Here is a 523,210-nt window from a genome sequence, read left to right as displayed (position 1 = left end):
TCGCCAATCCCTACCAGAGACTATTTAGCAGAGACGGGCCAGCCAAAACAGTCAACAGATGTAGAAAGGAAGTCCCACCTTACAGGTAAAAGAGCCAATCACTTTAAGATACAGACATCACCTCGAGAACGCACATACGCATTAGCTATGCAAGACAGGGGAAAATCCAGTTTTTTAGCATAATCTGAGGTCAAGAACAACATTTAGTGATTCCAGTATTGTCAGATTTTCCAACTGATTTTAAATATTTTCTTTGAACGTAATCTTGATCAACCATTTTGGAGATTTCGGTCTTTCCCCATTCAAGTAGATAGGAGCTGCACTTTAATATAGCTTCCTGGGAGCATTCCAAAGATGGCTGCCATTGGACTGACTATCTAGAGAGACTTTGGCCGTGGTGCCCACAGATATCTATGTCTCAAGGAGCTAGGGAGCTGATTATGTCAGGCACTGGCAAGGTGTTCATCCACTGAACATTGGGACACTTATGACTCAATCACCTAGCCCAGATAGCACACGTACATCTCAGAGATGTCTGTTTTAGATCTTTCCATCTGGAAAGCATCATAATCTAATTAACATCTGCTAAACATCTTAAAAAGATCAGATTTACAAACACTCTTAATCATAAACGTCTCAAAGACATCTCAGAGGAAAGGTCTTTTAGACATATTGCAGATGAGCAAACAACCTAAAAATACATCTCCCGGATGTAAACACACATCAAATAGACGTCTGAGTGATGTTCGTGTGCTATCAGGGCTGCAACATGTTAACAAGCTCATGAATATTAATCAGCACAAGATATCATTCATTATCATTGAAGATATTCAAACGTTCAGTGTTTTTATAACAGAAACATGGCTTAAATAAAGAAATACAAATATATAGGAGTGTATTTTAAACCTTTTAAAAACTGAAATATTTAAAAGATTGTTTCACTTGGTAATTATGAATGAAAGACATTACACACAATAACTAACGTTTCAGTGCACTGGAATGATTTTACGAATGAGACAGCCCTAAAAATGGCCGACTAACTGATCAGTGCCCTGACTACTGAACTAGGGAGCCGACTGAGATGCACCCCCAGCTTACACGTAGATATCTTATTAGCAGCTGATACATTGGCGCGTCTGCCATATTGAATAGGTCAAGAGCCGTCCATCAGCATGAATGCAAACTGACCTATACAGTCTTTTCCAGCCAACTTTTTTTAAATGGACCAGAAGACATGTTTGGTGTTGTTGAAATAAAGTTTTTTATTATTAACAAAAAATAAATAAGTATCAAAATTATGCAAAATTATTGAAAAAAAAATCATCAAGAGGTGGTTCCCTGTTGCCACTACAAACGGCAATAAAATCCAACATTTGTAAACTGCAGACCTTAAATCTCAGACTCATCCGTAATGTACTTACAAATATGCATGCCATTTTGCAAATCCCCATTGGCAGTATTCCTGTGGAAGCCGACTGCTTCTAGATCACTGTTTGATGATGGACACAACCTGACCGTTTGATATTTACTGTCCAAAGTATCAGATCCGGTGCCAGGTGTCTGCATGTATTCCCTCTCAGGAATATTCCTGGGGCTTTTGATTGGTTGCCTTCCACAGCACATAAATGGAGATATGTGACCCATGTACAGGTTCCATATCAGCAGACATCCCATCATAACTGACAGAACAGCCAGCACCACTTGCATTACTATCCAGTTACTCTCACTTGTCTGACTTTTAGGAAGTGATGGAGGCTCTTCTATTTTATGGAAACCTGATGATGTTTTGTAGACTGATGATGTAGGATTGATTCTCACTGTAGTCTTTATTTTATCTGTTACATCTACTATTTGTTGTTGTTGTTGTAGGTCATAAATGGCCAGTGTTTGTGTGTATTGTCTTCCTTTGACCCATTCGACTGACATACAGATGTATTGTCCAGCATCTGCTGTTGTGGCACTGTAGATAAGGATGCCATCACTATAGATGGTGTACTTCCTGTTGGAGTAGCGGAGCGGCTTTCCAGCAAAGTTCCAACTCACCTGGGCCAGATTAGAGTCTGGTCGGCACAGCAGTCTGATGTTGTTTCCCAGCACCAGGGCATGGATCTTTGGCTCCACAGTAGCTAGCGTATGGGAACACAGATTTTAAACATGTTAAATGCAGCCTCGTACATCATAGTTAAAGGGATTGTTCACCCCAAAAATCTGTCATAATTTTATCACCATAATGTTCTAACCCATATTATGTTTGGCTGATCTTTTTCATACAACAGAAGTGGATGGGTATTTTACTGTCAAAGGACCGTACAGAAAGAACAAAAAACTGCTTGAAAGTACCATGAAAATGTACTACTGCTAAGACTTTCAGTTCATAACTAAAAAGGAAAAGTTTGTCAAGAAAAACGTTGATGTTGGCTTGATAAAAGCTTTTCTGAAAGTTTAAACTAGTTTAGATTGTATACTGAATGGCAATTTGTTGCATGCACAGTAAAGGGATTTAAGAGGGGTTTGTTTACATTTGAATTTTTTGACAGTTGGAGTTTGAAATAACAAATATTCCAGTGACCAGTATGAACATTCCGTTTATGTAAGTCTATGGAATTAGATTTTTCAGTCCAATCAGTTAGAAAAGACATAGCACACTATAGACCTTTTTCACACTCCGGGTTTTGGAATGCAAAAGTAAACGTTTGCAGGGTAAACTTTGACAGCAGTGTGCAAAAATGTGCAAGATCTTTGCTGATAAATAAGGCGGTAACGCGTCACCACATTCTATGAAAAAGGTCTATTCCAGAACAGTCTGAAGGTCTGTACCAAGTTTGGTGGGTATAACTTGAAAGCTCTAGGAGGTTTCGATGTGTTCGAAATGTTGATCTTGGTTTAGGGTTTTTGAAAAAAGCCTAAACCAATTTTGTAGGATTACAATATGTTGGCTTTGTCAAGCCAAAATAATGTAAATTTTGTTCTCAATTCCTCAACACAAACCTACCACAAGGCTTCAGAGGAACTGTAATATAGTAGTAATCTTGACAGTCACTCTTCATTGTCCACTTTAAGTATATAAAAAAGAGCAGTATGAACTTATGTTAAATTTCTCCTTTGTGTTCCACAGAAGAAAGAAAATCAATGAGTAAACAATGACAGATTTCCCATTTTTGGCCGAACCATCCTTTTAATGTTCAAAAAAATAAATAAAACATAAATAATTACCAGTTGTTGGGCACCGAGTGGCATCCCCATCTTTCAGACTTTGTATCAAATCCCTAAAATACAAGACATTGGATGCTAGCAATCATTATACATGTTGATAACAATATCTGATCCCAAGAGAGCTCAGATATGAAAAACAATAGTCAATATGAGATTCTGGTTGTGTATATGTCTTACACTCCTGCATCCTTATATTCTCTGGGTAATCGAGAGCACATTTGATCCTTGAGGTCCCAGGTGCAGTAAGGGTCTCTGGCCAGCACACAGTCCAGACAGGAAGAATAGCGACTGCAGTTGCTCACTGGCATCTGAACAACCCCAGACGCAGAGCCTGCATACAACTGAGACAAACACATATGGGACAAAACTGTTAACTGCACAACTAAATATTCCTCCTCTTCAATATTGGCAATTAGAATCATTACAGTAATTGTCATGCAATCAAATGAGTGAAATTACTAATTATTTGTTTACTAATTTGTCATTTGCTGACCAAAAGCGACTTCTCCAAAGCAATTTATGGCACTTTTTTTGAGTTCCACAGAAGCCAGAATATCTTATGAAGTTAGAGCATCAGGGTGAATAAATGATGACAGAATGTTCATTTATGGATGAACTAATCTGGAATATTGCTTTAACTACAGCACCTGTATGGATGAACTGGATAGTTCTTAGTACCTGACTCTGGTAGAGACGGAGGACTTCTATCGGCTCAGTGTTCTCAAACAGTTTTACTTCTTCAATGATGTGCATTTCTCCATCATAGTTCACTGCTTTCTGTACATAACCATTTTCTGAAGGAAAGTAGAAATATTAGGCTTACATTGAACTTTACTCACAGTAAGTTTTTGTATATATTGAGTTGCCATTTGTCTTGGACTTGGACACTGACATCTAACGCCATGGATGCAGCATCATGCAAATGTTTTCAGTTACTAATAGCATTGCAGAATGCACTATTAACAGTAAGCCATGATTAATGTATTCCGCAAGATACTGAGATAAAATACAAAAGCATTCGGCTGGACAAACGATCTCAATATGTCGGCCACATTGATGCAAGCCACTCTATGTAGAATAAATCAATAAATCTTTTATTAGGCTACTGTTAACACTGGATTCTTTATCTCATGAAAGAGTAAATGATTTGAAAAGTACAAGTTTTATGTGTAATGATGGAAAAATACAGTGCACCTTTAAGATTGCTTTTTCAAAGTATCACTTGATATAAAAACACAAACACTATCAGACTTCAAAATAAACTAATTATTTTTCAATGGACTGAAAGAACATCTCTTTGCAGAGAGATTAGTGCAAGGTACTAATAACATTCCAGAAAATGACTGTTTACACACACACACACACACACACACACACACACACACACACACACACACACACACACACACACACACACACACACACACACACACACATGTTGTGTTTCCATGTTTTATGGGGACTTTCCATAGACATAATGGTTTTTATACTGTACAAACTTTATATTCTATCCCCTAAACCTAACCCTACCCCTAAACCTAACCCTCACAGAAAACATTCTGCATTTTTACATTTTCAAAAAACATAATTTAGTATGATTTATAAGCTGTTTTCCTCATGGGGACCGACAAAATGTCCCCACAAGGTCAAAAATTTCGGGTTTTACTATCCTTATGGGGACATTTGGTCCCCACAAAGTGATAAATACACGCTCACCCACACACACACACACACACACACACACACACACTTGTTGTGTTTCCATGTTTTATGGGGACGTTCCATAGACATAATGGTTTTTATACTGTACAAACTTTATATTCTATCCCCTAAACCTAACCCTACCCCTAAACCTAACCCTCACAGAAAACTTTCTGCATTTTTACATTTTCAAAAAACATAATTTAGTATGATTTATAAGCTGTTTTCCTCATGGGGACTGACAAAATGTCCCCACAAGGTCAAAAATTTCGGGTTTTACTATCCTTATGGGGACATTTGGTCCCCATAAAGTGATAAATACACGCACACACACACACACACACACACACACACACACACACACACACACACACTCTAACTGGCTATTAACAGCTGATCTGCCCTACAGGATAATGGGAAAATCTCACCTGTGCCAACAAACATAACAGGATAGAGCTGTCCATCCAGAGCAGTTACGTGGTCGACAACAAGTCGGGTCAAAAGTGGTCCTCTCTTGACCAGCAGAGGCTTGCCTGTGATTGGACGGACAGCATCGTCCATAAGAGGCCGGTCTCGGATGAACTGTAGCGTTTTATCAGGGAGGTCCAGTGACCGCTTTATTCCCAAACTCCTCGCTGCATTATTGATGCACTGTGCAAAGATGAGCATTGGAAGAGCAAAATAAGATTTACATGGATATTTCTGCTCTATATTTTGGTACATGTACCATTGCAGAAAAGTGCCATGGTGTTATTACCATTAAATACTCTATAGGTAAACATACTAAATAGCATGTTTGTTTTTTGTGCGTGTGTACACTACTGTGATGGTAATACCATGATATTCTTTGAAGTACCATTAAACCTTCCTATTTTGTTTGGTCATTTTTTATGAACACTCCTTTTGGTTTGTTTATCTGAGCGGCATAAGATATAGTGACTTGTCCTCCACACTTTTTTTTTTTTTTACTTGATTCAAACATCTAAGTGGTCATTAAAAAAGCAACACTTTTGCCATCAAAATTGGCCGACCATAGGAAAATAATGGGAATTTTTTTATTTGTCAAATACAATATATAAATCAGCCACAATGCAGAAAAACACACACAGAAATGAAAGGGTGAGACTTTACTACATGCAAAATGCTAAACTTGATTTTCAAGTCATGTTAATGTTCTTTTTTTACCAGATGGTGGCAATCTGCCATCAATACAGGACACGATGTCATATTTTCTTCATGTTTTAACTAGGTTTTTACTGTAGTTAAGTTACATAAATGTGCTAATTTGCATATGCAAATGAATGGTTAAATCAAGAAATGAATATGTAAATAAGATTAAAAAAAACATAATATCCCAAAAAAGTGCATAATTGTTTTGTTTTTACTTCAGGGCAAAAAAAAAAAAAAAAAAAGGGTGTTACTCATGTAATGTGTCCAGTCAAAAATGACTGCGAACAGCAAAGTAAGCAGCCCTTTTTGATCAGTATAGAAGAGTTAAATACCATGGTTTATGAATATGCTATGTACATAAATATGAGCAAGTATGCAAGACCATAATTGACAACTTACAGCTCCTGGTCGAGGGACAGGAAGTTCTCCGTTGTACATGACCCACTTCACGTCAGATGTTTCCACTGTTACAGCTGTCTTAAATTTACCACGAGAGAATACCTCACTGATATCCGTCACATTATAAGCACATACCGTCGATGACTGATCCGTTGAGCTCCTACAAACACACACAAACAGACCATTCAAATAATATAAATAAACCATGGCTAAAGTAACTTGACAAAGTAAACTCAAAGCTTAAAAATGACATTTTGAGTTAGTTTTAATGTGAATGTTCAGATCGGAATTCATTTTCGATCACTTTATCCCCATGTGAGGAACTATCTGGAATTCACTATATAGTCTAAGATGCTTTATAGTCTTATAAATTCAAGAATGGAAGATAGAAGAATCAGAGTGGAGATTTGTGACTCCAAAAGACTCAAAACGTACGACTGAGAGTTGAAGACTGCGTAAAAGACACTTTTCCTCCATTTCTTGTGGTGGACATGGAAAACGTCCTGTATGATGTATGGCAGGCTGGGATCAGAGACAGTGCAGTCCAAATGTGCCTTCACAAAAGAAGTCCATTTCCTCTGGAGAGTCCTTTGGCCACCCATGTCACCCTGCAAAATAGAGACTAAGTCAGTATAAGCTCAGCAAATACAAGGCTAAACATGGTAAATCCTTCAACACACACTATTAATGCTCTGATTGTTAATGCTGTAAAGCCACAGAGCCAAGCTTAATACAAGCAAAAAGACCACACACTGCTGATCTCATCTGTGGTCATATACACTAAGCCTTGGTTACTCCTTATGACAACTGTAAAGTAATAAATAAAGTGTAACCTTGCAGACTCTGGCAACGCGCGACACCACAAGCTTGTTGTAGAAGTCGTACTCGATGGCGTTCTCACTAAAGAACATGTAGATCTTGTCATCGTCACCTTCGGGACTGTCCTCGCTTTCAGGGACCACGTCCATGTAGACGAAATTTGGCTCTTGAGTGAACAGAGAAAGAAGATGTTTGTCTGAAATTTGTCTGGCAAGCTCCAGAAAGGATTTTACAACACCAAAAAAAGCATTATAGTCCATATGACTCGTGGCTATATTTGCTATATAAGTTATCAGAAGCTATACAATAGTTTTGTGTGATAAGCCGTTATTCAATTAAAAATCCCTGCCATGGTAGCTTTTAAATCAAATATGGCACAAGTTGGATGTCAATGACATTAAACATCATTGGTTCTCAGTTGTCTTGTGACCAAAGTCATTGACGTCAGAACTGACTCAACACATCTAATGGGAGTTTTATAAAATATAGTTTTTTTACTTTTTTACTCGGGTATATTTCGTTCTTATGTGTTCCATACTGGATTGCGCCCGGCCAACTGCATTGCCCTTCAAAGTATACTCTTTTTACCGCAAGCAAATACGGCAACGATTGAAGCATGCGCACTATGATTTTTCAATACTCAGCCAGTATTGATGCTGACTAACACACCCCTGGAGTCGCGAGTTGAACCCAGGGTGTGCTGAGTGACTCCAGCCAGGTCTCCTAAGCAACAAATTGGCACGGTTGCTAGGGAGGGTAGAGTCACATGGGGTAACCTTCTAGTGTTCGCGATTAGTGGTTCTCGCTCTCAATGGGGCACGTGATAAGTTGTGCGTGGATTGCGGAGAGTAGCATGAGCCTCCACATGCTGGGAGTATCCGCGGTGTCATGCACAATGAGCCACGTGATAAGATGCGCAGATTGACTACCTCAGAAACGGAGGCAACTGAGACTTGTCCTCCACCACCCGCACTGAGGTGAGTAACTGCACCACCACTAGGACCTACTATGTAGTGGAAATTGGGCATTACAAATTGATTTGATTGGAGGATTTCACCTATAGAAATCTGGCAACCTCACACATGTCGAAATAAAATTTTGACCTGTTAATTGAAGTTATTTAAAGTCTGCTATTTATAAAACGTAGAGAATTAAATATTTTACTTGCATGATTAGATCTAAGTAATACATGACACAATTCCTCTAAAGGGGATGGGAAGGGGGGATGGTGGTTTTAGAAGGGGGATGCTTTTTGGTATTTCTTGTAACAAGGAGATGGCATCCCTTAACCCTTAACTCGAGCCCTACGTACGGTCAACGGCTGGCGCACGCGCCGACGATGCACACAAATGAGGACTGCGCTTGTTGAGTAAATCTGGGCTGCACGAGGACAGTCCGCGCAGACTGTGCTAATGACAACATTTGCATCACACCTACTGTGCGTGGAATGATCAGCAACACGGACATCCAAAGTCTACAACAGCCTGCAATTTGTCTTTGTTTCCTGGATAAAACCTAGTGCTTTGTCATAACTTCTGACATTTTCTGATATAAGACAGACATACCATTGAGCCAAGAGCTTTTAAACACTGTACTCAGTGAAATGGGAGAGGTGCGCAGTATAACCGGCTCAGAACCCAGGAAGTTTAAGGATGTGGCCGAATATAGGTCTTGATCTGTAGCAAAATACACAAGAAATTTCATGATTTCAGATTTTAACAAGACTTATAGGGAAAGCACGAAAACAACTTTTGATGAAGCCAAACATTTTGTAGATTTAAAGCATTTTTATTATTATCTCTTAATATTTCAAGTTAATACATGGTAAACAATGGGGAAAGGGATAGGTACACGTCAGTCTGGATGTGTCTGGCCCCCTTTCCCACATTAGCATCACAGCTCAAATGTATGCTATGCACTAGGTCACGGCTTCAACAATGCCATGTTATTTTGTACAAAGCCATTTATGCTCACCCCAAAAAAATAAGAGGTATTAAACACATTCAGTGTGAAAGTCCATGAAGTAATACATACCAACCATGACGGAGGAATATCTCTGGAAGGGATCAAAAGGACATTTCCCCCTCCCATCCTCGTGCTTTCCCTCCAGTTTCAGCTGTCCATCACTGTACGTCTGTTCAAACAAACACAATAAATAGACTAGTGTCTCTAGTTATCTTGTTTTTAACAGAGCGACTTGTTGGAACACACAAAACCAGATGTTCCTAATACCATTCCAGGATGGAAGTAAATGATTATGAAATCCAAACACGACCAAAAAACATTAAGGGAAGTATGGACAATGGAAACTGCTATTACATGGGTACCATGGTTCTGTAATGGTATTAGATGGTACTTTGATAAATACCATGATACTATACTGTATACAGTATTTATACTATGGTATTTACTGGGTTCCTCAAAGAATAACATGACACTTTGTATTTTCCAAACTACAACAACTATGGTGTTACTACCATGGGGGCGGCTGTGGCTCAGGTGGTAGAGCGGGTCGGCTGCTAATCGCAGGGTTGGCGGTTCGATTACCGGCCCACACGACTCCACATGCCGAAGTGCCTTGGGCAAGACACTGAACCCCAAGTTACTCCCAATGGCAGGCTAGCACCTTGCATGGCAGCTTTGCCTCCATTGGTGTGTGAATGTGTGTGTGAATGGGTGATTGGGACTCTGTGTACAGTGCTTTGGTTCTTCAAGGAAAAAAAAAAGCGCTATATAAGTGCAGACCATTTACTACCATGGTAATTTTTTGTGAGAGTAATTACAGAGCAAAAAGTTCTATTTGTTGTTTTCTTCAAAATAACCTTCATTTTTACACACTATGGACAAAAGAAACCGATATTTGTTTATTTATTCAGACAAGTATTCCACTGTCGCTATAGTTCTACTGGTCACATGTCACTTACCATGTAATCGCAGGTGGGGCTAAATGCGTTAGTTCCACACACGTACATCACACTGTCGTTCACTCGATGCAGCATTCGTACATAATTAAGACAGTCAATCTGAAAGGAAAATCATTCATACTGCCATCAATACAATACAATTATGGCAAAAGACAGTATAAATAGATAGACTACTATGTGATCAACAACCTCCATTCTAAAGAGTATTAAAATTGTGATGCATGTGAGGAGTTATAGCAGGACATTCATACTCACATCAGGATGTTTTCCTTTGGAGGAACACTCCTTTTGTTTCTCCTCTGTGACTTTCCAAAGAACCTGATGGTAGGAGTAAAAGCAATTAATACAAACTATACAGACATGCCGTTTTGAAATAGAGTCAAAGAATTGTGTCATTGTCTTACAAAGAGATAACAGGAAAGGAATTCAAACGTTACCTTAGACTTGGCAACCGAGATATCATTTATGTCAAGGGCATAGATGGCCTCTCTTGCCCCCAACATCAGCAAGCCCAAATCCTCCCTAATCAGCATTGTGGAGTAATTCCAAATAGCTTCTTCTTTAAACATGACTGCATGGTTTTCTAATTGGGACATAAACATCAATGCATGTAGAGAACAAGTGAGATTTCAATTTATCTTTGAATAATTAACACATGCATTACATACAAAAAAAAAAAAACATTGATATTACACATAGCGTTGCATCAACCGAAAATGCAGTCCCCTAACATTAAACAATGTGCTATTATTTATTATCAATTTTCAATTTAAATTAATAACTTAAATTTAACTATATTTTTGAAAATTATCACAATTTGAAAATTATCACAATAAATGTCACAATTTTAAGGGGTCATATGACAGACTGATCTCACGGGAAAATCGGTGACAAGAGGTTGAATGTTTTTGTCTTCTAAAATCAGTTTATGCTATCCAAATGTCTGAACTGTCCCCAGTGGCCGAAGTTGGATCTACAGTCATGCGTATGCGCAACAGTACTAGGGTTGCCAGGAAAAGAGCAACACTGTACTATGCGCCAAAATATATATATTTTTTCAATATACACATTATCATCCTTACTAAAAAGTATCAAGATTTTACAGTAGTAAACGTAACTACTTAACGTAACTAGAACAAAAAGTTTATAGTTTCATCCTAAATAATTTTTAGGTAGAATTTTATTACATCTGTGGCAGTCGAAGTTAAAATTGTAGTTATTTATTTTTTGTTATCCCCTTTTCTCCCAATGTTGGAATGCCCAATTCCCACTACTTTAGTAGGTCCTCGTGGTGGCGTGGTTACTCACCTCAATCCGGTTGCCTCCGCTTCTGAGACGGTCAATTCGCTTATCATATCAAGTGGCTTGTTGTGCATGACACCACGGAGTCTCACAGCATGTGGAGGCTCATGCTACTCTACGAAATCCACGCACAACTTATCAAGCCCCCTATTGAGAGCGAGAACCACTAATCGTGACCACGAGGAGGTTACCCTATGTGACTCTACCCTCCCTAGCAACCGGCACAACTTGGTTGCTTAGGAGACCTGACTGGAGTCACTCAGCACACTCTGGATTCGAACTTGCGACTCCAATGGTGGTAGTCAGCGTCAATACTCGCTGAGCTACCCAGGCCCCTTGAAGTTAAAGTTTCTAAATGTGTTCCAGCTTCTATTTATTGTATTTTTTTTAAATAAGGGACTTCCCAGCTAATATAGGGCAGTTGGCAACCCTTAACAGGACTGGGGCCGCCGTTCTCCCTTGAGCATTTAAATACTTTGTTTTGAACAAAGTATAAATTCTTTGAATAGATGCGAAATTAAAGGCACAGAGCATCAGATTTTCGGAAACATTTGGGTAGTAATTCCATTCATGTAAAAGACAGCAGCAAAACATGACCCATTTAATCATGGTCAGAAAGAGGGTGGAAAATATCCTGGGATTACTCACTGTGTAATGCTAGTATTTACTGTAAATTGTAGGTCATAGCTGTTCATGTTACTCAGTAAAGGAGAATCTTACCTTCATATGTGATGGTTTTTCGTGGAGTCCAATTCAGACTGCTGTGTAATGTGTAGGCACATGCCAAGAGGATGCCATGGAGTACAGTCAGGAACAACAGAGGAAAATACATGATTCCCCACTTGATCACTTAGAAAAGCTAAACACGAACTATCACTAATGTTAAATAAAGAAAATCGTAGTCTAAATCATGCTTTGCCATGTTGGATCGCGTTATGTCGGTGTAAGTTTCCAACATATACATTTGTCGTTTATGTGTTCACGTAGGTAAGGGTGGTATTCCATGGCGCAGTGAAACTGAAGGTGTAGAAATCAAACTCTTTCACTGTTTCGTCTACATCTGTGAAGAAAAACAGTTAAACTCAGATTTAGCATTATGTAATGTCCATTATCTCTAATTTCAATTGTTCTCCACCGAACAAAGCTACTAAGACAAATATCGTTCATTTGATCTTTTTCTAAACATGAAGATTCACCTGAAGGCCTGTTTCTGCAGGAAGCATGCTGAACAATGGATTTAAACTTACCCATATCCCTTAGTCAACCAGAAAGGAAAACTCATAGCCTACACATCAGCTTATAGGTCCTTTATCTAAACAGTGTTCAAAATACTGTGTTTAAAGCTCACAGTTCTAAAGTGACTCATTGTTTTTCCACCAAAACAGTCGGTGCACTGACAGGTCACAGTAATAATGTGCTCTGGCGGTTGAAAACAAAAAACATGTTCCCTTTTCCCTCCCAATTTGGGCTGGATGAATGCAGTGTCTTAAAATGAGACAGGTTGGGGCACGCGTGAAGATCCCTGAAATTGTTGATGCCTTAAGGTAAAAACTTGTAGCTTAACAGAGCTGCCTGTTTGCATGAGTCTATGTGCAATAATTCACATCGTTTGACACATTTGAAATGTTTAGAATGCTCATTATGCACGTTGAACGGAATTGCGTAACAACAGAAGTTAAAAAAAATATAATGGGCAGTTACATTTTTATCTCCCCCAACAAAATGTTAAGTAAGCTACATGCTTTGGTGCAAGCATATCAAACGTTTAGAATAAATACCATATTATATGTCAGTTAAGAAAATGCTTATTATTATCTAATAGCCTATTCGTTTATTTAGAACAAGCAGAACGAATATTTCCACGTTTTATCGTCCACCATTTTAAGTTGCAGTTATCAAAATGAAAAAGTATGAGAAAGGAACTGTCAAAATTTATAAAAATGTTTTTGTGTTACAGATTTGTCTGCTTTGCCTAATGAAACAGCCCAACAGTTGTACTCTGGTTAGTCAATATTGAGCAACAACGGAAATCAAATGAATCATTCTGATTCAGTTCACCTCTCTGCAGGCACTGTCGGATGGCGGATTTGCTGTTACTCATGCCTCATAAAAAGAGTGCAATTCAAGCGAATCGTTGCTGAGTAAGGATTTATCAGACTAGCCTCTCCCATCTGTTCATGTTCTCACATGACTCATAGAACAGTATTGGAGATCCAAGACTTGTCTTCTAACTGATATACAGAAAATAATTTTCCGGTACGCTTGCCCCATAGACATCCATTGTAAGCACATTGTTGTCAACAAATTTTATTCTGTTTTTACAAATTGAGGTAAATGAGGTAGCCTAAAAATGAAACCAAATAATTTTTTGGTGTGCTTGCCCCAAAGATTTGTAAGCGCATTACTGTCAACTAATTTTATTTTTTGTTTGTACAAATTCAAGTAAATGAGGTACAATTTGAGGCACATTATTTTGTTGCGCCTTCCTTTTTAAGCAAATACTACCAATGCATTTTTGTCTGTTTTTACAATTTGAGGTAAATGAGGTACAAATTGTTAGTGCATTACTGTCAACATATTTTTGTTTGTTTTTACAAATTGAGGCAAAATTATTTTCTATTGTGCTTACCCCACTTTCTTTGTAAGCGCATTACTGTCAACGCATTTTTGTTTGTTTTTACAAATTGAGGCAAAATTATTTTCTGTTGTACCTCCAACAAAAGCTTTCCTTTGTAAGCACATTTACTCTCAAAACATTTTTGTCTGTTTTTACAAATTGTGCTAGAGGTAAAAAAATGTTTTTTTAAAGAAATATTTTGTGGTGCACATGCCCCATAGATTTCCTTTGTAAAAGCATCACTGTCAACGTATTTCTGTCTGTTTTTAGAAACTGAAGTAAATGAGGTACAAATTATATGTTTGTTATTTTCAACACATTTTTGTCTGTTTTTTCAAACTGAAGTAAATGGAGGTATAAATTGAGGTAACATAATTTTCTGTGTTAATCGAATGACACAGCATGCCATTAAATGCTGTCAACACAGTGTAAATTGTGTGCTTTAAACCAGAGTATTCTTTCATATGAAATGGGCACATTGAAACAGAGTGTTAAGAAGTAGCTAACTGGCTACATTAATACTATTGTGTAAAGATGGTACAATGAACCATCAAAAGCACATTGCACCACCTACAACAGGGCTATTCAACTGGTGGCCCACACGCCAATTCTGGCCCATATGATATTTTCAGTGGCCCGTCTGAGGTTGTCAGTTGTCAAAGGGGTTGTTCACACTGAACTTGTTTTGTGTCTGTTCATGTTGTTTTATTAATTGTTTTCCTATGTAAACTTGAGCAAGTTGCTCATTGCGCCACTTCTCAATTTTTTTACAGTGTCTTGTGCAAAAGCACCACATTTGTTTTGTCTATTTCTGAGGTTGCGCAACGGACTATCATTATCCATCATTTTGATGGAATGGAAAGATTAAAGAAATAAAATCGTGGACGACTGATATGCGTGAGTTTGGAGAAACAGAAAAGTTGTGTTCATTAATTTGGTCAAGAAAACATTTGTAAATTTAAAAGTTTAAATCATTGCATATTGTGACGAGGAGGAGGGGTGTCCGTGCCGTGACAATGCACGCCCAGCCCCGCCCTCCTCCTCGTCACACATATATAACAAACTTATATTTGGGCAACGTTGGAAGCAACTTCACCAACAATATTAAAAATAAGTTAAACCTATGAACACAGGCATTTTATTTATATAGTAAACAAATATTATAGACCTACTACAACACCATATCTGGTAGAAGCTTTATGTTAAAATATTCTCGGCTTATGTGCATCAAAGATTTGATTCCATCTGGCCCACTTGTCGATTAAGTTGGTTTGCCCTGACCTACACTTTAAGTACATTACAAAGGTTACTTTGTAAAGTCTTTTTGTAAATTCTTTCATCAGTAATGCCTCCCTCAAGTATAAATAATGGCCTATTTAACTAACTGAACAGTACGATAGGTCTAAGCTTTGCTTATCATATGTCAGACAATGTGATTTGATGAACAGTGTTATGATTATTCAGGCTGAAATAAAGTCTGTGATACATAAACCAGCAGATTCGGAAGGTAGAGGAAAGTACCTGTGAGAGGGAGCAGCTTTGAGTCTGACACTTCATGTGTCACATGATGTTGTGAAACACTTTTACGTTAAAAAAACACACCCAGTTCATGGGGTTAGGCCTTTGCTGGATCAGTTCACCAAAACAAAAAGCTTTTATTATTAAGAACGCACTTGAAATGGAAGTTAAAAGGTGTTCATTAGCCAAAGGTTACAGCTCTTTGTAAAACTTTTCAAAGAGTGTGTGGATGGCAAAACAGGCTGTAGTTCACTAAAGTGCTGGAGTGTGTATATGCATGCTATTAAGACCTAGGTAAACACATGGGCGTGAAAACAGGCAACATTCCCTTCTTGCGTTCAGGCAAGTTGGAGCAAGACTTCAGACCAGTTGAGTTAGTCTCAACTGTGTTATTGGTGATCTGTCAATCATACAGAAGCCCCAAAAAGTATTTAGACACGTCAGCCACAGTGTATTAATGTAATTGCATTAGATAACAAAATATCAAACCAAATTGCTTGGTCTAATGCAATGGTATGCTTTTATTTTTATCTTAAAACTTAAAGCTTAAGTTACCATCGAGTATTTTTAATTGCCTTTCTTTCTATATCAATACATTTAAAAGCATTATTGTCATTATTTTACAAAAACATCTGACACCACACATCACAGTAAAAGCATGATACACATGGTTAAATAGCTGGAAGAAAACCAATATGGGTCACACCTTAAACACACAACACAACACAAGCAAATGCAATATCTATATTTTGAGAAGCACATAGTGCCTTATGTACAGTTGCAGCCTATCCCAGCTGAAGTAACATAAGTAGCTACTTCTTTCATTCATCACTTAAATTAGACTAAACAAATATTATGTGGACTCTCCCAAAACATTAACTCACCAGAGTTGTGACAATGCGCTCATTGGACGGCTGAATAAATGTCAATCCTCACAAAACAGTGCCTTCAGCAGCCTCGCATTGGGAATGATCATTAGCACTCCAGCGCTGAGTCTGACTGCACGCGTGGGTGTGTTTCAGTCAACACACACCTGAGGAACACCGTGTGTGTGACGTCAGACCATTATTTATCTTGTCAAGCGCTTGAGGCTTTTTGGAGAGACCCTGTGTACTTACACTTTTCCTACAGGTCATTATTGAATGTTTGTAAGATTTTCTATTTCAATAAAATAAGGGGGAAAATGATTGAAGTCCTTTATCAATACACATCTGCATTTGTTCCTGCCCAGTAGGTGGCGATATTCACAAAGCATGCGAAATGGCAAAAACAGAAGAAGAATGTGAAAGTGAATGTGGGGATTGATCATGAAAAAAGACTTATATTTTTTCCTCACCCACACCTATCATATCACTTCTGAAATATGTATTTAACCACTGGAGTCTTATGGATTACTTTTATGCTGCCTTTATGTGATTTTTGTAGCTTCAATGTTCTAACCAACATTTACTTGCATTTTATGGACCTACAAAGCGGATATATTCTTCTAAAAATGTTTTAATTTGTGTTCAGCAGAAGAAAGGGATGGCATGAGTGTGAGTAAATTATGATAGAACAAATTGTCTGATCTTTAACGTGATCAAAAACGTCGGATCTCTAGGGCACCAAGTATGCCAGAACCACCACTGGTCTACCCTTTCACCCTGCCTGTTGGCTGTGCAGTACATCAGCCTTCCTTACCTGGCTCTGAAAATGTCCTTCTGGTCCATGGTCTGTGAGCATTCTCAGCCCTTGCAGACTGCTTTATTTGCTGCTCTTGATATAAATAAACTGATTGTTTTCTGTTAACCTGCGTTTTGAGTCCTTATCCATCACTTGGCCCTGACGCATGATTCTTCAGAATCATGACAAATTTGCAAATAATTATGAAAATGTAATGTTTACTTAAGGTGTTCTATAGGCTTTTAGATAAACTGGACTAACCCCATTTTTATTAACCTTTTATAGCCATGACAAATACAAAGTTCAACATTTTTTATTATTACAGCAGAGAGGCAATGATCTGATACCTGGATCTGAATCGACTCTGATACTGATGTTTTTAACCAGATCGGGGATCAGTCCGAGCCGATCCGTTCCACATGACGTAAACTTTTAAAGAAGAACAAGCAAAACAAAACAAAAACACTGGTATCAGATGAGGATTGGTGTCGGTTGATACTGAGATTTCAGGATTGAGAGAGAAAATGGCACTGGTGCATCCCTAATAATTATTGATTTAGGCTATCAAAGATTCTTCCTGTACAGGTTTTGTTGACGTCAAATGAAAAAGCCAGGACTAATTTGCAAAATTAGTTTTAATATTTAACAAATGATTAGTTTGACATCCATTGTTCTAAAAGCAAAGTTGTTCGCCATCATATGATATTAATAACGTGTGTCTGTGTAAAACAGCAGAATATACAACCAATTACCCGCACGTTAAATGTGATAGCGCCTCCCTGTGGTGCTTTTTTGGTTTTCAAATTTTGCACAGACATCTGAGGTGATGAGTCAAATAGGCCCACCTAGCATTGTTCCGGTCTGCATTTGTTAACCTTGTCTAATAGTTACTGAAAGTTGATTGGTCGATGGTGGCCATGTTTTTCAACATATGCAGCTGTAGACCTTGATGGCACCTTGGAAAAGACAAAATTTGAAGTTGATTGGACCAACATCCCATAGTTAGAGCTATTTTTAGGTCTGTCATTGGGATAGTGCCACAAAGTGCACAATTTTTTAATGTTTCCTCAGTATGGGGGCCTGAGTAGATCAGCGAGTACTGACGCTGACTACCACCCCTGGAGTTGCGAGTTCGAATCCAGGATATGCTGAGTGACTCCAGTCAGGTCTTCTAAACAACCAAATTGGCCCGGTTGCTCGGAAGGGTAGAAGTAGAGTCACATGGGATAACCTCCTTGTGGTCACGATTAGTGGTTCTCGCTCTCAATGGGGTGTGTATTAAATTTTGTGTGGATCGTGGAGAGTAGCATGAGCCTCCACATGTGGAGTCTCCGCGGTGTCATGCACAACGAGTCACGAGATAAGATAAGCAAATTGACATCTCAGAAGCGGAGGCAACTGAGACTTGTCCTCCACCACCCGGATTGAGGTGAGTAACCGTGCCACTATGAGGACCTACTAAGTAGTAGTAATAAATGTTTTTTCCTCAGTATGACTCATATTGGCCTAAATTTGGTTAAAATATCTAATTCCATTCAAGAATTATAACCATTTAAGCAAAAGTGGCCATGCCCACTTATGTTTTGTCATGCCGTCGCATTGAATCTATAGTTAATTTGTTGGAAGTGCTGTTAGCAATTTTTTTATTTTATGGAATGGTATGCAGATGTTCCTACTCCCAGAAAGATATCACTGAAATAAGTCTCATAAGATATTTCACTGGTCTCTGACAGCACTAGACTGCTTAAACCAAAAACAAAAATGCGACTGCGGGCCAAAAATCAGTCACTCGAGTCTGACATCCAGTACCAAACCAACATTTTTTGTTTTGTTCCCTGAAGCACCCCCAAATGGCCGATTGGGACAAGTTCTTGAAGCAGAATAGCGAGCAATAGTACTACTACTATTCCACCAAGTTTCATAACTCTAGGCCTAAATCTGTGTTCACACTGCCAGCTAATTTGTCACTGCATATCGCAAGTGGCTGGTGGTTAGGTCGCTAATGGTGTGTATGGAGAGTAGCCTTTTCTCCATCTTTCCGTCACTGCAGGAGCTGAGAAGGATCACGTGAGCTCTACCATCTTCTCTCGTATTGGCTGTTGCTCCCAAAGTCGCTCTTCATTTGCATAAAGTAAAACATTTCTCAACTTTGTCGTGTTGCTGGACACGCCCACATCCGGTCGCCAATAGATGCTCTTGTCGCCGGAAGTCTCCAGCTCTCGTTTTGTCGCTACGTGTCGCTGGCAGTGTGAAAGCAGCTTTACAGATTCGGCTCCACTATTAGTTCCCTGATAGTACACATACATCAAGTAGACATCTATTTGATGTGTTTGTTTACATCTGGAAGACTTATCTTTTAGGCTGTTAGCTCATCTGCATTACGCCTATAAGACGTTTCCTTCCAGATGTCAATAAGACATTCAGCAGATGTATTTGAGGTGTTTAAGGCCCTGGTATACTTGTTCGTAACAGCTCGTCTGGGCAAACTTTTAATAAAACTTCTTACCGGTTGCTAAACACCTTCTTACTGCCATTGGTCCACGTCATCGGTATAAGTGACCTGGAGCTCCACTTACTTTGTTGTGCTGAAATCCCTGCCAGATTCTTACTTCCTGCTACCTGATTGGTCCTGCTCCCTAAAGTCAACCCCAAACCCTTAACCACTGTAGGGAGTAAAAAATGGTCACAAATCCGACATGGCATTCAGTCAGTCAAGATCATTCAAAATAAACACACCAGCGTGCATGTCATGCCTTTTTTTATTAGTCTACAAAAGTACTAAAATCTACTCAAATAACCTTAAGTGCTCATTCACTCTGTTTTTTTAAATGCTGCTTCATGCATGCTCATTCTGCAGTGAAAGCTGTTTATATAATGATCTATACACATTGAAGATGTGTGTTAAAGTTACACTCAGTAATTTATTTAAGTGTGTTAAAGTGGTTTACATTGTCTTACACTGACACCTAGTGGCCTGGATGCTGCACACAGTCGTTTTCAGTTACAGATGCCATTGTAGAAATTACTATGAGTGAACCAGGATTAATTTAATCCATGAATTGAAGTGTCCAATAACAGGGTAGTTACATAGATTAAGCAAGTAGTATTCAGCTGGTCATGTGATTCTAACATGGCTGCCCCCATGAGGCGCCCCTGCCCTATATAGAATAAAAGAGCTTTTATAAGGTTACTGATATGAATGAACTCTTCATATAACACGAGTGGTCATGATTTTGTACATATATTTCAAAATAACTATTAATTTCTTTAGTAGTAAAATGTTTTACATGAGGAAAGAAAATAACTCTGTGAACCTTTAAGTGTTGTGCAATTATCAGCAGGATGCAGAATGAGGCCATGCAAAACTTTATTTAATGCAATTGAAATCTAACATGTTACTTCGACAATATGACAGCACAGCGTCTGAGAAGAAAATAAAAAAGAAAGTAGAGACTAAGAGAGACGTGCTGGAGAAATCAGAGTACACAGACAATTTTCTATCGAGCTCATTTACAGTTAAAAAACCCTTTGTTCACCTGAAATGGCAAAATAACTCGGACATGAGACTGATTACGGTAGAACCGTTCTTATGGATGTAACCTGAAAGATGCCTTTTTCCTAATAAGCTAATGTGTATCGCAAGACTGTGCATATATTTCCATTCCAATCCACTGATACATCAGTTCAATAGACATTATTTATGGGAGAGCAGGTGTGGGTTTATGTTTTGAGTGGCAAGCACCAGAAAAAGGGCATTTTAATAATCACAATAGAAACCTAAAGAAATAAAGGGCTTTAAATGAGCACGAAAGGAAGGCAGTTGTTTTCATTACCCGTATACAGCCACATTCTGCCTTAAGACAATTAATGGGGAATGCAAACCGATTATGACTCATCACATCAGTATTCTTTAAATGCCTCAAAATGTGATGTTCCTTAAGGATTTTCTTTTTCATTATGTAAAATAATTTACCAATCGAAGGGTTTAGCACTCAGTCAGAATTGCTCCAACAATCAGATAAAATATATAATTTGGCAAACTGCTTTATAATACTTCTGTGTGACCCAGGACAACAGTGGAAAATACTTTCGACATCACCACAAGCATCCATAACAGTCAGGGCCGTATCTAGCGGGGTGAAAGGCGGTACCAATTCTAGGGGCTCACAGGTCCAGGGGGGCCCCACATCAAATTCTAAACTGTATTTTCTAATAGGAAAGGGGCCCTTAAGAGGGTCCTGAATACCTTGCTACGGCCCTGATAACAGTACAAAAGTATTTTGAAAATGGTTATGATTTAAACAATAAAAAAATGGAATTGGCCACCAGCACATGATGCTATTTATCTCCATCATCCAAGAAGCTGACATGGAAATGTCACTGAAACTATTCAGTCCAGCATAATCAAATACTTATTAGCCTGATGTTTCTTTTTCGCACCAACAATCTTAAACTAATAACTGAACAGTTTTGTTTTTCTAATCCCTGGTCTTGTCCGAGACCTGTTTTGAAAGATAAATATAATGGTTTAAATAGATAATAATGCAGAATATAGAACATTTCCTTGAGTCGGTCAAACAAACCCAACATTTAATAAAACACGAAATCAAATAAATTCACAATCCTGTTGTGAATCAATGCCATTAGAGTTCCAGAGTGTTAAAACCCATCAAAAGTGGGCTATGTCTGCAAACACTTACTCACTGCACATTACCACACTGGTTAATGCAGCCTATATTAGATATGACATAGCTTGCCAAGTGAATTCCCTTAAAGTTACGGTATTATTAAACCATTACAATCACAAGCTATTCATGTGAGAACCTTTCAATAAGCAGCAGTACAATCACATCAGGACAGTCGTAAAAAAAACAACAAATAAAAACAGGATTAAATAACATAAAAGCAACATAAGGCCACACGTCAACATATGTGCGAGATTTCTGTACAAACTAAAAACATTCAGTGCTTCAGTGTACCCAATTATAATAACAGGACATCCATGACAATGTTTCATTATGTTCTGTTTTTGGTACGTTAAACTTATGAACGAAAATGTTCAATAAAACAACTCGAATCACGCAGTTTTGGGTGCCACATAAGTGAGATCCATTTGCCACCCCATAAAGTTTTACATTCCAGTTGTGCATAATTTTTTACAAACTTCTGTGTCCTGATTGAGCGGGAACAAACTATTAATGAGTGTTGATGGAGAATATGTACAAAGAAGTGCATTCAGAATGTGTACATCCAATGGGAATCACTAGGACTTTATGGCCACTACTTTCTTGGGTGTCCCTGGCTTTTTGGTCTGCCAAAGGTGGCTGTGGATCGTGATGGCATCCACGCTCGCGGACATGGTTTTGGCCGGGATATGGCTGAACTGCTTGCGGTCTGAGTTGTACTTGTAGAGACCATCGATCATCTTGCGCAAGATGGTTTTAGGGCCGATGCCGGCCAACTTGTTAATCTCCTCCGAGTCTGGGCAGTGCGTGTAAACAGAGCGGAACTGGCAGCCGGAATCCCGGAACAGGATCAGAAAGTTGTTGGCCCCTGATTTCTCCATTTCCTTAAGAAGACAAAGTCAGATTTTTCAATAAATTTTTCAATATGGTTTGCTGTCAGTCGATTAACATTTTTAATTGCCATTAATCGCATACATTTTCATAGTTTTATTGCGATTAAACGCAGATTTAGAAAGTGCTGGAATTTGATTCTATTTACTCTTCTTTTCTTGTTTAAATGCATTTATTTACTTTTTAGAAAAGAAAGCAAAACAATATGTTACATTTTAATGCTTTATTAACATTTTCCAAACAAAGCCTTACACCATATAAAGATAGAAATGCACTAAAATATCACCACTTCAAATAACTTAAGTCTAAGTGGGAGTTTGAATACTTTAAACTAGTCTCCCCATAGGTTAAGTATTCATATCAATGGGCAATAAATCTCTTAAACTCTCATCCTGCACAATGTTAATGAGGCGGCAGACTGTGTCTATTCAATTTGCATTCATGATTTGCATCAAGGCATCAACGCCAGCACCAACCTCCGCTTTGAACTCCACATGAAAAGTGCTTGCAGACAAAAACATCTCATTCTTCGTTTTGGCTTCTGTGGTAATTAAATTGCACCTTACAGAGGCTGCAAAGTACTTGCTTTCTGTCACAAATCCCACTACTGTACTACTGAGTTTCTCCATGCATGCCACACATATCCAACTAATCAATAATGATTTAATTTTTTTTATCCCCATTTCTCCCCAATTTGGAATGCCCAATTCCCACTACTTAGTAGGTCCTAGGGGTGGTGAGGTTACTCACCTCAATCCGGTTGGTGGAGGACAATCTCAGTTGCCTCCACTTCTAAATCCACGCATCTTATAACATGGCTCATTGTGCATGATGCCGCGGAGTCTCCCAGCATGTGGAGGCTCATGCTACTCTCTGTGATACACGCACAACTTACCACGTGCCCCATTGAGAAAGAGCACCACTTAATCGCAACCGTTGCTACCCTCACTAGCAACCGGGCCAATTTGGTTGCTTAAGAGACCTTGGTGGAGCCACTCTGCACAACCTGAATTTGAACTCGTGACTCCAGGGGTGGTAGTCTGCGTCAATACTCGCTGAGCTACCCAGGCCCCCATGAAATCTGATTATTATCAATTTCAGTGATTAGTTGTTGCAGCACTATTATAATCTATTTACTTATAAAAGTAACGCATTACATTTTAAATTCCTGTAATCAGATTACAGTTACAGTCTTTGAATTAAATTAAGTACATTATTTGGGTTACAAATTTTTCGAAAATAATATTATTTATGTATAATCAGTGTTGGGTGTAATCCTGTTACCAAGTAATTATTTACTGTAATCTAATTACATTTAGTCAAAAAAGTAGTATAATGTATTACATTCTAAATTCTTGTAATCAGATTAAAGTTACTGATTTTCAATTAATTTAATTATTTTCAAGTACATTATAGGGTTATGCTTGTTTCTAATATATTATTTATGTAGAATAAATGTATTCTGGGCCAGTAATGAGTCATTGTGAAGGAGAAATGTGAAGTGCTGAGTGTAAAACTTGAGTGTAACAATGAACAAGAAATATAGACATTATTCAGAATTTGTTTAGTGGAAAAGTATTTAAGAAAGTAACTTAAAAGCAAAGTAATTAGTAATGCAATATGAATACAATTTGATTATTTATTAGTTATTTGTAGTGGCTTTCTTTTAGTAACTTTTTTTTTTGTGATATACTGTATTTTATGCAGAGTTTAGATGCTAAGTTTAGTAAATGTAGTGAATATTAAATGAATGTTACAAACAAGAGTTGCTTACCTCTAAGATCTTGTTTTTCTGTCCCTCATTGACTTTGCCAGCTAAACAGCAGTGGGTCAGAGCATTCTGAATGATATGCTTATTGGACTTTGCGCTGGGCTCCTTGTATAATTTAGGACCTGTAGCAAAACAATGGAGGATAAAATGGATCACTGGGCTGCAAATCATTTTGCATTAAGTAAGTTTACTGGATTAGATTAGACAAAGCATGCCTGTATATTGTTTCTGTAGTGCTACTGCACCAGTCTGCCAGAGGGAGCCCTCATACAAATAATAGTTTTGAGGAATATTCACCAGGCTGAGCTAAGCTCTGCCCCCTTGGTTAGCATTGCTCACTCCAACAAGCTTTACTTTAGCTTGGAGCAATTGTAGGTGTTGTTGCAGTTGTTATATTTTCATTTGGGAATGATGACTGACACAGTTTAATCCATATGCTCTTCTCCAGATTTATTTCAAGATAAAAATTTTTTTTAAAAACTTGTGTAACTATTACAAATGACCCGGCAACAACGTTCTTTTAATTTTTTTGGATTAATTTGATAAAATCCTGCATAAAAGTACTCAAACACACATTATTTCCATAGGCTGTCATTGGAAAATAACGAACACGTGTTAGAGTAATGGCGGAAGGGCAACAGCTGCTAAAACAAGATTGGTCAGAAGCGCTTTTAAGGCGGGGCTTAGCGAAGGGTCAATACACACCAGTGCATAAACACATGTTCATTCACTGCTTTATGAAGTCTTGCCAGTTAAAGTGAAAGTTCACCCAAAATGTTTTATTCTCACATCATTTACTCACCCTCGTTCCATCCCAGATGTGTATGATTTTATTTCTTCTTCGAAGCACAAACAAAGATTTTTTGAATATTTCAGCTCAGTGGCTCCATATAATGCAAGTGAATGGTGACCAAAAATCTGAAGGTCCAAAAAGCACAAAGGCAGCCTAAAAGTAATCAAAATGTCTCCAGTATTTTAATGCATATCTTCTGAAGTGATATGATAAGTATGGGTGAGAAACAAATCAACATTTAAGTCCTTTTTCATGATCAATCCCCACTTTCACTTTTACATTCGTCTTCTTTTGTTTTTGGTGATTCACATTCTTTGGGCATATTGCCACCTATTGGGCAGGGAGGAGAAATCATAGTAAAAAAGATATTGATTAAACCACTGGAGTCTCATGGATTACTTTAATGCTGCATTTATGTGCTTTTTGGACCTTCAAAGTTCTGTTCACCATTCACTTGCATTGTATGGACCTGCAGAACTGAAATATTCTTCTAAAAATATGCGTTTGTGAAAGAAAGTTATACACATCTGGGATGGCATGAGAGTGAGTAAATGATGAGACAATTTTAATTTTACATTTTTGGCTGAATTAAACCTTTAATCTGTAATTTGGTATTGTTGTGTACTGATACTGAGGCGTGAATTAATCGGGCTGATGAAAGTTGCTCAGAACTACTATTCCCTTTGTGGACTGGTAAAGCTGGAGACGTGAAATCCAGTAAAATAGTAACTTACCTGTGTATTCAGTGTTTGATGTCAGTGAGGATGTGGTGGAACCATTGTCCCAGTCCTTCTCTCCGTTACGGCTACTGGAGCGAGTGGGGGACAGGCAACCATCTGCTGAGTCGGGCCTACTGGGATTAGATACTTAGCCATCAAACTCTGACAGTGCAATCATATCTCAACTAATCTCATGCTAAATCAGGCAGTGATTTGTGAATTAACTAAATCACTAACTTACTTTTAAAATGTCATTGTTACCAGTATTAAATGGAAAACTATTTTTCAAATATGAAAGAAGAAAATAAAAATCCTCCTCTAAACCTCTTCTGTTTTTTTTAGTGTATAAAAATATGTTTCCTTTTAAAATCACAGACTATTGATATATGTTTTAGTAATTATTTTAAAACGATTAATTATGATATATCTTCTAATATACAGTATATTAGAAATAAATGAGAATATATATTTTTCCATATAAGCCTTTTGCAATGGTGGGAAGTGAAATTTTACCTTATTTCTGTGTTTTTTCTCACAGAAATCATCCTCATATTGCTGCCAAACTAAAAACAAAAGGTTTGTCTTGTTGAAGAAACGATGGAAAACGTAAAGTGTATTATACAACTACGACTGACCCTCTCTTTCTTATTCGAGAAGAGTTCAAAAAGAAGACTAAGCTACTGCTTTTAAGAAGCAAGAACATTCAGGAATACCAAGAATAAAGCACACCATGTTAGTTACACAACACTGGGACAGAGAAATCACTGCAAGCATAGCCGGGTCTAAGGGGGGGCTAGGGGGTTGCATGAACCCTCCCGGTCCAATGAAGAGACGACAACTTTCCCACCCCAATGATCAAAACGAGATAATTCAAAGTTCACATTATGGCAAACGAAAGCATTGAATAGACATCGCCAAAACGGGCTTTAGATGTCAATTTATTGTTTATTTCCGTATCATAGGATAGTTGGTATATAACAGTCTTTCTAAGGTAGATTTATGGGGTATCTACGCTATTTTTTAAATGCTTGTCTATGTATACATGTATCAGAAGAATGTCTTTGACCATTTGTTTCAACTTACTATTTTTAAGCGCTCTTGAAATTTTGAATTTAAGTTCAATCTTTAACTTTTGAACCTGCTTTTTTTTAATCAGCACTATGCATAAAGAATATCTACGTTAAAAAAACAAAAACATTTGCCCTCACACATAGAAATTGACATCCCAAGTCTGAAGCGATACGATCACTTTAATCTTGTGCGACTCCATGTCCACATATGTGTACATTGTATTTTGGCTTCGCTACACGCAATGCATAATTTTAATTGATTTTAATTAATCTGAATACTGTTCACAACACTTTAGATGGTCATTTAAGGGTTAAACTTCTGACACACTGAGTCATGTGACACAACAACATGACCTCGAGTTTCGTGAAGCACTCCTAAATGCGCAGAACCAACAAATCTCAAGTTTCTTCAATGAAACATGTTTGGGTGTAAAGAGTAATGTCTCTACTTTCGCTTGATATGCTTCATTAAAAAAAATCATTCATTTCTTGAGCATCAGCGTGCTGATAAACATGATGTCCACATATGTGGATTTTGGGACATTATTCCCTTAAAAGTTGAAAAAACATGTTAGTTATTTTGAATAACATTCATCAATAAAACATCTTTGACTCATTTTGCTTCATTTGAATATATATTTTGTTATATTTTATTTTGTTATCACTGTACAATACAGTTCTTCTCATTAACATTAGTAAATGCATTCCTATATTCACGGTGTATTTTCACATTGAGAATCAATGGGTTCATACAAAAGCTGAACAATTTTTGTTTCAGAGGCTTTATATGGAGTTAGGATGAAAAATAGATGCATTTTTAACTGTTCTGAGACCAGTGCAGACAGACAGCACTCTGGAGATTAAGTCATTCACTGAAAAGGGAGCAAGGGAGCATCCAATAGCTCTCTATGCAGCTAAGTGCATTCACTCCAAACTTCTAATTTAGAGTTCAGTTTCAGGCTGCAGATGATGTTTGGACACCTCAACATGTTTGGCAGACATGGGCAATGGTAATCGGTACATTGATTCAGAATTTATCATGTATAATTTTATTTTAACATGGTTTGCAGTGATTGGATGATGTTGGCCATTACTTTGAATCAGAATTAATTATGCTAATTTCTGATGTAATGTCTGTAACATCTCAAAAACATGAAGAACCAACACTCCTGGAAACATAATAAACAATTTGATGAAAAAAACCTGGCTTTCTATAGCTTGGTTTTATTTAAAATTTCACAACTTAGTCCCGCTGTCCACATATTGTGTATTTTTTACTAGACCTTTTAAAATAATTAATCCCTAAATGAACGTGTTAAACGGACAGCCTTATGAAGTAGAATCCCTAATGTTTGCTTCTTGTTTTTTTAATAAATAAATAAAAGAACACGTATTCCTGGTCTGTGGACTGCTTGAAGTGCAGCTTACCTGGGTGTTTTTTTCTCTGAGTTAACACTGTCATTATCTCCAAGGTTAAGAGAGGCCAGAGACAGACTGGACACTGAAAAAACACGAGGTCGTGAACCTGAGAGTAAATGCAAAGATGACACAGAACCCACAGTTACAAAAGACAACAATAAGCCCATGTGCTGAACTTTGTGATACCCTCATATACAGTAACAGTTCAGTTCACTGCATTTATACTGCTGTCTTGGAAATTGTGAAAAATGAATGCATATAGTATACAGTCTGACTGTAACAAAAGGCTGTAACTTGTTAAAGGGATAGTTCACCCAAAAATGTAAATTCTCTCATCATTTAGTCACCCTCCAGCCATCCCAGATGTGTATGACCTTTCTTTCTTCTGCAGAACACAAATGAAGATTTTTAGAGGAATATTTCAGCTCTGTAGGTCCATATAATGCAAGTTAATGGTGACTAAAACTTTGAAGCTCCAAAAGCACATAAAGGCAGCATAAAAGTAATCCATATGACTCCAGTGGTTAAATGCATACCTTCAGTAGCAATATGATAACTGTATGTGAGAAGATCATATTTAAGTCCTTTTATTTACTATCAAACTCCACTTTCACTTACACCTTCACATTCTTCTTTTGTTTTCCGCATTCTTTGTGCATATCGCCACCTACTAATTTATAGGAAAAAAGGAATGAAATATTTATCTATTTCACACCCACAGCTATCATATCACAGACATAGATTAAACCACTGGAGTCATATGGATTGCTTTTATGCTGCCTTTATGTGCTTTTGGAGCTTCAAAGTTTTAGTGATACTTTTATGTTGCCTTTATGTGATTTTTGGACTTTAAAAGTTCTGGTCAACATTCACTTTCATTATATGGACCTTAAGAGCTGAATATTCTTCTACATTTCTTAATTTGTGTTCTGTAGAAGAAAGAAAGTCATACACATGTGGGATGGCATGAGGGTGAGTAAATGATGAAAATAATTTAAATTTTTAGGTGAACTGTCCCTTTAAATTATATATTATATCTATCTTTATGTTGTGACTAAATTAATGATCCAACACAACCTTAAAAAATGTAAACAAAATTAAATAGATTGGTTAAAATTGCTTAACTAATGTGTTAAATTAAGTAGAACAAATATTTGTAAATTGGTTAGTGAAGCTAGCAGGGTTCCCACACCTCTTGGGCACAGATTTTCCACATTATTACTGGATAAGTAAATGATAAAAAAATCATTTTATAGTGATTGAACTCACAAAGAGCAATTTCTGAAATATTTTTGAGCTGAGCAGCTAGTAAAAAAACAACAACAATTAATTACAAAACTTTCCATTACTTTTTTAGGATTTTAATAATTTACTGGGTTTTCTAGCCTGGAAATCACCACTTAAATATTCCCTGATATTTCTGGTTTTCAATGACTGTGGTAGAAACCATGAACTAAAGATTATCTGTAAGGACAGAGCAGGCAAAGAGTTACTCAGGAAGGGATTTTGCAGAATTCCTAGATAATGCATTAGCTTTTAAGCTGTCATCTAAAGTTAGACCTATTTCACACATACAGCATCTTTGGGGTGTGTTCATTTCAATGTTCATATTAACAGGTTCCAGCATTCCGTGCTGAGCCTATTTTTGTGGCACTATAACCCCAAACTCAGCAGAAAACATGTTAAAAATGCACTATAAACCTTTTAGCAATATAGACTTTTTGAAAGAATATATATTACAGGAGTGTTTTGAAGAAAGGCATCTGCTTCAGACTTAATACAAGCTAAACACACAGACAGATTCTAATCTGTATATCTGACTGAATTCAGATGAATTAAACAGTTTATATTCTGCAACTTAAGGTTTTGTTCTCTGTAAATTAATTCCCATTTGGATGTAAAATTGCTTATGTAATTTAGATGTCATGACAAACAATTTTGTAATATGGCTGGTAAAAACTAGTGGTCAACCGAAGTTTTTACAAAAGCTGATGCCGATACCGATATCTAGAATGCAGGATGGCCGATATAAATGCTGATATACATAATACAATTTAAAAACAGCAAATCAAATGTATAAACATTTCTAAGGTGAAACAAACATTTATTTTGTACAATATTTTATGCATTTGCTTAATCTTGAAAAACAAAAACTCCTTGAAAGCAGAATTTGTTTACCGATATTTGACCATATTGCAATTATCGGTTTGGGTCTATAACAGTGTTTGCATGGCCAATTAAATGAGATGTTAACTTTCCCTTGCGCCAGTTCCAAAAACAACCAAAAGATTTGTCAATGGGTGATTAATAATCGGCCTGGTCGATATATCGAACTATCACTTGTAAAAACTACTTTATACAGTTGCAGATTCCTCATGCAGTAGAAACGATGTAAGTGTGAAACAGGCATCATCGTGCTTGTTAGAAAGAAATACAGAGGAATGCAGTGAGCTGGACAGGAAAAGGCTGAGAGTAGCACAAAGCATGCAGTACTGGGCTGTGCCAGTGGGGGCGCTCGCCCTTTACCTGTCGTGGCCCTAACAGGAGTCTTGGGTGACTCCATCACATCTCTGTGGATGGATTTGGGACGTGGTTTCCTCTGCTTGACCCCAGCAGGTCGTGGTTTGACCAGAGTGTCCATGTCCTCCATGAGCTTCAGCTGTTTTCTCCTTAGGTACTCCTGTTTGATAAATTCCCGTCGCGCTTTCTCTTCTTCCTTCTTCATGCGGTCTTCCTCTGCTTTCAATCTATTGAAGGAGACCGATTTTTAGATGGCTGACACTTTAGCCATTTAAAATGAGGGGAATGAGTTTATGTATAAGGATAACTGAGATGGGTGTTACCTGGCTTCCTCTTTCTTTTGCTCAAGTTCAGCCTCTAGCTGCTGTTTCCTCTGCTGGTTCTCTCGCTCACGTCTCAGTCTTTTCTCCAGAAGTGCTGCCCGCTTCACGGCCATGCGGTCCTCTTCCTTCATATCATCCTGACAACATAAACACATAATCAAAAATTACAATCTAACAAATCTAACCAAATGACAATGAAAGAAATGAATGAAAACAAACGGAATGTCACGAATAATCTAGTAGCTTCAAAAAGTGTGAATAAGCATTCAAATATTAGACAGATATAAGTTATGAAGGCATCCATAGGAATCTGAAGGCAGCATAAAAATACTGATGTTGACGCGACCAGTCTGCATGAACAGATATGACCACTACACTACTCAGATGGCTTACATCATAAACTAAATTATTTATATGCCCCAGTTTTCTGTCCAAGATCAAACAGTTGCATGGCATAAAGTACAGATCCAGCAACAGTGATCTGTCCCAAGCTAACCTCATTAATCCACTGTATTGTTCTATAAACACAGACTCGGAATAATGTTATATATTATGATGAATATTATAGATAGTGTTCATTGTCATCCAGCAACATTATCTGGAGATAATACTCTGTTTTGGATTCTTTCTATGATGCTTAATTGCTAAAATAACTAGATTTTCAAATTTTCTCAAGACAATGTGAGTGGTGCTTGCTCTTGCAAAACTCGCCACCACAATGCTAGGGTGTTGTGGGTGGTTGCCAGTGTGCCATTATTTATGGCTTCTTAGGTTCTCTGAGTGTTGTTAAGCATGTTGCTAGGGTGTTCTGTGTGGTTGCTATGTGGTGACTAATGGGAATATCACATCACTCACATCAGCGTTGTGCATACATTGAGTTCTATTGAGTGAAGCATCAGCGTTACCACTGGGGCTGCGTTGCACGTCAAGCGTTCTAGCACGGCACTTCAAGTTTAAACAATTTAAACTTTGACCCCATTGAAGCATCAGCCCATGATTACTAGACAATTCAGATGTTGTATCACTATGTGGGAAATGCCAATGCTAAATCAAAACAAGATGTTCTGAGCAGCGCTTAACATGTGGAGATTAATGCTGCTTGATTCTGGCATTGAGCAGTGCATAGACACCTGTAGTCATGTGTAAGCCCATTTACTGCCCAACCCCAAGTCATGATATTTTGGTCAATAGATATGGCTTTGGTCTACTATAAATAGTCAATTAAAAAAAATACAACTGAAATAAAAACTGTTTATGCAATATTAAAACTTACTTAAACTAAACTAAACTGAAAACCAAAATGAAATAAAATCTAGTAAATTTTCAAAACCATAATAACTCTAGATGATAATACCTTAAAGAAGAATCCACAGCACGTGTTCTGCTCATCCTCCTGATTTTCCCCTGATGTCGCCTTCTCTTCTTCCTCATCTAATGCCTGGCCATCCAGGGGCTTGAGGACAGACAGTGGAACCTCAATTAAATTTTTGTTGTTCTGTTGGGTGATGTCAACTGGCTTCTCGGTGGGTGTAACAATGACCATATCAATTTTAGGCTGTGATAATACTTCCAACACACTAGATACCACAGCAGGCTTGAGCTCTTCTGTTGTCTCCTTCTGTCCTTCCCTTTCCTCATTTAGTTCATTCTTCTTGCTTTCTTCTACTTTAACTTCATGGTCATTGGCACTAAAATAAAATTCCTCTGTAACTTCCTGTTGGGTTTCATTGGTTGGTGAGGTTTGTTCAGAAGAACATTCAATAGACAATGACTCAAGGCCTTGTTCAAGGTCATTGTCTGTGGTTTCCACTCCTAACTGTGGTTTCTTCTCATTTCCCAAGTAAGAAAAGGAGTATGATACAGACTGAGATGGTGAGAATCTTCGGAGGCGTGGTATGCTGTCCACGGACTGAGGAACAGTCAAGACTCGGTTGAAGGGAGTGATCTTTAGCTCGCTGGGTCTGGTTATCCTTGGGGTCTTGGAATGGAAAGAAGCAGACTTCCTCTTAAGGTTTGTAGGGGAATGGTGCGTAGCTCGAGGAGAATCTGCAGGTGACGGAGACCCAGAGGAGCGTGCTCCACTCCCTCTTAGCTCTCGCCCCTGTTTTTGTGGCGAAGACTGAGACGGTGACACTATCCGAGCCTGTTGCTCTCGCATCTGCATGATTATCTCCTGTTGCTGGGCCAAACGCTGCATCTCAGCCTGCAAGAAGCTCAGGGAAGCATTGAGCTTCTCAATGGAATGAGTGTACTCCATCAGGTCTGCCTCGGAGGTGCCATCCTCACCTGCAGACTTTAGCGGCGACTTTATAGGATGGGGTGTCTCTGCAGGCATCCTGCTTTCTTCCGAATTGGGAGTGTCTTCTTGAGATGGCGAGGTGCCATCTCCTTTCCTTTTGACCACTGTGAGGAAAGCACTGCGTCCCATCTTCTGGCGGTGCCGGGTAAAGGCTGCCTCCACTTTCTTCTTCTGGGCCTCAATGGCACGACGTTTCTCCTCAAGTCTCATGCGCAACTCAACCATTTCAGCAGCCATTGCTTGTGTGGGATCCTTGGATGGTTGGTGTGCAGGGCTAACTTCAGGCGAAGGGGCCCAGGAGACTGAGTGTGGAATGCAGAGATCCGAAACATCTGACGTTGTGCCCTGGGAGCTAGCACCTTTGGCTTCCAGGTTTGGATTAAGCTTACGAAACTTCTGTTCTGCGAAGCTGGTCATCTTAACCCCTGGTGTTAGAGCAGGGGTTGGGGTACTTCCAGCAGGGGACTTACCACTGATGCTGGGACATGGGCTAGTGGAGCCCTGACTATGGCATGTTCTTGCCTCATAGTCTTGATCCGTGTCAAGCTCCATGCTTATGGTACAATCCCTAAGGGACGAGTCCTCGTCCAGTGTCTCCTGAATGTCCTCTGTCCGCACATGGATTCCGGTATCGACTTCTGTGGTGGACTTGCTAGCATCCCCTTTAGATGACTCTGAAAAGGAGTCTAGATCACAGTCCTTGACTTTAGGGTTCAACTCTTCTATACTCTTGAGGTGAAGGAAAAAGCCCTCACTGGCTGCATGAGCACTGGGGCTGTGTGACTGCTTCTCTGAGTTGTGGATGATCTCAAGGGCCTCTTCAATGCTAGGTGGCCCTGAGCCAATGAGACGGCTATTGTGATGTCCAATCAGATTGTCAGGACAGCCCTCCTCCTCAATGCCCATGTTCTTGCCATTAATTGGCTGAAAGGACAGATTTCTCTTGATGCCTCTGGTCCCATGGGCCACCTTGAAACCAAAGCCTTCAGTGCTGGCAGACCTGGTCATCCCTCTGCACATTGATGGAGGTGTTTGGCTAATGCTCTCTTTATCAAATGGGATTTCAAAGGACACTCCTTGAGTAGCAGACCTGTGGAAAAGTCACAAAGCATAGGATCCAATTAGTGTTGTTAACAATAAATCGATCATTGAATATATGCCAATGATAATTTAATCGATCAAGAATAGTAATTAAAAGAGGATAATATAAAGTAAAAATATAAAGTTTGTCAAGCAAGAAGTTATTAATTAATTTAACAATTTGATTAATTTGCTTATTTTCAGAAATATCTTTAATCTTTAGTGTTAATGACTGAAAATGAAGATTAACCTTTTTTTTTCGATTAACAATTTTTTATTGATTCATATATATGTACCTCATAATACAAAACATAGATACATAGAATCAAATCAAACTTAACTCCAACAATTACCCCTCCCCCTCCCAATCCCACCTTAACCCCAACAACATAATAGTGGTCCCAAATGACAATGAAATTGTGGCAGGGCGGAGGGCGGGTGTGTAGGATCACGACCCGGCTCCGCCCTCCACCCTGCCACAGATATAAACACACATATGCACAGAAAAAACGAATTAATAGATAATGAAGATTAATCTTAAAATCATTATTAATTGATTTTCACTCATTAACATTTACAATTGTCAATCAAGGATATTTAAAAACATGTGCAACCCTAGATCCAACGGCATATAGTTTCGAACTATATGGTTTCATGTCTTATCAATGAGATGAGCTTACCTCTTCTCTTTGGGCCAAGTACCCATGAAGCTCTCCACAAATGACATTGAAGTTGATCGCTTGATCTCACCTGAAAAGCCCACATATAAAACTTATATTCAGTAGCTGTACTGGACGTACTTCAATTTGATACTTTTATATTTTGTTTGCATTGAAAACGAAAGCAAAATTTTGGCTGTTTACCTGAGCCTGAAGTCTGTGGTTGAGGTCGGAGGGGGAGACTTGAAAATATAACATGGAAATAAGGAGCAGGATATATAATAACTATTAATACTGTGCAATTTCAACAGCTACAGATGTTCAGAGTAAATCAAGCAGGAATGGAGACGTTTCAAAACAAAGAACATCTGATACCTTGGTCTGTCTGGACTCGGAGGTCTTTCAATGAAACTCCTCTTTGTGACTTCTGAGATGGGCACAGATGGCAGATGTTTGAGTGAGGGTGCTGTTGCTAAAAACCAGGACAAATGTGTCATTAAACTAATGTAAAGAATTTAGGGTAATGTTTCTGGCAAAAAGGTTCTGTTTTAAGGGTTGTTTACCTTCAGTGTTCAACACTTGAGGTTGAACAAAAGGTGGCTTCACAACCTCAAACCACCAAAAGAGCTCAGCCATTAACACAAGGTAGTTATTCTGTTAAAAAAAAAGAAAACATGTAAAAGTCAGCTTCTACTTACCCACCTGTTGTTCCAAATCATTATAACTGTCTTTCTTTCCGTGGACCACAAAAAGATGTTTAGCTGAATGTGACTGTCAGCCTCAATCACCATTCACTTTCATTGAATCTTTTTTTCTTCTTCCAAAAAATACATGTAAATGGTGACTGAGACATAGATATTCTGCCTAATATCTCCTTTTTGTGATCCACATAAGAAAGTCACACAGGTTTGGAATGAGGGTAATTTAATGAATACATTGTTATTATAATTGTTTTGCCATTTGTTTAAAGTCATTTCTGTGCTTATTTAAAATTGATCTGTGTAACATTCTTTATTTCCCACAAGATGTCTCTGCAGTCCTCAAAATCATGATGGGCAATGGGCTCCATCCAGAAACATAGTGCTTTTTTCACATTTATTTGTTTGATAACATATAATGCAATTATGACAAATTTACACACACGCACACACACACACACACGCACACACACACACGCGCGCGCACACACACGCGCGCACACACACGCGCGCACACACACGCGCACACACACTTTTTTTTTTTTTTCAACAACTTTTACATTATGCCAGGACTAAAGCATTCGTGACCGTAAATCTGCAGTGGCCACCTGACATGATGAAAAATGCCTCTGATACACTATTCTCACTCAGCAGAAATTGTATTCAGCAGTTTAAAGGCACAGGACAACACTAGCAATTAACAGAGGGCACTTCCAGAAGACATTACCTCAGCATTTAATTGACTTTTAACTAAGAGAGACCTCCCTTTTTATGGCCTTAGACTAATGTAAAGGGGACCTTTGCTGATAATTTTTGTGGAGTGGTTGACAGTCTGTGCCCAGATGGCGTTTGGCACATGTCCTCTCTCCCCATCTGTCTATCTACCTACTTATAAAAAAGGTGTGAACACATTACAAGTATTATAAGCCTTTAATTGTAGTTTTAGGGGACCATAAAATTGCTTTTATGACTTTTAAAATAACAAGCCAGTGGGGGGCTTGTTTTTTCTCCCAATTTGACATGCCCAATTCTCAAGGTTAAGTCCTCATGGTTGCGTAGTGACTACGCGTCTGAGACCATCAACCCACGCATCTTATCATCTGGCTTGTTGAGTGCGTTGCCACGGAGACATAACATGTGTGGAAGCTTCACACCATCCACCGCGGCATCCACGCACAACTCACCATGCACCCCACTGAGAATGAACCACATTATAGTGACCACGAGGAGGTTACCCCATGTGACTCTACCCTCCCTAGCAACAGGCCAATTTGGTTGCTTAGAAGACCTAGCTGGAGTCACTTAGCATGCCCTGGGATTCGAACTTGCGACTCTAGCGGTGGTAGCCAGCGTCTTAACCACTGAGCTACGCAGGCCCCCACCTAATGACCTTTCTTGCTGAAAAGACCAGATTAGACAAGCATGCTGATCCAGGCTGGTTTATGCTGGCTTTGTGTTGGTCTAGCTGATGGACCCCAGCACCATGTAAATGTTTATCCTTTGTGTAAACAAAGTGTGTTAATTGGAGAAAGCTTTCTTTGTAAACAGTACAGATTAGGTATCAAACTGTCATTTAATGTCTCCTACTGTAGTTTAATAAACACTGTGAGCATATCTGCAGTCTGGTTGCCAAACATTGAGCATTGTGTTGACTGTTTCTGAGATGATACTCTCATGGGCTGTTCAGTTACCGCAAAGCACAACAGTCAAGGCTAGGATGCTGCTGGGCATGATTTACAACAGAACAGAATAGCAGAAAAGAAGAGAAACCACATGATTGTAACGCCTGATCAATTGAAGGCAGATTTAGGAAATTGGGGTAGGAAACTTGATTAAAAAAAGCTGGGGCAAATATAGTATGTACACAGAAATAACCAGTTTATACACTATATATATATATATATATATATATATATATATATATATATATATATAGTATTGTATTGTTTATAATTGAATATGAACTTGTTTTCTTTGTATTATTCGAGGTCTGAAAACACGCCATCTTTTTTGTTGTTTTTAACAAGAGTATCTGCAAATAAATGCTCTAAATTACAATATTTGTATTTGGAATTTGGAAGAATGTTCTCAGTACTTTATAGAATAAAACAAAAATGTTCATTTTACTCAAACACATACTGTACCTATAAATAGTAAATCCAAAGAAACTGATATTTTTGCAGTGCAGTTTTTTCTAGAGCTGTATATATACAACGATCAGCCACAACATTAAAACCACCTGTCTAATATTATGTAGGTGCCCCTAGTGCTGCCAAAACAGCACCAACCGGCATCTCAGAATAGCATTCAGAGATGATATTCTTCTCACCACAATTGTACAGAGTGGTTATCTGAGTTATCATAAACTTTATCAGTTCGAATCAGTCTGTCAATTCTCTGTTGATCTCTCTCATCAACAAGGTGTTTCCCTCCACAAAACTGTCGCTCACTGGATGTTTTTAGTTTTTGGCACCATTCGGAGTAAATTCTAGAGACTGTTGTGCATGAAAATCCCAGGAGATCAGCAGTTACAGAAACACTCAAACCAGCCCATCTCTACTAGTAGGTTCTACTAGGAACAGCAAAGTCCACCAGGGGTCTTTAGAGTTTAAAGCACTAGTACATGGTTTTCTGAAGAACTAGAGAATAAAATGTATTTTTGTGGAACTTAAAAAGGTTCTTCAACCAAACAACAACCAAAGCTCAGTTGTTATATGAAGGCTTACTTTGATGGAAGTATGAGCGTAGAGCATATCCTCCAGACTGAAGTGGCAGCAACGGTTCAAGTGCTCCTTGCAAAAGTCCTGGACGAGCTGCAGGTTGTACAAACTGTCTGCCAGTGACATGGTATCCTTCAAGCAAATGTCTGTAAATCAGAGAAGATTCAAAGTGCTACACTAATCAGCCTACTGAGCACCGAGGCAGCTAATCTAGCCTTTTTAAAAGATTCTGTAAGGGCTCAACCAATCACAAAGTAGGCAAACATTAATGAACCATTAATCAAGGAGTCTAAATGACAGTCATGTGATAAGTCCAGGTTAACCTTTGGAGATAAAGCTAATTGCTTCCACCATTTCTCGTATGAACCCCTTCATCACTGTGATTAGATTAAAACTGTGTTCAGACAGAGAGATAAATGTCACAAAACACTTCTGCTAAACTATTGTATTTACTGAGTAATTGATTTCAGATATAATCATCTGAATATCTGAACTATTATTAATGAAATTCTCTCAGTGTTTCTATTAGATACCCAAAGTACCGTACCTCCAAGTTGGCTCTTGTTCTCTTTTAATTTCAGGCTTGTCTTATTAATACACTGATAAACACATTATATTCTCTGGATGCAGTCCTTACAGCCGAATGCCAATTTGCATACTTTAAGTATGAAACATATACAGTGTACTGCACTAGAAATGGTCAAGTATGTACTTTTAAGTATGAAACAAGCCTGTTGGCCAGTATTCAGACATTTACTGCCATAAAATGGCATCTTACAGCCGAGGTAGACCGATTTATCGGTTTTACGATTAATCGGTGCCGATAGTTGCTTTTTGGAACTATCAGTTATTGGGAAAGAATGTATGCCAATAGTTGATGATAGATTTAAAAAATATATATTATTATCCCCCTATGTTCATCTGTGGTCGGCGCTGGAATATTCTACAGTGAGAAATGCACATTTTGCACCAAAATTTATGCCACAAATCTTAATTATTTCTGGTTATTATTGGGATTTTGGTTAAACAATAAACTGCATCTGCATCACTTTAGCCTCTATGTCTGTGCTCATCATAGTAAGAAAAGACTTAGAATCTATAATTGATTTTTAAAACTAGCACCGATTAATCGGTTACCAGACTTTTCCACCACCTTAGTTATTGTATCGGCAAAATACTATTGGCCGATTATGGTATCAGTACCAGACAACTATTGCAAACCAATTTTCTTGTGTAGTACAAGACGTTGTGGGCAATACTAGTCTGTACTTTAAAAATCCAGCATAAACAGTACAACATTTGCGCATCTTTTGCATACTATTTTCAATGTACTATGATTTGGGACAAACTAATTCTAATATAACATGCTATATAGGACAGGAAATGTACAAATTGCATTCTTTTGTGCATATACACAGGAATGACAGGAGTTGACAGGTGTACGTACCCCCCAGGCTGATGATAGAGGGGCAGAAGAAGTGAAGTAGGGCGGTGAGGGCACAGCCATCTGTGCTGTCCTTCAGCAGGTTGTCCACCGGGGGGATCCAGGGCATCATCCTGGGCAGAACCTGCTCCTTTCTATATCGTGCCTAGGGTAAACAGACAGACATAATTCATTTGGTGGGGTAAAAGTCATGTCTGATAATATATGGACATTTGACATTGCATTCAGTAGATTCCGCTAGCTCATTCCACAATTATGTTTCTTAAGCATGTGGAAAACCCTATAAACGTATGATCAGCTTACAAGATGACATTTAACAAACTGTGCTGAAAAATTACTGGAACTAAAGCATGCACTTCAACTAATGGAAATGAACTAATACCATGGATGGTAACTATTTGAATAAAAACAAATCCAAGTCTGTTTCCTTGCAGAAAAACATAGTTTAAACCAGCCTAAGATGGTTTGCTGGCATTTGCTACTTTAAGATGGTCTATATGGTCTTCCAAGACTGACCATGCTGGAGTTTAGCTGGTTTAACTGATCGTCGGGCTGGTTTTCCACCCAAAAAACTCTTAAAACCATCCAAATGGGCCAGCCAGCTTGGCCAGGATGGGAGACCAGCTCACTACCTTAGGCTGGTTTAAGCAGCTTTTTTCTGCAGAGTTATTATAATGCATAGCTAGTCACCGGCAACGAAAACAGACAGTTTCTTGTGTGATTGCTAATGAAACTGAAGACAATAAGAACATGTTGTCATGGAAACAAAATGACGATGTGGAAGTGGGTATGAAATGAGTCACTGCATAGAATCACACTTACAGGAACCAGCTTCATATACCACTTGGTTGGAGACTTCAGCCAGTAAAAGAGTGAATGAGAGAGAGAAGAGAGAGTAATCACATCAGTGGCAGAGCTAATTTAACACAATCAGCTGTCTTAGTCCCATTTCAGATTAAAAGCGACAATCCTCGCTCTATTGGGAAAGAGATCAACACTAAACACAACAGCGAAAAACACTCATCTCTTCAAACCCTAGGAAGGTTCAAGACACTTTATTACTCTGGGAAAATAAAACTAAATATTACCATTAAACAAAATTTTTGAATATACAATATAAACTGTATATACAGTATATTAGGTCATTCAATAAAAAAATTATAATACATATAATTAAATTATATGCTGATTAATTAATAGAATTAATCAATTTTAAACACATTTATAAATATATGAGAATCAACCTAAGAACCAACAAATAACAATAATCCTAGTGTTGTGTAACAGACTGACATTACTCCACTTAGCACTGACTCTGTCCACACTGCCTCTCAAACACACACACACACACACACACACACACACACACACACACACACACACACACACACACACACACACACACACTGTGCCTCTGAGAACTGTCTGCTTTCATTAGCATCAGAAGTCTAGCCCAGCGACGACCTCAGGACAGGGTGCAGCGAACGCTGTCAGACGTCCAACATAGACACAAACACAAACACGATTCTGCATGATGACTCTGCAGACACCTCAGGAAGTTTTGATAAAATGCAAAGCTTTAAAACATGAATCAGCAAACATCTCACAGGTTACATCAGCCTGGGATATCACACGGACCACATCAGGATGTTGCTTACCGCAGGTCTGCCATTCAGCAAAGTCAGACCCTAACTCAGCCACATGTAACATAAGATGACAACATGGCTGATTATATGTGTCACATCCTGCGACCACTGTTTACATCACCTTGGGAGCCCATCGTGCACACGTGGGATCTTTTGCAATGTTTTGTATTTGCCACTGGTTTAGATGACAGTGAATGAGGTGATAACACATTTCATGTAAACGGCACATTATACAAGATAATCTGCACAATGGCAAATTTTTTATAGAAATTGAATAGACGACCACATCTTTTGTTGGCAAATCACTGCTTAATGTTCGTAGGGCTGGGCGAAATATAATATATTTACAATATATTCAATATTTTAAAGTTTAAATAGTGTGTCTGATTAATAAACCTCTGATGTTTAATTCATTTTCAACGAATCTGTTAAAGGAATAGTTCATCCAAAAATTAAAATTCTCTCATCATTTACTCCCCCTCATGCCATCCTAAATGTGTATGACTTTCTTTCTTCTGCAGACCACAAGTTAAGATTTTTAGTAGAATATCTCAGTTCTGTAGGTTCATATAATGCAAGTGAATGTGACTTCAGAACTTCTGAAACGATATGATAGGTGTGAGTGAGAAACAGATCAATATTTAAGTCCTTTTTTACCATAAATCTCCACTTTTACTTTCACATTCTTCATCTTTTGTTTTTAACACTTCACATTATTCATGCATATTGCCACCTACTGGGAGAATAAATAGTAAAAAACACTTAAATATTGATCTGTTTCTCACCCACACTTATATCTCTTCTGAAGTCTTATGGATTACATTTATGCTGCCTTTATGTGCTTTTTGTACCTTCAAAGTTCTGGTAATCTTTCACTTGCATTGTATGAACCTGCAGAGCTGGGATATTCTTCTAAAAACCTTTGTTTGTGTTCAGCAGTAGAAAAAGTGGTCATGCACACCTGGGATGGCATGAGGGTGAGTAAATGCTGAGAGAATGTTAATTTTTAGGTGAACTATCCCTTTAAAACGCTGATTCACCAAACGTCTGCATCATCACTCAGAAATGTTCGCGGAAATGAACATTTACAGGATAAATAATAAAATATTTTAGCAAAAAAATATATGTAAGTAAATCTTGCTGTTTATCAAATGTATTGTTTATTTGGTGCATATTCTGGGAAATTAAAATGTAAAAGTATTTTTCCTTGTTTTGTTTTTTTATTAAATACCTTATTTAACTACAATTTTACTTTATTTTAATTCTTGCTTTAAATATTTTGAAAAAAAAAAGATAAAGAAATAATACAAAATACATCGATATATATTGAATCTTGAGACTGTTGAGTTGAAATATATATACATACATACATACATACATCCAGTATACTCTGGTGGCCAAAAGTTTGGAATAATGTACAGATTTTGCTTTTATGGAAAGAAATTGGTACTTCTATTCACCCAAGTGCCATTCAACTGATCACAAAATATAGTCTGCATTACTGATGTCAAAAACAGCACAATCACTATTTGAATTTTATTTTATTTTTGATCAAATCTAGACAGGCCCCATTTCCAACAGCCATCACTCCAACACCTTATCCTTGAGTAATCATGCTAAATTACTAATTTGGACCTAGAAAATCATGTTTGTTTTGCCATATCAAACACAGTTGAAAGCTATTTTGTTTGTTAATGAGATGTACAACTAAACAAGAGGATAAATACATCAGAGTCTCTAGTTTGAGAAATAGACGCCTCACATGTCCTCAGCTGACAGCTTCATTGAATTCTACCCGCTCAACACCAGTTTCATGTACAACAGTAAAGAGAAGACTCAGGGGTGCAGGGCTTATGGGAAGAATTGCAAAGAAAAAGCCACTTTTGAAACAGAAAATAAAAAATAAAAGGTTAGAGTGGGAAAAGAAACAGACATTGGACAACAGATAATTGGCAAAGAGTGTTTTGGATCTTAACACCATTGAGCTTTTTTGGGATCAGCTAGACTGTAAGGTGTGTGAGAAGTGCCCGACAAGACAGCCACATCTATGGCAAGTGCTACAGGAAGTGTGGGGTGAAATGAATATATATATACAGTGCATTCAGAAAGTATTCAGACCTGAATATGTTGTTGCAGCCTTATGCTAAAATGCTTTAAATTATGATTTTTTCCCACATCAAGCTACACTCCATTATATTTAATATTTATATATATATATATATATATATATATATATATTATATATATATATCATATTTAGATATCTCGTTATATAGCCCAGTACCACATTTCAGTATATGATGACACTGTGAATCAAGAAATGTTTTGTCTTTAAGTAAATATGCGTTCTGTATACTAGACAAAGAATAAAACAGGACTGGATTACATTTTGAATACTGATTCTATGAGTTTTAAATAATTAGTATTAGGATAATCTGTACATGTACCACAAACTGGGAGTTTGCACACTTACCTTTGGATTCTCAACAGGCTCTGCACTTTGGTCCTCACTCCTCCTTTGCTCCTGCATTATAATTTCCTTCAAGTATTCGTTCACCTTGAATGATGGAGTAAAACAAATTATATCTATTACAAGGAGCATGTATAGAATGCATCTGTATGCATCTTAAAAGATACACTTCAATAATGTCACTTATATATATATATATATATATATACATACACACAAATATAGGTGCTATTTACCATTAAATTTGGTTGGGGTAGGAATAAAACAAAAGATACACAAACATTTTCCTTGCAGTTCCTAATGGTTTGTTCACTGTCTGTTTAGCATATGTGTGTACATTACGGTTGTGCTTTGATTTAGGCTGATTGAACAGCTGACCTGCAGTGTAAGGGAATGGAAAATGTCCAGGCCCTGTAGGGATGCCCCTTCACAGCCAATGAGGAAATCTATTTATAATCTAATAGGTGTCTAAGGACTAAGCTGCTGAAGAAGATTTTGAAGCAACTTATACAGGCTACAGCAAACAGCAAACATCCAACATCCAATAAACTCCAGAAAATAATTTTATAATTCTGAACCCAAATCTTACAACTGATGGTTTTGAAATGGAGGTTCTATATAAACAGTGGGAGATGTGTATACCTTATTCATCCAGCTGGTGACAGCATCCTCCGTGTCATAGGGGACATCTCCATCTGGGTCGTCGGTGGAGTATTGTTGCATGCAGGCCATCACTTTCTCCACACTCACAGTCTCCACCGTGTACGCCATCATCAGCGTGTCAATCATGGCTAGGTGGGCGCTCTGCAAACAGCAAATCAATAGAGAGACCCCTAAGCCCAAATTGCTGACACAAGCCCTATTCATGAATACATATATTGACAATCATCACTCTCTTTGTTGGCAGTTAGTCATCACTCTCTTTAAGTTGTTGCCCTGGAAACAGCAGTATCGGTCCCCTATTGCTCAACCCAATTAGAGATAATCTTTCCTGAGATAGGACAACAGCTCCTGCTCTTGCTTGGGGGCCCATCTTTTCAGTCTCAACATTATATTATTTTGGATCTTCTCATAAAGGCAGCACAAAAGCATAAAAGTAATTCATACAACTCTCGTGGTTAAATACAAATCTTCAGAAGCTATACGATAATTGTGGGTGAGAAACAGATCAATATTTAAGTCATTTTTACTATAAATTCTCCTCCCTGCCCAGTAGGTGGCGATATGCACAAATAACACAAATCCACAAAAACAAAAGAAGAAGCTTGTGAAAGTGGAGATTTATAGTAAAAAAGGACTTGAATATTGATCTGTTTCTCATCCATACATCATATCACTTCTGAAGAAATGATTATACCACTGGAGCCTTATGGATTACCTTTATGTGCTTTTTGGATCTTCAAAGTTTTGGCCACCATTCACTTGCACTGTATGGACCTACAGAGCTGAAATCTTCTTCTATAATTCTTCGTTTGTGTTCAGCAGAGAAAGAAAGACATACAGATCTGGGTTGGCATGAGCATAATTTGTATTTTGTACATAATTTGAGAATTTGTATTTTTGGGTGAACTATCCCTTTAAAGCTTATGACAAAATATGAGTCCTTTACCCTCCTATAAACTGCTACTGCAAATATCTTTCCAGAATTTCTTAGGCCAAGTGGGTTTCTGACCACTATAAACTACATACTGGTTAATTAAATGAGGGATTGAACCTGTCAACCCCTTTATCCCAACACTCCCACGGGAGGTGTGAATTCCTACTGCATCTAATAACATCCTCTTCATGAGCTCTTGACATCGGCCTCAATTTATCCATTAAATTAAATAAGCAAAAACAGCGTGTTACCTCCACAACCGTCATCATTACCTCTGGGTACAATTAACTCTCCCATCTCAACCACAAATTAAAACCTGTCCCTCTTATTAAGAACCTTGTTTGCAAAGACAGATAAGACACTAAGAGGATATTGATCATGCTTGGCTAAAAGCAAACCCAAGTGAAAGGAAATGCTGTATAGTGGGTAAACGTCTTTTGATGAATCATTACAGTTAGGAAAACATTGCAATACAAGATGAGTGCTTCTCACAACATTGCTCACTGGATTGTACCTCATACGGATTTAATTCCAGGGCCGCACCTGATCTCACATTAAAATCAGAAAGAATAGGATGACGTTTTTTTAGTTTTTTTTTTTTAGCAAAGATTCGCAGTCTGTGCTGATCGAAATTTTAAACACTGCCCCCAGTGGCCAAAGTGGTAAATTTTGTTGGGCGTATGGGCAAACGTGATCTCCATTTTGCGAGTGAAATGTGCCAAAGGGAGTTGTGAAGCAAGCTTTTTTCAGTGATGTTAGTGGGAAAAAACGCAACCTTCGAACCGGGGTCGCCATTGATTATGCAAACGCGAATTCTTGCTGAATTTAACATGGGATACGAACCGGGGTCTCCCATGCAGCTGACACAATACGAATCGGGTCGCACCACAAAGGAGGGAAACACACGCTTGAGCCGATGCAAACATGTCTGATGGGAGATGAAGCCTGTCAGTGAGTTGGCATATTGTCGCCATCCTAGGGTACCGGAACTTTCGGAAACAAAATGGTGACTTAATGTGTGATCACGTTGATCTGTCTGTAGTTAAATGGTTTTTTTTTTAAGCACAGACTATTGTTAATTCATTACTGGTCTTTGTAGCCCTTTGGGTCAGTAATGTGATGCACATTTTTTTTTGGTCTGGATCTGTTAAGTTATTCAAATATTAAACATGCATTAAAATAAATATGCATTAAATACATAATTATAAAAATTAAAAAAAATGCAAATTACACAAATAATTTCTTGTTTTTCTTGTGTCAAACAAATTTACACCTCTTCTATGATTAATATGTTTTCAATTACTGAGATCAAAGCCATTCTAATATTTTTTCTGGGGTTTAACGTAAAAAATGTCATGTGGAACAACCATCCGGAGACTGAAAATAAAAAAAAACTAATTACAAGTTGAAATTCTTGAAAAAATAAATGTTGGCATGAGCAATACATAGAATAACCTTTAATAACTATTTCTGAAAAAGCAGCAAAAACTATTTTGCTTCAAAATATTATTAATATTTGAAAAACTTTTGTCCACCAAATCAAAGTCATGTGGTGTAACCAACATGCAGGTTGTTATTTTATTTTCATGTGACAAGACAAACAAACAAACAAAACAAAAAAACAGACCCTAAAGACTGTTTAAATATTCTGTTCAATATTTTTATGAAAAGACCTTTGGAGTAACTTTCGAAAAAAATTTATGATAATTGTAAAAAATATTTTCCCCCTTGTTTTTATTATTAATGATTATGTTGTGTACACTCTTAAGTATTCAAGGTGCAAGGAGAGTGTTTTAATATAATTTACTATTTTATTTTTAAAGTCATTAATAACTTTTTTTGTAGAAAATTCTATAAATGTTTTCAAAAATTGATGAAACCAAATTGGATAAAATGTATATTTCTACGACCCTGAAACGTGTGTTTCAAGCAAGATTTGTAAACGATTTCTAATTTTTATCAACATTTTTTGTCAACGACTCAATCCCCAATATCCAAAACAAGATTTTGTTCCAAGATTGCCCCTTATATTGAAGACCTAATCTACTTTTAGCTAATCTAACAACAATAATGTAATTTTATTATTTTATCTAATCTATCTTAATCTACTGTAATTAATTCAAATGTTTTTTTGCTGTTTAGTGGCCATGTAGTTTTTAAACAAGACCATTGTTCATTTTCTGTGTATAATTCATTTACCACCCTGGAGTCCTGAGTTCGAATCCAGGGCGTGCTCCTGAGCAACCAAATTGGTCCGGTTGCTAGGAAGGGTAGAGTCGAATGGGGTAACCTCCTCGCAGTCGCTATATTATGGTTCTCGCTCTTGGTGGGGCGCGTGGTGAGATGTTCAAGGATAACGCAGAGAATAGCGTGAAGCCTCTACGCACGCTACATCTCCGCGGTAACGCGCTCAACAAGCCAAGTGATAAGATGCACAGATTGCAGGTCTCAGACGTGGAGGCAACTGAGATTTGTCCTCCGCCATCCGGAGTGAGGCGTGTCATTACGCCACCACGAGGACTAATAGCACATTGGGAATTGGCCAGTCTAAATTGGGGAGAAAAGAGGAGGAAAAACAAAAGTTTACTTGTAGATAATGTTACTTAAAAAAATATGTTCAGTTTACTTGTGTGTTTACTTAAAAAAAATAAATAAAAAAACAGATTGCCTTAAAAAAATCTAAGGTCAACTAATTCGATTTTATAGTGAATTTTTATCAATAATATTAAATGAAAATATAATTAAACTTCTATATTCAGTTTGAATTGTTTAAAAAGTTCGATTTAAAGGGGTCATGACATGAGAAACCAAATTTGCCTTGATCTTTTGGTATATAAGAGGTCTTTGTATCATTAAAACGTCCTGCAAGTTTAATATTTTAAGACGTCCTCCCCATTCTAAACGAATCATTTATTTAATCAAGCTCAAAATACAGCTCGTTCTGGATTCATGGTTAGAAGTGACGTGTCGGTTAGAAGTGGCGTAACAGCGTTTGCATATGACCGCCTCCAGCGCCAAGACAACTACGCTCATTTCAGTATCGCCGTCGCCTCACAAGTGTTCAGTCGATGGACAGCGAGCTCTGACAGAGACTACTTGTGCACAGGAAAATTACGATGCCACACAGATGTGCTGTTCCTGGCTGTGGTCAAACAAAACCTCTGAATAAGCTGCCGAAAGATCCAGACGTCAGGGAAAAATGGATGCAGTTTATTTTTTGCGGACGTTCCAGTCACGGCAGTGTTAACTTAAGCGTTTGTTCTGTACATTTTAAGGATGACTGTTTTGAGAACAAATCTCAATATGATGCTGGCTTTGCCAGAAAACTGTTGCTCAAAGATAAGTCCGTGCCGACTATTCTGGGAACAACGACGACGCAAACTGTAAGTAATCTATTTTAAACTTTAAACTACTTTTTAAAGCGCAATTTCATTCATTATGAATAATCACAGTGTTTTTACTTAGTTTACTTGCATATTGTTCTGGCTGGGGGCGTCAATAATTGATACATAGGCACTGACGTTAGCCAATCATAACAGTGGGCGTTAACACTGAAGTCTTAAATGGAAAACGCCCCCAAAACAGACTGTTTGAATCAGAGGATGAGAAACAGGGTGGGAAAAGGTCATAAATCACTAGATTTTAAAAGTTTTTCTTAAAAAAAAATATATTAATACTATAATTGCACCTAAGGGAACATAATAATACAATAAAAAAACCCATGTCATGACCCCTTTAAAGTCAAGTTTAATAAAAAAGACATTAAGCTCATTTAACAAGTTTTACTGATTTAAGTAAAATAGGCACAACAAATGTTTTTTAAGGCAGCACAAACACTTTTAAGTTGAAACAAAAACATTTTTTTTTTTTTACAGTGCATTGTTATGTTGAATTCCCCCAAAAAGCTGATGAACAAAACATCAACATGACTTTATAGGCAGTAGCACATTCCTTAGCGCTGCACATTTTTCTGACAGCAAAAGTGTCTGACCTTCCATGGTAAATGTGAGTTTGACTTGAGCTGAACAGGTAGTTTGAAATGCCACAGCACAGCTTTTCTGTCACATCACACATGCATTAACACAGTTAGATGGAAAGATTTGCTGTGACATACACCAGTTATACTGCTACTCCAGTAGCACTGTTCAGTCAGTGATTTCTCTCGCTCGAGTGGATCTGATTTTTCTCCACATGAGCAGTGACACTCCTAAGTCTTATTGCGGGGAGAAAACAGAAGTCTGTTACATAAGAGTCTGGATTTTTGTTAAAGCTGATTACACATATAATTTACACATTATCACAGCATTTTGCTGTCTGAAAAATGCTGTGTTAATGGTCATAGTGTGTGTGCTGTGATTTCATTATTTAGCTTAGGATGAAGATCTGTTCTTCTGTCGTAACAGTTTCCAAAACAGAGAAACCACCCACAACTTGATATTGCAGAAGAAATGGAATCGGGACATGACGCCGGTTAGATTTGAACCTGCATCTCCTGTGAGCACCATTTCTACACATGTCTGGAGAATGAGCACTAACTGCTAGGCCTCAGCTCTGACTGCTCAACAATTAAAGGAGTAATTTACAAAAATGAAAATGGATAATTTACAAGGAAAAAAATAAAAAAATCAAACCAGTCTTTGGCCTAAAAACATGTGAGGCTATAAACTGTTGATGAGACATACCAGCCGTGACTGCTAAAGAATTGCACAGAGACATTAGAAAGGTTCTTTGTAAACAGGATTTCGTTTGAGCTGAGTTAAAGACATACTCCACTGGGGCTCCCTTTCCAATCCACTCAAGATAACCACATCTCTTATTTCTAACTGACTGACCTCTGAGTGAGACCCTGTCAGTATGTCTTCTCATTTGCGCAAAACAAAAGGGCACCCCAGACATGGAAAGCATATCATATTTGTGTGATATTTTAAACAGAAGAGGGCATGGAAGGGCTGTGAATTCATGTTGTGCTCAAGTTCATTTAATATCACCTGCTGGGTTTGCTGGCTTAACTGGTATAGGGAACCAGCCTAAGGTCTGTTTTGGGGACATTTAGGAACTTTTCAGCAAGTCTGGCTAATCTATTTTAATGGTTTTAGAGGGGTACTCACTATCACTACAAAAAATTGTTTTTTTAAACCAGCTCGAACTGGCTTGCTGGTCTTAGATTGTTGAGCTAGACTGGCCAAGCTCGTTTGTTTAGATGGTTTATAGGAATTTTGTGGACGTTTCAGCTGTTTTCTGTTGACACATATATATTGGCCACCGCAACTGATCATTAGTGCCCCAAACCCCTCAAAAACCAGATAACAGACCAGCCTGACTAGGCTGGGAGAGAAGCTTAGATCAACAAACCAGCTAAACACCATAATGCACAGTTTGGGAGACCAGCTTGAATTGCACTGAGGGCTAATGGATACACCTTGCGAGCACAGTGCCCCCTCCATCATCACCACATGCCTTTACACGGCATCTCCATGGTAACAGTGCGTGTGTGAACAGCGGGGAGAAGGAAATGTCAGGTTGGGGTGTGTGCGTATCTTGCAGCGGGCAAGCGAGCAGAGCTACCTGTTTGTGCTGACGCTCGGATTTGATTGACAGGTTTGGCTGGCAGCTGAACGACGCACATTAGCCACGTTTCCACTATCGGGCCAAATGAGGGCGTGCAAGTGTGTGCCAGTTGCGTTCCCACTGTCACTTCCGGGGTTTCGTCGTGCCTCCATGGTGCTTCCCTGAGTGAACGGCCAAGCACCTTTGACCCGCCGATTACCATTGGGCCAAAAAGGCTAACTGGGGGTTGAGCCCAGTTGGCACCAGGGCAGTGTATTAAATGCAGTGAATTTATTCCCACCATCGGGTTGTTTACCCGATGGTGGGAATAAAGATACATTTTGGTCTCGTGGCTCGAGGACCAAGGCTATTGGCCATAGGTGTCCAGTTGATAGCACTGTCTCACACTGGCCCAATAGTGGAAACGCGACATATGTGGTATTATTGGTATATATATATATATATATACACACTCACCTAAAGGATTATTAGGAACAACTGTTCAATTTCTCATTAATGCAATTATCTAATCAACCAATCACATGGCAGTTGCTTCAATGCATTTAGGGGTGTGGTCCTGGTCAAGACAATCTCCTGAACTCCAAACTGAATGTCAGAATGGGAAAGAAAGGTGATTTAAGCAATTTTGAGCGTGGCATGGTTGTTGGTGCCAGACGGGCCGGTCTCAGTATTTCACAATCTGCTCAGTTACTGGGGTTTTCACGCACAACCATTTCTAGGGTTTACAAAGAATGGTGTGAAAAGGGAAAAACATCCAGTATGCGGCAGTCCTGTGGGCGAAAATGCCTTGTTGATGCTAGAGGTCAGAGGAGAATGGGCCGACTGATTCAAGCTGACAGAAAAGGAACTTTGCCTGAAATAACCACTCGTTACAACTGAGGTATGCAGCAAAGCATTTGTGAAGCCACAATACGCACAATGGGCTACAACAGCAGAAGACCCCACCGGGTACCACTCATCTCCACTACAAATAGGAAAAAGAGGCTCCAATTTGCAAGACCTCACCAAAATTGGACAGTTGAAGACTGGAAAAATGTTGCCTGGTCTGATGAGTCTCGATTTCTGTTGAGACATTCAGATGGTAGAGTCAGAATTTGGCGTAAACAGAATGAGAACATGGATCCATCATGCCTTGTTACCACTGTGCAGGCTGGTGGTGGTGGTGTAATGGTGTGGGGGATGTTTTCTTGGCACACTTTAGGCCCCTTAGTGCCAATTGGGCATCGTTTAAATGCCACGGCCTACCTGAGCATTGTTTCTGACCATGTCCATCCCTTTATGGCCACCATGTACCCATCCTCTGATGGCTACTTCCAGCAGGATAATGCACCATGTCACAAAGCTCGAATCATTTCAAATTGGTTTCTTGAACATGACAATGAGTTCACTGTACTAAAATGGCCCCCACAGTCACCAGATCTCAACCCAATAGAGCATCTTTGGAATGTGGTGGAACGGGAGCTCGTGCCCTGGATGTGCATCCCACAAATCTCCATCAACTGCAAGATGCTATCCTATCAATATGGGCCAACATTTCTAAAGAATGCTTTCAGCACCTTGTTGAATCTATGCCACGTAGAATTAAGGCAGTTCTGAAGGCGAAAGGGGGTCAAAGACAGTATTAGTATGGTGTTCCTAATAATCCTTTAGGTGAGTGTATATATATATATATATATATATATTAGTGCTGTCAGTTGATTAAATGTTTTTATTCGCAATTAATCAGATAATTTTTTGTAGTTAATAGCAAATCGAAATTTGACACTATATATACTTATTTTTTGTCAAAAATGCATTTATTTCAATCTTAGGAAAGAAAACAAAACAATATGTAATACTTTATTAACATTTTCCAAACCAGGCCTACCACAAGAAATGCACTAAAATAGCACCAATTCGAGTAAGCAGGAGGTTGACTAATTGAAAGAACTATCTTTCCCATAGGCTGCATATTCACTGCAATGCGCATTAAATCTATTAAACTCTCATGCTCCACAATATTTGTTTTTGTTATTAACAATTTTTATTCATTTTATAACTAATTTTATTTCCTGCAGGGAAAGATGTGTTTCTTGAAGGAACACTATATCATATTTCTTACATTTAAAAAGAGAAATAACTTTCCTTCTTTTTATGGGGTGCCCCAACCCATTCACATTCCACGTGGACAATCCACTCATATTAACATTTGACATATTAGAAAAAATAGATTGTGCGCAAAAAATACAATTATAAAGACACGACAGCGCCAACCGGCATCCATCCCTCTAAACTCAAACAGTCCATGTACGCCTACGAGAGCCCCCGTGACAACATTGCCATCGGATTGCTCAAGTCCGATGTTTCTATACAAATTTTGTAAAACAGAATTACACAACAGAAGATAATCTATAAAACAAACTCCAACCAATATGCGTAATAAACACAAAGAACATGTAGAAGGATTTGCTTGGGACATGTAAAAACTCTATTCTCAATTTGGACAGGAACATCAGTGCAAAAGCAACCTTCCATTGATGTAAAAGATTCTTGCATTCCTTGAATCGATCATGTTTCTCTCTTGTCGAATTTGCAAAGTCTGGGAACAAGAAAATGCTGTGGTTCTTCCAAGAAAGCCTTTCTTTACTCCTCGCATAACACAAGATCTTTATTTGGATGATCTCAGAAATTTGGCCAGAATTGATCGGAGCCTTTTATCGGAGCGGAATTTTACCATATCCCGACCTTCTTCATCCTTAGGAATTCCAACAATTCAGACATTATTTAGCTTGTTACTATTCTCCAAGTCCTCCATCTTCTCCCAGACGAGCTCCTAATCCGCCTTGGTCGCTAACGGATTAGCAGCTAATTCCCTCACCGATGACTCCAGATTATCGATCCGTTTCTCAACATCCCCCACTCTTGTAACCACCTAAGAGAATTTTGTCTCCATGGCAGTAATCAATCAACGTATCATCCTCCACAATATTAATCTGCCAGTAGACTGTGACTATCCACTTTGTTACCACAATCGTGAAGCTGCATTCATGATTCACGTCAGAGCAACAATGCCAGCGTTGAGATTTGAACTCACTATGAAATATATTTCCTTTATTTTGGTATAAGCGCTTATTGATTGTGAAAGATAAAATGAACCTAATAACATGTAAGTACTGCCTCCTTTCACGATCAATAAGCGCCTATACCAAAATACAGGATGTGAATACTGCATAGGCTACAGTGCTGGTTTGTGAAATCTGGTTTAATCATAAAAACAGTATTTGCTTTAAGAATGTTTTTCCAATTGAGAACGTCCCCAAAGGGAAGTTTATTCTGATTAAGCTCACTTTTGGGGACAATTTTGTCCTTAGAGTACACATAGGCACAGTACACACACACACACACACACACACACACACACACACACACACACACACACACACACACACACACACACACACAAAAACAATGGTACAAAAGCACAAAATCAGATCTAACAAATACACTGACTGTGTCTCTATGGGGTTTGATATGAGCACTAGAGTTCTTCTGGAATTCAGTGGAAGAGATTTGTATTCATGGCACACAAACTGTGGTGGAAGAAAAAATGGAGAGATTCAACAATCTGTTAAATGACTGAAGGAACGCTTCAGAGATGACCTCCACTGGTGGATTCCTCAAATTCAAATGGTTGGTCTTCAATCTTATGTTCACCTACAAGATTTTTACCAAATCCTAGATTCTACATACTGACATCAGTATGTCAAAATTAATTCAGCAATAGTTTTGGCACTCAAAGGGGTTGTTAAGTGGACGAGGAAGGGAAGGAATCCTGCAGATACTGTTTTCAGATTTATTTGAGCACACAACAGTATGGATAGTTCCAAAAGCAGTTATTGGTGCCTATTAATCTGCAAAAAAACGATTAATCGGTTGACCTCTGGTCTAAAGAGCTGATATAGATCTACTGTTAATTTCAAATGAAGTAATTACTATTCTTGCCAACTAGCCTCTTGTAATCACCTCCTCAGTAAACAGATCTATTTTATTGTCTGCATGATTCACATTCCACTTGATGATAGATAAAGTTGAGGGCTATTCAATGTGTCATGTGTTGAAATCTTGCATAAGTGTGTGCGTGATTTGAATATCCAATAAATATAAAATGAATTAAACCTTAATGCAAAGTTATTAGAACAATATATTATTTCTAGCTATGGTGTGACTGTGTGGGTGAGTGTGTGAGCTGCATGTGTGTGCAATGTAGAGTGAATGCGGGGTTGTGTGTGGGTGGGCGGCAGCTGCAGTAGCAAATACGGTTCTTTAGAGAGAATAAAGAGAGAGAGAGAGAGAGAGAGAAAGAGAGTTTTTATCAAGCGAATTGCATTGCAGAGCACTGTACACTCTCCAAGCCAGCAGCACCTGAGATGAAAACTCACTCTTAACTCTATTGCTAAAAGAAACTGTCAGGTTTTGTCTGTCACACATCCAAAATAGAAGCCCTGCTAAAAACTGTATTAATGTGTGAAGAAATAATTGAAACAGCAGGTCTCTCTATTATCACAACCAAAAAAAGTGTCCTGTAACATATTTAATAAATAAATATTTAAAGGATTGCAGTACGCCCCCAAAAAATAATGGCCAAAACTGATAATAATTTTATGGCCAATAACAGATATGATGGCCAATCTATAATCATTTAATAAGAAATATTTATAATTATAAACCTGTTTTTTTCTTTTATGTTTACTGTTGATATTACTGTAGTTTACTGTTTGAAAATAAATACCACCCAGTAAAGAACTTCAAGTGGGGAGGGAAAGGATGACACATGGAAACTGGATTCTTCCACTCAAACGTAACGTTTTAATTGACAAACTCAAAATTGCTTTTCAGTTTCTCACACACATTAGCTCAACACAACACAGTCTTTTCAGACAGTCAGCCCTTCTCCCAGCTTGCCGCTGGCATGGTTCCTTTTATACTGCTCTCTCCAAGCTTACTGCAATTAGAAACAGGTGTTAGTCATTATCTGGCTCAGGTATATGCACCCTTACAGCTTTCTCTCTCTCTCCGGATGAATGCTCGACCACGCCCCCACACCACACACCCCAATACCATAATTATAATCTATAAATGTTCATCAGTTCGTGTGGGTCTGAAGATGAAAGCTGATGCACTGTCCCTGAATATTCTGCTAAGAGACTTATTTCAGGACTTTAAATAACACTACAGTGAACCTAATTCTGGCAACAATAAGCCAACTGCTACAAAGCCATATGACTCAAGGCAAACCAGGTTAAACTGGAGGATGGGAAACTGTCTGACACTGACAGATATTGTAGTCAGGCAGCTTATGCTAGCAGAGCTCATGTAGAACAGCAGACAGATGGATGACTGATTGACGCTAATAAGGATTTGTGAGCTTAGAGTTCAAGGTGCTGAAATGTTCATTGGTTCATAGAGATCAAGTGGTTCAGAACTGGATCAATGACAGCAGCTCCTTCTGACAGCTACACCAGGCTTTCAGTGATGATATAGAGCTGCTACATAGAGCTGCTTCTTGATGCTCAGTCCAAAGAGGTTTATATTAACTGGATAAAGCTGTTTGTTGGCATTACAATTAATATCAATAGCAGTTGCTCAGTTGGCCAATCACCCGAGCAGTAAATGTCATGTGACTTATAACTCTGAAGACACAGGAAAATTACATCCAGACAACATCGACTGGCTGATAGCACCACAAGAACTTGCACAGTCCCTCCCAAGCCCTTCACTATTGACCATCGTTAAGTGGAGTCGGAAATATTGTAATTACAAGTTTTGAGCACAGGAATGACTAAGCAAATTTGTATTTACCAGTGGGAAACTCTGATAAATAGATGATACCAGAGTTACGGCGTTGAAATGATTACATTAATGTATTAAGAAAAATGTTACACTAATACAGTGCTTTAGTCCAGTGATGTTTGTCCAGTAAGTTCACCTCTGGCCCGAGCTCCTCTCTCTCCAGAACCACCATCGGCGTGGTATATTTACCATAGGTGGTAAATTTGCCATGCTCCGCCCCTATCCATTAGTTTAACCTCATAATCGACTTCCCAGACTCGCTGTGTGACCTCAAAAGGCCCTTGCCATTTTGCAAGTAATTTAGAGCTTGAAGTGGGTAGTAATACAAGGAATTGATCTCCTACGTATAACATAAAGTTTTTGCTGTTTGAAGGTCCCTCCTCCCAATTTTCCCTCACAACATCTAAGACACTGCGAGGCTTATGCCCATACAAAAATTTAAATGGGGAGAACCCCGTGGAGTCTTGCGTGACTTCTCGAATAGCAATAACAGGGGTTCAAGCCACTTATCCCAATTCTGAGCCTCTTCGTGCACGAACTTACAAATTATGTTTTTCAGAGTTTGATTAAACCGTTGCAATCATTTTAATACCCAATACTTCGTACAGCTTGCATAGTGTGCGTGACATGAAAGAAGTGCCTTGATCAGTGAGGATTTCTTTTGGAATCCCAAATTGGGAGATGATTCTGAAGAATGCCTTCGCAACACAGACGTATTGAAATGTTGAATAGAGGCACTGGACTAGTCCACCAGAACTAACACAAAATTATGCGGCGTTATCAAGGTCCATGCCAATTCTTTCAAAGGGGACCATGACCAAAGCTGCCACAAGGGCGCTCTTGGGGTGGCCGGGGGATTCACCAGCTGACATTCACGGCATGCTGTCAGGAATAGCATTGTGAATAGTGAAAATTCCCGGCGAGGAATCCTCTAAGGGCTGGGGATGCCGAATCTTCCCCCTTCCTTACGTCATCCTGATGCGGAGCTGAAGTATCTGGCCCCGGTTCCATCTCCCCAGCCAGCGCATCGCAAACCCCACACCAAGACGCTTTGTTACAGGACCCATTCGCACATATTTTCCTCAATAGAGTTGTAAACGCTGGCCAATTCAAAGCCAAAATTAGCGGATGGGTGAGACAGGGACTAATCACAGCCTCGACACAATGCTTTTGTTCCTGGAATTGAATCGTGATGGTTACTACAGGATAATCATGTATATCACCATGCTCACACCTGACCTTCACTCGGTGACTTGCACCCAAAGCTTCGTCTTGAACCAGGCATTAATGGATGGAGGTTTGGCTACTACCCGAATACACCAAGGCCAGGTATGTACCCCATTAATACTCACAGCTATGCGATACGCCCCAGCTCGTTCAGGGGCGGCCTACGGCATGTCGGGGATCCGAACCAATGTCCCCAACTACATCACCGGGCATTGGTCCCGCAAATATCTGGGCTCTCCGCAGCCCCAGCAGTCTGGCCCAGACTTCCCGCCCGCGCCAGCGGGTTCATCAACCTATGAGTGAGAGGTTTTGGGACTCGCCGGCTCCCTATTATGCCACAGTGTGGTCCTCTGTCAGATTGATGGCCATTTGGAGCGATGCCGGGCAATATGACTGGACCCACTACACTGTCCCTATTGAAAGTCGAGTGATGAACAGCTCCAGTACCACAAGGCCGATATAAGTCCAGACGTCACACCGCTCTGCTAGCAACCATCTCTGGAATGCATCTCGGAGTTGCTGGGCGAAGCCAAAGGGCGTGCGCGCTCGCCAAGGGACAGCGAACGAAAATCGTTGATGCTGTTGCTCTGGAGACCAGCCAACCCATTGCAAGATGCCTTTCTTCAAATCCACATAAATCAGGAGGTTCTGCACTGGTGGTTGCTGAGCCACGAGTTGGGCCTCCCCGGATAACAGCGGGATCAAGCGGAGACGACCACTCGGTGCTTTGTCAACCACATGTCCCCGCCGTCTGCTCAAAGAGCTCCAGGAAGCCTCTAGATCATCTTGGTGGCCCATCTTGACCAGTGGAACATGGGGAGGGGAGGATGTGGAGTTCGGGGTTGTGGCAGCAAGTTCTGGTGCACATGCTGGTCCTCTGCTTAGGTCTGGAGGATCGAGATGAAGAGCTGCTCCTGCTCCGCACACAGCTTGATGAAGGCCTGATGCTGCGACTGGTGGATGTTGGTAAGGATCTTGATCACTTCCTCCAGTTGTGAAACCTCCAAGTTTTGGCACCAATCTAACAAGCTCATAGCTCTTCAACAAAGGAGGAGGCGGGAGACAGCGAAATCCAACTCAAAACTTTTTTATTTTTAACACTCAAATTCGCTCTTCAGCAAACTCAAAACACAGTCTCTCAGCATGCATGTGTGCTACTCTCTCTCCCACACTGGTGTCTGAATTGCTCTTAAATCCATCTCCACTCTCACTGCAATGGCAAACAGCTGTTAGATACAATCAATGACAGGTGATGATACTTACCATTCTCATCTCCTGATCTTGCTCTCTATTCACAAGCCGGCCACGCAACCCCACCACAATCACGAATATACATTTCAAACCATTAATGGGAGTGGAACTGCATTCTACATGTTTGTTGGACCTCAATTATTAAACTTATTTGTGTACAAGTAAACTCCAGAGGGTAAGGTACCTTTAAAGTGCACTCAGTTTAGGATTTAATCCTATATAACGCAACCTCTTTTCGATTAAATTTTTGCCAATTTTATCATCTTCAGATGCCATTTGACTCCACTAAAAGACTTTCTTGGGATATTCCACATGTTTTCGTGCATTACCGCCACCTATTGTGCTGGACTGCCAACCGCCAATAAACATCATAAGAAGAAAAACTTGCTTGTGAAACACTTGGGGTAAGGTTAGGGGTGAGGTTAACAGTGTAACTACCGATGTAATTAAATGCAGGTACTTTAAATGTAAACACAAAATTATGTACATAATAAGTACATTGTATCAAATAACTTAACCACATAATAGTTAGAGACACCTAATATAAAGAGGGTCGAGGACTTTCTTCAAAAGACAAAAAGTTTAAATAAAAAAGAACTGTGTTAAAATGAACACTGCTAGCAACAATCCTGAGCTGTGACATCAAAGGCTACAGTTATTTTTGAATGGCTGTCAATGGAGAATCTTGCAGAATGGTGTAGTTATGGCATCTACCAGCAAGCACTAACTGTCCATGCTAACCAGCCAAACCTTTACCCCCTGGTTCAGTCACTATGCAGAAATCAAGGCTCATAGTGCTTTTTTTCTAAATTGTGGTGATACAAGTTAAAAACTTGCAAAGTCATAATTGAATACAATCAAAATAACCACTTAGTCATAGGGAGCAGAGAACAAAGAAACATTTAATTTTGGCACTACGCAAAACCATTATTCACACAGTGGAGACATTATTTGTGATAAGATTTGCTCGGTGGAGGGTGAGGCAGCCAAAAGCACAGCAAACATAATGGCGGTAATTAAGTATCAACAGGATATCACTCACACAACAACGGCCCTCATTAGATCAGATGTTATGAGACTGCAATATATCTTCCACAAAAAAATAAAAAAAACATGAACACATCAACAAAATAGGGAGAAGATAAAGTACAGAATACAGTACATAATTAATGTTGTCTTTAAAATGTCCCAGCAACCACTATTCCACATTTTTCAACCATAAGAAACACGAGAAAAAGAAGTACGTCTCACCATCTGAATGGGCTTTTTTTGCAGGTCTCTCTCTGTGACCAGTCTCTCCTGGTCAGTAACGTACAGGCCCTTTTGAGCCAGAGCCTGGATGACAGCATCATGACCCAGCAGAGGTTTGGCAGCGTCACTCTTCAGGATCAAACTTCCTCCACGACAATACAGCTCAGCTGACAGCAGCAGACTGGCCACTGGAGGCTTCAGGTGCTCTTGGTCATACTGGTCCTTGTAGAAGGGCTCATTTAGCTCTTCTGGAACATTGTCTGGGAGAAGATAGAAAAATGAGATGAAAAATGTTAACATGGATGTGAAGAGGGTTCAAATATGTGCTAAAATACTGATACACATCATTCTTAAAGAAATAAAGCTTTTCAATGGTTCTTTGTAGCACCTTAAGTTCAGTAAAGAACTCTCGTTCCAAAGAACAGATATTAGCTTTATAGGGTGTGACAGGGCGGAGGGCGGGGCCGGGTTGTGATTTTATACACCCGGTACCTTATCAGGCTAATCAAGCCTCCGAGAGGGATAAAGGCTGACTGTGGACAGTGGTGCAACAGTCTCTTTGTGGGTTTGTGTCTTTTGGTTTCTGTTTTACATTAAAATATTATTTATATTGTCAAGCCGGTTCTCGCCTCCTCCTTTCCCTTAATCCATTTATGGGATTTCTTGATGCTACATTAAAGGTTCTTCAGATTTAAAACACCACTACATACATTGTTTTATAAATATATATATGAATATATATATGAATGTATATATATATATATATATATATATATATACACACACACACACACACACACACACACACACACACACTGATCAGCCACAACATTAAAACAAGCTGCCTAATATTGTGTAGGTCCCCTTCTTGCCAAAATAGCTCCAACCCACATCTCAGAATAGTATTGTACAATTGCAAAAAACAACGAAACACAATTGTACAGAGTGGTTATCTGAGTTACCGTAGACTTTGTCAGTTCAAACTAGTCTGGCCATTCTCTGTTGATCTCTCTCATCAACAAGGTGTTTCCGTCCACAGAACTGTCACTCACTGGATGTTTTTTGTTTTCGGCACCTTTCGGAATCAATTCTAGAGACTGTTATGTTTGAAAATCCCAAGAGCTCAGCAGTTACAGAAATTCCCCCATTGTGATGGCTGATGTGAACATTAACTGAAGCTCCTAACACATCTGCATGATTTTATGCACTGCTGCCACACGATTGGCTGATTAGATAATCGCATGGATGTTTGTTGGTGCCAGACGGGCTGGTTTGAGTATTTTTTTAACTGCTGATCTCCTGGGACTGTCACACACAACAGTCTCTAGAATTTACTCTGAACTGTGCCAACGGTGGCATGAGGGAGACCTACACAATATCTGACAGGTTGTTTTAATGTTGTGGCTGATCGGTGTGTGTATGTATGTATGTATGTATATATATATGTGTGTGTATATACACTCATCTAAAGGATTATTAGGAACACCATACTAATACTGTCTTTGACCCCCTTTCGCCTTCAGAACTGCCTTAATTCTACGTGGCATTGATTCAACAAGGTGCTGAAAGCATTCTTTAGAAATGTTGGCCCATATTGATAGGATAGCATCTTGCAGTTGATGGAGATTTGTGGGATGCACATCCAGGGCACGAAGCTCCCATTCCACCACATCCCAAAGATGCTCTATTGGGTTGAGATCTGGTGACTGTGGGGGCCATTTTAGTACAGCGAACTCATTGTCATGTTCAAGAAACCAATTTGAAATGATTCGAGCTTTGTGACATGGTGCATTATCCTGCTGGAAGTAGCCATCAGAGGATGGGTACATGGTGGCCATAAAGGGATGGACATGGTCAGAAACAACGCTCAGGTAGGCCGTGGCATTTAAACGATGCCCAATTGGCACTAAGGGGCCTAAAAGTGTGCCAAGAAAACATCCCCCACACCATTACACCACCACCACCACCAGCCTGCACAGTGGTAACAAGGCATGATGGATCCATGTTCTCATTCTGTTTACGCCAAATTCTGACTCTACCATCTGAATGTCTCAACAGAAATCGAGACTCATCAGACCAGGCAACATTTTTCCAGTCTTCAACTGTCCAATTTTGGTGAGCTCTTGCAAATTGTAGCCTCTTTTTCCTATTTGTAGTGGAGATGAGTGGTACCCGGTGGAGTCTTCTGCTGTTGTAGCCCATCCGCCTCAAGGCTGTGTGTGTTGTGGCTTCACAAATGCTTTGCTGCATACCTCAGTTGTAACGAGTGGTTATTTCAGTCAAAGTTGCTCTTCTATCAGCTTGAATCAGTCGGCCCATTCTCCTCTGACCTCTAGCATCAACAAGGCATTTTCGCCCACAGGACTGCCGCATACTGGATGTTTTTCCCTTTTCACACCATTCTTTGTAAACCCTAGAAATGGTTGTGCGTGAAAACCCCAGTAACTGAGCAGATTGTGAAATACTCAGACCGGCCCGTCTGGCACCAACAACCATGCCACGCTCAAAATAGCTTAAATCACCTTTCTTTCCCATTCTGACATTCAGTTTGGAGTTCAGGAGATTGTATTGACCAGGACCACACCCCTAAATGCATTGAAGCAACTGCCATGTGATTGGTTGATCAGATAATTGCATTAATGAGAAATTGAACAGGTGTTCCTAATAGTCCTTTAGGTGAGTGTATATATATATATATATATATATATATATATATATATATATATATATATATATATATATATATATATATATATATAAATACACATAAATATCAGACATATCTGGCCTGGTCTAAGGGAGGGTAGAGGCATTACCGCCATATATATTTGACTAATGATGACATCAACTTAAACAAATTAAGGTTTTTCCGCTTTCCGAAAATATAATACAATATAGCACTTTTTATTTTTCCATGATGTGGCTGAAATTTCCATTGAATTGCCCAACATATGCATTGTATAATTTGTAATGTAATATCATATTCATTTCAAATCTGTGCTCTATTGTTTTTTAACTGCAAAAACCGGAGTGCAAAAATGTTTTAGAAGTACAAAATAACCTTTTATCAAATCAATCATCATGTTATCACATTTAGTTATTTTTTGTATATATTTTTTTAATCTTTTAATCTTCTATTCATATTTTATTGTGGCATTCTTTTAACATTTTGACCGTAAAACTGCTGACAGAGCTTAACTTGTTTTCAACCCAGAACATTCCTTTATATTATTAATATATATTAATAAACAATATTACTTTGCTTTCTGCACATTTGGACACCTTCACCCTATTATAATCACAGCTGAGTGCTGTACAGCTTAACATTTTTCAGGATTTCAAGCATCAAAGTGCTTTTCTTCTTCTAAAGTTCTAAATATAAAACTCTAGATAGTGTTTTCCGATCCTCTGCAAGTGTGATTTACTTTCAAGCGGGCAGATGATGGGAAGGAGAAAGCCCATAAAGAAAGTGACACGGTGTCTACCTCATAGCTACAATATTGAAAATATAATGAATGCAATTGACTTCTGTGTGAACACGTTGACTGAATAAATGGGTTTACAGTTCTTCTGAATGAGGTCACAGTATCCATGGAGACCTGAGATGTTTAGCTATTTATGGAGACTGGTGAGATTTTGAGAGAATGCTTACCTCTCTACGCATTATTATTACCTGCACAATTCTGCATATGAATTTTGCCTGTATATATAAATACTTCACATTCATCAACAAAAGCTGTTGCTAGTTACAAGCAAAATGAAAAACGTCCTTGTTACTCAATTGCTTTGATGAAAAGAATGTAAAGTAGATAAGTCATAAGGCATTGGGCACTTTCTCTATCAAACATTTCATTGATGGCATCAGAGCGAATAGGCGTTGACAATCTGAGTTGAAAATATGACTGTGTCGAGCTGGACAGTGGCTGCCATAGCAACAATAGAGGGCCTGATCGATTCTCCTGCCATACGCATCTACCAAGGAGCTCCTCACGAGTCTCATCAAAGAGAGGAACGACACAATATTCTGGGTATTTAAGCCATTTCTTTCACTGCCTTTTCATGCAACCTTCCCACAACTCACACACAACAAAGAAAAAAGAACATGAATGTCAGATCAATGCTACAGTACATTTGAATAACCTATTAAAGGCCCATGATCTATTAATCTGTGACAGTGATTAAATCTCTTCTGATCAGCCAATAGAACGTAGTTAAAATCCCATTCATTAAGACTGTAGTTCATTCCCTAAGTTAAGTACACAGTCTTGTACCTCTGTCTTTCTGCCCGATTCTGAAATACTTTTTAGCTTTAAATCACAGTTTGTTATGTTGTGATTCATCTCGGAGCTGGCTGTTTGGTTCATGGCTTAGACCTCTTTCATGAACGATTGTATGAAATTCCTATGGAATAAATGTGGGCAGTCATGTGTTAGTGAATTCATCTGTCTGAAGTCAGAAAGATGTAGAAGTTCAGAATATATTGTTTTTACAGCTTACTTTCAAAAAATTTACTTTTTTGAATGGGGAAGTTTTGAGCAATGGCCCAATTTTCCAATATTAACCATTTGTTTTCAAAAGATAGAGAAAAAAATAATTTTTCATGAAAGCCTTTTTCATATTATGCCTTTACCAACATTTAAACCTTCTTTAGAGTGTCCCTAGTCAACATCCATAACATTCAGATGGAAGTTAGTGTATTATAGGGTTAAAAGAAAGAAAAATCGGAAAGTATACTTAGAAAAACACAATTTTAATGGCCACATATACAGATATTATATGGCGAACCAATGATGTATCAGAGAATCCATTTAAAAGATAGGTTAAGAACACAGTGCATGCCATTAAATGCACTCTGTATCCAGCCAATTCGTTATCTCAGTCTTTCCCAGCTGAACAAAATGGATCAATAGAGAAGCTTTTATGGACTTTAAACTGACCACACTCAATTAATTAAAATGCATTCATTTTAACTTGCATGACAACATTGTATATATATATAACAATAACTATGTTTTCAATATTTTAAAGAACGGATTCATCATGTCTTAATTATTACTATTGTGGTTAAACTCTGAATTGAAATTTTAATGAAGATATGTAGCCTTTTATCTGTTGTACTGTCATCTGTTTTAAGGTTACGCCCAAAAGAAGTCAAAAAATAAAAAAGGGAAATAACACCCTGAGGGCTTGTCAATCAAACAACTAAACATTATCATATTATTAAACAGTATCTTTACCATTCAGTACTTCAGATTCTAATGTTCTTAGCCTTTAAATATAAGGTCACTTTAAATCAAAGATGCTGAACTATAACCATTCTGACAGCAAAACCAAAAGCTGGGTTAGAGTGAGGTATTTATAATGGAAGTAAATGGGGCCAATCTGTAAACTTTAAAATACTCTCTGTTTTAAAAGTATAGCCACAAGACATTAACAATCTGTGTGTAAAATGAGTGTGATAAAATAAATGTTAACCTTTTCTGCATAATGTTGTATCCATTTTTAATGTAACGTCGTAAAACCCTAACGGGGCCATAAAACAACGATTTTAAACAACTTTACATCTCAAATAATACACAAGTTTTAACAAACAAATTAATGTAATTTATTTTTTATCCCCTTTTCTCCCAATTTGGAATGCCCAATTTTCACAACTTAGTAGGTCCTCGTGGTTGCACGGTAACACCATGTGGCGGAGGACAAGTCTCAGTTGCCTCCACTTCTGAGACCATCAATCCACGCATCTTAACATGTGGCTCGTTGTGCATGACAACGCGGAGACACACAGCATGTGGAGGCTCATGCTACTCTCCGCAATCCACGCACAACTTACCACACACCCCATTGGGAACAAGAACCACTAATCGTGACCACGAGGAGGTTACCCATGTGACTCCACCCTGCCTAGCAACCGTCACTCAGTCACTCAGCACACCCTGGATTCAAACTTGCGATTCCAGGGGTGGTAGTCAGCATCAATACTCGCTGAGCTACCCAGGCCCCCAACGCAAGTACGTTTATACAGTTCTAAGCTTTTCTGTCTTTAAACCCTCCTAAATTTGGCCCCATTCACTTCCATCATAAGTGACTCACTTTAACATCTTTTTTTTTTAAAGAAAAGGAGATGAGTCGATTTTTGTGGTAATCAACATTGTGCCACAAACTACTGTCTTAACTTTGTATTGAACCCAGAATATTCCTTTAATGATCATATTAATATACCATTGTATTTACATGGTACTCCAAGGTACTTCAAAATTATCATGTAATTACTTGTCCAAAAACCATAGTACTACCATGGTACCTTTATGTTAGTGTGTACATGACAAATTACATTCTGTCAATACTGAACAACACTAATAAGCTATAGGCACTTAATATGGGTACTTCATTTCTACTAATAAACTATAGATACTCAATATTATATAAGTATGTACATAGTATATTACACACTAAAAATATCATAGTAACATGTAATGAGCAAAATTAATTTATTTACACTCTTAATTTGACATTATGTTATCATTTTCACATCTAAAGTATATGAATCGTATCAAATATTGTTTCATTTTGTATTTGCTATCAAAATAATTCAAAGCAATACAATTGCAATAAAATCAAGAGACAAAGATGATGTTAGAGAAAGAGAAAGACGCCACCTACCTGCACCAAAGGCTTTGGCGACCAGCCATGTGAGACTGGCTCTGATTTTAGCTCTGTTTAAATCATAATGATCGAACGACTTGATGGCAGGAACAATAAAGGTCTTTTTCGGATCTCTGGAATCGGTCAGATCTCCCATATTTACAGCCGAAGAGTCACAAACACTGCTCACGAGCTCAACGATGACATCTCTCCGAAGGAATTCAATGCATCAAATGTGACTTTTTGCCGCCTTTTGTTTACATATACCTTATTTTGTAACATGCATGTGTCAGGAAACTGCTAAAAGGCTCGGTTGCGCTTATTTTCAAATAAATGTTGAGCCGCACCGATAATAAAAGTGGGGTTCAGCCCACAGACATTCATCCATTCTGGTACCCCATTTGATTTGTAGAGGTTTTCTCCTTAATAAGCCCACTCGTCCTGATTCAGAAGAAGCAAACGGAGTGCTCCTCATTAAAAAGTCTTTGTCTTCTTTAAGATGTCGCCATGCTCTGCCCACATATTCCCAAATGTACGGTTATTCTTCCTCTATTCATCCAGCACTCTGCGGTCTCCCTGCAGCACTGAATATAACTGGTCGATGTGCGCATGCGCGGTCCGCCCAACAAACCAACAATCCGAAACTGGACCTGTTGAGAGTTAACCCGCTAAAATGTGTTTGTCTTACAAAAAAAAAAAAAAAAAAAAAATATATATATATATATATATATATATATATATATATATATATATATATATATATATATATATATATATATACTTCAGGGCCGTTCTCAACGAACTTGTTTTTATGTCCATCTGCGCTGTTTTGTTTTTTTCAATTGTTTTTATATGTAAACTTGTGCCAGATGGACATCTTTGACCGTTGTGCCACATCTCGCTGTTTTTTGAGTGTGTGAAGTTACAAAGCATTTAATTTATTTATTCGTTTTTTGTGGTATTCGTTTTGCTGCGTCTGGCATTTTTAGCGCAATAACGTGTTCAGCATGAACGGCCCCTTACACACATAAACAAAAAAACAGAACACACACATATTTTTTTTTTATTATTTTTTATTATTTATTTTTTCTCCCCAATTTGGAATGCCCAATTCCAAATGCACTTTAAATTATCATGGTGGCGTTGTGACTCGCCTCAATCTGGGTGGCAGAGGACGAATCTCAGTCGCCTCCGCATCTGAGACCGTCAATCCGCGCATTTTATCACGTGGCTTATTTATCACATTACGACCTAGTGCGTGTGGAGACTTCCGCAATTCTCCACGGCATCAATGCACAACTCACCACATGCCCAACCGAGAGCCAGCTGTTAAGAGTAGTTCAGGTTGTAGTCCAAAACCTGGAAAAGATTAGCCTTTTCGAGTCATAGGTTCCTTCGAGATTTTCCTCTGTGTGTGTGTGTGTGTGTGTGTGTGTGTGTGTGTGTGTGTGTGTTTTGTATAATGGCAGGTTTGGATTTATAGAGAATTAGCATTGCAGGTTTGCCTACACAGGTCTATTGGACCTGGTGAAATGTTGCAAAATAAAACTATGTCTTAATAATTTAAATATATTAGTTATGTTGGTATTGAGTAGTATTGATTGACATTTGGTATCTATTATGAACAGATATCATGTGTAAAATGTTATAGTATATAATTAAACAACAAAGCAAAGTATGTTGTTGCTAAACCCTTTGCTGTGCAAGATAACATGGTATAAAAACATGTTTGACAACATGTGTAATATCAGGTTGTACTTGACAAGTAGGTTCCTAAAATGCTGCAAATATTTCCTGACGTGATAATAACATTCATAAAAATGTTTTCAAATTACGTATTTATAGAGTTAAAAAACGACATCTGTCGTTTTAAGTACGTCAAATAATATCCAAGACGTAAATACATTTTTACAACGTAAAAATGTTTACAACGTAAAAATGTTTGTAGGCCGGGAGACCTACAAACTACAACACCCAGCATAACACTGCCTCTATGACGTCACATTCATGCGACCGCTCGGACGCAACTCATCAGCAGATCTCGAAATCTCTTAACTATGTTACCTAAAACGGCTTTAAAGAGTATTTCATCCCTGTTTTATGTGTGCTAGTTATGTTCTGTTACTATCGTATCGCTCCCATTCGGAATATTTAGTCGGAAGATGTTTATGCCAAGATCTCTGAAGCACAAGAGAGCTCCTGAGTCTCAACAGCAGAACACCAAGAGAAGCAAAGTGAGGTCAGAAGACACCGTTTCTACATCTCTGATCTCTCATGAGATCTGTCCTCCAGATGAGACTGAGAATAAATCAACAGATCTGACCATAGGCACCTCTACATCACAACAAGATGAGAGTGAACCAATAAAGGAACCCAATCAGATTGAGACGGAAGAATCAGATGAGGAAGAACCCGTGAAGTCCTTCAAGAAGAACCAGAGATGGCCTGAACCCGGAGAGCCTGTTTGTATCATGTGTGGTCGATATGGAGAATACATCTGCGACAAAACTGACAACGATGTCTGCAGCCTTGAGTGTAAAGCCAGTCATCTGGCTAAAATGTGTATAGACTTTGGAGAAAAGGTATTTTCTAAAGATCTACAGCAGGGTTCAGACACTAGCAGCACTGGTGCACATGAGCTGGGTTACTCCTACAAGGAGGATCCGTTCATATCTGAACTGACAGATGAACAGATTGTGAGAGTTAAAACAGAGCTGGCTATCCTGACACATGGCCAGGAGGTCTGTAGACCAATTATAGAGTTTGAGCACTGTAACTTTCCTTCAGCACTCAGTGTGAATCTGAAGAAGGCTGGATATGAGGCACCGACTCCCATTCAAATGCAGATGGTTCCTGTTGGTTTAATTGGGAGAGATGTAATTGCCACAGCAGAGACAGGTTCAGGAAAAACAGTTGCCTTTCTTCTTCCAGTGGTCGTGCGTGCCCTTGAGGTATATATATTGCTTTATTAATATTTTAAAGTACTGATAGATGGATTTATCTGCCGATTTGTGAACCCTTGGATGATTAATAGAAGTGTTATCTCCTCCTTGTGTCAGTTAAAAAAAAATCTACCGACAGCACATTTCTGGAGTGAATTTTGTGTAATTATTGTATAAAGTAATTGAGTACAATAAGTGCAATTTCTTGTTGGCATTATACAGTTGTTTTAAAGGAATATTCAATACAAGTTAGGCTCAGTCAACAGCATTTGTGACATAATATTGATTACCACAAAAATTATTTCAACTAGTTCCTCCTTTTGCTAAAAAATAATAAATATTACGCCATAAATGCTGTTGAATGAGCTTAACTTGTATTGAACCCGGAATATTCCTTTAAGGTGAATCTGTATATACAGGTCCTTCTCAAAAAATTAGCATATTGTGATAAAGTTCATTATTTTCCATAATGTAATGATAAAAATTCAACTTTCATATATTTTAGATTCATTGCACACCAACTGAAATATTTCAGGTCTTTTATTGTTTTAATACTGATGATTTTGGCATACAGCTCATGAAAACCCCAAATTCCTATCTCAAAAAATTAGCATATTTCATCCGACCAATAAAAGAAGTGTTTTTAATACAAAAAAAGTCAACCTTCAAATAATTATGTTCAGTTATGCACTCAATACTTGGTCGGGAATCCTTTTGCAGAAATGACTGCTTCAATGCGGCGTGGCATGGAGGCAATCAGCCTGTGGCACTGCTGAGGTGTTATGGAGGCCCAGGATGCTTCGATAGCGGCCTTAAGCTCATCCAGAGTGTTGGGTCTTACGTCTCTCAACTTTCTCTTCACAATATCCCACAGATTCTCTATGGGGTTCAGGTCAGGAGAGTTGGCAGGCCAATTGAGCACAGTAATACCATGGTCAGTAAACCATTTACCAGTGGTTTTGGCACTGTGAGCAGGTGCCAGGTCGTGCTGAAAAATGAAATCTTCATCTCCATAAAGCTTTTCAGCAGATGGAAGCATGAAGTGCTCCAAAATCTCCTGATAGCTAGCTGCATTGACCCTGCCCTTGATAAAACACAGTGGACCAACACCAGCAGCTGACATGGCACCCCAGACCATCACTGACTATGGGTACTTGACACTGGACTTCAGGCATTTTGGCATTTCCTTCTCCCCAGTCTTCCTCCAGACTCTGGCACCTTGATTTCCGAATTACATGCAAAATTTGCTTTCATCCGATAAAAGTACTTTGGACCACTGAGCAACAGTCCAGTGCTGCTTCTCTGTAGCCCAGGTCAGGCGCTTCTGCCGCTGTTTCTGGTGCCTGTGCACAGTGGCTCTGGATGTTTCTACTCCAGACTCAGTCCACTGCTTCCACGAGGTCCCCAAGGTCTGGAATCGGTCCTTCTCCACAATCTTCCTCAGGGTCCGGTCACCTCTTCTCGTTGTGCAGCGTTTTTTGCCACACTTTTTCATTCCCACAGACTTCCCACTGAGGTGCCTTGATACAGCACTCTGGGAACAGCCTATTGGTTCAGAAATTTCTTTCTGTGTCTTACCCTCTTGCTTGAGGGTGTCAATGATGGCCTTCTGGACAGCAGTCAGGTCGGCAGTCTTACCCATGATTGCGGTTTTGAGTAATGAAACAGGCTGGGAGTTTTTAAAAGCCTCAGGAATCTTTTGCAGGTGTTTAGAGTTAATTAGTTGATTCAGATGATTAGGTTAATAGCTCCTTTAGAGACCCTTTTCGTGATATGCTAATTTTTTGAGATAGGAATTTTGGGTTTTCATGAGCTGTATGCCAAAATCATCAGTATTAAAACAATAAAAGACCTGAAATATTTCAGTTGGTGTGCAATGAATCTAAAATATAGGAAAGTTTAATTTTTATCATTACATTATGGAAATCACAATATGCTAATTTTTTGAGAAAGACCTGTGTATATATATATATATATATCATAAATAAAAAATATCCCAGGCCACATTTCACCCCAAAATTGAAATCCATGTATATATATATAATTTTATTTTGTTAAAATGAAGCCTATTTAAGAGTATTTCAGTATGCACATTTCCCGCAAAATTCATATTAGTGTAATGTATCCAAATGGTATCTTTTACATTTGTTTTTTCTTTGTAATTTCTAACATTGTAATATATATTTCTAATATATGGTACTAAAATATGATTTATTTTCGTTATACAAAAGTCTTATATCTTATCTATTAATTTAGCTTTTTGGGGTGAAATATGACCTGAACATGCTTTTGAGAGGTTTCATGAGATTTACCCACTATATAAATTGGCATTATATTGGCCATCGGCCACACTGTTCTCTAGATAAGGGTATCGGCAACTGAAAAACCCATATCCGTCGACCACTTCACTAAATTTCTGCATGTCAGTCAGTAACAAATCAGTGCTTTATTATTTAAATTAATCAAAGTGATAAACAGAAATATTATTTTATTTCAAGTTCAATTCTAGACTGTATACTTCTATAGTCAATACTTTTGTTTTCTATTAATTAGTATGCTAAGATAAATCAATAAAATAGTTTACAACATAACACATGAGACTGCCTTCTATTCAGTCCTGCAAATGAGGCATTCAAAATAAGTCAGTCATCCAATCTAGGCTTGTGTTTGTGTCTCCATACCAGCAGGTCACTATGTTCACTTTTGCAAACTCTTTTAGGTAACAGCTACACTAGATAGATTCCTCTCCTGTGCACCACTAGTATGAGTAATTTATAAGTGCAGATCTATTTTTTGACTCTTCTATAATCCCAGTGCACTTCCTGTGAAAAGTTCACATTGAGAATGCTTAGTTCAGATAAGGGCAATTGATGTATAAATCTTTAATATAGCAAACGTAGCCCTACTACGATATGTGCATCTGATAGCTAAAAGGTCAAATTAAATCATAGATCTGTTCATTTTTACGTCCAAACAATTGCCTTAGTATGTCTCAATATTAAGTTTATTTTTTTATTTTACAGTGGCAAGGAAAAGTATGTGGACCCTTTGGAATTACCTGCATTTATGTCTAAATATGTCTTAAAATCTGGTTTGAATTTACAATCATGAACAAACACAATCTGTTTGAACTAATAACACAAATTATTGTATTGTCCTTGTACATACTGAATAAATATTTCAAACACTCACAGTGTAGGTTGTAAAAAAGTATGTGAACCCTTAGGCTTACGACGTCAACAAAAGTGAATTTGAGTCAGGAGTTGGCAAACCTGGTATCCAATTAATGAAACGAGATCGGAGGTGTGGGTTAGAGCTATTTTGACTCATAAAAAGCACTCAAACATTTTGAGTTTGCTCTTCACAAGAAGCATCTGCTGGCAGGACCAAAAAAGAGATCTCAGTAGACCTACTATCAATAATTGTTGCTTTGTATAAAGCTGGAAAGGGTTACAAAGTTATCTCAAAGAACATTGATATTCATCTATCCACAGTTAGACAAACTGTCTATAAATAGAGAAGGTTTAGTACTGTGGTTACTCTCACTAGAAGTGGCTGTCCAGCCGAGATGATTCAAAGGGCACACTGGAGAATGCTCAATGAGGTAAAACCCTAGAACCATAGAGTGACTGCTAAAGATTTGAATGAATCATTGGAACTGGTTAACATCTCTGTTCATGGGTCTACTATATGGAAAACATTAAATAGAAATGGTGTCCATGGCAGGACACCATGAAGGAATCAGCTGCTTTCCAACAAAAACATTCCTGTGTGCCTGAAGTTTGCCAAAAACCACCTTGACACTCAAAATCGCAAATGGGAAAATGTTTTGTGTACTGATATAACTAAGGCCAGAGCTTAACCTGATAGAGATGCTGTGGAATGTCCTCAAGAGAGCCGTTCACACCAGACATCTTAAGTATATGGCTGAACTGTGGGGTCCTGGGTAGCTCAGCGAGTAAAGACGCAGACTACCACCCCTGGAGTTGTGAGTTCGAATCCAGGGTGTGCTGAGTGACTCCAGCCAGGTCTCTTAAGCAAACAAATTGGCCTGGTTGCTAGGGAGGGTAGAGTCAAATGCAGTCCTTGTGGTCGCTATAATGTGGTTCGCTCTCGAGTGGTTGATGAGTGGTTGGTTTGATTGAATTTTAATTATCTTATTGTTTGAGGGAAGAATATGTTAGGAAAATAAATAAAATTAAAACTATTACAGAAATTAATCAATAAGTTAGTAATGTATACATTTTGTTATTTATTCATTTTTATTTTTGCAGGTTTGATCCTCCATCCCATTTGTACATGCCACAAACAGTTTACATGCAATTGTATTTTTTTCCAGAGCCAAACTGCGTCTTCATCTTGTCCCATTTGTCTCATCCTGACCCCAACCAGAGAGCTGGCCATTCAGATAGAGAAGCAGACAAAGGAGCTGGTGATAGGTCTGCCGAACATGAGAACTGCTCTTTTAGTGGGTGGGATGCCTTTACCCCCTCAGCTGCATCGACTCAAGCAGAAGATCAAGGTATCTTTGGCTTAGTGTAGTCTTTGTTGTTAAAGAGCTTTATTAACCAACCACAACACTTTATTTGTGGATCTTTGACTCACGCGCAGTTGCTTGTACATCTGCACTTTAGATTGCAATTGCCACTCCAGGACGTCTCCTTGAGATCTTGAAACAGAACGCTGTACGGCTGGATGATGTCAAGGCCATTGTGGTTGATGAGGTAAAATTGAGTTCAGTCCAATATATATATACCAGTTTGATTGTTTCCTATATAGAATGAACATGTTTTCTTACATCATATCATGTATCTAAAAACACCATCAGGCAGATACCATGCTGAAGATGGGATTCCAGCAACAGGTTCTTGAGATTTTGGAGCACGTCCCCGAAGACCGTCAGACACTTTTGACGTCAGCCACCATTCCCAAAGGAACGGAACAGCTAGCAGCTCGTCTGACTCATGACCCTGTGAGCATTAACATCGGACAGAAGAACCAACCCTGTGCTAACGTCCGGCAGATAGTCCTCTGGGTGGAGGAGCCTTCAAAGAAAAAGAAACTTTTTGAGATTTTAAATGTAAGTATAGAAACTAGACTGAAACCAAGAAATAGATCAAATAAAGCAAACCAACATTTGGACTAAATCCAAATTTGATGATTTAATGGTCATAGTATACTTCGGTTTTCCGCGTGCTGCAAACTTGAGTTTTTCTAGACTCAAGGACAGTTCGCATCTTTGATGAATGCAGCTGGCATTGACCTTTTGTAGGTGGTTTGAAAACTAAACTGAAATACTTCATTTCATTTCAGAACTCCCGAAGGAACTATAATAAAAAATCTCTAATTAATTTTAGTTTTTTATTTAATAGGGTGTATATGGGCTAAGTGGGATACTTTTGGAAATGTAACTTTTCTTGGCACTTTGAATTATGATGCAAACACGCAAAAACTGACATTGTACCTTTGAAGAAAGCTTAGTATGTCTTCTACCTTAAAGACAAAAGCAAAAATGAAGAAGTTGAACCTTTTAAAGACCCTCTTTTGACCAAATCTCAGATTTTTTTAGGCAGTACTGGTAAAGTGGGACACTTAAACTAGATGTACCTCAAATTTCTGTCATTTTCTTGACTATTGTTTTTCCCACCAGTGGTCATGAAATAAGCTCTGCCACACATCCTAAAATAAAAGCACCCATTTAAAATCTCAAAAAATTAAAGGGACATTTGACCCAAAAACTTATTCACCCTCATGCCATCCCAGACATGTATGACTTTCTTTTTACCACTGAACTCAAGCAAAGATTTTTAGAAGAATATTTCAGTTCTTTTAAAAGGCAGCATAAAAGTGGTTTAATCCATGTCTTCTGAAGTGATCTAATCTGAGAACAGACCAAAATGTAACTCCATTTTCGCTGTACATCTTGCAATTGCAGTCTACTGGAACGATCGTGATTTGAAGCTCGATTACACTTCCTTGTAGAGTTCGTAGAGTGGTGCTGGGCAATATAATCAAGCTTGAAATCAAGATTGCCAAATCATTCACAATCATTATTGAATGTTGAGATTTACTATAAAAAAGGACTTAAATATCGATGTTTCTCACACACACCTATCGTATCACTTCTAAAAACATGGATTGTTTTATGCCGTCTTTATGTCCTTTTTGGACCTTGAAAGTTCTGGCCCTGAACTTGCACTGTGTGGACCAACAGAGCTGAGACATTCTTCTTAAAATCTTCATTTTGAGATCAGCAGAAGTCCTACACATCTGGGATGGCATGAGGGTGAGTAAATGATGAGAGAATTTTCATTTTTGGATTAATTTACCTGATAATTGTTTACTCCCCAAAGATTAAGATAGTTTAGTAATGATTTATAATAACTTAAGGAAATACATATGGATACAATGTGAATCAAGCTTAAATGTCTTTTGTCACTTTACCCATATTCACCCTAAATTATAAAATGTGCAACATTTACAATCCACATTAAACATGAGCATACCACTAGATAGAGGTAACACAAGAATGCCATGAGAAATATAATGATGTTAGACTTCATCTTTGGCGGCCATTAAAAATACTTAAACTAAACTGAAACTAACAGACAAACTGTGAAAACAAACAATAAAAATCCCAAACTATTTGAACCCTTCTTCATGCATGGTGAACCAACGCAAGTTTGCGCTATTACCATGACATCTGTTTGAAAACTAATTAAACTAATTCAAGCTCAAATGTGAAATTCTAATTGTTTGAAAATTTTGCATTTAAATTCAGTGTTCGAAATTCAAATTTCAAAAATGTAGAATTCAAATGTAAAAAAAGGGTTGATTTCAAATTGAATGTTCATTCAATCATTTAGAACATTATAAATTCAAATTTCTAACATTTCAAATTTTTACCATTTCAAACATTTTGAATTCTAATTTCTAACATTTTGAATTTGAATGTTGAGCATCTCAAACTTTGACAATTTCAAATAAAAATTTCAACAAAGCATTTAGTCAACATGGAGACATATCTGCTGTTGTGACTCGCCCTCCTCTCAAGAGGAAATGGGTGTATCTTCTTAAATGGCTTTGGTCCAGGAAAAGTAGCAACAACTCTTTACCTGTGAAAGAGAGTAGGAAAATTTTAGAAGTCACAACTCACTTTTTAGGAATCACAACTCATAAATGACTGCCACTAAGCATGCTCTAACAGATGAATTGATTCATCTTTTAAAACCTAAATTTCAGTGGAATTTTATTGAAATGATTGATTTTATTTACGCACAGGACCGAAAGCTCTACCAGCCACCAGTAGTTGTATTTGTAGACTGCAAGCTTGGAGCAGATCTGCTGTGTGAAGCTGTGCAGAAGGTCATGGAATTAAACACGGTCGCGATCCACTCGGACAAGACGCAATGGGAACGCAACAAAATTGTAAAGGTAAAGCAAAAAAAAAGTCTTTACATGAGAAAAGCGTAATGTGTTATTTAAACTGCTTATCTTCACAAATGTATTGTTCTGGTTTGCTACCGTGTTTCAGGGTCTTCTTGAGGGCCAGTTTGAAGTGGTGATCAGTACTGGCATTCTCGGCAGAGGACTGGACCTGGTTAATGTTAAGGTGGTAGTGAACTTTGACATGCCAACAAACATGGATGAATATGTTCATCAGGTATGATGAGTTTATAGATATATTTACCCACTGTAGATAAAGGGTAATCTATTTTTAATGATACCCTGTTCGATCCTGTGCTTTCAGATTGGTCGAGCAGGTAGATTGGGCCACAGAGGCACAGCCATCACCTTCATGAACAACAACAACAAGCGCTTGTTTCTGGACATTGTGAACAGAGTAAAACCCACCGGCTCCATACTGCCACCACAACTCCTCAACTCCCCCCATCTGCACGAACAGCAGAGGAGAGCCAAACACAGAAGCAACCATGGAGAAGACATTGTTGTTTCCAAAAGCAACCTTATTGACATCATCAGGAGGCATGACAAAAGCTCACGAAGAAATAGCAAGGATTAAAATGTATAACATATATGATTGATTTGTTGTCGTTTTTGTAAATTGTATTTTCAATAAATGGTCCAGCCAGCTTACTGCCTGCTTGGACAGTTCTTTTCCATTTCAAGTTCATGCACAAGAACATATTATTTTTGGCCTCTTTTCATTATGTGCTTGTATTGGTGAATCTTACAAAAACATTTGCTGGTTACCTAAGAAAAGTAAAGCCAATTTTTAAGGCCATCAAGATTTATTTTTATTTTTAATTGTGACATTATTTTCTTGACAGTTAAGCACATTTTATACTCCAGAGTTTGTTTTTAATTCTCATTAATCTCTATGATTCTCATTTTTTGCATTGTGACATTATTGTCATGACAGTTAAGCTAATTTTTTTTCTCCAGTTGTTTGGATGTTTTGAGTTTGTAATTCTCATTATTCTCGATGGTTCTGTGAAATTCTCGTCATTGTATTAACTACCGTAATAAAAATACAGTAATAATGCTCAGGCACAATGTTTTTCTTATAATGAAAACACGCATACGTAAAATTCAGTACAACAAAAAATACAATGATGTATAAATGCTCTTCTATATAGTATGTTTATTGTGTAAATACTACAATTAAAAATATATATATATATTTATATTATAAAATTTATTTTTAATGTAATTGTGATGAGGAGGAGGGCGTGGCCAGCCCAAGAGGATTCATGGCTGGCGCTGAGTTGCCCAATCTGCGGGAGATGCCAGAGAGAGAGAGACAGAGATCAGTGTTTTATGTTGAATTAAAGTTTTGTTGTTTGCTACTTCCTGTCACACTGGTGGTGTCAGAACCCGTGACTGGAGAAAGACGTGCTGTCAGAGAGGGGAGGAGGGAGTCATTCAAACCGGAGGTTTCCCCAGCCTGAATTGGAAGGAGGAAGGCGTGGCCAGCCTGAGAGGATTCACGCCCAGCGCTGAGTTGCCCAATCAGTGGGAGAGAGATAAAAGGAGGAGCCGGGGATGCCAGAGAGAGAGAGAGAGATACAGATGCATACAGCACTGTGTGTGCTTTTGTTATGATTCAGTTCAGTGTTTTATGTTTGTGTTTTGTTGTTTGTTACTCCGGTTCCCGCATTCTCCTTTCCCCGAACTGTCACATTAATGTATTTTTTTAAATGTTCAATAAATATATAACATTAAAGGTGTAAAGCAGTGTTTCGATTTTTATTTAATTTATTTTTATATAAATTTGTCATTCCATTAGTTTGTCTGTTAGTTTTAGTTTTCTCAGTTTCAGTTTAGTTAGTTTATATTTTAGTTTTAGTATTAGTATTTTTCATGGCTGCCAAATCTGAAGCAGCTTTTGTATTCTAACTTTTTTAACAAGTCTAACTTCACTATACACAGATTTTTAGAAGAATATCTCAGCTCTGTTGGACCTGAGTGCAAGTCGTCATGAACAAAACTTTGAAGCAACAAAAACCACATAAAGGCAGCATCCTTTTTTTTTTTTTTTTTTTTTTTTTACTGTAAATCTTGACATCAGCAGTCTCATTGCTGATCTTTCCTGTAGACTGCAACTGCAAGATTTATAGTGAAAAAGGAGTTACATTTTGGTCTGTTCTCACCCAAATCTGATTAGATTTCTTCAGAAGACATGAATTAAACCACTTAATGATTACTTTGTTACGTTTATCTGCTTTTTATAGCTTCAAAGCTTTGGACCCAGAGGCGGTTTTGGCTTAAGCTATTTGGTGCACTAGGCAAAATCCAATGTGGCGCCCTCTTAAATTTGAACCCTCCCCTCCTAATTTTCATTGATGCAAAATCATCAATGACATTGTCATGTCTGTCCAGCAATCACATGGTTAATAGGCCTACTTATTTTCTCAAGACCACTGAGTCACTCCTGTGTCACAGTGTACCTGTACTGTTGATCATGGCATCTTATGTTTGTTCAGAATGTGCATTATAAAGGCCTAGTCATCTATAATCCTAACCATTCAGAGCCTTTAAGGCTGAGTAGCCAGTCAGGAACAACTCGGGGCACCTTTCTCCCATTGCGAACTTGCGAGCTTGGGGTAGGGTGACACAATGTGGGGCACTTTGCTCCCATTGCGATCTTGTGAGCATGGGCGGGGCACCATAATTCAGGACACCTTTATCCCATCATGAGCTTGTGAGCTCTGTGTGGGCGCGGCCGATTTGGTACCCTGTCGTGATGTTGTAATTCTCAGCATCGAGAATTTCTTCATTTTTGCTTTTGTCTAAGGTAGAAGACATACTAAGCTTTCTTCAAAGGTACAATGTCAGTTTATGTCTGTTTGGATCATAATTGGATCACAAAGTGCCAAGAAATTTGAAATTTCCAAAAGTGTCCTAATATTTTGTTTTCGTTAACTATAATAACACTGGTGCAAAGTCTAAGGCAAGAATGCACTCCTATCACTCTATTTGGTTCATATGTTGTATTTGTAATGGGCATTAACAACAACAATTTTAACTAGAATGTACATTTCCTGAAGAAAATGTGAGTGGTGCTTGCCGTGGCAAAACTCGTCAAATAGCATTTTATAACTGCTGAGATATGTGTTTTTTTACTCGGTTGCTAGGGTACCCCCATCTGGTTGCTAGGCAGTTACCATAGTGATATTTGTCAAGTGTCCTTGCTATCCTGAGTAAAATCAGTCAACCAGGAAGTCTCTACGATGTTCTGTTCCAGAGATATGTGATTTGTTACTTGGTTGCTAGGGTAACCCCTCCTTGGTGCTAGGCAGTTACCATAGTGATAGTTATGAAGTCTCCTTGCCATCCTGAGTGAAATAAACCAAGCCAGAAGTCTCTACGGTTTTCTGATGCAGAGATATGTGATTTGTTACTCGGTTGCTAGGGTAACCCCATCTGGTTGCTAGGCAGTTACCATAGTGATACTAATCAAGTCTCCTTGCCATCCTGAGTGAAATAAGTCAACCCGAAATCTGTACTGTTTTCTGTTGCAAAGATATGTGATTTGTTACTCTGTTGCTAGGGTAACCCCATCTGGTTGCTAGGCAGTTACCATAGTGATACTTATGAAGTGTCCTTGCCATCCTGATTGAAATAAATCAACCCAGAAGTCTCTCTGATTTTCTGGTGCAGAGATATAGTTATTGCTAAACGGTTGCTAGGGTACTCTGTTTAGTTGCTAGGGAGTGGCTTGGCAGCTGCCAATCATGAAACTCCAAAGGCTGCTTGTCAGTATGAATGATATAAACCAACTCCCATGCCTCTGTGACATTCAGAATGGAAGATATCCCTCTATGGATTTTGGTTGCTAAGTTGCTCGACAATGGTTGCTAGGGAGGGGCTAGGAAGTGTTGAGGTGATTCATGATTGGCTGTTTGCTGCCCAGAGTCAAACGAGACCACCCTTGTGTTTCTATGACAGTTCTATCTGGAGATATCCCTTTGATCTCTTTCATTAGAAGTCTATGGGACTTGTTGGTAAGGTGCGCTAAATGGTTGCTAGGGCGTGGCTTGATAGCTTCACAATGATTCTGAGAGACTGATTGGTCATCTGAGTAAAATGAGCCCACCCCCTTGTCTCTATGACACTGTGATCCAGAGCTATGTTCAATACAAAATCCCTATGCATTTCATTTCATGGGCCGTCCTTCACCATAGTACGTCCTTCACCATAGTAAGTCAATGGGGGCAGCTCCTGCAACTTTGGGCAGCTCCTGGCCCCCAGGGGTGCAACTTTTACCCCATATTGAGGTATGCTCTTACAGAGTCTGCCAGCCTCTTCAAATGTGGCAAATCACTTGTTTCTGCGAAATCCTCGCTCGGAGCTGTGACTCGTCAAAGTTTGCCGCAATGTTAAGTCTATGGGATTTTTTAGGCCGGTTTTTTGCCCCTGGGGCAAATACCGTACCCCCGATCGCTTATAAAAGTCATAGCACACGTGTCCTCAATAGGCCGTTCGATTTGATACCTCATTCGTGGGTCTACGCCAAACGGTGCGGGACGAGTTAGGTGCCGAAGTTTTGTTAAGAGATATAATAAAAATAAAAATAAAAATAATAAGTATGTGAGATTACAATAGTGATGCTTTGCAAGCACCACTAACAAATACTGCTGATTTATAAGTTCTTATAATTATTTCCCTCTGGCTGTTTTTTTTTTTTTTTTTTTGCATTGTTCCTTTTCTTTCCTTTTTTATTTATTTATTTTTTATTTAAGTAAGCAACTTCCTTCAGCTGCAGATAAAAAAATAAGACTTTGGATTCCCACTCTGATTACGTAAATAGACACTCCCATCTGCTGTTAGCTCTGTGTTACTGCATGATGTACTATACTATTACGTCATTCAAACCTGACCAATCACAGCACGGCGTCTGTTTTTGAATTAAAGCGGCAGTATGGCGGTGCGCATACAGTGAGTTGTTGTTTTTATTGACAATTAGAGCTCGTTACATTTGAATTAGGATGCCGTGTACAATCTGTACTTTTTCAACGATGAAACCGAAGCAAATGGACTGAATAGGCGTCTTTATTGATGCGATACGCGTTTTAACGAGAGGAGTTTTGTACACAGGTTGGCTGTAGTTATGTTTACATAAATAGTTTTTTTTAAATGCTTCAAATCTGGTCTCCTTTGAGATTTATAATACAATCGTGATATTATAAACTAAACCTCTATGACAATTTTATGACAAATCTAGTTTTTGGACAATTGCCATTATGGATGGGGAGATCACATCATCTTTCAATAAAACCAAAGAAATAAATAGGACTTATGTCATCTCTGCACACACAAAATGTGGAGAAAACACATTCAAGACACCTTCCTCTGGTGGCAGACTGACTCTTCAGAGGAAACCCAGCTGTAGGACTACTTTAAACCTTCATGAAGACACCATACAGGAGAACACGGAGAACCAAAGCACAGAGAAACGCCTGACTCTCCAACGCAGGACCAGAACAGGGTCCATGAACAGAACCAAAGTCCTGTCTGAACCCAATCCATCACCATGTGTCTCCACTGGGGTCAAGAGTTCACAGATCCACAAATCTGCCAACACACCTGGAAAAACCTCATGCGGTGCTCAGAAATCAGGTTCTGAGAAGGTAGAAGCAACCCATGATGGAGGAAAAACAGTATCGACACCTACAAGAAGGACCCAGTTTGAGAAATTAAGTGTCAAGAGAGATGTCTTTGAGAGGTTAGCTGGAAAGGATGCACCAAGACCTGTGCCTACAAAGCAGACAGGTGCTGGACGACACAAGCCACCACATGAGACCGCAGAAACTGAGAGGTCAACATGTGGAGCAGCAAGTGAGAAGGGGCAGATTGGTGGTTTAAATAGGCACATGCCACCTACATCACATTTCGCACAGGTGAGAAGACCTGCAACCCTAATGAGCTCCACACTTCATGGAGGAATAAGTGTTTCTAGACCCACTACAGGACAAACTCATGTTCCTGTTGAAGCTACAAGCAGAACAAGTGCTGTGGAACTTCAAGAACTGAAGATGGAGAACAGTGCTGTCACTGTTGCAGTTCGAGTTAGACCTTTCAGTTCGAGGTGAGGGATGTGTCTTTATTCCATACCTGTTGTTAAGTAGCTTTAGTAGGCCTGATTTATACATGGGTCATTCCTGTTATGCAGTACGTAAATACGTAAAACAAATTTGGGGGGGATTGATTTCTTCATTGATTATTATATTGATTTCTGTAATTTCTTCAAACAGGTTGGAATTTTATTTTAGAGTGAGACAAACCAGCTAATACTACAAAACATCACAAAATTCACAAAATCAATTGCAAATACTTATTTGTGTTTGAGCTGTTGTTTTCTCTCAAAGATTATGTCACTTTCTGGAGGATGAATTGCTTTAAATTGCAAATTTCTTTTTTAATTTTATTTGAAAAGTTAGTACATGGCAGCTGGACACATGACAAAAATGGCAACATCAGCTGAAACCGTAAAAGAAAAAAGGAAATTACTTAAAATCTAGTGTATCTGTCTGAGGAACACCCATTACATGACACACCCACTCCAAGTAATGCCCCTTTTAGATCACAAAGGGATTCTATTGGCTGAAAGAACGTTTAAAATCCCACACAATCACTGTATGATTCAGGTTGTCTTAACTATGCAAATATGACAAAATAATTACTTTTAAACGGGTTTGCATACTACCCACCTTTCAGCTAAAGACATCTTTTTCTATCGCTAATTTGTCTACATTTTTATACACTTAAAGCATTAAATACAACAAAGAAATTAACTGAAATTATACATCTGGACCAACTGGTATTTTTTACATTTTTTTTTAACATTTTTCACCTCTCATTAGTTTGCATCCCTGATATTATTTAACTTATATTATGTATTTATTTTTTATTTATCCCAATTTGGAATGCTCAATTCCCACTACTTAGTCAGGTCCTCTTGGTGGCGAGGTTACTCTCCTCAATCCGGGTGGCGGAGGACAAGACTCAGTTGCCTCCGCTTCTGAGAACGTCAATCTGCGCATCTTAACATGTGGCTCGTTGTGCATGACACCGTGGAGACTCCGCATGTGGAGGCTCATGCTACTCTCTGTAATCTTCGCACAACTTGCCACACACCACATTGTGATTGAAAAACCCCTAATCGTGACCACGACAAGGTTACCCCATGTGACGCTACCCTCCCTAGCAACTGGGCCAATTTGGTTGCTTAGGAGACCTGGCTGAATTCACTCAGCACACCCTGGATTTTAATTTGCGACTCCAGGGGTGGTAGTCTGTCAATACTCGCTGAGCTACCCAGGCCCCCTCACTTGTATTATTAAACAAAACAAAAAAAATGGTGAAATTGAAAAAAAAAAATATATATATATATTTTCTGTTTTCGCCATTTAGCTCACAAGCTAACCAGTTAGCCTTTTAGCTTAGCATCTTCTTTTCATTTTCATCAAGTTTCTCCTCACTGTCGCCACCCAATGATACAGCAATTTGATTGGATTCAATAGAACTTTTAAAAAATTAAATTTGTAATCTTTGATCTTAGGTTTAGGGGTAGGGATAGGTGTAAGCAGGCTTGGGGAGTAATGTAATACATGTAATGGGATTACGTATTTAAAATACAAAATGTTAGTAACAGTTTTCCACTACATTTACAATTTAAATAGTTAGTTATCAGAATACAGTTACATTCAAAACATATTATATAAAAAGTATAATAGATTACTTTGCATTTTTTGTCATTTGTTTCTTTTAATATTTAGTCTATTAAGTTGGAAAACATTTATCCATATATGCAATCCGAGGAACGTTTGAACAGGGCACTTTTACACAGTTATGAGCAAATAGGTGGATATGACGTTATTGAGGAAAAAGATGTGTTTGTGTACACTCTGTGGGGTTTTGAAGCTTGGAGCAGCAGAATATGTGAACAATTAGCTTTATGCTAAGCTAAAATCAATTTTCTAGCCCTTTTACATGCACATGTTACCAGCCATGATTTTTTTTAATCAAGAAAATCCATCTTTGATCATGCAGAGAAGTTTTTCTCTAGGCCTTTGATATTAGGATATTATGTTTAATAATCCAAATTATTCAGATTGGGTTACTGACTTTGAGTAATCTAACAGAATACGTCACCAATTAGATTTAACAGCATGTATTCATAAGCATAATTTGTGTTTATGTAGGGTTGCTACGGGACTCCAAATAAACACCGCAAACACAGTTTATGAATGTGACATCCAACGGCAAGACTTCTTTTGCATGTTATTAGAAGGGGGCATGCCTTGTAGTGGCCTTAACTTGTAGTAGTCTCAGACAGAGTCGCAGACAGACCCTTCTCTTTAAAATTCAACCCTATTTTCACATAATTTTGATGTTGTGAGTTTAATAGTTTATCTTGTAAAAATATTAAGACACATAATGGGGACATGACAATATACAGCATATATATATATATATATATATATATATATATATACACACACACACACACACACTGGTGGCCAAATGTTTGGAATAATGTACAGATTTTGCTCTTATGGAAAGACATTTTTACTTTTTGTCACCAAAGTGGCATTCAACAGATCACAATGTATAGTCAGGACATTAATAACTTGTAAAAATTACTATTACAATTTGAAAATAAATCTTCCGAACTTCTTAAACTACTTCAAAGAGTTCTCATCAAAAAATCCTCCATGTGCAGCAATGACTTGCAGTAATGCTTTGCAGTTCTTGGCATTCTAGCTGTCAGTTTATCCAGATACTCAGGTGACATTTCACCCCACGCTTCCTGTAACACTTGCCATAGATGTGACTGTCTTGTCTGGCACTTCTCACACACCTCACAGTCTAGCTGATTCCACAAAAGCTCAACAGGGTTAAGATCCATAACACTCTTTTCCAATTATCTGTTGTCCAATGTCTGTGTTCTTTGCCCACTCTGACCTTTTCTTTTTGTTTTTATGTTTCAAAAGTGGCTTTTTCTTTGCAATTCTTCCCATAAGCCCTGCACCCCTGAGTCTTCTCTTTACTGTTGTACATGAAACTGGTGTTGAGCAGGTAGAATTCAATGAAGCTGTCAGCTGAGGACATGTGAGGCGTCTATTTCTCAAACTAGAGACTCTGATGTACTTATCCTCTTGTTTAGTTGTACATCTGGACTTCCACATCTCTTTCTGTTCTTGTTAGAGCCAGTTGTCCTTTGTCTTTGAAGACTGTAGTGTACACCTTTGTATGAAATCTTCAGTTTTTTGGCAATTTCAAGAACTGTGTAGCCTTCATTCCTCAAAAGTATGATTGACTGATGAGTTTCTAGAGAAAGCTGTTTCTCTTTTCAGTTGTTGACCTAATATTGACCCTAAGACATGCCAGTCTATTGCATACTGTGGCAACTCAAAAACAAACACAAAGACAATGTTAAGCTTCATTTATAGAGACAAATAGCTTTCAACTGTGTTTGATATAATGGCAAGTGATTTTTCTAGTACCAACTGAGTAATTTAGCATGATTACTCAAGGATAAGGTGTTGGAGTGATGGCTGCTGGAAATGAGGTCTGTCTAGATTTGATCAAAAATGACTTTTTTCAAATAGTGATGGTGCTGTTTTTTACATCAGTAATGGTGACTATACTTTGTGATCAGTTGAATGACACTTTGGTGAATTAAGGTACGAATTTCCTTCTGAATCTTTCCTTATTCCAAACTTTTGTCCGCCTGTGTGTGTGTGTGTGTGTGTGTGTGTGTGTGTATATATATGTATATGTATATATGTATATATATATATATATATATATATATATACTGTATATATACACCGATCAGCCACAACATTAAAACCACCTGCCTAACATTGTGTAGGTCCCCCTCGTGCCACCAAAACAGCACCAACCGGCATCTCAGAACAGCATTCTGAGATAATATTCTTCTCACCACAATTGTACAGGGTGGTTATCTGAGTTACCGTAGACTTTGTCATCTCGAACCAGTCTGGCCATTCTCTGTTGACCACATCAACAAGGTGTTTCCATCTGCGGAACTGCCCTTCACTGGATGTTTTTTTTTTTTTTTGGCACCATTCGGAGTAAATTCTAGAGACTGTTGTGTGTGAAAATCCCAGGAGATCAGCAGTTACAGAAATACTCAAACCAGCCCGTCTGGCACCAACAATCATCCATGCAATTATCTAATCAGCCAATCGTGTGGCAGCAGTACAATCATGCAGAAACTGGTCAGGAGCTTCAGTTAATGTTCACATCAACCATCAGAATGGGGGAAAAATGTGATCACAGTGGTTTCTACCATGGCATGATTGTTGATGCCAGACAGGCTGGTTTGAGTATTACTGTAACTGCTGATCTCCTGGGATTTTCAAAATAGACAAAAAATAGGCTTAATTTTCTATTTGCAACATATCATTTCTACACCAACAAATTTTTTTTTTACTTTTAATATTCCCATTGTTTTCACTGATGATTCTCATTACTGTAACATTTACAGTCATTTACTGTATTACAGTACAAATAGATGCCATTGAACAATCAATTTGTAAACTTAAAATCAATTCAAATAATAGGCAGTGCCAATGGAATACTACTACGATGTTTAAATCAAGGTCAGAACGTTTCAAGGAACAAAAACGAATTACATTTTTACAGAACGTAACTGAAAACCAGAACAGTGATTTTCAATTGTTCTGGAGTGAAAACCTTATTTTTAAATGCTAGTTAATTTTGGTTAATTTTTTTCAGATAATTCTCTCATGAAACTAAAGGCCAAAGGGTTTATCACAGTACATTTTTGGAACTACACCACTTCATGTTGCCCAACAACATTACAAATGTGCTTTGATCCTGAGGGAAACGGCTGCATCACACATTTATTTGCCAAACTGCCTGTTGTGTTGGTCGCATTCTCTGAAAGAAGACTTATTTAACAATTATATATAACTGTTGGTGGCGTAGGCAAGGCAAGGCAATGCAAGGCAAGTTTATTTATATAGCACATTTCATACACAATGGTAATTCAAAGTGCTTTACATAGAAGAGATTAAAATAATAATAAAAAAATAAGAATAATTGAAACAGTTTAGAATAAAATAAAATACAGTACAAACAGTCGGACACACAGTGGCACAGGGCTCATTCAGTAAATGCACAGCTAAACAGATGTGTTTTGAGTCTGGATTTGAATGTGACTACTGTAGGAGCACATCTGATCTCTTCTGGAAGCTGGTTCCAGCTGCGGCTGACATAAAAGCTAAAAGCAGACTCTCCTTGCTTAGAGTGAACCCTTGGTATTTCTAGCTGATATGATCCTAATGATCTGAGTGATCTGTTGGGTTTATATTCAGTGAGCATATCTGCAATATATTGAGGTCCTAGCCCATTGAGTGATTTATATACCAGTAATCCTAAATGTAACTGGGAGCCAGTGTAAAGACCTGAGGACTGGTGTGATATGTTCATATTTTCTGGTTCTGCTCAGAATCCTGGCAGCAGCGTTCTGTATGAGCTTCAACTGTCTTATGGTCTTTTTGGGAAGGCCAGTGAGGAGTCCATTACAATAATCCACCCTGCTGGTGATGAAAGCATGCACAAGTTTCTCCAGGTCTTGACTGGAAACAAAGCATCTAATTCTTGCAATATTTTTCAGATGGTAGTATGCTGATTTAGTTATTGCTTTGACATGACTACTGAAACTAAGGTCTGACTCTAGAGACACACCAAGATTCCTGACTTGATTTTTAGTTGTTTGACCCCTAGCGTCAAGGTATGCATTCACCTTGAGAACGTCATCTTTGTTTCCAAACACAATGACTTCAGTTTTGTCTTTGTTTAACTGAAGAATGTTTTGGCACATCCAACTGTTTAATTCATCAATGCATTGGTACAGGGAGTCAATGGGGCTGTAATCGTTAGGTGATAGGGCTAAGTAGATCTGTGTGTTGTCTGCATAGCTGTGGTAAGCAATTTGGTTCTTTCTCATTATTTGGCTCATTGGGAGCATATACAGGTTGAACATTATTGGCGCAAGAATTGAGCCTTGAGGGACTCTGCATGTCATGGACGTCCACTCAGACTTATGGTCTCCTATACTCACATAATAACCTCTCCCTTCTAAGTATGACCTGAACCATTTTAGGACCATCCCAGAAAGCCCCACCCAGTTTTCCAGCCTGTCAAAAGTATGTTGTGATCAACAGTGTCAAAAGCAGCACTGAGGTCGAGTAGTACCAGTACTGATAATTTGCCTGTATCAGTATTTAAGCGAATATCGTTTATTATCTTTATGAGCGCTGTCTCTGTGCTGTGATGAGATCGGAAACCAGATTGAAAATTGTCAAAGTATCCATTTGCATAGTGGGCTAAAGCACTGAACTGGTAAGCAGAAGGTTGTAGGTTCGATCCCCACATCCACCACCATTGTGTCCTTGATCAAGGCACTTAACTCCAGGTTGCTCCAGGAGGATTGTCCCTGTAATAAATGCACTGTAAGTTGCTTTGGATAAAAGCATCTGCCAAATGCATAAATGTAAATATGATTACTACATACAGTATACATGCATGGTAAATCCAGATACAAGGAAAACAATTAAAAACATTTCGTTTTTAGTCCCTGGTATAAATATTTAACATTGAAATAATACAGCATTATTCAGACCATCTTTTTTTGCATTGTGTAATGAGAGCTGGGGGTAATATTTGCTTAATAGGATAAATGTCTTATTGGTTTCTTTTGATTTTGGAGTAAAATAGGACAAGACATTTTCTTGACAGGTTTAATGAGAATCCCCCCAAAAATATCTTTGCTCTTTGTGTTCACAGGGAGAACAATGAGAAAGCCCGTCTGGTGGTCTTCATGGACAACCATGAAACTCTAGTGCAACATCCAGACACTAAACAAAACTACAAGTTTACCTTTGACTTCTCGTTTTGCTCTATCGATGAATCGCAAGCAAGCTTTGCCAGTCAGCAGATGGTTTATGAAAAACTGGCTCGGCCTTTGCTTGAAAGGGCGTTTGAAGGATTTAACACATGTCTGTTTGCCTACGGACAAACGGGTTCTGGAAAGTCCTACACGTAAGTGATGCAGATGCTTCTGTTCGAAACTGGGTTCGAAACTACTTTTTAAAACTACACTGCTTTAGACAATTTTTTGATGAAACATTGTATTTTGCATGTATAAATCAATAATAATAAGTATTGTTCTGTGTTTTTTCTAGTATGATGGGTTTCGGCGAAGAGGCTGGCGTAATTCCCAGGTTCTGCGAGGAACTTTTCTGCAGATTGTCCAGAACTGAGACCAAAGAGGTAACTGTCCCAAACCCTGATTATTCCATTGCTGTTTTGTTTTAAGTTAAACTTAAATCTATTTGTGAATGAGTTTAAAAGCATAGTCTGTTCGACTTTAATAAATGTGAGTTTTTATGATACATTTAAAGGTCTCTTGTCATCTGGAGATGAGCTATTTTGAGGTGTACAATGAGAAAATCCATGATTTGCTAGTGGCAAAGGACGAACAGAATCAAAAGAAAATGCCTGTAAGTACATAAACCACATTAAATGCTAAATGTTTGCTGTTTCTTAATTTTCCCTACTGATATATATCTGAATTCAGTTCTTTTCATTTCCATTTTTTCTAGCTCCGTGTCAGAGAACATCCTGTTTTTGGAGCTTATGTTGCAGACCTGTCTACGTAAGTAAACGTTTAATCAGACACCAGGGTTCGGACTGTCATGTAAAAATCTTAACATAAAAGAGAATTTGGGAATTGTAATTTCCAGGCCTGGAAAAGTCTTGAAAAGAGCAGATTTTATTTCTAATATCATTTTCTTAAAGGGATAGTTCACCCATAGATGAAAATTCTCTCATCATTTACTCACTCTCATGCCATCCCAGATGTGGATGACTTTCTTTCATCTGCGGAATAAAAATATAGATTTTTAGAAGAATATCTCAGCTCTGAAGGTCAATACAATACAAGTGAATGGTGACCAGAAATTTGAAACTCTAAAAATCAAGTAAAGGCATCATAATTGTAATCCATAAGACTTCATTGGTTTAATATACAGTGAGGGAAAAAAGTATTTGATCCCCTGCTGATAATGTACATTTGCCCACTGACAAACAAATGATCAGTCAATAATTTTAATGGTAGGTTAATTTGAACAGTGAGAGACAGAATAACAACAAAAAAAATACAGAAAAACATGTCAAAACTGTTATAAATTGAATTTCATTTTAATGAGGGAAATAATTATTCGACCCCTCTGCAAAACATGACTTAGTACTTGGTGGCAAAACCCTAGTTGGCAATCACAGAGGTCAGACGTTTCTTGTAGTTGGTCACCAGGTTTGCACACATCTCAGGAGGGATTTTGTCCCACTCCCCTTTGCACATCTTCTCCAAGTCATTAAGGTTTCGAGGCTGACGTTTGGCAACTCGAACCTTCAGCTCCCTCCACATATTTTCTATGGGATTAAGGTCTGGAGACTGGCTAGGCCACTCCAGGACCTAAATGTGCTGCTTCTTGAGCCACTCCTTTGTTGCCTTGGCCGTGTGTTTTGGGTCAGTGTCATGCTGGAATACACATCCACGACCTATTTTCAATGCCCTGGCTGAGGGAAGGAGTTTCTCACCCAAAATTTGACGGTACATGGCCCTGTCCGTCGTCCCTTTGATGTGGTGACGTTGTCCTGTCCCCTTAGCTTACAATGGGCATATAGTGATGGGTAGACACTTGGTTCTCTGATGCCCTCGTTGCGCGTGCATGATGTGTAAATCATCCGCCAAAACTGCAGCACCTCTTGCCAAAAATGTGTTCCCGCACCTACGTGAGAGAATTGAGAAACAATGTTGTCTTCTTTCAGGGGTTCAAAGGTGTGGGAGCCCTGAAACACCCATAACTGTAGTTACATGTGTGAATATACAGTAACAAACCCTTATTCTCTTTTACAGGAACGTGGTCACCTCCTATGCAGATATTCAGGTAAGGTGGCTTTATGTCCATTCACTGTATTCAGAAAATCATTGCCGCCTTTCGTTCTTGTTTATGGAAATACATGCTTTGTTTTACTCTCCCTCATCTTCACAGATTTGGCTTGAACTCGGTAACAAACAGAGAGCCACAGCTGCCACCGGCATGAATGATAAAAGCTCCAGATCCCATTCTGTTTTTACTCTGGTCATGACGCAAACTAAAGTATGACTGCATCTCATTCAATCATGCATAAAGTTAGATTTTACTTTTACTTGAACATACAATTTAATGACTTCTGTGTGTTGGAAAGGTTATTGTATTGTTATCAAGCTTACAACAAAAATGTGTCCATGCTATCCTGCATTCTTAGATATGCATTTGATGGTTAAATTCATATGATGCTGTTTGCACATGCACAGACAGAGTTTGTGGAGGAAGAGGAACATGATCACTGCATCACCAGCCGTATAAACCTGGTGGATTTGGCAGGAAGTGAGCGCTGTACCTCAGCCCAGACTAGCGGAGACCGCCTCAGGGTAATCCACCATCCAGTAACATGGTGTTTTCAATTTCATGAATACTTAGAGCATTCTGCTGGTCTATAGGTGTTAAATATGGGTGTTAATGTTCAATTAACATTAATTAAATCATATTAATTATATTATAATTTAAATATTTTCGGTTCATTATGAAACTCTGGCGGGACAAATTAGAGTGTGAAACACTGATATTCTGACCCTCATGCCATCCCTGTGGGATATATATGACTTACTTTCTTCTGCAGAACACAAAAGAAGATTTTTATAAGAATATCTCAGCTCTGAAGGTCCATTCATTGCAAGTGAATGGTGACCAGAACTTAGAAGCTCCAAAAATCACAAAGGCAGCATATAAGTAATCCATATTACTCCAGTGGTTTAATCCTTGTCTTCAGAAGTGATATGATAGGTGTGGGTGACAAACAGATCAATATTAAAGTCCTTTTTGTCCACTTTTACATTTTTTACATTTTGAATGTGAAAGTGGATATTTATGGTATAAAAAAAAAGGACTTGGATATTGATCTGTTTGTTTGAGAATTCCGACTGGCCAGACATAATATAATTGGCCCAACCAGTGGCGTGAGTTTGGGGTGGGACTATCTGTTTGTTCGACATTTGGCAGACAGAGGTAGCATTCGGGAAACCTGTTGGAAAGCAGTTGTTTTTTAAAGTTCCATTTGCTGAAGCTAGTGGTGCAGATATGACACAACTGAACTTTTTCTATAGTGTGTATTTATACATTTTTTTTTTTCAGGAAGGAGCCAGCATCAACAAGTCTCTGCTCACGCTGGGAAAGGTGATCTCTTCACTTTCAGAACAGTCTCAGAGCAGAAAGAAGGTCTTCACTCCTTATAGAGAGTCGGTGCTTACATGGTGAGAAGTTCTGCTTTTAAATGTGCAAGTAAACAAGATTTCTTCCTTACAAAATGTTGTGTGACAGAATATCTTCATTCTCCTCCTGTGTTCAGGTTACTAAAGGAAAGTCTTGGTGGGAACTCCAAGACAGCCATGATCGCCACACTGAGCCCTGCGGCCAGTAACATGGACGAGAGTCTGAGTACTTTGCGTTATGCCCAGCAGGCCCGTATGATCATTAACATAGCCAAAGTCAACGAGGACACCAATGCCAAACTGATCCGAGGTCAGACCTGTCATTCCCCTTGCATTTTACATTTATTTACTGTGTTTAAATTTATGTTGCATCAGCTGTCATAACAATATACACTACTGCACTGGGCTGGTACTAGGATGGAATCTTTGGTGGGGCACTTGTATATTTGGGGGGTAAATCTAGGGGGATATGCCCCCCCCCCAGACACAGCCAAGCTGCTGCACCACACCTCCTCTCCCCTGGAGGGCAGTAAATTCACAACAATTGTTACTGGCCTTTGTGTTCTGGAAAAACACTGATTACAATTAAAATCAATTTGTTGAATTATAACAATTGTGTATGACATAGCGTGTTTTGTTTTGTGATTCTGTTCAGAGTTGAAAGCAGAGGTGGAGAAGCTCCGTGCAGCTCAGATGAGCTCTCAAGGCATCGAGCCAGAGAAAATGAGACTGTTTCAGCAAGAGATTGCATCTCTTAAGACCACACTCTGTCAACAGCAGCAGGAAATGGCTGAGGCTCACAGGCGAGTAGACATAAGCTACAAAACTAGGCTTTTGTCTCACAATCAACAAAAAAATAAAATAAATATATATATATATATATATATATATATATATATATATATATATATATTAATGTTACTATATAAATGTACATATTTGTTATTATTTATTTTAAATATTAAAATGTGTATTTAGTATTATATTGCAGTACTAATCTATATGTGTATTTATTGTATATATTAATTGTAATTATATTTGTAATTTGTTTTTTTGAAAAGTTTGGAATAATGTACAGATTTTGCTCTTATGGAAAGAATTTGGTACTTTTTTCCACCAAAGTTGCATTCAACTGGTCACAATGTATAGTCAGGACATTAATAACTTGGAAAAATTACTATTACATTTTGAAAATAAATCTTCAGAACTTCTTAAACTACTTCAAAGAGTTCTCATCAAAAAATCTTCCATGTGCAGCAATGACCTTTACAGATCCTTGACATTCTAGCTGTCAGTTTATCCAGATACTCAGGTGACATTTAACCCCACACTTCCTGTAGCACTTGCCATAGATGTGACTGTCTTGTCGGGCACTTCTCACACACCTTACAGTCTAGCTGATCCCACAAATGCTCAACAGGGTTAAGATCCAAAACACTCTTTGCCAATTATCTGTTGTCCAATGTCTGTTTCTTTTCCCACTCAAACCTTTTCTTTTTGTTTTTCTGTTTCAAAAGTGACTTTTTCTTTGCAATTCTTCCCATAAGCCCTGCACCACTGAGTCTTCTCTTTACTGTTGTACATGAAACTGGTGTTGAGCAGGTAGAATTCAATGAAGCTGTCAGCTGAGGACATGTGAGGCGTCTATTTCTCAAACTAGAGACTCTGATGTACTTCTCCTCTTGTTTAGTTGTACATCTGGCCTTCCACATCTCTTTCTGTTCTTGTTAGAGCCAGTTGTCCTTTGTCTTTGAAGACTGTAGTGTACACCTTTGTATGAAATCTTCAGTTTTTTGGCAATTTCAAGAATTGTATAGTCTTCAATCCTCAAAAAAATGATTGACTGATGAGTTTCTAGAGAAAGCTGTTTCTCTTTTCAATTTTTGACCTAATATTTGCCCTAAGACATGCCAGTCTATTGCATACTGTGGCAACTCAAAAACAAACACAAAGACAACGTTAAGCTTCATTTAATGAAACAAATAGCTTTCAACTGTGTTTGATATAATGGCAAGTGATTTTCTAGTACCAAATTAGTAATTTAGCATGATTACTCAAGGATAAGGTGTTGGAGTGATGGCTGCTGGAAATGGGGCATGTCTAGATTTGATCAAAAATGACTTTTTTCAAATAATGATGGTGCTGTTTTTTACATCAGTAAAGCTGACTATACTTTGTGATCAGTTGAATGACACTTTGGTGAATTAAGGTACGAATTTCCTTCCGAAACAGCCAAATCTGGACATTATTCTAAACTTTTGGCTGCCACTTTATATATTTATTGATATATGTATGTATGTTATGTAACATTTTATTGCTTTTTTTCCATTTAAAGCTGAAGTATGCAACTCTTTCCAGTGTTAAAAAAACTTTCTTCTATCCCAGCTTAATATGCAGAGACAACCATATGTATTCATAGGTTAATTTTCTCAAAAACTATAAACACTGTGTCTCTGTGGCACTGTTTGTTTAGAGTGACCTGCTTAGCCCACCCCAACAGTGTTGGGGGCGGACAATCTCACTGTTTGAACATCTGCAGACAAAAGCTGTTTTGAAAACATTGTTTATATTTGCAATTCTGTTCGGTCACAGAAAGTACATTCTATATCTTTAAAGTAAAAGGTGATGAACTATATCTTATAACACCGCTCATTTGTATGCAAAAATATAAGCAAACAAAATATTTGCAGCGATGCTTGCCACAAGGGTTTAACAGAAGATTCAGTTTTTTTTATTTGGGGACTGAACAATAGGTTTTTTCTAAATATTTGTAGAACTTGGAGGGAAAAATTGGAAGAAGCAGAAAGAAGAAAACGCGAGGAAACCAAAGAGTTGCAGGTAACAAACAGGCCGAAATTTGCAGAAATCAACAATTGATGGATCGATGTGCTTTTTCACATGTTTCATGGCCGTCTTTTGTTCCCTCTCTCTTCTCTTGTCCTTCATTTATTCCATCTACCTCGTTCAGCGCGCTGGCATCACCTTTAAGGTGGATAATCGGCTGCCTAACCTTGTGAACCTGAATGAGGATCCGCAGCTGTCAGAGATGCTGCTGTACATGATAAAAGAGGGCGACACCAAGGTCGGCAAGCTCAAGTCTGAGTTGGCCCACGACATCCAGCTGTCTGGAGCTCTTATTGCAGATGAACACTGGTGAGACGATCCGTGTCCACAGACTAGTACTCATCCATTTTCTGATACAATTAATTATAGAAATATGTGGCTGCTGCTATTTTGAATGTGCCTTAAACAAAAACTGTTTACCTTTTCTAATTTTCCGTTTTGACTGTAATTTTTTTTAGTGTCATCTCCAATGTAAAAGGTACCGTCAGCATTAAACCAATGCCAAACGCCAAGACCTTTCTTAATGGAAATCTTGTGTCTGAATGTACCATTCTCCACCACGTAAGTGAGGAATCACCCATGATGCACCATGTGCTTTCAGTCTAGTCACTACTCACTTTTGTTTCACTGGCTGCCATAATGCCATCACAAATCATAATCAATGTTTATTTACTTACTAATTCCTTTATTTTAGGGAGACCGTGTGATTCTTGGAGGAGATCATTATTTTCGTTTTAACCACCCCACTGAGGTTCAAAGCGGGAAACGTGCGTCTTGTTGGAACGGTGGAGATGGTCAAAAGGACTTTGAGTTTGCCAAAAATGAGCTGCTGTCTGCCCAGAGAGCCCAGTGAGTACACACCCAAGAGTTACAACTCCTCCAGGAGCTCATATTTTATTAGGGTTGACAGAATTCGCCTAGAATGTAACAAAAAAAGAAGCAGCCCTGACTTTACTTAAAGGGATAGTTCACCCAAAAATGTAAATTGTCTCATCGTTTACTCGCCCTCATGCATCCAAGATGTTTTATGACTTTATGTCTTCTGAACACAAAGATTTTTAGAAGAATATCTCAGCTCAGTAGGTCCATATAATGCAAGTGAATGGTGACCAAAACTTTTAAGGTCCAAAAAGCTTAAAAAGCAGCATAAAAGTAATCCATAATACTCCATTGATTTAATTTAATATCTTCAGATGTGTTATGATAGGTGTGGGTGAGAAACAGATCAGTATTTAAATCCTTTGTTACTATAAATTCTCCTCCCTACCCAGTAAGTTGTGATATACACGAAGAATGCGAATCGCCAAAAACAAAAGTAAAAAGTAAAAGTTAATGTGGAGATTTATTGTAAAAAATACTTAAATATTGATCTGGTTCTCACCCACACTTATCCTATAGCTTCTGAAGACATAGATTAAACCACTGGGGTCATATGGATTACTTTTATGCTGCCTTCATGTGCTTTTTGGACCTTAAAAGTTTTGGCCACCATTCACTTGCATTTTATGGACCTAAAGAGCTGAAATATTCTTCTAAAAATCTTTGTTTGTGCTAAGCTGGAGAAAGTCATACACATCTGGTATAGCATGAAGGTGAGTAAATGGTGAGAGAAGTACAATTTTTGGGTGAACTATCGCTTTAATAGTTCTTCATTAAATGCACTGAAAGAATGTAAATTCAGCCACAGCTTCTGACTTTCATCATTATTTTCTGTGAAGACTCGAAGCAGAAATCGAGGAGGCACGATTGAAGGCCAAAGAGGAGATGATGCAGGGAATTCAGGTGGCAAAAGAGATGGCACAGAAAGAGTTGAGCGAGCAGAAAGTTCAATACGAGAACAAGATCAAAGATCTGGAGAGAGAGCTGGTAAGACAATTCTGTTGATGTCTAACTGTTTTCTGTGTGCGAAGGATATAGAGACCAATTAAAGAAACGTCCTCTGAATAAGCTCTATCGTAAACATTTGTGGAATAATGAAAATTAATACTAAAAAAACTTTCGACTCATCCCTTGCTTATTGAAAAAAAGAAGCAAAAATCAACGTTACGGTAGGGTACTGTAAGGCACTTAATGCTAAAATACACACAAGTTTCAAAAGTTTAGATACAAGACATAAACATTATATTTTAGTGTAATAAAATTGCTTGCTTACCATGTCTGTGTAAAGTTGTATCCAGTATAAAAATGTACTTGTCGTGATGACATAATGCTGGAAAACCCTGTAATCTGCTAAACACTGTAACGCTGGTATATCCCTGATTTTATCATCACTTCCATTGGAATTGTTTATTATTTTTTAATTTTTCTCACTTTTCTCCCCAATGTGCTTTAAGTCCTCATGGTGGCGTAGTGACTCGCCTCAATCCGGGTGGTGGAGGACGAATCTCAGTTGCCTCTGCGTCTGAGACGTCAATCCGCGCATCTTATCACGTGGCTTGTTAAGTGTGTTACTGTGGAGACATAGCTCATGTGGAGACTTCACGCTATTCTCCGCGGCATCCACGCATGTGACAGGGCGGAGGGCGGTGCTGGGTCGTGATTATACACACCCGGTCCCTTATCAGGCTAATCAAGCCTCCGAGAGGGATAAAGGCCGATTGCGGATGGTGGTGCGACGATAGAGAGATTGTTTACGGACATGTCCGTCGTGTGTGTTTGTAGCTTTTGTTTAAGTTTATCATTAAAATATTATTTATATTGCCAAGCCGGTTCTCGACGACTCCTTTCCGGGTTTCGGCACCAGTGTAACGCAGTTCAATGGAAAGGAGGAGGTGAGAACCGGCCTGCCCTGCCCTCCGCCCTGTCACAACGCACAACTCTCCACGCACCCCACCGAGAACGAGAACCACATTATAGGAACCACAAGGAGGTTACCCCATATGACTCTATCCTCCCTAGCCACTGGGCCAATTTGGTTGCTTAAGAGACCTGACTGGAGTCACTCAGCACACCCTGGTTTCGAACTTGCGACTCCAGGGGTGGTAGTCGGCGTCAATACTGCCCCCTACACCCCCTTTTGTTTTTTTTATAAATAAACGAGGGACAAGTCAATATTATTTTGGAACATTAAATTGTTTTAACACTTGATTTGGCCATTGTTTCTCAGGAGGAGGAGAGTGAAAGGAAAAGAAAACAGGAGTTGGATAAACTGAGAGTCGTCAGCCAGATAGAGCAACTGCAGACAGCAAAGATTATACTGGAACATGAAGTGAACACCCATAAGAAACGGCTGCAGCTGGAGGCCAATGTTACTAGACAGGTACAAAGTTATTTGAAAACATGACATCGATATTCTCCCTTTTTACATAATTGTAAAATGTCCCTGTTTTTATTGTGTGTGATTTCATCGCAGGTCTGTTCAACTTCACTGACAAGTTGGCCAGATGGAAAAAATCTTAGGGGCACGTGGGCCAAACCAGGATATTTTTTTTTAGCGTAAAGCTTCTATCTACAGATATTATGTTATAGGCCTATAATATTTGTTTACTATATGAATAAAGCATCTGTTTTATCATTTTAATTATTATTATTCATTAGAAATATTTCCACTTAGAAGGAAATTATGGGGAAAAAATACAGGTAGCCTTAGACAAAAAAACGTGCTTTCAAAATTGGTCCATTTAAAGAAAGAGTGAATCAGACTGATACTAAAAACTGTTGACTTTTCAAATTTCTTGACCAAATTAATGAATAGAACTTTTCTGTTGGTCCGAACTCACACTTGTCAGTCATCCACGATTTTACATCTTTAATCTTCCGCTTCCGTTAAAATGATGGATAATGGTTATTTGTAGCGCAACCTCTAAAAGCATCTAAAAACATGGCGCACATGCATGAGACATCAAAGTAAAAACATCAAGACAGGGCAATGTCTGTTTGGCACAGAGTGTATGCAGAGTGAACCGACAGACGTAAAACGCATTAGATGTAAACAGTCCCCTAACTGACAAACTTACGCGGGCCACTGAAAATTTCAAACGGGCCTGATTTGGCCCGAGGGCCGCCACTTGTATAGGCCTGATTTACGGTATTTAAAAAAAAGAATTCCCCAATTTGGAATGCCCAATTTCCAGTGCGCTCCAAGTCCTCGTGGTGGGTCTTATCACGGAGATGTAGCGCTTATGGAGGCTTCACGCTATTCTCTGCGGCATCCGCACAAAACTCAACGCACGCACCACCAAGAGCGAACAACATTATAGCGACAATGAGGAGGTTACCCCATGTGACTCTACACTCCCTAGCAACCTGGCCAATTTGTTGCTTAGGAGTCACTCGGCACGCCCTGGATTTGAACTTGCGACTCCAGGGGTGGTAGTCATCGTCAATACTCGCTTAGCTACCCAGGCCCCAGATTTACAATATTCTTAAGAGAAAATAAGTTTGTTTTCATAATCTTTCATCAAATCGCCTCAGGAATTACTTTTGTGCTTGCAAGTTTACCAAGGCTATGACTTGGTTTTCAGGATCCAATCAAACCCTGATGGATAAAATCAAACCCCACCCACTCTGAATTATTTGGCATTATGTAATTTTAGTGCATTGCATACATTTAATTTTACCTTATAACTTGTTTTTCTCCTTTTGAGGGTCTGAAGTTTCAGGCATGTATGATCACTCAGCAAAATTGCAATGTTTTGTATTTCCAAAGTTTTCTCTTTTTCGTTTTTTTTCCCTTTTTGACTTTCACATTTTATACCCAAGCTTGATTTGCATATGTTCTTGTTTTTCATTAACCTGATCACATCGTTTCTACTAACAACTTTTAATTAATGAATTTGTGCATGTCTTTGTGTCTTGTAGGCCTTGGCTGATCATGATATCAGGCATGCTAAAATTGTAGAAGCCCTTGAGGCAGAGAAAAGGAAGATTGCAGAAGATCTTGCTCAGATTGAGAAGAAACGAGCTCTCAGGGGAAACCGGACCCCTAAAACAGGTACATCAACACTTTTTTTATAACATAAAAAAATGTTGTGTGTTTTAAAAAAGTTCTGTGTTTAAAAAGTGTTATTGATCTTTTTAATCTGTCTTTTGCTTTACAATGTTGGCAGCCTATCCACAGTGGAACGCCATGAAGCTGTCTTTGATGATCGAAGAAGCAAACAAAATCAGTGGAAAACTCAGGAAACACACAGTATTCAGCAGGTATATTTTTGGTACTAAGGTGGTGAAAAAGCAGATAACCAAATCTATTTTTTTCAAATCGATTTTATAGAATGTAACCATGACCGGGCAAAGACATAGAGGCTACAAGAGTCCAAAATGAAAAAAATAAAAATAATAAATTCCCAGTTGCAGTTTGTTCAAACAAAGATTTTGTCCATAATGCAGGACTTTTAACTGTAAACAAGCCCGAAACACACTAGGACTCTTATTTTGAAATGATGGAGACTTGGCTCTGTTTGCTATTAACCAAATTATATATTAATATATTCACCAGATGAAGGGTTTTTTATATGTATATTTCACCAGCAATAATGTTTATTATTATACAGATTTAGATCCCCAGGAGGTGTCAGTGATTGTTTATTACACCTAATCAAGCCATTCTCACTGTAGAAACCTCCAGTGTTGGAACACGGAGAAATGAAATAAATCTACCTGCACCTACAGGCATTGATTTTTGCTGATAACCGATATTTCGTAAAAGCAACTGTTGGCACCGATTAATTGGTAAAACCGATATATCGGTCTACCAAAAGTTCAGACAAAACGTGTTTTTGTACAAAAAAATGCTAGATGCAGTGCAACGAAAAGAAAAGAACATTGGAGTCTTAAGATTTTTTTGAAATGTTTCAGTTCTTTTTAACTTGACTGCGACTAAAAAACATTGAAAAATGTTGAGATGTGGCACAGCAGTCAAAAATGGCTTTCTAATGCATTTTTATTGGAAAACAATTTAAAAACAGTGCAGATAAACGTAAAGAAAATACAAATTTCTAGATTCAATTCCGATTCACAAGATTTTGATTCTGATATCGATTCATATGGAAAATGCATGAAAGAAATTCTCTCCCAGATAATGCTGTTAATTAGACGGGATACCTTCTAAATAGAAACAATATTAATTTTACTAATAATTTTTTATTAGTTTTTCATCATTTTGGTTACATTTTAGCTTTTTAAAAATGTATAAATTAATGTATTTAATCAATAAATATGACTTTATAATGCACATTATATTTTGTTACATGTTTATGGTTTAATTGCATAGTTTATACTATTTACAAGTATTCAACTTGATTAGTTGAACGTGAAAAAACGGTACTGTCAATTTAAAGGGGTCATATAATGGTACATGCACTTTTTCAAGTTGATTGTACTGAAATGTGTGTTGGCTGTGCCTGTACACAACCATCCTATTATGATAAAAATCCATCCAGTGTTTTTGTTTTAATCTCCTTATATATTTTCCCCTGCCTCAAATCGAGCCGTTCGACTGTGTGACGTCACACGGTCGGACGCCCCTCCCAGGATTGTTGATTGACAGCAGTGTTTCAACACAGACCCGCCCTCGCTCGTGAGCGAGCTGTCAATCATAGGCCGTCATCATTGTTGATACATTGGAGCAGAATGGCGCCTAAGCGATTGTGGTGTTCTGTTCTTCGGTGTAATAACGAACACAGCAGTCATTTTGATGTTCCTAAATCTGAACCGCTGAAGACGCAGTGGCTGAGTTTTGTTTACGATGGGAATATTCCCCATGAGCAACGTCAACGCGTTCATGTTTGCGCGAATCATTTTTCACCAGACTGCTTTATAAACGAGGGTCAGTATAAAGCTGGTTTTGCTAAGAAGCTGCTGCTGAAAAAGATTCGGTACCAACTATTTATATTCCCTCTGCACCTCCAGAAGAAGTAAGTGTAACGTTTTATTAACCTTTATATTAATCTTTGCAAATCGCTTGCACGCTTCACAATGAATGTGGCTAATGTTTACACTCAGGGTACATTATGGCATGTTTTCCATAACGTTACGACGTTCTCAATATAATTCATAATCCCACGTTTATAATGAACAGCGCGTTATGGTTATTGTGTTATTAAAAACTGTGTACGCAGGTGTTACAGTTAACATGGTAACACTAAGTTACACCTGGTTCACTTGTATGTTACTGATTAATATATATACTGTTATACGGAGAATAACTCCAGAACGGAGGGGCGGGGTGACCAAAGCTCATTATCATTTAAAGTCATATGCTCTGAAACGCCGTGCTGAAAATAGAGCTGTTTTTGAGCAGGTAAAATTAGTGTTTTCTTAAAATACTAATGAGAATTTTTAATAAAAGTATATTACAAAGTTTTCATTTAGACCCTAAAGATTCATATTAACTTGTACAAAAATGGCATTATATGACCCCTTTAAGGAAATCCTGCGTGTCTGTAATTGAGCGCATGTTAATGAGAGAGACTCGAATGGCTTTATCTTATCTGCTTTGCCTGATAAAATAAATTTTGTATTTTTTGTTGTTTTTGATCAATAATTGACTGTAAAGAACACAAAGAGTATGTGGAGACACATTACACGGAACAACTTTTACTCTCAATATGCAGTGAAAGGATCTCGCTGCTGAATAGTCCACCTCTATACTACACACTTTCTAGTGAGTGAATTTGAAACATTTACCAGCCAGTTGCCGAATACATAAATTTTTAGTCGCATAGCGCAAATTTGTTTGCAAATATGAGTGATTTCCTCTTATTATAGTGAAGGGTTGTGCATAGAGTAAAAGATCGATCTTGGGATATATAATCGATATCGAGCTTGTTCAAATGAAGATTGCATTGCATTGGAAAATCTATATTTTTACCTTTCCCATTCAGACATGAGGTGACAGATAAAGAGAACGGCGGTGAAGATGTTGAGCTGCAAGTCCAAGTTCAGAACACCAAACTGGGAATTTCCACATTCTGGAGTCTGGAGAAGTTCCAGAACAACTTGGCTGCCATGAGGGAACTCGAGCAGGTTAAAGATGTTCACCCACTTGACCATAAAGAGCTTCAGAAACAAACTGAACCCTACATCGTGTCCTAACCAGACACCACGCTCTATATGAATCTGAGAAAAAATGGCGCAACCCTATCTCATTGCTAAATACATTATGTTTTTAATGAGAAACATGGTCATTAGCATGTAATGATAGATGAGGTCATTTCAAGCCTGTTTATTTCCCTGTAGTCAACCAATAAAAGCAGGAATCGTGTAGTGTTGGCATTCATTCTTATTATCGTAAAAGTATCCGAGGCTAAATCAAGTTCGATGTTTATTGGCTGCAGGGGGAGAGCGCCTCTAAAGATGATGACGTGTTTTACGACCCTAATGATGAGTGGGAACAAGACCTATCCGCATCCTCTTCAACCTCCTCGTTCTCTCGTAGGAGGTATTTTAATTTATTAGTCTTCTCCTGCTTTCATTGCCCATGATGGTGGTTTGCAGTTGTCTATACTTTTAAATGTACAGTGAGGTCCAAAAGCCTGATTTCTGGGTCACTAATCATACCAGCAAATTCATAAAATTTGCACAAAAGGATTTGCCTTGATTGCCAGTCTTCAACTTTTCACTCAATTTGTTATGCTGATAATTTAATTAGTAATTAAATGTATTTTTATTCAATCAGAAAAATGCTAAATACTTTTCATACTTTTGGACCCTACTGAATATTTCTATTGCTTCCTAATTGAAAAAAGAATGAACAGAGGTGCGATCTGTGCCCGGAAATTATAACACAAGTTCTGTTTTTCTACTCCTTGTAAACCAAGCTCTATGGAAAAGTCCAGAAAGAAGCACATTCTTTCTTTTTATCCTCCACCATTTTTTTTTCCACTTACTTTTCCATTTTTTTCTGCATTGCCATTTTCATTGCCCACATGGGCATGTGAATGAAGCCAAATTCAATACTTGCGATTTGTCAGACCAAACTGTACCAGGCGTCAAGATGCTTCTCCAGCTCTATGAAGTCTTGTTCTTACAGATGGTAACTTTCATATTATATTCACTCACTTTTCCTTTTTGTGCCTTCCTTTCCTCTTTGTCATTGTGTTTGTCAGTCCTTGCTTTGAATGACTCTAGAGGGGGATGGTAAAAGGGACTCAATTCAACCTTTCAAACGCCATTTTCCGCAATAAATTGTTTTTGACACATATGGCATAACTGTCTGTAGTAGAAGCATCAAATGGCATATGTCTGGTAATAATGCTTAAAGCTATATCCTGGAATCAATACAAGTTAAGCTTAAATCAACAACATTTGTGGTATGATGTTTACCACAAAAAACATTTTGACTCGCTCGTCCTTTAAAAAAGAATCAAAAGTGAAGCACTTACAGTGGAAGTGAATGGGAGCCAATTTCTGGAGTGTTTAAAGGCAGAAATGTGACTCTTATAAATGTATTAAAGCACTTACATTCTGTTAAAACTCTTGAATAATTTGAGTTGAAAGTTTTTTTAAATCGTCATTTTAGGGTTTTTTGGTTTGTTGACATTACATTGTCATGGCGACGAAGTTGTAAAATTAGCTATAACTTTATACAGAAAAGGTTAGTAAGTGTTTTTATCACACTTAACATTGTTAACACACATATTGTTTATATCTTGTGGCTATAATTTTAAAACAATTAGTATTTTAACGTTTACGTATTGGACCCATTCACTATTTTAAGAGCATCACTATAGCCCGTATATTTTTTTAAAGGGGCAAGTCAAAATAAATTTTTGTGGTAATCAATATTATGCCACAAATCCTGTCGATTCTACAACCCCTGGTGTCGCAAGTTCGAATCCAGCACGTGCGGAGTGACTCTAGACAGGTCTCCTAAGCAACCAAATTGGCCCGGTTACTAGGGAGGGTAGAGTCACATGGGTTAACCTCCTCGTGGTCGCTATAATGTGGTTCACTCTCAGTGGGGTGTGTGGTGAGTTGTGCATGGATGCGGCAGAGAATGGCATAAGCCTACGCGGTAACGCGCTCAACAAGCCACATGATGAAATGCGTTGATTAACGGTCTCAGACAAACTGAGAGTCATCCCTCATCACCTGGATTGAGGCGAGTCACTACGCCACCACGAGGACCTAGTGCGCATTGGGAATTGGGCATTCCAAATTGTGGAGAAAAAAGGGGAGAAAAAAAACAAAGGTTGTCGATTGATCTTAACTTGTTTGAACCTGAAATATTCCTTTTAAGTCATTACATTGTTTTGTTTCTGTAATATTCAGAATTTTTTTTTTTTACAATTTTTACCTTCTATACTTGTGCTTGTTCTAGGAGTAGAAGTTTGCTAAAGAGTAGGAGGATATCTGGGCGTCTCTATGAGATCAGAGTGCACCCTATTCAGAGCTTACATTGTGCTCCCTCGCAGTCTACAGGTAAAGTACCCTTGATATATTTTCAAAGTGAGCCTGTAGTAGCTCTTTTGCAAAACCTGTTGAGTTTTAAAAATATAAGCGAGGCTTTAGATAGTGAATGTAAAGCACCCCGGTTAAACATTTTAATTGAATGTCTGGGTAATGCAAATGTTCTCACTCATTGGAGTTCATACACAAGGTGTTAATGACACACAGTGACACAGAGGAGATGCCGCTTATAATATTTTTGTGGAGATGTTAGAATTAAGAAACACAAAATCTCAGAAGTCTTCCTTCATTAGGGGCCTGGGTAGCTCAGCACGTAAAGACACTGACTACCACACCTGGTGTTGCAAGTTCGAATCCAGGGTGTGCTGAGTGACTCCAGTCAGGCTTCCTAAGCAACCAAATTGGCCCAGTAACTTCCTTGTGGTCGCTATGTGGTTCTCGCTCTCAGTGGGTGCGTCGTGAGTTGTACTTTGATGCCGCTGAGAATAGCATGAAGCCATGAAGCACTCAAGCCACATGATAAGATGTGCAGATTGACGGTCTCAGACATGGAGGCAACTGAGATTTGTCCGCCGCCATTGCATTGGGAATTGGGCATTCCAAGTTTGGGAGTAAAAGGAGAGAAAAACGTACTGCTGTTATCCAGCACTTTATATTTGGATCTTCTTTTGTAAAGCTGTGAAAGCGTAATCGTTGATTTTTTTTATTTTGCTGTTGAAGCAAATGAGTAAGCAAAAATAAAAACGTAATTTAATTTTTACTTCCGGTCGCGAATGCGGTCATGTGAAAAGAGTACATATTCATAGAGACTGAATGACAAAACTATCTCGCACATGCTGGGTCTCTCTCTCTTGCGTTTTTGTTTTTAACACTGGTTCAGATGACAGCTAGTTAGTGTTTTCGGGCAATGCAAAGAGTTACTGCAGCTTGGCCGTATCTCTCCCACACCTGGCTTGCCACTAGCGGGTGAAATCTCCGTTCTCCACAAAGTAAATCCATGTTGTCTCATTATACCCAAGACATGCGTTGCGCGTAATGAAGCTTGCACTGCTCCACACAATAAGTTCTGTGCTTGGATGTGCAATCAAACATGTACCTCCTGGAAATTTGTAAATGCCAATTTTAGCCACAGGAATTGGGGAAAAATATTAGTGAAGTTTCAGGAAGTGCAAATAAAGGATACAGTTTTAATTTAAAACACTTCCGTTTCAATTTCCCAGCCATAATATAATAGAGATTCAGTTTGACAGGGTTCCAAAAATAATAGTGTAAATGTAAAATGGACCAGGACTAAAGTTAAGGAATACATTTTAAGTATTCTATTATATGAAGATATTTATATTATTTTGTATTCTATTATTTTTCATGTGACTAAGAGTTTTTATAGCCTTAAAGGAAATCATATATCCCTATTTTATTATATGATTTCAAGTTAAATATAAATAAATGACTTAAAGAGTATGTGTGCTTCAAGAAGTACACCTTAAGAAGTATGATCATTTGTATGACAATTAATCATTGTAAGTGTGACAGCCCTAAAACAGACAATTTATAGTCATAATTATTTGTTTGATAATTAATCATCAGCCAAATTTCATAATCGTGACAGCTCTAATCTACATAGACAGCAACTCCATAAGTCACACAAATGGCACTCCTCACGTGAAACTACAATGGCTTCTAAAAGAGTCAGATGTTAGCATGTTGCTAAGCTAATGCAATACACTAATAAGCATACACATACATAACACACAAATATTGCATTTCTATTTAGTCTATGCTGTTATTAATGCTTTTCAGTGTAGAATTAAATATGTTTATAATCAGCATTTCTTTCAACTCGCTATGCATTCTGGTATGGCCTTCTCTGCATAGGATACATGCATTGCTGCCTAAGGCAATGTCTACACTAGTACGCTATGAAAACACTGATTTTGCTTCCTTCACTGAAACTGTTGAAAATGCTCTATTACTAAATAATTTGGAAAACTATGAAACACGGAAAGAAAAGTGAGTTAGAAAACTGAGCATGGAAAGTTTTTAAACAAAAACGGTTTAGTGTGGGCTTGACCTTAAAATGCGTTTTAGGTAGGAAGCTCATTAGGTTTTTTGTATTTTTTTTTTTATGACTGAAATATGATTGAATACCTTCTTAGACCAACTCATTCTGAGTTGATTTTGATATATGTTTCTTTAGGGCTGGTGGGTAAAAGCAAGACCCCCTCCCTGCACTCTAGCACCTCTGACTCCGCCCTCCCGGGCATCTGCAAGGACCTGATTGGTGCCGCCGTTGCTCGCCTACGCTCCTGCCAATCAGTGGAGGAGAGCGAAAGCTTAGCAGACAAACTGACCCTAGACCTGCTCACCATTCACACTGCCGTGAGGTCTATCGCAGACCTTTACGAGCACCTTGACGACGACACTCAGGAAAACCGTAAGCATTTTTAACAAACCTAAATCAACAGAGTCATTCATCAGTGTCTATAGTCAATTCAATATGAATGCCGTGGAGCTTTTGTCATTACAGCTCTATACAAGGAGTCTCATTTTCTTGTGTTTTTGTGTGAAAACAGTGTTTGCAGGCAGCAATGAAGCCCAGATTCATCTGGTGAAGGCCACCTCAGCTGTTGAAAGGGCCGTGTTCATTACTATGCACTGGGTCTCCAGCTTTAAGCCTTGTTCAAATGCAGTGTCGCAAAAGCCCGAGGAGCTCAAGAACGAGGTCAAGAAAATCGGAGGCTACCTTCAGTTACTTATTCAGGTGCTTATTACCATAATGTGAAATATAATATTAGTCTTGGAACTGATTAGTGATAGCCCGATATATCGGCCAGGCCGATGAATCGGCCGGTATTTGTCCAGTTGACGATTATCGGCATCAGCTGATAACTATGATCATTTGGCTGATTAACAGTGTTAACTTTCCCTTGTGTCAATTCCAAAATCTGATTTGCTGTTTTAAAATTGTAGTACGTTTATAAGCATTTATATCGGCCACCCTGCTCTTTAGATATCGGTATCGGCATCAGCCCATATCGGCTGTGTCCTGTATCGGTCGACCACAAGAACTGATTCAGAGTGAATTGTTAAACCACGGGTTGTTGTTTGGTCATGCTTTTTATCTGTTAGGCCCATAGAGAAATTAAAAACGCAATTATCAATCCCTTTGCGATCGCATATTAAAAGAACGATTACCCTTTACAATAAGATTCAATTTTTTAGTTGTACAAGTTAATATTAGTTAATGCAATATGAACTGGTAAAAACTAAAACAATTTTGAATTTTTAAAAATTACTTACCAAGATTAATAAATGCTGCAAAAAAAAAACATCTTCGTGTTCAATGTAAGTTCATGTTACCTAAATGCAATTTACAGTACAAGAAGGTTCTATTAGTTAACTAGTTAATTGTTAGGAAAATAATTTTTATATTATTAATTGCTGAATTGAATAGTTAATATATCTATGTCTTTTTAGTAATCATTTGTTTTATATCAATCTGTTTTTATTTTAATATGAACTTTTTATAAGGTGTTTCGATTAGTTCATGTTCTGTAAAATAACATTAGGTTGTAGAAAGGTAAATGTAAATTATTATTATTAACGTTATTATAATTAATAATTAATAATAATAATAATAATAATGAGAAAAATATTTAAGAATAAAAACACTTATTATTATTATTATTATTATTATTATTAATAATAATAATAATAATAATAATAATAATAACAATTTACCATATATAAGTAAAAAAATATATAATTATGATACGTTTATATAAAATATTTATCAATGTTTAGACATTTTATAATTGATAATTTAATTGATTGAGTGATTTCTCAACTAATTATAGAGTGGGTACTATGTAAGGCATGATGTAAATGGTAATAATAATATTAATTGAACATATCATTATTATATTTTAATACTAATATAATGTAGATAAATATATTTTTCCACGTTTAGATATTCTTTAATTGATTGCTTAATTGATTTCTCAACTGATTACTTAGTGGCTCAAATGGTCACTCATATACCTCTAGTAGTAGAATGCATTTATAAATGTAAAGGTAAAACACATTATGGTTTCCTGAATGCTAGTTATTAACAACTGAATCTTTGGTGCTTTCTGCTTAATAAACGCTTCTTTTCTCAGGGCTGTGACTCTGAAATCTCCTCCATGGTAACAGAGGCCCAGAGGAAGGTTGCCAAATGTCTGAAAACAGCTCTCAACACCATTGGTTTGCTGGCAGGAGTGAATGGAACTGATCTTCATTTGACTGAACTTGGTACCGAGATCATAGGCAATGTGGGTATCTTCTTTCTTTTTTTGGAAAGGCTTAAATTTAGAGGAGCCACTGTAAAGGCTTGAAGACCGTCTTGTAAGACATAATGCAAATAAAAGTGCTATAAATGCCTTAAAATAAAAGCCTATGAAAGTAGCCTTAAAAACATACATCTGGCACTCATGCAGGCATGAAAATCCATTTCCAAATCCATGAATGTTTTAGATTTTATCTTTGTCTCTCGGCTTTTTCTCTTTAGAGGTCGGTTGTGGATTTTTTGCAGGATGGGATGCGTTTAAGTGTTACTGCTCTTCTCGACATTGGCCTGTCCATCACTAAAGAGATTCTGCAAGATGCGCAGATGGCTCAGCCTAGAACACGAGTAAATTGTTTTAATCTACATACGTGTAACAAATTCAACGGAGTATAATTGTAAATTCAACAAAACCTTTTAAATGTGCTTTTGATTAACATTATAACATCTGAACCCAGTAAATAAACAGATTTTCTTTTTAAGTACAGTTTGTTCTGTCTGTTATAATTGTATAATTGTCATAAAAGTATAACTTACCATCACTTTATAATCTTTGTCTATATTTAGATTTTACAAATCCTGAAAAGCAAAATGATGGAGGTCGCCCGCTCTCTGCAAAGCTACATCCACTGCAGTTTGTCGGTACGTCTACTAAATGTTTAAATGTTTTGGATTGATGACCAGCCCCACAATGACTCGCTTTCACAACGCTTGTAAAACGTCAGACCCAAGCGATCTTATCGTGCGTCTTTGGTCATTTTGCTGTTTAGAAAATAAATGGATTGAGTGGAGTGTCATCTGTCACTTTAATGGGGCTGTAGCTGTTATCTTCAATGCACAAACTACAGGCTCTATGTTATTGTTCCACAAGAGAATAGGATTAAAAAATGAATGCATCCCCACCACTCGCCCTTTACCTCAATCCCACATGTCCTACCCTACACACTGTGCTTTTCCATGCAAAAGTTGTTTGTTTTGTATCTATGAACCAGTGCAGTCATGTTTTAAGTATGTTCACCCAAAAATATTCTGTCATCGTTTGCTTACCTTCATGTCATTTCTTTCTTTCTCGGAATACAATATTAGATGTTAAGGCAGTTAGCAAAGGATGCTGTTAAGCTCCAGATATGATCATAAACTACCATAAAGTAGTCCACATGAGTCCTGTGCTAGTTTTCTGAAACCATATGAAAGATTTGTGAAAGATGCATCACGCCAGGTTTGACGTCAAAGAGCGTGTACATGCGCACCAATATGCTAATAAAAAACAGCTTATTCAAAAAATCCAACAATGTAAGAAAACCACGCTTGCATGAGACTTGAAATCATTGAGTTATTCTCTGCTTTTCACATAAAATTGTGAACTTGCGCACTTGCACACATTGGGTTAAACAGCGGTAAATGTGTTTACATGAAACGTAAAAGCAGTGTAATAGGAAAAAATATGTATGCCGATCGTTTTTTTGCTTAAACCATTTATGACCTTACCCTGATAAAGGAAAATAATTTAAGGCGTTTACATGACCTTATGTGATGCTGACGTATTAAGCATAATCGGTGTAAGAACGTGTATGTAAATGCACTCAGTGATGCCAAATAGTATTGGTTCTTGAGTGTTTCGTTACTGATTGCGAAGTGTGAATGAGATTTGAAAGCTGTAATGGAGGGGATGTTCAGCAACTAACGTTCCGAACACAAAGCTATTGTAAGCCTTTTTTTGTGGTATGGACTATATGTTGACCGATAGTGAATTTTAACTAGATTTTAAATGAATATAACTAAATTGGTGGAAAATGCCAATAACCAATTTATTGATCGATAATTTTTTTAATCGATTTATAGAATGTTAAAAAACTTTATTAGCATTCCTTTAAATGATGGGATCAGACATAGAGGCTGCAAGAGTTCAAAATGAATAAAATCCCAGAGGCAGTTTATTGTGCAAACAAAATCCCAATAATAGAGATTTGAGCATAACTGGGGATTATGAACGAGTCTGAAATACACATTCTTATTTCAGGACTCTTATTTTGAAATGACTAAAAATTGGCTCAGTTACAATGGTCTATATGTAAGTATTTACCAAATTAAGCTTATTATAGCCTAAATATTCACAAGATTAGACATTAGGTCTATATGAAAGTCCTTAGAGGACAGGAAAGGATATTTTTGATTTGAAATAGTTTTGCATTCCCTCCCAATAAATTTACAATGGTTTTACTACAGTAACCATATTTTAACCTTGATATTTTTGGTGAAACCATATAATAATACTACAGGAACACAAAAACTATGGTAATAAAAATCATAATTTTGTGGTTCTCATGGTTAATCTGCATGGTTACCAAATGGATATAGTACACTGTATTAAAATCATGGTTAGCCTACAACAGTCATGATTACCACAACATTACTATTGTAATGTAATATATGTAATTACATATTGTTTCTGCCAAAAAATATGGTTACTACAGCACAACACAAATCATTGCGAGGGCACGCAAACAAGGGAATGCAAAACTTATTGCGAGGAAACAAACTATTGCGAGGGCACACAATACTTCTTGCGAGGGCAAGCAAAATTATTGCGAGGGAACACAAACGAGGGAACGCAAAACTTATTGCAAGGAAACAAACTATTGCGAGGGCACACAATACTTCTTGGGAGGGCAAGCAAAACTTATTGCAAAAGAACACAAAACTCATTGCGAGGGCACGCAAAACTTCTTGCGAGGGCACGCAAAACTATTGTGAGGGCATGCTAAACTTATTGCGAGGGAACGCAAAAGTATTTCAGAAATAAATTCCCACCCTGTTCTCTAAGGGGCTCTGTAGGTTTTTTTTTATTATTTACAGGATATATTGTTAGAGACAATGTGCTGACTGGACACATTTCCATTTAGCATTTTTCTTCTCATGCCCTTGTTCAATTTAGAACACTGTAAAATCTAGTTGTTCTAACTGTAGTATCCTCCAACGCCGGCCACAGAATACGGAGGAATAAATGTTTTTTTTTTCCGATGACAGATAGATCCAAAAAGCAACTATTGGCACGATTAATCGGTCTACCTCTTGTATGGACCGCTTTTCAAAAAAGAAACATTTTATGTTGTAGTTTAACAATGTTTTTTTGTTCCTGTTCTTTCACAGGAAAGGTCAGACTCCACTGAAAACTGTACAGAGGACGATGAAAACTCAGATGTGTGTGGAGTTCAGAACACAGCCAGTAAACTACTCAAGTTAAACCAGGCAATCGCAGATCTCCACTCCTCTCTGTCACGCTCCCTGAAGGGTATGGTGCCTCATTCTTGCCACAATAATATGAACGTGAATCAATTTCATTTATGACACATTTTTGATGACTTTATTTTATTATGTATCATTTATAATATAGGGAGGGGGAGCGACGTTGGCCTCAGTTCTTTCAGACAATCAATACAGGCTTCGTCCAAGACGATTGACAATGTCATCAGCGGTCTTCCGCGGCAACTGGGAGGCATTCGTGCTGACCGTCTTCAGCTTACATGTGTGAGGAGTGTTATGGCTGCTCGAAATGAAGTGCACTCTGCATTGAATGCTTTGACAGATGCATTCGATAAAAGCACAGATGAAATGCTGGAAGAAGATGTCTGCTTTGCTAAAGCGGATATCATAGAACCTGGTTTTGACAACAGGAATCGAACAGTCCCTAAGGTTTTGTATACTGTGTCCTCAGGCATTAGCACGTGTTCCAAAGACGCCCGCTGGGTGTGAATGGGGGTACGAGTCATGTTTATAACCTCATTGTGTGTAATGGTTACAGCTACAGTTAACTCCTATATTTACAATAACATTTTTATATATTAACAAGTTGCACTCCTTCAGGCATACAATATTGTTTTTCTGTAGTGCTGTAGAACATTATCTGAACAAATTTTGTACGATCTGTAGATTTCATTATAGTTGCGTATGAGGATTTTAATGAAGGGCTTATTTGTTTGACGTATGAGAGTGGGCATATATTCTTTACAAATGGCCAAGCACATATTTTTATGGTAGTGTAATTTTGTTTTTTTGGGTCATTTATTTCCTAATTGCTTATAACTCACTCATAAAACACTTTACTGTTGAAAATATATTTGCACTTGAAACCTTTGCACAGGCTTGGTAGCACAAGCGTATAACATTTTTCTAAGTGTGGGAATGTGTTTTTTTGCCAGGTGTTGCAGCATTTAATCTGGATCATGTAACTGTTTGACAATAATTTATAAGATCAGTAATAAATACCTGCTGGGATTCAAACTGTTGTTTCCTCTTTAATTATGTTGGTATTTGTATGAAATATTTTTTATTTGGTCTAACCCATATCATTTTTTATTTCAAGAAAGCTGTGGTAGAAATTCACCTGTAAAATTAATCAGGCCACTGCAGTTGTAAAGCTTAAGCAAAGAAAATCTTTATTCTTACTCACTAGCCCAGGTAGCCCTCCCACTACCAAAGTATACCTCAGAGAGCTACAAAGGGTAATTCCAAAATACAGAATATTTATCCAACACAAGCTAAATATTAGAAGTAATTACCATAGAACCTCCTATCTTTCTTCACCTTACAAGGACCAGTTCCTGTCTTGAAATGCATTATTCTTCATCCACACTAGTCTTCCTCAGCACATTCCAAAATAATGTTGTTCACTCTTCGGCTGTGTCCTCTGATAAGCCTCCCTTTTCCTCTAGAGATGGCCATACAAAGAAACTTCAGTCAACTTGCCCTCAAAAAGAGAAACTATTTATCTAAGTATTTGAACATGTTTGGTTCATTTAACAGAAAGCCATTTACAGTTAATAAGAAATAATAGAAAAGATATTAAGCATAATGAGAATTAATAACATTTATTTTCCACACAACCTACAATTAAAGTTATTGCTGACCAATTACCACCAACTCCTTTTTTTTAAGACCTCACAAAATCAAAAAAAAATTTGTATTAACATTAAAGGGACAGTTCACCTAAAAATTAAATTGGAGAGAAATTTAAATTCTCTCATCATTTACTCACCCTCATGCTATACCAGATTAATATGACTTTCTTCTGCAGAACACATTCAAATATTTTTAGAAGAATATTTCAGTTCTGTAGGTCCATACAATGCAAGTGAATGGTGACCAAAAATGTTATGGCCCAAAAAGCACATAAAGGTAGCATAAAAGTTACCCATAAGACTAGTGGTTTTATCCATGTCTTCGAAGAGATCCAATTGGTTTTGGGTGAGAACAGATCAAAATGTAACTCCTTTTTACCGTACATCTTGACGTCTGCAATCTTCTTGCCGATCGTGATTTAAAGCTCGATTACTCTAGCGCTCTGCACATGCGTCAATCACTAGGAAGTGTAATCGAGCTTGAAATCATGATTGTGCCTAGAGACTGCAATGGTAAGATGTACAGGGGAAAAAGGAGTTACATTTTGGTCTGTTCACACCCACAATCGATTGGATTGCTTCAGAAAACATGGATTAATCTACTTTTAGGCATCATGTGTGTTTTGTTTTTTTTTGTCACCATTCACTTGCCCTGTATGGACCTACAGAACTGAGATATTCTTATAAGAATTTTTGTTTGTGTTCTGCAGAAGACAGAAAGTCATACACATCTGGGATGGCAAGAGGGCGTGTAAATGATAAGAGAATATTCATTTTTGTGTTAAATATTTCTTTAAATAGTAATGTCAAATTTGTTTGTGAGGGGAGTGGCGAGTATGAGTCTCTCCTCCTCGCGTGTGCAGAAGTGAAGCGCGGGTGGCGCACTCAATCCTCTGAGCTCATGCAGGAGTTCCTCACAGTTTGAAAACATATCCATGGAAAGAGTCTGTGAAACATTTGCTTAACTGTACTCAGTACTATACATTACTACGACGAACTAACGAGTTACAACTAAGTATTTCCCTTATATCAGCGAAAGTTGAAAGGTAATGGACAGTTTTATTCATTTTTGGGGCATTTACATGTATATTCAGCGATGGTTAAGCGTTCGCGCGAGTTCAAAATAGGCTATTTTTTATGTTTAAACTCTGTAATCAAGTTAAAACAGTTTTTCATTGTTCATGAAACATTTGTAACACTTAATTTTGTTCGCAGGATGAATTTTTTGGAAATTATTTGCTCAAATGTTATTGTAAGTATTCCCATCTTTCCTAATAAAATATGCGTTGAACATTTAATATGGTTTTAACAAGTATTACATCATACTTAGCCTTTTTATATATAAACGATACTTATTGCACACTTGTATTTTTAGGTCCTCATTCATCACTGTATTGATAAAGGTAGGCCTAGTTGCAACTTATTATTTTTTTTATTAGAATTTTTTTTAAGGTAAGCTTATAATTAATTCTTATTTAGGTGTAATATCTGTTATACACAGGCTATTATTATGGAACATATTAGACAATAGTATTGAAGTGGCATTGTGACAGCACAACGTGAAGGAAAGAATTTGAAAGCACATGTGCAGAAATACCACTGCTTATAGTATGCTTCTTATTTTACCTAAAGGGTTACTTTTACCTTAAAATTACAATTCGGTAATTTTTTATTCTGTTTCAAAACTGTCTGATATCGGTTCCTTGGAACAAAAAGGCAGAATGACAGTTTCAGTTACTGTTCAATTACCTTAAAAACTACAATTGCAATTAGAAAAAGTCGCAATCAAACTGAATGGTGACTGACTGAGGCTGTCAGTCCCTATCTCCTTTTGTATTCCACGTAATAAAGGAAGTAAAACAGATTTGGAACAACCACAGTACATTCCTTAACCACTTTTTGTCACTTTACACTGCAAAACATTCCTGAGCCATGAGATAATTGTGTGCTATGTGTAAAGTTTGATTTTTAGGTAATTTTTGTGTATGTAAATACATTTTTCCTGCTTATACAGTGGAGGGCAGATCCCTATTTACACATGACGAGACTTACTACGAGTATGTGCCAGATCAGCAACAATGGCATGCTGCTCACAAACTCTGCCATCAGCGTTCAGGGACCCTAGCTGTGGCATCCAGTGCTGAAGAGATCCAAAACCTCACAAGTTTTCTATGGTCTCTCAACATCACTCAGCCTGTATGGATTGAAAGAGCAGACATTTCCAAGATAAGCAGTGAGTGCCATATTCCAAGTTTCCCTGGTCCTCCAACAAACAGCTCTGCTTAGTTTACCAGTTATGCAAAATGATGACAAGCTGCAGTGGATGTCAATGCCATTTGGATATAACACAGCAGACAAAGTAGTTCCAGCATGCCCTGCCTTAACTAACACAGTGGCTGTTGTGATGATGTTGGGTAAAAATGTTCAATGCTTATGTCAGGTTGTTTTGAAAATTTAACAGATAGTGTTTGCTCTTTTTCCAGGCCCTCCAGACATGTACATGCTGGAGTTTCCGGTGCGTCCTCACCAAAAATCAGCACGCCTACGCCACAAGTTCCCTAACATGGAGGCGCTGACTGTTTGCAGTTACCTCCAGTTTGAACCTACTTGCCATGGACTTTCCACTGTTTTCTCATATTCCATAAAGAAGTTAATTAATGAGTTCCAACTCCAAGCACAAATTGTGGAGAACAAACCCATCCAGCTTGCACTGCTGGTGCATGGTTCGAAAACTACCTACGTATCAGCCTTTGCCAACGATGCTGTCTGGCACTTTTTATGTGTGAGCTGGGTCGGGAATACTGGCAAATGGACCATCTGGGCGGATGGAACAAATGTGGGTTCTGGGAGTTCCCTCAACTCTTCAAGCCATATTGAGGGCAATGGCTTATTCATCATTGGACAAGAGCAAGACTCGTTTGGAGGCTACAAAAATGATAAGGCCCTCTGTGGGAACATTACACAGCTGTACATGTGGGATCGTTTCTTGGCCGACAGTGAATTTCGAAGCATGGAAAAAATTTGTTCACCCGTTCCTTCTGGCTTGTTCTTCAAATTGAATGAGTCTGTACTGGAAATAGAGACCTCTCTACAGACACGTTGGGGGAAATCGCCATGTCAAGGTAGAGTTAAGTCTAGGGTATGCTTCGTTTTTCTGCATAGTGTTCCGTCTTGCGCACAGTCGAGCACTCAGCCTTTCAAAGAATACTCTTTTGACTTTGAGGCCATATGGACACTTTCACGTAGGCATACTACGACTGTTTTGTGTTAAAATAGTATCACAGTCAACGGCAGGTGCAAGATCCGACGATGTGCAAAGACGCTGACTGCCCGCGAGTCTAAAAAATCTAGGCTGCATACGGACTGTCCAAAATTAGTATCACACGCACTTTGCGCAAGATGACGTGGCACACAGAAAATCAAAGTTTACTTTGGTCTTCATTGGAGGTGGTTTTGGTGTTGGGCCTTACTTGAAATGGGTTAATTTTGTCAAAGACTATTTTGCAGAGACAGGCCATTTCTATTAAAATGAATGGGAGAAATTGGAACACCTAACAGTCAATGGATGTAGAATGGAATTCCAGCCTTACAGGCAAAAGAGCTAATCACCATTTAGATACAGACATTGCCTGCCTATTAACTCGAGAACACGCATGTGCATTAGCTATACAAGTCAGACATTTTTTGTCTTTTAGCATAATCTGAGGCAAAGAAACACAATTTTGGATTCCAGTGTTGTTACAGTTTGCTGCTGATTTGAAATATGTTCTTTGATCATACTCTTGACCAACTGTTTGAGATTTCGGTGTTCCCCCATTCAAGTAATTAGGAGATGCATTTTAATGACTGGAAATAGCTTCCGAGACCATTCCAGAGATGTCCGCCATTGGAGTGACTTGCTAAATTCTGCTCTTCTGCCAGTGTGAATACAGTCTTAGCAAAGTTGTGATTGGTTACATCTGGTTAAAATGGTTGTAAATACTTCATCCATGCTGTAATTCTGAGACCCACCCTTCAAAACATTCACTTCCCATTTGACACGGGGCCACCACATGATTAATGGATCCAAAGTTCTTGATTCTTTTCAGAAGAGAAGATGTGGTCTATACATGTACCAGAATTTGGAGAGTGTGATAATTATGAGTCATTCTGACATCACTTTAAATTTTTGGCAGACATGAAGCAAACTTCTGCTGTCAGTTGTCTGCTGTTTGGTGGCTTCATACTGATAAAATATGCTAAAAATTATGTATTTTTTTTTCTAGAGCTGTCGATTTAATGTCTTAATTCAGTGCTATTAATTTGATACAAAATAATGTGTTAAAAAATGTAAGCAATTAATCATGTTCCTTGACCGTAAATAGGAATATTCCCACCATCAGAGCAATTTCAAGCTTGAAGTATCACCTGTTTTCAGCAGGGGGCCGTAAGTGAAACTCCAGCTGTATTGGCAACAAGTGACTGTACAGAGAACAAACTTGGGTCTTGGGTTTGCTTGACACTAGCAACAGCACAAGATGAGGACACGTTTTTGCATTCAAACACATCTGGACAGAGCACAACTCGAATTCAGTTTTCCAGACACGTGGTTTTTCCAAATTTTAAACTATGTTTAACTTTACACAGCGACCTAAAAACGCTGTGGTTATGAAGTGACACAATCAAATTGAGATTTCAAAAAATCTCAATCTCCAAAAGCATACGTCTAATGCATTTGTGCTTTGATGCATCCTTAGAAAAGCCCTTATAATAAATCTATTTTTTACAGATTAACAAATTCACTTGCACTATGGATCGCTGTGAATTGTTTGGGGCAGCTGTGGCTCAGGTAGTAGAGCGGCTTGGCCACTAATCGCAGGGTTAGTGGTTCGATTCCTGGCCCACATGCCGAATTGTCCTTGGGCAAGACACTGAACCCCAAGTTGCTCCCAATGGCTGGCTAGCACCTTGCATGGCAGCTCTGCCGTCATTGGTGTGTGTGAATGGGTGAATGAATCACAGTGTATAGCGCTTTGAAAACCGCTAAGGTTAAAAAAACGCTATAAGTGCAGACCATTAACCATTTGCTGTAGGCCAACGATAGGCTTCTGTTTAATAATATGGAAATAAACAAAATTCTGTCTTCTAAAGCTACTTTTTGTATTGTATTACTCGTCTGCCACAAGAATATAATGCATTTTATCTTAATTATTACATTTATAATATATATTATATTTATGATTATTTAAATATAACTATTTAGAATTATTTTATAATTCTATATTGATTTAATGTTATTTGAGAAGCTTCTTTTTTTTGCTAAATTTATACAGGTATATTCGATTAATAAATCAGCATATTGTGTAATTCGATTAAAAAGTGTAATCAATTGACAGCCCAAATTTTTTCTTTTAAATGTACATTGTTATTTATGTTTTGTTCATATTTCTTTTAGGTATCAAAAGTCAATCACCAGACCAACTTATCATCCCTTGGTTGGGTCCAAGATTGCCTCAAAATGTTTCTGCTGAAGATGACTTAATTTCTAACAATGAGGCCTGTGTTACCTTTCACACTGCAAGTGGAAAATTGAATTATGACTTTTGTACGATACGTAAGGGAAGTGTTTGCCTGTTCCACAAAGGTGACCACATGCTATGTAACATTCTGAATTTGAGTTTGGTTTTTATCGATTCTAAAATGTGTTCTTAAGAAATTTTGTAAAGCATTTTTATATGTATGAAACCCCAGATCAGTGAACAAAAATTTGTCTGATACATATAGTGCATTTATATTTTTTGTGCACACCATTTGTGATGATCCATGTCTTTCAATTTTTCATTTCAGAGAACTCATTTGGTTTTCCCGGGACCCTGTTCTTCACACAAGTCAGAAATGAGTTAAATTCCAAACCTGTGAGTTAAGATAGGTCTCACTGCTGCTTTTTATTAAATATTCTAAAAAACACTATAAAAAAAACAAAAAAAAAAACTGTTTATGAATTTATATATAAAAAGTAATAATAAAAAAAGAAAACATTTATGACAAAAATAAATATTATAAATATTTACTATTCTGCACTATTTTAAATTCACTAATCCAAAAATTGGTCACTGAACATGTTAAGTCAGAAAAGATTTCCTTGCTTTCATTGAAACATTCAATGCCAGTTCAAGTGCAAGCTGTAATTAAAGCAGAGGTTTGGACTCGAGTCGCGTGACTTGGACTTGACTCTGACTCGAGTCACTGATTTGATGACTCGCGACTTAACTCGATAGAATAAAAAAAGACTTGCGACTTGACTTAGACTTTGACAGCAATGACTTGCAACTTGACTTGGACTTCAGCCGCTCTGACTTGGAAATACTTGTACTTTTTAAAACCAAAGAGAAGGGTTGTACAATTAAAAAATGTGCAGTAAATCAACGATTCATTTCCCAAATAAACTATTCATTTGATTTTCAAATCTGCATTTCAATGCTCCATATTCAACCAATCAGACAACCAACCAAACAGCTTCCACGAAAGCTGGACCAAGTTTGAAGGCTGCGGCGCGCATTTAAGGACTAAGACACAGCAAAAATGATACCAAAGGTGATATAATCTGGATATATTGAATACAGCGTTAAAGGCAACAAAAGGATTGCAACATGTAGAACCTGTGGTCCCAAAATTACAGACACCTCGTCGACAACGTCCAATTTTGTGAGGCATCTGAAAATCCACAGACAGAAGTAAGTTGTTAACTAATTTACGTCAGCTATGGTTCAGTAACATACATGTCTATGGCAGCACACGGCAGATTTACATGCTAACAAAGTCTGCATATCGAACCGCAAACTATTTTTTACTGCAGTCAGTAGCATTTAACGTGTTATAGCAATTGGTGTAATGGACAAAATCTTCCCGGTGTTTTATTACGCTGATGTATGACCTTGATAAAGGAACGGCATTTATTGTGACCACACACGTTGGTGCTTTTTGAGCATAACTGGTTAGAACGTGCATGAAAACACACTCATTCTTTTGCGGACGCACTGGTCCTCTGTCATGTGTTTAGCTATATTTATTTAATTATAATGGTTATGGTTCTAAAAATCACAAAACCGATCATTTACTCTGTTCGCAGCCCTTTACAGTATATAACTGGTATATGCAACTTAAATGTCTGCAATTAGCCACTGCCTGGTAATATTTCAGATTTCACTCACCAGTTCAGCACGTTCAGCGTCCTTTCACTGCGTGTTTAGAGTAAAAGTTTGGTTTGCCTTAATGTGTGTCCAAAGATAAGATCCATGTATCATCTTTATTACCCTCTTTGGTCTTTACCGGTAGATATCGATAAAAAAAAAGAAAAAAAAGATCAAATTAGATTATAAATTAGAAACTTCTGGATAAAATTATTATAAATTTACTATAGTAATTAATACTCTGACTCTAATTTGGGCAAAGCGCTCTAATGACTTGTTTAAGACTTGAAGCTAAAAGTTGAGGACTTGTAAATTGACTTGGACTTGCCTGCCTTGACTTGGGACTTGACTTGGGACTTGCCTGCCTTGACTTGGGACTTGACTCGGGACTTTAATGCAATGACTTGAGACTTACTTGTGACTTGGAAAACAATGACTTGGTCCCACCTCTGAATTAAAGCACCATGTACGTACAGACATTTCATGTCATTTTTTTATTTTCACTCAAATTGGTATGCTTGTAATATAAATAAAAAATAAATAAATAATAAAGTATAAGTATTAATTTAGAAAAATGCAAAATAGAAGCACGTTTACTAGTGGTCACAGACTTTTTGTAATTTGGTTGTAATTTTTGTAATTTCTCAACTTGATCTATTTTTTTTTCTTTTTTTCCACAGGACACTGTGAATAAAAATGTTACTTTATTCCCAGCAAATGAACTTAATCGCAGTAGTGCTCTCTTGAGTACCATTTTGAAAGTTATGGACAGCAATGTCAACATAATCACACATTCTGATCTTATGTACCTCATTGAAACCATCAAGAAGGCATCAGCCACTCAACACAATAAAATAGCTGTTCCTTCTGAGGTCTTCATGTCCATTATCAGCAATTGCTTGGAATTAGCTTACAGACTCATTGACCCTGATATGGCCCAACAGTGGAAGGATTTGAAAGCACATGGGGTATGTTGAAAAGCTACCTTGCATTACCTGTACAGATCAACAGGGTTGAAGTAAAAAAAAAAAATAAAATATCCATAGCAAAATTGATTTAGGGGTATTATTGTATCAAGACAGACCTACCATGATCTTCGAAGTTGTATAGCGATGGTTCTGTTAAACCAACAAGTCAGTGTGACTTTGAAAATCATGTTTAATAACAAATTTCTGATGAAGAACTGCACTACCCACAATTCTGAATCGAGATCCACCAATTAGAGAAGTTGCCGTTACCATGAAAACATGAATCTCAGCAATCTCAACAGCCTTGAAATTTTGCAGGCTAGTGGAGGAAATCTACCTACCTAATCTAAGTTACTGTAGGATGTTGTAGCGTTAAAATAGAAAGGATGGAAGTGGCGTTTTCCAATAAAAAAATACATTAAATATTTGGTTATATCATTTGCAGTGCTCTATGGGACTTGTAGTTTATTCACTCCGTTAAAAAAAGCACTGCTGCTAGCAATGGAGCTTAACCCTAGAGAAAAATGAATGATCAAAAAATTTAACTAAACTAAAGTCTTGACCAAGACAAAATAGGTACTGCTTTAAAGCTTAGAAGCTGTACTATACAATGCATATAGGCATAATAACTAAAACTGAAAAAGTGCTGCACTGCACATATTATTGTAATCGGGAAAAACATCAGACTGATCAAATAGCAATGTGTCATATGTCATTGGAAATCTCTCAAAGAGTAGAATATAACCAGTTTGTTTTACTCACAGTCGAAAATATAGCGAGTAATAGCTAAATATATGTCTTTGACATACTATACTATGTTACATGTAAACAGCTGTTGCTTATATGCTGCGTTTTTGCTAATAACTTCACTAAAATAAACTTAGAGGAGGTGATTGTCTTTATAACTAGCCCACATACAATGTAATTAGATGCATAGATCATTATATAATCCACACAAAGCACAATGTGTATACAGCACATAATGTGCTATCTGGCTAAAAACGTGTTTGCTTTCCTGGATCAGATGACTTAATTGGAAATGATGTAGTACGTTGTCCAGCATCATGGAATACTAAACCAATTGAATTAGGATTCAGATCGCTGCAACTAGAGGTGGAAGTCATCCAAACATGGGTATTCCTCAACTCCTCACCAGGAGATGGCACAGAGGACATGACACATGCTCAATGATGGCTTAAATGACACTGAATGGAACTGAATGAGATCTCGTTACTCATGCCTGCATGCTTTGGAGAGAGTATACCTTTAGTCATTGTTGTATTTGCATGTGTAATTAGTTCTTATGCTCAATTATTATGTTTATTTGTTTGGTGAGGCTTTTGGAGACTTGGAGACATTTTTTGACACTGGGATAAATTATTTTAGTAATGCTATTACTTTTGATTGCTTTGTCTTATCAACACAATATTTTTCTCAGTAACAGTTGACATGATTGGGAACAAAATTAAAAATTTTCGAAGCCACCTTATTTACACCCAGAGATATATATAGTGTCAAATCAGAAAAAAAATAAAAAATTTTTGTGAATTTTCAGCAGTTTCTTAGGCTGAGAGTCTCATAATTTTTAGTTTTATTTAAGATTATATTAAATAATTGACCCTCTTTGGTATAAACCTTTCATATTGGGCATGCTACTGAAACAGGAAATCTTTAAATACACCTTCAGATCTTAAAAGGTTAACTTGTATTTAACCCTCAAAAGTCTTCTACATTTTTTCATTCATTATTTCAAATATGAAATGCAAATTCAAATACAAAATATTTCTTTACTTTTACTGTAATGTTGTGATTCATCTTGGAGCTGGTTGCTATGGTTCAAGACTTAGAACTCTTTATAAAATTATTTTCTGACATGTGTATAGAGAAGATGAATGGCTGCTGAAAAAATGGGTGGCCACCCTTTTCTGTCAGGTTTATGAAATCATTTTCTGTATTTTCTTAGAATTACCACGGACCATTGACAGTTGTAGAGAGCATTGACAAGCTGCTGTGGACACTGGCGGATTCACTCTGGCCCGAACGCAAAAGCTACACAATATCAACGAAGTACATTGGTACGATGGAGCCACTTGTGTTTGTGTCGCACTCTTACAATCACAAAAAACGAAGACATCCACTCTAATATTTAACATTTACATAATTTAATATACGTTATTAATATTTAGCCATGGCTATTTTTGGTTGTCTCACATTAACACTGTGTACAAGTGTCCACTGTGTACTGTGGGTTGATAAGTCACAAGATTTATGGTTTCTAGGTGTTCATCTGGAGCCACGGAAGTTGTCACAGATGAGCTGCAGTTGTATGTACAAGCCCTCAGTCCACGGCAGCCAGTTCAACAGCCATGATGAGATCCTCATCCCAGAGACAGAAGTGCAAAGAGTCTTCTCTCTAGGTGAGGAATGACTTTGGCTAGTTTGCTTATTTCTACAGATAACCTTGATTTCTGGAATGTTGTAAACTAAAATATTTCTGATGTTATTTTAAACTGATTATCCAAATATAATATGTACTCACATACAAAGCATACTTCTTATGTTTAGTCCCATGTCGAGCTTTTTTGGCTGCATAGATTCCGTTTTGGCTTGCTTATAGCTATATATCTTTCATTGGCAAAAATCAATTAGCTGAAGGCATGTACTGTGTATTACTTGACAGGCAACGAGGAAGTGATGATTATTTATACCTACTACAGCCATCTATTAGAGATGTTGTCCAGACTGGAGGTGAACACCCCTGCTGACCAAAAGACAGATAGCAAGAGGTAAGCAAGAGCTTCTCGATTCTCTCCACACCAAAATGGTCTGACTGCTTTGAAAAATCTACATCTTTAAAGCATAAATATTTCTCACAATTAGAATTGTACACTTTTGTAACACTGTTTTGTTTGTTTATTTGCAGTCGTCACACTGGTCATCTAGCCACTGCAGTTATATCAGCTACAGTGCGAGATGTTTCCAGGGCAGAGAATATTCCTGTCTCTGTCCAGTACACCCTGTCCACTGGGATTATGGTACAAAAATCTTAATTGCAGTTGTCATATTTACAAAGATTTTAAAAAGTGAATCTCTCGATCATTCCATCAAATATGCTATCGTATAATTTTTAAAAGTTTTTAAACACACCATTAAAAAGTTAACAAACAATCTGTATCCTTCAGAGCTGTGTTGCATGGGCTTATTGTGCGCATTTTAAGAAATACTGTATAGGTCAATGTGGCACAATTGTTTTTGCGGCTCTGTGTGCAGAAGCATTAGATACATGACTCAACAATTTAAAAAACAAGTCCAATTTTGTGTTTTCCTAGTTTGAATGAACAAGTGTAGATACTATGGGTAATAGAATAAGTATACACTTTTTAGTCATTCAGTTAAACTAAACTAAACTTAAAGGGATAGTTCACCAAAATACAAGACTTCTCTCATTATTATTTACTCACCATGTGTCTAACTTTCTTTCTGCTGCTGAACACAAAGATTTTTAGAAGAATGTTTCAGTTCTGTAGGTCCATACAATGTAAGTGAATGGTGGCCAGAACTTTGTATCTCCAAAAATCACATAAAGGCAGCATAAAAGTAATCCATAAGTCTTCAGTGATTTAACCCATGTCTTTTGAAGCAATATGATAGGTGTGGATGAGAAATAGATCAATATTCACATTCTTCTTCTTTTGTTTTTGGCGATTCACATTCTTAATGCATATCACCACCTATTGGTAAGGGAGGAGGATATATGGTAAAAAATGACTTAAATATTTATTTGCTTCTCACCCACACCTATCATATCGCTAAATAAGACATTAATTAAACCACTGGAGTCATATGGATTACTTTTATGCTGCCTTTATGTTCTTTTTGGAGCTTCAAAGTTCTGGTCACCATTCTCTAGCATTAAATGGACCAACAGAGCAGAAGAATGAAAGCCATACACATCTGGGATGGCAAGGAGGAGAGAATTAACATTTGTTGGGTGAACTGTTCCTTTAATGTCCTCAATACATATCAAGTTCTATTTTTAGTTCTGCTAAAGCCTTCCATTATTTTTTTCTTCTTTCATTATAGAATGAGGACTCCAAACGAGTCACACCTGTTTGTGTGTTTTGGAATGTTAGTTTCATGTAAGTGGATGCAATCTTATTACAAAAATACTTACTAGTGTAATGTACTAGTGTACAGTGTCTTCTTTGAGTCTGATTTATCTCAATGTGTCTCAATTTCCACAGGGCTGGTCACAATAGTGATTGGTCAAATAAAGGATGCAGAGTGTTGCCTTCTGCTCCTGATGTCACTTCCTGCCTCTGCAACCACACCACAAACTTTGCTGTCCTCATGAATTATTTGGAGCCCGGGGTAGGTTTAGAGTTTCAAATGCAACAAAATCGATGGTCCTAACAAAGACTAGGCTCATATTCGTGCATCTTTATTATATTTTTGTTATTAAACCATGGATAAATTATTGGCCCAGATTTACACCACACAATCTCAACCTAATTAAATCCTTACAGCCTTTTGAAGTTATTGTCTGAAAATGTTCAAAAAGCATATCAAAATACAATTTCCATTACTAATGACATTTTGTGTTATAATACAATTCTTCCACTAGAGGTCACTATTAGCTTGCAAAAAACAAGGAAGCCCGTATAGTATCCTTTTGGTGAGAGTGCAGAATAGTGCACCGTTAAACCTGATCCAGTGAGAAATTCCTTTCTAGAACTTTATAAGGAGAAAACATGATCATGAACATCCATTATATCACCATTCGGTACAGTATGAGATGTCAATCCTCATATTTATGGTAGCTGTATGTATCTCTGGTCAATGAAATGCCTAATTCATGAGTTAGAGATAGACAGATGCTGAGGAAAACATGATCTGTATATTGATGGCTCTTTTCCCTACAGTGGAGCACCGAACAGGAGAACATTTTGACGAAGCTGACATTTATCGGATCTGGAGCCTCTCTCTGTGCGCTGGTGGTGACCTTGATGCTGTTTACCGTGTTGGAGTAAGTGGTTTCCACGGATACACTACCACACCGACAACAGTGTGCTTCTGTTTGTTCCTCTTGGGAAAGTGGAATCATTTGATTAGGCCTTCACAATACACTTACGCTTCTAAAACGACTAACTGAAGAGTGTTGAGTTCACAAGGTCTGCTCCAAAATTAGGGCCACGCAGTCACTCACAATCCAGAGTCATGTCTTAGTGAGTGTGAGCTCACAGCACCTCGCGTTTGTCAGTAGCGCACAGTTCTGAGGCTGAATCAGTATTGAATACCACTAATCGGCTAATTAGCACTCTGTGCCAAATGACCCCGAAGCGGAAGTTTTATGGTGACATAACAGGGGAGTTAATTAAAGGAAAGGGTCACACAAAGGGAGGTTAATCAGCACTGGATAAACCAAGCTGATTTCTTTAAGAGATTTATGGCTTGTTCGCTGCTAATCAACCATCACACAAACACACACAAACTTCATCTGGATTACCAGAATGCTTGTAAACAAAACATTTTTTTTAATAAAAAACAGAGAGAGAAAGAGAGAGAGAAAAATTATTTTGTCTGACTTTTCTCTACAGTATAAAAAAAATTTATTTTATTTTTTACATTTACCGTTACATTCATAAAATATATCTTATTGTTAATCCAGGTGAAGAAAATGTATCAAGGAGAAAAGATTGAAAGTGTTTCTTTGTTTTAACAGCATCCCGAAATCAGACCGGACATCAGTTCACAAGAATCTTTTTGTATCTTTGACCTTCGCCCAAATTGCCCTTCTTTGCAGCGGTTCTGCCATTCATAATAAGGTACGGTGTTTATCACTCACTCATTTGTGACATTCAAAACAGAACTGCAAGTTTACTGTATATAAGTGGTCTTCAAAATATATTTTAAAATAATACTTCATAGATAATAATAAAAAATACTTATTATTTTGTTATATTTAGTTGATGGGTTTTTAAAGTAACTGATTAATTCTGATTTAAAAAGTAAAAATGTAAGCCAAATTTGTTAACATTGTCTTAATTTTTTGTTTGATATTTTTGCATTTCCATTTCACAAATGTATTTAAATTAATTCCAAAAATTTAAATTAATGCGTCAAGCTGCTACAATTATATAACTTGGACAAATAATTATTTAATGTCATTATTGTAATAATTGTTATAATAGTATTAATAATTATTTATGAATATACAATTTTATGTAAAATATAATTCTTAGTTATAATAATGTATTTACTAGATTTAACATTGGTGTTTTTGATCATGTTGCCAATTTATAAAAGTTATTATGCGTTATGTGAAGTAATTAATATGTAAAGTGTTTTTAATATTTTTATTTTTAAAGGTCTACTTCTAGAACCTTTAAAAAAATAGTTCTCCAAACAGTCTGATAGTGTCTTAAAACAACATTAGTGCTGTTGCCATATTTGGCATCACAGATAAGCTGGCCTGTGGCCACAATTGTGTGGATCTTTGACCTTTTAACCCAGACTGCCTGCTTTCCGACCTTTGCCCCGTAGGTGGCCTGCATGCTTGTGGCAGCACTGATGCATTTGTTCTTCATGGCAGCGTTCAGCTGGATGCTGGTCGAGGGCCTGCTGCTCTGGAGCAAAGTAGTGAGCGTTAATTTGAGCGAGGACCGCCACATGAAATACTACTACTTGATTGGCTGGGGTAATGGGCTCTCCGCCCCAAACTTAACTTTGTTCGGTTGTGTGATAGACTCAGTTATTGTACAGGAATGCAGGGCTCCTGTCTTTAGGATGTTTTATTTTATATTATTGTTGTTGTATTTTATATTTCCGTGAATGATTACCGGTAATAACATTTAATGAACTAAACTATTAAAATGATACTATATTAAAAATAACTTTCTTTTTAACAGTTTTAAACACTACTTTGTTTAATTTCCAAATTATTGCTAAAGCCTAAAAATTACCAAATCAAATTTTGATTAGTATGATCTAAATTGTTGAAAACTTAACATTGTTAGTTAAACCTTGCAATGTAAATCAAGAAATTTAAATCCAACATGTTCATTAGACCCACTTAACAAATTAATCCCACCGGTTACAGTTGTGACCGAAATTTTGTTTGAAATTTGAAGGGTCTAAAAAGAGTTGTCAATTGTAAAGGACAATTTACAATGAAAATTAAATTTTTTACAAAAGTTGTGAAAATAGTCACATGACCAGGGCAATTTAATTCCACTGTGCTCCTCTAAAGATTATGTCTGTCTCAAAACTCCATAAAAGGAAGCAAATAAAACTGTCATGATAAACTTACAACTACCATATTTTGTACGGATAATGTTAAAAGGGTCTATTATTGATTTATTAATAAGATTGTTCAACCTTATATAAATCATGGTCATAGGATAAATAGACATGTAAGTGGTCATAATTGTGACTGGTGGGAAAATACAGAGACCCATTTTTGAATAGGTGACTGATTGACTCCCATTATAATTTATTACAATAAATGAAACCAAGTAATAGGAAAGAAATATGCAGTTATTCTTGGTTTGTCATTTCCTCTTCCCCCACAGTTGCTTTATATTTTACTTTATTGTTTTAAATTTTGTATTGGGTCCTACTGAGCAACTGAGCAAAATGACTGTATCACACTAATTCTGTATTTGCCTACTGGTTACAGTTGTGACCAAGAATAAATCTCATACTTAACTAACTTAACAAAACAAAAAACAGAAATAGAAAAGCCATACAGTTTCTTTCATTGGCTATCCAAAGACTAAAATTGATGTGCCCACACAACTGGGAAAAATATTTTATTAAATGGGTTAATAGATGATCCAAATTTCTTTTTTCTTTTTTTTAAGGATTCCACAAACACTCTTTTCATGCAAAACATTTCACAAAAATAAGTTTTTTTTTGAAGATTTACTTTACAAAATGACCTTTCAGTATTTGGACACTTTCTGGTTGTCCAACGCTACTGGAACAAGAATTGTTTGGATTTGTCAAACTTTAGTGGAACATGCCCACCCCTGGGGCTAATCTGTTAAGACACCTGAGGGGAAATTGAGGGGAACTTAATATACAGTATATACACAAAAAAATCACTTTGAGACCAAGTGGTTAAAAGTAATTGCAAAAATGGCTCAGAAAAGTGAAATTAGCTAAGTTGATATTTTGTTATCGATGAAATGAAATTAATATATTTTTATGTGTGGTTTACATAAGCATCCATATACTGTTTGGGGCCACTAAATCAACACGTGCGTAATAGAAAATTGTCTTTTCTGTAACAGGTCTGCCTGTGCTCATAGTCACCATCACGCTGGCCTCTGCTTCAGGGAAATATTCTGCAGACGGCCACTGTTGGCTCAGCGTTCAGAACGGCGTAATATGGGGCTTTGCCGGCCCGGTCATCTTCATCATTATGGTTTGTTTATCCATCTCTGCTTCTCTCTTTATTGTGCAACTGTTTTCTTTGACATACTGTGCTCTTAGAAAAAAGTCCATATTGAAAATCTAGGATTCAATGTATGGAGCTCAATCGAATGTGTCTTCGTTTTTTTATGATAGAGTTTGGTTTGTATAAAAGTCTCTGTTGTCTTCGTATAAACAACATAGATTATAAATAGTTAATGGATGTGTGTTCCAGGTGAATATCATGATTCTGACCCGTGTGGTGGTCATCACTATCACCACAGCCAAGAGAAGATCTTTGATGATGACCCTGAACAGCAGTGCAGAAGAGCATGTCTCTGAGCAGATAAGGTAAGATAAGGTATTTTCACATCTTGTTTGTCTTTAGGGCCGCCACATGGAGGCACCCTTTCACAGCTGTGCTCCTGATCGGTGGTCCAGTCTGCTCATGGAGTTGGACTGATCCTCAGTAATTTTGGCTTTTTATTATAATTATTTATTTGTACATTATAGACGCTTTCAATGTCAAGTAATGTTTTGCTTTTGTGTGTGTTGAATTTTTGGAGTCAAAGTAAACTTTCAGACTGTTCCATCACTGCGAGAATCCAGCGTAATGTTTTTAATATTTGGCCCTTATACTGATGCCCATGTTGGTTTATAGATATTTTAGCTTCTCCTTGAAACCATAAATAACCACAACACAAATTAAGCCGCCACATTTACCCAGCGTTTCGATTTGAAGTGCCGTTGACACGTCTAGACCTCCGGCATCAGTCGTCGAGGTGGGACTCTCAGAAGGCCCCTGTTTGTAAGAAATATCAATGTGACTCTTGAAAGCCAGTGGTCAAACATGGAGTCTGCCAAGGAAAATCAAACACACACTTCCTCCGCTTGGCAGCGGCCGATTTGGATCACAGCTGGTTCGCTTTAGTGGTTACCTGAATGGGGAGGTAATTTTATGCTAAACAAAATTAAAAGCGATTAAGCATGGAAATTGTCACAATGTGAGAATAAGCAGAAGCTCCTGTTGTGCTGGGAATGACCCACAGAATCTGTCATCTATGGTGTAAAGGTCAGCTAGAGCTGCCAGAAGGTGTGCAACTAGTTTTTCCACCAGATTTGCAGTGTGTGTATATACATGCTTGTAATAAAACAATCCGTTCGCTGTATCAGATCTTCCTTGGCTTATTGTGTTTGTGTTTCTCAGGGTGGCAGTGAAAGCTGTGCTGGTTTTGTTACCGATTCTGGGCCTGACCTGGCTGTGTGGAGTTCTGGTGCCTTTCTCCGTGGTTATAGCTTACATCTTCTGCTTTCTCAACTCATTGCAGGTAAGAGTCTCTCTCTCATTCTCTCTCCCTCTCTCTCTCTCTCTCTCTCTCTCTCTCTCTTTCCCTCTCGAAATTTTTAATAAAACTGCAGAGTTCCTGTTGGAGCATATAAGTGGTCCAACTTTTTATATACTGTTTGGGGCTTCATGCTCTACTTTCTGCATTTGTATGCTCAAATCTGTAATAATAGTTGCAGTTCAGGTTTTTCTGTTAGTCATTTTCCAGAATTGCTTTTTTAAGACACTTTTTTCCCCCAAACGGACCTGCTGTTACTTCCTTTTCCCATTAATTAATTATGAATAGTCAATGAAATTCTTCCTAAAGCTGTTTAATATTACAGCAAATCTGCTCTTTGTATCTGTATGAACGTAAATAATAATAATAATTTGTTTAATAATTAAATAATAGATTTAATAAAATAATAATAAAAAAATGAATGCGTAATTTCTATTATATTATTAATTTAATAAAATATTGAATTTATTTTAAATAATTCTTAATTTTATTTTTAACAAAATTATTTTTATTAAATATTTAAATACATATTATTTACAATTTGAGGTTCTTAGTACAAAATTTCAGCAGGTGCAAAATCGAAATTTATAGAATAATGCGATGAACAAATCTATTATTTAAAATGTATTATAAATGTAATAAATCTTCAGGTCCTTGACTTATATGTTCTCTTTACAGTAGCTTTCAAAACTCTTTTTTTATATTGATAAATATTTCTATCTACTTTTTCTCAGCATCTTTAATACTGTTCCTTCTATGATGTAATCTTCTGACATTGACAGTGGTCATCTTGGGTTACACTTCCAGTAATCAAAACTATCTAATTTCACAAACACCTTTTGATATGTAGATTTAAGTGCATCTCACAAAACATCAGTGTGAAAATTTGGACCAAGGAAAGAAAAGAGTGTCATTCTTTATGTGTTACAACCTCTACTGTGTTCACAGTCTGTACAGCTCCTTAATCAGTTGTTTCTGTAATAGAGCTGTATATACAGTATCACAAGAAAATCAATAGAGATTTAGCCTGACTCACATCATTAAACCGCACTATAAATAGTTCAGTTTCTACACTAATTAAAAAATGTCTCAGCACAGTCCTTTTTGAAACCAAGTCAGTTTTTTTCGGTTTACTTGTTTTAATTTTTCTTGTTTCTTTATTTGTGTTTGTTTGTTGAGGCCACATCTAATGCCATAGAACTAGTTAAACATTAAAGAGATGTAAAACTCTTTGAGATCCAACAAGCAGTCTTTTTCTCTCTGCTATGCTTCATGGTGTCTTCAGGGAACATTTCAAAATTAATAATAATAAACATTATTCAACCCCTCCAAGACAGTAAGGATTTACAAAGGTAAGGTTTTCTGATGACCCAGAATTTTTAAACATTAAATCTATATGTATTAGTGAGTGACACATTCAAAGTCATAGTGTGAATATATAACCTAATATTTCTAAATAGCAGGATTGTTTAAAAATACAGCCATGTCATAATTATACAACCCTATTGCATGTAGCTGTTCCTTAAATATGTAAGGCTACACAAGTAATTGTTTTAAAACTAAATTAAGCCATCATTCTACAATGGCACTTTTTTAAATTTAAGTTTAGTGTCATAAGCAAAAATGTATTTCTATGCAGAAAATGCAATTCAAAATAAGTTGTCACAAAAGCTAATAGAGGAGATTATTTCATTACACAAGAACAGACCATGGGTAAAACTACATTTCCAAGCACTTCAATTTCCAATAGAGAATGTTGGCAACACCGTTCATACATTTTACACAAATACTCAAACCAGCCCGTCTCGCACATGATCCATGCGATTATTGCAATCGTGTGATAGTAGTGCAGTGCATAAAATCATGCAGATACGGGTCAGGAGCTTCAGTTAATTTTCACAACAACAACAATGTACAAAAAAATGTATATCAGTGATTTGGACTGTGGCATGATTGTTGGTGCCAGACAGGCTGGTTTGAGTATTTCTGTACTGTTGATCTACTGGGATTTTCACACACAACACTCTCTAGAATTCAGAATTGTTCCAAAAACTAAAAAAATCCAGTGAGCGGCAGTTCTACGAATGGAAATGCCTTGTTGAAGAGAGATGTAAACAGAGAATGGCCAGACTGGTTCGAACTGACAAAGTCTACGATAACTTGGATAACCAGTCTGTACAATTGTGGTGAGAAGAAAATCATCTCACAATGCTATTCTGAGATGCAGGTTGGTGCTGTTCTGGCAGCATGAGCAGGACCAACACAGTATTAGGCAGGTGGTTATAATGTTGTGACTGATCAGTGTGTGTATATATATATATATATATATATATATATATATATATATATATATATATATATATATATATATATATATAAAAAAAAAACTCAGCTGATTAAATACATGTTTTAATATTTCCCCATTTCCCAGCTGCAGTTTTGTTCCAAAGTTTCCATTCCCTATTGGAGTGTAAAAAGCCAACTCCATTTCAGATAGTACGTTATGAGCTAAAACTTTTGGATTGCTAATTGCAACATACATTTTTTTATGTACCGGTACCTGCATACTACATGTAATGTAGTATTTATATAAGTTACTGATAATAGATGATTATTTGCATCCTTCTTCACTAGAAGATACTATATTACCACATAACCTAAGAGAGATAATATAAATGTTATTTTACATTAATCCAGTAAGGCTTGTTTTAGGATATTGATTTTCTAGTTTATTTCTTCTAATATAAGCATTTTGAAGGAGTACATAAATGGAGTATATTGAAGAGCATGCAGTTTATAGAGAAAATGTTAATTCATTTATACCTGTTAGTTCATTATTCATTTGCGAAAGTTAACATTACAATTTTGAATTATAAGCATGTATTAGCCTATGTTGAAATTAAAATTAACTAACATTAATAAGTGCTGTAAAAGGATAATTCATTGTTAGTTCACGTATACCAGGGGTGCCCAATACGTCGATTGCGATCTACCAGTCGATCGCAAAGGCAATGCTGGTAGATCACACAACATTTAAATGTACGTTCATTAAATTTAAATAAAAATAAATCTGTCTGTTTCCATTCAGTTTTGCCTAATCCGGGCAGTAGCATCGCAGTTTCGCGCTCTGTTCTCAGAAGTCCTTGGAAGGGCGTATGCGCAAACCTAGTTGTCATGGCAACTGAATAAAGAAAACCTCTGGTCAATATTTACTCGTCATCAGAATAAGGTAAATGCCTTGGCTATTGTAATCTATTGTGCTGTAGGTGTTTTGGGTTTAGATTTAAAACTGAATGATATCAACATTGAACATTATTATACATTGCAGTAGTCCCAACAAGCATTTTCTTATTTTAAATGAAACTGTGTTTTTTTTAGTTGGTAGATCTTATTGAGTTGATCATTTAAAAGTAGATCATCACACAAAAAAGTGTGGGCACCCCTGACGTATACGAATGTAGTAAACAAATACAACCATATTGTAAAGTGTTACTGAATAATTTCAAGAATTAGTATATGATAATCTATATTATATACTTTATATATAAAATACTTTAAAATCTTATATAAAAATATACTAATAAACTATGTCATTCTTTCTTAATACATTATTAAATAAATAAATCATTAATAAATATATTCTTTTTATGACAAATTGGATAGATAATTGGGAATTATTTAACACACTTTTTTAGGTATAGAAACAGTAAAGAAACAGTAATTTTTCTTATTCTTGAGAAACAATGTTTTACACAGTGGTATACATCATAATAAAATGTCTGCATGCAATTCAGCCAATAAAAGTTTGATGCACAAAAAAAATAATTATAAAATAAAATAAAAATAATAGCATGCAAACAATTCAAACTCATATGTATGTGTAATTTCATGTTTTTTTTGTTAAAAATAAATAAATAAATAATTAGGCTACTAATAAAATGTTACATGTAACATATTTTTTTTACTACAGATTTTGGCTCAAAATCAGTCCAAACTCCAATGAGTCAGAGAGACTTTTTGGGAGATGCAGGAATACCAAGGAAATTACAGCAGGCCTCTGTGTAATCATTTAACCGCTCAGATATTTTGCCAGCCTCTTTCCTGTTTGAATGTGGTAGTCAAAAATATTACACCCATGTGTTAAAGCCCAAACTGATTGAACTGTGTCCTCACTAAATTCCACGCCTTTGTTTGCCCACGACTTCTTTTTTATCCATGAAAGCGGCTTAGGTCTCAAGAGCTGCGAATCTAACAATGACAATAAAGCTATGCATTTTACTCTATAAATTTAACCTTGTTAGAATAACCAAACACTCCAGGAGCAACGAAACAACAAACATCTCTGAAAGTTTACAGTCATTTGCTATTCCCTCGCCACTCCTCATGTATCTCGTCAATTAATGTTTTTATACCAGCTAATTTAGATTTCAATCTATATGCTTGTTCTGAACTTCTGACGTGTGTTGAGAAAGTACCATCAATGTATCCAGTGTGCTTGAGTCATTCTGTGTGGCAGACCTTTTGTTTAAATGCTTCATATAGATGTTGTAAACTCTTAAATATGTCAGTGCGGCCCACGACTTTAAAAGAAAACAGACGACATGCACTTATATGAATGCAGACCATATGGGGAGGTGAATAAAACATTCTACTATCTAAAGTTGCTTTGATTGAGGATATGTTCATAATTTTGTTGACAACGTTGCTTTCTAAGGAACGCCCTTGAAAATTTTAATACAATTATAGCCACCCTTTTTCCAGAGGGCATTCCAAGTTCTAAATGGCCTTATGTGAAATTCCTGTCATGATTCTCCCTTCCATGTTTCATTGTATTTTCAATAGGCAGCAATAACAACATAAAACTTAAGCCACAGGACTTTATTGTTTAATCAATAAAAGGAATAATGTTGACAGCCTGTTTCATTGGCCATGCTTTCTGTTGGTTGCTTGACAAGACTTTGAGTGAGGGAACCAATATGACAACCAAGTCTTCTTATTTACTGCAATAAGCAGGAATTAACATTATTTGCATATTTAATAAATTGTCAATAAACTGTCAGTTATTTTCCATAGACTTTTTAAACTCCAATCTTAAGTGATAAGTACTGTGTTTTTCGTTGATGCACTGGCATTACCTTTGTCGGAACGTTAGCTATATTACAGCTCAATTAAAGAGTTACATTTTGGACAATCTAATGCAAATCATGACTATGTTCAAAACAAACCCATGTCTTTGCCACCCACAAATAGCAGACTGCTTACGATTCAAGTACTTGATTCGGTGAATAACGTTACAATGCAAAAGCAACATTGTTCCATTCCGATGACCACAACAACTCGCAGACTAATTCTGTCTTATTTAAATTTTATTTACAAACTCTTCAACCATAAATACAGCCATGTGCTCCTCTATCAGGCTGAAAATAAATAGCTTTCGGTGAGAATGGGGGGGGGTGGGGGTGGGGGGTGGGTTTAGATTTGCTTCATTTGGCCATAAATCCCATGACCCTCAGTCATCCAATCTCAGTGCAATGTCATTCAAAAGCTCAGTGCTATCCATTACTGGTATATAATAGGCCCTCCACCATGCAATGTGCATTGCATTATATGCTCATAATTTCTCTCTATCAATAATTTTGAGGATAGAGAGTGTAAAGGGGGTTTCGGGTCACAAACTCAGGATACGTTTTTTGGGTAGTAAGGTGGAGCCTCAAAAATAAAAATGTATATATTGAAGAATTATCTGAAGGAGACATTTTTCTTTTTGAAACTAGATAAGCTGATGTCAAGTCATTTTTATTTGTATAGCGCTTTTCACAACTACATAGTTTCAAAGCAGTTTTACAGAAAATCATGAAATTAAATAACAAAAATTAAAACTAATATCTATAAAGTCTTTGAGTGATCATTGTGTAGTTTGATTAAATATGATTGAAAATTGTGTATACAAATTTTATAATTAAATACAATTTTTATTTATAACCCCAGTGCGCAAGCCAAAGGTGTCTAAGGTGGCAAGGAATGCAAACTCCATAAGATGTTGGTTAATGGAGAAAAATAACCTTGGGAGAAACCAGACTCACTGTGGGTGCCATTTCTCCTCTGACTAACAACATGAATATAATGCAAATATTAGTTATTTATGTGCAGTGCAGGTCATGGTTTAAGATTAGTAAACCAAGTAAGTGTTAAGGTCCAGTGTTGATAAAAAAAAAAGATTTTGTATGAACTGTGAGATTCTAGACTAATGTAGACTAAAATTTTGAAGTCCATCCTGGATTAACTGCAGAAGTTCACATAGATTGATAGTTCACATGCAATTGTCCTTTGTTAGTTGGCTTATGAAGGGTTTTGTTGGCAATTAAATTAGTCTATGTATTCCATTTCAAGAGTGTAGTCCATCAATAGACAAAGGTGATGCAGGCAGAGTTCAATGAGTTGCATCACAGTTCAACCAGCAGGCCATTGGCCACTGCCAAGATTCAGGCAGTGGCATATGAAGTGTCCGATGTCTTACAGTTGGAGTTGGCATCAGTTCATCCTCTGAAGTCCATCGTAAAAGACTGAAGTGATGTCTGGCTAGCACCGGCTGCATTTAGTCATCATCACTCAGAGACAAATAGCAGTGGAGTCTGACACCAAGCTGGAACAGAGCTGGATCTGGCTGGTTTTGGTAACCTCGAGATATGAATCCTGAGACATGGAAACAAGTTGATGTTATTAAATTTTATGCAGAGTCATAGATCATGATGAATGTTTCTGGTTCTGGCAGACCTAACTAAAACAGCTTAATTGTGAGTTGATGGATAAATTAGGTGTATGCCTGGTTAATAGATGAGTCTTTAGTCTAGACTTAAACTGAGGTAGTGTGTCTGCGTCCTGAACAGTGTTAGGGAGACTATTCCATCGTTTAGGAGCCAAATAGGAAAAGGATCTACATCATTTTGTGGATTTTGATATACTAGGAACTATTAACAAGCCCATGTAATGAACGTGATGGAATATAGCATGTCAAAAGGTCACTTTGCATTGAGATGTAGCCTTAAAAAAACATTTTGACTAAATCTGACTCAACAAAAAATTGATAGTCAGAGTTACTTAAAAAACCCATTAACTTTTCCTTGTACAGGTTTGACATGAATCTCATGGCGAACTCTTACATGCCATGCAGTTGTTGCGCTAATTTAAGTTTTAGGTATACTTTTTTGTTCTAATTTCCCTTTTTTCTTTTAAAATTCTATTTTCTTATATCTGTATCATATTTACAAATATGGTTTTACAAATTAAATGAAGTATTTTAAGTAAATGATGTGGAAAAAAAATCACAGATTAAGCCCCCCCATGGTCAGGCAGTCCCCAAACCCCTGGCAAGTGCTTTTCATATGGAATTGTTTAAGACAGAAAACATCCTCTCTCTCCACACTGAAACATTTGTTTAAGATTCAGCTTAATGCATATACACACATTTATCCTGCCTGTGGATTCTTAATTAGTAAAAACACCAAACTTGATGTATTTCTACGTGTTAGGCTGCACATAATGTGTCAACTCAGAGCGAGAACCAATGCCACTAAGTAAATTACAATAGGAATGATCAAATAACTCTTTTGTCAACCATGCATTTATATCTAGTATTGACCTGTTTTATATGACCACGGCACCATTTTGTGACCAAAGTTCCATTTACCTTCATTGCGCTACACTGTGGAATGGGGCAAAAGTCAGCGAAATTTTTGTTTCTTTTTATAAAGCTTGAAAAGTTGATACTGCTCTGTAATTACCAGAACCAAATGTTTATTTTCTTAAAATAAAGTTGTATCTTTTAGTGACTTCTTTTATTTCGCCAAAGACAACCAGCAATGAAGGGGGAGAGCTGGGATACAACACTTGTGGGTCTTTGCTTATTTATTTAGACATGTCAGTTATCTGTACACATGTCAGTATTTATAACATCATTGATTTGGATACAGTTAAACTGGAAATGCTCATTGGATGATGTTATTCATAACACCCAGACTGTATAAAGGTATGTGATAATTAACTCGTTGTAATAAATAAAAAAGCACTCTAATGTGAATATATAGTGAATATATAGTTGTAACCGGTTCGCTGGGTGTGAGGAGGAGGAAGCGGGGAACGGATCAACAATCCATGTGAGCTTTATTTAAATCACACATCGCTTTCCAGTGTAAACAGAAACCAAAAACACTGCTTGTCAGCCTCAAACAAAATGCTCAGCGTTCGATATGTATGAAACTCTCTCCTTTCTGGTGTCGGGCTCTTTAAGACCAAGCCTATCAAATCTGGTGGGGGTCCAATAGAATCAATGTAAAATCTTAAAATGCATAAGGAGCACCCTTGCATCTCTAGATGTAGACTTGATATTTTTTTTTAGAATCCTAGCCCACACTCCCTCATCCATTACCAAGTTTAAATCTTTCTCCAATAATCTCTTGAGAGAAGCCGAAGCTCTGAATTAGAGGGGAGTAATACACTGATGCCTTTTCTAAAAGCAGTAATCATCACTCCCAGAGTATCTACCGCTCTAAGGGGGTGTATACTACTCCCAAAAATAGTACAAAGCAGGTTGCGCAGGTTTATTATCTTAAAAAGATAATCCCATTCAACCATATCAAACGCCTTTTCGGCGTCAAGCTTCTCTTATGTTAATCGGTCCAGTGTGTGGAATTTTGCTCTCAGGACAAGAACGTATTGAATTTTGTTTTTGTTGCTTGAAGGTCCCTCCTCCCAATTTTCCCGTAGGACATCTAGCACGCGTCTTCATGCACAAACTTATGAATCATACTTTTTAGTGATTAAATAGTTCAACCAAGCCATCCATCTGGGGATGATAAACGCTGGACCTAATCGATTTAATCCCCAATAATTCATACAGTTTGCGTATCAGTGAGTATTTCTTTCAGAATCCCCACTTGGGCGATTATTCTGAAGAGTGCCACCGCAACATTACGTGCCGAGATGTTGCGCTGAGGCACTGCTTCCGGATGTCACTTCACGGCATGCCGCACACCCATTTCGGAAATCCCCATGAATACTTGCCCAATAGAAATGGGCCATTAGACACCTGAGTGTTTTTTCCTGCCCTATTGACCCGCCTTCGGATTATAATGAGCCATCTGTAATTACATTTCCCAACGGCTCTTCTGTATTAACAATTGGGTTGTATCTTCCTTTGTCTGAGTGTCCTGTGTCACTCGATACAACCAATCCTTGATAATTGAAAAATACAGATATGTGAATGCCAGAGAATCGTAAACCACACACCAAGACAATTTGTTGCTGGACCCTTCCACACAAATTTCTTTCAATAAAGTAGTAAATGCCAGCCAATTCATCCCCAAGATTAGTGGATGTGGGGACCAACCGCATTCTCAACACTATGCTTTTGTCTCCGAAATTGAATAATGGCAGTCAATACAGGGTAATGGCGAATATCACCATGCACACACCTCACCTTCACCCGTCAGCTTGTACCACTCCGCAGTTTTCCTTGGCAGAGGAACGGTGAACTGCTCCGGCACCATAAGATCGATCACCGCATCACCGTCACAATCCTCCTCAGATAGTACCCACTTCCGGCAGGTATCACAGAGCAGCTGGGTATAGACAAACGTCCGGCCGACCTTGCCGAGCATGAGGGAGCAAAAACGCTGGTGTTGTTGTTCTGATGTGCGGCCGACCCTTTGCAAGATAGCCTTCTTCAGGTCTTCGTACTCCAGACGGTTGTCAGTGGGGAGTTGCTGAACCACGAGCTGGGCTTTCCCGGACAGCAGTGGTAATAGACGAATCTCCCACTAGGCTTTCGGCCATCTGGATGCTGTAGCAGTTTGCTCGAAGAGCCCCAGGAACGCCTCTGGGTCGTCCTGGGGCAATGTTTTGTCCAACAGGAGTTGGGATATGGTCATCGCTGCCTCTGGGGTCGTGGCTGAGGGCCTTTCCTGGGTTACCAGGCTCCGCAATACCCGCAAGTTCTACATTTGGGCCTGGAGGAGCTCGTGGGAGCACTGCTCCTGGGCCAGGAGGGCCTGGTGGTGTGTCTCTTGCTTGTCAGCGAGGGCTCGGATGACCTCCATGGTGGCACTTCTTACTCCAAGTCCTGGGTTTCGGCAACAGTGTAAAAGGTTTGTTGGGTGTAAGAAGGAGGAAGTGGTTATATCACACAGAAATCACTTTCCACCATAAACAGAAACCAAAAGCACACAACACTCATGAGTTCGATAAGTATGTAAACTCTCTCCTCTCGCTGGCATCGGGCTCGCTCTTAAATCCCTCTCACACCCTCACTGCAATGAAAAACAGGTGTTAGAGATAATCATTGACAGGTGATAATTCTTGCCGTCTTCATCACCCGATCTCGCTCTCCATTCACAAACCGGCGCTCGACCATGTCCCCACCACCACAATAGTATATATTTATTGTGCACAGTATATACTAATGTTAGTCAATAAACAACACATCATAAGATCATGAAGCACTGACTTTATTCACACCACCAGACTGCAATGTTGCAATATTGCTTTCTGTGTATTCTTCATGAGATAAAAGCAGCTCTTACATTCATACAGGTGGGATCATCACAGACCTTTTGTAATATTTTGGCCAAATCAGAGCAGAAAACAACACAAACATTTGTAACTTCTGAGCTAGAGATGTTTAAGGTGATGTACCAGTAGATGTGTGGATTCACACTGCTGTACAGAGATAAATAGTGGATAAAATATATTTAAATGTCTGGCAAAGTCAAATTTGGCAATATTTGTGTTGACCTCAGACCTGTATGCACCTTTTCTGGGAGTGATAAAAAGATTTTTAGGTTTTTCTTGATCCATATTTATGGTGTTTTTCCATTCACCGCCCATAATTCCTCCTGCTGATGGTCATAAATATGGTGCGGAGGAAAAGTGACATCACTGAATCAGGTCAATATAGTCGCCAAAAAGGTTTCCAATGGAAGGTTAAGACAAAAAAATATTTTCAAAAAAACAAAAGAGATGAGATAATTTTTTGCTTGGAAAAAAAGCAAACAAATGATAAAATTGATAAATTATTACAAATAAAAATTTAGTTAATGTAATTAGTAAATTAAGTTATTTCATTGCAATGGACATGACATTTCATTGCATCTACCATTACTCAGGACATTGTTTTAGAAAAAAAGTTTTTTTAACCAATTTATCCACAAAAATGTGTATATTAATAAAAAGACAATACATATTGCAATACAGCCCCAAGGTGTACCTTTTTTAAGTTGGCTTTAGTAATCAGAAATGGACAATGAAACTTGGAGATTCAAATGCCTTATTAGTAGGATGTTTTACCTCTTTTTGAAAAAAAAGGAAAACAAACTTAAGCAATGAAATCACATTTATATATTTATAAAATGAATGCTCTTCAATTTATTGCCCCCTGGCTTATGTTTTTCAACGGTAATTATTCAAAAGAAATCACAGACAACATGCCTACAGTATATGTGGAATAGAAGTGTGAAATGCAGCTCTATACCACAAAAAGAAAAAATGGCAGTTCGATACTGGAATCTGGCCTAAAAGCAACAAATAATCATTGTGAATAGCACATTTCCTGTCAAGAGCAAAGGGAATTCCACAGCTAGCACATACCACCAAAAGTGCCTGTCGCATTTGGCACCCACCAGCATTTATTTGCTTTATAATTACCAGTCGGCTCTGTGTAGTAATAGTTTCTGTCTTAGGAAAGCAAATCACTATGCTACCCTGGCAGGAGATTGAGGATCACATGACCCGCTGGGGACGACCTTACAATCCCTCTTACAACAACATGGCCCTCACATGTTCAACCTTGTCCCGCTTGGTGTCAGGAACCACTCCAACACCCAAATTACCTATGTTGTAACAAGAGCCGTTTCATGTGTAATTTAGCAGTCTTCAGCTGATATGAGTTTATGGGATGGGCGGATCAGTCGGCGGGGAAGAGGTTGTGGTTTTCAGGGATCTCGTAACATAAAAAATATTTTAAATCTGTTTTAATCGGTGCTGCAGACTGTTTGGTTGGCTTTGATGTATACTTTGCCGATAATTAACAAGAACTGGGTCACCCTGGCAAGAGAATAGCCCAGCCTCTCCTTCTCTCTTTTCATAAAGGCTGTCAAATGCTGATACCAATTTACGAGTGAGCAATTCGTTTGCTGCATGGAAATGAAATCCAAAATAAACACAGTATGTATTATTCATGTGAGCGCTCTTTTTAAATCATTATTTCCTCTAAAAGAAATCCTAATTGTTGGGCATGCTTGTTGTGGACTGGAATTTACAATTTCGATAGTTTGGTTTGTCTTAAAATTTCACAGTTGAACTCGAAAGAGCAGAGTGTGCATGCCAACGTGTTCTAAAGCACATTTTGCAAATTAGCAACATTCTCTTCAAAGGAAAGGTTTGTGTTAAGATTTATTTATCGACAAAAAGAAAATCCCAAATATGTTTCATCTGGTGCAGTATTGCATTAACAAGGCACGAAATAGGAAGAAAAAACTTGAGAAAAAGGGAAAGTCGTTTACCCATACATTTCTTGGCCTCTTGTCCCTCCTGTGTGGCGGAGCTGTCACAGAGCTGAAAAGCTGCCACTCCTCTACTGTGTCATTTCCTCCCATCCTGTTGCACCGCCTGGCACCTAACGACTGTTTACAAGGATATGTTGATTCTTATTTATCTGGTTCTTGTCAGTTAGGTTGGCACTGGACCACGGGGGAGGGCCATGGGTTGTGTTAAGAGTCATCCACCCTAGGTGGGAAAAAGCACAGGGCGGTTGACAGCTCAGCTCTGGGGTGCGGAGTTGGGCTTTATACACTATGCAGATGTGGTCTCCTGCTTTGTTTTTCTAAGTAATTATCATCATTAAGTCAAAGCATGTGCCAATCATCTTTCTTTTGAGTTGGGCCTAGTTCAGGTTGAAAACCACTCTAATGCTTGAAGTATGTCAAAGCTCATCTCAACTCTATTAGGCTGTGAAAAAAAAACGCAAGTGGTGCATTGTGCTACTATAGACTTTTAACTGTGGCTCTTTCGGTTTGCTAGCAGTTTAAAAAAAAATGTTTAGTGATGAAGTCTATTTGCTCAATCATATCAAAAAGGCTTCAATTTCAGTCAATGTAAATGTTATGTAATTTTATTCTTAAGTAAATTAGGGAAGAACTTTTAATATAAGTGTCTAGCTAAAATAATCTGAGAGTGCGAAAAAGACAATTTCACGGCAATGAAGACACAAGATATAAAAACACAGTCTCTGAAAGAGACTGGAAAAGGAAGACGAATGAAGTGCTCACGTCGATGAACTACCATTCGTTTTCACTTAGGACTCCCGTGAGCCGTGGTCAGCTCTAAACGCATGTGACGTTTACGCCATGTATTGCTGAATAAGGATTGATGCTCTTGGTGTAAAGTGCCTTAACCACATGTGGCATGACTTGGGCACATGCCATTAACCCCAAGCCCACTCAGATCTGAAGAGGGGAAAAAAGACATGTCCCAGACACTTTTTCTGTCTTGAAAACACATTATTTTTAACTAAATACATTTAACAGCGGCACAAGGAGATGTAGGTATCCAAAATGTGGTCTCTTTCACCTCGAATTCGCCTCTAGGGGCATAATTTTCATCATTGGATGAGATTGGAATATATATTTCTACAATTTTCAAATCAAATCTTGTCAATACTTCAGGCTTAATTTATTGAATTAAATGTACATGTTACAGTATACATACACAAGCCTGTTAGACACTGTTGCAATATAATATCTGTTATGTAAAAATAGAACACAATTGTGCGGTTGAGACACTTTTCTTCTGTCTTCTTCACTAACCACTTGCGATCAAGTTTAAGCTGGTACAGTCAGCGCTAAAATAGCACCACATCTTGAGTTTTTAAAACGAGTCCCTGTAATTCTTTTTCATATGGACAGGACTCCTTTCTGTGTAAATTAGGTTAATTATAAATTACGCTTAATTCACCAAACTATGTGCTATTTGCCTGCTGCAATAAACATTGTGCTATTACCGCGTAAACTAAGTTTTATTAAAAATACTTGCTTGTGTGCATTTTCTGTTGATCATCGCAATAGAAATTCATTAAATGATAAAGAATAACATTGTAAACTGGCATTTATCCATATCTGCAGTGTAGTCAAGTGCACTTTCAGCATGTTTAATAGATGATTCATGTGTCACAGATGTCAAGTAATTCTGTACAGTCTTGACAGAGCGAGCCAGGTCGCGGTGTTCTGCTGCATCTTCCAATATAGTGCTCAGAATTGGCCTGCTAGATTGGAATTACGGCAAATTGCATTCAGAACAGTTTTTGCGGGTGTATTTGCACTGTTGCCTTATTCGCATAATTCCTTTAGTTAATTAGGGGCTAAGCAAGCGTGGACAGCGCATACAAATAAATGCCACAATGAATTCAAGTAAATTCTAACCCTTAGCATCAAATATCTAGTACTTGAATGCCCTTCTTAAGAAATGCCCTTGTGTGTTGTCAAATCTTGCCATCAAAACCATGATTGCAGGTGCGTGATATTGGCCAAAGACATAAACTGCAGCAGATTTTCTGCTCAAAACTGAAGAGGCCAACTCTGAGAGTTCTAGGTTCGAGCTGATCCCCATTACCAGCTGTTCTGTCTTAGCCTGTGTGAAGCCTGACACTTTTGTTGCTTTCCGTGGAAAGTATGTAATTACAATTTGCCTGAGATTGGCAGGGCTGTCTCATGCGTTTTGACAGCGGGGGCACTCAGAAATGTCTTTTGGATACCTAAGTATTTTTAATTAAACAGTTTTTTGGCACACAGGGCCCCCTTTTTCCCTCTAGTTCAAAGTGTGTGGCTTGACCCATGTGTTAAGAGTTTGTATCAATTTTCTGCAATGATGTTTGACTTGGCCCTTTTAAGTATGCAATGTGAAATTGTCTTGTTTAAACGCAAGTTTGTTTACCATTCATTCTCTGTCTTCTCCACACATGTTTGCCATGAGCTTTTGGTATTTAGTTACTTTGTGGATTCTTAGTGTCTTGAATACACAAAAGAAGAGAATAGTGAAGTACAGAGTGTAGCAATATTTAATACATTGATGGTAAATTTAGTGTTAGAACATTAAGGCATTTTGGCAAGGTGGCATCAATTATTCACTTCACTCCTTTTTTTCCATTTTTTCCAACAGAATTCTCAGGGCTCCAGACTAAAAAAAATGACTTAGGAGCCATTCGCTCCTAAACTGAAACATTAAGAAGCCAAATGGCTATTTTTAGTCACCAAATCACAGAATTGCTCGATTTAGATTGCTGTTCCAAAACAAGATAGAAAGCCGAAGAAAAGACAGACAGCTGATAACCTATTAATCGGAGGTTTAATAAACAGACTATATAGTTGAGAAGATAATTTTACATTCTCTTTTCTCTCATAAATGTTCACACCCCTTTCATCATTTTTATACAGAACTGTGCAAAAGTTTTTGGCACTTGTGAAAAATGATGCATAGTGAGGATATCTTCAAAAATGATGTGATAAAAAGTGTTAATTTATCAATAAACATCATGCAAAGTCCAGTAAAAATAAAAAAGCTAAATCAATATTTGGTGTGACCAACTTTGCCTTCAAAACAGCACCAATTCTCCTAGGGATGCCTGGACACAGTATTTCTTGGTTGTTGGCAAGATTCTTGGAGTATTCACAACAGTTCTTCTATATATTTCGGCTGTTTCAATTGCTTCTGTCTCCTCATGTAATCTCAGACTGACATGATGTTCTGTGGGGGTCATGACATCTGTTGCAGGGTTCCCTGTTCTTGTATTCTAATCTATTCTATTTGCAAAAGGAATGTTTGGGAGTTTAAAATGAATATTTCCTATTGACACACTAAAGATGAAGATATAAATAACCATCTTAAGACAAATGTTTTTTGTAAAATGTTATGTGTCTAAGACTTTTACACAGTACTATATATATAAGAGATACATTTTTTTTATTTAATACTGCTCTTCAGAATCTGCATTGCAGATATTTACATAAAGTATCATATGCATATAGTAGTTTGTTGTCTTCTTGAGCATCAATGAATGTTTGCACCTTGTGTAATAGTTGTGTACAAGTCCCTCAATAGACTTTTTTTCACACTCTGGGTTTTGGAATGACGAAGTAAACAATTGCAGGGTAAACTTCGACACCGGTGAATGGGAGACCACAGTAAATCTTATTTTTGCTTACGCATTTGCTCCAAGAGCAAAAGAAAAAATCCACTTATATATTTGAATGACATTCCAGAAGAAGAAGAAAATAGAGTCAGATGGGTGAAAATGCCAAATTTACCTTCACTCTCTCAGCAGCTGTATGGAAACCCCCTCGCAGCGGTGGTAATTCATTTTTTAAAAACTAATTCCAGGGTAGTATAACACAAAGCTTAATGTTATAAACCTACACTCAATATTTAAAAAAATGATCATATAAAAAGTTTGCTAGATTTACGCTGCTAAATAAGGCGGAAACACGTCATCACATTCTGTGAAAAAGGTCTATTGTCCTAAGTGTCAAAAGTTTGATTATATATATATATATATATATATAATTTAAATGGTTTAAAATATTACCTTAGTCTTTCTTTACACAAAGACTACAAGAGTGCAAATTGAATGAAATCCTAGATGCAGTTTATTGTGCTACTCCTATCCCAATCAATAATAACCAGCGAAAAAATGTTGAACACAATACGGGACTTTTAATTATAAAGAAGCCCAAGTACAAATGGGACTTTTATTTTGAAATGTCTGTGCTCCCAGTTGTGAACTCACTGACAGCTGTCAAAATGCTAACCTGATCTATCCTGTTCTTTTCGGGTGATACATGAAAAAGATCAGATTCATAAGAGTCATTTGTTCATGACTCTCCTGCTGGGTTTGTTGTAGCGTGTGGTGCAGCGAGCTTGTCAGAAACAGAATGGGTGTAAAGCAGCTTGAGACACACTGGTTGTGCGCATTCTAAAAAAATTCTATAACTCACAAGATATCTGGCTGAAACCACATATGAACGCACACAACCCGACTATCGCCAATGGTGACTAGATTTTAAATTATTGTCGCAATCAATTATTTTTGGTCTATTTTAGTTGCAGTTTGGAGCCCTGATTCTGTGTTTGACCCTTGCTAATACCACATTTTTAAACCAAAACTGAATTTCAGAATTTCTTATAATTAGTCTTATTTTACCTTTTTTTTATTTTTTTTTATACACTTTATTACACTTATTACAACAAAACACAGTGTGAATGTGTATGTTTAACTACACATTGTCATAGAGTCAGCGAGTTTTATTTATTATATACAGCCTGCAAACACAACACAATAATTGTATTTGTTGTCTATTTTTTTTCCCTTTCATCTCTTTTATTTTTGTCTCTTTTTGTTTCTTTTCGTCTTGTCCATTCCAGGTGTCAAATTCCTCCATAGTATCTCTTTCATCTCTCAGTAGAAACGATTGCACACAAAAGAGTTTGCTTATAAAAATGTCCTTTTAAAATGGCATAATACCACTTTTTTATTTTATTATCATAATATGCCACCCCGCACAAGATGAATATGAGGATCTTATGATGACTAACCTTCAACTACACCATTCAGAGAATAACATGATATTAAATCTTTGTATAGTGGAGTGGCTTGACTTTCTAAAAGACTACTGGAAATGTATCCAAATGTGAATGTTATAATGATCCCAATTGTTATTTTTTCTGCATCAAATTTGAGAGAAGAGAGGGCATTTGTGTTGTATACACGGTTGCGCTCTGCGATAGCAGAGAACATCGGTTTTGTGCTTGTTGTTCCCCTTGGCTGCTTCTCAATTGGATTTCCTCAAGCAGGTCCAAGAGCTGTCACCTCTGCCAGGCTCTGTTAACTATCACTGCTGGACCCTATATAAAGAAGGGATATCAGGGCTAAGTTAGTAACTCTCCCTGCCTCTCCTGACTGCCTCGCACTACCTCAGTCTCTCTCTACCTCGTCTCAGGGCTGGATGGCCTTTGGGTATCCCTCTAGCCCTCTCTTGCTCTTTTTCTCTCTCTTCTTAAGGCTCCTTCCTGCTTCAAGAGGGCCTTATGTACACATTCTGCCTCGTCCTTGCTTAGGCAAGTATCACTATTAATATTGCTCAGATTAAAAGATTGTCACAAAAACACAAACAGACGTACCTATGAACATAATTCATGTTTTAAATGTAGAAGTATGTGTAACCCAGTAATGCACTTAAAAGTAATTAAATTACTTGAAAGTCAGTACATTTAATTAATAACAAGAATTTAAAATGTAATGTGATAAAATACTTTTTGACAAAGTAATTTGATTACATTTATGCATTTGGCAGATGCTCTTATCCAAAGCGACTTACAGTGCATTTCAGTAAGTCACAGTAACTAATTAATTTGTAATCATATTAGATCTAACACTGCCCATAATACCCTATCAGTTCTTTAGACTTGGGCCTGAAAGCAATCATATAGCAACCATTCAGAACACTGTAGTTATAGAGCGCAACTTTGCCCACCCACTTGTTCAGCCACCTGGTTTCCGGAAGTATTTTTCCCATTCATTTCTTACATAGACTTTTCATAAAAGTTTTGTTGGCTACGGTTCTCTAATTGGGTAAGCTTTCTCTGCTGAATCATGGGTATTGTTGTTGTTCAACAGGAATTTTGCTATTAAAGACTATAATCTTTTCTTTTTTTTTTTGCTTCTCTTTTTCTCACTATCACAATATCCTTTCTTTAGCTTGTCTTTTTCCAGGACTTAAAGGAGAACAAAAATGGCACTCTGGACTTTCTGAACTGACAGGCAGTACTGTAGGTTAGTTTTCTTTATTTAAACATAGAGTCGGACCACCCTGCGCAGGCTGCACCATTAAAAATACACTGAACAACTGTAAAGGCTTTGTCCAGTGAGTGCATGTGAAATCTGCAAACATTTGGCTGCTGTTCAGTGTGTGCGTGTTGATAGATCAGATGAAATCGTTTAGTCATTTTGACAGATATTATTTTAAAGGCAAGTGTTATGAATTCTATCCAGATATTTAATATGTCAAATAGTCCAGAGGTGAAATCAAATCAGTACATAATTGCAAGTGCACATTGTTTGTATTTGGCAATGTACGTTTAATGTCCATCTATACGGTGGAAATTACAAATTAGAAACTGATATTAGATTGTAAATCGTATTTAGAAATATCAATGCTTGTCTGAAGCAGAAGACTGGTTAATCAACGACAAGTTCTATAAACAGAAATGAACTCAAAGTTCACGCAATTCTTTCTTTTGTATATGCTTTAAACTCCAAAGCTCAGTATCTTGTAACTGTGTCTGGTTTTGAACCGTCTCTGACATTCTCGCGCACAACTGAACACGTCGACAAATTTGATCCAGTTCTGCAGTATATCAACGTTGAGACCCAAACCTGACATTTTGCCCTTATTTAAAAGACTGCTGGCACTTAAAGTAAACGTTGTGTATACAACTTAATTAAACTGTTTTTCTGGGGGGCGTCAGAGACATTAGTAGGTCTCTTAAAAAAGCGTGAAAAACGTTTTTCTCTCTCACTCTTACTCCGTTTCTTCTAGAGCTTTTGGGAACCTGTTCTGTCTCCTATTTCTGTAATTACTGCCACATGCATGAGGTTCTGCCTGACACAAACAGAGAAAGCCTGGATCCCTTGACCCTACCCAGATTAATACATCAATTTTAATTTGACAAAGAGAGACATTTCTTTAGGTTTGCTCTACGTAATCCCACCAAGATTAAAGTCAGAATGAGTGGCCAGAAAATGTGATATTCCATTAGCTACAGAAGAGTCACTCTCTGTTTATTGAAGCAGGATATTAACTATGTATGTTTGCTGACCTTGAAAAGAATTGACTAAAATGTGATCAGCCGCCATGTGCTCAATTAGCTTCACCATTATGTTTTACTTTATCTTGTATTTATTTGTCTTGTCTTAGTATCCATCCTTATCCATTCCATACTTACAGTACCAACTGTACAAGGTTTTATATATTTACATATCAACATGCAATATATGTAGTGTGTATACAGAAATCAGTTAATTACTAATTAACATCACAATTACTAAAGATATTTTAAATCACACAGCTGGTTGAGGAGAGGTGTCATATTACTTTTCTAAGGCTACGTACGCTCCACATGTAAATTGTGACCTAAATCAGATTTTTTCCACTCCCTTCACTCATTTGACACAGATCTATCAATTGGATCACAGTGTGAGTGACAAGTGCATTGAACCTGACATTTTTTAATCTGTTCTCGGCCGCTTTCATTTGTGAAAATATATCGGATACCTATCTGATTTTTCAATGTGCCTTAAGTGTGAAAAGCCATCAAATAGGCCTGTTATGGTTTAAAATGTTTAATTGCAAGTCATATTTTTTCATGTTAACAAATTTGGTTCCTTTTTACAAAAAGAACGTAGACTTTAACCTCCTGAGACCAGAGTGTGACTGCTGAGTGCATTTAGATTTCCTAAAAATTGATGTCCATATATGTGGACAGCAGGACTAAGTAATTTGAAATAATTATATAAAATAATAAAGTATGAATGAAATAATAAAAAATAAAGCTATAGAAAGTCCAATTATTATTGTTTGTGTTTCCAGGTGTGTTGGTTATTTATGTATTTGAGACGTTACAGACATTACAGCTGATTTTTTTGTAAAGCTGCTTTGGAACATTGTGCATTGGGAAATGCATATATATATATATATATATATATATATATATATATAAAAAAAAAAACTATACAAATACAAATTATTTTACTTGATTTGACTTTTATTTTACAATGTTTTTCTACTTAAATATAATCTCAATGTCAATTAAAAACGAAACTTAAACGAAGCCAGTGCTGAAGTCTTTCACCAGTCAGAAATTAGCATAATTAATTCTGACACCAGTAATGGCCAGCATCGTCCAATCACTGCCAACCATGTTAAAATAAAATTAAACAAATTCTGAATCTAAGTACTGATTACCATTGTCCCATGTCTTCCAACAAACATGGTTCAAACATCATCTGCAGCCTGAAACTGAACGTTTGATAGGAAGTTTGGATTGAATGATCTTGGCTTCACATGAAAGCTATAGGATACTCCCTTGCTCCCTATTTATGTAATGACTTAACCTTCAGTGTGCTGTCTGGATGCAGTGGTCTCAGAACATCTAAAAATGCACCATATTTTCATCCTCCATATAAAGCCTCTGAAAGCATTTTTTTTCTTAATGTGAAAATGCACAGTATATATAGGATTTCTAATGAAATCAGTGTGTGTAGCAGCATGGAGTTTCTTGGTAAATCGCTCAAATTAAAAAAATGGCTAGAGACACAATCATTTGACTCAAACAGGTTTAACCACAAAACTGTAAAAACGTAATTAGGTTTCTTACCAGTTTTGTTGGTGTTTCTCCCAAAGACAAACTCTGCTGTGATCTGCACCATGTTGTTTTGTCACTTGACTTGAAAGTTTAACCCTTTACTGACAGCACAGAGTCTCCTGAACTGAGATCAACTGGTTTAAATTAAATTAACTTATGTGTTGCATATAGAGTAATCAAAATACAATGTCCATGCATGTGTACGAAGGGTTACACAATGTTTAGAGTTGGGTTTAGTCATTCATTTGGATTACATGTTAAAAATGCAATGAAAACATATCAGACAGTGTAGATTTATGTAATGTGCTCTTTACCTACACTCACTGAAAACACTTGATTTTTTAAAAACATGAATGCAAGCAAGTCAGTGCAAATCTGAAATAATTATAAATAACAACTGTTCTTACCTTACATGTATAAAACAATTATGTTTTTTCATGCTACCCTTTGTGTTTATGGTGTATTTTGCTCGTAAGTAGACCTAATATTACTGCAAATGATTTAAAACAGGAGTGTCCAAAGTCCAGCACGCGGGCCCTCTGCGGCCCTCCGACTGCCCCGATGCGGCCCAGAGACTTTAGAAATAGAACAGAATTAGGCCCGCTATGGAGAAATTATCAGAAATTCAAATTCTGGCACTGGTCGCTATCACGTGCAGCTGCTATTCACAGTGCATAATCTCTGCTAGTTTTTTGATTATGCATAGTGACAATCTAGTAGCTTCTAGACATTTTTTTAATTATTACAGCGATGCAGCCCGTAGCACCTTTTTCTGCATTTGCCCCTGACTGAAAACATTTGGACACCCCTGACTTAAGAAGAAGTCTTTCTCCATCACTTGCTGATATATTATTAGATAAAATATGCTATAAAAATTATTTAAATTATAATTTAATTACAACAACTGTATTATAATGATGAACAAGCCAGGGTTTGTTAAATGCATGCTCTGGGAGTATTATACACATGAGATTCGTTTAGGAGAGTTGGCTGTTCAAAACTGATATGAGCTACATTTAAAATGTAATGTCAAAAACATTAAAAAATTTCTTATTTGAAAAGAAAATCAGTTTTGAGCCACATTCAGCTGCGGTGTGAACATAGCCTTATCTGAACGGACCAAAGCAATATCTAGCACAGAGACTTGGCAGTGGGATTTTGAGCAACCACTCAAAACAGCGGAGAGTTTCTTCAGGAAATGTCATATTTTGCAAAAGAAACCGCAAATATTCAAGTATTTTGGCAAATTTTCAATACTATTACCTATGCTGTTTTATTTCCATTGATGTCATTTCAACAGTCCAGAGCCTGAGCCCAGACACACATACACATCTTAAGGGCCCTTTCACCCAAAGCAGATGTTGACAGTCTTCTTGCTTAGTGGTGTAATTGTGCGTTTTTTGATGCATGTGTGTTGCATCAAGTTAGTAGGCCTCTGTTTAAGATTGCCTCGAACGTAACCTCAACCTAGCCTTCACTCCTCTGTAAAATCACCGGCAAACCACACACACCGGATACCCCTCATGTCGTCATCAAAGTACCTCAGCACAATTCACTAAATTGAGAAATTGGTTCCAACCCTGAACAGCAAAGGGCTGGTCCCGCTCAAACGACGTTTGTTTTATAAAAGTGTTGTCCATGGATCAATTAGTCGGTGAGGTAGATACTGTTTCCTTTCATTACTTCTTACCAAAATCAGATGCTATAGAGTTTTTTTCTTCTTTTCTACCTTTACTGTCCTTTTTTCCTCATGAATCTAAGCCCTCTTGATCGCTGTAAATGTAATGTATGGATTGTGTTGCATACCAAATGGGGATGTACTGAGAAATGAAATAGCCCCCCACCCCCATCCCACAAACCCATTGATGTCATACCATTCCTCCTTCCGGTCAGCTCCATTTGTTCCTGAAGTAGTGTCACACAGCATCATATATATTTATAACAGCTCAGAGATGGAAAGCTGCCTCTCTTTCTCTCCCTGTCTCTTCCTCTGACCATACAGTGTGTCCCTTTAATCATAGTTTTCATTTCAGTACATTGAAATTTCCCTTACCAAGGACAACGTCATAAATAAAGACAAAAAAGGGTTCTGCAAAGAAAATTTTACCTGCTCGCTCCTTAACTTTTTGTGCATTAGGGGACCTGCAAAGGATAAAAAAGATGAGGTGGTCATCTGTGAAAATTTATAATCATTTATTACATGGCAGCTGGCGAGGGGAAGTAAGTAAAAGCATGAAGGCAGACATCTATAAAGGGAGACGTGAAGCCCCTTAAATAAAAAGCAAAGTGAATTTCTGTATCTTGTCATAGGTAATGAGGAGCAAGGGCCTTTCTTCTCGGAAGAGTACAGTGTGTTCACGCTCAGTTCAGTCCAACACGCCTGCCCCTGATGTATGGTCACAAATTTGAGAGGAATTTATCTGTGTTTGACACAGAATGTTGCTTGGATTTAGGAAGGTATGGATGAGTGACCTCAACAAAAATATTTTCGGTTCCTTTATTCATGGAAATGCATTTTTAGATGACATTGGTCAATAATGAATTCTAAATCAAGCTTGTACCACTGCTGTCAGGTGATTTGGACAAACTCTTCAGCTTTTAAGGAAACATTAGATCAGGAATTGGTGCCATGTCTCGGTCTTACATGCCCTGATTATTCGAATTAAATCATACTTTCCTTCGTTGAACCGAATCACATTCTCTGGGGTGGTGCATGTTTTTGAGAACACAGCATTTGCCTTTTCCAACTGAATTCTGTTTTTAAACAACAGAATTGTTTCCTAATTAGTTTTGTTAGGAGATAATTTATGCTTTTTGTTTGATGTATAGCAACACAAAACCTCCAATCCCTTTGCATACATTTCCACCATTTTAGAGCAGAGTTCAAAAGAAATCATTTTTTTTTCTTGAAACACAATGCATTTAAATGTGCTCCATTTTTCTGTGTTTGTTTTTAGCACGACATTAATGAATTAACTTTTTTTAAACAATCCATCATTATTGTTTTGGTACCATTTATTTTTAACTCAATTATATTCTAATTGATCATTTTTCATAATATGCAAGGGATGTGTTCCCCACTTTGTTCATAACACAATAAAAGATTAAACACAAATAAGGCCCATGATCAAAAACATGATAATTCATTTGCAACACTAAATAGGAATTTGACAGTCTAATACAAAACAATGGGATGTGTGCAGCATTGTCTTTTACCCCCTTCTGTTGCTGGATATTGATTCCTTGGAGGAGCTGTGGGTACTGAAGTGCAGTATTGAGTGCCACAAGAGAAAACTATTGTTTAAAATTTAAAAAAGTTAACCGTATAGCTGAATTTACCAGTTCTAATCTCAGGTTCTCAGTTTCCCATAAGGCAAGAAATTAAACTTGACATTAAAATAAATAAATAAAACCCCACCAACATGACTCCAAAATTCAAAACGCTGGGGCAAGTTATAGTCCTAGTTATACATACCTAGTTATGTACACTATACATAGTTATGGCATACAATATTAATGTTGATGTAATTCTAGATAATACATCCTCAATCTTGAGAATTTGTATTAATGAATCGATAAAATTGAAGTGTTTGACATAAATGAACGAAACACAGTGCATGTTTTAAATGGTTAAAACATTTACTCTCATACAGTAGAACTAAAATTCCCCTGAAAATCAAATACAGGTCAGGATTCCCACCCATCCTGGAAAACATGGAATTTTAAAGTGTCATGGAAAATGAAAAATACAGAAATGTCCTGGAAAATACTTATTTGTCCTGGAAAATATTTTAGTAAAATAGAACTGTTGATGTTGCTAACAAAATGTTAGTTACATGTAAAAAAACAAACATACAACATGGTAACAATCGGGATTCGGGATAAGTGTCAAATATACAAATTTGTATCGTTTTGTCACTGCCGGTGGCTGAACATTGTGAAACATCAGTGGTCAACTGTGATGAACGACTCCCTATCACATATGTTCTCTGCTCATCTGCTGTCATCTCTGCTCAGCTCCAATGATATAGCACCAAATACAATTTTCATTCCAACATTTTTTGTGTCATTAACCCCAAAACATTTGAGTTATAAATTCAGACAACGATGATTATCGGACAACTGATTTAAAAAAAAAACGAAGCAAAAACTCTACACCAAGTTGGTAGCGTGGTTGGTAACCTCGGTATGTGAATGAATTTTCAATAATTTCAGTCAAATGCTGAAATCACAGACAGAATGTAGTAAAAAAATATGATATAAATGGCATTTGCTGTAAAATGCAGAAGGTAAAGGAATATTATATTTGTGATTTAATTGAATAAATATATAATCTGCAAGTGATGCACGCTTAAAAAAAATGCATGAAGCTGGCCGCTCATACCCTGAAAACACACTCTGAAGTGCGCAACACATACAGACTATGTATGTATTTAATAAAATCACAGCTTTAGGGGATAAATAAATCACACTGTGCCATGTAGTGAACTACATATCTGGAGGTGAAAAACTACCATTAAAAACAGACAGAAACGCCAAAATAAAAGCTTGATTTAAATGGACGCATCTATTTTTGCTTAAATATAGCAGTTGTTGGGCACATAAAATGTCCTGGAAAATTGTGCCCTGAAAAGAGTGGGAACCCTGCTGGTGTAAAAGTAAATTTCTGACACTGATTTGCCATATATAATTTGCCATTAAACTATGAAAACAAGCCTATAAGGGATGGAAGTACAATCTATTCAATAAGCTGTACTGTTGTAATTTATCAAATTTTTTAAATCTGAGTTTTTGTCCTTTGTAACATTCAGGGTTTTGTTTGCTCAACAACAGATGGGCCTAGTTGTTCATAAAAAAAATTCAGTTCAACCCAACAATTTATGCAATGGTTTTACAAACAATTTAGCCAAATTCATTCTTCTTGTATTTCATAAGAGGCATGTTAAATATACGGCATTTATTAAGACTACTTATTAAAAGTCTAGCGTTTCCATAGTTCCCACAAGATAATATCCAATGCCCTTCTATTTCAATTCTAGAATTACATTTATTTGTCATTACAGACTAATATACAATACATCATTTCACTATTTTCACTAAGGTTTGTTATTTTGAGAGAGATGTCACTGTGACATTGCTTGATAGTGTAGCATGACCTCATGGGAGAACTATGGCCCTACAGTAGTGATGAAATGGAGAGGGCTGGCATAACAGGCAACAGTGGACATCTGGAACAGACCACCAAATCATGTTGTCAATGATGACGTATTGAGATCCAGATGTGGCAAAATATGAACAAAATATGGCAATAATCGTTTGCCGATATGTGTAAATTTTCTGCCATATTTTTTGAGGGGGCAAGTGCTCCAATCTTCTAGAAGGTTTTTGGGTTAAATTCCTACAGAAGGAATGTTGACTTTTTTTTATTTTTATCATGTCTACAGTGCAGACAAAAGACACATGACAAAATGCTCCCATTATAATCAACAAAGCTATGTCATTCACTCCTTAATTATAGCCTAACTTAAACATTTTGGGTTTGCTTATAACAGATTTTACTGTTTGCTAGTGCAATATCTGACTTCAGGTCTGTAAATGTTACATTTTGCCGAAGCATACCCCTTTAGCTATGTAAAAAAAAACACAAAAGTTTTGAACTTGAGATAATGCAACTTTTATCTGACCATCTCCAAACCTGAAGATGCATGACTTTTATTTTTAAGAGGCAATGAGAGTTATGGATGGAACTAAGAGCAGGCATAATCCTGTGAAGGGCGACAGAAGAGAGCAGCACGCAGCTGTGAGTGGAGAGCTGTGAGGGCGCGCGCCGAGGTGTACACTGTTTTATTGAATTTTGATTCATAAAATGTTTTGCATTTTAATTGATTACTGACCAACACTAATGATTCCCAATTCAACATCATATTTCAAGATCGATGCATATAGATCGTAAGGATAAGTAATCGATGCATCGAGAAAACTAGTGAATCGTTACACTCCTAATATATCAGTGGCATGCAGTCAGCCCCTTTATAGGAGTGAAATTAATGCAGATGGAAAGTGTTAAATTATAGAATATACTTTCTTCTGTTTATTAAAAAAAATGTATATGCATTTAAGAAATAAATGCATTACAATACAATATACAGCTATGCTCAAAAAATTGTGAACTTTAAGTCACAAGCCAGAACATTTGCATTTTTTACAAACTTTAAGAGACAATGCCATGAATCTTGCAAAATTTGGCAAGTGTAGCAATTAGGCAATTTCTTTTTCTCATATGCACATTTTTTAGCCTACTGCTTACTATCTTCTAAACTAGCTTTAAAGACCTGACAAATCAATAATAGGCTTCAACGCTGTCAGATTTTTGAGCATATCTGATGCCGAGACAAAAGTTAGTAGGACCTTTTAGTTTTAGTTTCAGTAATATTTAAAGATTTATGCGAGTTTTAAAATGTTGTAAATAAACCAGTTAAAATAAACGATTCATCAGTTAATTGAGTCCCTACACAGAAGTCTCTTATTCTTCATCTTGGTAATATTGAATTTAATGCTGCTGTTCAAAACAACTCAGCTATATAAATTACAGGTATTAAGTTTTCTAGTTTTATTATTTGTTTATTTAAATCTAAATGTAATGCTACCACCCTAATTGAGCTATTCACTGTTTTTGTCCCAGATAAATATTCAATAAAATCAGTTCTATCAGGAAGACTTGCCGACTTGAGTGAAATTTAAGATGACATTTATTTGATGAATATAAAACAGAAAATGTATGTCTCTTTGGTGTAAGCCCTGTCTGGTGGGCCGAAGAAGTTGTACTCGGAACTGTCATATCCTGGAGGAGATGAGGCAGGGGCGAGGAGCCTACCCCCGTGCAGGACTCAACTTGTGGTGGTGGGGTGGCGGAGGTTGCCGTATTAGCACACTGAAACAGCAATGAGATAGTTTGTAAGCAGTCTTATAAAGCAATGGCTTACATGTGATTGGCTGGGAATTACCCAGCTAATGGTGTGATGATATACAGCTGCTAGACTTCCCGCTAGAACTACGCTGCGCTTCCATTTATATTATCTAATTATAGTTAAATATTTTAAAAAAGATATTGCCCTTTTGAAATCGCTTCAGTGTAATTACTGTAGCTACATTTTCTTTGTAGGTTGTAGTATAACTAACCACTTTTTAAAGTAGCTAGGGTGTAGTTTAAATACTTTTAAATCTTGGAAATTTACATTTTTAAAGTAGCTTCACCAACACTGAAGCCATTGCTTGGCTTTTTACCAATGTACGTAGCTAGGTAACGACTTAGTGAGAGAAAAGATCAAAAAATGGAAAGCATTAATTGCTTCACTTTTTAAGAATTTTTTTTTCCCCCCTTTGGTCTTACTTTTTTGTTTTTGCTAAGAGACTTAACACGCACAGAATGGCACTTGCTATCACACCAACTGAAGTTTGGCATCAAAACTCAATTTCACCTGGCTTCAGTAATGCTCCTCATGCAATTCTTTATTGTTGGGTTAATTTCAGAGCCTCAAATGAAAAAGAAAAGAAAATTCCTAACAACTTCTTTCTTCTTCATCCTTTTCTCTTTTTTTGCAGGGTCTCTTCATCTTCCTGATATATGGCCTGTACAACACTGAGGTAAGTCTGCAGTGCATCTCAAGGCTGACTGAGTGAGTGAGAGAAATGACATGATTTTTCTGATGGGACCCCCACCCATCCAAAGGAAGGCGGATTGAAGCGAGCCTCCTTTTTTCCTTTTTTCCCCCCACATAAGCGTCCCACTGCCCTTCATGCTTGGGCTAACTTACAGTATATGCATCCAGGCCCACCATTAAACACTGACACCCAGAGTAAAGAGCCAGTCATCCCTCAACCACATTGGCCAATATTTCACTGCCTCTTTAAGTTTTTAAACTCATGGTCTTTCATTTAACATTCTGACATTCAAGCTCACCGTGAGGCCAGAGTCAGAGAAAGAGAGAAACGGATATATATGCAGGATGGCGGCAGGTAGATCGTGTGGAAATTGAACTGCTAAATGGTCATTACCATTTAGATGCTCTTTTGGACTAAATGCATGGAGGATATGTGTTAAACTGTCATCTTGAAATTCAAATTGAAATGTGTTCAAGGCACATATGAATTACTTAAACCACTGTCGTGCAATATCAGATAAAATTGAGCATGTGTATTCCAGCACATGTTTTTTAGTTTAGCTTGTGCAGGTTGATTTCAACTTGGGATAAATTACTGAAATTCAGCCATGGAACTCTATGTGGTTCTATGTGTTATTCAGTTGGCTCGCTCACCCTAAGCCGGTTTCACTGCAGCATGTTGCAAGAGTTTTTCCTCTGAAACCCACCTCCAACCCAGCTGCACTTGTCTAGAACTGCTATATGGGGATTGTATGTATGTCTATTTGTGCAGCAGCATGCCAAACATGCTTGATGCAGCATGTCTTGCGTTTTGTCTAATTGTGCAGCAGCATGTCCACATGCTTAACTCAGTATGTCTGTTTATGTTCTAGCAGTAGCAGATCTCCATACTCGCTCTGCAGCAGCAGCATAGGAGATCTAGTACGCCAAGACAAAATATCCTATCAATATGTCATAGCCACATTGACATGCTAAATCTTTCTGACTGTTGAGATGACTAAACTGGAGTTTAACTCAAGCCTGAAGTAGAGGTTGGGGTCATATTTGAACAATACATCAAATATAACTAATTATCAATGTACATATCTTGGCATGGAACGGATTTATTCTGAACAATCCATCACTCGCATTCATCTTTTGGGCTCTCTAATGCCCACGTTCGACATTGAGCACATGAATAAGTGCATTTAGTAGCCCTTAAAACTCCACTTCTTTTTTCTCTCATCTCCACCATTTTTACCAGTACAGACAGAGATCTCCTGCCTTTTGTCTAGCTTCGCTTCTACCTTTTCACTCACTACACAAGAAGTGTATGAAGATGGCCCTGAGACCGAGCCCCGTATTGACACAGAGACTCACCGCTGACCCTCTCCGCATTGTAAAATAAATCATCGCTGCATTCTTGCTTAAGAGGCTTTTTTAGTATGGCGGAATCTATTTTCCAACTCCCAGCTCTCCTTGACCCAGAGGTCTTAACAATTTGTGAGCAGCTTGTATCCGATTTATGCCCTTTTTTTTTCCAGAAGAGGTTTTGTAAATATTAAATGTTATAATCTTTGCTTTTTTTTCTTGCTTTATTTGTGAAACATTTTCCCCTGTTTTCTTTACCTTTGTGCCATTAAAGATGTAACAAGAAACACTAGCAGATTAAGTTTCACCCTCTGACACTACAAAGGAAATTATTGGGTAATAGAAAAATTGTGAAAAGCTGAGAAGAATGATCAAAGTGTTAGTATACAAAGACAAAAAAAAAAAAAAGACCTGGAATATTCAAAGAACAAAGGGCAAAGAAAAACATTCTCCCCGTCTACTCTCATTTAAAGAAACGTCCGCCTCTCATTGGACAATAAAAACGTTTCATTCATCTGTGAAGTTGAAGAATATGTAAGATTATATTTGTTGTTTGTGAGAGGGATTATTTATACATGCCAAGAGATGTATGGATCATTCTATTATCCCTAATGTGCCCAATCATTAGTAAAGACTTAAGAATTTTTCTGTGAAATATTTTCATTAGATACCAAATCAGTTTATCTCTCTGGGTAAGTTCTTCTGCTGTGACTTTGCTAGCACTGAAATATCTTATGTAAAATAATTTATAGTTATTTGTTTAACAGAGGAATGCTTTAATAATGAAATAGTAATGATGCCCGTATATTGTGTTCCCTTGTGTAACGTATTGTAGCTGGCAATTACGATGAAATGAAGAACCCAAGTGCAGTTTAATAATAAATACCTTAACAGAAACCCTAACTATGAACATTAATAAAACATAAGATAAACTTGAAAATTAAACATGAAAATGAACTTGGTAGGCAAGGCTTAAACTTGACATGAACTAGAAAAGTGCTACACAAACTAACATCAATACTAGACAAAGGACAATGGTAAACATGAGGGCTTAAATACATGACATGGGGAAACATAAACCAATGATCAAACAGAACACTAAACAAGATAACAAGACTAATAACCTTAAACAAATGACAGACTAGAACTGATAAGACAATAAACCAATGAAAACAAGACACATGAACATGGAGGTCACATGATAAGGGAAACAGGAACTAGAATTCCAAAATAAAAGACATGAAAACAAAACATGAACAAAAACACATCTAGACATGACACCTTGTCTATAAATCATAGAATAAAAATAATTCACTTGATTAAGAGCAATAGGATCTAATTGTTTTGTTGTTGTTCCCACCCCAACAACAAATTAATATAAAACTGATAACACTTAACACTTTGATTATTAGAAAGTATTATTATATAATTTGAGACTTAACTTAATGGTCAGTCCTATTTTAATCACCCTTTAGGTTTTGACAAAGTCTTTCTAGCAAGTCAGTCCATTGTCGGCCATATTTGGAACACACTCTGGAGGCTATTTCCAGTGCAGCTCCTATATACTTGAATGGGAAAACACAGAAATCTCCAACAACAGTTGGTCAATATTACGATCAATGAACATATTTCAAATCAGCAGTAACATCTTAAAATACTGAAAATTCAGGGTTTTCTCCTCATGTGCTCTCTCTCTCTCTTTTTTTTTTAGCATTACCTCAGATAACACTAAAAAGAAAAAGCCCAGACAGAGAGCACATTAGAAACAGGTGACAGGATCCAATCACTAAAATAAAATTCAAGACTGCCGGGATCCTGACCATCCGAAGAATTGTATGTTAAATATTGGGACTGCATCACCTTAAAACCTTTAGAAGAAAAACTAATTTTATTTATTTATTTTTGATCTAAACTAAAGATCAGCAAATTTTTTCAATTGCTTTCTATGATTTTACCTGCAATAAAGGGATTTGATTTCCCAGTTCCATTCATTAAAGGTAAAGTGCACTTACAGATGGTGATTTTCTGAAAATATAATGAGAAAGAAGGAGCAAAAAGTGTTTATTTGCAAATATGACAAATTAGCATCGACTCCGAGCTGTCAAATGTTTTCTCTTATCTTCAGTAGCAATGTCGTCACGGTAATAGTGTCTTTTCAAAACATGCCACAGTGTGTATATCTGCATGGCAGTAATAATTTGTGACAACAGCAGAGCCTAATAAAGTCATAAGAGCTAATGCATATTCACCAGCAAAGGGCTAGCGCTCATGCTGTGAAATACAGGCAGGTTTTTTTGTGGTCACAGACAGCCAGGCTGGAAAATTATATCTAGCATGCCTGTGAACAGCTGGATTGGATTGAATAGTATGAAGAATATTGGCAAGTAGAAAATGTACATGTATGCAAACATTTGATATTACAAATTTATATAAAGAAATAAGTTTGTGGAGTACTGTAAATTAGCCTAGTTAATTAAATAAAATAAGGTTATGGATAGCAAAAATACTTTGCAGACAGATTGATTTGAATTATTTGAATTATGGAAGATGTTTTCTTTTTGCCTCACAATGAATCTTAAAAATAAATAAATAAAAATATAGTTTCAGCTGTTATCCTTTCTTTAAAATAAATTAATAAATACATTTTGGCATATGGTATATTAGTATCAAACACAGAACGTCCACCACATTTCACAGTGCGTGTGAGACACCATGGCTTGAAGGCCTCTCCAGGTCTCCGTCTAACCATTAGACGACCAGGTGGAGGATCAGTGATGATCTGGGGGTGGACAATGTTCCCCAACTCTGAGGATTGTTTTTTCCAGCAGGACAATGCTCCATGCCACAGTCAGGTTAATCAATTTGTGGATGGAGGACCACCAGGTCAAGACCCTGTCATGGCCAACCCAATCTCCTGATCTCCATTGAAAACCTCTGGAATGTGATCAAGAGGAAGATGGATGACCACAAGCCATCATACATACCCGAGCTGCTTGAATTTTTGTGCCACGAGTGGCATAATGTCACCCAACAGCAATGTGAAAGACTGGTAGAGAGCATGCCAAGACACATGAAAATCAGGGTTATTCCACCAAATATTGATTTCTGAACTCTTCCCAAGTTAAAACATTAGTATTGTGTTGTTTAAAAATGAATATGAAATTTGCATTATTCGAGGTCTGAAATCATTGAATCCTTTTTGTTATTTTGACCAGTTGTAATTTTCTGCAAATAAATGCTCTAAATTACAATATTTTATTTTGAATTTGAGAGAAATTTTGTCAGTACTTAATTGAATAAAACAAACATTTTAATTTTACTCAAACACATACCTATAAATAGTGAATCCAGAGAAACTGATATTTTTGCAGTGGTCTCTTAATTTTTTCCAGAGCTGTGTGTGTGTGTATATATATATATATATATATATATATATATATATATATATATATATATATATTTTTTTTTTTACATATACACAGAGAAAGAGAGAGAGAAAACTATATTGTACTGTATGTGACTTTCTACATGCATCTCTTTACATCACCCTGTTTTTCCTCACAGTACAAATGTAATTTGTTCTGCAAAGGTGGCTGTTCCCTCTATCACTTCATTTCCACGGCCCCCCGCTCAGTGTGACGGATGAGAGCTTAAGACGCTCTCCTTACTTTGCCGACTCTACATGTCACTTTCAGCACCCATTACCTGTGACAAACTGGAACATTTTGGTCCACAGCACTCATTGACTTTTATGCAATGGCCGCTATTTGCTTTCTTTATTCCCAGTTCGGATTGAATTTCACCTTCCTGTGGCCAAGACTCATGCAAGCTCAAAGTGCTTTGTATTAAGTGTTTAGTATTGAGTCGTGACATTTTAACCATCCACCCCCTCCTTCTTATCCACAGGTTCGAAACACAGTCAACAGAATCAAAGAAAGAAGAAAAGCCTTAAATTTCTCAGTAAGTTTTCCCGGCTTGCATGATTTCATCACTTTGCATTGTGGCATGAATGCACCTCTGAATCACAACACATTCATTGCAGATAAGAGTTTACAATAGACATGTTTTTATTAATACTCAAGGGATCTACTCTAGAAATTTCCTCATATAATTTAAATTTCATAATTCACAGTGTGTTTTGTGCATGAGCGTGGACTGACTGCACAACATTCGCTCCAGGCCCTCTTTCAAACACCTACTTAGGCCACCTCAATCCAGCCAATGTCATCCAGCGGACCTGGGTTACATGTTTCTAATCCTGGGAAAGCTCGTCCCTTCACATTAAACTGTCAGGCCAGTATTTATATGTGAGGCTGCTGTTGACGGAGATCACTTAGCCTCACCAAAGCGGTTTAAAAGTAGTTAATAGACCCTAACCCCACCCACCACCCTACCCCCCCATTCCCAGTGCACCCCCACCCTTCTCACCTCCAGAGACACTACGAGTGGATCCTCTATGAATGGCCACATTAACTCTCCTCCAGGCTTGTCACAGTTTATGGCCTATGGCAGTTTGTCCCGCTCGGCCCTGCTGCGCCACCAGGTCATTGAAAGCGGAATGAGACAATTTCTAAAAGCGGATTGATTTTAGAATATGGCCCCCTCCCTCTTCCCTTTGACCCCCCTGACAGGCCCAACGCCGTTAAGACTGGGACTTGTAAAAAACGACTGCAGTCCCAAGCGCAAGTGCCAGGTAGCAGCTGATAAATCGTTGTGGGCCGTATTAGCAGTGGGACCATTTAGCGCTCTCTGGGCAATTTTCCAATTTTCAAAGTCCATGCGATGAGATTCGCCGGCCACGTGTGGCGGATGGTTTTTTAGCTAATGCCATTTTGCACCATAAATCTAGAAGAGATATACTGTATCTAGCAGAATAGCTTGGTGCTGGACAGAGTCCATAATGGGATAGGAAAATGTACTCTTCTTTATTGCATTAGAGCAGTGGTCAGGGAATGTACTGACTTCCAATATAGTAGTGATAATGTAGAAGACATACAGTAGATGGATAGATGTGCTGTGTTCGTAAATGAAGAGTCAGTTCTTTTTTTCTGAGGTCATCTCTGAGGAGCCCTTCCTATTTACAATTTTCCAACTCATTGAATAGCAAATCAGACACCGGATCCATGAACATTTTCGTAGCTATAAAGCCAAAGTTCTAAATTAGAAGTTTGTAAGAAGATATCTTGCTGTAAATGTAAAAAATATATAAAAACACTTTTCAGAAGTCTTCTCTGGAAGGATGATCTGTTTTTTTGACCAATGAAATACAGGGGAGTGCATGAGAAACCTGTTTGAAAACAATTTAGCAATTCACTTCACCTTTAAATCAGGTATTAGATGGATTTTAAATGGATTTAGTTTTTCTCTAGGTGGTTATTCAATTAATATAAATTATGCTGCCTTGACTAACAACAGTCATGCAGTTATACAGATTTCTCAAGGTTCTCACTCTTTGTCTACTTATGTCTGCATGAGAGTAGTTTACTGTTAATGGTAGATAAAATACAGCATGATAATAAAGCCCCATTTTAAGAACATATGTAGTAACTAATTGTACAAATCTCCAACCATCTCTCTCTCCGTCCTTACCGTTGTTTATGTATGAGCCAGACCACTGCTGCCAGGGCTCTTCATACCAACTGTCGCCTGACCCGTATGACCTCACACTTGTACATACTGTGGCAGATTGCTTGAGAAAAATAAAGCTGTCAGTTGCACCGGCCAAATGAAAAACGAACCTCCTACGATACTAGCAGGGTCTGGATCCCTGACAGTTCTGAAATATAGATATAAATTGGAAGCAGATTAGTTTTTGATCCTAATTCACGTTTTGACAAGATATGAGATGGAAAAAGAAAACTGTGTACAGTATATACGTATGTGCTTTACCTGTTGTAATATGTTCAGACCTATCGTCTGTTATGCATTGACTACTTATGACCATAAGAGAAATATTTAAATCAAAATCTTCAGGCACTAACTTGTACAGAACTGAAGCGGTTTTGCATGTCAGAATGCATTATATATTATGCTATGATGCAAGGAATTAGACTGTGGGTTTTAATGTCAAATCTAGTTTAGTTCCCTGTGATACTATTTATTTTGTGGTAGTCCCGTACCAGTCGGGGTACATTTTGGTTGTGTATCTGTAATGAATGACTACTTAACTTTCAACTATGACTTTTTTGGTACTCAATATTAGTATTCTTCGTACAGTTTTTATATCGAGTGTGCTATTTAATACACAACTGATATGATGGTCTTAAAGGATAATATTCTACACTTTCTAGCATTTTTCCATGTAATTCACTGAATTTTATTATTCTCCCTAATGTCCACTTCAAATATTAGACTGCATGAAAAAGTTTGTTTTAGCTCCATTTCACCCTCTTTCTTACCCTTAGAATTGAATAGGCTGTTTTTCAACTATCTCTTTAAGACTTATATGCACTCACTGATCACTTTATTAGGACCATAGTGTTCCTTATGAAGTTCTCAAAGTGGTCTTCTGCTGTTGTAGTCCATCTACCACAAGGTTCAACGTGTTGTGGATTCTGAGATGCTATTCTGCTCACTACAATTGTACAGAGTGGTTATCTGAGTTACCATAGCCTTTCTGTTAGCTCGAACCAGTCTGGCCATTCTCTGTTGAACTCTCTCATCAACTAGACGTTTCTGTCCATAGAACTGCCACTCACTAGGTGTTTTTTCTGTTTGGCACAATTCAGAGTAAACCCTAGAGACTGTTGTGTGTGAAAATCCCAGGAGATCAGCAGTTACAGAACTCACCAACAATCATGCCACGGTTGAAATCACGGAGATCACATTTTTCCCCATTCTGATGGTTAATGTGAACATTAACTGATGCTCCGGACCCGTATCTGCATGATTTTATGCATTGCATAAATTATTATTATTATTGGCATAACTTATGATTGGCTAACCTCTTTACACGTGAAAAGTACCAACATAGTTCATACTGCTGTTTATTAACGTGGGCCAAGTTCCTGAATATAAGTTGCTGAACAAAGCTTCATGCTGACTTTAAGGAAAGATATAAACAAGTAAATGTAATTTCAGATATTGAAATTTAGTTTCCTGCACTTTCTCAGAACTGCGCCAGCTCCAGACCGTCCAGTTCAGTCGGCAGTTCTCGGCCGGGCAGCTCTCCTGTGCCAGGGGCTCTGGATGGACACATAGTTAACACCAGCCAATCCAGCAGCTCGTCAACCCACAGCGACAGCGGCACTCAGAGTTGCAGCAAAACGAGTGAGTCATTGTGCATCCTATCACAGAAGTTCGCAGTTTTCTAGCTATGTTACACAATACCACTGACCTATTTTTACATTATAATTATTGGACTAAAATGTAGAGAACTTTGTTTATTTTTTGATCAAGACTCAAAGTGAAGCATCTTTGTGGGGGTTGATTGGCCAGCCCGGATGATATATATATATATATATATATATATATATATATATATATATATATATATATATATATATATATATATATATGTATATATATGTATATATATATATATATATATATATATATATATGTATATATATGTATATATATATATATATATATATATGTGTGTGTGTGTGTGTGTTTGTGTTTGTGCAAATGAACACATTTGTGCGTATTTTTAAATGGCAGGGTGTTTATATAAAGCAGAGCTTTAAAAATCTGTCCTAAATTATGCAGAGAGGGAAAAGTAGTGATTGACAACGAGGGTGAAATCTAACATGACAGGTCTGTTTTGGGACTATAACATTCTCCAGACCCAGTGAAATAAAGGGATCCAATCGCCTTCTCTGACCCTTGCATTATGGGGCTAAATTTGAGTAATCTCGAAGGGAGTTCATGCCAGTGGGATCTTTTACAAAAAAGAAAAGCTGGGGAATTTAGCCAGAAGTTGCATTGATAAAGTCATTTTAGGAATAATTTGTCTTAATATACAGTATTGTACAATTATTATTTGGCAGTTCTTTTGTCACTGTGCTTACAATGTTGACCTTACTTAATCAGTCTACAGATTCATAGTCCATTAAATACACTCTCTGTCCCTTGGAACCACCTGTAACACCTTTGCAACCAAAAATGATCATGCTAAAAAAAAAAACACTTAAAACAACTAAGCAACCATACAGCAACGCCATGGAAGCCACCAACAACACTAGCACCTAGCATTAAATGGCATGAATCCAAAGCATCTAATGGATCAGACTTAACAGACATTTGCACACTACTCTCAATCTAAACCCATGGTTTCCTGGGTTTGCTTATCTTTCAGAAAAAACTGACACAGCATGATGTAGCCAATCAGAGAACAGATTTAAGCACATGCACACATACACATATTGATTGGCAGCTGGTATTATCTGGCCCATTACTCAAGGTGAATTCGCACTGTAAGTATTTAAATGGCAATTGAAGTATTTTATCATGAGTGATTGAGCGTACAGTACTGTGGGCGTTACAGGGGCGTGTAGAGCATATTCAAATGAAGCAGGTTCCGTCCCATGCATATAAGCGACACAACTAATTATCCTTGTGAGGCTCGCCCAGACTCTTGTGACCACTGTAATCAGTTGAAATTTGGGCCATGATTTAATATATTTTTTTTAATGCCAAGCAATTTTTTATTCAGCCAGAGCAAAAAAAAATTACATACATGCAATGTAACAGAGGGAGAGAGGCTTTTTATAGGCACATGAGCCCAGCCATGAAAAGCCTTGTGTCATAAGAAATAGGGTCGAATCCGCAATAAATGCTGCCGTATGTCCTGATTGTATATAACTGATCGTTGTGTCTCTTATATTCAAGGTCAAATAGCTCTTGAAGCCAAGAGAGTGTGAGGAAAAGCATTTACGTTCACTTTTGATCAATTCATGTCTTTACCCACTTTGAGGCAACAATTTCGGTCCACCAATCACGGCACAGAGCACGTGGTTTCAACATAAAGAAATCAGGAAAGGACAAGTGCCCATGGAAGAGTGAAGCAAAGCGGATGATTCTGAGTTCTTATTAAATTTAAACTCTTAAAAGTCTTTTACTTTTACTTAATTCCTTTTGTTGTGTTATATCATCAATATATTCCCCATAGAAGCTGAAGGTTGAGGGTGATGGTACTTTTCTTTTACAATTTTGATTTCCTCTTCTCCTCTGCCATTTTAATTAGCATGATCTCAAGACGTCTTCTCACGGAGGAGATATTTCGAATCAGCAATTGCAACCTCAAAGTTGGAAAGGGTCTAGTCTTTGTTTCCAAATACATTTCACTGATACAGTTACTTTTCTCATAAAATAATGGCTACTTGTGTTACAAATAGAATTTCAGTTAAGGATGATCAATTTAATTAGTGTTGCTTTCAGCCTATTTGAACAAGCCCCAACTCTTAGTATTACATGTTCTGTGCAAAACTCAACACACCATTTGCCGTATGAACATGAATGACCTGTGCTGTGTATTGAGAAGAGATGTGCTAGTACTTCTTTAAGACATCAGACTCACGATTTTCACTTGGCAGACGATAAAACCACATTGACTTGGAACAGTAAGCAACAATCTAGCAACCACCCACAACACCCTTGCATTAGCAACTTTTGCACAACAAGCACCACACACAATTTCTTTAGAAAATTAAAAAAAATCTAGTCACAATTTAATACAGCAGCTTGTAATTGTCCCAGTGTTAACATTTGATAATTAAGTTGAATTCATCTGTTGCGACCCCCACCTCCCTCACCTCCCTAGACACAAATTGATTGACAATTTAGAGCTGACCTTGAAAATGTAATAGACTGACACTTTATTTAAGATGTTGCTGGTATGTTGTCCCACATGAGGATCATGTCATTTGATTACACACTATGAAGACACAACCAGATTGTTCATATAAATACCCAAATAAACAGATTGCAAAAAGATGTGGTAGTGGTTAGACAATTGTTTACATTCCTCTAGGGGAAAAAACCTCTCCATCATCCCATAATCATTCAGCCTTCTTGCTAATATATATTTTATTCTTGGAGAGATTATATCAATTCTGTGAATATTTGTTACAGTTAGTTTGCAAGTATGACAGCACTTCCTGCACTCTTGCTCTGTTATTGTGCTTATTTATGCTATATCAATAGAGCTACTTGTGTTTTCAGTATATGTCTGTATGACTATATGCAGCTGATTTCAGTTGCAATTTTTGATGCCTCTTGGACAAATCATTGATGTATCTTCAATGCCACTTTCACTTGACGCATGTCAATGCATCTGGCTGTGTGTTAACATCCTAGTCTCCTCTAATTTACTTTAACCTCATGCTACCCCGCATACACAGGCGTGGATGTTGTATTTTGGCTTCACTATATGCAACACATAATTTCATTTTGTTTGTACTGACTGATCTAATTTCAGGAGACCTTGTGCTGTCAGTAAAGTGTTAAAATTTAGACTCATGGAGTCATGTGACAAAACAACATGGCGCTGACCACAGTGGAGTTTGTCTATGGGAAAAAAGCCATCAAAACTACATCTCGTAAGAAATTAAGTTTTTACATTGAAACCTGTTTGAGTCAAAAGTCTTTAGTTTCAACCGATATGCCATTTTTCAATTTTGAGCGATAAATCGCGAACGCCACACTGCTAAACAAAGTGTACACTATATTGTACAATAACACAAGGTTTTCTTTAGAAATCCTTTATTTACTGTGCATTTTCACATTTAAATTTGTTTTGCTTTCAGAGGCTTTATATGGAGTTAAGATGTACATATGACACATTTTGAGCCATTCTTAGACTAGTGCAGCCAGACAGCACACTGGAGGTTATGTCATTCACTAAATAGGGAGCAAGGGAGTATCCTATAGCTTTCCTGTGAATCGAAGTGCATTCAATCCATACTTCCTATCAAAAGTTCTGTTTCAGGCTGCAGATGATGTTTGGGACCACTCAACATGTTTGGCAGACATGGGCAATGGTAATCAGTACACAGATTCAGAATTTATAATGTTTAATTTTATTTTAACATGGTTGGCAGTGATTGGACCACATGGACCGCTGTCCACATATGTGGACATAAATAAATATATATATATTTGCATGTGTTTTAGGTGTTACTAGTGGAAAATGCACACAGCAGTCACGCTCGGGTCTCATTAGGTTAAATGTGCTCTACATTCGGTGTTGAGTAGACATGAGAAAATATATATTTTCATCAGTCAAACTTTTTTTGTGTGTGTGTGTGTTGGGGGTTGGATGTCAGATGTAACAAATTGTAAGAAAAAGTTCAGTTTGTGTCTGTTTTGGATCCTGGTTGTCTCATACATATGGCTTCAGCTTTCGTGGTAATAGGATATTTGATGAATGGCAGCTCTCCTCAGTCTCCCATTTTTAAAGAGATATTTATTTATTAATCCGTCTATTTATTCAGTCAGAGCATCCCCAGCAGGGTAACTGTCACAAAAGACTAGGCCATAACCACCTGCTTTTTTCCTTCTTTTTTTCATCCTTTTCTTTATTGTTCATATCCAAAGTCACTTGCGCTCATCTTAGTTGGGTGAGCATCGCTCTTCTGCCCGCAGGCTATTAGAAAGGAAGTGTGGAAGCCTGCTTCTCACATCTCGGCCGTCTCATGGGCAGAGGCCTTGCACCATCTCTCCACCCCTTTTCTTAAATCTCGACACATGTCAAGTGTATGAAATCATGCCCTTAAAGCCCCTTAAAGGAGATTTGAGATCAAATCCCATCTTTATATCACAAGCAAAATGTTTTTGGACCTAAAAGGAGACTTAAAACGGTCTACTCTTTCTGGATGTTTGTTTTTACTAAGGCTGTCAATTTAACACTCTTATTATATAAAAATAACATTTTGAAAAAGCAATGCATTTAATCATGCCTCCTGACTGTATGTAAATTATATGTTTTGCGAGTCGCAGTCAGCAGGGGACAGTCAGCACAGCTTCAGCTCTTCAGGCTACTTCAAGTAATACTACTTCAAGTCATTTTTAATCTATTGTCAGACCTACTTTGCACTCTTCGACTCTTTCATAATGGTTCTAATCATTCAAATAGCTTCCCTATTTCCTTTATGGCTGAAAAACTGTACAAATCTGTGTTTGTTTTGTAGATAGCTGATATATCTTGATATATGATATAATCAGCTAACTGTTCTGCATTGTGAACTTAAGCTCTCTTCCTAAACCTATTAAGCTGCCTACCAAGGTAACATTTTAATGCATCTTTGAAGCACTTCCGTTTTGAAAGCTGTTACAAGCAGTTGGCAGCAAATTATGTGAACTGATAAAATACCTTGTTTTGGCCAAAATCAAAGGTAGCATCACATAAGACAATCCCAAAAAATTTCCCAGATTTTATATACTGTACTCTGCAAACGTTTTAGGCACTTGTGAAAAATGTTGCATAATGAGGATTTCTTCAAAAATATTGCCATAATTAGTTTTAATTTTTCGATTAACATTAACAAATAAAAGCTAAATCAGTATTTGGTGCGACCAACTTTGCCTTCGAAACAGCACCAATTCTCCTTAGGTACACATGGACACAGTTTTTCTTGGTTGTTGGCAGATAGGATGTTCAAAGCTTCTTGGAGAATTCACAATAGTTCTTTTATCTATTTAGGCTGTCTCTTCATGTAATCCCAGACTGACTCGATGTTCAGTAGGGGTCTTTGTGGGGCCATGCCATCTGTTGCAGGGATACATGTTCTTCTATTCTGTTCTATTTGCAGAAGGAATGTTTGGGAGTGTAAAATGTATATTACCTATTGACACACGAAAGCTAAATATATAAATAACCAACTTAAGACAAATGTTTTTGTTAAACATCATATGTGCTGAATGAATAAAATATAAAGTTGTTCAATATAATTACATTAAATGCACTACTTCACCCAATATGTATGTGTGCTTTATATTCTTGCTATTATTTTTGTTAAGAGTATTAAGTCCTTAGCCTAGCAACACGCTAACATCAGACATTTTTGTAGTCAATTGTGATTGTTAAATGAGTCCAGTGTGTTTAATTTTAGCAGCCTTATGTATGTACCGAGCAACTGAAAGTAAATGAAGTTGCTGCCCTTGAAGAGCGTTCCAAACAAGTCACTTACGAGGTTCCATTTCCGTGATGATCCTACCTTAGAAAGTAGCTGCCTATGTAGATAGTAGACAGCAAGGACTTTTGCTCACTACATTTTTGGAATAAAATTAAGCTAACAAAGCTCAAGTTGGAGTAGTATTCTAGTAATATAAAATAATAATTTGTATATAATCGTGGTACTCTTATACCTCACAGTTTCACCATCAGTCTCATACATGAGTCCTCATAGATCAAATTATCCATTAGACGGGGTCTTAGTGCAGTGACCGTCTATCCACACCAATGTGCACGATGCCATCTCAGGTAAACACCCGCCAGGCGTCACTCAACCCCACCCATGACACCAACCGTTAGACCTTGTCCCTTTAGGGGTGACCTCCTCAAACACATCATGGGGAGGGGGGAGGTGTAAAGGTAGTTTGAGTTGGAGCATTGGGATAGGGAGGAGTGGAAGTGACAGCACTGGAAACCAATGGTGCATCAAGACACTTCTACCCCGCCACGGTGGCTATAGATCAGGGCATGGCTGCTGGCGGACCGGGTGAGGGTGACAGGGGAATAACATCCCTTTCTCCTCAATCGACAGGGCCCATAACTCCTGCCTCCCCAGGGACAGATTGAGAAAGGCAATAGCCAGGGGCTGTGAAGCAGAGATGGTTGGGAGAATTGAAAGTTAAAGAAGCAGCAGCGGACTATGCTTTTTTCCATATGTGCCCATTCTTGCTCTCTCTCTCCATGTCTTCGATAATTTTGTTTGCCACTGAAAGGGCTACTAATGAAAACACACACACACACACACACACACACACACACACACACACACACACACACACACACATATATATAGTAAAGAGGTTAGAACTACATACTAAAACAACCAAATTACTTGTTGCATTATTTTGTTATGCTATTCAATGCATGCCTGAGGACACAAGGAAAGCAGCTCCATTGGGAAGTGTAGTTCTGTGGCATCCCTTGTTTGTATGCAGTTGTTTGCTGGTGCCTCCGTGCAGATTGTAAAGTCTGTGGGGATAGTGCTGTGTCAGGACCAAAGCTCTGTCTCTATGAGAGTGCCAGCCTCCCACTCTTGGTAGCGACAGATTTTATTGCCTGATCAATTTCCCAGTGGCTTATTGAATGTCTTTTAAATGGCTTTTTTATTTTCAATTATAAGCTACTGTGTCTCACCAGCTACAATGAGCCAACATTTGCACTGCAGGATAATTTAAAACCCCACTTTAGGAAATTATGCATTTTATAATGCCCCCACCCTGCTGTACTGACAATAAAAACCAAAGTAACCAAATGGATCTTTTGTGTTAAGGTAGGCGGTACTACATTAAAGAATATTTAAGTAAATATTTGTTTGTTGTGAACTGACTTGCGCACACACAATCAGGAGTTGTGATCACCACTGACAAAGGAGAAAGGTGAGACCTCTGTGTTTATGGAGATTTATTTGGTCATTAAATTTAACTTGCTTTCAGGTGCCGTTATAAAGTTGATGGAAGTGAACGCAGATTGAAGTACCGAAGGCGAAATGACCAAAAGTTAGACAGGTGCATCTATGGTAAGTGACCTCGCCTGTGTCCCAAGCAGCCATCTCTCCCCTCCTTACCCCAGGCACGCCAAGCAAACTGAAGGTGAAAGAAGTGCTCACCAGAGCTCATTGGAAAGTAGAAATGACAGTAAATTTTTCAGCCTCCCTCTCCGTCGCTACTCCATGAGATGGGAGATCTTGTTATAGCAGTCAGGATGAGAGGGGGTCAGGGCAGCAAGCCGCCGTGTGCCTGTTGATGATTGAGGAAAAGAGAAGTAAATTCATTCTGCTCTCGGCACTTTGTCAAGTGCCAGTAGCTTACCGTTGAGAGCCAGTCACCCATCACCATGTTACGACCTCAGAGGTCAGCAGTGAGCCATAAATCAGAAAGCAGAGAGGTTGCGGTGATGCTTCAGAGCTGAAGAGAGCTGATCCAACTATTGCCTCCACTGTGCAACCCCCCTCACCCCATTCACCCATATGAAGCTGACGAACCAAGGCCTGCATTAAAATGATGCCCAGCCCTTTACCATGTGTTGCTGCTTTGTGAAAAAGCCTGGAGGGCTTATCTCACAAAATAAAGTCTCTTTCGAAAGAGTCATCTTTTGACACATTTTTCACCTCCTTTACTTGATTCTATTGTTTATCGGAATGAGGGATAATTATAATACCCTGTTTGTAGTGAGTGACCTCATTCTACTCATGTATTGATTTTTTTTTCTATAATGAAGCATAGACATCGAAAATGACAATGTTTTTGATTACTCGCAACAAACCTCCTTAGAGTATTAATTAAAACTGCAGCAGATGTGCAGGTGTGGGAAATCATTAGAAAGAGGCCCTAGTCTGTGGACACGTCGCTCTCCCAGCATACAACATCTTTGTGTGGCAAATAGGACGCCTGAGATGGAATGAGCTCACAACTTAATCTTAAGAACAACTTAAGAAGACCACTATGTCTACGCACTTGCAAAAAGATGAGATTTGGACGTGAATCCGCTTGCCTGGACTGTTTTTAGTTTCCTGCCAATGAAAATGAAGCTGCATAAGCCTTGTGATTCTGTGTTAGTTTTTCCTGCTGAAACTCTAGCTCAGTACTTGTGAATTGTTTTGCTTTTCTGAAACGGTTCTGGAACCGTAAGCACGGTTTTCAGATTTTCAACAGAGGTGTTTACCCACCAATATTCGATGACGATTCCAAAGCAAACAATAAACGTTGGTTCAAAGGAAGGCCTTTTGTATATTTTGTTTTATATTTAATTGATATATCATGAAAATATTTATATGTTACGCACCCATGTGCTAGCATTTTCTGGGGCACAATTGGAGAGAGCAATAGGAAAGTGGATCTGGTTGGTCAGCTCCTGCTTTGAATATTTGCTCCTTTTAAACTGTGATTATCCTGCAGTGCCTGGCTTCTCTCAAACTTGTAGAAGGAAAGAACAGGCCAAGACAACATGGTCAGATTTTTCCAGAAAGTAAAAACTTCCTGACAGCTCTGAAAGTTTACTAGGTCTTTTGAAGCTCTTGAATATCTTGTTAAATAGCAATAGTGGGCACAATTCCCCATAAGAGACATCTGAATGACACATTTTTATGGACACATATATTTGCCAATAGTCTTACCTGGTAGGACTAATATGTTCAGTGAATTGAGAATAATTTTTTATAAAAGTATTGCCTACAACCCTCTCAACTGTGGTCAAATCATAGTAATGCATGATTTTTAATAGTAATTACATAGTAATTGCTTTAATAAGATGACAGCAACAGCAATATGGTAAAAAATTCCTTCACGAAATACTGTATTATAGTTCATTAGCCTAAGTACATGTTTAGCTTTAATATAAAATGTTCTGTCACAGGTAAATTTATATTGGCTATTTTACAACAGCTTTATATATGGCACATTTAGTCATATTTAGAGCTGTGAATATTTTTTTTATATTACTTATGTCACAAAGAATCATCCAATTCGCAATTGCCTTAAAAAGAAATAATTGTACATGGCCGTGCCAAAGCCACTAGGGAAGACCATGCTGTGATCTCTCAAAATATCCCACTAACAATATCAGAGGATAAGAAGCAGCAGAAAAACTGGGTTTTTCAGTGTCCCTCGAGCTTATGCTGGTATTTTAAACTCTGTGCTTAGCCATTAGATACGCTTGAATTGAGTGCAATGTATTGTAAAGTTGGTCCAGAACTAAATCCACCTCTGTTTTTTTTTTGCTCTTAAAAGCTGTTACTGTTTTATCAAGACTTCTTTGAGATCTAGGCCAGTGATGATACCTTGAAGCTTCTAAAGTGCTGGTCTAAGACCAGTTTCTACTGATAACTGTCACAAGTCATCCAGGTCACTAGAGTGCACCCTAGAGTGATTATAGTAAGTAACTCCTTTCCAACAGAGGATCCCTTTCACCTGGGTCTCATTAGCTGTGTCCCAAATGACACACTGTACACTATGCACTTACAATATAAACAATGCACTCAGCCATGTATGATTTTTCAAAGTGTAGGATCACCCCAAATTGAACACTTAATGTTTTTTTACTTAGCTGAAACTTTCACCATTTAACAGCTGATGGAAGTGACATTTCAAGCACACATGATGTGTTGCCGCTAACTTTAGCGCATTAGCCAATCTCAGTTTAACACAAACAACGTACATTTTCACACAGCATGGTGTGATGTTAAAGCTATCAACATATATTTGTAAGATGCTGTCTTCACTGACGTTTCGCTAGTTGCTACATTCTCCATTATTTCCAATTGCTTTGTCAGACCAGCAAGGCAGAATGTAACTCCGCCCATTTTAGTATGTATGGCAAGCCATGAGTTTTGAGTGCATGAAGTGTCCAACATTCCACACTCCATTTTGATGGTTGAAGAACTGGGTTGGCGGTTTGATTCCCGGCCCACATGACTCCACATGCCGAAGTGTCCTTGGGCAAGACACTGAACCCCAAGTTGCTCCCAATGGCAGGCTAGCACCTTGCATGTGTATGTGTGTGTGAGTGGGTGATTGGGACACAGTGTAAAGTGCTTTGGTAACCTCTAAGGTTTCAAAAAAAAAGCGCTATATAAGTGCAGACCATTTACCAAAATGACATAGAATAGTGCAGAAGTTTGGAACGCCCCATTATTATCTTGTTGGCTTCCATAATTTGCTCGTTATTTTTTGGCCAATTGCAGTTCTTTCTTGTCTTTGTAATTAGTCTAATCAATTAGAAGCAACCATATAAAAACTCAATTTTGAGGCTTGTCAGGTTGTTAAGTCCTGTTTGCATGTCTTTGTGCAATGAAACTTGTTTGTTTCCTGTAAATGCTTTTGCTGGAAAGAAAACCTTATTGTTTTGCTTTTGTTGAACTTTTTATTTGTACCTTTTTTTATATATACCTTTAAAAAATCTTTAGTTAATCCTCTGTTTTGAGTACTTCAGTACTTCTGATTCTCTGCGATTGGATTCATCTGACCTCATTAACTGACAATAATGGACAATGTGTTCAAAATGAAAAGTGGTTTGTGGGAGTTTCAGATTTTACATAAAAAAATGTAAATTCTGTGTCTCTGTGGTGCTATAAAAATATTGCTCTTTTGGTTTGAGCAACCCGTCCAGCACTACACAGCAACATTGACTCACCAGTGGTGTGAGTTTGATGCGGGACTCTGTTCGATCAATGTCACAAAATCTTGCGGGAATAAATGGCAGCTATTGCATAACTTCTTTTGATTGTTGTCATTTTTATTTGTCTCCTCAAATAGTGATTTAATATTTTCAAACAACCTGGAAAAGCTGAGGGTTTCAACCCCCAACACACTCACGTACATACACTCGGTTAAGAGACACTAAACACGTCAGAATGATGGACTCCTTTATGCGCTGACCTCTCTCCTTCGGACGCCCCTTTCACACTCCCTCTCTCCTTTCATCCCTTCATCTGTGCATTTCTGCCAATGTAGATGAGACAGAGATAGATGAAGATATTTCTGATGGGCAGCCATTTCATGGCAACACACCAAATGAGTTCTGGCTGCCCTGACCCACCCTCCTCTGCAGGAGATTAATCCTGACACAGGACACTTACCGACCATGACAGTTGTAAATATGTGTGTGTGTGTTCACTTAAACTGCCTTTTGAAGTCGAAATTATCTCTAGAAGTAGGCTACATCTGACAAAATCGTTTGGATCCATACATAAAGGAATTAATGTTTGGTTTTGTTCTAAAAATGTTAATGTTATTTTAGGATTAGAGTTAGTCTATACATTTTGTTGATATAGTCTGTGGGAAGCCAGCATAGATAAGGTTGATAAACATAGTAAGACAGAGTGGTAGATATTTACAGAGTGGTTTCAGAAATATAATGTATTTAGTTGATAAATATTCAGTAATACATTACATATTAATGGAAGAAATGCAGTTATTATTTTATAATTATTATCATCTGTCTGCGATGGACTGGCGACCTGTCCAGGGTGTCCCCCGCCTTTCGCCCAATGTTAGCTGGGATAGGCTCCAGCCCCCCGCGACCCTGTACACAGGATAAGCGGTTGACTGGATGGATGGATGGATGGATATCATCTGTATTAGTATGTTCAACGTACAAATATATCTTTTGCTTCTTTGGCTATAAAGTGGAGATTTGACAAAAAGTGTAAAGTCTGCTCCACAACCCCAATTCCAAAAAAGTTGAAAAAATGCTAATAAAAAGTGATTTGTAAATTATATTCACCCTGTGATGTATTGATAGCACCACAACTAAACATTATTTGATGTTTTACCTTTCAAAGAATTTACCTTTCAAAGAATTTCATATTTGTTTTTAATGCACAGTAAGTTTAAATCAGATGATTGCAACAGGCTTCAAAAAAGTTGAGACGGGCAATTTAAGACTAATAACAATTTGACAAGTTGAAATAAGGCGATGTGAAACAAGAGATGTTAAACAGGTGAGGTAATCGTGTCAGTATATAGGGAGCCTCCAAAAACAGCCTAGACCTTCAAGAGCATGGATCGTTCAAGACTTTTCAATTTGCCAACAGATGCTTCGGCAAATAATCCAGAACTTTTAGAACAATATTCCCCAAAGACAAATTGGAAGGATTTTGGGCATTTCACCCTCTTTATTGCACAATATAGATAAAAGATTCAAGAAATCTGGTCAAATCTCGGTGCGTAAAGGGCAAAACGAAAACCACTTCTGAATCTCTGATTCCTCAGACATCACTGTCTAAAAACATCATCTGTAATGGATATCATGAACATGTGCTTGGTATTACTTTAGTAAACCTTTGTTAGTCAACACCATTCACCACTGAATCCACAGATGCAACATCAACACTGTCCAGAAGTGCTGCCGATTTTTCCTGGCTCGGTCACATCTTAGATGGAAAGTAGAACAGTAGAACTATTTTTTTTGCAAGCAAACCAGCTGGCTTCGCATCAACACCAGCTCAGCCATCTCACCTCGCTTATGGAGGAGGCCATGAGGTCCCTACGAGGTTTGCACCAACCCGCACCTGAGTCCGTACCCGCGGCACCTCAACCCAGCCAAATGACCACTGCGCTGTCTCAATACAGTGCAGCCGCCAGCCCTCGTCTAGCCTTCCCCGAGAAGTTCGACGGAACTCCCTTCAAATGGAGAGGCTTTGTGATGCATTGTTCGATCTTCCTGAGCCAACAACCCGCTCACTATCCCTCCGACGAGAGTAAAATCCTCTTGGTGTGCTCGCTGCTCACGGGAAGAGCTCTGGAATGGGCCACCGCTGTTTGGACCAATAAGGGTTTGCTCCGCGTTATTTTCGATGCCTTCATTCAACGCTTATCCGAGGTGTTTGACCATCCTGAATGCGGTAAGAGCGCCGGTGAACAATTGCTCTCACTCTGTCAAGGAAATCGGACAGCGGCAGATTTCGCACTATCATTCCGCACTCTCGCCACGCAAACCGTCTGGGTGGAAGATACACTTACTCCTCTTCCGCCAGGGTCTGAACATTGAGGTACAATCTGAGCTGGCTTGTCGCGACGAGGGCATTTCGCTGGACCAATTCATCACGTTGGCCATCCGCATTGATAATCTCATTCGTTCCAGACGCCCAGCTTCATGGTCTAAACCCACGTATTCGGTGCCTCAACACAGCGAGGAGCCAGAGGCCATGCAAATCGGCCGCACACACCTCTCTCAGGAGGAGCGGGATTGCCGCATTGCCAATCACCTCTGCCTATACTGCAGTCAAGCGGGACACCTGAGAGCCAACTGCCCCACATGACCTGCACAAGCACAGCGACCTGGGGTGAGTCTGCTAATTTCCTCTACATTTTCCACTACCAGTTTCGAAGTGCCCATAAGGCTCATTCATCAAAAAAATGATTTTAATATCAATGCCATGATAGACTCAGGAGCAGCAGGCAATTTCATTGATGGTGCCTTAGTGAAACAATACAAAATTCCTCTCATTCCCTGTAATCCCCCTTTGGCAGTGGCGGCGTTAGATGGACGTCCCTTGGGATCTGGACGAGTGCATTATACCACCAGCAACATTACCTTACAGGTTGGGGTGTTGCACTCAGAGACTACCCAATGTTTTGTCATTCACTCACCTCACAACCCGGTCATCCTCGGCCTTCCATGGCTACAGGAGCACAATCCATTAATTTCCTGGCAGAATAATCAGATCATGCGATGGGGCACTGATTGCTTGCACAAATGTCTGAAAACCATTATTCCTACCTCCGTAGGTGTCACTAAGATCCTGAAAGAGCCTGACGAAACCTCATTAATTCCCTCAGAATACGCCGACTTAAGTGAGGCTTTTAGTAAAACCAAGGCATCTCAGCTGCCGCCCCATCGCGACAGTGACTGTGCCATCGAGCTGTTAGCTGGCTCCTCGCCACCCCGAGGCAGAGTCTTTCCACTGTCAGAACCTGAATCTCACGCCATGAACTCGTATATCAAGGAGGAGCTAGCTAAGTGTTTCATCCGCCCGTCCACCTCACCTGCAGCTGCCGGATTCTTTTTCGTGGGCAAGAAAGATGGGACCCTCCGTCCCTGTATTGATTATCGCGGCTTGAATGACATCACAGTCAAGTTCCGATACCCACTACCCTTAGTTCCCGCAGCCCTTGAGCAATTGAGAGCAGCTAAGATTTACACCAAACTTGACCTGCGCTGCGCATACAACTTAATCCGCATTTGGGAGGGGGACGAATGGAAGACGGCCTTCTCCACCACTAGTGGGCACTATGAGTACCTCGTGATGCCGTTCGGATTGTCCAATAGACCTTCCGTGTTCCAGTCTTTTATTAATGACATCTTTAGAGACATGCTGAACCGGTGTTTGATAGTGTACATCGACGACATCTTAATCTACTCGAATTCTCTCGAAGAACACATCATACAGGTCAGAATATTTCTGAAACGACTCACCAAACACCAATTGTATGCCAAGGCCGAGAAATGCGAGTTCCATCTGACGTCGGTTGCCTTCCTCGGGTACATCATCAGCCCAGAGGGGGTGGCTATGGACGACAGTAAGGTGCATGCTGTCCTAAAGTGGCCACAACCTACGACGGTGAAGGAACTACAACGCTTTCTTGGGTTCGCCAACTTCTATTGTAGGTTCATCAGAAACTTCAGCTCCGTCGCCGCACCACTCACTGCCATGGTTAAGGGGGGGCACACCAAACTCCAGTGGTCCATCGACGCACTCCGAGCTTTCAGCCAGCTAAAGGAGCGTTTCACCTCAGCCCCCATTCTCCATCACCCAGACCCTGACATTCCCTTCGTGGTGGAAGTTGATGCATCCAATACCGGCATTGGCGCCATTCTCTCCCAACGTCAGGGTAGTCCTCCAAAGATGTTCCCGTGTGCTTTCTATTCACGTAAACTGTCTCCTGCCGAACAGAATTATGATGTGGGCAACCGTGAACTTCTGGCCATGAAAGCAGCTCTGGAGGAGTAGCGTCACTGGCTTGAGGGAGCTAGACATCCTTTCCTTGTTCTCACAGACCACTGCAACCTGGAATATCTACGCTCCGCCAAAAGGCTCAATCCCAGACAGGCTAGATGGGCCTTATTCTTCACTCGGTTCGACTTCTCCATTTCATATCTTCCCGGCTCAAAAAACGTCAAGGCCGACTCGCTCTCCCGCCAGCACGACCCCTCGCCTCAGCATCCAGTCTCCGAACCCATCATCCCATCCACCCTGATTGTAGCCCCGGTCCAGTGGGACATTATGTAAGAAATTTCTCAGGCCAATGCAACCAATCCACCCCCGCCAGGATGTCCACCCGACCGAGTTTATGTTCCGCTCAGCCTGAGGGAGAGGGTAATTCGTTGGGTACACGCCTCCATGAACTCCGGACACCCCGGTATCACTGCTACGATACGCTTGCTCAGGAATCGATTCTGGTGGGAAACTCTGCAGAACGATACATCCACGTTCGTGAACAATTGCCATACCTGTAATAGGGCAAAGACCCCTAAACAACCCCCAGCAGGCTTACTTCAACCTCTTCCCATACCTCAACGACCCTGGTCCCACATCGCCGTGGATTTCGTGACTGACCTACTAGTTTCGCAAGGGCACACCACCATCCTAACCGTCATAGACTGGTTCTCCAAGGTGTGCCGCCTAATTCCCCTAGCCAAACTCCCAACAGCTTTCGAGACAGCAAAACACCTCTTCTACTACGTCTTCTGCTATTATGGGCTCCCCGAAGATATCGTCTCGGACCGGGGCTGTCAGTTCACCTCCAAGGTGTGGACCGCTTTCTTCCGTCTACTTAATGTTAACATCAGCCTCACTTCTGGTTACCACCCGCAATCTAATGGCCAAACAGAGCGACTCAACCAAGAAATCACCAAGTTCCTTCGCATGTACTGCCAAAATAACCAAACTGACTGGGTTCGCTTCCTTCCTTGGGCCGAATATGCCCAGAACTCCATCCTCAAACCCTCCACCAAGTTAACCCTGTTTCAGTGTGTGTTAGGGTATCAACCCCCTTTGTTTCCCTGGTCCAGTGAACCTTCAGAGGTCCCCGCGGTGAACAGCTGGCTCCAACGCAGCGAAGCGGTTTGGGATCAGGCTCACGTCCACCTCCAGCGAGCCTTAGACATATCAAGGGGACAAGCCAACAGACATCGTCGTCCTTGCCCTGACTATGGTCCTGGACAGTGGGTCTGGCTCTCCACTCGAGACCTCCGCCTCCGCTTACCTTGCAAGAAACTCAGCCCCAGGTATGTGGGTCCCTTCAAAATCATTAAAAAAATTAACCCTGTATCATTTCGTCTCCAACTACCGGCTAATTACCGTATTTCTCCTACTTTCCATGTCTCGTTGCTGAAACCGGCCGGTGGTCCGGGGTCTGAGGAGGAGGAGACGAACCCTGCCCCCCCACCCATAACTGTGGACAGTGAGGAGGCTTTCTTGGTACGAGGGTTGCTGGACTCCAGACGTCACCGAGGTCAAATCCAGTACCTGGTGGACTGGGAGGGGTACGGTCCGGAGGAGAGATCCTGGGTCCGAGCCAACAACATTCTCGATCCCAACCTCATCTCGGAATTCCACAGGATCAACCCGGCAAAACCGGCCCCTCGGCCTCATCCTCGTGTCAGGAGCCGCTCACAGGGGGGGGCTCTGTTACGAACGCCGGTGAAGGCGCCACCTCAACCAGCCACCTGAGATCGGTTTCACCCGAGTACTGACCATTAGACTACAATTCCCATAAACCCACATACCTGGCGTGATTACGCTCCAGCTGACTGTCATTAACTTCACACTACTTAAACAGTGTTTGCATGTTCATTCATTGCGAAGTCTTATCCTTGTTTATTCCTGATTCTCTGTGTTTTGACCCTTATCTGATTATACCGTCTAAGTCTGTCTGCCGCCTGCCTTTACTGAGTTTACGCCTGTCCCTCTACCATTGATAATTACTGCCTGCCCTGATTCCTTGCCTGTTTGACCACGATTCTGCCTGCCTGTACATTCCTGTTTGCCTGCCAATTACCTTCGCCTGTACTGATATTGCTTACCTTAATAAATCGCTGATGGATCCCAACCAACCTGAGTCTTCATTACAATAGCAAAGGGTGAATATAATTTACAAATCACTCTTTTTGTTTTTATTAGCATTTTTGCTACTGTCCCAACTATTTTGGAATTGGGGGTTGTAGATTGAGTGCTTTTTACATACTTTATGTAGAAGACAATAAATGTTCATTGTGAAGAACACATTTCTGTAGCGCTTGTGTGACAACTTCAACAGTAAGTGACACTAGAAAGATTCAGGACACTTTCAGTAATGCAGGATCTGTCTGACACACAAAGCTAACAAGAGTCTCAAAGTCAGCTTTTGTCAGCCCAGTATGTATTCAGGGTATGCAGCTCGCCGGCCTGATGTCTCGCTTAAACTCGATACATTTTGTGAAGTGCCCTGAGTCGTGCATCAGATTTATGGGCACTCAGAGAACACCACCAATTGGGGACTGAGCCCTCTGAGATGAGAAGCAAAGATTGTGCTCATCCCTATCATACCATCATGGCATCTAAACACAAGTCGCCCATAAATTTAAGGAATTTATGCCACAGAGGTGTTGTTTGTCTTTTTTCTGAGGGAGTTTGATAAAGGTTTTAAAAATATTGCTTGTACTATATTGAGGTGCAGTGAAATATTAGCTTGTGCACTCGTTTAGCTTAAGCCGACCCGATCGGCCTTGTTTTGGCTGGGCTGTAGACTAGAATAGTCTGGATACAGTAACATCCAGACTGAACGAAATATTTATACACATTTTAATTTCTTATAACTAATGTTCTGCTCTAATGTTTAGGCACCTGTCTACAAACATCCAGGCTTGCGATGTTGGCACTGTTTTTCTCATTTATCGTGTGTAAATGGGTCATTGACAATTAAGGGTGTCTGTGATGATAAAAAGAAATTTCTACAGAACAATTAATGTAATGACATTTTTTGGGGTTTAATCATCATGTAAAAATGTGATTAAAATAGTTTCCTTCCACCTTGAATACCTGTGAGTGTGCACAAATGACACATTAATTTCAGAACATTTTCAGACATGTTTTTCAAGAAAATCATTAAAATATTTAGATAGAATTATATAATTGTTTTTACAAATATCATAAAAGTGTTTTATCATGAATATCAAGATGTTTTCTTTGAGTTACACCATTTCACCTGTACAAAATGTGCCTGTTCATAAATATGTCAAAATATATTTTTCAAATCCTCCCACCCAGTCTAAAGGGGTCCTCTCTGGTTTATATTTACTTATTTATAATCAATTTGGTGGACAAAAGCTTTTCAAATATGAGTAATATTTTAATAAGTAAAATTATTTGACTGTATATTGTTTAAGAAGTAATAAAACATTATTCCAAACTATTTTTGTGTTTATATACAGTGGGTACGGAAAGTATTCAGACCCCCTTACATTTTTCACTCTTTGTTATATTGCAGCCATTTGGTAAAATCATTTAAGTTCATTTTTTTTCCTCATTATTGTACACACAGCACCCCATATTGACAGAAAAACACAGAATTGTTGACATTTTTGCACATTTATTAAAAAAGAAAAACTGAAATATCACATGGTCCTAAGTATTCAGACCCTTTGTTCAGTATTTAGTAGAAGCACCCTTTTGATCTAATACAGCCATGAGTCTTTTTGGGAAAGATGCAACAAGTTTTTCACATCTGAATTTGGGTATCCTCTGCCATTCCTCCTTGCAGATCCTCTCCAGTTCTGTCAGGTTGGATGGTAAACGTTGGTGGACAGCCATTTTCAGGTCTCTCCAGACATGCTCAATTGGGTTTAAGTCAGGGCTCTGGCTGGGCCATTCAAGAACAGTCACGGAGTTGTTGTGAAGCCACTCCTTCATTATTTTAGCGGTGTGCTTAGGGTCATTGTCTTGTTGGAATGTGAACCTTCGGCCCAGTCTGAGGTCCAGAGCACTCTGGAGAAGGTTTTCGTCCAGGATATCCCTGTACTTGGTCGCATTCATCTTTCCCTCGATTGCAACCAGTCAGTCCTGTCCCTGCAGCTGAAAAACACCCCCACAGCATGATGCTGCCACCACCATGCTTCACTGTTGAGACTGTATTGGACAGGTGATGAGCAGTGCCTGGTTTTCTCCACACATACCGCTTAGAATTAAGGCCAAAAAGTTCTATCTTGGTCTCATCAGACCAGAGAAACTTATTTATCACCATCTTGGAGTCCTTCAGGTGTTTTTTAGCAAACTCCATGCGGGCTTTCATGTGTCTTGCACTGAGGAGAGGCTTCCGTCGGGCCACTCTGCCATAAAGCCCCGACTGGTCGATGGCTGCAGTGATGGTTGACTTACTACAACTTTCTCCCATCTCCCGACTGCATCTCTGGAGCTCAGCCACAGTGATCTTTGGGTTCTTCGTTACCTCTCTCACAAAGGTTCTTTGGCCGGACGGCCAGCTCTAGGAAGGGTTCTGGTTGTCCCAAACGTCTTCCATTTAAGGATTATGGAGGCCACTGTGCTCTTATGAACCTTAAGGGCAGCAGAAATTTTTTTGTAACCTTGGCCAGATCTGTGCCTTGCCACAATTCTGTCTCTGAGCTCTTCAGGCAGTTCCTTTGACCTCATGATTCTCATTTGCTCTGACATGCACTGTGAGCTGTAAGGTCTTATATAGACAGGTGTGTGGCTTTCCTAATCAAGTCCAATCAGTATAATCAAACACAGCTGGACTCAATTGAAGGTGTAGAACCATCTCAAGGATGATCAGAAGAAATGGAAAGCACCTGAGTTAAATATATGAGTGTGACAGCAAAGGGTCTGAATACTTAGGACCATGTGATATTTCAGTTTTTCTTTTTTAATAAATGTGCAAAAATGTCAACAATTCTGTGTTTTTCTGTCAATATGGGGTGCTGTGTGTACAATAATGAGGAAAACAAATTAACTTAAATGATTTTAGCAAATGGCTGCAATATAACAAAGAGTGAAAAATTTAAGGGGGTCTGAATACTTTCCGTACCCACTGTATACACTACCATTAAAAAGTTTAGGGTCATTTACTCATTCTTTATTTTTTTATTTATTCACATCACATTTTAGAATAATAGAAAAGTCTTCAAAACTATGGAATAACATAAATGGAAATATGGGAATTATATTGTGACAAAAAAAAAAAAAATCTAAACTATGTTATAATTTAGCATCTTCAAAGTAGTCACCCTTTGCCTAGATTTTGCAGACATGTACTCTTGACATTTTCTCAACCAACTTCTTGAGGAATCACCTGGAATATATATTTGACATTTTTGAAGATCCAGACACAAAAAGTAGTCTCACATCACTGACCTATAGATTTGTCTTCAATAGTTTAGAGCTGGTCACTAATTAATTGCGTGACTATGTCATGTGACTTCACAGGGCATCTGTCGCTCCTCTGTGTGCATGACAGCCTTAATGAAGACTCCCGATGTCCTGACACATGTGTCCACCTATCTGAACAGGTAAGACTTCAGAACAGTTCTGCTCACGTCTATATTCAAACCATTTTGGTTTGAATGTTATTTGACATCTGGAACCCTTATTCTGAGCTTAAAAATATACACTGATATCTATTTTGCTTTAAAGTGCCTTACAATCAGGGATTTCTCTGACGCCTTTGCAATGCAAGCGTCTTAACTGTAGATGGTTATAATATTATGAAAAGGCCAATCATAATTCAGCACACAAATATTACAATTGCCCTTTTCACACATGCATCCTGGTAAATTGCAGTAAAATTGTTGAAATGCCTTTACTGGTAAATGTACCATGTCTGCTATTCACACAAGCAACGGTTTTCATCTTTTTTCCATTTTGCTACCAAAATGCCTTTAAACTGTAAGAAGTAGATAGTTATTTTATCAGTGGAAAACGAATCGGTTACTTAACGTAACCTCGGTTCTCTCTAGAAGAGGGAACGAGTATTGCGTAAGTTAGCTTACGCTACGGGAAAGATTCATCTTTTCTGAGATATTGAAGCCAAAAAATTATCCTTAATTTTGTATCCATTGTCAACGCAGTGCAGCAACTGCATACCTTGAGCGGGCTAGCTAGCGAGCTCATTGGTTGCTCTGCGGCAACTGCTGCAGCCTATAGACGAACTTGAGTGAACTTGCGTCCAATGACAGCGCCGGCCGTCACTGTATCAAAGCCCGCCAGAATGGGCGTGGCTAGAGTGCATATAAGCGTAAGTTCAGTAGGCTGGAACCCTGGTTTTCATTGAATGAAGCGAAAATCGCTCGTGGCGCGAGCACAGCCGGCTACGCAATACTCGTTTCCTCTTCTAGAGAGAACCAAGGTTATGTTAAGTAACCGATTCGTTCTCTTACGAGAGGTTCTCTCGTATTGCGTAAGCTAGCTTACGCTACGGGAACCCATTGTCAACGCCGTGCGCGGCAAGCATCCACTGCATGAGCAGTGTATTCTCCACCCCCGGGGGAGCCCTTGTGAGTGGGGGAATAATATTTGGCCGGCAAGAGTGCGGGCCAGTGTGTGTAATACATAAGCACATAGTGGGAAGGGACAGACAGAGCGGCGGTGCCGGTCTGTGTGGAATGTGTCCCGTCAGTGCAGCTCACCAGGGGAGCTGTAGCGTATTAAACCGCTAGTAGTTTTGCCTGCAGGGCGGGCACTTCCAGATTGTAAAATCTGACAGAGGTGGAGGGGGAAGCCCAGCCCGCTGCCACACATATGTCGTGAATGGAAATCCCGCTGACAATGCCCACGAGGAGGCCATGCTCTAGTGAGTGAGCCCAATGCCTAACGGGCATGGTAGGTCTTTTGACGCGCACGCGGCAGCAATAGCGCCCACTATCCATCTAGACAGTGTCTGTTTCGAGGCGGCGAAACCTTTGGTGCGCCCTCCGAATGAAACGAAAAGCTGCTCAGAGCATCTGAAAGAGGCGGAGCGCGCAGTATACAATCTCAGTGCTCTGACTGGGCAAAGGAGATTGGCGTCGCGTTCGCTATCGGATGCTGGCAGCGCCGATAGGGAAATGATTTGTGCTCTGAAAGGAGTACCGATCACCTTGGGGACATAGCCGTGTCTAGGCTTTAAAATGACCTTGGAGTCACTTGGTCCAAACTCAAGACACGCAGCGCTGACAGACAGCGTGTGAAGGTCTCCCACACGTTTAACTGAGGACAGAGCAGTTAGGAAAACGGTTTTGAGTGAAAGGTATTTCAAATCCACGGATTGAAGCGGTTCGAAAGGGGGGGGCTTTCATAGTTTCGAGAACTATAGAAAGATCCCAGATAGGAACCGATGGGGGGCGCGGGGGTTCATCCTTCTAGCTCCCTTGAGGAAGCGGATGACCAGCTCGTTTTTTCCCAGTGACTGGCCGTGCAGGGGTTCAGCGAACGCCGCGACGGCCGCCACGTACACTTTGAGCATGGATGGGGATCTGCCCTTATCCAGCAGCTCTTGTAAAAACACGAGCAGCGACGACACCCCACGTGTCCGTGGGTCCAGGTCTCTGTCGGTGCACCATTTTGAAAACCATTTGAAGACCATTTGGACGCATAGAGTCTTCTCGTGGAAGGGGCTCTAGCGTGTATGATAGTGTTTATTACTCCTTCTGGCAAAACGACGGGTAGTCGTTGATCACCCACGCGTGCAGCGCCCAGCGCTCTGGGTGGGGATGCCAGATCGTGCCGCGAGCTTGAGAGAGGAGATCTGCTCTCACTGGAATGGGCCACGGGCTGTCTGTGACAGCTGCGTAAGCTCCGGGAACCATGTCTGATTCTCCCAGCGCGGGCTATGAGGAGCACCGAGTGACGCTGCTTCCTGATCCTCTGCATTACCTGTGGCAATAGCGAGACGGGAGGGAAGGCGTAAAGCGGGTGGTTGGGCCAGTCCTGGGCCAGCGCGTCCTCGCTTTTCGAGAAAAATACTGGGCAGTGAGAGTTCTCTTCTGACGCGGGTGTTTAGCCAATGCTGAAGCGGGCGCATGCACAGTAAACCCAGCTGAAGTACTGCTGCGGCTGAGGCCATGTAACCTAGCATTCTCTGAAATTTTTTCAGAGGCGTGAGGCTGTTCATCTGAAAGGACGCGGCTAGTCGCTGAACACGGCGCGCGCTCTGTGTAGATAAGTGAGCCGTCATCGCCATGGAGTCTAGTTCTATTCCAAGGAAGGAAATTGCCTGACTGGGCTGTAGTGAGCTCTTGGTCCAATTGACTGCAAGACCCAAACTGTTCAGATGACTGAGGAGAACTGTCCTGTGAGACAGAAGCTCCGTATGTGACTGTGGCAAAATCAGCCAATCGTCCAAATAGTTCAGAATTCGCAAGCCCTGACTCCGCAGGGGTGCGAGCGCCGCATCCATGCACTTCGTGAAAGTACGGGTGCTAAAGACAGGCCGAACGGAAGGACGGTGTATTGATAAACCTGGCCGCCAAAGGCGAATCTCAAGAATGGCCTGTGACGGGATTTATCTGAATCTGAAAGTAGGCATCTTTCAGATCGAGAGAAATAAACCAGTCCCCTGGCGCACATGCGCGAGGAGTTTCCTGATTGTAAGCATTTTGAACGGTCTTTTTGCGAGCACCTTGTTCAAAACCCTGAGATCTAATATTGGTCTGAGGCCGCCGTCTTTCTTGGGGACAAGAAAATAACGCTGTAAAACCCCGACTCGCTCAGAGAAGGTGGCACTCTCTCTATGGCCCTTTTGCACAGAAGGTTTGCTATTTCTGAACGAAGCATGCAGGCTGCTTCCGTGTTCACAGTAGTTTCGAGCCACGCTCTGAGGCGGGGAGGGCGGCGATCGAACTGTAGCAAATAGCCCTGTTTTATTGTGCTTAACACCCATTTGGATTACCCTGGGATAGCTTTCCACGCTTTGAAGCGTAACGCTAGATGGTGAATGGCCAAGTCGCCCTGATTGCCGCACACAGCGAGCTGAACAGAATGTGTGAGCGCGCTTACTGTGCTTATGCATGACTGCTCGCAGACAGCAGGGACAGTCTGTTCTGTGAGTGACTTCCCGATTGAGGTGAATGGGGAAAGAGTCACATCTGTGAAGTGATGCGTGAGCATAGTCACGGGCATGGGACTTACATACAGAGAGGTGTTTGCTGGCCGTGTGACAGAGCGGGCAGAGAAGGGGCGTGCGCACGGATTCGTGGGCGCGTTTATTGACGCTAACACTCGAGCTGGCTGTGCCTGCTTTATGTGAGTGGGCTCTGATAGGGACACGGGAAGTGTAATGCTTGTGTGTAGGGGTGAACACTGGATTGTGGGCACATTTTCTACACATAAGGCATGTTTGCTTTTCACAAGATTTCTTTGGGTCGCCGTGAAAACGGCATTTGAGTGCAGGCAAGCGGGCAGTATCACCGGCTTGTTGGCTGCTGAATCCACCACTGCAGTAGCCTGAGAGAAGGCGACTGACAGGGGGCGAAGCTTTGATGGTGGTCCGGCCGCGGCGGGACTGAGCCGTCGTTTCTTTAACAAAGCTAGGAGGACTTCGGTTGCTCAAGTTTCAGCGCAATCTTAGGCCGAGGCCCGCGGGGGGGACGGCGGTCTGCGGCGGCTGCCTGAGTGCGTTCTAGGGCAGCCGCCCTGTCGACGCTGAGAAGTCTGGCTTTGCTGAGCTGGGCGCTGTGAAGAGGCTCGTGCAGGAGGCTGGTCACGTGGGCGGCCTGCAGAGGAGCTAGCGCGACGAGGCAGGAAGAGATTCATGGCTTGGGTGGCTTTCTGGACTTCCGAGAAACGGTCAACAATGCCACTCACCGCGGAACCGAAGAGACCGGACGGAGAGAGCGGCGCGTTTAGGAACGTGGAGCGTTCAGCTTCTCCCATGTCGGCTAGCATTAGCCATAGGTGTCTCTCGGTCACAGTCAGCGCGGCCATGCACTTCCCTAGGGCTTGAGCTGCAGCTTTGGTGGCGCGAAGGGCGAGATCCGTCACGCTCCTTAGATCTGAAACAGCCTCTGGGTGCCTGCCTTTCTCATCCCACTCTCGAAGAAGGTCCGCTTGGAGGATCTGTAAAACGGCCATGGAATGCAGAGCAGATGCGGCTTGGCTGGCGGCGGCATAGGTGCGGCCAACACAGGCGGAAGTAGTTCTGCAGGCCTTAGATGGGAGCACTGGCTTAGACCGCCATCTCGCGGAGGGCGGGCAAAGGTGTGCTGCTACCGAATCCTCGACCGGGGGGATGGAAGAGTAGCCCTTCTCGGTGGCGCCGTCCACCGAAGCAAGAGAGGTGGAGACATGGGATCGGTTCCTGGCCGAGAGAGGCGCGTTCCACGATTTAGAGAGCTCGGCGTGGAGTTCCGGCAGGAAGGGAGCGGCCCGAGCCACTCGAGCCCGAGGCGGTCGATGGCCTGTGTGAGGAGGCGCGTTAGTTCTTCCTCGACTCCGGCGCGGGTCCTGCTGGATTCCTGGGCCGAGGAGGAGGCTTGGGAGCCTGACCACTCCTCGCTCTCCGAAGCCATGATGGAACAGCAGCCCTTATCCTCCGCCTCGTCATCCGAGATGGCAATAGTGCGGCCGCTCGGTGGCAACTGCGCGTCCCGGGGGGGCGGGGAGGGTGAAAGCGAGGCTCGAGGGAGAGGCTCCGGCGAGGTAGTCGCTTCTAACACCGGTTCCGGCAGCCTTTGGGAGCGGCGCTTCTTTCGCTGGGCGAACGAAAGGCTCGCGCTGGCGGCTTCGGTTTTGAGTGCTTCGAGTCGAGCCCGCAGGGTCGACATCGGAAGCTCCTCGCAGAGGTCGCACCCGCCGTCAGCGAGGGCGAGCTCTGCATGTTCCAGTCCCAGGCAGAGAGCGCAGATGAGGTGGTGGTCTCCGGCGCTGAGAGGGGCGCGGCATGAGGCGCAGGTGGTGCGAGGCATCTTTAAAAAGACGCTCGTTGCTCTTTTTGTGAAGTTCGCTGAGGAACTTGCTTGCTCTAAAAAGGATACGCCGCCGGATGGCGTAGCTCGCAGGATGGCTGAAGGTGGCGAAGACGGCCGGCTTCTTCGAGCGTTGTCCATGCTTGCTAGATGCCCCTCGAACGGCGACGCGGCTTCTGCAGTTCAGAGATGCGAAGAGCTTCGCTGAATAGATGAAAATCAGGGTTCCAGCCTACTGAACTTACGCTTATATGCACTCTAGCCACGCCCATTCTGGCGGGTTTTGATACAGTGACGGCCCGGGCGCCTGTCATTGGACGCAAGTTCACTCAAGTTCGTCTATAGGCTGCAGCAGTTGCCGCAGAGCAACCAATGAGCTCGCTAGCTAGCCCGCTCAAGGTATGCAGTTGCTGCACTGCGTTGACAATGGATACAAAATTAAGGATAATTTTTTGGCTTCAATATCTCAGAAAAGATTAATCTTTCCCGTAGCGTAAGCTAGCTTACGCAATACGAGAGAACCTCTCGTAAGAGAACTTATTTTTCCGCTCTGATAAAGATAAGCGCTTTTAGGCTAGATTACACGACACCACTTCTAAAATATGAACATACTCGTAAAATGCTAAGCGTCTCACACTAATTGACAGGATAACTCTGGCTGTCAAGTTGACCCGATCACAAACTTTCATGGAAACAAGCGCACCCATTTTAGGAGACGCAAGTTGTAAACAAACACGGATGTACGGGAGCACTGCTGTTGATGTTTCTTCTCTGTTTTGAGTCTTAAAAGAAATGGGCTGAACGCATTTGTGTATGGTCTTGGGTAAAAAAATTACATAGATTGTGACACAAATTGGAGGTGAGTGGCATTAAAAGTTTTCTCCACTTTGACTGCTTGTTCGCTATCTCTATTTCTTAATGGTCCAATGTTTTAGCTATGAGCGGTCAATTTCCATGGCTGCTCACCAAATAACTTATACCAAATACTACACTTTCCTCTATAATCGGCTGTAAAATATCAAATATTTTTTATATTCTACAACTACATGGAATCATTTCAGTATCTGTCAAATTTTAAGACATTTGCGGTCTCCAGAGTAACTGAATCATCTCCGTCTTAGGTCAGCGTGTCCTGACCTCATACATGCTCCAACCATTAATATTGCATCTCTATTCACACATTGCACCAAAGCTGGACTGTTCAGGTAATGTTACAACTTCTCATTCAGGGAAATAGCCGGTGCAAAATGTACTGGTATTTTCGGACGGGTCATGTTCACACATGACCTCTAAACTGAAAGTTGCAGCTAATTTTCTGGAAAAGGCTATATGGGTGAAAACGACAGTCATTAATGTCTGTTAGATTTAAAGTCACAAACATTCTAACACTTTAAGCCAAACTTTTTCAAACTTTGATCTTTCAGTCCTCAAAAAGTATAACGTTCAAGGGGAGGAAGAGGAATTTAATACAGTGCTAACAAGAAATGTAATTTCTTTCACTTCAAAGCAAGTTACATTTTGAGGAGGAAGGGTGATCATCCAAGACAGTAGCCCTATGGTGGCCACCAAAAAAAGAACTCTGTACCTCTGTAGCTGACATGTGTACTCTTATCACAATCTCAACGTAATATCTCTTTTATATCATTATATATCATTTTGTTGTTTTTTGGGTGGTCCATGTCTGCTCTGAGAGATATTGTGAGCATTGCGTTTTTCTCTCTCAGGGGAAACAGACATATAAAACCTAAGTAAGCACAATTTATTTCACACTTTAGGCTAAACATGGAAATTTCCAAAGGTGTGAATCAATTGGAGTGTACACAGAGCACATGGCACCTCGTCACGGTCAAGGTCACAGCGGTTCCCTTTTTTTTTTAAAGCGGTTGAAAGGGCGGAGCCTATTGATAATTGGCAGGACTGTATGAACCTGCATTGTGTCGACTGTGATACATCCCATGGTGCCATGATCACTCTCAGCTGTGAGTCAGATGGTCTGTTTCAGCCAGCGTGTGGTGTTCTCTCTCATTCGGAAAGTGTCCTGAGTTGAAGTCTCTACATGTTGTTTCCATTTGACTCTAAAAACCTCTTCTGTGGTGTTTCCTTAGGGTTATACTTTATAAAGGTAGTTTATCAATATTATTAATACTGATTTGAACAATTCCCTAAAGGTTGTCATGTAACTCATCCCACACTTTTGGACCTCAGATCATGCAGCTTGAGAAGGGTTGTGCTATTGCCTTTCTTAAGTGATTGAACTTACTATTTTTGCTTTGAAAATGATAAAATGGGTTAAGAAGGCCCACAAACTTACATATTTGCACTGGCAAGCACAACTCTCATTTTTATTAGAAAATGTAAATAATACCAGTGGAATTGGTTCCTTGTAATAATGGCTCTGAAACAGATGTCTTAATGGGTGTTTCTTCAACTTTTTGAGAAATTTTTGCACTGTAGACACTGTAGTCATGTTAAAATTTTTTCTCATACACACAATTTTTTTTTAACACATTGTCTTCTAACAGTGTATGTACTTTTACATTTACATTTATGCATTTGGCAGACACTTTTATCCAAAGCGACTTACAGTGCAGTTATTACAGGGACAATCCCCCCGGAGCAACCTGGAGTTAAGTGCCTTGCTCAAGGGCCCAACAGTGGCATCTTGGTGGTGCTGGGGCTTGAACCCCCGACCTTCTGGTCAGTAACCCTGAGCCTCAACCACTGAGCCACCACTGCCCCACACTGCCCCGTACATGGATCAAAGAAGATTTATGTAATTTTTGTAAATTATTTCTGAGAGCAGGGCTGGAATGGGAAGAGAAATCGGCCTGGGATTTTACATAGCAACTGGCCCAAAAGTTGAGCGGGGGTGGTTCGCTGTCCTTTTCTATATATCGCGGTGCCGTTTTGTGGTCCGTTCTGCATAACACGGTGGCTCATTTTATCTTATCGCAGCCCATTAGGTCCGTTTTGCGGCCGACCCACAGGCAAAATGGAAAAATGACCGGTATGGACCAAATTACCAGTCCAGCCCTGTCTAAGAGTCATGAAAATGTTCAGCACATTGTCATTTCCAGCAGATCTCAAATTCTGTATTGTGTTTAATAGAATTCTGTGGTAGAAATGACACTAATGGAAATGTATTATAAAAATATATTTTTTTTAAGTTTTTGACAAAAAAAGAAAAGGCAGACTCCTATCTCTGGCTAAGATTAATTTCCTAGCTAACATTTTATGTATCCCTAATACACACAATAAAGTAATATTTTTACTTTTGTGTGTGTGTGTGCATAATTTGGCAAAATTACAGCTTGATTAGAAATAACGACAAATAAAAATATTATGTTCAAAAAGTGATTTTTACCATGATTTTTCTGTAAACATCACTTGTCTCATATTTCATCTCAAGCATGCTCTTCACTGACACTTTTATCAACTTGGTTAACAAGTACACTAACATTTGAAAAACAAAAAATATATTACGAGCACAATTGTTTGTTGTGTGGTGAAAATAATGCTAAAACTTTGGCACATTTGTCATTTTTAAAAATTGCTAGAAATCATTTCCACACAATAAACATTAAAATAGTTTATTTCACAATTTGCTTAGATTTTCAGTGTTTTAAATATGTAGTAACTGTTATCATTATGTTGTATTTCTTTAGTTTAATATTGAAAGTCTGCATCTTTGAAAATGCTGAAGCAGTTAAAACAATGCATATAAGGCATTAAGAAAAGTATTCAAAACAAAAATTGAAGGGAAGGTAAAAAGTTTCTAATGAAATTTTAATGTGAACTTCGTATAACAAAAATAAATCTGTTTGTTTTATTAAAAATCAACCCCTGGAACAATTGTATGAAGTTGAAGGAACACCCATGAAAGCATCTGATCTTAAACTTTCATTTCTTTCCTTTTCATGTAGTTGTACATTGTTTTATTGTGAAATAATTTATTAGTTTATCATTACATTTTCTGACCTCAGCCGACACCAATACCCTCAACCCAGAGGAGCACTGGCGGACATGCAAGTATGCTCAGATATGTAACGAGAGCCCTCTCACCCTTATTACACTGTACCAGGTGGCTAGTCACAAACCCCTGAACATGGACTAGAGCCCTTCTGAAACCTTTATGAACTTCCGTCAGTGTGTCAATCACTAAGTGAGTGGCATGGCTTCCTGTTTTGGCCGTGTGAGGTTACAGCTGCTGACAGCCACAGGACCTCGTGCTAGTTGTGTCTCTCGCTCTCTCCCACACACCCATGCGCACACACTTTTTTTAGCCCCATTGGGATCTCCTGACTTGCAGGCTCTTGACACACCAGCGGAGGTGCTGCACTGATTCCTGTTTTACTTCACACATTCATTGTGCTGTCAGGGCTTTTTGCCTGGCCACACGAGAGGTCAGTCGTGCTTCAGTCAAAGCTAATTAAATATTTTTGGTGCCAAGAGAAAGAAAATTAAACTGAAAAGCAATTGAAAGAGAGAAAAGAGGCTTTATCTGTTGAATGAGAGGACTGACACCTCATTTCTATTCCTTCAAATATGTTGTGCTCTATCTATTTTTGGGAGTGCACACTGCTACTACCGCGTACTACATCTTATCCAATTTTTTTTATCCAATGTCACTGCAAAAGAGGCTGTTGGACAAGGTTGGAGAGAGTAAAATGTTTGCATTTGGTATGATTTTTTTGACGACATCGTTATTTTGATTATATATTTGATTTTTAAATAAACAAATTACATTTTTCAAAATAAAAATTGACTGGTAGAAGTGAAGTGCGTTACAATACAATCACTGTTAATACTAGCCATTTGTGTGTCAGTAGATTAAAATTATGAATAATACTTACATTTTCAATTCTCGAAATTCTGTCGATAATCAGATTTTCCATGTGTATAAAAGGAGCGTGTCAAATTGGCATTTAACAAAGAAGCAGTTAACACAAAAAAGTCCATATTTCTGTTCTTCTTATTCACTGCGTACAGTCCATTTACACTACCAACTTTTTTTGAACATGCTGTCTTTGTTTAAATCGTTGGTGCTTGACAGGGAATTGACTATATAACAAGGACATCGACAGTGCTGGAAAAGAATCTCAGAATTAATTTGCACTTGACCCAGCCCATTAGCGCTTTAAGCACAATTTTACCAAACCCAATTGCACCTAGACTTAGCACATGCTTGCATGAAAATAAAGACTTTGTGAATGATTTATGGCATAGCACTGTGCTTAGCATTAGCACCCTTAAAATAGGGCCCTTCGATTTTGTCTGGCAACCTGTGTTATTTTTTAATAACTTTAATTTAGTTAGTTTTAATGTAGTTTTAATATATATAAAAAATACAATTACATTTTTCAGGGTTTCCACAGTCATTGAAAACCTGGAAATATCAGCAAATTTTAAATTGTGAATCCTGTACCTTGTATTCCCACAATGAATATAATTTTTACATGCTATACTCAGCTCTAAAATATTTAAGCAGCTTGAAATGCCTTTTGAGTGTAGTCTCTATAAAAGAATAGCAGAGATGGCAAACACTATATGAGTGTCAATGGCTCAATGCATTGGGTACACTCTAACCACTAAGTCACATTTCTAGCCACAATGTTTCTTTTTAATCGGATTTAAATAGTAAGTTATAAAGTGACATTGAAAAGTATTTTTCTCTTGGTTCAGGATGCATGTTTGACATCATTCACCATTCGCCATAGTGATGCCAATTGTGAGGGCAGTACAAAATGTGGCACATTACAACCCTACTCCTTCCCTTTTGCTGCCTTATGCTCCTCATGAGTTAACAGTTAAATACTTTGCAGCTTTTTGAAGTTTTTCGGTTCTCTTGAAGCTCCATAGTGCCAGATTGTGACAAACTGCTGCATAAGAAAGTCACTTGGCAAGGTGATACCACCTCTACTATAGTTATCAATTTTGGGGGCTTTCACACTGGCAATTCAGTTCAAAACAGCATGGAAAGAGCACGGTTCGCATGAAAAGTTGCTAATGTGAAAGCTGTTTTGCGGAGCAGATTGTGGTTCCAAACCGCAAATGAATTTGCACTTGACCCAGCCCATTAGAGCTTTAAGCGCAATTTCACCAAACCCAATTGCGCCTAGACTTAGCGCATGCTTGCACGAAAATAAAGACTTTGTGAGTGAATGTGGTAGTTTAGCTCAAAACAGCATGGAAAGAGCACGGTTCACATGAAAAGTTGGTAATGTGAAAGCTGTTTTGCGGAGCGGATTGCGGTACCAAACCCGAGACTTCCTGTATGAGGTGGTCTGAGCTCGGTTGCAATGGAACTCTTGTGCACATCATGACACAAAATGTATTTAAAAACACACTAATATAGTAACCCATGCATGTTTTCCATCATGTGCACGCTTTGTCAATTGATGACAGAAAAGCACTAGAGTTTGACAGATTCGTACGCGAAGTCTGAAACCAGACCAAAGCTCTGGGGGGCGCCGGAAACATTTGTGCTCTGATTTGGACCGCAGAAAATGTGCCCAGTTTGAAAACCACCTTAGACAGGGCAGAAAATGCCCACACTGCCCTAACTTATTGATCATTTGATGATTTATTCCAAGTAATCTAAATAATATTGCAAAGTGTCCTAAAACTTTCCGAAATGTCTTATCAGATTTGAAAAACAAGTCAGAATGATTTGCAGTGTGAACATTGCGTAATATATTACTTATTTCCCTGCATAACTTCCCTCTTAATCTAAATGCTGTGTAGCATAACTGACCAATTAGCCTGTCTTAAAAGGCATTTGATTGGATCAATGAAGCCTAACTCTTCAAAAGGCTCTCCTGAAGAGTTACTTTTCTCTAAAGATCTGATTACTGCTATTACTGATGACTGAGCGTGGAGTGTTTATGCCTTATTATGGGTGCCTTTTCAGATCATTAAATTCAGTTTTTGTATGTGTAGTTTTGTGCATTTTTTGTTCGTTTATATTGTTCCTGATGACGTAACTGAAATATAACGTCTCATACTCTACCTAGAAAACATCACGGACAGAACAGCGTCTCCTCAGTTTGGAGGATTCAGTCACATGCTGGGCAATCTTCAGATATTATTGCATGTTTAATCACAAAATGTTTTATTATACTTCGAAATACATTATTTTAGTTGGCCGATCAAACCAGTATTTTAGATCCCCTAACGAACCCCATTCCTAAACCTAATCGATTTAAAACATGTAACAGACAGGTACATAAATTCTAGTTACATTACAGTATTATATAGATTAGCTCTGTTGATTTAACATGTTAATTTAGAGCAATTAATTTGATAAAGGATAAACATGTTCCCGGACTGAAATCAAAGAAATTATCCAAGCAATTGAAGCTTCAAGTTTCAAGCTTAGCAAATATTTATACAGTAAATGTGATTAATTTGATTTATTAATCCACATTTCATATAATTATTTGATTCACATTTTTATCGATTGACAGCTCTAATATGGATATATTTCAGTAGCTAACCCCATCTCCTACATCTAAACCTAACCAATTCATAACAAAAAGACAAAAGCCGATTCTGTACAAGTACAGCCAGTAATTCCAGTAAAATGCACTCTAAAAGTTTAAAATGACTCATGCTGCTGCATTCAAAGTCTTTCAATGTAAGTGAATGGTGACCAAAACTTTGAAGCTCCAAAAAACACATAAAGGCAGCATAAAATTCTCTAACTTAAATTTTGATTTGTTTTTCACCCACACCTATAATATCGCCTCTGAAGATATGGATTTTTTTGGATTACTTTTATGCTTGCATTGTATGGACCTACAGAGCTGATATTTTCTACTAAAAATCTTCATTTGTGTTCAGCAGAAGAAAGTCATACACATCTGGGATGACATGAGGGTCACTAAATGATGAGAGAATTTTCATTTTTGAGTGAACTATCCCTTTAAAGTGATAGCTCAGCCATAATTTAATATTCTGACATAATTTCCGAACCCTCATGTTGTTCCAAACCCATGTGGCCTTCTGTATTCTGTGGAACACAAAAGATGTTAGAGACTGACATTCTCGGTCACCATTCACTTTCAAAATATATATATATATATAAAAAAAAACACATTCACTAAAACTAAACAGTCTTATATAAATTTATTGTGTTGCATGGAAGAAAGAAAGTCATATGGGTTTGAAACAACATGATGGTGAATAATGACAGAATTTCCATTATTATTATTAATAATAATAAAAAAGACATGTTCAATGTGTATTATGTAATGGAATATAGGGGAGGTAACGTCCATTGTGTGATTTGTGAATGTAACGAGTTACTCACTACTTGAGGACTTTTAATTTGATACTTACTTACTCTTACTCAAGTAATTATGTATGTTTTAAAAGTAATTGTACTTTTACTTGAGTACAGTTTTTGGCTACTCTACACACATCTGGTCCCACAGCAAGCAAAATAAAAGTTAAATAAAAACGTAATGAGTAAATAATGACAGCATTTTCTATTATATTTAACTGTTAAATTTAATCTCAGAAATGAGTTGAATACAGTACCAGAGTGACATACAACATATTTAAGATGTTTTGGTGATGCTGAAAGTGTGCTGTAACAAACTAACAAAAACAAAAAACACATTTTTTTTAGCTTGCACAAAAAAAGTAGCTTTGAACATGTGGAACTTTTAATCCCGCAGACAATACACCAAAATAAAGTGGCATTTGACAGAAAAACAATGACAAACATTTCAAACCTCAGAGTGCAGATACTGCTCACCTCTCCCACACTCTTTAAATGGCCAGACACTGAGACCATTGTTTCACCTGAAACAATTTGTATTGAATCTTCGCCATGTTGTCTTTTTATTCTTGCTGTCCATCTGGGACCTGTGTGTTAATATGCCATCACTGCAGCTCACATCCTCATTAGACACTGCAACCGATGTGGTTTCCTGTGGCTTGGGGGGCATTGCCAGCAGGACACTTGCTCCAACTAATCTATCAGCAAAGAGAGGAAGAGAGGCTCAGAGCTGTTATGTCACTCTGGCACAGCCACCTCAATGTCTGTGACACAATTTACAGGAAGAAAAAAAGCCAGACCACAAACATCGGCAGCTTAGATCATGAAGGCCCATTGAGAAAGGCTGCAGTTTAGAAGTGAATAACAGAGATTGTTTGTTGTGGGGGCCTTTTTTGCCCTTACAACCATCTCTAAAGTGTCTGTTTAAAGGAATAGAACTCACCTGCATGTTCTTACTTACATGGAATACAGAAAAGGTTTTGAAGAATGTTCATGCTGCTCTTGTCTGCTCTTTTTCCCCCCGTTGCTCATAATTTTGGTTAAATATCTCCTTTTGAGGTTGAATTAATGGCAGAATATTCTTTTTGGGGTGAACTAGACACTCAGGTTTACTAATGCTTGTAGCTCAAGCCACAATGTCCTGAAAGTGTTTTTGTGAATGGATGTGAAACGTTGGAGATAAAAACATTGAAATAGTCATCCTGGTGTCATCATTGGTATGGAGACAAAATGTTAATTAATCACCACTCAGGGGAATCTAAGGTCTACTCATGTCCCCTGTGATGGACATTTCCCTTTGTGTTGTGGGTGGATTGGAGAGTGACACCTACTTCCACCCCCACTGGAGAGGAAGCTCCTATCAGAACACAACAGGAAAGGAAAAAAGGAAAACACGCTGACATCTTTTCACTAATGAAGTCACTTCCTACAGGCCCTGTATTGACCCTAGTCTATCCATCCACCCACCACCCAGACAGAGCTTGAATTCAGAGTCTCTGCAAAACACATGCTATAGTGAACTAATTATTAGTAAACAGAAGGAAACTTTTTAGGTCAAGACCGGTCATCCAATTGCTATAAATATACTTAATAAAAGAACACTGCAAAATTATCATTATTCTCAAAATTATTCTCTATAGGTATGTGTTTGAGTAAAATGAACATTTTTGTTTTATTCTATTAAGTACTGACAACATTTCTCTCAAATTCAAAATAAAAGATATTTCACATTGCTGTTGGGTGACATTATGCCACTCGTGGCGCAAAAATTCAAGCAGCTCGGCTTTGTATGATGGCTTGTGGTCATCCATCTTCCTCTTGATCACAGTCCAGAAGTTTTCAATGGAGATCAGGAGATTGGGTTGGCCATGACAGGGTCTTGATCCGGTGGTCCTCCATCCACAACTTGATTGACCTGGCTGTGTGGCATGGAGCATTGTCCTGCTGGAAAAACCAATCCTCAGAGTTGGGGAACATTGTCAGAGTAGAAGGAAGCAAGTTTTCGAATGAATTTGCATCCTTCCTAATCATTAGTATTGTGTTGTTTAAAAATGAATATGAACTTGTTTTCTTTGCATTATTCGAGGTCTGAAATCATTGCATCTTTTTAATTATTTTGACCAGTTGTCATTTTCTCTAAATAAATGCTCTAAATGACAATATTTGTATTTTGAATTTGAGAGAAATTTTGTCAGTACTTTATAGAATAATACTAAAATTTTCATTTTACTCAAACACATACCTATAGAGAATAATTTTGAGAATAATTATAATTTTGCTGTGGTCTTTACATTTTTTCTAGAGCTGTATATATATGAAGTATATTTATAGCAATTTGATGACCAGTCTTGACCTAAAATTGTCCTTCTGTTTACTGCTAATTAGTTCACTATAGCATGTGTTTTGCAGAGACTCTGAATACAAGCTCTTTCTGGGTGGTGGGTGGATGGATAGACTAGGTTCAATACAGTGGCGCCCATGTCATCTGTTGCAGGGCTCACTGTTCTTATATATATATATATATGTATGTATGTATGTATGTATGTATGTATGTATGTATGTATGTATGTATGTATCCACCTTTATCACCATTTTTACCGGCTTATCCAATGTGTGCAAGTGTTATGTGACTGTTTACATTTTGACTTCAAAAGCAGAGACTATTCAGATGATTTCAAGTCTTGCATAAAAGCGATTTTCTTTTATTGTCAGATATTTTTGCTAAATGCAAAAAATAAAAGAACCATAGAATCCATAGATTATATAGTTGTGATAGCAAAGTAAATATCTTTTAAACTTTTAAAAATGAGGAGACAATGCTTCCCATATCTTTTGCTGTTGATGTCAAAGGCTGCGCGTCCAAATCAAACGACAGTATTTTGGCACAAATTCATGTTTCACTTGGTACTAGCTATCTAGCCAAATTAGGGAGATTACAACATGAACAGGTTGCGTGGCAAGCTCTCATCCGCAAAAAATGTGAAAACTATCTAAGGGAAAGGAACAGACTACATTAAATATGGTGTGGTGGGGTAAGCAAGAGACAGACACAGTGGGTGTGTCATCAGGCCTCGGAGAGGCGTTTAAAAAAAATAATTTACAGAAAATTAAAAAAATGGGGAAAATAACGTATCCATGGGTAATGGTGTTCAAAGTAAATGGGATTCTGCCGTCCTCGCTGGGCCGTTATGGTGGATGGGGAGTGTCCAAAGGTATGGTCTAAGACGTGGCGGACCCTCCCTGCTCTATTCCTGAGCAAGCGAGGATGCCAGGGTGTGCACACAAGGAGATAGATGCCGGCTCCTTGAGGAGAGGTGCACTCTGTGTTTTAATGGCAGTGTTGACGAGGCTCCATCCAATTCAATTGTGCCTCATCATCTGCTTAACGAGGCTCATAAATTTGCACCTCCCCTTTCTCTAGCACACTCCCATTGTGAGCCTGGCTGAAGGATGACCCTAAGAGGCGGGGAGAAGATGACGAGCGGGAGGGGCGGGTTGTCCCATTATTCTGAGAATTAACATGGTTTTGTGACAGGAATTATTGGCTGCTGAAGGCACAAAATGATCAAAGTTTTTTAGAAAACAATTTAGAAACCAATAATACACCACTTAATAAAGTTCAGTTTTTGATTTTAATAACTTTTTGTTTACTTTTGTACACTAATGAAATTTGGTTCTGTGTTAAATTGACACTTTAATGTCCAATACAAATGTGGGTCCTGAGGCAAAACCAGTTAAGAACCACTTATGCATATGTAAATTGTCTCTTCTAGTCATCTACTCTTCTAAACAAATATTTGAGCAAACGGGCAGTTCTTAAGCATGGCATCATGGCCTTCCCCTATCACCATTGTGCCCTTGAGCAAGACACTTAACCCCAGATTGCTCCATTTGATTTGTCCCACAGTTGATAAAAACAATATATATATATTTTTTTTTTACATTATATTGGATACCACATTTCCATGAACCAATATCAAGGTTCATCATTATCAATGAATATCAATATCATTGTTGATGCATCCACAAAATACGATTGCAATAAATTCTAATGATTTTTCTGCTCTGAAAACATTTGTCATTACCTTTTCATCGCAGTGTTTATCTTGATTCTCAATATTTTAAGTGGAATCTCAAAATGTTTAATCTTTTTTCCAGCAATTCGGGATGCAGAAGTATTTTAAACCTGGCACTGCCGGTCACCGACTACAGATAGCGTTCATTCAAGGTCACAGCAGTTGCTGCAGAAATAATGAAAAACTGGATCTTTTCAATTGTTGCAAAAAATAAAATAAAAAGAGGACATTGTGGATTTGCTTAAAGCTTGGCAAGGACTGTCAACAGCTCAGATGTTTTCTCAATTATTGGTTTTGTCTATTTGCAAAATTGATCTGTTAGCACTGTGTGAAGTTCTTGGCAACACACTGCTGGGACAAAGAAAAAGAAAAAACAAATGCTTCCGTCCATGCTGAAATTATTTTCCTGTTTACACTGAAATGCAGGTCAGGGGTTTGAGATAATGGCATAAGATGTGCAGTACAGGGCAACAGTGTATCATGTGTGTAATAGTACTAGTTAAGTCAGTCAGTACATATTTACAAATATTAAATCTGAATAAGAATTAATGCTTTAGAAATGCTATCAGTTTATATAAACCGAACAAGACCTGTTAGTCATCATTTACCTCCTAAACATTTGTGAAATAAAACGTTTATGTTAAAATAAATTGCGTAAAAAAATCACATGCCCAACTTAGAAGTCTTCAATAGAAACAGATTAGACAAATGTTGCCTGTGCACCCATATAGTGGTGCGGTTGGTTAGCTGAGTGAAATGGCTCACAGGGCCTGGTGGTGGTCTCTGAGTGAAGTCATAGAGGCTTGTGCCAGACCCTTGATGAGTGGGCACCACTTCTCTCTCGGCTCATTGAAGATGCTCCCCCACTACATGCATTCATTATTCATGAACACCAAATTTTAATCTGACGTGTATATCAAAGACAGTTTTATGTTTCTGATCTCCCCATGTGTTTTCAGTGCTGACCAAATATGTATTTGATTTGAAACACTCTACATAGACAAATAGTAGGGATCTAGTGATATGAAAATTTTGAGACGATACTGATTTTTACAAAAAAACCACAGGACAGTAGAGATACTGATATTTTGCAACTTACATTATTTTGTCATCAGATCAGTGATTTACTATGGAATTATGCTTTAAAAATGTACAAAGAGGTACAAAATCCTTTTCACTGTTCTAACAATAAATAATTTCCATTGAACACTGGATCTGACATGACACCTGACAACTTTTTCAATGGAGCCACATTGAAAGTTACATATAAGTAAAAAAGATAGAAAAAAGTTTATTTGATGCTTACATTTTTTTTTGCACTTCTGTCAGTTTAAAACGCAGCCTTTTAAAGTTTAGTAATTGCACAAGTCCATATTGCAATTTCAATTTTGATTCAATCAATCATGCAGCATTAATGGATATTATATCGCCCCTCCATCGCCCCATGGCCAGCGTGTGGTGAGTATTACATTGCCGAGTGCCCTCTGGGCTTCTAAAAGAGCAGTTACCTCATTCCCTGGCCCAGCGCTTTCTCAATGGGCAGGTGCTGGATGTCTTTCCGGTCAATCAGGCGAATGCGAGTACCTCCCGTTCCGTCATTCTCTGTGAAGAGACAGCCGGCAAACAGGTAAATGTGCTGGTCTCTGGGGCCGCTCGCCCGCCCCAGTCACCAGCCACTGTTGCGGTCTTGCGGAGCAGCACGTCCCCCGTGGGCTGTCTTCCAGGCGGGGCGCCTGCTCTGCCTTGCCGCAAACCACCCTGCCCGGCACGGTAAGTCCAGTCGTCCCCCTGGTGCCGCTGTTGTGGAGGCTGGAGGCCGGAGGCCTGGTTAGCACTCTCCAGCCCCTCGCGTGGCTCATCAGAACGATTTGCCTTGGCTACGTGATCCAGTTCGCCAGACGCCCCCCCCAGATCAGTGACATCCTCTCCACTATGGTGCAGGGATGTGCTTCTGTAGCCCGTGCCTGTAGCTGAGTTGCGCAAGGACTTCTAGAGCCCTTATTTTATCTTGCCCAAGAGAGGGGGAGGGACGCACCCGATCTTGGACCTGCGTGTCCTGAACAAGTCCTTACACAGGTTCTGTTCTGGATGTACATCCTGGCATCGGTATGTCATCAGGATTGGTTCGTGGCCATCAATCTGAAGGACGCTTACTTTCACGTATCGATCCTTCCTCGACACAGACCCTTTCTTCATTTTGCCTTTGAGGGATGAGCATACCAGTACAAGGTCCTCCCCTTTGGTCTGTCCCTGTCTCCTCACATCTTTACCAAGGTCGCAGAGGCTGCCCTGGCCCCTCTCAGGGAGAAGGGCATACGCATTCTCAATTATCTCGACAGCTGGCTTATCCTAGCTATACGGCGAGATCTATTGTGTGCGCACAGGGACCTTGTGCTTCACTCGGGCTTCAGGTTGATTCATATGAGACTGCTTCAGCACTGGCTACAGACATGAGTCCTGAGGTTGGCATGGCCCCTTTCATTTCTACGGACAGGTGTTCCCCTAGAGCAGGTCTCAAGTTGCGTCATGGTCATGAAGGACACCTCTAACTCTGGCTGGGGTGCTGTGTGCAATGGGCAGGCAGTGTCTGGGCTCTGGATGGGGCCGGACTCCAATGGCACATCAACTGCTTGAAGTTGCTAGTGGTATTGCTTGCCTTGAGGATGCTCTGGCTGTTTCCAAGCAGAGATTAGCCCATTGGATTGTGGATGCCATTTTCCTTGCATACGAGTTTCAGGACTTGCCGTGCCCCTTGGGAGTCCAGGCGCACTCCACTAGAGGTGTTGCATCCTCCTGGGCACTGGCAAGGGGGGCCTTTCTAGCAGACATATGCAGAGCTGTGGGTTTGGCTACACCCAATACCTTTGCAAGGTTATATATCCTATGCATAGACCCGGTTTCGACCCGCGTGTTATGCAGTAACAGCAGGTAGACTGGGTGGCTGGTTGGGTGTACAGCTTGCATTGCGCCTTTCCCCTTTTTTCAAAGATGATAATGTGTGCTCTTTTGTTCCCCATACAGGTGAACTCCGAATGCCTCTTTAATTATTTAGCACTTTTCGACGACGAACTCGGCGGAGGAGTAACGCCACCAGGCAAGGTACTCATGGTATTCCCCTTTTCAGGTGTGCCTGTGTGCTCGGGCTCAGTGCTCCATGCATGGCTATTCCCCCTTGGTAATCCCATATGATGAGTTTTCACTGTTCGGTTTCCCCCTTAGGTAAAACCTGTGTTTCCCCTAGTCAGAGATTTCTCTGTCTCGGCCACTGTGGTGCGTACCCTCTCTGTAGATAGAGTCCATCTGTGGTATCATTCCATTTGTATACATCCCCGTTGGTAAGTCCATGTGACGTATGCTCCACACGTTAACCTCCCTCTGGCAGGATATGGTCTCTGTAGTGTTCTCTTTCCTGGAGAGGGAAGAACACTTCTCAGCGCTATTCTAGAAAGTTCTTGGCGGGAGATTACCTAACAGCAAATTAAGAAAGGCACCGGTGGTGGCCTACTTGGGTAAGTGCCTCCTTCCCCCTTAACGGGACTAAGGAGACGCCTTACCTAACTCGCTGGAAGGTCGCGGTGTAGTTGGGCGCTCACTGCGAGACACGCATCAGCTTGCCCTTGTCCACTCTTCCGTGCCTCGTGACACAGTTCAGCGCCTGCAGCGTTTCCTATAGGAACACCTAGTGTCACTACATTGACATAATGTTGTGTGAGTGACAGACAGGGAATGTATTGGAACAGAGGTTACATCAGTAACCAAGAAGTTTTTTCATATCAGTTTTTTTCATGCTTATTATCAATGTGCTGGTGGGTTTAATTTGGTCAATAATTGCCCGATAAATATTGGCAGCCGATACATCAGTGTATCCTAACAAATAGCTCCTCTACCATTAAGTTAGCAACTTGATACTTTAATAATCATACAAATAAATAGCACACACTCATGTTGTGTATAATAGATAGATCATTTTATTTTATAGTATTGACTGATATATATATGATACATTTACTTGAGAAGCAACATATAAGATATTTAGACATGCTTTAAGAGAATGCATCTTGAAAATAAGTGAATTTTGAATATAAGTGTATTTGTTCCCTTGTTCATTCTTTTGCCAGTACAGTAAAGACAAAATCTAATTATAATCAAGATACATTCTCTGAAAGGAAGTCTAAATATATCAGGGTTTCCGCGGATCTTAAAAAGGTCTTAAAAAGTCTTAAATCGGGGCAACAAGTCTTTAGTTCATGACTAAATGTTGTATGAGAGATTGTTTTCTCATTGCTTTGGGTGATAGTAGGGTGACCAGATGCCCCGTTTTGAAGAGGTGTGTCCCAGTGTCCCGACAATTCTGTAAACATTGTAATTATGTCCTGGTTTCAGCTGGTAGAAGTGATGCTTTTATGGGAGACATAGGTTCACTTGTATTACTGTTCATGTCCCAATCCTGTTCACAACCCATCATTTCCTGTCATCTTTCCACTTTTGCTAACAATAAAATGACATCAGCCCCCCAAGAATATAAAAAGCTGAAGAATTAGGTAAACAGTTCTCAGGAGAGGTTCTTCACACCAAATTTAAAACATCTGCACATCATCTACAGCCAGTTCAAATACACATATCACAACTTGCACAATGTCAATCAGAATTCCGTCAGCTCTATGATGTTGAGCAGATACAATTTATCCTTTCTTGAACACCGGTCACATACTCACGCTCACATACGCTAACAGTGGCGGCAAGCACCGACAATCTTGCTTCAGGTCAATGACAGCTTGATGGTCTTTGCCTGGTTCTCTCTGCAGGTGACAAAAACCAGCCCTCTTCTGTGATGCATACTGAAACAGATGTTCAGCAGAGTCTCCCCTGCAGCACCCTCCATGCTCTCTTTGATGGTCCAGGGCTCTGACCCTCTTATGTGGCCCTCTTTCTGAGCGTGTCATGTTCGTTTGGCATACACAGGCTGTCTGATATCAAGTAGCTGCTGCCAGGGAACCAATGCTGTATGGAAACTGAACAGTCTCCAAGGATCGACTGGCAGACTAAATAACTGCTGATTTGCAATCAACTATCTGCTGTGTATGAACAGCTGTTTTTCAGAAAAAGAGAGGCAGACAGCCAGAGGATCTTCAATGCTCTATCTTCACCAAACGTGAAGGAGAACAATCAACAGAGACTAATGTCCTGTTTTTGCTTGCTTCTGAATCTCTTAAACCTCCAGCAAATGTTGTAAAATTTCAGCTTTGTTTTGTCAAGTTTTGGAGTTAAAAACTTAACAGATGTTCAAAAACTCTGGAAATCTGCAGAGCTTTCTAGAGAGTTTAGTGAATGCAGGTCCTGTCTTGAATTATGCCCCTGGGGCCTAATTCATTAAACTTTTGTAAATGTGTATTTTGGGAGTAATTTGCACATAAAATGGACCTTTCCAAAGATTTCTGCCTGATTCAGATTTGCCACGAACACCCTAGATTTTTTATTGTTAATGGTGTGTATGTTAATGGATAGCAAACATATGTAAATAGTGTGCACGTGCATGCTCATTCACAATTATAATAATCCACGCCCATGAAAACCCAATATAAGGAAGGCACAGGCTATGGAAGTATTTTAATGACAAATGTCTTTGAAAAATTTAAAGCATGCCGGATTGCACTAAATGATAAATAAATGCATTGCATTAACAGTGGTTGGCTTTTTTGGGATGCATTTTTCTTTTTCTTTTTTTTTCATTAATTTTTAAAATTCCCAATTTGGAATGCCCAATTCCCACTACTTAGTAGGTCCTCATGGTGGCATCTTCAATTTTCGCATCTTATCGCATGGCTCGCTGTACATGACACCGTGGAGACTCCGCATGTGGAGGCTCATTCTACTTTCCACGATCCACGCACAATTTACCACGCGCCCCATTGAGAGCAAGAACCATTAATTGTGACCACGAGGTAACACTAATACCCTCCCTAGCAACCGGGCCAGTTTGGATGCTTAGGAGACCTGGCTGGAATCACTCAGCACACCCTGGATTCAAACTCACGACTCCAGGGGTGGCAGTCAGCATCAATACTCGCTGAGCTACCCAGTCCCCCTAGGGATGCAATTTCATATATTTTGATATTTAAGCTGTGAATATTTCAATTTCACACAAAATGTTATTATGTCCAATGTTCAGTTCCAAAATATTATTATTTTTTTTAATTTATTGTTTATTTCATTTTATTTTATTATTCGTCAGGTAATATCAGATCCATTATATATAAATTCGCCGCTTAAATTTCAGTGGTTAAAATTTGGTTGGAATTTCAACAGTATTAGGGCTGATGCAGAATCCTCACTTCTGCTACTATGCTTCACCACTGTTAAATTTCTAAACAAATTTAAACCACTGAAATTTTAGAGGCAATCTTGCAAAGCGAAATATAACAGAATATTACCTATTGAAAAATAATGATGCAAAAATGCAAGCATTGTTAAATCAATGCATTTTTCAATTCAGTGTGCTTCTAGTTCCAGACATTTGTCAGTAATATACTTCCATATCAGGCTTGCTAGTGAAGCTTGAGTGTAAAAAGAATGTTCCAGTTCACACAGACAGTGTGTAATTTAAACGCATCACCAGCATCATTGATGAACCTTCTCACGGAAATCCTGATGGTAACAATAGCTTAATTTACTTATAGGTTTAACATAGCCCATACATTACCAACTGAATGCGATTCATTTAGGCCTAGTCTGAATTAGTGAAACATAAATTCTAGAGCAATATAAAATGAATGTGGGCATCGATCCAGTCACGTTAGATGATATTTATAATTATTTTTATTTATTCTGTGTCTTCCCACAAACTAATGTATTTACCCCATGCCAAGCACTTCTGCAGAAAAAAAAAAAGAGACGTATAAAGCAGTGTTGGGAATAATAACTATACTTTGAAGAAATAACGGAACTATCAAAGAAATGTGTAATTCAGTTAAGTAGCCTAAACTTTTTACTGATATACAGTATGTCAGTTATAAGGTGACCTTCACTCATTCAATTCTTAGTTTTAATTTTTTTCATTAGTTAAATTATTTCATGTAATTCAACTTCTGTCAAAATGTAGTTACCACAGATTGTCTGAAAGAGAACAAAACATTCAAGGACTTTTATGATTTACATGTGGTTATTAGCAGGTGTACATTTTTTTAGTCCCAAATAACATTTAAAAAATACGAAAACTTTTATAAATGAGAGAATTAAAGTTAGAATGGCTTTATGAACCATTTACACAATAATTTGTTGTAACTGGGACATACCTGCTTGTGTTTTGGCCCATTGCGTGCTCATTTACTTCATATTTTGGGTAATTTGATTATGTGTTCCACTACTAACAGAAGTCTAGTACTCTCAGCTCTGTTTAGCACATTTTACCAAGTTTGCATCCATTCCGCAGAAAATGCACACTACATGCGAACAAATCTGGGCCTGGTGATGGCTCAAGAAAGGAGTATTATTATGAGCAATGTCTTCCAAGTATATACTTTTTGAGAAACCACTACTTCACAATTTGCTGGCCATGTCCGAGTGACCTGCAGATTCCAGAGCTGGAGCTTTGACATGTATACGTGTGCTCAGCAGCAGTTGCCTTATTGTGATTTGGTTCTACCACAATGTGAAACTCCCCAATCTCTGATATTTCCTGAGTGCTCCATCAGTGAGTCACAATTCAAGGTTGAACAGCCTCACCAGAGAGCAAGACTCTTACAGACTGCAAAGTACAGCATGCAAATATCAGCATTTCCTGTGTGTGTTGTTTTTGTTTGTTGGGTAGGCTGTGTTGTGTGAGTACAGGCTGTTATTAATGACTACGACAGCTACATTTGTGTAGTTGTGTTTCTATGTATTTTGTCACAATTACACTTTAGCATCTTCATACACATTGTGTTGCAGATTGCAAGGATTTCATGCCTTGTTTTGGATTTTGTTATAATATTATATATATATATAATATGTTATAACATATATTATATTCATGTTTGTCTGCTCAAGACTGTCACCCTGTCGCAGACTCAGATGACCTTGGGTTGACATTTCCAAGCAGATGTATTAAAAATTCTGACACTTCCTATTGTCAGATCACAAAGAAACACTTAACCATTGAATCTTGCACCCCATTGGAGAAGGCACAATCAGGAACTGACCTTGGATACACACTCCCCTCATTAAAAGGGGTGAATCCAGGAAGACCTTTGAAACAGAACATATTTGTGTGTGAGTTTTTGTGTTTGTGTCTTTATTTATTTGATAACATGGGAATCCACATAACTCACTCATTCCCCAATCTTCACATATTGAATTCAGAATGAACATAGTACATTTTTGTCTAGCTTTATAATTTTAACTTAATAAGTATTAATGTTTAAAGAATATGCCAAATATTTCAGCTTTAAGACTTTGGGATTTGGTTCGGTCCAGGATACAGTGGTCATGGGATGTTGTAAGTTATCTGGTTTCAGCATAAGTGCATACATTTGTTAGCATGTAATTTAAGCAGTATTATGATTGGATCCATAGACACACTGTTAAGCATTTTAGGGGATTCAGATCTCATTAACGATGCTTCAGTTAGAAGCTGGCACACATGGATTCTGGCTGTGCCAACCAGTAGTGCTTAACTGTACTGCTTATAAAATTATTATAGGTTGCAGGATTTGTAATAATACCGCAATGATATAAATTATTGGAAATCCTCTTTTCAGAGGAATTTTGGTAACACTTTAAAATATGGTTCTATTAGTTAACATTAAATAACAATGAACAATACTTTTTCAGCATTTATTAATCTTGGTTAATGTTAATTTCAACATATACTAATACATTTTTAAAATCAAAAGTTGTATATGTTACACACAAAAGTTGTGTACATTAGTTAATGCACTATGAATTTACATGAACTTACAATGAACAATTTTTTTTTATTAGCTAACATTACCAAAGATTAATAAATGCTGTAAATAATATACTGTATGGTTCATTGTTTGATCATAATACCTATTGTATTAACTAATGTTATAGAATGGAACCTTTTTGTAAAGTGCTACCGGTATTTTGGTTGAAACTAGTCCGTTTCTTTGCAACAAAGCCTGTTTAGAAAAAAATTGTAACATAAAGTAGGCTTCTTAAATTGGTGGGCATTTTCCATATTACCCAAACTCACTGGCCTGAAAACTTAATTCAGTCCAAAGTAAGTCATGAAATGATGTCTTTAATTTAAAATATCAGGAAAATCACAAAAGAGATCTCTTTAATATCTCATTTGTTTCTTCTGGACAGCAATGAGATTAAATGGAGAGATAATGGAGAATTGAGCCTTCCGCTTCTCAAATTTTTCTCCTTTGAAACAAAGACCAGACTTTTCTCGCAATGAAATCGGAAACAGTTGGTTGATTTTTCTTTAGCTAAAAGCTTAAAGAAAAGTAGCAAAAGCGGTAAGTGTTGTTGGGCGGATGAACACGTGTGAGCTCCATTTTCAGGGTGAAATGTCGACGGAGGGGGCCAAAAGCTGTACAGGATGCAATACAGTTCAGAGGAATGTATATTTTATAAAATTAACCCCTAAGCCAAACCATAAACCTAACCATCAGTGGAGTAAAAGTGTAATGTTGGGGGGAAAACGCAACCTCTGGATTGTGCTTGTCACTTACTATGCAAGCGTGACTACGTCCTGGTTTCAGTGCGGGATCCCAACCCGGGTCTCCCACACTGCTGACATAAAGAGCCTGCTGTCACGCCACAAGGGAAGGTTTAAGCTGATGCAAAAATGTGTGAAGGGAGATCGTAGGGTACTGGAACTCTCGGAAACAACATGCCGACTTTCCGTGGGATCATGTTGATCAACCAGAGGATCAGAATAATGTCACAAACTATGCTAAGGTTTGTAAAGCTACCAAAGTCTGAAATCAAGGTAGAGATTTCCACAGTAAATCAAATATTTCTCATCAAATTCTTCCAAAACCAATTTTTCACATTATATGTAATATGGATAATAGGTGAAAAGAGGCTTCTCCCCTCACTTGTGTTCCTCATTTTTGAACTTTTTTACCATTGAAACACAAGTGCCAGCTTTAGAGGAGTTTGCGCTACAAATATGTGACGGACTGTGTTGTACAATTTCCATGTCATGTCTGGGGAAAAGAGGATGCATGGCTTCCCTATGTTACGTTATAATTAGGGCTGTCGATTTAACGCGTTAATTCAGTGCGATTAATTTGACTAAAAATAACGCGTTAAAAAAATTAATGCCATTAATCGCTATACCCCCGGACCGTAATATGGAAGATTCCTGAGAAATGCAAGCTTGTAGTACCACCTGTTTACTCCAGAGGGCAGTAAGTGAAATTTCAGCTGCGTGGCAATGCGCAGTTTATATAGTGAAGAAAAACAACCTTGAGCAGCAGAACACCACAAACATGCATTACGTTCTTGTGTTCAAAACACTTGATGGAGGGCAAATCCGAACTAAGGGATCTCAATATGTGATTCTAAGAGATTAAACTGATATTTAACTTGACACAGTGACCTAAAAATGTCATGTTTATGATGCAACGCACACGAGACGCTACACAATTATGTCTAACGCAGCTGTACATTGACGGGTCCTTAAACAAGCCCTCATAATAAATCTGGAACTGATTGACAAATTCAGTTGTGAAATGGATTGTTGTGAACTGTATGCCAATGATTGACTTATGATCAATAATATGGTAGTAAACAATACATTGTATTCTAAAGCCGCTTTTTGTATTGTCTTATCAATGATATACTCTTCTGCTACAAGAATGTAATGCATTTTAATTATCTGAATATTTAGTATTTTTATTATATATATATATATATATATATATGTATATATATATATATATATATATATAAAAGATAACTATGTATAATTATTTCATCATTATATATTGAATTATTGTTATATGAGGGACTTTCTCAGCAAATATTTGTATATGTGATTAATCGCTATTAATTAATCTGGAAAACATGTAATTAATTCGATAAAAAATGTGAATCGATTGACAGCCCTAGTTATAATTTTTTTTTTCATTGCATCACAAATGCCATGGATACGGCCGGACTCTGAAAAAAAAAATCCCAAGTCCAAAAGGCTTGAGTCCTAGTCAAGTAAAATTAAAGTTAAATAAAATGCATCCGAGTCCGTGACAAGGCCATAAAAAGTCAGAACTCGAGTATGAGTCATTATGTTCTCTCATATGGATTATATAGAGGTAAATAGTTATTTTAGTGTTTAAGGAATAGTACAAAACCTGTATGACTTTCCAGGGCTCAATGTAAAAAAAAAAAAAAAAAATTAGGGGCTCGGTCAGAGGTCTTTTTTTTTTTTTTTTTTAAAGGAAGTTATCTGTTTATGTGTCACAACATACATGTGCACAAGCAGGCATTGAGAATTACTAAATACTTCAGAAACAAAGGATACAGTATACTTGATACATGACAAATGACATTAGACACCTTTTTTTTTTTTTTAAGCCATTCTGAAGTGGATTTCCTTCAATGTTTAGGGTAATTGTCCTGCTGCGTCATCCAACTTCTACTGAGATTACAATCTTGATGTTCCCTCAACCGTACTTCACCGTGTAGATGATGTATTTATGTTGGCATGCGGTGCCCTTTTTACACCATACGTAGTCCACATACATTTTTCCCAGTAGTGGAGTGTCAAGGTGGTCTTTGGCAAACTCCAGGCGTGCAGCAATGTTTTTGTTGGAAAGCAGCTGCTTCCTTCATGGTGTCCTGACTGTTTAATATTTTCTGTATAGTAGACCAATGAACAGAGATGTTAACCAGTTCCAATGATTCATTCAAATCTCTAGGGTTCTTTTTACCTAACTGAGCATTCTGCAGTCTGCCCTTTGAATCACCTTGGCAGGACGGCCACTTGTAGGTAGAGTAGCCACAGTACTGATTCATCTCCATTTATAGACAGTTTGTCTAACTGTGGACAGATGAATATCTAGGCTCCTTGGGATAAATTTGTAACCCTTTCCAGCTTTATACAAAGCAGCAATTCTTGATTGTAAGTCCACGTCAGCAGATGCTTCTTGTGAATTTCAAACTCAAAATGTTTGAGTGCTTTTTATAAGTCAAAGTACCTCTAACCCACACCTCCAATCTCGTTGAATTTATTCGATACCAGGTTTGAGAACTCCTTACTCTGTTTAGCTTTTTTGACATCATTAACCTAGTGCCCCACTTACTATTTCCAACCGACACTGTAAATGTTTGAATAATGTATTCAATATGTACAAGAACAATACAATAATTTGTGTGATATTATTGCAAACAGATTGTGTTTGTTCATTGTTGTAACTAAAACGAAAATTAAACCAGATTTCAAGACAAATTTTCAACATAAATGCAGGTAGATCCAAAGGCTTCACATATTTTTCATGCCATTATACCTTACATTCTTCATTAAAGATGCCTGTTTTTGCATTTGTATATGCTGTTTTGCAATTGTTCTTCTATCTAAACATGTACTAGACCACCGTCTTTGACCCTTGCGCCTTTTTAAGACATCCGTCATTTAGCAAATTGTAAAATATTGATGGATAATTCAAATGCTGTCTGTCATTTTGACAGAGTAAAATCAAGCAAGAACCTCTGCTTAAATTATCTATATGTGGTAAATCTGCCTATGCTGCTTCACTCATTTTTGGTTTCTGCGTGAGCCGGAGAAAGAAAGGGAGATAGAGAGAATGCGCCTGCACGAGCGCTGTCTCTGGTATTTTAGAGTGAGAAAACAGCAGTTATAATGCAAAAATAACTATTTTCTATTTAATGTTGTATTCATTAGGGAGTTTTTATCCCAATAGTAGCTTACTATATAAGTTTATAATTCAGGTTTTAGATGTCACTCGCATCGGTGCGGCCAAATACGTTTTTTACTTGCAAATTCTCGCACTGTAGAGCCCTGTTTTCTTGTACGGAACACAGATGTTTCACCTTGCTCTTTCTCAACAAAATCATTCAGTGACCAAGGGCTCCAAAAAGGACAATAAATCACCATAAAGCAGTCCATATAGCTTGTGCATTTTATTTCAAGTCTTCTAAAGTCATTCAATAGCTTTTTGTAAGGGACAGACTGAAATGTAAGCAATTTACTTGAATCTTATTTAGGTGTGTAACAACACATTATGCAATCTTATCCATGACAAATCATTATCACTTATCAAATCATATCAATTATGTAAAATACCATTGCTATTCCTTTAAGTATTGTGAAATGAGAAAATCTGTTTTCTTTCAATGGAAATGATAAAATAGCAAGACCTTTAGAAACTCTTTGTCTCTATAGAACTCTCATCTCTCACAGAGGATATTTTAGTAACTTGGATGTGTTCCATTGGCTGTTCCAACAAACTGTGTGCAGAGTTATTGTTACAAATTACTCTTGGCAAAGCGGCCTATCATATTTGACAATAAGAGGTCATTTTTCATGTCTGACCTTCTGTTTGGGCTGCATTTCTGATCCTGTGTAATTATGTCTTTGTGCTTCAGAATGTGGACATTTAATTGCTTTTACAAAGAGGCCAGGCAAACAGCAGCGGGAGAAAAGGAGTTTTAGAGGAACTAGCACGAGCATTTTAACAGGACAATATGTTTGAATTAGATGTTCTAGCACTGGCTCTAAATGGATTTCTGAAGTGGTTATTTGTGAGGATTTTCAATCGGACGTATCCTTGAGTCTTTTTTTATTGGAGGTCCGTTGAATTCAAGTGCTGGTATAGCATGGAGAGTCTGAATACATGTGCGTCTCTCTCTCTATCTCCCTCCATCTATCTCTTTCCCCCTCTATTTCTCTTCTGCTCTCCCACTCTCTCTTTCTCCCTGTCTGTCTGCCTGCCTGTTTTTCTGTGAAATTGAAAAATCTGCCTCTGAAGTTGTTGCCATTGTCTGTGTAATTAATGAAATGCTGAGAGCGAGGTCCAGGTGCTTAAAGAGTTTTTTTTTTTTAAATCTCATTCTTACTCTTTCTTTTTCCTCATGACTAATAAGGATAGAAAATACACATTAGTGCTTTTGTGGATCTTCTTTTTTATACATAATCTTATGTATAATACATGCATTTAAATGAAAGGACTGTGACCTTCAGTGTGTTCCGTTTCAAACCGACCACATTTGTTTTGCATGTTGAGGTGAGGTTTAGCATAACAATCCAAGTGGTCCTATTTAATATGCACCTATTAATTCTTACATTTCGGTTGTTTGAAAGTTTGGGTCAAGGGCTTGGAGCAGTATTTTAAGCTGAGCTAAAAGTTTCTTGATGGTAGAATATCTGTCTATGGAGGTTTATTATTTTTAGGCCTTCAATTTTTGGTACAAGTCACAGGGACGATATAGTATACAAATGAGAAAGTGAATTAAAGTTAATCATATATAAATTAAGATAAAAAATATACAATGTAAAATCATTACAAATTAATTAGTTAATGTAATTACATTTTACACTCTTTTTTAATTATTGTAATCAGATTACATTTACTGACTTTAACTGAAGTTATTTACTTTTAAGTATATTACTTGAGTTATACGTATTTTTAAAATATTATTATTTCAGCCTGATCTCATTAAATTTACATGACAATTGCAATATTTTGCAAACTAAACGATGTGCTTCATTGCACGTTTGGCTGCAGTTTCCCAGTGAAATGTCCAGTGGGGGTGCCAAATTGAATGAAATGATGTTGTAATCAGACAAGGTTTTTAAGGTGAATATTACATGGATGATTTAATAAGTTAAACATACTCCCCAAACTAAAATTCTAACCTAAACCTAATCAATTGTGTCCTAAAAGATAAATGAAAGAGGTGAACAAAACAGACATCCTTACCCTAAACAACACCTAACAATAAGACCAGACTAAACAACTACATTACCCATGGTACTGCTGAGAAAGATCAACCAATCAGAGAACCGCGGTCAACAAAACCCACAAAGCCTGCCTTGGAACGACCGGCCACTCCCACGAGGCACTCTGAATGACGCAATCGAGTCGCTCTCCCTTCACTCTTAAACTACTAATATATACACTCACCTAAAGGATTATTAGGAACACCATACTAATACTGTGTTTGACCCCCTTTCGCCTTCAGAACTGCCTTAATTCTACGTGGCATTGATTCAACAAGGTGCTGAAAGCATTCTTTAGAAATGTTGGCCCATATTGATAGGATAGCATCTTGCAGTTGATGGAGATTTGTGGGATGCACATCCAGGGCACAAAGCTCTCGTTCCACCACATCCCAAAGATGCTCTATTGGGTTGAGATCTGGTGACTGTGGGGGCCATTTTAGTACAGTGAACTCATTGTCATGTTCAAGAAACCAATTTGAAATGATTCAAGCTTTGTGACATGGTGCATTATCCTGCTGGAAGTAGCCATCAGAGGATGGGTACATGGTGGCCATAAAGGGATGGACATGGTCAGAAACAATGCTCAGGTAGGCCGTGGCATTTAAACGATGCCCAATTGGCACTAAGGGGCCTAAAGTGTGCCAAGAAAACATCCCCCACACCATTACACCACCACCACCAGCCTGCACAGTGGTAACAAGGCATGATGGATCCATGTTCTCATTCTGTTTACGCCAAATTCTGACTCTACCATCTGAATGTCTCAACAGAAATCGAGACTCATCAGACCAGGCAACATTTTTCCAGTCTTCAACTGTCCAATTTTGTTGAGCTCGTGCAAATTGTAGCCTCTTTTTCCTATTTGTAGAGGAGATGAGTGGTACCCGGTGGGGTCTTCTGCTGTTGTAGCCCATCCGCCTCAAGGTTGTGCGTGTTGTGGCTTCACAAATGCTTTGCTGCATACCTTGGTTGTAACGAGTGGTTATTTCAGGCAAAGTTGCTCTTCTATCAGCTTGAATCAGTCGGCCCATTCTCCTCTGACCTCTAGCATCAACAAGGCATTTTCGCCCACAGGACTGCCGCATACTGGATGTTTTTCCCTTTTCACACCATTCTTTGTAAACCCTAGAAATGGTTGTGCATGAAAATCCCAGTAACTGAGCAGATTGTGAAATACTCAGACCGGCCCGTCTGGCACCAACATCCATGCCAGGCTCAAAATGGCTTAAATCACCTTTCTTTCCCATTCTGACATTCAGTTTGGAGTTCAGGAGATTGTCTTGACCAGGACCACACCCCTAAATGCATTGAAGCAACTGCCATGTGATTGGTTGATTAGATAATTGCGTTAATGAGAAATTGAACAGGTGTTCCTAATAGTCCTTTAGGTGAGTGTATGTACATATCGGAATATTTTGCAATGAACGAAAAACATTTATTGTTTCTATACTTATAATCAACAACCTATTAACAATAGTTTTATATATTCCCATCTGATTTTTTATTTTTTCATATGTAATTCGTAATGCTTCATGGGATTGTAGTTTGTGCCCTCATGATAGTCGGTAAGTACACAGACTTGTATCTTTGTCTTTTTTCTGATTTTCAAATACTTTTTTACCTCAAAACAAAGTTTGTGATGTTGTGATTCACCTCGGTGCTGATTGCTTTGGTTCATATCTTACAACTTTTTTATTAAGGAATTTAGAGAAAATGCACTCACCAGCCACTTTATTAGGTACACCTGTACATCTAGTTATTGATTATCTAATCAGCCAATTGTGTGGCAGTGGTGCAATGTATACAATTATTTGAATTGAAATTGTATTTACATACAATTTTACATATAATTATTATTAACCCCCTGGAGCCGTGTGGATTACTTTTTTGATGGATGGATTTGCTTTTTTGGGCTTCAGCATCTAAGGCACCATTCACTCCCATTATAAAACTTGGAAGAGCCAGGATATTTTTTAATGTAACTCCAATTGTGTTTGGCTGAAAGAAGAAAGTCATACGCCTAGGATGGCTTGAGGTTGAGTCAGTTATGGGATCATTTTCATTTTTGGGTTGACTAACCCTTTAATGCACGACTTTGGTTTAATCATATTAAGGATTTTAGTGTTAGCTGTCTGTGGGTTTAAAGGAATTCTTGAAACTTTCATTTTTATAGATTGAGCAGTGTTTTAAATCACAGAGGATGCTTTTTGATAATTGTATTTTGTCAAGTAACATTTAAAACTGGATCATATTTAAAGAGGTGCTTGAGATGATTAAGTTACCTTGAAAATGCTTATAAAGTGCTTAAATTTCACCATTACAAATCTGTGTGAACCCTGACCTATGAACTGCACTCGCTCATCACCCTGTGAGAATAATTATCAGACCCAGGAATATATAAAATCTTAATCTCTGGTTGTCTTTGAATGACTACTGTATTGGATATAATACAGTTGTCTGAATGAATTAGCATCATACACGTGTGTTGCTGCCATGCAGTCTGTTCTCACTCTGACTCTCAGCAGTGCAGATCTGAAAATGAAGGGCTTCAGTTAATCTTGTGGTTGTGTTGGTTCAGATTTCTGGCCCAGTAAAGCCCAAATGGACGACTCTCTGACTATTTTCGATGTGAACTGTTCAAAGAGCTGTTTCTGTGTGCCTCTGCAAATATTTCAGTACAGATCAATCAATATTGCTGGAGTGTACGATGTATTGTGGAAATACATTTATTTTTTTCTGTGTGAGTGAGTTAAAGTTTCATAATGTCATCTACACACTGATAACTTTAATAGGAACACTATGGTCCAAAAGTGCCAGATGTGGTCTTCTGCTGTTGTAGCCCATCCACCTCAAGGTTCAATATGTTGTGCATTCTGAGATGCTATTCTGCTCACTACAGTTGTACAGAGTGGTTATCTTTTTGTCAGCTAGAACCAGTCTGGCCATTCTCCGTCGAACTGTCACATCAACAAGGCGTTTCTATTCGCAGAGCTGCCGCTCAATGGATACTTTTTGTTTTTGGCACCATTCTGAGTAAACTCTAGAGTTGATATTCTCTGTTACATTTGAAAATTGTCTTTGTATATTTAAGTTTGTGGACATTTAGAAATTGTTTAGAACACACCTCTACTTACTGTACCTATGTGTAAACAGAAATGAGAAAGACCCCACAATCAATTTCGGAGGGCATAAGTTTAACTTTTGCCTGTGGCAATGATACATAAAACAAATGTCTTTTCTTTCAGGTGCATTTAACGAAACCTAAAGGCTGCGTGCCAAATGAATGCAATCTGAACGTGCCCACAGAAGTTGAGCTGATATCTCGCCATTCACCTCCACAGCAAAATGGTGACATGTATCTTCATTGAAACTTCTCGTGTTCTTCTCGTCTCGTGTTTGCCAAAGTGAAGTTAGTTTGTCTGTTATTGACCTCAGTGTAAACAATTTCTTATATGTTTCAATATATTGTTTGTGTACATTTGTAATTTATCTCTGAGACCAGATTCCATCACATGTAGAATGTTTTGAAAAACTACTCTTATACTGTTTTTTGAATGTCTGACGTTAAATGCTCCTTTTTTTTTAAGTTTAAGCATGAATAATTTAAAGAATTAAAGGGTAACACTTTAGAATAAGGTTGTATTTGTTAACATTAACTAAATATGAACAGTACTTTAACAGCAGTTATTAATCTTGATTAATGTTCATTTGAACATAAGTTTTTTGGCATAATGTTGAATCATTTCAACCTGTCCCTCCTTTTTCTTAAAAAAAAAAAAAGCAATAATTGTGGTTCCAGTGAGGTACTTACAGTGGAAGTGAATGGGGGCCAATTTTTGGAGGGTTTAAAGGCAGACTTGTGAAGCTTATCATTTTATAAAAGCACTAACATTAATTCTCCTGTTAAAACTTGTGTATTATTTGAGCTTGTTTAATTTGTATTTTTTACAGTCATTTTAGGGTTTACGCTGTAACGCCATCATGGCAATTATATAACTTTACACAGAAAAGGTTAATAAGTGATTTGATCACGCTAAAATCATGTTAACACATATTGTTTACATCTTGTGGTTATACTTTTGAAACAGTGAGTATATTAACGTTTACGGATTGGCCCTCATTCACTTCCATTGTAAGAGCTTCACTGGAACCTCAATTTCTTTTAACTCTTTTCCCGCCAAACACGGAATTTTCCGGGTTTTATGAAAAAACGCTTCCCCGCTAAACACAGAATTTTCCGGGTATCCGTGTTTTAGGTGGTATACGGTAAGGAAGACCCACGCGCAAGTTTTGAAAGAGTACGCAACTCTTTGATCAAAGAAACAGACTGCGATCGTCTCAAACGTGAAGTGGAACACCATACTAATACTAAAGCACTTGTTTGATAAAAATGCCTTTTTCTCAGCTTTTTGTCCGAAATGTTGTTTTTGACAAAACCTACCTCTGTTCAAGTGGCAATAAAAAAAGAACAAATGAAGATAAAATAAAATCGTTTTTTTTTTTTGCCTAAAAGCAGAGGCTCAGATCTTTATTCTGATATATAGCATCTTCATATATTCATGGCAGAAAATATTCTGCGGGCCATTAAAGTGTAGCGAAAATCGTCAAAAACCCTGGCGGTGGCTGGCAACTTTTTTAAAAACGCTGGCGGGGAAAGAGTTAAAAGAAAACGAGGGAAAAGTCCAAATTTATTTAATTGGTAATTAACATCATACCACAAATGCTGTGGATTGAGTTAACTTGTATTGAACCCAGAATATTCCTTTAAAAGTATTTTCTAACCTAGATAAAATCAGCTGAAAGTCGTTTTAAAGGCGTAATAAATAATTAGATGTAATAATATCATTTTAAAAGGCTACAAAGACAAACATTTTTCTTTGGAATAACATGCACTGACATATATCTTCACTGAATTTTTTTTTTTTTTGTCTTGTGTTGGGCAAAGTGAAGATGAACTAACAATAAACAAGACTTTAACAGCACTTATTAATCTTGGTTAATGTTAAAGCTAAAACGTAAACCATTTTTTTAATACATTACATTAACATTAGTTAATGCATTATGAATTAACATGAACTAGCAATGAACAGTTGTGTTTTTATAAATTAACATTAAACAAGTTTAATAAATGCTGTCTAAAATATTGTACATTGTTAGATCTTGATACAGTTCCTAATGCATTTAATAATGTTAATAAATAGATATTTCCTCTAAAGTGTTACCGATTAAAGAATGCTTTAGACTGTAATAGTCTGATTGTTCTAAATTCTGTTTAGTCTTTCTTTATAATTCACTATCAAATAAAGTTTGGACACACTTGAATAAATTAAGGCTTATGCATAAATGATTGTATACAAAAATAAATTGACTTTCTTTATGGACTACACTGGTATTTTATATCTGATCGAAGGTGTAGCAGCATCAGGTATGCGTTTTAAAATGTAGCTGGAATAATCTTTTCATGTTAATATTATTGTGATAATGTTAGATACCTGCTGTTTACTGATTGACTATTTATGGATTATTCTATATCATTGCAAGAGATGGAATTGACAAGACGCCTGTTGGCTTAATAGTCGTTTATTAAAATATGATGGAAAGATTCCAAGAGCTTGTATGGAAACTCTTTATGGCAAGAGGTGACATCAGAGATTGCGGGTCTGACTCTGGCTTTCAGCGCACAAAATATGAGAATCTGAATCCAAACGTTTAGGCAGGTAAGCAGAAATCCAAGGGAGCTGCAGAAGTTTAGTGGTGGGGAATGAGAGGGCACTGGATTCATAAAGATTGTCGGTCTGATCACATACAATACAGTAGAGAATCACAAAACGAAGCAAAGACAGAGGAAAAGTACAAATCAATTGCCTTGGAATAGATAAAGAAGTTTGTGGCCTTATGTACAAATGGGCCGGTGTAAGAGTCCTTCATTTAGATGCCATGCAGCAATGATTAAAGCAGATTTGAGCTTGTACAAAATACTTTTTACACCATTATAGTGTGAAAGAATCATTTTACATTGATCTGGGAGCAGGTTTGTAACATGTCAAAAATGTGCTTGTTGATTTCACATCGTTTCAAGGTACAAATAAACCCATTTGGGATGTTAAGTCACCATGATGAACATTTTTACTATAAAGTCTTGAAAGGGTCTGTAAATCAACACTCTTATAATGTTTAGCTTCAGGTATGCAACAGCAGTTACCCAAGCACTCTTTTTTACTGTGATTTGTGGTCGAAAATAGCCATGTTGTGATACTTTAAAGGCTCTGCTTTAATATTATAACAAATTGACCTTTAAAGCCAACATTAAACAGAATTGTCAACCCATTTTACTTCCATAATAAAACTTATTTCCAAGTGGTAAAAAATTAAACAAGAAAAACTTTTCAAAGTCTTGGGTAGGATAAAAGTGGGCTTGAATGCAAGTTTGTAGTAGGTTGTAGATATCTTGAAACACCTTTTTGACCAGGACGTAAAGTGAAGGTCAAATTCACATTCGAGCATCTCCACATATTCCAATATATATATTATTTTTTTATTTTTTTTAATTTAATTTGTTTCCTGTTAGTGTTGTAACCTTTATTCCATTAACATTGCAGTCTTGTGTCTATACTTTTGAAATAGTGAGCAATTTAACATTTTTAAACGGATTGGCCTCATTCACTTCCATTGTAAGTGCCACATTGTAATGTGTAATTTTGCCTTTTAGGGACGAGTCAAAATTACATCAACATTATGCCACAAATGCTGTTGATTGAGCTTAACTTGTATTGAACCCGAACAATTTACATTAAGAATATTTTCTAGCCTAGATAAGATCAGCCAAAAAGAAAGTTGTTCCAGAGATGGCCATTTGATGTAATGATTCAATTTTGAAAGGTTATGAAGATTAAAAATTTTCTTTAGAATAACATGTACTGATAAATCGTGCACACTTTGACCAGCAACGTGTATAAAGTGGGGTCAATTCTGAATCATGTTGACTTTAACACCAATTACTGTGTATAATATACAGTCAGTTTAACCATTCAGGAAAAACAATGGCAGTCCCCAAGTCTCAAAGCTCTCATCCATGCATTGTAATGCAAACAGGTAAGTACAGGTGAAGGACAGACGCTGTCTTTGGTATAGAACACAGACGGTTATAATGAACACATTCATTGAAATCTTACGATAGAAAAGATGCACCAGATCAATTCAATACAGCTCTTGATATTTTACAGTGGCAGGACTGATGGCCGTTTAATGTGAATCACTACGATCACCGTTTACCTCCTTAACTGCATCTCGTATCTGCATTTTTAAAAATGTTCTACAGTAAACAAATACAGTTAGTCGTGACCCCACTCCACTGTGCTTAAACACATGGATGAAATCAAAACAATAAATTAAGCTTAACCAGTGATGTACATTTAAAACATAGAATGTAAAAACAGGTATTCTACATTGAAAGAAGTCCACAGAAATTAGCCTGCACAATACAAAAAAAAAAGAACATTTTGAAACTCAGTATTCAGTGAGATTCCTCTCTGATTTAGTGTCTCACGACATAATTAAGTACTGGTCAAGAAATATGAAAACTGTACACACCAAACAAAGCAAACAAGAGGAATATATTCTTTTCTGAACATTTTTCTTGTTTCCTTGTTTTTATATGAAATCATTGCTTTGCAGTTGAATGCATCACAGTTACCTCCCACATGACCACACACATGTAAACACCTCTTATTTCTTTTCAATTGTATAACATTAATACTTTATATATATATGTACGTTTTTATTTTACATATCGTAATTCACATCAGCACGGTTAGCTAGCATGGAAATGAAATAAGGCAAGACTCACATGACTGTGACATCAAATTATTAATACTGATAGTTAAGTTTGATTCTTTCTCTCTTTTTAGTTTTTTCTTCGTTTTGTTCTCTGCAGGCTTTGGTCTTGTTTTGACTGAGGCAGTATTCCTTCATTCTGCCTCTGAGACTGTATTGTGTTCGTGAAACCCATGTACTTTCTCCCTTAAGTCGGCAAAAATCTGCAAACATTTTACAATAAAATAAAAAAGCAAAATTCTGCGCTTATGAATGAAAATGTCAAGAGGAAACCGATCTTTTTCTTTTTTACTTTTGGAAGGAAGATGTTGGTGATACATAGCCTCAGAATGACAAAGAAGAAGAAATGGCTGCCAATTTTAACAACTGAAGTACTTAATGTTTTGGTGAGGGTTTGGAATAAAGTCTTTGTGTGTGGCACAGAAGCGGGCACCGGCTGGTTGTCCATTACGAATCTGGCTCTAGCCCAGTTTTGTGCCTTAAAACAGAGGGGGGGCCAGGCCCAAATGGAAAGACTGGGTCAGTGTTGGCAAACCAGTATAAGTCTTGTAAGAGAGCCCAATCCGGTAATCTTAAACCCTCCAATTTAAGTCTGAGTGTAAATTGGACCTGTCAATCACAAGGTCAGCTGCACACAGAACGAATAATGACTGATAGTCATGGTACGACGATACTATGACAAATCAGTGGCCTAGAGGTCATTATAACACTATTGGTTTGGTTACTTTCTTAATCAGAAATGTATCTGCCCTTTGAGCCAAACCTTTACATTTAGGGTTTACCGTCCCCTCTCTTACATCCAAACCAAAGAGCCAGCACGAACTGTCCGGCGCACCGCAAGCCCACGCAGTCAGCGTGCATCTCACGTATGCACGATTCATTGTTCAAAGGCTTTGTCTGGTGATGACGCTGGACTGAGGTGGTGCTAGGAGCAGTGCGTACAATGTGTTGAAACGGAAGGGTTGCGGCCACGTCACCACTGGTCCTCAGGCACGTTTGGCGTGCAACATCTCTATAAGTAGATTGTTACAGGGCACGTCACCATTCAGGTGTTTGTAGTACAGATACTCCTCCGCCTGCAGGCTGATGGCCCGGATCTCTGGCAACCGCAGCAGCAGCTGGCCGAACTTGTCCATTTGCTGGGGGTAGTTGCACATGACGTAGTCCAGCAATGTGGCATTGACCTGTTCTTGGACACTCTCCACCAGGTGGAAGTTCTCTAGGTTTTTCACATCTAAGATGAGATGGAAAAAAACAAAACATGGTTATTAAAGTGTGCAATTTCTGCGACCAGAGTGGAATCAAATGGAAATACATAAAATAATGACTTTCAAACAGGTTTCCTAAACACTCCCGCCATCTTCAAGTGCTTGATCAAACAGATAGTCTCGTTCCAAACTCATGACATTGGTTGAACCAGTTGCTTTTTTGGTCCACTCAAACAGAACAATGATTCGAAAGCATCACAGAGCCAGTAGCTTCCATCGAAATGTTTAGCATTTTTTAAGCACAATTCTAAAAATTAGACTAAAGAAAATACAAATCGTTATGCATTTCCATCCATCTTGAGGAGGTCCATCACCTCCTAGTGCATTTTCATAATCATCCTTTTCCATTCAGGATTTCTTATACACAATTTCAAAATGCATTTAAAAATATTTGGATGGAAACCCAGCTAGCGTTTACACTTTTCGGCAGAGTTAGATAGTAATGGAAAACCTGTAATCTCGATTACGTTATCAGATAAAAAAAAATCAAAAATCATTGTCAACTTGCATTAGATTGCATTACACATTTTTAAAAATTTGTAATCATATTACAGTTAGACTACTTTTATGGATTACATAAGGATTACATTAGCAGTCTTGACCAATGGGGGAAATAACCAAAAGTATTCATAGTTGACATGTCCTACGTTGACATGCAACAATCTAAAACAATGGAAAATAGCTTTTTTCTGAATCTGTTCTTTTTATGACCACATATTAAAAGAGAGACATGGAATTTTTGTATTTTAACCCTAAAAGGGTAAGCATGTAAAGGTACCACTGAAAATGTATTAATTGCAATTTTTAACACATTAGGGCCCAAATAATACATCACCATATTTTGTTTTCTCGAGAATATTGCTTTCATTTTCCAATTTATAGCTTGTAGAAATCATGAAAATAACATTGAAAATATTGGAGTGTTTGCCTCAATGTCAGCTGCCTTCTCAAAAAATGCTGCCTTTTTGCTTTTAGATAAAGATTGTGAGTCGATGGCAGACTTTATATACAAAGTCGTCAGTGTCCTCGGTATTTGCATGGACCCCCTTTTCAGTATTTTTCACAAAAGTTTCAACAACTCTTTGCTCATCTCCTCAGCCTCATAAATGTTTGTATCCCCCAGGATACAAAAACTTATTTAGGGTTACTAAGGCAAAATAATTGTCAAAAGACATGAAACACTCAAGCTACTATCTTTTAGTGCATGCTCAAAATCTCTGGAGGTTTTGACCAAAAAATAATTAATTTGGGGTAAATTAATCTCCTGGGACATAAAATAAGCAGAGACCTAAAATGCTTTTTCATTTCTTCATCAGAGAGGAACAATTTGACCTGTAATTTTTCATGCTCCAAATTAGATTCTCACATTTTCCTTGTCATGTCTTCAATTTATGACACGCTAATATGTTCCTGAGTTCCAGTTGAGGGTGAGGATGGCTGCAGTAACTGACAATGAATCCCTGGCGTGTGGCTCTATTTAATCAGGTTTGAGGGGCCACCTCATGTGATCTTTTATTTATCCGTTTGACCCGGGGTTGAACGGGAGCATGGTCATCCCACTCTAGTCCCTCCTAATGGAGACTGCTGGGGTCTATGTGCAACTCCAAACAATTTTGAAAACGCACTTGGACCCACCCAGCCATATCTAATGAGCCAGCTGACACTTCGCTGCCTGCTCTCTTTTCCCTTAAAAATAATCGGTACTGCCTCAACCGACAGAAAGAGAAAGAGGCAAGAGGAAGGGGGAAGTGACATCTTCAGCATGTAATGAGGTCTATAGAACAAGCTGTGAGTCCTTCATAGCACTGGTGAGGATGTTTGAGCCCTGGGTCACACCAGCAGGCGCAATCAGGACAAGGAAAGGGGAGCGGTTTAACAGAAGATGACCAAGTACAAATCTCTAGCTCCACTCCAGTGATTTAAGCCCTCATGAAAATAAGCAAACTGAAAATGCAGTCATCAGACCTGTCAGTCAAGATAACATGGTAAGGAAACTTAGACAGTGCATCCCATGTCACTTGTTATGATTGTGGAATTCCTCTGTGTTCTGCCGTCTCGTAATGCAGTGCTTTGATTTTGACTCTATTTAAATTGACTAGGCTAATATGATACTGAAACTTTAATAGGAAAACTATGGTCCTAATAAAGTGCCAGACGTGGTCTACTGCTGTTGTAGACCATCCGCCTCAAGGTTCGACATGTTGTGCATTCTGAGATGTTATTTTGCTCACTACAATTGTACAGAGTGATTATCTGAGTTACTGTAGACTTTCTGTTAGCTCAAACCAGTCTGGCCATTCTCCAGTGACCTCTCTCATCAACAAGGCGTTTCCATCCGCAGAAATGCCGCTCACTGAATGTTATTTGTTTTTGCTACAATTCAGAGTAAACTCTAGAGACTGTTGTAATTGAAAATCCAATTAGATTAACAGTTAAAAATACTCAAACCAGCCCGTCTGACACCAACAATCATGCCATGGTCGAAATCACTGAGATCACATTTATCCCCATTCTGATGGTTGATGTGAGCATTAACTGAAGCTCCTGACCCATATCTGCATGATTTTATGCATTGCACTGCTGCCACATTATTGGCTGATTAGATAATCACATGAATAAGTAGGTGTACATATTTTGCTAATATGGTAGTCAGTGAATGTATGTTACCGTTAGTGATTTGTGAATGAATCGTTCTTTTATTTATTTGGTCGAACCAAGTCTTTGTAGAAATTGGGAATAAATATTAAATATTGGAAAAAATGTATATTAATAATTAACTTTGTTGTCAATATTAGGATCACTGTTAATGTTCCCAAAAGTATATTTAGCAACAATGTTGGAACAACAAACAACATAGCTTTGAAACCGTTTCATTTGAAACCGCCCTCTGAATGAACAAGTTCGCTAAAATAAATTGTACTTCCAACTGCTAATTACTATGGTTTCTCACAATTTTTATGAGAGAACTGAGATTTGTTGTGGCTCAGACTTTCTCTGATTAATTGAAGAAAGATTATTAAAAGAGTTTTAATTGCTAATTATTATGGGGCTGCATGGGGGGTTGTTAAAAGAGTCAACTGATCGATGACAATGGCTTTATATCTTCTGTCCCAAGCAAGAGAGGCATGTTGCAAGGAGAAAATGAACGTGTTTGTTTAATTTAACCACAACAAGAAAAGCTTAATCATGCCCTGCTGACAGAGAGCGAAATAGCAAGAAAAATAAAACGTATATAAGCATCAGTCAGGTTGAAGCATCGCATGGTAAGCACTCTTATCTTCTATCTCAACATTTAGCCACTGTGGGACTAATTATCAAGTTTTCTCTTTTTTTCATGAAAAATCCTTAGTGTGCACTAGGGTTGAGATGGAGCCTGCCTCTAAACCCTTAGGTCCTAAGGAATACATTGTTCATTTGACTGGCGCTCATGCTAGACGACCCAACATATCCACTCACAGACACCCCCACCATCCCTCGCATTCTGATATGCTGGGATGGTTTTTAATTAGAAAGGATTTTCTAAGCGAAAAAGATAATTCCACGAGAAATTTATGCTGGCAACCCCCCAAAGCCCTCGTGAGATGTAGATTCATTAGTATACTGACATATTTTCACAATGCACAAATATAATGCGTGTTGTGTCTGTATAGTGAAACCTTTATTCAAAAGATGTGTAGCCACCGTTACGATGTTCACCAGCTCGCTACAGTAATGGCATATTGATTTCAATTTGTTGGTATGCATACTGCAAATTAAGATACACGAGGGTATGGAATTTCACCTCTAATAGTTTAGTCAATGAGCAGTTAAATCATAACACAAAATTTGAAAGGCAAATTATGAATCCATTGACATTTCTAGCTGGCTAATGTCACTGGAATAAATGACTTCCTCTCAGAGTCTAATAGAAAACAAACATTGTTTAAAAGCAGGGAAATTAAACGTGCGACTGAGCAGCACTGTCAGGTGTCATTGTGTATGGGTTGCATGTTCGTAAGTATTTATTACTCCTTTGGAGCAAAGTATGTACACAACACCATTAGTACAGCCACAGCATTTCAAAGGGCAAAACATCTGCCATCCTGCCCTGAACACCCCCTCCCTATACGTTTACTGCATGCTGTAATCATTAAGTCAATCAAGCATGTCAAAATGTAATCTTTATTCATCATTAACTTCACTTCTAGCATCACACCAATCAGGAAATGGGGCGGTGCTGCAGCAGCCCATGAATTTCGATGACCTCAGACGGAGGGCATGTTGGCGGAGGCCCGTTTTTCATTTCTGATGCGCCCCCTGAAACGCCACTCATGACCAAGGTCCGCTAGGTCACCATTGATAATATTTACCTACTGAATAAATGGTGACTTGAAAGTGTTTTTCTTTCGTTTCAGTGGGTTAGAATGTATTTTAGCATGTATTCAGATATTTCTTGTGATATTGGTAGATTTCTGAATTTTTTTCGGTTTTGGAATTTTTGCCAAATCAATAAACTATAAGCATTAAAGGAAATGTTCACCCAAAAATTAATTTTCTCATCCTCAGAAGAAGTTTGGAACGACAAGACCCATAGGCCTACAATAAAATCTAGAGTAAAAAAATCACACTAGCCGCAAACTTGCCACAAATATGCCACTAATTATTTTCACATGCAAATGAGCTTGTGATTCGTTGCAAATGTTTACCAGAATTTTGCAGCTCTTCACCGGTAGTGGTAAACCTGCAGGAACTTTGGTAACAATGGACAATTTACTGTACTGTAGGTTTGCCGCAAAGCTCTGATCAAAAGTTTTTTGTAAGGGGAGGGTCAGTAAATGGCAACAGAACAATCGTTTTTGGGTGAACTATCCCTTTGAGATGAGATGTCGTCTGTCCGAGCAAACTTCGAACAATTTTTCTCGTTCCCCCTTTTTTAAACTTCTGATTATATTGCATATAAAGGACTCCAGCTCATCACTTGTTTCTTCAAGGGTTGTTCTTCTTGTCTAAGCCATGAAAAGCCTGAAAGGACGTTAGGGCTCAATCTTATTGTCAACTCCCAGCTCAACTCCAACCATTATGAAAGAGAATTAAGCAGGACTGGTACAGTTGGGGATATATTAAGTCAAATGTAAGCCCGTCGTTGTGGTACTAAGCAGGTAGAAGAGACGTCCTGGTCACCCAAGGATGATTTTGACACCGCAAACTCAACATGTGGAAGGATGGTTTAAAATGCCTTAGGTGTGATGAAATAAACACGAGAAGCTTGGGCAAATGTTTCTTGTTACAAATGCTAGCTGAAAGGCACTCTGTGTGCTCTTAAGGTGAGGGGAAATATATTTACATCTACTTATTTTTTGCCGCAATCACTGTTGAGAACTAGTAGGTTTGGGCTGAACTGACTATAATGATCAAACTTAAATTCTTTCATTATACGATATGCACAAGGCAGTTTTTGTAATCACTGAAATGGCTTTATCTAAAGTGTGCAGTGTTTATTGTGTCAGTCATCAGTATAGCATTTGTTGTCCTTTACCACCTTGCAGGTTTACATTTCTTTGCTGTAAAACGTGATCTACAGCAGCATCCTCTAACCTCATGTTCAGAAAACTATCAAAGAACACATAAGCTAAATATAAGGTTTTCACAGGTTTCTCCAACTCAATCAAACATTAGTGGAATTTGCTAAGGAAAGCAACACTATTACTATTGTATATCCCATACTTAATTTAGGTAAGGGAATAAAAACAAATTTGGTCCTCATTAATTCAACTCTCATTTGCATATTGTGTCCATTTGGCTGGATTCTCACCTGGACATTAGGGTTAGGCATTTGAACAAACTTTAAGTAATTGGCATGTTACTTGTCCCTTAACTCATCCTGCTAATTGACAAGAGGTGCGTTATTACTTTCGAGTGATCAGACGTACAATAGTTTCACAGTAGCTACATTTAAATGCAACCAAGTAATCCGTTTATAATCCGACTGATAGATCAATCGGATTGAAAAGCATTCATGTAAACACAAAAATGATCCGATTGAGCTGGATCTGAATGAAATTTCCATCAGATTGAAAGGAGTGATGTAGACCAAAAATAATCAGATTAAAATAAAAATATTAGCCATGTAAACGTTTGAATCCGACTACTTTCTCAATCATTTTCTAAAGTACCTTGTGTTCATGGGGAGAAATGTGTTGCATATGTATGTTTATACGTGATACTCGTCGCAGGAATCTAATTTATACAAAACAATGACAAAACACATTATTAAGGGTATATGGGCTCGCACAGAATATTCTGCAGGACACATACAGTATGTTCTTTCATGACATCACATAAAGCAAAAAAGAATGTTGTGTCATTCTTAATAGGGATTTTAAGCAGCAGGTGTGTTTACGGCTTTGAATAAAAAACCTCAAAAATATCGATAGCCTATTAATAATAATATCTATGTTTTTTGTCATAGTCTGTCTCCTTCATGTCTTCTTCAAGGACTCTTATTTTGAAGTTTCCCCCCAGACTTCCTTTCCCATAGTGCACTGCCCTCATCACCTCCATCAGTTTCTTATTATCCTCACCTGTATTCTATTCCCTCATTGGTTCCTTTTATATAAATATCCTCTAGTTTTACCCACTCCTTTGTCAGTCCATGAAGTGTTACGTTACGAATCATTTGTGTTTCTTTGGTTTGCTGTTTTGTGAAGTTAGATCTATCATTTGTTCCACTCCAGCGTTTATAATTAAAAGATTGAAAAGTTCTTCTCCTGCGTCTCCTCTCCTCCTCTTCCACTCCTAGACACCAACATTACAGTTTTATACTTGGGCTATTTATATCGTACAAGAGTAAGACTCTTCTTCTGACAGTTGTTTAACACTGCAAGCATCCCTTCTCTTGCTGTTTCAAATAGCCTAATACCTCATTTTTTCTTGAATGATTAAATGCTCCGTTCTGCCGTCATTATTGCATAGTGATTTTTGCATAGTATCCCATCTGCAGCTGTTGCTTAAAGTGCCTATTATTTTGTTTCCATTCCACATCTATAAACTCCTTTAAGGTCAAATCTTACCCACCTGTCTTTACTTCATACTCGCATCCTGAGGTGTCTGCGGTTATATTGGAGGAGGAATGAGGCAAATACATACATATTTAAGTCTGACATGATATTAACCACCGCTTCTAATTCTTTATTTGCAGAGTAGAGTTAGTAACATAAGAAGAAAGCTTTTCTGGCATGTTTTTTAGATATCTCAACAAAGCATAAATGCCAATTAAGGACTTTGGTGCCATTCTCATTCTCTCAGCCTTTCTCAAACTTCAGAACACAACGACTGACGCTCTTTGCATGTACAGAATTTTGTTTGGAATACATGTAATGCACATGTAAATGAATAGTTCTACCAGATTGCAAAGTTTAGGGGGCATATAAACAGTATATTTGGAATCTGCAATCAGATTAACTTTATTCGGATTGATGAAAATTAGTACATGTATACATAGCCATTGAAGGAGGGACCCGAACCATATCTAGGGACCAGGATATCTTTTGGGGTGGGCTGTTTTGATTGGGCCATCACAGTAAAGCTCTACAAAATACCACAGCATTGTGATGGCTTTTGCACAGACAAGCACCATCCACACTTTCTTTGTAAAATCATATTAACCCATTGCTAATATAATACATGGAGCTACAAAATTGCAAACCAAAGGAACAATTAGCAAGGCTTACTAAAAGAAAAAGTGGGGGGAAAGCACCTGACCTGGATGAATTGTACAGGGAGCAGAGGGGGAATCCTGAACTTAGGTTTTTTTTATGACATATGCTAAGTGGAGATCTCATTAGTACTTTAAACATTAGAGCTAATATATTCTGCTTTTATGTATTTGCTAAATGTTGAATAAATTCCGGAAAAAGAGCTTATTACTCATTTTCAGCAGTGTCCAGAAAATTTTGTTATTGCTAAATAGCCATAAGGGTGTCCATCCTTTTGCTCTCACGATCTGCCTTCGAGCATCTTTTAAGAATCTTTATTTGTATTCAACACGCCCTTGTGTCAGTTGATTACATGCGCAGGAATGGGGTGGTGTGCATCAAGCTCTTCTTGTTTACAATAAAGTGACAGAAAATCATTCAGGGGTCAAGTATCCCCCAAAACTCTACCTGTGGTCCAGATCCTGCCCATAGTGGAAAACCACACACCTAATGAGGTCATTAAAGCCAAGCCTCCATCAATATCTATCCTTTTTCACTCTACCCCCTTTTTGACAAATTTGAATTAATAATTCATCACTGTGCCTGGGGATGTATATTTTCTGTGTGAAGGACAGTGATTTTTCCTGCTTATTCTTGCCCTGGACACACACACTTTTCATTTGGACCTTTTAAATGTCTTGTACCCTTGTTTGATGGAAGTGTATTTTATGTTTTTATTTTTTGGATAAAATTAGAATTAGAGTAGAGTAGAACTGCATGTGCATCTTTTATCCTGGTTATCTCCCTCTACTCTTTCATATCTAGCATAAACTGCTTCAATACAAGAGTCAGTGTAAATTCTCACTTAATTAATTCTGCTATATTAGAAGCTGTGGGCTCCTTTACCTCGAGGGTAAGGAGCCCACTGTCAAACTGTCAAAGTTAGGCTAAATTGTGGAGCTTTAGCTTGACTTCTGGCAAGCTGGATAAAAGTGGGTAAATAATATCATAACTAGGATGTGATACTTTCAGAGGACTTTCGGTGCTTTACATTTTGCTGGAGTAAATATGACCTTTGTGGAAAAATAACCACTAGTAAGCACATGACTTGAGTTGTATAGCTCAATTGGATGCAATATAATGTTATTGCACCCCATTAATTGAATAAGACTTTGAATATACTGTCATAAACCAACAGTCCAATAAAAAAAAGTGAAAAAGATAATTATGATATTCTCATTTGTACATTACAGTAGTACTCCCTTGGTCACTTGACTTGGTCATGTATGCTGATTTTAATAAAAAATATTATTGTACAACAGCATTTTTAGGTAATACAGTAAGACAAAATTACTGCGTTATGATAATGGAAATCATTAAAAACAATGGGAAAATGTCCGGACACATTACGGTAATGAGAATTGGAGGGTAAAATTGTCCTGAAAATAATGTTACAATACAAATAATCTTAATGTAGGCTTCATTTTCTTTATGCAAAATATTATTTGGGGTTAAATATCATGTAAGAATTTGTAAGAATCACCCAAAAAGTTCCAGTGTGCTTTTATTTCAGCCAATCAGATTAGCGCTTATTGCATCAAGAAAGCGTTTAATGCTGTGCCTTATGACTAAATGATTACGAACGAGTCATGAACCCCACACAGTTCAACATCAAGACAGTGTCCAAGCATGGCAATAACCAGGAATAGACAACACCTCACTCCACCACTCTTCCCAACATTCCCAGTGTTGACAGACAACTCACGGCTCTTGCTGGGACTCACACCACAAGTGTCTCTTAGTGACCTAATCCCTCTCCTCCCATTCTTTTTAAACCTTCTTTCCCCATTTGGGGTGAGTGAGACGATTGTTTAGATTAATTCTAATTTCTATATTTGTCCCTGAAGTGTGACCCTCCCACACCATCCCTTGTTCCTCACACTTGCCAGGACTGTGCAGGTTTACGTTACAGAAGACTGATGATGGGGCATTTTTTCCAATGTGAAGGCAGTGCAGGCATTCCTTGGCTTTGTTGCGATGAAGGGGGGAGAAAGGAGATGTGGATGAAAAGGAGAACAAGAGACAGGCTGCAGCACCTGTTGAATCATTTGTGCCATCACGTTTAACTGCTGGCTCTGGTTACAGTGGCCTGTTTTTAGTGCCAAAATGGCATAGCTGCTCTGTTATGGCCCGCAGATGAGCATTGGGTACTCTCTTTGTGATACTGTTGGTTTGACAGATGTTAGATTTTTTTATATCCAACAAAGAAAACGATAAAGTCTTTGTTTCTCAGAACATAACATTTTTAGAACTTACAATATAGTCTGTTTTAATATAAAAGTAAATGTTTAACCATTAACTTGAAGAAGGCTGCATTATAATGCTTTCGTAATACCTTACCTCTTATAATCAGCTGTATGCTCTCCTGAATAATGGTAACCAGGGTATGAAATTGAATTTTTTGCCCACCAGACAGAGTGGCCTAATTTTCCAAGCCATTTTTATTTTTTCACGAGCCACTTTGATTTTATATATATATAACACTCACTGATCACTTTATAAGGAACACTATGGTCCTAATAAAGTGCCAGACATGGTCTTCTGCTGTTGTAGCCCATCCACCTCAAGGTATACATAATAAATATATATACTGTATGTATACACACACAAATCTGTTTAAACTGATGCAGAACTATTTGCATGGGAAAGGTGCATATCTGCTCAGCTGTGTAGTGTCTGTTTGACCTGCTTAGTGCACATGGGGGCTGAAAAATGGTGCTGTGTTTTCCTTCTTGTATGACTGGGTCATACAGATTATATAGATGTCCACGGCACAGAACTCTTTTTATGGGATCGATTGAGAAATGACAGGCTGGGGCGAGGGGAGTTTATGTTATAGCTTGTGTAACGCCCTTATCTGTGTTTGTGTGCAATGTTTAAATAAGACCTGGTGGCTCCCTGATCAATAGACACATCCTACTGCGGCAGCAGCTTGTGTTTCCTCTGGCAGACCAGGCAATCACTCACCAGAGAAAGGTCCTGGGCTTGTATGCAGACTTTATAAGATATTTTTGTATGCCCTAAGAAGTTATGGTTTTAATTGCATCTGAATAAAGTAGCATCTGCAGCTATGAAGCACCCATGGTGTGATATTAGCACGGTTGCATGCTAGAATACAAGCCTTAAGCAGATGTTATAGAGAACTTTGGTCATGTACGAGCTGAAGAAAAGAAGAAATTCTAAAATATGCACAGACAACAACAACAAGTCCCCTTTACAATGCGTAAAAATACAAAGCACGATTGTGGTGAGGGTGAATAATGATCTTCAGCCCATTGATTGGAAAAACAAAGCCTGTATATGTTTGTCCCGGATGGACTGCAAGTCTCATAAATCTTTAAGTGTGATCTGTTTTTGCCATGGCTCCTTTTTAGCCCTTTCTTTACAAATGTATCCCTTTCGATTCACGTGATAGACCGAAACAGCAAGCTATTATTATTTCATAGTGTGCTACCTCTTTATACTTTGAAATAAATTGGTATTGCACATTAAAGCTGAAAGTGTAGCTTCACCTTTTGGATCGTTAGGTACCACCTATGAAGGAGTGAAATTAAATGCAAAATTCCTGAACATTAAGGGTATTGATAGCTCTTGTTAGCAGTGAATCTTGTAGCATTGCTGGGCAGATTTGATAAAAATGGCACCCAAGTGCTCTGTTGTAGGGCAACTATCTGCAAAAACAGACAGAGGGAAGTCAGAACTCATACGATTGATATTTCCAGTGCAGATATCGCTTAGGAAACACCTGACATGAGTAAGGCATGTTCTGGGCCCGGCCTGCATCCTAAGTATTGTAGCGTGGGCCAGCCAGCGTGTTATGCAGCCAGTAATAAAAGTTGGTCATTGATTTTCTGTAGTTGCTTGTAACAGTTAATGTTAATGCATCAATAGCTAAAGGAAAGCACAAGGTTTAATAGGAGGCTGAGAATGTGGAAATATGGGAGGGTTGGGTGTTAAATCACAAAATCTATCCCCCAGATCGATAAGACAGTTACAGCAAGTGTCCCTCTGCTTTCCTAATGTTTTATAATAAACTGACAGCTTGTAATAAGGGTCTGGCAGAGGAAAGAGAGGAACCCAAAGGGACGAAAGCAAGAGTTGTGAGATGGAGCGAGAGAAGGAGAACAAGCATATAGCTCACTGTATTCTCAATCACTTCATTCAGGGCTTTTGTCAAAGGAAAACCAGCCGTTCTAGTTCCTAACAATTTAAGAAAGTTTGAAAAGATTTTTCTGGAAGTGGGGAGAATTTCGACCAAACATTTAAAAACACATTATGGATAACATTTTTGTGCCAGATTTAATAATATACTGAAAACAGAATTTGAATGCCTGCCATTTAATTATACTTTAGTTACCAAAACAGTGCATTACTTTCAGCGCTCATTTTCACTGATTTTACCCAAAATAACCACCCCCTTTAAGGGTTAGATCACCTAAAAACAAAGATTCTCATCCTTTACTCATCGTCATATTGTTCCAAGCCCAATTTTATTCTTTCTTTTTTCTTTTTCTTTTGTGGAACACAAATGGAGATGTAAAGCAGCATGAAAGTCTCAGTCACTGTTCACATTTAAAAAATTAAAATACATTTTTATCAACTGCATGTTTTTTTAATGGCTGATGCGATATCTAGAGAGCAGGGTGGCCGATATAATGCCTATATATATATATATATATACACAATTTTACAATTTATAAAATTGTAAAAAAAAATATATTAACAATGTATATACTATAATATATATAATTTAATATGATAGTAAATTATTTTAAATTGCAAAAAATTTAATTATAACTTTTATTTAGCATATTTATAAAAAATTATACTGATTTTTACCTCTATAAAATAGAAATTACATCTTAAAAAATAAGATCCTTGTGCATCCATGATTTCCAAAACATATTGGTGAAATGGACAAATTTATCGGCAGATGCCAATAATTTTATAATACCAAATATACATCAGGCCGATATGTTGGGCTCAGCTATATATCAGTCGACAACTACATAAAATGAAAGTGAATGATGCCTAACATCTCTTTTTATGTTTCACAGAAGAAAGTCTTAGGGTTGTACATACGAACAATGTTTTACGAAAAAAAAAAAAAGAATTTCGCAGTGCTACGAAAACAACAGAATGTACAGTAGGTGTCTCGAGAGGTGTTTGCTTTTTAACTTGACTCAATGTCTAAAAAACATGGTGCTCCTGTTTGAGAGGATGGGGAAAAAAACTGAGGTGGTGGTCAAAGATGTCCATCTAATGCATAAAATACATAAAATAACAACTAAAAAACAGTGAGGATAGATCACTACGGCCCCTTACATGTATGGAAGAACACAAGGGGTAAGTAAATGATGACATAATTTGTATTTTTAAGGAAACTATCCCTTTAACAGTGATAGCCATACCTTTTTTTGTTGTTTGCATTACATCAAAGCAAATTTAAGCATCGCAGATTTGAGAACATCACAGCGAAATTTCAATCCATCAATAATACATCCAAATAGTTTTAATCTCGCCTTTATCAAGAGTAAATCCACAGATGTAGATTCCAATGCCCATTGAACACTTGTCCACATGACTTATCTTAAGTGTTTGTAGGCATTCTGATAAAAAAGCTAATGGCTAATGAGCACCAATCACACATTAAATTGTTTGCAATTTAAAGCTAATCATAAAGTAATGTGTAGTAACAGATAAAGAACAAAAAGAATGATAAACCGACGAGATAACAGCAGATTGCAGCAATGACACACAAGCAAAGTGTCGAAATCAGAGAGGAATGGCTGGAATTCCGCGAAATTGCTGAATGCATGACAAAAGCTAGTAGTGCTTAAGGCAAAGTGCAGCTCATCCTTTCACACCCCTTTAAATGCAAGAGCCCACTGTGTTGCTCTGTGTAGACAGATGTGGCAGATATCAGCGGCTTTTAAAGCTTGATAAAGTCTGAAAGCCTCTTAAGGCCCCTAATGAGGGTGCCGTTTCAAAGAGAGCCTCTCTCCGATGTGGCAGGAGTGAAGCTTTTGATTTCTGTCACATGGAATGAAAGGACAGTGGGCAAAAGAAATAACCCTTAAATATTAGGGTCATTGCACAGTCCCTCTGCCTCCTCTACTTCAGATTTGTAAAATATCGGAGCACTCAGGATTGATTAGAAGGTTTTTCACCTTTGAGTGAAATCTAAATGAACGTATTTGGTGACAACAAGGAATGTTTATGGGAAGGGAGCGTGTTAAAATTTATGTACTGAGTGGTCAGATCGGGAAAGGTCTGTCACAAATCATTGCAAATAAATATTTAATTTTTTCTTCACCCACAAATTCTACATGTGCTTCTACAGCTTTGCCGTCAATGTTTTCTTTTTCATATGTCAACAATTGTCTCATTTTAGAAGAATTATCTGCGACAAAGTTGATACTTAAACAAAGTGAACTGAGCTATGAATGAGAAACCTCTGAGCAATAAAATCTTCATTTTGGCATGCTGTTTTTCAAAGGGTGACTGCACACACATGCACTTGCTTTATATGTGTATTGATCAGGCTCAGGTCTCACATCTTCCACATGACTTACAACCTGTCAGTGCCAAACTGCATAGCTCACAAGAAAATCCTGCCCCCATTATCTTGCATTTAATTAAGACGTAGCTGCAGTTTTATGCACCATTATTTGGCCCTAGACAGGGGTCTCCAAGGCGTAAATATTGAACCGTCCCAGCCCTCGAATGTTAATCAATCCCAACCGACTTCCAAATTATTTGGTCTGTTTCAGGAAATGAATATTTGCACCTGTTATGAGACCTTTCTGCATGCATTACTGATCTATCCTCTCTTTGCACAAGGGTAGACTTATCGATTTAGATCAAGGAAACAACACAGGCCATCTTAATTAGAGCCTACCTATGTGGGAACATCCTTTTTTGCTTCTTTAAAGGAAGGGAAAAGAGGAAAGGACTCTCTTTTTGAATGCATGCCATGACTTTATGATGTGTTGTTCAGTGATGTTTGCCAGAGATCCCCAGAGCCCAGCCTTAGGCACCTGAGAGTCAAAAGAGCTTGTTGCTAGTGGGGTTTTGTTGGTTGTCTAGATTGCTAAACATGTAGTGCTGCTGTTTGTTAGTCACTCACAGAACTGGACTGGTGCAGTTTTCCATTCAAAGCAAAAGTGGGTTCATGAAGGTGAGCTACTACACTATACCTCCTCTTTTGTACACAAAACACAGTCTGGACATATTTTACAATTTCATAGGTAGAGTTAATAAAATATGCATTCCTGTAGACTGTATAACATCAATTACAACAAAAAATACAACTCATTTTAGCACCTCTCTCTGGACATTTTAACCTGACACTGAAGCTCACATGTGCCAATACGTTAAACAACACTTCCAGCTTCAGTCACTGGACAGTGGGCGAAGTGCTTCGAATTTCGGTAAGCACAGACCAATTTCAGCAGCAAAACCTTTGACCTACTGTTGCCAAATTCACAGTGTATATAGACTATATTGAGACTCAATTTCTTGACTAACTTAACTGCTCAGTTACTGCTCTGCATTTCTTGCAAACGTATCTGGCAGCAGAAATAAGACAGCGTGACTCCTGAAATGTTTGCCAACATTTCTGTTGTCTTCACCCTCCTCCCTCCAACAAGAACATTGTTCATCCTTCACCGCCTCTTCTGTTGTTGAGGAAATCAATTCCCTGGCTGTAATTATTTAAACATTGATAAAGCCTTCAGCTCCAGCTAGAGCCCAAACATCTATTCAACACATGGAGACTGACAGCACGAAAGATAGAGATGCTTTGGCTGTGGAAAAGAATGAGAAGTGATTGGTTAACTGCAATCGGTCCTCTCGACAAGCCGGAGGAATCGAGGAGACAAGTGACTGCTCCTGGGTCAACTCATGTCTGTCCTCCTCTTTATTGACACTTAGCTTTACAAAGAGCCCCACTGGGCTCCCGACAGTGACAAATAGTGATGGTTTGTGCGTGCTGATAGAGAATGAACACTAACTTAGAGTAGTGGGGAGTGGAACAGCATGTCAGACTGGGTAAATGCGACTTTGATTTCCGTTAAATGGCTTCATTTGTAAATTCAATCCAGAAGGGTTTAAGAGGGCTGGTACAGTGGATTTGAAGTTATGGAGGCCAGATATTGAGCTTGTCTGTGTGTGGCCTTGAGTTTACCAGCACATTTACCTGCTTATCTGATTCTGTTTTGGGGTTTATTCAAAATAAGCTACCTCTGCAAAAAACAGGCTCCTTAAACACCAGAATTTGCATTGAAATCTTATAGTGTAGAGACAGAAATATGTTGAGCAGGGGGCCTGGGTAGCTAAGCGAATATTGACGCTGACTACCACTCTTGGAGTCGCGAGTTCAAATCCAGGGTGTGCTGAGTGACTCCATCCAGGTCTCCTGAGCAACCAAATTGGCCCGGTTGCTAGGAAGGGTAGAGTCACATGGGGTAACCTCCTCGTGGTCGCTATAATGTGGTTCATGCTCTCGGTGGTGCGTGTGGTGAGTTGTGCGTGGATGCCGTGGAGAATGGCGTGGGCCTCCACAAGCGCCACGTCTCCATGGTAACACACTCAATAAGCTACATGATAAGAAGCGCAGATTGGCATCTCAGACACGAAGGCAAATGAGATGTGCCTTCTGCCACCTGGATTGAGGCGAGTCACTACGCCACCACAAGGACTTAGGGCGCATTGGGAATTGGGCATTCCAAATTGGGAAGAAAAGGGGAAAAAAAAAAAATATGTTCAGCAAAAAAAATGGATAATATCTTCAACATTGATGTGTTGTACAGTCATATTCTACTCATTATGTCTTTACATAATACACCCCGAGTTACATCCCAGTAAACAAACGTACCTGGTTGAGATGTCTGTGAAAGCACTTATCGCCTTGTAAGCATTGTGTTCTTCTCTAAGAGTTACATTTGTATACAAACATCTGGTAAACATCTTAAAAAGAGCTAATTAAAATTTTAAATACTAAAGTCCAAAACATACTCTACACAAGTATGTGACAGCAGACGCATCTAGCAATAGAAGCTCAATTGCACGTGTCAATGTACTTCGAAATGCATCAGAATGCAATTCATAAAGCAACAAATGTATTGCATTCTCATCATTGCCACAAGGGCAACATACATTGTGGCATTAGCGTAAACTGTTTTCTTCCACGATCAGTGTTTGTTTTCAGGTAAGCTACAGATGGAAGAAAATCTTGATGAGCAAGTTTTTTAAAGCTAGCTACCTGAATAATTATCTAGTTTAATGGCAAAAACAGATCATTCTCAAGGTAATCCCTTTGAGCACTGAGTATTGTTATTACCACAGTAATGCAAAAACACACATGTATAATGGGACTGTGCGCTTGCAAAACATTGGCTATAGAGAATGTTTCTGGCTTTAATCGTTGCGAAAACATTGTAGCAAAGTATCGCATAAGAGCAAAAGCTAGTTTTTACAAGACAATATGGAATTTTCATACTTCATTTAATTAAAATCTGACAGGCTCCTTAATAGCAATAGGAAAAGTGTACACATATCTCAAACAATATGTTCACTTATACATACACAGAACACCCTTCAACCCCCACCCACTGGATAATATTAATTGTAGCCACCTTTGATCTTTAGGCATAGTTCTCTTAGTGTCTTGGTTTCTCTGGGTTGGCACACAACATGGGTGGGGTTAGCTGCTAGTGCGGGGCAGTAACTGGGGCCATACACTCCCCTCAGATGAGAGTTTTATTATGGATGATGTTTTTGCCAAATTATTTACACCAAATTCTCTGCCATGCAAACCCGATCAAAATAAACATAAACTTTGCAAGGCTGAGTGATCTGGGTGGGAGTTTCATGTATTCTCAGCACTGGTCTTTGGTGTAGGTAAGATGTGAAGAACCTTTTCAAGGTGTGGCCAGGGAACTGACATAGACGCTCACACCCAACTCAGTGTTTTCTACTAGTTCAGGGACATGGCAAACGGAAAAGCTGCCATTGAAAGCACACACACCATATACACATCAAATTCTGTCTCTTCTCCTATCTGGATCCACAAGACAGAACAATCGCAACTGATATGATGATGATTTCGATGTGGACGGAGGGAATCAGTATTCCAGAATGTTCTTGCGGGCCCAACTGATGCCCAGTGCTAGTCTTTCATGGTGGCGACCGGCATCTATTGTGTATTGGTGGCAAGAGCTTCCTTGACCTCAGAGGTTTTTATTGGTATATGATTTTGATCCATGTAACGTGATCACTTCAATGTAAATATCAGGCTAGCAAGTAGAAGGTTAACAGACACTCACCACATACATTTATTAAATTATTGGTGCAAGATTTTACATTTGTGTGAGCTTCGTTTCAATGAATCTGTGACCTTGATTGTGTACATGTGCAAGTTATAGCAGGAATCTTTGTGGCTTAGTAACACTCAAATGCTGTTTACATGTACCATGTAATGATTTAACCAACATAGTCTCATGACAACTCGCAAAATCGTAAGATATCATACAACTTGGATCATACAGAAAGATATGAATTTATTCCCATAGAGACCAACCAATCAACAAACAGAATTTCGAATCGATAAAATACAAGCATATAATTTTAGCTAGCCTCCCAACCAACATTTTATTTTTAGAAAAGAAACGTCTGTGAAAACATTTTGCTACTTATTCCATGTTTATTTATTCAAATGAAAATGACTGATGTACTGTATGTCATTAACCTGAAATACATTTCCCTTTCTCATTACAAACCCAAATGTTTTCTTTCTTCCATGGTACACAAAGGTTTGGGGTTATTCTTGATGTTTAGGTTTGGGTTAGGGGATACATTTAGGAAAATCATAATAACATAATTTGTTGGTTTATTTGTTTTCTCCATAGGAGAAAAAGTTGTGTGTTTTTGTACAATCCAACTTGTCTGACTTCTTTTAACTTTTCCATCTTGTACAATTATTACGACTTGTCACGTGACCAAGTTGGATTTACCAGATACAGCATGACAAATATCCACAAAGATGACAATTATAACATGCTACTGTTGCTTGTTAAATATCCATGCCATCTTATGAGATCTTTTTTTATATATTGCACTTTAATTTTGATTTAAAATAATAGTTCTCACAAAAATGTAAATTCTGACATTTAAAAATGCCGCATCAAGACCAATGACGTCAAATGTAACTGGCCTTCGCGGAACTCTCGACTGATTGTCATTGATTGTCATTGATGCCAAACATGGTGCAACAAATCCTGACATGCCATCTTTGATTGTATGCAAACGCAAATGAGATTTGAAAGCCATGGTAGAGGTGACAATTTTTAGAGAATAACAAACTAATACAGCAAACAAGTAATATTCCTCAAAACGACTCTTTTTGGTTTCCACTGAAAAAGTCAATTGGAAAGCAAGTTATACAGGTTTAAAATTACATGAGGGCCATAATTTGTCACCCATTATTCTTGGGTGAACAACTCTTTTAACAAACAACCACATTTGGGTTGGACTGAGTATGGTTGTAGAGATTTGGATTGTTGGTTAAGGCTGCAGTTTAATGCTGTACTTAGAACAGATTAGCTTTTTCATAAAGTGTGTTTAACAGTTGGTTTTGAAGAGACAATGCTGTTCTGATAGAGTCAGGCAAGACAAGGTATCCGGGTGAGACGGTGGCATTTATAATTATGGTCTTATTGTACAGATAAAGTGAATGGCTTCTCCTGACTTATCCCAAGGTCCCTCAAGAACCTTGGGAGCCTGCAAGTGAGATTTTGATAATGCATAGAGGCCATTGCCCATTTCTCTCTTCCCCTCCATCCCTTTTTCTTAACTCACCCAAGCTGAACAGCACCAGGAACTTGAGGCAGACAAACTCCCTTTGGTCCAGCTGGAGGGAACGCAGTTTGCTTACCAGCTCCTGCGCGTGACTCAGGAGGTTGTTGAGTGTGGCCCCGGCTTGGGAGGCAATTAGGGCGTAATCCACCTGAAGAAAAGGGGGCGAGAGTACAGACACACACATAGGCGATAAGACATTACATCAAGCAACATCTCTAAAAATTCTAAACAATCTCTGGTACATACAGTGGCTTTTAAAATTCTAGAGTCCACTTATGAAAAAATCCATTTTGGTAATTTCATATATCTTTTTATTATATTGTCAGCATAACAATTTGAGTGAAATGTTGTAACATTTTAAGAATCAGACAATATTGATCATCCACCATCGATCTGAATATTGGGGGGATGCACTTCCTCAATGTCTATAGGGGTTACGGCCCTGCTCACTACTATTACACTTCAACACGTACACAAACATGAACTTCACATGCAGGAAACATTATTCAGTCTCATTTAAATTATACACATTTACATGGTATTCACAAAGGTATTCATTATTCGTATTTATTTTTTTAATTTTGGATATTTTTATAATTTTACAATTAATTTCTTTGGGCATGGATCATCTATAGAAACACTATCAATTCCTGAATTTATTTTTGAGAAGATGTCAGACCGATGTGGTCCACTCCGATATGTTTGGAGCCAAAAATATTTCATTAAAAAAAGAGCATTCGTTTTAGGGAATGTTTTAGAAAAAGATTCAGTTTAAAAACAAAGCAGACTGCACTTAACACAACGTTTCTATCTGCATCAAGCAAATAACCAGCTCTGGCAGCTCTCTTTCCCTAGCATAGCTGAGCTACTCTCTGCACAGCAGGGACAGTGTGCCGGGCTGAGATCTGAATGATAATCAGAAACATACCAAACTGGGAAGAGCTGCACATTTCTCCATCCCTGGTGCCCAGACCCACAAGACCCTAGCGCCCTGCACCAGATAAGGGAGGAGGAGGAGGGGTGGAGAGCGAAGCGAGTGAGTGGAGGCCGCCGGAGGTCCCCCAGGCTAGCGGGTAGAACTCTGCGCGGGACCCCCGTGGCCCTCTCCTCCTCTTTCAGGTGCACTTAATATCTGCAGCAGCAGCAAATTTGTCTTGGAGGCAAGTCCTTAGCTGCCACTCACTGTAAGCAGTCCATATAAAATTTTTATATTTATTGACACTTCATTACCATAATTGACAGCGCCAGGGTTTCTGGAAGAAGGTAGACGACGGACCTCCTAAGCATAAGGAGAGCTCCCTTTGAGGTGGATTTGCAATTAAAAACGTGGGCGTATTGGAATTTATTTATTGTGTAAATACGATGAGTGGAATTTTTTAAAGTCCTGGCTGTAGATTTGCAAATTTTTCACCGGCGTAATTTGTGGATGGGATTTAACAAACTGCCCATGTGCCCCAAGTAGCAACCTGTTCTTAATGCTATGGACTCACATATTTGCACTTTATAAATGTTTATTTCATAATATAGGGGAAGGAATTAATATAAGCATACATATATTAATTTTCAGAAATATAAACATTTAAATATTTAAAAAATTATATAATTTATCAATTCTAATATAAAATGATCATACTATTTTAATTGAACAAATATAATAATAATAATAATATAAAATAATTAAAATATATTAATAATAATGTACATTTTAATCCATTTTATTATAATTTCAAAAATATTGGCTATTGATAATTCAGGGCAAAATAATACTAAAATGTAACAAAATATTTAAATTTGAAGTAAAATTTGTTCATCAGGATTTAAAGGGGGTGTAAAAAAAATGTCTCTGCTTGAATATGCCTAACTGAGATAGAACCTACTAAATACAGTAACTGTCAGCAAACAGTCTGTATGAATATTTTCTAAGTCATTCTGACATTGCAAAGATCAGAGAACATGTGATCTTGACAAAAGACTAAGCACTGTATAAATTTGATTTTGATTATGCTGATTCTTGAAGGCCTGGGACCTTCAGTGTGAGAGAGACAGATAGACATAGGGGGGAAAAGATGTGATTTAAAGAGTGGGAGGGGGAAATCTGGGTCTGTGACATTGGAAATCCACCCATGCAGTGTCATGTGTCGCAGTGCTTTGCTGCCATACAAACTCAGAGTGAGAAACAATGATTCATGTCCTCAAACAAGATAACAGACGAGGCGAGCAGTTCAGATGACTTTCACTAAAAGCCCTTAAAGTCATACTGGTTTGGAAAAGCATAAAGGTAAATAAACAATGACATAATGACATTTTTTGGGGGGTGAGCTATAGAGGCAATCTAAAGGTATATTCACCTGAATGATAATATTGTTTTATTAATTTTCATGTAAATTTTGAAAATAATTGTGGAAATAAATACAGAGAATTTATTTGTTGGTGTGTTGTGCGGTTGGGCTGTCATTGGTCTGCTCTGGAATAATAGGGCGTAATGAACTGTGTGAGACTTTGCCTTCTCTCTCCCCAAAGGCTTTTTTCAGCACCAGCTGTTCATTAGGCAAAATATGCAAAGATGTTCTGGCCCTCCTCCACCCCGCCCCCAACCCTCCTCCAGACATCACTAATCAAACACAGTGCGCTATACAGAGCGGTTACAATCCTGTCTGCGATAATCAAGAGATTCAATCGCACAGTGAACCCTCAAAGATCTCCAGATGTGACACCTGAAATGATGTTACTCACAAGTTAATTTTTCAGCACACAATACTGTTGTGAAGTTACGATGGAGTTTTCAGTTATGTATCAGCTGTTTCTCCTTAAATAACAAATTAGACAAGATATGGTCAAAGGTATATTGTTCTAAGGTAAATATGGATAGCATAGTGCAGATACATTGGTTTGGGGTGAATTTGATGAGAAATGTGTGATTTTGTATTAAAATCTTTGAATTTTGACTGCAGACATTGGTATCTTGACAAATCTGCGCATAGTTTGAGACATTGTTTATATCTCCTCTGAAACTGTAGTGCAAACTTGGGAGATTACTAGTGTACTTTTGTTTGCAGGATACACATCTGCGAAGTCTGGATCCCCTTAGATGACAGGGAGGGGATTTATTTTTTTAAATAGTTTTGCATTCTCTAGCAATTATTTTCGGTTACATCATGAATATTTTGGGTTCCCTAGCAATAGTTTTGCATTGTTGCAATTGCTTAATCCATTACTTACAGAAATGTTGCAAGCTAGATTTGAACTCACATTGCTCACGTAGGCACTAAGGCTCAATATGTCAGATCATGTGTGCTAACCACTAGGCTATAGCCTATTCATATTTATGTCATATTCATCATAGAGTATGTTAATATGCACACCAATATGCTAATATCTACAAAAAATTAGTTTATTCCAAAAATTCGTCAACGCAAGGAAACTGCCTTTATATGAGACGTGTTATTCGCTGCTTTTCACATAAAAAATTTAAACAGTCATGCGCACAACAGTTCCACACATTGGATAAGCCGGGAAGAACACCAGTAAAGGTGTTCACATGCAATGCGAAATCGGCAATGAGCAATCTACCGGTGTCAATCGTTTTTTGCTTAAACTGTTTATAACATTACCTCAACAAAAGGAAGACGTTCAAGGTTTTCACATGATCACACACATTGTCAGCTTATCAAGCATTATTGCGTAAGAACGTGCATGTACTGTAAACACGCTAATATTTATTGCTTACTACCCATAATTTACTTCTGTTAAATAGATCGCATAAATAACTGTTTGAAAAGTTTTGAATGAGTCCCTATGTTTGAGCTGATACTACTGTTGGAGATCACTATGTTGTGAGCAGGAGAGGGTGAATGGTAAACACAGAATTAAAATTTAAACACATGTCTTACTGACAGGCGGACAAAAGCATATTTATTTATAAGCAGTTTAAACCTTTTCTCGAAGTGTGCATGTGTTTGTGCATGCGGTGGAGCTGAAGACAGAATTAAAGGTCCTTGTGTGCGGAGAGACTCAACAAAGCCTGAGGCGTCCATCCAGTGCTTGTCCTCCGAGACAAGAAAGGTAAATCATACATATCTTCTGCTTTACCTCCCTGTCTGTCTCTCTCTGTCTCTCTCCCTTCTCATATCCCGTTTTCACCATGTTGACTCATGCATGCTTAACCAACCATTTTATTTATTCGTTCACCACACACTTGATAAGACGTGCACAATTGATTATTCTGGCCACATTATTTTATACCTAAGCATTATCTATTTTTAATGTAGTGGCCGGGGCAGTCGATAGCACTTTAAAGGATGTTGATCCACACTGGCAAAAAAGCCTGATGAGATCTACGGGGAGGGCCTGACGTAGCCAGACGGTTTACAGGAGCGGAGTTGTTGTGGCCACTCACCTGTTGCCCTGTGACTAGGAGGATGGAGTTCTCTTTGGCATGCATCACCTGCCGGAAAACATGGTCCAGGATGAGGAGTTCACTCCAACAGTTCTGGAGAAGCTTCATTTGGTCGTCAACCTGCAAAGAGGCCAACGAATGCAAAGTTAGATGGACAAACAAAATATGTAATTGATTGTTTGATGATGATGATTGCTGTTGTTTTTTTATTCGGCTAGAACATTTTTTATACACCCCCAACAAATTTTTAATAACATTAATCTTTCAAGAAATACACTGAATTAAGCATCTTCATAAGTTGTTATATTAAATAATGCAAGACTAATTAAATCAGCTTCACTGAGTTTGCACTGTGAGTTTGTAATCAGTAATAAGTCATTTTAAAATGTTTAGTTTTAAAAAAAAAAAATATTACACATTTTATTTCATTTATTTCCTGCTTATGGATGCCCTGCAGTCCATCACAGACCCTTATGGTTTTGCAAATCCCTGATTGGGAAACACTGAGCTAGAAGTTTGGCTAAGTTAAGTTGTCAAGTAGTTGGATATGTTCAAAACCTAAAACCACAAACAAGTGGACAATCATTTGTGTTTATTGCCAAAGCAATTCATTCTGACTTGACTATTCCTTAAATCAAAAAAGCAAAAATCTGTGTTACAGCGAGGCACTTAAAATGGAAGTGAATGGAGCCAATCCGTAAACATTCAAATGCTCACTGTTTCAAAAGAATAGGCACAAAACTTAAAAAATATGTATGTTAACATGGATTAAGTATGATAAAATAACCTACTAACCTTTTCTGTATACATTCCTATGCAATTTTAAAACTTTGTTGCCAAGAAGACGTAACGCTGTAAACCCTAAAATTACCATTAAAATGTTGATTTAAATAAATTTGAATCCCAAACAGAATAATCAGTGTACAGTAAGTGCTTTTATAATATGATAATCTTCTCATTTCTGCCTTTAAGCTCTCCAAAAATTGCCCCATTCACTTCCATTGAAAGTGCCTCTCTGTAACCTCCATTTTTGCTTTAAAGTCGAGTCAAAATAATTTTGTTGTGATCAACATTATGCCACAAATGCAGCTGATTAAGCTTAATTTATTGAACCTAGAATATTCCTTTAAGTCTACATGAAATTGAAGTGACCCTATGTATTTTTCATAGTACATGTTCCTCGTCTTATTGTGAACAATTCAGCAGGGCACATAACACATTAAAAATAATCTTTCATCAAAATTAAATGACTCCCTTACAACTACTTTCCTTTTGAGGCTGACATCACTCATCTGTCATATATAGACCACTTTTCACAATCCAATCAATTCCTAATGGATAAAATCCCTCTCTATGTTTTTTTCTTGTTAAATAACAGGTTTTGTTTGGAAATACGGTATGTCACATTAAGGAAGTTAAATGTGTTGGGAATGCCATGCTGATTTTAACAAAAAAAATTTTATGTTAAAAAAAGTTGACGTTCAGTCAGACATTTAGTTAATTTTTCACTTGAGTTATTTCAAGCCTCGCCACTGGCAGGTCTGATAAATCTTGATGAATGTAACTCATACAACCAGAATGAAACCTATATTGGTCTCTAGGTCACAAGAGGTCATTCTCGTGTGAACATCGACAAACCCCAGCACATGCCACCATTTTTCACTGCTGCTTATTAATCTGTTTGTTTAGTGGCTTCATTTATCCCCTATGATTAAGTAGCCTATTCAGCGTCTCGACTACCCCAGCTCTTGTGGCTGAGAGCACGGACGTTGATGTGCTTTTACCTGGAGGCTGAACTGCTCCAACAACGTTTTCATTGTCACCTTTTAGGTTCTCATGACTCTCTCCGTCAATTATTAAACTGAGACGCAAAGGTACATGAAAAGAGCTCTTTGAGTTAAATGCCACAAAGAATGAGGAAAAGTAAAGAAAATTAGTCCCTGTCCAACTATTCTTTAAACCTATGAAAATGTTTTCAAAGTGAACAGTTCAAAAAAACTACATATGAAACAGTTTTGACTCTCAGTTTACCCATGTCAAAAGTTTACGCAAGGGTTATGAAAATACAGAAACATGTAATGAGTATGATGAAAGAAAATCCAAATCTTTGAAGAAACTCCTGTGAGAGAGTGAGCGGGTTAAGGACATGAAAATAAGACTTGCGTTTTCAAGGCAGAGATAACTTGAACGAAACGTCTGGTATTACCTTGGGAGGCTCCATCAATATCTTTTTCCGATTGTTTTGACTGCTCACAACTGATTGTTTTGACTGCTCACAACTCTAGTTTTTGTTTCTTTCAGCTATAACAGATACAACAGAATCAGTTGAGTCAATGTATATTCAGAAGTGGAAATCAAAAAGCCCAGAATATCTACAGACTTTGAAGTGTTTCTAATTTTTTTTTTCAAAACTGTATTACTTATACCAGCCCAAGAGCCAGATTTATGGATTATGCATTTGGCATTGTTAAAACATCTTGGCATTTCTCCATATCTGTGCTTCATAAGGACAAATCTCTGCCATGCAAGTCAAACATGCCTGCACTATAAAGGAACCTGTCATTTGGTCTGATTTTTGACAAGCGTTCTCATCAAAGGCTTTTTGCCCGCTGAGCCTCTGGTGCCCGACATGCTTTGGTCATCAAACGGACGAGGGTGTCATGAGTCAAAGCAGGGGAAGACACAGCAGGCCAGGGCCGATGCCAGCGACACGTCCGATGGGCAGAGAAGGCATCTCTGACCTTTTAAAATGTGCCATTACTTCTGTTTCCATGTCAGCTAGCTTCCCTTTACACTGTCACAGCTGTACGTAACTGGGCTCTGATGTGCGCTTACAACAAGCAAGCTCAGTACTTTAAAACAACTGTGTGTAATGGCTTTCTAGGTTTATTATACAGTGGTTATCAAATACGGGGAAAAAAAATTGCTTTTATTGGTTATTATCTGTGTTTAATGGTGTTTTACAGATTTTGTGTTTTTTTGATTATGAACATTCTATGGAATGAGTCAATCCTTGACCATGAAAATAAACTCAATACTCACAGAAAAATGGATTGTAAATTCATATTAATATGGTGTTAATTTTGATAAGCTAATGGTGTAAGGAGCTGGAAAAATACCTGGAGGTCAGCCAAATAAAATCACACTTATCGATTTCGCAATAGAAGTATTAAATTAACAACCAAAAGACATCTGTTGTTTGCCTGAATAAGGATGAATTAAACCCAACATCAGATCTGTTAACCTGTGATGCCATTTTACAATACTAAAATTGCAGCAGTTATTGTTGCGTCTATCAGATAACTGCAGGGTCCCGATCTAAAATAACTAAAACGCAAATTTTTGTGTTTTATTCACATGGTACACTTCTAGCATTTCTAAATACGAGCTTTTACAGGCAACTTTCTTTGCACTTATGATAAAAAATTATACCCTCCATGAAACCAATTAAATTCCTTTACGGTCATTCAGGCACTACTAGATCAATGTACCGATCAATTGCTGAGCCCTCTGCAATGCTCCTAAAGAAGACCCAAAGACAATCCCCTGTCTGTTTCAACAGCACTTTAAACAGTATTGAGGAAATTACGAATGAACGTACCGTGATAATTTGCAAAGAATTCCAGACAATTTTTGTAATTAAATGTAAATGATGTGCAAATATGTCTCATTGCATATCCAAAAATAATGTTTATTCATAATCGCCCAAAAGGATTGACCAGTGATAATAGAATAGACTCCAAATCGCCAAATATAAGCTTTTATTTTTCATCCCACATGGTTTTAGTAGAGTGCCACAGGCATTGTTAAGCCACACAGTAACAAGCTTACACAGCTGGAACTGCTTTTAATAAGTATTTTTGTGTGTGTTTTTGAAGTGCTATAATGAACAGATTAATAGAATCTCCTTGAGTGCCCATTAATGAACAGAATAATTTATTTACAACTGAAGACAGACTCTGAGTATGTGGTCCAGAATCACATTTGCATAAATACAAGGAAGGATAAAAAAAAAAGAAATGAGGGGAAAAAATGGAAATAAATCCCATCCAAAATCTTTTGACCTTTTGGATGTGGATCAATGTGGCTGGTTGGGAAACTGTAGGTGAGGTTTGAAGTACACATCAATGGTGCTGTCAGGCAGTGAGCTTTAAAATGTCTTCAGTGGACCATCTGTTCATGTGCTGGTATGCACATTTCCTCTGTTTTCTCTTCTGCTGGTCCATTTTCACCATTAAGCTTATTAATTTTTATATAGAATTATATGAGATAAAGGGGAAGAAATACATTTTTGCATTTTACCTCAAGGTTTTCATTAGAAATCCTATATTCACTGTGCAATTTTACATTGAAAATCAACAGCTTCAATCAAAAGCTGAAAACTTTAGCTTTCAGAGGCTTTATATGCAGTTAGGATGACTTAAGGGGATGAGGTTAAGTCATTCACTAAATAGGGAGCAAGGGAGAATCCTATAGCTCTCTATCCAGCTAAGAATATTCACACTCTAATTAATAAGAGTATTGCATGTGCCACTGGTCAACTTCCCAGAACTATTTCAAGTCAAGTACCCATTCATAGAGTGATATTATTATGTAATTTTGATAATCTGACAATAGATTCCCTACATTTATACAGCTGTAAATGTACAGTTTAACTCAAGGGAGATCATCTAAGCGTCTCAGAATCCCCAGAGGAAGTGCTAACAATCTTTGCTGAGGTGTCACATTCTGCCTTCCTCTTCAGATGTCTCGTGGGAGCTGGTCTAATGTGCTCTGGATGCACGAGACTGGAAGGCCTGGCTTATTTGGCCTCGCTTTTCCCCGATCTTGTGGAAATCTCCCGGCTTGTTTGTCATGGCAGGGCCTCTGTTTGCTCTCCTGCTCTGTGCTGCCACATCTCTGATAAGCATGCTGGGACTTTGAGCAGGTGGCCACCAGCCGCTGCGGATGCATTGCTTCATACCTGTGCTCCTCTGAGAGAGCTGCCTTTCATCTCTCTCTCTCTCTCTCTCTCTCTCTCTCTCTCTCTCTCTCTCTCTCTCTCTCTCTCACTCTTTCTCTCTCTCTGGACTTATTTTTGAGTCAGACGTTGTTTCATATGGGTTATAGCTTAGAGAAAGACGTGGTTTTGGGGAGAGTGTGTTTTGTGAGTTTAACAATATACAGTGTTGTTATAGCCTATATATTTAATACGTACACCAGTCTAAGGAAGGCTGGAGGTAGTTCAAACTAATTCTCAGCAATGAAATCTATTCATGCCGTAATCTTCTCCCAGTGATTTTGTTATGCCCCTGTCCATGGAACACATATTATGTATGTTTTCAGAATATTCCTGACAGCAATGTAAATTGAGACATCATACAATGTCTTTGGGAAAACATTTGCATTCTTTGTACAAGCTATATCTGTGGAGACCTCATGGTATTCTCTCTTTGAGTGTCTGTGTGAGGGGGGGATAAAAAGATGCCCATAATTCATGTGTTAGTGTGCATGTGAGCAGGTTTGGGACTCGTCCAAGGCTAGCAAGTGGACACGGAGCAACTCGGCAGAGTGGCTGGCTGTTAAGATGGGGTTAGGGGAGGTGTATGATCGATTGAGAAGAGGAATCGAGATTGATCAGTTCCCACGGTGAGCACATTAACACTCTCCCGAGTTTGAATCTTGACATGTTATCTTACGATATAGACAATGCCCTGACGCGAACCGTGAATATGGCTTTACGATTGCTGTAGCAAAGCGGATAGCTGCAGTCTGTTGAGAATAAGAGTTTAAGGTTTAATGCCCATTGCAATGGAAATGCAACATATGTTCATAATCAACGTTCTTTTAATTAGTCAAACTCCCACTTAGACTGTGGGAATCATTTAATGAAACTTCAATTGGGGCTTTTTTTTGTGCATTTCTATCTTTATACTGTGGAAGGCTTTGTTTGTAAAATGTTAATAAAGCATTATATTGTTACGTATTGTTTTGCAAAAGTGCATTCTGACAGGAACATTTTAAAAATGTCAGCATTTTCAAAATCTGTGATTAATCATGATTAACTGTGAAAAATTATGATTAATCACGATTAAAACAAAATAATTGACTGACAGCAGTACAATAAACTAAAGAAGGCGTTTTACCAACAGTAAAACGATTTGTTGCTACCGAAAGTTCATGCACTCTGAAATCAATCCCTTTCATCTAAATTACAGACAAGCGTAATCCCACATCAGAAATATTTGCATCAATTCAAGCGTGAACAAATTTCCCTCTAGTGCTTTTGATAGCAGGTTGCGTGAGCAGTATCAGAGTGTGGCAAGGCGGAGGGCGGGGCCGGGCCGTGATTCTGCACACCCGGCCCCTAATTAGGCTGATTAAGTTCGAGAGGGATAAAGGCGACCAGAGACGGCAGTGTGACAGAGAGAGAGTTACTGGCAGCTGCCTGACACATGTGTGTGTTTGTCAAATCACACTCTTGACTGATAATATTAATAAATTAATGAGCATTAAAGTGAGGGCCTATCATCAAGTCTAATTTAGCAGAGAATCAAATACAATACAACTGTAAGACCATTTTATGCTTAGCAAAACTCTAATAAGCCTCTTGAGCAACACCAAAATCCAGAGAGAATGGAATGATGAAATTAGGTTATGAGAAAAAAGAAAACAAAAAGATTTATTTTCTTTACTGAACCTTGGGACATTTATCAGTACACCTCAAGTCCATCTGAGCTCAAAACAACAGTTTCTAATAAAAAGGGGTGGCAAAAGAGAGTAAAAACAAGACTCTTCCTGTGGATCAGAGGGCTTAAAGCTAAGAAGCTATCAACTAATTATAAAAAACACAGAACAGACCTGATCAATTATTCAGCTGAACATTAGTCTCCTAATAAACATGAAGTCATGGGAGGGAAAGCGCTCTGAAGTACCACACACTACGCTACTTTACCCCCAACCCCCTGTCTGCAGCTCAGTGAGAAAATAATGCTCTCCAAATCCACAATGAGTTCTGTATGGCGTGTCAAGCCAGAATCGATTGACGTTCTCAATTTGCAAGGTCCACACACACATTGCGTTTAGAATGATCGCTGCATTTTTATTTGATTTTATTTCCCTCATGCCGTATTTTCCTCTCAATTCTACAAATTATGGCCATCTTTATTGGCGACAGCTGTCAATATTTATGGCTTTTGTGTGACACTCTGACAGACAACAGGAAATGAGTCTTGATTGGCTCTGTTGGGAAATGGTTTTAGGTAGACTCCTGTATTATTTAGCTGGAAGAAGCAGTCGCCTACCAGAGTGGCTTCATGCGTCCCTGTCTGTTCTTGTCCTTAATAGAACTAACATATCCCCATTAGTAACAAAATCATGTGGGAGAAAAGACCTGATCTCTCGAATAACATTTAGATTCAGGAGGTTCATTCTTTTTAAGTACAGGACCCCATTTAAAGTAGCTTTTAGAGTATCTATGTTCCAATGCATTTCACAGCACTAAAGGAGTAACTTTGTATTCATTTAAATATCATAGGAGTAATTAAATAATTAAACAGTATAATATGTAAGGGATAATGCACACACGGTAAGTTGGACATTATGGGTCAGTGGCAAATAAGGTTGTCGAGTTAGAAAATTTATATTTGTGTCCAATTTGGTTTCATACATTTTTGAAAAACATTTATAGTATTTTCTACAAAAAATGAAAAATAAGAATGATTTAATTACTTTATACATTTAATGTGGTGTAACTATCAAGTAAATCGTATTAAATACTTTTATTGCACCTTGAATACATGAGTGTACACAACTTTCTGAGTGTACAAAAATTCTGGGTTCAATAGAGGTTAGGCTCAATCGACAGCATTTGTGGCATAATATTGATTACCACAAAAATAGTTTCTCCTTTTCTTTAAAAAAAGCACAAATCTGGGTTCCAGTGAGGCACTCACAATGAAAAAGAATGGATTATGACCAATACGTAAATGTTTAAATACTCACAAAAGCGTAGCCACAAGACATAATCAATATGCATGTTAACATGATTTTAGTGTGATAAAATGACTCACTATTCATTTCTGTGTAAATTTATATCCAATTTTACAACTTTGTTGACAAGGTAACAGTGTAACCCCTAAAACGACTGTAAAAATTATGATTTAAAAAAACGTGTTCAAATAATACAGAAGAATCAATGTGCGTGTTTATAAAATGATAAACGTCACATTTTTGCCTTCAAACCCTCCAAAAATTGGCTCCATTAATTTCCATCTGTAACCTTTCTTTTTTCTTCTTCTTTTTTAAAGAATTTTCTTTTGTGTTTATCAAAATCATGCCACAAATGCTGTCGATTAAGCTTTACGCGTACTCAACCAGGAATATTCCTTTAATCATTAATTTAAAAAAGTTTTCAAAAATGTTTCATGGAAATTTATTTCATTATACAAATATATTTGTTTTTGATTGTCAAAGGACATTGGAATGGCAACCTACACTTCTTTGGTTACACACCACATGACTATGATTTGATAGACAAACTTTTTCTAATAGTAATAATATATATATAATTTATTTTTTATAAATAGTTTTACTTCTTTTTTTATATAAATAAAAGATTATTCTGGAGTACTCATGCCAAAAAAAATCTATAAAAATAATAAATAAATAAATAATTTCCAGTGTTAATAACGTCTCTGGACGGTTACGTCACTTGACATTTTTTACATTTTGCTCCAGAAAAAATTTCAAAATGACTTTGAACTCAGTAACTGAAAACATGTTCATCATAGAAGAGGTGTATTAATGTAAATTTATTTTTTTGTGTGTATTTTTGAATAACAAACACAAAAATAAGCATCACATAATTGATCCTCATGGCAAAATAAGGTCAGCTCTTTTATTTTGTAAAAATGGATGGCTGACTGTACATTATCTTAATTCATGACTGCTAATAAAGTAAATAACTAAATGTACATGAAATATTGAAGCTGAAATTATTTGATTGTGTCAAAAGGGAGCATGGAGTGATATTTCAAACACAAAACTAACACAGCTATGATATAATACAGTTTAAAGGGTCATTCTAAATAAATATTGGACTGACGAATCAGAATAAAGTATTTCAGAGTAAAAAAAAAATATATATATTATATAAAGTTGATTGTAGGATGTTTTTAATTGTATTTGCAAACTTAATACGCAGAAGAGTCAAACTTCTGTCATAGAACTGAAAAAGATACAATACAAAAACAATACATTTCAATATATAGAACTTCATATAGCTCATTTTCGTTGAGATGCTATTTTGCCATAGTAAAAGTCACATTTTGTAATAATTAGAGACTGATTATGACTCTGAGTTTGAGCCAAAGACTTCGTAATGTGTCACACTGGTATTAAGTCTAACAAAAAGACAGTGTATACCACGGGATGGATCTCATGCCAAAATATCTCACGTGTCCAGCTGCAGACCACCTTCCTTTATTAAACCTTACAATATGAGTTTTTAGCAGGTAAAGAAAGAATTCAAAGTCCCCAGCCTGCTCACACAATTTGAGAGAAGCATTACGTCCCTGCCGTCTAGCATGACCTGCCATTTTTGGCATTACACCACTGTAACACAATGCTCTCGAGTTTTAAAACCTCTGTCAACACGTCAGTTACTTGTCCTGCCTCGACTGTTCGCCTGGAGTGAATTTGAAATATTTTCCTCTACTTTAGTTCAGAAATCGTGAAAACTTTTTCATCTTCGTCAGGAGGTCAAGATTAAGAAAGAATGTTATTACAAAAACTATTCAAAAAGTTATGATCACTGTAACGTAATGTGTTTGGAAACGTTTAAAAGTGGCGGGTACTGCCAATGTCTGAGATTTAACCTACATTGAAGCAGAAATTTAAGATATAAGCAAGTTTAATGAACAGGTGGCTTTGTCTTCTTGACGCATTGGCGAACATTTCTTCCTAACTGCGTATAATGTTATCCAGCTGAATTGCACATGCCGTTCATTGGGAACAAATCCATTCACACAGTACAGTTAAATATAAGTGTAAGCCTAGCCTGCATGCTCCCTGTCTTTCTGACCACAGTCCTTATCTATTGTCTTCAGGACCTTTCAGCACATCCAGAATAGACAGCTGTAAATAAGAAGCAAAAATAGATGTCCAAGACAACTGTTGACAGAAAGTAAGGCTGCATGACATTAGAAACCTCAAGCCTGCACTGATTACTACAAGTTAATTAAACACTGAAGGACAGAACAACAGCAGATCTGAATTGGGGGGGGTATATGAGTTCAATGAGTTGAAAGCAAACATGCACGTAAAAGTATAATTTTTAGACGGCACTTGCATTTTATGGATTCGTTTCTAAGCCCATTAAGTAAAACAGGTGCAAAATTACAGCTGCTTTGCAAATGTAATTTACAAGGTGTACATAGGTTGAAGAGAATATGTGAAGAGAGAAAAAGCTAAAACCTGACTGATATTTGTGAAGCTCGATGTCAGTGATTTTGGTCAAATGTGATAGCGTTATGCCGAGTACCATTATAGGAACACTCAGGGTTCAATACTAGTTATGCTCAATCAACAAAAAGTACAAATGTACAACGTTTTAAAAAACTTTACAGCTCAAATAATAAACAAGATTTAACAGAAGTGCTTTTATAAAATTACAAGCTTCACATTTCTGTCCTCCAAAAATTGGCCCCATTCACTTCCATTGTAAGTGCCTCACTGTAACCTCCGTTTTTGGTGGTAATCAACATTGTGCCACAAATGCTGTCGATTGAGCTTAACTTGTATTAAACCCGCAATATTCCTTTAAACCCAAGAAAAAAACCAATGTACATTACATTCAGTAAGCGCTTCCAAAGCTACTTTCCATTCAAGATAAAAAAAATGTTTAATAGTTCAATAGTTAACTCATGTTCTTGCTGTTATTAGTTCCATGCTATAGAAAACACTTTTTTCCTGTTTAAATGGCATTTACAGCAACTGTACAATCTGAGATAAACCACAAATTTAAAGAAACTGATTGTTCATCTGAACAATTTTGGTATTGTTGCACTTAAATAGGTTGATATTAAACTTCTTTTACAAAATGCAGCTTCTGTTAAAAGTCACTATTTTCACTTACTGTATGAGGGAAAATGTGCGGGTGTTTTTACTTTTCAGATAAAACGTAAGGGGTGAAATGCTGATTGAGTTTATTTGCGAGCTTGTTTGCCGTTAAATCAGCCTCTTCGGTGCAGTTTATCTGCTGTCGGCTTGGGTCTTATTGGGGTGTTTTGGGCTGGTTCGTAGCGTCACTCTACATCCTGGTTTTAACAAGCATCCAGTGCAGCCAATAAAAAAGGCTTTTACCTTAATCGCCACAAGATAATATCAAACATTTGTCCCCTTTTGGAGAGCAAAGTGCTTACAATGCTCACACTGAAAAGATAAGAAAAAGAAAATTCATTTCTATATTTCTCTTACATTTTTCCCATTTCAAAGTGCAGGATGGAGGAATGGAAGAAGCGGTATGAGTCCATCAGCTCTTGGGCAGGAACTAGATGTTCATGACAGGCTTTTATCCCTCATCAAAGCAACAAGTGGATGAACAGACTCTTCTCTGACTGCTTCAACCCCTCCCTGGGGTCGCCCATAGGCCCTGAGGGGAGTTCGGACCCTAAATCTCTCCTTTTAACAAGTGTACTCACTTCCTTCCTCCACCCGGTACACTCTCGGGGGTGCAGGATGCATTTTTTAGGGCGAAAAAAAAGACTTAAAGTCTTAAGAATACCACAATGTTGATAACCACAAAAAATATTTCAACTCGTCCCTCTTTTAACTCAAAGAAGCAAAAACCGCAGTTACAGTAAGGCACTTACTGTGGAAGCGGATGGGCCCAGTCCATAAACATAAACAAGATTTAAACATTATTTGTGTAAACATGATTTCATCAATCAATAATTTATTGTGGTAATCAATATTATGACACAAATGCTGTTGATTGAGCTTAACTTGTATTAAACCTGGAATACTCCTTTAAATGCAACTTCTTATACTGTTTATTCTCTGTTTCTGATTTTTATGGGAAAAGTTCAATACTTTTGGACTTAAGTTTTTCATAGCAGTCTGTTACTGAGGTATCATCAATTTCAGATTTACCCATTCCTAAATCTTATGTAATACAAAACAAACTGGTTGGTCGCTTTACATGTCGATCAGACTAAGTAGACAATCAGCAGCAAAGTGGACCAAACTAAACTCTAGTCAAAAGTCTGGCAACATCAAATAATAAGCTTATAATTGCAAACAACCTTTATAATGATTTAACAGCGGTCTTGACTGCATATAAATTAGTAAACGTTTACAACAATTTTCTCTCGGAAACCTACTCACAATCTACCTTAAATATACAGTACATGTTATTGTTAATTTTTATGGTATCTTTGGAGAACTAAAAACTGTTTTTTGCAGCTACAATATTTATGAAGTGCCAAAACACCACATTCTCTCAGAATTCATGACAAGATACAGCAGTTTTTGCCCATTTGTGCATCATTTATGAGTGAAAAGAGGCCTTTGTGGACGTTCTCCTGCTGCCCATCTCTCCTGATCAAACAGATATTGTTACCACAGAAATAGCAGCCTTAAAAAAAGTAGCCTGCTAAAAGACCTGCCCACAACCAAGTGTAGAGACAAGAGAATATGAGGTCAATGAAAGAGACTGAGAAAGAAAACATGTACAGGAGCAGGCCTAACAAAAACTCACACGCTATCTCCAATTGTGGCTGCTGCCCAGGCAGGGGATATCATCTATCAGTGGACAAATGCAGGGATGAGAATTCTGCGTCTCAAATGAAATAATATATCTTTGAAAGCCTATGCCTGCACCAGGCCCAAAGCCCATATATCAAGTCTGAGCGGCTGGTGGATCCGGTCCAGGGGCCATTAACCTCCCACCTGTTTCCCCCCCTGTCCTTCACCACGCACCCCTGCGTGCTGCTTCTGGGGCTTGTTTGGCCCCCCTTACCCCACCCTCCCCTTTGTGACAATAACCTCCCTCCCCCAACGCCAAACGGCAATGTAAAACGACGCAAGGTCCAGGCCGAATAATTCAAATTCAGTGGACCAGGGACACAGTTACAAATCTCTGCCCGAGTGCCTGCTCATGCTGAGGCTGTTTGTCAGGAAGTCTACAGGCTTGACTTCAGGCAGTCGGCAAATCGCGGGGAGGGCGGAAGGAGACGCTGTGATCAGTCTGGTAGTATATGTGGAGATTTAATATATGGGGGTGTGTCGATCGTGCGCAAGTTCACAGATCACAACCGCAATGCCAGAAACATGAGACATGAGCCGCTGGAAATTACAGTCGCTGACTTGCACCTCTAAACTTGGACTAACAAAAAAAAAGGAAAAAAGATAGAGAAAAAAAGTGTTGCATGGGACAAAATATATTAAATGGAGGGTGAAATTATTCACGTGAAAGGCAATAAAAAATTATGTAATTATATATTATTTATATACATCAGAGCAGTTGAAATTAACGATTAACGCATTAATTTTTCTTAATTGTGATTAACATATTAACGTTAATACAGCATAAACTCTGGTTGGAAGGGCAGAACATGTTGCATAGTGAGGATGTCTTCAAAAATAATGGCATAAATACTTTTCATTTATCAACTAATGTCATACAAAGTCCAGTAAACAAAAAAGCTAAATCAGTATTTGGTGTGTCCACATTTGCCTTTGGGGGGTGGGGGGTTTGACTGTTCCCTGCTGATGTGGCTTGTACAAACACAAAGATGCACATACTTTGATTGATTTTCTATTATAATTAATTGCGCAAAATGAAGGCGTTAATTGACAGTCCTAGTTTAAACCCTTTTTATTATTATTATATAGTCACCAGGGTTTTAACCAAGGCTAAATACAGAAAATGGCCAGTCCAGTCAGACAACCTGTAGTCTCAATGAATGGTCACCATCTAGCTCTTCCCTATACTCCATTCACTGTTACTCTGAAAGCAACATATGGAGTCAGAGTTCAATGGGCAGCCACAGCAACCCAGCACTTCCCCTATCTCCTCTCCTTGCTCCCCGTACAGCTGCTTTTTCAATAAGCATAAGACTCACGGCTGGGTGCTGGTTGGAGAACAAGGCCCAAATACAGTGGTGCTTTACTTAATGGCAGGCCTGGTTTTGTCATTCAATTCACTGTAGAGAGAAAGAGAAAAAAGAGGGGGGGAAAACGTGCCTAACAGTCCCTGAGCAGACATGAAAAAATAAAAATAAATATTGGTGCCACATGTCAGGGTATTTTAAGTTTTGCACTCTTGACTTTTATCAGCTCAGAGGACTAAATTTTAGGCAGTACATTTGGGCTTGGTTTGTGGCACAATATCAGCGTTGATTACGTTTTCCCAAGTACATTGTGATGGGGACAGAAAAGACATGCAATCCTCACAAGAACTGTAAATGCTGCTGTGAATCTGTGCATTTTAATGCTATTGTGTGTTGAGGAAAGCTAAGTACACGCATCCTATCCGTTAAACAATGGCTTGTAGTTCACAATGAAATGGTGAGCTCTCTATGGATGTGAATCACTCTCCACGTTATGGGCCGGGCAGCTAGCGACAGAGCCAGGGGAAGAGAAGCACGCACACCAGGTCCATACCAGCTCATATTGTCCATACAAACACTGGGAAGCTTCCATCTGTTTCCCCCCAATACATGACAAACCAGCTGGACAGGGATGCTACTGGCACGCACCTTTACACACACACAAACGGAAAGACAAACACGTGATGATGCACATGGCTAGGTGAAATACGTAGGATTTTAAAACGCCTACGTTAACACACTTTTGTAAAACATGACGAAAAAGACATAAAAACAAACCTAGGCCAACCATGTGAATAAATAACTTTAAATTGCCTTCGATACACTATGCAGTCACAATTTAATAAAGGAAATATGAATGTATGCAAAGGGAGTCTATTCACTGCATGCATTTCCTGCATTTCAATTCCATTAAATCTGAATATATAGCTCTTTTCTTGATATTCCTCCTTTATCTGAGCACTTGATTGATGAAGCTTGTTTAAACCACAACATTATACGGGATAACCATTCATCAACACCACAAAGCTCAGTATGTAACAATAACTATACAAGTGTTCGCTAATTAGTGTCAGGAGTGGGTTCAGAGTTTCTAGTGCTACGTTTTTTTTGTTTGTGTTTTTTGCATTAGTGGTCCACTGCTCGATTTAGGGAGAGCACATGAGAGTTTAGTTAATTACAACTTCACTGCCGCGCTTTGTCCACTAATGTCAAATTCGACAGCTACGCCCTTGTCTCTTTTAACAACTATTGTGTATAACAATTAGCTAGGGCGAGAAATAGTCATAACATCAAGGGGAAGCTACTCCACCACTGCAAAAGGTGAAGTGCAAACACAATTAGAGGTAATACAGACAGCAATTAGCCATACACAGTTGCTAATCCATGCTAAAGTGGGAATAGAATGCTTGAGCTAAAGAGCACGAGAATGAATAATAAAGCTCTATAGGTAAGAGCACAGGGAAGAGTGTAACCATTCGGCTTTATAACAAAAGCATTCAAACTAAATTAAAACCACAAAAGTGAAGCACCTTGCAGCTGCATATGTCGTACAAACTACCCACATGCATACAAAATTGCACCGGTTTATGTCTGAAACTCTTCTTTTTAAAAACAATACTGTTTAAACGAAAAATCACGTCCTGTGAAAAGGCAAAAGACACCTGGAGATAAGGTTTATGAAAACAAATGCATCTGTCTGAAAACAGTTGACAGCAAAAACAATTCGCCCTATTGTTCTCTGGAAGCTATGACAGCATTTTTTTTCTTCATATGATCAACTATTCGATCTGTATTTTTATTTCTTCTTTTTTTCTTAGCTGTCACCGATTGTTATAAAATCACAATAGGTGTGAATGAAGTCATAGACGTCACTGACTCTTTACTTTGGCTTCAAACGCATCCCAGTAACAAACCTTTCAAAGCAGATGTCGACAGAAACATGGATATCTCTCACAAGAATCAAAGCTTAAAACAAATAGTGCCATAGTATAATGAGTATTAAAAGTAAAACAAATTAGAGGTGCTGTTTGTCTTGATTCACAATATATATTTCACATTCAAAACTGTACTTTGCTCAAAATAAATGCAGTACTAGTACATCCCATGAGCTATTGAATGCAATGAGAGGAAAACAATAAGGTGTCAGAGGTTCTGAGAGCACAAAATGAATGATTTGAATCTAGTACTGTTGGATTTCCCAGTGGCATATCAAAACATGTCATGTGGAGGTAAAATACAGCATTCTCACAACCAAAATCTTTCACAAATGCAGACATGCATGAGTTACTAAAACCTTAGTCTTCTCAATCCCATCAATATTTCTGTCAGGTAGATATGTATTGTGAAAAAACGGTTACAACAACTGGAAATAAAAAATGTAAGAAACCAGACAGGCCTCTTCAGCTAGTGTAGTAAACTGTCAATTATAGAACACTGCGTATCAATAAATCATCTGAAACACATAACATACACAATGTATTTTTCAGGCCATCCCAAAAGTCTTCACAAATAGCCTTGATGTTGAGGCTCTGCCATTATTTATGGAAACATATGAAGTAATTAGCAGTCCTGTCAAAGGGCAACATTTGTTTCATTCATATTAATAGTCCAACTAGTGTACTGTTAGGTTGCGCATTCCTGCTTACACTGATGGTTCCAAGTGAGTTGAGCTAGACATAAGCTAAACTAAGTTTTAAAATCTTCACCAACATATTCTCATTTTAAGCAGACTTCATAAGTATGAACCATAGTGTAGTATAGTGAATAATATAGTATATAGTATAGTATAAGTATAGTGAATAGTATGGTATAAGTATAGTGTAGTATAGTGAATAGTATATAGTATAAGTATAGTATATAGTAAAGTATATAATTATAGTATATTATAGTATAAGTATAGTATAGTATATAGTAAAGTGTATAAGAATAGTATATATTCACTGAACTAACTTTTTTATTTAAAAACTTTTGTTAAGGTCAAATAAGTTGAGGTTATTCTGAATCTTGGGATAACATGCATCTGTTCTGTGATGCACAAATTTATGCTGATTCAACTCCTTTCAATAAAATGTTCATTAGCCATTTTCACACTTGATTCAGTTGCTTGATCTGAACCCAAGTTCGGAAAACAGCTTTCACACCAACAAAACGAAACCCAACTCTGACAACAAAGAGACTCATTAATTTTTTTAAATCAGTATTTTCGTCTTGTTTTCAAATAAAAACATCGAAACATCCTTAAAACCAGATTAATTTACTTGTGAAGCAACAATTTGCCTGGCAAAAAAAAAAAAAAAACTCTAATACAGTAGTCTCCACCCCTATTTTTATAGTTTTAACAATGGTATTTGTAACAAGAACATAGTAAAAACAATAAATACAAAATATAAATATAAGTAAGTCACTCCCCTAATGTACCCTATGACAAATATAACAGAGCTGAAGTTGTGGTATGATAATATTTATTATCAGTCTATTTCAGCCTAAAGTACAGTTAGTGTTACAATAGGGTGGTGATGTGGAATTCTTTGCCGAATTCAAATGGTTTCCACTTCTTGCGCCATGCTTCTCACTGATTCTCGCAGAGCTGCGCATTTAAGAGCTCGAGACCGGTCCGCAAGTAAAAATGCACCTTCTTTGCGCTCGCGCTGCTCTGTCTATTGAGCCGTATCCACCTACACATACAGGTGCATTAGCGGAGGTTGTGCCTCTGCCTGTGTAATTGATGCTTCTAAACCAGATACTTCAGATCCGTTGCTAGACTTAAAAATCAGATGAACCAAGGTACAAATGCGAACCAACCCGTATAATTGAGAACCAACTGATATACTCCAAGTCTAGATAAACGTTTTAATATAAAGAGGAACTTGACTTTAGATTTGATTATTATGAGTGATAAACACCCCCAATTTGTAACCTAACGCCCCCCTCTCTACTAATTTGCACTCAACGCCCCCTGGTATCCTTTGAACTCCCCCTGTTCTAATATTTCGTTGGACCACCTTTAGCTTTGATTTAGGCATGCATTCGTCGTGGCATTGTTTCGACAACCTTATGCAACGTCACAACATTGATTTCCATCCAGATTTGCATTAATATGAGATCTTGTATTGATGACGGGAGAGTCTAACTACTCCGTAAACTCTTCTCGAGCACATCCCAAATACTTTCAATGGGGTTAAGGTCAGGACTCTGTGGTGACCAATTCATGTGTGAAAATGATTCCTCATGCTCCCTGATCCACTCTTTCACAATTTGAGCCCGATGAATAGGCCGGTCACGACAATTACATTATCGACTTATTGTACGATGTATGGACATGATCTCGATAATTTTTTGCTGACCTCAATATTGCCCATTGTGTTGACATGCGTGTTTGTTTACATGAAAATTAATGTCACCAACAGAGCGGACAGCGACAGGTGAAGATTACATGTTACTCGAGGCTAATAGGTGTTTTTCCCAACAAATTCATAATTCTAGCCAGAAGGTTTGGAAGAATAAGTCCAAATGGACTTGGTTTCAAAGCCACATTTCAGAGCTCCAGTGTGGGAACATTTTAAAAACAGTGGCAATACAACTAACTAGAGCTGGGCGACACATCGAATACCCACGATATCATTGCGATGATTTTGCTGAAGATAAAAAATGCAACAATTTCAAAAAGCATATTGGGATGATTTTAATGAGCCTGTTATTTGGCCATTAAGTTTAACAGAGTGCATCAGTAAATTAATTTCACAATCCTTCAGGGCTGTGTAATTAATCAAAATAACATCAAAATGGAGATATGATCATTTGTGATTATTTAACTGTCAAAGGCTGCAATTAAAAATTAAAGGATAGTTTGACAGCGGTTCACAAGATGCGAAACTCATAACAAAAATTTTATTATTTCATAATAAAAACTCCAGTTTAGGGTGAATTAAATAGGACAGAAATATATTAATTTATCTTTAACAAATCTTACCCTGAATATAATAATGATTCAGTATTATATTATAATAATAAACTTGACTGGGTTCCACAGTAATAATTTTGTATGATGCAATATTCATCTGGTTTCAAAAAGGTTTTTTGCACACCTTGTTCATTCACAAAGACATTTTTTTTGTAAAGATATATGAAAGTAAATAAGACTTTTATTAATCTTCCATGTATGATTGTTTGGTAAACATATGTATAAACATGCAAATAATTTCAAATGATTATATTTTATTCTCCCTTGTGTTAATTTAGTAAAAAACTCTGGGAAATATGCCTTTATTGTTTTTAAATAGATTTTTATTTAATGCCTTTGAAATACAAATTCTTCTTGGCTACAACAGCTATTTAGAAGAAATGATGGTGCCTCTGATTAAGAAACAAAAACAAAACACTAATGCTATTTCAGAGCAAAAACATAATTATCGAGATATATATATCGAATATTACCAATTTGTTGAAAAATATCAAGATATAATTTCTGAAGCCATATCAGCCAGCCCTACAACTAAACCTAAAAGCTCATCTAAAACATTACCATCCCATCCAGTTCTCCGAGCTGGGAACAAAATCCATAGTTGGAGGTGGAGAGGAGCCTTCCCGACTTTATTTTTTTATATTTCAATTCCAATGTCTGAATATTCTTAAGAATTAAAAGTTCAGTGCTCATTGAAAGGGTGTACTTGCATTATTATGCTATTATATTCTCATTATATCAGTGCCATAAAATGGTCTTAAAATGACAATAATATATTTTATCGCAATAATTTCTGAGACAATATATTGTCCAACAAAAGTAGTTATCGTGACAGGCCTACTGATGAATCTTGGCATTGTCGTTCTTTTATATGACCATGGGATACGTCTTCCAACATGGTTGTTTAAGAAATGAGAAGCTATACACTGCATCAGTTAGAGTTAAAAGAATTGTTGCCAGCTGAAACATATTAATCACTGCAATAACGATCCAATCATTGGCTCTGAAGTATCAGCTCATTTAAATCCAAATGGCAACTTTTTGATTTGGCCAGGCAGTGTAATAAGACTTGTTTTCAGAGAATACTGTATATCTTGAACTAAATGTTCTTGTTTCTTTAAAAACAAGAAAAGATAATTGCTAACTGAATAAGAAAACCAAACTTAATTCCAGAATTATTCTTTGAAAACAAGTCATAGTATCTTGTGCAATTTTGCTTATCTCGTAAATGTATCTTGTTTTAAGACTGTTTGTATATTTGTCCGGAAAACAAGACAAAAATAATGAGTAAGAAAACTATTTTTGCAGTGTAGCCTGATTATGTCCTTAATATGACAATAGAGACCTTGGTGTGTATTTTAGGCTATCTAACCACCTTAAGTTTCACATACCTTCAGTTCTCGGAAGAAGATGCTGCTCCTTGCCCATTCTACGATAGAGAACAGTGTCTGGTCTGCCATCTTGCACATTAGGCCAAAGGTGTTGAGTTTTTCATGCTTGCCTCGACTGGCCTGTTCCTGCTGCAGGTATGCTAGGATCTTAGCTTGCACTTGGGGTTCGTCAGGCTCACACTTGAGCAGCTCCACCACCAAGTGGGGGAAGGTTGGCGGTGATCCACCAGCGTAGGTCTCTACATATGGGTAGCCCATGAGGGATTCTGGAGAGCTTGTGTAGGGGTCGGGGTACTCAGACTTTATGGTGCGGCTCTGGAAGTGGCCATATGCCTGGTAGCCCTGCAAGCCTCCGGCGTGTGGTGGCATGGCCATGCTGACTGGGGAGGTTACGAAGGGGCTACGATCAAAGTCTGCAGGTGGCAGCCCTGCACTGGAGGAGCTATGGTGGTGGTGATGGTGGTGGTGATGGTGGCTCAGTGGAAGCCCCTTGGAGGCCGAATGGATGTTCTGAATGGCGGAGGTAATGGTGAGGTCTGCTGGAACTGTCTGCATGACTTGTGTCATGGCTTCTAGCTTGAGTCCGTTGGCCCGGATCAAGGCTTTCTTCTGTTGCTTGAGCACCCGGTCTCGTTTGTACATGGGGCCAAACTTGTTCCGGCCTCCTCTCATTCGATCAGCCCTCACAGCTTTTTAAAGCCAAAACACAAGGGACAGGATAAGTTAAATGTTAATGCATGTGGTAAGTATAAAATTGTCTTTCTTATAAACCAAATGATTAAAGGTGCTGTAAAATATTTTCTTAGAATACCACGCATAAAATGTCCCTACAACCTAAGAGATGTCACTGAAATAGGTGTCCTGAAAAATCGCATCCAACCTCAGGGGGCAAAATCAAAAACGTTCCCTGGCTCTAAATTGTTTTGCATGTTCGGGTGTGCTGAAATATATTTGGAGGGTGGGGTTTTTGGAGAGAGATCGGTCATTAAAGTTTGCAAAAAGGTGGAAGATAGCAAAATGTAAAAATAACTCAGCACAAGAGGTATTTAAAGTTAGGGTAAGATCTATCTAAACCACAGCAGAGAAGGGATTCTGTATTACTGCAACATGATCACACAGGAAATCAACATGTTGCTACTTTATGTTCCGGTACCCTGACATTGTACCGATTTAATGACAAGCGGCATTTCCTGTCAACCTCAGACATTTTTGCATCAATTCAAATGAGTTTACTAATTCTTGTGGCAGGACTGATGACATGGCCATTAGAGACTGAGGATCTGGTCCCTCAGGAATCTGGTCCCCCAGGAATCAATTGCATTCACATGAACCATGATGAACATGATTTGAAGGTTTCATTTTCCCTATCAACTCTACTGATGATTAAGTTTAGGGTTAGGGTTAGGGCATATTGTTAGTAAAATATGCATTCCTGTTAACTGTATTAGATCATTTACAACTAAAAATACAACTCTTTTTAGAACTCACTTTTGGTGCCACTCTGTGGACATCTGACCCAGAAACCGAGAAGGATATAGCTGCAGACAGAGCTCCAAAAAGGGTTGGGAGCCCCTTACCGAACCCCTTTCATAACAGTGAGAGGAAACAACACCCCCTTTTGTAATTGGCACAGCCCCCTTTTGGAATAACCCCACCCACTTCTGGAGATTCTGCCCCCATGCAGCTAAACCTCCTAGCAGAAACTGGAGCTCACATGTGCCCATACGTTTAACAAAAATTCCAGCTTTGGCCACTGGAGGCAGTGCTTCAAATTTTGGAGAGCACAGAACGATTTTCGCTAAAAACGTTTTACCTGCTTTCGCTGAATGCACAGTGAGATCAGTCTGATTACAGAGCTTTAGTCATACACTTTTATAGGGTGGTTACTTATTTGCCACAAGCAATCAGTGTCGTTTTCCTGTGTGAATTTTACAAGCCGTGGTGTTAGATTGTGTCGCTACTTATGCGATCCATCTTTTCAAAGTATGGACCTAGAGCAAGCTCAGCATAATCGAGCCAGAGGACACAATTTGGAGAGAAAGGCTGTTAATGATTCAATATTAAACTGAAATGAGACAAAGTCAAGTGGACGGCATAATCATTATGGCAAATAAATGAAGAGTGCGCCATTGTCCGTGTGGATCAGCAGCTCTGATCCACGCCACAGGGCAGTAGGCTCTACTTTAGTCTGCTGGGTCCATGTTAATTATTTATGCTTAATTATTTTTTTATGCCCCACGTTGTCGGCAGGTGGATGGCTGGAGGTTTCATCAGCCTGTTAAACACACACTAACATATGTGAACACACATTAGAAGACGCATATACACTCTCAGATAGGGACTTGTCTGGTGTGAGCACGCTCGTTAGGCCCTTTAATATTTCAAGAATAAAACAATTAAAAGAAAAGGCCGGGTCCAACAGCTGCCTTGGGAGGGATTTTAATGGTCTTCATCACAGCGGTGTGTTTGTGTGTCTGGTTGTCACGTGTGTGTGATCTGATTGATCCAACGAGAACGGGAGGCAAGTGTTACCACGACGATCCTGCTGACAGCTATCGTAACATCCCAGCAAAGGATGTTCCCAAATCAACTTTGGGATGAGATAAAAAAAAATTCTGGTATTTTTTTGGGCTTAATGTGGTTGTTTAAAAAAAAAAAAAAAAAACAGTGGTAAGTTTAACTATTAATGATTCCTGAGAAACAGGGTAATTAATGAGCTTGAAACTAATAGTTGGCCCTTTTGGGAAATCACAATTAGATGTAGACCCGAGACTCACATCATGAATGCATGCCCTTATCCCCCTTACCCCATCCATGTACATGCACGCTTACTTTGTTTGACACCATCCCCCACTTTTTTTTTCTTCAGAATTTTTTTTTTCTCACAGCATCTAATTAAACAAGGCTATTTACATGCATCTCATACTTTTTTGGTATAAGACAGAAGGGGTTTAGTGGAGAGAATGGGTGCTTTGTGTGTGTTATTCTTTCGTTCGTGTAGTCTTAATCATCTCTATATGGGTCATTGAAATATAACGCACAATGCCCATTAACTTATTTTAATTCAGCATTAGGGTTTTAGGTACATATTTAAGCAATGTATGTAAGCAATGGAAAGTGTCAACATTTCTTTGAGCCTGATCTCATGAAAATTATGTGACTGTGGTGACCTTTCTGCACAATTATTTTACATGGTTTCCTATCGCAACAGTTCCCGAGTAAAATATCCACTGTGTGGCGCTGAAAGCGAGTTACATTTTCATCCTAAACCTTAAACCTAAACCAAACCAATAATTTCATAAAAAGCAAATGTGACATAAAAACCTATTGCTGAAGCAAGTGCTCTTCGGACTCATACCCCTGTCCTTTGCATGTCAAGTGCAACGCTCTATCAGTTGAGCTACTGCACAATTTTATCGCACTTGAACAAGCTTGAAAATGTTGTTGGATATGTAATGCAAGCACTAAAATATCTCTCCTCACAAGTCATGCGCAATAGTAAAAGCTAACGCTGTGGGAGGTGCAGGGTGAAAATTATTGTTTATTAACAGACAATCTGACATTTCTCTCATGATTTGTGAGAAAAATACTAAAAGCCATTGTTGTTTTAGTGCCTCTTTAAACTGACTCAACATGTACAGCGAGCCATTTAAAAATCCTTTTGCACAAATTTAGGTATTCTATGTAGTTCTATTCTATGGATATCTATGTAGTAGGTATTCTATTTAGTTTTACCAGGTGAGTCGCTTTCCTGCAAGATTTTACTATTTTTAAATCATCTTTTTACCTTCAATAGTAAATTTTAAATGGTCCAGCAGTGTTAATGGATTTTTAAAATACAAATATTCCACGCCATAAACACTATATTTAAGAAGGAATTGGGGAACATTTAGATAAATCAAACTGCTTGAAATTCCATTTCTCTGTAGGACTATTTGTTTGTTTGTTTAAGTCTATTCCTTTGCAGTCTGCATTCAGTGTGCTTATGTGTGTGTGAGTTCTCTATAAAACCAATTTGTGTTACTCAAACGGCTCGCGGAAAGCAATTGCCTTGGTAATAAAAGCAGTTGCCTGATTTAATTTACTTGAACTGGGAGTCTATTGGTGTTGTGTTTGTTTGTGCATGCTCTCCACAGACGAGGACCGCCCAAGCAGTGTAGCGCACGTTCAAGCGCTGCTTAATGTCTGATTTATGTGTGTTTAATATACAGGAATATTAAGCTTTGCTTGGGTGAGAATCCCTGTCCTATCACTGGCATATGAATGCCTCCCCTGGCCGGCTCTTGACACACAGTTTTTCATGTCCGCTAGAGCCCTACTCTGAAGGCACACCGTGCCATGCGCACACATGAATAGCTATGATACCTATGCATAAGTAATGGGACAGCTAGCTCCTGCCACCGCTAGTAGCTGGGAGCATGGACTGCGATTGCGTATTCACCCCCAAAAATGACAAATTGCACGATGCAAAGTGTAGCACACGTTTTAATATCCATTGTAAAGCCTTGCCAAATCCTTTGATTCATCAAGGTCCTTAATATGGATAACAGACACTTGATGAAATCGAAACTATTTTACGCTCCACTGTGCACAACATTGCACTCATATAGGATGAATAAAAGCATAAGCGAGTCTATTTCAGTTCCTCAGCTTCATCTGCAATGATACTGATTGCATGAAGGTTGAAAGAAAATTAGTTTATCTTTCTTAATCCGTAACTGTCTGTAAAGTCCTTCCTCAGAAGACATAACACGTAAGATAGCCAGTCCATGCTTTTTGGAAACTTTAAAACAGCAGCCTTTTCTTATCTGTATTGATAATGGAGCTTCCATGGACACATGGAAGGGCACTTGTCTGTGTCATGCTGATACGGATGTGTTGTTTTGCTACTCGTTCAGTAATGTCAGATCTATTTGCTAAAAGCTTCTGATAATGCATAAAGAAAGATTTGATGTGAGACATCTACAGTTTATTGGGAAGCAATCCAAACTTCTTATTTGCATAAAACAATTGTTTAGAGCCTGAATAATAAAAATTTTGTTCAGGTAACATAAAAATTTGAATTTATGTGGTAAAATCGAACCAAAGGTTTTATTATTTTAAAAATCATATGACGTAGTTGACCTTGACTAACGTAGTTTTTAAGTCAGTCAGGTAGAAACAGCTGCTTAAGGAATCAACTCCACATTTTCACTTTTAAAGTGTGTTTACAGGCATTTTTAGTGCAATCTTATAGAACAAAGGACATAAATATATGTAGTCAACACAGTGTAAATATATGCCACTAAAAGGGAGTGACAATGTAACATATTGTATAATAAAATACACCGTACCTGCAATTGTTACTTTAAAAGGAACATTCCAGGTTCAGCTCAGTCAACAGCATTTGTGGCGTAATGCTATGCACCTCAAAAAATAATTTGTACTTGCCCCTCCTTTTCTTTAAAAACAAAAAGACAAAAATCTAGGTTCCAGTGAGGCATTTACAATGGAAGTGAATGAGGCCAATCTGTAAAGTTAAAATACTCATTGTTTCAAAAGTCTAGCTGCAAGATGTACACAATATGCGTGTTAATGTATGATTTGAGTGTGATAAAATCACTTATTAACCTTTATTGTGTAATGTTACAGCCTATTTTACAACTTCATTGCCACGATGAAGAAATGTCAACAAACACTTAAACCCTAAAATGACTGTAAACATTTCAATTTAAACAACTTTACAGCTCTTTACATTATATATATATAATGTTATATATATATATAATATATATATATACAATTAATGTAAGTGATTTTATTTTTAAATTTGTTTTGGGTAATCAACATTATGCCACAAACGCTGTCGACTGAACTAAACTTGTATTGAACCCGTAATATTCCTTTACGAATTATTTTTACCTGATCTAACCCTTAAAATAAGTGTTGTTAGTGCAATTAAATGTGTTCAGGTTGATTTAGGGATTACTTAAATACTATTTCATTTAAGTGTTACTACATTTAAATGTTTTGCTAATGATAGGCATGAATCTTATACATTCCTACTCAGTTTTTGAATTTTTAAAAATGACCAGAAATATTAGAGAATTGCATACTTATATTCTGGGAACAACAAAACAAAACAAAAACAGTTGTGATTTAATATTTTATATCTTTAATTCAGATTTGAGCAGTACAAATAAAACTTTTATTCAAAACACCATTTTGGCTAACATTTTCTATTTCTAAACGAGCCTGTGGGGAGCATCAGCGAGCGATTATTTCTTTGGATGGGTCTGACAGGGCGCTGGAGGGCCTTGTATCCTGTTGGTAACATGCGCCAGCAAATCAAAGCCAGCTAGCTATAAAACGACAGTACTCAAAATTTTACCCTGCAGCAATTAAATAATTAATAGTAATTGGAGCTATCTAAATACTGAGAGGAAAGAACTCCAAAGATCTGTGTTGAATTCTTAGAGAGTTAAAGAGCTCAAGCTTTGGTTTTTAAGTTAGAAATGCAAGGAAGCTGAGATCTTAAAAGGACAGTTAACCCAAAGGTTTTTTGGGTAAGCTATCCCTTCAACAGAGTAACAGAGATTTCTTACCCTCCAGTTTCATGCCGACAGTCAGGCACTTCTGAAAGCGGCAGTAGGGACAGCGTTTCCTCTGGGTCTTGTCTATTTGACAGCTCTGGTTCTCTATACATGTGTAGCGCTTGTTGTTTTGCACCGTACGCTTGAAGAAGCCCTGCGGAGTAAGGTGAATGAAGATGTCAAGCTTTTGACCCCCGCTGTTTGTTAATGTGCTATTCAACCACAGACACACACATACACGAACGCTCATATCCATTCACACTGAAAAAAGAGGTGTTACACACGGCCACACAAGTAGACACATATAAAAGTAGAGCCACGGGCAGAGAAATGCTCCCTCAGCAGTCAACGCTCACTTGTAGAAACACAAACGCACGCACGCACAAACACTCACCCACACAGAAACTGACTTGTGTACCCACACACACACTGACATGAACAAACAGAAATACAGGCCGAGGATGGAAAGAAATCGCAAACAGATTCCGAAATCCCACGTATCAACTAACCAGAGAGTTCTGATTTTGAGCCACTATCACTTTCAGTGACCCACTTGATAGCCTCTTAAATATTAAGATGCATTTCAGGCACATTTAGCTTCATGACACACTAATGCCTCATATTTTATATGTTTCCATGAGCTCCGCTTGGAGTAATTATAACCAGAGGCTGTGCTTTCCATCAAAGCTATTTGATTTCAGTGCTGACTATTTAATAACTTTTCCCACAAGATCTTTCAGCACAAATGTTACTTGGGAATTGGTATCATTTCCACAGTAAAGTTAACATCAGTTTTCATTTGCAGCTACTGCTTCATCCCAATACATACAAATAGATATATTCTTTACTTTTAATGTTAGTGGAACATACAAACAAAGTATCTAACATCAAAATTCTCCGATCCCATTATTCGTACCACAGAACCAAAAACAGTGACTGAAAAAAATCCAATAAATGATATCCATAATTTACAGCAGCAGGATTACACGATCCCACCCGCAACTATTCTGAATTCATTTTCAGGGCAGGAGAAAATCAAACGAGGAAAGGTATTAACTTATTCTTGATCCACACCGTGGGGAGACTGCCCCATTTAAAAAGGATCAATATTGGCCAGAACTCAACTAAAACACACACTTATACATACACACATACCCGTAACATGGTGCAGGGAGTTCATACAGTGCATAACCTTGAAAGCAGCCTATATCATTAAGACAAGTCCAATTTGAAATGAAACATGAAAGTGACCAATATCCATTAAGATAAAGGGGGAAAAAACACCAAAGGAATTCTAAGTACAATTTAAATACTTTTGGTGAAAATTAACAAGTCAATGATGGTTTCAAAATCAGTCACAACATATTCTGTGTCAAAATATGATCATATGGGCATAACGAACAGGTGCATTGCAAATAACATTGCAAATGTGGTTTAAATTTGGCATATTTCCAATGCACTAAATGCATCAAAACTCAAAGACACGCTTTTACACTGCAAGTAATTTCCTCATGATGTTTACTGTGGGATCTGTAAGATATCAAAGAAAGCTTATCCATAAATCACCTTTGGGGGTAAAAACAATGAAAGTCAACGTGTATGTATGTGTGCATGCATACGTGTCTGAGACAAAGAATCTAAATTTGTGAAACTGTCCATGCAGTTTCCGACCTCTCAGAGTTCATGTGTGACTGACAAATTGCACAATAACAAAAACAAACTAGTTCCACCCAATAGTGATATTTCTCCTACTAAATATGCAGCCAGTCAACTAAATTAGTGTCCCGCAATACCCTCTGACAAGCCTGAATTAAATGGACTTAAATAAACAAACAGTGGATTTTAAAAACATAAATGGTGCAGATTCGATGTTGAAGACAGCTAATTTTTTACGCACCTTGCAGCTCTCACAGGTCAGTAACCCGTAGTGATATCCGGACACCTTGTCTCCGCACACTGGACACATTTCATCCAAGTCTTCATCGTAGGAGTAGTCCATCATTTTAAACTGGGGGGCTGAAAATGCAATCAAAATGTTAGTTTTACTGTGTCTTTTACATTTAATGTGTTATTATAATGAATTACTATGTTATAACAATACCCATGTGTAATTACATATTAATAACGCACCTATTTTATATTTTTCATTACGTACTAAAGTTAATTACCTACACTATAATATAAACACAGTAAAGTGTGACTTAGTGCACACATTTTGATCGTCTCTCCAACATTTTCTACGTGTAGCCGACAGTTTTGCAAACAAGTCTGTATAAAAAAATAGAGGAATCACGACGCACCATTTGTGAGCTTTCTTAAATCTTAGCCTTAAGAGTAAATTTTCTGAAAGTGTATGCAGTTTGGAGAAAGACGAGGGTCTCTGGGAAATAGCCGAAGCTTGGTGTGGGGTGTGGAGGATGGTCGGAGTCTAGCAGAAAGAGCAAAACTTCAGTTTCGATCTGGTTAATATTCATGATGGCTTGTAAATTGGTGTGGGAGCGCGAGAGATGCTGCTGTCTCGCGCTGGAGTGGAATGTTTAGCCACGAGGCGAATAAAAGCAAAACAACATTTAAATATACGAGCATTATACGCTATTAAAATAAAACAAATACAGTGTCTTTTGGGCATCTCTGAGACTACTTTCTTCTCTCCAAAGGATACAAATAAGCTATATATATTAATTTCAATAATTCAGTTTTAATCGTATTAATTAACAGCGTAATTTCATACAGTTTGGGTGAGAGCTTGAAATAGAACCATCCATTTCCACAGCATACGAGGAGTTATTTTTGAAGTAAACCAAATGTGAAGGAAAAATACCTTCGACGTAGATTTTCTTTCCACAGGAAAAAGAAACATTTCGCTTGAAATGCCTACTTTTAGGAAAGGCCTAGAACAGAATACATTCAGTTATTATTTTACGTTATTTAGCATTTAATGTAGTCAGGAGTCCATGTTTTATTTGTGCCATTCTGAAAAGTTTTTTTTTAACCGAGTGTCGGAATGCAACAAGTGCTTAAATTAATTTTGCGCCATTGGCCTTAAACACGCATAGGCCTACATTCTTTTTTTTTTTTTTTTTAAACAAGCATTTTTATTATTGTTTTAATTCGCTATTCAGTTTTATTTATTCATTATTTTATTTACATTTAAAATTTGACTTTAATGCATGCTATGCGGGAACGTTCTTTGATTTAGAAAAACAAAAATAAAATCATTATTTAGCTATAAAGGTTCTTTCTTTTGCGACGTGTGATCAAGCCATATAAAAATAAACGTAGAATTTTATCATTTCAATTCTGCTTTAAAAAATACTCATTTGCCAATACAGAGCGACTTCTTGAGCTGATGTTCTCTCACCTGGAATTTCTCTCAACACGACAAATCCCTGGAATCTCTTTAATTTTAATTTAATGGAATCTCTCGCCTATTACCTGATCATAATAATATGTTCCAGTCACTTAATTATGCTATATTATTTTATTTGTGTGTGTATAAATGCTGGTCAATATATGTCGGGGTTTTGAAGATGAACTATTTGTGATTTTGTTTAGCTCTGTCATATTAATTTTTTATGGTTTCGTTTTGTCCATGTCTCGTTTTCCCTCTGTTTCGGACAGAATTCATTGGCATGATTAAGATCATATTAAAAGTGTTCACCTAGTCATTTGAAGCTCAAAATAATACGTTGTTTCTTAATTTAGCTTGAGTCAGCTCTCCATTGCAATGTAACTTATGGTAAAGTAAAATAATATAAATTGCGTGCGTTCAACGTTGTTCTGATTTAAAGGTGAACAAGTATAGTGGCTATTTCCTATCTCGAATTTCATTGAGTGCAAGTTATATTTGTTGCATGCAAAGTTATGCACGTTGGTCAACAAAATATCTAACAAGCGAGTAACTGTTTGATCCAGCAAGACTGTGGCTTATTTTGGCCTCGTGCAATTATATGCATTAATGATTGCCCCTGATGTGCATGGCGCAGATTTAGTGTGACACGGTATAACCCTTACCTTGCATGTTTCCAGGCATATGCCTCTGTTCCCCATGCGATCGAGCGAGTCCCAGAGATTCTGACTCGACTTTAGGCAGCATGACAGCTCTGCTGAGCCGATGATATACGCGCCGCTCTGTCCGGTGATCCGCCTGCGCGCGAGAGGAACACCAGAGATTCTCAAAAACACCGTCCAAACGTCCGAAAGAAATCCTCCGTGTACTTACGGGTTGAGTTCGACTGCGCCTCTATTATTAGTTGTGTTTACAAGCGCACTGGACAGCTGTGTACGTTCATTTTTAAGGACGCGTCACGCGCAGTCGCTAATATAACAACTTTATTTAACATTTAAAACGCAGCTCGTTTACTGGGAAACGCAGAAAGATATTTAGCTAATAAAAACTCTCACTTCTATCCGGACCGGCTATAGCGGAGTCTATCAGTGCGCGGACAGTCAGGAACTTTAGGCGAGCCCCTCCTCCGCGCGCGCTCTGTGATAATGTCAGAGATGTGAAGTTCAAACCGCTCCTCGCTGCTTTGTTTACGCCGCACTCACATCGCTTCCACCAATCAGCGCCGCGTTCGGTGCGCTCGTGTTACACGTTTGTCCAATCAGAACCGCGCTCGAGGATCAGAGCCTATTGCGAGATAACAGCTGTTTAATAAAACTTACCGTGGAGCTCAAAGCGCCGGGAAACAGAGACAAACAAAACTAATATAGTTGAACATTACGAGACGCGCAGCGGCGTTAACGGGAGCACCGGGAGGTATGTGGTCATAGGAGGGTCAGGTGTTTGTCTGTGTAGGCTAAATTGGAATACGTTTTCTAGTGTAAACAAGTAGGATATATGTGCATATAGGATATTGATGCAACGCGTGAATAAAATTACAAGTAATTTGCGCTATGTATTTTAGACGATTTTTCGCGATCAAATTTTAATTGCTCTTAAAATCCTATTTGGCATATTTAAGGCTGAATTTACGGCAAAAAAAAACAAAAAAAAAAACAATAAAATTCTGACTATCATTATAATAACGTTATATAGACTGGGTTGCGCATAGCCTATTTTGTGAGAATAATGTAAAAAATATTTTATTTTTTGTTTAGTACACTGTCAAAAATAATAGGCTAATAAATCTGTCTGTGAGGAATTAGAAAATGTCATGTAATAAAACCATACAATAGGTTAGAAAGAACATAATGGCATGAAAGAATTGTCGGTCAGACATAACGAAAATTATTATCATACAATAAACAATATTTACTTAATATAACTACACCCGACACAACACAAACTTACACATTGTTACAATGTTTCGGGATTTTTGGTTTCCTTCCGTTTGACGTCAAGCTCACACACTTTACTGCCAACATATTTGAAAAAACATTCACAAAATCTTTATATTATATATACATATATAAATGATTATTTGAAAGGGTTTCGTTATTAGACTAACACTGAACGTCCTGAAATTTGTGTAGAAAGATAGGCTAGGCCTACACATAGCCGCAATAATAATAATAATAATAATAATAATTATTATTATTATTATTATTATTATACTAGTGTTCAAATTGTTACTCCAAAATTATTATTAATTTATCCCGCTAGATATTTCGCTAGTCAGCCGTCTTATCAGTAACAAAATAGCTCCATAAAATACAATGATTAAAACTCCGTTTGCATGCAAAAACAAACTGCATCCTATTAAAAACTCCTAACAGCCCTAAGAAGTAATTAAAAGTAGTAATAAAAATAATAAGATCGTCAACAAGCCAATGCTTAACATTTTCCAAAACCAAAAAAAAACAGCAAGTCTGGATCAAATGTGTCATGAACATTACTAAAATGTAAAATAGAAAAAGTCTCAACTTTCATAGAGAGGCACAGACTGTTCAAATTCTTTGAGAAACTCTTAAATGTTATAAGCTATTAATTGTAATAATAGAATTAATAGCTATAGCCAGCTAACTCTACTCCTTTGGAAGCAGGTGTATCACTGTCATAGGATCATCAGAGCAAATAGGCAAAAAATATACCTCTTACCCAAGTCTTTACAGGAATCACGTTGTCCTAACTCGCTCTCAAAACAAGTGGACATTGTAGAAGAAAAATACTTAAAGCAACAGCAGGTCATCCACCTGGGCAATCCTCTCAAACTGTATCCCATAAAAATCTTCCATTCTATCCCAAGATCAGACTTTTAAGGTTTACCACTTAACGTCCACTTTCCATTAAGAAAAGTGTGATCTTTTTAGACGAAACCACCACCCTGGCATCTCACCCTTTACTTTCACACACGCCACTCACCCCTGGTACCCCCCTCACCATGACCTGTGCTAAACCTGCAGTCATATCTCACCTAATCAACAATATTCAAAACTTCTAGGGCTGATAGGTTTGCCTAGATCACGTGGAGTTAGACAGATTGATAACAGCCAGTTATAAAGTGACACACAGATAGATAAGCCAGAGCGGACAGATAGTACTGAAGGAATGATTAACCGGTGGAGAAGAGAGTTAAAACTGCTGTCCATGCAATTGACTGAATGGAATAAGAGAGGTGGTAAAACGCAAGATCAAAAGAACACATCAACAGGTTGATATAGGGCCACAAACTTTGAACTACTACAAAACACTAGCACACACAGTTTGCATGTTTTATAAGGTATCAGGATGGGCATGTGTGCTCAGTGGGATTTTGTTTACTCTGAAACGTTTGACGTGTGAGAGACTTTTATTACCATAATCTAAAATAATGCTTTCTAATTCATGTTGGAGATGTTCCAGTATGTTATAAAAGACAGACCATTCCTACCTCTCTGAGGGAAATAAATGGAAATGCAAACAAACTCACAGGATATCTTACTTTTTGGCTGGAAGCAATTATGTTAAAGGAATTTTCCGGGTTAAGCACAGTCGACAGCATTTGTGGCATAATGTTGATTACCACAAAAATGAATTTCCACTCTTCCCTCCTTTTCTTAAAAAAAAAGAAAAAATATGTGTTACAGTGAGGCACTTGCAATGGAAGTGAATAGGGGCCAATTTTTGGAGGGTTGAAAGGCAGAAATGTAAAGCTTATCATTTTATAAAAGCACATATTAATTATTCTGTTAAAACTTGTGTATTTTGTGAGCTGTAAAGTTGTTTAAATAGTTGTTGTTGTGGTCATTTTAGGGCTTTAGTGTATACAGTGTTATGTCATCATGGCAACAAAGTTTTATAATTGAAAATAACTTTAAACAGAAAAGGTTAATAAGAGATGTTATCACACTAAAGTCACATTAACACGCATATTGTTTATGTTTTGTGGCTATACATTTGAAATAGTGAGTATTTTAACGTTTACTGATTGGCCCCATTCACTTCTATTGTAAGTGTCTCACTTTAAATAATTTTTTGTGGTAATCAACATTGTCACAAATGCTGTCGATTGAGCCTAAATTGTATAGAACCTGGCATATTCCTTTTTTCTTGCGTAGTTTAGTTCATGGTTTGAGGATAAGGGCAAGCATGACAAGCAACCTGTCCATGATGGCATACTTAATTTGGCTAGCTACAACCAAGTGACATATACATTTGTGCCAAAATGTTGTTGAGTTTGATTGAGCACAAAGCCTTTGATGTCAACAACAACAAATATAAATTTTCTACTCTATGATGATAACCCCATTTACTGTGTTATCCTACCATAATTTTATTATTTATATTCAGAACAGGCCCATTTTTCACCCATCGCGAACCACCAGTTGAGAACCACTGCTCTATGACCCCCCCCCAATTAATTATATAAACCTAATAAAATCTATTACACTCTCTTAAAAGTTTTTACAATTAAAAGTTGCCATTTTTATTGGTAGGTCTTTTTCTATTGATGTACAACAAAAGAGCAATTTCGTGCAAGGTGAGGGGCAACAAAGCCATCAAAATTTGGCGTCAAAAGATAAAGTGTCTCGGGACAAGTGGCCCGGCAAACACAGGGCTGTTGACTGAAGTGAGGGGACCTAATGAACCTAATGTCACTGCCCCACAGCAGCTACAAGGGAGAAGACAACAGAGTGAGTCTGCCTTAAGTGGATGTGTGCTGATAACAGAAAGGGTACCTGAGAGCTCTTTGCTTACCACAGAGATTACCGGCCCGCTGAGGCTCAAAGCTGGGGGATTTGTCAACTTAGCCCCTGTTCCCCCCCAAAGCCCAGCCACATTTTATGATGCTGGATGAACCCCTGCACTAAACACAGAGCTCTTTACTGCAGAATAAAACATGGTTAAGTGTAACACGGCTGGGGTCAAGGTTTCAGTCGTGGAAAAAAGGGGTTTAGGCGCTAATGAAAGCAGGATCTTGCACTCTGAATGCCAGGCATGCATGCAATAATGTTATTGGGTTGTGTACTGTATGTGGCATGAGACATGTTTATATCTGATTAAATTATGTGAGGCATTCTGCACAATTTCTACACTGTAAAACGTGAAAATGTTCAGATAAGGAGCTATTTTTACCGGAATCTAACCATAATATATGACTTTCATTAGTGTTATCCAATATAATTAGTTTGGTTCTGAAATGTATCTTTCTGATTTCAAAAATGATAGATAGATAGATAGATAGATAGATAGATAGATAGATAGATAGATAGATAGATAGATAGATAGATAAATTTATACTGTAGATTAGATATACAGATACTGTAGATATAAATATGGTAGAAATAGGTGCATAGGACGATACTGTAGATACAGTAGATATAGATGCATAGATATATACTGTAATATAGATACATAAGTAGATACTGTAGATATAAATATGGTAGAAATAGGTGCATAGGAAGATACTGTAGATACAGTAGATATAGATGCATAGATATATACTGTAATATAGATACATAAGTAGATACTGTAGAGATAATAGACACATTGATAGATAATGTAGATATAGATACATAGATTTATACTGTATATATAGATGCATAAATAGATACATTAGAAATAGATGCATAGATATATACTTTAATATAGATGCATAGATAGATATTGTAGATAGATACATAGATAGATACTGTAGAACTAGGTACATAGATGCATATTGTAAATATATACATATATATAGTAATAGATTGATAAAGTAAGACAAATTAAAGAAAGAATATAAAAATACTGTCACATTGGCATCTACATGTAGCTGAATGTTATGATTGGTCTGAATGTTTTTGAATGATTTTTAAAAAAAATTGTATAATTCCTTTATAAAAATGTGTGGCACTCAAATATTTCTGATCAGAAGGTAGTACAGCTATCAATAAGAGAGCCACCATTCAACACATTTTACTATATTTAAATATTAAGCATGTATAAATATATTTATTTTACCATGTTTAAATCCAAAATGCACAGAAACATACACAGAAAATGCAAGAAAAAAAAAAAAAATCTGCAGATTGCACCTGGGCCTGGTCAATAGATTTAATTAATCTATTCTTCATGAGTAAAGCTTATATTCAGTTATTGGCGGTTAAAACTATTTCCATTGCTACCTCCTCCTTGCATTTCTATGCAATTAAAAATATGTTAAAATGACAGCACAGCTCGGCCACTTATCAGTCATTATTCGATGAGCTTTAAGATAATTTCTACAGCTGTGTGCTTCTATATCCAAACCCCTGTCAATGCGTAATTCTCAAAATAATCTGTTTGTGATTATCTGAAAACTCTGTGTATGATATAATGTTGATATGACAAAGCTACAAAGAAGCATAAAATGTCATGAACTGAATTTTCATGCATTTCAAAGCTGTTGAAAGCTACATGGGGAAATTGGAAAAAATAAAAGCCAAAGCGTGTGGGACGCTCAAATTCAGTAGATATTTCCTGGCCATGACAGCACTATGCTTTGTTTTGGTAGTATTAGATGAGTGAGAAGTGCATGTGTGTGTGTGTGTTAGGGTGGAGGGACCTATCATGATCCACACTGGCTTGTGTGAAAACCATGTTTTGTTGACCTTCCCTGGCTGTCATCAATGAACAGTAAAATCCAACGGGGTGTGTGAGAGGGAGTCGAGACAGAGAGAGTGAGTGTTGTCGAGTATTGTCAGGAGAATAAACAGCGCCTAGAGCCTGGGAAAGGGCTGGGATGTGTGCCACGGCATTTCTGAGTCATACGGTCCGCTTATCATGTTTGTTTCGTGTTTCTACCTGCAATGTGTTTACATTAGAATTCCTCCCCTGTACTCCTGCAGCATGACGCCCCCAGCACGCATGTTCCCAGCGAAAGGAATGTCTGCTCCCCTCCTATCGGATTTGTCCTGTCCGTGTTTAATTAAACCCCATATGTTTTCTTCGGTTTCTCTTCGTGTCGTCTCTGGCAGAGGAAAAGAAAAAAGAGAAAACATTGTGCCGCTGCTAGATCCATTAGCGGGTCAAGCAACAGTCATTGTGCATTGCTTCCTATATGCTTCTATTTTCAAGAGCTTAGTGGAACAATAGTGCTTGTGGTTCTGTCAGGTGTTTGCAGTCGCTACAAAAACCAAAACAAAGCAAGTGTGAGGCTAGAGTCAAAACAAGAGAGAGTTCAAAAAGCAGAATCACAGTAAGGGCCAACCAGTCACTGTCTGAACCATGACTTGAAATTGTGTTTGACCATGATCCTGGGATTGAATTGTTACTGACAGATGCATGGCATATGTACATAAGACATATGAGGTTACACCAACAATTTTATACGGTTAACTTCTGTATGTGTGTGGGAGTGAAAATTCCAATTTAAAGATGTATATTTTGCATAGTTTGATGCTGAAAAATTTATTTTGAACATTTTTGGTACATGCTGTCCTAAAAATGAAAAATGTATGACACAAATACAGTAAAGGGCTAGTGGTTAGTTTATGCTAAAACCCATTGATCTCAGCTGTGGTGCTCATGGGGCAATGCAAGTTCGAATCTGGCTTGCGACACTTCCCAATGCCACTTCCCCATCATTTCATGTCCTCTTTCCTCTTAAGTAATGTGTGAAAGCCCACTAATAGAATAGATGAATGTAAAAAAAAAAAAACAAGAACCATTTTGGCTAAAATAGCCAAAATTTTAGATCACGAACACACAAATGTTTAATGACTTCAGAAATATTGAACAGGCACTTTAGACTGTTCGTTCGATTGCTTGGTCCAAACACGTATTCGATTCCAGCCACTCTTTTCCAAGAAAAGCTTCATTTTGTACCTTTACATGCACTTTAAAGGTTTGAATTCAGTCAGATATTGTGTCTTTTTTTTAATTTCATGTAAATGCTTTAGTCCGACTGAAATTGAAGTCAGACTAACAGACCTAGATGTGAATTCAGCACAACGAGGTCGAAAGTTCTTCAGCTGAAATTGGTCTGTGCTTGCTATAATTTGAACTATTTCCCCCAGTGGCTGAAACTGGAAGTGTTGTTGAACGTATGAGCATGTGTGAGCTCCAGTTTCCATGTGAAATGTCCATAGAGTGGCAACAAAAGCAGTTGTAAAGCATGTAAATATAATCGTAGAAACAAATGAACCTTGTAACCATCCCAATCACTGATTAGGTGAACGCAATGACTTTCTGGTTTCAGTGAGTCTAAAACCTGTGTTTCTGAGGCTACTTGCACAACGTGCTATCAATAGCACCACAGGAAAAGGTAAAGGCATCAAAAATATCTACTGGGAGATTGCGATGGTCAGTAATTTGGCAGAATAGGGTCAATGTCAGGGTACCGAAACATTAGCTACAAACATGTCGAATTCCTGTTCATGTTCGATCCCAAACTCTGAAACAAACTCTGATGTCAAACAGATTTGGGGCCGCACCGAAAGTTTTAGTCTGAATCACTTTATTCTGAAATTGGTCTGTGCTTACCGAAATTTGAACCAGTGGCCGAAGCTGGAAGTGTTGTTGAAGGTATAGGCACATGTGAGCTCCAGTTTTCATTTCAAATGTCCACAGAGTAGCGCCAAAAGATGTTTGTAAAGCGTGTAAATGGTGGATTACAATCAACAGGAATGCATATTTTATTAACTCTACCCCTTAACCCAAACCGCAACCCTAAACCTAACCATCAGTTTAGTAAAAACACAATCGTAGAGTGAAAATGTAATCTTAGATAAGATGAACATAATGGCTCTCCAGTTTCATTGGGGCCAAAACATATGACACAGGAAAAGGTAAACACATCTGAATGTATGCAAAAATGTCTGATGGGGGATGGCAATAGTCAGTAATTCAGCAGAATGGGGTCGACGTCAGGGTACCGAAACCTTTGCTAGCAACATGTCATCTTCCTGTGTGATCATGTTGGACCCCAAACTCTGAAATCAATAGATGGCTGTAGTGTGAAAGCACCCTTAAACGCTTTACATATTCAATTATAAGCCTTCACACACAAACACACACACAACTCAACAGGACAAATCCTTTTCAATTTGCCGAACGCCACTTTGTTTGTTTTAAATCATAGCTGAATGAGCTTCTCTGACAGGCCGCCCAGTCGCCTCTACCTGACCCCTGAGCAGGGCAATAGCTCCCCATAAACACACCCCATCTCCCCCTCGCTGAACCAGCCTAGCAGAGCAGAACGGAAAATCCAAGCCAACGATGCACAAAAGCCTCATCTCACAACCTCACAATAGCCCAATCCAGCACTCCGCTAATGACACAGAACTGATAGGAAGCTACTAGAACCCTCTTAAGTCTCCTCCGCTCACATCAGGGAAACATTACGATATTCCTTTTTTGTTGCCTCCCAAGGACTCGAATTGCACAGCCCTAGAAGGGCAATTATCACCCCGCCAATACTGTAAATCCATTATGTCATTTTCAATGATATCTGCTTGTGTCAACTGTAAGGTCTAATAAAAACTAATTGCACATAACAGCACAGGATCAATATATTAGGCAAGGAAGGTGGCAAGACGTGCCCACTCATGAGGCTTTTGCCATGTGATAGCAACACGCATTTGTGTATAATGTGGCTTCTCGTTAGCGTTTCATGTTGATTGTATTGAGAATCTATATAAACATTTATAAACTGCTTTTAAAAAAGAATTTATAAAACAGATAGTTCCGGTCTTGCATTAAGATGTCAGGTGACCTAAAAAAAAATTTTTAAATCGCTGCCATATTTGATTTTAGTGGTGTTTATATACTTTATTAATGATTTGATTTGAGAGTGAATAACAATTTAAATTACGGTTTGTTCATCATAAATGTGATTGTATGCCTTAAGACTTGGGATAAAAATGTAATTGTAAATTGTAAAATTGTTATCAAATGACTTTACTGATTAGTTCAGTGAAAAAGTAAACACTAATCATTACAATTACGTTACTTTCTAAAACACTTTAGAGTTTTTCTGTTCAAGGTGTTCAAAATCATTTCTGTAATTTCATCCTAGTCCATCGTCACACGACCCTTAGCTGATACAGAATTGCAAACAGATGTACATATAAACATCATTTATATTTTAAATGTATTCTACATAAATAATATTATTTGAGAAATATGTGTGACCCAAGTAATGTACTTCAAAGTAATGACCTAAATTGAAAGTCAGTTACTGTAATCTGATTACAAGACTATTTACTTAAAGTAACTAGATTACAGTAACTACTAACTACATTGTAATTGTATTACACCCAACACTGGTAAGGATGAATTTGAAGAAAATAACGATTTAATAAAACATTTACTACATTTACATTTACAACATTTATTCTACATTTCTACGTATGTGCTAAGAAAGATAACTCTTTTAATCGGACATTTTTACATCTCAAGTAAATTTATCTTGTTTTAAGGATGTTTAGATATTTACAGGAAAAACAAGAGAAAAATACTGATTAAGAAAAATCGTTTTTGCTGCGTTTTTAGTCTGCTGTGTGCTTTCTGTCCTTTTGCCATGACTATACAGAACTGCTTCTAGTATTGCTTAATTAAAGCACAGATGAACTTTTTGCTCTCACAACCATTTTGCTCTCATCATCAAGGAATGATCTGTGTCTAACCTAATGAAACATTCTGTTTGCTGACCTCTTCCTGAGGGACAGTGCCAACAAGACTTTCTGTAGCACTTAGACCCCATTTAGTCATCCTCTCTTTGTCTGCTTCCTCTATCATCAAGGGTCACTATTGTGCCGGCTCAGGTACAGACTAATGTAGAGCAAATACTTCTACCTAACCATTAACACAGGGCCACTGTTTGAACAGTGCGACACACTGGAATGGCATTTATGGTGGTGGGCTGTTTTGATAGGGAAGAAACTTCATCAATTAGCAGAATAGAGCGAGAGTGTGTGTGAGAGACACAGAGAGAGATACAGTTTGCCCTGCGTTTAATGGCACTCTAACTTGAGAGCCGATCATTAACCCATTAGAATAACATGCGTCTCTCTTGAGATTCTCTGAGACAAGAAAACCCTGGGAGATTTGCGTCTCCTGCTTGCATCATAGCGCTTACTGTAAACCTCTGAGACACATGGGAGATGTTGAGAGACATCATAATGTATTGTGTTTGTCTCAGTCCTCAGCCTTGCTCATTATGAGAGGTGTTAACAGTTGTGGAGGATGTTACGAGCTTATGCGTTTGTCGAGAGGTAATGTATAATGTGTCTGTGGATCAAAATCAAGATTTTAGATAAAAATTTGTATAAATGTTCATATAAAAATTTGGCTCCATTTTATATTAGGTGTCTTTCAGTACTATGTACCAACTTTAAAATACATACAGTACAGTGTATTTCTTGTGTAACTACATATTGTTCTGCAAAATTCTCACAAAATGTACATTTGCTGCTACCAAGGTTGAGATACCAGTAGTTTTAGGAAGAAGGTTAGGGTTAGGTTAACAGTGTAACTATGAGATATTTTGTCTTGTTTTCAGAGAAATCTAACAAAAAATAGTCTAAAGTTGAAGAAAATTTACCCAAAACTCATAAAACATTTTAATAGACCATTTTAATTGAGTATAACATTTAATAACATACATTACAGGGAGATTAAATGATTTGAATCACTTTTTACCCATTACATGCTGTGGAATATGTACATTTTGATATGTAAATTAAAATAGTCATATTCCAATTGGCTCTGACAGAAGCCTCATGTGCTTATATAAAATACAAAGTATCATGTTCTCTCGTCTTTGTGAAGGATAATTCTGAAGAGCCGCACTATTGACATCATGTCATTAAAGCTCATGGGGTTGTATTTGTTTTGGCCCAAGTGGGCAGGCATTGCATCGAGGATCACTCTTATTTCTTCCTTCTCTCCATAGCCTCTTCTTCCTGTTTGGCAGCAGAGCCGTTCTCCTAGAGCTGGAAACGTTCCTGAATTAAACATGCGTCTTCAATTTGGCCTTTCTGAAGAAAACAATCACATTTTTCCCTCCCTCAGATTCAAATCCCTGGCATGACAAGTTCTTGACAGTAGATTGAGATGTGGTCACCCAACGAAGTCTGGGTTTGACGGAAGTTTGGACTACAAATTTCAAGGGATTTCAAAGTAAATTGGGCTTAAAAAGGGAGATGCTTGGCAGAGTTGGGTAACTTGGCCTAAAAGGTTGGGGAGGGTTTTGTATATTTTCGGAGCTCCACGGCTGTAGGGAACAGATTGAGGTGGCGTGAGGAGGACCACCCATGTCCTTTCTCTCCAGGAGTGCTCCACCACCATTAATTAGAGCCATTCTCAGAGGTGGATTCTGTGGCCGGGACACCTGTGAACTCAATAGTGGGCCATCACGAATGAAAAAAAGGACCCTGAATCATTTGAGCTCCAGTGCCCAATAAAAATCACTTCCAGCTCCAGTAGACACCCAAAAATCCTCCACATATGTTTTTCATGTTTCTCTGCACTAGGAAAATTCAAATGTATGCTGCGCTTTGCGCTGTAAAGTTGCTACTACAGCCAGGGTCAGAAATTATCCACTAGGGGCAAAAGCGCCACCGAAAGTGACAATAATGCCTAAGATGTGTAAGAATTCCATGCCTCTTTAATCAATTTTAATCTATAATCTAAAATTTGAATTATTTCAAAAGGATATATTCTAAAACCTAAATTCTAATTAGTCTAATTTGGGTTTAGTACCTCTACAGACACTGTAGTGATTGTCAGATATTTGTATTTGCTGTCTTAAAGTGAGTGGTGGTGAAAGTGTTGACAATAAGAAGTGGTTTTTGAGTTACAGCATTTACAGCCATAATTTTTCAGATTGGAAATATATTTAAATTCATTGATTCAGTAGGTGTTTTATATCGTTATAAAATATGACCACAAAAAAGGTAAAAAATGCCCCTGAAAATCATTTAGCAGGAAATTGTTGTTTCGGTTCCGAATTTTATGCATCATCCAATTTCGGCCTCACTGTGCTGAATTTCTGACAAGTGGCATCATGTCGCAAAAGTACTTGCCTGGAAAATCGTCTCTGCTTTACCTTTGACGGCACATCTCATTTGATCTCCGACTAGTGAGCTACTACATTTGCAAAGAAATATGTGAAATAACACAGTTTTGCTCTCTGTAGTGTTATAGTTATTTCCAAAGTAGACTTCGGTTTTGATGCTTAACATGTGCATACAGTCGAACACTCAGCATTTAAAAGTATACTCCATTTAACCATGTGTGCATGCACAGGTAACGCTTCTACTGCTATGATATACTGGACTATTTCTCTTAAGGAGTTCAGACATTCACTGTATTTAGCAAGGTGGGTGGAATTTCCGGGTGTTTTGTGTTGTACCTCTGCTTGCTTGCGTGTCATGCAGTTAGAGTCTTGCTTTTTAAATGTTGTAAGATGTCTTAAAAATTCCCCAGACAATGTGTGCAGTTAATGGCTATCCTAATAATCAATCAAAACTAAAATTGTATCTAAAACAGCAATGTTATGATCAGAAACCACTCGCAAAGCAAAGCGCTCCTGTCCAAGATGCTGCTTCTTCCATTGGAGGCCTACAAAAGGACTGACTTAGGAACATCTGTTTGAAAAAGCTTTGGAATAATTTGTTTGTGTGTTCTTTTCACTTTATTGGCAAGAAGTCAATATCGGGGATTACTTATATTATCCACCGTTCGGTCCGGCTACAATAAACTTCCAGAAACAGAGCACTATGAATTACAAATAAACAATAGCATTATTGTGCTAACGTACATGTGCTGAAAGTTCATTAGACATTTTGAGAGTTTGTTCATTTCTATTTAGCATCTTTTTTGCGAATTCTGCACGTTTTGAAACAGCATTATTACTGAGTATAAAAAGGAACAGTGTTTTTCCTGAACTGTCTGTGAGTAGTGACGATGTTTTCCCCTGATTTCATGCTGTGATGCTAAATGGACAAATTCTACAGTGAAAGACCATAATTGTTAGATGAGACATGTACAGTAATGAGTTGTTTTATGACGTTTGAAATTAACGGTATTCTGATATTCCTCTTTCCTGCATTTTTCCTGCCTGCATTTCACTCTCTTTTGAGTGTCTTTGGAGAATGTGCATGTCAAGGGGATAAAGTGATTTGGAAAACAGTGTGGACATTAATTCAGTGTCAATTACATGTATTTGTACAACTAGTGCTTTTAATAATACATACTGTTCTATAGTTGCTTTACAGAGAACATTTAACTTTTGTGTACGTTTATAGTTTATGTCCAAATAAATATGCTTTAAAATATGTCAGTTGTTCAGTAAACACTAATAACATTTCATGTAGGTTATAGCATTTAGATATAGATATTATGTATGTAAACTAACAAATAGAAAGCTCGATTGAGCTTACTACAGGGTCATCTCCCACAAAATAAATGTATTTTATCAGAAAAATGGCAGCATGACAGCTTCATCACCTGAGTTCTGAAATACATGAGCATCCTGCTGTCTGGACCTCTCCTGTATCTGCAGTAAGTACATAATCTTGGTACAACAAACTCTTCCGGTTCTGACTAGACTCAATATATGTTTTAAAATAACTCTAATTATCTACAGTTCTCAAAACATGTCCAACTTAACAGCTGTGAAGTCAACAAACTCAACAAAATTACTAAAATGCGATATTTGGCCATTTTCCTCAAACCTATAATCAACAGATATGTGGGGAAGAACAATATCGCCTCGCTATAATACTGTATTCGTTTGTTCTCAAGTTTCTGTCATTTTTATGCTGCGTTAGTATTTAACATAACAATTGTTTATGCTTAACCGTACGTTCCACCCACATCGCCAGCAAAGCATCATGGGACTACATGATATTGGATATTGTATATTGGATACAAATGCATATTTGCGTTCCTGATGTGCACATCCACTGTTGTTGTCCACTTTTATCTCCAGTTGTTCACTCGGCGATTACATCGCTATGCACTTCTTTGAAAGCAACAGCCCAATATTGAGTGTTGCCACCTTGTGGACCCACTAATTAGTGCAAATAATTACAGGTGTATACGCAGATTATGCATTCAGAGTAGGTGCAGTTTAGCCATGTGCCGTGAGCTTTGAGACTGGCATCAATGGTTTTTAATACACTTTATTAAACGCTATGGCCAAAAAACTTTATACAGGTGAGTGCAATGTTGCAGAAATTTTATAGACGTAAATCGTTGCCTTAGAACCCACCAGTCAATGGAAACAATTGTCACAGTTGGCGAACTTCATGATCGAATTGTTTTCAATTCAAGACAGTAATATTGCTCATATCACACAATTTAAAGATTGTCATACAGTATATTGAACCGAGCATGTTTATATCCATTAAATCATACAATGATTTGCCAGAAGCCAGAAGAGCTTGTTTTGACATACAAAAAAAAAGAAAAAGAAAAGATTGCCAGTTACTAGCTGGCTATATGTTTCAGCATCATAGTCCTCACACGTCATTCTTCCCACAGTTCAGAACCACTGGAATGGAAAGCTGCAGTTAACAAATCTGACCATCAAAGACAACAAGCTTAACCTGAATGAACAAGGCAAATGTAATGTAGACATGGCAGTCTACATTTCTTAATATATATATATATCTTTTTTTTTTTTAAACAGACACTGCACCCTAAAATAGATTTATAAAACAGAGCATAACACAAGAAGGACATGATTGCCAGATAAATTCTTCATAGCCTCAGACTATCCAGAAACAATTACAAAGTCTCTATGACCTAGTATAAATAACACAGATTTTTAATAAATATATTAACTTAAATATTTTCAACACAAAATCCATTCGTCTCTCTTTGCGAATGAACATCTGTTGTAAAAGTCTCCCCCTTGCTGAAGCTTTGATTTTAGCTGAAAACCTTTCTCGATTTTTAATCGAAACTAACTTTGCCAAATCCACATAGGTTCCACGTAGGTTCTTTGATGCTAACACGGCAGATATCCATTTTAGCTTTTCATTTTTATTTATTTATTTTTCTCCCCAAGACCGTCAATCTGCTCATCTTATCACGTGGCTTGTTGAGCGCGTTACCACGGAGACATAGCGGGTGTGGAGGCTTCACACTATTCTCCGCGGCATCCACTCACAACTCACTATCACCCCACCGAGAGCAAACTATATTATAGCGACCACGAGGAGGTTACCCCATGTGGCTCTACCCTCCCTAACAACCAGACCAATTTGGTTGCTTCGGAGACCTGGCTGGAGTCACTCAACATGCCCTGTACTCGAATTTGCGACTCCAGGGATGGTAGTCAGCGTCTTTACTCGCTGAGCTACTCAGGCCCCCCCTGCATTAGGTGAACTTGAAGGTGTTGACACTAAACTGAAATCTAGCATATCACAAGTTACCCAGAGTGACTGAAGGTAGGAGCTTCTGATAGGCTAACTAATTTCGGTAAACATGCTTAGCTTGACCATTTGTAGCAAGCATGGTTCAATTTGAATGAACGTACAGTGTTGAATAAAAGGGCAGAAAACAATGCTTTGAATCAGAGGAAGCATAACGTAAATTGCGTATACCTGAGGGTGGTGCCAAAGTGAATAAATGAATTACTGTCTGTGCTACTCTTTTGAGATGTAAGATGAAGAATTTGTACGAAAACACTAGTTTAAATAAAAATGATATTTAACCCTTTCCCCGCCAGCGTTTTTAAAAAAAAGTTGCCAGCCACCGCCAGGGTTTTTGACGATTTTCGCTAAATTTTAATGGCCCGCAGAATATTTTCTTCCATGAATATTTGAGGATGCTATATATCACAATAATGATCTGAGCCTCTGCTTTTAGGCAAAAAAAAAAACCATTTTATTTTATCTTCATTTGTTCTTTTTTTATTGCGACTTGAACAGAGGTAGGTTTTGTCAAAAAACAACATTTCAGACAAAAAGCTGAGAAAAAGGCATGTTTATGTCTGATATTTTGAGCTTCTCATACTCCACTTCTTCATGTTTGAGACGATCGCAGTCTGTTTCTTTGATCAAAGAGTTGCGTACTCTTTCAAAACATGTGCAGGGGTCTTCCTTACCGTATAACACCTAAAACATGGAAACCCGGAAAATTCCGTGTTTGGCGGGGAAGCGTTTTTTCATAAAACACGGAAAATTCCGTGTTTGGCGGGGAAAGAGTTAAATATTTAATTGTGTCGTTTTTCTTTTCACCCTTCTGTTAGGTAAGCACTGCTTACTTTGCTTATATGGACGGCAAGTCCCTGGCGCAGTTAAAAAACAGGCCAATAGTCATTCGCGCAAAACGTCTTGGTTATTGTTGTAACCTCTATTTGTAGTGACTCTAGGGGTTGTACTTGGGAGCCCCAAACACCTCTGATATTTGAGAAAAGGCCAATGAGTATTGGTGAGTGGAATTTGCATGCAAAGCATGTACTCGACAGCAACAACAAGGCTGGGTCTGCCTCCTCCCAGGGCAGCGCTTGCAGTCATGCCACCTGATCCCTAAAAGGGGCAGTGGGAACCTTGGGCACATAGCCCGGCCGGGGACTCAGGACCACGTGAGAGTATGCCAGACCGAATTCTAGGCACGTATCACTGACAGAGAACGTCTGCAGGTCCCCAACCCTCTTTATGGAAGTGAGCGCAGTCAGGCAGGCCGTCTTCAATGAGAGGGCCTTAGCTCAACTGACCCCAGGGGCTCAAACAGGGCTCTCTGTAGGCCCAGCAGGATTCAACCTCCTGGCTCCTCTAAGGAACCTGAAAATCAGGTCATGCTTCCCCAAGGACTTGTGGTGTGCCGCTATAGCGGCCACATACACCTTCAAGTTGGAGGTGGACAGCCACCTCTCCAACCTCTCCTGCAGGAAGGAAAGCACCGACCTGACTGCACATCTCTTTGGGTCTTCACCTTGGGAAGAACACCACTTTGAGAGGGACAGCGTGTCCGCTGCGCAATTGAGTTCGCCCGGGATGTGAGTTGCCTGTAATGACTTCATGCTTCCCCTGGATCAGTGGCCGAAAACTCAGCAAAGCCAGCAATACCGCCAGCAACTCGAGGCTGTTGAAATGCCAATGCAGTCGAGGTCCTGTCCAGGAGCCGGAGGCTGCGTGCGCATAGCAAACGGTGCCCCAGCTGCACTTGAACATGACTGTCGTGACAACGACATGCCTGGACACTTGTTCTAGGGGAACCCCTGCCCATAGAAATGTAAGGTTCATCCAAGGGCTGAATGTACGGCGACAGATCGGCACAATAGCCACGTGATGTGTACCATAGCGCTATGCCCATCTCGGGACTCGAGTCTGAAGCCAGTGCTGATGTGGTCGCATATGCGGCGGCGTATGCCATATGCCCCAGGAGCCTCTTAAATTGTTTCAGTGTGATTGTTGTTCTTCCCCTGAATGATTTCAGGTAATTCAGCACCAACTGACTCACTCATGAGGCACGCTGTCATAGTGTCAAACTCCATCCTGTGAAAAGAGTTACTCTACACTGGGGAGAGCTTGCTTTTTTCCCAGTTGGCTGAGGTGTCTGAGCACACACAATAGATCTCGAGAGTGAACCATACAGCCCATACACGTGAGACAGCGATTTTGGCCATCAGAGGCGGAGAGATAACGACCGCATCCAGAAACGGCACCTAAGCGGAAAGGCATCTTTAAAAAGACACTCTCCATCAGTACTACTCGTTTAGAGAAAATTTACTCTTTTAATACGCTTAAGTGTGGCTGCTGAGGATCCCAGGGGCATTCTCTGCAATTATCTGTGCGAGAGGGGAAGAACCCGCTGTATTACACCGTATATCCAACAGCCGTCTTAACACTCTCGCTTTCGCTCTTGTAGTCAGAGGTGAATGGAACGGCAGTGGATTCCTCAACACCGCTCGGCTCCGAAGAAAAAATCTGAATGAGTGGTTGCAAGCTGGCTCCTTTTATACCCCTATGTCCGGGGGAGTAGCATACACATTCCACTTGCCAATTCTCAATGGTCTTTTCTCAAATATTAGAGGTTTTTGGGCCTCCCAAGTACGACCCCTAGTGTCACTACATAAACACAACATTGAGTGAGTGACAGATAGGGAACCAAAGTATAGGTTCTTGGGCTTGAGAGTTAGGGTTGAGAGTATATTACAGACTGATCTAATAAAAATGATGTGACTGGCGAAATGTTTGCAAAATAATTTTACATGGTTTCTTACACTTGTCATTGCAGTTCCAGGGTGAAATGTCCACTGAGTTAAATGTTCTCCCTAACAAGTTTTTAATGTTAATGCTCTATTGAGTTTTAAATCTACAATATCTACCTTAAGCTTAAACCTAAGCTTAAAAGCAATTGTGAGAGGAAAAACGCAATTGCTGAAGCAACCATTTCATTTTGTGGTGCTTCTATGACACTTTTGGCTAATGTGTCTGCTCATTACAAGTGCAATGTTCTGTCAGTTGAATTAATGCACAATTTGATTGCGTTCAAACAAGCTTGTACTGTAAATGTAGTTGGTTATGTAATGCAAACTTTAAAATGTAGTGCTTTGGTAAAAGTGTTATAGTGTTACGATACAATATCGTAAGATAGCACTGTGTGAGAAACAGTGCGAAAAGCAAGTGCTTATGAACTGCTTATCTGCCGTTATACTTGTGATTTGTGAAAGTGAATAAAAGTTGTTGCTGTAGCAATATAACTGGGAATATAATGTATATAATTATAATTTTTTTATATTTAAAGATAACTAAGTATAATTATTTCATCGTTATTTATTGAATTACTGTTATATGAGGGTTTTCTCAGCAAATATATGTATATGCAACTAAATGCGATTAATCGTGATTAATTAATGGCGACACCATGTAATTACTTTGATTAAAAATTCCCTCTGTAGGGAACAAATTGTGGCATACAAGGGGTGGACCTGTCACAGCGCTCCATTTATCACAGGCACAAAACGGTCCCAATTTTTCTGCTGACCACCAGGAACCTTTCTGCTAAGCAAATTCAGGAGATGCAGGCTTCTGTATATTCATCTAATCAATACACCTATTTGCAAGCGATCGAGTCGAGACCTCTGGGCAGATTGAAGTGAGGGAATAGCAATAATATATTTCAGACTTAATTATCAGATTTAAGAAATTGTAATAAAAACATGTATGGCTTTATTTTTAACTTAACATTTACAAATTCTGCTATTTATTAAAAACTATTCGGTAATACAAGAATGAAGCGGTATATCAGACATAATGCTCAATTATACAAAATTATTCTTAATAATAAAACCATACATTATTCATAATACTGCAAAATATGTGGAAGCTTGCCAACCACAAATGTATAGCGTGTAGGAAGTCCCAAAAGGAATTAAGAATATTTGTTAACTCTGGACTCTCATTCAAATCAGCAGTTCTGCCACATAAGTATTGACTAGTCAGTTTAGGTCAGCATATTATACCTGATTAAATATTCAAATCACATTTTTCAATGTTGTGTCAAAGCCTGTCGGTCTAATCAACCATGACATGTTTTATTAGGCATTGACTATTCCAATTAATCTCAATTTCAATAACAAATAAAACTAGATAGGTGTTTTTGTATTGTCTACAAGTTTAAAGTAGTTTTAAAAGTTCTACATTTGATGGTTATACATCCATTACAATAAGACAAACGGCCAGCAAGCTATTTAGGTAGATAGTCAAACAGACTGTCACATAGACAGTCAGATAAACCATCAGATAGATAGATGGATGGATGGATAGATAGATAGATAGATAGATAGATAGATAGATAGATAGATAGATAGATAGATAGATAGATAGATAGATAGATAGATAGATAGATAGATAGATAGATACATACATACATACATACATACATACATACATACATACATACATACATACATACATACATACATACATAGATAGATAGATAGATAGATAGATAGATAGATAGATAGATAGATAGATAGATAGATAGATAGATAGATAGATAGACAGATAGATAGTTTTTACGGTTGGATTTTGAATTAACAAGCATTCCGTTGAAACGTTTGTACATTCCATCAATGTAATGGGATTTTTTGAATATTTGATCATCTGCTGTGCAAAAACCATAAGTCCAGTTAGTTAGAACAGAGTTTGGTCGATGTACTTTTAAAGCTCTAAGAAAAGTTACAATTGAAATTTTTTATCTTGGTTTAGGGATTTTGTAAAACCCTAAACAATGTCTGCAGAATAACAGTATGTTGGCTTTGTCAAGCCAAACATAATATTTTTACTCAACTGATCATTAGGTTTAGGTTTGGTATTTGTGTTGTGGGGTAGAGTTTATAAAATATGCATTCCTCTTCACTATATTATAGCCTGTACAGGTAAAACACAACTCGCTTTTGGTGCTCCTCCGTGGAATATTTCACCTGGAAAATGGAGCTCACATGTGCTCATACGCCCAACAACACTTCCCACCTTGGCCACTGGGGGCAGTTTTTCGAACTTCGGTAAGCACAGATTGATTTTAGCTAAAGAAAAGTCAACCTGCTGTTTCCGATTTCACTGTGAGGTCAGTCTGATTTTTTCATTGCAGATTCAAAACTCACGATCAATACCAAAAGCCGCTCTCATTGGTTGATGAGGGTGCTGTGATTCTCGTCAAACTGGAGAATTGCATATCTTGCAGAGTATGATTGATCAATAAAGGGTGTATAAAGAAAATAAACAAAACTTATTCTCAATAGTAGGTATCTGGGAAGATAGATTATGGTAACAGCCAGTAAGTTATGGATCATGCTTCTATGTTTTTAAAACCCCTGGCAGATGTATTGAATGGGAAACCTTGTGTGGGAGAAAATAGACCTTTATTGATCAGAAACAAGTGGAGCTTGCAAAAAAAAGACATGAAAGGAATTGGGTGAAAGCTACTTGCATTGAGGAACCAAGGCTTTCTCACTCAAGAAATGCGCAGCATCTATATTTCTTGTCTGACTGAATTGATGCTTTAATTTGAATGAATATTTCCTTTGCATTCATATGAAAAAGACAATCATACGTAATCCACTTTACACTAATATTTCACATTTCAGAGTGATATCAATATTGAGATATTGTGGGAAATGGAATCATTGCCAGTTTTTCTTGGATTTTAGTTAGATCAGTTTCAGACAAGTAAAGAACAAGTCTGTCTCATTGCATTCCAGACATTTCAAATGACATCCAAGCACGTCTTCTGCCGAATTGTTGTTCTCAGTCGCTAGCACGGATTCCCAAATAATCCCATTTCCTTTCCCTCCTCCTGAGAATGGCTGCACGCAACTCAACCGATCTCAACCAAAACTCTGGTTCTGGCCCAAATCAAACATCCAGGTCCTTGCTGCAATGGTGTGGTCTCAAAATACTTTGTCTGTGGCCATACAATTAAGGACTTAGGTGTGGCAGAATAGAAGAATGTGGAAATCGGATCTTTGCAGAGAGCATGGCCCCACACCCTTTAGTCTTGGCTTCCTGCGAATGCCACATGCAGCCGTATATACTAGCGAGACACACCGAGGGTTCTCCTCCATTGTTCGGCTCCATTCAACCCTCTGCTGAGACATCAGAGGAGACCGGGGCCAGACTCTTCCCCCATTGCCTTCCCCTCTGTAACCCATGGGACACCAATGGGAACCTATCCATCAAACAGATGACATTTGAACCTTGTTTTGGGAAGAGTTGCTTTTGGTGTCTCTGAATCTACATAGTAAACCCTGATGTGATAGGTATGACAATTTAGTTATAATTACCTAAATATTCACTATTAGTCAGTTCACAAGTAGCATATACTGTGTGGTTTAAAAATAATACGTGTGGATTGTATGTGTCAAATAAATTCTACTTTATTTATAACCATAAGTTTTCCATGGTTCTTATTGGTTAATTGGCCTAACTTGTTAGAGCTGAGAATACATTCTGATTGAATTTGACCCAACCCTGCTCACTGGGCTGTAAATGTGTTCTTTGATCATTATCTTGACCAACCGTTATGAAAAATGTGGTCTTTCCTCATTCAAGTAGATACTACTATACTTTACTTTCTTGCTTTCAAAGGGACTTTGTCACCATCCACTTTCATTGTATAAAAAAGATCCAGTGAATGTGATTGGTGACTAAGGCTAATATTCTACCTAACTCTCCTTTTGTGTTTCCCCAGACGAAAGAATGTCATATGGGTTTGTTCCAACATAAAGACGAGTAAATTATGACTACATTTTAATTATTGGGCAAGCTATCCAATTAATTACGTTTTTCAATGAGGCAATGCATTTACTCAAATGCTCTTAGTGCATTGAACTTGTTTGGGTTGACTGTGTGCATAGAAAGTTGTAATTCAGTATAGGTGTGAAATAAAAAAAGTTATTAAGTTTTCAATTGTCAGATGTTAGCAAAATGGACGCAGACACAATAGATGACCTGATAACACTGGACAAGATAAATGGATCCAAACAGGAAAAGGTACACAGCCTGTTAAGCTGTACATGGCCCCTAGAGTCACACAGATATCCTCCCTTTTAAAATCTTTGACACACTCATACATCTTTATAAAAGAGCTGTGATTACACAATACAGCACAAACAAGGATGGTTGGTGCTGAATTTATACAGAATACAGTCTCACATTAATATGTGGGTAGTTGACGCATAACATGTTCTTTGACTTTTACCAACATCAAGATTTCAGGTTAAAATATATATTTGTATGAAGTTGTTCACTTTTTAAAAACACCTTTATTATGTGAGTAGTTAACTTTAAATGGTCATGTAGTAAGACAAATGAATATTTAGAAGTAAATATTCCATGTGATACCATCAAAACAAAATCAACAACACTTCTGACACTCGCATGCTCTTCAAAACTTTCACATTTCTCGTCTGCCCTCCTCCTCCCCCATCCTCTCTAACAGCTGATGACTTTGCCACTTTTTTCACAAACAAAACAACAAACATCAGCAGTCAATTAACCACATCACAAGTGTCCAAGGTGTCCAAGTCATACAGAATAGTTACCGGGCTACCTCAGGGTTCAGTGCTTGGGCCCCTTCTCTTTTCCAATACATGAGATCACTCAGATCTGTCATTCAGGCATATGGCTTTTCTTATCATTGCTGTGCAGATGATGCACAATTCTAACTCTCATTCCAACCTGACTATCCTACAGTTGCTGCATGGATCTCAGCCTGATTGATAGACATCTTGTGCTGGATGAAAAGCCAACTCAACCTAGTGAAGACAGAAAGTTTGCAGTCAGCATGTGAACAGCGCCTCGTGTTGCCATCTCACAGAGGAACATCATCACTTTCTCTGACTTTCATTTTCTACATTCCTCATTGGTGGAACAACCTTCCAAACTTAACCTAAGCAGCTGATTCTCTAGCTACTTTCAAGAGTCATCAAAAGATGCATCTCTTTCATGAGCACCTGACCCAATCCTACTAATGTCTTCTTTCTTTATTAAAAAAATCTCACTCCATTCTTTTACCACTCTCTCCCCTTCATCCTTAGTTGTACTTCTCTGAGTAAGTTGTAACTCTGTTTTGCAGAAGTGACTCATTTCATTGCCTCCTTATGACGAATCGCCTTTGCTTTATTTATTATTTGTAAGTCGCTTTGGATAAAAATGTCTGCTAAATCAATCAATTTAAACCACATGTAAATGAATATGAGCTCATAAAAGCAGAATGCATTATAATTACAAAAGAAAAATTATGCTTAAAAAAGTTTTAGATGTAGTATAGCACATCACATTTCAGGACATGTCAATGTCTCAGAAAATGAAGTATCTTTGCCTGAATGTATCTAAATCTCATACAAAGCATAGCTACAATGGAAAAACAGAGATTTGGTGAAAGGATGAATGGAAAACAAATTGAGTCATCCCTCAAAAGGTATGATATCTGACAACCATGAAATAGGCTTTGAAGTAATAGGGCACTTTACCTTGACTCTTGAAGACTCCAGAACTACACAGGTATTCTCAACCCTCAAACTGTTTTTTTCTTCAGGTTCTCCCCTTCTCATCAAGGGTCTGTTGTCTCCAGTCCAAGCTCTTTTGATTGATATGTTTTAGTGAAATTAGCATTCTGTTCTGGAGACTTGGCACCTGTAGACATCTAACATTCAAAGTTATAACAAAACTAAATTTCCTTGATTTAATAAAAACGCAGTTCATTCGTACATAATTGACTTGAAAAAGAACCACAATTAATTTCACTGAAGTTGACCTACTTTTTATTTCCATGCTTTAAATTACTTTCTAGCTAGTTTTATTTTTACAACTTCATACAGATCGCATTTTTGTGTCAAGAAGGCAAGATGTAGCGTAACTGAACCATTTTTCATTTTCATCCAGACAAAGTTTCTCAAGACGCGCTTTTAAAAGTCAAAGTTCTTTTAACTTGACATGGTGCGAGACAGAAAATAGAAAGAGATCGATGTGGTACAATGGTAAAACATGTCCATCCAGAGCATGTTTACATAGAAAAACTATTTAAAAACAGCACAGATTGACAGACGGAAAAACAGCGTGTAGTTTGTAAACGGCCTCCATTTTCTGTTGCATGTCGATGACTCGACTGAATTACACTTGGCCTACTTTTTCCAGCTTAAGCAAAACCACAGCATAATGGCTTTAGTTAATGGAAACTAAGTCGGAAACTAGGGACAACCTCCAGGCGGGATTTCCTGACATGACTGTATCAATACGTTTAACATGTTCCTCTTCCATGTTTTACAATCAGACCGCAGGCCCCCACCGGACAACCAAACTCTTCCCACATAAAACAAGTCAGCATGTCCATTCTGTGCAGCTTGGAAAGACATTGATAAATCTTCTTAGAGCAAGATGTCATCACTGGTCTCCACCCCTTGAAGAAGTCCTCCACTGTCCTATATGTGTTGTAAGTTTTTAACATGTTGAAGTCATGAGATCCTTTAAAGGAATAGTTCACCCCAAAATAAAAATTCTACCATCATTTACCTAACCTCATGTTGGTCCAGAATATATGGAAAGTATATGAAACATATGTTAATGTTGTAAATTAATACATCCTATTTACTTTTGAGCTGCCATACTATTTGTGTAACCTGCTCTGTCATACCACCTACCATTTAATATCTAACACTTGCCTCGTAGCATTAGTTTTGTAATTTATTTATATATATTTTTTTTTTGTCAGCTGCAGTTCAGTTTTATGGGAAAAGGAGTCTGGATCTAAGGGCTACTGCTTGGACAGAGTGAATTTTTACCAGTTTGTTTTACCAGTTTGAAATATCTGAGGAGTTATCCAACAGGGCAAACAACCATGTTCACTGGAGATATTTCAGATGAGACAGTTATAGTTTCCATAGAGGAGCTACTCTGAGGTATACTTCAGACATGTGCACTCACTGAGCACTTTATTAGGAACACCTGTACACCTACTTATATATGTGATAATCTTATCAGCCAATCGTGTGGCAGCAGTGCAATGCATAAAACCATGCATATATGGGCCAGGAGCTGCAGTTATTGTTCACATAAACCATCAGAATGGGGAAAAATTTGATCTCCGTGATTTGGACCGTGGCATGATTGTTGGTGCCAGATGGGCTGGTTTGAGTATTTCTGTAACTGTTGACCTCCTGGGATTTTCATGTACAACAGTCTCTAGAATTTACTCAGATTGGTGCCAAAAACAAAAAACATCCAGTGAGCGGCAGTTCTGTGGACAGAAATGTCATGTTGATAAGAGAGGTCAACAGAGACTGTTGACTGTAGTCTAACCTCATATGTAGATTTGAAGACTACTGATGATTTGTCAGTGTCTTATTTATTATGTTTATTATCAGGCAGACCATGATACCTTCATGATAATACAAATCTGGGCTCCATCTATAAACTTTAGAGAAGTGTTCTGCATTTGCAGCAGTAGTATTCCAGTAGTTGACAGCAGTATTCCGTTATCCGTTATAATAATTCCGTCAGGTATTATTATATTCATTTCTAATAAACTCAATTCATGCATATACCAAAAATGAAAATAATAATTCACAGTAATGTATGAGCATATTGACCGGTGACATCACTGTGACATCACTGTGACATCACTGTATGATCACGCTGCCTTTGTGACCAAAATTCCATTTACTTTCAGACAGTGTGCTGCACTTGATGCGACAAAAGCCAGCAAAAGTTTTGTTTTTATTTATAAATCTTGAAAAAGTGATACTGCAGTTTACTTACAAAAGCCAACATTTTATTTTTCTTTCATTAAAGTTTTATCTTTCAGGTGACGGCTTCATTTCACCCAAGTCAAGCAGCAATGAAGGGGGAGAACAGAGATAAAACACTTGTATGTTTCTGCTTGACATTTCAGTTCTCTTACGAGAGGTTCTCTCGTATTGCATAAGCTAGCTTACGCTACGGGAAAGATTCATCTTTTGCTTACGCAATACTCGTTCCCTCTTCTAGAGAGAACCGAGGTTACGTAAGGTAACCGATTCGTTATCTGTGTATCAAATACAGTATATATGTTCATATGTTCATTCATGTATATAAGTTCATAACACCCAGACTATGGTATGTCATGATTGTAACACTTTATAATAATAATAATAATAACAAAAGCACTATAATGTCAATTTACAGTATAATTACATTTATTTATGTGTATATACTAATGTTGGTAAATAAACAACACAAGATTATAATGCACAGACTTTATTCACACCGCCATGTGTTATCTGGCCATGTATGTGTGTACATGAATAATTTTAATGGCTTTTTCAGCAGATTCATTCAATGTGAATTGCCAAGGAGCAAAGAAAAGTCATACTGCTCATTATTAAAAATGTATGCTCTATATATTTACTGCTGTATATGTATAATATACTGTATATATTCATTCATTAATTTAAAATGACGTTTGAGCTGTTTCCATCGCGTTGCGATTGTCCAAGAGAGAGATGTGAATTCACACAATATTTTCAAATATTTAAAATTAACAGCAAATATTTTTGATGACATCAACTTACACCCAGTCTTTTTTCAAGATCCTTAACTCAGAGGCTTTTTCGAATTCAAGTTCTGGTGATATAAAAATGATGCCATACACATGCAATTTGCTTCGAACTTCAATTCAATCATTACAAAAACTTGTACCAAAAATTTAATTCATTAATTATTTATGTCATTACACCTTTATGACATCTGTATTGACATTTAGTGGCAGCTCTTGTGTGTGTTCATTAATATAAAAAATGTGGTGCTTAACGTGGTGCTCAAAGTTCAAACAATTGCAAGTTTGACCCCATTGCTGCTGACCTTTTGAAGTAAATGGAACAGAATGCAGCTGGACGCATTTTCAAAATTTGACATTATGTCCTTTTTTACTTTACATGGCGTATAAAAAACCTGCGTGAGATGCTGAAAAAACACTGAGATAAGTTGTAACAGGAAAAGGCATCAGTCTAAATGTTGTAACAGTAAAAGACATCAGTCTAGCGAATGTTTACATAGATAACAATTTAACAAGCAGCGTGGATGGCCACAAAAAATCATTTTGTGTGAATGTAACGCATCCGTTGTACAACCTCCTTAAAGTCGCACTCAAATTTCAAATAATTTCAACTTTGACCTCGTTGCCGCTGACCTTTCAAAGTGGCAGCCACTAATCACTGTGCAATTTGCATATAGGCAAAATAATACGTCCAACTGTACATCATGTTTTACCACACCAATGATGTCCTTTATACAAAGCAACAAGAACTGTTTTAAAACTGTTTATAAAAACTTGGGGCAACTTAAACCATAAAACCTTTATAACCTTTCTAATTTTTTCACTTCTCAAAATGCATGTTTTCAATATTTACTGTTCAGTCCTCCCTTGTGATGATTTTTGCCAGGCATGATGCTGGTGTTGAGCGATGCCTTGACACCCCTATGCAAGTCATGTGGAAGCTGTTTACAATAATATAGAAAGAGTATATTTTTGCATGGATTTGTACAAATGTGTTGAAACTGGTTAGGGGCAGGAAGCACTGTAGTATATCAACTTCTCCTGCAAAAATATAGAAGTGGAAATTAATCCAGAGTAGCCGAGCTGTGGCTTGGGAAAAATTGCACATGCCACAATTTGCAGAACCTGGCATGGCCCTGCTCCATGCCTCCCTTCTTTTTCAACCGTCCAGGAGGAGAAAGACAGGGTTGATGAAATAAAAAAAACACATACATGAGGGCCGATGACAAAGTCCAGATTCAGTTGTGTTGACCACACATGGATTTGGGGATTACGTGTCGATTATCATGTTTCAAACATCATCTTGTGGTGGAGAGCTACATTAATCAGAAGAGAAAAATAACACATTTAGAGGGGGAAACAGACAACAAGACAGACTTGTCAGGAATCGATTTGAAAATAAAGGTCCCACATGGACCTATTTAATGTAAAGGAGTGCTGAGGCAGATATTCTTATACTGTATATTTAGGGTGTCATGTAACCCTAGTACAATGTTGAGGAAAAATGACTTTGTGCATATTCCAGAGAAAATACACTGAGTACAGTCTTCTAATATGTAGGTGAAACTGCCTCAAGAGGTGAATGTGGGATCAATGCAACAGTTCAGGAACTTTGTCAATAGGAAACAGCAGGTAAAAATCAAATGGGGTCAAAAAACATAACAAAAAAAAGTCACGCCTCCGATTTATTTTTCCTTTTTTCATTTCTGTCGGCCACAGGAAGAGATAGGAAGCCCAGGAACAGGCTTGATCGATGTCGTAGAGTGCAGAGAGGAAGAAACAACATGGAGGGGTGCAGAGGGCTTGGCTATTTTTGCACCGTCACACGGAAATGAGCCATAGTCCAAAGAGGAAGCAGATAGGCCTGAAAGTGTCGCATAGCAACAATAAGCAGGAAAGAAGCTTGTGTTTGTAGACATCTATTGGCAATACACTTGCATGCACAAACTTTGAGAATTCAGACTGCTCTCACTGTGAATTCTGTGATACTTGGTCGACAGTTCTTCAGCTGAAATCGCTCCGTGCTTACCAAAATTCAAATCACTGCCCCCAGTAGCCGAACTGGAAGTGGTGTTGTACATATGGCCACACGTGAGCTCCAGTTTCTGGGTGAAATGTCCACAGGGTGGCACCAGAAGTGAGTTGTATTATTCTTGTAAATGATGTAAAACAGTCAACAGGAATGCATATTAAACTAACCTTTAACCCTAATCCAAACCCCAACCCTAAACCTTACTGTCCCCCCTTAGAGGGAAAATGCAATGTCCTGGAACACCTGGAATTTTGCAATGAAGTTTTCCAGTCATGGAAAAGTCATGTAAAATTAAAAATAATTCCTAAATGTCCTGGAGAATATAATTTTTTGACTGTGTCACAAACAAGGTTTTTGTTACATATACAAAAATATGGTAACAATCGAGACTCGGGATGGGTGTCAAATACACAAATGTATATTGTTTGTTACCGCTGGCCGCTGCGCATTGAGAAACTGTGCGATGCGGAAAACACGGACGGAATTACTGAATCCAGCCATAAAAATGGCATTAGCTCTAAAACGTGAAATGTCAAAGAATTTGACGTATTTGGGATGAAAGTTTATGTTTGAATGATCAAATAATCAAATTAAAATTGCAATATGTCCTAGTGTGATTATTAAACTGCAAAAGGCTGATATCATTTAATAAATACTGTATATAGTCTGTATATGCTGCACGCTATAAAATGACTGTTTGAAGCCGACTGGTTATATACACTGAAAAAAAAACATCATGATCATCACGTGCACTCTTTGTGTGTGTGTGTTTGTGTAGTAGATGAAAGCAGAGAGCAGAGCACTCTGAAGTGTGCAGCACATACAGACTATATATTTATTTAGTTAAATCACAGCTTTTGGGGGTTTAATAATAACACTGGGCCATGCAGTAAACTGCTTATCCGGAGGTAAGAAACTCGATTTAAATGGACACATGAAATGGAGGAAAAAATACAAAACTATATTACTACTGTATAGTAATGTAATGTTTACTATAATTAAATAATAATACAAATGTTTTAAAGCAATATCTCACATATTGCATGTTGTTCTGTGCAGCACTTCATTTGACAAAATATCTCCAGTGTTGTCTCAGATTTTGCTCTGGGAATTTAGTATAAAAGCACTTGATTTGATAAAAAATTATAATACAATGTTATGATGAGAAATTAAATGAACTGAAATAATTATATTTTCAATTGACTACAGTTTTAATTAATGTAATTAGACACCATTTTGATAATAAAGATAAAATAAAATTAAAAAAATCCAATAATGACAATATACTGTACATCATGGCCTCTTCGTGTCTTTTTGCCTAAATATTACACCTGTTTGTCTCATAAAATGTCCTGGAAATGTGCCTTGAAAAGAGTGGGAACCCTGAACCTCCGGATCGCGCTCATCATTGTTTATGTGAATGCAATTACTTCCTGGTTTCCACGAGACCAGAACACGTGTCTTAAAGATTGTTTACGCAGTGTGCTATCAGCTGCGGCACACACTTGAATTGATTCAAAAATGTCTGATGTGAAATGATGCTTGTCAGTAACTCTGAAGAATGAGGTCGATGTCAACATACTGGAACATTCGGTAGCAAAATGTTGATTTCCTGCTTGATCTTGTTGAATGATTGCCACAGATAAACAAACAGAGAAATGGATCAAACCACTGATCTCTCATAAAATATTTGAGAACATGAGTAGCATTTTAAGCTGGCTTTATAACTAATCGTCAAACCTGTTCAACGTGCACGGGAGTCATGATTAATATGGCGTCTCTAAAAACTCTCCCTTTCCATAATTGGATACAAATGATATATATCAAAATCATGTTCTACTTAGGTGGCACTTAAATGTGCTTTACAACACTGAAGTAAATCTTACATCTGTCATCCACTGAAGGGATCGTCTAAAAATACTGCCCTTTTCATCCCTGCATTGCAAAGTGTAGTTCGAGGACAGCCCGTGTGGTCCTACCTTATTCATTTTCAGTTAATATCACAGCTGGACAGTGGTGGTGGGCTGTAATGTTTGACGATGGAAGAGAAAATCCCCTATACCCCCGTCAATAAAAGAGAGAAAGTGATTGCCTTCAACAGGCCAAATTTGAGTGTCAGACTTGGTATCGTTTCAACAACAACACCTCTGCACGTTACTCTACTACTTTCACTAACTTATCGAAAGGCTTTATTTAAAGCCAGGCTTCCACCTCGAGTGTTCCCCGTGGCCTCCTTTATTTTCTGCCTGCAGCATAAGTGGTGGCTGACCACAGTGTTTTGATGGGGCGGTCGACTGCCCATCCTGTTCCCACATTTCCTCGACCACGGCGAGGAAGGCGCTTGTTCAACATGTTTCCCGCCTCAATACCTCCCACGTGTTGAGCACTTTCAACGTGAGATGACATCACATGATTTAAGTGACTTGCATTGCTGATTGCAAACAGACGCTGAAAATGTCTCATCATACAGAAACCTATCCTCAGAGTTGGTTTTAAAGCTATTTTAAATGCACGATAGACATTTGTCTGTATTATAAGTTAGTGGGAGTTCATATTTGGGGAAGCCTGTTGTAAAGGTACATGAAACTTACTACTTGTTTCAAGTGGATAACTATGTTTGTCGATTAGATCATCTAATCTTGGATAAATATGTTTGTGAAAAGGAGGTGCACACTCTAAATATCTGTTCAGAATTAATTACATTATAGAATTACAAACTAGTGTAAGGGAAAACATGGGGCAACTTAAATCAGTAACTATAAAGTCAAACGTCAAATTACAGAAAGTATGGCTTTTTCTGGTAGTGAACCAGACCTAGTAAACTCCTTGTTTGAAGCTTAAATTAAGACATTTTTGTGAATTATATCCTCCAAACTTAAATTCCAGTATCCTCATATTTTTGTAATAGCTGTTGGTAAACAAGTAAACACAATAATCCCACTCTGACATTTTCAGTCAACTATGTGATGAAGGTAGATTTTAACCAAAAGGTTGAACTGTGGAAAAAGGGAATTTTTCAAACTGTAAAATGTCAGGATGGGGCAAGTAGTCACATAATTTAATGGGGCAAGTTGTCACATGGGTAATCATTTTTTTTTAAGTGTGCTATTAAAGAAATATTCTCTGTTCAATACAAATTAAGATCAATTGACATCATTTGTGACATAATCTGGGTTACAGTGGGTCAGTGGGAGTGAATGGGGCCAATCTGTAAACGTTAGAATACTGTCTGTTTCAAAGCCAGAACACAATATGTGTGTTAACATGATTTTAGTGTGATAAAATCACTTACTAACCTTTTTTTGTATAAAATTATATAACATTTGCTAACTTTTTTGCCATGACGATGTAACCCCATAAACCCAAACCCTAATACGACTGTAAAAATAATGATTTGAAAAAAAAAAAAACAGAAAAATTATGATTTGAACGCAGAATATTCTTTTTTAACCTAAAAATGTGATCTAAATTAACTGGCATTATTGAACTCAAACATATTATTGAACATAATTGCGCCAACCTGAATACATCAGGTTAAAAAAACTGTGTTTCATGATTTCTGTGGTATTTCATAGCCGTTTTACTGTTTCTAAAAAGTCCATAATAAACTGGCAGGTTCCCATTGTGACAACTTGCCCCCAAAATGTGTCAATGAGAAATATTCACTGGAGTAAAAAGTGTTATAACTAAGCCTGGACTCGATATCGTAAACGCTGTTAAATGTTATAATAGTTACACCCCTTGTGGTGTCACAGTTTCATTTCGGTGTCCCCTCTAAAGGGTGCAATTATAGTCATTTGTCGTGATAAATGACAGACGTGTAGTGAAGGGTTGATTGGATTGTTGCTGGAGAGCCACAGAGATTAAATAGACACGAGCTCCCCTCTCTGTCTGTCACTGTCGTTATTACAAGAGTGTTGCACAATGAGCTCCGACCTTCACCGCATCACAATACATCTCTCTGAGAGGGCCTCTCCACCTGAGCATCCGCACGGACGCACGTGACCCTCGCTGGACCGCTACATGGCAACAGAGTCGTTAAGTGCGTTTCTGCGCGTGATAATGCAGTCGAATTGATTCGCTCGGGCCATTTATACTTTTCTTCTTTGGCAAGCATTAAATCAATTGATTTCAATAAAGCTATTCATTACGCTCGGTGCGAGCACTGACCTCTAGGACGCGATTCAGACGTGTTTGTTTTATTTGGAGGGGTGAATCAAATAATTCATAAATACTTTAGCACGTTTACTGTAAGAGAAATATGGTTATCGATTAGGTGCCATTATTACAGTCGAAACCCCCAGATGAGGCCTTAACAAACAGAAGCTGCTCTGCAGAAGAATTCATCTCACACAAATCGGTGTGAATTGAACATATTTTTAGAAAACATTAATAAAATAATAAAAAAGATTTTAATCTTTAATCTTTCATTTTTTTCATGTTTTAAAAGAATTTAGAGAACTTTCTGTGAACCAGCATTATAATCGCCTTTTGTGCTGCTAGAGGATCCTTGAATAGTCCTGCTATAAACTATGTGGGTCATGTAGGCTATTTAAATGTAGAATAGAATAGAATAGAAAAGAATAGAATAGAATAGAATCCTGTATTGTCACACATCTGATGGAAACTGGTGGAAATGATTGTAGGTAACTATTGTATGTGACTGCAACACATACAAAGCAATACAATATAGCTTATATAGCTTATATTGTAATAATACAATTATAATTAAATCATTATATTTGTTATAATATATTATATTATAACAATATATAAAATGCAAATCAACTTAATGCAATGCAATATACATGAAGTATTATGGTACAGTGCAAAATACAATACAGTTCAATACAATTTAAGCTCAATCAACAGCATAAAAAATCTGGGTTCCAGTGAGGCTCTTACAATGGAAGTGAATGGGGCCAATCTGTAAATGTTAAAATACTTACTGTTTCAAAAGTATAGCCACAAGACGTAAATATGATATGTGTTAACATGATTTTAGTGCGATAAAATCTCTTATTAACCTTTTTTGTGTAAAGTTAGTCAATTTTACAACTTCGTTGCCATAATGATGTAATGTCAACAAACCCAAACACCCTAAAACGACTGTAAAAGATATAATTTAAACAACATTACTGCTCAAATAATACATGTGTTTCAATAGAAGAATTAATGTAAGTGCTTTTATAAAAAATTCACTTCTATTGGAAGTCCCTCACTGTAACTGATTTTTGCTGCTGTTTAAAGAAATGGAGGGACGAGTTGAAATACATTTTTAACCCTTACAAGTAATCTGTATTCAGGTTGAATCAGTGATGTTAAATGATTTTTTTGAATCATGAATAATTATGAACCTGAATAAAACCAGTTCATTTTTTTGGAGCCCCTTAGAGACAGTGCAGGTTTGACATTTTTTTTTCTGAAATAGTTTTGTGTGCCCTTGCAGTAAATTTATAATGGTTGTACCACAGTATTCATATTTTAACCTTGATATATGTAGTGAAACCATAAATAATAATACAGGAAAACAAAACCTATGGTAATAAAAATCATGATTTTGTGGTTAACTATGGTTTTACAGACTGTAGTTACCATAGTTTTTGGCAGAAATCATGGTTTTACTATAGTAATATTGTAATTACTATGAAAAGTATGTAAAGTAACCATTTTTTTTGTTTTGCCAGAAACCATGGTTTTAATAAAGTATACTGTATGCATATAGTAACCATGGTTTTACTATATATTAACCATAGTTTACCTTGTGGTTACTATGGTTTAACTACAAATACCATAATTTTAGTAGTAAAGCCGTACTAATCACAAAATTATGATTTTAATTACCATAGTTTTAGTTTTCCTGTATTATTATTGTTTTACTACAAATACCATGGTTAAAATATGGTTTCTGTAGTAAAACCATACGCAAAATGTAATGCGAGGGCATGCAACACTATTTCCGAAAAATATTAAATAAAAATAAAATCCCAATCCTTTCCTCTAATGTGCTCCATATAATTTAGGTATCACAACATGAAGCACATATTTTAGGTTAAAGCTTTTCAATATGGAGAGAAACTTTCATGTGAATACACTAGCAGTCATCGTGCTCATGAGGCCTTTGAATGTCCTGTACGAGACATACATAAAGAATCACTCATTTTAATTGAGTTAAAAAACAAACAACAAACTTGCAACAAACGTGTCCCTGAAACACAAGCAGGTTTAGATCTTTGGATCCCCATGTCTTTGACTCAACCCAGGATGGATTTTGGCGAAACAGCAGAAAAGAGTGACCTCATTTTTTGCACTGCTTAGATGGGCAGTCCTACGATGACCTAGACAGCCCTCTCCTATCCTCTCCGGAGAAGTCAGCACTTCAGACGAAAAAGTAATTGTGGATTAACCATCAAAAGAAGGATTTTTTCCATTTTATGTGGATACCTGCAAAACTGTGTCTGCTGTGTGTTCAATATGCTTGAGCAACCAAGCAATAACACAATAAAATAGTCTATAAAAAAATATCAAAATCACAAGAGAACACCGGGTAGATTTTAGTTTGACTTTACAACTGAAAATGAACAGAAAATGCTTTGAAAGTCTCTTTCCAACACTCCCCAGGGTGGTCAATTTTAACTTCACTAAGTATTTTCCAACCAAAGTTTATGAGTCATGTCTCGCAGTAGATCATGCCCAGAGAAAGTCAGGCCGTGGCAAACTACCCATCTTAGATGTGGCGAGACTTTTTGATTTCTGACAGCAATAACACTTATCTCTGCAGGCGACCAAAAATAACCTTAAAAGGATAAATGATGAGGATATGTTGGATGAGGAAGACATTTATACATGATTATGTATGTAAGTTAGCTCTCTCGTCCTGTAGGCACTAGGTTGAGGTTTATGTGTTTTCGTGTGAACACATTTGTCCTATTCAGGGCCCCCAGAGCAATCAGTCTGTCAACAGGGAAGGGGCAGGCTAATTTCCCTCCTCCCTCTCCCTCGCCATTCATCTCCCGAGACGAATGCTTTGGGTAATAAGGATAATCAATACACTTTCTTGGTCTCTGCAGCCTCCTGGCATTATTAGCCATTTGTCATTAGACATCAGCTTTTTCCTATCAGGCATTACAATCTTGTTTACAAGGCGTGCCAGACCTCCCCTGCGTCCACGCCCCTGTCAAGATTACCCACGGGTCCCACTTCAGACACGCACACACACTCCCCAAAGTGATGAATAGATACATCTACACCCTGACAGCTTACACATGCACACTCTTGACATGATTTACCCCAAGAAAATTAATGAAGCAGTGACAAGAAGAACAACATGACGGTAAGAGAGAAAAAAAAATAGTTTTCTTGCCATTGATTTCTCAAGAGTCTTGTACAAATAACACCCTTTCCTAATTAATTAATTGATGGCAGGGGGAACGTTTTATCGTTATTCTGCTTTTCTTCAGGCAACTTCTGTTTTGGCACAGGATCTAAAAGTGTGGCTAACTTTCTTTTGTGAACTAAAGATGTCAAGCCATTGCACATCTGAATTAAGCTGTTTGTTGGATCGTTTATTGACTTTGCATCATTAAATAGCACATGTCTGAACAAAGACTGACCTCATGACCTACACAGTTGTGAAAGATACCAACTAGACTAAAAGTAGCAACAGTACTAACTTGACTAAATTTGTCAGTAGTATGTCAGGAGCTCAGCTGTTTTCATAATAGAGTACACTGCAAAAAGAGAATATGTTCAGTTGTTAACTTAACCTCATAAACACCCCACGACCACATGCATGGACACTGTATTTTGGTTTCGCTATACGCAACGCATAATTAAAACGAATAAAAACGGACTGAATTCTGTTCACAAGCCTCTAGACTGTCATTTAAGGATCACGTAAGTGTCACGTGACATAACAGCATGCAGCTGATTTCCTTGAAGCACTTTTTACGGATGCAGTGCAAACAAAAGTGCCTCTGGTAAGAAATGTCTTTACGTTCTTGCATTGAAACCTGTATGGATGTAAAGAGGAGAGACTCTAATTTGTTTGATATGCAGCTTTAAAAAATCAGTTCATTTTTCGCATGTCAGCATGCTTATAAACTTGATGTCCACATATGTGGACACTGGCATTGCATTTCCTCAAAGTAGAAAAAAAACATGTTAGTTATTTTGAATAACTTTCAACTATAACACTTAATTTGCTTCATTTTAATACACATTTTATTTTGTTATCACTGTGCAATATGATTCTATGCATTGACATTATTTAATGCATTCCTATATACTTATTATGCATTTTCACATTGAGAATAAATGGGTTCATCCAAAAGCTTTATATGGAGTTAGGATGAAAATATTATGCATTACAAACTGTTCTGAGACAGTGAAGGCAGACAGCACATTGGAGGTTAAGTCTAGGGAACCAACGTAACAAGTAAATGAACAAGTCAAAAGATTAAGAAAAGTTGATGACTTTTATTTAGAAATTCTCCTCAGTTCAATGGTTTCTATCACACACACACTCAGGAGAGCATGCATGTTGACATGATCATTTAACATACAAATCACAATGATAGTGAAAACTAAAAACAGCATATGAAGTATAAAATGAGCTCTTAATAATCACGAAAAGACAAATAACTGAAAGTTTCAACAAATATAATAACAGCAGTGTATCTAAAAATGTAAATAATGCACACACATGACAGAAATGCAGGAAATAAGTTATGAAAAATATAACTTTGTGGCTTTTTGAGGCTTATTTTGTGTAAAGGATAGCAGAAACAGTGCTTGACAAATCATTAGGACTTTTCACGTTTTCTCAAGGAAATTAAAACGCTGCTGATATAAAGGCACAAAAAAAAAACTTGCAGTGTGATTCCTCTATGCATATATATTGTATTATACATTATTAATGATACCTAATGCAAATATTGTTGTAAAATGTTACCCAGTAATTTTCATACTTGCAGTTCCATGACCTCATATTAATTGAGGCATTGGTTTATTTGTACTTCTAGAAAAAAGTTGAAATGCGATCAAAAGAAGGTGATAAAATGGTGACGTCACAACACCTAAAATACACGTATTCCCTTATGCATGCATGTTAACCTTACATCTTCCTGTTGGGAATGTTTTTTTGGACATGTTATTTGACTTCTACTGAGCTATACAGTATAGTACTTATTTTTTTAGTGCTGTCTATTAAAAAAATAAATAAATCTGCTTTGATGTTTTAAAGTTATAACAATTTTCACACCGGGGGGCCCATTTTAATGATTTCACCTATGGCCCAACAAACCCACGGCCCGAGAGCATCATGTAGCTTTCTCTGCAGCTAAGTGCATTCACTCCTAAAATCCAACCAAATGTTCAGTTTCAGGCTGGAGAAGATGTTTGCACCACTCAACATGTTTGACAGATACAGGAAAATTTGAATCAGTACATAGATTCAGATTTTAGAATGGATAATTTTATTTTAACATGGTTGACAGAGATTGGATGATGCTGGACATTACTTTAAATAAGATTTATTTATTCAGCTTCACAGAAAATCAGCTGTAATGTCTGTTAGGTCTCAAAAACATGAATAACCAACACACCTGGAAACATAATAAAAAAATTTGATGAAGAAAATCTGACTTTCTATAGCTTGATATATTTAACATTTCACAAAATAGTCTCACTGTCCACATATGAAAGAATCCTTAGGGAAATGTGCCAACAAAACACATAATCCCACATTTTAGGAACTTAAAGTTAAAGTAACGCAGCCGCTCTGTCAGTTTACCGTGACGATTATGTGTGTTGTGGAGGCGGGTCTATTCAGATGACACAGCACTGTGACATCACAATATAGCCAATTTAAAAACAAGTAATTTTTGCAGAGTAAAAACAATAAATGCTGTTTTCGAACTGGAGAGGAAGTTTTGAGTTTTGAAACTTACAGAATGCTTTATAGTACAATGACTTATAATATGTCAAAATATCAAGGAATATTTGATTCGTCATGAATCGACCCCTTTAAGGCTCTGGCATGCACACTACGACTTTGTGATACTCTTTTGCTACAGTCAACAGCAGCTCTTTTACAGTCGTTGTCCTTTTCTGCATATCGCTGCCCCCTTCGGCATGTTGCAGTGCCGTTTTGTGGCCCATTCTGTATAACACGGTGGCCCATTTCATCTTATCGTGACCCACTGGGAAAAGTCCCGGTTCACCCGATGGCCAATCCATCCCTGTTTGCTTCTCTGAAGAGTAGAAGTCACCACCTGACTTCTTCCTTATATTAGCCATTTATTTTGACCTTATTTCTCTTATAAAATTACCTACATGGTTTAATTATAAACTCCTCATCAGTCTCAGCAGGACAACAAAGAACGGCATCAGTGACTTGATGCACAGTAACTTATCAGGGTTCTGACATGGCATCTTTCAGCACTTTATTTAACTGACAGGTATGGTAACAGGTGAACGCCCTCACTCTTTGATTTTCCTCGCCCTCTCAGGCGGTCAGGTCCAGGGGGACTGCGACTCCCTCACAGGGGGCAACGGTCACTTGACACCACTGTTTGTCAGCAATAATACAGTCTTAAATGATGTGGCTCCTTGTGATAGACAGCTACTTTATCTTTTAGCCACCTTATATACTAATGACAGATGGGCTGTTTGGAGATCTGTGACAGGAGTTTCTAGAGCTAATCAGTGTTCACTGTTCACTGAAGGCCTTAGGGTATGAGAAAGTGTGTGAATGAATGAGTGTGCTCACTCATGAACAACACAAGTCTCAGATTCACATATCACTTTTTTTACTGTAATAAAATAACAACAAAATAACACAAAGGTGACATGTTGGTACTGAATGTCCCATGGAAAATAGGAAGTAATCGCGTTCACATAACCAACGATGAGGGCTATTCGGAAGTTGCATTTTCCCGCTAAGATTATAATTTTACACCTGACTACTAAGTTTAGGGTTATGGATTGTGTTAGGGTACACAGTTAAAACAATATCTATTTCTGTTGAGTGTACTACATAATTTACAGCTAAAAACAACTCGCTTTACAAATCGCTTTTGGCATCACTCTGAGGACATTTCACTCAGAATCCGGAGCTCACATGGGCCCATACGTTCAATAAAACTTCCAGATCCAGCCACTGGGGGCAGTGGTTCGAAATCGTTAAGCACCGAGCGATTTCAGCTGAAAAACTTTCAACCTACTGTTAATAAATTCACAGTAAGATCAGTCTTAAAATAATATGGTTGTCCAATAGTGCATTGCTGAAAATATGTGATTGGGTCGCATGATGTAGGCCTGATACCTAAATAACTCCGTAAGAGATGATATCAGGAGTATCACGGTACGACTCATGTTGAATGGCTAAAACCAGATATTCTGGTTATTGTATTAATTCTTTACAGTTTCATAGATACCATTGTTACTATTATTGTATGATATATTAGAATATTATTGTGGTGAGCGGGGCGGGCCGAGTGATGACGGTGTGGAGTGAGACCGGGATGGACACTTGGGGCAAATTATATCGCCGCAATTAAAGCCGTAACCAGAGCTGCGGTCGAGAGACACAGAGAGAGAGAGAGATGCAACTATGCTCTGTGTGTGTGTGTGGTTGAAAGCTGCTGCTGAAAAGCAGAGCGACTGCTTGGTCAGTGAGCTGAAAAGCCACTAGGGTATGTGATGCTGAAAAGCAATGTGTGAATGGGAAGACTCTGAAAAGTGTGAAAATAAATGTCATAATTTTGGATGTACACCCGGCTCCCACTTCCTTCTTCCCAAACGAGCAGAGGTCTTTCACAATTACATTAATATACATAATATTATACAAATAAACATACACTCACTGAGCACTTTATTAGGTACTCCTGTACACCTACTTATTCATGTGATTAGCTAATCAGCCAATTGTGTGGCAGCAGTGCAGTGCATAAAATCATGCAGATATGGGTCAGGAGCTTCAGTTAATGTTCACATCAACCATCAGAATGGGGGAAAAATGTGATCTCAGTGTTTTCGATCGTGGCATGATTGTTTGAGCCAGTCAGGCTGGTTTGAGTATGTCTGTAACTGCTGATCTCCTGGGATTTTCACACACAACAGTCTCTAAAGTTTACTCCGAATTGTGCCAAAACAAAAAAACATCCAGTGAGTGGCAGTTCTGCAGACAGAACCGCCTTGTTGATGAGAGAGGTCACTGGAGAATGGCCAGACTGGTTCGAGCTGACAGAAAGTCTACAGTAACTCAGATAATCACTCTGTACAATTGTAGTGAGCAGAATATAATCTCAGAATCCACAACATGTCGAACCTTGTGTCGAATGGGCTACAACAGCAGAAGACCGCATTGGGCACTTTATTAGGACTATAGTGTTCCTAATAAAGTGCTCAGTTAGTGCACATTTCTTCACTTTCACGCAGTGTTGTTCAGTAAGTTTCACACAGCGAGTTCAGTGGAAAACCTCTACATTCTGAGAATATTACTGCAGTACCATTCATACAACAGCAATTACACTTAAATAGTGTACTACCTTTTTAAAACACTGTGGTTTTAAAGCTTGGTTACTGCAGCAGCAGCGTAGCACTGGTATACCTTGCAACATTACTCGGTGTATGGATTTAGAGAAAGAATGGTCACTTCTCTAGTTGCAAACATACAGTCGGAGATAAAACGCAGATGCAGGGAATAGGGAAAAAAAGCCTGTCCCTTTGAAAGACCCCTGCGATGAAATATGTAATATAAATAAAGCCAGAGCCTTTGAAAAGAAAACCCTTCCTTCCTGAAGCTTTCATCCAAAGGGAGAAGCACACTCCAAGTTACTCTTAAATTTCCAAAGACCGTTCTGTCATCAAACTCCCAACTGCTCCCTCCAAACACACGATGGCCAGCCTCCGTATCCGCTGATGCAGCCTGATGCCCCCACAGGCCTTTCATCTGTTAACCAAGGACTAAAGTCCAAGTCACCTAACCCCCAAAACAGTACAGATCAACTGCTGGAATAAGCATAACACACTAATAAGAGCGGAAAGAAATGACTGAATGAGGATTTAATATGTTAATTGATGACGAGTGATTGGATTTGGGGGTTTGTGCTTAAAGAATGAATGTTTTTGCATTCATCGAACATAATGTTGGGTACGGTATTAAATTTTTTTAATACAATATTTATAATTTAATATATAGTTTATTCATACATATATAATATATGATTAAATATACATGTGCAACTATTGCAAACCAAGCATCTCAGGTTTGGACATGCTTTAGAAATGTTTTATTTGGTATATTCTGTGTATGTTTTGCACTGCAATTTTTTAATCATTATTTTTGTCCTGTTTTACAGTAAAAATATCGTAACATCCTTTAAACAAGATTTACTTTGAAGCAAAATGTGTGTCATAATAAGACTGAATCTTAAATTAATCTTATTTTTCTTACCTCATTGGCAAATAGTTTTTTCTTGTTTAAAGCATAAACCACACTAAATATTGTTATATTAAAGCTTGAAACAATTGTTAACACTTTACAATAAGGTTCCATTTATTAACATTAGTCAACATGAAATAAAATTGAACAATTGTATTTTTATGAGATATTAATATTTGTATTAACTAACATTAACAAAGATTAATACATTCTGTAAGAAATATATTGTTCATTGTTTGTTCATGATACCTAATGAATGAATTAATGAAGGGAACCTTTTTGGTAACATACTGTAAAAACAAGACAAAAATATTAAGTAAAATTATTTTTTTTGCAGTGTAATGAAACAGAATGAGCCGCTGTCAGTTTTGGGTGTAATCCAGTTACAAAGTAATTAATTACTGTAATCTAATTACTTTTAAGTAAAAAAAGTAGTTTAATGCATTAAAGTTTTTATTCTTGTAATCAGATTACAGTTAATGACTTTCAATTAATTTATTTACTTTTAAGTACATTATAGGGTTATGCTTGTTTCTAATATATTATTTATCTAGAATAAATTAATTATGGGCCCGTAACGTCATTGTGAAGGAGAAATGTGAAGTGCTGAGTGTATAACTTGAGTGTAACAATGAATAAAGAAGAAATATAGACGTTATTTTGAATTTGTCAAGCGGAAAACTGTTTTAGAAAAGTAATTAGTAATGTGATTACATTTCAATTAAGTAATTATTAAAGTAATCTGATTACAATTTTAGAGAAACAATTAGTAATTTATAGTGGATTACTATTGTTATGTAATTTACTAAAACTGGCGACTGTGCCTAACATTTAAGCTTAGATCCTACACCTAGAATTATTGGTCGATATAAAGGCACAATCCATAACTGTTTAGTCCAGAACCAACACAAATCTGACTAATTAGACCTTTTGTCTGGAAGCAATCATCGCTAAACCTTTCAGTGAAGAATGTTTTTAAAGTCTAAAGAACCTTATGTGGAATGGGAAGCTTCAATGGATATTAAAGGTTCTTCATGGAACCATTTATGCTCATAAAAAAAACTTTATTTTTAATACAGTGTTATTTAAAAATTAATTCCACAATATTAAAATGTTCATTTGGCTGTTGCTTTTATTTTAATTGACTTACATTACATTCAAGGTTTGCCTTTTATAAGTTAGAACTTTCCCTGGTAATCGAACCCAAGAACCATTGCTTTAGCGGCAGGTTCAGTCAGCCAGGAAACCAAAATATAATTGATGGGATTCAAAAATAATCATCATTTACATACAAGAGTATATGCAGAAACTCATACTCGTTCCTGTCAGCAGTATCCAGAAAACGCGCATCCACGCTAGTTCAGCTTTGGCCAGCGACTAAAAGAAAGTTAAGGAGTGACCCTCAGCAGTGGGGGTCTTAAATTACATCCTTTTGCTTTGCTCCGGCAACACAGGCCAGAATCGTTCCTGTTTTTCTTTAAAATTGCCATTTTACCACCTGCCTTTTCAGCAGTTTACTGCACTGTGCAGGTCAAGGGAACGGGGCTGTGGTCACGGCGGTCAGGCTACTGGTGAGACTAGAGGCCTCAGATTAATGACCCCTTTCTGGAGGTCCTGCTACCGATTGCCCTGCCCCTTTATCATTCTTTTCATACCCCCTGATGGGCTTCCAGCAAAGTTCAGCAAAAAGCACTCACCGATGAAGGCTAGCATAGCACAGTTTTGAATAAGCAATGTATCTCAGATGCTAATGTGAGCATATGTTTGACTGAATATGGCAGTTGTTTTTGTGTTTACATGATAGTTTGGAAGTCGGACAGCTTATTTAAAAAGTCACTTGCTTAAAACATTTAAATTCTAATTATACATTTTAAATGCTTTGATAATGACAATACAACAAGATATTTCGAGAATGCCTTTTATTATTCAACAACAAATCATACATTTATTATTATATTGTGGGTTATCTAAAATTAAAGGCGCAATATACATATGGGGGCCTCTTCATATTTTAAACAAATAGCACTGAGGTGTTTTTATAGTTTCCTGACAGAAACCTTTAAAGCGAAAATGTATTGTGTTCCAGGGCGGAAAGTGAGGGAAGTGAGCAGCAATCAAGTGCAAGAGAACGAAAAGAAGATTCGTGAGAAACAGACGTAAATAATTGTGAGGAAATGAACATCAAAGCATCCGAGCAGGTCCGTTTGTTTTCAGTCTCAACCCTCCCTGCCATCCTGCTCTTTAAAAACACGCAAAATGACTTCTGTGGCCAAAAGCTGGAGGAAGTGTTGAAAATGGTTACGTCCTATCCTGAGGGTCCCAAGCTGCCATCCCTGCATTGTGAGGGAATGTTACGATGGAAAGGAAAGGTGTTACGTAGCAAACTGTTTGCCAGGAAGGAGCTTCAGAGGACTGTTGTGAGTTCAGAGAGAAAGACTGTGCCATCTTGTCTGACAGATAAAAATGGCATGTTTATGAGGACAATTCTACTGTTGTTGTTACAAAATTCCAAAGGGATCTAAAGGGACCCTGTTACATAATTGAAGGATGGGCTTAATGTGTCCATAAATATAACTTTATTAAGAAATAACTTTAGCTTTTATTTGTTTTAGTTTGGGTAATTATTTGTATAATTTTATTAATTTATTTTGTGATTTGCACCAATTTACTCCAAGGGCTGAAAATTGCCCTTACATGCCCTTTTGCAAAACACTTCCATTGCATTGTATATATTCAGTACAGAGTGTTTAATCAACTATAGCAGTTGTTTATAACGTAATTCCATTTTTTATAACGTAATCCTTCGTCATGATCATGCAGCGTGTTTCCATGAGCTAAATGGGAATCTAAACACTATTAAGTGTGACTAGCAAGCCATTCGTGCATCAGAATCCGATCAACAATTTAGCCATTTTTGGTGAATCGCACCTGCAAAAGAAATCTGGGTTAGAAATCTGAAGGATTAATAGTGGTGTTTTCTTTATTACATCACGTGTTGTTCTGAAAGCAAGAAGAAACCAATGAAACACAGAATGTAGGCTGTCATCTGCGCAGACTGATCGAAGCAAAGTGGGCACGATTAACCAAAATGGCTTGCACGCGCTGCATGAGTCTGTTGGGTAGACTGCAGTCTCGTCACATTTTAACATTTGGTTTAGCCTCCCATTTAGCTCATGAAAACATACTGCGTGATCATGATGAACGATTACATCAAGATGTAGATTGTAATGCTGGTGCGGAATTTAAATAAATAAAATTGTCTACTTCTCTCTGCCCTTGCTGGCGTGGCAGTGTTTACCCCTCTGCGTGCCAATGCTGGCATGCATGCCATAGGTTGCCAACCCCTGAACTACAGTATCATATTTGGGTTCCTAAAAGCAGATAAACGTATGATAATTGCTATTAGATGCAACCATTATGGACACATTCTGGGGGGAAATAAATTAGTTCTATTCTCTTTATTCAGATGACAGTACCTGGAGACTACCTGGCTCCATTAGGTTTTGTTCATCACTGCAGTAATGGCCAGCATTGAATTTCTAATGCTTAAATAGACTTTCCCTCTCATTAAATATGTCTCTTTGTTAATAGGAAAGTCAAAGCTTGCTTTTCTGTCCCTTATTACCATTACAGGAGTTAATGTACATCTCTGGATGTTTCATGTCATGCTTGCTTTTAAATTGTTCAATTTAATTATCAAGTAAACAGCTATGAGCATGGCTCACATAAAATGTGACTTAAATAACTTATAGAAAGTTTTTGCTGATATGTGTGTCTTTATATTTATTCACATATATATTTACAATGAAACATGAAAATAAAATAAAAAATAAACATGAACTTGACTAAACTAGACTTGACACAAACAAAACATGACTTCACTAAATCTTGACTTTACTTGACTTTACTTGACTTTACTTGACTTTACTTGACTTGACCAAAACAACAAAGTTATACTAACAATATTCGACAAAGGTCAATGGCAAACATGAGGGCTTAAATACATGGACATGGGGAAACATAAGCCAATGAACAAACAGAACTCTAAACAAGATAACAAGACAATAAGCATAAACCAGTTACATGAAAGAACCAATAACAAGACTAAGAACCAATGAAAACAAGACACATAAACATGGAGAGAAAACAGGACATCACATGACTAGGAAACGGGAACAAAACATTTCAAAATAAAAGACCAGAAAACAAAACATGACCAAAAACACATCTAGACATGACAAGTAAAGAGAGCAGTTGCATAAAAATACCTCCTATTTATGTATTTTGCTTCGAGTATCTTCCAAATGGACTCACAAAGCCAACTTGTCTTTTTATAATGCCTGGAATAACACCTGGATAATATAACACAAGGTACAGTGATTTAAATATATATAAAAGCAAGTTAAATGTAATCTCAGAAGAGATTTTTAAGATTAATGGTCAATCGAGATTTTAATCAGCAAAACCTACCTTCCTACCCTAAACCTTAAACCTAACCGTCATAAAAAACACAAATGTGAGATGAAAAATGCAATTGCTAAGGCAACCACATCATTTTGTGCAGCTTTTATGACACTTCCATTTAACGTATTGACTCACATGATCTTCTAGACTTGTATCTTCGTCCTTTGCATTGCAAGTGTAATGCTCTAGCAATCCAGTATCTATGCAATTTGATTGCACTGGAGCAGGCTTGTAAATGTACATCCCCAATTCCGAAAAAGTTGGGACAGTATGAAAAATGCTAATAAAAACATAAAATAGTGATTTGTAAATTAAAACCTTCGCTGTATTGAAAGCTCTACAACTACACATTGTTATTTATTTTTTTATGTACAATAATTTCTAATTAGATGATTGCAACACATTCCAAAAAAGTTTTTACAGTCGAGTGTTTACCGCTGTGAAACATCACCATTTCTTCTAAAAACACTTATTAGGCATTTGGGCACTGAAGACCCAAGTTTGTTAAGTGGAATTTCCTCCCATTTATCCATTGTGTAGGTCTTCAGCTGCACAATTGAATGGGGTTTTGTTGCCATATGGTGTGCTTCATAATGCGCCACACATTCTCAATTGTAGACAGGTCAGGACTGTAGGCAGGCCAATCTAGCACCTGCAGTCTCTGCTTATTCGTCCCTGCAGGGACGTCCCTGGAAAAGACGATGCTGGATGGCAGTATATCCAAAATGTTTACATATCTGTCTGCATTCATGGTGTTCTCACAGATGTACGAGTTACCCATGCCATGGGCACTGGCACACCCCTGACCCATACAGACACGGGATTTTGGTCCTGACGCTGATAACAGCTTAGATGGCCCTGTTCCTCTTTGGGACACGACGGCTGTGTTTTTCAAAAACTTTTTTAAACGTGGACACTTCAGACCAAAAAACACAGTTCTACTGTTCTACTTTCAGGTAAGATGAGACCGAGCCAGAAGAAATCGGCAGCACTTCTGGACAGTGTTGATGTTGGGCTTCTGCTTTGCACAGTAAAGTCTTAACTTGCATCTGTGGATTCAGTGGCGAATGGTGTTGACTAACAAAGGTTTACTAAAGTAATCCCAAGACCATGTTCATGATATCCAATACAGATGATGTTTTTAGACAGTGATGTCTGAGGGATCAGAGATTCAGAAGTGGTTTTCATCTTGCCATTTACGCACCGAGATTTGACCAGATTTCTTGAATCTTTTTACTATATTGGGCACCGCAGAGGGTGAAATGCCCAAAATCCTTCCAATTTGTCTTTGCGGAACATTGATCTCAAAATACCTCGACTGCGGGAATTCGGGGCCCCTCTGCTTCCACCTGCCCAGGTAAGCCCGTGCTGACTATGACACAGTTGCCTCAACAGTTTATGATCTCCTGTTTTATATCGCCTTGTTATTTCAGCTCATCAAATTGTTATTAGTCTTAAATTGCCCCTGTCTCAACTTTTTGGAGCATGTTGCAATCATCTGAATCTGAAATTACTGTATGTAACATATAAAACGAAAAAAACCTCACTTTTTTTTTTATATGTGGTGCTTTCAAATGGGTGACTATAATTTACAAATAACTCCTTTTTTTTATTAGCATTTTCATACTATCCCAACTTGAGGTTCTAGATGGCTAATGCAGATATTTTAATGTATTTAGGCTCGGACTGTCCGTCGGGAGCGACGGGGGAAGTCCTGGTGGCCTGGCGACTGATTTGCCCCACTTGTTTTTATTTATTTATTTACTTTTTCATTATTAATTTATATTATTGTCACCCAAGTGATATATGAATATGGCATACATTAATAAATCGATAATAAATCACGAATCCGCTAGTTTTGACTACTCTGGGCCACCCCTAATATGGGTCATACCACTGCAGGAGCAGTTCAAGTAATAGCGCGGAAAACTCTGCTCATTCAAGGACGCGCATTCATTCATTCAGTACATGGACAGAGCGCAGCTAAAGTGTCTAAATGCTTGTGCACTGTTCAGTTGAATGATAACCTTTAACTTAATACTATTGATCCCAGTCTACCTGATCTCATGAAAATAAAAAATTAAATGTACGTTGTCTAGCAACGTCATTAGCTGTAGTGAAGTCGTAGGTATTCAAACCAGTGCAGTCGCATGATATCATACGAATTAGCCAAATTTAGAAAAGTGGTACAAATCCTGGCGATTTCGCTGTGAGATTGTCTTGGTTTCCTCTCAGAATCATCATTGACGGCAGAAAGAAAAATAAAGAAACAAAATTGTAATGTTTTATTTGAAATGAAAATCTGATAAATGCTCTAACATCATACGAATAATGAATAAATACAATTTTAAAATATTCTAATGATAGTGTTTTAAAAAATAAAACCTCAGTCACAAAAGCACTAAGTTTGATCCATGTAAAACTTTAATTGGGACCTATAATGATAGCAAATTATCGCAACATGAAGTGATATTTAGCCTACAACAAATACACAAATCCTTCCTTTTTTACTGAGATTTCAATCACCAATGAAGACAAGACGAATCAGAGAAAGAGAACAGGACAAGAGGACAGGTGTTCAGTGAACAAAAGTTAGTTTAGGAGTCGTTGAGAAAGTGCTGATAATATTTACATCTTAGGTAATCATGGAGGCATTGTTTGAAAATGTATTGTGTGTTTATTGGGTAGTGTGAGACTCCTGGCCTGAAATGATGTCCCAGTTCGGCCCTAATTGTGTTACAAGTCATGCGCTATAATAAAAGTGTTTTGATGTCTTAAGATATCATTGTGTGATGAACAGTGCCATTTTACTTGTGATTTGTGTTAAAGTGAATAATAGTCATTATTGGTTTAGAGCCTCTAGTGTTTAGTTCACCAGGAAGCTGCTGCGATACATACAACGAGCCACATGCACAAAAATGTAGGTGTAGAAATATGATTCTATGAGACCAGGTTGATCAATTTGTATCGATTGGAAAAAGATGCAATGACTTGTAATTGGTCCCTCACTATTGTTTCATATTGCTTGTGCTTCTCAATCTATTTGGTTATAGACCATATTTTCAGCTCTGTTATTATAATGTATGAATAAACCAGAATTGTATGAATAAACCAGAAATGTTCAAGGATCCTGGCACTTGACATTTAATGTAGTGCAAGACTTGACCTCTGATCAATAAATGTGGCCCCATTTTAAACCAAAGCCCATTGCATTAACAGCGTTTATATAGACAACAGATTAATTTCCCCAAATAGGCATTGGGTCAGTGGACCTTGAGCCCATTTAAAGGATGAAGAGGAACAACCTATTTCCCCATATAAGTGTTTGATGTTCAGAACATGCTTTTCAATGGCAGTGGATGCCAATCAACTCTCCATCGTCCTCCAGGGGTCAATCGATATGGGCTAATCGTTGTACTACATGTCTCAGATTAATTATTTTGCCATTGACCCCAAATCTCAGTGAGCGGAATTCATTTCTTGGTCTTAAAACCCATGAATAGTTGTGTCCAGATGGTTGATAGGGATGCCTTTCAAATCTATATTTCCACTCAGTTTTAATGTTTTCATGTGTTTCATTTGTGTTCAAAATATCTGAAAATTAAAATGTCGTGGTTTTCTGTTATTTTCGGTTATTGATTCAGTGTAGGTCTCACTGATGCTATTGAAAAACTGAAAAACCTCTTAAATAACTAACTGCAACATTCAAAGAATTTCTATTGAAGCTTCAGCCTCGAGACTTTCAACATACAGAAGGGAAAATGGATACATACTTTTTCTTTTTATTAAACAATGTTTTAAATATTTTTATTTTTATTGAAGTTTCAGTGCACTCTCATGTCTCAGACGTACTTAAAGTAAAACGATCATTGAAGTGATTGTAGCGATTTCCCTTGATTGAGACCATGTTCTCCTATCTTTATATGTACTGTATACTGTATATTTAGAAGAAAAACATTTTATACATGAATGTGATGACAGTTTAGAAACTTTCGAATCACCGTCTTTTAAAATTTTCCATTAAAACCTTTAATTGAAATTGAAATCTTTTCAATTCCATGTATTTTTTTCTTTCATATTTTGGGTTGTCTGATAATCATTGTTTTTTCTTGTAATTTTTGACATTCTGGGCCACGTTCTTATCAAAGTTATTTCAGAAACATTGCCATTCCTTGTCAGAAATGTAGTGCATTCTTCAAACGCACATTCTTTTACAGAATTGTAAAAGTTGAACGTTGTTTTCTCTCTTATTTAATTTTTGTTTTTATTTTGCAATATGAACAGTGTTTTATTATTTCAAGGCAAAGCTTAGACTTCACAACTTCTCAATGTTTTTTAAATTGTATTTATTATTATTATTATTTTAATTTAGTATTACTTGCTTATCATCACCAAGTAAGTGATAATGGAGTGATTGTATGTTAATTGGATCTTTAGGAATGGTCTTACTCACTTCACAATAAAAAGATTGAAATAGGAAGCACATCCACTTTCTGCACTAAGTTCAAAGAATTCAGATGTTGGTTGATGGGTGGTCAGCAGTTAGTGGTCAGCAGTTATTTGTTAGTAGCAACTCAAGTCAAGTGTCAAGTGTCAAGTCAAGTCAAGTGGTTTTTATTGTCGTTTCAACCATATACAGTTAGTACAGTGCACAGCAAAACGAGACAACGTTCCTCCAGGACCATGGTGCTACATAAAAACAACAAAGGACCAACATAGGACCACATGAGACTACACAACGAAATAAAATACCTATATAAACTACCTATATATACCTATATAAAGTGCACGTGCAAACATGTGCAAAAAGTACAGGACAGTACAACAAATTACTGACAATGAACAGGACAATAGACAGTGCAGCGCCGACCAGTACTCAGTAGTGCAAAAAGATGACAGTTTCTAAAATGTAAACATAACATACTATGAGATAATGTTCTATGCACATAGCAGTTATTGAGGTAGCAGACAGTTATAAAGTGACAGTTATTAAAGTGCAACTCAGGACACGTGTGTGTGTCAAACCAGTCTCTGAGTATTGAGAAGTCTGATGGCTTGGGGGAAGAAGCTGTTACACAGTCTGGCCGTGAGGGCCCGAATGCTTCGGTACCTCTTGCCAGACGGGAGGAGGGTAAAGAGTTTGTGTGAGGGGTGTGTGGGGTCGTCCACAATGCTGGTTGCTTTGCGGATACAGTGTTTTTTGAAAATGTCTTTGATGGAGGGAAGAGAGACCCCAATGATCTTCTCAGCTGTCCTCACTATCCTCTGCAGGGCTTTGCGGTAAAACTACGGATTTATCAAAATTCCTGGCCCCACCCAATCTCTTACAGGAAAAAGTAGCCAAAAAAAAGAAGAAAAAGAGAGAGAGAGAGATAGAGAGGAACAGCCGGCCGAGTACACTTCCTCTGATGAAAGGGTCAGTGGCACCTGTAAATCTATGGCCTCACGGTGCAGCTGTGAGGACTTCAGCGGCTTAGCACTGAGGGACCCTAAAGTACCTTCCCTCCATATCCCCCCAATACACACGCATAGAAGAATGATGGGGGTGGATGAACTGGAAAATCTCAGTGAATGACTTTACAAACACCCACACAGTCAAGCTAAAGTGACCATGTATGTGTATGTGCACTGTAAGGGTATGAATGTGTTCATCTGTGGCTGTAAGTGTATACTTATACTTATTGTTCGTGATGCGTATTTGTCAGTACCACCAGTTGTGGGAGTGTATCTGTGTGCCAAAGGAATTGGACCGACACAGCACAACCATATTCACATCAGTCTACAGTTACGATTGTGTAATTAACTTACTAAAAGTTTCTTACCCAAGAGAATTCAACAACTGTTGGACTGAGCTCAAAACAGGAGCCAATAAAGGCAGTGTCATGTCCCAGTTAATGAATAACCTTCTCCTAAATAGGTTTTTCTTTAGAGAAACTGTACCATGTTGATTCTTATATCCCACTTCAACAGAAAATAACAGATTTATCTAATTTAAATAATGTGACACCACAATTCTTGTATCATTAGATGTGTTAGCTAAGATAATCATCACTATTATTATTGTGCAAACTTAGGGTTAGTGATTTGAAGAGACCCCCTAACCCTTAAGACTAATGTGTATTTCAGTCAGATGTGAATGCTGCATCCATCTAATCAAAACATCCATCTAATATTCCTCTTAAAAACCTTGTCTGATTACAACATAATTTCACTCGATTTGGCGCCCCCTGCTGGTCATTTCATGTGAAAACTGCAGCCAAATGTGTAATGAAGCACATAATATTGGTGTTTAAAAGTGTTGCCATTGTCACCTAAGTTTCATGAGATCAGGCTGCATTCCTGACATTCTTGACCTGAATATATATGACGTAAAAACAATAACAGCGAAAATATCTGCTCTGGTTTTCTACCAGAGTACCATTTAAGCACAAAAACAACTTTCTTGGCTCTAACTGTTGAAAAGAGCCATCCGTCTCTCAGTTCTCCACTGTTTTTTGAAATTCAGCATTTTGAACGTGCCATTTCCTCAGCTCTTGTGGTGTTATGGGATAGTACATTGTCCAGTGGATGTACACTTTAAAATCTCACCAGAAAAAGTAGGTTATCTGGATATTTCTCGCTTACTGTTTTATGAGTACTAATGATTTGGACATACTAATGCATTGGAAAGTATGGATATTTATATGCAGCTACTGTGTAATTTCCAATGTGTAATGGATTGATATCAGTTAACATTTGAGTATTCTGACACATATAGACAACGACCACATGATTATCCATATATGTCAGTTATCTAAGTTGCTCTGTATCGCAAACTGTTGCCTAAAAAGACGAAAGGATCATCTCGTTGTCACTTGCGATTATCTTTAGCATGTGTTTCTTCATATACAGTAAACAGCCTGGTCTGTGTTTACCGTGGGTCTGGTAACACTACACGCTCAATATAACAATGTCGGTGTCGTGAGCCTGTAGCTCTGACAGCAGGCAGCGTGTGTCACAGGAGCCCATTGTTATTTTGGAGGCAGCATGTGTTTGTCTTGTAGTGGCTCAGGTTTCTCTCCCTGTGCTGAGCTTGTCCACCACACCGGGCCCAAGTCGCTGTGATGGATGGCGACCCCGGCTGCCTTTGTTCACCCCACGATACCCTTCTCCCAGTGAATTCCCCAGGATCTTATTTACATTATATCCAAAGGCCAGCGAGACTTGAGATGTCTTTTTATGGGTCACAATGGCTCCTCCATGTCAACTCATACCACGTCAGATTTCAGGATAGAGAAGGCAACTGTACTGAACAATGTCTCACCTGTCCTGGTTTGTCTGTTTGTTTTCTCTGATTTCTGTCGTCGCTCCATGGTGCTTTGATGAACACATTAAAGTGAACTAGACTAGACTAGTTCTTAGCTTTCAACCTAATTTAAAATACTTCAAATAAAAGAAAGTCTATTGCATTGTAAAACTGTATCGATGAAGTTATGGTTTACAAACAAGCGATCTGCCATGCCACTTCCGGGTTCTTTTGGGAGCCTAGAAAAGAACTGCTGTCTATGGGTGCTTTGCTCATATTGTGCTGAAACTGCCCAAAAAGTGCTGTTTGTGGGGTTGAAACACCCAGTTTCATGACCTCATATCTGATAATGTCTATCTCAAATATGATAGATATTATTACATTCTATAAAGCTTAAAAGATCATTAAAACTGCAACACTGTCTATTTCCACCATTAAAATCTGCCACTCGATTGAACACGGAAGTGTGATTTCCTGCAGTGTGACGCCAGAGTAATTGCTGAGCACAACAGACAAGAAATTGTCTTTTTTTATTTTTTTTTATTTTAATAATTATACGCCTGCAAAGTGAACAAATTTAAATGTAGTGCATAAAAACACGCACAAAAGTAAGTACATAAAATGTACTTAAACTTATTTAAATTTAATTGACATTAACAGTGATCAGAACCATTGTTAGGTGACAGTCCTTAAACTAAATATGATTAAGAACGCATGGGGGGGCCTGGGTAGCTCAGCGAGTATTGACGCCGACTACCACCCCTGAAGTCACGAGTTCGAAACCAGGGCGTGTTGAGTGACTCCAGCCAGGTCACCTAAGCAACCAAATTGGCCCGGTTGCTAGGGTGGGTAGAGTCACAAGGGGTAACATCCTTGTGGTCGCTATAATGTGGTTCTCGCTCTCAGTGGGGCACGTGGTGAGTTGTGCGTGTATGCTGGTGACAGTGGCATGAAGCCTCTACGCATGCTACGTTTCTGCTGTAATGCGCTCAACAAGCCACATGATAAGATGTGTGGATTGATGGTCTCAGACGCGGAGGCAACTGAGGCTGTATCTCGTTTCGACGGCTGTGTGCTAGGTAGGATGCATCTTTTGAAGGCTGCAGTATACCGAGTGTCCTACTTTAAACGAGTCTTGTTTAAACGTGACGGCCTTTGTCTAATACTTTATTTTAATTATATTTAATATAATTGTACATATCAGATACTCTGCACCCACCTACTGAGGTACTTCAACTTGGGAATCAACATTCTTTGCGTTTGAACATCATATTTCTGGATATCATTTTTTTTAGACATTTCAGTTTAAACAAAGAATTGTGGGTTGAGAGCCAACGAAGGATACACCTCATGCATCCTCCAAATTCCCATGAAAGAAGGTCAGATTCAAAGTGTCCTACTCGCTTTTCTGAAACAAGACAGCCTCGATGATGTATGCGGACAACAAACGCAACCTCCGGAGGACGCAGCCTTCCAAACGAGACACAGCCTGAGATTTGTCCTCCTCCACCCGGATTGAGGTTAGTCACTATTCCACCATGAGGACTTGGAGCGCATTGGGAATTGGGCATTCCAAATTGAGGAGAAAGGGGGAGAAAAACAAAAAGAACACATGGGGGAACGATTTCAAACATGATTGAAATCTCAATTTAGATGTATGATCACATGGTTTAATCTCACAAAAACATGTCCGTGTCACGTTTCACCCCGAAATCAAGAATAAAATTAGAAACCCTACAGAGAAAATAGGTATTTGATGAATGAATATGTATTAACTATAAGCCCTAAGAATACTAATTGAGTTGAGACGCTTCCCCTGACACAAATCCTTGCCTCAAAATGAATATTTTCTTCAGTGTTCCATTGATGTGCGTTTAATATTTAACTCATACGACTTAATGCTGACCATAATGGACAAAACGATCAGGGGGAAAAAAATACAAATATAGGGAGAAAGAGAAAAAATGCACCACCTCAGCCTTATCTCGCCTGAGGTCCCGCCACAATTACCCCGAGGAGAACTTCACCTGCGAGTTTCCCGCGCTTTTCCATTCTTAGCCACGCGCTGCACTCTTCTGCTCACGAGGGAGGAATCTGGCGCGTTTCTCCCAGCCCTCATTGTGAAGGTGTTAATTGGCCTCCTGAGCTGGGAGAATTGTCAGGGTAAAAGGTGCTATCCTTGATGTATCAGCACACTTTCCACCGGTGACTGATCCTGTCAAGTCCAACATGCTTCGTGCATATACTATGTCTCATTAATAAAGCAAACCATCGATTAAACAAAAGGGCTTTGCCCTCCGCTTCAGAGAAATGTCTGTTTATAAGTAATTCATGTTGTTGGAGTACGACAACAACAACTTTTTAAAAGAAAGTCAGACAAGAAAATACAAATGTGTTCACATTTGACATGAAGCGTTTGATAGACCACAAACATCAGACGTCTACTTGATCTTCATGTATACATCTGGAAGCATATTTCTATAAGACGTTTCCTCTCAGATGTCAATAAGACATTCAGCAGATGCCTTTGAGATGTTTACGATTTATAATGTTTGTAAATCTGATCTTTTTAAGATGTTTAGCAGATGTTAATTAGATTATGATGCTTTCAAGATTATTTGTTTTTAAACAGACATCTCGGAGATGTACTTGTGCTTTCTGGGAAGCCTAAGTTGTTGTTTTTCACTTACAAATATTATTATTTATATCTCTTCTAATGCATGTGTACTGCTAATTATGTCTCAGTTTCCAGGCTTAGCCAGCATGTATTGTTCCTCAACAGTGAAGAAAATGTCAGTCTTTAGATTGCGTGTCAGGCTAAGATCAAATGAGAAGTTTTGGCTGCCTAAGGAAGACCCTTTCTTTCATAACTAGCAGAAAGTTCAATGTTATGCCTTGTCTTGACTGTCAAGCTTAGTAATGAAATATGTGACTGGTTTTATGAATTAGTGAAGTGTTAAATGGATCTTTTAGGCCTTGACTATTTTTTGATGTTATCTTTATTTATTTTTAGAGTATTAAGAGTTTGGAAACAAAAACTGACAAGTAACCGTCTTTGAAAATGATAACGACTAAGGCTTGCAAAACATAACAAATGTTTGCTGAATTTGTTTACCAGGACGCAAGTCAAATATTAACCTCCTTTTCACCTGCATCCCTGTTGGCAGTTTCCAGTACTGTCAGATATTTCTCATCTGACGGCAGACTGTGTTGAAACACTGTGTGTTTTTATGTAAATCAATGGGTTAAGATTTACAAGTCATGGCAGCACAGAATTCATCCAAACCAAATACTCTTGGTAGCTGCATGTGTGAGACATTAGATTTATGTATTATTTACTCACAGCTCTCTGCTTGTCTTTTCAAATTTAACATTATTAATTTAGCTTTGCAATGAGTAGCTGACATGAAACACTTTTGGAAAGTTAACATCCTACAATCTTTTATAACCTCATATTAATTGAGAGACTATATGGAATATTGGTACTTTTACGAATGTATTTGTCATATTGCATCCCCCCATCCCCCAACCCTTCAATTAGCACCACTTGAAGAATGATCAATTTTAAACTAATGGATTCATCAGGCCAGAGTTAATCGGCTTTAATTTGCACTCTGATCATTTACCATAATAGATCTCAGACTAGAGACTCCCACAATGCCAGGTGGATGAGTATTTCTCAACTGGTCATCCTTCAGTCATTTATACCTCTGCACTATAAAAAGGCTGCAGGTCAAAGTGCAGCTGTAGATGCTCAGGCAGACATGCTTTCACCACTTGAGGTCTTTCTCCATCACAAATCACAGCATGGCAAGGATTAAAAAGGGCACACAAAGACATTCCGTGACCTTGCAATCTATTGAGTATTGAGACTTTGAGCCTTTTCACATAACAGCATCCTAAGAACATCTCTTTATAAGGTGTTAAGTTATAACTGAATCTTTAGAAATGTATGTACAATGGCTTGTGCACTAAAGGCCATCTTTCTTTATATAAACTCTTAACACTTTCACAGCGTGAACTCCCTCACACATGAAACTGAGAGTTTCAGGGGTTTGATCGAGGTCCATAAAAGGCCATGCAAGTGGTTTGGATAGTGTTTACTTAGGCCACGTCAACACTAATACTTTTTAGTTTGAAAACGCTTTCATTTTGCTATGCTTATGCCTCTCATCCAAACAACGGATTGCCATTTTGCTCCCCAGAAAAGGGAAACTTTATAAATCGGTGACTTTAGGAATCTGAAAACATTGTTTATTTATTTATTTATTTATGTGGATTACTGTGGGCATGGCCTGAGAATGAGAAATATGGCTTTCGCTTGAACATTGAACATTGTTTTGTCAGGCTGTTAGTGACAAGTAACACATTTTGTGGTGTTAAATATCTAGTAAAATTGTAAGTTTCCCTAAGTTGTGAAATTAAGCACCACTTTAAGTATTCAGTAACATTTATATAATGGCTTTCCTCTTGGCGTAACTAATTTTGACAGACTGTAACAACAGTGACTCCAATATGAACGCGATGCAAAATGCAACCCCCTTATCTGACTTATACTGCCATCTAGTGGTCAAGATGACCCTTAATATAAAAGGACACCAGGATTTTTGTATGGACGGATTTAATGATCATTTTAAGCATATACGTGTATTTGAATACACTGTTTATATTTTCATCCTGTAATAATTTTATAAATTAAAATCTATCTATCTATCTATCTATCTATCTATCTATCTATCTATCTATCTATCTATCTATCTATCTATCTATCTATCTATCTATCTATCTATCTATCTATCTATCTATCTATCTATCTATCTATCTATCTATCTCACACACACATTACTGTGCAAAAGTTTTAGTTATAAGATGTTTCACATCAACATTTGTCTTAAGATGGTTATTTATCTCTTTAGCTTTAGTGTGTCAATAGGAAATCTGGAACATTTTAAACTCCCGAACATTCCTTTTGCAAATAGAAAAGATTAGAATACAAGAACAGGGAACCCTGCAACAGATGTCATGACCCCCACAGAGACCCCCACTGAACATTGTGTCATTCTGAGATTACATGAGGAGACAGAAGCAATTGAGACAGCCGAAATATATAGAAGAACTGTTGTGAATACTCCAAGAAGCTTCAAACATCCTCTCTGCCAACAAGCAAGAAATACTGTGTCCAGGTGTACCAAGGAGAATTGGGGCTGTTTTAAAGGCAAAGTTGGTCACACCAAATATTGATTTAGCTTTTTTTGAGCTTACTGAACTTTGTATGAAGTTAATTGATAAATGAAAATTATTATGTAATTATATTTGAAGACATCCTCACTATTTTGTGTTAAAACAAAGCTTTTGCACATTACTGTGTAAATATATATATATATTAAATGTAAATGCATTAAATAAAAATATATCTATCTGCAGTGATCTTTATCACTTTTTATTTTCTTTATTGTAAAAAATAAATAAAAATGTAACATATCTCATATATATTGTATTTTTAATATAAATGTATCAAATAAAAACTAAAAATATATTATATGTAAATTTATTCAAAAATATGTCTGCAATGGTCCCTTTTTATTTATTTATTGCAAAAAATGTTTTAACAATGTAAATAATATATATATATATATATAGCATCACAAAGTTGTGAGGTTGACCCTGTATGGCAATCTTTCAACAGCCAAGACTCTCTCCATCCAAAACATGAAAGGCAGATGGAGAAAGAAGACTTCAGGCATAATATGAGTGGAAAATCACACCCATCCTTCAGCCCCAAATGGTTTGCAAGGCCCTTTAAATCACCTCACCTGCAGGTATAGGCTCAGTGTTTTGGAACAGGAAGATTGCCCCCTCTGCATCATTAGGTGCTAATAAGACACACAAACACACACATTCCTTACAACTGCCACTGCCTGCAAATGAGGAACCTGACACAACTGACCTCGAGATGGGGGTCATCATCAGGTCAACCCATCATCTCATCCCACCCCATCTTGAGGAACATCATCATTTCTTCAAGAATAAACATATTTTATACAATCATTTATCTGTGTGTAAAGTATTATTGTTAATACTCATTGTAATTTCTGTTTGGAATAAAAAAGAATAATAAAAAAATATCTAATTGTGTATTTAATTTTAATTTTAAGTGTTATTTCTTTTCCCTGTACCATTTTTTCGTCTTTCCATATATTTTGCAAACGGTCCTAGTCATAATATTCATGTTTGAATTTCATGATTCTAATGCATTTATTATTATTAAGCAATTGGGAATGTTTTAGTTAAACAGAATAAATAATAAAATAAGTTGGGGTTTGTTTTCAGCAAACTGCCTTTTTTAGAGTGTATAATGGAGTTTGTCTTAGATTCACCAGGCGTCTAAACTGTAAATGACCACTAGGTGGCAGCGTTTCTCTAATTTGATGAACTGTACTAATACATCAACATGCAATCATAGACAAATATTATTATTATATTTAATTAACATTGCTACTACCGAGACTATTTTGGGTAGCAGATTAATTCTTAAGATAATCTTTTATTCAGGCATATCAACATCTGCACCAGTCTTAGAGTCTTAGTTTTGGCAAGTTGTGATAACAATTGGACAATCCTAAAGTAGCAGCATAATGTAGTTTTTAATATTATGTTTGACATTGTAGAAGTATTTGGACTCTTTAGGATCAGAAAAGTGAAACTAGTTCTGAGGAAATGCCTTGCATCATTTCTTGACATCGTTTCTTTTCTATTTTGTTATCTAATGAAATGACATTCATACATTTTTAAGTGTGGCTTAAATTACTTTTAAGTTTGGTCAAAATGGGGGCAACTGTATATATACTTATATATATATATATATATATATATATATATATATATATATATATATATATATTTTATTTGGATTTAACAAAAAGTTAATTTGCCTATGCCTACATGAGAAATCAAATATTTTAGACAATGTAGAACATTTGTAGTATTGCATCAACATGCAAATATAATTAGAATGAAATGAGATGTCAAATAATAGCACATTTTAATAAAAAAGGAAATTAGAATTGCATGTTTTCTCACGTTAATTGCATAAAATTGTTTATAAACACAGTATAGATTCTGTGTCCTCAGAGACAACAGGTCCACATAGAGTTATTGGTATTATTGGTATCTACGTTTTGACTATATGTTAAGTACCATTTTCATGTTCATATATATACGTGTCGGATGCAAGTAAAGCAAGTTGCTTTTATCCAAAGTGCGTGACATTATACCTACTGTATTACAGGGACAGTCCCCATAGAGCAACCTGAGGTTAGATGCCTAGTTTAGTGCAAGAGACCAATAGTAATAGCTCCTGGAACACTTCTTAGTGTGTTTGAACCTGCAACTTTTATTTTCTCAGTACGCTACATAGAAGATTAATATAGCGATATAGGTTAATGTAGCAGTATAGAGTACAAGACTGTCATTTTAAAAGTTTACAAACAATATGTTTTGTCCATTGTACATATCTATATGTTTGTGTGAGAAGAGTTATTGAAACATGTCATGTGCTGCCACCAAGCATAGAAATGGCACATATTAAATGTTTTTAATAATTAAGCATTTACATTTTAGAACAAAATTATATCAAATTGAATTGAGTAATCTTTAATAAAATATGTTTTTTAAAATATTTAAATATTTAATTCATTTAATTTAGTTAAACATTTCAAAACTGACTTTGATATGCCACCTACTTGTTTACAATGCATGCTTCAAAACATAATTTATCAATAAAATGATCATTCATTATCCTTGAATAATTAATTATTTTATGAAGAATAAGCATCTTGATTTGAACTGGGTCTATTTCAATCCACATATGTATTTTAGGGGGGCAAAGTTGCATATGCATTTTGGGGGGGGGGGGGGGGTAAATAAATCAAAGCATATTCAATTATTCACAATAAATTCATTGAGAACTTCCCACTGTGTGCCGAATTTGTTTTTGCTGCTTAAAATCCCTGAGTCAATTTTACCCCCCAAAACACACTGCTATTTAAATCTAACCTCTTATTTACTCATTTTGCTGTTGGTATATTGTTCATGCAGGCCCCCGGTGAACCTTTAAATGTTCCAACTCAAATGTTGACACATGCTAATACCACCTGACAAATGTTAATGTTGGCTAAAGATGAACAGGGACCTTCTGATGGCCAGGGAGCTATCAAGGGCTTGTTAGTAATAGCAAGCATAAACAAAAAACTGCAAACAGGGCCTTTTTCGTGAAACCAGAGAGCAATAACTCAGTGATTCATCTGATGGTGGTTCATATTTAAGTTTAATGTCAAGTTTAATATAATTTACGTGTCGGTAGATGTCATGATCATTTAAATTCCTCTCTTCCACAAAAGTAAGCCATTCACTGAAAAAAATGACGAGTACGATCTTTGCAGACAGTTTTTTTAAAAGTAAACTTTAATGGTACTTTATTAAATTTATTTCAGTAAATTTTACATACAACACAGTGTACATGATATGCAAATAAGCTGAGTAAATTTTAAATAAACATTTTACTAGAACACTCCACATCATTAACTTTCATTATAAATACATTAAATAACATACTACATGACATATGGAAGCAACCAGGGCCGTAACTAGTGGGGTGAAAGATGGTAATGATTCTAGGGGCCCACAGGTCCAGGGGGGGCCCACAACAAATTGTAAATAGTACTTTTTAACAGAGGCGCATAGGGGCCACCACTCGACAGATACATGGGCCACAGAATTTTGTTTTGCATACAAGCTCAGAAATGGGTAGATGCGCCCCTGCTTTTTAATAGGAAAGGGGCCCTGAGCAATATACAGTCGGGACCCAGACTACCAAGCTACGGCCATGATGGGAATTTTTTTTTAATCATATATGGTTAATTTGAAGTAGAAAACGAACTTCAAACTTCACAAAACAAGAAGATACCAAACGTAACATTAAAATCAACAATAAAAATTGTGTAAATAAACTTGCAAACAGTGAAACCATGCAAGCTCATTAATTATTCAAACTCAGTGCATGGGAACAACAGCTTCGAAAAGGTGTCAAATTTACTTATTTTAATTACCACTGAAATTTACTAAAATTAGCAAATAAATATGACATGGTTTTCTACTTAAGGATTGATAAATGATGACATATTTTAAAAATAACAAATAATAATAATAATAATATTCACTTGCAAGCAAAAGGATTATAATGAAGAAATGTAGAATTTACTTAATATTTTCAAGTTCACATTTAACTTATTCAATGTAGAAAATACTTAATCTTTCCTGCTGTATTTACTTCACCAGAATTTTTTTCTCTCAGTGTTGAGCAGAGGGAAAAGCGCTGTGGTATTTCTCAAAATAGTGTAATATTTAAGGAAACAGCACAGTATATAGACATTTCAAAATGTCTAAACCACAAACATTTACTTAAGTTATTTCTATTGCCTGTTGGTAACGCTGAGGTCCCTTTTATACATTTCAATGTATTCAGTAGTCTCGTCTCGTCAAACACCTGCAGTCATCACATTTCCTGCTGCCAGTCTGGAAACCACAGTGACATTCAAAACCAAAAACGTACTGTCCCAAAATACTGCTGAAGTCTGTAACATTGAAAAGGCTCTTTGAAAACAAGAGCTTAAAACCCTCAAGGCTTTAATTGAAAATACCAACACAAAGCGCAAACGAGGGACTTCAATGGAGGTAGAGGTGATACACAAGCTAATGAAATTGTGTTTATTACACAAAAGGCAACATGGTAATGATGAAAACGAGGCTCTTAGAGAACAAAAGCAGAAATTGTCATTACAGTAGTCGAATAAAGAGAAGAATTACAATGAAATCAAGTGTTATGTATTTATTTTTATTATAATGTTTGATTTTAATGCTTGGCCAGTTACAGTATGACTCTCTGGACACTTTCAGAATGGCTGCTTCTTTTGATTCTTCTTGACATTTAATATATATATATATATATATATATAGAAATAAGAAATAAACTTTATATATATATATATATATATATAACCGTTACGCTGTATCTCGCTGCGTGTTTTTTAGACGCAGCGTCAAATTACGGCGTTAAGGCCGAAACATACCTCACGCAGTTACGCTAACGCATCTTGCTAACAAGCTCGATTCCACGCGTCGTTGCGTAGTGAAATGTGTCAGCGCTCAATTCACAACACAAGTCTGCGCTGCATTCTCTGCGTTGCTGCAAGGGGTCACTAAAGCGAATTTTCTGTTTTAGACAACAACTGTCATGGCGGAGCAGCAATTTAAACAAGATTAGACAAGCATATTTACGACCCCTTGTCCCCTCTCCATTTGAATAAAACAGTGACTGAAAATGTTTGGCAAGACATTGCAGCTTCCCTAAATTCTGATAACGACATTGTAAAGGGAAAACGGAAACAGCTACTGGACCGATTTGTCCAAGCCAGGAAGAAATGGAAAGGCATCTTGCAGTGGAGATGTCACAAGTTCACAACTAGCTATGGGTATCCAGTCATTTGGACATGTTGGGATGGCCTTTTGACTTCAACACCGCACCACGGTGTCAAATCTTTGTGATTCGGTTTGATGGTACCTAAAAAAATCCTCGATCATCCCCATGTGGTGTGAGGGTTGTAACCGCCTGAGCACACGTACGTACAATGGGACACGCGTAGCAGCATTTACACTTTTACTGAAAATGTGCAACTTCTATGATGAACTAAGCATCCAACATCACTTTAGACTTAAAGGAATATTCCAGGTTCAAAACAAGTTAAGCTCAATCGACAGCATTTCTGGTATAATATTGATCATCACCAAAATTTAGTTTGACTTGCCTATAAAAATAGCAAAAATCTGGGTTAAAGTGAGACACGTACAATGGAAGTAAATGGGGGCCAATCTGTAAACATTAAAACACTATTTCAAAAGTATAGCTACAAGAAATAAACTTTAATTGGTTGACATGAATTTAGTATAGTAAAATTGCTTACTAACCTGGAATATTCCTTTAAAAAAAGGCCATCAATAGGCAACTTGTTTTTAACATCACCCAAGACATAAAGATGATTTGAATCAGTTAATACCCTCTAAATCTCCTGTCCTTCACATTTTGATTTTATTTCATGACAGTTTTATCAAATAACTCTTATGCGTGTAATCACTCAACACACCAGCATCCCCAGCGCCACCGTAAAGCAATCCAGCGTTCAGAAATCACACACAGCAGGTCCCTGATGGAGCGGTAATCTGATGTTAATTAATCCCGTGGATTGACTGTTTAAAAAAACAAAAACTGATGGCGAGCGGAGTCAATCTCTGTCAGCAATGTCACCGAGGTGCCGAGGGACTCTCACCCACAGTGATACGATAAACCACTTCAGCTTCTTGACAAATCTAATTTGGATTAATTTTTCATAAACTACCAGCAATGTGACATAATCTTGGATTGGCCTAGAAACGGACAGTAAAGCCGTTCGCCTCTAATTAAGATACGGCCTCTAAATGCAGCGCGCTGTTCCTCCTCAGATTTCACCATGATCGGTTTAGTTTAGTTAATCCTGATGTCTAGTGTATGATCTCACAACCCTTGAATTTATGATTGAGGAGCAAGAACTTTTAAAGCTGCATATTTCAAATGATATCCAATGATTTCATTTATGTTTTTTTATTGTTTTAAACCATATATTTCCATTTATTGCGTAAAAGAACATGCAATTTATGTTTCCATCAGCTATTTGTTACAGGATACATAGTGATAACAATTGTGTATATTATTATTAATAATAATGCAAATAAAAATGGCATAAAAAGTCAAATTAAAATAAAATAAAATAATAATAATCTTAAATGAAAACTGAGAATTTTTCTTTTTGTACCTGTGACAGGGTGGAGGGCGGGGCCGGGTCGTGATCCTGCGCGCCCGGTCCCGTATTAGGCTAATTATCTGTCCCTGAGGTTTAAAGGCCGACAGCAGAGGGCTGTGCGAGAGAGAGAGATCGTTAGCGGACATGTCCGCCATGTGTGTTTGTTTATGTGTACTGTTAAGTTTTTCATTAAAATATTATTTATGTTGAAAAGCCGGTTCTCGCCTCCTCCTTGCCCCATCCTTGAGCTGTTTTACACTGGTGCCGAAAGCCCGGAGGGAGGAGGGAGACGCCGCAGTAGAGTTCTCGCCACTACCGTCCACTCTAACGGAGCAGCCGCGGCCATCTGCCGGGGACGAGGAGCCCAGCCGCCTGAGCGAGGACGATGGCCGCCGACCACGAGGGAGGAGGGGCTCCTAGCCGACCGCCTGGAGCGAGAGAACCGCTGCCAGGGGCGGAGGAGTCGCCTACCGGCCGCTGAACGCGGCGGGGTTGGAGACCGCCGACCGCTGAGCGGGAGGGGCTCACTGCCGACCGCCTGGAGCGGGAGAACCGCTGCCAGGGGCGGGGAGACCCCTTCTAGTCCCCGGAACGCGGCGGGTGTTCCGTCCGCCAGGGGCTGGAGGACTGCCACGGATCCGCCCGAGAGGCGCGGCTGTCGTCCGACAAAGGGTGGAGGAGTGGCCGAGGAACAAGCTGCGGCGTATCGGAGAACTGGCGAGTAAGAGTTTTTTTTTTTTTCTCATCTCTCTCTCTCCTCTCTCTCTCTCACTGTCGCTCTGCGTTGGCCTTTACCTCTCTTAAAATTTATAGTTTTGGGGGTACTACACTCTTACAGGAAGTACCCCCCATTTTAATTAGTTCTGTTTCCTCCCTTGTCCCTCCCTCGTCCAGGTAGATGGGGATGACCTGCCGGCAGACAGCGCGAAGGCGCCCTTCCCCAGGGAAAGAGGGGGATGTACGTCAGGCCGGGGCTCCCCAGCCTGAGAGAACGGGGAGGAATGTGGCAGGGTGGAGGGCGGGGCCGGGTCGTGATCCTGCGCGCCCGGTCCCGTATTAGGCTAATTATCTGTCCCTGAGGTTTAAAGGCCGACAGCAGAGGGCTGTGCGAGAGAGAGAGATCGGTATGGACATGTCCGCCATGTGTGTTTGTTTATGTGTACTGTTAAGTTTTTCATTAAAATATTATTTATGTTGAAAAGCCGGTTCTCGCCTCCTCCTTGCCCCATCCTTGAGCTGTTTTACAGTACCCCTTTTGGGTTTGCTGACATAAAAAATAAATAAATACAAAATAATGGTGAAACAAAATGTTTAAAAATAGAACATCATGTTAACAGCTGTAAATATTAATACATAAATAGTTATTTTGCTGCTCTTAAATGACAGACATAAGACAGGGTGCAGAAAATATTTAGGGATACAGAGAAACATTGGACACAACAAATGTCAGAATCGAACCTGCATTTTCTACATGAGCACCTATGTCTAAAACATGTGCGCTAACCACAATGCCATGGTACCAATCAATTACAAAGGCATGGCATTTCTAGGATTAGACTAGGCATTTTCTTAGAACATCAATGATGCATTTGGATGTCTTGTCTTTATTTATTATACAAAGCAAATATTCATTAGCCTCAAAGGGGCTCTTTGAGTTTGCGGACATGGTGTTCTCTTGCCATTCAGAGCCACAAACAAACTCAACGAAAAGAGCAAATGAGTATATCCAGATATGTCACTTAATATTTATCTCCGATGCCACTTTGCGAGAAGGAAATCTGGGACACAGTTGCATTCATTGTTCAGTGAGCTTTCATTCACAGTCCAACCCACCGACAGCAATGAATGTTGATTGTGACCTTTAATGTAGTTTTCAAAGTCAAAGTTTTCAGGAGTCATCCGAGGTTGCCTGTAGCGTTGGTAGACAGAGCCGTCATGTCTCCAGGAGTTCTTGATAAAATTCGTCTTTGCAGGTGGTACACACAGACGTGCGTGTGTGTTTGGGTGGAGGGCAGGCTCGGCAGGGCTCGGCCGCAGGGTACAATCAACGGTCGATGGTTTTTTTTTCATTTTAGCTCAAACTCACCGACAGCGTTGAATGTTCACTGAGGCAAACGGTGGCCTGATGGTGAGTTGACTTGACAGCCTTTGAGGAGGTCGCCGTGGAGACAAGGCAAGCAGCGGATGCAGCATACCGCCTCTTAATGCTAGAAGGATGTAGCACAGGTCACCTACTCCAAAACACTCTGGATTCTTCTTTCATACTATTATACATTTGTACTGCAACAAATAGGACCATCTAAGGGTCACACTTTACACTTTACAACATTAAATCAAACTTGACCTTGTTTTCTTTATTAATAAATGCACCTGTTCTTATTGTGCCTGATTCATACACACAACTTAAACTGCTGACATAACCAAGGCTGAGTTCATTCAGAAAATAAAAGAACCGGCATCACATTACAGATTATACATACGTCACCATTTCATTGTTGTCTTGCAAAATGAATAAAAACATCTGTAATCTTCAGTTAATGAGGAGCTGCAAGGATGGCTTTTATCCAAATGAATGCATTCTACTCTTGTCAAATCAATCAAGCTCTCATACAAACACATACTCTTTTGGTAACAAAGTGATCTAGGTGTCCACAAGACCTGGCCTTAATCCAAGTGACAGCATTCATGTCACAACCACAAAAAAGAAGAAAAAAAAACAAGAGAAGAAAGTAGAGAGAAAAAGAGAAAATATATTATATGGCAGATAATAGCCTATTGATTAAAATATTTATAATTGAAAATACTGCAATAGATATGATAGGATCCATTACAGGGTATTGTAATAACTACTATCTTAAAAGTTTATTCAAAAGGAAAAAAGGCAAGTACTGTAAGGCAGCCTTGTTGGTTAAGCAGAGGACAAATCGTCTGACCAATGTGCAGAACTGTCCTTTTTCATCTGTGCTCACCTTTACCGTGATGTAGGAGGAGGTCAGCTGTCCGGGAGGGATTTGGCCTACCACCTCATCCAGTGTACCAACAGAGCCATCCTAGGACACTGTAAACATCAACACACACACAAACACACCCGTAAAGCCCACCTTTATTAAAGCAATGACCAAAAGTGTTCAAAATAATGTATCAAAATAATCTCACATTTTTAAAGAAAGATTAAAGTGTACATGTTTCATTTTTTTGCTCCAAATATTCATGAACATTGGTAGACACTCCACCAACTCAAAATATGCATATTCCACTCTCAGTCGAGAAACCAGCAGCCCCAAGAACATTACATTTACATTTATGCATTTGGCAGACGCTTTTATCCAAAGCGACTTACAGAGACCTTATTACAGGGACAATCCCCCAGAGCAACCTGGAGTTAAGTGCCTTGCTCAAGGACACAATGTTGGTGGCTGTGGGGGTCGAACCAGTGACCTTCTGATTACCAGATTACCAGTTATGTGCTTAGACCACTACACCACCACCACTCCGAACATAGACAATGCATTTAATGTACCTTGCCCTGATATTTTATTTTTTTTGTTTTCCTAAATGAGTAAAAACTAGACCTGTCTATTTAACGTGTTCATTTAATGTGATTAATTATATATTATAATACAAATAGTTATGGTCCTGGATGCTGATTGGTCAACAGTCGTGCTTTATTCATGATAAAGCACGGCTCTGACCTCTTCACAGAACTTCTATTTTTATCACTATGTACTATTATGAATTTTGCATAGGGGTTAGGAGGCATGATTAATTGCGTAATGTTTTAAACACTTTATATTTTGAAGCAATAAGGCATGAGAGGCCTTGCTATGTTGTGAATATAGTCATGGTTGAAGGTAGGGATGCAAATTTTGGTAAAACATTTTTAACGGAGTAATCGGCAGTTTTAAACAGTTATAAATCAGTTAACTGATAAGTCATAATTCAAACAAGTGGCCAAACTGGCATGACGATATCTATATTGGCTCAAACAAAACAGTCTCGCATGACATATGTGCATATTTAGCAATACATCAACATTTCAATTAACAACTGTATATTTCCTTATTATATTTTGTAACAACATTTGTTGAATGGATTGCTTGCACGTGCTATTTACCTATGAGGCGCATCTCACTCCCATCTCCCGACCCATTAAACATAAGTAGGGGCTAATAAATATGCTCTTAGAAGTCAAGGCTTGCAGATGTTTGTTTTTTATATGAAACCGCACTGTAATTGTGCTACTACTAAACTTTATAATCCTAAAGTCCTTTTTAGCAAGTCAGTCCACTCAGCGGCATCTTGGAACCGCTCCCAGGCAGCTACGTTTCTATGTAAACAAGTGGTATAAAAGTGCAGGTCTGATATCTCCAAAACTGCTGGTCAAGATTACGATAAAAGAACACATTCCAATTCAACAGTAAAATTAGGGTAAAAAATAAAATTTCCTGTCTTGTATAGCTAATGAGCATGAACGTTCTCGAGATAATTGGCAGACGATGTCTGTATCTAAAAGGCGATATATGCATATACTGTATATATATATCGAACCACTCCGTAAAGTCTTCACCAGCACATCCCAAAGGCTTTCATTGGGGTTAAGGTCAGGACTCTGTGGTGGTCAATTCATGCATGAAAATGATTCCTCATGCTCCCTGAACCACTCTTTCACAATTTGAGCCAGATGAAGGCATTGTCATCCTGGAAAACTCCTGTGCCATCAGGGAAGAAAAAAATCCATTGATGGGATCACCTGGTCATTCAGTACATTCAGTTAGTCAGCTGATTTCATTTTAGTGCCACATAATGTTGAGGAACCTAGAACTGACCAATTGAAGCAACCACAGATCATAATGCTGCCTCCAGAATCTTACCCCGATGCGCTCGTCGCTTTGGAATAGGGTAAATCTGGACTCATCAGACCACATTACCTTTTTCCATTGCTCCACAGTCCAACCTTTATTCTCCCTAGCAAATATAAGTAGTTTTTTCCAATTAACCTCACTAACAAGTGGCTTCCTTGTGGCCACGCTGCTGTTTAGTCTCAATCCTGTAAGTTATCATTGCATTGTGCATGTGAAAATGCACTTATTTTCACTATTAAACATAGCCATGAGTTCCACGGATGATTTTTTACGATGTGACTTCACCAAGCGTTTTCATTCAAGATTTTTTTAATAATGCGTTTGACAGTTTGTAAACCCATTTTGAGTTATTTTCAGCAACCTCCTTGGATGTTTTCTTTGCTTGTACACAGTAAAATTGTTTCCACAACTACAAGATACGTCTTCCGACATGGTTGTATAAAAATTAAGAAGCTTCACACTGCATTAGTTAGGGTTAAAAAAATGTTGCCAGCTGAAAAATTAATCACTGTAATAACGATCCAATCATAGGCTCATAAGTATCTGCTTATTTAAACCCAAATGGCGATTTTTTTTTTTGGCCAGGCAGTTGTGTGTATATATATATATATATATATATATATATATATATATATATATATATATATATACAATTTGAATTAATATTGTTTTCATTTCATTTATTATTATTCAATTAATTTAATAATAAATAACTAATAATAATAATACTGTAATAATAATAATAATAATGTATTGTTGCAGTTTTGTTTATTATATATTTTTTTTAAATAAAATAATTATTATTTAAATTATTACATAATATATTAATTATATTATTATAATCTTTATTTGGGCTTTTCTCAGCAAATATTGATACACACAATTAATTGTGATTAATTTGATTAATTAATCGGCATGTTATATAATTAATATTCAATAAAAAATACAAATTATTAACAGCCCTGGTAAAAATGGTTAATGGGAGCAACTTGGGGTTCAGTGTCTTGCCCAAGGACACTTCGGCATGTGGAGTAGTGTGGGCCGGGAATCAAACCGCTAACTCTGTGATTAGCAGCCGACCCGCTGTACCACCTGAGCCACAGCCGCCCCATAATAATACAAAAATAATTTTTCTGTTGAAATTTGGCTTAAAGATGAACAACCAAAAAGAAAACTATTCACCTAAAGATGAAAACCATTGACTTAATAAAGAACAAATGATTACCCAACTGTGAGCATTCCGCAACCAGAGGAAAGAGAGATACAGTACAGACCGAAAGAGATGAACACTGATCTGTACGTTAAACAGACAATGACTCAATCGAACAGTTAAGCCAACCCCCGCCACCCCCCGCCCCCACGCAAATGACACACACACTCAAACACTCTTTATGAATGCTGCTCTCTTCTCTTCAACACCCTGCCTTTGATCGTTGTGATTACAGTAACTGGGTCTGTAAGATATTCACACAAGAGGCCTCTATCAAGATGAAGGAGGAGGACATCACACACACACACACACATGCCACTGCTTCTAATTACACACTTTGGTGATACAGAAAAACACAGTCTCTTTACATATCAGGCAAACAAAGATATCTGCACTGATGTCCACATGAACACATACACAGCTGGAAAAGAACAGCACCGAGGATATATAAAATTATGCTTATTTAGCATTTTTATAACCTCAAAAATGGTCACAGACAAAGTTTTGACTGAGTCCTCACATTTAGTCGAATAACTCATGATCTCCATCACAAAACATAAGCCAACTGCCATGTATAGTAGAAAATATTCTAAATCAGACATTATACTTTAAAATAGTTGTACAAAAACAAAACATGAATATCTTGATGAGCAGTTTTTTCCCATAAATTTTTCCATAGGGATTTCATGAAATCATTAATAAAAGAGTTCAAAACCACTAACCAAACCACCCGGCTCTGAGATAAATCTCAACATTACAAACTTTGATTTTAATCCAGAAGTATTTGAAAATCTGACAAAAAGACAAAGGTACAAGACTGTTTACTTATCGTCTGTAATGAGGGATTAGGAGGAGCGATATTCTCCTTCTAGAGAGCATTTGATACGCCTCTGAGTGCAAGATGAGTCATCCAAAATTTTTGTGTGTTTTCCGGAAGAGAATGGCTTTAATATTATAAATACATTTACAGGGACTCAGAGTGGTTTAATCCATGTCTTCTGAAGCGATATGATAGGTGTGGGTGACAAACAGATCAATATTTATGTCTTTTTTTACTATAAATTCTACTCTCTGCTCAGTTGGTGGCGATAGGCACGAAGAACGCAAATCACCAAAAAAGAGAGAAGAATGTGTCAGTGAAAATGGAGATTTACAGTAAAAAGTACTTAGATTTTGATCTGTTTTTCACTTCTGAAGTCATGGATTAAACAACGGGAGTCGTATGGATTATTTGTATGCTTTTTGACCTTCAAAGCTTTAGTCACTATTCACTTGCTTTGTATGGACCTACAGAACTGAGATCTTTTCTAAAAATCTTCATTTGTGTTCTGCAGAAGAAAGTTTGGGGTGAACTATTCCTTTAACCATTAATCCACCACCTCCTCTAACATGTCTGACAGCCTGTGCTAGCATAACCATTAGACACTAAGTGTTTCTCTATAGAGCTAAGATTACAAACTCACCATTAGCGGCTGGTCTGGAGATCTGCATGTGCACTCAAACCATGTTCAGTGTTACTCGTGTTTAAATTTCCCTCGAGTAAGAGGTGGAAGGGGCTACAAGTGCAGGAAGCTAATGACGGTATGAGTAACAGTGGGCTTGTTAGTCTCCCGCCTCCTCTGTTGTAGACACACTCATTTTTCTGGATTATTTATTGCCATACGCTAAAAGAGATCATCCATTTGCCTAGGGTTTCCTCAGGGGCCTGGACCTTGTGGTCTGACATCCCGATAGCTGTGATCGTCACTTCTCCAAATGAGAGATATTAAACATACACCACATCATGACCTAAAATAACTTGTATATAGTAGCATATTAATGTAGTTGCTTACTTTATGTTGCTTGCATTTAAAACCATTAAAATATTTGTTATTGAAGTACACAGTCATTTATCTGTCTTTTACATTATAATTTTACATACAGCATAGTGACACAAAGTAAGCTAAATTGTCAGCATTTGTGGCATAATGTTGATTACAACAGAAAATAATTCCAACTCATCCCTTAATTATTTGGCTGGCAGTGGCCAGTCCATAAACATTCAAATACACACCGTTTCAGGGGACTGGGTAGCTCAGAGTATTGACGCTGACTACCACTCCTGGAGTTGCAAGTTCGAATCCAGTGTGTGCTGAGTGACTCCAGTCAGGTCTCCTAAACAACCAAATTGGCCCGGTTGCTAGGGAGGGTAGAGTCACATGGGATAACCTCCTCATGGTCGCTATAATGTTGTTCGCTCTCGGTGGGACGTGTGGCGAGTTATGCGTGGATGCCGCAGAGAATAGCGTGAAGCCTCCACACGCACTACGTCTCCGTGGTCACGCGCTCAACAAGCAACATGATAAGGGTTGACCATCTAAGATGCAGAGGCAACTGAGATTCGTCCACTGCTACACAGATTGAGGCGAGTCACCACCATGAGGATTTAGAGTGCATTGGGAATTGGGCATGAAAAATGGATAAAATAAAAAATAATACATACCGTTTCAAAAGAATAGCCACAAGAAGAAAACATAATAACATGATTTTAGTGCAATAAAATACCTGTTCAACATTTACAGGGTTTACCAGCATCACGTCATCATGGTATGACACTAAAATCTTGTTAACATTTCATTTTTATGTCTTGTGGATATGCTTCTGAAATACTGTTTATTTTAATGTTTATGGTGTGGCCCCATTCACTTTAATTGTCAGTGCCAAACTGTAACTGCGACTTTTTCTTTTTTTTTTATATTTTAGGTATGAGTGGAATATTTGTTTTTACAAATCAAAACTTAGGCCACAAATCCTGTTGATTGAACTACTCTTGTATTGAACCTGGAACATTCCTTTAAAACATTTTCAAGTGGGAGGTACAATGAAACATTTAGCTGAACTGTAGAAAAATTATTTTTGCTGCTTGTACCATTTACTTCATTAAAATGAAATAAAGCAACACAATTCTAGAACATTTTGTCTCAACTTGATTTTGTTGCGTTTTATCCATTTAAATTTGTAAAATGGAAGTTTACTTAAACCATTTTAGATAGGACTACATGAATAATTTTCATGTTGTTAATGTCGCATTGATAAAACTGGGCAGGGGATTTCAATTATCCAGCATGCTTTGCATGGGATTCTATAGGGAGGGTAAATGCTAAAATGAAGTGTTTTTTATGTGTTTTGTGCAGGATGAATATAGAGTAGGAGACTTGTTAGTGTTTAATGTTTTGCAATGTTGAGATTTAGAAGAGTTTCTGTTATGTTGGAGTTTTGGGGGTTACCATTATGGTGAAGAGTCAAACATGAGCTATGGATGAGGACAGGTAGATGTTGCACATAAAATTGATTGCTCACTCGGTAGAGCAATTGCTGTGCTAACCAAAATATAGTTACTAAACTACACTCTGTAGTGCTTCCAACCATAAGATTCACTTTAACTAGTTAGTACATAATGAATTAAAAAATATTTATTTGAGTTACACTGACACAATTTTGTAGGGTTTACCCAATTCAACAAGGTTCTTTCTACATAAAGTGTTTGTGTGGAGATTACACAGTAATTTTAAGTTAAGAGTCAAGTTCAGCCAACAAGCTATTTATTAGTGTGTTCTTCACTTTTGCTCGAGTTGATGTTAACTTAATATTGCATTTTTGTTTAATGCATATTTTCACAGTTTGAGATCAAACATAGTCTTACGAATGAGGCAGCGAGGAGAGAGGATCTAAATGCAGTTATCTTTATTGACTAGAATACAGGCAAAACACAAAGGAAAGCCCACAATGGGGAAACAAAACATAAACTAAAACAATAGGGCAGGAGGACACATACCAGGCTACAACATACAACGATCGACCAGGAGTGAACAAGAAACAGGGCTTAAATACACAAGGACAGGATAATACAAATGATAAACAGGTGTGAACAATGACACAAAATGGCAGTGATGACGGCAGGTGGATTGTGGGAAATGTAGTTCGGACAAAGACAAGTGAAACCAGGGCAGACAACAAGGGAATCGTGACATAACCCCCCCTCAAAGGAGCGGCTTCCAGACGCTCCTCAGAAACAACCAAGGAGTGTGGGGGGGGAAGCAAACAGACAGACCAAGAGAGCACAAGGGGCAAACAGACAGACCAAGGGAGTACAAGGGGCAAACAGACAGACCAAGGGATCACAAGGGGCAAACAGACAGACCAAGGGGCACAAAGGGCAGACAGGCAGTCCAAGGAGGCACAGGGGCAGACAGGCAGTCCAAGGAGGCACAGAGGGTAGGCAGGCAGTCCAAGGGGCAGGGACAGGTTCAGGAGGCCTGGGAGCTGGCCACAGATCAAGGACAGGTTCAGGAGGCCTGGGAGCTGGCCACAGGGTAAGGACAGGTTCAGGAGGCCTGGGAGGCTCCGGAGGCGGAGCCGAGGGAGGTGGCGCCGTAGGAGGCTCTAGAGGCGGAGCCCTGGAAGGCTCAGGAGGTGGCGCTGTAGCAGGCTCTAGAGGCGGAGGCCTGGAAGGCTCAGGAGGTGGAGCCGATGGAGGTGGCGCCGTAGGAGGCTCTAGAGGCGGAGGCCTGGAAGGCTCTTGGGGCGGAGCCGAGGAAGGTGGCGCCGTAGGAGGCTCTAGATGCGGAGCCGAGGAAGGCGGCTCTGGGGGCAGAGCCGTGGGAGGCGGAGCCGTAGGAGGTTTGGAAGGCGGAGCCGCAGGAGGCTTGGGAGGCGGAGCCGCAGGAGGCTCTGGGGCGGAGCCATAGAAGGCTCAGGAGGCCCGAGGGGCGGAGCCCTGGAAGGCTCGAGAGACTTGAGGGGTGGAGCCCTGGGAGGCTCGAGAGACTTGAGGGGCGGAGCCCTGGGAGGCTCGAGAGGCTTGAGTGGTGGAGTCCTGGTAGGCTCGAGAGGCTTGAGAGGCGAAGCCCTGGAAGGCTCGAGAGGCTTGGGAGGCGGAGTTCTGGAAAGCTCGGGAGACTTGAGAGGCGGAGCCCTGGAAGACTCGAGAGGCTTGAGTGGCGGAGTCCTGGTAGGCTCGAGAGGCGGAGCCCTGGGAGGCTCGAGAGACTCGGGAAGCGGAGCCCTGGAAGGCTCGAGAGACTCGGGAGGCGGAGCTCTAGGAAGCTCGAGAGACTTGAGAGGCAGAGCCCTGGGAGGCTCGAGAGGCGGAGCCCTGGGAGGCTCAAGAGGCGGAGCCCTGGGAGGCTCGAGAGACTTGAGAGGCGGAGCCCTGGAAGGCTCGAGAGACTTGAGAGGCGGAGCCCTGGAAGGCTCGAGAGGCTTGGGAGGCGGAGCCCTAGGAGGCTCGGGAGGAGGAGTTCTGGAAAGCTCGGGAGACTTGAGAGACAGAGCCCTGGAAGACTCGAGAGGCTTGAGAGGCGGAGCCCTGGAAGACTCGAGAAACTTGAGAGGCGGAGCCCTGGGAGGCTCGAGAGACTCGGGAAGCGGAGCCCTGGAAGGCTCGAGAGACTCGGGAGGCAGAGCTCTAGGAAGCTCGAGAGACTTGAGGCAGAGCCCTGAGAGACTTGAGGGGCGGAGCCCTGGGAGGCTCGAGATGCGCTGGCTCTGGGATGGACGATGCTACAGGTGCTGGCTCTGGTGCTGGCTCTGGGTCGGTCGAGGCTACAGGCGCTGGCTCGCTGACGACGGAGGCTACAGGCGCTGGCTCGCTGACGACGGAGGCTACAGGCGCTGGCTCGCTGACGACGGAGGCTACAGGCGCTGGCTCGCTGACGACGGAGGCTACAGGCGCTGGCTCGCTGACGACGGAGGCTACAGGCGCTGGCTCGCTGACGACGGAGGCTACAGGCGCTGGCTCACTGACAACGGAGGCTACAGGCGCTGGCTCGCTGACGACGGAGGCTACAGGCGCTGGCTCAGGGACGGTCGAGGCTACAGGCGCTGGCTCAGGGACGGCTGAGGGGGCAGGCGCAGGCTCGCTGACCGTAGCAGGTGTGCACTGGGGAGCGGAAGCCTTTCTTCTCCTCCTCCTCCGGGCGGGCGAAGCTGGCAGCACTGGCTCTTTGACCAAGGCAGGCATGGAGGTTGGCTCGCTGGCAGGCGTGAAGGGACGAACCACGGCAATGGAGGTTACCACTGTGGAGAAGAGGCAGGGTTCTCCTCGACGATGCCCACAGTGAACGGCGAGGCGAGGCCAGCAGAGTCTCCTCAATGTACGCCGTGAGCGTCCAGCCGTGCGTCGCCGGTGGCAACCGCTCCTTGAGCACACTGTTTAGGTTGGCCCGGAAGAAGCCCACCAGGGAGGAGTCTGGGAAGTCCGTGATGCTCGCCAGCTCGAGGAAATCACGGATGTGGTCTTCCACAGGACGGTCCCCCTGAATGAGGCTGAGCAGCTGGCAGTTGGCTCGTAGAACCGCTAGATCCATGGAGGTCGATCGTTCTGTTACGAATGAGGCAGCGAGGAGAGAGGATCTAAATGCAGTTATCTTTATTGACTAGAATACAGGCAAAACACAAAGGAAAGCCCACAATGGGGAAACAAAACATAAACTAAAACAATAGGGCAGGAGGACACATACCAGGCTACAACATACAACGATCGACCAGGAGTGAACAAGAAACAGGGCTTAAATACACAAGGACAGGATAATACAAATGATAAACAGGTGTGAACAATGACACAAAATGGCAGTGATGACGGCAGGTGGATTGTGGGAAATGTAGTTCGGACAAAGACAAGTGAAACCAGGGCAGACAACAAGGGAATCGTGACACATAGAAAGAGAATAGGTAATGAAAAGAGACAAGCAGGATTTAAACTTATGCTGCCCATAGAAGCACCACAGCTTAATGTGTCAAAGCACAACCGCTAAACACTACATCACAGCTTATTTGACTCACAATTTGACTTTATTTTACAAAGTATAATAAATGTTTTTCTACATTTTGCACATTTGTTTTTGATGTGACACATTTTTATCCGACCCATCAAACCTCAATGTCTCGGGGGTGATGTCATGATAGGCGCATCGTTACTTTCACACAAACAGCTCCTGTAGCGACTTCTTTCTTTAATTCCAGTCTGTGATACCCTTTTATCAACTATTTGCCATTAAGCTGGCACAAAGCCATGGCCCGCGGGTGTAAAGTAATCACAAATGCAATACAAACCGTTTCAGCCGATGCCCTCTTTCAGTCTGAAATTACACTATTTTCCGACCCCACTCTTGCTTTATAACACAAAGGCAAGCCAACTGGCCTCTAATTGGACATTTTAATTGCAGATGTGAATTAATGGGCCGAACATTGATAGTGTAAGCACATAAAACCCAAGATCCCCAACCGGTGGGCTAAATGGAAAACAGACCCGGCGCCCAGGAGGAGGGAAGTTCTTTCCCATGGCAACTCCTGGCCGGGGCAGGCATGTTCTAATCCTGCCACTTCAGCAGGGCTGTTGTTATGGAGAAAAACAGGATATTTTGCCATTGTGTGGATGTAAGAGTCGCTGTTGAGTGCATGGGGCAAAGGGCTTTAGGAACATAGTCTGGTGGTACACCAGGGGGACCACAAAATGGGGCGCACACACACACACACACAGAAGCGCGCACACGCGTGTTGGTGCAGCTAGCCTTATGAGGAGTCTCCATAGACATAATGATTTTTATACTGTAGGAACTATAGATTCTATCCCCTAAACCTAACACTCACATTTTTCAAAAAAACATTGTTTAGGATGTTTTCTAAGCAATTTTATTTATGAGGACACTAGAAATGTCCTCATAACCCACATTTATAGCATAATACCCTTGTAATTACCAGGTAAAAGCACACACACACACACACACACACACACACACACACACACACACACACACACACAATATGCTACGGTTTCATACATGTTAGCACATCATTATCATGATGGTCTAAACACAATCTGATAGCTGGCTGGGATTGTGAGTTGGTGTACTACGCAGACCCATAACTCAGGAAAATATCCCACCCAAAAATGTTGAGACAATTGTGTTTCGTTAGGAGAACATCGCATAAGCATGCTTCTTCATTTCTCAGACATAATTACAATAAACAGCTTTCGCCCTCCCTCAAGGAGAGTAATTACCACGCGACACGCTGAAAGCTCAACTCAATGTAAGATGCCGCAGACGAAATGCTGTCTCCACCATGTCTGGACCTGAGAGAGAGAGACAGAGAGTATGTATATTTTTTTTCCGGTTAAAATTTCAATACTATATAAAATGGAGTTTTGTAAATATAAAGATATAAAAATATAAAAGAACAAGAATAACCTTATAAAAATGTTGTATTTGCGACAAAGTTCCAGTTAATATGTGTTAAATTTGCAGAAAAACAAAACAATCCGCATTAAGAATTTGCAGTATTGCGGCAATTTGCAGTAATAAAGAACTGCAGGAAACTTTTGGCAACAATGGACAATTTTGAACTACCAGCAAACACTTCTATGCAACCAAATCTCTTAGAATGAACATTATTGTTACATGTTTGCAAACTGAGATTTACGTGCTGCTTTCTACGTTTCGCTGCAGTTTCCTGGCTACAGCAACTGTGCGTGTAATTCACTTTCCTATAAATCACGTGTACTATGGCTGTTTATGACTTTCTTAACACTTATTTTTCCTCTGTACTCGTTCACTACTATGTTACGTTACTCTAACACATCACTCTAACACATCACAAATGTATTACAGACACACCTACATTTGCACACTTCTTCCAGTGTGATTAACTAGCACTGTAGCTCACCTAATAGAGTGATGGAAAGTGCCATAGATGCTAAATGACACGGTTGCTTCAGTAAATGTGCTTTTCGTGTTGAATTTGCTTTTAAAATGCTATTGTTTATGTTTAGAAGTTGGTTTAGTGTAAGGATGTCTAATTTCTTCCTCTCATTTATCTTTGTGAACATTATTGGTTAAGTTTAGGTTAAAGTTTTAGATTAGGGAGGTACGTTTTACTCATTAAAACATCCATCTAATATTCACCATAAAAACCTCATCTGAATGCAATAAAATTTTACTCGCTTTTGGCTCCCCCTGTTGGACATTTCACTAGCAAACTGCAGCCAAACGTGTAATGAAACATGTCATTTTGGCATGCCTGTGGCAACTATGAAAAGTTTTGCACAAACCCAACATTGTCTCATGACAACTCGTAATAATTCATACGAGATGTCGAAATCATAAGATAACGTATGACTTGGCTCATACGATAAGGTAAACTTTTATTTCCATAGAGACCAATCAGTCATCCTACAGAATTTCAAATTGATACAATACAGGCATAACATTTTAGCTAGCTTCCTATCCAACATTTAATTTTAGTAATTCATTTCATATTTATTTATGCAATACAAAAGACTGATGTATGTGCATAACCTGTAATATGCCTTCTTCGTCTTGTTCCAAACTCAGAGGTTTTCTTTCTTCTGTGACACAATGGTTAGGTTTAGGGTTTGAGAAAGGGTTTAGACTTTATGGTTAGGTTTATGGATTTGACTTCCATAAAATAGTAATAACATACACTCACTGAGAACTTTTTAGGAACACTATGGTCCTAATAAAGTGCCCGACATGGTCTTCTGCTGTCGTAGTCCATCCACCTCAAGGTTCGACATGTTGTGCATTCTAAGATTCTATTCTGCTCACTACAATTGTACAGAGTGATTATCTGAGTTACCGTAGCCTTTCTGTCAGCTCGAACCAGTCTGGCCATTCTCCGTTGACCTCTCTCAAAAACAAGGCATTTCAATTTGCAGTTTTTAGTTTTTGGCTTTATTCTGAGAAAATTCTAGAGACTGTTCTATGTAAAAATCCCAGGAGATCCGCAGTTACAGAAATACTCAAACCAGCCCATCTGGCATCCACAGTCATGCCAAGGTCGAAATCACTGAGATCAAATTTTTTTCCCCATACTGATGGTTGATGTGAACTATAACGGCAGCTCCTGACCCATATATGCATGGTTTTATGCATTACACAGCTGCCACATGATTGGATGATTAGATAATCACATATATAAGTAGGTGTACATGTGTTGCTAATAAAGTGCTCAGTGAGTGTAATTGGTTTATGAGTTATCGTGAGACTGGGTTGCGCAAACTTATTTGTAAATGAAAAAAATGAATGCCACATTTGCCACAGGATTATTGTAAGGGGACATTTTACTAGAATGACAAGGATTCAACCTAGTATCTGGTTCAAAGGCAAAAATGTTCATGTAGCGTTTGCAGTGCTAGTGCATTCTGGGTTGTCTCTCTTTTTAACAAATAATTTAAGGGTGTGAAAGTGGTGAAGGGTTTCGCCGAGCACTTTGGAAGAAAGCTGAAAGACTTCTGTAATTCCTTTAGCAAACACTCACTGTGTGAACAAATTCTACACATGAAGGGGTCACTGTAAGGGTAGCTCGTGATTTCTGTCTCTTGGCAGGAGTTGTACTTTGGTTTGAGACCCATTGCTGTTGGGTAATTTATGTATTTGATACTTTAGGGAAATAGAGGGGAGTTTGAGAAATTACTACTTGCAGAGTATTAGTGGATTCTGACTTGAATGCAACTGGCTTGCAATGGTAAGTTATCTGTTCTTTCCCATGTGGCTACAATATAATTTGCTTGTCCAACAGATTTAACCAATATTTGCATAAGCGATTAAATTTCAAACTGGATTTCTTTATTCAAAATTACGAGCAGTCTCGTGTGCATTGGAATTTTTTTAAAGGTGTTGTAAGCGATTCAGCGTTTTAACTTATTTCAACTTCAACCACATGCCCTCTTTCCAAAACCCTGCCCTTCAAAGCATGTCAGTTTCACCTGAGCAAGAAACTCACCATCTCACGTGTCTGTGTTAGCCTGCTAGGACAGATGGCAGTCAACCATTGATATCTCAAAGGCCAGGTACGCGTGAGATAACTGTGACGTCCAATCTCACATGGAGCAGTGAAGCTGTGCTCTGACATGAGATGAAAACAGATGGAGCTAGGAAATTGTGACAACGTGTGAAACTTCACAACGCTTATAAATTTTGTCTTTTGTGAGCTAATACAGAAACCTAAATGAGGACCACCCACATACTGCTCAACTGAAGTCTTATATTGTACAATATTCTATCTTTAAATTCAGCATCAAACCTCAAATATCTCCACAGTGGCAGTGATTACTCCAAGGCAACCTCCATTCATACTGATATATTTTTTCTAGACTTTTTTGTGGAGCTAACCAGTTGTAAAGCCCAAGCTCTGGACCACCCAGATAAGCCGTCTAAACAAGGCTTTAGATGCTTTAATTGTCTCCATCCTCTGGGTGTACCATTGACTTGAAAGTACGTCAGAATAACAGCAGTTACCTCCCTTGGTTTAAACGGTGCTTCAAGATTTTTACTGAGAACAAATTTGTCACAGTTAGAACCAGCCATTACACACCCAAACCTCATATCAAAAATAGACAATTCCAGCTTTCACTATTACATTTTCCAAGATTTAATTGTAGGTTCTGGCTGAAGACAAGCCTTCAAAAATCTGAGAGACTCAACTGAGACTAGAATGCTACAATATACAAATGTATAGTGTAAACCTGGGTTAGAAATGCAAAAGTGCTTGGAGAAAAAGGTGCCTCCAAAAGTGACATGTGAATGTGCAGATAACATGAAGTGGCCTTTGATTTTAAAGATAGCAGCTATAATTGTTTAGATTGAGAATTTATATAAATGTATTTATTTATTTATGTATTTGACATAAATTGAAAACGAATGTGTGTTAAAAATGCCCTTGAAAATACATTCCAGGAGGCAAACATTGCCCCTTAACAAAAAGTTAATTTCCGAAAATCATAAATATTCACAGAGCTATAAAACACTTTTGCAAGGTAGAAACTGATTTTTATAAACATCTTTGAGGTTGAAAATATTGTGGGCATCTTATGCCTCTGAAAATCACTTCCAGTAGGCAAACATTGCCCCTTAAAAAAAGTGAATTTCTGACACTGATGTAAACATATACAACTGTTTGGAATAATGTACCTATTATGCTGTTTTGGAAGGAAATTGGTACTTTAATTAACCAAAGTGTCATTCAACTGATCACAAAGTATAGTCAGCATTACTGATGTAAAAAACAGCACCATCACTGTTTGAAAAAAGTCATTTTTGATCAAATCTAGACAGACCCCATTTCCAGCAGCCATCACTCCAACACCTAAATTGTAATCATGCTAAATTGCAAATTTGGTACTATAAAATCACTTTCCATTATATCAAACATCTGATTCGTTAAATGAAGCTTAACATTGTCTTTGTGTTTGTTTTTGAGTTGACAGTATGCAATAGACTGGCATGTCTTAAGGTAAATATTAGGTCAAATTGGCAAAAAAAAAGAAACAGCTTTCTCTAGAAACTCTTCAGTCAATCATAGTTTTGAGGAATAAAGGCTTTACAATGTATGAAATCTTCAGTTTTTTGTCAATTTCAAGCAAAGGTGTACACTACAGTCTTCAAAAACATAGGACAACTGGCTCTAACAAGGACAGAAAGAGATGTGGAAGGCCAGATGTACAACTAAACAAGAGGTTTTAGTCTCTAGTTTGAGAAATAGACGTCTCACATGTCCTCAGCTGACAGCTTCATTGAATTCTACCCGCTCAACAGCAGTTTCATGTACAACAGTAAAGAGAAGACTCAGGGGTGCAGGGCTTATGGGAAGAATTGCAAAGAAAAAGCCACTTTTGAAAAGAAAAGGTTAGAGTGGGAAAAGAAACAGACATTGGACAACAGATCATTGTAAAAGAGTGTTATGGATCTTAACCCAATTGAGCTTTTGTGGGATCAGCTAGACTGTAAGGTGTGTGAGAAGTGCCCGACAAGACAGTCACATCTATGGCGAGTGCTACAGGAAGTGCGGGGTTAAATGTCACCTGAGTATCTGGACAAACTGACAACTAGAATACCAAGAACTGCAAAGCGGTCATTGCTGCACATGGAGGATTTTTTGATGAGAACTCTTTGAAGAAGTTTTTTTTTCAAAATGTAATAGTAATTGTTCACGTTATTAATGTCCTGACTATACATTGTGATCAGTTGAATGACACTTTGGTGAATAAAAGTAAAATTTTCTTTCCATAAGAGCAAAATCTGTACATTGTACACTGCCAGTGTACGTATTAATGTGTAAATGTAACTATATGAAGAGCTAAAACAAAACACATTTGCATGGTATAAACTGTTATTTGCAAACATCTTTGAAGTAGAAAATGTTATGGGTTTGTTATGCCCCGGAAAAAAAGTTAATTTCTGACACTGCATAGACGCCTACAATTGTAAACCTACGTATTAACATAACTATTAACAGCTATAAAACACATTTGCAAGATAGAAACATATTTTTGTAAAACATCTTTGAGGTAGAAAATGTTATGAGCATGTTATGTCAATGTTATGCCCCTGAAAACATTTGCAAGGTAAATATAAACATTTTTGAATTAGAATAAATGTTGTGGACTGGTAAGCTAATGTTATGCCTTAAAAAACATATTAATGTTATGCCTCTGAAAAATGTTACATTAACACAGTAAAAACATAACTATTTACATAGATAACAAAAATATAAATAAGTAAATAAATAAATAATTTCCAAGGTGGTTATTGTAAAAAGGTAAAAAATGTCATGGGCTTGTTTTAGTAATGTTATGCCAGTGAAAATCAGCTCCAGTTGTCAAACTTTGCCCCGTAAAGTTAATTTCAGACACAGACGTAAACATACACAATTGTTTATGTTCATACTATTATGTAAACTTTACTAATTACAGAGCTAAAAAAACACATTTGCAAGGTAGAAACTGTTTTTTTTTTTAAACATCTTTGAGGTAGAATGGGCTGTAAACAAAAGCATCCTGAGGAAAGCTTCATGATGAAAGGATATCATAAATTCAGAGACACTGTAATAAAACAGTGTCTCCTAAAACAAGACGCTTCTTGGTCTCTGATAGTCTGTAATTTACAATGACAATATCAGGGAGAGTCACGAAGCAGGAGACAAAGTGCAGGGTAGGGAAAGAATACAGCCTTGTTTTCCCCCTTTAATGATTCATCCGTTGTCTCACAAGCGCTCATCCTTTTCGCATATACAAACATACTATTTCCCCTCGAAATCTTCAAATGATCCATTAAAACGAGCTCATTTGAGAGTAACAACTATTCACAAAGCAAAATGCGGGACGCCAAAAGAAAACATAAGAATGTTTGAACCCCCCTCTTTTCCCCCTCGTAATATGCAAAATTTCACCCCGAGGTATTAATCTGTTTCCATTGTAGCAAAGCGCAGATGCTATCAAGCTCCATTTGTCATTGACAGCGAGGGTAATGACCCTGAACTCGCGTGAGCAGCTCCTGGGCAGCGAAGACACAAGGTGGTAAGTAACTCAATATATTTTCCCACAACAGCATTAACAGATACAAATTTGCTAGGCAAATTGAGTGTGATGAGCACATCTTACACAGCTTTGGTTCATGGTTGTACTGACTTAATCTCTTCGAGACCATTTATCTCTCAAAATGCATTACAGGCAAGGAGGGCCTGTTGTAGCATCACTCATTTATTCAATCCTAGATGCAACATAATCACACAGGGATATCTGCATGTCAGTAACCAATTGTTTTCCACCTAAATTCAGACCTAGTGTGCCAAATGTTTGCCTAATGTGGCAAATGTTCATGCTCCAAAAATCGCCTTTGACGTCACATACATTTTGATCTCCAGTAAGAGAAATACTGCATTTGCAAAGAAGGCATTTGCACACCAAATGCACCTTTTCTCCAAGATTAACATTTTGAAAAAACAAACAAACAATGGATTCAAGGGTGCCTGGGTATCTCGGTGAGTAATGATGCTGACTACCACACCTGGAGTCACGAGTTTGAATCCAGGGTGAGCTGAGTGACTCCAGCCAGGTCTCCCAAGCAAACAAATTGGCCCGGTTGCTAGGGAGGGTAGAGTCACATGGGGTAACCTCCTTGTGGTCGTGATTAGTGGTTCTCGCTCTCAAAGAGGCGAGAGGTAAGTTGTGTGTGGGTTGCGGATATTAGCATGAGCCTCCACATGCTGTGAGTCTCCGCAGTGTCACGCACAGGGAGCCATGTGATAAGATGTGTTGATTGACTGTTAAGAAGTGTATGCAACTGAGACTTGTCCTCCGCAACCCGGATTGAGGTGAGTAACCGCACCACCACGAGGACCTAGTAAGTAGTGGGAACTGGGCATGCCAAATTGGGGAGAAATTGGGATAAAAAAATACAATAAAAAAAGCACAGACTGATTTTAGCAGACAAAAAACTTGTCATCTTGTTGCTGATCTTCTCGTGAGATCAGTCTGCTGGATTAACCCTTTGCTCATTTTTACTGGAAAACTTGACTTGGGCACGAATTCATGTGGAGTGCTGCAAAATCCTGTCGAAAAATGCATGCGCATCCTTTGAATGACTATGTTCAAGCGAGTTGTGTATGTTGCTTATAGAAAGGCTGCCATTCCAGGAGCTTTTCCAGATCTTTCTATCAACACGCAGTCATGTGAATAGTCTTTTGTCCACTGCAAACCCTGGGCTCTAAAGAGCTTTTAGTCCACTGAAGGTTCAGCAAGTTATGAAAGGAACGAGTCGGAATGTACTGAACACCATTGTGTCCAAAACAAGCCTCCACACAGCCAAGGATTTCAAGCAGTTCATGAACCTGAATACTATTCTCAAATTCCATCTGGGTTTCCCTGAAATGCTACGATCGTTACAAATGCTATACCAACAACAAAGATAGAGACTGTTAACACAATATGCTTCTCCAATGGTTTTTAACCTCCTGTGATAAGTGAAGTGGCTGGCTATGCTTATATTGGCATAGAGGGAAAAAAGAAATCCAAGATAATCTGTCTCTGGTCAAGTGCCCGTGGCCCCTGGCACTGTTCTCTGAGGTTGTAAAGCTGTCCAAGTTTCATGGTGCTCAGGTTCTGTAGCTGTACTCACTAATAAGCACCAGTAGACAAGCTCATTAAGTATTCAGTTTAGTAGCAGGTAAACATATCTCCCATATATACAATAGTTTGATTTTTGAATATTTTGAATACACATTTTCAACAGCAAATTAAGCTGTGGTGGAAATCAGTCTATAACCAGCCCTAATCATTTTGTATGTAAATCAGCATGAATTAAAAGCAGTTCAACAACAGTTACCACTATAATACTGTATTACTGTAAAAATACTGTAATAATTTTTTTTTATGTAAATCAGCATAAATTATAAGCAGTACAATACACATTATATTACTGTATTAAGGTAACAAATTGATGTAATATAATGATTTGATGTAAATCATCATATATTAAAAGCAGTCCAACAAATACTACTTTGATGTTTTAACACAATTTTTTCAGTAATGTTAAATATAAAAAGAGGTAAAAAGAGGTTTTGTTGGATTCACCCATATGATAACTGGTAGATATTCTATATTGAAAAACGTATATAGCCAATCAGTGTTGAAGAAACGTTCTCAATGCAGAAGTAACCACACATAATCAGTTGTGGATGAATTCATAAATTGTCATCTGTTAGCACTCTACCATATTGTTCAGCTAGCCCCAAATCCTCCTTGATGGCTTTAAATCCCACCAAGCTTGCACCAATTACCAGAGGACAACATTAGCCTTTACTCCACAGTGTGAATCTGAAAATGCTCTGAGGGCTGTACCGCTAATACAGCATGCAATGCACTGTTAGTTTTGCTAAAAACAGCTAGCAAGCTAACAGCTACCCTCCTGCTGGGTGCATAGAATAGGGTTAGTGGACCTTAGGGCTTTTCAGCATGGCTGTGAAGACAACTTTTCATTGGACTTTTCATACCGCAAATGAGGGATAAGTGAATGAAAACTAACTGACTTTTGGCTGCTCTAAGATAGTTTTAACATTCTCTATTGGTGCTTTCAATAGCAGCTAGGCTCCATCCCCCTCGATCAAGCCCTCTTATTAAAAGAAAGCCTTTCTAGTTGGCTTGGCAGTTAGATTCACCTGCCATGCAACAGTATTCAAAGGCCGGAGGTGTGTTGTTAACCCAGCAGGAGATGATAGGCTGGGGGTACGAGAGAAAAGGAATCAAACGGCAATACAGGAAGACAACAGCTGGAGAGGTTGTCGCTTGAGGGAATAAAAGTAGCTTTTAAACACTTGTTGAGGCAGGTGGGAGTAAAAAATAGGGGTGAAGCAAGATTAAATAATACTGTAGCAAGTGTCCACTGGAAAAAGAGACAGTTTTGCGGCGAATTCGGCTGAGACTTTCAAAAAGGGACGAGAGCAAGGGAGGTGGGTGGGATATGGGGAGAGAAAAGGAAAGAGAAATTATGGCCTTCAGGCCATTAAGCTTTTATATCTGTGTTACCTATAATCCCATAGGGCCAGTCAGTCTGACCACTTGACAGAATAGAGATACTTTACTTACCTTTAGTATGTAATTTAGTATGAGTTAAACTTGAGAAAACTAACTGGCAGCACAATACTAATTTTCTGGCTCTTGACTAGAAAGGCATACTCAAATACTGTCGACAAAAATATCAGTAACTTTTTCATGTTTTGTGCAAACTATGAAAAAAAAAACCCATTCACAATTGCAAACTTTATATTAAAGGGGCACTTTAAAAGCTAACATTCTATCTACCATTTTCAAAGGATTTCTGAACACTACCCCTGTTTGCCATTGGTTGGTCAATCAAATAGCCCCACCCAAACTCACGCTAATGGCTAAGAAAAGAGCTGGGTTTCAAGCCATATATCTTTATGTGAATTTTGGGATATTGCATAAAAATGCTGGATGGGAACACATAAATTCTCCAAAATGCACATAAAAACGCAATTACTCGCTTGAGGTTGATCATGCGCATAAACTACAATGGAAAGACATTTACCGAAATTATTTCTGTAGAATTTATATAGGAATATAGACACGCTTTAAAAAGTTGTGACTTTGCCTCAACAAGCCACGTGAACACTTAATTTGCTCAGAAAATATCATAATCATTAAATAGCATCTCAAATGTTGGTTATTCTGAAATGCCAGACACAAAGACTCTAATCAATATGATTGGCTTCTTTTACCTCCAAATGTGTGACACGCTTTTGCTCCTAGACATAAGGTATCTGTTACTGAATGGTAGCAAACATGAAGTTTGCCAAGCATAATGTCTGTGTGTTCTAAATCCAAAGCAGGAGGCTTCAACTTCCATTTTCATTTATATTTTGCACCAAAACTGGAAAACTCCAAAACTCGCCCCATTTACTTCTCACTGTAACCTACATTTTTGCTTCCTTTTTTTTTTTAAGAAAAGGAAAGCCATGTCGAAATTATTCTTTGTGGCAACATACATTATGCCACAAATGTTGTCGACTGAGCTTAACTTGTATTGAACCCAGCATATTCCTTTAAATGATTCAATTGACAAGTATTTGAAGTTAATGGGTGACATGTTGAGTGTTTTTGTAAAGTTAGATAAAAATAAGCCCAATTAAAAGGTAAATATGTCCCTGAAAATGAATTCGATGGGCCAAAAAATTCCTGACACTGTAGAAACCCTCTTGATTTATATGTCAAAATAAAAACTGTAATTTCAAAATTATTTAACATATAATTGCCCCTTCAAATTCTTCAAAATGACAGCTACTATTATTGAATCTTTAACCCTCTTTTGTATCACTAAGTCAGCATGCATTTTTCAGAAATGTAAATGTTATCCAATATAGTAACATCGCTTCTGTTTAGGGTCAATTTGAACCCAGCAAAAACACATTGAAGAAAAATACTATAATTAAACAAATCCAAAAGACAATTGGCAGGAGTGTAATTTACAGTGAGCAGACCATAAAAATATATTTCTGTTTTACATCTGGGGTCTTTAAACTGCAAAGAAAAGAAACATAAAACTTTTCAAGGAGAATGTGTGATGAATGTTATCAAGTTGAAATTTTGTCTGTAATCAGATCTTTTAAAATTAGGAACAGTCATAAACAGTCATAATGTTAAAGGGATAGTTCACCCAAACTGAGTTTCCATTTTAACTATACTAACTATATGAACTATACCTTTTTTGAGAAGGGCCTTAGATTCTCTCAGACCCCAAACAGAACATGAATGTTAACCACAACGCTTAAAAAATTAATCCGTTACCTTTATCGTCTTCTTCCTCCCATTGCAGTCTTTCGTAGCTCAGCACTGTAACATGAGTTCACCAGAAGAACCAGTCTTCAACGACTCCTGGCGTTGCTTCTTTTAACGGCTCCCCCATCTCTCTCGCCCTCTCTCTCTGGCGCCTTGATAACCTATAAAATACAGAGAGGGAAAAGGAGGAAGTAAGAGTGATAAGGAAATCGTTTCGGCAGATGGAACAGTCTACCATCAGGCTAAAGCAGAAGGCAGCACATTTAATTAAAAAAAACTCAATTTGACAAGATGAGATGAAGCCGCGGATTCCAATCATTTCATTAAAATATGTTGCGTTATCTTTCCGACAGCACCAGCACAAAGGGTATTATGGAAAAAAGGCATGACAATACAAGTTCCTCCGTCATAAAGCTTGGGCCGTGTGGCAACCAGCTGTGTTTTTGTCCTAGAAAGATGAGCAATGCTTGACAAATCAAACATTAACCCTGCCCTGTCCTGCTATATATTACACAGTGTGAAGAGGTGACTTCAACACAAGAGGATGACTCTGTAGCGGTAATAGACACTCATCAAATCGCTAGCAGCTGTGGGGCTATTCAGTGCTCTCCCTTTCTCTTTTTTTACGGCACAGCTGCACAGATAAAGGGTTAGGCAAATATTGCACAATGAACGACAAACATTGAGCTTCCAGAGGCTCCGTTTTGGGTGGCTGAAAGTGAGCTTGACTACATGTGAGAACACTCGATGCTTGTCTTCCCTCTTTGTTGCTTTCAATCGTCCCCCTTCCATATTTAATTGCCATTCTTGCCAACTCAAACCACCTCGACCCGACCCAACCCCACCCCACCCTGCTCTCCGTTCACCCTGTGCAGCCTAGAACCCCTGAAAGTGGTGACAGTGCTGCTTTGTTCACCCCAGACCACTCCTATCCCACAGAGCCCCCCCCATCCACCCTCCATTTGGTTGACAAGTATGCTTAGACAGGCTCGCCGGAGAGAGGAGAGAGAAAGACGATAGAGAGAGTGTGAGAGAGAGAGAGAGAGAGAGAGAGAGAGAGAGAGAGAGAGAGAGAGAGAGGGGTTTCTCACTCTATTCCATTCCAACCATTCCTGCACTTTTCTGTCAACTCAGCAATACCAGTGGGGGCTTCAAAGGGGGGCAGCAGATGAGACTTGCACTCCTAATACGAGATACACCGGCAGTTTACAAGCTCTTCCAATACCTTTATGCACTGAGTGGGGAAGATACATAGATATTGGTAGAGCCTCAAAGATCCAAGAATCCTTAATAATAATCCGTAAAAACGAACTACGACTACAAACCTAATGTGTCTTTAATTTTCTGCTATTTACATACATGATAGCTCTAAAACATTCCATTTACAAGTTAGACATTCAAGAAAAATGGTTTGCCTGCATATATGTAAACAACTTCTGTTTGTGTTTTTCGCCTGCATCACAGTACCCTCTGCAATTAGATCATACAAAATGCTAATTTCACTGGTTTTGATTCAAATGGTCATTTTATAGTCTGTTTTACTTTAACTGACATGTTTATGGTAGCCATTAAGCTTCCGAAATAGGCAGGCAGATTTTGAACACATTTCAACAAATTGGAAGACCAAAGACAGATGCTTAGAGGAAGTGAGCATGACGTGCACTTTTTCGTTCTGCTTTTGCATGATGCAAGTTAGCATTAGCATTTAGTTAGTATCGGAAACAAAAGAAAATGTATCTGCACAAAAGCATAGAAGCATGGTTGAACTACAAAAATACCCTACAGAAATACACAGATGCGAATCCCATTGTACATTTTTGTATTTAACATGTTTTCTTGCATTATTTTTGCATTAAGTATTCAACAGGGCAATAGAGTTACCGTCAAATGTCTGCACCATTAACAACAATTGTGTTAATATACAGGTAGCTAGCTCTAAACATGTCAATAGTTGAAGAGTGTCTGCTAATGGATTAACAAATATGTTAATAAGCTAATGCCTGCTATAGCACCCCTACTTTCAAACACAATGACACATGGAATCGAGCTAGCATAGCTAGAAACGTTTGTATTCACACACTTGCGTAGAGTATGTTTAGGGCCTTAGCTTGTACATTTTGAGGCTGTGCGAGGTACACTTGTATTAATGTACCCCTCAAGTATTTTTCTGTTAGTCTTGTGCCAACTGACAACTGAGGAACATGTTAATGTTATGTTTATGTTAATACTAGTGCTGTCATAATTAACGTTAATAACGGGGTAACGCAAATGTCACAAAACATTTTAACGCTGGTAAAGCGTAATATGACCCCTTTAATAAACCGTAGTTCATGAGAAGTGAGTCAATTTGCACAAACGCTGCTAATGTCACATGCATTGACCATTGGGAAAACACATGGTGGTAGACATTTTGCTGATACCTGCGCCAAGCATTATATCAATGTAGCACAGCATTAAAACATGCCAGGAAAGCACAGATAGAGCTCGGAAATGTATAACATAATTGCAGTGGCAAGACAGCTGCCATTTGAACAACTGCCATGCACTGCAAGGCATGTTACGAAAGTTGCGAGGCACGGTGCAAGCGCGAAGAGAAAGTACGAGCGTGAGGTGATCATCTGTGTTCTGCAACTGCTACCGGGTCCTTGAATAACGTATAACGTGCCAGTAAAGGCAGCCGGTGGCGTTTCTGACAACGTAATATGCGTATAGGGATCGGCAGTACTGATTACCAGCTAACAGAAACCCTGCTGCGGTCTCCAAGGTTCTGTCACAGTTTCTCTGTTTCATAGTGCACTAGACAATGCAGAAGTTGGAGACATTTCTGGAACCCTGCATGCAATTTACACTGTCATAAACCCATTTAATCCCACAGATTACAATTGTGATCGTGGTCTAAAAGGAGTTTTTTTTATGTATTTTGCAAGGAGTTGTCAATTGTAAATGACAGTGCAGACTTTTTACATGAGTTGTGCAAATAGTCACATGACCAGAGCTATTTAATTCCACTGTGCTCCATAAAAATAAGTGAATAAATTCTGTCATAATACACTTACAATATTACCATATTTTGTACATAATTTTAATTGAGTTTTGTTTTGTTAATTTTCTGTTGTTCAACTCTGTTGGTGGGGTAGGTTTTGTGTGGATGACTGAAAAATACATCTGGATGAAGCATATTTTGTCCACTCATGTTTATAAAGATATTGCGATTAATTGTGATTAACTACACAAAATTATGCAATTAATCGCGATTACATATTTGAATCGTTTGACAGCCCTAGTTAATAACTGCTCTGGTACCCTATGTGGCAATGCTGAGAATGTTATGTATACTTGCGTTGCATTTGCATTCTGACACATTTTGAAATGCAATGACATGTTGAATCCAGAAGTGTTTGAGCTCACGCACTTGCAGAGTTTTAAAGGTGTGGGAAGCGTACTTGTAACAACATAAAATTATTTGAGTTATTCCTTGTGCAATTCAACGAGCGTTGATATCCACTTGTACCTGTGAGTAAAGTGGAGAGAGAAAATGTTTGGACTCAGGATGAGCAATCCTGAAGTGGTTGAGCTGACTCTATAATCCTAAAGCAATCCCTGAATATATATTGAATGGAATAGTTTATACTAATCATTCTTGATTTTTAACATTGGGATTTTAAAAGTTTCAAGATTCAAAAACATTGACATCTAATATTGATTTAAAAATATATATATATATATATATATATATATATATATATATATATATATATATATATATATATATATTAAATGTCTAATACAATTAGTATTACTTGATTTACAGGTTAGCAATTTTTTTTATCTATCTATCTATACAGTATACATTTTATATTTTTTAAATGATTTCTTCTATCTTCTATTTTTTGGCATTAGAATGTACTTTTAACAAGCTAACAGCATTTAATTATCTGCACACGTTCTGTATTTTAAATTATGGACCAATTCATGCCGCCATCTTCCTTCTTTAATAAAAAAAACCCCATCACCCCCAAACTCCAGCAGTGGTTTGATACAACGACCTGAGTGTGTGCAGAGCAAGATTGCTATATCATATATTTGTGCTAAATTAGTTTTTACACTTACTAATTTTTGTTTAACGAATCTAACAGGTTTAATTACGTAGATACAGTACAATCGTGCATATGTGCTCACTTGTACAAGTTACTCTATATACATATTGACAATGTATAACAAATAATACAATGCATTGTTTAAAAATCTGACATAAACATACATTTTGTTAAGATTAGTACTATCTAAGGAAGATGCATGTTTTAATTTGGTACCGTTAATTGTAAATGGTAACTGAAGTCAAGGTTTAAAGAATAAAGAAAAAGTGGTCAATTCTCCAGACTACCAATCTCAGTTTACCTTCTTTGAAGACTTATAGGGACATTCATCCAAAAATGAAAATTGGAAGAACATGAAGGCGAGTAAATGATGACAGAATTTTCATTTCTGGGTGAACTGTCCCTTTAAAACTGATGTAACCTTTTCAGTGTTAAAATACTTACTTCTATCCCAGCTTATTATGCAGAGACATATATAAGTTAGCCATGAATCTGTTAATTTGATTGAAAACGGCAAACACTGTCCTCTGCGGCACTATAATTTCTTTTTTGTTTTGAGCGACCCACTTAGACCCACCCAAACAACAATACTCAACCAATGGCATGAGTTAGGGGTGGGACTATCTGACAGTTTGAACAACAGCAGATGAGGGGCGTTTATTTCTGCAATTTCGTTCAGTTGCACCAGTGTCGTAGAAATTGCATACTTCAGCTTTAAGGCAGGAAGTTTGAGACAAAGTTCATTTTTGGCTTACAAAGATTAATGTAATCTTTTCTGGTAGTTCCACACAAAACAAATTACAAACAAAGTATGCAACGATGAATAATAAAAGGTTTATCCAAAATGACCAGAAGGCACTTGGTACATTTTGGTTGACGTTTCTATAGAGACATCTGCTTTGATACTGAAACCCTTAAGTTCTGTCTAAACATTAGCAAACTAAAGCAATGCAATTCATCCAAATGCAAACAAAGGCAATGCCACAAATCAGTGGGGGGAGCATGACAATGGTCACATGCCAAATTCACTGTTTTAATAAAAAGACTGTTGAAATCAAATTAGGAAGTGACCTGGGCAAGAACACAGAAAGTTTGGATGCATTTGTAAACAGACCATGGAAACCTCTGGGGATTACTAGTCCCAGTACTCACATTGAATAAACAGGAAGGCTTCACAGTGTATCTAAACTAATTGAGTGGTCTCTTGGGAGCTTCGAGTTCATTGTAAGCCATGTCTCAATTAAACTTCCATCAAACTGACATCAAGTACCCAAAGAATATCACCAACAAACTCCATCCATGTGCTTGTAGCCTCACAAGGTGTAAGCTTTGACTTTGATTTAACCAGGGAGAAGAGAGGCTTGCGGGCAGATCTGAAATGGATGGGCACCGTATCTGATGCTTAAATGTTCCCTCATTTATTCACCATAATACATGAGCAGGTCCCTACAGACGTAGTAGGGACATTGTGAGGGTCCTGAAACTGACAGTCGGTACATTTAGATTCATTGTAAAAGTTAGATTTCAGTCAGACTAAAACCATACTACTTCTTTTTAAAATGTCATGTGAATGCTTTAACAGACCTAGATAATGCAATTGTGGCTTTTTTACACATTAATTGGATCAATGGCCTCTGTGTTGCACACATGCCGTGAAAGACAGAGATGTTGAGCGGCATTCAAAAAGGCCTTGTGGCACGTATACTTGGACAGATGAAGACTATATCTTGTCTAAGCAAAAACCTGCTGCAGCTCAATTACATCTGCACATGTAAACATCCTGAATGAAAGCTCAAGACAAGGCTGCTCCAACATTGTTGAGGATTTGGCACTGAATCAGGCAGCAAAATAATTAATTTACCATTCAGGTGTTAAATGCAACCTGGAGTCGGTCAGTCTAACATCTACTTCATCAGCCCTCAAACTCATAGAGGGAGACCTGAGGTCAGTGTTTAAACCAACCTCGCTAACAGAAAGCACCAATGAGCCTTGCAGTTGGTTTTTCATTTTGAAAGAAATGCAAGATGTGGCACAAAGTGTTGACGCCAATTGCTTGCCAATTTAAGCTTCCTTTCTGCAAGCTTTGGATAAATGGTTTGGATATGAGAACCACTAATGCTTGGATGCACTTCTTGTAATAAGTACAATATGGAAGAGCTTTGAAGTTTACTGCTCGCAGGTCTTTAGCTCTTTTTGCACGCACATGAAAAGGATTCAAAGACAGATTAAATGAATCAACCAACCTCAAATATAAAGTTGGACTGGTCCCTATAATTTGACTGAATGGATTTTAAACTGTTCTGCACTTGCAGCAAGGTCTCGAGATGAAATGAGGTTCTACAACTAAAACCCCTCTCAATCCCCCACATAACAAGGAACATTCTAAATACTTTGGCTAACATTATGTAAAGGTTATAGGAACAAACATTATTAGGATCAGTTAATGGAACATTATTATTATGGCATTAGTATTCGATAATGTTCTTCATGATGTTAGGAGAAACATTGTTTGTATGACCTTTAAACTCAAATTTGTTTTTTGGACGTTGGCAAATTACGTTTTCAGGAAGTTTTCAAGCTTTCTGGAATGTTTTTCTAACCTTAAACATTTTTTATACTTGCGTTAAGAACCGGACATTTTTTTACCTTCCCATAAACAGAATGTAACATTTGGAAGAGCATTTAAAGAACATAAATGTGTTAGCTCCCTTGCTTGAAACTAAGCCAGCAGGAACTCCAAAGTTTTGTCGGGTCGTGATCCTATACACCCGGTCCCGTATTAGGCTAATTGAGCCTCCGTGAGGGATAAAGGTCGACTGCAGAGGATCGTGCGGGAGAGAGAGATCGTTAACGGACATGTCCGTCATGTGTGTGTTTATGTTGACTTTTAAGTTTATCATTAAAGTATTATTTATATTGAAAAGCCGGTTCTCGCCTCCTCCTTTCCATTGATCACTTTAAAATATGTTTTGAAATTATCTGTATATAAGTATGGCCATAATCAGTATAGATACCAAAATGAGACACCCAGGTATCCTCTTTCTTGCTGCTGTTGAGGAGTGATATCTACTACAACTGCTCGTCAGAATGCTGGGTAACCTACAGTATAAAGACAGAGAATAATTTCTGCTCATGCAGATGCCTGTGTTCATAGATGCCTCAAGTCAGATCTTCTGAAGAAGGCACAACAAGTAATGGTAGACTCCAAAAACAAGCAAAGGTTTGCCTCCAGTTTTAATCATGTGACATTTTGATCACTTTCAATTATATAATCTGTGATTGACAAATTGTAAAACTGACGAAGACTTGCCAACACAGGCACACACAATGTACAACGGCTCAGGCTTCTCAAAATGAATACAAAACATGTTTTGCCCACACCTAATTATAAAAAGTAAGATACTCAGTGGCCTGGATAGCTCAGCAAGTATTGATGCTGACTACCACCCCTGGAGTTGCAAGTTCTAATCCAGGGTGTGCTGTGTGACTTCAGCTAGGTCTCCTAAACAACCAAATTGACCTGGTTGCTAGGGAGGGTAGAGTCATATGGGGTAACCTGCTCGTGATCGCGATTAGTGGTTCTTGCTCTCAATGGGGGTGTGATAAGTTGTGCGTGGAACGCGGAGAATAGCATGAGCCTCTACATCCGGAGACTCAATGGTGTCATGCACAACGAGCTACGTCATAAGATGTCCGGATTGACGGTCTCAGAAGTGGAGGCAACTGAGACTTGTCCTCCACCACCCGGATTGAGGTGAGTAACCGCGCCACCACGGGGACCTACTTAGTGGTGGGAACTGGGCATTCCAAATTTGTAGAAAAGGGGATAAAATAAAAGTAAGATACTCTATGCTAAAATCCAAATTAAAGGAAGCTAATCTACTTATTAGCATAGGGCACAAAAGTTTATTTTAAAAACGAATCAGTTGCTCTTATTTTTCTTTTCTTTTTTTTCTTTCAGAAAATGCTGAAAATGTCAGCTACCGTGTGGGGAATTACAAATGAAAACTGCAACTATGAAGCAAAACTGCTTATTAGCATAGCAAATCTTCCAGAATTCAACCGTGTTGTTGGGACAAAAGTGAAATGTGTTCAACAAGCACTCTGTATGAACTGGAATGACATTTCTGTGGGTTAGCTCCCAAAACGCAGTATGAAATAAGAGCAAGCAGCTGTCTCTTACTGCATCCAGATGGCGGCAGAACGTATGCAAATTGTCTCATTAACCTTACAGCAGGCTGCACTGATGGTTCGGCCCACACAGGCATTTTATTAAAGAACATTAATAGCATCAGGCAGCAATCACCACTGCCTGTGGTGATTTGCTCTGGTATTATCAAACACTGTAATAATTATACATGACAACCTCCTGATTAATGCATTCATGAATATTACAACACAGCATTATCTTCAGTTGCGTCCCTCGTTTTAGGCCATGAACTTAAAGGCTATTTAACAATTAATTCTCAACACAGTCAATGGAAGGATAAGTAGGTTCATCCGCCCGCCTCGCAGGCCTTTTGAGCTCTGGAACACCCCATACATGTAAAAAATGTAATTTATTAAGGCTGCATGTCATCACAAGTGCCCGTGTATGTGTGTGTAACAAATAAAGCCATGGAGAACTGACCTGCACCTGGAGTTCAGAGAGGCACTGCACAGGTCAAAGTTCAAGCCTCCTAGGGCCACTGCCTAAACAAGCCTTTACTCCTTTGCACTCTAAATAGTCCAGACAACCCCTGTGGCTTCAGCTCACAACATGAGTCTTTTTGTCTTTTCTCTTCTCTCGTTCCCTCGCTTTTTATCGCCTTTCTCCTTTGGAGAGGCGCAGTAATCCAGAATCGCTCAAACGACCGGGAGTTCAATTATGCACCAGTTCCTCCATTTTCTCTTGACACATAAAGATATAAAAACAATTAACCTCTACCCTGCAATGCTTTTTCACACAGCACTCAAGAGTAATAAGTCAAGTACGCACCATTCAAATTCCACCACAATAATTCAGTGAGCATAAATATTATTACACATACATTTTTCCCATAAGGTTGAGCTGGGTGTTGTTGAGCTTTAAGATGACAGAATGGGCCAATATTTCTATACATACTGAATTGCAAACCCCAAATATCAGGTGTGATTTATGAGCTATATAAATGTTTTTTTTTTTTTTAAGAAAATCGTCTTATATAGCACATATACCACCCATGATTTCAAGAGTTTTCAGTTCAGAATGATTTCCGAACTAACACTTTAAAAACAGACTGTTTTAGGACGGACATATATATAGGTTTTGCCCTGTTTTCTTTGTTTTTTTACAACCATGCAATGACACTTTGAACCACTCACGGTGTAAGACTCACACTGTTTGACTAGTCACATTCCTGTCAATATAGTTTTTTTAATGGCAGATTATTAAATGTACATTTTTGGCACCCCCACCAAATCTTGAATATTTTACTATATTCTTTGTCTAAGACATATTTATTCCAGACTTTGTAATGAGCAAAACATTTAATACAAAATACATTTAATATCTATATCCAAAATGTACATTTCTATGATTTCCCCCTAAGTAGCCCAAAAATATTCGGACAAATGGAATCAATGGGTCTGACGCAACGGAGCGAACATGCCCATGGCCTCTCGAACAAGTGCAGTAAAGCGGTGAGGCTCTCTACGTGAAGCTGTCTGATTGTGGTGCCTCCTCAAGCCCTTTAGCCCTCAATAAACACTCTTCCTCTGTCAGAGAGTCTCACTGGCCTCCTATTCATACGCAGGTAGAATGCCTAAAAGAACGCGTGAGAGGAGAGAAAAAACAGCTTGTTGCTTCCATTGAACCTTTTATTATGTCCCTTCAAAGGCTTATGGCAGAGGAGGAGAGCGAAAGAAAGGATCTGCCATCTACTTAGTGCCACTGAACTCTCAACATGTCGGCTCTGAGCTCTCTGTGAAAACATAACTAGACTACAAGCAAAATATTGCATGTCGGATAAATAGAAGTGTAATAGGGCGACAAGCTATGATGGCCATTTGTGGGACGTTGATTCAGGAAGCACATTTTTAAGAGAAGATTTTGGCAACAGCCAGAAACAAATTTACCTAAATGTAATGATGTACATGTAAAAGTAATATTCAGAGATATGGGTGTGGTACAGCAGCAAAATGTACAAAGACAGCCACCATTTTTGCTTAATCAAAGCATATTTTGTTTTTACACAGCAACAGCCAATGGAAATTAACACTTTTGAACAATTTTCCATTTTAACCAAATAATATGTAACCTGCACTGAAATCAAAACAATTAATATAATTTTTTTTTCTTCATATATACAGTATATAAATGGTAGGTCTATAAGCTATTTTAATAAAGACTATAAAACAATTTTTTTTTATGTGAACTAATTATGATTAATTTGAATTTGATTAATTATGAACTAATTAAAGGGTAAAAAATTAGGCCATTTAATCTACATAAGAAATTGACTCATATGCCCATTTGTCAACATATCTTTCTTGATCATAACATTCTCTTTTACATTAACACACACACATACACGCACACACCTCAAGTATGCAATTTCACATGTGGTAAAAATAATCTTAGAATCAAGCACTTAAACAGGTGAAGAATCCAGCCAAAAGGCCTAATCCACAGATAAAAGCACCACCAAGAGTGACTAAACCTGGTAGGTTTTAAAGATAGATCTCTAATAAGCCAACATTATAGGAAGTACTGCAAATTAACAGCTCCTGGATTCAAAAAAGGACCTGAATGGAAGTGCTAATACAGCATGGTTGAACACAGACTCCCTCACATACACACATGCACAAGGAGACATTGTTGTCCATACTTCTCCTTGCATGTGTGCCAGACTTCTTTCTCATGGTCCATACATTGACGAGGAGTTGGCCCCTCGCGTACCGCGTACTGGCCCCCAATGTTGCATGCTGACCCCTTGATTGTGCAGGCCAAGAGATGCCAGAGAAAATAAAACAGAAGAGACAAAGTAGGGAAAAAAGAGCGAAAAACAACTGGCAGGCATCCAGGCTCATGGGGACCACGTTGATCATTATGTCTAGCCTTCAGGTGTCTGAGCCGGCTGCGTTTTGGGGGGAGGTGTGGTTACCAAAGAAGCAGACAAAGACAGACTCGTTCACCGGCATCAAGAAAGCGAGGAATAGAGAGAGGGAAAAGGAAAGAATGCTATAAAAATTTGATTAGATGATCCTCCACTGAAGTGACTTTCTGTGTTCTGCTGCCTTTTTCTTTTTTCTTTCAAAGCATTGCCCCTGGAGAACAGGACAGACTGATTTTTGTTTCTAATTATTCCTAATTAAAAACATCTGAAGATTCTCAGACATCAAACACTGCTGCATTAAGGTCTCACTGCATCTAGGAAATATGCATTTTTTCTTGCTTCTTGATAGCCAAGTACATAAATGGGAGAACAGACTTGAATGTGTTAAATTAATATTAATATTAGCATTCTTTATTCATGTGAGCAACGTTTAAACCTGCAATTCTGCATATGTTTAAAGAAGAAAAAGACAGCACAACTGTTTGACGGAGATCACTGGCTGTCACAACTTTGCAATATGCTTCAAATTTAAAACAGACAAATTGCTAATTATTTGACCAGTTACTCATTCATAAATAAAAAATAAAACAGCAGTCTTAATTCCTCTTCTTTCTCTAATTGCTATATTGCAGACGTGCAGACTGAACGGGTCAATGGGTTTATGCCGCTCTGGATCTGGTTGAAAAATGTTTTATAACATTGTTTCGCAAGAAGAAAAGAAACAAAATGAATATAATTACATCTAATTAGTTAAAATTGTTAAATTAATAATAATAATTATAATAAAAACAAATAATACAGTTCAGCCATGCATGGATACATACAAATAATTAATATTTGATTTATATTATATTTAAAACAAACCACCCAAATGTTATCTATTGAAGATAGAATAGATCACATTTAAAATAGACTCAATAAAAACAGAGTAATATTCCGGACACAACGACAAACGTAACACGCGTTTTGCAAAGAGTTTGTCGTAGAATTGTAAAAGTAATATCGATACTAACCATTCATTCTGCTCGAGACACCGGTCTCCTCGTGCGTTCGCGGGGAAACTCCGAGCGGTTATAGCAAAAACTGCTGCGCCTCCTGTGTTTGCGATTGAAAGCAGTGGGAAGAGACCAGAGTGACCGCGTGACGTCATCAGAAGGGAAGTGCTCTCATTGGCTGGATGCGTGTACATTGATAACGTTCACCATTGTTCCATTGGACAGACGCTCCTCCTCGCTGATTTCTGAGTGCAAGAATGTGTGAGGGAAAAGATTCACTTTATTTCTGAGGAAAAAAGGGGAATGTTTTTGATGACTGAGGTCAAAGCTGCTTCAAAGCTCCTGGAAAACATTTTGAAACGGTATAAATCAGCATATGTAGCTTTGTTTATCGATTACTTCATAGTTTGCGTAACTGTTAGGCCAGTAAACTTAGTAAAAATGCACGTTGCTGTCAATATGCAACGTGCATTTAAAAATATAGAATCATTCAAATCGTGTAGGATATTCAGATGCACTCATTATAGTATTAGATTATTAGTATTATTTTAGTATTATAGACTACTACTAATTAGTAGTACAGTGAATTGTTGTAGCATTAATTTATTATCAAACAATAAGATTATACAAATATATTATGTTTTTATGCACGTAATTTGATGGACATGAGGTTGTTATTGGTAAAAACCCTGCATGAATAATTCAATTCTTGAAAAACTTATTTTAGCAAGATTTCTTATACAATAATTCGCAAATGTTTCCCCCCCCCATCACGTCATGTGTTGGGTAAATTACTAAAAAATAGTAATCCACTTCAAATTACTTATTACTTTCTCCCTGATTGTAATCAGATTACTGATTTCGTAATGGGAAAAGTAATCACATTACTAATAACTGACGGACACATAAACACAATTAATGCATTCTATATACTTTTATTTAAAATATGCATACTTCAAAGTAATTAACTTAAAAGTCTGTAACTGTAATCTAATTGCAATAATTTATTTAGTAATTTGTTACACTTCCTTTTGACTGAAACTGTAATTAAATTACAGTAACTATGTACTTTGTAATCAGATTACATCCAACACTGCCCATTACATGTGTACATTGGAAGAGAAGATCATGGAAAATGTTCCAATTTTTGTTGTTATAAATAATAATAATAATAATAACAAAAAAACACAGTGGCATACAGTTGAAGTCAGAAGTTTACATACAATTAGGTTGAAGTCATTAAAACTTGTTTTTTAGCCACTCCACAGATTTAATATTAGTAAACTATAATTTTGGCAAGTAATTTTTTTTCTAACACTTGTTTACAGACAGACTGTTTCACTTTTAATTGACTATATCACAATTCCAGTAGGCCAGAAGTTTACATACACAAAGTTAACTGTGCCTTTAAGCAGCTTGGAAAATTTCAGAAAATGATGTCAAGCCTTCAGACAATTAGCTTCTGAAATGGAGGTGTACCTGTGGATGTATTTTAAGACTTACCTTCAAACTCAGTGCCTCTTTGCTTGACATCATGGGAGAATAAAAAGAAATCAGCCAAAACCTCAGTCTGGTTCATCCTTGGAGCAAATGGGTCTTCCAAATGGACAATGAACCCAAGTATACCTCCAACGTTGTGGCAAAATGGCCAACAAAGTCAAGGTATTGGAGAAAGCCCACAAAGCCCTGACATCAATCTGATAGAACATTTGTGAGCAGAACTGAAAAAGCGTGTGTGAGCAAGGAGGTCTACAAACATGTCACCAGTTCTATCTGAAGTAATGGGCCAAAATTCCAGCAACTTATATTGAGAAGCTTGTGGAAGGCTACCCAAAATGTTTGACCCAAGTTAAACAATTTAAAGGCAATGCTACCAAATACTAACAAAGTGTATGTAAACTTCTGACCCACTGAGAATGTGATGAAAGAAATAAAAGCTGAAATAAATAATTCTCTCTACTATTATTCTGAATTTTCACATTCCTAAAATAAAGTAGTGATCCTAACTGACCAAAGACAGGGAATGTTTTCTTTGATTAAATGTCAGAAACTGTTTAAATGTATTTGGCTATGGTGTATGTCAACTTCTGACATCAACTGTATAAACAGGACAATCATATACAATTATGGGTAAGGGTCAAAGGCGGTTGTCACACATGGTGGTTTTGATGTAAAAAAAAATATATATATATATATATATATATATATATATATTTATACAGTATACGATACAGTATATTTATGCATCAGAGGGTTTAAAACAGTCTGTTAGTGCATTTAGCACCTTGAAGCCTTATTCATTAAAAATACCACCATGATCTTCACTTGCCCAGATATTTTAATTGAATGAGGGAACAAACCACCTGAAAATCTGGCATTATGAGTGCCACACTGTATTGACCAAAGAATTAATTTGGATGCATCGTAAACCATCTTATTTGCTCTGTTACACCCCACTCTCTGCAAAACAGGGGCTCAAATCACTGGCGTCCTACCATGAAAACTGCTCTTTTCTTTTCTTAATATTTTGATCGATTCAGTTCATGCTTCGAATTCAAAACACTGCGTCGTGCTTAGATGCTCATGCGGGAGAAACATTCCACTCTCTTTCACTTCAAGTGATTTGGAAAAGCAAAGGCCCAGTGTATGTTGGGAAATAGTAGAGTGTGTGTAATGTGGGTGAACATCCTCCCTGCATGAACGCAGCATTAAATCAATATTCTGCAAAGCTTTCCCTTCTTGAGTTATTCACTTGACTGCTGCCATGATCCACCACATGGGCCATGCAGTTGTTTTCTGATTTTTGTGACACCCTTTAAATCTCTCTCTTCTCTGTGTTCCCACATTTGCATTACTCGTCTTCATGCTTTGATAATTCTGCAAGAGGGGAGAGAGAGAGAGAGAGAGAGAGAGAGAGAGAAAAAACAGAAATTTGTCTGATGACATATTCTTGTCTTTCATTACGTGTGACAGCCAAAAAGGCGAATCCAACAGCTGATTAGCGCACATTGGCTTTGACAGCCATTTGAATTGAGCCGCACCTGCTACTGGCAAATTGTTCATCCGCATTTCTTTAAAAAAAAAAAAAAATTCACCATCAGAATGATGTGTTTCTCATGTTGCTTGGTTATCTCTGGGTAGCCACTTTAATATGTGGTGTAAAAAAGCATTCCTGCTATGGAGACTTTTACCAGAAGCTAACGTTATATTTCCTTTCAAGATTTAAGCCTCTTTCACATTGCATCAGCATGGACAGATCAGACAAATATTAGATTTAAGCCCTTGTGAATCAAAAACATCACTTTTATGTGAAAAAAGTTTGTAATTTAGAGCAACAGTGGATCAAACATGATGGATTTTGATACAGAGATGTCAATTTAGATATCCATGCTCTGATAAAGACATTTCTAGTACTGCTATATTTAAGCTCAGTTCAAAATGGCTGCCTGAGGATAGTGAGCATCATTTCCAGTTCATAGTCATGTATTACAATAAGTAAAGGACTTGTGCACATTTTTTAAAGAGATTTTTACCATGTATCTAATTTGTCATACTCAAAATGGCCTCAAGTCACACGCAATTCTTGTTTTCATTTGTATTCACTTTATAAGGGCTCGTCAGTTATGTGTCACAATATCCTGCTGCATGTGCGTGTACATTCATGTATGGGGGTTGGTGGGCTCATCAAACCCAACAAAAAGAATTGAAAATTGGCTCGAGCAAAATCTTATCTTTGTTCCACACCTAAATTTAGACTGACATTTTTCAATGCTTAGCATACATTTTAGAGTGCGAAGAGGATTCATTTAAAGGCTTTTTTAAACTGAAGTTGATAATTTTTCACTTAAACCAATGAGTGATTACCGCCTAAAAACTGTTTGCATATCTATGAATATTAATGTTTAATCAGTTCAATAGGTATCTGTGTGCTATAGTGGCACTGTACTAAAAGCGTATGCCAAATGCATAACTGCGGCACTGTATACTAGTTTAAATTGCATTACATTTCGCTGCAGTATAGGCCTTGTACTATATTTATCTGCCCTTTGAGAAATATCTAGATATCTAAAACTATAAATAAAAGTGCCATGCTTCAAATAATCCCCAGTTCTGTCCATAGAGTGACAGGCATTAAAAATATTCAGCAAGAAGAATTCACTGTTCCAGACACCTCTTTGACCATGAAACCAAGATATAAACACTCAAGCTAGCCTCGAGTGTAAAAAACATTTTTTATGTACATCTCCCAATTGGGGGGTCTCCAAAAGAGGGCGCGGTTACTCCTCCAGGGGTGGGGTTACTCCAACATGGGTTTACTTCCACTTACAGTTAGGGTTAGGACCAAAGTATACTTCAGTCAGACGCTGAGGACGCATGACGCAAAACTTGTCACTAGTAGAGTTCGCGTGCGCGTGCGCTGCACTCGAGCAAGCTGATTTTTCTAACCAGACGTCTTTAAATGTGCCTGGAGTTATTTGCTCTAGCTTGTGGGTCCCCAAGGTGGCAAGATGTAAATTTAAAAGTGCTAGAAGAAGATTTAATTGTCGCAAAACATTAGATGAAGGTAAAAACAACAACGTTGGATGTACCAGTCAAGAGCACGTTTGTGAGGAGGTCAGGAGATACCTGCATATGTAAAACTTGATTCTGAAGGAATATAAAGACATCTTTATGAGTCTAAACTCCTGCAGAGAAAGTCTGATGTCTCATAGCAGTCGGGGCGCATGCGCTATCCTCCTGAATATCTGCGCATATGGAGTATACTTTGACAGACTCACTTTCAACGGTACACAGACACTGAGCTTCAAATTGGATGTATACCTAGGGCTATAGGGAAAGGGTTAGGTTAGGGGCTCCACATGTTTTTAATGGCAGTTTGGAGCTCTGCAGTTTCCTGGTGAAATGACCATTAGGGGCACTACAACAACGAGTCACTTTTGTCACTTTCACACAAATCATGAGTAAAACTGCAGATTGTAGGTTCATAAACACGTACTTTTTTCCCTGTTCCTCACACAATTCTTTCTTATGACATCAAAGCACTGGAACTATAGTGCACGATTTGTAAGGTGAAATATTTTATATTTGCATTACATAACCAACTGCATTTAGGAGCTTGTTCGAGTGCAGTCAAATTGTGTGATAGGTCAGCTGCAACACGAAGGTTCAGGGTATGAGTCCTGAAGAGCATGCAAGTGGACACTAGAGCCAAAAAGGTTTACAGAAGAACCAAAAAAATAACATGGTTGCTTCAGTAATATAATTTTTCATCTCGCATTTGCTTTTATAATACTATCGGTTAGGTTTAGGATTTAAAACTCGATAGAGCATTAACTTTAAAAACCTCATCTGTCTGCAAGAATATTTAACTCTCACAGTTGATATTTCACCTCAAAACTGTTGCGGTACAGTTCTGAAAAAAATATTTGCCCCTTCCGGATTTCTTCTATTTTTTAACATGATCATTTTTCATAATTAATATCAGGCTGCAAATTCTTGAGTTAAAACCAGAACTGCCTTAGCATGTTACTATTTCAGGGTTCGGGTACTGTATGTGGTGAAAAAATCAAAACTGCAAAAATTGCTACATTGGCTGTTTGGCTCAGAATCAGTTGAGATTAAGAGAGAAAAGGGATGCTGTTTCCACTCAAATGTATTTGCCTAAATCCAGTCCTGTGTGCACCATGTTCTCTGAATCTACTCCACAGAGATTCGCTGCACCATTGGCTTTTCCCTCCATCTGTTGTGAAGACCTCACTATTGCCACCATGATGCCAAAGATGGACTATTTAACACTTTCCTCCTCTTCCTTACAACACTGCAGCCACAGGTTTCATCCACACACATGCATACACAAACCCCCGAGGGATGTGTGTTGCATCTGCCCCTTACTTCCTGCCAAAACAGGGGGGAAAAGGGACAGCCTGCCAGTTGACCGCTCTGAGGGTACTGGCTGGCGTCACAGCTCAGCTGAGAGATACTGATAATATCCACCCGGGTATGCCTGTGGACACTTTCAAAGAATGCTATTTCTCCAGAAAAGCACCCAGGGCCCTAAAAGCAGCTTGGCATGTGAGCACAATATGCCTAGAGACTGAATATTATCTGTTAGAAAGAAGGCCTAACCTCATTACGCTGCACTTGCCATATGAGATGTCTGAGGAGTTAATGGAGGTTATTAGATTCGACCCCTTGATTTGGGTCTCAGGCAGCAACTGTAATTATTTCTGTGGGACTGATGGATGACGACATGTAGCTCAAGATTTTGCTCAGCATTTCGGTCAGTGAGATTTCATAAAGAGACTGAATGATGGTATACATGAGGGAACTGAAAATTATCATTCTCAGAGGTTGAGATGCAAGGTGTTGAGAATTTCAGGCCAGCAACTCAATAGAAAATGGCAAGATAGAGTACATGCAACAATGCCATGTTTTGAGTGGTTGTCCTGACCTATTTGGCTTCAGTTATCAGACAGCACTGGGAGACTTAGGAAAATTTTCAATGAGTTGCGCCAACTCCAAAAGGGTTAAGGTTAGGGGCTCCTTATATCTTTACTGGTGGTTTGGAGCTACCGGTCCTTTTTGGAGCAATGTCTGTAGCTATATCCTTCTCTGAAAAATGGAGCTCACATGTGCCCATACATTCAACAATAATTCCAGCTTTGACCACTTGGGACAGTGATTTGAATTTCGGTAAACAGCGACCGATTTCAGCTGATGAACCTTCGACTTACTATCGTCAAATTCACAGTGAGATCAGTGATTCAAACAAATGGTAAACCTCAAAAAGTAATTGTTTGGGAATCTGCTGTGTTAAGCCACAAGAGGTTATGCATTGCAACTTGGCGGATTACTATAGATCTTACTTTATGTACGTTTACTGTAGTGTGTATATTGACTATTTTACAGTTGCTTCTTAAAGTGGCACATCCAATCAGATTTTAAGTCAGTATTCAAGAGACTGTAGATTCTGTATTTAAATGGTATAGCTTTGCAGAAATATGGTGGTCTTCTGACCTATCTCTTCTTGCCTTGCAGAAAAGCCCAGAAGATTTCAATAAGATTTAAGCTGTAATAGTCGTACAGCCTGAGGGCAGGTATGGTAGAACAGGCTTAACCCTCAAATGCACTTGTATCAATTGTAAGTATGTTCAAGGGCTCATTTATGTGACACTGTGCAGTGCTTAAGAGAAATGAGTGCAAGAAGGTGTCACGTTCTAGTTCTTTAAGTACTTTAAAGCCAAACCACTTCATGCAAAGCTTAAGTGAGATGACATTTGGCTTTTACTTTTAGTAACGACTGTATCTCCCACAAAACAAATTGCTGGGACCGATGCACACTACAATTTGCAATAGGGATTGATGTGTCAGTGGGTCTGTAGTAATCCTGGGAGCATGGCATGTGTTCTATAGGAAGGTTGGGTAGATCCAGGTCAACTGCGAGGGTCTCAGCTGTAATTATAGGCTTCACATGTCATCACCATGAGGCCCTCCTGCCTGGCACACGCACACCCCTCACCCACCTACCCCAATAGATATCAACTTAACCAGCCCACTCATGTGTATCCTGCTTTGAAAAACACTCAGTCTGTCAGCATCTGTTACACCCCTCTATTTCTCTCTGTTCGTTCTCACTCTCTTCCCCCTCTTTCCTGCTATCTTTGAATCACATCACCCAATCAGCTGTGTATCTCACACATGAAGCCCTGGAGGTGTAAATTAAAGAGAGTGATGCATCCTGGGTGGCTGCATTCCAAAAAATGGCTTCAGTCAAGTGTAATTTTAGGAGTGTCCCTTCCCAATGGATGATGTTTCGGTAAAGATTGATGTAAGGCATACAAACTCCTCATGTTCACATCATACTTTCATATTTTACTTTCATACTGTTAAGGTGAAGTGATTTCTCTACCACTAGAGCCACCAAACTGAAATGCAAAAAATTCCCTGGCTGAAATTTTTGATTTTGTTAATACTTTTTCTAAAGAAAGATAAACATAAATGATGATGATGATGAAAGGAGGAATCCAAAAACTAAATATAGGTATTGCACTAACTTTAGATCCAAATATGTTGCTTAATCTTATTAATTGTGCATTTTTGGACACTACAAATTCAAGATTACTGGTTTTACATTACTGGTTTTATGTGAAAAACTAAGGTACATTTCAAGTTATTGAAAATGTTCAAGTTATACAACATTATTTGTATTTCAGACCTTTGTTTTGTTGTGCATGAAAAACTAGCTTCAAACAATGTGACCCACATTTGATTTTCGACCATAGAAAATGTGTAATGTTTAATTATTTATGCACTGGAGCCACACTTAGAGCCCTCTATCTCTGGGATTTAACCATATAGGGGCTAAAATTGTAAAATACAAAAGAAAATGTATCTCTGAACCAAAATAATGCTCAATAATTCAACTGTTTGTACCTGTGAAGTGAAGGAATGTATAATTAAATGGCAAGCCACATGAAAGTGCATATGACATCAATATCACTTATAGATTCCGCCTGCTAGTGCCAGAATGGCACCACCTTAAATGTTTAGACAGTTTGATTTACTTTACTTTGGCCTAGATTATTCCTGCATTTCACGATTTTTTTTTTGTGTCCAATAAACATGTTTGTTGATGCTTATCAGGTCCATTAGAACATTGTATTCTTACACATTACAACCAGACGCGGCATATGATAAAAGGTATCTTTTCCGTTTTTGTTTTTGTCCTAACCAGCCATGACAAACGACGAGCGACAGGACATTCTGACAATCGCTTGGTTTCCTTTGTGGATCGCTTTCTTTCCTTTGTTGATGTATTTCCTATTGAAACAGGAAGTTGGGGCGGGATATATTAAAGGACGTCCTTGAAAAAAAAATAGCCAATAGGCTTTTATTATGTCACAGCTGTGAACCATGATTTGCTACATGCTATTGTGAGTCAGAAGTTTTGTGGCTTTCAAGTGGAGACATTATGAGTTCCGAGCACCCGAATGACCCGAAAGTCGTATTTATAGTGATAAACTCTGAATTCTAGATGATATTGAGTTGTGATGTTGGAAGGGGCATGTTAACATGAAAAGTGATAGAGTGATAGTGATAGGACATTCTGACAATCGCTTGGTTTCCTTTGTGGATCGCTTTCTTTCCTTTGTTGATGTATTTCCTATTGAAAAAGGAAGTTGGGGCGGGATATATTAAAGGACGTCCTTGAAAAAAAAATAGCCAATAGGCTTTTATTATGTCACAGCTGTGAACCATGATTTGCTACATGCTATTGTGAGTCAGAAGTTTTGTGGCTTTCAAGTGGAGACATTATGAGTTCCGAGCACCCGAATGACCCGAAAGTCGTATTTATAGTGATAAACTCTGAATTCTAGATGATATTGAGTTGTGATGTTGGAAGGGGCATGTTAACATGAAAAGTGATAGAAAGCAATGATTTTGCTAAATTATTACAATTTCAGAGCTTCACCTGTTTCGTTTGTTTCTATGCAAATTAATTAATACCATGCATTAATAAAACATATAGGTTGTAGCGCCACCAAATGGAATTGAAATAAATAATGATAATATTTGTTTTTCACGTTTTCAAACCGAATACCCCTGAATTCTCCCCCTGTTTGCGTTGAGCGAACAAATTGATAGTCCGCCCCAACTCATGCCAATGGTGCTGAGTTGGGAAGTCAGGACACTACAATAAAGAGAGCAATATTTTTATAGGGCCATAGAGACACAGTGTTTACAGTTTTTGAGGAAACCAAACTACAAATGCAGTTGTTTAGCCCAGGATTGACCACTTGTATTAAAATGAATGGGAGAAATCCCAATGCCCAATTGAATTCCCATTGAATGCCAAGCCATTGAATAAATATTGAATGCTATTCTGATGCTAGTAAAATTTTGTAGTATGGCACTTTTCAAACAAATGTCTCCTTAAGATGATTCGCTTATGTTTTTTCCTCTTTTGTAAGTCGCTTTGGATAAAAGCGTCTGCCAAATGAATAAATGTAAATGTAAATACCTAGGTCAGAATAACCAATATTTCCAAAATATGTCTCAGATCATGCCTAACATAGAATGTGTCTTCTATAAGCATGAAAACAAGCACAACAGGGGCCATGTTAGCCAGCTCTGCAGCGATCTTTACATCTGTCCAACGTTGACTTCTAATATCTCCACCTTGCAGGCAGCCACAGGGACGGCTTAGAATGGTGTGATTTCCTCTGAGCTGACTGTGAAGTTAAGACTATAGTGTCAGTTTTTTTTTCACCCTAAGAATGAGTGTGTGGAGTCGGTGAGTGCGCGCATTACGCTGAGAGCTGGGAGAGCCAGATAAGAACCTCAAAGCTGATCTATACATCCGAGAGTGAGCAGCCAATTCAGAGAATAGAAACTTAGGGGATCCTATGGATTTCGCAGCACGGATTTTCACGATCAGTGTGTAACGAGCAACTGAGTCGTCCTATTAGCATAATGTTGTTGGTAAAAGTGGAGAAGTAGATAAATGGCAGTGCATTACTCTGGTTAAATCTCTTTTCAAAAGGAGCCAGATGCCTCTTTCGCATCAGACGGTTGTAAAAGTAATGCCTCATTTCACATATTCATTCCCCAAAAATTGCGACTGCAAAAACACTTAATTTCAGTCAATTAGTTATAAACAGCATGAGTTTTAATTGATTTCACTGCAAGCTGAGAGCAGTTCAAAATAGTGTTCATACAGATTGTGTTTTTCTCAACAACCGTTTCGCAATTACTTGCTACATATGAAGCTGTTTTTGACTCCAAGGTTCATGCTGTCATTTATTTTTGCCACCGTGCATTTCTTGACCCCCTCTGTGCTACAAACATTTTCTTTTTGTTTGTTTTTAAAAAAATATGAAATACTTTGTCATGATGTCATCGTGTCAGTCAGGATTACCTTTAGTAGAACGAGAGACAGAAAAAGATTTAGTGTGTAGGTGAGCGTCTGTCAAGTCCCTAAATACTCATCCTTTTCACAAAAATGAAATAAACTCTTTATTTAAAGGAAAAGGTCACCAAAAAAAAAAATAGAAATTCTGTCATTATTTACCGACCCTCATGTCAAACCAAACCGTATGCTGTTATTTTTAAACCGACCAAAAACTAATTATTCACAGATCATTTTCACTTCAACTGAAGGTTGACAAAGCCAACATACTATAATTGCTCAAACTTTGTCTCACAGGTTCACTGGTACACATAGTCCTGGGTTGTATTAAGGTAAACCTACCATATTTTGTTTGCCGTCCAAAGCAGAGGGGCTCAACCCAGAGACTGGGCTTAAGCTCTCAGAAAACACTAAAATGGGAAATGGAAAGAAATCTGAAATTTCTGAAATATAAAGGTGGAGATGCGGAGGTGGAGGGATGCTGGAAAAAAGAATGATTTTCAGGCCTAGATGAACAAGCTCCTCCTGAATTTACATTGAGAACTTCCTTTAGTTTTTTTTTGTTTTTTTCAAAATCCCTAAACTGAGAAAAAAAAACAATTACTAGCATGAACTCCTCCTAGTGCTTTCAAGTTACATCCACCAAACTTGGCGCAGACCTTCCGACTGTCCTGGGGGACAAAATCTGGAAAATCCTATAGACATACATTGACGGAATGTTCAAATGAGCCAACGGAATGCTCGTTAATTCAACTCCAAATGTAAAAAATTCTAATGTAAACAAACCCAAAAGAGGCCATTAATCTGCTTCTAGCTAGCTAGCTAGATAGTATGTCTGTATAACCATCAAAATTCAAACGTTTTGTAATGATTCTTCAAAAAAATTAAACTTGTTTTCCACTAGAAAAATAATATAGCAAAAGGGTTTGGAACGACATGATGCTGAGTAAATAATGACATTCCTTTAATATATAACTTCTGCAGCTAAATGGTCATTCAAGCTGTATAATGACCTGCCCATCAAAGACTCTGTTTCATGAATTTTCATGGTGTCTCCACCATTAGGAAAATAAATGAAGTGGCTTATCAAAAATAAAAACAAAAAAACCTCAGCTCCCTCATACAATTATACAGTACATGAAACATTATGATTATATTTAAGAAAGATAATTTATCCCAACCAATGACAGGATCCTTTGACAAGAAATGGCAATGTAAGATAGCTTACAGTCTGTGCTGGTTTGGGTGTGGGAGAGGTCATGGGGTGTCTAGAAACACACACACACACACACACACACACACACACACACACACACACACACACACACACACACACACACACACACACACACACACACACACACAGTTCTTCTAAAGAATGGAAGCACTGTGTCATGTCCTCTGCTAACCAGGGCTGGGTCTCAACCAGGGAGGGGCTCTGGGCACCTACATTAAAAATATATAGAAGTAAACAGGAGGGCAAAAATAGAAGCTGTGGTCTTTATGAAACACCACAGAAAGAAAGTAGAGAAAGAGAGAAAGGAATAATGAAGAGGGAAGTTGAGAAATTCAAAGTAATTGCATAGAGCGCAGCAGTCTCGTTCTGGAAGTTTGAAATCCCATATATCTTTTCCATAGATTAATTGATTTTTACTGAAAACATATAAAATTAAGACAGACCTACAATGAGCTTAGAGGTTGTTCATTGATTTTGAAGCCTGTGGTCCAAGTTATTTAAACTTTATTGTTGAAAAATGGTGTTTAATAGCGAAATTCCTGCACTATTTGAAATATCCATAATTTTAAAGGTAAAAGACTGTAAAAATGTAAAAAAAATAAAAAAACAACGTTAATTATTTAATGGGTAGAATAAAATATATGGTGTATATATGTAGATAATTAAAAAGAAAATACATGTAGTTTTATGGTAAAAGTTTCTATAAATACAATTTTTTAGATGTAAAAATTATTATATTCCCATATAATTAAAGTAAAACATTTATATTCTTTTTAAAAAGAGAGTAGATGTACTTTTTACAGTAAATTATTATTATCATAACTTTTTTTTTATCCCTTTTTTTCCCAATTTGGCATGCCCAATTCCCACTACTTAGTAGGTCCTCATGGTGGCGTGGTTATTCACCTCAATCTAGGTGGCGGAGGACAAGTCTCAGTTGCCTCCGCTTCTGACACTGTCAATCCGCACATCTTATCACGTGACTCAATGTGCATGACACCACGGAGACTCCGAATGTGGAGGCTCATGCTACCCTCCGCGATCCAAGTGCAACTTACCATGCACCCATTGAGAGCAAGAACCACTATTCGCGACCACAAGGAGGTTACCCCATGTGACTCTACCCTCCCTAGCAACCGAGCCAATTTGGTTGTTTAGGAGACCCGGCTGGAGTCACTCAGGACACCCTGGATTCGAACTTACGACTCCAGGGGTGATAGTCAGCGTCAATACTCGCTAAGCTGCCCAGGCCCCCCTATGGTAAATTATTGTTAAAATTATGTTAAAAAACAATAATCATACATTCCCAGAATTCCTTTATACATTCCCAGAATTATATTTATGAGAATAGTTATGTTTCTTCTTATTTTTAATGTCAGTTATGCACACTGGGGTGTTCTGTGTTATATTTGATGTAGTTTAGTTCATGTTTACTGCATTATTTAAATCTCACGTGTTACCTTTATAGTGTTTTGTGTTTGTGTGAGTGACACTGAGCATTCTTCATGCTTATTGGTCAATGCTCCTGGAAGAGCCACTATTGGTGAACTTCATGTCATCATGTGCCCTTCTGTAATTACTATGGTGATTCTCAAAACTTTCTAAAGTAAAAATCTGATTTTTACAGTTTCAAAAGGTTAATACATATTAAATATATTAAAAGTATCATTTAATAATATAAAAGGTAATGCCCCGTAAAATATACAGTCATCAAAATCATATTCCATAAAGCCTAAATATATGGTTACCGTATTTATTTTTTTTTTTTTACAGTGAATTAGCTCAGAGCTGGTTTGTTTGGTTAATGGCTCTTTTATGAAGTATTTCATGAAAAGCCTATGCTAAAAATTAATGGGGAAAATTATACCGGAATCTAGATGGGTTAAAAACGTAGGTGGGTACTGTTGCGCTCTATTTTAATCTGCCGCACCCCAAAGACATAAAATCCCATGTGTTGCTGCAAGAACTATGTTTTTCATTGAGAATGACACAATACAATGTAATTTAAGGAGACATACACAAATTTCTAGTAAATTATGAAAAGAAAGTAAATTTGATATTTCATTACATTTAAAAATATAATCCAAATGAATGTTGGGGAAGCTACTTTAAAACTGTAGCAAACCAAGCTACGAGCTACTCATAATTTATAGTAAATGTAGAAAAGCAGTATTTATCCGTAACAAAAACAGAAGAGGATCTCAATTTGGTTAACAGCATTAAACTTGAACAGATACATTTAGAATAAACACTGTTACTATTAAAAGAAATTGAAACATCTTAAGTTATATAACTTAATTTGAAAACATAGTGGTGAACAGCAGCATTTAAATCAATAGTTTGTTACATAAAGGCTAGACGTGCTGCGGGGACGGGGACTTATTGTAATGGCTCATTTACATGAACTGTCTGAATGAACTAATTTGCTAAAAGGAATCACACTTCTGAATTCTCCTTGAGAGAGATGACAGTTTAGCCTTTTATCATGCTACACCGCTATTTAATGGAAAAAGGAGATTGTTACTGAAAATCTACTCTGTTTTGAAAAGCGATTAGCTGCTGTCATAACACTGAAAAATGTCGTTAACATTAGTAGCATCATTACTTTTAGTTACTCCCCAACATTGATCCATAGCTGATGCATTCACACTAGCATATTTAGTCCTTTCATGAAGATGATGTTTAATTTAGATACTCTATGGAAACCATCTGTGTTTCTTTCTCATTTTGTGTACATCCTTTCTCAGACAAAGCAAGATTGTGAATCATTACTTACTGTAAACTGGAACTTAGTCATCTTTCCAAACATGCTTACTCAGAAATGCATGATGCCGAAATACGTATTTTGCATGACAACAAAGCATAAATTGATAGCTGTAAAACATTGAGTTAACTGCAGGGTGTTTATTAATAAACAGGGTAGATGTTGATTTACTAGCTCGTTTTATGTTCCTTCTCTGAAGTTTTTGTGACGGGAGGTTAGCCGCACCCAATTATATGAAAGTGTTGATTGTGTTAGCCATTTCTGTGGCTTCTTGATTTAGGGTACCATCGTCAATGTCAAAGTCACCTTTAACATCAGACCTTAGCAGTCCCCTTAAAAAATGTTTAGCTCATGGCAATTTTATTGTCAATATTTGGAGAGCCTGTGGCATTTTTCTTAGAGATGAACAACACTGAATATGTGAATGCATCTCTCCTTTTGGACACAGGGAAGGCATTCCTTAGGGCTCTATAACGGCTAAGAAACGTGCAAATTGCAGTTACAGCTGAATCTGAAGCTTAATAGAAAATTCAAAACCAAAAAAAAAGGGTAAAGTAAAGGGTTCGATAGAGCGCTGAGAGCCACCAGATTGGCATTAAATCAATTGTTAACTCAGAGCGTGGAATGTGCTTTATTTTATGCAAGACAAATGCATTATGAATTTGGAAATAGGCCAGGATGTCTTCTAGCAAGGCTTGTGAAGTAGAGACCAACACTTATGTTTTTGCAGCACTTAAAGTTTTGAATTATGTTTTGCAAGTCACAACTAAGACTATTACTAAAACAATGAGAGATTATTATCATCAATTATATTTATCTGATGTTACAAACCCTGGAATTGAAATTAGTATCTTTTTGGACAATAATTTTCTATCAAATTTACCAGATTTCCAAATAGAAGATTATGGAGACCATTATGTCACACACTCTTTTGAACTGGGATGTCTTCCCTCCTCGCTGAATCAAGCAAATATTTCACTTATTTTAAAAAGGGATAGGCCCAATATGGGATGCTACTCGTATCGTCCGGTATCTTTAATAAATGTAGACACTAACATTTTTATCCAAAATACTTATTTGCCACAGTTTATAGCATCAGATCAGACTGGCTTTATCCGTGATAGACTCTCTCTTTCAAATATTTGACATCTTTTTGGCATTACGCAGTGTAGCAGCCCGGTTGAATCAAGGAAATTCGCTCTCTCACTGATGCTGTCAGTTTATTGTCTTTAATACCTTCACAACGCCATCACAACACCATCACAACAATGTAAGAGTTTGTACTCCTTTCCAACCAGGTGCTAAAAAATATACACAAAAAACATACTACAAAATAAAAACAAACAGCAAATAGATGCCTAAATTCACTTAAAGGTGACATTAATACTAGAACTCAAATCCGTGAATCCGTGATGCATGGTTCCGTGTCTCTGTCTGTCAGCAATCTATCTGTAAGTGCGCTCTCTGTGCACGAGCGATCCGTTCGTTTCTCCGGCAAGCGGCCTTTCAAAATAAAGGTCTCTATAGGTTAAATAACTAAGAGTGCAAAGTAAACTTCCAAAATATAATAAACACAATATTAAACTAATATTAAGTAATATAGAATTACGATAACGTCAGAATAATATATTAATGCCCAAAACTAATTTAAATAAATTAGGGTTATTTACACACAGTATTGTTCGTTGACACAGTATAAGGTTATGGTTATTTCCATGGATGCAGAGAAAGCTTTTGACCATTTGAAGTGGGAGTATCTGTTTGCATTCCAACGGTCAGTGGATAAAAATAATATATAGGGAACCTCAAGCAGCTGTCTTCACAAATGGATTAAGCTCTCCTCCATTTGATCTTAAGCGAAGCACCAGACAGTGCTGCCATCTATCAAGGTTGCTTTTTGCATTGGCCTTGGCACCTTTGGCAGTGTCTGTTAGAAAGAGCCAACAAATTAAGGGTATTCAAATCAGTATCAAGGTTGCTTTTTGCATTGGCCTTGGCACCTTTGGCAGTGGCTGTTAGACAGAGCCAACAAATTAAGGGTATTCAAATCGGCTACTCTTACCATAGCACTGTATGCTGATGATATGCTATTGTTCCTATACTATTGCACCAGTCCTGAAAATGGTGAAGAATGACTTCGTTGGATGGATCTTCCAATTTCTTCGATAGGCAGAATAAATGATATCAAAATGAATGTACTCCCTTGACTGCTGTATCCTTTACAGATGATTCCATTGTATTGGAAGGAGATTGATTAAGAAGATTGTCACTTGTCTAGAAAGACATTTTAGCAGGTTAATATGGCATAAAAGAAAGCAGAGAATTAGAATATCAAAACTGCAACTTCCATTAATTAAATGTGGCCTAGCACTGCCTGATTTCCATTTCTATAATTGGGCGTGTCATATGAGAATTAGGAAAACAGTTTATAATAATGGTCCATCATTAATAGGTAAAAATGCAGGAATTAATGCAGAAGAAATTAGTAGTACTACATTAACAATTTAGTCACTAATATTAACTAATTGTAACCCGCACAAGAAGAGACAGTCACAATGTCGAATACAAACAGCTTTATTGAAGACAAAGCGTGCAACAGTACAAAAAGGGCAAATCCAATGAGAGAGGTCGAGGAAAGCGTGGGGTCAAAGCCGGGGTAATCAGAAAGAGAATGACGAGACTAGTGGGAGCAAAAGACAGGGGAACAAGGGGAGCTGGCAAGCTAAGAGGAAGACAAGAGGAGTTCAAAACTAGACGAGACTAGCGGGGGGCAAAGACATGGGAAACTAAATACAATAACCAACAGGAGTGAGACGAATGTGCTGTGATATATATAGGGGAAAGTGCAGGTGTAAACAATGAAAGGTGATGAGACGAGTACAGGTGAAACTAATGTGGAGATTGAGACGAGTGCATGTGTACATAACGTTCTGGCGATTGGGAGCGGGCATGTGAGCCCGAGGGGGGAGATAGTGTACGAGCATGTGAGCTCGTAGGAGCAAAAACGAGCGTGCAAGCTCGAGCGAGCAAAACGGGCGTGGAAGCCCGAGGGAGCAAAACGAGCGTGCAAGCTCGAGGGGGCGGAACGAGCGTGGAAGCTCGAGGGGGCGCAGCGAGGGAGCGGGGTTCGTGACACTAATATGGAAACACAATTAACTAATCATTAAGTAATAGCAAACAGATAACAAATGTAGTTCACTATTAGCTAATCAAGAATGACTGAATTTTATTTCCTCACTGATAACTATTAACTAACTATGGCTAATTTAAAATAACTACCAACTAATTACTAATCACAAAATTAACTGTTAATTAAAATATGAACGATTATGTTTTTGTCAAAATGATCATGTAATGTATCTTCAGAGAAGCATGACAGCATGCCTTTGTGTTCTTTAACTAACTAAACTCAATGAAGGTAACACCACTATAAATCAATGGCCACAGTGCCTGTTGTTAAAGAATTATGTCCAGTGAGCTTACATACAGAAATATAGTGATGTACTGTATGTGCCCAACCTCCATGTATTCTTTTGGGGTATCTCTTCTAATCATGACAGATTATTAACTTGATGATGTTAGATAATGTTGATCTTTCTTAATAAGAACTATGAATAGTAATGTGAAATTATTGGTAACTCATAATTGATGAGTCAGGTGTTAGCACATCTAAATGAAGGAATTGGACAATTATTATAACGTGAGGGTCATGGGAACACATTATTAATTAATACGATTTTACTGTTTACTTACTTAGGAATTATATGTTATATGGACCATTATAATTAAGTGAAAACATATTTACAACATTAATAGTAACAAAGAGATGTTACCTGTCAAAATCAAATTCAGTCATTCTTGATTAGCTAATAGTGAACTACATCAGTTATCAATTCACTATTAATTAATTATTAGTTAATTGTGTTTCCATATTAGTTAATATTAGTGACTAAGGTGTTAATGTAGTACTAATGATTTCTTCTGTATTAATCCCTGTATAGTTACCTATTAATAACGGACCATTATTATAAACTGTTACCAAGAATTATTATGGACTGGTTGTATCAAGATCCTGAAACAGGAATAGACTCGTGGTTTGTTTGTCCCTCCTCTTTACAGTCAGTGATTACCTCAGGAAAGAAGTCAACTGGTTCAGAAATATGCAATAATCCCCTCCTTCAAAGCACTTTACGGGTCTGGCGGGATGTCAATCGAATTTGGGCAGAAGAAAATGTTTTTCACCTCTAATTCCACTCATTATGTATAAGGCATTTCCCCCTGGATTAAAAAATAGTGTCTTTTATCAATGGGTTAAAGCAGGAATTTAGTTTATATCTGACCTATATGACAGGAATTCTTTATTATCGTTTCAACAGTTACAAGGATAGTCTGGGTTGCCATCCCATTATTTTTATGGGTTTCTTCAAATTAGACACTTTTTTAAGAAAACGTTTGGTTACGTATGTAACCTCCGTTCCCCGAGGGAGGGAACGACACGTTGTGTCGGAGAAGCGACACTAGGGGTCTCTCTTGAGCGCCGATATCCACCTCTGATCTATGAAAAAAAGCCAATGAGAGTTGGCAGCCGGTATTTGCATGTCCCGCCCCCGGACATACGGGTATTTAAGCGGCGCAAATACGGGAGTTCATTCAGGATTTTTCTGAGGAGCAGGAGGTGGTCCGGCCGCAACAGTGGCTCAGTTCAGCGACATGGCGGAGGAAAGACACAACGTGTCGTTCCCTCCCTCGGGGAACGGAGGTTACATACGTAACCAAACATTCCCCTTCTGTCGCTCTCTCCACGTTGTGTCGGAGAAGCGACACTAGGGGACCCATTCCAATCTTGCCATGCGCTGAACCGTGTACGTGAACCGCCGATACAGAGGCGGGCAGGGATTTCTCCAGTGCCGCGCATCGTCTGTACCTGGCTGCATGTACCCTTCCCCAATGACCCATAAGAACATCGGAATCCTTCTAGTTACCCTGAGAGGGGAACAAGGCGATGTTTGCCAACATGGGAACTCTTTTCTCTCTATGTTTCTCGCATAGAGCAATTACGGCCGGGGCCCTTACACGCATATAGGGAAGGGGGTCTTACCCAGACCCTGCGGAGACCACACCTGCCCTTTTTCTTGGGGAGGAAAAGTGGTAGACACGTCACACGGCCGTCTTAGGGCTCGTGTGGAAAGTATGGTGCGGTGGTAGATCCAGCCTCGAAAGGGGGGAGTTGCTACAACACGGCGACCGGGGCAGCTGTAACTGCCTAAGGGAGACACGGGGGTCCGCTCGTAAGGGGACAGAACCGTGGAATTACACACAGGGGGAGTCCGAGCAGGAGGCCTTACCTGTGGAGCACCTATACTAGTACAGGGTAGCCATCAGGGTACCCGCAGTGGCTTGGGTCGGTGAGTTCCTCCGCTGAACCGTGGACCCGGAGGGCTGGGGAGGAATCGACCAGGGTCCCGACTTCGAGTGGGAGCCCTGGGAAGAAGGCGCACTACTTTACCTTGGCGTCAGGAAAAGGGCTGAGCGCAAGTGATCCACCCGGCCGGTCGGTCTACGTGTTACCGAGTTCTCACGGGCTCAGACCTGACAAAACACGAGGCGCTAACTGACTCAACGCGGAGGTTGTAAAACCTCGCGAAGGTGTTGGGTGTTGCCCAACCTGCGGCTCTACAGATGTCTGCTAGGGAGGTGCCCTTGGCCAGTGCCCATGAGGACGCTTAACACCCCTTGTTGAGTGAGCTCGGACCCGCAAGGGTAGGGGCACGACCTGGGTGTGATAAGCCAGTGTGATGGCGTCGACAACCCAGTGGGCGAGCCTCTGTTTGGAGACGGCATTCCCTTTCTGCCATCCCCCAAAGCAGACAAAGAGCTGCTCAGAGCGTCTGGTGCTCTGTGTGCGGTCCAGGTAAATGCGCAGGGCGCGCACTGGACATAGCAACGAAATGGCTGGGTCTGCCTCCTCCCGGGGCAGCGCTTGCAGGTTCACTACCTGATCTCGGAAGGGTGTGGTAGGAACCTTGGGCACATAGCCCGGTCGCGGTCTTAGGATCACAGACGTATCTGCCAGACCGAACTCCAGGCAAGTGTCGCTGACAGAGAACGCTTGCAGGACCCTCTTGATAGAGGTGAGCGCGATCAGCAGGGCCATCTTAAGAGAGAGGGCCCTGAGTCCAATTGATTCAAGTGGCTCGAAGGGAGGTCTCTGGAGTCCTGCCAAGACTACCGAGAGATCCCAGGAGGGAACTAGGCCTGGCTGGGAGGGATTCAACCTCCGGGCGCCTCTCAGGAACCTGAGGATCAAGTCGTGCTTACCCAAAGACTTGCCGTCTACAGGATCGTGGTGGGCGGCAATGGCAGCAACATACACCTTGAGGGTGGATGGGGACAGCCTCCTGTCCAGCCTCTCCTGTAGGAACAGGAGCACTGACTCGATCGCGCATCTCTGCAGGTCTTCAGTTCGGAAGAACACCAATCTGCTGAACAAATGCCACTTTAGGGCGTAAAGGTGCCTGGTAGAGGGGCTCTGGCTTGGTTGATTGTATTCACAACGGTCGCTGGTAAGCCGGCTAGCTCTTCCGCGATCCCTTCCAGGGACCAGGCGTGGAGGTTCCAGAGGTCTGGGCGCGGGTGCCAGGGCGTGCCCGTCCCTGAGAGAGGAGGTCCTTTCTCAGGGAATTCGCCAGGGAGGAGCTGTCACAAGAAGCCTGAGTTCCGAGAACCAAGTCCGAGTGGACCAGTAGGGGCCACTAACGTGACTTGCTCCTCGTCCTCCCTGACCTTGCACAGCACCGGTGCAAGAAGGCTCACTGGGGAAATGCGTACTTGCGCAGCCCCGAGGGCCAGCTGTGTGCCAGCGTGTCTGTCCCGAGGGGAGCCTCTGTTAGGGCGTACCAGAGCGGGCAGTGGGAGGTTTCCTGGGAGGCAAACAGGTCTACCTGGGCCTTGCCAAACCGTTCCCAAATCAGCTGGACCGACTGGGGGTGAAGCCTCTACTCCCCACCGGGCAGGCGTTGTCGTGATAGCGCGTCCGCTACGACGTTGAGCTTGCCGGGGATGTGAGTGGCACGCAGCGACTTGAGTCGCTGCTGGCTCCATAGGAGGAGACGGCGGGCGAGTTGTGACATGTGGCGGAGCGTCACGCCTTGTCGATTTATGTACGCCACCACCATGGTGCTGTCCGATCTCATGAGGACATGTTTGTCCCGAACTAACGGGAGGAACTTCCTGAGAGCAAGAAGGACGGTCAGCAACTCCAGGCAATTGATGTGCCAACGCAGCGGGGCCCCTTTCCAACGGGCCGCTGCTGCATGCCCGCTGCACACGGCACCCCACCCGGACCGGGAGGCGTCGGTTGTGATCAGAACGCGTTGGGACACCTGCTGCAGGGGCACTCCTGCCCGTAAAAAGCAGAGGTCAGTCCAGGATCGGAGTGTTTTGAGGCAGGCGGGGGTGATCCTTACCCGATGTGTGCCGTGGTGCCATGCTTGTCTCGGGACTCGAGTCTGGAGCCAGTGCTGGAGTGGTCTCATATGCATCAACCCCAGCGGCGCAACCGCCGCGGAGGACACCATATGCCCCAGGAGCCTCTGGAAAAGTTTTAGAGGGACCACTGTGCCTGGCTTGAAGGAAGCAAGGCAGTCCAGCACCGACTGAGCACGCTCGCTCGTGAGACGTGCTGTCATTGAGACTGAGTCTAACTCCAACCCGAGAAAAGAGATGCTCTGAACCGGAGTGAGCTTGCTCTTTTCCCAGTTGACCTGAAGCCCCAGCGGCTGAGGTGCCGGAGCACCTGGTCTCTGTGTGTGCATAGTAACTCTCGAGAGTGTGCTAGGATGAGCCAGTCGTCGAGGTAGTTGAGAATGCGGATGCCGGCTACTCAGTAGCGGGGCAAGGGCGCCTCTGCGACCTTCGTGAAGACGCCGAGGGACAGAGACAGGCCGAAGGGGAGGACTTTGTACTGAAACGCCTGGCCGTCGAACGCGAACCGTAAGAAGGGTCGGTGTCGTGGCAGAATTGAGACGTGGAAGTACGCGTCCTTCAGGTCTACCGCTGCAAACCAATTTAGATGCTGAACGCCAGCCAGAATATTTCTCTGCGTGAGCATTTTGAACGGGAGTTTTAACAAGGCCCGATTGAAAACTCGCAGGTCCAGGATTGGTCGTAGGCCACCGCCTTTCTTGGGTACAATGAAGTAAGGGCTGTAGAAACCCTTCCTCATTTCGGTTGGAGGGACGGGCTCTACCGCGCCCTTGGCCAAGAGGGTCGTGATTTCCGTGCGCAGGGAACTGGCATGCTCGCCGTGTACTGCGGAAATGCGGACGCCCCTGAAGGGGGCGGGAGCCGGGCAAACTGAATTGCATAACCGAGTCGAATGGTCCGGTGCAGCCAGCGTGATGCATTGGGAAGCGAAAGCCACGCTTCCCAGCTCTGCGCTAGGGGCACCAAAGGGACGAGTATTTTGGACGTACCCGGCGGGGCCTCGCAGCGGGCGGAACAGGTAATGCAGAGTCGGGTGGCTTCGTTGCGGCTTGAGGCTGAGGTGCTGAGAATAGACTCAAAGCACTTACCTTGCTCCGCACACCCGGCAGGGGGCGGGTTCGTGACTGAGGAGGAGGTCTGATGCTGGCGTCCTCTGGACTCGTCTGAACCGGCCGGCCGGGGGACAGTCGTGGGCAGGCGGAAGGCGGGATCGCCGCATCTGGTGTACCGGGACTGTTGTAATCTGAAAGCAGATTGCCGTGAGAACGGCATTTGCGGGCCAGGTGACCTAGAGGCAAAGGAAATAGCTCTTATTGAGAATGTGGGTACCACAGCCCCCGTCAGGGGGTGTGGCAAATGAAAAACAAAGGATTCTCCTCCCGGCCCTCCACCGGGGGACGGAGCGGTCTTACCACCTCCGGAGCTAACGTCGTCGGCTCTGGGTCGGCTGTCTCAGGAACTCTTGGGAGCCTTCCGTGTCCTAGAGGGGGTTCGTGAGACAGGGGCGTCGCGCCGCCTGCGGGGTGCTCGACGCTGGGGCTGAGAGCTGGGCCCAGGTTGAGGCGGAGCAGGAGCTGGTTTCTTCGCAGGGGGACGCCCTTGGCGGGCAGACGGGGCAGGGCCCATAGTGGCAGGTCTGCGGCGGGGCATGATGCTTGAGAGATGGCCTCCGACTGCTTCTTCACCGCGGAGAACTGTTGGGCGAAGTCCTCGACGGTGTCGCCGAAAAGGCCAATCTGAGAGACAGGTGCGTCCAGGAGGCGGTTCTTGTCGGCCTCACGCATCTCGACCAGATTGAGCCAAAGATGGCGTTCCTGGACCACTAGGGTGGCCATCGCCTGTCCGAGTGCCTGCGCCGTGGCCTTCGTCGGCTCTCAGGGCGAGGTCGGTCGCTGAGCGCAGTTCCTGCAGCACATCAGGAACAGGTCCACCCCGTGCATGTTTCTGAGTGCTTTGGCCTGGTGGACTTGCAGGAGGGCCATCGCATGCAGGGCGGAGGCAGCGCGTCCAGCCGCGACTGTAGGCCTTCGCGTTGAGCGAGGATGTTGTCCTACAGGGCTTGGATGGGAGTACGGGTGGCCACGCCAGGAGGTAGGGCTACCGGGGCATAGATGGTACGCAACTGCCCTGTCGCCCTGGGGAATCGCCCGTATCCGTGGCGCTCTCCACCGCCGAGGGTGGTGAGAGTGGAGCGGGTGGCACCTAGACGGGCGGAGAGCGGGGCTCTCCACGTAGACATCAGCTCATCATGCACCTCCGGAAAAACGGGACCGGGGATGCGAGGCCACTGAACGGCGACTGCCCCAGGAACCAGTCATCCAACCGTGGAAGGCTGTGGGGAGGATGGAGGGTTCCAATCCAACCCCACGCTCACGGCGGCCCGGGAAAGCATGTCAGACATCTGAGCGTCGGCCTCAGCCTGGGCCTGCTGGCCCGAAGGCGGCAGTCCAGGGGAGTCCTCGGCATCTTGAAAAAGACGCATCCTGAAAAGGACGTTCAACGCCGCTGTGTTTTGCTCTTTTAGAGAAATTACTCTTTTAATAGGAATTTGCTCTTTTAAATACACAATGTGTGTGTGTGTGTCTGCGCTGTCGAAGTGCTCAGGGGCAACAATGCACGCCGTGCAATGTGAAGGAGAAAGCCGCTGTTGTGCGCCGTCAAGATCCAACAGCATGCAGATCGTCAGAGGAAACAGAAACGTTTATAGTGGTGTGTAAACTCGCAGCAAACTGCAGACAGACCATCGGCTCCGAAGAAATTTTCCTGAATGAACTCCCGTATTTGCGCCGCTTAAATACCCGTATGTCCGGGGGCGGGACATGCAAATACCGGCTGCCAACTCTCATTGGCCTTTTTTCATAGATCAAAGGTGGATATCGGCGCTCAAGAGAGACCCCTAGTGTCGCTTCTCCGACACAACGTGGAGAGAGCGACAGAAGGGGAACTCTTTTTATCCTCACTGATAAAGATATGTGCTCTGAGTTAGCTTTGTTTCTGAAGCGTACCTCTAACAAAAGGTACATTCCTCTAAGAATCAGTAAGCAATTGGTGGGTATTGTTGTCATAGTGTAGAAGGACATGGGGGAGGTGCAGGAGGATAAGAGATGGCTTGCTGTCATACAGAAAATGAAGAGTATATTATTGTTCAATAAGGCACATGAAACACAGTTTAAAATATTGCATTACAGACACTGTACTCCTTATGTACTTCATAAGATTGATTCACTACATTCACTGGCTTGCCCTAAGTGTAAATCAGGCTCAGGTACACACTCCCATATGTTTTGGTTCTGCCCTTGACAAGCCATTTCTGGGACAATTTAAAGTGAAGCTTGACTGTATACTGAAGTTTACTATTGAGAAAGATCATGATTTTTTATTTTGGGAATGACTAAAGAGGATAGTGGACTATCACGTCTCCTGGTCAAGCTGACGAGCAAATTATAATTTTTAGCTCATGAGCGTATACTTAATGTGTGGGCCAAAGATAAACTTCCAACGGTGGATAATTGGTAGAATGGGTGGGTGTGCATGTGTATTTCTTTAATGTGTTCATTTCTGTTGTTGTTTTTTGTTTGTTTTTGTATTTGTGAAAACAATAAAAAAGTTATTGTACAAAAAAAAATAAAAAGTAGATTGCTGAAATAACTGGAATTGGGTTAAGAACTGTCCAATTCATTATTAAAATCTGGAAGGATAGTTTTGAACCATTAGCTTCGCTGAAGAAATGTGGTCGGAAAAAAATCTTGAATGTGTAGGAACTTTGGAGCCATGGAAAAAGGTCATGTGGTCTGAAGATTCCAGATTTACCCTATTCCACCTTCTACATTGATGCACCCATCATGCATGGTGCCCACTGTACAAGATTCTGGAGGCAGTGTTATAAAATGTATATTCAGCTGACAACCAGAATGTGCTGAATGACCAGATTTCCCATAAATGTAAGCGCTGCATAGTTCTAGCGGGAAGTCTAGCAGCTGTACATCATCACACCATTAGCTGGGTAATTCCCAGCCAATCACATTTAAGCCGTTTCTTTATAAGTCTGCTCACAATCTATCACATTGCTGTTTCAGTGTGCTAACATGGCAACCTCCACCACTCCACCACCACCAGTTGAGTCCCGTCCTGCATGGGGTAGGCTCCTCACCCCTGCCTCCTATCTCCGGCAGGATATGACGGTTCCAAGTACAACATCTTCGGACCGCCAGACTTAAATATTACTCTTCTGTTTTATATTCATCAAATAAATGTCATCTTAAATTTCACTCAATTCTGCAAGTCTTCCTGATAGAAATGGAGTGGTGGCGTTGTGGGCTAAAGCACAGAACTGGTAAGCAGAAGGTTGCCGGTTCAATACCCACAGCAACCACCATTGTGTCATTGAGCAAGGTACTTAACTCCAGGTTGCTCCAGGGGGATTGTCCATGTATTAAGTGCAATGCAAGTCACTTTGGATAAAAGCATCTGCCAAATGCATAAATGTAATGTAAATGGATTTTCTCTTCCCTGACAGTATGTGCATATTCCAGGACAACAATTCCAAGATTCATCAGGCTTGAATTGTGAAATAATGGTTCAGGGAGCATGAGGAATCATTTTCACACATGAATTGGCCACCACAGAGTGCTGACCTTAACCCCATTGAAAGTCTTTGGGATGCGCTGGAGCCGGTTGCACCAGCTATACGTAAGTTAAAACTTAGCCTAGTTGTGGCATAAATAGGCACTATGTCACAATGTATGCGTTACTAAGGAGTGTTGCACCATTAAACTTAATTAGGACGTAACCCTGTGTATAAACTAAATATTTACAGAAGCCTCTGACCAGGAGTAACGGATGGAATAAAAAAGCAGACTCATTTAATGACATCAATGAGCTCATGGTTTGCATGACAGGCTCCAATCCTTTCAACATACATTATGATGTTGACATTTACAATCGTTTACATTTACGAGAGAGAGAGAGAGAGAAAACATACTTTTAAGCGGCTTTTCAGCATGAAACCGTTCTAATGGTGCAGTTTTCTGGGAGCATCGGCAAAACATTGTCAAGTTTCAACACATTCAAATATATATAGGATATTAAAATGAATAAAGCTCTATTTTTCCAGCCTTTTGTATTAGTATTTGTCACCCCTTATTTATTTTAGATACAGTTCATATATATTGTTATTTACACAGGGCAAATATACTATTTATCAAATCTACTTTTATTTCTTGGCGTATTTTTAATGGGGATATAATTTATTACAGCTGACGGTTATGTGAGCAATTAAGGTTTGAACATCAACCTTAACAAGTTTAACTTAAATTCACAGATTTTTAACACTTCTGTGCACAAATTTGAATTGGATCAATACAGGTAAAAGTACTCATTACTTTATGGAGAGCTTAAAACCTACTAGTTAAGTCTTGCCTTAAGTGCAACCAAATTAAGCACTGACTTACAAACTAACTAGTAATTACTAAGCCCTTAGTGTGAACTTTACATCCTAACTTACGTGAGAACTTACGCACAGCTCATGCAACCCTACCCTGGAGAAGACTTTACAGTTAATTAGACTCTCCTGTCATCAATACAACAATACAACTCTGGATGGAAATAAATGTTGTGATGTTGCATAAGGTTGTTGAAACAATGCCACAATGAATGCACGCTGTAATCAAAGCTAAATTAGGTCCAAAAATATTAGTGTATGCAACTTTTTTTTTGGCCAGGCAGTGTATGTACTATGAAACGTACTAATATTCCAGAGTTCTGGCAAACTAGCCGGAAACTAGCCACAAATTTGCCACTCATTATTTTCACATGATAATGAGCTTGTTATACACAGCAAATGTCACTGGTAGTTGTGAACCTGCAGCAAACCTTTGGCAACAATGGACAATTTGCTTCATGCTTGCTGTAAAGCACATTTGCATGTAAAAATAATCAGTGGCGAATATGTGACAAGTTTGCCTGAAGATTTTTGTAAGGGAAGCCACAGAAAAAAAAAATTCTTTTCGAAAATGTAGGTAGAGTAATGTGATTCTGTGAGACCAAGTTGATTTTTTTATTACACACAGAAGTCATCATTATTTTCTGCCAAGCTACTATTATTGAAACTTGCCAAACCCCCTAATGCACACATGCAAACATTGACAATTTGCCTTCCGAGTCTGCATCTGTTTCTGCTTCCACATTGTGCATATGAAGCGTAAGCCCACCTAGCACAGCATAAACACTGGCAGCTAATTCTGCCCAGCACGATGCTATCAGTCCTGGCAGCTGCATTGTGCTAGCAGGCGCCATCCACAACACGAAGGCTGGGGGGAGGCAAAGCATGCAGAGAGGATGTGGAAGTGGTTAAAAACGGTTGAGGCCGTGGTTAGGAGGTAGTGTCATGTGGCCACTGCTGGGAAAAAGACGTTAACTGGGGTTAAAGTCACTATTTCGTTTATAACAAAACAGAGATGAAACAGCAAGAAATACGGACCATTCTTTTAGCCAGCTGGTGCTGAGGACAGTTTCTGAAAGCAGAGATGGTGAGAAAAACAGGACATTCGTTCTGAAAACGTGATGGCTACCAAGTTCATGTACGTGTTGTGCTTTCCGAATTACTAAATGGAATGACACATCACATTCGTAATGACACATCAGACTATCTTGATTCTTAAACCCAAAAAACTTATTGTAAATTGATTCATAATTCATAAATGAACAGTGAATTGATTCATCAAAGAAACTAATAACAGTTATTTGATAAAAATAAAAAGTACAGTAATCACAAACATTGCTTCAAGGTGCTTGCTTGTCTAAGGCATTGGATAAGCTAATTTGAAGACCATTATAAGCTCAGGAAAAAAGTAGGATGACTGCATAAAGGAGACGATTAAAACTAGAACCTTAAGAGCCTAATTCTCTAAACCTGATCTCGACAGTGGGCTATCAGAGAACTCTTAATCCAAAGCCCTGATTGATCCACGACTCCCTCACAGGTTTTGATTTTGTGGGAAGCTATTCATCACTGACAAGCAAGAGGGATCATACTGTATAATTAGACCCACGTTCCTCCATATTCAAAACCACCTCAGGCCTCTCGTCTTAAGCTTAAAATATTGAGAGTAATTGGCCTTTCTGATGTATGCTAATCCCTCGTTGAAGAAACATAGTCCTTACCTTTGGGACACCTTTTTGATTGATGGATAAAAAATTGCCTTCTTAAAATTTGTGTTAAAACACATCACACGTGTAAGTTACACCTGTGATAATTCACTGACCTTCAGGAGCAGTAAATCTAAGTCGAAGGATAATGTTGGACAATGTGTGCACATTGGCTCCTTATGTAACTTGTTCAGTTTTATGCACAGCCAAATTAGAGGCTGAAATAACGAAACATTAATGATACAAAACTGAATCTGTCTTCTTGAATATGACTTTGGAATTTACTGTGGAACCAGCATTATCTTTCTCTGGGGCAGTGGATGTCACATAAAGGCAGGGAGGCTTGTTTGACTCGTGTACAAACTCCCCCCACTCTCTCCTGGGGGTGAACAATGCATCAGCAGCTGTGCATGGTCTACATGCTCACTCAAGCACACTCCAACCTGGCCTCTCTTGAAATGTCTTGTATGTATTTCTTTTGCTTTATGCATAACCAATCTATTTCATGCCTATTGTAACAGGACACAGTCATAGCAGTTTCCTGCAAAAACATTTGAAGGATTAGAATGTTTCTGAGAGAAAACAGTATTTTCAAATGAGTCTGACTCTTTCGAGAGACTTAGGTCCAAAAGATAGTGAGCGTCCTCTGGAGGCAGAACTTTAATACACCATATGTGCGCTCCCAACGTGAAAGCTGTTCCAAAATGTAGGTAACTTAATTAAGTAGGTATCATTTTCATGCATCTCTTTTTGTCAAAATTCTAAGGTATCAATGTATTTGTTTCCTTCCCTGGGTAGGTGGACCCAGAATGCACCGTGATGAGCTTGGTGGGAAAATACATCCAAGATGGCGGATGAAGCGAGATCATTTTTTATTATAAATATACTTTCAACCAAGTCAGTTCACTGGTGGCCATCTTTGGAATGCTCCTGGGAATTTAGATCCAGTCATGAAAGTGCAGCACCTACTTACTTGAATGGGACCGAAATCTCCAAAATGGTTTGTCAAGATTGCGATCAAAGAACATATTTCTAATCAGCAGTAATATCTGACCACACTGGAATCATAAATTATGCTTCTTCACCTCAGATTACTCTAAAAAAACAAGGTTTCCCAGGTTGTATTAATAATTCACATTCTATGGTTGATTGACAGGCGATGTCTGTATCTAAAAGGCGATTGACTCTTTTACCTTTAAGGCGGGACTTCCTTTCTCCTATTAATTTGAATAAAAGTGGCCTATCTCTGCTATTGAAAAGTTACGAGTCGAGTATCGCCTGCACTGTGGGTGAGGAGACCTACTTGAATAATGTGTTGAGCTTCGAATCACTCTCTTATGAGGCTCCATTTAAGTTAGGATGCTGCCATAGAACAGTGTTTCCCAACCACTGCGCTGCGGCACACTAGTGTGCCGTGAAATATTGTCAGGTGTGCCGTGGAAAATGATCAAATTCCAATCTCCTCACTTTTCGGAGAAATTCGCCAGTTTTAAACCATAATCGGTCACTTTTGTGATTGTGACGAGCAATGATTAATGTGCAAAAGTGACTGATATTTATAAGCGTTAAGGGTCTTTCACATGACTCGTGTCAGAGCTGCAGAATACATTGAAGTCTATGAAGTGACGTCACATTACACCAAAGTGTTTTTCACACACACATTTTTGCTTCACCAATAATGTCTGAGAGTACTAAGCAACAAGAAATATTTAAAAATCCAAATTTGTGAGGAGACATTGAATGTCTCATAATTTATTTTAATTAAATAATACCTTATTGTTTACGAATATCAGAGACCCCAGTTATTGAACTAATTTAAATTCACCTAGAAAAGGCTTAGACCTAAAAATATATGAGTCCTTTTTTTACTTTCTGCTATCAACGTAACTGCAAGCTTTTTTTCTCTCTTCCAAATACATGTTTTCAATAGCCTAGTTTCCATCCACATTTCACGCTATTTTGTTATCTACAAAGTGAAAATGTGGAAAAAAAAACTAATTGCGACATTTGCTGCCTTCTGCACGTTTCCATTCAAATGGCCTTTTATCATTAAAAATGGTGTACGTGATGACGTCATGCCTCAAAAAACACTTTGTCGCTTATGTTTTGGTTTAGTGCAAAAGAAATCTGCCCTGAAGCCGTTTCATTTCAGAAATGTGTGTTTATCGCTAATTCACCTCCCAGATGTCCCTAATTTTTCCTCTGAAGTTTGGGTATAATGGGGAGATTATTGAGAGAGTTGAAATTAGCCAGCTTACTGTCCTTTTAATTAACAAATAAAAGCAATAAGAAGAGGAGGAGTTGCGATCAAAAGGGAGCAGTTACCCTTCTAATAGGACTGTAACATTGGAAAAATAGTTCTGATAGTTTATAGTCTTGAGAAAAGTCTAGAACATGATACTTTTCACCTAGTATTGTGTATTTATTTTTAATTTAAAACATCTTTGTGCACAGAAATGGTATGTTATATGTTTTGTGGGCAAATTCCATGACTGCCGTCTATTTTTTTGAATGGTGTGGAAAAGAAACTTTAATAAATAAACGGATGGATACTGCGATTAAATTAATCGCAAACAGTGGCCAATCATTTGTTCAATGTGCACGAGATATTTGTGTTGGCTCTTCTGAAAGTGTCACGTTTGCAGATCTGCTCTATACGCCATAAAGATCAATCCATAATCACTTACAATAAATTGGCTTTCAATACTGTTGTCATGATTAAAGGCCATTGCACACTGAGTCCGAAATTCGCATCCGAAATTTTCGCACGTTAAAAAAAAAATTCGACCTCACGTTATTTCAATCACGCTTGCACACTGCCCCCGAAACTTTCGTCCGTAATAAAAAAATTCGGATCGGGTTCGATTTTCTGCGTTTTACGCATCCACAGCCAGCATTTTGAGAGGTTTTTTGACAAATCGGAGCCACCGTACAAGTGACCGGCAAAATCTAGAATGGCGTCTGACAAGTTGATACACTTCGTGAATGAGTCCCCAGTGCTCAGATACCTGAAATTATACATATATTATTATAGAGCACAACTTAATGTTGTTTCAATAATGTGTGTGTGTGTGGGGCCGGGGGGAGAACAGCTCGTTCCGCACATCATTGCACATGCGCAGTCCTTTCAGTTTCGGTTTTCAATTCGATGAAGTGTATGTTCTCTCGATCGGAATAGAAAAGGAATAAACCTCCCCTTTCAATCAGATCGAAATTTCGGATCGATTTAGGTGTGATTGAGCAGCCAATTCGGTTACTACTGTATTATTAGGGTACAAAATATAACCTGTATACAGCTGTTCTGTCTGCCCAGCGCTTCCGCCGGCTGTGTGTGTGTGTGTGTGTGTGTGTGTGTGTGTGTGTGTGTGTGTGTGTGTGTGTGTGTGTGTGATAGCTACCTTAGACATACTGCCAGTCTCTGTTCAGGATCGATTGGCTCACGGAAATTTGTAGTCTTCTTTTTAATGTGTGGCTCCAGTATCGCTAGCAAAGCATCAAACTTTCCACAGACATTCTGAGGTAAATTTTGAATCGCTCGGGATAATTTCGCAACTCCTTGATAAGGAGCTGAAACTCTCCTTCCTCTCGGCGCAATCTCAGGATTGGATGGACCCAATATTTCCTCTTTCTTTTTCTCTTTTTAAGAAGAGAGAGGGCAACAAAATCATCCTCACTGCTTGACGAATCCATTTTGTATTTTTTGCGTTTTTTCCGCAAAGGTTTAATAAATACGCATCGGACTCAGTGTGCAAGGTTTCTGTGCGTGACGAAGTTTTAGGCTGATGAACACGAAAAAACGCATACGAAAATTTCGGACTCAGTGTGCAATGGCCTTAACACTTGCTAACTATTGGGGCAAACTCTGTCATGTGTCACAAAATCTTTGCGTCAGAAAAAGTGTTTCCAAACCAGTTTTTCATGACATTTGATGTATCGACATAGAGTTTATGCGCTTCAGTTAAACGGAAAAATATTATGACGACATTTGTGACATTTTAGCGATAATGTGCATTTCCATCAGCTTTATTTTGATGCGCAAAAACTTTTTTAGCAAAATATCCTTGGATGGAAATGTAGTTAATGTTTATTACCCTCTGTGACGCTTTCTGCAACACTTGTCAGGTGGAGGGCAGTGCAGCGCTTGATGCTGGGTTCAGCCTCCAGAACCAAATTAAAACTGCTAAGAGAAGTTTCAAACTCTAATGACAATTGTCTCATCATCAGTCTCCCTTGATGCGTTTGATTACACACAGGTTTGAGTTTTTTACGTGTTTTGTTCATATTTTAATCATATTTGTTTTTTGTAATATTGCGTTATTCATATTTTAGTGGCCTCCGCTGTCACTGCGGCGCGGGGGGCATTCATCTGCTTCGTGTGGTGTCTCTGTTGTTCATCTGTTCTCTTCATAGATAAATAAATAAATGCATAATCTGCTATATGCTATATGCTCGTCCTGTAAGTTCATGATTAAACATGAAAATATGAACGAAAATAAAAGCTATTAAATGACTTATTATCATTAAAATATGAAAACAAATAAGATTATGATGGAATTTTAATGCACTGTATGTGACTTGTTGTTGTTTTTTGCATAGCCAAATTTCAAACATTACAAGTAAACATGCTACTTAGATGGACAGAAGTTCTTGAAAAGGAAAAATTCTGATGTGGGATAGTGGTTTGCCTCTAATTTTTTATGTAGGCAGGAGACAGCAAGGCAGCTCACTTTAAAGTTTTTCAAGTTTTGGAACAGACCCATAGTGAGTTTTATGTAGCATATACACAGCTAGCTTACATTTTGAGAGTCTAACAGCAAATGGTAACCATATTATTGTAATTAAAATATTTTGGTGGGACTATGATCCGTAATCTGACCAAAATACTTGCAACAGAGATTGCCCACTTTTCAGCCTATTAACCACCCACAACACCCTGCATAATGGAGGCAACCTATGCATGAGCAAGCACCACCTTTACAAAAATCGAGAGTTCTGGCAAATTTCCCTCAAACTTGCTGCAGGTTCACCACTGATTATTTTCACATGCAAATGAGCTTTGCAACAAACTCTTCATTGTTGCCACTGGTTTGCTACAGAAGTGTTTGCCAGTAGCAGCAAATTGTCCATTGTTGCCAAAGGTTTGCTGCAGGTTTACCCCTTAGAACCCTATGAAGAGTTGCAAACTTCTGGCGAACATTTGCGGCAAATCACAAGCTTATTTACATGTGAAAATAATGTGGCAAATTTGCAGCTAGTTTGAGGCAAGTTTGCAAGACCTCTAGATTTTTTGTAAGGGGATTTAGATTTAGATTTTCTAAAAAACTATTTATGGCTTTCCAATAGTGCCAACATCTGTTGTCAGTAAGTATAATAGCTATTTTTGGTGGAAACTATAGTTACCATACTAAGTGTTTGTATTGGACAACATTGGCTATTAATAGTTTTGTTTCAGTACTGCTTTGTCAACAAAGTCTTCCCTGCATTTCAAATAATATTCTCTTGTATGTAATATTACATTTTGGTTGAGGAATGAATCCCATTTGCTCTTTTGCTGTAATTTGCTATCTGCGAGGCATGAAACAACACATGGAATCCTCTCACGTTTGCCCTTACCTTAGGACTTAGATCTTTTTCAAACCTCAGGTCTGAGTGAGAGTTTAGCCTGCGGCGAAGCTTCATTTTGTTTCCGAGTCACATCACCTGCTTTAGCCACAGGCTCTGCTTGCCAAGCATAACATAGCACTAGCACTAAAATATGCTAACATGTGTACTTCAAATGCATTAATTACGTATGTTAAAGTTTACTGTGAGGTTTTTTTGAGTCGCAAGGGAAGTTCACTTGAAGTTCAGGGTAAAATTGCGTTCTAAGAAAACATGGGAAAACTTCGTTATCTGATAATCTTCATGAGTAACAAGGCCAAACCAAAGCTACACTGATAGCATACGCACATCACACAGACGTCTATGAGTGTTTTACACCTGGAAGATGTATTTTTTTTTGCATTGTTTGCTCATCTGCAATACGTCTATAAGACGTTCTGTATGTCTTGAATGTCAATAAGGCATTCTGTGGATGTCTTTGAAATGTTTATGATTTAGAATATTTTTTTAAAGATGTTAATTCAATTGTGATGCCTTCCAGATAAAAGATCTAAAACAGACATTTTGGAGCAGACATATAAAGCAGAAATAGTAAGTGATAGTATGTCATTCCCAATTCAACGTAGTCACATGATGAATATATTTAATTTCAATAGGGTAACTTACTTCTAAAAAAAAATCTTGATGTTAGTTTGATTATTTTCTGTTTTGAATTGGATGATATTCTTAATATTTTGTTTCTCTTTAATTCTTACTGGTATAGTAACTTTGACTCAAATGTTTTCTGAGAATCTTTTACTCTCAGATAAAAAAAGTGAGACTATGCTGAACTGTGGGCAGATCCGTGAAGAGTGTGTTCATAGAGGGGAAGTCAGTAGCAGATTAGTTGGAATTCTCTGTAGAACCATAGTGAGGTGCAGAGAACAATGGCCAGCAGATTGGAAGGCAATCATTCTCAGGAATCCTCAGTTGAAGATCCATGAGCACAGAGAACAAGCCTACAGCAAGCTGGAAGGTAACCACACTCCAGACATGTGGGCAGAGACAGGCAGCCAAACAGATAAACAAGACAGGCCCAACTAGACAGAGAGGTACATGTAAGTTACTTCACATCAAACAACAATCTAGGAAAGATTCTGAGAACACTTAAGTAGGGAGTGACTTAGAGGAGAACCAGGTGTTGCTAGCATGCTAATTAGTGGCATGATGAGGATTCCCCTGGGAACAATCAATGTTCCCATGGAAACACTGATCATGCATTCCGGCTTCACCTGCGAGACATAAGGGAGAGAAAATAACAAAACACACAACCGACAAACTTACCTGAGCCGTGACAGAATTACTGGCATCCCCAGCAGATTTAACTCACTGGAGTTGAAACTGATCTATGAAGGCACAGTCCCAACATCTCAACATCTCTCCTCAGGCCCATAACCCTTCCAGTCAACCAAGAAATGGAACCATCTGCCCCGCCGCCTGATGTCAATCAGTCTTCTAACCATATACATCAGAGAGCCCTCAACAAGACATGGAGGAGGCGGGATATGAGCGGTGGGATGCAAATTAGAAAGTAAAACCATGTAGGAACATGAAAGAAACGGGATGAATGTGTTTGAGGTAAGGTGGTAATTTGAAACAGATAGCCACCAGATTAATGACCCTGGCAATGGGGAATGGCTCGATAAACTTCGGACCCCAACTTACGTGAAGGGAGTCAGAGCGGAATATCCTTAGAATACAACCAAACCCTCTGCCTGCACATGTAAGCTGGGGCCTTAGACCGGTGATGGACCGCTAACCTCTTAACACGAGCCCCAGTCCATATGAGAGCATCTCTGGTGGCTTTCCAGGTGCGTCGGCAATTCTGAATAAAGCTGTGGATGGACAGGACCTGAACATCAGGTTCTTTTGCAGGGAAAAGAGGGGGCTAATAACCGAGGTTGCACTGGAATGGTGATAACCCCATAGATGACGACTGCAAGGAGTTGTGGGTGCACTTGACCCAGACTAAATGTTCGCTCCAAGAAGACGCATTACAGGAGGCCATACGTCGCAGGGTTTTTTCCAGTTCATGATTCGCTCACTCTGCTTTCCCATTTGCCTGAGCGTGGAACACAGAGGACAAACTCATCGTAGCCCCCAGCTGTCGACAAATATTCTGCCCAAATATGTGACACAAATTGGCGGCCTCTGTCAGAAACCCCAACTTTAGCTTCCAACTCCCAGTACACCATGCCCACCACTCGAGTGGCAGGTAGGATTGTATCTGGTAGAACAATGGAGGTTTCGACTTCGACATCGAGACAGCGAGTCAGGCTTGACATTCGAATACGAATTGTGTGATACGAAAGGATAAAATTGAAACGAGTGAAATGCAACACCCAGTGAGCTTGTCTAAAGTTGAGGTGTTTGGCACTACAGATGTACTCTAGGTTCTTATGATCAGTCCAGACCACGAAAGATACCTCCAAACCCTCTAACCAATGAAAGCACTTGCCCAAGGCCAACCCGGAAAGCCAGAAATTCTCGGTTACTGACGTCGTAGTTCCATTCTGCTGGTGTTAAGTGGTGCGAAAAAAAGCACACAGATGCGTCTTTCTGTCTGAGGAAGAGCGCTGCGACAGGACCACTCCAACACCAACCTTAGACGCATTCACCTCCACCACAAACTAATTTGCAGGATCGAGAGTTACAAGAATGTAATTCGCTCCTATAATTTAAAAAACACGAATTCAGCCCACGGAGACCAACAAGTCAGTGTGGGTAGAGGTGAGATCCATAGTAAACCTCAGATAAAAGTTTCTGCGATCCCCAGAAACCTCTGCAGTGCCTTGCGGGAATCTGAGGTTGGCTCTGAGGTTGAGATGGCTCTCACTTTGGCAGGGTCCATGCGCACTCTCTTGGATGAAACGTTGATCCCCAGGAACTTAACCAACTGTGCATGAAAAGAGCACTTCTCTGCCTTGATGAACAGCCAATTCTCTAGCAGTCACTAAAGCACCTGCCAGACATGCTGAACATGGTCCTGGATATTCTGGGAGAAGATCAGAATATAATCAAGATAGAAAATCACAAAACGATCAACTATATCTCTAAGCATTTAATTTATGAGCCCCTGGAAGACAGCGGGGGCATTGACCAATCCGAAAGGCATAACCAAATATTCAAAGCTCTCCCAATGGGTGTTAAAAGCCATCTTCCACTCATCCTCCTTCCTAATTCGGACAAGGTGATAAGCATTGCATAGGTCCAACTTTGTAAAGATGGACGCTCCCTGCAAGCGTTCAAAAGCTGAGGACATCAATGGAAAAGGATAGCGATTCTTCACCGTGATGTCATTCAGCCCCTGATAATCTATACAGGATCTAACCAAGCAATCCTTCTTCTCCACGAAGCAGAACCCCGCCCCTGCCAGTGACGAGGAATTGCAGATGAGACCGGCTGCAAGAGAATCATTGATATACCCGTTCATGGCCTCTCTCTCGGAAGCCGAGAGAAAATACAGACTTCCCTGTGGAGGCGAGGTGCCAGGAAGTATTTCAATCACACAGTGGTATGGGCAATGAGGAGGAAGGGTTACGGCATGGAACTAGATGAACACCGCCCTCAAGTCATGGTACTGTATGTCAACAGTACTCTGGATAAATCTGCAGGTTCATACTGCAATGAAACACAAGACTGGACAGGGGAGACAGCAGAATTAAGACTTTAAACAGAACTCCAAGTAAAACAGTTTTGGTTGACTAGTCTATGTGTGGGTTGTGCGTTACCAACCAAGGATGCCTCAATACTACCGGTGCCCCTGGAGGGTGGATCAGGTAAAAGGACAACTGCTCCATATGATTTCCGGAGACGAAAGTGACTGGCTTGGTGAACTGGGTGATGACGGACAGGGGTGTGCCACTGAGGGTGTGAGCGGTGTTAGGTTCACCCAATTGGACCCTGGGAAGCCACCATCAGGAAGCCAAGTCAATGTCCATAAAGTTCCCTTCGGCTCTGGAATCCACTAGGGCTGAGACAGTGTGACAGTTAGCCATACTGCAGCCAGGCCGGGAGAAATGTATGAAGTCCGGGGTCTCTACGAGCTGCGATGCCATCATCCAGAGCCCGGATAGATGCGGAAATTTGATCCTGCTGACTTCCCAGTAAGGCTCCCTGCTGAGAGAGGGCGGAGCGAGACACACAGTATAAACTGGCAAACTCACCAGAGCCATGTGTGACGAGGCAGGCAAAGAATGAGGATTTAAGTGCAGCTTTATTAAAAAAACAAGAAAACACAGAGTAAAGAAAAACACAGGGAACCTAGCACAGAGCATAACAAAACATACAAGAACTGACAAATAAACTGGGGGAAACAAGGGCTTAAATACACAAGGGAAAACAAGGAACTCCTGGGGAAACAATCAGGGAATGAGAAACAGTCAGGGGAAAACCAATCATAAAATTAAACTACAAAGAACTACAAAAACCTAACAGGAAACAGGAACTAAACAAGAACTTCAACATAAAAGCACAAAAACAAAAGACAACAGGGAATATGTGACACCATAACATAAAGTCTTTGCTCTTAAACTAACTGACAATTACTGATAACTGATAAAATCTCATATGCCCTGGTCATGAAAAGTAAATGCTTGAAAGGTTTTAGAAATTAGTTTCAGCTGACTGTATAGATAAGAACATGGGCACTGCCAATTAAAAACTATTCTAATGCCAGAAAAACAGATCTTCTTAAAAATATTACATCCTGCATTCACTGTAGTGAAATAATTGTGAATCCTGAATCCTGCCTGAAATTGAATTATTTACTTATTAAAATGATTAATACTAATAATTTCAATGTCATAATTACTTGGACATGGACGAACATAACTAAAATACAATATGATTTTATCATGTTACAAAGTGAAGCAAAAGTATAAAGTAAAAATAAATTAGTTAGCTTATAAATATTATTTTCTATCAGATCTGAATTAGGCAACTGTATTCTATTGAATGTACTGAAAATAGTTTGTTAGAACTAAAAAACTATTTTCAGTACATTCAATAGAATACAGTATATAATAATTTCTGTAGTGAAAACTACAATTGTTTTTAAGCCCTCTGAATTCTCAGAACTGGAGAAGGTCACTCCAGTGGCCAGAGGAAGATACTGTGTCATCTCTCACTTTACACAAACAATTCTAGGCAGTGTGAAAGGGTGTATGGATAGTCAATGCCAGAATTATAATCATAGAGATCGGATGATGCTGCTTTGTTCATACTTTGCCAACTGCCTGAAGAGAACAGAATTCTCTTTGTGCTAATGCTTAATATTTGGCTTCTCCAGCAAAGAACATTGTTGTCCCTCGACATTGCTAAGAGTGTTAAGGATTTTCTGTTCAGAGAACAGTTTTATCAGTATTTACTGTATTTTTAAAAGTATAAAGTATGTTCCTGAAGCTCGACTGGCAAAGTATGGTTTTACTGTTCAAGCAACTTCAAATTCATTGATTCAATTCCCAGTGAATGTATGCAGGGGTGTATTAATGCACTGGCTTTAACAGGCTGAAGCCTAGGGGCCTACAACTCCCATGAGGCACGGCCTACAACTCACATGGGGCCCAGCAGAGGAGCATGTAAACACTTTCAGCGGTTTTCGTGTGGTTGTTGACAACCGCTAACGGCATACGTGTAGTACTGATTCAATGCACAGCAGTTGAAACCCCATCCCACCACCCCCCGCCCCCACTCAACAACTCAAAGGGGTCCTTATCTGACCAGCGAGCCCATGGGCCCAGAGGTATGTATTGATAAAATACTTGAATGCACAGTTCTATTAACAATTCTTCAATGTGCATTCTTCCTCCAATTTGTACACAATACCATACAAAAAATCTTGAAAGCGTATCCAGCGCTACTACTATCAGCAGCAGGAAACACACAGCTCAACCAGGGTAGTCATATTCCTGAACGAATTAATCTCTTTTAATCTCAGCGTAAAACATTCAGTGCAATCAGTGTAACACGATTCCCAAACAAATGACTCTTATGAGCCTGAACTTTTGTATTTACAACGCAAAACCAGTGTTGTCTGATTCATGAACAAATTACACTTATGAGAAAGATCTTTTATATCTACAATGCGAAACATACACTGAATCATTGTAGTCCGAATCCTGAACAAATTACTCTAATGAGCTGGATCTTTTAAATCTACAATGTGAAACATGCAGCTCAATCAGTGTAGCGCGGTACCCAAACAAATTACTCTTATGAGCTGGTTCTTTTGAATCTGCAGTGAGAAATGTACATCCCCTGTCTGTCTCGTGATTCGTGTACATTTTTTGTGTGAGCGAATTGGTGCGGTTGTTAGTGACCACCGTGCATGCACTCTCCGGTCATGTCACGGTCCTGTCACATTATTAAAATGTTTGGGGTAACAGAAACAAGAGTCTGTTTTTTGTTCGGTTTTTTGTGTTTATTCCTTAATCTGGTTTGAGAGACATTGATGAACAAAGTTCTTTGTGACCGGTGTTGGGTGTAATCTGATTAAAAATGTAATTTTTACTTAATCTAATTTCTTTAAGACCGAAAGGCAATATAACACATTACATTTTAAATTGTAGTAATCAGATTACAGTTACACACTTTCATTTTAACTAGTTAAGTACATTACTTGGGTTGCACATTTCCAAAATAAATGTGTTCATGTACATCTCTTTGAATATCTGTGTGGCTGAAGGGTGTCCGCCCCCTAAAAAGTCACTGTAAGGGAGAAAGATGTGGTGTCGACTGGATGGTGACGCTGGGTATGCATGTGGCAATGAACAAGAAGGAAATACAGAGATCATTTTGAATTTGAATGTAACAATCAGTCGAAGACCACATGCATTGTATGCATCCTTTTATGCATTCAATTATTGCTTGTTTCTCATTCATCTGCATTGAACTAGCACAACGGCTCCTGTCTCATTGTAAGCAAAAACCGCTATGTGCTGCGTTTGTTTGTGGGCTGGTTGTGGATCAATAGACACTTTTTCACTATCGGGCCAGTGCGAGCCAGGGCCATCATCTGGCCAACCGGCCAGCCATCTTGCAATTGAGTAGGATAATGTATACTATTTAGACATAATGTTGCTTAAATACATTTAAGAAAACTTACTAAATCCATAAAAATACGAGATATGAGATTTTTGTGTTTGTTTTACTCACTATTTTGGCATGGTGAAAAATGGTGTGAATTATTCCTAAAATAGTATAATTCTATTTTAAAAGCTGGCTATGATGTGAATGGTTTTACTATTCAAGACTACATGTATCATGATACACTAATACTTATTCTTATTCTTAAACATAGCTATAAAAAGGGGGTTTCATTTTGTCTTTTCAAGAGTAACTAAGCACCACACCAGCTTCCCGTTCCAGCTTTCGGCGCCAGGCTGTGCTCATCCCAGTATTGATTAAAGGTTTGCTTGGCAGCCCGTGGGGCTCTTTGAATAGACAATTTCCTGTAGTTTAAGGCCAGTGATTAACCAGCCAAACCCCTTTATTCCCACCAGGCCCTGTGCCTTTGTGAGGGGTACGCCTCGCCTCCCCTTACTTACAGCACAGAGAGAGAGGGTTCAGCAGCCAACTCAAACATACAAGCACAATAATGTACATTTCATTGTTAGCTGATTCATTGTTGTGTATAAGTGATAATAGCACTGCAACCCGGTTGCTATAAAACTCCAAACTAACAAGCCCTTTGCTACAGGGAGTTGTTCTCTCATTATAATTCTTTCAGGCCCTTCACCCATAATAGATGCTATTTTCAATATATAGAGAACTCTTTAGCATGACAATTGTTCACTGAGTTAATCATTGTCAAAACATAGACGGTGCAGATCCAGAAAGATGAATTGCAAACAGATTGATGGTTTATTTTCCTCCTTTTTTGTGTGTGTTATATAAATACATACGGGTATCTTATGTAATCACAGTGTTTGTATATTTACCGTAGGTCTGTTGTGAGCATATTTACACTTTCGGTTTTATGATAGCTAACACTTTAAATCAATTTATAGCTACTTCAATAAAAATAAAAAGTTAATTTTATTTGAAAGCTACATACAAATTGTAACATTATGTAGGAATTTTGTCTGCCTCAGAAATTAAATATGTTTGAGGAAATGTACGGTGGAATTTTGATGGACTTAAATGGAACTCTTTATAGATGGTTTTCTTGTTTACTTGTATGTGTCTGTGTGTAGGCTGAAAATAGATCTTCATTTAGAAACAGGTGTTTCAAAAAAAAAGGTTTCCACTGCTCACATTTTCTTTGATCTCTTTCGGCAAAATTAAATGTGACGTAAATGTAGTTTTTTTTTCCCACCTATTCTCCGGAAGCAAAAAAAGTTTCATGACAAACAGTTGTCAAATGTAAAAAAAAAAAAATGTAAATAAAAAAAATCTATATAAATACAGGGATGTATTATTTTCATTTCATGTCCCAGGTGTTGATTTTAATTCAAACAAACAGTGTCAGAGGTTGAGAGGAGACAAATGGACCCAAAAGCAAAAGGAAACAGTCAATTCGTTTATTAACAACAACGTTAGTAAACAAGGACAAGTGCACCATACAACGGCTGCAGTGATGAGTAGAGTCAAAAGCTATAGCCGGCTAAGGAATGAGTGTGTTAGTATGATTAGTGCGTGCATTGTGGAAGTCAGGAGCAATCCGAAGAGAGTCCGTTGAAGCTGGTGTGGTGCGAAGCAAAGCCCAGGCGAGTTTTTCTCCCAACAAGGGGGCAGAAACCAAGGAATCCTCCTCCAAGGGAACTGGCCAACAATACAGGCGAAAGCGACTTTTGCATTTCCAATCAAGTTATCATTTTTTCAAATTATGCAAAAAGTGTGAACATGTTATTTAAGCACTGCGTAGTTCTAGGGTGAAGACTAGCAGCTGTACATCATCGCACCATTAGCTAGGTACTGTAACTCCTAGCCAATCACATGTAAGCCATTGCTTTATAAGTCTGCTCACAATCTACAATCACATTGCTGTTTCAGTGTGTTAACACGGCATCCTCCACCACCCCACCACCACCAGTTGAGTCCCGTCCTGCACAGGGGAAGGCTCCTCGCCCCTGCCTCCTATCTTCGGCAGGATATGACGCTTCTGAGAACAATTTCTTCAGACTGCCAGATGGGGCTTACGCCAAAGAGAGATATTACATTTCTGTTTTTATATTCATCAAATAAATGTCATCTTAAATTTAACTCAAGTCTGCGATTCTACCTGATAGAATCTGCTTACTTTAAATCAGAGTGCTAAAAGTTCCTAAAGTTGCAGAAACACTGTATTTGATGTATTAGAAGAATGAAAGAAAATGTGCAGCCCATAAATAAACTGTTATTTTGAGCAAAGATTTGGAAAAAATCATGTCAAAAAAGCCACAAATGCTCACAAATCAGCATTTTGACATTTGTGTTCATTAAAAAAGAGTCCTGCACTCACAAAGGCCTGAGACATATAGCTCTGTGGTATTTATCAAGAGTTCCATTTGCATGGACAGACTAGCTCCTCTAGCATGTGTAAATAATTTGTGGGCCCATGGCCCCCCTCAATTGTTGGTTTGGCCCCCCTCGGTATTGATCTTCCTTTGCGTTCTCACGGCCACAATTCGCCCCTGTGGTGAATGTAAATGACACAGAGAACTCTGAGCCACCACCTGCTCAACACCTCCCTTTGTCTCAGTCTGGTGACATCATCCAACCCTGGGAACACAGGGCCCCTTTTGTGTGATCTTCGGATTTGACTGAGCACCTCTTCCATTGGACGATACCTTCAAATGATGATAGCCAAAAATGTGCACCAATCCATTTTACAGTATGTCTTCAAACTGGTAAAACCCATACCTGAGCCAGTGTAAATAAATCAATATATATTAAGGAGCAACATGTAACTGACAAAGTCTATGGTAACTCAGATAACCGCTCTGTACAATTGTCCTGAGAAGAATATCATCTTAGAATGCTATTCTGAGATGCGGGTTGGCACTGTTTGGCAGCACGAGGGGGACCTACACAATATTAGGCAGGCGGTTTTAATGTTGTAGCTGATCGGTGTATACTGAATATACATACATTATATATATATATATATATATATATATATATATATATATATATATATATATATATATATATATATATAGTTATTTCATATATTCTTTATTTTCTTACTATTATAAAGTACATGTTATGACAAAAGCAATATTTGCTTATATAATTTTTTTTAAATGTAAATATAAAAGCAATTTTAGCATTCAAATCTTTTCTTGATTATTCTATTATGGGCACAAAATATTGTCATTATTAAGGTGAAGAGGAACAGCTATTTTTACAGCTTTGGAATGCTTTTACACAGACGTGTGTGCATGATTGTGTGAGTTTGTTTGTTGGAGTGTGGCTGCAGGGCAGCTGCGTCTGAACTGCCCCCATTCTTACAGGATGTGACATGGCTGTCGGAGTGTGTGCTCATCACTCATATACTACACAGAACATGATTACATACACAAGCACATACACTCATACATAGCCAGCTTTAATTATTACATAAAATGGTGAATACAGTCATTTTAAATGTGACAACTGAAATGAATGGCCTCTTTGAATTCTCTTTAGATTCATAAACTCATTAACAGATTTTGTTTTTGAACAGAATTAACAAATATAATGACAGTAATGCAATGCTAATTATATTTTTCTTTTAAAAATCATTTTTCATCGGGAAGGAAACCACTGTGACTGCTTCAATCCAAGGAATTTCTACATCACATTCTAAAACATGAAAGAAAGAAAGAAAGACAGACAGACAGGAGGATGGATGGATTGATGGATGGAAGGAAAGAAAAAGAAAGAGATTAATTATAGAAAGGAGGATGGATAAAAGAAAAAAAAGGAGAATAGTTGAAAGAAAGAAAGAAAGAAAAAAGAAAGGAGGATGGGTGGATGGATGGATAAAAGAAAGGAGGGTAGTTGAAAGAAAGAAACAATGGATGAATGAATGAAAGAAAGAAAGAAGGAGGATAGTTGAAAGAAAGAAAGAAATGATGAAAGAAAGAAAGAAAGAAGGAGGATAGTTGAAAGAAAGAAAGAAAGAAATTATGGATGGATGGATGGATGGATGAAAGAAAGAAAGAAAGAAAGAAAGAGAGGAGGATGGATGGATGGAATGGATAAAAAGAAAGAGAGATATTAATTAAAGAAAGGAGGATGGATAAATGGATGGATGGATAAAAGAAAGAAAAAAGGAGGATAGTTGAAAGAAAGAAAGGAGGATGGGTGGATGGATAAAAGAAAGGAGGATAGTTGAGAGAAAGAAAGAAACAATGGATGGATGAAAGAAAGAAAGAAATTATGGATTGATGGATGGATGAAAGAAAGAAAGAAAGAGAGGAGGATGGATGGATGTATGGATGGAATGGATAAAAAGAAAGAGAGATATTAATTAAAGAAAGGAGGATGGAGAAAAGAAAGAAAGAAAGAAACAATGGATGGATGGATGAAAGAAAGAAAGTATGAACGAAAGGAGGAGGATAGATGAATGAAAGAAAGAAACTGGATATATGGATGGATGGATAATGGATGGAAAGAATGAAAGAAAAATGAAAGAGAGGGATTAAAGAAAGGAGGATGGATGGATGATAGATGGATAAAAGAAAGAATGACAGGAGGATGGATGGATGGAAAGAATAAAAAGAAAGGAGGATAGCTAAAAGAAATGGATGGATGGATGAAAGAAAGAAAGGAGGATGGATAGATAATTAATGGATAATGGATGGAAAAAATGAAAGAAAAAAGAAAGAAAGAGGGATTAAAGAAAGGAGGATGGATGGATGGATAGATGGATAAAAGAAAGAAAGACAGGAGGATGGGTGGATGGATGGATAAAAGAAAGAAAGAAAGAAAGAAAGAAAGAAAGAAGGAGGATAGTTGACAGAAAGAAAGAAATTATGGATGGATAAATGGATGGATGGATGAAAGAAAGGAAGAAAAGTGGATGGATGGATGGATAATGATGGAAAGAATGAAAGAAAAAGAAAGAGAGAGGGATCAAAGAAAGGAGGATGGATGGATGGTTAGATAAAAGAAAGAAAGAATGAAAGAAAGAAAGATCTTTCTTTCCATGCAGGAGAGGGATACAGATTGTAGAGGTCCTCGCCAGCGGAGCCCTCATTGAGCCCTAGGTTAAATATAACTGAGTGGATCCTCTAAAGCAAATCTGATCTGAAAGGCAGGCAAAGTCGAGAGAACGCAGCTGTCGGCAGAAGCATGTATTTTTTAAAGGCTGCCCCTAATGATTCAGGACAGTTGGCAATTACGTAAGGCATACTTTTAAGGCCACTGTGGCGTGGCGCAGCCGTCCACGAAGCTCACTGCATGTAATTTGTGTTTGTGGAAGCTGGCCCCAAACCAACATGAGAACGACAACATACACCCAGGGGGGAAAGAGAGAAAGAAAAGAGAGAAGTAGAGTGATAAACAGGCTGATGAAGGTGACCGACAGACAGATAGAGAAGAGAGGGAAAAGAATTGTGTTATACCAGGACTCTAGAGGCACAAGAGCACATTTGCTCAATCAGTGTTACACAATCACACACATACACAAGCACACACTGTACATTTATGCTCCAAATAACTGACACTTCTAACCCTGGTTATTCTTTGTGAAAAGTGAAATTGGGTGGTTGTTACTGTCATAATACAGTAAATAGTTTTTTGACTTTTTCATATTTGCTCACTACTTATGCATTGGACAATGGATATAAATTAATTGTAATGTTCAACGTTGGTTGAAGCTTATGGGAAGACGAGAGTCCACTGATGCCTATAGGACACCACTTGTTTTTTCTTTTTTTCTTTTAAAAGTTACACAAAAATTTCATATCTATGTGAATTTGCCATTTAGCAGTGGACAGCCAACCAACCAACAAACAAAATGATCTAATTAGATACTGCAAATGGCTCAATTGCATCATAACATGATTAATGATGATTTAATTAATAAGCTCATGATTTTCAGTACATTCATAATGGTCAATCAAAGACAATAAATCAGGTCATGATAAGAAATTGCTAAATTAGGTTTGTTAACCTTATATTTAATTGGTGCTATAAGTGCCTTTTATTTATTACAGAGATAAAATAACAGAATAATAAGGGGTATTTTTTATACAATTATAATTTAGATTTCATCTGCTAAAATGATTTACGAAGAAATCCCATCAATCTGAGCCTCCAAGCAAGACATAGTAGAATAAAATAATGAAGGTTAATTTAAAATAGTTGTGCATTTTCCTATATAACATCATATTTCCTTATTTACCTCCATAATATATTTTCCCAGGCATAAATAATAATCCATATTTAAAACACTGATGAGCCTCAGGAAGAAAAGCCTTGGGCAGTTCAGCCTCAACAATGGGAAAATATGGCATTCAGCTGTAAAATGGCTCAACTGCAGCCCTTATTTGCATTCCTGTTGACAAATTATCGGTAATATGGAAATATTTCTCTGGAAACACACCGCACAGTTTGTCTCCAGCTCTGCTTCAAATCATTTGTAAATTCCAAAAAATGGATTACCTTCTTTTTTCAGTGGCATAAAAAAACCCTCTGATATCACAAGTGGTGAAAGGGTTGTCAAACTGGTTTCTAATCTATGAGGGGGATTTAAATAAATCTTGAATCGCGCTTCAGCCCTTACCGCTTCCGCAGCCCTCCCCCTCTCTGCTTTTCAAGACGATCGCTTCTTTGGGAGCTTTCACTAAGTGAGATTAATTCCTGAATCATAAATAACTTGGAACAAGGGGCCCTCCTGGCTATGGCATATCGGAGGTGCATATTCTGCACATGGGTTACACAGTTTTATTTCTTTTTGTCAATTCATAATTCTGTCTTTGTTTTAATACACTGGGAAGCAGTTAGAGGTGGTGTGTATTTATTTTTTTAAATAATTTTATATATAATATACCCAGTTTAATGACAGTTAAGAGTAAGCGGTAAGTTGACTTTTTGAAGTGTCTTATGAAAGCTCTGTGGTGCTTTCAAAGTATTACATTTTGTTTCAGCAAACTGACCAGCCTGACATCGCAATGTTAGCTCAGCCAATGGCAGGTGTTTGGTGCAAGGCTGTCTTTTTGTCCGACCAATGGAAGATGAGGTCATTCTACCCACATTTTCAAAAATAGAGCAGTTTCCTTCGTCACACCGGCGGTGCCCGCGGCTGCTGTTACCACGACAACGAGCACTCACAGCCAGGGCTTCATGTAAGCCCAACAGGCCCTCCTCCTCAGTCCTCCTACCCACCCTGCGCCGGGTACGCAGAGCAAGGTAAGTGCATTGAGTGCTCCCTCGCGGCCACCTTGGGTCAAAGTGACGCTCCTCGATGTGGCATTTCCTGCTTAACCCCGCTGCGAGGCCCCACCCCCAGGAACGTCGGATGCAATTGTTCCGTTAGTGCTGCTTGCCCAGAGTTTGGACGTGTGGCTGACTCGGGAGAGTGGAGACTCTATCCCCAGGTGGTCCAGCTGATTTGGAGTCGATTCGGCAAATCACAGGTAGACCTGTTCGATTCTCGGGAATCCTCCCACTGCCCGCTCTGGTATGCCCTGACGGGAACCCCACTGACAGACGCGGTGGCACACAACTGGCCCCGGGGGCTGTGCAAATACGCGTTCCCCCAGTGAGCCTACTTGCACAGACCCTGTGCAAGATCAGGGAGGACGAGGAACAAGTTACCTTCATGGCGGCGTATTGGCCCACCCAGACTTGGTTCTCGGACCTCACGCTCCTCGTGACAGTGCCTCCCTGGCAAATTCCCCTGAGGAAGGACCTTCTTTATTAGGGACGGGGCACCATCTGGCACTCACACCAGATTTTACAATCTCCGGGTTGAGCCGGTTTCGTCCGGTGTTCTATCAGGTACGAACAGGTATGTTTCATAATGCGGGGCAGCTGGCTGGGTGTACCGCTTGCGTATAGCGCCTTTCCCCTCCACGAAACATGAACCCTGGATGTCCTTCCTTCCTAGCCATCTGGCTCGCAAATTCAGCAGAGGAATTCATAGCCAAACTCAGTACATTTGCTAACATGCCCTGTACTGGGGTAAGTGCTCCAAAGGTTACCTCAGTAACCTCCTGTGGTGTATTTTACGTGGCACGGTCTCCCTTCTGTAGACCCGTGTCAGTCGCTGTGTTTGTAGAACTGCCACGCCCCTTCGGGGCAGGGTGTGGTCTCTGCATGGTCTTTTCCCCTTGAAAGAATACGAAAGGAATAGAACACCTTCCCCAGCACATATAATGAGCTTATAAAAGCCCTAGTCGAATCTAATACTTTGTGGAGAGAAAAACATAGAGAGAAAACGCCGTGGCTGGGATGTGGTTAACTATACAACATTTTTTGGGACGTTGGGGAAGGCTACGTCCAGTCTGGGATAATCTGTTCTTATGCACTCAGTAGCCTGCTTACACCTGTGTCGGCAGTTCACATAATACAGTTCAGCCATTGTGGCGTATTGTATAGGGACACCTAGTGTCGAGTGAGTGACAGAAGGTGAACGTCCCTGATGGAGGGAACGAGACGTTGTGTCTCTTATGCTACAATGCTGTACTACCCGCTGAAATGTCCGGGACCTTGTCTTGGCTCCTCAGCACAAAACCTGAATGAGAGAGATCATTCCAGCTCCTTTTATACCCGATATGTCCGGGGGAGTGGCATGCAAATTCCACTCGCCAATTTTCAATGGCCTTTTCTCAAAGATCTGAGGTGTTTTGGGGCTCCCAAGAGCGACTCCTAGTGTCACTTCATTGACTCAACATCTCGTTTCCTCCATCAGAGAAAGGAGGTTATGACAGTAACCGAGACGCTTTCTTTCCTAAGAAGGAAATAAATACATTTTTACAGGAAAAGAAGTATACATAGAGTAAAATTTAAGTGCTTTCAAAAGCTGCGATTAATCCCGATTAACTATACAAATTTAAGTAACATACATTTGTACATTAAGTAACATGTTTTTGTAACATGGTATTACCATGGTTTTTTAAGCATCGAACCTCTGAGGCATTGTCTCTACAAGACCTCTGAAGGTGTCCTGTGGTATCTTGCACCAAGACATTAGCAGCAGATGCTTCAAGTCCTGTAAGATGTGAGTTAGAGTCACCGTGGATCAATACTCCTTCCACCGGCTTGTCATCTTCCCACAGTGTATCCTGGTGCCATCACTTCCCCAGGTAAATGGCGCACACATACAGTGCGTCCACGTGATGCCGTCCACGTGATGTAAAAGAAAACACGACTCATCGGATCAGGTGACCTTCTTCCACTGCTCCAAGGTCCGGTTCCAAAACTAGGCACTTTCGACACATCATCATGGGCACGCTGACAGGTCTGCTGCTCAGCAGCCCCATCCGGAGAAGGGTGTGATGTGACACATTCCTCCCGTAACCATCATTAATATATTCTGTGACTTGTGCCACAGTAGACCTTCTATTGGTTCAGACCATACAGGGTATCCTTTGTTGCCCTGCGCATCACTGAGCTTTGGGCGCCCAACACCCTGTCGCTGGTTTGTGGTTTTTCCCTCCTCAGACCACTTTCAGTAGGTACTCAACACTGCAGACTGGGATTACCCTACAAGCCTTGCCGTTTCAGAGATGCTCTGAGGCAGTCATCTGACTGTAACAATTTGGCCCTCGTCAAAGTCGCTCAGGTCTTTACTTCTGCTCATTTCTCCTGCATTTAACAAGTTGACTATGAGAACGGATGGATCGCTTACCATCTAATCTACCCAGACCTTGACATGTGTCCTTGTTAGGAGATGATCAACTATGTTTGCTTCACATGTGAATGGATCAATGTCATCAGTGTACATTGAATGTAATTTATATAATATGGATAAAAGTGTCAACCAATTAAAGGGTAATCCTTCAGTACCATGCAATATATCAAAGTACCATGATATTACCATCACTGTACCTTTTGGTAAGGGATATTTTGGGTGAAATGTGCTGTTAAGCTATAATTTTACAGTTTTAAACAGAGATTTGAATGGTATCCACCTACAACTGGATTCAGAATCACAACATAACATTAATGCATGCTGTGTCGACAACATTGTGCAGATGCAGACCTAAAAACAGCTAAAACATCAATATTGTTTTTCCTGGGTTTGATGCTTTAATAGTGTAAGTTGTTTCCTTTTGGCTGCTGTCTCTGGTCTTAATGTACATAAAATGTGATTAGAAATGCAAGTACACATCACAAATCACGTTGCATCTAGAGTATTAGCTATAGAGTTGACCTAGACCCGATTGACATTCGGGTACTGGATGACAAACTGTTTATTTGAATTAGTTGGATATATTTTTTGGCAACAGGGTCTGCTGTGTCTTGTGTTTACTCCTGAGAAATGGTTGAAAATAAAAGTCCCTTTATAAACGAGTGTAAACTTGCTAACATTCATCCCAACACAATTCTGAACTGTTGTCGCTGTTGTCTTAAAGGAATAGTACTCCTTAAAATTATAATTCTGTTTTTCATTTACAAACCTGTATGAATTACTTTCCTCAGTGGAACACAAAATGAGGTATTATTCAACAGTTCCAGTCCCTGTTCACTTGCACTGTATGGAAAAGAGAAGTCAGGACATTCTGCAAAATAACTCATGCAGAGTTAAAAAAAAAAATCATGCAGATTCAAAATGACCTATTGGTGAGTTTTGAACTGAGTGTGGCTAGGAAAAATAGAAAATGTGCTTAATATGAAAAAGTGGTCACTAATTCAGTAGGATAACATTTTCTTGTTCACTGATCAAGAGAAGTCAGAAAATATTAAAAGCAACTCGTAGCTCTTCGTTTTTAGAAGTTCCTTCATCTATTTAAATATGGAAATAACATATATAGCTGGTTATGTTTTTGAGAGGCACTTGAATTGTGCATATTAATACACTGAATGAGAATATGAGCCAGGAGGCTCTTCACGGCTATCACGACAGACACTCGTTTAAATGTGGCTTGGATTCATCAATGCCAGTGAATAAATATTTGTCCAAAAGACGAATTAAAACATGGCTTTGACTGCCAGATGTGGTAAACAAAGCTGAAGGCTCTGACCAACCTGACAGTGACTTTGACGGTAATCTGACGGCTGTGTCATGGTCATACCATTGTGTTTGTATGCACATATAATTACTGAATTAGTTATGTTGTAAAAAGATATGATTACTTGTCATTATAGTAGTATTGTAGTAGACACGTTTGTAGAGGGTTGGGAAAAAAAAACATTTAATTTAAGAACTATCTGTCTCTTTCAATTTATAAAATTGAATTTTAATTGATTTGGCCACGCCCAACAATTGGACACTTTGGCAGCTGTCTTGTTCCGGAAGTATTTTTTCTATTAATTTTTTCCATAGAGATTTCAGAAAATCATTCATTAAAGACTTCTAAGACACGAACCAAACCAACCAGTTAAGTATTTGGTACAAGGTACAGACTGTATACTTAACGTTTTTAATGAGAGAATGAAATATAATCCCATGAAGCATCAGAAATTATATAATCAAATTTAAAATATATAAAAAATATAAAACTATTAATTTAAAGTTGTTGATTATAGGTAAATAATTTTTTTTTTTTTATTGTAAAATAGATAAATGCAAATATAAAAATAGTTTGAGAGAGTAGGGAAGTGAGCAATCACTACACAGGTCTTTTGGCACACTTTGTTTGCAGCAATTCTCTGATTGGTGGATTTCCCGTAAGGATTATGGGTAGCGTAGTTTTTCGCCAGAATGTCCACTATAAACATGATTTGTTTTATATAAAGATGAAAAAAAAACTTGGACTGGTGGCTTCAAAAGAAGATTTTACCATTGATTAACAACCTCATTTGTGTAGTTTGTCAAGTAACAAAAATGTTTGTCTTGACAAACTTTTCTGTTCTAGTAAAAAATTACACTTAATGTTGTTATATGAATTTACTTTCATTTTACTTCCTGTTTGCAACCTCAATTCAAATTCAGTTATTGAACTTGAGAGTGTAACACACACTACAGTCTTACTTTTGTAACATTTCCATGGACCATTCAGGCATGATTTAGAGTTTTTAAAGGAATTTAGCACTAATTCCAGGTGACATTTAATAAGACAGAGGATGATTGAAAGGAGACAGATATGCACACACGAACCGAGGAAAAGGTAGCTTCGTGACCTCACACAAAGCTTAGATTTTTCGTGGGATTGAGCGGGGAGGATGTTAAACAGCTGTGTTTACATTAACCACTTATGGGAGTATTAGGTAGCATGGTTGAGACTTACCGATGCTATTGACTAGACGCTAATCATGTGCATCCGGTATTTTATGTGTCACTTGAGTCCATTAATCAAAAACCTGAACCTGTTGTTTTTTTGTTTTGTTTTTTTACTGTGGTCTTGAAAGTTCTTTGGATTTAGATGTTTAACTGAATAATGCTCACTGCTGCACAGTTGCATATTGGGACCTGGTTGACCATCCCACTTTTAGGTATATTGTCCTACCTTCCAAACTTGTGTGTTGGCAGATTTTTTAAATCTGTAAATTACATTCATTATATTAATGACTGTAATTATGAATGCAATCACATAATGTTTGTGTATCTCTTCGTCAAGCTGCATACTGCCATTGTAATATCTCATGCTTTTTGAAATCAGCATCAGTTCCCCAGTCTATAAACCGTTCTAGTGAGTTAATGCAAAGCCTTTTTCATTATGTTAAATATCTACTTCATTTGGCTGAATTGCAGGCGCTGAGTGCAAGAGTCATTTCACGTAATTTCTTGGATGTTTCCCAGCATGCACATTATTGCCTTTTTATTCAAAATACTCCAACACAAGCACGTAAATGGAACAAAACTGTTACTGTGAGCCATAAGCGGACAGCATAAATCCTGACCATTAGTTCATTTTCATTTATACTGAATGTACGTCAAGAAAATGTTTATGCGTATTTACACAGTCGCCACATGTCCAAATTTAATCTGCTCTCGGTATAAGTGAGTCTCTGAAGTCGCAAAGGGTTTTAATGTCTCTCATGCAGTGAGCCAAGAGTATAAAAATGACAATTGGTGTTTACTTAGCAACAAATTCATCTGGCATGTCTAAAAGAACATATGGTGGAGGATGTCAGCTGTTACAATGCAGTTTGCATGCTCTTGTTACAGGTCATTGCATGTTAAGCATGTAGATAACTTGTTCTTTCAAATGTGTAGGCATGCAGTGCACATATATGCATTTCTGAGCAAATTGGGTCACTCCCTCTAGCTAGGGGATCTACATAGTAAACTCTTTATGCTTTGATTCCTTCAATGAAAGAACACTTATCTTTTGAGGGCTCCCCCACAACTAAAGTTATTATGTTATATTTGATGTTGTGCACAGTTGGGAGGATTTTATTGGCTATTTTATAAGATTTTCATGATTGAAATAATTATTTGCTTTAAAAAAAGAAGTTTAAGGTCCAATAAAAGTATAGCTACTACAGACAATAATTTTGACTCATCCTTAAAAGGATAGCTAACTCAAAAATAAAAATAAATTCTCTCAACATTTACTCACCCTCATGCCATCCCAGATGTGTATGACTTTCTTTTCAGTTCTGGGTAAACTATACCTTTAAAGTTTTACTTTTGAAAGCTAAAAGCATGATTACAGTTACAATGAAATTAAATAGGGCCATAAATTATACTTAAATTCTTCTATGTGTATTATTTGAGCTGTAAAGTTATAAAAAACTATTGTCCATAGACAGTGATGCCACAAGCTGTGGCATCACATAATTGCTATTAATATAAATTATGCACAAATGATTTCAAATAATCATTTACCATTTTGAAAAATAAAGAAATAAAGAAATAGTCGATGCCATTTATTGATCCAGAGATTAGGTCACTTTCAAATCAAAACAGAAATGTACACAATGAAATAATAAAAATTATCTACAATGTCAATTCACATTTAATATGATAACTTCATCCTTAAAAAAAGGGAGTTTAAATTATTTACGGTAGTAATCCATTTAGAAATAGCGGTTTGTTTTTAATTCAAATCATTCTAAACTGGCATGAAGAGTGAGATTCTTTAATTATATTTCCATATAAAGAATTTCCAAATTGGTCAACTAGATTTAATGTCATAGGCCTATGCCTGTGTTCTTCCATTAATTACCCCGTCATTGTGACTGCTCTCTAACAGCACATCGTATCACTCCTCTCTCTCTCTCTCTCTCCTGGTGTCAGAGGATGAAGAAAATGATTTGACATGACTTTGTGAGAACGTCTGCTCCAATATCACGAATGTGCCTCAAACTGCGGAAGCAATCACAGAAAATCCCCTCACATCATTCTTACACGTGTCAGTCTTTACAAGTTCAAAACAATCCAGTTGGGCATTAGTAGTACATCATTTGTACTTGAACTCTACAGCACATTAGTGCATAGAAACATTTGTAAATGTAAAATTTTAATAGAAAAAGTTACACACTTCAGCTTTAAGTCCATTAGTTGCAACTTGCTATTACAGTTTATCAGGGACAGCAACATAAAAAACTATGTTGACTACATTTACATGGACATCACAAATGATGCACCGGTAAGCTGTGAACTATTTACTCCTGTATAAATGCGGCTCGTCAGTAAGCAGCTTTCTCCACAGCAACACACTTTCCCCAGGATGCTTTGGTATTTTATTCCCTGATATTGTTTGTTGTATTTGTTTTCTTATCTTTCTATCGGGACTTGCAGCGGAATTGTGCTGCAATAGTGGGGTTTCCTTCTTACGCAAAACTCTTGCGCTCATAAACGAGGGACCGTTGATATTTTACATTGGTGTGTATAAATGGGTATAGTTTATAGTGTATGTGCTTTTCCCCACGTACTTACAGAAATTTTGAATTGCTTCTGCTGTGGTGACTTGTTGTTGGGCTTCATCCTATTGCATTTGTTATTCGGTCTGTTCATGCACATGTGCACTCTTCAATCACCCATCAGAACAGCACTTCTAGAGGAGTATTAAACCGCTTTCTCTTCACATTCTCATTTACATGACATTTCAGAATGTGGCTTTCTGCAAAAACCGTGGAATAAACAATTTTCTTAAGTGCATGTAAACATGGTCATTGATACATTTTGATTAATGCAGAGCTAATGTACACAAAATTTAGACCTTGGGAGCTGGGGAGGAGGAGGGTTTCAGAGAAAATCTCTAGCAGTACGCTGCAGTGAAACCAGCTTACTTGACAAAAGAGCAAATGTAAATATTAGGCAAAGAGAGAGTACACAAGTTGATTGGCCACTTGATTACACATTAAAAAAAAACAACCAGCTTACACCATGTGAGCCAATTGGCTTTACACATCAGAAGTTGGGAGCTGATTGGCTCCAAGATAACAATTTCAAAGAAACTATCAGTTTGCTCCATTCAGAGTTTCATGCCTGAATTTAGTAATTTCTTGTCATATTAGAATGGTATCTTCGTTTAACTGGCAATACGTCTCATATGTGATCAGATTTTAAAAAGATATGGCCAGACGTGCAGTCCACCACATTAAAGCAACAGCAGTAGGAACGGCCAATAGCGACACAGTACAGGGATTAGCGACATCAAGGTATTATATTCCTGAACTGGAACACTTGAACTAGGTTTAAATTGTAGCTGTTTGTCTTTCCAGATGTGAAAAAACATGAATGAAAATGTACTCATTGTTCCAAACCTGTAATAACAGCCTTAGTCTCCATTCAATATCATTGTAATAAAAAGCAGTGTTCTCTAGAATTTTTATTCTAATGTTCCACAGAAGAAAGGACGTCATACGTGTTTGAAATTATATGAGGTTGAGTAAATGATGATAGAATCAATATTTCAAACTATCCCTTTAAGAAAGGATATTGTAGAAACATATTCATGTAAATTCAAGACAGACACCACACAGGTAGGCCTGTGACATCAGCAGCACACTCTCGAATGCCTGGGAGATTTGTGTATGGCTCGCCTCCATCTTGCCTCGGCTGACCCTCTCTAAGTACAGCCTTTGAGGCTTCTCTGGGGTTTAAAAATACCCTCTGCCAAATTCTTTTTTCTCACTGTCTTTGGATGGCAGGCGATTTTAAGCAGCTAGCTTTCCACATAAACACTGAATTTTTTTTCTCTCTTCTTTTTCTCTTTTTCCTTTCACGATTTGGAAGAAGAAAGCTCCAAAAATATCAGGTGTGAACAGAGAGCACCAGTGTGCTCACGCTGTCTGCAACCGATGTCTTTCCTGAAACACTGGCAGCACTCTGAGTTTTTTCTACATTCAGTGAATGAATGGAATACATGCGTGATTCTCACGAAACCTGTCAAGACAATGTCCTGGTCCTATTTAATTCCAAAATCCAAAGAAACAAATTATATTTTGCATATATATATATATATATATATATTTAAAAGTATTCATACATCACAATAGTACTCCCTTTTTTATCTAAAACAGCTCAATGTAATAGAGTAAAAAGTTTCATGAGAATCACCCACATTACTTCACATCTATATAAAAGCACCACATGTTTGTGCAGTTTTTTTTACTTCTCATTGGTGCATGTTAGATGCTTGATAATTTAAAAACAACATATTTTTAGATGAGATGTCTTAACCCACACTGTAAATAAAAAAATGTCCGGTGCCCTAAAAATGTTGTAGCATACGTCCCTGTATTGATTATCCTGGTCTGAACGATATAACCATCAAATTCAAATCATTGCCTTTGGTGGCTGAAGCTTTGGAAGTTTTACACCAAGCTGGACCTTCGCTGTGCTTACAACCTCATTCGCATTTTTCCACCAGCAGTGGGCACTACGAATATCTCGTGATGCCATTTGGATTATCCAATAGACCGTCTGTGTTCTAATCTTTCATAAACAACATATTCAGAGACATGTTGAAGCAGTGCTTGATTGTGTATATCTTGGTTTATTCAGACACCTTAGAAGAACACATCGCATGTCCGGGCCGTTCTGAAACGTCTCATGGAACACAAACCATATGCTAAAGCAGAGAAATATGAATTCCACCAAACCTCAGTCTCCTTCTTTGGTTATATCATCAGTTCTGAAGGAGTGTCCATGAATGAGAGCAAAGTATGGGCAGTCCTAAACTGGCCTCAACCGGTTAGTATCAAGGAACTCCAACGATTCCTAGGTTTTGTAAACTTTTACAGAAGATTCAACAGAAACTTCAACACTGTCACCGCCCCACTCCCTGCTATGGTAAAGAGAGGAAGCACCAAGCTTCGCTGGTCTACTGACGCCGTTCAAGCCTTCAATGAATTGAAGAATCGCTTCACCTCTGCTCCCATTCTGCATCATCCTGATCCCAACGCTCCTTTTGTGGTAGAGGTGGATGCATCCAACACCGGCATTGGCACTATCCTCTCTCAACGCCATGTTAATCCTCCTAAACTTTTCCCATGTGCTTTCTACTCATGCAAACTTTCCTCTGCTGACCAGAATTATGATGTGGGCAATCGTGAACTGTTAGCTTTAATAATTCCGCACATGGATCCCACTCAACCTGAGTCCGTGTTACACATACATAAAGTCAAAAATACCATTAAATATTAATTATTAAAATGCATTATTATATCCTTTTCTGTGTAAATTTATAGCCAATTTTACAACTTTTTGCCATTACAACCTAACACAGTAAAGCCTATAACAACAATTAAAAACAACCTTATAGCTCAAATAATACATTATCTTTAACAGAAGAATTAATGTAAGTGCTTTTATAAAAATTATAAGCTTCACATTTCTGCTTTTAAACCATCCAATAAATTGGCCCCCATTCACTTCCATTGTAAGTCCCTCATTGTCACCTCGATTATTGCTTTTTTTTTTTTTTTTTTAAGAAGAAGGAGAAATAAAGGAGGAACAAGTTGAAGTTACATTTTTATGGTTATCATCATTATGTCACAAATGCCGTCAACTGAGCTTAACTTGTATTGAACCTGGAATAACAACTGCATAATTTCACTTATTGAGATCTCATTAACAAGGAAAGGATTTTAGGCTGAAGTTTAATGTATTTGTTACTTTTCTAAATATTGCACAATTTTCGATTGCCTTAAGCAAATGTGCTATTACATTATGAAACCAACAGTGAATTGACGAGAGCTTGATTCAAAATATTTGTGCTGAACTTTCCCATACATGTTAAAAGACCCCTTGTACACAGTATCAACCAACACACTTTGATTTTCTGCCTGTAGCATTAGAGTTTTTACTAAGTATCTCTCAGTCTGAAAAGACATACAGTTTTGACAGTTAGCTCCATTTAAGCTCCCAAACCGGGGTTCATCTCTAAACAGAGGGGGTGGCGCTATCCCCAGCAGCAATAATAGAAATGGCTAAAGCTGCGTGCAGAATCGAAGTGCAGCTGTCCCGTCTAATGAGATTTTAAAGTGCTCCCATAATGCCTCATAAATGGACCCTACATGAGGAATTATATGCTGGAAACGGGGAATCTGATTGGTGCTCCTGGGGGCGGGGGCGTCTGTCAACCCGATGCTGTGTTATCGCGCAACAATGTACCATGCAATAGAGTGTCACAGTTATTTGGGACAGTGGCCCTGCCAGGCACACCCATTCACTATATATACAATCATGAATTAGTCTAGCACATGTATTGTTTATTGCCATAATTGCTGTTGTGTTCTATCAGCCAAACTGAATTGAGAAGGTCTTGTATATATGGGTTGGAAGGGCCAAATCGTATTTGACAATGGATTTAGCAAATACTCTGTTATGACCAAACTTTCTGACATACTATGAGAACAAATAAATGAGCTAAAACTTCTTGTTATTGATTCTGGGTAAATATAAATAGTTATATAAAAAGTTAGTCCTATACAACTCGTAAAACATCGAATTGCATAAAGCAGCCTAAAAAAAAATAAAAAATCAAGAGCACCACCACTGAAAACTTGCATGGTGTAACCCAAGGAGAAGCTGTGACTAGAGCACAAATGCACAGTGAGTTTAAGTGTGTATTTGTGTGTGAATTCCTCATTGTTGAAGGCCTGTACTGCTCAAGTCTGATATAGGAGTAAGAGAGAGAGAGAGACAGTGGGAGATATGCAGAATGACCAGCTGTGAAAAGCAACTCAGACAAAACATGACTGTATGAGGGCATTGAACACTGTGTGGGTTGTGTCCTGGCTCAAGAAGACATCTTCTGTATGAGATATGTAGCCTTTTTGTCTACCGTGTCATACTCAGTCTGAGACTGGGTTGCTCAAATTTACACCTTAAAGTAAAATGAAACCTCAAAATATACTCATAGCAAGTTCATTCATGCCATCTCTATAAAACAGAGTAATAATGTGTTATTATTTAGCTATGCAGTATGTATCTGAATATAAAACTAGACTATTTCGTGAAATGCCTATGGAGCAGGGCCAGATCTAGGGGAGTACTGGGATGGGCTTTGCCCCCCCCAAGCGCAAGTGAAGCAAAGGGTCAAATTGGATTGTCATGGTGCTTACCAAAATGAAATGTGCTGGAACTGAAAACACGCACACCTACCATCGATGGAATACAAGCGCATAACCTTCCATGCCCTGGGTCGATGCCCCTCCATTATATGTTTTTGCCGCCCCAGAATGTAACCATTCTAGATCCAGGTCTGCTACGGAAGCATAATTTTAAGGCATTATAAGTGCGCTCCTGACCCTAATGCTCTTTGCATTATTGTGCTAAAAATGCCAGATGCAGCTAAATGGATATACAGTAAGAACACAGGTGTCTTGAGATGTGCTTTTAAAGTTGATGTTCTTTTTACCTGACACAGTACCTAAAAAAAATGGCGCTCCTGCACGAGATGCTGAGAAAAACAGCTGAACGCAGCACAAAAAAGAGAGGTATAAAGTATTAAGGCCATTATCCTCCTGAGGCCCAGCAATTCATTTTTGTGTCGGACATTTGTTATTTGACTTTTTCTTATCCCATACATGCTACAGTTGTACAATGTAAAGATGTAAATCTTGGGGTATTATCAGAGCACTCCCTGGGCTTTTCAGAGCTACCAAATGTTTGAGTCTCCTTGGTCTATAAATATGAACTGAAATGTATCACAGCTCAATTCAGCACATCAAATAAAATATGACTAAAATATAATTTTTATCACATGTATTTTATGCACTAAACACATTTAAAAAAGGGAAATTGTAAAACTTTTGTCTCAGGAACTTATGGTAAGATGACATCATAATAGCTTGTAATGTAAAATAATTTTTATAACGACAGAGCAGGCTGCACAGAAATATTAGTTCACACTTATATAAATATATCTTATAAAAGTATAAATGTGGTGGGCATGAGTGGAATGTAATGGTGATTGAGAGAAATACCTCAAAAACCTGTTGTATCATATTTGATACATGGATTTCTAAGATGGTGGGTCAATAAAGTAACATTAAAAATTTTAACCAAACACAAGTTGCTTATATTCAGCAAATACTAATTTTTAAATATCAGTAGCAATATAATCATTACTGGCACTTTTACTTTATTAAAATAAGCTGTAATTTATCCCAACATACAGTAAGAGTCACTTTTTGTGCAAGTCTGCCACCATTTTAAATAGATCGATATAAACATTGAAACCACTTTTTTCACAAATAACCACTAGATGGTGCCATAAACATGTGAAACTTACATTCCAGGCAAACACTGTTTAACATATTTGATACAAATGGCTTTATAGGGTTAAAAATAACATGTTTAAGTGGCTCTCTTGCGATATAAACGCTTACTTTGTCTGTAAAATTACATCCAATATTTCAACTTTGTTGTCATGACAACGTAATGCTGGTAAACCCTTAAATACCGGTAACTTTTGCATGATGTCCGCACAAGGATACCAAGAAGGGAGGTTGCAGCTGTGTCATAAATGACACACTATGCACTTACAATAAACACTATGCACTCTGCCTTGTAGTGTATGAATTTTCAAATCGTCCAAAATGGAACACGTAATGTTCTTTTTTACTACATGGAGGCAATGTGGTAAACGCATGTGATGTGTTGACACTAGCTTTAGTGAATTAGCCAAACTCAGTTCAACATTTGTATCTCAAACAATGTGTGTATTCAGCGTGAGGTAATGGTAAAGCTTCCAACTCACATTTGTATTTGGTTCTGTATCCACTGAAGTCTCACTAGCTGCTACATTCTTCATTATTTACAATTGTTTTCTCAGCCCAGCAGTGCAGCCAGGTAACCCCACCCCTTTCGCTATGTATGGCAAGCACATGAAGTGTCCAACATTCCACACTGGAATTGAAGAAGTGCATCATCTGGGTACTCATAGTACACTTCTTGTTGTTGCATTTTCCTTGTTAACATTCCATTCCAATACTTACACTTTAAAATGACGTAGAACAGTGCAGAAGTGTGTGGTTTGGGACGCACAGGTAACTTCCTTGTTTACACAGAGCTGATCGGGTAGTTTGCTGGACCATTGTCTTAAATGAACAAAAGATTTAAGAATATATATATTGTCTGTATGAACTAATTTTGTCCAAAAACACTGAGAAAAAAGTAGCAAAAGCTATATATACTACATATTTACATGACAACAGGTGCACGATGACTCTTTGTTGACATACTGGCGCCACCCACAGAAATTACATCTGTGACGACCCTGCATACACATGCGTGGACGTTGTTTTTCGGCTTCGCTATACGCAATGGATAATTTAAAACGACTGATCCTTGTTCAGGAGACTATGTGGTGTCATTAAAGGGTTAAACATTCGACGCATGTACTGTAGTCATGTGACCAAACAATATGGCGCCGACCACAGTGGAGTTTGTCTTTGGGAGATATGCCAACAAATCTAAGTCTGGTAAGGAACCTAATTATGTTTTTACATTGAAACATATTTGAGTCAAAAGAGTAGAGTCTCTACTTTAATCCAATGTGCCGTTTTTATAAAATGATCCTGTAATGTCTCAAAAACATGAATAACTAACATTACTGGAAATGTAATAAACAATAAAAAGAAATAAAAAAAATCGGACTTCTATAGCTTGGTATTATTTAAAATGTCATAACTTAGTCCCATTGTCCACATATGTGGACATCAATTTTTAGGAAAAAAGATCTATGAAGATGCTGTCTATGCTCACTAGATTTTGAAACATATCTTATGTGCTTATATGTCATGCTGATAAAGCCGACATGAAGGCCTAGTATTGTGTAAAAACCAGACATGCTCATCTTCTCCACAGTCAGATGCCTTTAGTGAAGTTATGAGTATCCAGCTGTGGACTACAGCATCACCTGTGGTCTGTCCATCTCTCCCTCTGAGTGTTTATCTCAATGTCTCACCGGTTACTGGAGCTGGGAGTTTGCCACATCTGTGTCAAGACATTTATAGTCATAGATTCATTTGAAGGACATGTATGAATGAATCTTTGTAATGTCCAAAGAGTGAAGTCTGTGACTTTGGGATTGGGAAGGAATTTAAAGATTAAAAACAGGGGCTTAAATGTAAAATTTTAAAGTATTATTTGATGCTGCAAGCTGCAAATATGCGACAAGGGCACTAGCCTGTTAACATGCATAAACACTGAACAGCAGAGAACATCTAAACATGCCTGAATTCAGTTTCTAAATTTAGTGTTGGGCTTGAAGTGTGCAATTAGAGGCAAAACCCCTCCCAGAACAACACACTAATTACAGAGTAAGGGCAGCTTTGCATACATAACCTATAGAACATATAGAATGGAGACTTAATTTCAGTACTTTTACATTAACAGAATACACATATATATTCGAAACCAACAAGAACTTCAAAGTAGGAGGCATTAGACACAAAAGTTGCGTGAAAGATGGTATGATAATTGTATGCCTGGGTGGAGTTTCAAGTGACAGCTGAATGCAAATGCTGCACAACAGAGTCACTGATGATTTATTTAAGGAGAATTTACCTCTCATTGACACGTAGAGACCCAACACAGTTTGTGTTCATCTCTATTATGTTCCCTTTAACACTTAGCTACAGTTTTTATGGTTAAAAGGTCAAAGAGGCTGCAGATATAATCAGATTGATATTCTGTTGGTTAAAAAGGTGCAATTTTGATGCATCATTCGGAACATCTTTCTTTTTTATGTTCAGTGTTTGTGCAAAATGAATCAAATGGCATGCATAAACCTACAATATATAAAAAAAAGCATAGGATTCATGGAATACATTTTAAATATGGTTCAGTAAGAACACACACACACACACACACACACACACACACACACACACACACACACACACACACACACACACACACATGTTGTGTTTCCATGTTTTATGGGGACTTTCCATAGACATAATGGTTTTTATAATGTACAAACTATATATTCTATCCACTAACCCTACCCCTAAACCTAATCCTCTCAGAAAACATTCTGCAATTTTACATTTTCAAAAAACCTAATTTAGTATGATTTATAAGCTGTTTACCTCATGGGAACTGACAAAATGTCCCCACAATTTGTTTTACTATCCTTATGGGGATATTTGGTCCCCACAAAGTTATAAATTCATGCTCTCACACACACACACAAACATATTTTTTGCATGCAGAAATAGTAATCTTAAATTGTCCTTTATAAAATTGATTTGGGCCTACCCGAAGACATTTCTTCAGAATGACTGTGAATCCTTACTGAATCTTTTCTGATTAAATGGGGAAACAATGAATAGACAAATTGCTTTTGGGGGTGAACATTTGCAATAAACTCTATTTTGGAAAATGTAATTTTACTCCTGTAAATTAACTAAATATTACTTGTGGTTTTAGGCATGTTATGGACATCTTCATAATTTAGGAGAAAAAATAAATAAATAAACAGTCTACCTCTAAGTGAGATGAAATTAGGATGTTAATTTGGTGATTTATATTTTTAACAGGTTAATTCTATTTGAGCATATTTACAGAATATCTAAACATTCTTTTAAAATAGTCAGAATGTAATGTTGACAAGTAATAACCTCCGTCCCAGCTAACGTTTCATGGGACCGTTCATTTTTGGTTATACAAAAATAAAACTTAAAAATAACGTTCCTAGAACATTAAGAAATGGTTCGCAAGAAAAACAAAAACAATTGGGAACTATACTGTAAGCTAACGTTAGGGGAATATTCTGTGTTTGCAGGGGTGTCACACTTTCTACTTGCATAATTTTCTCTTAGTTGTCTATTACAAACTATTTTTTATCTTACAATAAATTATAAGATCTAGACCTTATTCAGAGTAGCGCCATTGTTTTTTTTTTAAGCTGTCTGAACAGTGGCATCCCAGATAGCACACATCTGCGAAATGTCTGTTTTAGATCTATTCATCTGGAAAGCATCAGAATCTAATTTACATCTGCTAAACATCTTTAAAAAAAATCAGATTTACAAACATTATAAATCATGAAAGCCTCAAAGACATCTGCTGAATGTCTTATTGTCATCCGAGACACTGACATATGTTTTATGGATATATTGCAGATGAACAATGTAAAAAAAAAAGAAAGAAAAAAAAGTCTCCCAGATGTAAACAGTAAACACACGTCAGTTTAAACGTGATATCAGGAATTAAATGTATAAAGCTATAAGGTCCTAGATCACATTTAATTTTCCCAGCTGATGTTTTCAGGAGCTCTTTTTGTAAATGTCCTTTAGTTGTTTGTTTTCAATGTTTCGTCAGCCCAACGAGTAATACCACTACAAAAACAGTAGGCCTACAACTAATTGAAGAGACTCTAATAGAAGTCCCTTAGCCTCATATTAATCCCCGTCAAAAATGTAAGTCCATTAATCGTGAAATAGATGTAACAGAGAAATGCAAATCAGTTTGGTGTTGCAAGAAAGCAAACAGGCTTGATGGCGGGTCGAAAATGTTTTGTGTTTGCTTTTATGTTAGCAGGCGCCATCTTGTGTCTAATGCTGGTATTATATATGCTAATTTGTGTTATGCTAGTTTTCTGGTTACTTGTTTCCAGGCCAGGTTTGTGCACCTGGTGAGGACCAAAAATGGGTTAAATAAGCTGACACACTCAGCACACCTGCATCAATACCGACCCAATTGATGTACAAGTAATATGCACTTCAAAAACATTGCAAGCTTTTGCTAACAAAACTTCTCATGTAGCCTGATTTTTCAATAGCCTACTCCAATGAGTCTTTACTTCACTGGTTTGGGGCTCTAGTGAAATAAAATGGGATACAAATAAGTTATTACTCATGATATCCTTTATTATTTTTGTTTACATTGAACATCTGCTTAAAAGGGAAAACATGTACTCTGCTTTGAAATTTCACAAAAAATAGTAAAATGAAAGATAGTTTGAAGACAGCAATGTAGTGCAAAGTTATCTTTGCCCTTATTTATTGTTTTTTTCTTAATGACATAAGCACTCACTCCCATCAAACATTTTCATCCAGCATTTTAAACACTATAATTTAGATTCAACAACAAACAAGATTGCGCTTCGATACAGGTTTAAAACAAAAATACAGATTTTTTTTTTGTAAGGTCTTATTTTACAATACATTCAAGAAATGCAATTTGATTGCCTAAAAAAATCAAGTCCTAAAGTACAGTAAATCCTTTACACATGTGAAATGAATAATAATAAAAATTAAAATAAATCAATATGGATGGATTTCACACAAACAGCATCTTTATACAGAAATTCAAATCTAAAACCTGAGACTGAATCAGCACAACTGACTGATCCTACCTGAACTCCCTCAAAAACAAACTGGCCTAACGTACGGTAAATATACAGTTAAGTTCGAATGTAAAACAAGAACTCAAATGTGCTTTTCTGGATAATCTTGATATTTCATTGACAAGTTGGTATCTCATATCGTAATTTACGACACGTTTTGTCAAATCAGCAAATTTTTGTAATCTTTTTTAATTGAAAAGTCTGTCATTATCGACCAGACATCATGTTACTCCAAACTCCTATGACTTTTGATATTATTATTGAAATTTCACAGCTGTACTTTTTCATACAAAGAACTGTCTGTCAATTTAAGTTGTACTTTTGCTTGGTTTTTTACAAGAGAACATTTTTATGTCTTAGGTCGGGATTCAAACTGGGATGGCCTAGCACACTTAATGAAAACTACACCACTTGACTAACACAAAATACACATGTGGTGTGCCCTCTCAAAACGCCCATTATAACACGTCACAATGCTCAAACATCTACAGTCACAGAGGGTCCATTTTTGGCGCCCTCCGTTGAGGCTTTTTCAGACACGTTGCTATTCTCACTGGCTTCATCTGCTGGCGAAGTTGAAGCAGTGGTATTTTCTGTAACAGCAGCAGTGTCTTCCTGCGCACTACTCTCTTTGTCTTGGCTGGTTTCTTCCTCCTTCTGGTCAACACAGGTACTGCTGGCCGGCTCTGAAAGAAGTGCTGTGGTTTCGTTGATGATTTGAACTCCGTCGTTTGCAGCCGGTGTCTTCATGCCGCCGTTCTGCACAGGGAAGGCTCCCTCTAGAGCTGTATAGAGGAACTGATACTGCTCCTGTGGAAAGTGTTTCAAATTAGTGTAGCATTTTGAAATGCAATATAAGCATAGGATTTGTAAATGGTTTATTCATAAAGTTCCAAATGTATACCTCATTTTAGATAGAAATAGATTTTCACACTATGCTTAACACTTTTTTTGTAAATTACAATTCTATACAGTGCAAGTTACTAACCCTGGGTTAAATAACCTAAAAATATAATAATTATTTAGCCCTTAATAAATTATGTATGTATGTTATACATATATATATGTAAACATTTTACTTAAGTGTAAAAAAATAAAAAAATAATACTAAACAATACTATTAAAGTGCTTTTTTAAACATACTGTTTGCTCTGCATTTTTAACAAATGTCAAATTATTAAAAACATTTATGTGGAGAAAAAACTGTGCTGGGCAGATTACTTGTGAAATGTAACCAGGTACTGATTACAAATTACTTGACAAAAAATGCAATCAGTAACATAATCTCATAGATTACATTTTTGGGGTAATCTAATCCAATTATTTTTGGATTTCTTTCAACCTAATTCGATATGATTTTATGTCACATGCATTTGAGTAGGATAATCATTTTAACATACAAAAAGGAAGAAAATGTATTCCATTCTTTATAACCAACAAAAAGAGCCTCACAAAAGAGCTCCTTATGACATTTTTAGAAAGTACATTAAACATTACATTTAGGAAATAAACATTAAATCTAACAGCATTGACAGTACATGGCAATCCATTTTGCAATTGGATTTGTGAATCTGGCCGAGATTAGATTTATTATGAGGGTTTTTCTAAGTCAATGTACATGCATCAGATGAACACTTTTTTTTCTCATTTTGGTTGCCTCATGTCATAAACAGTGTTTATAGGTCGCTGTGCCAACTTAAATTGACAGCCCTATTAAAAATATACACTCATTGAGCACTTTATTAGAAATACCAAATACAAATTCCACATTCTATTCTACTCTATTTCACAAAATCCCTGCATTGATGCTGTAGGAGCCCATTTGTTAAATTCTTCAATATTTACAGTATTTACACATTTATTACACATTTTGATAATTGTTTGTGGTTTATATGCATACTTTGTAATATTTACATTTCGTTTACATTGATGTGTATAGCAAAGGATAAAACGGTACTGTCTTTTCATGAATATCGGCAGTTCAGCAAGTGTTTTACAGATATGTTTAGGTTGAGCGCACATTAACGAGAGAGGTGTCTTAGGTTTTTTTTTTTTTTACCAAATCTGTGTTCTGTTTAATTAGAATGAATGTTTATTTTTACTTTGAGCAACAACTGACTGTAAATAACAGGAATTATATATATAAATATAAAATTATGAAATTAAAATGGATTGCTTGGATCTCATCTTTGGACACTGGTCTTTAGAGTCAAACACGGTTAAACTGCTAATTGTGAAATTCATCCATGGAAAAGTTCAACCAAAAAATACTTTCAACTTACAATTGTTTCAATCATTCCCTGCCTCTCCCTGCGTAAATTTTTGACCTCCTGGAAGACATCCACCAACTTTTCTGTGGATGCACTGTCCATGAGATTCCATAAGGCACAGAAGATTCCAGTACGCGACGATCCATTGCTGTTATAAAGTAAAATGTATTTTATAATGAGTGGGAAAAATATCAATCCATCAATCATCTATCCATCCATCCATTCAACCACCCTCCCACCCATCAACCCAACACCCACCCATCCATCCATCCATCCATCTATCTAGTATCCATCTATCCATCCATCCAAACACAAATCCATTCATCCATCCATCCATCTATCTAGTATCCATCTATCAATCCATCCAAACACAAAACCACCCATCCATCCATCCATCTATCTAGTATCCATCCATCCATCCATCCATCCATCCAAACACAAAACCATCCATCCATCCATCTAGTATCCATCCATCCAACCACCCTCCCACCCATCAACCCAAACACCCACCCATCCATCCATCCATCCATCCATCCATCCAGTATTCATATCTAGTATCCATCCATCCATCCATCCATTCACCCATCTATCTAGTATCCATCCATCCAGTATTCACTCACTATCTATCTATCTATCTATCTATCTATCTATCTATCTATCTATCTATCTATCTATCTATCTATCTATCTATCTATCTATCTATCTGTCTGTCTATCTGTCTATCTGTCTGTCTGTCTGTCTGTGTCTATCTTCTGTCTGTGAGTAAATTATTTTTTCATGTTTCTCTTTAAGTAAACAAAAATAAACAATAATTTCTTGAAAGTTCAAGAATAATATTCCTATAATGTCACATATTTTGTTTATTCAACTTGTTTTCAGCCATCCACTAAACTCTCATTAATCTCTGGTGGTGTATGGACTCACTTGCAGTGCACAACAACTGGGATATTCCGGTTCATTTTGCTTTTGTCGTAGCCACCGTTCTCTCTAATGTTTCGTATCATCTCTATCAACTCCTGAGGGTTCTCTGGAAGTTCACTGTTTCTCCACTTCAAGAACTGATACTGATCGAGCTTAAGGATTTCATTCTTCTGTTATAGGATTACAGATCAATTAATTAATATGTATTTATAAAAAGTAGTGCAAAATTAGAATGATTGGATGTTTGTCCAATATAGCATACAGTTTTGACTCAATATACTGTATATACTGATTAAGAATAAGAGAGTACAGTATGTCTACCTTTGTGGATTGTATTTCCAAGCACCGTCTGACATAAGTTGGGAAACTCTCTGTCCTTTTAACCTCGATTTCCATCTCCCCAAACACTTTCTTTTCATCTCCCCAATACTGAGAGCAATAATCCTAGAGAAACAGAGTCGGTATGAAAAGCGGAGAACATAACCAACATCAATCTTTTTTATAGTGGAGTGATTTCTTTAAGGGAAATACTATAATATGTTTGCTTTTGTGAATTACATTTGTAGCACCTCAAACAAGTAATTCAGGAAATGCATTGCATGATGTCCATACCTTGTCATCCTCTTTGCAATCTGTGAGCATGACTAATGTTTTAGTTTGTTGTTGATAAAGCATAAGCAGGAACTCTGCCGTTGTGTTTGGTAGAGGACCCTGTGCTGCAATGAGACTCTTATTACACCAGTAACCCTGGAAAAGCAATACAAATGTAGTATGAATGCTACGTACATAATTATTTAAATAATATTTTGCTTGTAGCCAACATTGAATAAGTATGTGGGCCAACAATCCCTTTTTTGTCTCATTATAATTAAATCACATATTCACACTCCATTCTGCACATTATGTTATATTTTATATATTTTGCTTTAACACATAGCACTGTAATTACTGTATTAAGCAGACATGAATGTTTTACAACAATGAGAATCTAATGGGAATCATCACTGAGTTTAATGGAAAGGAAACTACAAAAAAAAACTTTCTTGGAAATGTACTCAATTATCAAGAAAATAATGTATCAATGAAAAAAAATCTTAATTGTCCTAAAAATAGACTTCTTATTCATGATGCAAAATATACATTTGATTTTGATTTTGAGGTGATATATGGTCTGGAGATTCATCAATGCATGAAAACAAAATCAAAATTGAAAGTTTTGTACATCAAGGAATGAGGCGTTGATGTATTCATTGGATTCTTCTTCTTCCTCATCTGACGAATATTCCTCCTCATCCTCAGGATCGCTCGTCTGGTTGCACTCCATGTCCAGTCTGAATAAGACTCGGTTGAAGTCATCTGTGACAGAAACATTCACAGAACAATCACTTCTATTCAGTTTTTAAATGTGCTTCTGATGCTAATTTGGATAGTTAGAATTTTTTGAACTTGCTAATTTGTACATTTTATTACAAAATATGAAAATATTTAAAGAACAATATTCATTTCTTATTAATATTATATTAATATTCAGTTAGATTAATTAAGCTCATGTTACTCACATGGGACAACAGATAAGCAGCGGTTTTTCGTCTTGTTTTCCTCGCTAATTGCTGTGTTAAATGTTCTCCAGTTTTTAAACTTGGGGAGTTTCTTTATTAAAAAACAAAACAAAAAACAAAGCAGGAAACTATTTAGGTGTTTTCCTACATTGAGCTTTATCCAAACAGGCAAAAATCAAGTAACAATGTATTGCTTCATGCAAAGGAGGGAGGACAAACCTGGAACTCCATTTCAAGCAAGCTGAGGTCATTTCCATCTTTGTGTCTGAAGGTGTTGAGTTCTGAATGGAACTCAGATAGAGACATCTCTGTCTCTCCAAACTGGTTGTGCTCTATCAGTGCGGTGTGGATCAGTATGTACTGGGCCTAAGAGAATCAATACACACACACATAAGTATGCACACACAAACACCTCCACGCAAATAAACAATATTAAATCTTCAGCACATCTTTGGCTGTTAATAATTTAATTGGTCAGATTTAGTTAAGATTTTAAGGAAGGACAATAAGGCAATTCTTTGGTTAAATAAATACTTTTAAAATGTAAAATGGACTATATTAATCTTTTTAGTAAAATATGGGGTTGAAATAAATGCCCAAATTATCTTAGATTTAGCAACAAAACAGCAGATTTCCCTAAATAGTGTATGTAACAATGTATTTGTTTTAAAATAACAAGTACACAGAAAAATATGACTAAATGAATAAAAAATATATGAAGAAAATGTACCAAAAAGTTTTTGCACAGTTTTTCTAAATACATTTGAATGGTATAAAATTAAGTAAAATCTATTTAAATTCATGACATAATATTGATGTGAGTGAGTAAATTTAACATAAATATATCAGTTAGTACAGTAACTTATAAATATACTTAGTCAAATTTAAATGAACATTTTATTCGAACATTTCACAACTTTTCTTATAAACATGTTTAATCATCTACCACATGACATACGAAAGCCTTCAACAGGGAAGCTCAAGGCAGGCTATGTGGTCTAGACAACATCACCTTGCATTACTTGAAATAGCAATAAGATACAGAGCTACGCATGCATATCTCAACACTTGGTGCAGAAAACACGATGATGGTTACAATCAACAGACAAGGGCGTAGATTTTTTTTAAACATTAGGGGGTGATAATATTTACTTATAAGCTAGAGCATTAATATTTGAATTGAGTACAAATGTAGAATTTACTTAATAATTTCAAGTTCATGCTTTAACTTATTCAATGTAGAAAGTACTTCATAGTAAAAAAATTATATAAACAGTATATTTTGATCTAAAATATAAATCTTACTGTAAATAATAACATTTGCATATTCTCCAAATGTTTAGATTTAACATTCCTTTTATATTTTTACAGATTTTATTTTAAAATGTATTTAACTTTGGGATTTAAATTTACACTTTTATATTTAACAGTTTACATATTTGTGTAGGTAAATATTCTGGCAAATGTTTGTTGCTATATCTGATGAAATTTACCAATCTGTTCTAACACATTTAAAAATGATATTTTACACAATTTAAATTTTGGTGCCCCATATCCATGTACGTATTGATAATGAATGAGAGAGAATCATATTTGTCTCACCTCCACTTGAACCATGAGGCAACGCTGGCGACGTAGTTTTGCGACATATCCATAGATGTCCACTTTTCCCTCCGCCTCCAGACTTTCAATCATGGCATCAATGCCAATATACGTTCCTGTACGTCCAACTCCTGCACTATGGAGGATATGAAAATATTCATAATAAACATCTTGTATTTACACCTGCTGTGCCTTATTTCAGTACAGACGTCTGAATATCCTATCAGGTAATAAAAACGTTACTCACAAATTTAATCTAGCTTGCTGAAAAATTATATCTCTTAAACATATTTTAAGCCATTTGTCAAAATAAATAAACAAATGAATTCTACATGTACTAGTTCTTAAGTCCCAAATGTAAATTAAAATTGATTGCATTATGGTAAATGGTCTGCATTTATATAGCACTTTTTTATCCTTAGAGATTACCAAAGCACTTTACACTATGTCCCAATCACCCATTCACACACACATTCACATTCATACACCAATGGTGGCAGAGCTGCCATGCAAGGTGCTAGCCAGCCATTGGGAGCAACTTGGGGTTCAGTGTCTTGCCCAAGGACACTTCGGCATATGGAGTTGTGTGGGCCGGGAATCGAACCCTGCGGTTGGCAGCCAACCCGCTCTACCACCTGAGCCACAGCCACCCCTACATTATCTGCACCATTAATGTATACAAGTGTAGTTACAAGACTTCATAGTCTCTTCTTACCTGCAGTGAATCACGATTGGGCCACTGAAGAAGTTCTTGAAGGAGTTTACTCTTCTCCTAAGCTTCAGAAGCAGGCTGGGTTCTCCAGGTACTCCGTGGTCAGGCCAACTGATGAACTGAATGTGGGTGACTTCTCTATCTGTAGCTTTCTCTCTCTTCTGTAGACATAAATGCATATCTTTAAACTATTTATCATTAACTAATGCACACAGGATTGACCATACCACACACCACTTACATTGGTTACGACCAGATGGCGAATGATGTAATCGGGGCAGTGGTCCTCGGATCTGATTTTCACCACAAAATCTTCAAAAATCTCAGTCTCTCTGTCCAAAGACGGCCAATACTGAGCACACTTGCTCTGAAAGAAAAAGAGCACTATCACTTGTAATATGCAGGCCTAGATATAATCTGCACCTGAAGAACTTGATCAAAGAAGTAGATTGTACACCATTTACAAAGTTGTACGCATTCCCCAGCTCTTTTTTGTACCTCTACAACATCTTTTGCCTAATCTGATTATGCTATCAGGCACCAAAAACACACTTTACTATATTACCATATCTGCAGAATTTAAAACAAAATAATGAAAAAGTTAGCAGGCCAAAAAGGCCTTGTTCAAGGGCGAATCTATGCATGTTAGCTCTGTTACTATTACAACCAATGTGGATGTTCTAGCAAAAGCGACCGCAGTCCATTGGATTTATGAAAACATTTAATTATTGGACTGAAAATGTATTACTGATTTAAACAAGGCTAACCAATGTCCATTAAATGATTACCAATGAATGATTACTACAACAGGAAAAGTACTAAATACATCTACTAACCTTATTTCCTTCCTCACAACGGGTAACCATGACGATAATGGAGGACTTTTGCTCCCAGATCATTCTCCAGAAATCATCAATGGTCTCATCCTTGGGTCCTGGAAAAATACATATAAAATAACTTGAAGAAAATGAAATTTAGAAAAGAATTAAATAAAACATTAACTGCAGTTTATTGTCTCTAGAGAGTCAAATGAAAGTAATAAGCCACAAAAGGCTGTGCGTTACAGTAGTTTTACAACTCTAAAAGGTGTTCTTAACACGATGCGCTGCGGCAGCAAAAGCAATAGCCAATCAATTCCAAAAGTCAATAAATAGACACCATCATTCAAAGTATTACTGTATTAGTCATAATGACTGGAATAAACAATTAATCCGCCATGTAATGTAGCCTAACTGTAGGATGTTAATGGCTAACAACAACATAGCAACTTGCCACATTAATATACAATGAGTGGTCACTGAATTTATATCAATAATGCACACCTATAAATTCAGGGATGGAATTTATAAATACAATAATTCTTTATACAATTTTAAGATAGCATAATAAAATGTATTAAATATAATGCAAAAATAATCCTGATCGGAGCATCCCTAGTTAAGAATTGATGGCTTCTATGGTAATTAAAATGTGCTTTATGTAATATACTTTACTTGGCTACAATATACTTGACTTCTATCACAAGTCCAATATGGACTTGTTTTCTACAACAAATAGCATTAAGAGGTCATTTCTTGTGTTTTTATATGAAGTGTGTGTTAGTGTAATGACTTTGGCCGGATATATCACAAAGGTTCTGTCCGCCCAACAAGTGTTTATGCTGTATTAACGGTAAATGCGTTAATCGCAATTAAGAAAATTTAATGCGTTAAACTTTTTTAATTAATCGCATGTGTTAGTGCGTTAAATCTGACAGCTCTATTTTAAACATGGCACAACTACTCATAATTTAGAGTCTATTAGTTTAATAAATAAACAAAACCACATAAGCAAGAGTGCTGTTACACTGAATATCAGCACAGCTGTGATTCAGCCATATCGGTAGTAACTGATTGTTGTATAAGAGGATATATACTGTACCTTGGGCTGCAATGTATTTCTTTGGCTCTTTGTATCCCTTGATGGGGGAAAATAAGTTATATGTTAAGAAATGATCAGACATGTCAAAAGTAATAATCATTTTGGTGTAATATTCTAATGCTCTAATGCTAAAAATTTGGTAAGTATCCAGGTATAACAAGCATAAAATATTGAGATAAAACCTTCATCCTCTGTACCTCAATAAAGCTGGCATTTATGTAGTCACCTTCGCCTCCAGTTGAGAGTGTAACGCGATTATAGTCATCTGTGAAAAAAGAAGCCATGCAGAAATCAATTCATTTTCAGATCATTGAAATATGACAAACCACATAAACATTTTGTGATTAAATTAAATTCTTTACAAGGCAGAATGTCAACGTAGCGGTTCTTGTACTGGTTTTCCGTTTTCTTAGCCTCTTTGATGGTGTAATTGTTGAAAATTCGGGGGATGCTCTGAAAAAATAAGAAAAAAATAAATCAGATTTTTCAAGGTGAATTTAATTATTCCACATTGGATCAAATATATCTAATGTATTCTAGCAGAAGCAGACGTAGTGTCTGCACTGCATTATATTTTGCAAGATGTAATATGACATAATATGTCATAATATGTTTTCTATATTATAGAAAATCACCTGAAATTCAGCCAGAAACAGACGTCCTTCATCAGCAATCTTCTTCTTGTAAGTGTCCACTAAACTGTCTGCACCGATGGGCTCAACACTGAGTAGGGGTTCTGCGAGAGGAAAAGGATAAGCAAATCAGTTTTTTAAAATCAGTTGTCTTCTGAAATGCACTGAATTGACCATTAGAGGATCTAATGACTTACGCGTCAGAGGAATATTTTCCTCTTCTTCGCGCCTGTGGTGAGAAATCCCATAAGAAACATACATTAACATTTATGTAACCTTTTTTTTTTGTGTGTTCTCTGGAATCATTTTGATAACAGAGTTTAGATGTCAACTAGGTAAAACTGTAAAACTGACCGTTTTCGTTTGAGCAGGACAATTTTGAACAGGACAAACAGGAGTGCAATGGACGTCACAATAATTAGGAAAACCAGGAATCCAATGACGGCCTTATCATTGTCTGAGAAAGGAACACATAAACCCAGCTTCAAATATAGCTAACTAGACCAAACTAAATTTGCATGCAGTTGTACTATTTGTACAGAACATCCTGTATAAAACACTTTGATAAAGATAATATATTGAATAGAGTGCTCAGTATATCACTTTATTGCACAATGTTGCCTACAATGGGTAAAATAAACCAGTTTCTTCATTTTGCAAGCACATGATGCATATTAGATAGAAATAAATAGTTACTAATGAAGGGATGACTTTATATTAACCAATAAAAAGCCTTTTCTTGACCATACTACATTCTGATTTTGTATGTTATGAGAAATTGGTTGAATGTGCTTGTTGCCATGAATATTGTGTGACAGTGTTTTGTGTGTGTATGTTGTCCATTATTGAAGCATCTACCTTAAGTATTTAGTACTTAAGTAAGCTAAGTATTAGTACTTTAATGCTGTATTAAAGGAATAATTTCCATTTGGGTGAACTATCCCTTTAAAAGTCTAGGAGCCAAGTCTATATGATACTGTCATATAGCTATTAGTGTAAAGTCTGTGTAATATTTAGGTAAACTGCATTTTTCTTTGTTGTTTTTTAGTATTCGCACTCCAGCTAATTTTATAGGCACTTAATTTCACTAAATATTTGTACATAAATCAAAACTTGTCTTTAATTTCTTTCCATTGTCACACAGTGTTGACTCCAAGCAACCAACCAAGGTCAATTCTGTGCAAGAAAAGTGATGCAAACATAATATATATATACACACACACACTACCGGTCAAACGTTTTGAAATCTTTTGCATCTTCAAAGTAATCACCCTTTGCCTAGATTTTGCAGACATGTACTCTTGACATTTTCTCAACCAACTTCTTGAGGAATCACCCTGAGATGCTTTTTAAACAGTATTGAAGGAGTCCCCATCTATGCTGAGCACTTATTGGCTGCTTTTCTTTATTATTTGGTCCAAGTCATCCATTTCAAAAACTTTTTTTTAAATTACCTTTTAGTTTTATAATGAAATAAATGAATATGGTGGCACAATTATATTTTTGTCTACAAAAATAATTTCAAGCATTTAAGCATTTAAGCATGCGCCTTCAGATCAAAATATTTGTAAGATCATGAGAAACATTTCAGGCAAGTGTTTCAAAAGTTTTTACCAGTAGTATATAATATATATATATGTATTTATTTAATTAAAAAGAGGAAAGATGGGAAACGTTTGTTCTTACAGTCTGTAGTAGCTTCAGTCTCAATATGTTGCTCTAAACCATTTCCATTCGTGGCTGTAATCTGAATTGAATAAATAACTCAAAATATTACAATTGTACTCAGTAAACATATTGCAGCTATTACACACGGGACACTTTGGCATGCATGAATGATGAAATATGTGAAAAAATGCAGTATGTAAGATATAAATACCTTTATCTTATATGTGGTAAGATAGTAAAGATCTGAAAAAGTAAAATGACACTTCTTCTGATATTTGGTGGAAATTTCAATTTTTTTGTTGTTTATGAGTTCAGCTTGGAATGTTCCCTCTTTCCCATTCCAATCCCCACTCTCATTGCATGTTGCGGTAAAATAATTTTTATTGTGATGGTAAGTTACTTTAATTTCTTTGAAGTCAGGGTCTATTAAAAGAAAGAGAAAGACAAAACATTTGATGGTCAAACTGTTGAGCATGGAGACTTTATATATTTGGAGACTCAATATTTATGCTAATTTATTCAGTTGCAAACTTCTTTATATACACAGATCAGCTCAACACAACAGATATGTACCAACTTAGAACATTCTGCGACATAACATTTGCATTCTCATATATTCAACTGCTGCTGATTTATGTACCAAAGCTAGAAACTGTACAATTCATTACAGAAAACTATTGAGATCTAAATAATATGGAGAAGAAAATCATTGAAAGAGAGAGCGAGAGAGAGAGAGAGAGAGAGAGAGAGAGAGAGAGAGAGAGAGAGAGCGCAGAGAGAGAGAGAGAGAGAGAGAGAGAGAGACTTACTAGAAGCTTTTGTTTTCTGATTGAAGTTGGAAATGTTGTATGTCTTGTCGGACGTGGCTTTCATTTCACAGTTATAATCGGTATATGGATGTAATTTGTTAATAGTACATTCTACACCATATGTGGTGTTGTATGTGGTACACTTTACTTCTAAAAAAAGACAAAATAAACCCATATTAGACATAAACACTACACAAGCACATTTAGTGAACAGTGTTGGGTGTAACTGGATAGCAAAGTAATTAGTTACTGTAATCAAATTATTTTTAGGAAAAAAGTAGTGTAACACATTACATTTGAAATGCTTGTAATTAGATTACAGTTACAGACTTTCGATGAAAGTAATTACATTTAATCACATTACTGGGGTTACAAGTATTAAAAAAGTATTTATGTGTAATTCAATTCAAATGTGAAGTCACATGTTCATGTGTACATCTGTTTGCATTTCTATGACAGCTGAAGTGTTGCGACAATGAACAAGGAAAAACATTATTTAGAATTTGCTGAGCAGGATTTTTTTTTTTTGGAAAGTAATTTAAAAGTAAAGTAATTACTTTTCCAAAGAAGTAATCAGTAATCTGATTATAATTATGTAGTTAGTCATTTTTAGTTTATTTTTTTAGTAACCAAACACCATTAGTGATTTACAAAAGCATCACAAGTCCTTTGACTATTTACAAAGTGAGTGTGTAACGCACAATAAGTCACTGATAGCTGCCAAAAACCATTTAATTAAAAAGAATTCAACAATGCAAAAAACTGCGTTATATAGGACTCTGCTTTTAATATCAAAATGTAAACGGGCATGCACACACTGGATAAGCGGGTAAGGACTGTTAAACCAGTTAAACTGTTTACAGGCAACGCAAAATAGAGGTCATGGGCAAAAATCTATGTGCGGCGATCAGCTTATGATTATGCTGTTTTTGACCTTACCGTGATAAAGAAACACGTTTAATGTGTTTACATGACACGTTCAGTGAAATATTAAAGAATGTGAACATCTGATCTATAATTTCAGTGTTGCTGACGGGATGCAAACTCACGGGAGGGTAAAAGCTGAGAAAGTTAAAGCAGGCGATCTAGATATATATATTTTTGGTGAATTATTTTTGTTGTATTTAAAGCTTTTTTGTTGCATTTAAAGCCCTTAAAGTGTTTAAGTTAAACTAACTCTTTCATGTGATTTTAATAAGGAAAATGTAGAACATTGTCAGGATCAGACCTAACTGTTGTATAAAGTGAGATGCATTTATACAACAAAGTATTGGAGCACAACTTTATTCCTTAGTTAAGAAATATAGCAGAATTTGGACTTGTAAATTCTTATTGAAAACCAGTAAAAGCTGAAACCATCTAATCTACCCCTGGTATTCAGCTTCATTTAGCAGTTGCACAGTCTAAAGCTTTGGAGGCCTCTGGGAGTTCAAGGGCCTGGGACACTGGCCCGGTATATGATACAAACCTTCAGGTGAATTCTTTCCAAGGCATTGGGCTTTAAAATCGTGCAATTTAAACTCTCGGCATTTGTCATTTTGTTTCCATGACATCGAAATTGAGGTGTTTGTGGAATTTATCATCACTGTGTTTTTCCCCCACTCTGTAAGAGAGCAAACAGACATCAGAAACAATACAAGCTTCATATTCCATGCAGAATAACAGTGTGTCTTTATATGAGAGAAATTATCATACATGTCTATATAAAGTATGATGTCATTAAAACTAAGTATTCTACTTATATTGCCACATACACACTGCAGCAAAACACGGTTGTCAGTTCACCTTTGAATGCTTAAACCTGTTGGGTAACTTATGGGAGTGACAACCGAAATTCTACATGGTCTATATGGAACCAACTGAACAACTAGTTGTTAATGATGTGACTAATAGCGCGTGTGAGATGTGTCCGTCTTCTCCTTCTGAAAATGACACAAACAAACAGAGGTACAGAAAGTAACTTCATTCATTTAAATCCTCCAGTCTGTGTCTGTCCGATGAAGTTGCTCTCACCACCAGCAAGTTGTCTCGGTGTAACTCGTACATTACAATCGAGAGAGAGCGTGCTGTTTTACATATTTGTTTGGTCAAAAAAGCAAACATCAAATGGGCTGAACTATTGGCACCATGTTCTTGCTCACTTCCACATTTAAATGCGGTTGTCATGTGTACATGGCAGATATAAGAGAGAAACTTTGGACGTATTTGTGGAATAATGCAACTCACCGCAGTCAATATAAATTGGGATATTTTTACTTTTGATGATTTCATTCTGGTAAGAGAATTCTCCGGCGCAGTCATATTTCATTAAAGGCAATAACGACACTGATTCATTTATACTGTAAATATTGGTGTCACCTGATAAAGAAAGAACAGAAAACGTATCCATCATCTGCTAAATTATTGCTTAATCATCAAAATAAATTGATTAAATTATTAAGCAGTATGCAAAATATTTAATTGCTGATTAAAATGCTGTATGAACATTAGATATGTCTGTTACTTACTGTTGTTGGTGCACTTGACTTTAAGTCCGTTATCACATTCTTCCAGTTTATTAGTCCAGTTAAAACGAGAGGGGATGTCTTCAGTAAATGTTATGTCAGGCTTGACTGAAAGAAAACAAAAGAGGTTTTTAATTTTTTCAGATCAGATCACACATACAGTCCAGCAAGACACCAAACTTCATAGTTTCTGCAGTCAACTGCATTCTTTTGGTTTACAGTGAACACATGTTATATCTATCTGATCTGGTGGAACCCACATTTTCCCTCTGAAACGGGAGTCTCTTGCAAGATTGAGAAGACAATATGATTAATTCAGTCCATTAGAAGTGAATCAGGTACAATCAGGTATTATTACATAGTTTTTCTTCTTCCTAAAATATATTTTAAATTTGGGTTAAATGATTACTATCATATGCTCATGGAAATGTATAATCACTGGGGCAGTCCAGAGGACAAAGATGTTTAAAGAGGGTTGCAGGTTTAAAGGTGAGAGAGGTGACAATGTTTTCTGAAATCACAATTATAAAACTCTAAAAATGACAAAAGTGACCTTGAGAAAAGTGTACTTCTGATGAAAGAATTACTGTACAGATCTTGTGCATAACATCAAGCTTGTCAAATTGACAATAAATATATCAAGCTTTTTTCATTAAGGAAATATAAATCTATTCATGTTATAAATACTGACCAGGGGGCATGGTGACATTTATTGTGTAGGTGCATTTTTCAAGTACAAAGTCAACTGCTTTCCATTTGCAAGAGTTTTCAGGTGTTACAATCTCACACTTCGACAGATTCCATTTCTCATCCGTAACACATATTTCATCTCCAGCAGATGTCACACTGACAGAATGTTTTTTACTTTCACTGACTGCAAACAAATCAAGAAATGAAAAAGAATCAGAGACAATAGTTTGTATATCTATATACAGCAAAAAGCATACAACACACATATTATAATTCAGCCTACAACATCATAAAATATCTGTATGATGATGTATTGTATTTAAACTTTCATCTTGACCTGGTTTTGATTGATTTTTACAGTTAATTAATGCAAAAGACAGTTTGTAGGAGTAAATGAGCAGAAATGTAAAGTTATGAATCTAAAGCAAGAAATTAATTGTTGTCATGTTGTGAAGAGAGAAGAAAATATTGATATGTTCTGTTCTTTTCTAACCAGGTCAGACTAAAAGAACCACCTCTAGTAAAACAGCATTATAAATGGAAAAATGATAGCTGTGATGTGTAAATCACTCACCATTGTAAAAAATTGTGGTGTCTCCAGAGGAAATGCAGCCGTCTACTCTGATGGTGTAATTAGTGCATGGCTTCAACATTTTAAATGGTATTGTGAAGGAGGAAGATACATATGTGTCAAGCAAAGTCTCTCTCTGATCACCCACTAGCATGACTGTGTACGTTCTGTTAGCGGAACCAGTGATCTTCACCACTGGGTCATTTTCACCATTCGTAAGGTTGTATTGGCCTGTGTGTAAGTGCATATGAACAGTTACAAATGTAAATCTAGTTACAGAAGCAAATTATATGTCTTGAACAGTATAATCAAAGTTGAATTAAAAAACACAACCGGTACAATAAACAAATACTCACACGTCACTTGGCTTGTTGAGTTGTCTGTGGAAAGCACAAGTTTTCTGTTAATCATCATACATTGTGCAATTGTGTTACATCAAAGTGTTATGATTTGTAAAGAGAGGTGCAGTAAACACACAGAGTATTTTAGACATGAAGATTTGGTGATACCTGTGGTGAGTGGAGGTGAGGTTGAGCTGGATTGGGTGGAGGTGAGAGGTGCGGTGGTGTTTGCAGGTGAGGTTGAGCTGGATTGGGTGGAGGTGAGAGGTGCGGTGGTGTTTGCAGGTGAGGTTGAGCTGGATTGGGTGGAGGTGAGAGGTGCGATGGTGTTTGCAGGTGAGGTGAGGTTACTCACACCTTGTCAAGGTGATAGTTAACAACAGACAAATTAGAATAGGCTGACCTCTTCACTTTATCTACAGTATATATTGCAAAGTTCATAATTAATTGTATATTGCATCTCATGTGCTAATTTACAAATATACAAGTGCAAAGAACGTTAAGTTCTAGCTTGATAGAAAATAATATGCAGATAACATGTATTATTAAACATCATTAAGGTGAAAAAAAAAAATATGGGAAAAAAGAAAGATCATACACAATACATTGACATTAGTCAGATGCATTATCAAAATACTTAAAAAAAATTTCAGCTATCAGAAGTAGTGATTTATAGACTAAGTCTGCACTATATGTAGTATATAAAGTACAAAAACTGTATAGATAGTCTGCACAACAAGGATCCTTTTTAACAAGTAAGTTTAAATTGTAAATGATCATTACTCGTATCTGATGGTTTGGTGATTTGTGTAAAAATGCGTGTGGGTAAGGGAACAGCAAGATAATGATCATTTGATATATTGTGCCACTTCATGTAATTATCAAATACATCAATATTACACTGTTACCTTATATTATATATATATATATATATTTCTCCTTCAATGCTTTTCTTTTTTGAATACTATGAATTATGAACTTCTTTGCAATGTAATTTTGTTTAATTGTGATGTAATATTAGTGTTTATGTTACTGGTTTATATTTAATTTGCTTTAATATAATGAATCTAAATTTTAATTTGACTTTGTAATGCATTGTTGAAGCTGTGATACCTGCAAAAAAAAATGTATATCTAAACTACAGCTACACTAAAACCTGTTGGGGTTTGTTCATTTGATATCCCGCTTTTAAAAATTTCAATCATATTTCACAAGTCAGTGTGCTGATAAACATGATGTCCATATATGTGAATTTTGGGATAATATTCCCTCAAAAGTTGAGGAATAGCTTTCCACATTAACAAATCTGTGGATTATTTTGCTTCATTTTATAATATATTTTGTTATACTTTATTTTGTTACAAGTTTAATTTTATTAAATCTTACAAGTCGGCTAAAATATATATTTTTTGAGTGTATGTATGAAGCATTTTGTAGATTTTTAAACATCTCTCGCAATGAGTGTTAATGGTGAGGTGTTTTTTTTCTTGCAATACTAAAAAGATTTCTACTATCTCTGCTTCACATTCAGAAACATCTATAAGAAAGCCATTTAGGTTCACACAAAATAATAATCAACTAAAATTGTAAAAACTGTGCTGTGTTTCTATTAAAATATTGCTCTGTTTGATATTCTGACCAGACTGACATTGATTTGACCAATGGCATTAATTTGGGGGCGGGACTATCTGTTTGCCCAAACAATGGAAGAGAATTGCGTCCCCTTCGAATGTTTGGGAAAGGTGTTTAAAAACAGCACTTTGTTTTTGCAATTCCATTATGTGAAACTAGAGTTACAGAAATTACAAACTTAAAAATATAAACAACATGATCCCACAGGAAGTCGGCATGTTGTTTCTGAAAGTTCCAGTAACCAAAGATCAGTAGATGTAAAACACTCCATGTAGCTTTTTAAATGAAAAAACACATCCTATGTGAAGAGCCCTTAAGAGTATTAGAAACAACAGATAATGCCATCTAACTGTTTGTCATTATTCTCAAACAAGAATGCTCAGCTATACTCATGTTTGGGAATACTAAGGATTCAAAAATGACACTAAAATGTAATATGGCAAATTTTCCAGAAAGTCTCAAACTTACTTACTGTACACCTACAAGTAACCTAAAAGCTTCAATACCTGCAGATGTAATCTCTGTTGTTATGTTGTGTTGTTGTGGTTGGGTGCTTGCAAGTAAGGTGGTTGTGTGTTCTTCTGTTCCTAGGACAAGCACATAGATTGTCATTCAGACAAGGACCAGCTTTTATACAATATTAAGTCAACATAAATCGGAATTCGCAACCCATTTTACTTCAGTGATGTAACATCTACCTGAGCGAAAAAGGATATTGAACTAGAAAAAAAAACAATTGTAGGCCAGGACATGGAATCTAGTGCAATGGGAAGGTGGAAGTTCCAAACCAGTTTGCAGTTGATTGTGGAGGAATACTTCCCTCCTGGTACCCACTTTTAGTCTTTCTGACCGGGATGTTGCAATTGAAGGGCAAGTTCACCTTCAAAAGCATCTCAACATACAGTATCCCAACTTCTTTTAAAAAAAAGCATCATTTGACAATATTGCCGTAAACTTAATTATATAGGAAAAAAGAAAGATCATACACAATACATTGACATTAGTCAGATGCATTATCAAAATACTTAAAAAAAATTTCAGCTATCAGAAGTAGTGATTTATAGACTAAGTCTGCACTATATGTAGTATATAAAGTACAAAAACTGTATAGATAGTCTGCACAACAAGGATCCTTTTTAACAAGTAAGTTTAAATTGTAAATGATCATTACTCGTATCTGATGGTTTGGTGATTTGTGTAAAATTGCGTGTGGGTAAGGGAACAGCAAGATAATGATCATTTGATATATTGTGCCACTTCATGTAATTATCAAATACATCAATAATACACTGTTACCTTATATTATATATATATATATTTGTCCTTCAATGCTTTTCTTTTTTGAATACTATGAATTATGAACTTCTTTGCAATGTAATTTTGTTTAATTGTGATGTAATATTAGTGTTTATGTTACTGGTTTATATTTAATTTGCTTTAATGTTATGAATCTAAATTTTAATTTGACTTTGTAATGCATTGTTGATGCTGTGAAACCTTGCAAAAAAAAATGTTTATATCTAAACTACAGCTACACTAAAACCTGTTGGGGTTTAAAGAGTAGCATCTCTACTTTCGTTTGATATCCCGCTTTTAAAAATGTAATTCATATTTCACAAGTCAGCGTGCTGATAAACATGATGTCCACATATGTGAATTTTGGGATATTATTCCCTCAAAAGTTGAGGAATAGCTTTCCACATTAACAAATCTGTGGATTATTTTGCTTCATTTTATAATATATTTTGTTATATTTGATTTTGTTATCACTGTACAATACAGTTCTTTTCATTAACATTTGTAAATGCATTCCTATATTCACGGTGTATTTTCACGTTGAGAATCAATGCGTTCATACAAAAGCTGAACAATTTCACTTTCAGAGGTTTTATATGGAGTTAGGATGAAAATAAGATGCATTTCAAACTGTTTTGGGACCAGTGCAGACAGACAGCACACTGGAGGTTAATACAATGGAAATATTTCAGTTTTATTCATTTAATTTTATTAAAGTTTACTCAATGAATTTGATGAAAATTTGTTATGAAATTGATCTTAAAAGTCGGCTAAAATATATATTTTTTGAGTGTATGTATGAAGCATTTTGTAGATTTTTTAAACATCTCTCGCAATGAGTGTTAATGGTGAGGTGTTTTTTTCTTGCAATACTAAAAAGATTTCTACTATCTCTGCTTCACATTCAGAAACAACTATAAGAAAGCCATTTAGGTTCACACAAAATAATAATCAACTAAAATTGTAAAAACTGTGCTGTGTTTCTATTAAAATATTGCTCTGTTTGATATTCTGACCAGACTGACATTGATTTGACCAATGGCATTAATTTGGGGGCGGGACTATCTGTTTGCCCAAACAATGGAAGAGAATTGAGTCCCCTTCGAATGTTTGGGAAAGCTGTTTAAAAACAGCACTTTGTTTTTGCAATTCCATTAGGTGAAACTAGAGTTACAGAAATTACAAACTTAAAAATATAAACAACATGATCCCACAGGAAGTCGGCATGTTGTTTCTGAAAGTTCCAGTAACCAAAGATCAGTAGATGTAAAACACTCCATGTAGCTTTTTAAATGAAAAAACACATCCTATGTGAAGAGCCCTTAAGAGTATTAGAAACAACAGATAATGCCATCTCACTGTTTGTCATTATTCTCAAACAAGAATGCTCAGCTATACTCATGTTTGGGAATACTAAGGATACAAAAATGACACTAAAATGTAACATGGCAAATTTTCCAGAAAGTCTCAAACTTACTTACTGTACACCTACAAGTAACCTAAAAGCTTCAATACCTGCAGATGTAATCTCTGTTGTTATGTTGTGTTGTTGTGGTTGGGTGCTTGCAAGTAAGGTGGTTGTGTGTTCTTCTGTTCCTAGGACAAGCACATAGATTGTCATTCAGACAAGGACCAGCTGTTATACAATATTAAGTCAACATAAATCGGAATTCGCAACCCATTTTACTTCAGTGATGTAACATCTACCTGAGCTGAAAAAGGATATTGAACTAGAAAAAAAACAATTGTAGGCCAGGACATGGAATCTAGTGCAATGGGAAGGTGGAAGTTCCAAACCAGTTTGCAGTTGATTGTGGAGGAATACTTCCCTCCTGGTACCCACTTTTAGTCTTTCTGACCGGGATGTTGCAATTGAAGGGCAAGTTCACCTTCAAAAGCATCTCAACATACAGTATCCCAACTTCTTTTAAAAAAAGCATCATTTGACAATATTGTCGTAAACGTAATTATATAGGAAAAAGAAAGATCATACACAATACATTGACATTAGTCAGATGCATTATCAAAATACTTTAAAAAAAAATTTCAGCTATCAGAAGTAGTGATTTATAGACTAAGTCTGCACTATATGTAGTACATAAAGTACAAAAACTGTATAGATAGTCTGCACAACAAGGATCCTTTTTACCAAGTAAGTTTAAATTGTAAATGATCATTACTCAGTATCTGTTGGTTTGGTGATTTGTGTAAAATTGCATGTGGGTAAGGGAACAGCAAGATAATGATCATTTGATATATTGTGCCACTTCATGTAATTATCAAATACATAAATAATACACTGTTACCTTATATTATATATATATATATATTTCTCCTTCAATGCTTTTCTTTTTTGAATACTATGAATTATGAACTTCTTTGCAATGTAATTTTGTTTAATTGTGATGTAATATTAGTGTTTATGTTACTGGTTTATATTTAATTTGCTTTAATATAATGAATCTAAATTTTCATTTGACTTTGTAATGCATTGTTGAAGCTGTGATACCTGCAAAAAAAATGTTTATATCTAAACTACAGCTACACTAAAACCTGTTGGGGTTTAAAGAGTAGCATCTCTACTTTCGTTTGATATCCCGCTTTTAAAAATGTCATTCATATTTCACAAGTCAGTGTGCTGATAAACATGATGTCCACATATGTGAATTTTGGGATATAATTCCCTCAAAAGTTGAGGAATAGCTTTCCACATTAACACATCTGTGGATTATTTTGCTTCATTTTATAATATATTTTGTTATATTTTATTTTGTTATCACTGTACAATACAGTTCTTTTCATTAACATTTGTAAATGCATTCCTATATTCACGGTGTATTTTCACGTTGAGAATCAATGGGTTCATACAAAAGCTGAACAATTTCACTTTCAGAGGCTTTATATGGAGTTAGGATGAAAATAAGATGCATTTCAAACTGTTTTGGGACCAGTGCAGACAGACAGCACACTGGAGGTTAATTCAATGGAAATATTTCAGTTTTATTCATTTAATTTTATTAAAGATTACTCAATGAATTTGATGAAAATTTGTTATGAAATTGATCTTAAAAGTCGGCTAAAATATATATTTTTTGAGTGTATGTATGAAGCATTTTGTAGATTTTTTAAACATCTCTCGCAATGAGTGTTAATGGTGAGGTGTTTTTTTTCTTGCAATACTAAAAAGATTTCTACTATCTCTGCTTCACATTCAGAAACAACTATAAGAAAGCCATTTAGGTTCACACAAAATAATAATCAACTAAAATTGTAAAAACTGTGCTGTGTTGCTTTTAAAATATTGCTCTATTTGATATTCTGACCAGACTGACATTGATTTGACCAATGGCATTAATTTGGGGGCGGGACTATCTGTTTGCCCAAACAATGGAAGAGAATTGAGTCCCCTTCGAATGTTTGGGAAAGGTGTTTAAAAACAGCACATTGTTTTTGCAATTCCATTAGGTGAAACTAGAGTTACAGAAATTACAAACTTAAAAATATAAACAACATGATCCCACAGGAAGTCGGCATGTTGTTTCTGAATGTTCCAGTAACCAAAGATCAGTTGATGTAAAACACTCCATGTAGCTTTTTAAATGAAAAAACACATCCTATGTGAAGAGCCCTTAAGAGTATTAGAAACAACAGATAATGCCATCTCACTGTTTGTCATTATTCTCAAACAAGAACGCTCAGCTATACTCATGTTTGGGAATACTAAGGATACAAAAATGACACTAAAATGTAATATGGCAAATTTTCCATAAAGTCTCGAACTTACTTACTGTACACCTACAAGTAACCTAAAAGCTTCAATACCTGCAGATGTAATCTCTGTTGTTATGTTGTGTTGTTGTGGTTGGGTGCTTGCAAGTAAGGTGGTTGTGTGTTCTTCTGTTCCTAGGACAAGCACATAGATTGTCATTCAGACAAGGACCAGCTTTTATACAATATTAAGTCAACATAAATCGGAATTCGCAACCCATTTTACTTCAGTGATGTAACATCTACCTGAGCTGAAAAAGGATATTGAACTAGAAAAAAACCAATTGTAGGCCAGGACATGGAATCTAGTGCAATGGGAAGGTGGAAGTTCCAAACCAGTTTGCAGTTGATTGTGGAGGAATACTTCCCTCCTGGTACCCACTTTTAGTCTTTCTGACCGGGATGTTGCAATTGAAGGGCAAGTTCACCTTCAAAAGCATCTCAACATACAGTATCCCAACTTCTTTTTAAAAAAAGCATCATTTGACAATATTGTCGTAAATGTAATTATATAGGAAAAAAGAAAGATCATACACAATACATTGACATTAGTCAGATGCATTATCAAAATACTTTAAAAAAAAAAATTCAGCTATCAGAAGTAGTGATTTATAGACTAAGTCTGCACTATATGTAGTATATAAAGTACAAAAACTGTATAGATAGTCTGCACAACAAGGATCCTTTTTAACAAGTAAGTTTAAATTGTAAATGATCATTACTCGTATCTGATGGTTTGGTGATTTGTGTAAAATTGCGTGTGGGTAAGGGAACAGCAAGATAATGATCATTTGATATATTGTGCCACTTCATGTAATTATCAAATACATCAATATTACACTGTTACCTTATATTATATATATATATTTCTCCTTCAATGCTTTTCTTTTTTGAATACTATGAATTATGAACTTCTTTGCAATGTAATTTTGTTTAATTGTGATGTAATATTAGTGTTTATGTTACTGGTTTATATTTAATTTGCTTTAATATAATGAATCTAAATTTTAATTTGACTTTGTAATGCATTGTTGATGCTGTGAAACCTGCAAAAAAAAATGTTTATATCTAAACTACAGCTACACTAAAACCTGTTGGGGTTTAAAGAGTAGCATCTCTACTTTCGTTTGATATCCCGCTTTTAAAAATGTAATTCATATTTCACAAGTCAGTGTGCTGATAAACATGATGTCCACATATGTGAATTTTGGGATATAATTCCCTCAAAAGTTGAGGAATAGCTTTCCACATGAACACATCTGTGGATTATTTTGCTTCATTTTATAATATATTTTGTTATATTTGATTTTGTTATCACTGTACAATACAGTTCTTTTCATTAACATTAGTAAATGCATTCCTATATTCACTGTGTATTTTCACATTGAGAATCAATGCGTTCATACAAAAGCTGAACAATTTCACTTTCAGAGGTTTTATATGGAGTTAGGATGAAAATAAGATGCATTTCAAACTGTTTTGGGACCAGTGCAGACAGACAGCACACTGGAGGTTAATACAATGGAAATATTTCAGTTTTATTCATTTAATTTTATTAAAGATTACTCAATGAATTTGATGAAAATTTGTTATGAAATTGATCTTAAAAGTCGGCTAAAATATATATTTTTTGAGTGTATGTATGAAGCATTTTGTAGATTTTTAAACATCTCTCGCAATGAGTGTTAATGGTGAGGTGTTTTTTTCTTGCAATACTAAAAAGATTTCTACTATCTCTGCTTCACATTCAGAAACAACTATAAGAAAGCCATTTAGGTTCACACAAAACAATAATCAACTAAAATTGTAAAAACTGTGCTGTGTTGCTTTTAAAATATTGCTCTATTTGATATTCTGACCAGACTGACATTGATTTGACCAATGGCATTAATTTGGGGGCGGGACTATCTGTTTGCCCAAACAATGGAAGAGAATTGCGTCCCCTTCGAATGTTTGGGAAAGGTGTTTAAAAACAGCACATTGTTTTTGCAATTCCATTAGGTGAAACTAGAGTTACAGAAATTACAAACTTAAAAATATAAACAACATGATCCCACAGGAAGTCGGCATGTTGTTTCTGAAAGTTCCAGTAACCAAAGATCAGTAGATGTAAAACACTCCATGTAGCTTTTTAAATGAAAAAACACATCCTATGTGAAGAGCCCTTAAGAGTATTAGAAACAACAGATAATACCATCTACACTGTTTGTCATTATTCTCAAACAAGAATGCTCAGCTATACTCATGTTTGGGAATACTAAGGATACAAAAATGACACTAAAATGTAACATGGCAAATTTTCCAGAAAGTCTCAAACTTACTTACTGTACACCTACAAGTAACCTAAAAGCTTCAATACCTGCAGATGTAATCTCTGTTGTTATGTTGTGTTGTTGTGGTTGGGTGCTTGCAAGTAAGGTGGTTGTGTGTTCTTCTGTTCCTAGGACAAGCACATAGATTGTCATTCAGACAAGGAATAGCTGTTAACAATATTAAATCAACATAAATCGGAATTCGCAACCCATTTTACTTCAGTGATGTAACATCTACCTGAGCGAAAAAGGATATTGAACTAGAAAAAAAAACAATTGTAGGCCAGGACATGGAATCTAGTGCAATGGGAAGGTGGAAGTTCCATACCAGTTTGCAGTTGATTGTGGAGGAATACTTCCCTCCTGGTACCCACTTTTAGTCTTTCTGACCGGGATGTTGCAATTGAAGGGCAAGTTCACCTTCAAAAGCATCTCAACATACAGTATCCCAACTTCTTTTAAAAAAAAGCATCATTTGACAATATTGTCGTAAACGTAATTATATAGGAAAAAAGAAAGATCATACACAATACATTGACATTAGTCAGATGCATTATCAAAATACTTTAAAAAAAAATTTCAGCTATCAGAAGTAGTGATTTATAGACTAAGTCTGCACTATATGTAGTACATAAAGTACAAAAACTGTATAGATAGTCTGCACAACAAGGATCCTTTTTACCAAGTAAGTTTAAATTGTAAATGATCATTACTCGTATCTGTTGGTTTGGTGATTTGTGTAAAATTGCATGTGGGTAAGGGAACAGCAAGATAATGATCATTTGATATATTGTGCCACTTCATGTAATTATCAAATACATAAATAATACACTGTTACCTTATATTATATATATATATATATTTCTCCTTCAATGCTTTTCTTTTTTGAATACTATGAATTATGAACTTCTTTGCAATGTAATTTTGTTTAATTGTGATGTAATATTAGTGTTTATGTTACTGGTTTATATTTAATTTGCTTTAATATAATGAATCTAAATTTTCATTTGACTTTGTAATGCATTGTTGAAGCTGTGATACCTGCAAAAAAAAATGTTTATATCTAAACTACAGCTACACTAAAACCTGTTGGGGTTTAAAGAGTAGCATCTCTACTTTCGTTTGATATCCCGCTTTTAAAAATGTCATTCATATTTCACAAGTCAGTGTGCTGATAAACATGATGTCCACATATGTGAATTTTGGGATATAATTCCCTCAAAAGTTGAGGAATAGCTTTCCACATTAACACATCTGTGGATTATTTTGCTTCATTTTATAATATATTTTGTTATATTTTATTATGTTATCACTGTCCAATACAGTTCTTTTCATTAACATTTGTAAATGCATTCCTATATTCACGGTGTATTTTCACGTTGAGAATCAATGGGTTCATACAAAAGCTGAACAATTTCACTTTCAGAGGCTTTATATGGAGTTAGGATGAAAATAAGATGCATTTCAAACTGTTTTGGGACCAGTGCAGACAGACAGCACACTGGAGGTTAATTCAATGGAAATATTTCAGTTTTATTCATTTAATTTTATTAAAGATTACTCAATGAATTTGATGAAAATTTGTTATGAAATTGATCTTAAAAGTCGGCTAAAATATATATTTTTTGAGTGTATGTATGAAGCATTTTGTAGATTTTTTAAACATCTCTCGCAATGAGTGTTAATGGTGAGGTGTTTTTTTTCTTGCAATACTAAAAAGATTTCTACTATCTCTGCTTCACATTCAGAAACAACTATAAGAAAGCCATTTAGGTTCACACAAAATAATAATCAACTAAAATTGTAAAAACTGTGCTGTGTTGCTTTTAAAATATTGCTCTATTTGATATTCTGACCAGACTGACATTGATTTGACCAATGGCATTAATTTGGGGGCGGGACTATCTGTTTGCCCAAACAATGGAAGAGAATTGAGTCCTCTTCGAATGTTTGGGAAAGCTGTTTAAAAACAGCACATTGTTTTTGCAATTCCATTAGGTGAAACTAGAGTTACAGAAATTACAAACTTAAAAATATAAACAACATGATCCCACAGGAAGTCGGCATGTTGTTTCTGAATGTTCCAGTAACCAAAGATCAGTTGATGTAAAACACTCCATGTAGCTTTTTAAATGAAAAAACACATCCTATGTGAAGAGCCCTTAAGAGTATTAGAAACAACAGATAATGCCATCTCACTGTTTGTCATTATTCTCAAACAAGAACGCTCAGCTATACTCATGTTTGGGAATACTAAGGATACAAAAATGACACTAAAATGTAATATGGCAAATTTTCCATAAAGTCTCGAACTTACTTACTGTACACCTACAAGTAACCTAAAAGCTTCAATACCTGCAGATGTAATCTCTGTTGTTATGTTGTGTTGTTGTGGTTGGGTGCTTGCAAGTAAGGTGGTTGTGTGTTCTTCTGTTCCTAGGACAAGCACATAGATTGTCATTCAGACAAGGACCAGCTTTTATACAATATTAAGTCAACATAAATCGGAATTCGCAACCCATTTTACTTCAGTGATGTAACATCTACCTGAGCGAAAAAGGATATTGAACTAGAAAAAAAACCAATTGTAGGCCAGGACATGGAATCTAGTGCAATGGGAAGGTGGAAGTTCCAAACCAGTTTGCAGTTGATTGTGGAGGAATACTTCCCTCCTGGTACCCACTTTTAGTCTTTCTGACCGGGATGTTGCAATTGAAGGGCAAGTTCACCTTCAAAAGCATCTCAACATACAGTATCCCAACTTCTTTTTAAAAAAAGCATCATTTGACAATATTGTCGTAAATGTAATTATATAGGAAAAAAGAAAGATCATACACAATACATTGACATTAGTCAGATGCATTATCAAAATACTTTAAAAAAAAATTCAGCTATCAGAAGTAGTGATTTATAGACTAAGTCTGCACTATATGTAGTATATAAAGTACAAAAACTGTATAGATAGTCTGCACAACAAGGATCCTTTTTAACAAGTAAGTTTAAATTGTAAATGATCATTACTCGTATCTGATGGTTTGGTGATTTGTGTAAAATTGCGTGTGGGTAAGGGAACAGCAAGATAATGATCATTTGATATATTGTGCCACTTCATGTAATTATCAAATACATCAATATTACACTGTTACCTTATATTATATATATATATTTCTCCTTCAATGCTTTTCTTTTTTGAATACTATGAATTATGAACTTCTTTGCAATGTAATTTTGTTTAATTGTGATGTAATATTAGTGTTTATGTTACTGGTTTATATTTAATTTGCTTTAATATAATGAATCTAAATTTTAATTTGACTTTGTAATGCATTGTTGATGCTGTGAAACCTGCAAAAAAAAATGTTTATATCTAAACTACAGCTACACTAAAACCTGTTGGGGTTTAAAGAGTAGCATCTCTACTTTCGTTTGATATCCCGCTTTTAAAAATGTAATTCATATTTCACAAGTCAGTGTGCTGATAAACATGATGTCCACATATGTGAATTTTGGGATATAATTCCCTCAAAAGTTGAGGAATAGCTTTCCACATGAACACATCTGTGGATTATTTTGCTTCATTTTATAATATATTTTGTTATATTTGATTTTGTTATCACTGTACAATACAGTTCTTTTCATTTACATTAGTAAATGCATTCCTATATTCACTGTGTATTTTCACGTTGAGAATCAATGCGTTCATACAAAAGCTGAACAATTTCACTTTCAGAGGTTTTATATGGAGTTAGGATGAAAATAAGATGCATTTCAAACTGTTTTGGGACCAGTGCAGACAGACAGCACACTGGAGGTTAATACAATGGAAATATTTCAGTTTTATTCATTTAATTTTATTAAAGATTACTCAATGAATTTGATGAAAATTTGTTATGAAATTGATCTTACAAGTCGGCTAAAATATATATTTTTTGAGTGTATGTATGAAGCATTTTGTAGATTTTTAAACATCTCTCGCAATGAGTGTTAATGGTGAGGTGTTTTTTTCTTGCAATACTAAAAAGATTTCTACTATCTCTGCTTCACATTCAGAAACATCTATAAGAAAGCCATTTAGGTTCACACAAAACAATAATCAACTAAAATTGTAAAAACTGTGCTGTGTTGCTTTTAAAATATTGCTCTATTTGATATTCTGACCAGACTGACATTGATTTGACCAATGGCATTCATTTGGGGGCGGGACTATCTGTTTGCCCAAACAATGGAAGAGAATTGAGTCCTCTTCGAATGTTTGGGAAAGGTGTTTAAAAACAGCACATTGTTTTTGCAATTCCATTAGGTGAAACTAGAGTTACAGAAATTACAAACTTAAAAATATAAACAACATGATCCCACAGGAAGTCGGCATGTTGTTTCTGAAAGTTCCAGTAACCAAAGATCAGTAGATGTAAAACACTCCATGTAGCTTTTTAAATGAAAAAAACACATCCTATGTGAAGAGCCCTTAAGAGTATTAGAAACAACAGATAATACCATCTCACTGTTTGTCATTATTCTCAAACAAGAATGCTCAGCTATACTCATGTTTGGGAATACTAAGAATACAAAAATGACACTAAAATGTAATATGGCAAATTTTCCATAAAGTCTCAAACTTACTTACTGTACACCTACAAGTAACCTAAAAGCTTCAATACCTGCAGATGCAATCTCTGTTGTTATGTTGTGTTGTTGTGGTTGGGTGCTTGCAAGTAAGGTGGTTGTGTGTTCTTCTGTTCCTAGGACAAGCACATAGATTGTCATTCAGACACGGACCAGCTTTTATACAATATTAAGTCAACATAAATCGGAATTCGCAACCCATTTTACTTCAGTGATGTAACATCTACCTGAGCGAAAAAGGATATTGAACTAGAAAAAAAAACAATTGTAGGCCAGGACATGGAATCTAGTGCAATGGGAAGGTGGAAGTTCCAAACCAGTTTGCAGTTGATTGTGGAGGAATACTTCCCTCCTGGTACCCACTTTTAGTCTTTCTGACCGGGATGTTGCAATTGAAGGGCAAGTTCACCTTCAAAAGCATCTCAACATACAGTATCCCAACTTCTTTTAAAAAAAAGCATCATTTGACAATATTGTCGTAAACTTAATTATATAGGAAAAAAGAAAGATCATACACAATACATTGACATTAGTCAGATGCATTATCAAAATACTTAAAAAAAAAATTTCAGCTATCAGAAGTAGTGATTTATAGACTAAGTCTGCACTATATGTAGTACATAAAGTACAAAAACTGTATAGATAGTCTGCACAACAAGGATCCTTTTTAACAAGTAAGTTTAAATTGTAAATGATCATTACTCGTATCTGTTGGTTTGGTGATTTGTGTAAAATTGCGTGTGGGTAAGGGAACAGCAAGATAATGATCATTTGATATATTGTGCCACTTCATGTAATTATCAAATACATAAATAATACACTGTTACCTTATATTATATATATATATATTTCTCCTTCAATGCTTTTCTTTTTTGAATACTATGAATTATGAACTTCTTTGCAATGTAATTTTGTTTAATTGTGATGTAATATTAGTGTTTATGTTACTGGTTTATATTTAATTTGCTTTAATATAATGAATCTAAATTTTCATTTGACTTTGTAATGCATTGTTGAAGCTGTGATACCTGCAAAAAAAAATGTTTATATCTAAACTACAGCTACACTAAAACCTGTTGGGGTTTAAAGAGTAGCATCTCTACTTTCGTTTGATATCCCGCTTTTAAAAATGTCATTCATATTTCACAAGTCAGTGTGCTGATAAACATGATGTCCACATATGTGAATTTTGGGATATAATTCCCTCAAAAGTTGAGGAATAGCTTTCCACATTAACACATCTGTGGATTATTTTGCTTCATTTTATAATATATTTTGTTATATTTGATTTTGTTATCACTGTACAATACAGTTCTTTTCATTTACATTAGTAAATGCATTCCTATATTCACGGTGTATTTTCACGTTGAGAATCAATGGGTTCATACAAAAGCTGAACAATTTCACTTTCAGAGGCTTTATATGGAGTTAGGATGAAAATAAGATGCATTTCAAACTGTTTTGGGACCAGTGCAGACAGACAGCACACTGGAGGTTAATTCAATGGAAATATTTCAGTTTTATTCATTTAATTTTATTAAAGATTACTCAATGAATTTGATGAAAATTTGTTATGAAATTGATCTTAAAAGTCGGCTAAAATATATATTTTTTGAGTGTATGTATGAAGCATTTTGTAGATTTTTTAAACATCTCTCGCAATGAGTGTTAATGGTGAGGTGTTTTTTTCTTGCAATACTAAAAAGATTTCTACTATCTCTGCTTCACATTCAGAAACAACTATAAGAAAGCCATTTAGGTTCACACAAAACAATAATCAACTAAAATTGTAAAAACTGTGCTGTGTTGCTTTTAAAATATTGCTCTATTTGATATTCTGACCAGACTGACATTGATTTGACCAATGGCATTAATTTGGGGGCGGGACTATCTGTTTGCCCAAACAATGGAAGAGAATTGAGTCCTCTTCGAATGTTTGGGAAAGGTGTTTAAAAACAGCACATTGTTTTTGCAATTCCATTATGTGAAACTAGAGTTACAGAAATTACAAACTTAAAAATATAAACAACATGATCCCACAGGAAGTCGGCATGTTGTTTCTGAAAGTTCCAGTAACCAAAGATCAGTAGATGTAAAACACTCCATGTAGCTTTTTAAATGAAAAAACACATCCTATGTGAAGAGCCCTTAAGAGTATTAGAAACAACAGATAATACCATCTAACTGTTTGTCATTATTCTCAAACAAGAATGCTCAGCTATACTCATGTTTGGGAATACTAAGGATACAAAAATGACACTAAAATGTAACATGGCAAATTTTCCAGAAAGTCTCAAACTTACTTACTGTACACCTACAAGTAACCTAAAAGCTTCAATACCTGCAGATGTAATCTCTGTTGTTATGTTGTGTTGTTGTGGTTGGGTGCTTGCAAGTAAGGTGGTTGTGTGTTCTTCTGTTCCTAGGACAAGCACATAGATTGTCATTCAGACAAGGACCAGCTGTTATACAATATTAAGTCAACATAAATCGGAATTCGCAACCCATTTTACTTCAGTGATGTAACATCTACCTGAGCGAAAAAGGATATTGAACTAGAAAAAAAACAATTGTAGGCCAGGACATGGAATCTAGTGCAATGGGAAGGTGGAAGTTCCAAACCAGTTTGCAGTTGATTGTGGAGGAATACTTCCCTCCTGGTACCCACTTTTAGTCTTTCTGACCGGGATGTTGCAATTGAAGGGCAAGTTCACCTTCAAAAGCATCTCAACATACAGTATCCCAACTTCTTTTTAAAAAAGCATCATTTGACAATATTGTCGTAAACTTAATTATATAGGAAAAAGAAAGATCATACACAATACATTGACATTGGTCAGATGCATTATCAAAATACTTAAAAAAAAATTTCAGCTATCAGAAGTAGTGATTTATAGACTAAGTCTGCACTATATGTAGTATATAAAGTACAAAAACTGTATAGATAGTCTGCACAACAAGGATCCTTTTTAACAAGTAAGTTTAAATTGTAAATGATCATTACTCGTATCTGATGGTTTGGTGATTTGTGTAAAATTGCGTGTGGGTAAGGGAACAGCAAGATAATGATCATTTGATATATTGTGCCACTTCATGTAATTATCAAATACATCAATATTACACTGTTACCTTATATATATATATATATATATTTGTCCTTCAATGCTTTTCTTTTTTTGAATACTATGAATTATGAACTTCTTTGCAATGTAATTTTGTTTAATTGTGATGTAATATTAGTGTTTATGTTATTGGTTTATATTTAATTTGCTTTAATATAATGAATCTAAATTTTAATTTGACTTTGTAATGCATTGTTGATGCTGTGAAACCTGCAAAAAAAAATGTTTATATCTAAACTACAGCTACACTAAAACCTGTTGGGGTTTAAAGAGTAGCATCTCTACTTTTGTTTGATATCCCGCTTTTAAAAATGTCATTCATATTTCACAAGTCAGTGTGCTGATAAACATGATGTCCACATATGTGAATTTTGGGATATAATTCCCTCAAAAGTTGAGGAATAGCTTTCCACATTAACACATCTGTGGATTATTTTGCTTCATTTTATAATATATTTTGTTATATTTGATTTTGTTATCACGGTACAATACAGTTCTTTTCATTTACATTAGTAAATGCATTCCTATATTCACGGAGTATTTTCACGTTGAGAATCAATGGGTTCATACAAAAGCTGAACAATTTCACTTTCAGAGGCTTTATATGGAGTTAGGATGAAAATAAGATGCATTTCAAACTGTTTTGGGACCAGTGCAGACAGACAGCACACTGGAGGTTAATTCAATGGAAATATTTCAGTTTTATTCATTTAATTTTATTAAAGATTACTCAATGAATTTGATGAAAATTTGTTATGAAATTGATCTTAAAAGTCGGCTAAAATATATATTTTTTGAGTGTATGTATGAAGCATTTTGTAGATTTTTTAAACATCTCTCGCAATGAGTGTTAATGGTGAGGTGTTTTTTTCTTGCAATACTAAAAAGATTTCTACTATCTCTGCTTCACATTCAGAAACAACTATAAGAAAGCCATTTAGGTTCACACAAAACAATAATCAACTAAAATTGTAAAAACTGTGCTGTGTTGCTTTTAAAATATTGCTCTATTTGATATTCTGACCAGACTGACATTGATTTGACCAATGGCATTAATTTGGGGGCGGGACTATCTGTTTGCCCAAACAATGGAAGAGAATTGAGTCCTCTTCGAATGTTTGGGAAAGGTGTTTAAAAACAGCACTTTGTTTTTGCAATTCCATTATGTGAAACTAGAGTTACAGAAATTACAAACTTAAAAATATAAACAACATGATCCCACAGGAAGTCGGCATGTTGTTTCTGAAAGTTCCAGTAACCAAAGATCAGTAGATGTAAAACACTCCATGTAGCTTTTTAAATGAAAAAACACATCCTATGTGAAGAGCCCTTAAGAGTATTAGAAACAACAGATAATACCATCTCACTGTTTGTCATTATTCTCAAACAAGAATGCTCAGCTATACTCATGTTTGGGAATACTAAGGATACAAAAATGACACTAAAATGTAACATGGCAAATTTTCCATAAAGTCTCAAACTTACTTACTGTACACCTACAAGTAACCTAAAAGCTTCAATACCTGCAGATGTAATCTCTGTTGTTATGTTGTGTTGTTGTGGTTGGGTGCTTGCAAGTAAGGTGGTTGTGTGTTCTTCTGTTCCTAGGACAAGCACATAGATTGTCATTCAGACAAGGACCAGCTTTTATACAATATTAAGTCAACATAAATCGGAATTCGCAACCCATTTTACTTCAGTGATGTAACATCTACCTGAGCTGAAAAAGGATATTGAACTAGAAAAAAAACAATTGTAGGCCAGGACATGGAATCTAGTGCAATGGGAAGGTGGAAGTTCCAAACCAGTTTGCAGTTGATTGTGGAGGAATACTTCCCTCCTGGTACCCACTTTTAGTCTTTCTGACCGGGATGTTGCAATTGAAGGGCAAGTTCACCTTCAAAAGCATCTCAACATACAGTATCCCAACTTCTTTTAAAAAAAAGCATCATTTGACAATATTGTCGTAAACTTAATTATATAGGAAAAAAGAAAGATCATACACAATACATTGACATTGGTCAGATGCATTATCAAAATACTTAAAAAAAAAAATTTCAGCTATCAGAAGTAGTGATTTATAGACTAAGTCTGCACTATATGTAGTATATAAAGTACAAAAACTGTATAGATAGTCTGCACAACAAGGATCCTTTTTAACAAGTTTAAATTGTAAATGATCATTACTCGTATCTGATGGTTTGGTGATTTGTGTAAAATTGCGTGTGGGTAAGGGAACAGCAAGATAATGATCATTTGATATATTGTGCCACTTCATGTAATTATCAAATACATCAATATTACACTGTTACCTTATATTATATATATATATTTGTCCTTCAATGCTTTTCTTTTTTTGAATACTATGAATTATGAACTTCTTTGCAATGTAATTTTGTTTAATTGTGATGTAATATTAGTGTTTATGTTATTGGTTTATATTTAATTTGCTTTAATATAATGAATCTAAATTTTAATTTGACTTTGTAATGCATTGTTGATGCTGTGAAACCTGCAAAAAAAAAATGTTTATATCTAAACTACAGCTACACTAAAACCTGTTGGGGTTTAAAGAGTAGCATCTCTACTTTTGTTTGATATCCCGCTTTTAAAAATGTCATTCATATTTCACAAGTCAGCGTGCTGATAAACATGATGTCCACATATGTGAATTTTGGGATATAATTCCCTCAAAAGTTGAGGAATAGCTTTCCACATTAACACATCTGTGGATTATTTTGCTTCATTTTATAATATATTTTGTTATATTTTATTTTGTTATCACTGTACAATACAGTTCTTTTCATTTACATTAGTAAATGCATTCCTATATTCACGGTGTATTTTCACGTTGAGAATCAATGGGTTCATACAAAAGCTGAACAATTTCACTTTCAGAGGCTTTATATGGAGTTAGGATGAAAATAAGATGCATTTCAAACTGTTTTGGGACCAGTGCAGACAGACAGCACACTGGAGGTTAATTCAATGGAAATATTTCAGTTTTATTCATTTAATTTTATTAAAGATTACTCAATGAATTTGATGAAAATTTGTTATGAAATTGATCTTACAAGTCGGCTAAAATATATATTTTTTGAGTGTATGTATGAAGCATTTTGTAGATTTTTTAAACATCTCTCGTAATGAGTGTTAATGGTGAGGTGTTTTTTTCTTGCAATACTAAAAAGATTTCTACTATCTCTGCTTCACATTCAGAAACAACTATAAGAAAGCCATTTAGGTTCACACAAAACAATAATCAACTAAAATTGTAAAAACTGTGCTGTGTTACTTTTAAAATATTGCTCTATTTGATATTCTGACCAGACTGACATTGATTTGACCAATGGCATTAATTTGGGGGCGGGACTATCTGTTTGCCCAAACAATGGAAGAGAATTGAGTCCCCTTCGAATGTTTGGGAAAGCTGTTTAAAAACAGCACATTGTTTTTGCAATTCCATTAGGTGAAACTAGAGTTACAGAAATTACAAACTTAAAAATATAAACAACATGATCCCACAGGAAGTCGGCATGTTGTTTCTGAAAGTTCCAGTAACCAAAGATCAGTTGATGTAAAACACTCCATGTAGCTTTTTAAATGAAAAAAAAAAACACATCCTATGTGAAGAGCCCTTAAGAGTATTAGAAACAACAGATAATACCATGCCATCTCACTGTTTGTCATTATTCTCAAACAAGAATGCTCAGCTATACTCATGTTTGGGAATACTAAGAATACAAAAATGACACTAAAATGTAATATGGCAATTTTTCCATAAAGTCTCAAACTTACTTACTGTACACCTACAAGTAACCTAAAAGCTTCAATACCTGCAGATGCAATCTCTGTTGTTATGTTGTGTTGTTGTGGTTGGGTGCTTGCAAGTAAGGTGGTTGTGTGTTCTTCTGTTCCTAGGACAAGCACATAGATTGTCATTCAGACAAGGAATAGCTGTTAACCATATTAAGTCAACATAAATCGGAATTCGCAACCCATTTTACTTCAGTGATGTAACATCTACCTGAGCGAAAAAGGATATTGAACTAGAAAAAAAACCAATTGTAGGCCAGGACATGGAATCTAGTGCAAATGGGAAGGTGGAAGTTCCATACCAGTTTGCAGTTGATTGTGGAGGAATACTTCCCTCCTGGTACCCACTTTTAGTCTTTCTGACCGGGATGTTGCAATTGAAGGGCAAGTTCACCTTCAAAAGCATCTCAACATACAGTATCCCAACTTCTTTTTCAAAAAAGCATCATTTGACAATAATGTCGTAAACTTAATTACATTAACATTAATTGGAATTCAATTACTTTATTATTTACAGTATTTGCAAGATTTCAGAAAGGCTGCATTACTAACAACTGCAGCCTAAAACCATGCCTACATAACTATTTGACTATTGTCTAACATAATTTTCCCCTCTGTGCAGTTAAGAGGTGGAGATATTACTTCGATTTTTTTTAATGAAAGATTAAGATGCGTAGTAGCTACGCATAAATACGGCGGTTACAGCGTAGCCTGACGTGCACCTCTCCAAAAATGTAACAGCGCATCATAGCGACACAGCTGCTGTGTTAGGTCCCCTTTATAACCACAGACCGTCCTATTCCGTCCTACACAACGTCTCGTTCCTTCCCTCGGGGAACGGAGGTTACAACAGTAACCATGACGTTCCCCTTCTGTCACTCACTCGACATTGTGTCGAATTAAGTGACACAAGAGGTCCCATATTAAAACGCCACACACTGACTGTGTTACGTGAACTGCCGAGAAAGGTGCAAGCAGGCTACTGCGTGCTAGAGGCAACTGTGTCGGCTGCAGGTAGCCCTCCCCAACGCCCCCAAAGAGGTGTCACATACAGACTTTAGGTTCCCCGCACCCCTGAGGGGGGGAACAGGCGCTACATGACTAGCCTGGAAGGAAGCCCAGCCGCCTTACCTTTTCTCTCACTATGACTCTCACATAGGACGTGAAGCTGCTGGGGCTATCTTAACTCTATGAAATGCGTCGGGGAAGGTGGTCTTTCCCAGTTCTATTCTTTCAGGGGGAAAAGTCCCTGCGCAGGCCACATCCTGCCCAGACTAGGGGGAGGTAACATGTGGAAAATACACCACGAGGGTTGTGAAGCCGTTCATGGGAAATGGCGCGGTGGTAGGTCCAGCCAAATGAGGGAGGACTCTACAAGCACGGCGACCGGGGCAGCGGGGCTGTCCAAGGGAAACGCGGGTCCACCGACAGGGGGACTGTACCGCGTGAAATACATCACGGGGAGTTTGCCTAAAAAGGGAACTAAGCCCGTGGAGCCCGACCCCAGTACAGAGCACCTGTGACTCGTAGTGGGCCTGGCCGCGAATGGCTCCACTGAATTCGCCGGACAGAAGGCTAGGGAGGAGAACATCCAAGGAGAGACGCTTAGTGGCTAACCTGGGATAGAAGGCGCACTGGATCAACTTGGTGAAGGGCGTTGTGTGCAAGCGGATCACCCGGTCGGTTGTGCTGCGTTACCGAGTTCTACCGGCTCGGACCTTACAAAACACGGGACGAGACTGACTCAACCCTGAGATTGTAAAATCTGGCAAAGGTATTGGTGTTGCCCAGCCCGCTACTCTGCAGATTTCTGCTAAGGAGGTGCCATGGCCAGTGCTCACGAGGACACCACACTCCTTGTAGAGGGTACTCAAACCCACAAGGGGGCGGGCCCGGCCTGGGTTTGCACTCCAGTGGAGGAGATAGCGGGTGAGTTGCGTCATGCGACGAGAGTGTACTCCACCGTGGCAATTTATATATGCTACTGTCGCTGTGTTGTCGGACTGGACCTGACCAACACATGCTTGCCTTGGATCAATGGCAATAGCCTCCAGAGGGCGAGAAGTACAGCCAGCAACTCTAGGCAGCTGATGTGCCAACCCAGTCACATCACTTGTAACTACTAGTAATATTAGAAGTAATCACAAAATAATAACAATTATTATGAAAATTCATCTTGTAACAATGCATAATGGAAAGATGTAGGTCAAAGTGAGGAGAGGTGGTGAGTGAAAGAATAAAAATGCAAGAGTGTGAGTTTGATGAGGTGATGTAGATTTACCTTTTTCGCTAACTGCAGGGATATTTGTTGGAGTGTTAGAAGTGGAAGAATTGCCTATAATCATAGGTTTTAAAGTGGGTTGGTACCATGAGAACACGTTAAACGTGGTAGAATCCACAATCTACAGTATAATTATTGTTCAGGAAGTAGAGTTCACGTAAAAGAAATAGTAAACTTTGGAAACTGAAAAATATGTAATCATAAGCATATTTTTAGGAATATATAAGAAATATTATTAGAAATGTATTGTATTATTTATATTAATTCACTGAAATAATTGAGCTCATAAAAACAACTGGAAACATAATGGCAAATGTAAACATACATAGTAACAACCTAACAGAATAAGCATCAGCAAAGAAGACACATACCTTCTTTCGGTACACCTGTGGAAAGGGTAAGATATTTCATAATTAATTAACTTACAAGCCACTAAACTTATAGTTATTTCTGGGAATCAATGGATTAATGAGCCTTTGTGCCAAAAAGTGATTGAAATTACTTATAAATTTAGCAACTTACCCAATCTCCCTCAAGAAAAATTGTAAGACCTGTTAGCAGTACTATTTGTTTGATTTATGTCTTACTAAACCCCATTCACAGAAAAAACAGAAAACAAAAAACTTTGTTATATTCTAAATTGGAGCCATTGGTTCCATTGGTGGACGCTGTGTCGAAGAAGCGAAACTAGGGGTCTCTCTTGAGCGCCGAATATGCCTCTGATCTATGAAAAAAGGCCATTGGAGGATGTTGCGGTCGCTGCTTTCCTTCAATCGAAGGAACGCCACTCCAGCCGCGTCGGTCCTTCTTCCCACGGGATTGATGACGATGCGGCTGGCGATGGAGGCGATCTGGGGACGGCAGTCTGTGCAGTTCCGCCGGGTACACCCCCTCGGACCACCCGGCATGCTCGTTGACTCCCGTCTGTGCTCGAGGCAACAGCGGCTCACCTCAAAGCCAGCCTACCTATCCTCTAGAGCTCGAGGTGTATGAGTGGACTGCACAGCGTGCAGAGAGAGAGAACGCCAGCTGGAAACGCGCCATAAGATCCAACAGCAATACTTCTTGCCAACAGAGGTGAGTGGAACAGTGGTGAACTTTCCACATACCTGATGGGGGGGGAGCGACATAACTAGCGGACGACTTCCCTGGGCTGCAGCCTTTGGGCCAGCACGCCCAGGCTGAGACTGACGTGCAGATGTCCGACATGCTTGCCTGGGCCGCCGCCAGTGTGAGGCTGGACTGGAACCCTATGTCCTCCCCACAGCTGTCGCGGCTAGATGACTGGTTCCTGGGGTCTGCCTGCCGCTCACAGCCGAAATTCAGTTTGCCAGGCCCTAACAACCCCCCTTCAGGGGCGTCCGCTTTTACAAAATCGTGACCCTCTTACTCAAAGACGTGATAGAGCGTGTTCCTCCAACCGAGATGAAGAAGGGTTTCTATAGCCCTTACTTCATCGTACCCAAGAAAGGCGGAGGCAGCGGTACAAAATCCTCCCCTTCGGCATGTCTCTGTCTCCTCGCATCTTTACGAAAGTCGCAGAGGCAGCCCTTGCCCCACTCCGAGAAGCCGGTATCCTGGCCCACTCCCGAGAGTTACTATGCACTCACAGGGACCAGGTGCTCAGGCACCTCAGACGTTTGGGGATTCAGGACAACTGGGAAAAGAGCAAGCACGCCCTGGTTCAGAGCATCTCTTTTCTCGGCATGGAGTTAGACTCAGAGCGCGCGCAGTCAGTGCTGGAATGCCTCGCCGCCTTCAGGCTGGACACAGTGGTCCCTTTAAAACTTTTCCAGATGCTCCTGGGGCATATGGCATCCTCACCTTCAGGAAGGAGAGCTGCGACCGCAATGCTGCCATGATCATGTTCTCGCAGTGAGTGCATGAACCATCCTCAAACGGCGCCTCAGTGTGATCGCTACCCATGGACATGAGGCAGTGTCTGTGGCCATCGGTCTTGGAGAGTTATCACCCACATGCAGGAAGTAAGGCATCTTGAAAAAGAAAACAATCTTTTAGGCAGTGAAAGCGCTGTCGAAGTGCCCAGGCGAGTGGACTGCACAGCGTGCAGAGAGAGAGAACGCCAGCTGGAAACGCGCCATAAGATCCAACAGCAATACTTCTTGCCAACAGAGGTGAGTGGAACAGTGGTGAACTTTCCACATACCTGATGGGGGGGAGCGACATAACTAGCATGGGAGCAGGCCGTGACAGCCGCGGCTTTTTCTCTATGTTTTATCTCCACAGAGTATTAGATTCTGCTGGGGCCAACTAATGCGTCATACATATCGGGAAAGATGTTCTATTCCTTTCCTATTCTTTCAGGGGGAAAAGACCACACGGAGACCACATCCTGCCCAAAAGGGGTGGTCAACATGTGGCAATACGACACATGGACTCAGCAGCCGCACATGGAAGATAGGTGATAGGTCCCGCCACGAAAAGGGGGGCTCTACAAACATAGCGACCAGGGGCAGAGGGAGTTCTGCACAAGAGAGACGCGGGTCCGCGGGGAAGACCATATACCTCACAGGGGTTACCAGAGTAATCAGCACCTGTGGAGCACCTATCCCAGTACAGGGCATATTAGACCCTATAGTGAGGCTGGCTGCGACCTCCTCTGCCGAGTTCACGAACCATATTGCTAGGAGGAAGGACATCCAGCATCCATGACTTTGTGAAATCGCCTGGGGGTAAAAGCACACATTTTCGTCTAAGGGGAGGGAACAGTTGCTAAACGCAAGCTATACACTCAGCCAGCTGTTCTGTATTGCCGAACTCTACCTGTTCATACCTGAAAGAACATAGATGAAACCGACTCAACCCGGAGATTATAAAATCTTGTGAAGGTATTGGTTGTTGCCCAGCCCGCTGCTCTGCAGATGTCTGCTAGAGAGGTGACATTGGCCAGAGCCCACGAGGACACTCCACTCCTTGTAGAGGGTGCTCAAACCCACAAGGGGGCGGGCCCGGCCTGGGTTTGGGTCTGGTAGGCCAATGCAATGGTATTCACGATCCAGTGGGCAAGCCTCTGCTTAGAGACAGCTTGGCCTGGCTTTATGACAGCTGGTGGTAGGCCACTTAGATCTTCCACGTCCCATCCCAGGGCCAGACGTGGAGGTTCCAGAGGTCTTGGCACAGGTGCTAGATTGTGCCCCATCCCTGAGAAAGAAGGTCCTTCTTCAGAGGAATCTGCCAGGGAGGTACTGTCACGAGGAGCATGAGGTCAGAGAACCAAGTCTGGGTGAATTTTTCCTCATCCTCCCTGACTTTGCACAGGGTCTGTGAAAGAAGTACTCACTGGGGGGAATGCGTATTTGCGCAGCCCCCGGGGCCAGCTATGTGCCAGCGTGTCTGTCTTTAGGGGGGCTCCCGTCAGGATATACCAGAGTGGACAGTGGGAGGATTCCTGGGAAGCAAACAGGTCTACCTTTGCTTTGCCAAATCGACTCCAAATCAGCTGGACAGAGTGGAGTCTCCACTCTCCACTGAGCGTTGCATGCTGTGACAGCACGTCCGCTGTGGTGTTGAGGCTGCCCAGGATATTAGTGGCACATAGCGACCTCAGCCGCTGCTGACTCCAGTGGAGAAGATGGCGGGTGAGGGGGTGGGCCCGGCCTGGGTTTGCACTCCAGTGGAGGAGATGGCGGGCGAGTTGCGTCATGCGATGAGAGTGTACTCCACCTTGGCAATTTATATATGCTGCTGTCGCTATGTTGTCGGACTGGACGTGACCAACACATGCTTGCCCTGGATCAACGGCAATAGCCTCCAGAGGGCGAGTAGTACAGCCAGCAACTCTAGGCAGCTGATGTGCCAGCCCAGTCACATCACTTGTAACTACTAGTAATATTAGAAGTAATCACAAAATAATAACAATTATTATGAAAATTCATCTTGTAACAATGCATAATGGAAAGATGTAGGTCAGAGTGAGGAGAGGTGGTGAGTGAGTGAAAGAATAAAAATGCAAGAGTGTGAGTTTGATGAGGTGATGTAGATTTACCTTTTTCACTAACTGCAGGGATATTTGTTGGAGTGTTAGAAGTGGAAGAATTGCCTATAATCATAGGTTTTAAAGTGGGTTGGTACCATGAGAACACGTTAAACGTGGTAGAAGCCACAATCTACAGTATAATTATTGTTCAGGAAGTAGAGTTCACGTAAAAGAAATAGTAAACTTTGGAAACTGAAAAATATGTAATCATAAGCATATTTTTAGGAATATATAATAAATATTATTAGAAATGTATTGTATTATTTATATTAATTCACTGAAATAATTGAGCTCATAAAAACAACTGGAAACATAATGGCAAATGTAAACATACATAGTAACAACCTAACAGAAAAAGCATCAGCAAAGAAGACACGTACCTTCTTTCGGTGCACCTGTGGAAAAGGTAAGATATTTCATAATTAATTAACTTATAAGCCACTAAACTTATAGTTATTTCTGGGAATCAATGGAGTAATGAGCTTTCAATAGCCTTTTGCTAACAAGTGATTGAAATTATTTATAAATTTAGCAACTTACCCAATCTCCCTCAAGAAACATCGTAAGACCTGTTAGCAGTACTATTTGTTTGATCTATGTCTTACTAAACCCCATTCACAGAAAAAACAGAAAACAAAAAACTTTGATATATTCTAAATTGGAGCCATTGGTTCCATTGGTGGACGTTGTGTCGAAGAAGCAACACTAGGGGTCTCTCTTGAGTGCCGAATATGCCTCTGATCTATGAAAAAAGGCCATTGGTGAACGTTGTGTCGAAGAAGCGACACTAGGGGTCACTCTTGAGTGCCGAATATGCCTCTGATCTATGAAAAAAGGCCAATGAGAAGTTGGCAGAGAGTATTTGCATACCCCGCCCCCGGACATATGAGTATAAAGGCGGGGAAATATGTATAGTTCATTCAGAAATTTTCTTGGATCTACGGAGCACTTCAGCGGCTTTCTCCTTCTCTGCACGGTAGTGCAGTTTGCCCCTGGGCACTTCGACAGCGCAAAACTTCAAATAGTTTATTGTTAAAAGAGTGATTTTCTCAGTAAAAGAGTGTTTTCCTCTAAAAGAGCAATACACAGCGGCGCTGAACGTCCTTTTCAGAACGCGTCTTTATAAAGATGCCCTTCCGCCCCTGTGTAGTTTCTGGATGCGGTAGAGTACTCTCCGCTTCAGATGGCCACAGGCGTTGTCTCTTGTGTCTGGGCTGCGATCACACCGAGGCAGCGTTTGTGGATGGTTCATGTTCTCACTGCGAGAACATGACCATGGCAACGTTGTGGTCGCGACTTTCCTTCAATCGAAGGAACGCCACTCCAGCCGCCCCCCCCCCCACGTCCGTCCTTCTTCCCACGGGATTGATGACGATGCGGCTGGCGATGGAGGTGATCTGGGGACGGCAGTGGGTGCGGTTCCAACGGGTATGCCCCCTCGGACCACCCGGCACGCTCGTTGATTCCCGTCTGTGCTCGAGGCAACAGCAGCTCGCCTCACGGCCAGCCTACCTATCCTCTAGAGCTCGAGGTGTATGAGCTCGCCGCTGCATCTGACGCGGACGACTTCCCTGGGCTGCAGCCTTCGGGCCAGCACGCCCAGGCTGAGACTGACGTGCAGATGTCCGACATGCTTGCCTGGGCCGCCGCCAGCATGGGGCTGAACTGGAAACCTACATCCTCCCCACAGCCGTCGTGGCTGGATGACTGGTTCCTGGGGTCTGCCCGCCGCTCACAGCTGAAATTCAGTTTGCCAAGCCCCCTCCTCCTTCAGGGGCATCTGCTTTTACAAAATCACGACCCTCTTACTCAAAGACGCGATAGAGCCTTTCCCTCCAACCGAGATGAAGAAGGGTTTCTACAGCCCTTACTTCATCTTACCTCAGAAAAGTCACCCTAGTGGCTCCCTACTGGCCCACCCGGGCTTGGTTCTCGGACATCTTACTCCTCGTGACAGCCCCTCCCTGGCAAATTCCCCTGAGGAAGGACCGTCTTTTTCAGGGACGGGGCATGCTCTGGCATCTGCACCCAGACTTCTGGAACCTCCACGTCTGGCCCCTGGATGGGACGCGGAAGATCTAGCTGATCTACCACCTGCTGTTGTAGACACGATCAACCAAGCCAAAGCTCCCTCTACCAGGCAACTTTATGCCCTGAAGTGGCGCTTGTTCGTGAATTGGTGTTCTTCCCGGGCTGAATACCCACAGAGGTGCGCAGTTAGGTCAGTGCTCTCATTTCTGCAGGAGAGGTGGTCCCCTTCCACCTTGAAGGTGTACGTAGCTGCTATCGCAGCCCACCACGACGCAGTAGACGGCAAGTCTTTGGGTAAGCACGACTTAATTATCAGGTTCCTAAGAGGCGCCCGGAGGTTAAAAAAAAGGGTCGGTGACCTGCAAGCATTCTCTGTTAGCGACACTTGCCTGGATTTCGGTCCTGCAGACACTTATCTGTTACTAAGACCGCTGCCGCGCTACATGCCTAAGGTTCCTACGATTCCCTTCAGAGACCAAGTAGTGAACCTGCAAGCGCTGCCCCGGGAGGAGGCAGACCCAGCCCCTTCGTTGCTGTGTCCGGTACGTGCTTTGCGTACCTACTTGGACCGCACGCAGAGCTTTAGACGTTCTGAGCAGCTCTTTGTCTGCTTTGGTGGACAGTGGAAAGGGAACACTGTCTCCAAACAGAGGTTTTCCCACAGGGTGGTGGACGCCATTTCATTGGCCCATCACACACAGGCCGTGGCCCCCCTTGAGGGTCCGAGCACACTCAACAAGGAGTGTTGCGTCCTCGTGGGCACTGGCCAGAGGTACCTCCCTGGCAGACATATGCAGAGCAGCGGGATGGGCAACACCTAATACCTTTGCGAGATTCTACAATCTCAGGGTTGAGTCTGTATTGTTCCATGTTTTCTCAGGTCCGAGCCGGTAGAACTCGGTACACGCTGATGGACTGACCGGGTGAATCGCTTGCACCTGGCGCCCTTTCCCTCGGCCGAGGAAAATTGTGCGCTTTCTCTCCCAGGAGATCCCACTCATTTGGATCCCTGGATGACTCCAGGGAGGAACTCGCCGACCCAGTCCACTGCGGGTACTTAATCTACCCTGTACTGGAATAGGTGCCCCTTACGAGTGGACCCACGTCTCCCTTGGGCAGTTTCCACTGCCCCCTGGTTGCCGTGTTTATAGCAACTCCCCCCTCCAGAGAGGTGGGATCTACCATTGCGCCACTTTCCACACGTCTCCTAAAAACCCATGTGATGTATTCGCCACTCTTACCTCCCCCTCTCTGGGCAGGTGTGGTTTCCGCAGGGTCTTTCCCCATGAAAAACAGGAAACCGTGTAAGACCGCCTTCCCACGATGCGTGTAAAGGCCCCAGCCGTTTGTCTCTATGCGAGAAACAGGTTGGCAAGCGTCGCCTTGTTCCCCTGTCTAGAGTAAACAGAAGGATTCCGACTATTTTTTGGGGGCACTGGGGAAGGGTACGTGCAGTCTGATACAGCTGGTCGCTTTTGCAAATCAAGTACCTGCCCGCTCAGCGCGTGGCGTGATTTAACTTGGACCCCTAGTGTCGCTTCTTCGACACAACGTCGAAGTGAGTGACCGACGGGGAACGTCTAGGTTAAGTATGTAACCTCCGTTCCCTGACAAAGGGAATGAGACGTGTGTCCTCCCGGCCACGTCGTTGAGCCGAGCCACTGTTGTGGCCGGACCATTTCCAGCTCCTCCGAAATGAACTAGACGTATTTCCCCGCCTTTATACCCATATGTCCAGGGGCGTGGTATGCAAATACTGTCTGCCAACTTCTCATTTTCATAGATCAGAGGCATATTCGGCACTCAAGAGAGACCCCTGGTGTCGCTTCTTCGACACAACATCTCGTTCCCTCCGTCAGGGAACGGAGGTTACATACATAACCTAGACGTTCACTGAGCTAATAAAATTAGACGACATTTAAATTTGAAGCCTAATTTGCGTGCTTTCCAGTTCACTCAGTTGGCCTCTGTTTAACAATATTACACAATAGCTTTGGTAGACCACAATAGGATGAAGAAAACAATGGTTTCAAATTTTAGAACATGCCATATCATTTGCCAGACACGTCTGTTTTGCGACCCCCTTTAATTTATCCTGCCGCTCACACTTTGATATTGAGAAATATGTTTGAAAACACAAAGACTATTGTGCAACAAGCAGCCCAATTTATATCTGAAAAAAATCCAGATTAATATAGGTAATCGTCTGGAAAATCTTCATATTATGGATGTGTGAAAAAGTCATCAATCTCAAGCCTAATGCATTGCATTTCAGTGAAATTTAGAGCAGTGGTTCTCAACTAGTGGGTTGCAACCAAAAAATGGGTCACGGGCCTATTCTGATAGACAGGGGGAATACAATGCTAAATGTGAATAATAAAATACAACTAACCGCATAACCATGCATAGTTACGAGAGCAAAACCTATATAAAGCATAGGCATCCAACCAAACTCTTTTGCCGCAAATTCATCTGTTACTTTGTAGAGGCAACAAAATTGACCTGATGTCAACATGAACATGTTGCTTGGCCTTACGTCCCCTCATCCTCAAAAAAAAAAAAAAAGCTATACAAGGTAAAAGAAACTATGACCCAGGCTAGCGACGATGATCATGGTTTTTGCCCATTATTAAATTATTGTAAATTAATAGACATTCAGAATTTGCCACTTCAGCCTGTGTTATGGAAATAATTTAGCAAATTGCTGTTGGGCCTGTGCAGTTCATGGTCTGGTTGTCACTTGCTATCCAAGGTACAATCCTCAAATCCTGAAGCAAATTCAGTTGAGAACTAATAATCTCTCACCAAAACCAAAATCTCCTCCATACACAAATAATGCAATCCTTATTTATTACTGACAATACGCAGTTGTGGAATGAGTTTGAGAGTTTGCAATGCAGCATGTTGGGAGGATGGAGGTCAGAGGTCATGAGTGCGATTGATTGGTTGAAAAGAGAAATGATGAAGTGTGTGTCTGCTGAGGTGATAAGTGTTGTTATGGTTACCTGGATCAGGAGTGGGTTGGGTGGTGTCTTCAGAATGTCCCCCTGTTTGAAACAATCAGAGATTAAACCGGACCCAAATCAGTCCTCACAAAGTTTTCTCCTTGATTTATAAACTACGTAAGTACAGTATTACCCACAAAAAACTTACTTTATCAAGGGAGGATTCAGTACTAAATGATGATTCAAAAATATAATAATTATATATATATATATATACACACACACAGTATGAAAAAAGAAAGTAAGTCACATGGGTCTGGAACATTTGGGTTGAAATAAATATGACGGATTTGACATTTTGGGCAAACTAACCCATTAACATCTAAATTAATTGTTTAAGTCAATAATATGATTGAAGCAACCTGAAAATATTAGGTTACACCAGCAAAAAATAGAAATAGCTCCTTTAGGTAAAAACTGCACAGTTTTGTACTGGTAACTGTAACGAAGGCAGGAGGAGGCAGGCGAGGGGTGAGGATCCAAGTGCAGGTTTTATTGAAAACAAAGTGAAAACAAACAAGACTGGAACAAAGGAAATGTCCACGATGGGAATACAATACAAAACACGAAAACATCCAAAAGGGAACACAGGCTGAAGAAACATCCATGGTGGGCAAAGGTAAACTAGACAAACTGGGTAAACATGTCAAGACAGCTACATCCAAACATCCACATTCAACAATCAACAGAGGAATGGAGAAACAAACAGGGTTTAAAAAAAAACAGACACAGGATGATCACAAACGACAATCAGGTGCGAACAATGACAGAGTGATAAGGGCCGGGAATCATGGGAATTGTAGTGCAACACGGGGAAGACAACAGGGGATCGTGACAGTAACACATTTTTACAGTGTATTAAAGAAGTATTCCACAATATTCAACAGCATTTGTGGCATAATGATATGATATAAAAATATTTTTTTAATTGTCCCAAAAATGGAGGTTACAATAGAACTGAATGGAGGCCAATTTTTGGAGGGTTTAAAGGCAGTAAATATGACACTTAAAAATGTATAAAAGCACTTACATTAATTATTCGGTTTAAGCACATGTATTATTTGGGCTGTAAAGTTGATTCATTGTATTTTTTACAGTCATTTTTAGGTTTTAGGGTTTGTTGACATGACATCGTCATGGTAATGAAGTTATACAACTGGCTATAACTTTGCACATAAAAGGTTATTAAGTGATTTTATCACACTAAAATCATGTTATCACACATATTGTTTATGTTTTGTTGCTATACTTTTGAAACAGTATTTTAACCTTTACAAATTGGCTCCATTCACTTCCATTATATGTGTCCCACTGGAAATGTTTTTTTGTGGTAGTCAACATTATGCCACAAATGCTGTCGATTGAGCTCAAGTTAATTTGAACCTAGAATATTAATTTAAGATGTCTTGTGTTGTCAACAAACCATTGGATGTTGAAAAGTACAAATATGATTGGATAACACTTGCAATCAGGATATTTTCAATGATTCAACCAGCTGGAGACTTGTTAGCTTAGCAAAAAATAATTTGTGAATTTTTTAATTCCCTTTAATAAACAAAAAGCTATTTAGAAATAGGTCAGCTATTGCAGACCGACATTTCAGGGAAATTAAAATAATTTTCTCTGACAATGATAGTCTTTCTTTGAAATCCAGTTGAAAAATCCTATTGTACATTGGCTTTGATCAGAAAGGGGAAGAGAGTTACTAGCAGTGCTCTATTTGTGACACAACCTGGCTGCCATGGAAACACAGAGTGCACACAAACTATATTATTTTCTCAACCACAGATTCCAATAGCTTGACAAACCCTTCCCCGGGCTTTGCAACCTTTTTTTCTTTTTCTTCTGTTGCACTTGACATAAGTTCGTATATGTGATACACACGACTCCAGTGGTTAAAATGAATGTCTTCAGAAGCAATATGATGAGAAACAGATCAATATTTAAGTCCTTTTTTGCTATAAATTCTCTTCCCTGCCCCGAAGGTGGTGATTTGCACATAATCAGTATCGGCAAAAACAAAAGAAGAGGAATGTGAAAGTGGAGATGGCTGGAAAAAAAGGACTTAAATATTGATCTGTTACTCACCCACATTTATCATATTACTTCTGAAAATATGGATTTATCCACTGAAATCTTATGGATAACTTTTTTGCTGTCTTTATGTGCTTTTTGGAGCTTCAAAGTTCTGGCACCATTAACCTGCATTGTATGGACCTTTAGAGCTCAGATATTCTTCTAAAAATGTTCATATGTGACCAGCAGATGATAGAAAGTCATACACATCTGGTATAGCATGAGGGTGAGTAAATGATGAGAGAATTTTCATTTTTGGGTGAACTGTCCCTTTAATAACTGTATTATGCATGCAGATTTCACGAGCTCATATTAGACTACATTATTCTCACCATTTAAAATGAACTAGTGAAGGCAAATAGTGAACTTTTAAAAACTTAAGAGAAGTGGTGACCAGTCACAGCAAAATATATGCCTTCCCTTAGTATGTATAATATATAATATATTCTTTCCAACTATGTAATCACACAGAAAATAGACATGCAGCAACCAAATGTTCATGTATCCTGAAATCAACCACATTCTGCCAAATTACTGACAGGCACTATCCTCTACAGTATCAGACATTTTTGCTCCACTGATGGTTTAGGGTTGAGGTTAATAAAATATGCATTTCTGTCAATTGTATTTCATCATTTACAACTAAAATCACAACTCGCTTTTGGTGCCACCCATTAGACATTCCACCTCAACAGCACTTCCAGCTTTGGCCAATGGGGGCAGTGGTTCAAATTGATGTAAGCTCAGACCGATTTCAGCAAAGAACTTTCAACCTCCATTCGCTGAATTCACAGTCAGATCAGTCTGTATCTAAATATTAATTCTTGAACCTCATGGACATGCAAATGTATCAACTAGCCATATGTAAACAACACCTTTGAATCTAGCTCTGACTAAATGCTTTGCATTGTCAAAATAAACTATTTTGCACGCATAAATCTGGTATTTTTTAACCCAAAGATAATCCAATAATAATATTTTATTACTTTTTATCATGACTAATATCTAGAGATTCAACTTTAAGAAGCACCAGAGCAGCATCAATAATTTTCTCTGTCGGATGTGGTTTTGCTCAGCTTGGTTCACAACTTGAACGCATTTCGCTGTAGCTGTTATAGCAGGTCCACCCATTAAATGGAACATGACAGTATGAGAATCATGACTAACTGACTATCTACTGCACATTTAATTGGTTTAATCCAATAAAAAAATGGTGTTCAGTTTTTAGTACCATTTGAGAAAAGGTTTATAAATGACATTATCTGAGTATACCTTTTGAAAGCATTTAACTTTACTGCCATATCAAACAGACACTGTTTGACATCAAAAGTCACCGTAATCCTTTGATAATGAAGATCTCCTGCAAGTATGATGTTCAACCTGTTTTTAAAAAGTATTTGGAACCCCCAACCTATATTCACAAATGTTAACATATAACAATGTATAAGAATCAGGGCTGTAACCTCAATAGATAAGAGTGCCCCCCCATAATCAGATTTTCATGTTATTGTTCTGCTGCAGTCCATTATCAGGGTTGAGACGGTTACTTTTGAAATGTATTCCACAACAGATTACAGAATACATGCTGTAAAATGTAATTTGTAATGTATTTTGTTAGATTACTCAAGGTCAGTAACATATTCTAAATACTTTGGATTACTTCTTCAGCACTGGTAGATTTTTTCAATTAAATACACATGTTAAAAATACATTCTCTGAAAAACCTAAATATCTTATGCAGTGTTGTTTCTAAAACACAATTAATCAAACTGATCTTGTTTTAAGGATTTTTTTATATTTCTACAGGAAAACAATACAAAAATTATTATCAAGAATAAAATTTTTGTCCTAATATCAAAGGTCTTAATAGAAAAAAGAAATTACGATCCAACATGAATTTTCTTGAGAAAATAACATGTTCCCTTTACAAAAAGCTTCACTATGATGCTGCGCTGATGAGCGCTTTGGTAAACACGTCTCAGTTGTGACCAGCTGTGAATATGTATGCAACACGTCAATAAACATTGACTGGAATTTATAGCCTCTGCCGATGTAATCATTGGACGCACCTGGCGCAGTGGCTATAAATAGATGCGTCTTCGGTGCATATATATATATATAATAAAAACAATTTTTAAAAAAAAGGAGGAAGGGAATGCTATATTAGTCCCTTCCTTTCTTTGATGACCTCCATGACGAGCTTTCTCGTTCATGGAGGAATCTTTTACTTCCTGTGTCTTCGTGCCCTTGTTGTCGATATATTCGACTATCATGGGTGCTGAGACACGGGGGTATTCAATGATGCCGCCGGTCGAAGAGACGCTTGCGGGCTATCTCTCGCCGGGTAGTGCATCGTCATTTAAAAAGCCCTCCCTCCCCACAAAGCCTTGCAGGATGACCTCCACTTTAGTGGGGAGGGCTTATCAAGCAGCAGGTCAGGCTGGTGCTGCTCTGAACACAATGGCTGTATTACAGGCTTATCAGGCTGACCTGCTGGACGACCTGAGTGTGGGTGCTGCGCTCGACGAGCAAGCTTTTTCAGAGCTTCGTCGAGCCACAGATCTTTCTCTCCGTGTGACCAAGCAAACAGCCCATGCTATTGGCCGGTCTATGTCTGCCTTGGTCAGCGCAGAGAGGCACCTTTGGCTCAACCTTTCGGGCATCAGGGAGGCTCAAATGCAAAGCGTGGCGAGTCGTGCTCCTCCTCCCAGGGATTGGGGACAGTCTCGTCACCCTCAGCAGCCCCAAAGCAAGACCTCAGGACCCTAATTTCTAAAAGAAGAAATCCCTGACGGTCTTGCACCTAGTCTTGTGGGGGTAGCTCCCCTCGGGATGAGACACGTGCTCCACTTCGCCCCTCCCGGTACCCCCGCGAAGCTTCTCCATTCCCGCCGCCTTTGGTGTTTCGGGTGGTAGAGGCTCCCATCAAAAAGTTGGGTGTTTCGCTGCTCCCTGCATTTACCCAGGACTCGGAACACTCGACACCCCCTCAACAGGAAGTGTTAAAAGATTTATACCCATCTCAGAGAACCTGGCAGCATAGAAACTTCTGCCAGATATTTTCATGTGTCCTAAGAACAGTATAAAAGGGCTATAGAATTTAATTCACTTGCCGCCTTCCGTGTTTCAACGGTGTGGTTCCCACTACTGTAAACCGGATCAGTTATGTCTACTGTGGGGAAAACTGAAAAATATCCTGGTTAAAGGGGCCATAGAACGTGTTCCCCTTCCAGAGAGAAAGTCAGGTTATTACTCAGAATACTTCCTGGTTCCCATGGAGGGTGAGGGGTTGCGTCTGGCCTTAGATCTTAAAGCTTGAAGTGCCCAGTCTGGGTGTTCAAGTCCAAGATGCTGCCTATCAAGACGATCGTGTCACAAGCCCAACATCACGTTTGGCTGGTCACCACTGATCTCATGACGCACTTCTTCTCTTAGAAGTTCTGCCACAACACAGGAAGTTCCTGAGGTTCGCTTTTGGGGCGAAGCCTTCCAGTATCGGGTTCTTCCATTCGGCCTAGCCCTTTTACCCACACATTCACAAATGCACGATGCAGCACCGGCTCTTTGCGACCCCGCGGCATCCGCATTCTGAATTAAATAGACGACTGGCTGAGGGCTCACCTCCTCTAAAATCTTGGCTAGAGGTCTCCCTCTGCAGCAAGTTTGTGATGCGGCAGGTTGGTCCTCTCTGCACACATTCATTCGATTTTTATAGTTTGGATGTTCTTGCCACTCCGGGCTCTTATGTCCTTGAGTCGACATCTCAAGCTCATGTCTGAGGCCTCTCACGCTCTTGTGAGCACACTACATAACCATAGGGGGTCCGGACAGCCACAGTGCGGCGGCGTGGGTATTCTCATTCCCAAATCGCTCTTCAGCGCAGCATCATAGTGAAGCTTTTTGTAAAGGGAACGTCTCGGGTTACGTATGTAACCCTTGTTCCCTGAAAAAAGCGGAACGAGATGCTGCTCTTTTCTGCCACACTGGGATGCCCTGGGACTGCTCTTCAGAAGAAATACGTGATGATGCACCGATGACACATCTATTTATAGCCACTGCGCCAGGTGCGTCCAATGATTACATCGGCAGAGGCTATAAATTCCAGTTGTGACGTGTATTGAAGTGTTGCATACATATTGAAAGCTGGTCACAACTGAGACGTGTTCCCCAAAGCGCTCTTCAGCGCAGCATCTCGTTCCGCTTTTTCAGGGAACAAGGGTTACATACGTAACCCGAGACGATCGTGCTGGTAACACGTGCATGTAAAATGGCTAGAAATAGCATTTTATCTTAGCGTAAAGCTGACAATTTACACAAGGTTTATTTCTATTTCTTCTGCTCCAAACTTACTTCAAACTTACTTCTCTGTTTGTCTGTATGAATGTAACACATCATAAGAAAGTGTTTCACGCTGTTCAAATGCACTTTGGATCACATCATTTATATGTATAAATGTTTTCCATCTGAAAGACTATATAATAAATTAAACAAATTACTATAACATCCGAAGTAATCTCTTCAGTAATCAAAATACTTTTTAATGTAACTGTATTCTAATTACCAATGATTTAAATTGTAACTGTTGTGGAATACAGTTACTTATATTTTCTATTTTAAATACATAATCCGGTTACTTGTATTTCGTTACTCCCCAACCCAGTCCGTTATACATCGCTATTTAATTGTCATTAAGTTGCATGTTTTATATAATTGTTTAAAACGTTTTATTTATAGCTATAACCACTATTCAATGTCATTTGAGATAAATAAAATAAGGTGGGAATCATAGAAGCTAAATGGGAACCTAGTGGATTTTTCCAGCGCCACACATCAGCAAAGTTGGCAGAAACACCGGTAATTTCCAAGGGTGCAAACTACTCACCTACTCACTACCAGTGTTGGGGGTAACATGTTAAAAGTAACGTGTGTTACGTAATCAGATTACTTTTTTCCAGTAGCAAGTAAAGTAACATTATATTTTTTTATTTTAGACCATAATATGATCAACGGGAGTTATTTTTTTAAATAGGTAATATTATGCTTTTTTACACCTCTCCTTTCCCCATATTGCAATAAATCAGGAGTAAAAGTGTGCAAAGTTCAGGAAGGGGATGTAGTGCATGATGGGCATTGTAGTTCTAGAGAGTATGAGCCATGCTTATCAGCAATGTCTTCTTTTACCCAACCCTGAGATTTATGTTTTAAAATCTGCTAAATATTGCTGGTATTGCTGGAATGTAAGTCTGAACGCTTCAGTGGAATCCAGTTGTGCTAATCTTTTGCAGCGGTTGATTTTTTTGTGCACTGGAGCTTACATGAGCAGCCGCCATAAACTTTGCCATTGTCATGAGTCACAGCAAGAGTTAAGAGATGTGTCCTCAAAAGGCAACATTTTGTCAAAAATGTAACATTCGGGTCAGTGATACTTTGATTCTCGCATTTGATTAATGTTAGAGCTCCCCGTAACTGGGAGAATGGGATGAGAAAAGCTGACTCTGGATCAGCAGCTTCGAGCAACGTTCTACATCGATTGAGTATGCAGAGAAAATGTCTAAATTTCTTAAAATATTCGAAATTTTTGTTCTATAATAAACATAAATATAATAAAAGTTATTTGATTCATGAAACATACAGTTTGTTTACTTTTTGGTAGCAGCGCAAAAGATTCCAAGTTGTATCAACATGCGCGTTTGAAGCTGTGGCTTCAACTCAAAACAAGCTTGCACAGAGAGGACTCAAGTGAAAAATATTCATTAATTCATCAGACTTATTCCTTGAACATGTTAGTCTGGCATTCCCCACTGAATTTACTCTACATTTATCTACTAATATCTCTACATATATCTTGTATTTGTATTGAATGCATAGCATAGCAGAAGAGAGAGTGGCGGTGAGAAAAAAAGTAATACAAATATAACGCAAAAGTAACGTAACGCTTTACCCTCCATGAAAAGTAATTGTTTAATTAATTAGTTACTTTTTAAGAAGTAATGCAATATTCTAACAAGTTACTTCTAAAAAAAAAAAGCATTGCCCAACACTGCTCACTACTTTATGTTTTGAATTGAAAATATATCATGTAGAGTCATTTGTAATGTTATTTGTAATTGTGAATGTTAAAACATTAATGGAGCAGTTTTTAGATTATCATGCATGAGACAAAGAGTGGTTGTGTCCATATTGTGAATGAATTGAATGAATGTGGTTATCTGGCTAACTTTTGAAATTGTCTTTTTGAAAATTCCCATGATATTGTCTTCGAAAATTATCTACAAAACTAAAAGTAGGAGCGTTATAATTCTCAGATTCGAACTAAAACATGATAAAACATGTGGCTTTTGATTGCAAATAATTTACAATATATTTGATCTTTAGCTTTAGACTATAAAAGAAAGAGAGACTCTAATGGGGTAACACTTTAAAATAAGTTTCCATTTGTTAACATTAGTTAATGCATTAGGTATCATTAACTAACAATAAACAATATATTGTTTACAGCATTTTTTAATCTTTGTTCATGTTAGTTAATGAAAAATAAAATTGTTCATTGTTAGTACATAGTGATTTAACTAATGTTAACATATAATAAAACATTTTTAAAATCAAAAGTTTTATATGTTGAAATTAACTAACAATGTACAATACTTTTATACCATTTATTAATCTTGTCTAATGTTATGTAATAACAATAATGTAATGTTAAATGTCTAACAGTTAATGTTAACTAATGCTGTTAACTAATGTTACCGAATGTAACCTTATTGTAAAGTGTAACTGGTTATACATCAAATGTACTTAGGAATTGGAAGAAATGCTATCCATTTGGCTGCTTAGTGTGCCTAAGAAAATAAACTGGATTTCCTAAAATAATAATAATAATAAAAAAAAATACCAATAAAATCAAATGGACAAAATACCCTGAAATCAATTTTATTTTAAACTGAATATTTATTTTAGTTCAATCACTACTGAACTACTATTGACAATCACTATTTTAACTTAAATGTCAAGGTTGCAATATGTATCTCCCATCATGCAAAAGGCTCTTTTGAGAGATGCACTGTCGTGGAGTCCTCGCCACTGCCGTTCGCCAGGGTAGGAACCGCAGCTGTCCGCCGGGGACGGAGATGTTGCTGCCGGCCGCCGGGAGTCGGAGGAACTGCTGCCATGCGCCAGGAAGCGGAGGAGCTGTTCCGTCCACCAGAGGTCGGAGGACTCACTGCCGTCCGCCTGGGAAAGAGTGGCTGTTGTCTGCCAGAGGGCGGAGTAGTGGTTGAGGACCAGGCAACAGTGTGTGCGGGAACCGGCGAGCAAGATGTTCTCTCTCTCTACTCTCTGTGTGTCTCCCGCTCGCCCTTTTCCTCTCCCCTCATTTCTCCCCCAGGTTCCCAGGGGGTGGGGTGGACCACCGGCTGGCGGAAACAGCCGGAAGGGCAGCGTCTCCCTTCCAGAGATGGGGGGAGGGGGGGAGTAGGCCAGTCCGGATAGCGCCCCTGCCTGAATCGGGCAGTGGAGGAGTGTGATGATGAGGTGGGCGTGGCTGGGCTGAGTACTGAGAATTCACACAACTGCTACTAGTTAGGGAGTGTTCACCCAATCATCCAATCATTTACTCACCTTTCTGTTTGACTTGCTTTCTTCTGTTATACAGAAAATACATTGTTTTAATTTTTGGATGAACTATCCTTTTCAAACAAGATTGAATTAAGCCTAAAGATGCATCAAGTATTCAACCGCACTTCCATGTAGTCTAAATAAATATTGCGATGAGGAGGAGGGCGTGGCCGGGCTGTGAGTATACACGGCCGATGCTGAGTCAGCGGAGGAGAGAGATAAAGGGGAGCCGGAGACACCAGTTAGAGAGAGAGAGACACACGCAGCCACTGTGTGTGTGTGTGTGTGTGTGTCTTATGTTGTTTTAAGTTGAGTTTTGTCATTAAAGTTTACATTGACTGTTCTGCCAGTCCCTGCCTCCTCCTTGCCCATCCCTTAACACGTTAGATATATTTATCAATGTGACTAATCGTTCAGGCCACTAAGCAGTGCCTCTTAGGCCTCAAAGTCTTTTGCAGGCCCATCTTTCAAACTCTATCTTCCCTTTCTACATGATTTGCATGTACAGTGCAGTCACAAGGATTCATATCCATTCTCAACCCCAAGCACTTTGAAATAAATAGTCAAACCCCCCTTTTTTATGCACCTCTTCCTCTCACTGAATTAGTTTAAATCAGTAACACTTGCATTGCAATTAGTTTAAAACAGTAACACCATTTTAGCCGGCACGTTTGCAAGAAACAGAAACCGGCTCAAAATGGAACAAGGAAGTGGTCAGAGGCAAGGCGTCATGTTCAAACCCAGCATGCAATGAGTGCAATGTGACACCCAAAAGACTGTCAAGTGAATCCTATAGTATTATATGTAAAACATTTATATCTGTAGTTGTTACCTTCAGGAGCTATTTCTACCTGATCTGACCCATAAAAATTACATTTGTTACAAAAGGCAGTCAGGTTGATTCAGTCATATTAAATTATCATTTTGACAAATAATACATTTAAAAGATACTATGTGAAGTACAATTTTAGGTTATTTAACAGCGTAACAGGGCCTTATAGATTTATTTAAAAAAATCGGGGGAAATTAAGGTTAAATAAAGGCTCCAATTAAAACAAAAAATAAATGATTTCTAGCCTGATTAAATATATAGAACCTTTTTAAGTTCCTTAAAGAACTTCATATTTTCTAGGTCTGTAAAAGCACTTCTACAGTTCTACAGTTTTATAATTCAAGAACTTCTTTAACCTTTAAAAAACATATAGCCAACTCAAGAACCTAAAAGAGTTTAAGAGTGTTGCTTGCTGACCCAAGAGGCTGAAAAGAATCATTGAACAACTGAAGAGTATCGGACAGCACTATATAAAATAAAATTAAAATCAGGTTGTAAACTGCATCCATTAAAAATTGGCAGGCGAAAGATGCTGGAGTCATGAATGATTGACTGACAGCACAGTCTCTAAACACAAGTCAAGTCCAGCAGAACTTCAAGAAATCTTAAGGGGATCCGCCTAAACATCAGCCTTATCTCTAACAGCCCCTTCACCAGGTAACGCCAACTATACCAAACTCACCTACCCAAAGTGTCCCACCAAAGACCGTTTTGAAAAATCACACATGAAATTTTCTATCGAGCGTTCATTTACAATAGTTAGAAAGCTCTGTCTTGACTTCAATGCTTTATGAAGCAACAACTTCTCACTTTGAATGTCTAAAGAGAATTCCTCTTCTTCTTGGTCACTGATGATGAAAATAATTATAACTAAGAATGTACCTGTTCTCAGATATATTAAAATACTTTGATAATTTTGGACTCTGGAAGACAATTAAGTTCATCCTGCATGAACTCGCCAATATCCGACATCCCTGTCAACTTAGAAATCTCTTGCTGAAACTTTTTTGGTAGATAAAGGTTTTGTACTTACATGGAGCCAAACATAGGAAGAAAAGCAAGGACCATAGTCCAAAAAATCTCGCCATATCCAAGAGTTCAAGCACCTCTTCTAAGACACCATATGTCCTATTAGAAACAGACACAGATCGGAGTTAACCATCTGAATGCTTAAAAGTTTTCTTGTCTCTCTGTCTCTTTTTTATATAAATATTATCTTACGTGTTGTTATTTGTCTAATCAATTGGTCTATATGCCAATGCACGTCTAAAACTCCTCAAGCTTGCTTTTTGGGTCCGCAGACAGAGTCTAGTGTCAGAGACACTCTCTCCTTCAGCTTTGCGTTAAGGCCTTTTCTTAACAGGAAGTTGCATTTTCATCTACGCCACACATCTTTCGACTTCTACCCTTCAAATGGGAAATGAGAGAAAATGATCTCACTTTTGCTCTTTTATTTTTTTGCTCATTGAGAACTGGCAGTGAGGGCAACACTTTCAGAAAATGTATATTGTTGAGAATCGTCTCCTGTCTGAGCATTTGTTGACATTCTAGCTAAAGTCAAACATGATGAAAGCACCAGACATTTGTTATATTACTCAGATCAAAGCATCACCGTAAAGAAAAATAATGCTTTTCTTTAATGCTTTAAACACCTTCTTAACAGACACTGACAGAATTAAAATATATATTTTACAAGGCTATATTGACATGAAAACAGACTGATCTTGAATTCGGCGACAGTAGGTTGAAAGTTCTGCTGCTGAAATCGGTCTGTGACTACCGAAATTCAAAGTGCCCCCAGTGGCCAAGGCTGGAAGTGTTTTTAAGGTGAAATGTCCATTTGGTGGCGGCAAAAAAAAGTTTTGTTGTATTTTTAGTTGTAAATTATGTAATACAGTCAACAGGAATGCATATTTTATCAACCATACACCATTACCCAAACACCAATCCTAAACCTAACTGTCAGTGGAGTAAAAATATATTTTAGAGTAGAAATGTAACATTCAAATCATGCTCATCATTGTTAATGTGAACATGACTACTTTCTGGTTTCCATGGGACCAGAACCTGTGTCTCGGAGGTTGTTCCGTTGCACCACACGAAAAAAAACTAACATATCTAAATTGATGCAAAATTGTCTGATGGGGGATGGCAGTTGACTACTTTTACATGAACACCAGAAAGCGGATTATAGGGAGAAAGCAGTGTTCCAGTTTACATGCACTGTTTAAGCGGTGTACTCTTTACATGGAGCATGCAGCTTGGTCAGTAAGCTGCTTCAAGATATTCCAGAGTTGTTGCTGTGTTTGTTTCCTTACCTACCTATGCTAAAATGCTGCTTCTGAATGTACCCTGAAATCAACCCCATTTCCATCTAGCGTTACT

At 38.2% G+C, this 523,210-nt stretch overlaps 7 protein-coding genes and 1 long non-coding RNA gene across 68 annotated transcripts; 3 read left to right on the top strand and 5 right to left on the bottom strand.

Moving 5' to 3' along the window:
• Window positions 1-1,102: 1,102 nt before the first annotated feature.
• LOC127641486 (semaphorin-4E-like) lies at window positions 1,103-16,663 on the bottom strand. Of its 2 annotated transcripts, none has more exons than XM_052124520.1 (15): window positions 16,548-16,663; window positions 12,249-12,588; window positions 10,664-10,809; window positions 10,482-10,544; window positions 10,227-10,325; window positions 9,337-9,436; window positions 8,868-8,978; window positions 7,317-7,468; window positions 6,919-7,091; window positions 6,484-6,643; window positions 5,343-5,565; window positions 3,892-4,007; window positions 3,391-3,554; window positions 3,214-3,266; window positions 1,103-2,126 (listed from the first exon to the last, which is right to left on the bottom strand). In XM_052124520.1, exons 2-15 carry the CDS (start codon window positions 12,358-12,360, stop codon window positions 1,390-1,392), a joined length of 2,409 nt encoding a protein of 802 aa, XP_051980480.1. In that variant the 5' UTR covers window positions 12,361-12,588; window positions 16,548-16,663; the 3' UTR covers window positions 1,103-1,389. The 2 variants fall into 2 exon arrangements, with proteins under 2 accessions (XP_051980480.1, XP_051980479.1); XM_052124519.1 differs by lacking the exon at window positions 16,548-16,663 and adding an exon at window positions 12,776-12,949.
• Window positions 16,664-20,355: 3,692 nt separating this feature from the next.
• Window positions 20,356-68,465, bottom strand: LOC127641501 (calmodulin-regulated spectrin-associated protein 2-like). Of its 2 annotated transcripts, none has more exons than XM_052124540.1 (18): window positions 67,919-68,465; window positions 61,256-61,515; window positions 45,175-45,336; window positions 44,536-44,619; window positions 41,239-41,271; window positions 40,420-40,561; window positions 38,979-39,118; window positions 36,118-36,208; window positions 35,930-36,026; window positions 35,759-35,796; window positions 35,576-35,645; window positions 32,871-34,905; window positions 31,517-31,653; window positions 31,200-31,420; window positions 28,683-28,779; window positions 26,200-26,318; window positions 24,676-24,794; window positions 20,356-22,894 (listed from the first exon to the last, which is right to left on the bottom strand). In XM_052124540.1, exons 1-18 carry the CDS (start codon window positions 68,055-68,057, stop codon window positions 22,589-22,591), a joined length of 4,290 nt encoding a protein of 1,429 aa, XP_051980500.1. In that variant the 5' UTR covers window positions 68,058-68,465; the 3' UTR covers window positions 20,356-22,588. The 2 variants fall into 2 exon arrangements, with proteins under 2 accessions (XP_051980500.1, XP_051980501.1); XM_052124541.1 differs by having other exon boundaries at window positions 28,683-28,755.
• Window positions 68,466-69,909: 1,444 nt separating this feature from the next.
• ddx59 (DEAD (Asp-Glu-Ala-Asp) box polypeptide 59) lies at window positions 69,910-79,362 on the top strand. The gene is made up of 7 exons (XM_052124204.1): window positions 69,910-70,851; window positions 75,182-75,364; window positions 75,477-75,566; window positions 75,671-75,922; window positions 78,124-78,276; window positions 78,377-78,505; window positions 78,593-79,362. Exons 1-7 carry the CDS (start codon window positions 70,063-70,065, stop codon window positions 78,863-78,865), a joined length of 1,869 nt encoding a protein of 622 aa, XP_051980164.1. The 5' UTR covers window positions 69,910-70,062; the 3' UTR covers window positions 78,866-79,362.
• A 3,865-nt stretch (window positions 79,363-83,227) lies between these two features.
• On the top strand, window positions 83,228-116,466 carry kif14 (kinesin family member 14). The gene is made up of 30 exons (XM_052123720.1): window positions 83,228-83,244; window positions 83,531-84,394; window positions 91,153-91,407; window positions 91,551-91,638; window positions 91,770-91,868; window positions 91,971-92,023; window positions 93,287-93,317; window positions 93,423-93,530; window positions 93,728-93,844; window positions 94,605-94,723; window positions 94,819-94,991; window positions 95,337-95,484; window positions 97,456-97,519; window positions 97,650-97,834; window positions 97,984-98,086; window positions 98,220-98,374; window positions 99,244-99,391; window positions 100,632-100,784; window positions 102,326-102,458; window positions 102,574-102,667; window positions 105,349-105,490; window positions 105,802-105,905; window positions 107,787-107,887; window positions 110,073-110,309; window positions 110,449-110,636; window positions 112,036-112,188; window positions 112,425-112,547; window positions 112,767-112,841; window positions 115,350-115,491; window positions 115,594-116,466. Exons 1-30 carry the CDS (start codon window positions 83,228-83,230, stop codon window positions 115,950-115,952), a joined length of 4,731 nt encoding a protein of 1,576 aa, XP_051979680.1. The 3' UTR covers window positions 115,953-116,466.
• Window positions 116,467-118,039: 1,573 nt separating this feature from the next.
• On the top strand, window positions 118,040-424,665 carry LOC127641069 (adhesion G-protein coupled receptor D2). 9 transcript variants are annotated; one of them, XM_052123826.1, is made up of 26 exons: window positions 118,040-118,143; window positions 118,313-118,349; window positions 118,473-118,500; window positions 119,112-119,330; window positions 119,581-120,219; window positions 122,532-122,720; window positions 122,924-122,991; window positions 124,947-125,234; window positions 127,198-127,309; window positions 127,514-127,651; window positions 127,915-128,020; window positions 128,158-128,269; window positions 129,318-129,373; window positions 129,479-129,605; window positions 130,157-130,260; window positions 130,957-131,059; window positions 131,778-131,931; window positions 133,529-133,662; window positions 133,885-134,000; window positions 134,857-134,977; window positions 164,057-164,098; window positions 169,372-169,425; window positions 172,578-172,734; window positions 193,557-193,639; window positions 264,876-265,003; window positions 270,856-271,369. In XM_052123826.1, the coding sequence occupies exons 2-26, from the start codon at window positions 118,314-118,316 to the stop codon at window positions 270,917-270,919; spliced, it is 3,378 nt and encodes a 1,125-aa protein (XP_051979786.1). In that variant the 5' UTR covers window positions 118,040-118,143; window position 118,313; the 3' UTR covers window positions 270,920-271,369. The 9 variants fall into 9 exon arrangements, with proteins under 9 accessions (XP_051979786.1, XP_051979787.1, XP_051979791.1 ...); XM_052123827.1 differs by lacking the exons at window positions 264,876-265,003; window positions 270,856-271,369 and adding exons at window positions 258,925-259,041; window positions 259,248-259,502; XM_052123831.1 differs by lacking the exons at window positions 264,876-265,003; window positions 270,856-271,369 and adding an exon at window positions 424,600-424,665.
• On the bottom strand, window positions 231,857-292,686 carry LOC127641071 (nuclear receptor subfamily 5 group A member 2). 2 transcript variants are annotated; one of them, XM_052123834.1, is made up of 7 exons: window positions 292,435-292,686; window positions 288,289-288,407; window positions 286,404-286,545; window positions 279,820-280,508; window positions 259,376-259,495; window positions 254,980-255,127; window positions 231,857-235,353 (listed from the first exon to the last, which is right to left on the bottom strand). In XM_052123834.1, the coding sequence occupies exons 1-7, from the start codon at window positions 292,556-292,558 to the stop codon at window positions 235,106-235,108; spliced, it is 1,590 nt and encodes a 529-aa protein (XP_051979794.1). In that variant the 5' UTR covers window positions 292,559-292,686; the 3' UTR covers window positions 231,857-235,105. The 2 variants fall into 2 exon arrangements, with proteins under 2 accessions (XP_051979794.1, XP_051979795.1); XM_052123835.1 differs by lacking the exon at window positions 292,435-292,686 and adding an exon at window positions 290,406-290,860.
• LOC127641072 (uncharacterized) lies at window positions 359,245-394,350 on the bottom strand. Its single transcript, XR_007970142.1, has 4 exons — window positions 394,279-394,350; window positions 382,102-382,253; window positions 359,861-359,949; window positions 359,245-359,554 (listed from the first exon to the last, which is right to left on the bottom strand). It is a non-coding gene; the product is annotated as an uncharacterized LOC127641072 (long non-coding RNA).
• Window positions 424,666-461,733: 37,068 nt separating the features above from the next.
• On the bottom strand, window positions 461,734-522,224 carry LOC127641263 (receptor-type tyrosine-protein phosphatase C-like). Of its 50 annotated transcripts, none has more exons than XM_052124120.1 (43): window positions 522,047-522,224; window positions 521,859-521,953; window positions 510,304-510,345; window positions 505,648-505,662; window positions 505,277-505,330; window positions 501,642-501,656; window positions 501,271-501,324; window positions 499,010-499,090; window positions 496,697-496,777; window positions 494,393-494,473; window positions 489,784-489,858; window positions 487,476-487,550; window positions 485,171-485,245; window positions 482,864-482,938; window positions 480,559-480,639; window positions 478,589-478,777; window positions 478,436-478,459; window positions 478,083-478,310; window positions 477,510-477,692; window positions 476,822-476,926; window positions 476,541-476,672; window positions 475,783-475,917; window positions 474,315-474,464; window positions 473,717-473,928; window positions 473,524-473,584; window positions 472,192-472,294; window positions 472,035-472,066; window positions 471,841-471,941; window positions 471,568-471,658; window positions 471,403-471,470; window positions 471,206-471,242; window positions 470,122-470,219; window positions 469,527-469,652; window positions 469,289-469,446; window positions 468,574-468,709; window positions 467,191-467,337; window positions 466,972-467,062; window positions 466,635-466,768; window positions 466,025-466,159; window positions 465,734-465,856; window positions 465,416-465,582; window positions 464,504-464,639; window positions 461,734-463,031 (listed from the first exon to the last, which is right to left on the bottom strand). In XM_052124120.1, the coding sequence occupies exons 2-43, from the start codon at window positions 521,911-521,913 to the stop codon at window positions 462,699-462,701; spliced, it is 4,494 nt and encodes a 1,497-aa protein (XP_051980080.1). In that variant the 5' UTR covers window positions 521,914-521,953; window positions 522,047-522,224; the 3' UTR covers window positions 461,734-462,698. The 50 variants fall into 50 exon arrangements, with proteins under 50 accessions (XP_051980080.1, XP_051980081.1, XP_051980077.1 ...); XM_052124121.1 differs by having other exon boundaries at window positions 494,393-494,467; XM_052124117.1 differs by lacking the exon at window positions 494,393-494,473 and adding an exon at window positions 492,087-492,167 and having other exon boundaries at window positions 487,476-487,556; window positions 489,784-489,864.
• Between the last annotated feature and the right edge of the window lie 986 nt (window positions 522,225-523,210).

Source organism: Xyrauchen texanus, chromosome 50 (genome assembly GCF_025860055.1).
Source record: "Xyrauchen texanus isolate HMW12.3.18 chromosome 50, RBS_HiC_50CHRs, whole genome shotgun sequence".
NCBI lineage: Eukaryota > Metazoa > Chordata > Actinopteri > Cypriniformes > Catostomidae > Xyrauchen > Xyrauchen texanus.
This window is presented reverse-complemented; position numbering and strand designations above follow the sequence as displayed.

Coding starts and splice junctions, on each gene's coding strand:
- LOC127641486 (XM_052124520.1), bottom strand. CDS start 12,360: ATGTATTTTCCTCTGTTGTTCCTGACTGTACTCCATGGCATCCTCTTG. Junction 8,979..9,336: donor ATATTCCTCCGTCATGGTTG/GTATGTATTACT, acceptor ATTTTGCTACAG/ATCAAGACCTATATTCGGCC. Junction 4,008..5,342: donor TGTTATGTTTGTTGGCACAG/GTGAGATTTTCC, acceptor ACTTTCCTTCAG/AAAATGGTTATGTACAGAAA.
- LOC127641501 (XM_052124540.1), bottom strand. CDS start 68,057: ATGGGAGATCTGACCGATTCCAGAGATCCGAAAAAGACCTTTATTGTT. Junction 26,319..28,682: donor TCAGAGAAAAAAACACCCAG/GTAAGCTGCACT, acceptor ATCTAATCCCAG/TAGGCCCGACTCAGCAGATG. Junction 24,795..26,199: donor ATCAAACACTGAATACACAG/GTAAGTTACTAT, acceptor GTTTTGCTACAG/GTCCTAAATTATACAAGGAG.
- ddx59 (XM_052124204.1), top strand. CDS start 70,063: ATGTTTATGCCAAGATCTCTGAAGCACAAGAGAGCTCCTGAGTCTCAA. Junction 70,852..75,181: donor TGGTCGTGCGTGCCCTTGAG/GTATATATATTG, acceptor ATTTTTTTCCAG/AGCCAAACTGCGTCTTCATC. Junction 75,365..75,476: donor GACTCAAGCAGAAGATCAAG/GTATCTTTGGCT, acceptor TCTGCACTTTAG/ATTGCAATTGCCACTCCAGG.
- kif14 (XM_052123720.1), top strand. Junction 97,520..97,649: donor AGGAAACCAAAGAGTTGCAG/GTAACAAACAGG, acceptor TACCTCGTTCAG/CGCGCTGGCATCACCTTTAA. Junction 99,392..100,631: donor AAGATCTGGAGAGAGAGCTG/GTAAGACAATTC, acceptor ATTGTTTCTCAG/GAGGAGGAGAGTGAAAGGAA.
- LOC127641069 (XM_052123825.1), top strand. CDS start 118,314: ATGAATTTTTTGGAAATTATTTGCTCAAATGTTATT. Junction 122,721..122,923: donor TGTTTGCCTGTTCCACAAAG/GTGACCACATGC, acceptor TTTTCATTTCAG/AGAACTCATTTGGTTTTCCC. Junction 127,652..127,914: donor GCAAAGAGTCTTCTCTCTAG/GTGAGGAATGAC, acceptor ATTACTTGACAG/GCAACGAGGAAGTGATGATT.
- LOC127641071 (XM_052123834.1), bottom strand. CDS start 292,558: ATGGGATACAGTTTGAGAGGATTGCCCAGGTGGATGACCTGCTGTTGC. Junction 288,408..292,434: donor TGATTCCTGTAAAGACTTGG/GTAAGAGGTATA, acceptor TTGCATTTTCAG/CCCCCCAGTTTAAAATGATG. Junction 235,354..254,979: donor CCTGGTGCTGTTCAGCTTGG/GTGAGTTAAGAA, acceptor ATCTCATCTTAG/ATGTGAAAAACCTAGAGAAC.
- LOC127641263 (XM_052124117.1), bottom strand. CDS start 521,913: ATGGCGAGATTTTTTGGACTATGGTCCTTGCTTTTCTTCCTATGTTTG. Junction 476,927..477,509: donor AAATGTCACCATGCCCCCTG/GTCAGTATTTAT, acceptor GTTTTCTTTCAG/TCAAGCCTGACATAACATTT. Junction 476,673..476,821: donor AGTCAAGTGCACCAACAACA/GTAAGTAACAGA, acceptor TTTCTTTATCAG/GTGACACCAATATTTACAGT.